The 461672-nt window shown below is 39.1% G+C and overlaps 25 protein-coding genes across 44 annotated transcripts; 8 read left to right on the top strand and 17 right to left on the bottom strand.

The window, feature by feature from the left end:
* Nucleotides 1–39972: 39972 nt before the first annotated feature.
* On the bottom strand, nucleotides 39973–46313 carry gsdmeb (gasdermin Eb). 3 transcript variants are annotated; one of them, XR_006105978.1, is made up of 11 exons: nucleotides 46231–46313; nucleotides 45614–45835; nucleotides 45325–45517; nucleotides 44805–44979; nucleotides 43373–43493; nucleotides 43175–43285; nucleotides 42684–42811; nucleotides 41836–42001; nucleotides 41580–41653; nucleotides 41171–41451; nucleotides 39973–41088 (listed from the first exon to the last, which is right to left on the bottom strand). XR_006105978.1 is itself a non-coding variant. In XM_042490247.1 (10 exons), exons 2-10 carry the CDS (start codon nucleotides 45816–45818, stop codon nucleotides 41224–41226), a joined length of 1401 nt encoding a protein of 466 aa, XP_042346181.1. In that variant the 5' UTR covers nucleotides 45819–45835; nucleotides 46231–46313; the 3' UTR covers nucleotides 39973–41223. The 3 variants fall into 3 exon arrangements, 1 of the variants encoding a protein (XP_042346181.1); XR_006105979.1 differs by having other exon boundaries at nucleotides 39973–41083; XM_042490247.1 differs by having other exon boundaries at nucleotides 39973–41451.
* A 2202-nt stretch (nucleotides 46314–48515) lies between these two features.
* On the bottom strand, nucleotides 48516–85455 carry osbpl3b (oxysterol binding protein-like 3b). Of its 4 annotated transcripts, none has more exons than XM_042489206.1 (23): nucleotides 85274–85455; nucleotides 69902–70053; nucleotides 67038–67154; nucleotides 66344–66397; nucleotides 65852–65965; nucleotides 65440–65604; nucleotides 65116–65239; nucleotides 63148–63251; nucleotides 62751–62843; nucleotides 62510–62669; nucleotides 61117–61247; nucleotides 59610–59711; nucleotides 57558–57695; nucleotides 56804–56897; nucleotides 55426–55670; nucleotides 53018–53155; nucleotides 52843–52906; nucleotides 52643–52721; nucleotides 52368–52512; nucleotides 51263–51407; nucleotides 51038–51164; nucleotides 49561–49683; nucleotides 48516–49405 (listed from the first exon to the last, which is right to left on the bottom strand). In XM_042489206.1, exons 2-23 carry the CDS (start codon nucleotides 69995–69997, stop codon nucleotides 49309–49311), a joined length of 2655 nt encoding a protein of 884 aa, XP_042345140.1. In that variant the 5' UTR covers nucleotides 69998–70053; nucleotides 85274–85455; the 3' UTR covers nucleotides 48516–49308. The 4 variants fall into 4 exon arrangements, with proteins under 4 accessions (XP_042345140.1, XP_042345139.1, XP_042345142.1 ...); XM_042489205.1 differs by having other exon boundaries at nucleotides 63133–63251; nucleotides 85274–85454; XM_042489208.1 differs by lacking the exon at nucleotides 59610–59711.
* Nucleotides 85456–87615: 2160 nt separating this feature from the next.
* Nucleotides 87616–152048, bottom strand: LOC121945405 (uncharacterized protein C7orf31 homolog). Of its 6 annotated transcripts, XM_042489559.1 has the most exons (14): nucleotides 151957–152048; nucleotides 150009–150072; nucleotides 149627–149913; nucleotides 148741–148901; nucleotides 93434–93486; nucleotides 93028–93164; nucleotides 91780–91877; nucleotides 91622–91693; nucleotides 91513–91542; nucleotides 91215–91405; nucleotides 91042–91130; nucleotides 90764–90938; nucleotides 89060–89148; nucleotides 87616–88974 (listed from the first exon to the last, which is right to left on the bottom strand). In XM_042489559.1, exons 7-14 carry the CDS (start codon nucleotides 91860–91862, stop codon nucleotides 88060–88062), a joined length of 1644 nt encoding a protein of 547 aa, XP_042345493.1. In that variant the 5' UTR covers nucleotides 91863–91877; nucleotides 93028–93164; nucleotides 93434–93486; nucleotides 148741–148901; nucleotides 149627–149913; nucleotides 150009–150072; nucleotides 151957–152048; the 3' UTR covers nucleotides 87616–88059. The 6 variants fall into 6 exon arrangements, with proteins under 6 accessions (XP_042345493.1, XP_042345492.1, XP_042345495.1 ...); XM_042489558.1 differs by lacking the exon at nucleotides 93434–93486; XM_042489561.1 differs by lacking the exon at nucleotides 93434–93486 and having other exon boundaries at nucleotides 149627–149820.
* Nucleotides 99772–113507, top strand: pde11al (phosphodiesterase 11a, like). Its single transcript, XM_042489557.1, has 20 exons — nucleotides 99772–100545; nucleotides 101784–101942; nucleotides 103129–103218; nucleotides 103446–103586; nucleotides 103736–103800; nucleotides 104041–104161; nucleotides 104388–104463; nucleotides 104568–104635; nucleotides 105515–105607; nucleotides 106768–106818; nucleotides 107010–107156; nucleotides 107258–107365; nucleotides 108653–108762; nucleotides 108845–108935; nucleotides 109888–109988; nucleotides 110188–110265; nucleotides 110357–110420; nucleotides 111638–111712; nucleotides 111898–111981; nucleotides 113241–113507. The coding sequence occupies exons 1-20, from the start codon at nucleotides 99772–99774 to the stop codon at nucleotides 113505–113507; spliced, it is 2763 nt and encodes a 920-aa protein (XP_042345491.1).
* Nucleotides 136705–140891, top strand: cbx3b (chromobox homolog 3b). The gene is given in 7 exon segments (XM_042489564.1): nucleotides 136705–136737; nucleotides 136739–136957; nucleotides 136959–137020; nucleotides 137444–137584; nucleotides 137679–137835; nucleotides 138262–138422; nucleotides 139666–140891. Coding segments are annotated over 7 exon segments (894 nt in total). The 3' UTR covers nucleotides 139787–140891.
* Nucleotides 142269–144937, top strand: snx10b (sorting nexin 10b). 2 transcript variants are annotated; one of them, XM_042489566.1, is made up of 6 exons: nucleotides 142269–142316; nucleotides 142550–142681; nucleotides 142773–142873; nucleotides 142999–143100; nucleotides 143801–144010; nucleotides 144461–144937. In XM_042489566.1, the coding sequence occupies exons 1-6, from the start codon at nucleotides 142284–142286 to the stop codon at nucleotides 144588–144590; spliced, it is 708 nt and encodes a 235-aa protein (XP_042345500.1). In that variant the 5' UTR covers nucleotides 142269–142283; the 3' UTR covers nucleotides 144591–144937. The 2 variants fall into 2 exon arrangements, with proteins under 2 accessions (XP_042345500.1, XP_042345499.1); XM_042489565.1 differs by having other exon boundaries at nucleotides 142547–142681.
* Nucleotides 152049–157252: 5204 nt separating the features above from the next.
* Nucleotides 157253–168741, bottom strand: skap2 (src kinase associated phosphoprotein 2). Of its 2 annotated transcripts, XM_042490629.1 has the most exons (13): nucleotides 168619–168741; nucleotides 168154–168259; nucleotides 167993–168018; nucleotides 166599–166697; nucleotides 164790–164870; nucleotides 164533–164616; nucleotides 164253–164377; nucleotides 163826–163889; nucleotides 163535–163657; nucleotides 163279–163347; nucleotides 161913–162025; nucleotides 157840–157943; nucleotides 157253–157453 (listed from the first exon to the last, which is right to left on the bottom strand). In XM_042490629.1, the coding sequence occupies exons 1-12, from the start codon at nucleotides 168656–168658 to the stop codon at nucleotides 157851–157853; spliced, it is 1023 nt and encodes a 340-aa protein (XP_042346563.1). In that variant the 5' UTR covers nucleotides 168659–168741; the 3' UTR covers nucleotides 157253–157453; nucleotides 157840–157850. The 2 variants fall into 2 exon arrangements, with proteins under 2 accessions (XP_042346563.1, XP_042346562.1); XM_042490628.1 differs by having other exon boundaries at nucleotides 157253–157943.
* Nucleotides 168742–172218: 3477 nt separating this feature from the next.
* Nucleotides 172219–173901, bottom strand: hoxa2b (homeobox A2b). The gene is made up of 2 exons (XM_042490201.1): nucleotides 173406–173901; nucleotides 172219–172973 (listed from the first exon to the last, which is right to left on the bottom strand). The coding sequence occupies exons 1-2, from the start codon at nucleotides 173776–173778 to the stop codon at nucleotides 172285–172287; spliced, it is 1062 nt and encodes a 353-aa protein (XP_042346135.1). The 5' UTR covers nucleotides 173779–173901; the 3' UTR covers nucleotides 172219–172284.
* A 7411-nt stretch (nucleotides 173902–181312) lies between these two features.
* On the bottom strand, nucleotides 181313–182522 carry hoxa9b (homeobox A9b). The gene is made up of 2 exons (XM_042490727.1): nucleotides 182006–182522; nucleotides 181313–181551 (listed from the first exon to the last, which is right to left on the bottom strand). The coding sequence occupies exons 1-2, from the start codon at nucleotides 182520–182522 to the stop codon at nucleotides 181313–181315; spliced, it is 756 nt and encodes a 251-aa protein (XP_042346661.1).
* A 1948-nt stretch (nucleotides 182523–184470) lies between these two features.
* Nucleotides 184471–186912, bottom strand: hoxa10b (homeobox A10b). The gene is made up of 2 exons (XM_042490611.1): nucleotides 186099–186912; nucleotides 184471–185164 (listed from the first exon to the last, which is right to left on the bottom strand). The coding sequence occupies exons 1-2, from the start codon at nucleotides 186877–186879 to the stop codon at nucleotides 184890–184892; spliced, it is 1056 nt and encodes a 351-aa protein (XP_042346545.1). The 5' UTR covers nucleotides 186880–186912; the 3' UTR covers nucleotides 184471–184889.
* Nucleotides 186913–191175: 4263 nt separating this feature from the next.
* hoxa11b (homeobox A11b) lies at nucleotides 191176–193248 on the bottom strand. The gene is made up of 2 exons (XM_042490581.1): nucleotides 192539–193248; nucleotides 191176–191536 (listed from the first exon to the last, which is right to left on the bottom strand). The coding sequence occupies exons 1-2, from the start codon at nucleotides 193143–193145 to the stop codon at nucleotides 191304–191306; spliced, it is 840 nt and encodes a 279-aa protein (XP_042346515.1). The 5' UTR covers nucleotides 193146–193248; the 3' UTR covers nucleotides 191176–191303.
* Nucleotides 193249–199537: 6289 nt separating this feature from the next.
* On the bottom strand, nucleotides 199538–201596 carry hoxa13b (homeobox A13b). Its single transcript, XM_042490298.1, has 2 exons — nucleotides 200916–201596; nucleotides 199538–200685 (listed from the first exon to the last, which is right to left on the bottom strand). The coding sequence occupies exons 1-2, from the start codon at nucleotides 201547–201549 to the stop codon at nucleotides 200447–200449; spliced, it is 873 nt and encodes a 290-aa protein (XP_042346232.1). The 5' UTR covers nucleotides 201550–201596; the 3' UTR covers nucleotides 199538–200446.
* Nucleotides 201597–205362: 3766 nt separating this feature from the next.
* hibadhb (3-hydroxyisobutyrate dehydrogenase b) lies at nucleotides 205363–214673 on the bottom strand. Its single transcript, XM_042490896.1, has 8 exons — nucleotides 214569–214673; nucleotides 213057–213217; nucleotides 212826–212935; nucleotides 212620–212741; nucleotides 208220–208353; nucleotides 207928–208004; nucleotides 207445–207601; nucleotides 205363–206067 (listed from the first exon to the last, which is right to left on the bottom strand). Exons 1-8 carry the CDS (start codon nucleotides 214636–214638, stop codon nucleotides 205909–205911), a joined length of 990 nt encoding a protein of 329 aa, XP_042346830.1. The 5' UTR covers nucleotides 214639–214673; the 3' UTR covers nucleotides 205363–205908.
* A 1278-nt stretch (nucleotides 214674–215951) lies between these two features.
* tax1bp1b (Tax1 (human T-cell leukemia virus type I) binding protein 1b) lies at nucleotides 215952–232974 on the top strand. Of its 2 annotated transcripts, none has more exons than XM_042489650.1 (18): nucleotides 215952–216046; nucleotides 218165–218358; nucleotides 222101–222203; nucleotides 222724–222914; nucleotides 223410–223568; nucleotides 224509–224657; nucleotides 224919–225009; nucleotides 225657–225842; nucleotides 226059–226310; nucleotides 227623–227793; nucleotides 228198–228270; nucleotides 228380–228498; nucleotides 228671–228796; nucleotides 229359–229445; nucleotides 230019–230220; nucleotides 230317–230474; nucleotides 231575–231660; nucleotides 231941–232974. In XM_042489650.1, exons 2-18 carry the CDS (start codon nucleotides 218182–218184, stop codon nucleotides 232137–232139), a joined length of 2529 nt encoding a protein of 842 aa, XP_042345584.1. In that variant the 5' UTR covers nucleotides 215952–216046; nucleotides 218165–218181; the 3' UTR covers nucleotides 232140–232974. The 2 variants fall into 2 exon arrangements, with proteins under 2 accessions (XP_042345584.1, XP_042345583.1); XM_042489649.1 differs by having other exon boundaries at nucleotides 227620–227793.
* Nucleotides 232975–233059: 85 nt separating this feature from the next.
* On the bottom strand, nucleotides 233060–254576 carry jazf1b (JAZF zinc finger 1b). The gene is made up of 6 exons (XM_042489779.1): nucleotides 254116–254576; nucleotides 251646–251897; nucleotides 240369–240441; nucleotides 239491–239687; nucleotides 237149–237318; nucleotides 233060–236039 (listed from the first exon to the last, which is right to left on the bottom strand). The coding sequence occupies exons 2-6, from the start codon at nucleotides 251758–251760 to the stop codon at nucleotides 235863–235865; spliced, it is 732 nt and encodes a 243-aa protein (XP_042345713.1). The 5' UTR covers nucleotides 251761–251897; nucleotides 254116–254576; the 3' UTR covers nucleotides 233060–235862.
* A 74-nt stretch (nucleotides 254577–254650) lies between these two features.
* Nucleotides 254651–303705, top strand: creb5b (cAMP responsive element binding protein 5b). 5 transcript variants are annotated; one of them, XM_042489777.1, is made up of 12 exons: nucleotides 254651–254687; nucleotides 255322–255384; nucleotides 265807–265884; nucleotides 266198–266291; nucleotides 268814–268935; nucleotides 270315–270472; nucleotides 281563–281689; nucleotides 282987–283097; nucleotides 296118–296435; nucleotides 298578–298805; nucleotides 299810–299918; nucleotides 300904–303705. In XM_042489777.1, exons 3-12 carry the CDS (start codon nucleotides 265831–265833, stop codon nucleotides 301056–301058), a joined length of 1476 nt encoding a protein of 491 aa, XP_042345711.1. In that variant the 5' UTR covers nucleotides 254651–254687; nucleotides 255322–255384; nucleotides 265807–265830; the 3' UTR covers nucleotides 301059–303705. The 5 variants fall into 5 exon arrangements, 4 of the variants coding, with proteins under 4 accessions (XP_042345711.1, XP_042345710.1, XP_042345712.1 ...); XR_006105966.1 differs by lacking the exons at nucleotides 254651–254687; nucleotides 255322–255384 and adding an exon at nucleotides 259880–259951 and having other exon boundaries at nucleotides 300904–301200; nucleotides 301350–303705; XM_042489776.1 differs by lacking the exons at nucleotides 254651–254687; nucleotides 255322–255384 and adding an exon at nucleotides 259843–259897.
* A 1065-nt stretch (nucleotides 303706–304770) lies between these two features.
* Nucleotides 304771–310094, bottom strand: LOC121945212 (probable serine carboxypeptidase CPVL). Its single transcript, XM_042489279.1, has 13 exons — nucleotides 309900–310094; nucleotides 309562–309752; nucleotides 309348–309469; nucleotides 308310–308424; nucleotides 308121–308179; nucleotides 307902–307981; nucleotides 307014–307080; nucleotides 306774–306896; nucleotides 306537–306668; nucleotides 306260–306361; nucleotides 305360–305533; nucleotides 305081–305263; nucleotides 304771–304994 (listed from the first exon to the last, which is right to left on the bottom strand). The coding sequence occupies exons 1-13, from the start codon at nucleotides 309908–309910 to the stop codon at nucleotides 304896–304898; spliced, it is 1458 nt and encodes a 485-aa protein (XP_042345213.1). The 5' UTR covers nucleotides 309911–310094; the 3' UTR covers nucleotides 304771–304895.
* Nucleotides 310095–312402: 2308 nt separating this feature from the next.
* Nucleotides 312403–317257, bottom strand: cpvl (carboxypeptidase vitellogenic like). The gene is given in 14 exon segments (XM_042489280.1): nucleotides 312403–312616; nucleotides 312703–312885; nucleotides 312982–313155; nucleotides 313923–314021; nucleotides 314197–314328; nucleotides 314434–314556; nucleotides 314676–314742; nucleotides 315164–315243; nucleotides 315366–315424; nucleotides 315555–315669; nucleotides 316575–316696; nucleotides 316789–316943; nucleotides 316945–316977; nucleotides 317127–317257. Coding segments are annotated over 14 exon segments (1452 nt in total). The 5' UTR covers nucleotides 317138–317257; the 3' UTR covers nucleotides 312403–312517.
* Nucleotides 317258–319889: 2632 nt separating this feature from the next.
* Nucleotides 319890–348068, top strand: chn2 (chimerin 2). The gene is made up of 14 exons (XM_042489281.1): nucleotides 319890–319973; nucleotides 320922–321216; nucleotides 329881–329919; nucleotides 332589–332644; nucleotides 335305–335336; nucleotides 335533–335646; nucleotides 335810–336080; nucleotides 341264–341347; nucleotides 342920–343004; nucleotides 344293–344466; nucleotides 344724–344801; nucleotides 345005–345142; nucleotides 345225–345330; nucleotides 346803–348068. The coding sequence occupies exons 2-14, from the start codon at nucleotides 321168–321170 to the stop codon at nucleotides 346972–346974; spliced, it is 1398 nt and encodes a 465-aa protein (XP_042345215.1). The 5' UTR covers nucleotides 319890–319973; nucleotides 320922–321167; the 3' UTR covers nucleotides 346975–348068.
* Nucleotides 348069–349496: 1428 nt separating this feature from the next.
* On the bottom strand, nucleotides 349497–352930 carry fkbp14 (FKBP prolyl isomerase 14). Its single transcript, XM_042490388.1, has 4 exons — nucleotides 352599–352930; nucleotides 351396–351547; nucleotides 351173–351300; nucleotides 349497–351068 (listed from the first exon to the last, which is right to left on the bottom strand). Exons 1-4 carry the CDS (start codon nucleotides 352793–352795, stop codon nucleotides 350910–350912), a joined length of 636 nt encoding a protein of 211 aa, XP_042346322.1. The 5' UTR covers nucleotides 352796–352930; the 3' UTR covers nucleotides 349497–350909.
* A 252-nt stretch (nucleotides 352931–353182) lies between these two features.
* On the top strand, nucleotides 353183–364252 carry plekha8 (pleckstrin homology domain containing, family A (phosphoinositide binding specific) member 8). Its single transcript, XM_042490609.1, has 13 exons — nucleotides 353183–353335; nucleotides 354323–354439; nucleotides 354564–354719; nucleotides 354828–354949; nucleotides 355238–355396; nucleotides 355516–355556; nucleotides 355818–355936; nucleotides 357721–358072; nucleotides 358896–358981; nucleotides 361432–361490; nucleotides 361890–362091; nucleotides 362175–362236; nucleotides 362329–364252. Exons 1-13 carry the CDS (start codon nucleotides 353296–353298, stop codon nucleotides 362524–362526), a joined length of 1713 nt encoding a protein of 570 aa, XP_042346543.1. The 5' UTR covers nucleotides 353183–353295; the 3' UTR covers nucleotides 362527–364252.
* Nucleotides 364253–366778: 2526 nt separating this feature from the next.
* colq (collagen-like tail subunit (single strand of homotrimer) of asymmetric acetylcholinesterase) lies at nucleotides 366779–376774 on the bottom strand. Its single transcript, XM_042489158.1, has 17 exons — nucleotides 376220–376774; nucleotides 375500–375609; nucleotides 375089–375196; nucleotides 374242–374286; nucleotides 374065–374091; nucleotides 373161–373232; nucleotides 372793–372855; nucleotides 372674–372700; nucleotides 372514–372558; nucleotides 372388–372423; nucleotides 372221–372301; nucleotides 371249–371345; nucleotides 370587–370717; nucleotides 370057–370176; nucleotides 369416–369557; nucleotides 369203–369305; nucleotides 366779–368400 (listed from the first exon to the last, which is right to left on the bottom strand). The coding sequence occupies exons 1-17, from the start codon at nucleotides 376314–376316 to the stop codon at nucleotides 368331–368333; spliced, it is 1374 nt and encodes a 457-aa protein (XP_042345092.1). The 5' UTR covers nucleotides 376317–376774; the 3' UTR covers nucleotides 366779–368330.
* A 1028-nt stretch (nucleotides 376775–377802) lies between these two features.
* Nucleotides 377803–386027, bottom strand: hacl1 (2-hydroxyacyl-CoA lyase 1). The gene is made up of 17 exons (XM_042490089.1): nucleotides 385808–386027; nucleotides 385436–385540; nucleotides 385281–385321; nucleotides 384655–384735; nucleotides 384495–384567; nucleotides 384342–384419; nucleotides 384125–384219; nucleotides 383931–384043; nucleotides 383683–383818; nucleotides 383207–383312; nucleotides 382918–383001; nucleotides 380866–380967; nucleotides 380473–380627; nucleotides 379798–379956; nucleotides 379593–379700; nucleotides 379305–379491; nucleotides 377803–378048 (listed from the first exon to the last, which is right to left on the bottom strand). The coding sequence occupies exons 1-17, from the start codon at nucleotides 385856–385858 to the stop codon at nucleotides 378016–378018; spliced, it is 1707 nt and encodes a 568-aa protein (XP_042346023.1). The 5' UTR covers nucleotides 385859–386027; the 3' UTR covers nucleotides 377803–378015.
* Nucleotides 386028–387003: 976 nt separating this feature from the next.
* On the bottom strand, nucleotides 387004–406178 carry ankrd28b (ankyrin repeat domain 28b). Its single transcript, XM_042489780.1, has 28 exons — nucleotides 405979–406178; nucleotides 400914–400997; nucleotides 400323–400401; nucleotides 399298–399368; nucleotides 398990–399190; nucleotides 397740–397827; nucleotides 396942–397084; nucleotides 396529–396741; nucleotides 396026–396104; nucleotides 395793–395907; nucleotides 395501–395583; nucleotides 394369–394432; nucleotides 394182–394250; nucleotides 393943–394083; nucleotides 393650–393761; nucleotides 393511–393537; nucleotides 392690–392764; nucleotides 392392–392593; nucleotides 392108–392195; nucleotides 391905–392022; nucleotides 391384–391603; nucleotides 390983–391070; nucleotides 390808–390891; nucleotides 389759–389904; nucleotides 389596–389678; nucleotides 389347–389429; nucleotides 389087–389178; nucleotides 387004–388601 (listed from the first exon to the last, which is right to left on the bottom strand). Exons 1-28 carry the CDS (start codon nucleotides 406003–406005, stop codon nucleotides 388318–388320), a joined length of 3159 nt encoding a protein of 1052 aa, XP_042345714.1. The 5' UTR covers nucleotides 406006–406178; the 3' UTR covers nucleotides 387004–388317.
* Nucleotides 406179–411939: 5761 nt separating this feature from the next.
* On the top strand, nucleotides 411940–457597 carry hdac9b (histone deacetylase 9b). 3 transcript variants are annotated; one of them, XM_042490278.1, is made up of 12 exons: nucleotides 411940–412202; nucleotides 415218–415279; nucleotides 435965–436206; nucleotides 436569–436734; nucleotides 439434–439566; nucleotides 439689–439810; nucleotides 447269–447400; nucleotides 447739–447854; nucleotides 449334–449456; nucleotides 451375–451552; nucleotides 451694–451908; nucleotides 455630–457597. In XM_042490278.1, coding segments are annotated over exons 2-12 (1764 nt in total). In that variant the 5' UTR covers nucleotides 411940–412202; nucleotides 415218–415278; the 3' UTR covers nucleotides 455966–457597. The 3 variants fall into 3 exon arrangements, with proteins under 3 accessions (XP_042346212.1, XP_042346211.1, XP_042346210.1); XM_042490277.1 differs by lacking the exons at nucleotides 411940–412202; nucleotides 415218–415279 and adding an exon at nucleotides 428157–428633 and having other exon boundaries at nucleotides 439443–439566; XM_042490276.1 differs by lacking the exons at nucleotides 411940–412202; nucleotides 415218–415279 and adding an exon at nucleotides 428157–428633.
* Nucleotides 457598–461672: the final 4075 nt, after the last annotated feature.

The raw sequence follows: 461672 nt of genomic DNA, 5'->3' as shown, positions 1-461672 counted from the left end.
AATGTTTCAAAAACGCCAAAACACCATAATAACAAATGTTGAAAAAATGACCGAAAAGGCAAGGCTATAGTATGGCAAAATGTCAAAAAATGACCTGTCCCCAAACAGCTGAAAACAGCAAAAAAATAACATGAAAGAGCATGCCGAGATACACCATAGCATAGAATGTTTCAAAAACACCCAATAACACCATAATAATGCAATATGAAAAAAATGACCAAAAAGGCAAGGCTATAGTATGGCAAAAATGTCAAAAAATGACATGTCCCCAAAAAACAGCTGAAAACAGCTGAAAAAAGAGCATAAAAAAGATCATGCCGAGACACGGCATAGCGTAGAATGTTTCAAAAAACGTCCAATAATACCATAATAATGCATGTCGAAAAAAATGACCAAAAAGGCAAGACTATAGTATGGCAAAATGTCAAAAAATGACTTGTCCCAAAAACAGCTGAAAAATAGCTAAAAATAGCATGAAAAAGCATGCCCGAGACATGCCATAGCATAGAATGTTTCAAAAAACATCCAATAACACCATAATAATGAACGTCAAAAAAATGACCGAAAAAGGCAAGGCTATAGTATGGCAAAAAATGTCAAAAAATGACATGTCCCCAAAAATAGACGAAAACAGCTCAAAATAGCAAAAAAGAGCATGCCGAGACACGCGATAGCATAGAATGTTGCAAAAACGTCCAATAATACCATAATAATGCAAGTTGAAAAAATGACCAAAAAGGCAAGGCTATAGTATGGCAAAATGTCAAAAAAAATGCCATGTCCCCAAAACAGCTGAAAACAGCTAAAAAAATAACATGAACGTATGTGCAGAGACACGCCATAGCGTAGAATGTTTCAAAAAACATCCAATAACACCATAATAATGCATGTTGAAAAAATGACCGAAAAGGCAAGGCTATAGTATGGCAACAATGTCAAAAAATGCCATGTCCCCAAAACAGCTGAAAACAGCTTAAAACAGCATAAAAGAGCGTGCCGAGGTATGCCCTAGCATAGAATGTTTCAAAAACAGCCAAAAACACCATAATAACAAATGTTGAAAAAATGACCGAAAAGGCAAGGCTATAGTATGGCAACAATGTCAAAAAATGCCATGTCCCAAAAAACAGCTGAAAACAGCTTAAAACAGCATAAAAGAGCATGCCGAGACATGCCCTAGCATAGAATATTGCAAAAACAACCAAAAAACATCATAAAAATGCATGTTGAAAAAATGACCGAACAGGCAAGGCTATAGTATGGCAAAAATTCAAAAAATGACATGTCCCAAAAATAGCCGAAAACAGCTCAAAATAGCATAAAAGAGCATGCCGAGACACGCGATAGCATATAGAATGTTGCAAAAAAACGTCCAATAATACCATAATAATGCAAGTTGAAAAAATGACCAAAAAAAATAGGCAAAAATTCAAAAAATGACATGTCCCCAAAACAGCTGAAAACAGCTAAAAATAACATGAACGTATGTGCAGAGACACGCCATAGCGTAGAATGTTTCAAAAAACATCCAATAACACCATAATAATGCATGTTGAAAAAATGACCGAAAAGGCAAGGCTATAGTATGGCAAAAATGTCAAAAAATGCCATGTCCCCAAAACAGCTGAAAACAGCTTAAAAACAGCAAAAGAGCGTGCCGAGACATGCCATAGCATAAAATGTTTCAAAAAACAGCCAAAAACACCATAATAACAAATGTTGAAAAAATTACCAAAAGGCAAGGCTATAGTATGGCAACAATGTCAAAAAATGCCATGTCCCCAAAACAGCTGGAAACAGCTTAAAAACTGCATAAAAGAGCATGCCAAGACATGCATAGCATAGAATATTGCAAAAACAACCAAAAACATCATAATAATGCATGTTGAAAAAATGACCGAACAGGCAAGGCTATAGTATGGCAAAAATGTCAAAAAATGACATGTCCCCAAAAATAGCCGAAAACAGCTCAAAATAGCATAAAACAGCATGCCGAGACATGCGATAGCATAGAATGTTGCAAAAACGTCCAATAACACCATAATAATGCAAGTTGAAAAAATGACCAAAAAGGCAAGGCTATAGTATGGCAAAAATTTCAAAATATGACATGTCCCCAAAACAGCTGAAAACATCTAAAAAAAAGCATAAATGAACGTATGTGCAGAGACACGCCATAGCGTAGAATGTTTCAAAAAAAACATCCAATAACACCATAATAATGCATGTTGAAAAAATGACCGAAAAGGCAAGGCTATAGTATGGCAACAATGTCAAAAAATGCCATGTCCCCAAAACAGCTGAAAACAGCTTAAAACAGCATAAAAGAGCGTGCCGAGGTATGCCCTAGCATAGAATGTTTCAAAAACAGCCAAAAACACCATAATAATGCAAATGTTGAAAAAATTACCAAAAAGGCAAGGCTATAGTATGGCAAAATGTCAAAAAATGCCATGTCCCCAAAAACAGCTGAAAACAGCTTAAAACTGCATAAAAGAGCGTGCCGAGATACGCCATAGCATAGAATGTTTCAAAAACGACCAAAAAACACCATAATAACACATGTTGAAAAAATGACCAAAAAGGCAAGGCTATAGTATGGCAAAATGTCAAAAAATGCCATGTCCCAAAAACAGCTGGAAAAACAGCTTAAAACTGCATAAAAAAACAGCATGCCAAGACACACGCCATAGCATAGAATATTGCAAAAACAACCAAAAACATCATAATAATGCATGTTGAAAAAATGACCGAACAGGCAAGGCTATAGTATGGCAAAAATGTCAAAAAATGACATGTCCCAAAAACAGCCGAAAACAGCTAAAAAAAATAGCATAAAAGAGCATGCCGAGACATGCCATAGCATAGAATGTTGCAAAAACGTCCAATAACACTATAATAATGCAAGTTGAAAAAATGACCAAAAAGGCAAGGCTATAGTATGGCAAAAATGTCAAAAAATGCCATGTCCCCAAAACAGCTGAAAACAGCTTAAAACAGCATAAAACAGCATAAAAGAGCATGCCGATAGCGATAGCATAGAATGTTGCAAAAACGTCCAATAATACCATAATAATGCAAGTTGAAAAAATGACCAAAAAGGCAAGGCTATAGTATGGCAAAAATTTCAAAATATGACATGTCCCCAAAAACAGCTGAAAACATCTAAAAATAACATAAACGTATGTGCAGAGACACGCCATAGCGTAGAATGTTTCAAAAAACATCCAATAACACCATAATAATGCATGTTGAAAAAATGACCGAAAAGGCAAGGCTATAGTATGGCAACAATGTCAAAAAATGCCATGTCCCCAAAACAGCTGAAAACAGCTTAAAACTGCATAAAAGAGCGTGCCGAGATATACCCTAGCATAGAATGTTTCAAAAACGACCAAAAACACCATAATAACAAATGTTGAAAAAATGACCGAAAAGGCAAGGCTATAGTATGGCAACAATGTCAAAAAATGACCATGTCCTACAAAAAACAGCTGAAAACAGCAAAAAAAATGCATAAAAAGAGCATGCCGAGATACACCATAGCATAGAAGTGTTTCAAAAACACCAAAAACACCATAATAATAATGCATGTTGAAAAAAATGATGACCAAAAAGGCAAGGCTATAGTATGGCAAAAATGTCAAAAAATGACATGTCCCAAAAACAGCTGAAAACAGCTAAAAGAGCATAAAAGATCATGCCGAGACACGGCATATAGCATAGAATGTTTCAAAAACGTCCAAAAAATACCATAATAATGCATGTCGAAAAAATGACCCAAAAAGGCAAGGCTATAGTATGGCAAAAATGTCAAAAAATGACATGTCCCAAAAACAGCTGAAAACAGCTAAAAAGAGCATAAAAAGCATCATGCCGAGACACGCCATAGCATAGAATGTTGCAAAAACGTCCAAAATACCATAATAATGCATGTCGAAAAAATGACCGAACAGGCAAGGCTATAGTATGGCAAAAATGTCAAAAAATGACTTGTCTCAAAAACAGCTGAAAACAGCTAAAAATAGCATGAAAAAGCATGCCAGAGACATGCCATAGCAAAGAATGTTTCAAAAACATCCAATAACACCATAATAATGAATGTCAAAAAAATGACCGAAAAAGGCAAGGCTATAGTATGGCAAAAATGTCAAAAAATGACATGTCCCAAAAACAGCCGAAAACAGCTCAAAATAGCAAAAAGAGCATGCGAGAGACACGCGATAGCATAGAATGTTGCAAAAACGTCCAATAATACCATAATAATGCATGTTGAAAAAATGACCAAAAAGGCAAGGCTATAGTATGGCAAAAATGTCAAAAAATGCCATGTCCCCAAAACAGCTGAAAAAACAGCTAAAAATAACATGAACGTATGTGCAGAGACACGCCATAGCGTAGAATGTTTCAAAAAACACCAAAAACACCATAATAATGCATGTTGAAAAAATGACCGAAAAGGCAAGGCTATAGTATGGCAACAATGTCAAAAAATGCCATGTCCCCAAAACAGCTGAAAACAGCTTAAAACAGCATAAAAAGAGCGTGCCGAGGTATGCCCTAGCATAGAATGTTTCAAAAAAGCCAAAAACACCATAATAACAAATGTTGAAAAAATGACCGAAAAGGCAAGGCTATAGTATGGCAACAATGTCAAAAAATGCCATGTCCCAAAAACAGATGAAAACAGCTTAAAACAGCATAAAAGAGCATGCCGAGACATGCCCTAGCATAGAATATTGCAAAAAGCAACCAAAAACATCATAAAAATGCATGTTGAAAAAATGACCGAACAGGCAAGGCTATAGTATGGCAAAAATGTCAAAAAATGACATGTCCCAAAAATAGCCGAAAACAGCTCAAAATAGCATAAAAGAGCATGCCGAGACACGCGATAGCATAGAATGTTGCAAAAACGTCCAATAATACCATAATAATGCAAGTTGAAAAAATGACCAAAAAGGCAAAAATGGCAAAAATTTCAAATATGACATGTCCCCAAAACAGCTGAAAACAGCTAAAAATAACATGAACGTATGTGCAGAGACACGCCATAGCGTAGAATGTTTCAAAAAACATCCAAAACACCATAATAATGCATGTTGAAAAAATGACCGAAAAGGCAAGGCTATAGTATGGCAACAATGTCAAAAAATGCCATGTCCCCAAAACAGCTGAAAACAGCTTCAAAAAACAGCATAAAAGAGCGTGCCGAGGTATGCCCTAGCATAGAATGTTTCAAAAACAGCCAAAAACACCATAATATGCAAATGTTGAAAAAAATGACCAAAAAGGCAAGGCTATAGTATGGCAACAATGTCAAAAAATGCCATGTCCCCAAAAACAGCTGAAAACAGCTTAAAACTGCATAAAAGAGCGTGCCGAGATATACCCTAGCATAGAATGTTTCAAAAACGCCAAAAACACCATAATAACAAATGTTGAAAAAATGACCGAAAAGGCAAGGCTATAGTATGGCAACAATGTCAAAAAATGCCATGTCCCCAAAACAGCTGGAAACAGCTTAAAACTGCATAAAAACAGCATGCCAAGACATGCCCTAGCATAGAATATTGCAAAAACAACCAAAAACATCATAATAATGCATGTTGAAAAAATGACCGAACAGGCAAGGCTATAGTATGGCAAAAATGTCAAAAAATGACATGTCCCAAAAACAGCCGAAAAACAGCTCAAAATAGCATAAAACAGCATGCCGAGACATGCGATAGCATAGAATGTTGCAAAAACGTCCAAAAACACCATAATAATGCAAGTTGAAAAAATGACCCAAAAAGGCAAGGCTATAGTATGGCAAAAATTCAAAAAATGACATGTCCCAAAACAGCTGAAAACATCTAAAAAAATAGCATAAAAACGTATGTGCAGAGACACGCCATAGCGTAGAATGTTTCAAAAAAACATCCAATAACACCATAATAATGCATGTTGAAAAAATGACCGAAAAGGCAAGGCTATAGTATGGCAACAATGTCAAAAAATGCCATGTCCCCAAAAACAGCTGAAAACAGCTTAAACAGCATAAAAGAGCGTGCTGAGATATACCTAGCATAGAATGTTTCAAAAACGGCCAAAAACACCATAATAACAAATGTTGAAAAAATGACCGAAAAGGCAAGGCTATAGTATGGCAAAAATGTCAAAAAATGACATGTCCCCAAACACAGCGAAAACAGCTCAAAAAATGGCATAAAAAAGAGCATGCCGAGACACGCGATAGCATAGAATGTTGCAAAAACGTCCAATAATACCATAATAATGCATGTTGAAAAAATGACCGAAAAGGCAAGGCTATAGTATGGCAAAAATGTCAAAAAATGACATGTCCCAAAAGCAGCCGAAAACAGCTAAAAATAGCATGAAAGAGCATGCCCAAACACGCCATGTGTAGAATGTTTAAAAAACATCCAATAACACCATAATAATGTATGTTGAAAAAATGAACGAAAAGGCAAGGCTATAGTATGGCAAAATGTCAAAAAATGACCTGTCTCAAAAACAGCTGAAAATAGCTAAAAAAATAGCATGAAAAAGCATGCCCAGACATGCCATAGCAAAGAATGTTTCAAAAACATCCAATAACACCATAATAATGCATGTTGTGACAGTCCGAGAGTCGAGGCCTGGTGTTATAGTGGGTCTGGTCCTCTGGGCATGTATAGTGTGTGTTTTGTGTCTCCAGGTCCTGGGCCTCCATCTGGAGCATGCCTAATCAGGGGCAGTTGTCCAGCGCTCCTGATCAGTTAAGCCATGCTGCTGTGGGTCCCATGGTGGTTCCTGCTTTGCTGTCAGCCAGCCACGCTGCCCTACGTTGCTTTTCCTTATGTTTCATTTGCACTTTACCAACACACACGACACATGACGAAAAATGATCATTGCATCCATACACCCGCAAAAACCTGTGATATTCATCTTCACATCCCACCATCTTTCGCCTCATTTATATTAATAAAAATTGGTTGTTTACATATACGCATCCTTGTTATTTGTTGCAGTGTGGGAGCCGCAACAGCCGTGACAATATCGAAGAAATGAAAGAAAAGGCAAGGCTAAATTATGGCAAAAATGTCAAAAAATGGCATGTCCCAAAACAGCAAAAAACACCTCAAAACAGCAAAAATAACATGCATAGAAAGGCCATAGCATAAAACGTGCAAAATGGCCCAAAACACCATAATATAGCAAGTTGAAAAACTGACCAAAAAGCAAGGCTATAGTATGGCAAAAATGTCAAAAAATGGCATGTCCCAAAAACAGCAAAAAAACACCTCAAAACAGCATAAAACAATGTCCTGATAAAGGCCATAGCATTAACACATGCAAAAAAAGGGCCCAAAAAACACCATAATATAGCATGTTGAAAAAATGACCAGAAAAGCAAGGCTATAGTATGGCAAAAATGTCAAAAAATGGCATGTCCCAAAAACAGCAAAAAAAAACACCTCAAAACAGCATAAAATAGCGTGCTGAGAAAGGCCATAGCATTAAACATGCAAAAAAGGGCCCAAAACACCATAATATAGCATGTTGAAAAAAACTGACCAGAAAAGCAAGGCTATAGTATGGCAAAAATGTCAAAAAATGACATTCCCAAAAACAGCGAAAAAACACTCTAAAACAGCATAAAATAGCGTGCTGAGACACACGCCATAGCATAAAATGTGCAAAAATATGGCCAAAAACACCAAATATAGCATGTTGAAAAACTGACAAAAAGCAAGGCTATAGTATGGCAAAAATGTCAAAAAATGACATGTCCCAAAAAAACAGCTAAAAACACCTCAAAACAGCATAAAAAACAGCGTGTGCTGAGAAAGGCTATAGCACTAAAACGTGCAAAAATGGCCAAAAACACCATAATATAGCATGTGAAAAAAACTGACCAGAAAAGCAAGGCTATAGTATGGCAAAAATGTCAAAAAATGGCATGTCCCAAAAACAGCAAAAAAACACCTCAAAACAGCATAAAACAGTGCGCTGAGAAAGGCCATAGCATTAAACATGCAAAAAGGGCCTAAAACACCATAATATAGCATGTTGAAAAAACTGACCAGAAAAGCAAGGCTATAGTATGGCAAAAATGTCAAAAAATGGCATGTCCCAAAAACAGCAAAAAACACCTCAAAAAAAAAGCATAAAAAGCGTGCTGAGAAAGGCCAAGCGTTAACACATGCAAAAAGGGCCTAAAAAACACCATAATATAGCATGTGGAAAAAAAAACTGACCAGAAAAAGCAAGGCTATAGTATGGCAAAAATGTCAAAAAATGGCATGTCCCAAAAACAGCAAAAAAACACCTCAAAACAGCATAAAACAGTAGCGTCCTGATAAAGGCCATAGCATTAACACATGCAAAAAAGGGCCTAAAACACCAAAAAATAGCATGTTGAAAAACTGACCAGAAAAGCAAGGCTATAGTATGGCAAAAATGTCAAAAAATGGCATGTCCCAAAAAACAGCAAAAAACACCTCAAAACAGCATAAAATAACATGCATAGAAAGGCCATAGCATAAAACGTGCAAAAAAGGGCCAAAAACACCATAATATAGCATGTCAAAAAACTGACCAAAAAAGCAAGGCTATAGTATGGCAAAAATGTCAAAAAATGGCATGTCCCCAAAAACAGCAAAAAAAACACCTCAAAACAGCATAAAAAAACAGTGCGCTGAGAAAGGCCAAAGCATTAAAACATGCAAAAAGGGCCAAAACACATAATAATATAGCATGTCAAAAAAACTGACCAAAAAGCAAGGCTATAGTATGGCAAAAATGTCAAAAAATGGCATGTCCAAAAACAGCAAAAAAAAACACCTCAAAACAGCATAAAATAGCAGTGCGCTGAGAAAGGCCATAGCATTAACACGTGCAAAAAAGGGCCAAAAACACCATAATATAGCATGTGAAAAACTGACCAGAAAAGCAAGGCTATAGTATGGCAAAAATGTCAAAAAATGGCATGTCCCAAAAACAGCAAAAAACACCTCAAAACAGCATAAAAACAGTGCGTGCTGAGAAAGGCCATAGCATTAAACATGCAAAAAAAGGCCCAAAACACCATAATATAGCATGTTGAAAAAACTGACCAAAAAAGCAAGGCTATAGTATGGCAAAAATGTCAAAAAATGACATGTCCCCAAAAACAGCTAAAAAAACACCTCAAAACAGCATAAAAAACGTGCATGAGACAAGCCATAGCATTAAAACGTGCAAATATGGCCAAAAACACCATAATATAGCATGTCGAAAAAAAAACTGACCAGAAAAGCAAGGCTATAGTATGGCAAAAATGTCAAAAAATGGCATGTCCCAAAAACAGCAAAAAAACACCTCAAAACAGCATAAAAAATAGCGTGCTGAGACAGGCCATAGCATTAAAACATGCAAAAAGGGCCCAAAAACACCATAATATAGCATGTTGAAAAAACTGACCAGAAAAGCAAGGCTATAGTATGGCAAAAATGTCAAAAAATGGCATGTCCCAAAAACAGCAAAAAACACCTCAAAACAGCATAAAAAACGTCCTGAGACAAAGGCATAGCATAGCATTAAAAACATGCAAAAAAGGGCCAAAAACACCATAATATAGCATGTGAAAAAACTGACCAAAAAGCAAGGCTATAGTATGGCAAAAATGTCAAAAAATGGCATGTCCCAAAAACAGCAAAAAAAAACACCTCAAAACAGCATAAAATAGCGTGCTGAGAAAGGCCATAGCATTAAAACATGCAAAAAAGGGCCAAAACACCATAATATAGCATGTTGAAAAACTGACCAAAAAAGCAAGGCTATAGTATGGCAAAAATGTCAAAAAATGGCATGTCCCAAAAACAGCAAAAAACACCTCAAAACAGCATAAAATAGTGTGCTGAGAATGCCAAAGCATTAAACACATGCAAAAAGGGCCCAAAAACACCATAATATAGCATGTTGAAAAACTGACCAAAAAAGCAAGGCTATAGTATGGCAAAAATGTCAAAAAATGGCATGTCCCAAAAACAGCAAAAAACACCTCAAAACAGCATAAAATAGCGTGCCTGAGAAAGGCCATAGCATTAAAAGTTGCAAAAAGGGCCAAAAACACCATAATATAGCATGTCAAAAAACTGACCAAAAAGCAAGGCTATAGTATGGCAAAAATGTCAAAAAATGGCATGTCCCAAAAACAGCTAAAAAAACACCTCAAAACAGCATAAAATAGCATGCATAGAATGCCGCTATAGCACTAAAACGTGCAAAATGGCCAAAAACACCATAATATAGCATGTTGAAAAAAACTGACCAAAAAGCAAGGCTATAGTATGGCAAAAATGTCAAAAAATGGCATGTCCCAAAAACAGCAAAAAAACACCTCAAAACAGCATAAAAATAGCGTGCTGAGACAGGCCATAGCATTAAACATGCAAAAAAGGGCCAAAAACACCATAATATAGCATGTTGAAAAAAACTGACCAAAAAAGCAAGGCTATAGTATGGCAAAAATGTCAAAAAATGGCATGTCCCAAAAACAGCAAAAAACACCTCAAAACACAGCATAAAAATAGCGTGCTGAGACAAGGCCATAGCATTAAAAACGTGCAAAAAAAGGGCCAAAAACACCATAATATAGCATGTTGAAAAACTGACCAAAAAGCAAGGCTATAGTATGGCAAAAATGTCAAAAAATGGCATGTCCCAAAAACAGCAAAAAACACCTCAAAAACAGCATAAAAAGCGTGCCTGAGATAAAGGCCATAGCATTAAAACACATGCAAAAAGGGCCAAAAACACCAAAATATAGCATGTTGAAAAACTGACCAGAAAAGCAAGGCTATAGTATGGCAAAAATGTCAAAAAATGACATGTCCCAAAAACAGAAAAAAACACCTCAAAAACAGCATAAAATAGCGTGCCTAGAACAGGCTATAGCATTAAAACGTTGCAAAAATGGCCAAAAACAACATAATATAGCATGTTCAAAAAACTGACCAAAAAGCAAGGCTATAGTATGGCAAAAATGTCAAAAAATGGACATGTCCCAAAAACAGCAAAAAACACCTCAAAACAGCATAAAATAGCGTGCTGAGACAGGCCATAGCATAAAACATGCAAAAAAAGGGCCAAAAAAACACCATAATATAGCATGTGAAAAAACTGACCAAAAAAGCAAGGCTATAGTATGGCAAAAATGTCAAAAAATGGCATGTCCCAAAAACAGCAAAAAAACACCTCAAAACAGCATAAAAATAGCGTGCTGAGACAGGCCATAGCATTAAAACATGCAAAAAGGGCCGAAAACAAAAACACAATAATATAGCATGTGAAAAAAAACTGACCAAAAAAGCAAGGCTATAGTATGGCAAAAATGTCAAAAAATGGCATGTCCCAAAAACAGCAAAAAACACCTCAAAACAGCATAAATAACGTGCTGAGACAGGCCATAGCATAGAAAACATGCAAAAAGGGCCAAAAACACACCATAATATAGCATGTTGAAAAAACTGACCAAAAAAGCAAGGCTATAGTATGGCAAAAATGTCAAAAAATGGCATGTCCCAAAAAAACAGCAAAAAACACCTCAAAACAGCATAAAAATAGCGTGCATGACAAAGGCTATAGCATTAAAACGTGCAAAAATGGCCCAAAACACCATAATATAGCAGTTGAAAAAACTGACCAAAAAAGCAAGGCTATAGTATGGCAAAAATGTCAAAAAATGGCATGTCCCAAAAACAGAAAAAAACACCTCAAAACAGCATAAAATAACGTGCTGAGAACAGGCCATAGCATTAAAACGTGCAAAATTTGGCCCAAAAACACCATAATATAGCATGTTGAAAAAAAACTGACCAAAAAAGCAAGGCTATAGTATGGCAAAAATGTCAAAAAATGGCATGTCCCAAAAACAGCAAAAAAACACCTCAAAACAGCATAAAATAACGTGCGCTGCTGACAGGCCATAGCATAAAACGTGCAAAAAAAGGGCCAAAAACACCATAATATAGCATGTGAAAAAACTGACCAAAAAGCAAGGCTATAGTATGGCAAAATGTCAAAAAATGCATGTCCCAAAAACAGCAAAAAACACCTCAAAACAGCATAAAATAGCGTGCTGAGACAGCCTATAGCATTAAAACGTGCAAATATGGCCAAAACACCATAATATAGCATGTTGAAAAAACTGACCAAAAAAGCAAGGCTATAGTATGGCAAAAATGTCAAAAATTTGACATGTCCCAAAAACAGAAAAAAACACCTCAAAACAGCATAAAATAGCATGCTGAGAAATGCTATAGCATTAAAACGTGCAAAAATGGCCCAAAAACACCATAATATAGCATGTTGAAAAACTGACAAAAAAAAGCAAGGCTATAGTATGGCAAAAATGTCAAAAAATGACATGTCCCAAAAACAGCAAAAAAACACCTCAAAACAGCATAAAACAGTGCGTGCTGAGACACGCCATAGCATTAAAAGTTGCAAAAAGGCCCAAAAAACACCATAATATAGCATGTTGAAAAAACTGACAAAAAAGCAAGGCTATAGTATGGCAAAAATGTCAAAAAATGACATGTCCCAAAAACAGCAAAAAAACACCTCAAAAACAGCATAAAATAGCGTGCGTGCTGAGAACACGCCATAGCATAAAAACGTGCAAAAAAGGGCCAAAAAAACACAAATATAGCATGTTGAAAAAACTGACCAAAAAAGCAAGGCTATAGTATGGCAAAAATGTCAAAAAATTGACATGTCCCAAAAACAGCAAAAAAACACCTCAAAACAGCATAAAATAGCGTGCTGCTGAGACATGCCATAGCATAAAAACATGCAAAAAGGCCAAAAAAACACCATAATATAGCATGTCAAAAAACTGACCAAAAAAGCAAGGCTATAGTATGGCAAAAATGTCAAAAAATGGCATGTCCCAAAAACAGCAAAAAACACCTCAAAACAGCATAAAAAATAGCGTGCATGAGACACGCCATAGCATTAAAACGTGCAAAAATATGGCCCAAAACACCATAATATAGCATGTTGAAAAAAAACTGACCAAAAAAGCAAGGCTATAGTAGGCAAAAATGTCAAAAAATGACATGTCCCAAAAACAGCAAAAAACACCTCAAAACAGCATAAAATAGCGTGCTGAACATGCCATAGCATTAAAACATGCAAAATGGCCAAAAACACCATAATATAGCATGTCGAAAAACTGACCAAAAAAGCAAGGCTATAGTATGGCAAAAATGTCAAAATTTGCATGTCCCAAAAACAGCAAAAAACACCTCAAAACAGCATAAAATAGCGTGCTGAGACACGCCATAGCATTAAAACATGCAAAAAGGGCCAAAAACACACAATAATATAGCATGTTGAAAAACTGACCAGAAAAAGCAAGGCTATAGTATGGCAAAAATGTCAAAAAATGACATGTCCCAAAAACAGCAAAAAACACCTCAAAACAGCATAAAATAGCGTGCTGAGACATGCCATAGCATAAAACGTGCAAAATGGCCCAAAACACACATAATATAGCATGTTGAAAAAACTGACAAAAAAGCAAGGCTATATAGTATGGCAAAAATGTCAAAAATGACATGTCCCAAAAACAGAAAAAAACACCTCAAAACAGCATAAAATAGCGTGCTGAACACATGCCATAGCATTAAAACGTGCAAAAAAATGGCCAAAAACACATAATATAGCATGTGAAAAAATGACCAAAAAAGCAAGGCTATAGTATGGCAAAAATGTCAAAAAATGACATGTCCCAAAAACAGCAAAAAACACCTCAAAACAGCATAAAAGCAGTGTGCTGAGAATGCACGCCATAGCATTAAAAACGTGCAAAAATGGCCAAAAACACATAATATAGCATGTGAAAAAAAACTGACCAAAAAGCAAGGCTATAGTATGGCAAAAATGTCAAAAAATTTGACATGTTCCATGTCCCAAAAAACAGCTAAAAACACCTCAAAACAGCATAAAATAGCGTGCGTGCTGAGACATGCCATAGCATTAAAACGTGCAAAAAAGGGCCAAAAACACATAATATAGCATGTTGAAAAAACTGACAAAAAAAGCAAGGCTATAGTATGGCAAAAATGTCAAAAATGACATGTCCCAAAAACAGCAAAAACACCTCAAAACAGCATAAAATAGCGTGCTGAGAACATGCCATAGCATTAAAACATGCAAAAATAGGGCCAAAAACACCATAATATAGCATGTCGAAAAAACTGACCAAAAAAGCAAGGCTATAGTATGGCAAAAATGTCAAAATTTGACATGTCCCAAAAACAGCTAAAAAAACACCTCAAAACAGCATAAAATAGCGTGCTGAGACATGCCATAGCATTAAAACGTGCAAAAATGGCCCAAAAACACCATAATATAGCATGTTGAAAAAACTGACCAGAAAAAAAGCAAGGCTATAGTATGGCAAAAATGTCAAAAAATGACATGTCCCAAAAACAGCAAAAAACACCTCAAAACAGCATAAAATAGCGTGCTGAGACATGCCATAGCATTAAACATGCAAAAATGGCCAAAAAAACACAATAATATAGCATGTTGAAAAAATGACCAAAAAAGCAAGGCTATAGTATGGCAAAAATGTCAAAAATTTGACATGTCCCAAAAACAGCCAAAAACACACCTCAAAACAGCATAAAAATAGCGTGCTGAGACATGCCATAGCATTAAAACGTTGCAAAAAGGGCCAAAAACACCATATGATATAGCATGTCAAAAAACTGACAAAAAAGCAAGGCTATAGTATGGCAAAAATGTCAAAATTTGGACATGTCCCAAAAACAGCTAAAAACACCTCAAAAAACAGCATAAAATAGCGTGCTGAGACATGCCGTAGCATTAAAACGTGCAAAAAAATATGGCCAAAAACACAAAATATAGCATGTCAAAAAAAATGACCAAAAAAGCAAGGCTATAGTATGGCAAAAATGTCAAAAAATTTGACATGTCCCAAAAACAGCAAAAAACACCTCAAAACAGCATAAAAAATAGCGTGCTGAGACATGCCATAGCATTAAAACATGCAAAAAGGGCAAAAAAACACCATAATATAGCATGTCAAAAAACTGACAAAAAAAGCAAGGCTATAGTATGGCAAAAATGTCAAAAATTGACATGTCCAAAAAACAGCTAAAAAAAAACACCTCAAAACAGCATAAAATAGCGTGCTGAGACAAACGCCATAGCATTAAAACATGCAAAAAGGGGCCAAAAACACAATAATATAGCATGTAAAAAAAAACTGACCAAAAAAGCAAGGCTATAGTATGGCAAAAATGTCAAAATTTGACATGTCCCAAAAACAGCTAAAAAACACCTCAAAACAGCATAAAATAGCGTGTGCTGAGACATGCCATAGCATTAAAACGTTGCAAAAATGGCCAAAAAACACATAATATAGCATGTCGAAAAAACTGACCAAAAAAGCAAGGCTATAGTATGGCAAAAATGTCAAAATTTGACATGTCCCAAAAACAGCTAAAAAACACCTCAAAACAGCATAAAATAGCGTGCTGAGACATGCCATAGCATTAAACGTGCAAAAATGGCCAAAAACACCACAAATATAGCATGTCAAAAAACTGACCAAAAAAGCAAGGCTATAGTATGGCAAAAATGTCAAAATTTGACATGTCCCAAAAACAGCAAAAACACCTCAAAACAGCATAAAATAGCGTGCTGCTGACACATGCCATAGCATTAAAACATGCAAAAATGGCCAAAAACACCATAATATAGCATGTCAAAAAACTGACCAAAAAAAGCAAGGCTATAGTATGGCAAAAATGTCAAAATTTGACATGTCCCAAAAACAGCAAAAAACACCTCAAAACAGCATAAAAAATAGCGTGCTGCTGAGACATGCCATAGCATAAAATGTTGCAAAAAAAGGGCCAAAAACACACATAATATAGCATGTCAAAAAACTGACCAAAAAGCAAGGCTATAGTATGGCAAAAATGTCAAAATTTGACATGTCCCAAAAACAGCAAAAAACACCTCAAAACAGCATAAAATAGCGTGCTGAGACAATCCATAGCATAAAAACATGCAAAAAATAGGGCCCAAAAACACATAATATAGCATGTCAAAAAAAATGACCAAAAAAGCAAGGCTATAGTATGGCAAAAATGTCAAAAAATGGACATGTCCAAAAAACAGCAAAAAAACCTCAAAACAGCATAAAATAGCGTGTGCTGAGAACATGCCATAGCATTAAAACGTGCAAATATGGCCAAAAACACACATAATATAGCATGTCAAAAAACTGACCAAAAAAGCAAGGCTATAGTATGGCAAAAATGTCAAAATTTGACATGTCCCAAAAACAGCAAAAAAACACCTAAAACAGCATAAAAATAGCGTGCTGAGACATGCCCATAGCATTAAAACATGCAAAAATGGCCCAAAACACCATAATATAGCATGTTGAAAAAAACTGACAAAAAAGCAAGGCTATAGTATGGCAAAAATGTCAAAAAATTTGACATGTCCCAAAAAAACAAAAACACCTCAAAACAGCATAAAATAGCGTGCTGAGACACGCCATAGCATTAAAAACGTGCAAAATGGCCAAAAACACCATAAATATAGCATGTGAAAAAAACTGACCAAAAAGCAAGGCTATAGTATGGCAAAAATGTCAAAATTTGACATGTCCCAAAAACAGCAAAAAAAAACCTCAAAACAGCATAAAATAGCGTGCTGAGACATGCCATAGCATTAAAACGTGCAAAAATGGCCAAAACACAATAAATATAGCATGTCAAAAAACTGACCAAAAAAGCAAGGCTATAGTATGGCAAAAATGTCAAAATTTGACATGTCCCAAAAACAGCAAAAAACACTTCAAAACAGCATAAAATAGCGTGCTGAGACATGCCATAGCATTAAAACATGCAAAAATACCAAAAACACCATAATATAGCATGTGAAAAACTGACCAAAAAAGCAAGGCTATAGTATGGCAAAAATGTCAAAAAATTTGACATGTCCCAAAAACAGCTAAAAAAACACCTCAAACAGCATAAAAAATAGTGCTGAGACATGCCATAGCATTAAAACGTGCAAAAATGGCCAAAAAACACCATAATATAGCATGTCAAAAAAACTGACCAAAAAAGCAAGGCTATAGTATGGCAAAAATGTCAAAATTTGACATGTCCCAAAAACAGCAAAAAACACCTCAAAACAGCATAAAATAGCGTGCTGAGACATGCCATAGCATAAAACGTGCAAAAAAAATGGCCAAAAACACAATAATATAGCATGTCAAAAAACTGACCAAAAAAGCAAGGCTATAGTATGGCAAAAATGTCAAAATTTGACATGTCCCAAAAACAGCAAAAAAACACCTTCAAAACAGCATAAAAAAATAGCGTGCTGAGACATGCCATAGCATTAAAACGTGCAAAAAAAAGGCCCAAAACACCATAATATAGCATGTCAAAAAACTGACAAAAAAGCAAGGCTATAGTATGGCAAAAATGTCAAAATTTGACATGTCCCAAAAACAGCTAAAAAAACACCTCAAAAACAGCATAAAATAGCGTGCGTGCTGAGACATGCCATAGCATTAAAACGTGCAAAAAGGGCCAAAAACACACATAATATAGCATGTCAAAAAACTGACCGAAAAAAGCAAGGCTATAGTATGGCAAAAATGTCAAAATTTGACATGTCCCAAAAACAGCTAAAAACACCTCAAAACAGCATAAAATAGCGTGCTGAGACATGCCATATAGCATTAAAACGTGCAAAATGGCCCAAAAAAACAAATATAGCATGTCAAAAAACTGACAAAAAAGCAAGGCTATAGTATGGCAAAAATGTCAAAATTTGACATGTCCCAAAAACAGCCAAAAACACCTCAAAACAGCATAAAATAGCGTGCTGAAGACACGCCATAGCATTAAAACGTGCAAAAATGGCCCAAAACACCATAATATAGCATGTTGAAAAAAATGACCAAAAAGCAAGGCTATAGTATGGCAAAAATGTCAAAATTTGACATGCCCCAAAAACAGCTAAAAACACCTCAAAACAGCATAAAATAGCGTGTGCTGAGACATGCCATAGCATAAAAATTGCAAAAAAGGGCCAAAAAACACCATAATATAGCATGTCAAAAAACTGACCAAAAAAGCAAGGCTATAGTATGGCAAAAATGTCAAAATTTGACATGTCCCAAAAACAGCAAAAAACACCTCAAAACAGCATAAAATAGCGTGCTGAGACATGCCCATAGCATTAAAACGTGCAAAAATGGCCCAAAAACACCAATAATATAGCATGTCAAAAAATGACCAAAAAAGCAAGGCTATAGTATGGCAAAAATGTCAAAATTTGACATGTCCCAAAAACAGCTAAAAACACCTCAAAACAGCATAAAATAGCGTGCTGAGACATGCCATAGCATTAAAACGTGCAAAAATGGCCAAAAAACACAATAATATAGCATGTTGAAAAAAAATGACCAAAAAAGCAAGGCTATAGTATGGCAAAAATGTCAAAAATTTGACATGTCCCAAAAACAGCTTAAAAAACACCTTCAAAACAGCATAAAAATAGCGTGCTGAGACATGCCGTAGCATTAAAACGTGCAAAAATGGCCAAAAACACAAATAATATAGCATGTCAAAAAACTGACAAAAAAAGCAAGGCTATAGTATGGCAAAAATGTCAAAATTTGGACATGTCCCAAAAACAGCAAAAAACACACCTCAAAAAACAGCATAAAATAGCGTGCTGAGACATGCCATAGCATTAAAATTGCAAAAATGGCCAAAAAACACAATAATATAGCATGTCAAAAAACTGACCAAAAAAGCAAGGCTATAGTATGGCAAAAATGTCAAAATTTGACATGTCCAAAAAAACAGCAAAAAACACCTCAAAACAGCATAAAATAGTGCTGAGACATGCCATAGCATTAAAAAGTTGCAAAAAAATGGCCAAAAACACCATAATATAGCATGTTGTCAAAAAAACTGACCAAAAAAAGCAAGGCTATAGTATGGCAAAAATGTCAAAAATTTGACATGTCCCAAAAAAACAGCAAAAAACACCTCAAAACAGCATAAAATAGCGTGCTGAGACATGCCATAGCATTAAAACGTGCAAAAATAGCCCAAAACACAATAATATAGCATGTGAAAAACTGACCAAAAAAGCAAGGCTATAGTATGGCAAAAATGTCAAAAATTTGACATGTCCCAAAAAACAGCAAAAAAAAACACCTCAAAACAGCATAAAATAGCGTGCTGAGACATGCCATAGCATTAAAACATGCAAAAATGGCCAAAAACACCATAATATAGCATGTGAAAAAAAACTGACCAAAAAAGCAAGGCTATAGTATGGCAAAAATGTCAAAATTTGACATGTCCCAAAAACAGCTAAAAAAACACCTCAAAAACAGCATAAAAAATAGCGTGCTGAGACATGCCATAGCATTAAAACGTGCAAAAATGGCCAAAACACAATAATATAGCATGTGAAAAAACTGACCAAAAAAGCAAGGCTATAGTATGGCAAAAATGTCAAAATTTGACATGTCCCAAAAACAGCAAAAAACACCTCAAAACAGCATAAAATAGCGTGCTGAGACACATGCCATAGCATTAAAACGTGCAAAAATGGCCAAAAACACAATAATATAGCATGTCAAAAAAAAACTGACCAAAAAAGCAAGGCTATAGTATGGCAAAAATGTCAAAATTTGACATGTCCCAAAAACAGCAAAAAACACCTCAAAACAGCATAAAATAGCGTGCTGACACACGCCATAGCATTAAAACATGCAAAAATGGCCAAAAACACCATAATATAGCATGTGAAAAAATGACAAAAACAGCAAGGCTATAGTATGGCAAAAATGTCAAAATTTGACATGTCCCAAAAACAGCAAAAAACACCTCAAAACAGCATAAAATAGCGTGCTGAGACACATGCCATAGCATAAAAAATTTGCAAAAAGGGCCAAAAAACACAACACAATATAGCATGTTCAAAAAAACTGACCAAAAAGCAAGGCTATAGTATGGCAAAAATGTCAAAATTTGACATGTCCCAAAAACAGCAAAAAACACCTCAAAACAGCATAAAAATAGCGTGCTGACACATGCCATAGCATTAAAACGTGCAAAAACAGGCCCAAAAACACAATAATAATATAGCATGTGAAAAACTGACCAAAAAGCAAGGCTATAGTATGGCAAAAATGTCAAAATTTGACATGTCCCAAAAAACAGCTAAAAACACCTCAAAAACAGCATAAAATAGCGTGCTGAGACATGCCATAGCATTAAAACGTGCAAAAAATGGCCCAAAACACATAATATAGCATGTCAAAAAAACTGACCAAAAAAGCAAGGCTATAGTATGGCAAAAATGTCAAAATTTGACATGTCCCAAAAACAGCAAAAAAAACACCTCTTAAAAAACAGCATAAAATAGCGTGCTGAGACATGCCATAGCATTAAAACGTGTTGCAAAAATGGCCCAAAAACACCATAATATAGCATGTGAAAAAAAACTGACCAAAAAAGCAAGGCTATAGTATGGCAAAAATGTCAAAATTTGACATGTCCCAAAAACAGCCAAAAACACCTCAAAACAGCATAAAATAGCGTGCTGAGACACGCCATAGCATTAAAAATGCAAAAATGGCCAAAAACACCATAATATAGCATGTTCAAAAAACTGACCAAAAAAGCAAGGCTATAGTATGGCAAAAATGTCAAAAATTTGACATGTCCCAAAAACAGCAAAAAAACACCTCAAAACAGCATAAAATAGCGTGCTGAGACATGCCCATAGCATTAAAAATGCAAAAAATGGCCAAAAACACAATAATATAGCATGTGAAAAAAACTGACCAAAAAAGCAAGGCTATAGTATGGCAAAAATGTCAAAATTTGACATGTCCCAAAAACAGCCAAAAACACTTCAAAACAGCATAAAATAGCGTGCTGAGACACACGTAGCATTAAAAACGTGCAAAAAATGGCCAAAAACACCATAATATAGCATGTGAAAAACTGACCAAAAAAGCAAGGCTATAGTATGGCAAAAATGTCAAAATTTGACATGTCCCAAAAACAGCTAAAAACACCTCAAAACAGCATAAAATAGCGTGCTGAGACATGCCATAGCATTAAAAAACGTGCAAAAATGGCCAAAAACACACAATAATATAGCATGTGAAAAACTGACAAAAAAGCAAGGCTATAGTATGGCAAAAATGTCAAAATTTGACATGTCCCAAAAACAGCCAAAAAAACACCTAAAACAGCATAAAATAGCGTGCTGAGACATGCCATAGCATTAAAACGTGCAAAATGGGCCAAAAACACATAATATAGCATGTCAAAAAAAACTGACAAAAAAGCAAGGCTATAGTATGGCAAAAATGTCAAAATTTGACATGTCCCAAAAACAACAGCAAAAAACACCTAAAACAGCATAAAATAGCGTGCTGAGACATGCTATAGCATTAAAACGTGCAAAAAAATGGCCAAAAACACATAATAATATAGCATGTTGAAAAACTGCCAAAAAGCAAGGCTATAGTATGGCAAAAATGTCAAAATTTGACATGTCCCAAAAACAGCAAAAAACACCTCAAAACAGCATAAAATAGCGTGCTGCTGAAGACACGCCATAGCATTAAAACATGCAAAAATAGGCCAAAAACACCATAATATAGCATGTCAAAAAACTGACAAAAAAAGCAAGGCTATAGTATGGCAAAAATGTCAAAATTTGACATGTCCCAAAAACAGCTAAAAACACCTCAAAACAGCATAAAATAGCGTGCTGAGACATGCCATAGCATTAAAACAGTTGCAAAATGGGCCAAAAAAACAACACAATATAGCATGTTGAAAAACTGACCAAAAAAGCAAGGCTATAGTATGGCAAAAATGTCAAAATTTGACATGTCCCAAAAACAGCTAAAAACACCTCAAAACAGCATAAAATAGCGTGCTGAGACATGCCATAGCATTAAAAAACGTGCAAAATACCAAAAACACCATAATATAGCATGTCAAAAAAACTGACCAAAAAAGCAAGGCTATAGTATGGCAAAAATGTCAAAATTTGACATGTCCCAAAAACAGCAAAAAACACCTCAAAACAGCATAAAATAGCGTGCTGAGACATGCCATAGCATTGCAAAAAAAAAAAACACAAAACACCATAATATAGCATGTGAAAAAACTGACCAAAAAAGCAAGGCTATAGTATGGCAAAAATGTCAAAATTTGACATGTCCCAAAAACAGCAAAAAACACCTTCAAAAAACAGCATAAAAATAGCGTGCTGAGACATGCCGTAGCATTAAAACGTTGCAAAAATGGCCCAAAACACAAATAATATAGCATGTGAAAAAAAACTGACCAAAAAAGCAAGGCTATAGTATGGCAAAAATGTCAAAAATTTGACATGTCCCAAAAACAGCTAAAAACACCTCAAAACAGCATAAAATAGCGTGCTGAGACATGCCATAGCATTAAAATGCAAAAATGGGCAAAAACACAATAAATATAGCATGTTGAAAAAAACTGACCAAAAAAGCAAGGCTATAGTATGGCAAAAATGTCAAAATTTGACATGTCCCCAAAAACAGCTGAAAAACACCTCAAAAACAGCATAAAATAGCGTGCTGAGACATGCCATAGCATTAAAACGTGCAAAAACTAGGCCCAAAAACACATAATATAGCATGTCGAAAAAAAAAAAACTGACCAAAAAAGCAAGGCTATAGTATGGCAAAAATGTCAAAATTTGACATGTCCCAAAAACAGCAAAAAACACCTCAAAACAGCATAAAATAGCGTGCTGAGACATGCCGTAGCATTAAAACGTGCAAAAATGGCCAAAACACATAATATAGCATGTTCAAAAAACTGACAAAAAAGCAAGGCTATAGTATGGCAAAAATGTCAAATTTGACATGTCCCAAAAACAGCAAAAAACACCTCAAAACAGCATAAAATAGCGTGCTGAGACATGCCATAGCATTAAAAATGTTGCAAAAAATGGCCAAAAACACAATAATATAGCATGTTCAAAAAAACTGACAAAAAGCAAGGCTATAGTATGGCAAAAAATGTCAAAATTTGACATGTCCCAAAAACAGCAAAAAACACCTCAAAACAGCATAAAATAGCGTGCTGAGACATGCCGTATAGCATTAAAACATGCAAAAACTAGCCCAAAACACAATAATATAGCATGTTGAAAAAACTGACCAAAAAAGCAAGGCTATAGTATGGCAAAAATGTCAAAATTTGACATGTCCCAAAAAAACAGCTTAAAAAAACACCTCAAAACAGCATAAAAATAGCGTGCTGAGACATGCCATAGCATTAAATGTTGCAAAAATGGGCCAAAAACACCATAATATAGCATGTCAAAAAAACTGACCAAAAAAGCAAGGCTATAGTATGGCAAAAATGTCAAAATTTGACATGTCCCAAAAACAGCTAAAAACACCTCAAAACAGCATAAAATAGCGTGCTGAGACATGCCGTATAGCATTAAAACGTGCAAAATGGCCCAAAACACCATAATATATATCATGTCAAAAAACTGACAAAAAAAGCAAGGCTATAGTATGGCAAAAATGTCAAAATTTGACATGTCCCAAAAAAACAGCTAAAAAAAACACCTCAAAACAGCATAAAAATAGCGTGCTGAGACATGCCATAGCATTAAAACGTGCAAAAATACGGCCCAAAAACACAATATAGCATGTCAAAAAAACTGACCAAAAAAGCAAGGCTATAGTATGGCAAAAATGTCAAAATTTGACATGTCCCAAAAACAGCAAAAAAAACACCTTCAAAACAGCATAAAAAGCAGCGTGCTGAGACATGCCATAGCATTAAAACATGCAAAAAAACTACAAAACACCATAATATAGCATGTCAAAAAACTGACAAAAACAGCAAGGCTATAGTATGGCAAAAATGTCAAAATTTGACATGTCCCAAAAACAGCAAAAAACACCTCAAAACAGCATAAAATAGCGTGCTGAGACATGCCATAGCATTAAAAATGCAAAAATGGCCCAAAACACCATATATAGCATGTTGAAAAACTGACCAAAAAAGCAAGGCTATAGTATGGCAAAAATGTCAAAATTTGACATGTCCCAAAAAAACAGCTAAAAACACCTAAAAAACAGCACATAAAATAGCGTGCTGAGACACATGCCATAGCATTAGAAAACGTGCAAAAATGGCCAAAAAACAACAAATATAGCATGTTCAAAAAAACTGACCAAAAAAGCAAGGCTATAGTATGGCAAAAATGTCAAAATTTGACATGTCCCAAAAACAGCAAAAAAAACACCTAAAAAACAGCATAAAATAGCGTGCTGAGACATGCCATAGCATTAAACATGCAAAAAAAAGCCCAAAAAACACAATAATATAGCATGTGAAAAAACTGACCAAAAAAAGCAAGGCTATAGTATGGCAAAAATGTCAAAATTTGACATGTCCCCAAAAACAGCTAAAAAAAACACCTCAAAACAGCATAAAATAGCGTGCTGAGACATGCCATAGCATAAAACGTTGCAAAAATGGCCAAAACACAATAAATATAGCATGTTGAAAAACTGACAAAAAAGCAAGGCTATAGTATGGCAAAAATGTCAAAATTTGACATGTCCCAAAAACAGCAAAAAACACCTTAAAACAGCATAAAATAGCGTGTGCTGAAACATGCCATAGCATTAAAGTTGCAAAAAGGGCCAAAAACACAATAATATAGCATGTTGAAAAACTGACCAAAAAAGCAAGGCTATAGTATGGCAAAAATGTCAAAATTTGACATGTCCCAAAAACAGCAAAAAAACACCTCAAAACAGCATAAAATAGCGTGCTGACATGCCATAGCATTAAACATTTGCAAAAAACAGGGCAAAAACACCATAATATAGCATGTCAAAAAACTGACCAAAAAAGCAAGGCTATAGTATGGCAAAAATGTCAAAATTTGACATGTCCCAAAAACAGCAAAAACACCTCAAAACAGCATAAAATAGCGTGCTGAAGACATGCCATAGCATTAAAACGTGCAAAAATGGCCCAAAACACAATAATATAGCATGTTCAAAAAAACTGACAAAAAAGCAAGGCTATAGTATGGCAAAAATGTCAAAATTTGACATGTCCCAAAAAACAGCAAAAAAACACCTCTTAAAAACAGCATAAAAAATAGTGCTGAGACATGCCATAGCATTAAACGTTTGCAAAAATGGCCAAAAACAACACAATAATATAGCATGTTGAAAAACTGACCAAAAAGCAGCAGGCTATAGTATGGCAAAAATGTCAAAATTTGCATGTCCAAAAAACAGCCAAAAAAACACTTCAAAAACAGCATAAAATAGCGTGCTGAGACATGCCATAGCATTAAACAAAAAAAATAGCCAAAACACCATAATATAGCATGTCAAAAAACTGACCAAAAAAAGCAAGGCTATAGTATGGCAAAAATGTCAAAATTTGACATGTCCCAAAAACAGCAAAAAACACCTCAAAACAGCATAAAATAGCGTGCTGAGAAATGCCATAGCATTAAAACATTTGCAAAAAAAGGGCCAAAAACACAATAATATAGCATGTTGAAAAAACTGACCAAAAAAGCAAGGCTATAGTATGGCAAAAATGTCAAAATTTGACATGTCCCAAAAACAGCTAAAAACACCTCAAAACAGCACAAAAATAGCGTGCTGAGAACATGCCATAGCATTAAAACGTGCAAAAATATGGCCAAAAACACAATAATATAGCATGTTGAAAAACTGACCAAAAAAGCAAGGCTATAGTATGGCAAAAATGTCAAAATTTGACATGTCCCAAAAAACAGCAAAAAAAAAACACATCTTAAAACAGCATAAAAATAGCGTGCTGAGACATGCCATAGCATTAAAATTTGCAAAATGGCCCAAAACACAATAATATAGCATGTCAAAAAACTGACAAAAAAGCAAGGCTATAGTATGGCAAAAATGTCAAAAATTTGACATGTCCCAAAAACAGCTAAAAAAACACCTCAAAACAGCATAAAATAGCGTGCTGAGACACATCCGTATAGCATTAAAACATGCAAAAATGGCCAAAACACAATAATATAGCATGTCAAAAAAACTGACCAAAAAAGCAAGGCTATAGTATGGCAAAAATGTCAAAATTTGACATGTCCCAAAAACAGCAAAAAACACCTCAAAACAGCATAAAATAGCGTGCTGAGACATGCCATAGCATTAAAACGTGCAAAAATACCCAAAAACACCAATAATATAGCATGTCAAAAAACTGACCAAAAAAGCAAGGCTATAGTATGGCAAAAATGTCAAAATTTGACATGTCCCAAAAACAGCTAAAAAAAACACCTCAAAAAACAGCATAAAAATAGCGTGCTGAGACATGCCATAGCATTAAAACATGCAAAAACTACCAAAAACACATAATATAGCATGTTGAAAAACTGACCAAAAAAGCAAGGCTATAGTATGGCAAAAATGTCAAAAATTTGACATGTCCCAAAAACAGCTAAAAAAACACCTTAAAACAGCAGCATAAAATAGCGTGCACAGAACATGCCATAGCATTTAAAACGTGCAAAAATGGCCCAAAACACATAATATAGCATGTTTGAAAAAAACTGACAAAAAGCAAGGCTATAGTATGGCAAAAATGTCAAAAAATTTGACATGTCCCAAAAACAGCTAAAAAACACCTAAAAACAGCATAAAATAGCGTGCTGAGACACATGCCATAGCATTAAAAACATGCAAAAAGGGCCTAAAAAAACACATAATATAGCATGTTCAAAAAAACTGACCAAAAAGCAAGGCTATAGTATGGCAAAAATGTCAAAATTTGACATGTCCCAAAAACAGCTAAAAAAACACCTCAAAACAGCATAAAATAGCGTGCTGAGACATGCCATAGCATTAAAACATGCAAAAAGGGCCCCAAAAAACACAATAATATAGCATGTGAAAAAAACTGACCAAAAAGCAAGGCTATAGTATGGCAAAAATGTCAAAATTTGACATGTCCCAAAAACAGAAAAAAACACCTCAAAACAGCATAAATAGTGCTGAGACATGCCATAGCATTAAACATGCAAAAAGGCCCAAAAACAACCATAATATAGCATGTCAAAAAACTGACAAAAAAGCAAGGCTATAGTATGGCAAAAATGTCAAAATTTGACATTGTCCCAAAAACAGCTAAAAAACACCTAAAACAGCATAAAATAGCGTGCTGACACATGCCATATAGCATTAAAATGTGCAAAAATATGGCCAAAACACCATAATATAGCATGTTGAAAAAACTGACCAAAAAGCAAGGCTATAGTATGGCAAAAATGTCAAAATTTGACATGTCCCAAAAAACAGCAAAAAACACCTCAAAACAGCATAAAATAGCGTGCTGAGAACATGCCATAGCATTAAATGTTTGCAAAAAGGGCCCAAAACACCATAATATAGCATGTTCAAAAAACTGACCAAAAAAGCAAGGCTATAGTATGGCAAAAATGTCAAAAAAATTGATGTCCCAAAAACAGCTAAAAAACACCTCAAAACAGCATAAAAAAATAGCGTGCTGAGAACATGCCATAGCATAAAAACATGCAAAAAAAAGGGCCAAAAACCATAATATAGCATGTTGAAAAACTGACCAAAAAAGCAAGGCTATAGTATGGCAAAAATGTCAAAAAAAATTTGACATGTCCCAAAAACAGCAAAAAACACCTCAAAACAGCATAAAATAGCGTGCTGAGACATGCCATAGCATTAAAACACGTGCAAAAAAGGGCCAAAAACACCATAATATAGCATGTTGAAAAAACTGACCAGAAAAAAGCAAGGCTATAGTATGGCAAAAATGTCAAAATTTGACATGTCCCAAAAACAGCAAAAAAACACCTCTAAAACAGCATAAAATAGCGTGCTGAGACAGGCCATAGCATTAAAACAGTGCAAAAAGGGCCCAAAAACACCATAATATAGCATGTTGAAAAACTGACCAGAAAAGCAAGGCTATAGTATGGCAAAAATGTCAAAAATGACATGTCCCAAAAACAGCTAAAAAAACACCTCAAAACAGCATAAAAATAGCGTGCTGAGAAAGGCTATAGCATTAAAACGTGCAAAAATGGCCAAAAACACCATAATATAGCATGTTGAAAAAACTGACCAAAAAAGCAAGGCTATAGTATGGCAAAAATGTCAAAAAATTTGACATGTCCCAAAAACAGCAAAAAAAACACCTCAAAACAGCATAAAATAGCGTGCTGAGACATGCCATAGCATTAAAACAAATTTGCAAAAAGGGCCCAAAAACACATAATATAGCATGTTGAAAAACTGACAAAAAAGCAAGGCTATAGTATGGCAAAAATGTCAAAAATTTGGCATGTCCCAAAAAACAGCAAAAAACACTCAAAACAGCATAAAAATGCGTGCTGAGAAAGGCCATAGCATAAAACATGCAAAAAGGGCCAAAAACACATAATATAGCATGTTGAAAAACTGACCAAAAAGCAAGGCTATAGTATGGCAAAAATGTCAAAATTTGACATGTCCCAAAAACAGCAAAAAAACACCTCAAAACAGCATAAAACAGTAGCATGCTAGACAGGCTATAGCGTTAGCAAAAAACGTGCAAAAATGGCCCAAAACACCATAATATAGCATGTTGAAAAAACTGACAAAAAAGCAAGGCTATAGTATGGCAAAAATGTCAAAAAAATTTGACATGTCCCAAAAACAGCAAAAACACCTCAAAACAGCATAAAAAAATGTGCTGAGAAGGCCATAGCATTAAACATGCAAAAGGGCCAAAAACACCATAATATAGCATGTTGAAAAACTGACCAAAAAAGCAAGGCTATAGTATGGCAAAAATGTCAAAAAATGGCATGTCCCAAAAACAGCAAAAAACACCTCAAAACAGCATAAAAACAGCGTGCTGAAAAGGCCATAGCATTAACACATGCAAAAAGGGCCAAAAACACCATAATATAGCATGTTGAAAAACTGACCAAAAAAGCAAGCTAAGGCTATAGTATGGCAAAAATGTCAAAATTTGGCATGTCCCAAAAACAGAAAAAAACACCTCAAAACAGCATAAAAATAGTGCTGAGAAAGGCCATAGCATTAAACATGCAAAAAGGGCCAAAAACACAAATAATATAGCATGTTGAAAAACTGACCAGAAAAGCAAGGCTATAGTATGGCAAAAATGTCAAAATTTGACATTGTCCCCAAAAAAAACAGCAAAAAAACACCTCAAAACAGCATAAAAAAGCATGCTAGAAAGGCCATAGCACTAAAATGTGCAAAAATATGTTCCAAAACACCATAATATAGCATGTTGAAAAAACTGACCAAAAAGCAAGGCTATAGTATGGCAAAAATGTCAAAATTTGACATGTCCCAAAAACAGCAAAAAAAACACCTCTAAAACAGCATAAAAAACGTGTGCTGAGACACGGCCATAGCAAAAAACATGCAAAAAGAGCCAAAAACACATAAATATAGCATGTTGAAAAAACTGACCAAAAAAGCAAGGCTATAGTATGGCAAAAATGTCAAAAATGACATGTCCCAAAAACAGCTAAAAACACCTCAAAACAGCATAAAATAGCGTGCTGAGAAAGGCTATAGCATTAAAACGTGCAAAAAGGGCCAAAAACACCATAATATAGCATGTTGAAAAAAACTGACAAAAAAGCAAGGCTATAGTATGGCAAAAATGTCAAAATTTGGCATGTCCCAAAAACAGCAAAAAAACACCTCAAAAAACAGCATAAAATAGCGTGCTGAGAAAGGCCATAGCATTAAACAGTGCAAAAAGGCCAAAAATACCATAATATAGCATGTTGAAAAACTGACCAAAAAAAGCAAGGCTATAGTATGGCAAAAATGTCAAAAAATGACATGTCCCAAAAACAGCTAAAAAACCTCAAAACAGCATAAAATAAATAGCGTGCTATAGACACGCCATAGCATTAAAACGTGCAAAATGGCCAAAAAACACCATAATATAGCATGTTGAAAAAAACTGACCAAAAAGCAAGGCTATAGTATGGCAAAAATGTCAAAAAAAATGGCATGTCCCAAAAACAGCAAAAAACACCTCAAAACAGCATAAAACAAGCGTGTGCTGAGATAGGCCATAGCATTAAAACATGCAAAAAGGGCCCAAAAACACCATAATATAGCATGTTGAAAAACTGACCAAAAAGCAAGGCTATAGTATGGCAAAAATGTCAAAAAAATGACATGTCCCAAAAAACAGCAAAAAAAACACTTCAAAACAGCATAAAAAGTAGCGTGCTGAGACAAGGCCATAGCATTAAAACATGCAAAAAAAGGGCCACAAAAACACCATAATATAGCATGTGAAAAAACTGACCAAAAAAGCAAGGCTATAGTATGGCAAAAATGTCAAAAAATGACATGTCCCAAAAACAGCTAAAAAAAACACCTCAAAACAGCATAAAATAGCGTGCATAGAAGGCATAGCAGCATTAAAACGTGCAAAAATGGCCCAAAACACCATAATATAGCAATGTTGAAAAACTGACCAAAAAAAAGCAAGGCTATAGTATGGCAAAAATGTCAAAAATTTGGCATGTCCCAAAAACAGCAAAAAAAACACCTCAAAACAGCATAAAAAGCATGTGCTGAGACAGGCCATAGCATTTAACACATGCAAAAGGGCCAAAAACACACATAATATAGCATGTTGAAAAAACTGACCAAAAAAGCAAGGCTATAGTATGGCAAAAATGTCAAAAATGGACATGTCCCAAAAACAGCAAAAAACACCTCAAAACAGCATAAAACAACGTCCTGATACAGGCCATATAGCATTAAACATGCAAAAAAGGGCCTAAAACACCATAATATAGCATGTTGAAAAACTGACCAAAAAAGCAAGGCTATAAAATGGCAAAAATGTCAAAAATGGCATGTCCCAAAAACAGAAAAAAACACCTCAAAACAGCATAAAACAGTGCGCTGAGAAAGGCCAAATTAACACATGCAAAAAGGGCCAAAAACACATAATAATATAGCATGTTGAAAAACTGACCAGAACAAGGCTATAGTATGGCAAAAATGTCAAAAAATGACATGTCCCAAAAACAGATAAAAACACCTCAAAACAGCATAAAATAACATGCATAGAAAGGCTATAGCATTAAAATGTGCAAATATGGTTCCAAAACACAATAATATAGCATGTTGAAAAACTGACCAAAAAGCAAGGCTATAGTATGGCAAAAATGTCAAAAAATGGCATGTCCCAAAAACAGCAAAAAAAAAACACCTCAAAACAGCATAAAATAACGTGCTGAGACAGGCCATAGCATTAAAACATGCAAAAAGAGCCAAAAACACCATAATATAGCATGTTGAAAAACTGACCAAAAAGCAAGGCTATAGTATGGCAAAAATGTCAAAAAATGACATGTCCCAAAAACAGCTAAAAACACCTCAAAACACAGCATAAAATAGTGTGCTGAGAAAGGCTATAGCATTAAAACGTGCAAAAAGGGCCCAAAAAAAACACCATAATATAGCATGTTGAAAAACTGACAAAAAACTGACAAAAAAGCAAGGCTATAGTATGGCAAAAAATGTCAAAAAATGGCATGTCCCCAAAAACAGCAAAAAAACACCTTAAAACAGCATAAAATAGCGTGCTGAGAAAGGCCATAGCATTAAACATGCAAAAAGGGCCCAAAACACCATAATATAGCATGTGAAAAAAACTGACCAGAAAAAAGCAAGGCTATAGTATGGCAAAAATGTCAAAAAATTTGGCATGTCCCAAAAACAGCTAAAAAAAAAACACCTCAAAACAGCATAAAATAACGTCCTGATGAAGGCCATAGCATTAAAACATGCAAAAAGGGCCAAAAAACATCAAAATATAGCATGTTGAAAAACTGACCAAAAAAAGCAAGGCTATAGTATGGCAAAAATGTCAAAAAAAAATGACATGTCCCAAAAAACAGCAAAAAAACACCTCAAAACAGCATAAAACAGTGTGCTGAGAAAGGCCAAAGCATTAACAAATGCAAAAGGGCCAAAAACACCATAATATAGCATGTGGAAAAAACTGACCAAAAAAAGCAAGGCTATAGTATGGCAAAAAATGTCAAAAAATGGCATGTCCCAAAAACAGCAAAAAAAACACCTCAAAACAGCATAAAATAGTGTGCTGAGAAAGGCCATAGCATTAACACATGCAAATATGGCCAAAAAAACACCATAATATAGCATGTTGAAAAACTGACCAAAAAAGCAAGGCTATAGTATGGCAAAAATGTCAAAAATGACATGTCCCAAAAACAGCTAAAAACACTCTAAAGCAGCAGCATAAAATAACCTGCTGAGACACACCAATAGCACTAAAAAATGTGCAAAATGGCCAAAAACACACCATAATATAGCATGTTGAAAAAACTGACAAAAAAAGCAAGGCTATAGTATGGCAAAAATGTGAAAAAAATTTGCATGTCCCAAAAACAGCAAAAAACACCTCAAAACAGCATGAAAAAACAGTGTGCTGAGAAAGGCCATAGCATTAAAATGCAAAAAAGGTCCAAAAACACCATAATATAGCATGTTGAAAAACTGACCAAAAAGCAAGGCTATAGTATGGCAAAAATGTCAAAAATGGCATGTCCCAAAAACAGCAAAAAAAACACCTCAAAACAGCATAAAAATGGTGCTTGCTGAGAAAGGCCATAACATTAACACATGCAAAAATGGCCAAAAACACCATAATATAGCATGTTGAAAAACTGACCAGAAAAGCAAGGCTATAGTATGGCAAAAATGTCAAAAATGACATTCCCAAAAAAACAGCTAAAACACCTCAAAACAGCATAAAATAACATGCATAGAAAGGCTATATAGCATTAAAACGTGCAAAATGGCCAAAAACAACATAATATAGCAAGTTGGAAAAACTGACCAGAAAAGCAAGGCTATAGTATGGCAAAAATGTCAAAAAATTGACATGTCCCAAAAACAGCAAAAAAACACACCAAAAAGCAAAATAGCATAAAACAGTGTGCTGAGAAAATAGCATAGCATTAATACATGCAAAAAGGGCCAAAAACACCATAATATAGCATGTTGAAAAACTGACAAAAAAAAGCAAGGCTATAGTATGGCAAAAATGTCAAAAAAATGCATGTCCCAAAAACAGCTAAAAACACTCAAAAAAGCATAAAAAACAGTGCGCTGAGAAAGGCCAAAGCGTTAACACATGCAAAAAGGGCCAAAAACACCATAATATAGCAAGTTGAAAAACTGACCAAAAAAAGCAAGGCTATAGTATGGCAAAAATGTCAAAAAATGGCATGTCCCAAAAAACAGCAAAAAAAAACACCTCAAAAAAGCAGCATATAAAACAGTGCGCTGAGAAAGGCCAATAGCATTAACACATGCAAAAAGGCCAAAAACACCATAATATAGCATGTTGAAAAACTGACCAGAAAAGCAAGGCTATAGTATGGCAAAAATGTCAAAAAAATGGCATGTCCCCAAAACAGCAAAAAACACCTCAAAACAGCATAAAACAGTGTGCTGAGAAAGGCCATAGCATTAAAAATGCAAAAAGGGCCAAAAACACCACAATATAGCATGTGGAAAAACTGACAAAAAAAGCAAGGCTATAGTATGGCAAAAATGTCAAAAAATGGCATGTCCCAAAAACAGCAAAAAACACCTCAAAACAGCATAAAAATACATGCATAGAAAGGCTATAGCACTAAAACGTGCAAATATGGCCCAAAACACATAATATAGCATGTTGAAAAAACTGACCAGAAAAGCAAGGCTATAGTATGGCAAAAATGTCAAAAAAATGCATGTCCCAAAAACAGCAAAAAAAAACACCTCAAAACAGCATAAAAAAGTGTGCTGAGAAAGGCCATAGCATTAATACATGCAAAAAGGGCCAAAACACCATAACTGTTTTAGCATGTTGAAAAACTGACAAAAAAGCAAGGCTATAGTATGGCAAAAATGTCAAAAAAAATGGCATGTCCCAAAAACAGCTAAAAACACATCAAAACAGCATAAAACAGTGCGCTGATAAAGGCCATAGCATTAACACATGCAAAAAGGGCCTAAAACACCATAATATAGCATGTTGAAAAACTGACCAGAAAAGCAAGGCTATAGTATGGCAAAAATGTCAAAAAATGACATTCCCCAAAAACAGCTAAAAACACCTCAAAACAGCATGAAATAACATGCATAGAAAGGCTATAGCACTAAAACGTGCAAATATGGCCAAAAACACCATAATATAGCAAGTTGAAAAACTGACCAGAAAAGCAAGGCTATAGTATGGCAAAAATGTCAAAAAAAATGGCATTCCCCCAAAAACAGCAAAAAGCACCTCAAAACAGCATAAAAAACGTCCTGATGAAGGCCATAGCATAAAACATGCAAAAAAGGGCCAAAAACACCATAATATAGCAATTTGAAAAGACTGACTAGAAAAGCAAGGCTATAGTATGGCAAAAATGTCAAAAAATGGCATGTCCCAAAAACAGCAAAAAAACACTTCAAAACAGCATAAAACAGTGTGCTGAAAAAAGGCCATAGAATTAACACATGCAAAAAAGGCCAAAACACCATAATATAGCATGTTGAAAAACTGACAAAAAAAGCAAGGCTATAGTATGGCAAAAATGTCAAAAAAATGGCATGTCCCAAAAACAGCTAAAAACACATCAAAAAAGCATAAAACAGTGCGCTGAGAAACGCCAAAGCGTTAACACATGCAAAAAGGGCCAAAAAACACCATAATATAGCATGTTGAAAAACTGACAAAAAAAGCAAGGCTATAGTATGGCAAAAATGTCAAAAAAATGGCAGAAATGTCAAAAAATGGCAGAAAGGCCATAGCATTAACACATGCAAAAAACACCATAATATCAAAAAATGACATGTCCCAAAAACAGCTAAAAACATAGAATAGCATAGAATGTTGCACACATAGCACAGAATGGTACAAAAATGTCCAAAAACAACATAATAGTGCATGTTGAAAAAAGGACCAAAAAGGCAAGACTATAGTATGGCAAAAAATGTCAAAAAATGACATGTCCCACAGCTGAACAGCTGAAAACAGCTTAAAAACAGTATAAAAGAGCGTGCCAAGACAGCCATAGGATAGAATGGTATGAAACGTTCAAAAACATCATAATAATATAAAATTAATAAATAAAATAAATTAATAAAAATTTTACATGTCCCAAAAACAGCTGAAAACAGCTTACAACAGCTAAAAAAAATAGCTAGCCAAGACAGGCCATAGCATAGAATGTCCGCCTAACCACCTAGAATATCCTTCCGAGACATGCCATAGCACAGAAGATTGCAAAAAGGGCCTAAAACACCAAAATAATGCATGTCGAAAAAATGACCAAAAAGGCAAGACGATCGTATGGAACAAATGTCAAAATATGACATGTCCCAAAAACAGCTGAAAACAGTTAAAAACAGCATAAAAGAGCATGCCGAGACACGCCATAGCATAGAAAAAAACGCCCAAATATGGCTTGTTGAAAAACAGATAAAAACTGCTAAAAAAAACGCATAAAAGAGCATGCAGAGACAAACATATATTAACATATTATAGAATGATGCCAAAACGTTCAGAAACACCAAAATATGGCTTGTCCAAAAAAGACCATAGTATGGTAAGCCCATAGTATGGTAAAAATATCAAAATACGACATGTCCCAAGAGCTAAAAACAGCTGAAAACTGCCTAAAATAGCCCGCAGAGACACGCCATAGCATAGAATGTTGCAAAAATGGCCAATAGCACCCTAAAACTGCATGCTGAAGAAATTACTGAAAAGGCAAGGCTATTGTATGGGAAAAATGTAAAAATACGTCCCAAAAAGGGCTGAAAACACCTCAGAAAAGCATAAAATAGAGTGCCAAGACAGGCCATAGCATAGAATGTTGCAACAACAGCTAAAAACACCATAATAATGCATGTTGAAAAAATGACCGAAAAGGCAAGGCTATAGTATGGTAATAATGTAAAAACATGACATGTTCAAAAAATAGCTGAAAATACCTCAAAACAGTATAAAATAGCATGCCATGACACGCCATAGATTAGTATGTTGCAAAAACAGCCAAAAACACCATAATAATGCATGTCCAAAAAATAACTGATATAAATATATATGATAAATCAATCAATCAATCAAACTTTACTTACATAGCACTTATTATCCAAAAAAAACCATTGTAGCACAAAGCGCTTCACAAAGAGACAGATTAACATCAGATAAAAGAAAAATACAACCCACCACCCCAACATCCAGCCCCCAGTCCCAATCCTGCATTAGGTTAAAATATTAATTTACATCTACATTAATAAACCAGGTAAGAACAGGCATTATATTCTGAGGAAACACTATCTCAGATGAGGAAACACTGGAGGTATGAGGAAAGATAAGATAAACAGTAAAAACATTGTATAAAGCTAATACAAAATAAATACAATAATTAATTGAATCAATGACTGAATAAATAACTATATAAATAAATAAAATGTTATACTAGTGTAAAAAATTAGACTAAATAAGTTGTCAAGAGGTAAAATATTCTTAAAACAATAATCAGTCAAAATGCCAAAATATGACATGTCCCAAAAACAACCTCAAAACAGCATAAAATAGCCTGCCGAGACACACCGTAGCATAGAATGTTGCAAAAACTGCCAAAAACACCACGATACTGCATGCCGAAAAAATGACTCAAAATGCGATACGATAGTGTGCCGAAAAATGTCAAAATTTGACATGTCCCAAGGATAGCTGGAAACTGCCAAAAATAGTCTTCCAAGACATGCCATAGCATTGAAAGTTGCAAAAAGGACACCTGAATTTGACACCTGAATTTGGCATGACAAAAAAATGACCGAACATGCATTACTACTGTATGGCAAAAAATGTCAAAATTTGACATGTCCCAAGCCCAGTTGGAAACTGCCTAGAGTAGCCTTCCAAGACATGCCATAGCATAGAAACTGAACAAGAATTTGGCATGTTGAGAAAACGACCAAAAAATCCAATACCATAGTGTGGCGAAAAATGTCAAAATTTAACATGTCCCAAAACCAGCTGGAAGCCGCCTAGAATAGCCTTCCAACACAGCCATAGGATAAAAAGTTGCTGAAAGGACCTAAAACACCAAAATTTGGCATGTCGAAAAAATGACCAAAAATACGAAAATGGTGAAAAATGCCAAAATTTGACATGTACCATAAACAGCTGGAAACCGCTTAGAGCATTCTGAGACACACCATAGCATTGAAAGTTGCAAAAAGGACCAAATACGCCAGAATCTGTCATGTTGAAAACACAATGGAAATGTAATACATAGTATGGTGAAATGTTAAAATTTGCCATGTCCCAAAAACAGCTGGAAACTGTTTAGAATAGCCTGCCGACACACGCCATAGCATAGAAAGTTGCAAAAAGGACCAAAAACACCAGAATTTGGCATGTCCAGAAAAGGACCTAAAAATGTGGCGAAAAATGTCAGAATATGACATGTCCAAAAAACAGCTGGAACTGCCTAGAATAGCCTTCCGAGACATGTCATAGCGCAGAAGGTTGCAAAAAGGGCCCAAAACACCAGAATTTGGCATGTCAAAAAACAACCAAAAATGCAATACTACAGTATGGTGACGAATGTCAAAATTTGACATGTCCCAGAAACAGCTGGAAACCACCTAGATTAGCATGCCAACACACGCCAGAGCATATAAAGTTGCAAAAAGGACCAAAACCACCAGAATTTGGCATGTTGAAAAAATTACTCAAAATGCGATACTATAGTTTGGTGAAAAATGTTAAAATTTGACATGTCCCAAAGACAGCTGGAAACCACCTAAAATAGCCTTCTGAGACATGCCATAGCATAGAAAGATGCAAAAAGGACCAAAAACAACAGAATTTGGCGGATCAAAAAAATGACCAAAAAATGCAATACAACAGTATGACGAAAAGTGTCAAAATTTAACATGTCTAAAAAACAGTTGGAAATGCCTAAAATAGCTTTCCAATACAGACCGTAGCATATAAAACTGCAAAAAGGGCCAAAAACACCATAATTTGGCATGTCGAAAAAATGACCAAAAATGCAGTACTGCTAGTATGATGAAAAATGTCAAAATTTGACATGTCCCAAAAACAGCTGGAAATCGCCTAGAATAGCCTGCCAACACACGCCATAGAATAGTCTGTTCCACCAAGGACCAAAACCACCAGAATTTGGCGTGTCGAGAAAACGGCCAAAACTGAAATACTTCAGTATGGCAAAAAATGTCAAAATTTGACGTCAAAAAACAGCTGAAAACCACATAAAATAGTATACCGAGACACGCCACAGCATAGGATGTTGCAAAAACAACCAAAAACACCATAATATAGCACGTCGAAAAAACGACATGTCAAAACACATCATAGCATAGAATGTGCGATTTTGGACAACATACTATACTATGACGTTTTTATGTGACTTTTGGCCATTTTACATGATATAATATAACATGACATTTTTGTGCGATTTTGGAGGACATACTATACTATGATGTATTTGTGCAATTTTGGGCCATTTTGGACGACATACCATACTATGACGTTTTTGTGTGATTTTGGAGGACATACTCTAGTATGACTTTTTTTTGCTATTTTGGAGGACACACTATAGTATGACTTTTTATGCTATTTTGGACGACATACTATAGTATGACATTTTTACACTATTTTGTACAACATACTTAAACATTTTTGTTTCATTTTGGATGACATACTATAATATAACGTTTTCATGCTAATTTTTGGACAACATACTATAGTATGACTTTTTATGCTATTTTGGACAACATTCTATACTATGATATTTTTGTTGAATTTTTGGACAACATAATATAGTATGACTTGCACTGGGGAGGTGTGCAGCTGAGTGTGAAGCAGTCAGGATGATAGTCAGCACCTCCAAATCTGAGGCCATGGTTCTTTGCCGGAAAACGGTAGATTGGACTCTCTGGGTGGGAAGGGAGATGCTGCCCCAAGCAAAGTAGTTCAGGCACCTTGGGTTCTTGTTCTTCTTCACAAGTAAGGGTAGAATGATCCTACCATTTGTTGAAAAGCGGTGCTAGCCTCTGCGCCCCACATGTCCATATTGTCGATCCGGGCTGCCGTCCCGTCCATTTTCTTACTCTGCTACTGCATGGCTTGTATAGTAACCACAAGCTGTTGATTGATGTCTTGTTCGAACTCCAGAAACTCCTCTCTCGTGTCGTGTTTGATTTCTTGCTTGAACGTGTTGAGGTCTTGTTCTAGTTCTGACTTAAATTCGCTGCTCTGTTTACTTATGGCCTCGAGTCCCGTGTGTACCGTTTGCGCTGCTGAGTCAACGCCATGATGGCCTTCTTCTCCCAACATGTTGTCAAGGGTTGCTCTGCACGATTTGAGTCTTTTCCTTGTTTATCCTGCATCCCTTTACCCTTTCCTCTCTTCCTCTCCTTAATAGCCAATAGTAACACAATCATCTTAATTATCTTTTAATTGAGCTTCCCAGGGTCTTAAACACGCTAACTAACGGCAATCATCGAAAGTCCTTCATCTCATTTTTTAACTATAAAATTTGTCATTCATGTAGAATAGTGTCGTATTTTAAGACCTTTTTCCTCATTAAGGTTTCATTAATGCTCCAAACTCAGTCAGTCAAAATGTAATGCCTGTCATATTTTCTTTGTTGTTCTTTTGGCAGATTTACTTAAAAAAATATGGATTGAGTGTGCGATTGTAAATTAGTAGTGAAAAAAAACAAACTATCAAGGTTCTGTTTTACATTAGATTTGGTTTTGCACCAAGAATACAGATGAAAGTAAACAAGGTAAAATAAGTTCTGGTTTTGTTAAAACCTAAAGTATTTCTTATAATTAACACATTAACTGAAACTCAGTGAAAACTTACAGATAATCATCATTCTAAAGTCAAAAATAAGGAGATGGGATGGAGACACAAAATTAGACCCTAAACAAAAAAAATCAATTGTGTTTTTGTAAAAGGTGAGAGGATTAAATTAGGCTTTCTTGCCATTGACAAAAAACAATATTAATCCCATTGATACAAATTAATACAAATCCCATTGTAAATAAAATGCAATTGCAAAAGACTGAATAAAAAAAGAGATCCTTCCTTCAGATCCTCTTACCATAATAAGATGGTAAAAACCAGGTATTTATGATTGATCCTCTTTCATTTTTATTTAGACTAAAATCTGTATAGTATATTCAAATTCGTATATATATTGATATTATTGCCAACAGCAATAACCAATTTAAAACTGTACTTTACAGTCAAAATTCTACATCAAAGGTTGTGCGCATGAATGTGAATTCAGTATTGGACACGCAGTTAACGGTTATTTTTTAATTATGCCATTGTCACCTAAAAGATGTGGGTGTTGATTAGCTGGAAGGCTTGGATTAACTCTCAGTAATGCACAATGTGTGGGTTACAATCCCCTACCTGACAATAAGTAATAACGTCAAAGTGGATAATTTTACGATTGTCCGTAATTTTTTTTATCTCTTGATAAAAGCAGAAATCTCTGCAAAAATGCTTGGTTTATCCAAGACACGGTCTAAATACCATGACCAACTGACCAATTATTTGTCTATAGCAATAATTGACTAATTGTTTGAGCACAGATATATTTGTACAATTACCTTCTAGTAAAATGCAATACTCATTAAAAGATATTCTTCTGCAACAAAAACTGATCAAAACAGATGATAATGGGGCGACCTATAGCTTACTGGGTAGACTGTGCGCCCCATTTAACTCAGGCTCCTGCAGAGGCCCAGGTTCAAGTCCAGCCTGTGGCCCTTTGCTGCGTGTTGTTCCCCCTTCTCTGTCCCACTTTTCTTGTCTCTCTCAAACTGTCCTACAAAATAAAGGGAAAATGCCCTGAAAAATAATCTTTAAAAAAAAAACAAAAAAAACTTTATCACCACGATCCCCTTTACCTCATTCCGATGGAGCGTATCAAGGTTCTGGTGGATATAGACGTGTCTTTAGTTCAATCACAGTGGGCCAACGAGGCCAGACCTCTGACAGCGATGCACAGGACCAGAGGGAGGTTTCCTGGCAGGTGTCTTATTTCTGCCTTCACAGTATCCCCGTCTCTCCTCAGGGACACATTAGAAGTGGCAAACAGATGTTCAGTCTTTTCATAGAAGTCTTCTGTCAGTGCAGCTAGTCCTGCACTGCTCCAGGGCAACTCTCCCTTCCCTGATACACACTGCACCTGGAACACATGAGTGAGAGGACGATAAATGGAAGCTAACTCAGTGTTATGCGTAATTGGAAACAACAACAAATGAAGCTAACATTTCATGTTGGGTTGTATTCTTTGTAAAATCTTATTTTACTAACCAGTAGCTCCAGAGCCTGTAACATGGTGAGACTGCAGCACAATCCCAAGACAGCGAGACAATCATTTGTCATCTCTGAAAACAAATACCCACACACAGGATGAAAACATAGCTTGAGAAAACAGGGTTTACAGGACATTCTGCATGCAGCGGAAACTCACCAAGCCCACATACTTATGTTTCTGGCCTTAAGATGAAGCATTTTTCTTTTCCCAGATTGAAGAGCTAAAGTATTAAATTAAGTATAACCTTCTCACCATCCATTGCACTGGTAACAAGATGAAGGGCAGTAAGAACTGGTTTGGACTCCCCTTGACCAGACTGCTCCAAAAGGTCCAGAATTGCTTGGATGTTCTGTTTTTGGGACTCTGTTATTTTGACATCATCCAAGGCAGGATTCTTTTCCAGGCACATCGAGTCCAGCTGAAAGAGGAGAGTCAGAGTATTGAATGGAATAAAAAAATGTCAAACAAAAAAGTCACAGTATTGTATGGCATAAAAAGTCATACTTTAGCATGGCATAAAAATGTCATAAAAGCTATAGTATAGTATGGTATAAAAAAAGCATAATGAGTCATAGTTTAGTATGGCATAAAAAATTTAATTAAACTCTCATCTTATAGAATGGCATAGAAAAGCCAAAAAAAAGTCATAGTATACTATGGCAAAATAGCATAAAAAGTTGTCGCAGAGTATGGCATAATGTTCATAAGAAAGAAGTTGTAGGATAGGTTATATTGTAGTGTTTCATCAAAATGTCATAAAAAGACATGGTATGGTGTGCCATAAAAAAAATGTCATAAAAAAGTACGAGTATAGCATGGCATAAAAAAATAAATCATAAAAAGTCAAAGCATAGTACGTTATAAAAAAGTAATAGCCTGCACACTTTTCTTGTGTGGCCCTGAATCACATGTAGGTTCATTGAATATGGCACTCAGTCATCAAAAGTTTAAGAACCCCTGATCTAAGGTTTTTTTCCTCGAAATGCTTTAAAACAGTCAGTCTAGCTGTTAATTTTCTAAAAATGGAAAATAGGTGACTGCAGGCTTGCCACATTATTATAGTGTCTCTGTGTTAACAAGATCTCTGTTTACTGACTCACCACATGCTGAAGTGAACTGACGGCCCCTCTGTCCTCCATAACTTTTGTGATCCGCTGGAGAAGAGAGGACCTTGTGGTGGCAGGAAGAGCAGAAAGGAGATGGAAATGATCGCTCAGTCGCTCCAGCTCTAAATAAAATACAAAATGGAATGACTTAATCATCCATCTCTAAGGACAAAATGTGTTCATGCAGCAGGTCATGAAAGATAAACTGAATCAGACATTTATTAAAAGAAATGTACAGAAAACAAAAAAGTAAACAGCACAATATTGACTAACCACATGGATTCCTGCTTTAAAGAAAAAAGGCTTTAAATGCACACGTTAAAACTTATCATGCCAGAATGATAAGTCAGACAGCTTCCTAACCTCTGTAGGCCCTTTATGACTTGAAAACAATATGCATTTCTGAGCATGTCATCAGCTGCAACAACCATCTAGAGTATGTTTATCTATAGTCATGTTTTTTAGCTGTAGAGAAGAAGATTTACCTTGTTTAAGGTGGCTATTTTCTGAAGCAGGGGCTCCAGAGACACCAAAGAGTCGTTTCATTGGGCCATCTACTTCAAAACCTCCGTTAGTGTCTGACATCAGACACAGCTCTGTGAAAAATACAAAGGTAACATTCAAAATACCCCAGTGTTAATTGTAGGTGCAGTAAGAGTTTAAATAGTTGAACAATTTCTCACCATAGCGTCCATCCTGTTTGATCTCCAGCTCTAAGAGGGCATAGGCAATGGTAGTGTGGATGGGAATCTCCATGGTGATGTTGCTGTCTTTACTCAAGCTCCCGTTCTCCTTCAGTGAAACCTGCAACAACACCGTAGACACGTGAGTCCAAACACACAAATTCCAGCAAAACTCGGTTGCTTCTAGTGGAAATATCGACTCTAAAACAATTAAATACTGCCGAATATCAGTTGCTTTTATTGCGTACATTTGTTGACCATTTTGGTGGGATGTGTGACTTTAAAGGATGCAAACATGAGGATGTGGCTACAATGGAATTTAATATCAGAAGCATTTTCATCTATCCATATGAGATGAGCAGTGAATGCTTTGATGTCTGTCTCTAAATCAGAGAGCAAATGCTTGTTCTTCTTATTGTGTTATATTTAATAACAGAGAGAAAACAAATAATTAAGGAGGAAGAAAAACATGTTAAGAGAAGGCAGGTACAACAAGAAGTATTTAAACAATTGTTTCATCCCTAATACTTTCTTACCTCAAATTTTCATGGACAAAATTTCCTGACTTTTTCCCATGACATTTAAAGGACCCAAAATAAGATTTCCATGCCCATTCACAATGTATGAAATAAACGCTGCTCCATCTCAAAAACACAGTACAATTAAAGTAATAGTGCATAGCATAGGTATAGAAATGATGAATCACACATGTCAGATTCAAATCACACATGTCAGATTCAAACTTTATTCAAACATTGTTCCACCTGTTTGGCATACAAAAGGCGGAGATGGAATATGGGCAGAAAATAAAGACGCATATGTGGTGGTAAACAAAATGTCACACAGATTAGAGCTAAAGTACATTACGTGTTATCCAAAAGCAAGAATTTTGCTGCTATATTACTTTGCATGAAAGGTTATCTATAGAAGATTACTATGACAATAAATGTAATTTCAAACAACAAAAATTGCATGACTTTCCCAAAACTTTCAAAGACCTGGAAAATTACATTGTGAAATTCCATGACTTTTCCAGGTTTTCCATGACTGTGGAAACTCTTAGAATGGTAAAAGAGTGATGATTTTCTGTTGCAATGAACATTTATATTTATATATGTTATATTTTTATATACAATTATATTACTTTACTTATATTTTATTTAGATATTTAAAATAATGTCACAGAATTATTTTGATTTTTAAGCACATTTCACATCTTGATTTTTTGTAACCCTTTTTTTTGTTTGTTTTTATTAATTTTCCAGTAAGTTTTCTTGAATTTTTTATTAACTTCCTGCTAATTCTAAGGTAATTATTCTTTAAACTGCTCATTGCCTTTTTTTGACAGAAATCAAGCCAATTTGCTCAGGTTTCAAAGGGTTAAATTACAACCATTAATCTACTATAAGAATGAGTTTCTCTGATACTGTACCTTTGGGCTCTTGGGCCCACAGAGGCTCAGTCCTCCTCCACACTGTCCTCCCTGCTGCACCTCCTCTATGACCCAACAGGGCTGCGTAGTCACAATACGCTCCTTCACGACACCAAACACCTGTCTGTGCTTCTCTTTTGTCTGCTGGACCAGACAATGGGACATGTCCAGGACCCTGACACGTTGAATCAAAGAAACATAATTTTAATATTTCACAGGGAATATTCTTGGAAATATGACATTTACACAGAAATGGAATTCTTGAAACTCTTGACTTAACCTGACTAGAATTTCAAAATAAAACCATTCTGAACCAAACATGCAATTTCCTTGTCAGTGTTAATATTCTACCCAACCTGCTGTTTCGTCTTCCAACTTTATAGCTGGGCAAAGATCATTCCTGCTGTTTACAGATCTTTAACATACTGCCTGTCAGATGTCTTACACAATGTTTTTCTTTCACGCTGACCCTATTTAACGCCACCAGACAGGAAAGTAGAAACAGGTAGGGGGAATTAACCTGTCTTTGGAGTCTCGCAGCAGCTTCTGCACATCCACTTCCTCTTTCTTCAGACTGCCAAATAATGATTGGAGTCTGGAAGAATCTTTACCCTCCAGGCTCGCATTTGAGTGGACAAAACTTGCATCCACTTTCCCCTGGATGTTTTCACCATAAGTGCCATTGTATTTGATGAAGTCTATCTCTATAACACCTGTACACAGGGTTTGCAGAGGTGTTTAGGTTTTCTGTGGTATTAAACAATAAATTGATAACACAGTATAATAGTGTGGATTGATGTGATGTTTACCGGGCTTTATAGGTGTGTCTCCTGTTAGTAGATCATTGAGGTTGAAATCAGTGGGAATATACTTGGGCTTCTGCCAGACCCAAAAACGCTTGCGCTTCACCACCACTGTCAGAAGAGCAATGGTGTCATTCAAGCTGGAAACTGGGATCAGCAAGCCTCCACGATCCACCTCCTCCACAAAGTTTCTGGTGGCTGTGGCAAACATCTCCTAACTGATCAAACCTGTGAGGATGATAATGAAGTCAAACACAAAGAGAAAGAGTGAGGACTCGTTTACTAAATAGTCTCTAGAAAAAAAGTACCAGTCAAGTGAGCCCCTTTTTAGGCTATAAACTTGTGTTGTTGCTGGTTCAACAATCGCTCCAGTATCCGTTTGTTTTTGATATTTAAAAAAGTCCCCACAGCAGTTCTACACATCCTGACACTATCTGTCCTTTTAAAGCTTATCAAGCAAAACAAAAAAGTAATATCCAGTGACAATCATGTCTACACATTGAGAAGCAACATGCTAGTAACATCGCAAACACATCAGTCTGAAGTTGTGCTCAGGACTTCGCCTGCGTGTTTAACAAAGTGGCATCGAAACAAAAACATCTGCGACATGTTTCACCGCTTACCCGATGTCCTAGTTTTGCCGATTAATCACACGATAAACTTCATTTGTGGACAGACTTTAGGAGCACACAACACTTCCCCTCCCAGTCTCGACTGCAGCAAGTTAAGCTTGTATTGGACAAAAGACGAGCAGGCGCTCCGCCTTCTTCCCACAGGAAGCTGTGAGTTGGCGTGTTATTGAGTGTCCTGTCAAAACTGTCAAAACACATGTAGCCTCTAATAATAATAATAATAATAATAATAATAATAATAATAATAATAATAATAATAATAATAATAAAGAAAATAATAATAAAATTAAATACATAGATTTTAAAAAATAATAATAATTAATAAATAAATAGAGTTTTTAATAATTAATAAATAAATAGTTTTTGTTATATAGTGATATATTTTCTTTATGAGAAACTATACTTTATCACCTACCATTGGTGTAATTTTTTTTTGATAGAAGACGATAAATAAATAAGTTAAATAAATATTTGCTACAGGATATTCTGCAACAACACGGCCAAGTTGTTGTTTTTGTTTGTTATGGATTTTGTTTGTTTGTTTGTACTTTGTTTTTTACTTTTCATTGAGAGTTTTTTGAAATTGAAAATTTAAATTGAAAGTTGTTTTTTTTTTATTCAGTGCTCAATAGGCTACATTCAGCCTATATATAAAGTGGCAAGTAATTACCAACATTTTAAAATGGAAAAAGAGAGAGAGAACGAAGTACAAGTCTTTACCTCAGTAATAGCTATGCAATCGTCCAAAGCCAGCCAGAAATAAATAAATAGATAAATAATATTATTTTATGAAACAACTCTGCCAAGTTTATTGAGTTTATTGTAGACTGTCTCTGCAACACCGATGGCTGCTTGTAGCCGCCTAGTGGCAACATACTATTCACCAGCTTTCTTTCATGTTGCATTGTCTACACATATTCTCTGATTAAAATCAAACGAAGTCAGTAGTACTTCGTTCTAACGTAACATTTAAGGCCCTAAATAAGTTATTTCGTTATTTCAATGATACAATGAACTGCTAAAGCTTTGGGGATGGCAAAATCTTTTTTCTTTTATCTTTATACTTTGTGGGTGTAATAAACACTGCAGGCTCTAGGGGCCACTAGTGTTATTTCATTCCCTCAGTGTCTCATCAATATGGCATAATTTATCTTATTTCATTCAATATTATTTATTGATGTAGACCTATTTAGCTATATTTTTTTACTTGTCTGATAACATTTACGTGTTTCAGAGCTCCACAATTTTGGTTATTAACCCTAGATAAAAGTCACAGTACAATAAAAACTACATAGTACTAATAGTATAGATGGGCTTAGATTTTTTTGGGGGGGGGGGCAGGGGACACGCCCCCTCAATATTTAGAGCATTTGTTCTCCCTAATAAAAACATAAAAACATGAATGTGGCAGGGGATTTTTATTTCAACAAAATTTAAGACATGTCTGCCATAAATTGTCGCCAAATAGAAATGCACCAAGACCACACTGGTAAATATAAATTCACAAGAATGCCGGAAATTCAGTGTTGGACACTCAATAAATAAATGAATAAATAAACAAACAAATACCCAGGGAGAGGACCCAAAAGCCTCCATTTTGTATGTGTCTCCCAGTGTAAAAATGCATTTTAAGAAGAAGTTAACTACAGCACAGTGAAAAACTGAAAAAAAAAAAATCATCCATGTGCCAAAATTAAAAGAAATTTCAAATGGCAATGACTGAATGAATCACTTTACCCAGCATTTGTGTGACACAGCCACAATAAAAACAGCACATTGTGAGCTTTCTAAAGTTTTTGTCAAGGCTATTGGGAGAAACTTATCTGAGACCAAACCATGATGTCGACAAGGTGGGACGAGCCCAAAACCTGTAGCCCTGAGCAAAACTATACAATTCATTGAGAAATCCTTCACCATTGTCAATAGCAAGGGCTCTTTCAAGATGATAATGCTCCAATGCACACTGTAGCTAGGGTTTTTAACCAAAAACCTTTCATGGCCTCCCAAGGTATCAGAGCTGACATAACTTTTATAGGGTATTCAGTATGATGGTGCTGAGAGGAATAATGTAGCTGCTTTAACTTCTTCCTCTGCAGGCATGTGCAGTTTGAAAATGATGAGCTAGTTTTCTCTTTTCCTGTTGGCACATTTATTAAGCAATATTTACCACAGAGTTGTCAGTCAGATAAGTCAGCATCTCAGTTAAGGAGAAATTATGATAAGGGTCTGGTTCACAGTTTTCAGTGTTTGGAACAAACAGTAACAAACAACTCCACAGAAAGAAAGCATGAGGGATTTTATTTGAGCTCATGGAGCACAGTTTTGGACACTTTTGGTCTCAAAGTCCTGGGTCCAGGTAGACAATGGTGCAATGGATACAGTGAAAAGTGGTTGCTACTGCTGCCCAGAGTTGCACAGTCATTCACACAGTCATAGCAAAAAGCAGTATTTACTGTAATGAGGCATAAAAGAAAACAGTTGAGTATGGATTTAAAGATCATTTGAACAGTTCTTGTTACGTCCTTACAAAACTTAAAAAGAAAAAGACCTCAGAGATGCAACAAAAATAAATTAATCAATATGATTACAACAAGTAAGGCATCAGGCAGGTGAAGAATAAATATTAGATGTGTACACTTCATCAATGGCGTATCAAGGCTAGTTTATCTCAGAGGTAGAGAATGTCCATGATGAGACGGCAGCTAAAGTGACAAGTTGTTCATCACATTTGAAACTAGTGTAGACCGGTTATGAAAAGGATCTGTCATCCTTTACACCAAGTAGTTTTCTGTTTCTCAGTTTTAAGTGGTACAGTGTATCATATCAGGTGAAAATATGGGCAAAATTTGCCTAAATGTATCAACATTCTCATAATATGTTTGCATAAACATTTTTTACACAACGTACATAAGCACTTGCTATTAAGGCAATAACTTTGATGAACTGCAATAAAGACGGCCAGTACTGAATGTGGATTAGTAAGACTGGGGATACAGACACCACCAGAACCAGCCTGGATCACAGTAGAGGCTGTACAGAACGAAATGTGTTCGATCTGCAGTTCAGGGGTCACCACAGTGTAGGAAAATCAATTTGTGAGAAGCCAGGGTCTTTTCTCAGCTCCCAGTATGTGTTGTTGCTCACCCAGGTGTCATCCTTTGACTTCCTGTGAAGGCAGAAGACAAGCAGTGATGAATGATATGAAAGACTGAGAAATCAGCACAGGCTGCTGTTAAAGGGACAAGCTGCATGCAATGCTATTAAGAGAGCGTGCACACTTTCTTACAAATGAAAACTAATAAATCTGGATATTAAGGCTACCTGAAGAATTTAGGCTGATGTGTTACATTGTTGTCCTCCAGGACTCTCCGTCTGTCTCTCTGCAGCTGCTCAATCCTTTGCTTCTGCTCCTCTGCAGCCTCCAAGTTCCCCTCCTCCAGCAGTCTACCAGTGAGACAGGCACATTCATTACACAAACATTCATCTGTAATATTCAGATGTAATCTTCACTAATACAGTAAGACTGCCTCTTATGCATAAACAGGAAAATAAAAAACTCAGGATATCAAAGGACTAGAAGCACTGTCATTTTGTTCTTTGATGGCAAAGTGCTTCTTCTTACTGTGGCGCCTTGTGGCAGCAGTGTTTACTTTGCAGACTATTAAACATTTTAAAATGTGAGCTAAAATTAGTTTGATGGATCTGAAAGCCTCTGCAGTTACTTACTGTTCTCAGCATGAATATCGATGTGGCTATTTTTGTGCTTTTTTGATCACAGTGTTGGGTGAGCATTTTTTAAAACAATGTGTTAAGAGAATATGATTGACACACAAGATGTCAGGTGATAACAGATGCTCACATATTCAGTGACATAGTTCTATGTTGATTTATTTCAGATATCTATGCTGATTCTCTGGCAGAAATCTAACAGTGTTCACCAGGTTTCTCAAACTGTATTACCTGCATAAAAACAGCTACAAGTCTGTAGAGAAGTCTGAAGAAGAGCATGTAGCTTGAAACGTCACTTATGAGTAGCTCAATAAAAGCTGCAAGGGGAGCTGAAGTGTGCAGACTTTTCTCTGTTTTTTTGCTTGTACTTTGTGTGGGTTCAGCACCTTTCTCAATTTCTTATGGATGTGTGCATTTTCTACCATTTCTGCTCAAAATCTATTACTCCATATAAATAATTGTCTTTCTTCTTGGCATAGCATCATCATTATTCATATTACTTAAAGGTCCAGTATGTAGGATTTAGGGGGAAATATGGGCAAAATGGAAAAAAATGTAGCCTAATTAGTATTTTGTCTTCATTGTATAACCCCTGGAAAAAAGTCTTTTTAGTTACCTTAGAATGAGCCATTTCTATCTACATTGGGAGCGAGTCCTCGTCCACAGGGATCACCATGTTCATCACCGTGTTTTACAGTAGCCCAGAATGGACAAATCAAATACTAGCTCTAGGTTTTTGCATTTTCACATCAGCCACTGTAGTGAGCAGCTGTGCCCAATTTAAGTGTTGGAAAAACACAAGATATTTTAATGTGAACCTGCGTCATTCAGTGTTTATTACATTTTAAATCACCTAGTCTGTTTGTTCTGGAGAGGAAGAGGCCTCTGCAGATAAATCGGCTCTTGGTAAAAACCTTAACCATAGGAACAATGAACACCAAAGGAATTCTAACTGTGAAAAGTTTCAACTGTTTGAAAAGTGCAATTCTCACCACTTGATGCCACTGAATGTCCATGAATATTAGACACTGTTCTTTTAAGTGCATGAAAATACTTTTTTTTCTATTACCTCTGGTCCACACGTAGTCTGGTGTCTGTGGGTGGCAGCAGTGGTTTCAGGGAATGGTCCAGCTCGTTCAGTTCAATAGCAAACTTGGTGAAACCAAAGTATTGCTCATGGTCTACTGGCATTGCATCTACATTGCAGACAAATAACATGTGCTGCATCTGATACTGTCATAAGGAGATATGCATTGTAAAAAGGTGTTCGATGTATTCTCAAGACTTGTCCTACTTGCTCTCCAGATGCATGTGGCTGAGGGCGGGTCTCCACAGAAAACTGCTTCCTGCCACTTTCCAAAGAGTCTGTGGACAACCTTCCCTTTGTTATCTGTGATTGTTCCCTCCACCTCATTCACACTTGAATTCCAGTATTTGGCCTGTGAAAAGAATTGATAGTGAAACACAGTATTACACTATAATAACTGAATGTTAATGGACATTGCAGTGATTATAATTATGTCCTCTTGCAGTCAGCAGATGCAGCTGTTGCATAAACCAATCCCTAGCCCCGGCATGTGTTGCTGGGCTTGTGTATTTAATGGGAGATGAGGGTGCATAATGAGTTCTGACATGTCTGGACTTGCTACCCTGCACAGCTTCAGGAGGTCTTTCAAATGGGCACACAATAATGTAATTAACCTTTTCTTCTCAGTATAAAGGCTTCAAACACTGGAATCATGAGGGGTTATTGGTGGCATGTAGGTGAGAGCACCATCAGTGTTGAAGGTTTATGGCCTCATGAAGGGACTATAACATTTACTTTGCCTGGGGGTGATTTATGTATATAAATACTGTTCAGAGGTTATTTTGATCCAACCCTGGGATTCACAGAGGGATATCTACCGACACAAACATATGGCGAATGAGAGAGGGAGAAAAGAAAGAGCGTAACAGTATGAGGAACCTGGATTATATTTAAATATTGTGGTTTATGTATCACTATTCTTTATGGTGTTGGATATATTTGACAAGAAGTGGTGTCCAGGAGATCCTTTTAGTCTTCAATAACCTTTCTGTTTGAAAGATGCAAAAATAAACACATCTTGCCTTACAGCCTTTTGCAGAGAAGCATAATGTAGCCTTGATCATAATTTTAACATAATACAGAATTTATTTGTCATGAAAAATCTTAATGGGAGTCTTATGTAACTGCATAGCACTTTCTGCTGGCAAAGTAATCAATGTGTGAAGGGCCCCACCTTTCTTTATAATGCCCTGTATCCTTAAAGAGAGAATGTTGCTTCAGAAAAAGTTGGTGTTTGTGGTAATAGGGATCATAAGGGTGGGCGCAGCCCTGCACACAGCTGTTAAATTCAAGCTTTTTCAGTTTGCCTCACCTTAATAAAAGTGATCTTGCACTGACAAATATCACTGCTGGAGTTTCTAATGGAGATCTCCCCATAATGCTCGATCCAGCGCTGCCCACTGAGAATGTTGTGGATGCAGGACGTCACTTTGTTCCACTCATAGTGGTCTCCAAATCTTGAAAATAGGGGATTAAAAACAATGTTTCATTTAACTTGACACCTGTTGAAATTGCTTCTTAATTGATGCAGACATTGGTTTGCATTCTGTGTATATGTGTCTCTGTCATGATAAAGAAGAGACTCACCCTGGCAGAGTTACATGAGTTGTACCAACAGGAACAATCTCCATTGACTTTCCCCAGAACTTATTCTTACACCTCACATCTACAAAAACAATCATAAAGAAAGGAATTGTGCACATTAACATTCATCTTGGATGACCAGCCACGACTGTAATCTTCACACACACTGTAAATGGACCATACTAATTTTTATATTCAACTACCTTGCCAGAAGACAAAGTTTTTAGACTCCGTGTGGCAAGCTGAGATTGGTGGGTGATGGCTGACCTGATAATGTAAAACAGCTAAGTAAGTAAGGTGATTCAGTGAATGCTTTTTGTGAATTGTTATTAGAATACAGGGACTGTTAATAGCACAGAAAGTGGGATTAATGCATACCTGCTCCGCAACAAATCGAAAACCTTTATCTGGCCGATCACATTCATATGTCTCTCCCAGGACAGGGTTGAAAGGCTTTCCTCCAGTTCTGTAGTGGCTGGATGCATAGCCTGACACAACAAATGTAGCTATGTATACCTGCAAAAAGAGATACTAAACAGTTGGTGGTGCTTTTTTTAAATCACAGAATAATGAGTCTGTCAACTGAGGCAGAGCACAAAGCTAAATTTACCTTGTGAAAACCTTTAAGGAACAGTTTAGCCTAGATTTAAAAATAAATATTTGTCCTCTTACTTGTAGAGCTATTTATCAATCTAGAAAGTTTAAGTGTGAGTTGAGTGTTAGAGATATCACTCATAATCCACGGACCTTGTTTTGAGCAGTGTCATGCAGGAACTATTTTCTTTCAACAGAACTACACTTGCCAAATGTATGACCACAAAGAAAGAAGCTTGAATTGACTCATGGACAAGAGGCATGTGACAGCACAAGATGTAAACACTAATTGCATCCTGTTTGGCTGAGCTGTAACATTAGCTAGCTCGGGTGAGATAGCAGCATTTCATTAGTTAGAATGTTGTTGCTCTTTGTTATTGTCGACCATGAGAAGTTGCACATTTCCTTCTGTGCGTTGATACAGGTGACTACTGTAATTCGGTAGAAAGAGAATAGTTCCTCCGTGAAACTGCTCATAACGTCTGTGGATTACCTTGAGTAGCTGGGTCATGATTTCTTGAGGCAGACATTGTTTTTTTAGTTTTTCAAATGTATTTTATTCACACTTTGAGCACTGCAATAGGAGTGCCAACTACTTTCATTATATTCAGTAGAAGGCAGACATCTGTACTGCCAAAATCTCAAACACTCAACCACTCACACTAAAACAATCTAAAAAAAACAACACAATTTTGATCTTGGGGTGAACTGTCCCTTTCTAGATTTTAAAAAAAAGAGGTCACCAAAACATTGAGCTGACTGAGCTCTGTCATCATTTTAAAGTACCACATATTAATGCTTAATTCATCTCCATTTTTATTTTAATGAGCAGAGTAACTGCTTGAAAACTCCTTCACTGGTTCAACCGAGCCAAGAGAGCACTGATAATTACTTCCACATCCAAACGAGAGGCCACAGATTGAAGCTTCGACTGCTATTCATTTCACATCTACATACTATAAACGGCACTTTTGTCCTTTACAACTAGCTGACTCCACAGGCTGTATCTGTATACCTCCCACACAAAAGCGAACAAAATTTAACCAAATAACTTCAGTACTCCAAAGTCAGACAATGGAAGTGAAAGTGAAAATTATAAAAAGATGCAAATTTGTGCTGTCTTCCTGCTGGAAATCTCCAAAGATTAAGGTTTCTCCCACATGAAGTGTAATAAGCGGGGTCTGTACATGGAAAATACCTCTGCCAGCGGGCAGCTGGGGTCCCAGTCTACAGGAATAAGAGCCAGCAACAACTGATGGGTAATTCCTGGCTCCAGCAAATATTTCCACAAATGCTTGATGGTCATTCTAACCTGGCTCAGCCTTCTGTGATTGTCAAGTTAGGCTTGTAATGCGCTTTTCTTGTAATGATGGACTGTTCTAGCTTCTGACATTGCAGTTTAAGAAGAGTTTGGCAGATATGCCAATTAAAAAAGACTGAAGGAGAGATATCAGTCTCAAGCCTTTGTGCTAAATTTGCAGCTAGAGCCAGCAAGCAATTAGCTTAGCATAGCATAAAGACTAAAAACAAGGGGGGGGGGAGTTAGCCTAATTCTATCCAATCTAAAAAAAAATCATTATTTTGTATGGATTAAAGAAACAAGATATAACATGTTAATTAGTTTTGGCCAATAAATAAAAACAATAAACGCAAGCAGACAAGTACAACTGTCCCACACCACAAATGAGCAAGCACAGCATCCAGTTCCACACCAAACAATTTCAGTGATTATTCGCGGAGCAATGATATTGACGAAGAGTGCTATTTTCTCAATACTTTAAAACTGATTTAAACTTTTGTAGTATATTGTGAAAGCAAACCATATTGATTTGTGTTTTAACACAAGATACACAGATAACAAGGAACCTGACCAAGCAGAGACGTAAGTACAAATCAAATTTCCCAAAATGTCACAACTATTCTCTTAATAAAGTAAGAAACCAATACAATATTTTTTAAGGCAACTCCTAATATAGCCTTTTCTCAATTTACATGGAACCATCACATGCACAACCAGCATTAACACTCCTTCCAACTTGCTTCTGCCAAAAAAACACACACTACCTTCAACAAGGACAACTGCTTGTGCTGAAGGAGGCCCATCAGGTGTTTAAAGTGAACATGTGATCCGAGCAAAAAGGACTCTGCCCACACACTCAAAGAACAAACAGTGAATTTGCCATCCATCTCACCATACGTTCAAAAGGGTCCTGTGTGATAGCAGCCCTGTCTAGCAGCTCGCTGTACTCCAGCTCCTCACACAGTCTCTGTAGGGTGTTGAGTGGCTCATTAAGTTGTACAGGCATCGCCACTTTGGATAGGTCTTTGCCAATGTTGTTTCTGAGGATGTTCCACAGGCTGATGGTGCTGTTGTTGGGGCTGGGTGAGGGCAGGCAGGATCTGCGCTGATAAAGGACAGTGCCTTCCTCTGCAGAGCCTGGGAACAGATGGTGTAAGAGGTCAAGACACTGATGGCTCTTTGTGTGGTGAATGCAATCAGCAAATATGTTAATTGAGTTATTGAATAAAGACTGTGTAAAAAAATTGCATAATTAAATCCATATAATCCCAGCAAGCAGTCGGCATTAAGTTGACGTCACAAAAATGTTGAACTATCACGTTAGACAGATTTCCAGTTGGAATCATATATTGTATACTGATGGACTACATTACAACTTCCAAAAAGTAAAGTCAAAACATCTCAATTGCCACTAGTGACTGGCTGCAGCATAGGTCATAAACCCCTTCAAACTAAAAGATCAGAGTTCACTTCAAAACATTTTTTCTCAAAGATGCTTTCTGTCATTTAAGGTAGTTCTCATCACCTTGATGTATGTTCAAATGTTTGATTTTTTGATAAGTTTGGTTTAAATTAGTTATTTGATGATATTGCAAAAAAAGGGCAATTTCACGTCATAGCTGTGTGTGCCGATCGGTGTGCTTGCCTTCAATGGCACTGCTCAAGACTGGTCGGAAGGGTGCGTGGATGGAAAACTTGATACCGAGGAGATCGCTATTGTGCAGAGTCTGGCTCCAAATGACGTCGCAAGGGCAAGATGGCAGCAGCTTTATCTGGGATATTAAAGCTTCATTTTTTGAAAGTGAGAGTAAGTGGAGACGCATCATCCATCTTTATAAACCGTCTGTGGTTGGAATTGAATTTGGGCTGACAATATCATAAATGTCTATATAATTTCATGTTGTAAGTATGTCGACATTATGATGTTTTGCAGACATTGGGACATTTGTTTTCTATACCTTACAGCTAAATGTTATTCTACGTCAAGATAATGTTGGCATGAGACATTTGGAAGATTATGTTTTTTTTTTACTTTACACAACTGCAACAAAATATCAACGTCATCTGTCAACGGTATTCTACGTCGAATTGATGCTAGCATTTGATGTTGTCCTGACACTGAATTTTAGTCATCCAACAACACAACCTAAATTCAACGAAACCTCAATAGCTAAAGATGTTTGTGACCAGCTGGGATTACACAGAAGTCAGTATTGTTTATACACTTTAATGAACGTAGCGTCCTACTAGTTCTTTGTCCGACAGATTACCTGAATTTGGCCTGTCACTTTCCGTCTCGTTGCTGAAGTTGTCCATGGAGATGTTGTCACTAATGTCACTAATGTATGAGTCATCCTCTGATATCTAAAAAAAAAAATTCCAAACTTTAGCTCAGAGATAAATTTTTAATACCACCTGCAGAAGGGGACCGAGCAGGTCTCTTTCAACATCCTGTCACGTCAGCATAAGATCTACTGCATTAGAGATGAATGGTCCCACAGGACCTGGTGATTAATTTGCACCTCGACTTGCTGTATTTTTAGATTAAAGAAATTAACTTCCATTTTCACATTGCTTCTGCTCCAGCTGCTAACTGGTCAGGCATGCTTCATGAACACTAGAGGAGACTGAAGTGAGGGCAGACTTGTTTTCTGACACCAATCATAAATAGCTTTAAGGCAATGTTTAGTTAAAAGGTGTTTTTTCTCTTTGCAACAGAACAGTGTCATAATTAGCTTAAAGGTTTAACAAATTTTGCAGACACGACAGATGAAGTGTCTGACGATAATACATCATTTAAGAACCTCTGGTGGTCATTCTGTTTTAGTTTCTCTCCATTTTACCATGCAGATCTTATCATCAAACAATAGCTGCAGGAAACAAGACGAACTGCATTACATTAACAATAATTCTAAATCCATTATGCAGCCCTAAATATCAGTTTATGCCACTAGCTGATTCTGAGGTATGGACACACCAGTATATGTGCTTATGGTGACAGTTTACTGTAACTCTTGCACTCACCTCATTTTCAGAGGAACTAGCAGACAGTAAAACTTCCTGCGCATCGAAGAACTCAGACAACGACTCTGTGATTGAAGCTCTGCTCTCATTGGATACTTGGTGTACAAGGGGATGGGATTCATCAACAGAATCCTGTTTCTAGGAGACACAGTGTTCACAGCTATAATTAAGAACAAGAAAAGGGCAACATCATCACAGCCAGGAGGGGCAGCAATCACAGGGGAATTCAGAATACTGTCACAATGTGTGGATGATGAGAGTATCACAACACATAAAAATCTGTTACATAAGACACTGAAAGACAGTCACCTATGACAGGTTATATCACAGTATAAGCGTTAGAGGAGTGCACAGTATTCATTCACTGCATTATGAAATACGATTCAGTTTCATGAAAGCTTATTGATATGTATAGACAAAGTGCATGGAAGAGGTTTCTATCACAAGTTTCATCACAATACGATAAATTGATTCTTTTGAACAACAATATAATATTTGCTGCAATTTTGATTTAATTTAGTTCAGGGGCCTGTGAACGATATAAGAGCTTCAGGGATTAGTAGATTATTTGATTAGTTAAAAAAAGTAATATTAATTGCCAATCATTTTTGATAATCAGTTTATCATTTCAGTATTTTTGAGCAGGACTATTAAACATTCTCTGGTTCCAACTTTTTAAAATTTTGAGAAATTTCTGCTTTTTTTTGTAATTTATGACAGTCAATGAAGAGTCTTTGGGGTTTTTGACTGCTGGTTTGACAAAAGAAGCAAACTGAAGGTGTCTCTTTGGGCTATGGAAAAATGTGACGAGCATTTTTTCATATATTTTTGGCAATTAATAGAGTAAATATGAGTAATCACGAGAACAATCAGCAGATTGAAAATAATTGTTATTTGCAGCCCTAATCAATATGAAACAATATCAGTAAATATCCTCATTGTTGTTTTTTTGGCTGCTTGCTAACACTGTTGGAATGTTTAGGAGGGAGGTGAACGGAAATAGTGACATAGATGTATCATGAGAATTTCACAATAAAGGCGTATCTTAAAGATGACATTATGTATTGATGTTTTCACTTTGCATCAATAGATCATTGAATCTAAATATAAATCCAGATCTATGTATTGTTATACCTCTTGTACACAGTCTTTTTCTTTTCACTACAATGCAACTTGTTCATGTGTGCCATTTTTTTGTTTCTGTTTCACAGCCGTAAAATGGCAATATGATGAACTTCTAAAAATTTGAACATTTCAAAAATTAAACTTGTAGAAAAGGCTCATCAATTTTACAAAATATTGAAAATATCTTGTATCAGTCAAACCTATTTCAAGTGACTGTATCACGCAATACATTACTGTATTAAGTGAGTGAAGACAAACAACATGCACATTCAAAATGGACTCACAACATTAATATAATTCATCTGTAGACAATCCAAAACATTAAACTTATTATAAGAAGTAAGAAATATTTTTCACAAAACCACACATGGAAGTGTGCCCCCTCTCCATCCTTTGTTATTGCTAGGGCTGATTAATTAGCCTGCAGAAAATCTCAGAGGAGGCACATTAGTTTTGCACTGTGTGTTTAAACAAATTTCCAGGGACACGATTAATTAGATCAGCTCACACTCTCTGGTCAGCAAATCTGATTAAGAGAGCAAAGAGCTTCCTTTAGGAAGATAATAATGTGACAGGTAACAGAGTCGTCCCCTGAGCAGTGCGATACTGCGAGACATGAGACTGAGAGGAAGCACTTTCTCATATCAAATATTGGATATTTGACTTATTTGAGAAGGTCTTGTTCCCTGAAAACTTTGTAGCGAAAAAGATGTTTTCATAGTCACTGACTTTATAAAAGACAGTGGGAGAGGGGGTGAGGAGGAGAGCAACATTTGTTGAATCTGGATGAGTTGGGAAAGGACAGCTCATTCATTCTGTGGCAAATTCAGGACTGCGTGGGATGAAAATAAAGACGAGGAGATAATAATAATAATCATCGTGATGGTGGGGGGAAAGAGAGTAGAGTCACTGCATTCCCACACCCACCTGCACAGGGGCAATGAGATTTATTAGTGTGGGCTCTACGATGTGGGACTCGGCATGAATCTTGCACAGGCGCTCTCTCAGCTCAGAGTTCTGGGCTAAAGCCTGGAAAAATAACCAGTGTAAACATTGTTTAAAGCACACATCCAAGCAGCAATACCTTGAATACTGAAAGCTGAAATGAATTCCTGAATTAAACTGCTCATCAACACTGAATGATTTTACATAATCAAGCTTTTAAGAGATACATCAGATTTTTGGAAGTGGGATTGTATAGATTACTTATTCATACACAGTCTGTACTCTACTGCTGTAGATGGTCTACAACAAAACATATTTTAGCCATCTATTAAAAAAACATCCCAGCGAATCATTTTCGGTGTATGCTATATTGAAAGTATTTTTACTGCTTTACCTTAATTTCTGACAATGATTTCCAATTGAAAAATAAAGCTGGTAGACTACTCTTTTCCAAGCCAGACTCCATTAATAATAATTTAACATCACTGAACACAGGAGCTGCTGGTCCTCCGCTGCCTTGATTGATTTCTTTGTTTGCGTTGTGTGACTTTGGCGTCTAAAAGGGTTTGTTCAGATTAATCAAAGTTACACAATAACACAAACTAACCACTAATTTAACTAGTGGTAGATCAGAGGTTCCTGTATTCAGCACGTTAAAATTTCTGTTTTTCTCAATGGAGTCTGTCAGCTTTGATCAGAGCATAGATGTAGAATTAAAGCCATTAGCAGCTTCCCTGTCAGAACGGGCTGTTTGATAAAGAGGTAAAGTGCTGAAAATACTCTCAACATACTGTACAGTTAAACTGATATTGTTTTTTTTAGGTGGCTAAAATATGTTTGGTAGCTGACTCCTTCACAGCAGAACATTGCTTAGCTTCTGTGTCGGAATTCTGCTTGCTTCTCCCAACTGGGGGCGTGCCGACTGACTATCTACCGTATGTAATATACTGGCAGTGAATAAGTACTTCATACAACCCCACTTCACAAAATCTGAACTATCCCTTTAGACATGTGATTTACCTTTATTTTAGAGACGTGTATGTGTCATCACTGCAGACATCAGGCAGGAATCCACAGGAGTCCAAACTATATTACTCACCCATTTCTGACTGTATGTGAGGTAAAGTATGTAGAAGCTAAGACCCATCAGGATATTTAAAGTCAAAGAAATGCGTTGGTGTAGGGAGCACAGAAGATCTAATGTGGTTAAAGAAGTCAGCATGACAATGAGTGTATGAAACAGAAAATAGACTGAGCCTCTGGGTGGGAGGCAGCAGCCACAGGAAACCTGACTGTTGAACACGGTCATGTTCAGGTAGGCAGACATCACACCAGCAGCTAGTAATCCCTCTAAGAGGCTCGACAATGTGTCACGCTTGACAAATGGTGTGGGAGGACGTGGCTTCTGAGGGGAGTGTAGAAGTCAAAAAGAAAGTGGAATACCTAACTTATTTCTATCGACTGCGTTTGTCTGTGTTATTTCACGTACTGTTGACAGTGCGTTCTTCAAACCGACAACCTGCGGTGAGGTAGGGGGAATTGCTTCGTGGTCCGCACATTGTTTCAATCTCTCTCTCTCAGATGTTAGTGAACTCAGGGCTGTCTTCATAGTCGCATGCACTGTAGCAACAAAAGGGAAAGAGGGAAGCTTCATCTGCAAAGCAATTTGCAGTTATTTCAGAGCTATGCAAAACCGGTCACGGTAGATCTAGCAACAGTCTGTAACACATCACGCTTCTAATAAAATGGAACAAATGGGAATTTTGATTATCTCCTTTTGCGAAGCAAGCCACAATCTTTGTTTTACGATGTTCATTTTACCACGCACTTCTCAATAGGTGCTCAGGGGAAGCAACATAATTGAAAAGCGCTGACAGTGTTAATACATCACTGTATTACATTAACCCCAACGCACATCCTTAGCTTATTATTTTGAATGTACACAAAAGAGACAACTGAAATGTCAGCAAAATCGACAGCTGTTCCCTGTGGAAACTTTAAACCAATTTGACAGAAAAAGTGATGGCATTATGTAAAACATAAATCATTCTCATTATGTCATGTAAAGTACCAGGTATCTGAACATTTAAATAAGGAGTGGCGGAAAACTAATTAAAGCCCCTATTTGCAAAGCTTTGTGGTTTAGGAATTATAAACTTCTCACTAAGCAACAGCTAGAGAACATGCTGACTGGGTACCTCATCAAAATCCTAATGAATGTAAACTGAGACAAACTGTTTATCAGTAATTAACAGCTACCATGGTTGCACTATTGTCACATCCATTTGTTAAAACAACAACACCATGCCAGTCCTGTGCCTTACATGCAAATAAGACAGCAGGCAAACAGATTCATGTGCACTTGTTGAGTTTTTCTTTGCTTGTAAGTATCTTTAAAATCCGGAATCAATTGGACATCTTTATCAAAATCTAAAGTATTATTTAACTAGAATTAGCAGCTCACATTTGTATGCCTCTGTGAACTACTGAAGTTGTACTTACAATTTAAATCCATGCCTGTAAAAACATAGATGCTTCACACACATCTTCCCTCTGGCAGCACCGAAGATCTGAACCATCACCACAGTTTCATCAGTTCATAGCTGAGTCCAAGTGAATGTTTGTGCCAAATTTAAAGAAATTCCTTTACAGTGTTCTTTAGATATTGTGTTCATAAGAATAAAATGGACGCAAGGTTACAGTGACTTTGATATAATACTAAAGTCCAATCAGTTTACCCTTGAGTCCAAGTGGACATTTGTGCCAAATTTGAAAAAAAAAAAATCCTGTTCATATCCTGTTCATGAGAATGGTATGTACAGATGGACAGATAACCCGAAAATGTGTATGTTGTTGTGCAGAGGTATACAAATTTTACTCACAGTTGTTGGCAATACGGCAGAAGTCCTCCTGCAGCTTGGCCACATCAAAAGTGGAATCCAGGGATTCGGTGTCGGCCTTGTCATTGGCAAGTGCGGCGGTGGAAAGGTTGGGGTTTGAGGCGTGGAGGCGGATAGAGCCGGCAGAGATGCAGCTGGGTACCTACAGTAGAGCAGGAGGAGGAGAGCTTGAAGGGACTCGTACTAAAAAAGATGAAATATAGTCACACTTCATTGCCACTACCTGCAGAGTTGTTTTGACATCTTTGTTGTAGTTTTTACTGCGCCACTTCCTTGGTAGTCTTTTTTCCTTTTTGGGGCTGTCAAATGTAGATGCCTATTGAACACAAAGTAAGACTGATGGCACATTTAAGAGGCTTTTTATAGGAAATGATTTCATGGCTGACAGTGAGGTTGTATTCTATATTTAGTAGGAAATGGCTCAAGGACAACAAAAAATATGAGCAGAAAGAAATGATAAAAGACAAAACAAGACAGGTTACTTTGCATAAGATTCCGAGTCATCTAGTATTTTGGATGTGATTAGGTTCATTTACAACACAGTTTCCCAGAAATGCAATTCTTATGAATAAACCTGCCCTACTTGCAAAAGTGAAATTACTTACGTATAACGTGCTGACCTGTAGTGCCTGGATAGATGGAGCAGAGTAGGTACGGTGCAGGACTTCCATACTCTGAAGCAGGTGGCTGAGCTCCAGCAGGTAGGCCTCACACACTGACAAATCTGTTGATAGAAAGAAAAAGATCCACAGATAAGATGATTAAGAAGCAGGTCAGCAAGTCAGCAACTCCAGATTTCCCAGGGTGACTTGGGCTCTACGTATGCTCAAAGAGTTACTGTTACAATGTATACTTGCTTACTTAGACTCCATTAAGATGGCAATGCTTTAAAATGTACATTTCCCTCAATATGGGGATGCTTTTGCATCATGTGAGACTCACATACTTGTGCCACAGACAGCCAGCAGAAAGCTCACTGCAGGAAGCATAAACAGATATATTTAGGTATCTGAATATGAATTTGAATAAGGAATGGCAAAGAGCTAAACTTCTGTTTATGAATGTATGCTCAAGAATTTTTGTTTCCAAGCTTCCTGGTTTAGAAAAGTGCAACTTCTGACTTAACATCTAAAGTAAATGCTGACAGAGCACATCATTAGAATCCTAATGAACAAAAAATGAAACAGTTTTCATCGTCAACATCTTCCTGTCTTTATAAACAAAACCTTGCCAGTCCTTTCTTACTTGCAAATGAGACAGCAGGCAGACACAGTTATTGGTGTTAACTGAAGTATTGGACAAATAAAAAAGTTCAACTCACCAAGGTTGGAGCTCCTGCCTATCTCCTTGCCAATAGCAACTTGACTGTGACTAAGAGGCTCTTAATAGAGCAAGAAGCTTCATGCACACTGAATAATAGAAACCTCCCTTTGGGTTTAATTTTATTGATATTTTGTTCATAGGTCTCTAAAAAACAGAAATTAGGGCATTCTTTTACTATGGCCCATTTTAGTCTGGAAACTTTTAGAAAGTCACATATTTAGATAAATGTACTGATACAATATTTTCAGTAAAAGAACACTGGCATTGTCATTTTCATTAACACATGCCTTTTCCATCACAGTAAACAAAGTGGTGAAAATGACTGTTGTGGACAGAACTAGCTTGCCAATGTCCATTTTAGCTTTAGCAATAAATAAATAACAAAAATATCCAATATATATTTTTTGTTATTATTTGTACATTCAAAGGAATTTGAGCCATTAACAAAAAATATCTGATTTCTCCTAATTCAGTCACCCCTATGGAGCCAACTGTCAGTGCTTTTCTGTCACATGCCTATTGCTTGAGTCATCTAGTATACAAACTCTAAAAACACCTCCCTAAATTTACATTTTTATACAGTGTAGTGGAAGTGTCAGCTACCCAATGGGACAGGTGTTCTTTTCATAAAAATCAATGTATCTGAATATATCTCACAGCAGTTGGTAAATTTCATTAAAATTGGTGTTTATGTGTCATTTGTATTTGACAGTAATGTTAGATCAATATTAAATTCAAAAATTAAGCAGGGTTGAATACCCCCAATCAGCCTCACAGACAAAGGAAATATAGTAAAACCCACATGTAAAAGGTCAGTTTTTATATAATATAAATAATAACTGATCTATCATTTATTTTTTGTAAGTTTCTTTTGCTGTCAAGTTAGTGTTACAAAAAAACTTGAAAGAAAGTTGTCAGATGCATATCGCATAGTTGCAAGGCTATCCAAAAAACAGCGTAAATGAGGAAAGAACACAATAATCACAGTAGCTGAGCAATCACCCAGTTACAACAATTTTTATCATCCAACTTGAAATGTATCCATCTATCCACCAGTACAAGAATGTATCTTATAGCTTAATAAAAGTGTGTGCATTATCTCTGTATCGAAAACCTAGATTTCACCAAATATAAACCAAAACTTCTAAGCATGTTTTAATTTTGCTTACAAACCAAGACAGAAGGGAAGCCACATAAACTGGTACAGAGACATCAGTATGGTAATGACTGTGTAGAAAGAATGAGGGACAACTCCACTGTCTCACCTTTGGAGCATTTGTCCATGTCGTCAGATGACTGGAGCCAGGCTGCTACTTTGGCCTGGCTGTTGCAGTTAAAAGGAAAGGCTCCTGCAGAATGCACTGTGGACTGCCTTCGTATGGGCATGCACTGCAAGAGCAAACACACCCAAAGGTCAGTCCAATAACAATTTTGCTTCCTTCCGTCCTTCCTTCTATAATAGACAGACTTCAGTAATTATTGTAGATTAAATAATGATATGCATGAGTAGAAGCAAAGCAGAAAGCATTTACTACTTTTAACAGACCACATAGTTTTCAATAACAGTGCGCTGTGGTGCACAGGTATACCTTTCTGATAGAGGCACTCTCTGCAATGCTAGGGGAGTTGGGGGAGGGGTAGTGCGGATAGTAGAAGGACTTCTCGGCAGGGTACATGGCAATCTCATTTTGCCGATAGAGCCGATGGTGACGCAGCTTGGAAACCCATTCGTCAAACAGCTCCTGTGACTTAATCTGCAAAGCAGATACCACAATCAGAAATCAGCACAAGGTGAAAAAGGCGTGAAGGTGAAAAAGCTCACACATACAGGTACTGTAATTCTCCCTCACTCACATACAGAACACAAGGTCATTTTAAAGACATTTCAATGTTAGCATCTGTTCCAGGACTCAGAAGGGAATATTCTGAATAATCCATGTTTAACATCACTTCCTGTAAATCTGTAGGGAACACTTCATATTCATTAGCCTTGCGGTTTACCTTCAGGTGATAGATGTTTTCCTCAGCATCAAGATCGATGCACTTGGCTTTTTTCTTAATGGCCATGACAGAGAGACCCACGTCAATGCAGCCATGCAGTTTCCCCTTCTCAATCTACAGGGCAACACACACTGTTGGGAATATTTTGTACTGTTTTTTTTTACCACAAATGCAATCTGATGCTGTTCAGCTCTATAAGCACTATTATCCTTATAATCCTTTCACTGGCTCCCACAACCCTGGTCAAGCTGAGTCTCTGCATGGGTGATATATAATTATGTGAGATTGGCAGGTGCAGAGCACTTTGTGATTCCTATCAATGACAACGACATTGTGAGGGAATGAGGGCCTTTTGTATCTACGGGCACAGACAGATATTCTAGGAAAGACAGCAAGCAGCAGTGCCACAAGACCCAAAATGTCCTTTGTATTCTTCTGTAACAAACAAACAAACAACCACGCAATATGCAGCCAGCAGGCTTCTGTACTCACATCAGCACTGCACTTTCCATACTTGAGGATGCCCTTGTCCAGGAAGAAGTATCTCTGTAGGGAGAAGGGAGGACAATGAGTAAATGAGATGCAGCCGGGATGATATGCAACATCCCTGTCAGTGAGTCAGAAGCCACTATTATGACTCACTGATCATGACAGAGTCTGTCTCTTGTTAATGTATCTTGTTAATGTCTCTGCAGTGAGATGTTTGTCATCCCAGGCTCCCGACTTGCATCTTGTCTGCCTTTATTACTCTTACCCCAACTCTGTTGCAATCCTTCTCCTCTACTCTCTTTGTAAATCTGACTCCTGGTGCTCCGTTGAAAGCGCAAAGACCTGAAAAGCTCTGACTGTGAGTCAATACTAAATGTATATAGCTCTATTAACCAACAGGCCATCAGCTAATGCATCTGAGAGGAACACTAAGATATCTAGCTAGTATCATCCCAGTGAAAGCTTTCAGACGGAGCGTAAACAGTCATTAAACAAGGTCACATGTGACTCTGCTGCATAAGTTCATTCAATTATTTTAAAACCCAAATGACTAACATCAGCAGATTTTTCAGGAAAGGGACCTGGAAAGCACAGGGTAAGACCAGGTAATGGAAGTGACGTTAAGCTGAAACACGTCATGATGTTGATCACTCTGATCTCTGAGACAGACAAGTGTGAGGGAAAGGGGGTCATTTACCTTATGCCAACCCTTCATGGGCCACTTTCTCCTCTTGAGCATGTAGCCCTCCTGTTTTTGGGGCTCCAGAACATTGCTGAAGCCTCCACGCAAGCCCTCAACTATTTCCCAGCTGTCCTGTGGGCACAGATGGTTTGTGAGAACTCTGAGATGGCAAATAGACATTAGCAGACACTCAGCATGTGCACACACATGCAGATCAAAGTTGCAGGGAGGTTTGGCAAGACAAAACTAATGAATCATACACACAGCAGAGTCAAGGTCTGAGTCAAAAGCAAACAGCAAATTGTGGTTGTTTCGATTTTTCAGTCTCTCCCTCAATGTAGTGTCAGTCAGTCAGTGGGAGGATGTGGGAGTGGAAGAAGAGCTTTATTGCTGATGGAAAATGCAGCCCAGTGAGGTTTCGTGTCCAGCATGGAGCTTCACACACTGCTTTTACCTCATGGTCCCATTTACAAAATTAGCTTACCTGTCAAATCTAAACTTTTCCCAATAATCATTTCCTGACTGAGATTAGAACGCTCAAATCCAAATCCGCCGGCAAATACAGAGATTAAGGTGAAATTTCATCATAGACTAATCCAGATAGCTCTGTCATGTACTTCAGCGGTGAGAGTTCCAGGAAGACAGCAGTATAAACACGGGGTTTTGTAACATATTTGTGGACACAGAGGATTGCATTATATGTGGTTCCTATCACTTTTAGTTTCTATAAGCGCAGTATCGCTTAGCTTTTAAAAACAGGTGTGTAATGTATTTTTTGGCTGTAGAAGGAGTGTATAAAAGTTTGGAAAAATAACCCCTGAAGATGCCTTCAGAGTTATCTTTCCTTGGACTTGGAGATTATCAGTGGGGGGGGGGGGGGGCATCCGCCTTGTAATGAAAATCATCAAAATCCACCTTCACAGTGGAATATGACAGGCAAGTTGAAAAAAATCTAGAAAATGGATTGCCTTGAAAAATATAAATAAATATAGCTATTAATCTGAATTTATGTGTACTCTATATCTATATATCTATATATCTATATCTCCGCCTTGTAATGAATATCATCAAAATCCACCTTCACAGTGGAATATGACAAGTTGAAAAAAATCTAGAAAATGGATTGCCTTGAAAAATATAAGTAAATATAGCTATTAATCTGAATGTATGTGTACTCTATATCTAATTGTTAAATTTACTTAAAATTTAGTTGTATTTATTTAACGTTGTGAAGTTGTTGCAACTTAAAAATGACAAGTTCAATTAAATAAATCTTTTTAAGTTTTGGCAGAGCCAAAAATGCCTGTAGTAGCCTGTTTTATGATCATAAACTTCATAGATGTATCCAAGTGAGACAAAAGCTCAGGATCACGTTCACATCACATCACAGCTCTCCAGAGGCACTTTGGGTTCTTGGCAGAGGTTTGAGGTGACTCTGTGTTTGTTATCTCAGTGTGCCCCTGAATATTCAAGTGTACAACAGTTCTGGCTAAACAAACTGTATCAGTCAGAGAGGCTGACTGCTGGAGGTGAGGCCGTCTAAAATAAACTCATTTCTGGAGGGGGGGGGGGGGGGGGGCGTGGCTTGTGGGTTGTTCTGTCACTGTCCCTGAGCGCTCGTCACGGTTCCCACTGACACAGTCACACTGTGAGTCATTGTCACACACTGCCCGGGCATTTTTCTTCAAGGTCGAGGGACACTTTCAGAAACAAAGTAGAGACATAACTGACAAGAAGACATGTCTGGTTACAGGGATGGCTCTCAGCAGGAGAAAACTGTAAATAAAAAATGTTTCCAAAGTTGTCTAAGATAGTGTATGCCCTGCTGCGTCTTCAAGACCGCTCTGTGTAGAAACATAGCACAAACTCAAGAAAACAAATTACAAAAAAAAATGTATAAATGACGATTTGTGGTTAAGAGGGTGTTATGGGTTCCAGTAAGTTACTCCATTGAGCCAAGAAGTAGTCCAGCACAACTTTTTGTACAAATGGAATAAACTATGTAAAATGGATCAAGATAAGCTTCAGGGTTGTTTCCCCCTGTCCCCAGTCTTTATGCTAAGCTATGCTAATGGTTTCTTCATATTTACTTTATATTCCTTTACTGTGAGTGTTATGTTTTATGAGTTTTGAAACAGCCATTTTGTGTAAATATTTATTTCTTTGTTTGTTTGTTTGTCCAGAGGTGCTCTGTGAATTAAAACCCTTTTTCAGCCTCTGTTTTTGTTGTGACTCTAAAGTGATGGACCACTAGTGTCTGTGTGTCCTGTGGGCAGGACCAGAGTGAAACTTTATTACTTTCATTTCCAAACAGAAAAGCTGTTGTGGGTAATGAAGAATCAATGAGTGCTGCCTGCAGATATAAACACACGAGGCAAATGCAACAACAGTCTGTTCATGCTGCTAATATCTTCCCTAATTTGTGTGTGAGAACAATACCTTTGAGGAAATTGTTGCAAATTTGCATTTTAAAAATTCAGAGACTTAACACAGACACAGACTCTAAATTTGGAGAAAATGCAGAGGTCTGAGACTGAGGCAGGGAGAAAGTCATTCTCATCTTGGCAGCGGTTAGTCCTTGTTTTGAAGATTTAGGATGCAAGCGGAGCTCAGTTGAGGCTGTCTCCTCTGGCTTGCACTTACACAGAGCCAAATAGAGCCATGCAAAAATTCTCTCAGAAAATTGCAGGGCCTATTAGCAGAAGTTTATGCGGTTAAGGCATTTACTGTCAGGTCATTCTCTTCCCATGACACAGAGAGCTCCCTGAGGACTGGCAGTTGCTTTTTTTGCAATACACAAACTGTATAATCAGAAAAAATAAGAATCTTCAGAAGCTAATAGCTCAAAGTTATCAAGTGTAATCGCTGTTGTGTGTTACCTGTCGGCTGTCAAGTTTGGAGGAGGAGCTGCTGTTGCTGCGTGACACGGAGTATATCTTCTGCGACATGGCTGAACTGCGCTCCTCTGAGCACATCTCACTGCAGACCGGCCAGTGCAGGCTAAGGCTGGAGTACCAGGAACATTCCTCTACTAAGAGCAGATGGGGTGGAGATGGGGTCAGGAGGAGAGAGGGTGGAGACAAAGATTCTTAAGAGGCGAGCCCTTTAAAAGCCTTTTAGCTGTGTCTCACTGAAAAATGCATTAGGTTATTTGGAGCGATTAGTTCTACCATCTTGACGTAGCAAAATATGGGACGTAATGAAAAAAGCTGCACAGAAGAGTTCTCAACATAAGCAAATGAAATTGACAGAGAAGACGGGAGGACATAAATTGGTCTGTGATAAGAGTTTAGACCGCAGGTTTGAATAATTAATATCTCACCCCTTACAGACAGTGATGGATGTCAGCATTTAAGGATCATATGAATCTAAAGCATCAACTAGAGGTACTATGTATGTACAGCAGTGTTTGAAGACATAGTCCCAGCAGCACACATCAAAGGGGAAGCCACAAAAATTGGGGACACGGTGCCTGAAAAATATAAATATAGCTAGGCAAAATGCCTAGTTGACAAAACTTGTTCCAAAATGAAAGCGAATTTTGAAGTTGGCTGTTACTTTCTCTGTTCCTGACAAGCACTGAAGGAGAGGATAGTAATAAGAGGAGCACAGAGTTGGCCTGTTTTCTGGTGGTCAGGTACGTGCAGGTGGTTCGCTTAGTTAGCCTTTAAAGTATTGGCTTTTTCATTATAACAAATTTAATATTCCCCCAAGAGTAGCCTACAGTAGCTTGCAATATGTAAAAGCAGTGTAGGAAGGAAGCCCCAAGTTTAAAGTTGTGTTTACAGACAATAACTGACAATTCCTGCATTGTATAACTTTTATCTGCCTACAGTCATGGAATAAATGTAGGAGTAGAAACTATAGCGTTTTCCTCTTAATTGTAAAGGAGTAGAAGTATAAAGTAGCATAATATTGACAATACACATTTAAGAACAAGGTCTTCAAAGTTGTGGCCTCACTCACTATGCATCAGCTCTTTCTGAGGTGGGATTTCAACCCATGGTTCAGCATTTCAGACCTCAATCACAGCTCAGTGACAAAGGAATAAAAGGCAAGCATCACATGTAAAGATGCAGTGAGATGTGAGACAATCAGTGAAATGAATATTGTCACTTCAACAGAGTGTGAAAATAACTAGGCCTCTTAAGGAAATGGCAACCCTCAGTCAACTGCCACACTTCACATGGAGTAATTAACATTATGCGCCCGGTCTACCACGTCAGCACAGGGAGCCACATTTTGCTAATGCACTGCGAGCGGCACTTTGTCATAGTATGGAAAGCTGATAAACAAGCAGGCACGATGTGTAAATCATCTTGGTCCACGTGGGAACAGGCAGTATGTCATTAGCTTAGCTTAACTAGGGATGCACAGAGGTACTGAGTGTGTGGACCATTAGGTTTGAGATCATTGCTGCATTAAATGGCCATCTGTTAAACTAACAGACAATGCCATGATTATACTACAGTCTGAAATTGAAAACTTTTTATCAAAGTAGTATCTGTTTCCCCTTTTTATGGCTAATATATATTCTCAAGTATTCATTAGGTCTTTTGTTTGAATTTAAAAAGAACATTTTCCCCAAATTAATATATCTATGCAGCATCCAGCATAACATAATTTAACTGTAATTTATATTCATAACAGATTCATCTTTTTTTCTATTAATTTATAAATAATGTAATGTATTAAATTTAGAAAGTCGAAGTGCCCACCATAGCCCAACGTGACATCTACTGTTTGCTTGTTTTGTTAAAACAATGAAACCCAAATGAGTTAAATTTACAACATAAAACAGAGAAAAACAGCAAATTCTAACACTGGAGAAACTGTTATGTTTGGCAAATGTTGTGAATATTTGCTTGAGAAAGCATATAACAGTATTCAATTTTATTATTGATTAACTTCCTCATTCCTCTAATTGACTTATTTGTTTTTGCACCAGTAAAATATAACAAATGACTTCAATGACAAACTTCAGTGATGTTTTGAATTTATTTTTTTTCTAATTATACTTTCCCTAGAACAAAAAATGTAAACATTGAGTAGGACTACAGAATTTTGTTAAAACATGACCTTATGTGATCATATTATTCCCTGTATTGTGTCAGTTTCACTGAAAGTTGAAAAATGTTCCAATGAAACAAATAATTAGCCAGTCCAAGAAACCACATGGCACATTCTACTACAAGTACATATAAATTTGTAAAAATATAGTACAATGCTGAGGCACTATCTCCCATGACAACTGAGCAAAATCCATCTTTTTTAATGAAGACTCCAAAAGCTCCAAAAGATCATAATAAGTTGATTTTTCTGTTTTTTTTTTTAAATATTTTTTTCATTTTCTTTCTGCCACTAAAAACTATAAGATAATCATACAGACTGTTTATGCAGCTCGTACTAAATCACACACACCGCTTGTTGACAACCACTTTGAGGCAGCAGCAAGGTTAATCACATTACCTGCACTGTATCTGCACGCTTTGTATAATGGCCACAGCCTCTCATGTTGGACAGACAAATCCACAGTCATGTGAAACCTTCATGGTTCAGCCAAACTTACACCACTGCTCTGTCTGTGGACCGCAGGCTGCAGTTAACACTGACAGAGCCTGACACCAAAGGGCAGCCACAACAATGGATCAAAGTGGCAGAACACACAAAAGGAATCCCTCAATATAGCACATATTGTGCATTTTGTTAGCTCAAACAAACCAGAACAGACATTGACAGTCATGAGTAATCTATCTATCTATCTATCTATCTATCTAATCCTACCTTTCCATCTCATATGATTTATTCATCCATTTTCCACTGATCACACCAGCTACGCGTAGGTCTATCACACCGTCACCCTTGAGGGCACCCTCTCATCTGACACAACAACACCACTTCTGGGGCTTTCATTGCTGTGAGGGCAGTATTAGACATCACCGCTCCAGTAATTACCCTTTCTCACTGAAGAATACACAGCCTGTGATGGCAATGAAGAAATGCAGTAAATGATTGCAATAAAATTGTATTAGATTACAGGGGAGTGGTGCTGCTGGGGTTGGGGTTACTGTTAGTATGGATTTTTACTCCTCCTGACAGTTGTAACCTTCGTTTACAGACTAAAAAACACCAGTAAACAGAGAATATGACAGGAAAACAGTGTAGTCTAACATGAAGACAGTGCAAGTCTCACATAAGTAGTTTTGGCTCATGCTAATGAGCAGCACAGCCATGTTTGAGACCACAGCGTGGTGAAAAGAGCGACAGGCAGTGAGTGCTGAGTGTGTTTGTCCAGTGGTCAAACATACAGAGTGGATCGCATGAACACTGACAGTGACTGAGGACAAAAGATAAATACGAGCCAGAGGTAAAGTTCTACTGTCATCAAGATGGCCTCCCTTTTATGTATGAGCGCATGAACACAAAAAGACACATGGACATATGTGTAGTGCACATGAACCCAAATATAAATGAGCAAATGCAATGTTTTGGGATCAGGAGAGGTAATACAACAGAGGCAGACAGTTGTTTCTTTTATCAAAGCTTGTGGCCATAAAATCAAAAAAGCAATAGAAATATAGAGCTGCTCACCAACTGCTGACTGCTGTATTTGAATAGAGGAGTCTTATGTAATAAAAATGGTGCTGACCTTTACAAAGAATGATTGTGATTCATGTGTTTCATTAAAACTATATATACCAGTATGGACAAAATCCACATCATGATAAACGTCATAGCAACATAGAAAAAGTCAAATCCATATTCATTAGTGGACAATGGCTAAATCATTTTCACAGAATAAACCGTATCCTCTCTATTTTTTACACCATGAATTTTTTAAAATCTAATGGTAGCAAAAAAAAAAAATTATGAAGATATTAAAGTATTAAAATATTAAAGGACATGGCATTAATTTACATTAGAGTTGCAACGTTTAATCAATGACTTGCCAAGTATTAAAATAATCCACAACTGATGTGATAATTGATTAATTGGTTTTAGTAAAAATATGCTTATTCCAGCTTCTTAGAAAGTGAATATTTTGTGGTTTCTTTACTAAACATGAAAGTAGCAGAATAATTTTATTGTGACAAATTTAAAGACATTTACAGCATAAATTGATGCAGAAAATGAAAAAAAGAAATGGGGCAAATCACCATAATGCAAAAAAATAAAGTGTTTGTTGCTCAAATTTTTCTGGCAGAGCACCCCCCTTTGTGTCCCTCCACCATTGTTAAAACAAAATCCTAAACCCTTCCTCCTCTATGACAGTAAAAATAATACCATCAATGAAACAAGACATTTGGGATGTCCTATTAGGCTTTGAGAAACACTGATTGACATTTTACACCATTTTCTGACATCTTATAGACCAAACAACAAACTGGTTAATTGACAAAAAATAACCAACAGAGCCCGTTTCTACATCTCCTCATTAAGTGTAAGTTCTCTGAGTGACTAACTGGAGCTCAGTCTATTTGTAGTATAATATAAGAGCTCATGTAAATCAATAGTTTGCAGGCCATGCTTCACTCTGTAATCTGTCTGTTAAGGAAACATATATATATATACGCACAGGTGTTCTTTTCAAAGTGTCTCTTACATAATATGCTAAACAAGACGTGCAGAGAGGTGATAGACATCTGTTGAATATTCCAGTAAAGTGTGGGTGGATAGAACCCACATCTGTTCTATAATGAGAAACCAGTGTGACACTTGGAGGAGGCAGATGTGTAACTAGCAGGAGCTTTAAACTTATACTGTTTAACAGTTATTAGCAGAATTGTCATCTTAATGGAGAACCTCCATCTGATCCCCTGACAGTGAAAAAACAAAGCATCCACAAAGGTTCAACCTCTCTGAGGAGGCAGTGTCAAAGTATCACAGCATGCAGGGCTTCAGGTGGCTCAGTGGATAAAGCAGGTGCCCCATATTTGAAGGCAGTGTCCTTGCTGCAGTGGCTGTGGATTCGATTCCGGGTTGCAGTCCTTTGCTGAATGTCATCCCCTCTCTCTCCCCCTTTCATGCTAGCAATCTCCTGTCCTATCTAATACAGGCAAAAAATGCCCCCCCCCCACAGCAAGCACATATTCTTTTTTAGGGCTTTATGGATGGCAGTGCTGGCATGCTGGTTGGTTGATCCAGACTGAAATATCTAAACATGTACTGGATGGATTCCCATGAAATTTTGTACAGACATTTATGGTTCACAGAGGATGAACCCGAGTGGCTTTAGTGATCCTCTGACTTTTCCTTTAGTGCCACCATGAAGTTAATATTTGGTATTTTAAGCATAATATTTTGATTATTGCAATGAAAATTAATATAGACAGTCATGTCTCATTTAGGATGAATTGTTTCTTTCGTGATCCCCTGACTTTGAACTAGTGCCACTTGCAGGTCAACATTTTTAATTTATGCCCAAATACCTTCAAGACTAATGACATTCTTGTCAACGTCAAACTTGTTTATGCCAATTATCATATGTAAGCATGCTAACAGACAAAACTAAGATGCTGACTATGGTAAATGTTTTACCTGCTAAACATCAACATGTCATGTCACTGAGAACATGTTGCCATGCATATGTTAGCATTTAGCTCAAAGCACCACTGCGCCCAAGTGCAGCTCTCACAGAGCATGGCAGTAACCCTGTCTCCTCAAAATCAAATTTGTATGTAATTAAACTGCTTTCTTATTACTTCATTATGACAACATAATCACTGCCTGGATGATATTTTGAGTAGAGCTGTCAGCAATAACGCATTTTTAGAAGGTCCGTACATAACACATTAATTCTTTTTTTATGGCGTTAACCGCCAGCTGATATTCTGCTGTTCTGGGGTAGGTTTAAAACTAGAGTGATGATATTGGTCTCATGCCAAACTAGACAACCAAAGTTGTACTAACCATGCCAGAAAGGGGAGTTAAATAATGCTCCAAAGTTAGGTTGAATTTTGGAAATGGAAAAAACAGCATAGTCATATCCAAATAAAAAAATGGGTTCTATGGGAACCTCCGTCATATGTAGGCAACAAAAGCACTTTGGTGAAGGTTAGGAAAAGATTGTGATTTTGGTATAAATAAAATTGCCAAATTAGTTAATTAGCAGCATTTCTTCAATATATTAATGGGAAATGTAATTTGCATTATATTTCTTTACAAATGCATTTGCTGTTTCAAATCAGTTTTAATTTCTAGGAGACAGGGATAATATGTTTTAGGGGTGTTTTTTTGTCTTTTATTAGATAGTACGCAGTTATAGAGCAGACACGAAATGAAAGAGAGAAATGGAGGATCCCATGCCATTTGTCTTGCTACCACCGATTATTATTTTTGGTCTATAAAATGTCAGAAAATTGTGAACAATACACTACAAACCATGTGAAATCTTAATTTATTATTGCCTGTTTAGCATTCTGAAACAGTATATCACGAAAGCTATGAATACTCACAATGGAGAAACTAGAACCAGTTGATACTTAGGCATTTTTGCTTGAGATATTATTTTCAAAATAGTTGCCAGCTAATTTTTCGTCAATCAGCTAATCATTTCAACAAGTTCTCACCACAATAAATCATGTAATTCAAATATACAATGAGTAAATTGTCCTGTTGCAAAAATTCACTTAAAATATCTGGCAGGTGCCGACAAAACACACATCATTAGCTGCTGACATGTTTAAATTTTAAAATTCACATGCCAGGTTATGTTACTTTAAGGCATTTCATACAACTGTCAACAAATCCAGTGATGGCTTTAGATCTAAGCTGAAGTTATAGATGGCTTAATGTCCTTTTAAACTTCACTAACTAGATTGACAGAAGCTGAAAACCCTGTATTACATTGTGCAGTCCATGTAACAGACGTTCCTCTGTCCTGTCACTGTCTCCAGAGTCTGCCAAAGGGCTGAGGAGTCTAACAGGTTCTCAGTTATCATTAGGATGTGACTCACCAGAATAAACGTCTCATGGTTGAACCCCCACAGTGCAGCGCTCTCAGGAAATAGAGTCCCGCTTGCAAAAAAGAAGTTGGGCTGGAACGTACTCTTGAACACACTCCCACTACTCATAAATATGAAGTGAAAGTAGTTAACTAACTCAATTTAGAGAAGACACAGTACTGCTGGTGTCCAGTAATGACAAGTGAGAGAAAGTAAAGCTGCACTGGAGGTAGGCGTGGTAATATAGGTAGAATATTGACTTCTACTCAGCTGATAAGAAGATATTTAGATAACCTTTAAAAACATAGAAATTTGCATAATGTCTTAAATAACATTTCATGTGGAAAACTAAACTGTGAGAGTTGAATTATATTTCATTTCTAAACCATGAAAGCAGTTTCTCTGTTTATAGTGCATATGTTTATAAAATAGCCAATGTTTATGCATAAAGCGAACAAAGCTGCAGGACAGACTTTATATGAAAAAATATTTTTTATTAGATCTAATTTAATTTCCCTTGATGTGTGACGGCCTGGTTTGATGGAACTAAATTATCTAAATTGAAGAAAATCAATGTTGGTTTAAAATTGCAGCGAAAGGCAAAAATGCTTGGAGCTCCTCCCTGGTCTGTTCAGCTCTGCAACAATCAGTATAAACTTGACAAAACAAATAACCTCTGCAATCACCAAACACCTAACATGGTGTTATGGCAACCAGCTTATCTCCGCAGTCCACCAGCGATTCTCTGACAGATCATTCCTCTCAATACAAAGCTAGCAACAAAGCAAACTGGTAACTCTGATGAGGCAAGTCATTTACCTTTCCTGTAACACTGACATCCATCCCTCTGGATAAACCCAAATCAGAAACCCTTGCTTAGTTTTTTGATTGCCTTTGATCATCCTCTGTGGGATAAACTAATCCAAAACTGGTTTGTGTCAGCACACACATTTGTCCTGTTTGCTTTGGAAACAATGCAGTCATTAAGGACATTTTCTGATAGCTGCTACTCACCAAAGGAGACACACTGGACTCTCATTTGCTGCGTCTAAAAGTTACCACTTCAGTATTAGTAATTGTATTACATTTGTGCATTACCCTGCTGGGATGATGCCACTTAGTCTTTGTTATTTCATTATGTGAAATGCAGAGCAACTCTCTTTTGAGAGGGGAAGAGAAATCGTGACATTAAAGGAGCAAAGGATAGGGTGGGATCAGAAATAAGCAGAAAACAATATTCTCTGGTTACCACTTTGGCCATAATGAAATAATTTGTGACACAGAGTGCTGTTTATTTCATATGTCAATATACCTGCTTTTCATTGTTTCATATTTCTTTACTTTCTTTACTTTACTTTGTCATACTTTGTTGGGGAAAAGAAATAAACTTGATAAAACGCAAAAGATTTTGTGTCATATTTAAAAGTCCAGTGTAAGAATTTATTGACATCCAGTGGTGAGGTTGCAGAACTGAAACTTCTTCCGTTTGCCAAGAGTGTAGGAGAACTAGCAGGCTGGCAACTGGCAGCCAACATGAAAACACAAAAATTCGAATGGCCTAGTCTAGAGCTAGTGTTTGATTTGTCTGTTCTAAGCTAATGTCCAAAACATGTGGTGCACTGTGTGGATGTATTAGGAGACCTGGATATTCCTATGAAAGTTGCTCAGTGGTGCATGAGACCAAAATCATTCAACTGCACAAAAAAAAAGTATCCAGTGACTTATAGACATTTCCCGATGCAACTCTAAAGGAAAAATTATTTTGTGGGATTTTATCATATATGTTTTCATATATGTTTTCAAAGATGGTGCCTTTTCATATCAAACTAAGTCTGAAAAGGAGCGTGAGCTCAAAATGTCACTTGTGGATGTGAGTTAATTGCACTTAAGGGAGCTACAGTGTGCCATTTTTTTCGTGTTGTTGACTGTTATTCTTTTGTTCAGCACCTGCCTTACATGGTTTTTGGATGTGTGCAACTACTATGCTTTTCAGAAAGTCTTTTTGGGCCCAATGGTATCACATAATACACTCAGGGCTGTAATTCCACTATTTGGCCACTACTAAAATTGGCTTCAAAGCCCAGCGCACTTCCTGGGGGCATGCCCTGTTTATATGCAGCCTACATATAATCAGCTCACTCTAAGGTAACCAAAACACAATAATTCTTGGTTTCAGGTGACTTTACACCAATAATAGCATAGTTACGAATACTATATATCATTTCTACTGGCTGTAGCTCCATATTTATCCCATAGACATGAGAGTGGCAAGCATCAATGTTCTCATGTAACTGTCTGCAAGAAGACTATTAAGTGTATTTCTCAAAACATCATATTACAGCATTAAAATTTAAGGTATTTCAAACTTACTAACATTCAACTTTGAGTTTTTATTTTCAGAAACTTTGCTGGAGCACTTGAAAATGAGTCATAATGCACACTGAATACTTCACTGAATGAACATGCAAACTCATTTCTTTAAATGCAGATGTTTGAGCACTCTCTTCATGCTCTCATCAATGGTGTCTCACTCTTAGTATGCAATCTTCATGAAATGAGGATGACACCATCAACAACAGTATCTGGGCTCTGATTGGGGACCACTTAAGAGAGGAAGACAGGCAATCAAAATCTGAATGCATTGTTGTGTCATTCAAATCTAATGTGATGATAAGGTCCTTCATCAGCTGATGAGCAGGAGTGTCCCTGCTGTCTGAGTCAGAGTTTTACACGTTTAAGTTTGAAGAGTTATCCTGGTGAGCAGAACACTTTGCAAGTGCAATTGCAGTCCTGAAAGTCTCTCCTTTCTCTCTTGTGAAAGATTGTCACTGTTATCAGGCGCAGTACCATCTCCGAACATTACTTCTGTTCTGCCCTATCTCCTTCCCCAAAAAGATCTGAAAAGTGTAGCTGGGAGCAAGGCAAAGTACTCTTCTGAAATCCATCTGCAGAACCAGGGCACTGCTGAGTCGATATGATTTTCTTTCTTAAAAAATAGTCAGCAATATCACAGGTCAGCATGGCAGTATCCAGCAAGCCATTAGCCCAGATAATTGACACAGAGACAAAACTGGCTTCATCCCAGCACGAGATCTATTATTTATTACATCTCTCGACCAAGCACGTTTGCCAACCCAAGTCTGCGTGTAGCCTACTGCCACACCTTCTCTGAAAGAGACACACAGATGGCAACATATGCCTCCGATCTGCTTAAGGCATCGTGGTAAAAGGTTGCCATGGCCAGAAGGACCCACTCCAAAAACCGGGCTCATGCTGCTACACTTAAAGCGCACACGTCTGTCTTCACTCTCAGCGATCTTACATTTTTATCGGGATGAAATGGAATGTGAAGCCTTCTCTACTCATCATATTCACCCCTGGAGAAAATGCTTGCAGAGTTATGATTGTAATAATGAGGAAGAGACAGATAGAGTCCCTCCTTAAGAACTTCCTGCAGCATAAGACGTCTTTTCATTCATGCCTTCTACTCTCTGACATGCAGGCTTTAAATCATGCACTCTCACAAACGCATCCTGTTAATCAACCACATCCTTGATGCGCTCCCTCCCTCAAACATCCTCATCCACCCTCTCTCTCTAAATCTAGTTCTTTCTCATGCCTGCGAGTGAGGCAGAGGGCCTCTCCTTTGTTTTTTTCACAGTGTGAGTGAGCCTGACAGCCTCATAACTCAACACCAGCTCATTAGGACGCACAATGTTGTCACAGCTTAGCTCACTGACAAAAGGATGGGGAAAAAGGTAAATGTGCTCTACTCTACATCACGCGCAACAACCTGCGTGACAGAGCGATCCAGCTGTTGCTTTTCGAAATTAAAGATTACACTGCTTATCACCCACCCAACCACTGCTCTTACCAGGATACATCAGCAGCATCTTTACCTCAATCATCACGATAATTCAGAGGTGTTGACCCAGAGGAGACGATGATGACATTGACAGGGTCCTTGTCATTTTAAGCATGCCAATCCTTCCTCATAACAATGGGGAAAGATAGGCCTAAAAACAAGATATCACAAAAACTGGAAAGAACATCTGCACTGCCATAAGCAATCTCTAAGTCCTTCGAGTGCAGATATATTTAGACGTGGCATCGTCTTCCATTACCTTCCATTTATGGACAGACAGAGATAAATTGTCCGACTGAGAAGAGTACCACATCTTGAGAGATTTACTTCATACCTAAACTGTGGAGTGGAGTATGGGTGAAATCACAGCATGACTCTCTGCCTGTCACAGTTTATCACAGAGGATAGAGTGTCACAGCAACAAAAAGTGACTCAAACTATGGCTGACAAGCTTGTGTTTTAGTGGTTTGACTGCATGTGTATTTTTGAGGGCAACATTTGCACGGTGTGTTTTTAAAATGTAGTGTCATGTCCTCAAATCTTTAAAGCTGGCCTGATCTCATTTACTGTTAAGTAGAAGAAACGTATAACCCCAGAGTGACATTTTCACTAGATGATAACAACAACAACACCACTTATTTTTGGGTTGACTTTATTGACTGAATCATCATGAACATTGTGGTTCTTAAAGTTTTTAATTAATTTTTCTTTATACTAATGCAGATGCAATGAAGTGATGAAAGCTGTCACTGTATACCAACAAGGCTAAAAGTCTACAGTCATGCTAGCCGCTCTGCGAGGCTGTCCCTAGGCACAGTGGCGCCTTAAACCATATGCTGCTTTAATGAGCATGCTAACACACTCACAGTGACAGTGTTAACAGGTTGTATTTACAAGGTTCAACATCTTAGTTTATCCTGTTAGCATGCTAATGTTTACTATTTAGCACTAACACAAAGGTTCATCTCATGGCAATCTACCCAGCAGCTGTTGAGTTGTCTGGATCAAAGTGGTGTATTGACTGACAGACAGATATTAATCATCCTGGGAGCCATGCCTCTTGAATGACTTACAATGCTAGATAACCCTCAGAAAACAGCACTGGATATCTATCAAATGCTGCATGAAATGTTCACAGTCTACAAAAGTGATGCTCAACTTTCGGCTCCATTGGCCATATAGGGTACTTGGTGGCCTGCACAATGAAAATATATTTTTTCCACACGAAAATGTATTTGTTATACTTTGGTGAATACATAAATAATAAAAATATAGCTTTGAACACTTTAAAAAGCACTTTATGGTGACATCTAAAATCCTAGAAACACCCCTGCGTACACCTGAGTTGTGCTGCAACTGGTTTTGCCTTTTGGCAAAGATGAGTGAGGACAGCAAATGTAGAAAAGTGGAAAACAGGCATTTCATTTACAATACATGATGATAAATATCATTCCTGTTTGTTTATCAGCTGGCCCCTGGCCTCCTGTCATTCAGCAAAAGTGGCCCCTGAGCATGGCAAACTGAGTATTCTGGTCTAGAATCTCTGACCCCAGATGTATGAGGTGCTGACCTGGGATGTGATGTGTTGGGTGAACCAATTAGACACCTGGACTGTTTCTGGACTGACTTGTATTTTGTGGTGCACAACATTATTATATATAAATGTTCTAGTTTTAAATCACTTCAGATGAAACTGTCTCTCTCTGTGAAATATGATACTGCCACTGTTGTGTCAACAAGCGGAGGTTGAATTTAGTTGATCCTTTGCGGACTGAAACAAACTGTTGTTGGCAGAATTTGAACAGAGGTAGCTCTGGTCACAATCTGACAATGATGGTCGACAAGTGGCTGTCAGGAACATCGATAATTTAAAAAAATACATTTAATAGTTTTCAAAACAAAGTAATAGCAATCACAGTCTTTACAAATGTATACAACTAGGTATTAGCTGAGAGGATTTATGTAGTGTAAAAAAATGACATTTGCAAGTCAATACTGGCTCACCACTGACCCTTTGTCCAAATGTAAAAATGAGTGAAGATAAATTGAAAATATTACTCAGAGCTGCCATCGTGTAAGTTGGTGAACATTTTGAATAATTCAGCCAAACCAAGCGAATGATCAAGGCCGTATGGACGGGTTCGGGCATCTGTTATTGTTTTAGTTAAAAGTATCTGCCAGTGCTGCCTTTGTTAAAATTTCATGTTGATATCTGATCTGAAATCTAAGAGAGTTGTGAAAACAGCTTCCTTCAGCCTCTCTGATGCCTGGAGGAGGCTGGAGACAAGAGCAGCAACCTGCCATTAAAAAAACATGTCGCTAATGAGATGGTCCAAATCACTCTGACTGCAAAACAACCAGACAGATGAAATTATGTAATATCAGGACACTGATTATGTTATTTATTCACTAAAAGTGAAACTCTAATGTTTTTGTAATTTCATGCTTTTAGTTCTTGAGATATTAAACTATATGGAACAAACTGCTCTAAACAAAAACTGCCTAAGTAAAATGTAAGAAAGAGCAAACATGGTTCATAACTTTATCTGTGGTCTAAAACCACATCTACCTGTTTACATGCGAAACCGCATGAATTATTTATAGAGGCCTAACCACCTACGCAAGAAGTGGCAACACCTGCCACACGCACGATATGCTGCTCACAGCAGCTGCTCTGCTACTTCTATTTATCCACTTCCTGCATTATTTACTTGTTGTTTAAAAAGAATATTTTTTCTTTTGCTGCACAGGTCACTACAAAAACTTTAACTGAATAAATTATTGGTAGTGCACCTTTATTCAAAGATTCAGCTCAGCACTGGGGGAAAGCTGAAATTATCATAGAGGTGACCTCATGAAATGCTCCACTGCTGTTTTAAATATATGTCTTGCACAAAGACGTTTTTTTTTTTTTTACTTTCGTGCTGCTGCATTCCACAGATTCTATTGATTCCTCTCCGTCAGAGTCTCCCTGCGTTTGACTGCAATTACTGACCTGGGTGTGATAGGAACGAAAAACCCCAGGAGCCGTAAAAATAACATACTGGGCAACAAACAATCCTTTGAGCCTAGTAATCATAGCTGACACAGTAGAAAAAGAGAGGTCGTCCATATGCTGAAATTGACCAAGTAATAATTAAGGGGCAAAGGCTCCACTGTTTGTGATTTGTCCTTCACCTGTTTATAAATATGAGGCAGAATTTGCAGCATCCTCTTTACTCCAATCCATGCCACGTCAGATATTTTTACAGAAACTCTCAGTGGCCCCTCTTGAGCCCCATACATGTTCCAACACACACAAGCACTCTCTGAAAAGCCTCCTGTGTTGCACTGTTGACACAACACTCAACAGAGCCAAGAAAATCCTGTTAGTCCTAAAATTATACTGTAGCTACTCCACAAATGCACCACAGTACCAAACAAAACAGCTTTGACTAAACCGATCTTTTTAGTATTATCAGACATTTGACAACAAAGTTTTGGAATAAAGCCCATATTCAGCATGATAATCACTAGGGTGGATTTACACTGAATTGTAATTATCAGGGTGTGGGCTGATAGATGGCATACATATTCTCTCACGTCTGCCATGTTCTTAGTGACAAATATACTGTGAAATCCTCCATATTTATGTTTTTGCCCCAAATACTGTCTAGCAGTGGTGAAGTGGCAGTTGAGGTGGGTGTACCACTAGGTAGACCAATGTTACTGAGGAGGATGTGGGTGTACTCTCCTATATATTCTAACTATTTTCGGCTGATCAGTGGGTATACTGTGGTGGGTATACCCCATATACCTGTGTGTACCCTCCACTACATCACTGCTGTCTAGTGAGTGAGCTGCTGAGCTTAAACTCTGATTAAATCTGAAAATGGATCCTATCTGCACTCACTGTCACACCTACATCCACTTTCACTCAGCATTAGAGATGCAGCCACTCATACACGAGGGCACATTATTCATACTTCTGGCTTGCGACTGGGTTAGCTTGCTACTGTTATGCTGTGTATTGATTCATCTGGAAACTAGTGGACTTATCCTCCACAACTTGTCTTTACTTGTCTAGAAAAAGAGGAATAGGTGCTCGGAGTTACCATGGAGACAACAAGAATCTATTGGTGTTTGTTGTATGAATCACATGTTGTGATCACAACAGGAAAATTGGGAGAGATTGACTGATTGGAGAACCCAACAAGAGAGCTTAACTCGGTGCCTGATGTAGTTTACTGTGGGCTGTTTTCACTTTGAAGCTTTTACAAGAGCGCTCTGAATTTTTTAAGGCCTAGCTGTTTGAGAAATGTCTGATGCTGCCTCAAAGAGCAAGAAAACAAACACTGCAATCAACTTTTAAATGACTTATTCGACTGACATAATTTGACAAAAAGGATACAGCAAAAGGAAACTGAATTTCACTTATCAAAGAGAAAAAAAAACGCACTCACCTTGACAGAGTTACGGACTTGAATTTCAGGTGATGAGGACAGAGTTACTTGAGATATTCGGTTTATCTCACCCAAAATAGAGATAACACGGCCAAAGAAGAGATACTCAAACTACAGCCTCAAACACACAGCCTGCCGTCTCCACACTAGCATGTACACACATGCACCGTCCAGCCCCACTCTGAGAAGCATCAATTTCTCCACCGCTGTATGTAGGAGGCCAGGGGCGCGTGACTGACTGAAGCCTGCTCCAATTAAAATGTAGGACAGAGCCCTGCGTCACTTTACAGGGGGCGGGGTTTGTGTCATTGACAGCATCGCCTATTTCCGTGACGTATTGCAGAGGACCCCAAAAGGACAACACACGGTCAAACTCATCACTTCGCAAGTGAGTCATTTAATTGTGTGTGTGTGTGTGTGTGTGTGTGTGTGTGTGTTTAAATTTTTGATTAAATGCAGTTGTATTTACGTTCCTGGACTAACTTGCAGATAAGTAGCGCAATTACTGTTTTCAGGTTTTGCAAACGGAATGAGATAGTAGGAATGGTGTAAAACTCATAAAAATGACATGATAACTATTATCAGAAAAAAGGAAAATGAAGTCAGAATGATAAATGGCAGAACTTGATATCAATATTGATAATATACCGCCACCTGCTGGACATAGTGCTGAATCACAGCTTTTTAGTCGTGCTGATGACATAAGAAATATTAAATTTTTAAAAAGCATCTTTGTTTTACAAACACATTCTAATTTTAAAAAAAAAGAAAAATAATTTGCATATCCCTAGTGAATGAAGCATGAAATGCTATGACTTAAGATGTGATATAAGTGCAGGTTTTGTTGTGCATGCACAATGGCAAAAAAATAAATAAACAAACAAAAGCAACAATTACAACAATGCCAATCATTTCATGGTTAGGAACAGCTTTACAACATGTCTACAATATTAAGGAAGAAAACTGTGCTGGTTCATTTTGCTGTGAGAGCCATTATCATAGTTTTTTTTTTTCTGAAAGTCTGAATGAGGCTGTTATATCACACAAGGCTGCGAGCTGTTGCTCAAGGACTTTCTATCACAAAAAGAAACCTTTCACTCAGAGTCCTGACTGCTACAGATTATGCGTGAGAAAGGCATTTTTCCTTTCACAGTGGCAAGCTGGAAGGTTACTGCAGCACCGACGACACACAGAGGTTGGTTCAATAACTCAGCCAACACAATGCTCTGTGGTGAACTCTGTGTGACATTTGGGAGGGGGAAAAATCATCTTCATACAAGTTTTCTCTTCTGTAAAATTAGAAAGGTTGCAGTAAAGACCAAACTATTAATCTGTCCAGCATTATGAATTTACAGCCGCTGAATATTCTCTCTGTGTGGACTGTGCAGGCAGGCTGAGCTCAGAAGTGAGCTTTGAAGGCTGTTCCTTTTATTTCACCCTTGCAATCAGCCGTGGCTTATGGGAGCCTTATATAAGACCATTATTCTATAATACATCCGCTCTAATGAATATTGCAAATTAAATGCTCAGAAGAAAAGAGCCAATTGACAATGGGCTGCAAATTGACTGTTTACTACAAAATATTGCGAAAGTACTGCGTTAAATAAACAACCTGGAAGGCTGCTGGAACACAAATATTTTGTATTTATTGTGAGCATATGAGAAATTGGAAAGCCTTCATTGTCACTCTGTTTCTGTGCCAATCAGTTTCCATTATGAATATTATAAAAGAATATTATAGACATAATAACTGAATCTTAGAAGCAATTGAACATGTTATCCAGAACCGTAACCATTTACATAATGATGAAACTGAAACACCTTTGAATTGTTTGCACTCAAATATTTTACTTTTACTGCCATTTAAAAGAATGTAAGTGTTTAAACTTTTGTGGGTCTCTTCTTTGATTTTTGTTTTTGTTTTACTTGTCTCTCTCTATTTTCTTTTTTAACAAATTCTTTTAGAAACTTAAATGTCCATAATCAAGTTTCTCAAATTCTAATTTAGAAATTAAAAATAAGCCAAATTCATGTTGAAAAATTCAAACTTGAACATCAGAAGTCTGATTGATTCCTGTGAATTTGACCAATCTAGTTAGACTAACTGCATTTTTGACCTTTTTTTTTTTTATCAGAACAAGCAATGAACTAGCAACTGTGCAATCCTTTAAATATTAGACACTTGAAGTTTCTACCTGAGACGTATTACAATTTAAATTCTAAACCTTGAAATCTAATTTTTAAACATCATCATTTTAGATTATCTTCTGGAAATTCAGAGCACACAAAGTCAGACAAATAATTTTTAAAGTAAAATAATTCAATACTATGAACTCTGTGGTAATAAAAGTGGAAATAGAAAAATGTTTTGCTTTAACGTCTGAAGTAAATATTGATTGTACAGTGTAATGGCTACAGAATAACTACATCATCAGCATTTAGACTGGTTCCTAATAAGCATCACTTTCACTATGCAATCCTAAAAACAATGTCTGTTTCAACTTTAAAGTCTGACTTTAAAGTATTCAGTTTAAGTTTGAGGTATATTCTTGCTTCTAAGATTCAAATCATTATGACTATTATCTATAATGGGGCGGCTGTGACTCAGGCGTTAGAGTGGTTTGTCCACTAATGGTCCACTAAGTGCAAGTGAATGTTTTCATTTGAGTAGCAGGTGGCACCTTGTACTGGTAGCCTCGGCCACTATGTGTGTGAATGGGTGAATGTTGCACATAGTGTAAAAGGGCTATGAGAGATGCTATACCAGTGCAAGTCCATTGATTAGGTTATCCATGCAGGTAGTAACTGTTTATGCCATAGAAGTTGTGTTTTTTCCCGGTGACTACATTATCCCTGAGGTTCACAGCAGCATGTGTGATGGAGCTGTTAAAGTCGTGATGAGCCTTTGACTTACTGAATGAATTTTGAATGTCTCGGAGGCAAAGAGCTGCGTGTTCTCCACCCACAGTCGCAACTCTGTCCCCTGAGGGAAGGCCAGGCAGGACAGGGGGCCTCGGCAGAATGCAGGGGTTACAGATACTGTGTGGCAGCTCTCTGCTCTTTGCCAGTTTCTCCTGCTCTGAAGTGGCCCTTGATGATAACTCAGCATGTGATTCACTACCTGCCAGGTCTTTGGCCATGGCTGACTGACTAATGCTAGATAGATTTCTTCCAGCATTAAAATACTCCTTTTTGCTCCTTGGTTCATCCTTTACGCACAGGCTTTTCTCCCTGTTGACCTCCATCTCTTCCTGGGAAAGTGGGTAGTTGTTCACGTCCAGGGGTCGCTCTGTGGTAGCGTTAGCCTCTTGGCTGCTCTGTGACATAGATGCTTGCATCGAACTTACATTAAAATGGACTCGGCAGTTTTCTCTCTTCCTGCCCCCATATGCAGAGCTTTTGCTCTCAGTTTGTTGTTTGTGTAAGACCTCCTGGGACAGCTCAGCGCTCTGTGCCTCTGTGGAGCCAGAGCTATACTTTGATAGACTATGACCTCTTTGGTTTGGATATGGTGCCTTATTACTTCGAGCTGTGATCTCTTGTGGCCTGTGTTGGTTCATAGTAGCTGAAGCAGTACCTTGGTCTGGAGCTATAGAGAGATTTGGGAGTTCAGTAGCAGCAGGACAGCAGGTGCTCCCCTGTCTTCTTCTGCATCCTCCTCTGGGTTTAGAGGGAACAAACACAGGAAAGGACTTCTCACTCTGTAGGCAAAGGAATTTAACAGGATTAGTGTTGCACACTGTAAATGTTGCTGTAAAAAAGGTACAATGTTTTCATGGATTTTACCAGTGGTGCAGTACATGGATTTGCCCCAGGAATGTCGCTGATTTTTTCCTTAAAGTTATCTATCTTAAGAGGATTCGCTGGACCTGATCCTGAAAAAAAAATTTAAAAACCAAATAAAGAATAAATGATTTTTGATGTTAGAATTATGGCTATCCTGAATTATTACTTTGCAATGTAGCACACACAGGTTCACATCATTACTAATAACAAAATGTGGCTTTTGTTCTTATACATGCTTTTTCAGCTTCCTGATGAGGGACTATACAAAAAAATCATTGGGGATGAGAGAAAAGAGAAAAAGAGGGTCATTTTTTGGCCAATGAATGGTAGTCTAATTTTTTTTTTTTTGACAGAGCAGGGGATGGATTAAATTTCATTTCAGTCTTCAACTGCAATAAGGACGACTTGCATGTTAGTTATGGTTCATCAAGATTTCCTTCACCATTTGAAGAGAACAATAGTCCTGTTTCTAAATCTAAAGCTTCTGGGGCGCCTGGTGGCTCAGTGGATAGAGCGGCACCCCACATACAGAGGTTGTTTCCTGTCCGCAGCGGCCACAGGTTCGATTCTGGCCTCAGCCCTTTGCTGTATGTCGCCCCCTCTCTCTCTCCCCCGTCACGCTTAAACTGTCCTGTCCATTAAAGGCAAAAAAGCCCCAAAAATAACCTTAAATCTAAAGCTTCTTTCACATATAGTTCCGGACTATTACTTGGATAACCTCACAGGCACCGCTAGTGATTTTCAGTATTCACACGTGCACTACATTCAATAACATTTCCATCTTGTGCCTTTTCATTCATGCCGTGGCAATGATGGAAACAATGGGGCTAGGAACTGTTTCTCACATGACAATACTGCAACACTCATGGATGCAAACTGCCATAAAACTCAACAGAAGAAGAAAAAGATGGAGGGCAAGGCCGGATGTACACATACACGATGGAAGGCATCTTTTATATTTTCAGGAACATCATGGGTGAGGTGCTGTTTTTGTCCAGTGCTAATGCTCTTGCAATGCATTGAATATTCAACAAGTTTGCAAGACAAGTAATGATTTACAACCAAAGCTAAACCAAAAACAAGTTTAAGATTCAATATGTCATCAGTGGAGTCTTGTGATTAGTTTGCTCGCTCCATGTGAAAGCATCTTTTTATCAGATGGACATAGCCCTTTACATGCCTGTCACTGCAGAGTGACTATGTTCTTTCACAACACAGCTGTACTGGCATTTTCCCTGAAATATTATCACAGCCCCTTTTACACATGCACTGCAAAGCTGGAATTATCTTGACATTACCTGGAGGTAATGCAGATACTCACTACTACTACAGCACTACTCAGATGCCGCCCCTCACCTCACTCACACAATGGACTATTTTCATTAGGTGAGAACACATCTGAAATGGACAATCCCCTCTTGTGTGCTAAAAGTGTGAAAGGAAAACTCTGGACAGTTTCTGGATCTGATTCTCCGGACGTTGTTCGGAGTTCATGAGAAAACAGCTCATATCTTGAGACAGGAAATTGGCAGTACAGATTTCTGTGAATACTGATCCCGGCGCCCACTCACACATGACCCCATGCAGGAAACTTTCTTGAACATTTTAGGGATATACTGCATCTGTGAAGATTCAGGTCAACACCTTACCCCTATAACTTGTGTACAGTCCCTAACATATTAGTTTATTTTTAGGCTACTTTACCTGTGTGGTGCATTTGGTAGGAGGTGATCCAGAGTGACCTTTCCAAATTTTTCAGCATGTTGCTAGTCCGTTCAGATAACGACAAATCCCAGTCACGAAGTTTAGGGTTGGGCAGCACTGTCTTTGGAGGAGTGGGGTAGAAAACTTGGTTGTCTCCCTTCAGTGGCTTTGTATGCTGGAGGAAGAACATTTGTGAATTTAGAAAATGATCAGATCAATTGTGATTTGATGCATTGGATAACCTTAATGGTAATGTGAAGCCATATTTCATTACTTACATCCAAGAAGCCGTGTTCTCCAGTCCACATAACAGCTTTCTTCCTGGTTTTCATGGGTGTCCTCAAGACCTCATGTCTGTATGGACTACCTGCACATGGAGATGAAGCCATCTGAAACCTCTCTGAAAACCTCTATTTTATTGTCTCCTTCACTATAATATCTATAATCTCACCTATAGTTTTGCTCAGCAGAGTGACGTCCGGCGCACTATAAGGGATGAGCTGGTTGAAGTAAGTTTGAGAGGCAGCTCTGACTCCTGTTTCAGGATCATCTGGGGAGCAGAAGGATGGGAACATCGCAAACTTGGAGATGTGAGACGCATAGGGATGCTCTTTTGGAGTTGCAGTCTTTATCATTTTCTCCCTGTTAGAGGTGCCAGGAAATGAAATGAAGAAGATAATTAAAATTTGAGTCACAAGAAACCATAAAAACAGGTGTTTAAATCAGTCTAACAATCAGAAAGTACTCACGCCATATTTATATCAGTTGGTTTTGGTATGCTGAGAAAAGAGACAGAATTGTGAATGTTGTCATTCACATTAATAATGACTATATCAAAGATTATCAATGGCTACTCACAGCTGGTCATTGAGACGAACTTTACTTTTTTGCCTGCTTGTATTGTTGTGATAGTGTTGACTGCTGATGTGCCTGTTAAGGTAAAACAGAAATCTATTATTAGGCTACATTTGATGTATTACATTTATTATTTCTTTGCAGAATGTTTTTACACTCACCCAGATATGACGGCTGCTCCATAACCTAAATGTCCATTTAAATGAGGAGGGATGTCGTGCTTCAGTGAGGACTTGGGCTCCATCTGGCTGCTGGAGCTCTGAGTCAGAACAGAGGAGCGTGAAGGCAGGGTGATATAGGGAGGGAGTAGTGAATAAGGCTAAATCTGTGGTCAAAACTGCCAATCAGTGTTAGGCTTTTTTAAATGAATAAATGTAATTCACAGCAACATATCATGAATGTTATATCTGCTGGATTGTCTGAATTAAAGGTCTTTTATGCTTTTCAAACCATCCTGAGTGCCTGGACCTGGTTCTTTTACACCACAGTGTTTTGGTTAAAATTCCTCCCCTTTTTTAAAAATGTTTATGATACTTACACGTTTTGTTCAGCAAAATTATCTTCACAAATTAATACCAAAACAGGATTTTTAAAGTATTAATGTAATCGCCAGAAATGAAAAGCTATTGTTAGGCTACTAGGAACTACACTATGTTCACATCACCACAGCTACAAGGCTGCAAAGTTGTGTTCACATGGCTAGATATGATGACTTCCTGTAGTCTAATTTAGCCACTTGTTAGCAACGGCCTTTTTTAAGACACATAAAAGCTTCAGAGTTTGAGAGTGGGGTATTTAATGACATATTTTATAGCGTAGAACAAAACTCAAAAGTCTTTTACGCTTGTGTTAACCACAGACCTTATTTAAGTTTTCTAGCCAAAAACCCATCCAAAAGATCCACTGACCTTATGACAAGAGAACCAGAAGCGCAGAAATAATAATTCAGTTGCAGGTTTTGGGACTCACTGGGGTTGTCTATAGACAAATACTGTATTTACTGCCTATTTAAAGATAGTGTTGCTGCTAATAGGTCCCACTTTAAGCTTTATATGCTTAAACTAACAATACACAGGTTGGTTCAGTGTTTGGTTTGTGTGTTTTGGGCTACTGTAGAAACAACAAGGCGTATTCCAGGGAAGAGGGCCCGCTGCATATGTATATATAAATGGCTCATTGTAAGGTAAGGAAAACACAACGGTCTTAATTTTCAGGTGATTTTAAACAAATGAAAACATAGTTAATAATATTACATATAATTTCTCCCAATATATCCCCCTGAATCCTACTAACTAGTGCTGTAAATCAACCTGTTTTAACTGTTACAAGATTTGTGACACATCAGTGAATCACAAAAACAACACTGTCATATTCACTTACCTAGGCAGTGGTAACAAGGAAATCAGTACCTTTTGTGAATGGCAGAAAAGTGGAAGCGGTCTTTTTTATTCTCCTGGTGTAAATATGGGAAGCAGCGTTGAAGCTTTCTTCGACACGACAGCACTCCCCCGTCTTCACTAGTGACCAGCGAGGTGGGTTTGGATTCCTGGGACAGACAGAGTGATGGTGTTACAATAAACAATAGGATCAGAGTGAGTGACATCCAATCCAGCCCACAGAACAGTGTGTGTGAGCAGAGGTGTGGTTTAAAAAGCTCTAGCAAGACTGAAAACTGAAACAACATCCCATATTTGGTTTGATAAGACCAGAAAAATTCAAACTTCTGAAAATAATGTTGGTCCCTGTCGTGTCCAGTTGTGACAAAAGTGTGTTCATGATTTGCTGTTATTTCAAACCATGTCAATATTTTCATACCTGGAGGGCAATCACTGCTCCAGATGCCCGTCATTCAGTCATCAAGTGTGGATCTGATAATATTACACATTCACAGTTTGGTGAACTCATACACCTAAGCGTGGGGTGCAATGAAAATCGAGCTGGGTCTGCCTCAGCACACCTGACACCAGATCCAAGCTGTGTGGTGTTTGGTTACAGGAGTCGTGTTTCATTGTCTCCATTCCTATGCAACATAGAAACAGTTATACATTCAGACTGGCAGCCTTTGACAAAGCCACAAAACCTGCTCAAAGAAAGTGTCAGAACAATCTAGGATATGATTTCAGTCTGAAGATCATCATGTTCGTTATGGTGGTCCGTGGTGTTCGCACTCTGCCATGACTGAGCTTGCATGAATAAGACCTTTGCTTCCCACTGAGCAATTTACTGTTGAAAAGACATTTAAGAAATGTCTGTTATATGTCTATTTGTGTTTCGCTGTCTAGATTTATTTGTCTTTCACTGTTTAGATTTCAGTTATTTGAGGTTGGAAAGTGAAAGTTTAGTAATCCAGTCTTAGCCTCGATAAATGAGTAAACAGAATCTGTGTATATGACCAAAAAAAATAAACGTTCAAAATACAAACCGGGGGGTATGCAGTACTTTTGTTAATCATTTACAGGTTTTATTTTAAGATATTTAATGATTATTTTACAATATAGTCTAAAATTGGCCTGTATGTAGCTGATAAATCCCAGTCTATAACAGGACTAAAGCTTGGAGGAGAAATTTAAAGGACGTCTATTGCTTAATGGGTTTAGACCACACATAAAACTAAGTAAACTAAAAGTAAAAAAGGACAAAAAGTAAGCATAATGCAAATAGATTTCAGTGACAGTGTGTTAAGAGAGTTCCCCTAAAACTTCTTATCAGAGGATTTATATAATCCTCAAACTCCATTTTGTCCCTATTAAGGAACCTCACTGTGTCAGCCCCCACTGAGGGAAATAAAAGAGAAACAAAATAATCCCGAACTTTACTAAGAGATCCCAGAAGGCCTGACAGCAGCTGGGAAATATATCGATATTATATCAATGTCATGACACAAGACTGAATATCATCTTAGTTATGAATATTGTAATATCATAAGTGTTGTCGTTTCCTGGTTTTAAAGGCTACATTTCAGTAGAGTGGGGTATTTTTTTTAATTTACCAGACTGTTCTGTTTGTCTTCAACTGTTTATTGATTATATCAACACTGCTGATTATTATTTCTTAAAAATCTCATTGTGTAAATATCTTATGAAAGCAGCAATAATTAGTCCTACATTATCAATATTGAAATATGAAAATAAAAAAGTGAAATATAAAATAATATGGTATTTGATTTTCTCCATAGAGCCAACCTCTACCCACATGACGAAAGCATGAAAACTTGAAATTAAAAAAAAAAAAATTAAATAAATGCATGTTATCAAAAAAAAATAAAAACAATTAAACCATCAGCAATTCTACTTCATCAGGACTGTGAGGGCATGATTTGATCAGACTGTATTCACAGTGACCAAAAAGCAGCTGTCATCAGATTCTGATTTAACTGTTGGTGCACAGAGGTGTGTGAATTCACCATTTCCTAACTGAGCCAGTGAGAAAAGAACAGGAAGAGATACCAAAATCTCTCAAGTGAAATATCCAAAACTTTAGCAGAAAACACTCTGATTATGTGCGATCCTAAATGAGAAGTTGATTGAGAAAACCTGCGTATAAACATCAGTTTTCAGCACACCGCAAAGATTTGCAGTATAATCAATGCAGATGCCTGTCTTTGGACATGACTGCTTTCCGAGCAGCAATGTTTGCCTTGTTTGTTGGCTTTCACAAGACCCATTCTGCATTGTGCTTTTTAATTGGGATTCCCCAAGGACCCTGTCCAAAGTCTCAGCAAAACACCCAAGACCCATCAAGCAGCCTAAGCTTAGTCCAGTAACCAATTACCCGGCTCTGCCCCAGCGGAGCAGCCGCTCTCCGGATTACGTTTCCTTGCTGCTGCATTATAAATGCACCACAGCCTGCTGTGATTTTCCTATAATATTTACTCATTGTGCACATGCAGGTTAATGCTCAACCCCTGCAGGGTTATTCACATCAACAAAAATCTAATCTCGATTTAATCTGTAGCTTTTATAGCTGCATCTTCAATAACCTCTTAAACACTGATGAATTAATTCACCTTTCTGTCTAAACCAAAAATGAAACATTGGTTATTTTCCTTTATATCTTCATCTTTAGAAGTCTTTATCTAAAAATTTCTCTGTGGAAATACTAATATTATTATGGATTATTAATTCTGCTTAGCATTAGGCCCATATATACAGCTATTTATAGCCAAATGCAATCTATGATTAGCACTATTGCCAATAGTATCGGTATTAGTTATCCACACTTTCATTTTTAAACAACAAAATTACTGATGAAGACATTTCAGCATTCTTGTATCTGTATTCATATTCTATTTTTATGTTTAATTTAAGTTTTGCTGTGCTAAACACTTGTTAGTTGATAGGGAACACGGCTGTTTACAGCCCTCCTGTGGCCAAAGTAAGGAACTGCAGCGCATTAAATTAGCTTTGCTAACGTAAACATAATCACGACACGACTTCTGGTAAATACTTCCAAAGTACAGTGACCAAACTGAGGCAATCACACATGACATGAATAGCACTGGAACTATGATGAAAAACAGTGTGTAAGTTATTCTGTAGTGATCTCAATTAAACCAAAGCTCTCTGTGGGAACATTACAAATACTTACACTGACTATCACAGTCAAGTTAGCAATAATGCTAATAGTGTCTGTACTAATAATTAATACTTTGTTATAAACCTTCTTTAAACTGTGAAATTACTGGTGAAGTCATTTGAGCACTAATGTAACTGTATTTATATTTAATTTCGTATTTAATGTAGGTTTTCTGTGCTAAATGCTAGTAGGAAGTTGCAGTTTTACCTGAAGATTACGTGACCACTGCTGTTTACTGCCCTCCTGTGGACAAACTCAGGAACTGCAGCACAGAAATTAGCCAAGGTAACGGCAATACAAACATGACAGCGTTCAACTACTTCCGGTGAATATTTTCAAAATACGCAGACCAAACTGCAGCAATCAGGCATGACATGAACAAAACAGATATTATAGGAAGATCGTGAAAATTATTCTCCAGTGATCACAATTAGAGTTTTTATCTCAACATTTGTCTATGGGAACAACTCCAATATCAACAGAGATATTGTTTAGCATTACCAATAAAGCTACCCCTGTTCAAGTACAGGCTATGATTAGCTGTAAACATACTGCTAACAGTATCTGTTTTAATCATTAATACTTTGTTGTAAAGATTTTATTTAAAACAACAAAGTTACTGGAGAAGTCATTTTGGCATTCTTGTCCCTGTATTTATATTTCATTTAATTTTTGTTTTGTTGTGTTTAATACTAATTTGAGATGACATTGAACTGCCCTCCTGTGGACAAAGTGGGGAACTGCAGCACACTAATTTTGTTTTACAACTTTTATTTATTTATTTTAAAATTATCAATATTAAGCGTAATTATTAATATTATTTTGCATTATCATTAAAGCTATTTATAGTCAAATTAGTATTAATGCTAATAGGATCTACATTCATAAGTAATAATTAAAATTAAAATTAATTAATTAAAATTAATATTGAAAAATGAGAAGCAATTTTAGCCTTCTTGTACGTGTATTCATATTTCATTTAATATTTAATTTGATTTTGTTTGCTAAATGCTAGTTTGGAGTTGACAAGGAACATGGTAATTTACTGCCCTCCTGTGGACAAAGTGAGGAACTGCGGTACATTATTTTTTTATTTAGTAAATCGTAATTTGCTTTAAACTTTTTAAAAACAACAAAATAACTGATGAAGACATTTTAGCATTCTTTTCCCTGCATTCGTATTCTATTTTTATGGTTAATTTAAGTTTTGTTGTGCAAAAAACGCTTGTTAGTTGGCAGGGAGTATGGCTTCTTACTGCCCTCCAAAGTGAAAAACTGCAGCACATACAGCGATGTCTGGTAAATACTTTCAAAATATATTGACCAGACTGACGCAATCACACATGACATAAACAGAACAGAAAATAGTGTGAAAAACAATGTGTAAGTTATTCTGCTGTGGTCTCAATTGGAGAAAACAACCCCGCATTTCTCTGTGGGAACATTACAAATACTTACACTGATTATCACTGTCGAGTTAGCAATAATGCTAACAGTAAGTAATAATAATAAGTACTTTGTTTTAAACCATTTTTAAACAGTGAAATCACAAGTGAAGTTATTTAAGCACTACTGTCCCTGTATTTATATTTAATTTCGTATTTAATGTAGGTTTTCTGTGCTAAACGCAAGTAGGAAGTTAAAGTTTTACCTGAAGATTACGTGACCACTGCTGTTTACTGCCCTCCTGTGGACAAACTCTGGAACTGCAGCACAGAAATTAGTTAAGTTAACGGAAATACAAACATGACAGCGTTCAGCTACTTCCGGTACATACTTTCAAAATACGATGACCAAACTGGAGCAATCTGACTTATATTTCAGATTTATAATAGATCCACAAATTAGACATGACAGGAACAAAATAGATATTATTATAAGAAGATCGTGTAAATCATTCTCCAGTGGTAACAACTGGAGTATTTATCTCAACATTTGGGAACAACTCCAATATTAACACAGATTATTCATATTGTTTAGCATTGCCAATAAAGCTATCCCTGTTCAAGTACAGGCTATGATTAGCAGTAAATATACTGCATTTGCGTCCCTCTATTCATATTTCATTTAATATTTCGTTTGATTTTGTTTGTTAAACACTAGTTTAGAGTTGAAAGTGAACATGGCTGTTTACTGCCCTCCGGTGGACAAATTGAGGAACTGCAGCAAGTTAAATTAGTAAGGTTAACGCAAATACATACACGGTAGCTGCCAGATTTGAAGCAGGGCCTGTGCAGCAAGTCTATACTGAAAAATGTTGTTTGTTTTACGGTAAAATGCACCACATGACCACAAAACTAAATATGTTTTTTGATTTGCCATTTACATGGTTGAGGTTTGGTTAAATTTGAGCAGCTTAACACCCTTGAGTAACCCTTTGAAACCTGAGCAAATTGGTTTGATTTCTGAGGGCATCAAACAACTTAACACATAGCATGCTGAAACATAAGAAATTACCTGAAAATAATAATAATAAATTATAATAATAATAAGCAAGAAAGTGGCCTGGGAAAAAAGTGTGAAAATTAAAAAAAATATATGTAGCCTATTTTTTTTTATATGATTATACTTTTTTTCTGTTTTACTGACATTTTTTCCTTTTTTTGATAATTTTGTAATAATTGTCACCTTTTTTTTCTTTTTCTTTTACAAAACTAATTTTCAGGTCATTTTCTGCATCCCCTTTGACTAATGTTTTGCTGTGTGTAGGATATTTCTTACCATGTTGGTCATTGCATTTTCCCCCATGTTTGTAAATCAAGCTCATGTTTTCAAGGGGTTAAATAAACTGTGAAAGGAGTCTGACAGCTGCACAAGAAAAAGTGATGTCCAACCAGATTTTGAAGGGTTAATGTTAGGAAAGGATGCACATGGTCAGAAGACACCAGTGTTGACTGTTGGTCCACAGAGTCAGGGCCAGACTCTTAATTTCCCCAAACATGCTCCCACATCCTACCCGAGGGCCAGGGGCCTCTGAGCAGGTGCCTACATTGCCTAGTTGGTTTCACAAATACAATCACAGAAGTAGTGTGTGGGTGTTTGTTTTTGTCTGGGTTTTTTTTATTTACATGCAAACATTTTTCTTTGTTGACTTAATCTCTCTCTTTCATACAACCACATTCCTCCTATTGCACACATACTGTCTTCTTGTACGTTTCAGATGTAAACGAAACATTGAATTGGTACTGGGTTTTGATTGGATCCCTGCACACAGAGTCTCTTGGCGGTATAGAATAAAGACAGCGAGTGAACAGCCTGCCCTGCAGATTTTTTTTTCATTTTCTAAGGAGAATATATAGGCGCTGTGTTTTTCTACACCTCTGCATAGTATTGCACGGAGAGCCCCAGAGACAGAGCTCAATGTCGACTTGACTGACAGCTCTCTCAGGCGTCATCGGTCCGCTCCCAAACAAACTGAATCTGTTTGACCACTTTTGCTGCGTACGATGGACTGACTCATAAAGGGGGGCGAATGAATAAATGTTTTGAGGACATCACTTCTCTGAGAAGCTCGTCTGCAGCCGCATCACCCACTCGTCTAACTCTTTGAGTGTCTCTTTTCCACAGCAGCTCTCACCATGACGACGTTTGACTTCTCGGATATTGAGGCGTTTTTGGACTGCCACCCAGATCTCTTCGAGGAGTATCTGGTTCGGAAGGCGAAATGTGATCAAGTTACCAGATGGCTGAAGGAGCATCCACCATCGAAAGTGTCCACAGCGGAGGACAAGAGCGGCGCTGCCAGAGACCCACTCTGGCCGACTAACCCAGACGGGCTCCGGCGCAGATCGTCCCACATGGAGCTGCGACGGAACTTCGCCCGGTCCAAAGCCACCACTGCGCACCGGACCTACGATGAGCATGTGAGCCTAAGCGAACACGAGTCCCAGTCCAGCATGAGGCGCCGAGCGCTCCTGCGTAAAGCCAGCTCCCTGCCTCCGACCACCGCGCACATCCTGAGCGCCCTGCTGGAGTCCAGGGTCAACGTGCCCCAGTACGCCTCCAGCGCCATCGACTACAAATACAGACTCAAGGAAACCAACGAGAGGGAGTTTTTCTTGGAGTTAGTGAAGGATATCTCCAACGACTTGGACCTGACAAATCTCAGCTATAAGATTCTGATCAACGTGTGCATCCTGGTGGATGCAGACAGGTGTTCACTTTTTCTTGTGGAGGGACCCGCGCATAAGAGGACGCTGGTGTCCAAATTCTTTGATGTGCACTCAGGCACTACTGTCAGACCATCATCCAGCACCCTGAACTCCAACGAAGTGCAGGTGCCATGGGGAAAGGGCATCATCGGATATGTGGCAGAGCATGGGGAAACTGTAAACATCTCAAACGCATATGAGGTAAATGTTAACATCTTATTATACTAAAGTTAATGCAGGTGTATTTGCAGTGAGGCAAGGCAAATTTATTCATATTGCACATTTCATACTAGGCACCCAAAGTGCTTTACAGATTAATAAAGTCAAAGTTCATTGTGTATATAAATTTATATGTATATTTATGTGTGTGTGTGTGTGTGTGTGTGTGTGTGTGTGTGTTTGTGTGCCTGAGTGTGTATAAACCCTAAAGTGAAGTATTTTTCTAATTTTGCACAATGAATGAATATTACATACACTGAAAAACATTGCATTTTATTTCTCCATCTGCTGGTGGGCCATCACGATAAGAGTGTGTATAACATGATGTTCATTCCAGAAGAGACCGGATGATCACTAAAATTAGGTGGGGATAAAAGTGGATATATTGATATCGGTATCAGTTATCGGCCAAATGAATTGTTATCCATCTGCATATCAAATTACTGCTAAAAATAGAGTAAAAATAGAAAAAAAAATTGTGCAAATAGCAATTTCAATTCAATATCAATTTGATCTATAAAGTCCAATGTCACAAATCATAATCAGCCTCGGGCGGCTTTACAACATATGACATACGAGTGAATCAACTGATTAATGATCACTGACTGGTTTGGAGATCATTTATCATTTCACTATTGGGAGTAAACATAAACACAAACAGGGGTGGCCCTTTGGATGCATAAAAAGTATCCACAAATGTTCACATTAATGGAGGACATTCAAATGAGCTGTTTTTTAATCAGAACTCTGTGAGTTGAGCAAATAGTCACTGACACTGGGTTATTACCTCAATTATGTCAGATTAAAAAAACCTCTCTATAACAGTGAAAGCAAAAGGCAGGAAAGCAAGTGTGATAATTCTTCCCACAAGCCAGACCTCATCTTATACGCTACCAGTTGCGCTCCACATCATTATATCATGGCCCTGGGCTGCATGGGAGGCTAAGGGAACATGATGATGTGGATCCCCTTGAGGTCTATTACTGCAATAGTGTAGATATGTGTCAGGGGTATTATATTTTTTTCTGCGTATAGTGAAAACAAGAGGTCTCCCTCACAGCCTTGAATTTTAAATATCCAAACAACTGCACCTGACACAAGCGCAAAAACTCTAAATATTTGGACAAGACTACAATGTCAAATGAGCAGGCATTTCCTGAGTACAATGAGGTGTCTGTTAATGAACTGTGCATGTTTGATTTATGTGTTCACTATTCCAGGACCACCGCTTCAGTGATGAGATAGACAAGTTAACAGGCTACAAGACTCAGTCCATCCTCTGTATGGCCATCTGCAACAGTGATGGAGAAGTCATCGGTGTTGTTCAAGCAATCAACAAAAATCCCATGGGCACTCCCTTCACTGAGGATGATGAGAAGGTGAGCCTTGTGATTTTCACATTCTCATGCATTTTATTGCCCATTTAACATCCTCAGTATTATTGCAGTTGGTTTGACCATTAAGGGCATTTTAGTGATGCAGTTAAAATTGGATTCTTCAGCATCGTGTAACTGGCCCACCACCACACACACACACGCACACACACACACACACACTAACACTTATTGCACAGAAGCTCTTGAGCCATGCAGCTGAAAAGTTTGTACTGTGAATCTTCTTAATGGCTGCGGAGAGGGACAAAGTGTTCCCTTGGAAGCAAAAATCCAGAGAAATGAAGGGAGGAGGTCAAACTCTTACTCAAGTGTGGAACATTAAATATGTCTAGCTGTGTAATATAGAAAACACATTTTTTGTGGATACACTTTCAGTTGCTCCCTGCGCACTTGGGATGGGTTTACTAGAATCTGCATATATTAACTTTTTCTTTTTTACAGTTCCTTGGCTTGTGAATACAATTTCATTTTCCCAGCTTGTTGATAAGAAAATAATACTTTGATTTTGTTGTATTAGTAAAAAGTACTTGTTTCTTGTTTGAGGATGTAAGCCAGGCGATAAAAAATAATACTCATTTGACTGCCTGGGGTAAAAACGTCACCAGGACAGAGAGATGCTGGTGAAGTAAATCTAGTCATCAAACAATTTGTTAATTCACCTTTGCATGAGTTCAGCTGCACTGAGATACAACACTTTGTCCACAAGGTGGCAGAATGAAGTTGTGGAAAGCCATGGCCTCCACTTCAAAGAAATCAAAGTTTTGAGTTGTTTGCAGTAATTCAAACCCTTTTTAAATGATGTTTACTGCATGTGAATTGAAAAAAATACCTATCTCTAAATAAAGCTAAAGAAAAACAACTTCAGTGACTGCTTTTGAGCCACGGACACTGAAAACATTAAAAAATCCATCTTGATCTGCGGTCTTATCTAGATATTTTAGGGCCATTGATGTCTCACTAAATGCCTTCTTTCTTTAAATCAATACTTCATTAACAGGGAATCTATCTGAGAGAAATTTGTGCCGAGAAGCAGCTAACTCCATCGTGACTCTCTACTCCCCTCCCCCCCCACTCTTTCTTTTTCTCTTATCCAGTTTTATGCCTCTTTGTTGAGCATACAAATAGCTAACACTGTTATTGATTATGCATTCCTTTCACTACTTTTACTCAGGTACTGCAGATGTATCTACCTTTCTGTGGAATATCGATTTCCAATGCCAAGTTGTTTTCGGAGTCTCGCAAGGAGTATGAAAGGAGTCGGGTAAGAGAATGTAAAATGTGCATTCACAAAAAGATGTTTGGTTGTTTTACAGTCATTGGAGAATCAACAGTAACATCAATATTTTTTATACCTAATTGAAATATATATATTTTTAATTAGATATAATAAAAAAATTATATTAATTATACCTTATTAATATATATATATATACATGTAATGACTGTGCAATGCTCATGAGTCATTAGTGTCCTTTGTTGTGGCCACAGGCTCTGCTAGAGGTGGTCAATGACCTGTTTGAGGAGCAGACTGACCTGGAGAAGATTGTTAGGAAGATCATGCAGCGAGCACTGACCCTGCTGCAGTGTGAACGCTGCTCTGTGCTTCTCCTGGAAGACAGCGACTCACCTGTGAGGCTCAGCTTTAATTTTTTTCTGCCTCAGAAAAATATTAACTTAAGCTTTTCTATTACAACACACAGCTCTTCTTGTGTAAAACTCTCCTATCTTTGTTGCTAAATGTTGTTGCTGCTCGTTGTGATGACACATCTCTTCTACAGGTTGTGAAGTTCTCCAAGACATTTGAGCTCATGTCTCCCTTATGCAACATGGACCGTGACATCAGGTGAAAGCGAATTCGTGAAAAACACAGCAGCATGATAAATTTAGAGGGATTCTTTGAGGCATGCAAAATCAGCAACACACACCATTAATGAAAACAAATGGTTGTGATGTGCATTCATAGATCTCCATAACACAAAACTAGTTAAAAAAATGAACTCGCTCAATATTTACTGCTGTTATGTTGCACATTTGAGTGCCCGGACCTGACTATTGTTTCCGTTTGTGTTACTGGCCACATCAGCATGGAAAAGCTTTCGTGTTCCGATTGGCTGATCAATAACAGCATTGCTGAGCTGGTGGCTTCCACAGGACTTCCTGTTAACATCAGTGATGTGTGTCAGGACCCACGCTTTGATGCTGAGGTGTGGACACAATCGTCTCACTATAAGACCTATTAGAGCTCACACTAATGCACAAACATGCTTTTAACTGCACCAAGAGACACAGACACATACCACAAACACCACCAAATAAAAATAGATGTGTTGTTTTTTAATTAATTCCCCAGTAAAAGAGAAAAACTACAGGTGCAATATAAATTTCTCAAGCATGCATAAACTCCGTTGATGCTGTCTCCTCTCTTTACAGGCGGACCAGGCCTCAGGGTTTCACATCAGATCAGTGTTATGTGTCCCAATCTGGAATAGAACTCATCAGATTATTGGTAAATATACCATAAATAGGCAATTTGTGCTCTGAAACCAGTTTTCAACAGTCAATTGTGTGTGTGTGTGTGTGTGTGTGTGTGTGTGTGTGTGTTTTCTGCAGGGGTCGCACAAATTCTGAATCGCCTAGACCGGAAGACGTTTAATGATGCAGATCAGAGACTGTTTGAGGTTAGATTTTTAAAATTCTAATTAAATTAATTAGTTTATAGAATTTAAGGGCATCTATTGGTAGAAATGGTATATGATATTCCTCACAATGTTTTCATCAGTTTATAATTAGGTGAAAGTGAGAATTGTTGTGTTTATATCAATATGTGGAGTGGGTCCTCTCTTTAGGACCCTTTAGGAAGTGCGGCAGACTTTAAAGCCAATGTTTCATAGTGGCCAAATCATGTAACTACAAATCCAGGTCCATCATGTGATGCCATTAAGCTCAAAAAGGCTTATTTTTTCTCATAGACTTACATTGTGATAGAGAAGTCTGTAAATCAGTAGATACATTTTTTTGAGTGTCATAAATCCCTGTAAAATGACTAATTTCACCATGAAGATTGGCTAAAATCGGTCTTATAACATTTAGAAAGTCTAGAAAAGCTGCAATTTTATAATTTTCCCCCATTCAAGTTAGAAGCTGGCTAAACTGAAAGTTGCCAGCTCGTCCAGTGTAAGTCTTTAGTGCGTCTGTTCTATGGCCCATGTGGAATTTGTGGATAATTTAACACTCAGGAAGTTGAAATTTTTTTAGCCTTCATGTGCCACTGAGCAACTTTCAAAGAAATGAATGGGGCCCCGCCTCCAATGATGCATTCAGTTCTCCTTAAACATTCGTGGTCCTCTTCCACAAAGTCCACAATGTTGTTTCTACAGTAGCCTAGAACAGACAAATCAATCACTGGCTCTAGATATTTATGTTTTTGCATTGGCCAGTTCTCCTACACACTGGGCACACGGCTGCATGACAATAAATCCTACACACGGGACTTTTAAGTGTTCATTGTTGCATTATTGCAATTTTTTAAGGTCACATTTATTTTCCTTTGTGTGCAGGCTTTTGTGATATTCTGTGGACTTGGAATCAACAACACTATGATGTACAATCAAGTTAAGAAGACATGGGCCAAGCAGTCTGTCGCACTGGATGTAAGCACTGCAACATATTGATTACGGCAAAATTTACTTGTTTTTTCAACTCTCACCCCACCTTTTTTGAGGACGTCAAATTTTTATACAGATTTGTCTCTTTTATTGTCATTCCTGTCTCTTTAAAAATGTGATACCAAAATTACAAAAAAAAAACAGAGAGATAAAATTGCAGAGATATTACAGAAATACATCATTCTCTTCCTCTCTCTTCCTATTCATTTCAAAGCACTTGATGGGCATATAAATGTATTGTTTACCAGCATTGCAACTACACTGCATTAAAGTGGCTCTAAATAAGCTGGACCTATGAAAAGTAAAGAGCAGTACCTGTTAATTAAGGAACAATGAACACTTTTTGACATTTGCCTAACTGTCACAGAGGTGTTCAATGAACTTAAAACAAGTTGTCCTCTGAAATTCAGTCTAAATCTTGACATACAACAAGATGAATTTCATAGGCTAATGTATGGAAAATATCAGGTATCCATTCTGTTTAACCAAAAATAAATTTAAACAATCTAAAATACACAAAATTTTAACAAATTCTGCTAAACATTAAAATACTTTAAAAGAAAAACTGTCTTTTGGTTACACCCCTAAAATCTTTTCAAAAGGAGTGCATGAGAAAATAGTGATTGAAGAAAGTGGTGTCACTGATTAATGCTAATCTTAACATCGGCTCTCCACATGAATTGGTGTCTCTATCTGTGTTCCACTCCATTGCCCGGTATCTAACCTGAGCAGTCACATTATCCTCACCAAACATTGTTCTGCTTCTCTACCATAAATATTTCAGCTGCTATCAATAATTCACGATAAATACATGTGCCAGTCTGCTCACCTCTCATCAAAGGCAACACACACTCATGTATTTCTGCCACATAATCTTTGCTGTTTCTTTCAAACATCTGCTGTATTTTCTTTTCTGTCAGGAGACCCAAAGTACGGCAACAAATTGGTTTTAAAAGCAGAAATATACTTTCTTTGATCCGGATTACATAACGAGTGAAGTAGGAAAGATAGATAACGTTCTTGGAACATATTGATCATCTTCTGTGGTGGTGTCTTTTTCAGAGTTGGTCTCATTTTGTTTAGGACATTCATCTCATTAGCATCAGTCTTCAACAGCTATTTTGCATTTATTCTGTTTTTCTCAGATGTTGTCCTACCATGCTACCTGTTCCAAGGTAGAAGTTGACAGACTCAAGGTAATCTCAGACAAAACATTTGTAAGTGCACATCATCGATATAATGACTTTATTAAATGTGTGAAATCTAATGAGTGTGAGTGGTTGAAGGTGAAGTGTAATTTGAAAACTGTCTGCAAACGTGTTTGAGTGCTTGCTTCTTCCTTCGCTGGAACTGTGTGTTTGACAGCGCTGTCCTCTGTCCCCCTAAGGCAGCTAAGATCCCCCTGAGCAGTGAGTTGGGCATTGATGAGTTTCACTTCAACGACTTCTCTTTGGACAATGATGCCATGATCACTGCGTCACTACGGATGTTTTTGGAACTCGGTGTCGTCCAAAAGTTCAAAATTGACTATGAGGTGAGGCCCTGAAATATGTGGTGCTGTGAGATGTTTGTCTGGCGCCTAAGTCCACAGTGTCTATGCACATATAGTTTATCACCTATATGTTTGTCTTGTAGGTTCTGTGCCGCTGGCTTTTGACCGTGAGGAAGAACTATCGAACTGTGGCGTATCACAACTGGAGGCATGCCTTCAATGTGTCGCAGTGCATGTTCATCATGATCACAGTAAGTTTCTAGATCCTTTCTCATGCAAGTCTTACCCACTCTGCATTCGCTCTCCGTGTATACTTTCACTCCATAATGTCAAACTCTTTAATAAAGAAAATGCCATTTTCCACCAAAACAAACCATCCAAACTTTAATGAGTATAACAAGCCCGGGAAGTCATTTTTAGAGCCTGTCATGAAAGAGTAAGTCTGAGTGGACTCAGTAAACTAATCATCAGTCATTAAACAAAACATCATTAGGGCGAAATATCACAGGAGCAACATCATTAAAAGAAAATTAAAAGGAGGAACATTTGAGTTCAGTTGGTGTCCTATCATATGCCATCCCATCTCATCCTACCCTATCAAATGACAAAAGCTAATACAGTGACTAGAAAAAAGCATTCAGTGGAGTGCAGATCTCAACCAGATGTGATTGCAGCCACTCTTAGAACTGGATCTAGGTTTGGAGGAAGTTGCTCAGTGACACCCAAAGCCAAAAAAGTTCCTCTTACTGAGTATGAAATTAGCCACATCTTCCATATAGTTGGGCCCACTGAGCAAGGACATCAGGGACTTTCGCTAGCCAAGCAGCTAAGTTATGGTTTTGTGCTCTGCTAACTTAACTTGGGACAGAAAGATTTAATCATTTTTAAATTGTTATTGGACAGAATTGATCGAATTCTAATAGTGAAACTAGTCATTTTGCAAGGGTTGTATCCCCCATTTTACAGACTGTCACTTTGTAAGTCTATGGAAAAAAAGACTTTATGGGCTTACTGGCATCATGTCATCATGTCCCAGAAGTTGTAATTCCATAGTTTGCCAATATGTAAGACTGGCTTCAAAGCCTGGGGCTGTTTCTGGGTAGTGGAGCTGTACCTGGTGAGCAAAGGCCAAAATGTTGCCTGCAACAGACGGCAGGGCTTCTTGTTAGCCAAGACGATTTCCAGAAATGCCTTTTGCTTTTCTTCTTTTGCAACATGATTTTATTGATAACTTGTGACCCAAACGGTCTGGTTAATAGTGAGTCGATAACGGCAAAAAACAGTCAATAAAACAAGTTTTTCAACAATTGTGAATCACCACAACCACGAGAGCTCCTTGAGCACACAGTCATAAATGTGCACACAAAATATTAGGCTGACTGGTCCAGTAGTTTTGAGAAGTGTGTGTAGACAATTACAATCATGCACGCACACACAACCAAACCCATGGTCCCCCCAGGCTTATGCCTGGTGGAGATAGTAAAAATGAACAGAATAAACAGAGAATGCTGTCTGTCTATCTGTTTTACTTTCGGCAGACAGCCAGTTTCCAGGATGTCCTGTCAGATGCTGAGATACTGGCACTGATGGTTGGTTGCCTGTGTCATGATTTGGACCACCGAGGCACCAACAATGCTTTTCAAGCCAAGTAAGTGCGCAGGTCTAAAGTATGACAACAATGAGCGTACTCCAGGAAACTGAAAGTTTCCATGCTCTGTCTTGTCCTGCAGGACAGGTTCTGCTCTGGCTCTGCTCTATGGGACATCAGCCACCCTGGAGCATCATCATTTCAACCATGCAGTCATGATCCTCCAAAGTGAGGTCAGACCATTATTCCTAATCATAGTGATCTATTTATTCAGAGGTTTACTGTATTAGCTGTACTGGCTTATATAGCGAGTTCTTCTTCTGTGAGCTTGTAGTTTGCGCCATACACACTCTACTCAACAAGAAAACATGCAAAACGATCAAGAAATATTAAATGGCTAATAAAAAAGCACCCGATCATCCATGACTATATGTCTGATCACTCTTTGGAACAGCCCAGTCGGCAGAAGATGAGGTTGGCGTTGTATGTTTTTTTTTATGTTATGGATGTATTACATTTGTACATTTTATTAGTATGATATCAACATTTCTGAAGTGACATAGTTGGGATTACATGTATATGACCTTAACTTGTCATTAAGAGGTGGAGGGGTTGATGGAAGGCGTGAAAGCTAAATGATCATGGCCTTTCCAGTGGCGATTGTGTCACTAAAGTGTTTTTAGCTACACATTGCCACATTTTCTGCTGTGACTGTGGCACCATAAATTGATATTTTAAGCCAAAGCATGATATTTTCCTTATCACAACTAAGGCGTTTTTGTGCCTTAACACAACCACATAAACCACAGGGTTGTTGAAACATAAAGAAACATAAAGTTTTGACGTGTCTGGCGATTGTGTTGTTTGGAGACAAGATTCAATGTGTCTTAGTGAGCCAGGCTTTCAGAAAGCCATTAGTGTGCAGTTTGAGCTTTGGGACGGCGATGGTAGGCGAGGATGCTTTGATCAGTTTGATCATCAGGAACCGTTTTCTCTATTGATTTCTTTTAACGGAGGACAGAGAAAGTCTATACACATTGCTAATTAACAATGATAATGAGGACTGCATTTGACAGTGAGCAATGACTTTACCAATACATTGGCTGGAAGGAGACATTTTAGCCACTATTAATCTGCTTTTGTGCATGTGCTTACTGTATGCTATTGTATTCTGACTCCTCACAGGGTCACAATATCTTTGCAAACCTCTGCTCGAAAGAGTACAGCCACATGATGCAACTGTTGAAGCAGGCTATTCTCTCAACAGATCTTACTTTGCACTTTGAGTAAGTGGTCTTTTTAAAAATTAATGAATAAAAAGAACTGAAATAGATAATGACAGATTATTGGATACATTCATACATGTAGAATAATAAACATGTAGATTTCTGTGTTGTTACAAAGTGCTCCTATGGTGAAAACTCTCTTTGAAAGTATTCTTTTGCCTTTTCACATTTTCTGTATCCTTGACTGTCTCTTTGTAAGGCGCAGAACCAAGTTCTTTGAGTGTGTTCTGTCTGGAGAATTCAGCTGGACAGATGAAGGACACAGAGAAGTTCTCAGGTTTCTAACTTTTTCCTGTGCTAAAATCACTTTTCTCACTTTTATGAAGAGAAAAACAAGTAGCGAGAAATGAGTTTGATGTCATCAACAGGTCCATGCTGATGACAGGATGTGATCTGGGTGCAGTCACTCGTCCTTGGAAGATATCAAAACAGGTTTGAGTTCCTATCACAAAGTTTATCACGTCTGTGTTAGGGCTGCACAATATTAGGAAAAAATGTGTGATAACATTGTTGAATTCTGCGATATATTGATATTACTTGCAATACTGTTTGCCAAATTGAAAAATGAACAGAAATTATTTCCAACGTTTTGTTATTTATCAAATTTAACTGAACACAATGATTTTTTACAGTGCACTTTTCTGATGATACTCTCTTTCAACTAACACAAAAAATCCCTGGGTGCATCAGTCTTGTGTCATTCACAATGAGGTTATCATGCAAGTTGACATCGTGATGATCAAAGAAAATAGCCATGTCTCCTAGAAATTATGTTTATATACAACTCATTTGAAATGGCGAATACATTTAAAGGGAAATATAATGCCATATGTAAAGAGATCTGCACACCAGGATTTTTATTCTGCAAAACAAGTGATATTTTGAGCTAGTATGTTCTTCCTTAGACTTAAATTTGTTCATCTTGGACCCAGCACCTACTATGGGATGTGCGTGTCTTATTTTAAATTTCTCTTCATAAACGTAATGCCAAACAAATAACCTTTATGTTAGCATAAGCTAATCAGGTCATGTTGCAAGTTAACGTAACGTAACGTAATATAACGTATCTGTTGATACTGAACGCAATCTTGTAATACAGTATCCGCTTGTAGGGACTACAGAAACTTTTTATTACACTTTTTATTAACACCTTGGCAAAATCATGATCTCTTCATAATCTTAACCAAAGTAAATTGTTGCCTAAACCTAACACAGAAATCTGGACGCTAACCTAAAGTTCTGGTGTCAAGGTCCTACACTTTGTGCCCCACCATCCTTGCCAACCACCTCCGTCCGAAGCCTACATGGTACATGAATGTAATATTTAAATAGCTGAAATAAACATCCCTGAACATAATCAACTTTCCCACAACAACATTATTAATAAAGCATTCTAGAGTGACACAAACATAATATTCAGGAAAGGGTTGCGTCTTTTTGCATGTGCTACACTTTTCATTCAAGAAATGTGCATGATCTCCCTGAAAAATACCAGAATTTTCCCTGCCAAACCACTAAAGGAAGATTGAGCACAAAATGTAGCAAAATGCATGCACTTTCTAGCTTTGAGCCCACATTTTAATATGAAAATGTTACATCATGTTTGAGTGAAATGATTAAATAATGAAGGATGGCATTGATGTCCCAAGGTTGCAGAGCTGGTGACGAGTGAATTCTTTGAACAAGGTGACAGAGAGAGGTCTGAGCTGAAGTTGACCCCAGCGGTAAGTAATCATGCTTTCAAAGTCTTTTCATTTGGATTTTCTCACTTTTAACAGCGATTTCTATTTCATACAAGTTGCCAGCATTAAATTCAAATCATATTCTTGATGTGAGCTGTTATTTTTTCTCAAATGATTATGATGAATGTTTTTGGTCATGGATGACAATCGATTGTCCCTTTCTGTAGGCCATATTTGACCGTAATCGCAAAGATGAACTACCTGTTTTACAGCTGGAGTGGATAGATGGTATATGTAAACCTCTTTACCAGGTAAGTAACCCCTGATATCGAAAGTTAAACTTTTACCGTGGGTCTCATTTTAAAAATCACACAAATAAAAGCATTATTTTGAGAGTTTAAATATGTACAACTCAGTTGCCAGAATAAATGCTGATACTGGACATTTCTGCAAACCCCAGATATGTCACATTTGTAGTTGTCATACATTTAGCAGATATGTTAAAACTTTTTGTGTTTACACAGTTCGATTTTCAATTTTATGTTGTGACAACACTGTGGTTAACATGTGGTTATGTTAAGGCACAAAAGCACATGGCTAGAGTTAGGAAAAGGTCATGTTTTGGCTTAATTTACCCAGTTTAGTTGCTATAAACACAGCACACATGTCCTGAACAGTTGTTAAAAAACAGCCATTTTTGTTGGCCTCCAACAGTTGTCTGCTGCTTGGCAGCTGTCTTGCCTACGTGGCGAAGCTCAAGTAATATACTGTTACTCCTTTGCCACACTCATGTGCTGCAAATGTTTTTCTATCACACAGCACGGCAGGTAAAAAAAAGTTAACCTGTTTGAGAGGTGCAGCTCTTATCTAACATATCACTTTCTGCTTGTAGACTTAATTTTTTGTGGAAAAGCCGCCAACTGCAATCTGCTAATTGAGTGATTAACACATAATTGCTGATAGATTATTTTGTAATGGATGAGATTTTATTTTGAAGCAGCAAAATAAGGAAATGCTGGGTATTCATCAGCAGTAATTTAACACGTCTCCTGTACAGCTGAGAGCATACATAAAACAGTAAAATAGAGCAGATATCTAAAGTAAAACATGACGCTAGAGAGAAACTACACTCCAGACTACAGAGATTCAGTTACAAGCTACAAAAGAATTGAAAGCTGAACACAGAGACTTTAAAAAAAAAAAAATTTTTCTTTCTGGTTTCCTGCCCAGAGCCCACATTTGTTTCAGGGGGAGAAGGAGGGTTCGTCAGGGGTTGGCTGACTTGGAGGTGATCGGGTGCACTTTTAGCCCTACTTTAGAGATGGTCCATTTCTGGCATGGCTTAGCATCATTCTTCGCTTTTTTACCGATAATGGAAAGACAGATCTGTGAGGCATGGTTTGACTCAGAACAGAAAAAATTGATAATGTAAAAAGGGTAATTATCATGCATATGACACATACAAATGTAACATATGCATAGTTTGCAGAAACAAACAATGCAAACATTTTCTCATGGCAAATGGACTGACATATATCATATATATTGTACTCTCCTGTGTCACTCCCAGGCACTGCTGAAGCTCAACAGGAAGTTGCAGCCAATGGTCGATGAGATCGAGGCCAATCGAAACAAATGGCAGGAGCTCTGCTCGTCCTATCAGGAGACACGCAGAGCCTCAGTATCCAATCGGAGTCCTGAGCTCCATGAAGAAGCAGAAAGTAATCAACATCCGGACTCAACAGAGACTCTGAAGCCAGTTAAAAATATCAAGTTTGGGTCAAAGTGCAGTCAGGATCTGAGGAGCAGAGTGAGCAAAGGTTCCTGTGATGATTAACCAGCATCATCTGCCAACAAAACAGCTGCAGGAGAGAAGTAAATCAAGCTAAGGGTTAAGTAAAGATTTATCCATTAAATAGCTCATACAAGACTCTCCCTATACCCTGTGATTTTCTGACACATGCACTACTCTAACATGATTTTTAAAAATATGGGTAAATTAAAGGCAGTTTTTTATTCTGCTGAGCACATTGCCTCTGCCAAGTGTCACTGTGTTAAACTCAGGAGTAAGAATTCCCGTTGGTCAAACCCTACTTAAAGTGCAGTTTCCCATTTCTTGCTTTCTTTCTGCTTTTTATCACTAAGATGAATAAGAATGAGAAACTACTGTTAAAACCAAAGAGGGCACTTATTACTGTATTGTTTCGTAATGTAAACTGCCTCAAAATCACAAGACCCATTGGAACGCCTTTACAAAACAAAAAAGGAATCACTGTGATTTCCCTCACATATAAACACAAATCGCCATTCTGAATGTAGACCAGAGCATGATCTTGTTGTGTTTTGTAGTTATGTTGAAACTGCATGTATCATTGATACACTGAATGTTGATACTGGACATTATCTTGATGCCTTTGACTGCCCTATGAGATTTGCTTTGCATGAAACTACTGTAAGGGAAATAGTAAGTGTTGTTATGTAAGAGTATTGTTGTTGCACTATTGCTGTTAAGAACAGACAAAGATTTCTATTTTCAATCACAGACTGTACTTAAGTTATACATTCATTATTTTTCATACATTTGAACTCTATATTTATGCAAAATGTAAAATTGGCATTTTCTCCTGATATTTATAAATTGTCCACTACAAAGACAGTCTTGAAAAAGACAAGAAAGAACTACATTTGGGATACAAAAAAAAGGAGGAAATCAATCTCCAGCTGGCTATGTGAATAAAATGTGGCATGGAAACTGATTACTTTTGTAATTTGTGATTGATAGATATATGTAGACTTTTATAGCTATTGTTCACAATTATTGTAAATGTTACTTAATGGAGCAGACAGTAGATTATTGAAAACTGCAACAACAAAAAAAAAGAAAGATAAAGCCACTGTGAAAGTGCCAAAAACTGCAGTTCATTCATCTTCTCACTCCTCCACAGGTAACCTCTCGCCTAAATATGGTCACTTCTGCCTCAAAAAACAAACAAACAAACAAAAAAACTCAAGATGGCAAGAGACAAAATGACAAAGTTTAGGCTTTAAAACGGAAGTCCACAAACCAGTGGGTAAAATAATGTCAGTTTTTTCAACAGCATTCATGTAATGTATCACTACTGGACACATCTCTTAATATGGGATTTTACTGCTTTGTAGTTGTGTAGAAAAAGACAAAAAGGAATATATGAAGACGGTTGGTCACTATGAACTCAAGAAAAAATAAGTAGACATTGGCTGCAAAAAAAAAAGCAAAGCAGTGTTCTCAAGTGTTCTCAATCGTTAAAACAACAATGGAACAAAATGAAACCTAAACATGGGAAGGGAAATCTCAGCCCCCCATGGCCGAAAAATTTCAAGATTTTCTGAAAAAGAATCGATGCTGAACAGTTGTTTTTTTAAAATACTAGCATGTTAAGACAAGTGATAGCTGTAAAATCAACTCAATTTTTTCATGCCTCAGAACAATGCACATTTGATGGATGCAACACTTTCTCCAATGAAAAAAGAAAAAAAGCAAAGATCAGTGGACTAAAAAAAAGCTTGTAAAGTAGTGTACTTTGGTGAAGTTACACACCATGAAAATAAAATATTTAGACAAGCAGAATACATTCGAAGAGGAGCAACAGCCAAAGCTCTAACCACTGGTGTAAGCAATTATTATTACACTATGTTGAAAAAGATACTGGTAAAAAATATCTTGGCTGGTAACAAGAAGTCTTACCAAGGATGTTTTGAAGAAAAGCAGCAGTCATGCATCATGAAGGGACTACATTAAACACCTACAAATAGATTCTTTTGTTGTGCATTTATACACAGAAACTGGAATAAAAGGTTTAACCAAAAACTTCAGGAGACCATTACTTATCACCAAATTGATGCTGCAGGTGGTGTTGTGGTACATAAAATCCCAAATGAAAAGATACAAGTTTTCTGTTACGCTCAAATTGTCCATGCATGGGCAATAGTTAGCCTCTCTGGGAAGTGCACTTACATTTTGAGGGGCTGATGCTCTAACTTAAAAAAAGACAAACCAGCTTGTATTTTAGGCTGGGCTTTGCATACCTAAATGGTGTAAAACATGGTTATTTAAATTACCACTTATCAATTTTATATTTGTAAATTGTTTAAGAGTTTAAAGATTAAAGAAATAAAAAAAGCACACTGTTATTGTAAGTTAGTATAACACCCACATACAGAGTAAACCAGGTTAATTTGAAAATGCACCATGTATTTCTGCATTAAGTGATTTGTACAAAGCACAACCAGTTTATGCAAATGTTGTGCTTGCCTTACTTTACAACAACTAAATATTTGCCAGTGAATCCCAGGAACTGGACAGAAGTAGGCTATAATCTAATTTTGTATGTAAAAATATTTAAGCTACTAGAATACAGAACAATCACAAATTGTCCTAATATAATTAATGAACATATCTTTTGGCCTCACCATGCTATATTTCCCATATTTCTCATAGTTAGAAGTATTTCACATGACCAACAAGAGCTTTTGGGTTTGGAATAGCACTCTCTTTAACATTAGGTTAAATATACAACTATAACTTTAATGTACTGTGTAATCATTGCTGATTGGAATAGCCTATTTGTTTTTGTTTAATATAAGCATACTTTCAGCCTTTTAAAAAAATGCTTCTGTGAACTTTAAGCTTTACTTTCCGTTAAATAAGTTATGTCGGAAATAGTTGTCTGGCATTCATTTCATAATCCATCAGCTGCTAGTCTGCTGCTAGTCTGTATCTGACTCTACAAAAGTGCCAAGGAACAATAATGCAAACTTTAACTATTGTTCCGTTCTCACACAGTTTATTATGACTGTATCACGTACAGGCAGATTTATTGATTTCTATGTTTATATTTGACATTATTCAAAAAGTACACAAACACAACTTTGTTACATTAAAAGGAGTAGCCAATTCATTACTTCCACTCCTGCCGACAACTAGGTTCATAATGTTAGTACGCAACTCATGAGTGACCATGAATGAAGCTCACAAAGGGTTAACAGCATTTTTGCTGTGACACCATGTATTTTCTAAAGTGTATTTGTTTTTTTTTTCTTGTTTTTTTTTTTTATTTTTTAAAGAAAGACCATTTACAGTTCAAAACATAAATTTCACCATTTGATGCACTGTATCAGGTTATGATCATTTTCATTTGCAGGCCTTTGGCAGATCAAAAAGAAAAAGGAGCACAAAAACAAACAGTACAAACTACAAAAACTGCAGAAACTGCCCTCATGCATCTACAGACTAAATTGGATGCACTGAGCGATGCAGGAAGGAGGTCTGTGACAGACTGCTCACATCGTTGATAAGATGTCAATAATCTCATCATGGAGCTAAAAGAACAAAGGTCACTTGTGAATAAGAAAAAAACACTGCATCACTGAAAAGTGATGTTAAAGGTTAACTCATCCATGTAGCAAACAGAACACAGCCATGGCCTGGCAGAGAAGCGCATTGTCGAGTAAATCCTTACATATTCATACAGTCTCTTTTAAATCCTGTTATTCATCTATGGGGAGTGTTTGATGTTGATTTTAATAAGGCAGAGAGGTGAGGCAACAGTAGCAGCAGAGGCAGAAGTGTGTAAAACTCAGTGCAGCTCGACACGCATGCAGCCGTCAGCTGCCAAGCCATAGCCAGAGCCGGGCCTTAATCTATAATTTAACATGGATTGAGTTTATTCTCTTCAGGGTCGATGATCAGGGGAGGCGGATGGAGAGAGGAGGGAGAGCCTTCCAACCTCATTTTTGATACAGGGCCATAGTCTTTGATCTATCCCCCCTCTCTTTCTCTTCTCTCTTTTTCCCCTGTTTTATCCCCCTCACAATGTATTCCCTCTGACGCTCAGAACTATATGTACACACTGATAAACAGATGCAAAGCACTAAATGACTGGCTGAAAAACAAACACCCTCGAGAGACTTGTGTGTAATGTTTAATAATCTCTAAGATATTCATGCACCTGGCTTGTATTCTGAGTCATTTCTTATGAGACGGAGGCTGAGAATAGAAACCAAACAATCAGGCAGTAACCACTGAGAATGAGTTACATTGAAGGCATTAAACACTGTGTGTAAACATAATCACAGTAATGAGATCACTCTTTAGAGCCGCTTTGTAAATCTAGAGGAAATGTCCTACATCCATTTTAAGAAACTGTAACTGTGGCGAGCAAAGCCATGCAAATGTAATAGTGTGAAGTAGACTATAAATATTAATACACACTCTCAATACTAATGTTAATGTACCAGGAATAGCTTTGTTTGCCTCATGGTTATTTATTTTGCTTTGTGCTTATGTTTTTTATAATTCAACACTGAGACTCTATAATACATTTAGAAAAAAAGACAGCACTGGCAAGAATCAGTGTGATGGCTTCAATAATCTTATATTCACCAGCACATCATGAATTTAACAGCTTGTTGAGCCTGAACACTGTCAACAGAAAACTACTCAGTGCAAACACTTACTGAATGGTAAAAGTTTGAGTGGTTTTGCCTTATTTCTATAAAAGTAAGCTGATGATTTAGATGCCAATGTTCAGAGGTGGGACCAAATAAGTGTTTTGCAAGTCACAAGTAAATCTCAAACCTTTGCACTAAAGTTCCAAGTTAAGACAAGCAAGTCCTAAACTTGGATTTAGAGTCCTTTACAAGTCATAATGCGCTCTTCACCAAATGTAATGCCATTTCAACAAGAGTAAAAAATAAAATGAAATTTGCAAATATCATGAATGCTTTTTAAAAACTGTATTTACAGTATATGTTAAAAAAAGTTACTGGGAAAGGTTACAATAGGCATTCAGTCATGGGTCAAATGACTCTGCGGTACTTGTAGGTATTTATCGGCTCTAGCTTTGATCGACCCAGATATGCAGCAATGGAAATATAACACCCAGGTGGACATGCTAAATTAAAAAAATAAAAGGGTATAAAGTCCTCAAATTTGTCACTCTTAAGACCTCTGCAAATGTTTGACGGTTATTTACATATTCATTGCAAACTCAAGCTTTTATTAATAATGCAGTTAACAAAACAATTTCACCTTAATTGTCTTATAAGGAAATATGTTCTGGCTGTGAGTAAATTGAATGTGTGGTAATACTTATGCTGATTATCTGCCAATTTAAACTTTCAACAGTGAAAAACTCTGTCTGAAATTCATTTTGTGTGTGCTACCACACTCTACAGACCTCCACAAGGTGATTAAACAGATGATTTCCTAGACCAAGTGAAGATTCACCATTGATCAAACTGTCTGTTTTATGCAGCCTGTACATTAAGAGATTATGCTTATGCTGTACTAGTATAAAACAGACCAAAACTAGTAGGGGGCTTTGATCATAGTTCCAGTGACAGAGGTATTAACCACTGCGCCATCACTGGTTACCAGATGGTGCTTTGCAGAGCCAAAACTCAACAGAGCAAGTACAAAGGAAGTGGACAGGACAGGGTGTCTTTATGAGGAATGGCGAGTTTTAACCTCATGATTTACTGTGAACATGAGTAGAGCTGTTCTTCATCCCTGAGTGCAGAGAGACGATCACAGCCACCTTAAAAACAAGCCTTTGAACATTTACAGCTCATCATTATTTCATTCTTTCTCTGACTTCAGATAAGTTGTCCAGAACATGTGGTTGATTATCCTGACAGATAAATCAAAATGTGCTGTACTGCTTGACCTTTGAACCAACCACTGTAGTCAGTCAACACCACCTGCCTTGAACTGGCTTATAAGAGATGCCTGAGACACTTTTGACAAAGAGGAAAATACATCTGGCCTTCTCTGTCTACACTAGACTTGAATCCCACATGGAAAGACTTACAGACATTTGCTTGTGTTGAATAGGCTTGTGTTGACTCCCTAACTGCCAGGGGCTGTTTTTTAAATCAAGCATTCATGCAGCCTTTAAGTTCAGCAGAGACACACGTCTTATTTGGAGGTGCTTTCCCTCACATGACTCAGTGGAGATTGGTGCGTGTTTGCTTATTGCCATTTACTGCACTGCCTTGTCTGGCTGTCTGTCATAATCAAAGCATCCTCAGTGTTATGACATGGAGATGAATAATTGATTCACGCAGGCGGCTCACTGGTTATGTAATCGGAGACCCAGTGAAGCATCAGATAGGACTCCAGTCTGACACTGTGCTGCAAGTGAAGACAGAAATGTTACAACAGCTTTTTGATATTTGCTGTGTATGTACTTAAAAAAACACAATTCATCAGATTGCCGTTGGTTACAATGCACACTTAACGAATGCAGAGATGTTACATTACACTACAGTTTAAGTTTTTTAATGTAACATCATTTCACAGTATCTCCTTAAAGGCACAGATTCATGGCATAGAGCTATTACCTGATATTATGTCCATGTTTTTTTATTCACATACACAATGTATATAAGCTGTTTTTTTAATAGTAGTTGCTGCTTTTTCCTTTTGATCCTGGTCTCTCAACTAAATTGATACACAAGAGCTGTTATCTGATCCCTCTCTGCAACTATTATGTTGTATGTTTTTTCTCCCCTTAACACTGTGTAGTGTTTTTATTTATTCCTTTTTCTTTGACTTAGTACATACTTGGATTTTTAAAAAATGTTTTCTTTTTTGGGGAGATTATTAGGGCTAAAACAAATTTAATCAAAATTATTTGTCAACAAGTACTTTGATGTAAAAAAAAAAAAAAAAGCCAAACATTTAATAATAATAATAATAATAATAGCTTCTTAAATTGAGGATTTGCCATTTTTCTGGCATTTTCACTATTTTATAATGTTAAATCAACCAAACAATTAATCAATTCATCAAGAAAATAACCATCACAACAATGGACTATGACATTACTGATAGTTGCAGTCTATTCTAATTTGTTTTAAACCTAGATAAGTTAAGTTATCTTAATCTGGGACAATGCAAAATTTAAAGGTTCACAAAAGCATGTGAACAATATACATGATGTATTAATATTAATATCAGGGTGGTAGAATGGTGTTAACTTGTATCTAAATATTTCTGAATAGATTTTATAGCAGTGCTAATGCTTGATATTTTGTTTAGTTTTGCCTCCCTCAAGTGGTGAATAAGAGCATTGACAATACTGACGAGCAAGAGAACAGTATGTACACTGAAAGTCAAGGCTCCATATAAATATAGGTAAGAAAAGTTACACAAGCTATGTAATGCCTCACAACACAATGGCATTGTGGACAACAGCTGCATTAGCTTACAAAAGGGGAATCCGAGAGAGAGAGAGAGAGAGAGAGAGAGAGAGAGGCGGAGCATGTGGTCTTGACCAATGTAATGGATTTGACCAGAGACTTTAAAAAAAAAGGGGAGGAAGGACAGCCCCACTATCCCCCTGTCCTGCTGACAGCTGGGAACGCCCCCTCCCCGATGACAGGCCAGAGCTGGATTCCTTCAATGAAAAGCCCTTTGATTGTTGGCAGGAACTCCTCTGGTTTGGCTTAATGGCTGTCAGCTCTGTCGGGATGATGGACGGGCGGGTGTGTCACCCCTGATAGAAACAAGCCCCTTCAGCGAGCCGCTGACTTTCAGAGAGCAGGACCTCTGCCAGTCAACTTCTAACCTCGTCCCAAACATATGGAAACAACCACAAGAGAGAAGAAGGAGTGTAAAAGGGATGCAAAGTAATTGTAAGTTATAGAAGCAAAGAATGAATACTGGTCAATCCAGAGTTATATCAAGACGAGTGATGTTTTCTTGGCCATTTTTTACCAACTTTTAAACTGTCTTGTAAACATCATTGTGAGACAAGGATCAAAATCATAATATCAAATCAAGCAACAGAGAAAAAGCCCTTTGGACTTCATTCACACACACTTTGAGTTACTTGACTATTTTATAGGCAATCACTCCATTATTCAACAAGGCCAGAGAGAATTTTTGTTTTTGCCTCTCTATCTTATACTAAAAACATGTTTCTGTTTCTATGCTCAATTCTTTCGACATGTATGTTTTTAGATAAAAAGATCAGAAATGGTTTAAAGCAGGGTCGTCCAGGAGGTGTTTTGAAAGGGGCCCAGATTAGACAGTGTGAAAATACCTGGGGGCCAGCTGTTTCTCGTATCATATGGGTCACTAAAAAATAAAAACACATACTAATGATACAATGATGCAACTGTTTTTTACCTTTAAGTGAAAAGGTATTTAACTTTCCAACGCTCTTTAAAGCAGCAGCCCTTTCTATGGACTTTATGCTTCTTTGCTTCCTTGCAGGAAATATTTGGTGTTAGGTAACCATTCATTGGCTTGTTTGCCAGCTGTTTATGAAAACACATTAGATCTGCCTGCATAGTTCCTACTTGGTGCATGTCTACAAACTGTATGATTGTCCTGCTATCATGAGGTGACTGAAAATAAATGCTAAGTGTTCTTGCGTAATTCACAAATATTGTGTTCAACATTTTGAAAAACAGACCAAGGGCCATTTAAAATTGGTCTGATGACCACAATTGGTGGGGTGGATTGCAGACATGACAGGATTAAAGTTAGGGTAAAAATGTTTCTGTCTGACTCTGGTGTCACTTGTCTCTGAGACACCCATTGCTGCTGCAGTGTTCAAGCTTGAATTGCAGCCCCTTAACGCTCCATTATTGGTTTGTGTTCCATGGCCGGCCCCACATAAGTGCTAAAGTAGAGCAGCTCAGGTCATCACAGTTTGCCTGTGAGAAGAAAGTATAAACAACACTGAGCTCAAATCCCACTGAGCTCAGTCAGACAGCAGTATTTCTCTTTTTCTCTTGCTTCATCCCTCTCCAACTCACATACACACACTCAAACTACATCAACTGTAATTGTTTATATTGACTTCAACTTAGCCCTGAGCTTCACAGCATGAATCACTGCTCGCCACCATCGTGTCAGGCCTTCACACCGAGGTGGTCTTTTGCATCGGAGAGGGAGCTCTGGGTTTGTGTTGGCATTCAGCCAGTTCTGACCTTCGAAACATGTGAACACAAACAGGAAATTTCTTTCTACATGAACCTCCGTCAGCTGCCATTCTGTCTTCTCTTTCACTATAAAGTGTTTTTCCTGCACATTACAGCCTTGAATAATATGCTACCGTTGTTCCATTATACTCTATAGCAATAAGGCAATATAATTGTATTTACATTATGCTATTGGTTGGTCCACCACTTTTTTAATTTTATTTAGTACAGACATTCATGCTCTCCCGAGGATGAATCAGACTGAGTTTGATTATCCCCCTACTTCTATAGCACTACCATGTTTTTTGGGGGCGGGGTTGGTGGGGTTTTTTTTTTACATTTTTCACATTTAAAATATAGAAAGATAATATGCTACACATTGGTGATAATTGTGATAAATATTACCTGCTAAACATCAGCATGTCAGAATTGTCATAATGAGCATAAGCAGTCTAACATTCGGGGTGGGCAATTAAGAGAAAATCAAATATCACAATATTTTTGACCAAACACTTCAATTTCAATTGAGGCAATATTGTAAGGTCTACTACTGCTACTTTTATAAATATTTATACAATTTTGATAAATGATCATCAGTATTGTGAATACAATGACTATTTAAGTAATGGCAATGGAAAAAAATCAAATAGCTAGAACAGTCCAACACCTTCTCATCCCAACTCCTCAGATACTGCCACTTTGACAGTGGACCTATACGTCAAAGTCAAAGTCAGAGTCAAAATCAAAATCAAAATCAAAATCAGAATCAGAATCAAAATAAATTAAAATCATCAGTTCGAGAACAGTGTGTCAATTTATGCTTGATACATGCACTGTCCTTTTTAATATACACTGCCATTTTCACAGGAAATATACACACTCTGCCTGTTACACGCATATAGTCATTTTCTAAATGAACTTTCAAAGAAGATAAAACACATCGTTTTTACATTTATTCCCTAAGGTTTACGCAAAAAAAAGTCTTGGGTTTGGTTGAGAAAAGAAACATTTTGGTTTGGCTTAAAATAAGTATGGTTATTGTTAACATAATGTAACTTCATGCGACATACATTAATAACATAGGATAACACCAGCCTATTCTCATCCCAAAGTTGTCAAATGCTGCCACTTTTGCAGTGTTTTCAGCATAAGATTCTGAAGCTAAAAGCCAGCTTTCATGTTCACATGATACGTTGCTGGACACTTCAGCTGATAACACGGTCAGAGAAAACCGTTCATGGTGTTATAGCATGCTGACGGGCTATGTCAGGTCAAAATGCTGCTGGTAATGACATAATATAAGGAGCATGAAAGTCCCTATAGGATAGGCAGGATGGGCGGTGGATGGGTCCAATGAGTCCAACAAACCCTGGACTTTCATGCAGGAGTCCGGTGTTCACTTCCCATCTGAATGTGATGGGTTTTTTTTCTACACCAATCTGTGCCAGCATGTGCTTTTGTTGATGTCCTGACATTGGTTGCCATGTGCTTGTGCTGCCTAAACATAACCACATGCAGCGTAATCCAACCAATCTGCTTGTTTTGACATCACAGTAGCTCGATACTTAGTGCATAAGAAGGGTACCTAGTGCATAATATGTAGACACTGTAAAGGGGCAGTATTTGACAACTTATGAGAACGTGTTGATGCTACACATTGCAGACTACTTTGTTATTAAAATCATTCTTGGTTTCCCATGGGAAACAAATTGCAGGCTCCTGGTTGAAAGTCTAGAGTTTGTTTGTTTGATTACCCAGCCCTAGTCTGATGTTAGCATTCAGCTAAAAGCAGCACTGTACCTAAGAACAGTCTCACTGAGCTACTAGCATGGCTGTTGACTCTGCTTCGACTTGTTGTACACATGCTGGTCATGCTTCACTAACAGAGTAGATATAAATGTGCACATATTTGAGCTTAAATATTTGAAAGACCTTTCTCTAGAAGTACTTCTACTTGTTCTGAAAAAGAAGCGTAAAAGAAAACAGCAAATATTTTAGCTCATCATAGCAGGAGCAATTGATTATATTAAAATATCAATAAATCAAATAACCCCCCCCCCCACTTCATGAATAAATTGCAATTATAAGTTATTGTAAAGCTTGTCTAACTGCCCATAAAAATGTATGACTTCCATGTGGTTTGAGGTTTATCTGATATAGATATTTTAGAGAATTCAGGTTCAGCCTTGGTTTGACAAAAAAGTTTGTTTTCGCTCCCTCTTTGCTGGCAGCTGTTGGACTACATTCATCGCTCTGAATCAAGGTGAGTATGTTGCTCAATAGGTCTTTCTGTAACACTAGCCTTTGTTTCATTTGTCCTTCATGCAAGCAATTTATGATTCAGAGTATTGATTGAGATGTTTAACATTTTATCTAAAGGACATCTCGTCATAAGCAGAGGATGATTTTATCTTCAACTATTCGTCAGCAAATTCATCTTGTGTAATAGCTTTATCCATTAAATCCTGTTTTTTATTTATTGTTCCATTGTAACATATATTCCTGCTTTGTGGATTTACATAAAAAAATGTCCATAATTGAAAGAGAAGAGCAAACAGGACAAAAATGTAGAATCTAAACCAAAGGTATTTTTGAACTACTCTTAAAATGAAGCCACAAATGTCATCCATTAAACTTAAGTCGGAGAAGTCTTTCCTCTCAGTTGCACATAAATTAGTTTCAGCTCTTTCAGATCATGACCATTGACTCCAGTCCCTCTCAAAGACACAGGGGGGGCTGGGGGGATGTGGAGGTCTGAGAAACTCAAGACCTCATGGCAGCATACCACTCAGCCATCACAAGCACTTAAAGTCTTTTAAAAAACCTTGCAGTGTTGTTTACTATTGGCTCTGTGTGAACAAAAGCTGGAGCCCGGGTGTCTCTGCACTAACAAGGCCCATCTGAAAGCAAAAGGGAAATATAAGCCGGCCCTTGCTTGCCACTTAATTTCCTGGCTGGTGAGAGCCTGTTTCCTGTGCATCAGCCTAAACATGGCATTTCACCGGAGGGACTTTGCCACTTGCCCCCCCCCCCCCCCCACCTCCTTTAGTTTTGACTCTCAGCTGCAAACAATTTATTTTCAAGATGCACTGAGTAACAGTTTCCAGATCAGCCCCTGATAGAATTTAAATTGAAAGTGACATTTTGGAGGATGGACAATCTAAATCTGCTTCATGTTTTGTCAGCTCCAGGCAGTGGTTCAAACCAAGGGAGTGTTTGTGGTTTTTCAGTGCTGTCTACCGATGAATGGAAAGCAAGCTCTGGAAACTAATTTTCACACCCAGCAACTATTTCATGGCAAGTATGAAGCTGTTTGCTTCAGCAAGAGCTGTCTTGCCTACAAACAGTGGTGGCTTTGATTTAAACTAACTCAGAGTTGTGTGCCGCATATGTGGGACAAAAGTTACATGTCCTGCTTTTTCCCTGTGAATTCAGAATGAGTAGTTGTACATATTTGGAAATGCGCTTTCTTGTCAATTTTGACGTTCTTATGTTTATGTCTCAAAATTAACAATTTCATACGACATGTTGTCTGACCACAATGCAAGGCAAAGGGTTTATAGATATTCAAAATGGCCACACTCATATGCGAAGCAGAAATCCTGTCAACATGAAGAGGGAAGAGACGTGATAATTGTTTATCACAGCTATTACACTTTCAACCATTTCCATGGAAAGCATGCAAAGTTTTGTACAGGTGAAAAGTGACATAAATAGTTGTGAAGAATGTGTATTTAAATAAGAGCTTGAGGGAGATCCTGCCAATTTTCTCACCTATGCAGACTTTGCCGATTACTGTGTAATATGGGCATGATGTCTGGATTGTTCACTTTGGAAAGTTACAGAAATGGTTGGACAAAGCCATTGTGGGAAGAGTAGGTTTACAGTTTCTGTTGGAGTTACTGGCGCCTTTAGCTTAAGTGTAGCACAAAGGCTAGAAATGGGGGAAAAATATAGCCAGGCTTGTCTAAAGGTAAGAAAATCAGTTTATCATCAGCCAAGACACACCAAAATAACATCAGAGAACTAACGATGATGAAGACTGACTGAGTTGTCTGATGTCACCTGTGTCTCGGCCAAAGAACACTTGAACACACCACAACAACAACAGACAAAAGCCAACTAGCACATACGTTCTGTGCCTGCTTGAGAGGTAAAAACTCTCCATAGCTGCATGCGTTAGTAGTCTGACATTCAACATGACAGCCAACATGACTAGATGCTAGTTGCTAGCTAGCCAAATAGCACATTAGCAACACAACCTGATGTCGTAAGAACAAACGATATTTACTGTGTGTTAGCAAACAATAACACAAACAATTACGAAACATTTTTGCTTAAGAGCTTAATGGCTAGAAAAACCCTTTCACATATGACACAACTTTGTTTGGATCATACTCTCTCTTGACTTAAGTTGTTTGTTTAAATTCTTCACTTCCATTTCAATTTTCGTGGGTTGAGCTGAACTGCCAAACTAAGTGGTTTAATACGTCAGCGGGCTACGCAATCTCTGAAGTAGATTCAACATGCTATTTCAGCTGAAAAAAAAAAGCGAATAAGTGGCAACAAGGGGTGACTAGTGCCAATGGTGCAGGACATACCACAAAACTAGGGCAACAGACACTCACTGGCAACCCCACAAATTGTTATCAGGGCCCTCCACTAGTTAATTAATTAAGTTCACTAATTAAAATGTGTATTAAAAAAATTGGTTTTCTATGTATTTTTTTGGACCAAACTCTCTTTAAAAAAAAAAAGATTCCTTTTAATCTTTAAGACACTCCCTTTAACCACTATGTTACTTTCCCTGAATTATGTGTTTGCTGTCATATAAACTTGAAAAACACCTATGAAGTACTGTATGTTATAAATGTTACCAGAAGTTATTTTAGGTGCAGTGGTGTGGCCAGGTATTGTTTTCAAGCATACAACAATAAACATATTTTTATATCTAAAATGTTGCACTTTTTGGGGTGCCAACTCACCTCACTCATCTAATAGAGCAGGCTTGCATGTACAAAGGGTATGTCCTTGCTGCAGTGGCTGCAGGTTCAGTTCCAACCTTGGTACTTTCCTGCATATCATCCCCTCTCTCTTGCCCTTTCATGCTGAATCTATCCTATTAAATAAAGGCCAAAAAGCCCCAACATATTTTTTTAAATTGTGGACCTCCTGTTGATTTTTTTTTCTTCTGTACCTCGTCAAATACAAATAGAAATTCTCAAACCTGACTACAGTGTTTTAAGGCAAAACTCAACTGTTCACTCATCAAAATAGACACAACATAGACCAGTTACTGTGGCCTGTCTTCATCAATTATCCAGATTTCACCACACTGTGTTCTGAGCCTTTGTTTTGAGTTTGCAGGGTAATTACTGGCAGGACTTGCTCAAAGTTGTTATTTTCCAGATGGTAGGCAGGCTAGACCCAGGAGCTGGTTAGTCCCACCATGTGCTCACGCTGGAGCCTATACAGCAAGCACTTAGCCTTCAGATGGCATGAAGCTGCTATAGGCCTGGCTGAGCTGAAATGGGTCATGGTCAAAGTACTTTTGGCTGGGGAAGAAAAGCTTCAGATCCCCAGGACCCAGCCAGCAAATGCTCTGTATTCAAAGGAAACAGCTCTGCATCCAGACCTGTGCAGAGCAGACACAGGGTTTGATTGCAGATGGGCCAGTCGCCTGCAGCCAAGAGGGGGCAAATGTGGAGTTTAAGGGGTTGAATCCTGATTGGATGTGGAGCAGAGCTAAAGTTCAAAGCGTACAGCTGTGAGAGAGGGAGAGAAAGAGTGGAAGGTCAACAGACTGGTTTCGGTGGTTTGTGGAGCCACACTTGATGAGAGTTGACAATCAGCAGCTGCACAGTGACAAGATTTACCAAGGCAAAGGTCTATTCAACACTCAAGAATGAGATACTATTCAGCTGTCTGCTTGCTAAGTGCAGGAAGAGTCTGGCCATTTTTAAAAGCCTTCGTACTCGTGATAAATACATAGAGGTGTTGTTACGTATATGTCATGGAAGAACAGGGAGAAACAACTAGCCTAGCTCTTTCCAAAGATCCTCCGAGCAACCCCTCTAAATCTCACTTATTAATTTTTCATGTAAAAACAAGTGTTTGATGAAATGTCAAACTTTTTCAAGGCAGCTCTTGTTGAGCCAATCCATTAGGAGAGAGACAAGTCAGGGGAGCACTCCTTGTTTGGGTTCACTGGATGGTGATGGGCAGTCGTGAAAGGGAACACTTAACATCAGGAGAAACTGAGATGGAAAAGGATGTGTGACAAAGGCAGGCCACAAGAAAGCAAACAGTCACCGTGGAGACAGCAGAAATCATTGCTTTGTGAGTAACCAGCGAAGAGCAACCCATTAAATGTGAGCTACTGTTAGTATATGTCTCACTTTTCTTCACAAACATCAATCATTATCATCATCATGCAATATCAAAAATGCCACCATTAAATCTGCGTGAGATTACTCTTTGCAGGTGTTATGAAAAGTAAAAAAAAATCCTTTCTAAAATTTCATCACACTAAGGGGAATTTTACTCATAAATCCCTTTGCAGAATATGTAAGATTCAATGGCAGTTTAAAAAAGAAATTCATAAAAATGTATGCACAACAATATTAATTTCTTGAGATTCAAATGAGTGTATACTTACTTTTTTCTTTAAAAAATGAGGCCTGTGAGCTGACTGACACATTCCTCCATGTCCCTCTGAAAGGACTTAATTTAACTTTACTCCTGTCTTACTCTGCCCCGAGTCAACGAGCTCCATCAGCCAAAAAACTCACAAGAACAAAACACACCCGCACTGGGAAAAGAAAGAAAAGTGAAGAGAATGACACAACGAGAGAGTGGGAGAAAAGGAGAAGTAAAAGAAGGGGGAAAATAGTCTTTTTAGGTTCAAAGACGATCTTTCTCAACTCTTCTCCATTCATTTTGTGCCACATTGGCCCCTGGGGAGATGGGGGTTGCTTGTCACTGGTGCCATTCACCTGCCAATCAGAGTGTTACAGGATCTAATGGGCTCCGTGTTGGGTAGCGGAAACCCCCAGCCAAGAGGCACATGGGATGAAGTCACCACCTGTTTACACAAGAAACAAAACCATCCCCGCTATCTGACTAGTTCTGAAACTTCTTCATATTCAGCCCAGCTGACTCTTATACTTAACTTTATGATGGTGGGGGAACTACTTTTATTGTTATCTGAAAACTACTTGCACAGATGAGTCATCAAGTCTAAACTGGTGTATGATGGATAGAAATGACATAGTTGTCATTGGGCATAACAGTAATATGTCCTTGAGCAATACATCCAGCCATTGCAAATGACTGATCTCTGACTTCAGCACATGCCAAATATAACAAACACAACCCAAGTCCAGGACTCAAGTACTAAGATACTGTGGGAAAGGTATAAGGTGTTTTACTTGACTTTTTAAATTTTACTTTATAATTCCCCACTTTTTTGGCTTTTTTCCTTTATCCAGATTGGACAGCAAGTGTGAATGGGGGAAAGAAAGGGGATGACATGCAGCAAAGGGTCGAGGTTGGAGTCAAGCCCATGGCCGCTGCAGCGAGGACACAGCCTCTGTACATGGGGCCCCCGCTCTACCAGGTGAGCTACTGGGCACCCCCTTCCACCTCACTTTTGAGGGTTAGTTGTGTCTTTGCAAATTTGAATTTTACAAAACAGATCAGCTTATGAAACATTTTATATAAAGAGAGTGAGCTTAAAAGGACAGTTCACCCCCAAATATATAGTTTTCATCTTACCTGTAAGTGCTGTTTATCAATCTAGGTTGTTTTGTTTTGTGTTGCTGAGTGTTGGAGATGTTGGTTGTAGGGGTAGGTCTGCATTCTCTTGAATATAATTGAACTCTAGGGCACTCAGCTTGAGGTGCTGAAACCACAAAAACATGTATTTGAAAAACTCACAGCTATGACTCTTTCCAGAAATCATATCCTGGTTACTAAAGATAATCCACAAACCTTGTTGTGAGCAGTTTTATGTAAGAGCTGTTTTCTCTCCAAACTACAACTGCCAACTGTATCAATGCGCAGAAGGAGGCGTGCATCTACTCATGGACCAGGCTGTTCTCATGCACTGTTAGTTCATATAGCCATAAGTAATGCACACTAATTTAGATATAACGCACATAATCAAGACCCATTCATTTTTGAATAACACACATAATAGGGAAGGCTGGGATCATGTGATCAATGCATTGGAGTAAAGAAGGAGGTAGTCCAAGTAAGGAGACAAGTTGGGGAGATGGACTGGTCACAAAAACCCCACAAAGGACTTTTTCCCCCAGGAGGTCATTGTGTGAAACCAAGTGAGTTTTGAGTTATTTAAAGGTGCGTTATCACCGTGTTTCTTTTCCTAATGTTATGTTATTAACTTATGTTAAGTAGGCCTACGTCACTGTACATCAAGTACATAATGTAATTCATGGGGTGCTATTTGTGAGATATCATACAAACTCTTATATTAGGAGTCGTTGCATGGAGGAGAGGCTTATGCTCGTGGCAGTGCGAAATGTAAACATTAATGGCATCCTCCTCAACTGAGCTGTAACATTAGCATCAGTAGTGCTTGGTCGCTAGCAGTAGATGCATACTTCCTTCTGTGTTGTTGGCAGGTGTAGTTCAGTAGAGAGAAAACGGCTCCTACATGAAACTGCTTACAACAAAGTCTGTGGATTATGTTGAGTAACTGGGTCATGATTTCTGGAAAGAGACATTGCTGTTGAGATTTACAAACATATTTTTTGAGCACCAAAAGCCAAGTGACATCTAGTTCCATCATATTCTAAAAAAGTAGACAACTCTATGGCCAACATTTCAAACACTCAGAAACTCACACCAAAACAATCTATATCTATTAAATTACACTACAGTAAGAGGAAAATATATATATATTTAAATTTCTCTGGGAAATGCCCCTTTAAATCCCCAAGTATATATGAAGTGGCTATTCTAGGGATCTATATACAGACATTTACGCTTTTGAAAATTAAAATCTGCTGATCGAAACCTGTAGTGAAACAAATACTCTGGAGATAAATTCCTACTGTATTCATTCCCAGTAACTCTAAGACACAAAGCATCACAATAACTAACCCCCCCTCCCCAAGCCCTCAATGCCAGAATAAGGTATAGAATAACACAGAGGGAAGTATCTGGGGGCACTGTAAGTGTCCTGAAACAAGAGACATATTCTCGTAAGCAATCCCAGGTGGTCTACCTTCCCACGTCCTCTGTTACTCATGAAAAGTCGTTTTTCTCTCTGCAGCATTCATACAGAGGACATAAACTGCACTGGAGCCTATCGCACCAGATGCAGATTGATTCAGTGTGTGACTCTGAATGTGATCTGAGGACAGCGTGTGGAGCTGATGAAGGTGCTGAAGGCTCCTGCAGTGGGGGTAGAGTTGGTGACAGCAAAGCATCTCAGCTCTCACACTGCTGCTTTTACTCCAAATATGAGTCTGCATTACATGTGGGAATGATCTCCAAGAAAACACCATATAAATATGCTGCCAATCAATCAATCAATCGGTCAGTCATGAGCTCATGTAAATCACTTTCCCCTCCAGACCAGCCATCAATATTCCTGTTTCATTGCTCCTTAAACAACCAGATTAATGCTCGTTAAGAAAAACAGAACCAACATGAATGTCTTCGCCCTGGCTGTAACCCGAGAGCCTCAAGGTGGTACTGAGGGAATGCCAGGGGCCCTCAGTGTGAAAAGGGTCCAGTCAGGCTTGGCCCGAGCCACACAGACCACTACTCACTCCATCCACAGCCCCTCACAGCAGGATCCAGCCATCTGGACTTATTTCTGTTCTAACAGGGTGGCTCTCAAGGCCCATCTGTATGAGGGCTGCATTCACAGTGGGCCCCAAGAATGTGCTTGTCTAGGAGAGAACCAAGCAGATTTAAGGGATGACGGCACAACGCAATATATCTTCTCACCCTGTACACTGGAGCATGTCATTTCATCAACATCTGTATTTCATTTTTAGTGCTCTGGTCAATTTTAGGTTTAGTCCGTTTGGTTTTAGGCACAAAAATAGGCCTTAAATCACTCTGTTATTGCCTGTTGTTGAGTAATTTAGGCTTCAAACACATGAAAGACATGAAATATGCTTCATAAACCATCCCAAATCATTCCTGCCCTTGAACTCAAACTCCTTCAATCCAGGATGTCATTTATTTGTTTTCATGGTTGCAGAATTTTTGAAAACAGATGATAATACAGATTTTCCTCAGTCACTTCTCGCCAGTTGCTGCATTTCGTAGCTCTCTCTCCCATACTCTCATATCTTCACTGTCTGTTCATCCCATAAAGGTGAAGTTAAAAAAAAGTTACCGATAAAGAAATCATCATCCCACATTTTGGATCATTGCTTTGCTAAAATATTTTACTTGCTTTCTAGAGTTTGGTTAAGATAGCCCAAAGGGATCCATACTGTAGCAGAGCAATAAATCCAAACAGCACCTCACTGCATGCATTACTGCCGCTCCCGCGCCTGCAGCGACAGCTTAACCCTATTAGCTGCTCTGTTACTATGGCAACTAGCACTAAAACCCCAAAAGAGCCGACAGGAAGGGGTCAGAGGGCAACAGCAGGTCATATGGCAGATAACCAACACATGTCTTGCCTTGGATTCTGGGTCTACTCACAGTGAAAGCATACTGTGACCTACTGTGGATAAAGATGTAACATATGGTTGAACTGGCTCTCATACCCCTTTCTAATAAGGCGCTCTTTAGACAAGTAGAAAGTAACAGCTTCATTATTGGCTAATAAATCCTCAACTAATGTCCACATCAATTATATGTTATTCATAAGAACAAAGTTTGAATTTCCATGTTGTAATGAAATAGCTCTGGGTGGTTTATCTACCATTCAGCTATCCATTTATTAGATATTTTTTATAACTACAGGCTCAACCCAGTTGCCAGAAGAAAAACTTGGCAATGTTCATCTCAGATGTAGTATGATGTAATGTTTAGGCTGACTTTGCCATCAGGATATGGAGGGGATGGTGAATAATTTTACCAAGATGAGACGTCTGCCAAGCTGCAGACCACAAACAGCGAGTCATGTGTTGTCATGGCTGTGTTTTCAGCGTCTTTTTAGGCACCTATCATCACGGGCATGTCTAGTGAGTGGCACTGGGTGGCCTGTGATGATCACCCCTGAAATGTGATTCGCCATCCTTGGTGTCACCCCGTTATGATTGACTATCCGCCCAGTCAGTTCGAACTGAGTAAAATCCATTTTCGTTTATAGATGCAATTCAGTCTAAAACTAAACTATAAGCAGGAATGTAGGGCCATGCAATGTTAGTAATTAAAGTAGGTATGGGTAGTGGAGACAAAAAACGGTAAATTACAGCTCTGCAGGCTTGTGTACATGCAGCAGCGCTCGTACTTCACGCCAGCCCTGTATAAGTCAGTGCCCCATTTGAGCCACCGCCATAAAAAAGGTCTGGACACGCCACTGCCAATCATGGGTATTTTGTAACGACCCATCACTGTTTTTACACTGGGAATAGTGGCATGAAAAGCAGATGTTTTTACAGAGGCATCACTGCTTTTCCAGCCAGAATTGTGTGCACAAAACTGGATATTTTATGTAAAAACATTATCTTTTGACATAAAGTTAACCAGTGCATTGTTGAAAATATATCTGGTTCATAATAATGTGGAAATGTAAGATATCCAACATGGGGTTTTTTGGTGATTGGGTTGGCAGACTTAATAGACTGTAAAGCAAACAGTTTACTACTGATTTATCAGTATTTTTATCTGCAGAATTATAAAAGAGAAAACACCAGCCAAATGGATTTTTAACAACTTGGCCAGCCAAAAGTTGCTCCTATGGCTTATAAATGAATTACAAAGCATAACCTAATTATTTATTAACCATTCAGATAGTATATAAGAATACAGTATAAGACCACTTATACATCCTTTATATAAAAAAGTGTGTCATTGCCAAAAGGATGCCCTGAAAAAAACAGTTTTCTAGTTCACCAAAACAGTAGAGGCTCATCACAGATCAGAAGACAAGGAGAGAGAGTTTCTATAATGACTTATGAGCTGGTGTGGAAAGACAACGTGTCCACTAGATGCAAGCGCTGCTCTGAAGACAGAAAATCAGGTTTAATTGTTGAGAGCATTTTCAGCATGTTGTTAATAATTAATCACAGAAGAAAAGAGCAGCTTACCAACTTCTTCAATAGAAAACCTACAATTCCTGATGATCATACCAACAGTCTTTCGCTTACATTAAGTATCCACTGCACTGAGAGCTAAATGGGGCATATGCATTGGGTCCAAATGACCAAACATTGACTTGCAACCTGCATAAGACCTGTATCCTGTCCCCTCTGAGACCCTGATCAATAAGCTCCTTTTCTGGATACGATACACACCACATTCATCTTCCATGAAGGCGTCTGCCAGCCTTTTCACTGAAACCCCTTTTAATCACATCCCCAGGGCCTCCCCACTGTTTTCTCATTGAAAATAAAACTAAGATATTAATTCTCAGGACTCTGACACATAACCATGTGCTGATTTTACTGTAGGCATATCTGTATATGTGTAACTTTCTTATGGCTTTGTTGCACTGCATGCATAAGTACATTTCATGAACAAATGCACCCAGTGTTACATAATCCTGCCTTGAGGATGAAACGGTATCAGAAACAACAGTGCATCAGAGGCAGCTCCGATGTGAGTCCATCTCCGAGTAAAACCTTTTGTTCTGCTGCCTTTTGCTCTGAGCTTTCCAGCATAAATCCATTCTCATTAGTTACCTGGGGTGCAGGAGCTGAACATGGCAATTCGACACAAGCATGCAGCGTCCCCCAGTGGTGTGTTACAAAACTGTTTGGAATTACTGTTGGGGGAAAAAAAAGATTACATTGGTCAAGTGGGAAGGCGTGTTAGTGGTCCTTACTTAGCCAATCAGTAACTTCGGGGCCTCCCATTGGCTAACAAGAAGCTGTCAATCAAATCCTCCAAAGGGTGATTTTCTCTAGTGCCTTCAGTGTTATTGAGGAGTTCGTGGAGTAATGATCTCCTCCGTGAAATCTAAGGTCCAAGTGGCCTACTTTACTACGCCGCTTCGCACTTTTTAGTAGGCTATTCTCTTATCCTGAATGTGATTATGTATTTCATGTGCATGTCATTCCCTTTTATGAAATATTGTTTAAATTTGACAAAAGTGTTTTTCTTCAAACTAACTAAAACATAATAAAATAAAAACAAAATTAAAAAAAAAAGTAAATCCACAGTACAAAAATATCCCATTACAAGTAAAGGCCCTGCATTCGGAAGCTTACTTAATTAAAAGTGTTTGCAACAAAGTGCACTTAAATGAATTTATAATAAAACAATTAAAAGTAAAACTTCTTAACAATATTAAGGAGAATTGCACCATTTCATATAACACGATCTCCATCATAAATGTATATTTTTGGAATATTGCTTTTGATGCAAGATGAAGATTGTTACTACTTTTATTGTGTTGGGATAAATTAATCTGTAACAATTATATTTCATGATTTTTCATATTTTATTTTTTCCTTAGCTGCATTGTAACTACCAACTGCAGAGGTAAAATAAATGTAAGTGAGGAAATATAATGATATAATATAATATAATATAATATAACATAGTATATATAATAGGGCCCTGCGATAGTCTGGCGACCTGTCCAGAGTGTACCCCGCCTCTCGCCCAATGGCAGCCGGGATAGGCTCCAGTCCCCCCGCGACCCTTACGAGGACGAGCGTTTACGGACAATAAATGACTGACTGAATAATATAATAGCTGGTATGAATGGTATCAAATATTATTTTGCAGCTAAAAAGGCGCTTACAACGATAATAATTATAAATGCAGAAATGTGATCAAGTGTCAGTTGCTTTCAAAGACTATAAAGATCAAAGAGTAAAAACAACCTGGAACCAGTCTAAAATCCCGGTGAGACGCGTTAAGTGCACTCAGTCCCTTGCCATACCCAGCTAACGCCCATGGGTGGCAGGGCTGTTCCAGACCACTGGACTGGGGGACGGACTGCTCCCTGATTGGTCGGCGCTATGCGCGTCCCCGTCGTCTCCTCCCGGTTTTCCTGGCATGACCTTTTCCCTTGGCAACCACTTCCTCCGAGCATCCACGGCCATCTTTAATTTTAACTCATTCATGAAAAGTTGTTTGGCTCATGTAAACACGCCGAACGACACATTTGCGCACAGAGCAGCATCGACGGCGCTGTGTGCATGTAGTTTTCCAGCGACCTGCTCCACACAGAGCCGAGCAGCACCGCAGCAGGCTGTCCGCCGAGATTAAGTAAACACCGAAAGCGTACGTGCATATTGTTCAGTGTAGCGTCTTGTGCAGCAATCGAGCACATTTCCGCACATGTTTTCACGCTGCTGTTTGCACATTATGCTCCTAGATAAACTGTCTGAATGAGCCGTACACGTGTGTAGATACTAACGTGTTGCGTTTTGGACGGAAGGAGTAGTATGTTGTGCTCCCGAAAGAAACAGCAGGTGGAGCGCTAGAATGAGTGTGTGGATCATTGTCTGAAGGGCATAGCTTAGTACTCACCACTGCCATGTTGTTCTGCAAATATCCCAGCAGAATTAAAGAAAAAAAGTCTGCATCAAGTCTGGAGTTTTAATTTTAAGCCACTTTTTTTTCTCATGTGTTAGTGAACTGCTAGTAAAACAAGCTGGTTGTCATTCATTTGCTTCTCATTTATGGCAGGATGAGAAAGAAGCAGACTGCCAAACAGAGGAAGACTGAGGAGACTACAGTTGTCCAGGAGTTTGTGGTAGAAAAAATAATTCGCCGCAGGATCTTTAATGGGAGAGTTGAGTACTTCCTGAAGTGGAAAGGTTTCACTGAGTGAGTGAGCTCTGCTTCTTTATGTACTATGGCTTTTTTTTGTTTTGTTTTTTTTATGCAAGTGTTTTCTCCCTTCCTTTTAATTTATTTACAGTGCGGAAAACACATGGGAACCTGAAGACAATCTGGACTGTCCTGAACTTATTGAAGAGTTTCTGAGAAACACCCATTTCTCAGAGGGGAATGAGGAAGAGCTAACAGAACACGAGTTGATTCCTAAAGAAGAAATGACAGAGCAGGAGACGGAAATAGTGAGTATGTGAGAAATTAAGTGTTGGAGTGTCTGTGAGTTTGTGTTGTTTCCATGTTATTAACAGAACTTCCACATCTAAATCTGTAAAAAAAGAAAAAAACAACATTATTATAAGGATGCTTTTGATGTAGTACATCACAGTCAGAAAATTCAGGAAGCTTTGTCTCTAAGTAAAATGAAGCAGCACTGGAGTCAATTAAAAACTTTTGACTATGTTGGCAGATTTTATTCCTTCTTTTTAGGGTTTTAGAGCTGAATATGAAAGTAAATGGTGTGTGAAGGTGGGTAGTTTAACAATGCCCTTGAAAGTGAAAGTAATAAAATTTCCCTTTTTTTCACAATGACCGTGTACAGCAAAATGCGGATGTTGACTTTGTGGTTTCTTCTAACTGCTGCATCTTTGTCCTTGTCACTCTCTTTGCAGTCCTGCATGCAGTCTCAGCAGCAGGCTCTCACTGTGCAGACCAACAGCGAGCCAAATGACGAGCAGTCAGACACCCCGACTAACCTCAGCAATTACCTCGAGCCTGAGTGCATCATCGGCTCCACAGACAGACAGGGAGAGCTCATGTTCCTTGTCAAATGGTAACTGCACTGCTTCCTCTTTTGTGTCCTTGCCAGGGGTTAAGTAAATGTTGTTTAATGGCAAAAGTCACTGTCGTTCACATTCAAAGCTGTAGGCTAAATGTTTAAACTACAGAGAGGATGACAGTGCATATGGTGTCAGGTATATGAGGGTGTTTAGTCTTGTTGTTGTAGGTACACAGTGAAATATATTACGTGATGCGAGTATATCATTAACTAAGAAGACAAGGCGAGACAACACTGGCAGTGACCACCTAACATTCCTTAGATTAGTAACAAATTATGGGGAGCATGCTTCTATGATAAAGAAGCAGCACGCCCTCACCAACGCAGCCACTTGCTTTTTTTATGTTTTTGATCGGAAAAGATGCTTTAGTTGCATCATGGGAAGTAAAGGATTTAGTGTTTTGGAGCTTGATCCATATAAGACAAAGAATTTAACTTAATTTGTTGGCACCTTTCAGGCACAGAGGCAATTCAGACTGCTTTACATGTGATGAAGACATGCAATAAGATAACATAACTCATCTTGTATTGTGCTGAACCTGTGTGGATTGTAACTAATCGGCCATGGAATTAATCTGCAGATTTTGTAGCTCAAAATTAGACAAAACTTTACTTTGGGTGTCAGTTCTTAAGCCACGATGAAGGCCAAAAGTGTGGCCTGCAACAGACAAGTAAGGCTTGTCGTTTTTTAGCCGAGCCGTTTCCCGAAACCCTGGGGCCCCTACCGACTGTTGTAGACGAGTGAACAGTCAGTACTAAATTATGGTATAAATTAGTTCATAATACAGATTTTTCTACAATTGTGAATTACTGCCACCAGATAGATCCTTGAACATAAAAGTCATTTATGTGTAAACAAAATATCAAGTTGATTGGTCTAGTAGTTTGCAAGATTAGCTGCTGACAGAGAGATACAGACACGCACACACACAACTAAACGCCTAGCTGATACAAAAGTAGAATACAAATAGATGTAGAAAGTACAATACAAATAGATAAATAATAATCAACCAGAAACAATTAAACATCTGTTGTGAGTCCAACAACTTCAGTGCAGTACTTAATATCTGTGTTGCCCCTTTAAGCCAGGAAAACTGTCAATGGATATATAAAAACTACAGTATTCAGAAACTGATTGTATTTTCTCCTACACAACAACTATTTCCGAACTGGCACAAGTGTGAGCTGCTGCTGAAGCATTTTTACACTTATAGATTTTTTGCGTGTTTCCCCGCAGGAAGAACTCCGACGATGTGGCCCTGCTGCCAGCACGCGAAGCCAGCGCCAGGTGTCCCCAGGTGGTCATCGATTTCTATGAGCGGAAGCTGACTTGGCACTGCGGAGACGAGGAACAGTGAAGTGCGTGTGTGGGTTGTGTACAGAGGCGAACTGATAAACAGCTGCACTCTCATCTGAAGCTTAGTTTAACCTCCATTGAGTGTCCTCCTTCAGCTGACATTAGAGGCATGCTGTGTGAAATTACGCCACAGGTAGAGTTTGTGGCAGGTGCGAGATCCTCAGCAGGGATGGATTTTATAGTGCTCTCAGTCCCATGGTGCTCAACGAGGTCTCTGTGCCTTTGCAGAGACTGTGATGGAGTCTAAAACTAACCTTCTGTGCAGAGAAGCTGATTTGAGGTCAGACTAACTTGTAGCAGCTTTGGTCTTGTGTAAGCAGACACAATCACTGTGGTCATGTGTTTTGTTTTATTGTTTTGTAGTATTTTGGTATTTATAGTCCCGCTGAGCTACATCTTGGTTGTTTTGTGTGTGCTTTATATCTTTTTTTTAGCAACATTATGTAGACAAAGTGAACTAACAGCTGTCCAATCAGTACCTCCAGTTCATGTAGCTTTTAGTTAAAACTGAAGATTGTAGACATGTTGTTCGAACGTTTGGTGTTTGAACTAGTATTGTGTAAGGTGTTTATAGCCACAACTTTTACTGTGTTTTACTGTGTTTCTGTATGATCCCATTTTTGTTGCTTTTAAAAAATGTTGCCCACCACAAATTTTCCCTTATTTCCTATCAGCTGCTAAGAACCAAAAAAATCTTCTCCTCTATTAAATTATAATAGGAATATTATTGAGTTTTAAAAATATATTATTTGTTGTTCACACAAAGTGAAGTCCTGGCAGAATTAGCCAAAAAATCAGAATATTTCTAAAAGAAATCTATTAAGATTAATAGCTTTTGTGGGCCTGAGATAGCTAATGAGATTGTAAAAAGTAGCACTTTAGATATGACACTGTCCAATTATGTGGGGCATTTTTTTTCAGTAATCATACAGGTCTGTTTTACCTGTATCCTGATGGCACTGTTCTGACTCGACATATCTCCCATGACTGTTATGGGACACACAGCTGAACCTTAAACCTCTTAAAACACACCTGCTACTGATTTACTGTAACTGTTGACCATGGATCTGTGACGTCTCTTTAAATAAAGGAAACATTTTTGTGAAGCTTTTCACTTTAAGTTTTTTACTGTCACATTTGTCACATGCTTTATTATATGTTAGGATAGAAAAAAATACTTTACTGTCTACTTTTTCATGCAAAAGGCAGATTTTTTGCATATGCAAGTCCTGCTCTTTAAAAGACATGTTGAGAATATCACATCTAAACTGGAAAAATTAAAACACATTTATGTAAAAACAATACAAAAAAGAAGCTACATCACAAGGAGCACCAGGTGCTCGATGGTGAGAACTGAATCGAGGTTGAATAAATAGATATAAAGTGCTAGGTGCTAAAGTGGCAAGTCAAGGTAAGTCTCAAGTCTTTGCACAAGTCCCAAGTCAAGACAAGCAAAGCCCTTAATGTACTCTTCACCAAATGTTGTGCCATCTTAATGCAAAATGTTAAATGTACAAAAATCAATGTGTTTTAAAAGGTGTTTTTATTTGTTAAAAAGTTACTTGGCTATTAAGCTATTATTAGCTAAGCATTGGCTCGCTAACTATGTTAATTTTTGTCTCAACTTATTGTTCTTTGTGCAATTTAAAATGTCGAACTACTTGGAGATGGTTGCGTCCCCATCTGTATTGGTGACCTACATGTTTTGCATACTAGAATTTTTTTTAAATTATTTTTTTGTTGATGACTGCATAGTTTTTGAATGCGAACAAAATTATCTTTGGTATCACGGCACCTTTTAACATAATGTTAGTTCCTCAGTTCTCATACGCAAATTATTTGGATACTGTAATATTGTTTAAAATTATTTAAAAACTGGTGTTAATGTTACTTGATTAAGGAACTGAATTGTTTCATGGCACTTATCAAATAACATACTTTATAATCTTTGCAATTGGGGGAAAGTATCAAGTATTTTCAAGTCAAAAGGCTCAAGTTCAAATGAAGTCACAAGTAATTGGTTTAAGTCCAAGTTGCATGTATTTTTTTGTTTTTTTACAAGGCGGGTCTAAAGTCATCAACTTTGTGACTCAAGTCAAAGTTATGTGACTTTATGTTATGTGACACCTCTGCTGATTCAGAAATTTCATGGTGACGGACAAATTCTCTAAAAAAAAATTTTCTTTGCAGGGAACTTCAGTTAAGTGATCAGTTAAAAAAAACAGTAGCTGAGGCATTGGATGTGTTGACAGTTTCTAAATGAGTCAATAACAATACACATGATAAGAAGTAGTAGTTTGGTACCGTCATGTTGGCACCGAGACTATTGTTGAATTGACAGTTACAAGGAGGAGCTTATCTCAGTCTTGTGACTTTATTTTGAAACCTTTGCTCCTGGACAATAAAAGTTGGAAATAAAAGGTATTGGCACATTGCTAAGCGCAGCATTATCTGGCTGACCTTGACATTACTGATATTCAAACAAGATTATTGGAATTATGAGAGAAGAAACTGACAACACTATGAATGAGGTAGGTCTGAAGTTATTGTTTAATTCTGATGAGAGTTTTTAAAAAGTTACATAGTTATTTAAAAAATAACAAAAAAAAACTTTGAGCTCAGGAGCTTTCAAATCTGGTACGGCCTATTTTTTTGTCCTGAGTAATAAAGGATATTTGATGGGATTTTCCAATCTGATTTTATTCCTGTTAGTCATTGCACTTCCTCTATCTGCCAATAAAACACTTCCCCTTTTTCATAGCAGATTCAGTTCAGTGCATCACTGTCTTCCCCTGCCTTCTCCATGCAGCAGGTGATCAGTGTCTGGGTGCGGGACCCGCGGATACAAAAGAATGACTTTTGGCATGCCTATATAGACTACGAAATTTGTTTGCATGTAAGTATAATGATAAAATTCAGCTGTTTTGATCTTTATAATGAAATAGGTTAACTTACTGTGACATGTGCGTAATGCTTGTGTCCCTCAGACCGACAGTGTATGCTTTACCAAGAAGATCTCAAGTGTGAGAAGGCGGTACAGTGAGTTTGTATGGCTCAGGCAGAAGTTACAAGCAAATTCGTTGCTATTGTAAGTCCTTTTTACTGAATTTTGAACCGACAATTTGAGAAAAAACAAAAATTTTACTTTCCATGTTAAAAGTAATCTGCACTACAGTTGCTGTCATTTTTATGGTGTATTTGTGTCTTTTGCAGGGTAAAGCTACCAGAGCTGCCCCCAAAGAACCCCTTCTTCAGCCTGAACAATGCCCAGCAGATCACTGAACGGATGAAAGGGCTGCAAAAGTTTTTGGAACAGTAAGGATAATCTCACAGATCAATAAACACATGAACTTTGACATACTGCAACACAAACACAACAATACTGGGGAATCACAGTTTCTAGGAACCCTGGGACTCGTGTCTGCTGTTCTCACATCAACAAGCAATACAATACACTCAAGTAAATGTATAGTTACTTCCATAAAAATGATTCAAGCTAAATGAATATTACCATTTGAGAAACCTACTCAAATAACAGTAACAAAGTACCTGGTTAATAATTACTCCACGCTGCCTAAACATTATTTTCTAGGGTGTGTGGCCCAGTGCAAAAAAAAAAAAAAACAACTTTAAAAATGTAATCTTTTTAACCAAAACATGTAAGCTCTGTCCTTTTTAGATTCTGGTGCAAAGAGTGTGGCCATATGTGGTCAGGAATTATACACTAAAAGCAGCCTTTTGCTCTGAGTTTTGCTCCATTGTTATGCAATTATAGTCAAAAGACAAGTGATACAATTGCTTCTGCAGTAGAGGTGCTACTCCTTAAGGATGCATGATATTGGATGTTTTGCCAATATCCAATATGCCTATATATAACAACTAATTTGGCTGAAAACTGATATTGATACTGATATTGATATATACACTTATACATTTAGTGCATTGTGTTACTAGCCATCCCTAAATATAGGCAACTATAGACAACAATCTAATCCTTATTGTCCTTATTCTCTAGGACCCTGCAGAACCCTTTGCTGCTGTCCGACAGCTGCCTGCATCTTTTCCTACAATCACAGCTCAACACATCCAAGATGGAGGCCTGTGCTGCTGGCAGGACCCATTACTCTGTGGCCCAGGCAGTCAAGCGCTGTGGCCTGAAGAGATTTCACTCTGAGGAGGATCTGCAGAAGGACCTCAGCATGTCCTGTGACTCTGACTCCGACAGGTATTCTGATGTAAAACTTTTTGTAGTTATTCTCTACTCAAACAGTTCTTCGATTCCCCAAAAAAACATCACTAGAGCTGAAAGCCATTACTTATAAAGATCTATTTTATATTTGCTTTGTTAGTAGTAAAGCAAAATATGCTTTAAAGTGTACACTCACTTGAGCTGTTCAGTGGAAAGAGTGGGTGCCCCTTGTACAAAGGCTATGCCCTTGCTGTACTGGCTATGGGTTAGTTTCTAGCTCGTGGCCCTTTGCTGCATGTCATCCCCTCTCTCTCTCCCTCTTTCATGTTTAAATTCTGACCTGTCAAAATAAGGCAAAAACGGCAAAAAAAGGAAAAGTGTACACTCAGTGATGTATTTTCCAGGACAAATAATAAAATATCTCCTTCTCTAAATTATAAAATTAAAATTACTTTCCACTCTCTATTCTTGTCTCTTTCATTCCAGCTCAGAGTGTAGAGATCCAGAGCTTCGAATTAAAGATTTGGCAATAAATACAGCACACAGTACGGCTTCACTTGATCTCATGGGAACCAGCCAGGAGGAAACCCTCAGCTGCTCATGTGGTTCAACATGAAAACATCAGCAGCAGCACAAATATTTGGACCGTACAAGAAGAAATTTGCCTGTTACCTGCCATACTGCACTTTTGGCTGCATTCTCGCTCCTATTTGTTTCACTTCCAAAAAGTAATTTTGTTCAAGGCATTTTAGTTTAAAACATGTAAACATGTAAAACATGAGTGGATAGTAATAAAATGTATCTATGTTGAATACCAGTGTTTGGTCTGTATAGCTATAACGTTTTAGCAACACTGTGCCTGAAGATGGCAGTGTTGTCACATCAATATGTTTGTTTATTCACTTAATCCATGAACATATGCTGTAACTGTCTATATTTACTCCATAAAAAAGCTTAACAGGAGCATCGCCAGTTATGGTCATTCACAAGGTGTATTTTGCTAGATATGTGCAGATAACAATGCAATATCTTAAGCTGTGACAGCCTGATGTCTCTCTGTGGCTGAACTTCCCCTCCTAATAAAGTGTAAGGTGTGGGAAGCTTGTCATCTGGTGGCCACTGCAGTGCTTAGCAGTATGATGTATAATAGGGTCTCTGCAGAGTTTTTAGACAGTCCCCCTGTCAGGTGTATGGCTGGTAGGAGGTCCTGCGGGATCCCCATGGACTTGCTCCTGTCTGAGAGGGCTACGAGGTAGACAGGCTGCATTGGTCCCTCGCTGAGCAAAATGCCAGCTGCACTGACAAGCCACCTTTTCTACCTGTCTTTCACTTGCTTTTCATTTCTATGAGCCATTTGTATGACACATGTCTCTGTGTGTCTGCACATGTGTGTGTGCTAAACACATGTGCTCCCACAGTGAGCAGCACCATGCTTATGCAGAGGTGATGACCACTAACCAGAGCAACGGCAGGCTGACATATCTGCACAGCTAATTACATTAACTTGGTCTCTGTGCAGTGGTTGTGATATTCATTATAAATTCAGAGCAGACAATAGGCTTGTGTTGCATGGAACAGAGAGGTGACAGCACCTCAGACCTGCTCTGAGCAGCAGGACAGTTCAGACAGCAGAAAAGCCCACTGACTCAAATTAGGGTTGTGGGATGTCTTTTCTGAAGCAGTGTGGGTGCATATGTGTGGTCATGCATGTCCATATATGCTAATGCAGTATTCATATATGCCTTCTTTTCAGTGCTTAACTGCGTAGGGCAGCATTACCTTGCAGTTTCAAACACTGAGTATGTCAGTGCTGCACATGTTTGCTTTAGCTAGATATTCAATAAAAGGTTATGCCTCAAATACATAGAGAAAGCACACCTTAAGTACATGGGTGTATTACCAAATGGGCCTACCAGGCCCAGGCCCAAGGGGTCAGGGGGCCCCTAAACCAGAGCCTTTGCATAAGGTTGCTGTTATCAGCTTTAATGTAAAAAAGGACTTAGTCATTATGTCATAAACAGAGCCCTTAAAGTCAGAAAAAAGAAATCTGAAGAAATAGTTTAATTATTCACTTTAAAGATGTTAATAGAAAGAAACTGCCATAATACATTTTCAGACAGTTTTACTATCACTTCACGTTATCTATAGGACTTTGGATGCACTGAGTGCTCTATTTAGGCCCTTCAATTCTGTGGGAAGAAATTCACCATTATAAATATGCTGGTTCTCCTTCACTTAAAAAAGACAAATATACATATTTAATTTGAAGAACACCTACTGTTAGGGGAAAAAAATACTTGGAACAAGCCTTCAAGTCACTTATTCCAGTGTACAAAAATTAAGCCAGAGTCTCCATGGTATCAAGTTCCCGCCCACACATCATTCTGACCAGTCGTGAGGAGTGCCACTGAATGTGAGCACACGGGTTGGCACATACAGCTGTCAGTTATGATGTAAATCCCCTTTAACGGCATTAAATAACTAATACAAAACTATACTTATCAGAAACTGATAACCTCAGGGTGATGAGAACAATAAGTATGTTCTCATCCCAACTTTGCCACTTTGTCAGTGGACTTCCAGGTCTACATATTACAAGTTAGGTATCCTTCTGCAGCTGTTATTTACAGTCTAGGATGCCGCTACTGCGGTAAACAAATGCATATGGTGAGATGCTGCTGCAAATGTTTATATTTAGGCAACAACAGCACATGGCAACACATGCCATAATGTCAACAAACATATACTGTATGCTGAGATGTTTTTGCTTCACTTTTGGGGACTTTATGTCATCCATTCTTACATAGAATCTATAATTGGTACAAATGGATGCCGTAGGTTGTCTAGTTTTAGAAATTATCACTACAATCACACTAGCTTAAAAGATAAAATTGTGCTACACCCTCTTAAATACAGTAATGCCTTGCAGTAAATGAATTAGGGTGACCATGTCCCCCCTTGGGAGAACTACTGATGTTATCTTTGGGAGACTTGTTCCCTCAGTATTTCTGAAAACGTTCTAAATATGCATCAAAACAACTCTGCAACTGCTAACATAAAAGAGGCTATTAATCGTTCTAAAGATGCACAATATGTCACATAACTAGCAGGAAGTGGTATTGTTGAAGTGGTATTTTGAGCAGCTTTAAAGATGATGTCCGTGTCTGTTGTCTCTGCTAAGTAACTTAGCAAGTTTCCTCACACGGTTCAGAACATGTAAACAGGTCTCTGTAGCAGTAAAGCTTTGATTGTTTCTTATCGTCTCATGGATTGAAACGTTTACATTCCTAGTTTTAGTCTGACCTGTCCAGGAGTATTGACTCCTCTTTTAATGGTGTGTGACTCTGCTCCACTGGTTGTTAACCTTGAGCCACTCTAGCCTAGCCTGTCAGTGCAGCTCTGCTGCCATGACAACACTGACACATTTAAACCCACCAGATCGATTGGCTAACAGCTCCCTGCTCCATGTTGCGTGACCCCGAAGAGGTCAAATGGAGTGAAAACACATGGAGCGAATAAAATGTCTATGTTTTCATCTTCTTCTTTTTTTTTTTCTTTTTTTCTTTAGCCAGACATAACTGCGATTATTCAGAAAGGTACAAGATAAAATCACATTTTCATTAGTTCCACAAGTGCTTCAGCTCAGTTTAATCTAATTACCATGCTTATTGTTTGACACATAAACCAGTAGAAGATAAGATAAAGGAAAATGGCTCCTCAGGGAGGTGCCCATCTGCCTCTGACCAAGTCAGCATGTCTTTCTGCAGCGACAGCTCAAATAAACCCCACCTCATGTCTATGATCTCACGCTTGACTTACTATTCCCTCTGTTGTGTAATTAAAACAGAATCACAAAAAGCAAATAAAAAAACCCATCTTGTGTTTTGTATAGAACAAAATTGTCAAACTGGAATGCGACAATATGAAATCCCAATCAAGGTTCATTTACTGAGCGGACCGCACAGAGCCAAAAACAAATGGAAGTATTGAGGCAGATATGCACCAGTGGAGGCAAATTACAGATAAATCAGAGGCTGCTCATGCATTTTAAGTGCCACATTATACAGAATCCATTAGTAGCAATAGGAGTTCAGCACCACTTGAGATATTAAATCTCTTTGCCTGCAACTCAGTGAAACCCGGATGAGTCAATATCAGAGAGGCCCAGCTGCACTGCCAATAGATAGGGGATGAGACCTCAAGCAATGATGCCAGAGTTTTGCACCAACAACAGTCATATGTTAATGGCACAGGCTGGTAATACTGAGCTTGTTATAAAGCAAGACAATCGCATTCACGAGGGGGCAAGAGAAGGAGCAAGGTAAATGATCTGGATGTCTGGGGTTAATTGAATTGTTAATAACATATGCCGCAGCTCTGAACATTTTTCAAGGTCTCCCACATTTCATGCCAATACTGAGCACTGATTTATAGAGGGTCACAAAAATTCCACAACCTGACAGCAAAAAGAGGATTTTCAGACATTACATCTGTCCTTGTAGCTTTGTGTCTTTGTGTGTGTGTGTGTGTGTGTGTGTGTGTGTGTGTGTGTGTGTGTGTGTGTGTGTGTGTGTGTGTGTGTGTGTTCAAAAGCTATATTCTAACACCTGCCTCAGTCTGGTGGAAAAATTCTTCTTCTCAAGGCTGAAACATTTTTCTCTATCACTCAGTTGTCACAAATGGAAATGAGCTGACTTAAGAGCTATCCATCATTCATCAAATCCAACACCCCCGGTACCTTTCTTTTGGTTCTGCATGGTACATACCTGCTATTTCTTCTCCAAATGCTGTCGCCTGTTGGTGCACGGATGTAGCAATTACTGGAGACGGGCGTGATCACTGTACCAAGGCGAGCAACAGCTCCTCGTCTCCTGGAATCAGGGCTGATCAGCGTGAAACCAAGCTCCTCTGCCTTGAAAACACAGGCCTGAGGGGAAAAACAGAAATTGAGATTACTGCTTTATAATTTCCTGAAATAATATGGTGAGTAAAATCAGACATGTTTCCTCTGGAGCGTACAAACAGATGGAGAAGGAAGGGCATTGTATTAAGATAATAAAGGGATACTCAACTTGCTTTGCTTGGGGGCCACTTTTGCAAAAAAACAGGATGCCAGGGGCCAATTGCAGCAGCATACATGTTTCTGAGATTTCAGGATTTTACTATGATTTTAGGGCATTTCTGGGATTTTGGGACATTTCTTGGATTTTAGGACATTTCTTGGATTTTGGGACATTTCTAGGACTTTAGGACATTTCTCGAAATTTAGGCTGTTTCTCGGATTTTAGGATGTTTCTCAAATTTGAGGATGTTTCTAGGATTTTAAGGCAATTTTTAGGATTTCAGGGAGGTTTGTAGGATTTTAGGGATGTTTGTAGGATTTCAGGACATATCTTGGATTTTTGGACATTAGGAGCTTAGCTAGGACCTCTGTCAGTTGCGGGCAATCCTTTTATGCTTTTTTCTATGCACTCTATGGCACCTTATGTATACAAAAGTACAAAAACAATTCCCAGTGTGAATCACATTATTTTTTATTGTGAATTAGAAAATGGTTGGGGGAGCACCCAGCTCCCTATCAAGGGCCAGATTGGCCTGCTGTAAGTCGAGTATCACTGCCTTAGTGTCTATGATGCCTTTGCTCATACTTACATGAATGTGTGTCTTGGCACAGGGGAACAGCCCCTCTGTGTGTCACAAGATCATGTGTGGATAACAAGCCCTCCAGACTAACGTCTTGTTAGAGATGAGGAGCTGGGAGAGGGGGAGCTCTTTGGTCAGACCCGGCCCAGTGAATGCAGAGACGCCCGTTGGTGGCAGCGAGAGGACGACAGAGGGTGGAGGAACTAGGGGAGAAAAAATGGAGGGGTAGAGGGCACCGTCTCTTGAGGCCTCTGTGCTTCGCTGCCAGTGTGTGTAAATCAGCAGGCAGCTCACGGCTGCAATGAGGTAGAAAATAAAAAAAACATAAAAATGTCCAAGTGAAATAAGAGGCAAGGAGAAATCTTTTATGATGAGTCTAAATTCTCCTTACTCTGCAGTAGATCCACTGGCCGGCTCAGCTTGTCTTCTCCAGACGCCGTCCATCATCCCAGTGTCTGCATAAAGCCACAAATTACTCAAATTACCCCACCTGCTATTCATGTAATACATATGTAATGAGTGTCCTAAATTCACATGATTATCATTCATGGTATGTTAATAGGGCCCATGTCAAATTCATTAATATGCACATGAAACAGTGTGGACAGCCAAACCAGATTGTCTGAAGTTCTGCAGATGTGGTTTAATACACATGAAGTTCTGGACAGAGGTGTATCAACATGTTTAAACTGACAGTACTGAACAGTTTTCATCAGTTGAGCACTGAAGTTCATTTTTAAACTTTCTAAACAGTATTTAGTACAGTATATGTAACCAAAACAATTTAAACGCAAGGGTCTGCTTACCAGCTTTTGGAGCTTTCAAACTGTTCCTTACGATATTTTTCAACAAATAGGTTTAGGTGCCTTTAAGTTCTCACCCTTTAGCCATTAACATGAGGTAGACACGTTTTCTTTTATAGTGTCTATAAAAAGAATTCAGATCCCGTGAAAGTTTCCATATTTCATTGTTTAACATCCAGACATGGCAGATTTTTTATGCTTTTTTGACACCGAAAAGTACTTAATGTCAAAGTAAAAACAGATCTCTAAGGTGATCTAAATTAATTATCATTATGCAAAATACATGGTTCTCAACCAGAAGTCTAGGAAGCCCCAGGGGTCCCAAGAAAAATCTGAAATCTGAATCTGAAATTGTGTATTGTCACTGTTTCATTCACTATAGAAGTGAGCCCAATGCAAGTGTCCAAATGAGAGACATAAGCATGAGTGTAGATTGGAAAAAAAGATGGAGAAACTATGCACAGTTAAATCAGGAAGTACCATAACATTTCCATAATTGACTAATGTAGGAAAGGCACCAAGTTATTGCATAAAAATTCACCAGAATGCAGGAAATGAAATGTTTGATGCTCATTCTGGTATTTTGGTGTTTATTATATCAGTCAACCAATATCTTTTCCGAGGTAGAACCCTGAAGCAAATTTTATCAAATGAGGGGGTCTGTGACCTAATGTGTTTCAATTTAGGGGTCCTTGACCTGAAATGTTTGAGAAACATGAGCTTAAGAATTCATCCTCTTCAACAGGACATATCCAGTTTATCACTGGTGCAGTCAATTTGTTTTAGAATTTGCATAATTAGTTAACTGATTCAGTGACACTACAGGGGGGCAAAGACAAAGAATGTAAATGAATCAGATGAAAAACATAACTTTTACAGTAAAAGTTTCTAACAATGCTACAAATGTTGGTAAAATGTGTTATCTGGGTGGCAGCAGATAACAATTTCCAGCCATAAGATTAACTATCAACACTAACAGTAAGTTTTTAAAGAAACATTAAAATGACCAGCAGGCAGAGGAGGCCCTAACATCACTGAAAGAGCAAGCAAAACTGAAAAATGATTTGAAGGGGGTGAAGGGAACTGCACTGACACCAAAGGAGCAGCCTAAAGTTGAAATGTATAGAATGTAATACTGTAAACAGATGTTTGCCACCCACCACATAATCACATAAATTCCGCACCCCACCCTTTCCTCAAACACTACATATTTTTATGTTTATCTGTTTTCACACTGTATACTTAGTTATGCTCTTCATTTCACAGCACTGTTTAGCGCTATTTTCTCCACATTCCTCGTTCTTATGATTTTGTTTTACTACATTATTTACATTTGTATCCATATTGTCATGTATCCATAAAAACTGTTAGACTGCTCATAATGCTGACTGCCTGCCAAGAAAGGCCCATACTGAGAGATCATTGCACCCTGCTGTGGCTGAGTGAAGCAGCACAGGCAGGGAGGACCCAAATGCAGGTCACATTCAGAAAAGGTGGATTCAGAAAACACACTTTAATTGAAGAAAATAGGCTTACACGCAGATGAGATGGATATCAGATGGTCAGGTAGGAACTGTCAGTAGGAAAACCCAAAAATGCTGGTAACCCACATGGGAATGTGAGCAGATACTCCGACAACAAGCTTGAGACAATGGCAGGAGGTTGATGAGGTAACTGGGAACATTTGTGTGAGTGGGGAGGGAAGCCCAGGTAATAGAAAATGGAAAACAGGTGAAGATATGGGCCTGGAGGAAAGTACGGGGCCAACTGGTGGTCGGATAGAAAATTGCAGGTCTGAGAAATCCAAGAGACAAATTTGATCAGAGAGAATAAGCAGGAGCTGAAGATAGGGGCAGAGGAGAGCAGAGGAGCAGACCATGACACACCCTTTTTTCTGCTCTTTGTCCATGCTATGCACTTTGCTGTACTATGTGTTAGCTTCTTGGGCTGGGTAATTAAGTTTCTGCATACCCTGTATGTGGAAATGACATGTAACCTTTGACCTTTAAATAAGTGCTGATTTGGACAAACGTTTAAATATTTTCTAATCTTGTGCAGTAGCAGAAATACTGAATTCCTCAATTCAGTTGCCACCAGAAAGTGAGTGAGATTTTATTTCCCCATGTTTTGTATGTTAATTTAAGTATTAAGATAAAAAAAAATGCCATTTTTATCTCCCTGCATGATTTTCTGGATGCTTTTTGGTCTAAAACTGTCAGATTTAAGAATTTGGAGGCTTTAAAACTCAGTATGTGTAATTTGTGTCTAATTGCAGCAAATAAACTTTTGTTACCTTGGTGTTATTACTCGTAATCCGCATGATGTATGTTACTGTCCACCCCATGAGCCTGTTCACTTTGCACTGACAAGCAGCTCGTGGTTTACACTTTGCACTAAATTAGCTCGGGTTAGCTTGGCAGGACCAGTGTTTGGACACATACCAAAGCTGACATTAAGTGGGAGTGATGGTAGCAATCTGCAATCCAGTGTCTCAGTTAACTCAGCAAGCTCCTGTAACTCAGCACTTATACCTTTACTTCCTGTCAGAGGGGTGTCTTACGCAAAAGATGCTATATTAAGAGCCGACATTGGGACCCTGACCTCAATGTGGGGTCAAAACCATTGAACTCTGTAGGGGGTAAAAGAGAAGGAGTGATCAGTTTGCGGAGGATTGGCAGGCAGTCAGCTGCAGTGAGAGGTACAGTGAGGAGAGGGCTGTAATTACAGTTAGAGCATCTCTGACCTCCCCTGATTACAAACTATCCTCCCAGACCATCCAGGGTCATTACTCACCTCACTAACTAGTAGAGTAAATCAGTGATGGAGCGCTGACCTGATATTAGAGTCACAGGTGGAGAGTAAACAGGGCCAGAGAACGGAGGCTGAAGCCTTGTAAATAATCTGTGCGGGGATAGAGCTGGAGCGAGGCGTGGGAGATGTTTATAGCAGGCGGACAAACACCTGTCACTTTGATAAACCTGATTTATATTGAATGACATGTTTGCACATAGCTCTACCTGGCCTGTGACAGCCTGGACCGCCACATCCCGAGACATGAGACCTGTTGGTAAAAGTGATGCATACAGCAAGTGAGAGAGATGACAAGCTGCAACAACAACAGCTTCATCACTGTATGGTATCATTATGGTGTTAAAGGTAACATCCTCTTCGAGGACTATGTTAGCGTTTTTGAGGCCCGAAACTTGAGTAGGAGTTTGTCTCCTGAGATATGAAGGTCTTTCCTCGACATCGCTGTCTGCAGCTTGCAAAAAGCAATTAACAAGAAGGAAAAACAGACAGTGACAACATGGGAGAAAGGTAGGTGTGGCGCTTGTAATAAATGACCTGTCTAGACTCATATTTACTGGCCTGCCACTAACCCCAGCTCGTAATATTGCACATTATATATAGAAAAATCACTGAAAGGAATGAAAATCTAAGCCTCAAATTCCAGAAATATGAATTTTAAGAGCAGCCTGTCATTAGCTTTCACTTTAAATACGCCATGTCTTCTTCTAACAATGTCATAAGCCAGCTGAGGAAACCTTAATTTGTCAGCTGCCATGAGTTATGTTAACAGAAACTGACCTCAATTAAGAGTGACTTGCATTTAAAAAGTGTCTATTTCAGATTTTAAGATTTAGGCCGGCAGAGGGGAGAGGCTTTAATGGAATGCTGACAGAGGGCCAGTTGGAGAGGTAATACATTTCCTGCAAAATGCCAGGGGATACCACATAAATAAGGCAGTGTTATTCCTGACAGAAACTCTCTATGAAGCTGCAGTGTGATCTATGGCTGAATGACCCGGTTAAAGAGCAGCAGAAACAGCTGACAGCTTGATCAAGATTACCTCTCTAAAGTGGTATAGATCAAGTCTTAAGTCTTCCCGCCAACCCCAGGGGTGATGGTATGAAATGGTGATGGTACATGATGATATTCAGCTGGGATGAGCAGCTTTCATTGTGAGCATGGGGGTCATCAACACTATCCTGAGTTCAGACAACAAGGTCCAGTGTGTAGGATTTAGGGGGATAGATTGGCAGAAATTGAAAATAATATAAGTATGTTTTCTTCAGTGTATAATCACCTGAAAATAATAATTGTTGTGTTTAGTTTCTTTATAATGAGCCGTTTATATCTACATAGGGAACAGGTCCTCGTCTTCAGAGATTGTCATGTTGCACCCCCAGGTTTCTGCAGCATCCCAGAACATACAATGGACAAACCTAACACTGGCTCTAGATTGGGCCAGTCTCGTTTTTTAACGTCAGCCATCATAGTTTGCAGTCCTTATTCAACATCATCTATTTTTTTAAACTTGAAACTGCTTTTTGTGTTTTTACTGATATAAATCCCTGGGTCCATTTGTTTTGGAGAAGAATAATTTGGAGAGGATAATTCAGGTCCTCCTAAATCTCCTAAACCTCTGGACAGGAATAAGGTGAGCACACATTGAGTTACCAGAGAAAATGAGTGAGCGCTCATTAGCAAGTGCTTGGCTAGCAGCCCATTTTCAACGTGCCAAACAGTGTAGGAGAAACACTGTTACATGTACCTGCTTTATTCAGTGTTTTTACTAGTACAAATCATTGGAATCCAACTGTTTTGGAGGAAGAGACCTCTGCAGATAGTTTGGCTTCCAGTATAAACCTCCTGAGTGTCTGGATTTTAAGTCATGTGTGAAAAAAGGTGAGCACAGATGAGCCGGTGCTAGGCTAGTGGCTGTACTCCAACATGCTAAACAGCTTCGCAGAAACATTGATTTGTTCTCTGATTTGCTTGTTTTGGAAAGTAATAGACCTCTGTGGATACTTCAGCTCCCAGTAAAAACCACCTGATAAATGAACACTGAAGAAATCCCAACTGCAAAATTTCAGCTGTTTGTTCCTCACCGCTAGATGCCACAAAATCCCCCTAAATCTTACACATTGTTCCTTTAACAGAAGATGAGCAGCAAAGCGTTTCTTACTGAAAGTATAAATGCATGTTATCATTTTTAGGCTGTGTAATAATTAACATATGTGAGCTCTAAATTGTCAGAACAAAATGACTATGTATGTATCCTGTGCTGAAGGGAAATTTGTTTTATATTTCCATCATCTTTCTCAGCAAATCTAATTTTATTTATTATTACTCAGCAGCTCAATCTATATGTATTTGGCTGGTAAAAGTGTATCTTTATGGTTGCAAGTATTAATTAGTGATATTCTGGTATCATTAGTGTAATTTAGTGCTCACAAGATTAATGACACAGTGGCATTTATCTATGAAACATTATATCTTGATGTTAAATTGCAATAAAAGAACCTGTATATTCTGCAGATATGGCTGTCCAAATCTAACGGAGGGGGATGGGGGGTGTAGTTGACATCCATTAAGGAAATCCTTTATTGGCACATAAAAATGAGAGGCAATATTTAGCCTTACTTGCCTTTGGCAACCTAACCCATAGCCTGCCATTAAAAGGATGACTAAACACAGAGCTATATCTAAAGTGAAGAAATATTTGTGTTTAACATCAGCACCACAACATTTTTTTTAAGTGTTACATAATCCGCCTAAATGATGGAAATATACACACTCAGCCACAGTCAATAGTATTATTTGGTGATCCCCGTTCACTGAATATCACATCGTTTCACTACATCCCTTCCCTCCCCTAAAACAAAGCATTCCCCCTCTATATCCAATGTAGTATATTCAATAACTAATTATGGTAATTCATTACATCTCCAATTAGTAGAGAGGCTTTATCGCTGCACTACACCGTAAAGAGCAGGATTTATGTTGGCTTTGAATGTCACCCAGAGGACAGAGGACTAGCTCATCACTCAACAGGAACAAAACAGAGAGACAGGAGCAAGGAAAAAATAGAGGGAAGAAGGAGAGAAAGATACAGTGAGTTATTGGTTAATGAATGCATTTTGCTTCCCATTTTCTCTCAACCTTCAAAAAACCTTGACAAGGCCCTTTTTGTCCGCAGCATGCCAAAAAGAAGCAGATTACCCTGACAGATAAAACTGCTGTATAACTTTGGCATTTCAGTGAGTGAGGCTGTAAAAAGATATGTACAGTATGTATGTAACCTCGGAGGAATATACCCAGCTAACGCCACCTCGCCTGCTGTCAAACAGCCCCTCAGAGGGTGATAAGCATCCCTGCTATCTGTGTGGGTGGCTGTCTTATTAGTGCACCTCAGCCGTTTCACTCAGGCACGCAGCACAGCCAACCATCTGCCACGCTGTGATCCTCTGCCCAGCACAGTCTCTCAGGTGCCATAAAAACAGCCCAGTGTCCCTTTGAGGCTTGGAACAAAAGTGCTGACCAGATGAATAAACTCAGTTTTTAAAACAGAAAAATAATTTTTCATTTATCCAGGGGGTTGTGTACATATATTTGGTGTGCACACAGGATTTGATATTGATAATGGCCTGATGTTAACTGCACAGCATTACAGAAGGCAAGAAATTAGATTCAGTGAGTTGAAATATTATATATAGATGCACTTATCCACAGGCAATACTCCAACAGACCACCATCACACCAGTTTTTATATTGATTTCTGCTATTAATCTTTACCTTAATGTCTCTTATTAACCGTCATTGTTAATTCAGTCTGTAAACATACTTTCAAGATTTGTATCCAAGGTAAAGAAAAAATAATAATAATAATTACTAAAAACAAAACAAAACTGGTATGGGGTAATTCTGCCTTGAGCAGCTCTCCTACATGAGCAGTAATCTATGACCTTTAAAGAGCCTCTATTGCCACCTTGTGGCTTAAGCAGCAGGTTAAATAATGAAAAAAATATGATCTGATACATGAGTTTTGTTTAAACCTTTATTTATCTTGGCACAAGCAGTGTATGAAATTATGTGGAAAAAAACTGTACCTTGGAAAGGAAATAAATACAAAAAAGCTGTGCAAAGTGCAGAAACTGTAGAAAAATACTCTTAAACATGTATTTCAGTCATATGAAAATATTTTAATCCAATCATCAGTCTGTTTGAATCGATTTTTGGGGGAACGGTCCTGAAAATGACACACTATATTAGTTATGATATAGTGGATTCATGTCAGTTATACATTTTGATCCTCAAACAACTGTATGATCAAATTTGTTCATTGCAGTTCGGGCTGCACAATATGCAAAGAAAAAAATATCATGTTGCATTTGAGGAAGCCTTTGAGTCGCCATTTCAGAGAGAATGATCATTTTTGCATTTTATTTGCACTGAAAAAAAAATGTATTGGTAATTTTGCAAAACAAGCATGTTCCCTTACATCTGAAATATGATTTGTAGATGAGGGCATGCTTCACTTATAATGGTATGTTGGAACGTATTCACACAATTCTGATATTGTGATTTATTGAATTGTGCAGCCCTAACTTCAACCATGATATCTGAGTGACTTACATGAGGTGTATTTATAGAGCATAAAGCTCCATCAGGAATTCTTTGGGGACTATTCCTATTGTTCCGTCTTTCTCTCCAACCCACCAGCCAAAGTTCTGGTACTCCTGGAAACAGGTGGAGACATTGAGAAGATGATAAGAGTGTGTTGATGTTTCCTGATGATCAAATTCAATTCATGTAGTTGGGAACAATGGACAAACATTATAACAGTTTACATATGTATTTCATCTAGGACTTCAAGCCAAGACAAATTTGTGACCACTGTCCTTGATTTGGCTGCTATGCTTAAAGAGTGCAAGATTTGTAACATATGATCATTACTACAATTAGGTTAAATTGGCCACATGATAAATAGTGACATGATCATATAAACTATTTACAATCACATTACAAATGTTTTACACATGTTGAGTATGTGTGCATATTGGGTTCCCTAATCCATCCATCCATCCATCCATCCATCCATCCATCCATCCATCGTCTATCTATCCATCTATCTATCCTTGTGTGGCCTTTGCATGCATGTATCTATGTTTAAATTGGCATATCCATTTCTCTATCTGTGTGCATGATCAAAGATCAATAATTGTAGGTTTGGTTGTGTTTCAGCACGTGTTTCACATTTTCATGAGACATTTTCAGATCAGTTTGTTTTTTCACCATCAATTGTCACATCACAATGCTGAGATTAATCTTCAAATTAAAAGTATTGTCTCATGGGTCAGTTTCATTGTTACAGAAAAGCATCTATGTTGTTTTGGAGACCTTGAGACTGACAGTGTGTCTAACAGATGGAGTCAGAATTAGTAAGGATAAGGTGCACTAGTGGTATAGCTTTAGGGCACCATCTGTGACCCACAACGTCCCCAGTTTGTGTCTGGTCTGGGACCTTTGTTGTATGTCATTCCCCATTTCTCTGTCCCATCATTTCCTGTCATCTCATCAACATTATCTGTCACTAGCTTCAAGCACTTTCATAACCTTTAGATATTCACAAAATCTCCTGTTTTTCTTACACTCTCACCTCCAAAACAACACCTACATCCCACCAACAAGTTCACATCTCCTGCTCCATGTCGTGCCTCTCTACCCGCTGTCGCTTTTGAGACTGCACACACATCCCTCCGCACCACACAAAAACCTCAGTGTGTGCAGAGCACATCACACATAAATCTGTCACAGCATGACAAGTAATAGCTCCAAATGGCTGTCAGCATGCTGAGATGTGAGGGGGACGCTGGGAGGAGAGATCTGAGAGACAAGAGGAGAATACCCCTCTCTCCCTCTCTCCCTCTCTCCCTCCCTCTCTTTCTCTCTCTCTCTCTCTCTCTTTCTTTGGCCAAGAGCCTGACCTCACATCAAAGTCTTCCCAGGACATGAATCAACTCGGGAGATCACGTCCTGACAAGGTTGAAGGAAGAGGAACCTGCACAATGTTTCAAATCTAAGCCCAAACTCGGGGGACTAGGAGGGACCACATCTGTGTCCAGTTATTCCCAGGAGAGAGTAATGGATGTAAGTGATCTCATGGTGGTATTAGACACAAGAAGATTACAATAACAACAGTGATGGCTGGCATTGACTGTTGTCTGGTGATGGGTCATTCATCATGGCAGATAAAAAGGGGCTTGACTTACAAGCCACATCAAATATGTACACACAGGACATGAATACAATATTAACAGCAAATTAAGCATCACAAAAAACAAACAGAAATAGGTCATTTATGTCACTTGATTAAGGGGACATTTCACAAGCCCCTGAGGGATAGTATAGCAGATTGACATGAGGTGTGTGTAAGAGAGTGTGTGTGCACATTACTTCCTGCAGCAAGCCTTTGAAAACAGCAACACCTCATTGTGCAGTTCTGGCTGACAAGTAAGTTGTGCAGGACGGTGTGACTCAAATTGAGAACAAATACACACACTGTGACAACACACACATTATACAAATAGTGAAAAAAAGCACTGTTCTCTAATTTATTTCTTCAACAAAATTAAACACTCTGCAAATGATGCATCGAGCACAAATTATCCAAGTGATGAGGTGAAGAGCTGTGCAGGGATGACGACAATAGTGGCAACATGTTTAAATGGTGTTTACTTTTTATCAACCCATCTAGCCACTTAAGTTAAGTGAGATGTTACATCTCTCGATTAGTTTTATGTGCTGTGACTTGAACGAGGGGGTGGTGCAACATATCCGGACATCACGCTCTCTCTCACTCCCAGTAAGGCCCTATAATCAACACCCTGGTCCTGACTGGGGGGTCTCGCAGCTGTAACACCACAGCTATTTCTGGCCTGTGGAATGGGGGAGGGATGCAGGGAGGAGGGAGAAAGGAGAATGGGGGAGGAGGGAGTGACTGGAGGGGAAAGGAGTCGACTGTCCCTTTAGCTGCAGCTGGCTGCTGCAGTCCAGACAGGTTTTATGGTCATTGCCCTCGCAGCAGGCCACAACCCCCAACACCAAGGTTTCAGCTAATGGCACTCCCAGTCTGAGTGAAAGGGCAACTTGATTCTTGGTCCTTTTCCACACACGAAGAAGGAGTCGTAAACAGGCATTTGGCCAATGAGCACTGATGGTGTCTGTCTGCTTTGTGCATTTGTTTCCTTCCATTAGTGCTGAATCAATTAATCAATTAGCTAGTCAAGAGAAAATGAACAACTTTGATAATCCATTGTTTGCTTGAGTCATTTATCAAACAAAAATGCTGCTTCTCCCATTTGAAGATTGGGTTCCTTTCTTTTTAGATTTGATACCACTGGTTGGACAAAAAAATCAAAAGATGTCACAACGGGCTCTGGTTGGCACCTTACACCATTTTCTGACATTTTCTAGACCAAGCATTTCAGAATCAGAATCAGAATCAGAAAAAGATTTATTGCCAGGTATAGTTAACACAATATGAGGAATTTGTTCTGGTGGGTTGGTGCAACATAAATGTAGAATATTTAATATGCAAATCAGAGATATAAATACAGTGATTGAAAATGAAAACAACTTGTAGCTGCAGCCCTGTCTTATACTCCTGACTGAAAATTAAAATGTATTTTAGTCAAATTTATAATTCAGGTTTTTACAAATAATGTTTGGAGCCCATCAGCCACATGCTTTAAGTCTTCATGGCTGCCACTAGATGGCAGGCTTGAATTTGAAAATGGACATGGCCAGCTGACAATACTATGTCTCAGCTGAATACATGCTCCATAGAAACCAAACCAGACAGGAAATATAGCCTGTCTCGATGGTGCCCATTTCACACTTCTTTTTATTTTTACACAAACCACAGGGTCGACATGCATCTGTAAAAGTGCAAAACTCCTTGACTTATTTGCAGTGCAATGTTCAAAACAAGCTTGTTAAATGAATCAAATCAAAATCCAATTCCATTTTCATATGAACCAGTTAAGCACAAAAGGGCTCCTGTTTAGTTACATCATAAAGGCAAAGAACGGCCCCTCAGTTCTCAATACCTGGCACCCACACCTAGCCGACAAGCCTCGGAAATTGTGCGTCCACTACACGTCCTCACCTGCTCTGACACAGAGCAGCAGACTGAGCCTGCGTTTCCTGAGAACACACATTCCTATTTGGCGAGGTGAGAGAGACGTCTGAGAGGTGTGTGGGCTGAGCGCTGCACACCGCCTGGCATGGCAGCAACGGCAGCGTGCTGAAACAGTCCAGATGGAAGTGATGGAATGGTGCTGTGTGCCAGCTAAGCCCAGCCTCCGCCAGCAGCACTAAAACAGTTTCCGTTGTGACACAACTAATCCCCATCACAGTGCCAGAGAGAGAACCTAGCCCAGTCTGCCTCTTACCATCAGCCGTCCACCTCCAGGCGGTGGGCCAGGTGCTGCCAGTAAAGAATACGAACAGTCGGTTCCTCTGAGGACCTAGAAATAACTCACTTCAGGTGGTCTGAGACCAGCAGAACCACTCTGACTACAAACCTCAGCTTGCATTTTCTGCATCACAGTTAGGTTTGAGCTCATCCTGGCTTCACCACGCATCAAGAAAACACTCCTTAAGGAACAAATCAATGTTTTACCAGGGGTCTCCCCAAGCCATACCTTGCTCAGAACGTAGATGGCATCTCCACGCTTGAAGGACAACTCATCCGGGTGGTCCCCTGTACAGTCCCATAAGCCCTGGTAGAAGTTGGGGTAGTCTGTGCTCTTATCAACTGGATGGAGAAGGGGAAAGAAGATGATTAGAGATACGCTGATTTATTTTCTACTGAGAGTAATAACAAAGTTTACAGGTCTCACACAGCAGTGATTGTTTGTGTGCAGCAAAACCATCAGGAGGCAGTGGAGAGCCTAAAATGGAACTGGAGACAGACAGCAGCTGTGTGCCAAGTTCATACTACATGTACTATACAAGTACTATACTGACACTGGCAAAGTAACAAAATTAAGTACACAGTAAAACAGTAAAACAGTTAGCATACAGAGTACAAAAACAACCTATTTTTGAGTGTGCTGTTGATGAACACAATTTCACACAATGCACAAAAGAGAAAGAGGAGTAGCTTACAGCTGGAAAATATTTTTAAAAATGTGGATGTATGTGAAATAGCTCCAGCAACACCTCAGTAATTTAAATATATTTTCTCTGTTTTTCTTAAAGTTTTATTTGTAGTGCCATTGTGAAGTAAATGATTAGTTAATGTTTTGATCAACAGAAAACTGATCTGCAACGATAGCTGATACAATGTTTAAATGTTTGTTTTTTTTAATGTTTATGTTTCCTTCTTCACTGTGAGGAGGATTTGCTGCTTTTTTTATTTTATTTTGAGACTATTGGTCGGAGAAGACATTTGAGCATGTTTTTTTTTTTTAGGGCTTAATGTCTCTATCTCTCAGTCTAATTATTGTTCTGAAGCGAGACTATCTCCTGTTCATAGGCTGCCTTCAGTGTGTTAATGTTGTTAATATTTTCATAGATACAGTAGATCACGATAGATAGCACGGTATTTCTGCATATGCAAAACGTTAATACGTGACTTATTGTAAAAGGAAGTTGGCCAAAAGTTATTTCCAGCATTGTGTTAACTTTCAGTTGCACATGTTCACAGAAACTTCCTCTGTTAATGTCACTTCTTCTTAACTGTGGCTCAGAAGGTTGAGTCTGTTCATGGCCACAAAAAACGGTATGGCCTAATACTTACTGATAATAGTTCCATCCAATCATCTGTATATACAAATATATATATACAAAATGTTGATATTGTTCTAAGATATGTATCTAGATCTGAGATTGGTATATCAGGGCAATAAAAAAAATAGATAGATAGATAGATAGATAGATAGATAGATAGATAGATAGATAGATAGAAGATAGATAGATAGATAGTGACAGTCTCTACACTCTTATCCACAAAATGAATATGTTGCTTATATCTATGCAGTCCTGACACATATTTCTACTATATACCTGGAGCAGGAGGAGCGGGTTTGCTCGCTGGCTCCACCTTTGGAGGAGGCTTTGTGGGCACATCATCCTCTAGAGAAACAGACAAAATATTTATGGGTGAGTGAGATATCAATTAAAGTTTATCATTATATATCTATTTAGTGGTTTCTTTAGCTGAGAAATTTGCAATGCCAGAAAATAAAATGTCAAAAGAGATGACATACATGTTTGTTTATGTTCGGTATGTTAGCACACAGTCATAAACACTCAGTCTGACCTGGGAGCTCCTCATAAATGTCTTCGTCGATCGGCTCAGACTCATCTGCATCTTCTATTTGTCCAACATCATCGTACACTTCCTGTTCCTCCTCTTCATCTACTGGGATGATGCCTGACATATCTACAGATGGGAACATATTATGTTTGACTCATGCATAAAGACATGAACACTTGGCAATGGCGTTGAGAGAATTTTGTTCATTTTTGGTTTATGATTCACAAAGAAATGTTGCCATTTCTGACATTATAAAGCATTATGTTGAGCTGTTATGATTCAAGCAGTGCAAACCTCTCAAAACAAAGTCTATCTGTTTCACCCACTCCTCCGCCTCTTTCACCGATGACGCACAAAACTGTGATGAAAGAGAAGAGACATGAAAACTGCAGTCAGTGCAATATGCAGTTCCACATATATTAATTAACATAAACAAATAATACTGCATTTATGCATAATAAAATGTTCCACATGGAAGAAACTGGATGTTAGAAACACTCATCTAGACGTTTTAAATATGCGTGTCAGGTTGAGCCATTGCAAAGGCAGCAGTGTCAAATGAATGAATAGCTTTTTAAAAATAACAACTTAATGAAGTGCATGTACACACATGCCTTGCCAAGTTTTAAACATGGCACATCTCAAGGCCACATTTGTTTTTCAATTAGGACGTACACTTAGAACAGCAGTGACTCAAGTGATCACCGAGAGACAAGCACACCTGATAAACTCGCTTGTCTGGAGCCGAAATTTCAAAGCAGCAGTCTTTCTTTGAGTCCTTCCGTAAGGTGCTGTTCATTTTGACAGTGTACCCGTCGATACTGAACTCCCCCTTCTGCTGCTTGTCTGGTTACAGGAAATTAAAACATCATTGTTAATGGTCTGAATAGAACAACTGCAATATCACTGTCAAAAGCAGAAAGCCAAATATCCATCTGCATCAATTTACCTCAACAGTATGTGAGTCATAATGAGATGAATTGTGAAAAAAACTGAAGTACCTTTCTCACTGCCGTAATAGTAGAAGATGTGATGGCTAAGAGCGCACCATCTCTTCTGCCACTCAGTGCCAAAAAAGCTGTGATCTGTGGAGGGAAAATAATAATAATCTCAACCTGAAAGAGATATATCTGTTTTTATGGTTTATTTAGGAAGCTGTGTATTTTTTAAAGTTTTTTTTTAAGATTTAAGTGTGCCACATCCTCTCTGTTAAAAAAAACAAATGGTATTATTTGTATCTTATCGTTGGAGCACCCACCCTTTCTGCGTTTCTCAAGGTATCCCGCTTTAAAGACAGACGTCAGGTCCTGAGCCGCCACAGGTGGAGACTGCTGGGCACCTGGAGAACAGTTGAGGAAAGCCTTCATCATCCTTTAAAAGTGCTTATAATATGCAAAGAGGAAATTGCATTTGTTTATAAAAAGTTTAAGGTAAAGTTCATCCTCAAATCAAAAATACATATTTTTCCTCTTACCTGTAGTGATGTGTATCGATCTAGATTGTTTTGGTGTGAGTTGCAGAGTGTTTTGAGGTATCAACCATGGAGATTTCTGCCCTCTCTTGAATCTAATGAACTAGATGGAACTTGACTTGTGGTAGTCAAAGCACCAAAAAAAAACTAAACTCCAATATTACTGTCAGAATGCATGCATCTACTCACTGATTAGATTCTCCTACTGATAGTGCAAGATGTAAACATCAATAGTATTCTCCTCTGCTGAGCTGTAACATTAGCTTGCTAAGCTTCTTCTGCATGGTGGTACAGTTAGTGGGTGTAATTCCACAAGCATATACAAGCACCTCAGTCTTACTCCCATCTCATCAAATACTGACGCTTGGTCAGTGGCCATCTGCATCAGATATCAACACACTGAAGCAATCTTCAGCGGCCACAAGAGACGTACAGGATGTTGGCAGTTTTTGGCGCTCTGAGCAACTGCCACTGTATAAAGATCAAATAAGTCTGCATGGAGTGGGTGGGAGGGGAGGTGGCTGGGTGACACAAATTCTGAATTTCCTCATGAATATGAACAGCGGCCTTTTGGGTTAATCGATAATTTTAATAACAATGTAGTGCGCTAGTATATAAAGAATACTATGCTAGTGGCGCATGTCACATGAGAAACTTCACAATGGCCACACAAGGGTACATTACATTAGACACAATCATACTTTTTTTCAAGCTGAAGCAAGACTTTTTTTCTAAACCTAACCTCTTGCTTTTGTTGCTTTAACCAAAGGAGGTAAACACCAAAATTAAGTTTTTAACCAGCGTTCTAAGTATACTTTAAGAAGAGACTGTATGCATTTCATGTAATAAGTGTAAACTGACGCTGTGTCTGATTTGAGGGTGAACTGTCCCTCAAAAAACATAAACAGATGGGTTTCTGAATAAAATAATAATGTATTCTTCAAGTTTATCATGTAGAAATTTGACTGATGTTAAAATAAGCAGTCAAATCCATGGAGGCTACACTAAGCAGTGTTTTGCTTCACACTGGAGGAGATTCCTCTTGCAGCATGCAACTTCAATGCAAATGTTCAACTGCTGTGTCAAAGTTGCTTTGTGTGAAAGAGCGGCCATAAAACTGGCAGCTGCTTGCAGCCCATAAACCCCAGACCCCTAATCGCTATTTCACAAGGATTTCCCTGATACTCTATTTATAAAAGTAAATACAAAATCTCACATAGATTGCCACAATGGAGCGTACAGAGTTAAAGCTACTGTACACTGAGGCATGTTTTTTCTCAGACTACAGCCATGGCAGTAATGTTCAGTCCCCAGACTGCAGCTGAGAGCAATAAAGCATGCTCTAGCTGTCAGAGGGGTGGGGTGAAGGAGGTGGTGGGAGTAGCAGTTGTGCCCCCAAATTGCTTCCCAAGTATGTTGCCAAGTTACAGCTGGAATGTCTCCCTCATTGTGCCACTCAAAGTCACTTTCTCCGAGGAGCAGACCCAAAGATTTGTATATTTTCATGCCAAGATGCAATTTTCAATACTTTAATCCAGAGCTTGTTAGCAGTTAGCAAGTCAACTTTTGGACATCTGCTAAGTGCTTGTGGTTTACCTTCGCAAGCCTCTTCATCCTTGTCTGTGCGCTCAGACTGCAGCGACCCTCCATCATTGTTGCTGTCAACTTCCTCCGAGTCATCCGAGTCATCTCCACCTTTAGGGTACACAGAAAGTGTTGTGTAGCAGTGCCACATGTTATGTTTTAATACAGTGGTTTCCAACTTCATGTGCAGATCTATGAGGTGAGAGCTGTTCATTTGAAAGGTGTTTTTTTTTTTGTTTTTTTTTTAACTTTTCAGACTGTTTGGAGAAGTTTTAAAAGTAAGTAAAGTATTTCATCTGGAAAGAAAAATAGAGAAAATTCAGACAAAATAATTTTCAGTAGCAGAGTTTAGATTCCTCTAACACTCTAAATTGGTAATAGGGCTATAATTAATGAATATATTCACTATGAATCGATTAGTTTATTAGTCTATAAAATGTGAAAGGAAAAATGTGAAAAATGCAAATCATAATGTCCCATAGCCCAAAGACATTTTAAAATTTCTTCTTTTTTCCAACCAGCAGTCTAAAACCTGAAGACTCTTAATTATCATGAAAGATAAAGAAAAGCAGCATATTCTCATATTTTAGATGCTGGAAACAGCAAATGTTTGACTTTTTTGCTTCAAAAGTGACTGAGATTATTAATCTTTTTTTCAATAAACTAATCAATTCACCAGCTAATTGTTGTACCTCTAGTTGGCAATCATGGGTGTGAGTTATGCATTGCTGTGTTTTGTCTGTGTTTTTATCTTTCTTTATATGTCTAAAATGTTATGCTGCGGTTGTTTGTACACTGTCATAAGCACATTGATGCTGCGTTCACATGATATCGGAGGGACTGTAGACAGCAAACCGGATATCATTTTACCAAGAACAGGAAGGTAAAAATTAGGTGAGACAGAATTCCTGTGATGGCAATACAGCTCTGCAGAATGTACAACCGGGTTTACATAGCTCCCTCACACAAGAAGAAAACGAGAGCGATACGGACAGTTATTGGAATATTAAATAATAGGCATGAAATAATTTTATTTAATATAACTGTTTTTCAATTCTTGGTAAAAAAAAAAAATACAACATCAACATTGCAACATACTGCAATGTGTGTTTCTTTTTACCCTTCCACTAATCCATCAGTTTGTATGTATCTCCCTTGCTTCCAAAAGCTGTTTTCAATCAGCTGTCATACATTTGCCTGATTCCAAGTGACTGCAGAGTAAGTTGTATGGGAATAATATACTGAATTTTGAAATTGTTGAGTTGTCATTCTTGAGTATGAGGTTTAGTAAAAGGTTTATCCTGATTTCATAAAAATGTATCTTGTGACCCGTTAGATTCATGCAGTGACCTCTTGTGTGGGTCCTGAACCCCAGGTTGGGAAGATAAAGCCTAAGAAACACTCACTTTTGTCCTTGAAGTCTTGTGGGAAACTGTTGGGGAGAAATGAGGAGGCATGTTTACAATTTTAACATATTTCATTAGAATCTTTAAATATCAGCTTAAGTGACATATTTACAACCAAACATCATACAGGAAGTGATGTTGTGAAATGGAAACAGACATACCCCAATTTGACCTCTTTAATCCGTTTGATAAAGGCTTCCCTCTTCTCTTTTGCCTTCTTGCTAAGATTTTCCCCTTTTAATCCATCAGAGAGGAAATATTCTAGATCTAAAACAAAAAAAGACACCAGGTATAACATTCATACTATGTGCACTGTGGCGTTTTGTTTCAGCTGTTAACTGGTCCAGTCCTGCTGGAGATCATATTACCTTAAAAAAGCACAACAGCACAGCAGCTTTGACGTCAAACCAGCATTGTACGATACACAACAACATGGATGAGTGAAATATAGCAGCACTTAGGTGCTGACGAGATGGACAAAGTGCAACAGACTAAAAACTTAGTCATCCATATTGAGTCTGCGCTTCCTCTTTCTAAAAAACGGTCTCTTAAAGGATGGACTTTGTGACACAAGCTCGAGATAAACACGGAAAACAAACAAATAAACTCTGATTTAAGATGTTTACCTGAGATGAGCGTGGTTAACTCCTCGGGAATCGCACGCATTGTCCTGAGAGTTTGTTGCAGTCAGCGGTGGACCGTCCGGAGGCGAAACTTCACACGACACGGAAGCAGCACACGGAAGTTAATCTGCTAATTATTTATCACTGACCACACAGTTCCGCTGCAGAAAACCCTTCCTGTTGTTCAACACTGACGTTTATTGGTCTATCAGCTTTTGCGTGTGTGTGTGTGTGTGTACATAGTTTGTGACTGCTACTGATGACGGGAGTTGATGCTTTAATGGAGCAGCGGGTCTTTACAGACTAATAAAGTCAGCGGATAAACGCATGATCATATTTGTGATTGATTCCAGATAATATTTCTTTGGCACTTAAGTGTGACTGACTAACTGGACACATTGAGAGTGTCTTTTTTTACAATGATGCAAGCACTTTGGGTTTATGAATATGTCAACATTGTAAATCTAAACAGGCATTATTAATAGTAGAGAAAAACTGTTCTGGAGGTTTCTCTGCCAGTTTTTTTTTCTTTTTTTTCGTCTTCAGCTGCACTGGTTTATTCTTAAATCACGTTTTGAATGTTTGCATCATTTGCATCTCATTTGTAAGATTTAAATCAGTTTCTATACAATCAATCACAAACAGATTTCTTCTTCCATATCTGAATCAAGTATGAACAAAACATTAACTTCTTTTAGTCAAACCTGTGCCTGTTGGTGTATTCAGTGAAAGCAGCTGCTTGTCATATTGTTCATAAAGGTGTCAGTCATTCATTAGTCATTTTTGAAGGGCAGTATCACCCAATCCAGGTTTAAACACCGAGCCTTTGAACTGTATAGCCTGTTGTTGTGGAGGAATGACACAGAAATGTCAGTGCAGCTCTGGAGGGGCTGAAGAGCTTCAGTTTGTACTTGTAGCTGCAGGTGGTGGACGGTGTATGTCAGTGCTGCCAGGAACACCTCATTTACTTTAGTTTCAGCCCAACAGCTTTGGAAAGATTACCATCAATATCTATTTTGGTCTTTCCTATTGGTCTATTTGTCTTGTTTCACTTTGTGGGAGAGGAAAAAGTTTTGTTTGGTGATTGAGACCCAAAGATACTTGATAAAAATATATGGGTGATACTTCTTTTTTCACTTTTTATAGAGACCCCTAAAATCAGAATCATACTGAGAAAAAGCACATCAGACCTTTGGATTTAGGTGGTGATTGTCATGAAATATACAACTGCATTCTTCACTTTTTAATACAAAATTAAACCTCAGATCATTTTCTGCTCAAATTTTAATTTCTGCATACATCATCTGATGTCACTTCCTGTTCAAAGTTATCTGAGTAGCCAATAAATTCTTTATGAGCCGCAAACCCTCTGAGGTCATTTAAAACCTGACCCCCCTCTGACCTGGCAGTAGCTCCTCCCAGCTTGGAGAAGGAGAGGAGAGCCAGCTTGACCTCTGACCTCTATGTGTGTGTGTGTGTGTGTGTGTGTGTGTGTGTGTGTGTGTGTGTGTGTGTGTGTGTGTGTGTGTGTGTGTGTGTGTGTGTGTGTGTGTGTGTGTGTGTGTGTGTGTGTGTGTGTGTGTGTGTGTGTGTGTGTGTGTGTGTGTGTGTGTGTGTGTAGGGAGAAAGGGAGGGATTTGCTGGCATGGAGTTGTATCTAGTTTCCCATAAAGTTTCCTCAACTTTTCTGTCATCTCACAAACTCCTCCTTGCAGTTGGTTTCTTCCCCTTTTTATCACTCATACCTCTTTGTAATCTACTCACTGCACAAAGTCACCACACTCTTTTCATATGACCACAGAAGCAATTGAATCATGATTTATGAATTTGATTATGCAGTGATTAATTATGCACATTGCGGATTTCATGGTGAAACCTGTAAATGAGGGGGAAAGGCACAGTATGATATTTGTGCTCTAAAAAATAAACTTTAAAAAGTTAATAAATATCATGATATGTCCTAATTCTGGTTAGTGTAGTCTATGGACACTACACACTGTTATTTAAAATGGGGTCAGTGGCTTCAGCACCAAACCCAATCTGACTGCCTTTCCTCTCCTGTGCTTTCTAGACTTTTACTATCTACTTTTAAAATGATTGCAATTAGCCATCATTGAGTGCCATATCTTAGTAGTAAAAGCAGTTTACCACCTCAACTCACATCTTTTTTTTATTTTTATTGCTATGAGGTTCTGAGTCTGACCGCAGCATCCAGAGAGCAACGCGATGAGTAGCCTACAGAGACACAGAGCCTATAAATGAATCACGCTGCCTGCAGACTCTGGTCAGAATAATCAATCGGTCTGATTGTTAATCTTGTGATTCCTGGAACAATATTTGGCTTTTCATCAACCACTTTTCCTAAACATTTAATAACTGTCCTTAATAAAGAAACAGCGGCTGTGGCTTTATCCAGCCGATCGAGCCTGAACTAGTCGGCGAGGAGATCCCGCAGCAGTAAACAGGGACGAAAGCCGGTTGGTCCACATTTACATAATTTACCTTCATTATGACAATTCACGATAAATGAATGCAATAAATACACTTTTGTCTGATGGTATATTTGCGCTACTGTGTTATGGTTACATAACACTATTAAATTATGATTTACAGCAATTTGGAATAAAAGAAAAAGTCTTATGTAGGCTGTTTTGAATAAACTTTCCATAATTATAAATCATTAAAAAAAGATTTTGGAAAAAACGGCGTATAAAACGCGATTATTAATTCAGAAAGATTGTATTACACTGCGGATCAGGCTATAAACAAGCACCCTCAGTGCTGTGAGTTTTATAGCCAATAAAATTTAATTAGAGAGCCAAGAAAAGTCATAGCTTTTGGCCTGGGACTCATAGCAGGCAATTCTCACTGCAAATGTTCTTTTTCTGGGTTTCAACATGCGCAGGTAATGAATCTGCGGTTTTGTTTTTTTTTTTTTTTTGGTTTTGTTTTGTTTTGCTGGGGGTTTTTTGTCAGATAAATCACTGAGGTAGGTAGGGGAACCTTGATGATGTTAAAAAAAATCAATTAAACCTATAAAAATAAACAAAGATATTTTTTTAAAAAATCAGGGATGCAACTATATAAAATTTTAAATTTATATAATTTGCATTTTTTTGTATTTCATATTGTTCACTGCCCATGTTTGGCTAATTGTTTTGGGCAAGTTCTAGAGTTTGAGATTATAAAGTCAATAATGCATTTATGCAAGAGCATAACTTTTAGACTATGATTTAGAAAATATCCCGTGGTTTTTAAATTAAACAGTTTATATTACCCGTACATGAATAGTGTGAGAGAGTACACTCAGCATTATGAATTATGCATTAACATAATTCATTTCTCTCATGGCCAATATTGTAACATATATTTTTATGTTTTACTGTATAGGCCTAAAAGTCAACGAGCTCTCGAAACTTTCTATCCGTGAAATAAGACAATAGTGCTGCTGATTGCAATCAATGTAGAGTTTTATTTCAAGAAAAATATTCTGCTCAGATATAGTCCATAAAAAAATAAACTCTTCTCTCACAGCCTACTTGAGTAAAAAACCCATACAGGCTAATTTCTTTTTTTGCATTAACTTACCTTATTTGTGAGATCTATTAACGCTAAAACTGAGTATATAAACTGAGCACAAGTGTCTCATTTCAAATAAAAATAAATGTTTCAATAGCTCAAGTTTTGCAGGTCGATGGTTGTAAGTGTTTCTGAGAAAAGGTCAAAAGTTTCGGATGATAAAGGCAGGGGACTCGGCGCTGAATCTGAAAAACTTGGTGAGAAAGAAGAGGAGGATGAGAAAACTTGGAAATCCTGCAAAGAGACGTCCAGGCCCGGGGAATGATCATTGTCCGGGCCTATTGTTGACACGCACATTGGAACAGTGGGAGCCGGGTTTGGAAAATGTTTCAGATTTTTCTCATTGCTGTTCAAAGGCGTAACAGCCGGACTCTGGTTCTCATTGTGCCCGTTCTGACAATGTTGTGAAGTTAAGGTATTCTGGTGGGAATACCTCTCCCTCTCCAGGAGCGTCCCGGCTGCGCTGCTGTCCTCCTCCGCCTGCTCAAACTCGTCCTCCGGCCCGTCGTCCAGACACGCGTATTTCCCCTCGCTGTCCCGGTTTTCCTTGCAGTGCGTCTGCCTCTTGTGCTTCATCCTCCGATTCTGGAACCACACTTTCACCTGCTTCTCCGTTAAATCCAGCAAAGCAGCTATTTCCACTCGCCTCGGTCTGCACAGGTATTTGTTGAAATGAAACTCCTTCTCCAGCTCCAGAAGTTGGGTGTTGGTGTACGCAGTCCTCAGCCTCCGGGATGCCCCTCCACCGCCAACACCGACCTCTGGTACCTCTGGGGAACCTAAAAAAATAAACCATTTTTTTTAATCACAGAAGAATAAAACACGGTTGTGTTTGGAGAAAATAAGCTCTGTGGGGTGAAACTTGTGGTAAGCAAGCACCGGCACTGGGAAGATTTATGGGCATCCGGCAGAATATGATGGGTCTGCGTGGACAGGACAGGACGGAGGGTGAAGATTAATGAACATGCCAGCTGCTGGCCCGTGTAGGAATAATCTATCACTCTCCATTACTGTCAAACATTAACACTCTTACACTGCATCACAAGTCAGTGCGTTACTTGATGAGATTAAGCATGCTTAAATCAAAATCCTATACTGGCTAAAAGGGACGCCCACGTTGCTCAAGGCCCGGGATGCAGCTCCGTGCTGAGGGGGAATCCTCAGACAATGAGGAGCCTTTTACATAGAGGTTATTAATCATTATGTCTTGCCTTGGGGGGAGAAGTAGAGTGGTGAGGAGTCAGTCGCTGTCGCAGAAGAAGAAGCAGCAACAGTCTGGTTTCTCTTGATGCTTTTCTTCTCCTTCATCCACGGGTACTCCGGGGGTAGGGATGCAGCCTGCAGCGGGCTACAGCCTTTCAGAGTCTGCTTTGAGCGGCTGTGGCGTGGGTGGATGCCCGGGTGCAGGCCGGGGATGGTCTGCTCAAAAGGAGGAGGAATCAGTGTCGACTCTGAAAGCGCCGAGCTCTTGATTGATGAACTTTGAAATGCATCACCGACAGGGTTAGTGAGAGATGTCAGGCACTCAGCGAGCGACGGCTGGCTGTTGATGAAACCACTTTCTCGCCCAAATTCGTAATTCATCTCCTCCCGCTTGTCCCGAAACTCGCTGATTTTTTTAAAAGTTAATTCAAATTATTAAGCAGTTTATTGTCATAAACTACTAAACTGGATATAGTCGTATGGAGACCTCTATGCCATAAACTATTGCTTTCATGAGGACATGGTTGGAATTAGACCGTGCTGCTTGTCACATGATTGCATCTGCCCAATGACAATTTGGGGTTTTTATCAAAAGAAGCCACTGTCCCCTGTGATTGATCGAGAAACTCGGAGGGGTAACGCCTTATTCCGGGGGTAGGGGTTGCTTTATTTACACATTTTCAGGGTCAGTTTGTTCACCACTGCCCCCCCCCCCCAACCCCACCCTACACACACTCCACCCAAAAACCGTGCCTTCTTTGCGCGTCCACGCCGTATGATTACGCGTGGGTGAGCCCTGGTATGCGCGTGCACGTGTGCATTTATTTGTAGCGTGGCACTCCACAAATCATTTCAGCAGTCACATTTGTGTCTCATAACGCGGCGACGCCTACAGTCGTTATCAGTGCCAAGGCGTTAATCTTGAGACTTTGTTGAAGGTGTGCTTGGAGAGAAAAAGCTGCACCATACATCCAACGACATGTCCACCCCTCCCCCAACACACATTTACACACACCATAGAGGAGAGAGAGAGAGAGAGAGAGAGATAGAGAGAGGTAGATAGACAGATCTAGAGATAGAGTGGTAGAGATGGAGAGAGATAGTTTTTAAAAATAAATTTCAATGTGATTTTGGGTTCATCCAATTTTGGCGCAATTAAATATCTAGTTAGACTTCTCCATACATAGATATTATAGATGTATACAACTGTATAGCTGTATAAGTGAAGTCTTTAAAGGATACCTCCTGCAAAAATGTGTCAATTTAAGAAAGCAGTTTAGGTTATTTAACGATCATTTGCCACCATTTTACAGTTTATAGCTCCCTGCCCCACATCTCATTTCATTTATTTTATTTCACCTATAGGGATAATGTTGACCTAAGTCATCATCCTTACACCTCAGCATTATTGGTTATAGCATAGCGGAGAGAGCAGAAATGATTTGCCACTGTAGTGTGAGGCAGAGGAAAGGTGGGGATCTGATGGCTGTTTATTGCTCAGGCTCTAAACAAAGAGCCCTGGTAGCCTGCGTGTGATCAATCTTTCTCGCCAAAAGGTCTGACAGCTCCCTGCCCTAAGAACACATTTAAACCATCTAACACTCCCTTAGATCATATATGGCCAGGACGAGGACAGCCACTCTAGGTGATGCTGTAGGGGAAGTTTTCAGATTAGAAATGTAGGGATTTCTTATTGAGGCGCGGATGAGACGCACGGCCATTACGCACAAAAGCTTTTTTTTTACGCACGCTCGATAATGAATCAGAAAACCATTTTAAGACGAAACTGACACCTTTTTCCGTTTTCAAAAAGGACTAAACTGGCATGGAGAAAACAGAAGAGAGGAGAGGACGTGGTTAGTGGTATAGAAACGAACGGAGCAGCTTTTACATAGGATCAGTTGTTTGCTGAGGTGAGTGGGTGTTGGCATTCAGCAGAAATCCCATTCAGTCTCATATCTTTCTCTTTCACTGGCTTCCTCTGTTTCCAGAATAATTCAGTTTTACCAAGTTTGTTTTATATGTCTGATTTAATTAAAAGAAATGTATAGTTTTACTTTGTTTTTGTTTTTTGTATGGGCGTACTCTAAATATTATGCAGATCCTGCTGTGAACGAATAATAGTCTATAATAGTGTAACTGGAAAACAAAATCTGGCTTAGAAATTTTAGATAACGTATTTCTTGTCATTTATTGCTAGTAGTTAATCAAATTCCATCTGTGCTCATTGTCACACATTTGCGGGCATTTTTGCAAATTATTATCGAAATTAATCATATTCATTATTTTTTTTATTTTTCATCAATCACAAATTGTGTCTTAGATCGTATGACTAGAGCGCAATTGATACAGGTGCAGAAACAGAACAATGGTGCAAAGAGAACAAAGAGCCTTCAGAAAATTGAATACACTACTAAAACATTTAAGAGAACCTGAACACTGCACGCTGAGATTAAAGGAACACTTTATATTGCAATTATATTTTGTAAATTCTGATTTGTGTCCTGTTCTTTTTCGGAAATTTGCAGACATAAAGCTGCAATTTGCTGCTTGTTGATCGAATGCAGACAGAAGACGGTGTCTGGAGGAGCTGTGAGGAGGAGCGGCGCGTTTGCCGTCTGTTCTGAAACAACAAGAGACATCTGGGAATCAAGCAGGCCAAACGTGCGACCACTGTTTGTTTTTTGTTTTTTTTTCAGTCACTCCTTATAGCCTATACTTTTGTTTTGGAATTATTTCCATTTATGATAAGTGTGATGCAAATGCATAACCAGGCTAAAAAATAAATAAGTGGACAGTTACAAAATGTGCATCTGTTTAATTTTTCATTGCGCAAAAGAAGGTAAATACCCAATTGCAATTGCACTTGTGTTAAACTAAACATTCTGCACAGACGAGGTTATGTAATATTTTGGAAATATATTTGGTAAAATTATAGTGTTTATTAAAGTGTTTATTGCATGTTGTTTGTTGCCGTCGTTAACGCTGCATTGTATCACATTATATTCTTATAGTCACACTGTGGGGGGAATCTGAAAAAAACAAGTTGAGCTGCACAGTCCTTCTGGAAAACACATTTAAGCCAAGCCAAGTCCGTGTGTCTGTTTCTGTGTGTGTGTGTGTGTGTGTGTGTGTGTGTGTGTGTGTGTGTGTGTGTGTGTGTGTGTGTGTCCTGGAAACAAAGCAGTGTTCACGACAGGATTTTCACATTACACGTTTATTTATTGAGCTCCCTGGAATTATGAGAAGATTTGACAGATACTTCAGGCGCGTTAACGGGCCGCAAATCAAACTGTTTTGAGCGTGGACATGTGCAGATAAAATCACAGATACGGTCATTCTGGGAGGTTTTTGTCGCCTCTCAGGAAATCAAAGACGACAAAATTATGAAACATGAGGGATCATAACAAAGGAATAAAACAGATACCCACCTACACAACCCACCTTTTAAGAAGTCTGTCAGTTCTCTGCCTCTGTGATTCAAGTGTCTTTTCTTACTGCTCTGTGGGCGAAATTTGATATAAAAATGGTTTAAGGAAGGGTTGAAACAAATACTATACTTTCACATTTAACTACTACTTTCAATTGATGTGAGATTGACAAATAATAATAATAATAATAATAATAATAATAATAATAATAAAGCAGTAAATTGCATTCGGGATTGTAAACTGCTAACAAGCTCTCTAAAAAGCAAACTCCAAGCTTGTTTCCTTTAAAAAACTACATTAAAGGGGAAATACGTTCATTGTCAGAACTCATAATGTTATGGTCTGAGGCAGTCCAGGAATATTACTAAACATAAACAGCTCTCCTAATTCCAAAAGCTAAAGTGCTGAAACTCAAATTCCTGAAGTCATTGGTTATAAAGTCTGGAGCTGCTCCATAATGAATGGTGAAAGATGTTAAAGATGACACTGAGAGCACCCATGGAATATTCTAAGTAAATGGGTACATTTGTGTAGAGAACACTACAATAGAATAATGTTTATTTGGTTATAAAAAAGTTTTGGGGTTTTTTTTAACTGAAAAAAAAGGAAAACAAACATGGGTCCACAAAACCAGGCTCCCATTCATTGTCTATGGAGCAGCTCCAGACTTTATTCCCTCTGACAACACAAGTTTGAGACTCACGGCATTGGTTTCTGGCTTTATTAAAGAGAAGCTCATGTTCACAAATATTGATTGAACTGTCCTAGGTTATAAAACTCACATATTAAAATTCTTAATTGGTGCTATTTATCTTGAATCTGGAGAGTCTAATCTGGAGTAATCTCACTATCCACAACAACAGACTATTGGCAGCAGTGAGGGTAAGTGGATGAAACAGACTCACATGTGCTCATGACTTTACTCCCCTGAACTTTTCCTCCAGAGTTCACTTGTGGCCTCCTCTGTCATCAGCGATGTCATGAGGTTTGATGTATGGGGGTCCTGAGAGGTCACTGCAAATGGCATCCAAGCAACTTTCTGTTTTCCTGCAGGAGGGTTCCTCAAGCAGCTGTTTACATGGAAGATATGCATCCAAACATTCGGGAGGGATCAGACAGGAATGCCATACACTTAAGAGGCTTCACTGAAGGCTTGTGTAGTGTAATTTATGTAGTATATTTGTAATGTTACTATTTCATTATACTTATCTTTACAGTTTTCCCCAAAAAGGAATAAGAGTTTTAATGAGCTGCATGTGGGTGACCTTTGGGGGTGAGGGAGGGGGAAAGGGTGAGGTTGAGGGGGGTGTTGAGGGAAACCAGGAAGGGAGAGAAGGTTTGGGGAATCTCACACGTTTTAGGACCTCAAGTTCATCGCTCAGTTGGAGTCCAGTGAAGTCCTGTACAGCTCCTGGAAAACAGGGAAGTGATGACTTGCCTCTGGAAAATTTTGCATGTTTGTTTGGATTATCAACATGTGTTTACACATACATGTGTTGATTATTGATTATTTGTAACAATTTAACCATTTGAAACCTGAACAAAATGTCCCAGTTTCTTTCAGAAACATGGGAAGAAGCAATGAAAGAAAAAACGACCCAAAAATTATCAAGAAATTAGTTAAAAATAGAAGAAAATTACCTGGAAATTAACAGAGAGAGAGAGAGAGAGAGAGAGAGAGAGAGAAAGAGAGAGAGAGAGAGAGAGAGAGAGAATGGCCCGGGAAAGGCGCTTAAATAATAAAGATTTCCTAGGTTTTTCTTTTTTACTCTAGATATTTTCCCCCCACCTTTAGAAAATAATTTTCTGAAGCTCCAATTTTCTTGCAATGTGTGGAGCATTTCTCGTGAAGTTGCCTTTTTCCCATGATGTTCAAAGAAATTGCGTCAATTTGCTCAGGGTCTGAAGTGGTATATCTGTGAAAGGTGTCTGAAACCAGCACAAGAAAGGGGATGTCAGTCCAGGTTTCAAACAGTCAGTCTCCCATTTCTGGTATTTATTGGAACATGTATTTATTTGATTGGGCATTTAAAAGTAAGTGCATAGGTTTTGTTTCAACATTAGGGGAGGACACATGACACTTTGGATTTTGGGTATTCCCTAGGGACATTTAAAGCATCAATCACTTAAATTTTTTGCAGACTGGTGCATCTTTATGCACAATTTGTATCTTTTTTGCATCAATTTTTGGAGGAAATGCCTTCAATTCCGTCAAAATAAAAGTCCTCTTGCTACTTTCATCTTTTTATTAGAGAGGCCACATGACTACGTTCTAAAAGCATAGCATAAAAGCATAAGGAATTTGATAAACAGTTTCAATAAAAATGTAAAGGAACCCCTGACCAAACAGAAACGAACTTTTAATTGAATTCGGATTTCTTAAAAAGAAATTTATGACATAATATACCACCTTAAAATAAAACACAACATGTAGCAGGATCAGATGTTTTACGACGAAAGCGACACAACTCGAACAGGTAATAACTGAGGAGTGGGCTTGGTGTGCCGTGAATGCATCATCCAGTTTGAACATTGTTCTTCAAATGAGCCGCTGCCTCCACCTGCTGGCGGATAGAGCACAGCAGCACTCAGACCAGCAAGTAGCTCTGACCAGGACCAGGACCAGTATCACCAGGACGCTATTGTTTTTCATAATTTAAGATTCGGTGTGTTTTAGACTATTTTTAACTGAATACATTTCTACTTTTCTACGTTTTCTCATAGGTTAAGTTATATTTGTTGCGTTATTTATTTGGAAACTATTGTTAGTGTGCATAACATGTTAGTGTGTGGTGTGTGTGTGTGTGTGTTGTGTGTGTGTGTGTGTGTGTGTGTGTGTGTGTGTGTGTGTGTGTGTGTTTGTGTTTGTGTGTGTCTGTGATGTCCTGAGAGCTCTGTTGCTGCACAAAACAACAAACGGTCGTTTCTGCACTGAGACAGACTAATTGTTGGTAGACGGTTGTAAAGTAATTAGACATTTTAAGACAGACAGACCCATCTGCAGTCCTGCCGTTCCCTCCACCTCTCCTGTGTTGTGTGTGTGTGTGTGTGTGTGTGTGTGTGTGTGTGTGTGTGTGTGTGTGTGTGTGCGTGCGCGCGCGCTACAGCAGTGCTTCAGAGCTATCTTACAACAGTAATATCACGAGCCTTATTGAAATGCTGGTTTACTGCTGTCACGGAGCCTCTACATGCTTTGCTGTTTTCGCACCTTATAAACAGTTGAGGTTGTGATCGTTTACTGCAGGAGGGCATCTCGTTACACACACACACACACACACACACACACATATATATATACATATATATATACATACAAACACTGTTGGTTTATATACTATTGTGACTTTGAATTTAAAATGGTTGCATTCCTGTATGGTGTTAGTTTGCCTCCTCAAGCTATTCGATACTGCGGATTTTATTTATGTAAGAACTTCTTAATGTTTTAAGCTTTTGGATCAAAGGATATCCCAAAAAATATTTATGTATTTATCATCTTAATATTTCGGGTTAACGGGATGCCTGGACTCTTTAGAGTTATTGGTCATATTACAATTAAGATTTCGCACTAATTTCCACAATAATATTTTTGTAGGCCTAATATATAAATATTATTATTGTGAAAGCAACTTTCTTCCAGTGAGATTAAAAGAAAAGCCTTTTTGAGAGGAAAAAAATATCTGCACAGGATTTGGGAAGTTTTTCTGTGGCTTGTTTGGGTTGTTTGCGCCGTAACACTTAGTGGTTATAAACCAGAGGAGTATTCGGGGTTTCCAATTTAGTCCTTTTTAATTAAATAAATAAGGGGAACGTGTATTTTGGGGGAATAGTTTTGAAATTTTTAAGGTGAACAGAGCACTAAATTGTAAAAAGGATGAGGAAATGAAAGGAAAAGAAACAGAAACAGAAAAAGAAAAAATAGTATTTAATTAATTTGCAGCATTTTTTGAAACGTGTTAAAATATCTGTTTTAATATTAAGCAACAAATGATAGCAAATAAATAATCCATAATAGTTTTTTTGTGTGCTAAACAAACTACTTTTATTTTAGATGAAACCAGGAACGACGAGGTATTCGAAGTGTGCACAGTGTTTTCACAAATGGATCAAAACCCGTTGGGGTTTAAAAAAAAAATAAAATAAACATCTAGATTGCAAAAAACAATAACTTAATAAACAATGCAAATAGGTAGCTGAAAGACATTCAGGTAGTCAAGGGTCATTTCATGCAAATAACAAATGGCCTATAATAACTATATCTGTGCGCCAAATACAACACATCTAAACTCTGACCAGACACTTTGTCCTCTCACAGACATGAAACACTGGATCTCATAGAGGAGGAAAAAAACATCCAGCATCGTTTTTAACAACACAAACTTTACAACAACATGTGTAACAGGTCAGGAATATTAAAGACAGGCTCCCCTCTTCCTCCTCTCCCTCCCCCTCCTCCTCCCTCTAATCCACCATCAGTCCAAAACCAGTTAACTGTCCCTCCGCCGGTCTTTGTTTTCTTTCTTCATCTTCATCCTGCGGTTCTGAAACCAGATTTTCACCTGTCTCTCGGTCAAACTCAGCACTCTGGCTACCTCGTATCTACGATCCCGGGGGAGGTACATGTTAAAGAGAAACTCCTTTTCCAGTTCGAGGATTTGATGCTTTGTGTATGGACAACGCTTTTTTCTGGTGGGCTTTGCGTGAAGCCAGTTGGACGATGGGTTATCTAGAAACAGGAGGGGGGGTCAAAACCAGAGAGTTAACGCTCTCAGAATAAGACTCATAAACAGCACTGAAGTCTACTGACTTTGTCATTTGGGAATGACATGTTTTTTCTGCATGAATAGAAATTATTGTTTTATTTTCAACCTGCACGAGCAATTTGAGGATTGGGAATGGAAAATTCCTCACTAAATTATTGTTAAATTTGTGTAAAATTATGCCGTGAAGTGTGTCAATCACCTTGAAGAATATGCATGTTATTTTTTGCAGAAGATCAAGTCACTATCTCTTTGAGCCTAAACACCGTTTGATATACAAATACTATACACATTTCTATACGAAATCAAGCCTGTGACATTCCAAACAATTCCCCCACATCCTCAAGCTTTTAATGTCATTTCCGTGCGTCTAAGTACATTCATAAAGTGAGAGTCAAATGAAAACAATGTATGTCTTACTTGCATCTGTGTCCCTCTTGTCCTCTGCTGTCGGGCTCTCCTCTGTGGCTTTAGGAGCGGATGTGGTTTCACAGGGAATCTCCGCAAGGGACGCTCCGTTTTCAATGTCAGACAAAAGAGGTGTGTGCGTCTCCAAAGTTGTACAATCTGCACTCCCAATCAGAGGCTCGGGTTTTATCTCATAATGCATGGCTGTCGATGGTAATCCCGTCAAACACAGAGACGCAGACACGGGATCCAACGCCCAGGAGCGCGTAAACATGCCATCGCTGTCCCCGCTCGTGTAATGGTGATGTATGTAGGTCGGTGCGGCTGAGCTCGGAGGATGAGCTGAGATGGGACTCCAAGATCCGCCAAAAATAGAAGATTTCGTCTGCAAAGGGCAAGATTCCTGTCCGCCATATTCGGTGAGCATCGCCTGCTCCACCCCTGCAGCTGACGAGTATCTCGGTGCCATATCTTCCTGCTCAGGAAGAATAGGCGACTCAACATAATAACTCGTTCCTAACGTCGACATTGCAAAAAAATGCACAAAACAACGCGTTATAGTCTTGCAACACCTAGAAAAAACACATTCATTGCATAAAATGTGCTTCTTTTCTTGCACCAGCTAGAGGCTCAATGCGTCCAGCAAGTTGAACCTTGCCCAAGACTGGATAGGGCGCCCCAAACACGTGACCGTGGGACAGAACAATAAATAATAAATCAGCCTGCTGCTCAACTAAATGGCCTCCATTTTCCCCACCATATTTTAATAGCAAGTCCCCGCTCCTTTATTGGGAAATATTTCGTTTTATAAGCAATAAATGTTATGATTTTTGTGAAAAGATTTGATGTTGTTGTAATCGAACACCGTTAAGATAAAATGAGCGGGGGAGGGGGTTGTTACTTTAAAGCCTTGCTTTGTAAAAGCACCAAACAATCTTCCTTTAAATAGTAATGGGATTATTTATTCTAAAAAATATATAAGACTGATATTAGTTTAATGATCTCCATCTGTAAGCCTCTTACTTTGGGAAGATATTTCTGGCTCTTGTTTGGTTGATGTATAAAACATTTTCAAGACCTTTTAAATTCAATTAAACAACCAGACATTTTTTAAAGCATCATTTGGAGTTTGCAATATCAAAACATATATTAAGGGACAGTTTCCAAGATGCGCAATGCTGCGTCTGCAGGGTTGTGGTTCTACTTTGAAGGTAATCTAAAAACGGAAAGTGGGGAGAGGTTATTTGGGTGCTATATAACAGTCATTTTTATCACGGGCAATTGGGTTGTTTTTCTTAAGGTTACAACCTGGCTGTCTAAGCTAAATATCACCAATAAAGCTCGGCCTTTGTGTCCTTTCTCCCGGGCAAGCAGACGCATCCGGCATTTCCTACAGCGAGGCAACTGGCAGACTGCAATGATCATAACCGAGGCCTTGTCTGTCCTTTAGTCTTCCCCTGGACACATGCAAGTCTTAATCCTTTCATTTCCAAGCCTGCGTCTTTACTTCCGACTGTTTGGATCACACAGATGCGCTCAAAATCCTCTGCAGGTGTTGTTTTAAATTACAGACATGTTGAAACTTTGTATATCTTGGATTTAGTGTAACCAGATATAACAGAATGTAGCTTAATTGTGAAAAACCCACAAAGAAAAAAAACAGGTAAAGAGTTTCTTTTACGCACAACAATAAAACACTTTATTGCACTTTTTGGAATAATAATGTTTTATGTGTTCGCAGTATTCTGCGCCAAATTATTAATAAATTCCACCATTAATTAATAGTGATTCACTTTTCATGATGCGACGAGTTTTACTGAGGTAATCAAGGCAGTTTCATGTTGTGGGAGAAATATTATAGCCCAACAACATGAGACTACCTAAACCACTCAACAGCATGCTCTCCTCTTCAGGAATATCGGTGTACATAACATGTTTAAGTGTTTTCAATGTGTGGAAATTATGTAGTTTCTTGGTTTAAAAGGTCAAACCGAATTTTAGAAAAATGAACGTACGTAAAAGACAATAGCAATTTAATCATGACTCTGCGGCAGTCCTCAAATTGTTTTGGACTGTTTTAGTCCGCTACCTATGTCTTCAAATAAAATAGTTTACCGTTAAAAAATAGTTTGTCTTCGTTTTGCAGCAAGGATCCACTTATTCACAGTTTAAAATATTTTTAAATAACAATAATTATAAAGGGGGAAAACAGGTTTTACTGGTTGTGTGGTTTACATTTAAGTCTGATGTCAAGGACAAAAAGCAACGAAGTGCGCACAGCCGCCAGACATCTATCACAGGCCTAAACTATGAAGAACATTACCCTCCACCACTGTTATAATATTTACTGTGCACAGAGCGGACCCGGTCCAAAACACAAAGACATTAGCACCATGCACTGTACCTGTGCCAACTTTAAGACTTAAACAGTGCGCAGCTCCTAGCCTGTCATTCTAAATGAAATAAGAAGTCTGCAGTTGCAGGGATGGTTTTATTAATTTGACCAGCAAAATGTGCAAATATTCATCAGACCTCTCGGACTCCTTAGCTGTCACACAAAGGTCTACATGTAACTGTAACACACGTATCCCAAAGGGTTGGTCAAGCATGCAAATTCCAATGGTTCACTCAGGTTGACTATACAATCTGTACAAGTCTGAAGCTCTGAAACATTGTGGTCACATTCTGAACATCTTAAACACAACGATACAAATGTAGTCATTTATAAATACATATCCACGACAAAATAAAACAGACGTGAAAATAAGGAAAGAACAACAATCAATAAGTTAGCAGTAGGGTCCTATTTTCCATGGACATTCTCACAGTTGGGTTGGGAAGGCTCTGCACAGGCGCCCTTGCCATGGATGAAGGAGGGCGCCAAAGACGCACAGTCTCATGAGAAACTGAAGTTGCTGGAGAGCTCTCGGATCCTATTCTCCCGGCTCATTTTTTTCAGTTTCATCCTCCTGTTTTGGAACCAGATTTTGACTTGCCTGTCAGTGAGGTGCACACTACGGCTGATCTCCAGGCGACGCTCTCTAGTCAAGTACATGTTGAAGAGAAACTCCTTCTCCAGCTCCAGAGTCTGGTGCTTGGTGTAGGGGCAGCGCTTCTTTCGTCCACTCTTAGCTGTAAGCCAGTTGGCCGTGCTTTCCATTTTACCATCTCCTGTGATGAAAATGAAGCATTATATTAGGCAACAGGTGAGGCAAAAAAAGATCATAGATCATACGAAGACATTTTTTAGAAAAGATGGACTAAGAAGATTTAAAATCAAATATAAGGAAAACTTGACATGTCGTATTGTAAATTTGTGTTTTCACTATGTAGAATTTGGTGTTTAAATTCTACTATTTGGCCTGACTCTGACAACACAACCACACAGAGTATAACTACCCGTATAATGGCTGGTTTTTGTGTTCTATTTGATTTTACAACCATTTTACGCACAGTCACACACCTATGTGGATTTCCCATACAGCTGCAATTCAGCATTTTATCAGAAACTATTTGCCCCGTTAAGCAGTCTGTGGCCAACTGCACCTTTATTAAGACATAAAACCCCAGACTACACAGTCTGCTGAAATTATCGCAGGGCCTGTGGCTTTGATGCGCGGACAAATGACAACAGAGTCCTGCACGGGACAAATGGATACACTGGATAATCCGTTGTAGTTTCCCTAAATGAAGATATCTACAAACAAAAGGATAATTCGTGTGTTTTTTAATAATCAAAACTTCAAATAATTGCTTGTTAAATAAACCAATAAGGCTTTTTGAATAGCATTGCAATAAAGCACAGATATAGCAGTGTATTTGTGATCTAAACGCAGATATTAGGAGCAAAATAGCTCTGCTCCTCGGCGCTGATTGGTTAAGTCACGTTCAATTTTGCCTCATGCCTGATAAACCGGTAAATACGTGCTAAAGGCAAACCTGTGAGTGGCTGACTGTTGACCTAGATAATAATACATTAATAGACCATGAGCATTCGTGCATTCCATAAACCATTGGGTAGAAAACACAGGAAGTCTAAGAATTATGCGTGCATGCCCCACTATGCTGGTATTCCAGCATCGCATTCCTACAATCGACTCTTCACCTTTGACGGGTTTTTCTGGACACTCCGCGCTACATGTCTCAGCAGGCTCAGGGGAGGATGAGCCCTCCGAGGACAGGCGGCTGTCCTCCTCTCCGGCCGGGGCGCAGGGCGCAGGGACAGGCGCCTCCTCGCGGCTCTCCCTCCGCTCCGGCTCAGCTGAGGCAGTCTGAGGCTGCGAGGGCTGCTGGCTGTCCACGCGGGCAGGTCGTTGCAGTGTAAAGTGATTCATGTTTGGCTGAATATCATGGTAAAGCCTGGAGGACGCGTACGTCTGAGACAGGCGGAAGTAGCCGGGGACTGGCAGAGAGCTGCCGGTGACCGGGCATGATGCAGACGAGTAGGAAATGTCATCTACTGTTGCTCCTTTAGGACATTTGTCAGACTCGTAAAGGCAATAAGCGCTCTCCTCTTTTATATTCGGGGAGAATGAACACTGAGCCATATGCTGGCCGCTGCTGGGCTGATCCACCCGGCAGGATCTCGACGTTTCCAGCCACGTTTCCATCCCTTGAACATACGGAGCAGAAGACGGGATCACGCTTTGGGTGCTTGGCTCGTTGCGTTTACCGATCCCCGGGAAACAAGAGCCACCGGAGAGTCCATATGAATATTCCGACGCCGGTGGCAAATACACACCGTTACTCTGGTAATATGAACCGCTGTCGGTTCTCACGTTGATTAAAGAGTCCACGAAAAATGAATTTCCAGCTTGGTTGTTGGGGCATGTCATCGTTGTGGTATAATTTGACGGAGGATGAAGATAGCCCTTTCTGGCTGACATTTCTTGTGCAAAACATTGCTGAATAATTACTGATACTCACGCTTCTCACTGTAGCCTGCAGCCAATTAAAACACCAGGCGACTACAGACTCCTCCCAGTCCGAGCAGACAGCTCCACTGTGTCGTATATTTTGTTTTAGGCTAAGTAAAGAGAAAAGTGTGTGTGTGTGTGTGTAGTGTGGGGAGGGGGGGCATCAGAGGGTTTTAGGTAAATTCTTTAAATCTTATTTGGAGTTTCACATCCTGAGCCTGGATCCTATAAGCCCAGAGCTGCCTGTGCCAACTTAACAACAACAACCCCTATTTGACAACTCGGTTGTTGAAAGCTGTCCCTAACAATTATGTACAATGCATAGCTTTATGGCCACTTTTACAGCACTGTAAAAATGAAGGGTGCCTCTGAGAAGCACAGGGTGCATCAAAGTTCCAAAAAGGTCCTGTGTGACTCTTTGGTCGTGGGACTCTTAACCCTTCTTGTGCTGCTCGCATGACTATTTTTGGACCACCCCCCCACCCCTCTTTTTTTTTTATTTTAAATTCCTCATGGACTGTCCAAAAGTAGTGTAGACTGTGTTTCATGTCGCTACATTGCTGGGCAATCCCGTGCAAAAGTCACTTCCTTTAGAGCCCTGGAGCTTATCTGATTGTGGTGTGAATATTGCGGGTGCAATAGCCATGATAGCATCCAGACACCTTTTACTGCAAAGGCTCTGTTGAGCATTCAGAAAGGTGACACGCAGGCACAGTGAAGTAATCGCCAAAGCTGAACAATGCCCTGGAGCTACATTTTTTCTTAATGATCATTTCATATTGGCAAGACTGTACGAAATGTAGGTCGTTACTGCATAGATGACATTAGAACTTGCTAATCTTGCTATTATCTCCTCACAGAAACACCGAGAGTTTGTATGTCACTAATTTACCTACTGTCTATTAAGAAACACACACACACTCTCATTCTAAGGCCTATAATCCCCCTCCTTCTAAATTTAATTTAGGTTAAATGTCAAATGGACGTCTCCTAAAATCTATTCCATTCACAAGTAAAATACACCTTTTAAACTTTATTTATATTTGTTTTTGTTTTTAATACATGAAAGACCTTCGCCGTCTCTGCCTTTATGGTATTTGTGCCTTTTACGAAATATATTCAGGCCTACGCATCTGAGGCTGAGGTAATGGGAAAAATAAAAAAAAACTATAACCAGAACAAACAAAAAATAAAAAATACCCGCATTGCATGCAAAGCACGAAAGTAATTGTTTAACATTAAGGACGTCCAATCGTCTTTATCGTGTACATTTTGCCCTCATTCAAAATAAGCAAGAGCAAAAATTGGTCATATTGTAAAACAACTTCGCCACTGAATTTAATTTAAAAATGATATGACAAAGCAGTAAACGGAAATTGTTAACCTGGATTGCTGCAAAAAAATAAGAAATTTAAAAAAAAGGTCAGACATACATCAACTCATGCCTACTTAAAAGACAATAGTTAGGATTTTATAACACAGGCCTCCAGATTTAGATCAGACCAAAGATAGCTCCAAAGGTTGGTGAAATACAACATCGGCTACCTCGATTTTCCTTGAAGTCTGGAGCCATACAGTCTAGAAAACAGAGCTGCAGTTTATGTACAGCCATTTTATATGGCGTCAAACCTGCAGCATGTCTGGCTGCGATGAATGATAATAATCATTAACCCTACTGGATTATTTCCTGTGATGTTTCAGTGTGCGCTGTGGGTGAGCTGCTCTTATATTATTCCCATAAAACTTTTTTTTTAATTTAATTATTTATAATTATTTAATAATTCAATTAATTTAATCAATTTAGTTGAAAAAACAGGGTTAGAAAATTAATGAAAATCGTACAGACTGTTGTGCGTCAAAATGTCTCTCTGTTGGTGTCTGTCCATGCCAGCGCGCACGCACAAGGACGCACATACAGGACGCATACAACTTGTATCAAAGCTGCATCTTAAAATCAAAGTGAACAAATGGTCCATATACTATCCAGGTTTTCACATTTTTACATTGTTCACGTTATGATTAAACACCATAAATCCAATTTGAGATGTATGAAATTATAGGTATACGTTTTAAACTGTGTGGGATTCTAAAAGTCAGTGAGCCACGAAGTGTTTGTAATGTAGGCCCTTGTGATCTTATTTCTTAGTGCGCATTAGTCACTCCAGGCCTATAAATTCTACAAAACTGCAACCTGAGAACCTGCATTAAATTTGATCCTCACAGAAACAAACTCACTGCTTACTGATGGTAATTTTGCAAGCACATGCTTTCATCACATAATAACATTTCCCCATTTTTAAATGATAAAATGATTTGTTTTCAGATGGGGATGAAGTGGGATAAACAAGAAAAAATAGACCCGCTTTCTTAAATCACATGAAGAAACCCCTCTCAGTGATAAAACGCTCGTGATAATATTTCTGTGCCTACCTTAACATTGAAATCCTGATGTGTTGACATGTTTTAAAGCAGCTGAGCGGCGAGTCAAACTTCTTTTATATCTCAATTCACGGCAATGACATTGATCGGAGCAGCGCCACCCAGTGGACAGAGGACAGCAGGGCCTAGACACCGCAGCGCGACTCAAACGCAGAATATTCCGACCACGGTAAGATGCTGAAACAAATGACGCCGGAAAGGTCCGTGAACACAAGCTTTCAGTGCTCCCAGCCGTTGTTTTTCAGCCCCTTAGTCACAGTTAATAACCTTGGTCTCAGACGCTTTATTGCACTACACTCCAAATGCTCCAGACGAATCCGCGTTTTATGGCCAAGTTACTGGAGCAACTGGGAGGATGTGCAGCAATCAAAGCGGAATTCCTGGGAGCCTCACAGGATGCACGGTATAAGGAAGGAATCAGGGCCCTTATTAGCTTATGGCAGGCCATTCAAGTTGTTTTCAGGGGTCTAGTGGTGGATACAAAACCACCTGAAGCCATTTTTTACCCATCTTTTTTATTTGCGCGAGCTTCATTTGACCTTTATTTGCAGATTGACATGAATCCACATGGTTTAAAATCATATTCAGTATCAGACTAATGTGGGATATTTGGGTTAAACCACGTCAGATTATAAACACATGACAATACAGGATTGTAAGTGATCTGAGTCCGCCCCTTTATTTATCCCAATGTCACTGCCTTATGGGTCAGCTGACTTTGAGAGGATGAAATGAATGAAGTCTTTCAGAAACTATATAGCCTACTTTGATGAGAGTAATCACAAAAATAGATTTTCTTTATTTATTTTTTTTTAAGAGGCGGCCTGGTATATCTATAAGAATTCAAACAACTGTCAAGATTGTTTCAGTAAATTTAACAGGCATGTTAGGTCAGAAATCAGCCTCCTTTGTAATGGATATCAAACAATAACTTCAGAGGATCTAATTTCCAGCCATGAGGGAATAAAAAAGCATCCGACCTACATATCATGCATCTGATACGATCCACGTGCTGGCATATAAAACAAAGTATGGGATTATGTTTCATTTGGGGGTTTGCGCTTTCATCAGCGGTTGGACTTTTGGATGAAGTTCGGGAATAATCCCACTTTACGGCCAAGAGCTCAACAAAGCGCCTGCACTGAGGGTCAAGCACACATGTTAAATATCACCGAATATCAGAGTTAACATGCATGAAAAGGATGAACTGATATCAGATTATATTTTAACTCATTCTCTAACTATGCAGCACTGACCGGTACATTTTGGGGTCAGTTGCCAACAGTGTCAGATTAGGTCTTCACCGCCAACAGTGTCAGGCGAGGTCTGATATAATTCCAAAACACACAAAATAGATTTACAGTCACCGGAGTTGTATTTGTACAATAAAGTTAAAATATTAAGAGAAAGAAGAAAACACGAACAGTAGTTTGATGTCAAGATTTCTGGCCTCAAAAAATGCGTGTGCGTGCGTAAATTTGCGTAAATGTGCATAAAAACAAAAATAAATTCTACAAATTTATATATTCTACATATTTAAGGGGGAAAAATACGTTTTTTTTAATCGCAGTAAAATTATCTCCATGTGTATTATTAAATAATATAAAATTAATCCGGACACATCTGGTTTTCCGCGTAAATCATACACGCAACCACGTACCTTAAAAATTTGGAAATTGTTGATTGGTCGGGCAGGCAGAATACCACGACCACCAACGTATAATAATAAAAATGATAATAATAATAATAATAAATTATAATGATAATAATAATAATAATAATAATAATAATAATAATAATAATAGAGCCAACGGTGTTTAATGACAAAATAGTGTATAAATAGTAGAATTCTTTATAACGTCTGGCACATTAAAAAAAATCGTCATCCCGTCCAGGTAACGTGAAATCTTGAGTGTGCGAATGGCTGCATGTGAAAGTCAGTCTTTGTTGAATGTTTATAGTAGGGGGTTAGTGGTGAAGTACTGTAAACGGTCTCTGTTCAGTTTCTTCTCCTTCATCCTTCTGTTTTGAAACCAGATTTTGACCTGGCGATCTGTCAGATTGAGCATCCGAGAGAGCTGCATGCGCTTCTCCTTGTTTATGTAAACGCTGAAAAAGAATTCCCTCTCCAGTTCCCTGATCTGATATTTTGAATATGGACACCTCTTCTTGCGCGTCCTCTGGCCACCTGAATTGAATGATAAATACACAAAAAGGCAAATGTCAACACGAGATATTATAGGCACATTGCAAGTACATGAAATCATTAGTCTATTTCCTGCTCTGCAGCAGCGGTGGTGGTCTGCAGGAGCAGAGTTCAAGTGTCTCCCTCCACTCAGGCCTACAGGACCGAGATTTGTAAACAAAGAGTGGACTTGATAGTGGGGCATGTACGTTGTGCATGGAGGGGCTGCATGTGGGAAGTGTGCAAGTGAAAACTTATTGAAATCTGTAACACCATACCGGCTGCTTTTTAAGAGTAAGGGCGCGGGCCTAAACCAGTCATGGGGGTCGTGTATATATGATATGCTTGTATTGTCCCCTCCTGGTTTTACTGTGCGTAAAGAGCTGTTGTTTTAGCTTTAGTGACAGCAAATTCCATGACAAGCAGTTGTTGAATTAAATCCAACAAAAATCCAGTGAATCTCTAAATATTTATCTTTGAATAAGGAGCAGGGGTTAAACCTAAATCCGCTCCTAAATCACATTAAAATGCCACAGCAGCCCAGTGCAGTCAACCCAGAATAAAATAAACTGGAAATTCAAAAGCAAGCACATTAAAAAGTTAAAAATAATATATACATATGACGAAACTAAATATAATCAAGTGGACACAAACATGGGAGATATATGTTTTAAAAACTTTTTAAAAAGGATATAATATTCATAAATATTATTTGGCATACTAATTAAATTTATAGGCTAACTATACGAGGATTTTTACGCGCACACTTAAGGGAAAAAAAGTGGATATCTTGTTTGAAAATCTTGGAAGACAAGCTTAACGCCAAAGTCTTCACGGCCAATTTCAATCCCAAGCACGTGATCTTGTCGTTTATAACATAGTTTTGTTATAGGGTAAATCTGCAGGCCCTCCATAAACCTTACGTGCTTATAAAACAGCATATAAAAAGCTTTAAGAGCAACGCGTTAGATTTTTCTCCTTGTTGCATTGAACGGGGCTACTCACTGCTGCTTTTGCTCTGTTTCTCCTCGCTGTGGCCGGAGGACGACTTGGGGCTGCAACTCTCCGCCGTGTCCGAGCCCGGGTGAACCGGAGCGGGGCTTGTTTTGGCCGCGTGTCTCTCTGTGTCTGTCGCTTGTGCTGTGGACGTCGTGCTGCTCTCCGCGCTCCCGTAGGCTGTGTCGAAGAACTGGTCAAACGCCTGGGGCAGGACGCCGTTCCTGCCAACGCTGCCATAGAAGCCCGGCGTCGGGTTGGAGGAGCTGGAGGAGTGGCTGGCGCTGGAGCTGCCTTTCACCAGGACCTCTCCCCCCCTGGAGGTCGCGCTCGTCCAGCCGTCCCTGTGCACGATGTCATCGGGGTAGCAGTGTGACAAGCTCCCTCTGCTGTGGTGCCATTTACTGGAAGTATCAATCCCATAGTCTCTGAAAGCCACATCTCTCACGGACGGGACCTGTGGCAGCGCTGAGGACTGGTAGGGGTATGTCATGGGGCAAGAGGACTGGCTCTGGGTTAAATAATGAGGGAGACCCGAAAAGTCTGCTCCGGAGACGTAGTAAGTGCAGCTCGGTAAATACATATTAGAGCCAGAGATCCGCTCATCAAAATCCATATTCTGCTATTGGAAACGTCCTATAATAATCCTCGCATAGTTCCTCCGCGGCGCTGCGCTCCAGTCACTTTGAGGCAGACTGGTGGAGCAGAAATCCTTAGACGTACAAGCTGACGTGGGGATCCATCTCTATCCATTCCTGAGGGCCAAAGCCATGTGACCACTGGCACAAAATGACAGATAGCCTACGCCTCAATGTGTAGCCTATATGAGTCAATGAGTTTATAAAGTAGACCTTTGACTATATGGGAAGGGAAAAATACTGAGACTGAATTTTGCTCAGACACAATTTAGACTATTTTGAACGTTTTAAAAACGGGTTCCTTTTCATTGTAGAGCCTCCGTGGAGTTACTTCTATCTGGCTGTGGACTGCTATCGTTAAATTACCAAATTACAAGGTGGACCAGAACAGAGAATTACATCCAATTTCACGCCACGCTGCTTAACCTGCCAATTTGTATCTATAAGTTCGTTTTAAACCTATAACCCTCACCTTAACCTTAACCTCAGAGCCGTTTGAAATATTTTACAGAGGAAGACGTTTTAGACCAAGACGACTTAGTCTTCCCTATGCACGTGAGGCTCAATCCTTGTGGCACAAAAGTTTATAGGTCAAAATAGAGAACGCGTTTGATTGGGGTTTGATATGGCATGTTACAATGGAAGCCTGTTACGCACATGCGTAAAATACTTTGGAAGCTATTTTAGCCAATTAAATCTATTTTTAATGATTTTATCATTGAGCAAATGGCAGGTATGACTTCGTCGTGTCTCTGTGTGACTTTAACATAGCTCCTCTCGCTATATTTAGTTTGGCAATGCGAGCCATGTTGCACTTTTGTCAGGCATCAGTCCAGTTTGGCAGCCGGGGACACAAAGACAAAAGGCCTGGAAAGACAAGCTTGGTTATCTCTCTTATGGCTGTTATATGTAAGTTTGGAGTTGCATTTTCGGTATAATTAAAATTTGGCAGCTCGACTCTGTTGCAGACTTCAGGTGCAAATTTAAGTTCACGATGGATTTGTCTGTTTGTGCACGTAAGTAGGCAAGATGACCAAAAGCAGTCTCAATGAAGCTCATATGAGGCTAAGCAGCTGGTATATGCATGCAGTATATGCAGCAAAGCATCCTTAACATTTAATGTAAACATACAGATTATGTTAATAGGCTTAGAATAATGTAGGTTTATTTCCAAGGGTGCTCCAGTCTTTGCATCGCCTGTACCCTCTTTGCAACGCCCAATATAAGCCTTTGGACACGGGCTATTTCCTACACTCCAATCCATTTTCATTTGTCATCACTGCTCAGTAAGTGGGCACATGTGTCACATATCACTTATCCTGTTATGCATCCAATTTCGGAATTTAGTCCAAATTCAATTTTCATACATCAAAGCCATGTGAATTTGTCCTGTGCAGGGAAGCATTAAGAGACTGTGTAATATTTCATTCCGCCCAGGTGGTTTTCTGTTCGACTTCAACAGTGAAACTGTTATTCATTTGGCGATTAAAATAGTCTTATATGATAAATTAGACGATAATTCCTGTTTTGATTCTTTGCAGGCCCTCGTGCGCAGCAACAGCCTACAGGCCGAAGGTGCGGGAGTGGCCCACTTTGTCTCACTTAACTTTTTTTACAGCACGGTTTTTCACAGCATCAATGAAAATATTTGGCGACGTTATTTATCCCGAGCCATGCGCATTAATATGAGAGAGACGTTTTTTCAGTATCTCGTGGCTGTTATGCATGTTGGCTGTATGTAAACAAAACACTGGTAAACCTTGACCTCCAACCGGCTCCCAGGATGAGGAAAATAAATGCGTTAAATATATAAATACATTTCCATGAAATTAACATTTATCTTCTTCTATAGATGTACTAGCAGGCTATCATTGATTATCAATCAATCCAAACAAGAAATTGAGGTTAAATGATAATTAAATTTAATACACCAAAAGATTTTGTTGATGTCTTTTTCTTTCTATCTTTTCTGTCACTGCTTAGACAATCACATGAAAGTCAAGGCTGGTTTATTGTGTCTGAGTCGCCTTGAAAGGTTCAGATGCAATTAAGTTGGAGGAGGAGATGAAAAAAACACCTGTGAACTTAAGCCTGCAGCACAAGACCTCCTGAGGTTTATATCATACATGTATTTTTCTGCAGAGGAATAAATGTATGATGTATTTTTTCAGTGTGGCTGAAAATGCAAAAGCTGAAGGTACAAAAATACATTTAAATGTAAGCGTCACTGGTGCGTGATGTGGCTGTAAGGAGGAAGTTAAAGGGGAATTTAAAAATAAAAGCAGTTTTCTTGGTTTTCCTGAAATTTTCTTCGACACTTTAGGAATGTGGTTTGACTTAACTGCCTGAAAATCTGTGTGCGCCTCCTGCCTTTCCCGATTCCTCCGACCATTTCAGAGGGGGCCATTTTATACTATTTAGGTAAAATGTGCAAGTAAGATTTGCACTTTAAATGTCCAATCTGTTCCGTACTAAATAAACTACAGGTAAATTTATTTAATTTAGAGCACTGTAAAAAATAGCATTATATTCTAATTCATTCCAATGTTTGTAAGCACTATACTGGTGTAAACAAAATCAGTATCAAAACATTTCATTTAAATGTAGTTTGTCTGTGTATTGATTGATATTAAATGAGTTGTAAATAAAAAAAGACGGTGACACCAGATTTCAATCCTGTGTTTTGGATTGTGGTTGTGGTCATAGATTATGTCTTCAAAACAGAAACCAAACAAACAATGCCTAAATCTCTACAATTTTGGATATTTAGAATGATTGAAAGAGTTCATAGAGACGGAACAATACTGTAAATGGATTTATTACTCAAAATGAAGTATTTTTTCTCCCACGGTTCTTTCAGTGTTATGACTACAACGTTGTTGGCATTATTTATTTAAATATACTGTATTAGTTAAGATAAAAACGACTTGACTATCAGTCAAGCCTTGTCATGCTATAGACTCCATGGTGTCTAAAAACAAGGACATCTGGTTCTTCTTATTAAAAGTTAACTACGGTGGAATGCAGGAAAATAAGCACATTTCTACAACCAGAAAAAATATAATTGGGTGTTTGAAGTCATCAAGGTGTAAAGACACTGAGGAGAGAAGAGCGAGGGATGGCGCAGTCTGACAGCACCAACAGCACCTATAGTGGAGGGGAGGGGGCCTCTCCGGAAGCAGCGGTCTGTTGGGGGTTTACAGCTGAGGCTGCTGTAAAACACAACAACCTAAAAACCTAATAAAACCTCCTCGATTCACAAATTCAACCTCGCATTCATGTGTCTGGCTGTCAAGCGGATGCTATAAGGTCTGATATATATATACAATATGCTTATATTAATCACTTTCCGTCTACCTGTCCTCACTTTAAATTGTTTTGTTATTATTGTTCAGCTAGGTTATTATATTGATAAATGCAGTTTTGTTGTATCAGTCGGCAATAAACACTGAGAAAACAGAATGCGTGATGTGATGCAACAGATATGAAAAAACTTTCAAAATAAAATTACTGCACAGACAAATTTAAATTCACAAATAAATGTTCATGTGAAATGTGTTCAAGCACTTAATTTTGGTGTTTGGATATTCAGCTGCATTGTGTCAATGCTACTCCGTCCTATTGCTGTACGGATTCACCCTATTTGTTTGGGAATTATTTGGAGTTGTTTTGCTTTTTTCTGAAGTTCATTACACAACACTCAACACCACCCACCCTAAACACACACACACACACACACACACACACACACACACACACACACACACACACACACACACACACACACACACACAGGAGAGGTGGAGGGAACGGCAGGACATTGTAACATCTGAGAAGTTGATCTTACTTAAAAAAAGTAAATATAACCATGAATCTTAATCTATGTTTACTCTATATATAAATGTTAACTTTACTCGACATTTAGCTTCAGTTACTTAATCTTGTGAAGTTGCTGCAACTTAAATGTGACAAGTGAGATTACCTTGTTCCTTCCAATTGTTGGCCAATTCGGTAAACCAGATTAGTCTGAGTTAACTTGATCATGACAAAGAGGATTTTGCCAGTGATGAAGTTAGGAGATCTACAGAGTCTGTTTCCTTAACATGTTTAAAAATACACAAATATGATTGACTAGTTGGCAACCAGCAGAACACAGATATATAACACAGTATACTTTTACTGAAGTTGTTAAAAACTACAAAGATAGATTTAATTGAACTTGTCCATTCTAAGTTGTAGCAACTTCATATTAAATAAATAAACAACAATTAGATATAAAGCAAACATAAATTAAGTTTAATAGTTATATTTACTTATTATTTTTCAAGGTATTTGGTTTCCTTTTTTTTCATTTATTTTAATTTTATAATTTACTTTTTTTGGGGTCGGGGGGCTTCTCAGATGTAACAGTGTGGTTCAACAGGCCGCTTAACTTATACACTTTATTTAAATAATTTACTGTATGAAGTTTATTGGATCCAGTGTCCTGCACGGAATGTTGATTACGTTCAGCAAATGTTCATTATTAGATTTGGGATTTATTTATTAATTTACATATGCTATTAGTTATTTGGTTAATACCAGTGCTGTTACTGATTCCAGGAGTTAAACGGTTGAGGCCTGAATACGCTGCTTTTTTTTTGGACTGAGGTGCATTAACCTGTTGGGCTGTTAGGGGGAGCAATGACACAAAACAACAGAGGGGCTTACACAGGCAGAGGGTCTTAAGGGGAAGAATATCTACACCATCATGATTCCCATTAACCCCAGACAATGAGTCAGTCTAAATGCTTGGGAAACTATTTCAACTCTCTAAAATTATTAAGAAGGCATACCTATCTCACACCAATCTATCAGTAACCTGGCCTCTCTAAGTGCTCTTGAGCAAGACGACAAACCTGTCTTTTATTGTTGGTCAGATGAGCGGGGCGGTTTCAGTCCTTTGTCTCAGTTCTTAATATTCTTCAATCTACAGCAAAATCATGAATATTTAACATCGATCGTGTTTTCAAAGAGTCCGAAAATTAGCCTATGTGAAAGAAGCTGACTCCGTAGGCTATATGTCGATATGTGATTATCATAAGATCACAAGGATCATCTCAACCCCATAACAGGCTGCATTCATAATAGGAATTCAGCATTTATTTAAAGGTAAATCACCACGTATCAATACTCACAGTCACAGAAAACAGCTGAGATGTTGTTTGGACGGCGGATTAACGGACCCTCCACGAGTTTACACACACTTTTCATAACATAAAGTTTTGTTTAAATACAGCTTTTAAATGTAGATTTCCAGTTTTTGTCCCAAAATGAAATGAATGTCTATAAACGCCGTTCCGTCTTAAACATGCGCGTCATGAAGAGCAGGTCATGGGAGAACTTGGTGGACTTAGCCTGTAGATAAAACAGTCTGCACCTTTAATATTTAGATTTTCGACTGAGTATTTATTAATAAATACAAGTTTGGATTGGATGGAGTTTTCAAATTTTTTTAAATACTGAAAATTTGAATTTCAAACAACAAAAACATAAAAACATTAAGGAACAGATTAAAGTTTGCACGTGCATACGCTAGAAAAACTTGATAGGCCGAAAACATGAATGGAAACTGAATGATTCGTCGGAACAACTTTTATGATAAAGAAAGGATATTGCTAAAATATGTGTATTTAAAAGGAAGTTTCGTGTGACATGTGGTCATAATATTAACAGGAATAGGCCTAATAATCATAATATAATAACAAGGATAATAATAATAATCATAATAATGTAATGATAGCCCAAGAAGAAGAAGAGAAAGAGGAAGAAGTCATCATTATCATATTTTTAAGCTGTTTCATGACTTCAGAAAAGCTTTGTCTACATTTTGTCAAATCTTTAATTACTTTAATATCCGTATAATTTCTCTGTAGTCTTAAAATTGTTTGTTAATTCTAAAAAGATTAAGGAGTAGGGTTTTGAGTTGTTAACTCGTTCGTCTAAGTTAAAATATGACACTTTTTATTAATATTCGGTAAGATAAATAGGTATAACTAAACCTTTGCACATAGTTGCACACAAACACATGCATGTGAGACAGCAGAACCGGCAGATGCATGTATACAGATTAGCATCATGGGCAGCCGCTGTGCTGACAGAGCTTCGCCACTAGATGGCGACATAAACTGTTAATGTTTGAAGCGCAGAGACTGAGCTCTGCAGGCCTGTTGGCCTACACACTCATCAATTCGGGGAATAATGCTGTAGCCATTTGCAGTTTTTCCATAAAAAGAATTTGTAAACACTGCCCCTGATCGATGAAGCATACATGTCCAATCTAGACTAAAAAAAAACTATGAATGAAAATGACAAGATCACATTGCGTCTCTCAAACATTTATTGTCAAAAACTTCGGCTATTGCAGTCAAAAAAAGGGATAATAGATAGTTGCAGTCAGATAGTATTTACATGTTTAAATATGCATATGTTTTCAGTACTCTTCTTGACTGACAGGCAGTAATTGCATAGTTCAACCTGTTCGACAAGAGTTATTCTGAGTAAAACCCTGTTTATAAAAAAGACAGTGACGTGGACAAAGTGTGGAAAAACCTATTGAAATGTTCAGGTATAGTTTGATAACGTTGTATCAGATGCTTGCTATTTAAGTAATGGACATGGGCTTATTTTAGATAGAAATGGTGTGGTGTGAACTCTTTTCAACCTTGGAATGGAGTTTAAATAAAAGATTGATTTGTGCAGTTTACCACTTGAAGTGTTGCAGGCTAAAGTATGGAGACTTTTTTTTCTTAAGCGTATGAATGCTTAAAATATAATTTTAAAAATGTATTTTCTCTCACGAATTATTTGTTTTTGCATGTTTGCATTGTGATGATCACAGACAGAAGGAGACAGTCTAGCCACTTATTTGTTTTCCGCTCATCACTGTAGACAAATATTGCTGATTACAGGGATTTTAATTTTTGAATTAGACTAAGTGGAATAAAAGCGCAGATTTATCCGGGGCCTCGTGCCTTCATGCTAAATGTTGTATTGCTTGGTGAATATTTTAGGAGATCAGTCATCCCTCGCAGAGTCGCCTTGGTCAACATGTTGCAAACCATTTCCGATCTTGTGTCAACAGGCCGCATCGACTGGTTCCAATTAAAATGTGAGGAAGGAAATGTGTAGGTCAAAACAGAGCCGCTCTGGCGACAAAGAACCCGTTCATAATGTAATAAATTATAGCACAGTTTTATTTTCTTCAGGTGAAGGCCCTTCACCTCCTGTTGCAGCAGAGCTAACTGGAGCTCTTAAATTTATTGACGACTTTCTTCTCCTTCACGCGCCGGTTCTGAAACCAGATTGTCACTTGTCTCTCTGTCAGATTTGTCTGCGCGGATATCCTCCTTCTTTTGTCTTTGGTGATGAATTTATTGGCGGCGTACTCCCTTTCCAGTTCTTTGAGCTGCACCTTGGTGTATGGCACACGCTTCTTTCTCCCACGGCGGACAGAGCTGTCTCCACCAGATATTGTGTCTGTGGAGGGAAAAAAATGAAGTATCACATTTTAATGTGCTCGGTTAAATCTGAAAATAAACGAAAATCTTTATACATTTTCTCTATTTGTTTTTAATCTCTCAGGCGAGTTATTATACATCAACATACAACTGTGAAGAAAAATAGCCTTTTAGGTGCACATATTTTTGCAAGTTTTACCACACATTCCCATGACATTTTTTTTTGTTTTAATAAAACAATATAAGTACCTTGTAACGAGGACTTCCACAAAGGATTTGACTGTGGCTGCTCCTTGGTGCAGTAAACTTGACCGCTCCAGCCATTAGTGATGGCCCATGGCTGGTAGGGTTCCATGGGCAACAGAGACTCATGTCTTGGCTCAGATGGAGCACTGAGCGCAGGTACGACAGGCACGTCCAAGTAGCTGGGCTGGTAGGGACCCGAAGAATAGCCCTGATAAAACGCAAATTCCTTTGCTCTTGTTGAAAACTCCTCACCAGAGACCGATGAGTCCATGTATTTCTCGCCATAACCAGAGGGCTGCGCGCACGCTTTGACGCTGCCGTGTGACATCCTGCATGGGTAATAGCTGCTGCCAAAATATCCATAAGGCAAAGATGCATTTGGCGAGTTCTGAGTGGCAGAACAGGGGCTGCATTGTTTGACAGGCTCCCCCATGCCAGAGACTGGCACCTCACTCGCAGCGTAGGTGGTGCTCGGAGCCAGCGAGGTCGGATGCGCTAACAAATTCCTGCACTGGTTTGCAGCAAAATTGCCTCCAGTAAATCCCTCCATGGTCTTGCTTCTGTCATCCAAGCCGTTGTCGTAGAGAAACATCACCGGGTCAATCCAGTGCGAGTGGAGGAGTAATGAAGCGGTCATAGCATGCCTTACATCGAGACGACCAACTCTTTTTCAAAATCCCCTCGACTGAGCAGAGACAGGGACTCGGGCAGAGTAACGATACCAACACGCCTGAGTACATAAAGATCGCAAGGTTATTGGCCAGGGCCAAACACGTGATATGCAAAGGAGATGATAAACGTCTAGACATCAGATAGTGCAAATCAAGCTGTATATTTCTGATGATGTACTGCACATCAACATATCCATATTTTACGCAAAGAAGCCCTGAGGCATTTTTCTTTACATAATTACAAAGAAATCTCGAAGTGAGTGTCAATGGGATGGAGAAGAAGTTTTATCCGTCATGTTCTGCCATCAAAAAGCGCTTAATCGATGGACTGTGTAAAATATGTTGAGAAAAAAAATATGATTTATGCTTTTTGTAAATGCGTATTTACGCGTGCCATTCTGGTTGCAGAGGCTCTTGGAGAAAAGCAAAACATAATTAGGTCATGTGGATTTGAAATGTTTTTGATCTAATATCTAAAGATTTGAGCTTTTGCTGTGCTTTCATTCAAAATTGAAGACATTTTCAAAATGCATCATTATGTTCTTCAATTATCTGAATTGATTATTTTAGAGGAAAGCTTTTAGGGCGGTTATGCATGCGTTTTTAAGCAAATAAACACAGATATGTATGCTGTTGATACATTTAAAACGAATATTATAATAATAATAATAAATGTAGCCATCCTCACATTTGGCACTACAAAGTATAAATACAGACACCAGAACAGTGTCCTAAAATACCCAAAATATGCCACATATGGCTGCACTCTTCCTCATAGACGCGGCTGGAGGCCAAGGTCAAGTTGAAAGTTGCAGTCTGGCCAAATATGCACTTCACGCCAGGAAGCCCGAAGAAAAAACACCGCTGAAAGCTGCTCGTTTTTTAGACAAGTTACATAAACGGGCTCTCATCTCTTTCTTTAAATCAGACTTTTGCGATGACAACAATATATTGGCATTTAATTGCCAAAATTAAGCTCAAGGTGACTCATATTACCCTTCTACTGGAGTTAAAAAAAATCAACCAAAAGGAAAATAAACAGTTGTTCCACTCTCCTACATTCTGTGTAAAATGCCTCCATAGGTGGGCTCTTGTTTAGAGCGCAGAGCTAAAAACGTAGATGTGGCATTGGGCCACATACGATACTCAAACAAATCCCTCCCATGTATGTAGTGCAAGAATAAAAATAAAATGTTGTTTACGGTTTAGCCTATATGGCACTAAAACATTAAGCCGTGTGGGTGGATTCGTATACACTCTAAAGGTCCAGATTAGTGTCAAAGTAAATAATGCTTCAACCTTCAGGGTTCATTTTTGTTCTACATTTCTAATGTGAGACCACAGACGCAGAGAAATGTCTACCCACCTAAATTTGAGCACCTTTTTATTTTTAATAGAGTTTTCCCACCTTTTGAGGCTGTAAATCTTTATGGCCCAAGTTCAGAGCTTGTGGGCAAGACTGAGCAGTGGTCTACATTTCACCAGAATGTTTTATGTTACTGGGGAGATGTGTGTCTGATTTTTGTTTTAATCGCATTGTTTTGATAACCGACTGTAGAGAGGCTTTTTTAAAAAAAATAATAATAATAATCACATTGAATTTTGGATAGAAAAGTAGCCTTCTTTCCTAATTTTTGCATGAAACCAATGTAGAGAAAGTGAGTGATGTCTGGACAGGAATCATCTCAGCTACGTTGTCCACACATTAGAGGGCGGCTGTCTGTTTCAACATATAGCAGCTGAACTGTTATATGAGCAAGTTAAACAAAAAAAGATAATCCATGTCCTATGTACAAATAAGTCACGAATTGTGAATGAAAAGGTATTTTCATTTGTTCTTTTCTTTTTTAATTTCAATATGTCGTCAAAACACACACACACACACACACACACACACACACACACACACACACATAGTAATATTTAACATGAAAATATTTTGTGTTTAAAAATTACCACATAACCGAAATGGTATAATTACTGACGATGGCTGATGGTGCAATTAAGACAAATAAAAAAATAATGCGGTACGCCACTCTATATTTATCACATGCAAATAATATGTTTAACATCAAAAGTGAAGGTCTAAACCTTAACGCCAATTTCAACTCAAACAACAATTTCAATACACTCACAGAAAGAATAAAATATTCTGACCTATTGTAATCACATTATTTAAATTAGACATATATAAGTCCAAAGCCAAACACATCCGGGTTTCATAAAAACATATCAGCCTATGAATTGGGTTGATTATTGGATTTTGGCAGTGTTTTGACTTGCACTAATGAGTCTGTTACATGAGCGTCCTTAACAGTTCTCTAAAAATGCAGCATTTAGTACCCTTTTCTTTTTTTTCTCCTCAAAATGGCACACACTCTTAAACTAAACTTTTCATTGGACAATGAGATAAAATTTAAATTTGACATTATGTCTAAGGTCTATCATCCCATCTGCCATTAATTCGACTGTTAAAAAAATCGGAAGAATATGGATTGAATTCAATAAGACAACGGAAAAGAATGACAAGTCATCCGTGTTAAAAAAAAAAAAAAAGCATCTGCACATTTTCCCCCACAGTAAAGTGGGGGGAAAAAGCGGTCAACTAACTTATGCTTTTGTCGATGTTACTCAACTAACTTATCGACAAAACAACAGTTTTTGCTGATGCATGTAGGTTATTGTAGTTTCTCGCAAAATGAAATATAGACTACCAAATGCAAAAATGCATATAGTATAAATCTATATCATCACCGAGCTCGAGAATACACACAAAAAGACGATTAATGCAAATCTCATTAAAAAGTGTTAAAGAAGCTATAAACTGAGCAAGAGGGATGATGCGTGCTGCAGCGGATGATGCGTGTATCAGTCTGCTGGAGGCCTGAGACCGAAGTGCTGCTCTGTTTGCAGTACCTATCAAGTAGATGACAACATAGCTCTTAGCCTCCAGTGCTTAATGGACTTTTTATGGGTTTGTCTTGTGATCGCATGACCTATGGCACCTTGGCCCCTCAGTGGCTCTTGGCAAACTAGATCAGAAACATGCCGCCCTCCTGGTCTGGCCTAAGCCCCGGGGATAGAAGTCTACACATCACTACAACTGCTGAGGCTGGCAGCATGATGCAACAGTGGGTTATAACTTTTTTTATAATGATGCAGTAAAAAAAACCCAAAAACATTCATATCTTAATCAGCAAGGAAATTGTGTCGGATGATTTAGTCCCAACTAAAAAATGGTTGATTAGTCGTTTTCGTTTGGATCAACATAAGCAGTTGTGGCGCCGTGTTTCTTTTTACGGCGCTCCGCATCCCGCCGCTGCATCTGCTCTGCAGCCAAGCTTTGTTCAACGTTTCATCGTGACTTCTGAGTCAGTGGGACACACGATGCAAACTGGAACATTTGGGAGCTATTTAATTTACTAGCGCTCAGACATGGAGGGAATATTGCACAGTGCGTGTCCAGGCTTTCAGAATTTAAATAGGCATTTTCATTATGAGAATAAGTTTCCTTCATCCTCTGTGTCAGAGGTTTGGCTGCATTTTCCTGTTTGTGGACTGCATAAAGTCACTTATTTAAGCTGTGTACCTCACAAAGCTTTCCCTGTTGAATCAATGATAGATATTTCAACCCACACAGAATATTTGGCACTACTACAACAAATCAGCAGCTATCTCTATCTCAATGTGGTTCTTCCAGTTGTTTTATATAAATATTTTAGGTTATTTCAATGTAATGTCCAAATCCAGACATGAAAATTGAAGGAAAATTAACAAAGTTCAAGACATCACAATTTGTCTTTATTTCCTAACAGGATATGATATGACATTCTTACCCCAAAGTAACATTTCCAATGTGAAGAGAAGTAACCCCCCATGGAAAGAAAAAAACTGCAACATAAAGAAATAATCACAAACATAAGATAAATATGTGGAGACTAAACCGTGTTGGAAACAGACCTAATTAATTGTCTTCTTACACCACAGATTCCCACCGGACTCTTTGCATTAAAAGTAAGATCTGCAGAGCTGACACTACTTGACAGTCTAATCTTTTGGATCCTCTGTATATCTGAAAGTATACTTGCTTCAAAAACTGAAAGGAGTGTTGCATATTAAAAAGGCTAGATCACACAGGAAACATGATTTCCAATAGGAGAGAAGTGCTCACATGATCTGTCACGCTGTGTTGGAGCTCTCTTGGCTTCATGTCTTTCACAACTTTGAAAAAGAAAGTCCTTGGGGCGAAATGCACCCTAACTACACTATGTTAGTCCTGTGCAGGGCCAGGCCTGGCAAGGCTGTGGACGGGGTGGAGGCTGACATTACTGGCCCTCCTCCTCGCGCAGAAACTGGAACACGGAGGAGAAATCTTTAGTGGCATATCCACGTGCGCACATCATACGGTAGATCTGATGCGCTAAGGAGCCCAGAGGGACAGGAGTCTTTGTGTTGGTGGCTGTGTTCTGTGCGAGGCCCAGGTCCTGAAAAAGAAAAGCAAACATACATTAGAAAACCAACAAAGCTGAAAATTAAAACTCTAAAACCAAAACCACCAGTCCACCCACCACAAAGAATTTTTCTTTATGTTGCAATAATATGGCCTTGATTACCTTTTAAGAGGGATGTAAACTACTGCTGAGGAGTTCACTGCATCATTTTAAGTGGCATGACCTAAGAGATTCTTTTTCCCAACACGGTCACTTAAATCCCTGTCACATGCACAGCATATGGCAGAGAAATTATTTCCTGTCTTACTCAGCTACATACACAGTACATCAATGGAAACTTAAATCAAAACATGAATACACTTATGTCTTTTTATGTTTCTAAACTTGGAGCTAGTAGACACAAATTATTTATCAAGGAAACAAAGCTATGACAGCCACAAAACATTAAGGCTATTGCGCTTGCAAGAATCTGGCGACACAATACGGATCATGATACAGGGGTTACGATTCAATACGTTGCAATACTGTAAGCAGGCAGATATTCTGCCATTTTTTGAAATTTAATTTTAGGAAAACTGTCATAGTATTAAGAACACACTGACATATGCATACAAACAACGTTAAAAAGGCAACAGTTACATTGGAAAGGCAGGGTCAAATGTCTGAAGAAAGATTATAATAGTGCCGTCTAGTGATCAGGGGTTCAAACACAATTTGAACCTCTACCACAAATCTTTGCATGTAAACCACTGGCCTTCAACAGGGGTCTGTGACCCCTTGGGGGGTCCTAAGAGTTACCTAAATGGGGCCGCCAAATAAGCAAGTAAACAAAAAAAACAGCAAACAACATTTGCATTTGCAGTACACAACACTGACGGTGGACTAACACTTACCATTCTCTTCCTATGATCATGTGAGCTCGTAACCTCCACTGAATCACTGTCTTCCTCATGTACTTTTATTATTAAAACATGATGTACTAATATATGAATCTGTTAATAATTATTTTGATAGCTTAGTACTACGTGCGCCAAAAAAGGTATGTTTATACAAGGCACATTAGACCGACACACATGTTATTGTAGCCCCAGGAATGTGCTAGTAAATTTTATACAATACATGTAGTCGGAGGTCCCTGCTCTGTCTCCTCTGACCTTTGATATAAACTATTAATAAAAAATTATTAGTGTTTCTGACCATTGGCACAGTATCAAAACTTTGCAACTGCAATACTCAAGTGTATCGATGCTTTCTTAAACCCCAATAGAATATTTATTTCCTCATATTTGTAAAGACAAGGTCAATAGTACAAACCTGAGGATAAAATGTTTGTGGAAACACCAATGGTAAAAAATCATCGCAGGGTTAGGAAACAGAGTTCTGTTCAGTGTAACGGGTCATTAAACTGACCTTAGCCATAAGCTGAGTGCCGAAGCCTCCCTGGTAGTTATTTCCAGAAGGGACTCCCTCCATGACTCCAGGCACGGGGTTGTAGGTGTCACTGGACCAGCACCGACCGGAACTCATGTTCAGGATCTTGGCCAACAGTTTAGGATCAAGGCCGAGTCTGTGAGCGAAGACAAATCCAATGTTACTTACACAAAGTGTATAGCTGCTGTGTCTACTGCCAAAATTTAAAATGACTGCATGTTATGTTATCGTAACCAAGAGAGTGTTTACCTGATTCCCAAGTTCATCGTCTCTGAGGTCCCAATCATACCAATGGCTAGAAGCATGTTGTTGCAGATTTTAGCAGCCTGTAACAAGATGGCAGTGAACTCAATGACCTACAAACCACGTAAATTACTTGTATTTTATGACTCCAATTTTTTCAGTTTTTTAAACAATTGACCAAGTGGCATGTTATGTTATCGTAACCAAGAGAGTGTTTACCTGATTCCCAAGTTCATCGTCTCTGAGGTCCCAATCATACCAATGGCTAGAAGCATGTTGTTGCAGATTTTAGCAGCCTGTAACAAGATGGCAGTGAACTCAATGACCTACAAACCACGTAAATTACTTACACACACACAACACACACACACACACACACACACACACACACACACACACACACACAGACTGCTGTATCTTTACACACTGAACACTATAAAAACCCTGGCATGTTATCTGAAAAACAAATGCATTGCAACAGTTCTTAAAAATGTATAATATCTGTTCATACCTGTCCAGTTCCGACCTGACCGCAGTACACCACGTTAGCCCCCATGCAGGTGAGCAGTTCTTTGGCTGCAGTAAATTCCTCTTCTGCTCCTCCGACCATAAAAGTCAGTTTACCCGAGCTGGCAGCACCCACACCTAAAAACGCAAAATGGTGCTCATATACATGAACCACGTGCAAGCATGCAGAGTATATAGTGATCCTTGGTTGAAATGTGGTGAACAAAAGGAAATTATAAGCAATCACATGTTAAAAGTAATCATAGTCAATTACAGAAGCCTTCTTTAAGTAGCTGTAATAGCAGCTACCATCCTATATGTTTGGCAATTTGTGATTTTTTAAAAATGTAGCAACTACAAAAGAACTTTAAATTCTTTAGAGATGTAACACTGAAGTTCACAGTGTAACAGCATGAAAGGTCGAAAAACCTCAAAGACGTTAAGTGTTTTGTTGTCTGACAACAGCCATATGGGTCTATACATTCTATCTCAGTACCCTTTCTCCACCTGATTGACAAAGCTTTTTTGGAACACTGAGGTGCGGTACAACCAGAGAATTTGTTGTTCCCCCCTCTCTTCACTCGTTTCCTGTCAGCTCTGCATGCTATTTAATAAAGGAAATAGTATAAAAATAAATATACACCTCTAAAAAGAACAATCACCTGGCTACAAAATAGATTTAATGATTTCAAGTACAGGCAAAAAATAAATAAATGTAGGGGCATGCCCTTGCGAAAAATGGGTGCATTTCCTGTAGTAGGTTGGAACTACAAGGACTAACTCTCTGCCAATTTAAGCTACCTATGAATGAAAACTAAATAACTGTGTACCTTACTTAAAAAGTAGTACAAATGAGAAAATAGTATAGCATGCAGGGTTAAATTCTACATACAAAAAATAAGAATAAACACATAAAAATAGCAAGGCGTAAGATATTAAATTAGTTTGTAGCACTTTAGGTGTTTACAATGAGTCTGTGAAAAAGGTCTTCAGAAAAAGCATTTAGATGAGGACAATAAACTGTTGCCTGTCTTTATTTGGCCAGGCAGTCCAAAGTTTTGGGACAGAGTTGGAAAAACTTTGTCAGCTTTTTTCTAGATTTAAAAACAGCCATTTCTAAATCAATTTGTACGCGCGATGGCGTATTCAGGTTCATATGGGGTTAAAAGCTCAGTTATATTGAATAACCAGGTGCAAGCCACATGGGTGCCAAGAAATTCACCAACATAGTCTTGTAATTAATCCTTAAGTTTACAGGAAGCCAATGGAGAGAAGCCAAGATGGGTGTTACAATTTTCCCTCCCTGGTCCTCATGAGCCGTCTGCCAGCAGCGTTTTCTACAAACTGGAATCTAGAATGACTGAGCCTCTGGAGACAGGTGAGAGTTACAGTCAAGCTGAGAAATAACTCAAGAATGGATAATGGTTTCAAAATTCATGCAGAATGGCAACATTTTTTTAATATACTGAAATGTAAAAAGCAAGATGTACCAACTGAGTGAAGATGTCAAAGTGACAACGATTTCTACCATTCGTAGTTACAATATTTCAAAGTAGTATGATGAATAGTTTTGTTACAATAGATAACTTATTTTTCTTCTAACAGACTTGTAGTCTTTCAGAATTTGAAGACAATTATCAAGATGAGGAATCGGCATAACACTGAAAGCTGATAGTGAATGTGTTGTCCTTGTTACAGTAGAGATGCTAAATAAATCTGAGCTCAAATAATTAAGCAGCTGCGTATGTAGGCAAGTAATTAATAATAGCAACTCATAATAATTCTTTCATGATTGATAACATGAATTCTTTAAAAATGACTAATTTCTAAAGCATCTGAGGAACAAGTTACAACATAACCTGTAACACAAAAACCAGTAGGACCTGTCCAAAAATATCCAGCGCGTTGTTCAAAAGCAGACAGAAGGTGCAGATCTCTCTCATACGAGACCACTTGTGCTCACTGTATATGTGACACGCCCTTTGGTAAAAATACCGAAGCTGTCAGAAGGTAAATTTTGTGGATTTTCTCCAGTGGAAGCATTCCTGTTAACTGCAAATGCTTAAACTTCACTCATGCATTTTAAGTGAGAATTGATAAGCACTGCTGTTTACGCCACGCTATTTAAGAGAAGAAAAAACACATTACAGGCAGACTTTGTTTGTCAGACAGAATCCATTTGCTCCTCAGGAAGGTCTACAAGAACATCACTTCCTATCAGAGATCTAGTATAATCTTCTCCAGGAAATTGCCACATACAAAGTTTCTTCTTGATACACATTTCACCTCTCTACCACCTGTTGACCAGTCTGTGATTTCAGCCCTCTACTCTCTACGGTATGAATTCCAGTCTGAGGAGAAATAAAAGATGGCCCTCACAATTTTTTTCACACAAAGAAACAACTATCAGACACATGCTGACTCAATTATTAACCATGTGTGCTTTTATGTCTAAACTTTAACCACACTGGATTAAAAAAGTCTCTACCATGCCACTGTACTACTTTTGATTTCTGCAATGTTCAAAAAAGTTTCATTTAGGTCGTGATATATCAAAGTATGACATATACTTCAGTTTGCACTAGTTAAACTGCCGGCACCACACACACACACACAAGTTCAAGGTGGAAAGTTGGATAACTTTAATCTATGTGCACTACCACAGGACGGAAGAACATAAATCATTACTAATCTTTAGGGCCAGGCTATAAAATGGACTGAAATCCATTCACAGAAAGTGGCTGTCCTGACGTTGACGAGGCCAAGTTCAAACAAACTGTGTTTCTGTGTGGACCCCCATGAAAGTCACAGAGCACACACACGTGTACAGCTTGGAACATTTGGGCATGCAGACATGGCTCCTCCTTTACTTCCATAGATAGATACTGTTGGTGTTCCTTATTAAATGTGACTTTTGCAAAAGTTTCTACCGTCAAAACATTAGTTGCTAGAAGCCAGTGTCTATTCACAGTTCAACTTGACATGGCAGCGGGTGAATTGAGTTAGTGCGTTCCCCCGAGAGCAAAAGTCCCTTCCCTGCATTCCACACATACAGTACATATACTGTAACACATATCACAACACATGATCATACAAGATAGATTGTTGAAACTGCCTTTCCAGTAATGTAGAGCTAAAACGACTAGTTGATCGAGCAACAGAAATTAAATCTGCAACTACCTACTTTAATAACGGATTAATTGTTTAAGTAACCTTTTAAGCAGAAATTCAATAAACACAAGTTCTTGTTTCAAATTTTAAAGGTCCAGTGTGTAGAATTTAGGGTAATACAGTAACAGAAACTGAATACAATATTCATAACTATGTTTTCATTAGTGCATAAATCACTTGAAAACTAAGAATCATCATGTTTTTGTTACTTTAGGATAAGACCTTTGTATCTACATAAAGAGCAAGTCCTCTTTCACAGAATCCACCATGGAGTTTCTACAGTAGTCCAGAGCAGACAAACCAAATGCCTGCTCTAGATAGAGCCATCTGCATTTTTGCATTGGCCACTGTAGTTGTCATGCTTGGCATACTGGCAAAGTTTCCGTTCTGCAACCTCACTGCTAGATGCCTCTTAATCCTAAACACTGAGCCTTCAACATTTTCTGGTTTTCTCAGAATTATATGATAGTAAACTAAATGTTTTTGGGTTTTGGACTAATGGTATGACAAAACAAGGAGGAGTCATGGTCACAATGGACACTAGGAGCTAGGGGCAGGATTCTCTGGCATTTTTTTGTGCATTATTGCCATAGCGAGAAAGACATGAAAAGAAGTAAGATAAGGAAGGACCTGCAGCAAACAGCCCTGGAACACACTTGATCCTGAGCCGCTGTTGTAAGGACTCAGCCTGAATGGTACATGCTCTACCTGGTGAGCAGCAGGGCACCAACAATTTGATTTGGGTTTTTTTTTTTTTGCTATTTGCTTACATTTTATAGACCACACAATTAATTAAGAAAAGAATCTGTTGATTAATCACCAATGCTTAAATGGTTAGAGTGATTTTTTTCCAGAATAACAAACCTTTTAACAGATAAGGCATGTTGTCATTAATAAAAAAAAGTTCACACTCAGTTGCAAGTTGATTGAAAATTGCAGTATTTCTACACCCATTATTTCAGTAAGGGCTGGATAAATATCAAAAACCCCATTCAGTAATGCATTCCATATCTGCCTAAAAATGACTACAAAGGTGAATCAACACCTCTCTGAAATAGTTTAAACCAAATCTAAACATTGTTACCTTTAAAAAGAGAAAAGTATTCCCTGACCTATGTATTAGGCTAGGTGGAGGCTAACCTGATAACCTGTTAGAAGTACATTTCAAGATTAGGCAGTGAATTTTAATAGATATTATACCACCTATATTGTGGTCAGATATGTAAAATGTACCTCCTGATACAGGTGCATCCATAAAAACTGCCCCCATCTTCTCAGCAGCAGTAGCCATCTCTTTTGACACAGCTGGGTCAATGGTGCTGGAGTCAATGAGTAGGGAGCCTTTCTTCACCTTTCTGTTGAGAAAACAACATGATTTAGAGTGTTACTTTAATCCATGAGGTTTTTATTTATGTATCAAAATAGAAATCAAAATTTACTTGAGGATGCCATTAGGTCCGGTGTACGCATCTATGACATTTGGGCTTGAGGGGAGCATGGTGATGATGCGGTCAGCCTTGTCTGCTACCTCAGCAGGATTGTCCACAATCTGAGAAAACACAAAATCACAAAGTGGGTTTTTTTGGGGGTTTTTTACCTGTTTTCATAGGTGAAAATGTGAAAAAAAAAAAAAAAACATTTAAAGGCTTGTGCATATTTTGAATTCCCACCTGAGCGCCCAGCTCTTGCACTTCCTTGCAAGACTCCGGGAACACATCAGTAGCAATGACTGGGTATCCATGCTTCAGCAAGTTCTTTGCCATTGGGTTTCCCATATTGCCCAGACCGACAAACCCCACTGATGTCTTCGAGGCCATAGACCTTGTGGAGACTGCAACACACAGGCAAATTGATCAATGATCTTTGTCACATAATTAAGGACAAAAATGCATGTTCGCTTGTAATTAAACAAAATACCTTGTTACCCCCAAAGCTGTGTGTAATCTCTTAGGTAGTTTGTATTTTACAAATCATTAAAATAAAAACTAACTAAATAAAAAAAGCTGTCCAATCCAAGTCATGAAAAACCTTAATAAAAAGCAGTGGCTGCTTACTAAGTGTGAAAGTCCATGGTACAGGCTGGCAGTCCAAAAATGCATCCAAGGAACTCTGATTGTGTTTAAAAATCATACAGAGTGCCTGAGATGCATTTTTGGATTGAAAGCCTGTACCATGGACTTTCAGACTAAGTAAACTGGACAGTCATGCTTTTTATTCCTATGTGATGACCTGCCCTATCACAAAGAGCACCAGATTTTCTTTACAATCACCTCAATTAGGGAGTGCTGCACTCTTGAGCGAGTGCACTCTGTTTTTTCTTCATAATAAAATACCTTGTTCAGATGTAATGTAACATGTGTCATTCGGGTTTGCAGTTCCAGTCTAATCGCCCTTCAGCCCAAAGTCATCTGATCTGATGGTATAAAGTCTTTTCGGTATTTACTTAGCGATTTCTAGATAACAGGAAATTGCTGTTAAAGACCAGCGTGCTTGTTGAGTTTTAAGTTAAAATTAACATGTCAACGAAATAACCTTTAGTACAATCTTCAATGAAAAAACACAAACAAAAGGGTATTCATTGGGGTTGTCTTACTATAATTAGTTCTCTCGCAATACTGCATCTAAACTAACGCCTTGTGTGTGAACTAAAAGAGCACGCACACAAATTACATAAATAAGGATTTCTTTCTTTTCAGGTAAAAACTCGTTGTCGGGTTACAGTCAGAGCTCATCTATAGCTCATCTGTTTAAAGGGCTACAAAGAGCCACCTCCATCTTACTGCAGAGAAATTAACTTTACAGATTGCATTGTGACAGATTACATAATGTACCTTAACCAAAGAGACGGGACACAGAGGGACACAAAGGCATATGCGGACAAATTTATCGTTTTGAAATCTCGCAGACGAGAGCACTGACTGTTAGCACGTAGCTTCGGCGCGCAAACACGACTTAAATTTAAAAGAAAAGCTTCTTCAGCAGTAAACTGTGAACTGAAGGTCCTGCAGGAGCAGAAACTAAACCCAGTCTAGTGGCGATAATTCACTCAAACTTCTCTTACAACATTTCATGGGAAAGTCGTGTTTTCACGTCACGAAGAGTCTTCAAGTAACACCTTAAGCTTGTAAAGTAAGCAATGCGCCGCGCACAATGTGTACACGATGTCAGTTAGTTCTCCTTACCAACTGCAAAGTCAACATGCTTGCAACACCCTCCAACCAGGTACCGAGACCCTCTCAACACAGCGGCCATGCTTCGTTCCTCTTGACCTTACGCCTGACGTAACAGTGCGTAAATTAATGGCATTTCCGTCGTCCAATCAGATAACAGACACACGCAGCACGGCCTCCCAAATCCAGCCACTGAGCTGCAGAGGAGGGCCCTGGATGGACCTGATGACGTGTTTCCGCATCCAGAGATATATTGGTCATATATCTTTTGTAGCGCTTATGATTTTACATTTCCCGACAACCATGTGAATCTCTAAAGCTTACTGAAAGAGGTCAGTCTTGTCCACAGTGTTGGGAGAAATAATAGTGCCACCATGTAAAATATAGTAATAATTATTTATTTAGGCCTATGTTATTATTTAAACATTATTGTGACAATTTAATATGGAAGCATTTAACCGGGCTTTGACTATATTTACAGTTCAACTTATATTCTTATTTATTTCTTATTTATACTATTCATGCATTTTTATTTAACACGCTTATGGATTCATTTGTCAGCATTTTTATTTTCATATTTCAATCATTTTTAATTTTTATCGACACTGTGGTTATATATTGTAGTACACGATGCGCATATTTGTATTTATTGCTTCATTTGTGTGTTGTTTTTTTGCTGTACAATGCACAGATTTTTTCATAGATTACAATTTCTCTTTGGTTAAATATAACAGCTTATGAAGATTTCCGATTCTAAAAGTGGTGGTCTTAATGCACCATATCTTCTGATTGAGTTGAAATGGAGCTTGATATGGGAAATCTTTATGTTCGATGTCAACAACTAAAAAATAACTTCTGAAATAAATGCCGTGAAGTTAAACACATAATATAGTAATTAAGTATGGTGAAGCAGAAGTAAGTAAAGTACGAGTACTTTAAAATTGTTTCACCACTGCTTATAGTTTTCATATGTTTCATGTATGTGAATCTGTAAGAGAATCTGTTTTACTGCTGTGTAGATTTTCACACATAAAGATCTAGCTTTACTGTATTGGTATATAACAATAAATATAATAGAGAAAATAAAAGCAAGTACTGCAAATGTCAAGAACTATATATTTAGAATGGAAATGAAGAATGCACCCAAATTCAAAATATTCATCTAATATAGACATCATGTAATATATTCTAATACTATAATTAATTCTGTAAAGGTAACCTTTGCTCCCGTGATGTCATCCAAACATATTATTTTCACTTGATTTTCCATTATGTCATACTCTTCTCTTTCACTGTCCGCTTCCTGAGGTTATTTTTACATTTTTAAAAAATCCTTTCAGAGGGATGGGAATCCCAAGCAAGTCCCCCTTCCGGAAATGACGTAATGTTGTTATTATTCCAGGAAGAGGGCACGGGAAAGCACTGAACTGCGTCAACAATTGTTTTTATCATACCTTCGGATTTCAGCTGCTGATCATCATGGCAACCAGGTATCTCCAAGGCTTATTTTATAAAGATTACTCATATTGCTATTGTTGTTGACAAACCCCCTGTTTAACATGATTTTTTTAGAAGCTAGCTCGAGAGACATAGCTGCTAAGTGTTTACGTTAGCTAACCTTGTCCTCCAGTTGATAGCATGGCTCTCGAGTTAGCTGCTCTCTTTCCCGTTTATGGCGTTATATATTTCTTATCCAGCTCTAATGTGTTTTACTCGTTTATGTTGATATTTTGTATGGCCATCTAAGGAACAGATGGCTCTATGCTCAGCGGGTAACGCGCGATCTCGTCCAGTAAACTATGTAACTAGCGTTAGCTTGCTAACTAGCCGTAAGCTAACTTAGCCTGATATAATCTGTTTTCACATTAGGCCTCGCCTCGTAGCTTGTACTTGTGGGCTGTCAGTTACAGCCTTTAACGTTAACTCTTGCCATATGTTTTATGTAGAAATTGTACATCAGGTTCGGCGATTGCTGTCACGTCAGATGACAACAGTGTTCAATGTTTCCGATCATCATCCGATGATCTGTTTTGACTGTCATAGGCCCAATTACGTAGGACAGAATTATATCAGCTGAGGCCGGAATGGAAGATCCACCCTGAAACAGATCTCACGATAACCATGCGGTGTTTTTATAGCGAATTTATTTTTTTCCCTTTGTTGTCATCTAATTTATCGAGAAAGAGGTGGCGATACTGAAGCTTTATATACCTCAAAATAAAGTGGTCTAAAAGGAAATTAAAATGCATAGTACGTTGATACTGCTTTTAATACTAAATGTAAAGCTATTTTGCCAAACACTCAAATAAAAATAGATGTCACCTACAATGATGAAGTCTTATTGTATGAACTGTAAAGTGTAAAACTAAGTTGTGCTTCATCATCACTGTTATTTTGTTATTACCTTGAAAGGTAACAGCCAGCTCCAAGTACAAAATCCAATAAAATTATAATAATTTTGGAATGACAAAATTCAATTAAGAGTTATTGTTTACATAAATTAATGTATGTACTGAATACCGAGGTATTTTGGGAAAATTTAAGTTAAGTGAGTAAAAATAGTGTTTTCATTTTCAAAACTTAGGAAAGAGAAAGTAAGATAGATAGATAAGAAGTCCAGTACAGTTATCAAGTAATTCTTTTTTTTTTTTTTTTGTAGAAATCAGATATAATCAGATATTTACACCACTGATGATGGGTCTATTTTCCTTTGTGGACCAGCTGTTTCACTTTTGCATTCAAGGAAAAAAGTTATCACTTGAGGACACCTTATCATATAATCCTCTGCATGCCAGTTGGTGCGGTCAGTGTAAATGTGTTTCAGCAATGAATACATGAGCTGAACTGTGCCTATTAAAAGGCCACTGAAAAGAGTAAGTAACTTGTAGTATGCACCAAAACTACTTAGCATATTACAGATAAGTTAAAGTTTTATGGATGTGGCTAAAATACCATAAACCTGTTGCATTGTTTGTCAATCATGTATTGGAACGGAAATGTCGTGATTTGTCCTGTAAACTTGGGTGTCATATTGCCTGCATTTTCAAATTAACATTTTGCTGGTCATATGAGAGCAACTTCCTGGTGGCAAATGTGGAATTTTTCTGAGTTTACATCATCTTTACAAAGACTTTCCGACAGTCCTCAGGGGGGGGGGGGGTCTCATTCACAAACAATATGACTCATGATAGTAATGTTCATGCACTGGTTGACATCCCTTGAACGCTTAATAATAGCTAATAATAATAAATAATAATAATAATAATAATCATAGCTTAACAACTGCCGGTGTTTGAGTCGAATGGGAAACTACAGCAGATTGGGATGGCAAATTGGGTTTGGACTAAAAAAATAATATCCTTGAATAATTATTATATCTGCTATCTGACCATAACAGCAGTGTTATAGAGATATGATTGAAATGGCTTTTGCTGTCTGCTAGACAATTGATAAGATAATATGATATTTTATTCAATAACAATACAGTAATTGTTGGATTCTCAGTGCTGAATAAGTTTTATTCTAAAGAGCTGGTTTGCTTCTTTACCCACTCTGTAGTTGCTATAGTTAATTATCATATATTTTGTCGCTTGTCTCCTTGGGTGTAGCCACTGCTGAGTGATTTATGGAACTGTTCCTGGACGGGACTTTATTAAGCAACAACATGGACACATCAAACTTTGCCCACGTCATCTTCCAGAATGTGGGGAAGAGTTACCTGCCCCATGCTGCACTGGAGTGTCACTATACCCTGACGCAGTTCATCAAACCACATCCAAAGGACTGGGTTGGCATATTCAAGGTAAATATCCCCCTTGAATGTATTAAAAAAGCCTTTGAAATGTAATGGTATGTTCCAATGACTAGAGCAGTGGTTCTCAAGGTTTGTCATGTCAAGGACATCTAAATTTATACAGAGTAGGTCACAGACCCCCATTTGATAAGATTTTGGATGTGAGATATGAACAGGGTTTCCACTCTCATGAAATTCCTGGAACAGTTATGAAATTAGAAAAACAGTTTTCCAGGCCTGGTAATGGTTTGGAATTGATAGAATGTTTTGTGAAAGTTTTGAAAATACACTGTTTTGGCTATTGTTTAACTTACATAAAGTATTGCAGAAACATGAGTAACATTATGCTAAATACGTTGTATCAAATCTGGTGCTGCGCTGCGTGACCATTGGTTTGATCTTCATGTTTTTAATCACCCAAAAAGAAGCATGGCCTTGATGTTTTGCAAAGCAGCCGCAAGTGTCAATCTGCTCTGTTTGTTGCAGGAATGTCTAAGTTATGAAAAAAGATAGGAAGTTTGCTCATTTGCAAACGCCTGGGAAGTGTGTGGTCATAGGCCTACCTGTTTTAAACTACTTAAATAAAGCTGTGGAAAAGGAGTGAAAGATGATGGAAAAATTATGGAAAGGTTTTGAAAATTAACTGATGGAATTCTATAGTTGTCAACAGCTGAGGAGAGAGGGAAACCAATGATCAGAACTTACACCCTGACTCTTATTGGACTCACTTCTATAGTGAATTCAATTGTGAAAATAAACAATTCTCCCATTATTTGGGCCCCCCTGAAACTCCTCATGCACCCCTGGGGGACCTCTGGTTGAGAACCAGTGGACTGGAGCATATCGTGTGGGATATGCTGGGAGGTAAATCTCTAACAACCTATTCTTAGGATTTTTATTCTATTTTTCAGGATTTTTATTTTGTAGAAATTTCAGTACTGAGGTTTTACTAAAAAGGTGGAAACAAGATATTCATTCAGTAGTAAGAAAAACTGAGTGACTGTGAAGTGAAGCTACTGTTGTGTGTATATGGAAAATAAGCTTAGAAGATGGAATAAAGCAGTCTGACCCCTGCACCACACACTTCAGTGTCCCACATGGATCTTGTTATAGGAGTACATTAAATCCAATACAGTGGCTGTAATTTATTTTCACCGCATCGGTAGTGAATCGTGGATGTGCACAGAAGAATATGGCTCTGGGCTCCTCTAGACCAACACGTGTTTTATCTTCCGGAGATGAGATGGAAGCTGGATATAAAACGATACAGATACAAATATCAAACTAATGTCTCTTTCTGTTTGTGTTGCATTTTGCATGAATGTGCTTTTACTGTTAAGAGTCAGGAATATACTTGTATGAAACATTTCCAAGACAAACTGTTGCAGTTTCGCTGAACATGAGAGACTTAAATTGTTCATATCTTTGTAACATAGATGAAAGCCTGATATTTATTCTGTGTTTGAAAGATTTATGGCATTGATTGATATACCTAGTGTGTGCTTATTCATGATATGTTTGTGGATCTGTGAAATGGCTGAAGGTTTTTTGCCAAGTCTTACTGAGGAATGAGGTCATTTTAGGCTACTGGAAAAGGATCCAGTAATGTCTGGAGGCTGTTTAAACACTGGATTCAGCCCTCTGTTGTAGCTGGATGCCACATTATGTTGTGTTTAGCCTCAAGCGAGGCACACATTGGCAATATAGATCTTAAAATTGCTAATTTCTTGAGCCTCTAAAACACAGCTGAGCTGGAAAAGGCTGAGGGCAGGATCGTAAATTGTGTAAATGTTCCTGGCAGTGCTGACAGATGAGATGTTTGGTGCCAGTTTCTTGCGTTTGTATGCATAGAGATGACCTGGATACACTCTGCATCAGTGTTAGCTCCTTAACACACAATTAGTTGCTAATGGCTCCCGGTCAAACAAAGTATATTCTGTCAGAGATTGTTTTGAGTGCTACCAACTTTCGAGGGTTTTTTATCTATTTGATTTTAATATGGAGCATGTCTACTTTAGTGATGTGGTTAGACGGGAAATTTTCCTATTGTTCAGTCATATGAAATGTAACTTGTCAGCACTGCCATCACTAATTTGGTTCAAGCTATTCCAAGTTTGAAGAATTATGACTACACGGACAATTTTTCCCACATTTTTTAAAATGCTCTTACACGTCAACCTAAAATAATTTACACATCTTTAAATTATACACTTTAACATGGCAAGTCAAACAAACTCAATAAGCTATTGGTGATAAATAAATGGGAGACAGGTTCTTGTTTGCACAGGGACAAAAGCAGCCTGTGGCCCTTTTGATGTAGGAACATTTAACATTTGCAAGCTGTTCTGAGCTCCATGGAGGAATGTTGTTGGGACAGGTTGTCACAGTGGCCTAGGAGAAAGCAAGCACTGCTTTATAATTAACCTGTCTTCGAGCACAACCTCTCTGTGTGATTCATGAACAACCCGCTCCCTGAATTTATACAGTCAGACTGGCACATAGACAGTACATTACCTCCTGCAGCAACATTGCCAGCGGCTTCTGTCAGCTTTCTTGCAGTGGTATGACTGTGCTGGAATGCTGGTGAAATTCATGTGTAATCTAAAATACATTGGTACCCTGTATGGCCACATTACTTCACATCACTTGTATATTTGTAGATTTTACTCTTGCAGTTTTGAATGTGTTACCACGTCATTCAGCAGTCCAGTTTTTATGGTGGCTCTACATCTCTACATCCTCTCCTCTTATTTATACACACTGCAGACCAGTCTGTTGGAAGTGAAAGAGTTCCTCTCAGAGTTTTCAGCCACCACCACCTCTGCGGCTCTAATGAGTGGACTGGTACAGGCTAGCCTTCAGTAATGACACTCTCTAACTAGGTGCATGTTTTAATTGCTTCCTGTTCTTTACTGCTGGAGGCCGGAGCTGCACTGGCAACAATTGGGGGGTTTTGGAGCACCGTGGCTTTCTATCTCTGGCTCTGATGAACACTCACAGTATTGTAGCTGTAGGCTGTTTGTACACAGGTGAGAAAAAAGCCCAGATTGTGAAAAAAAGCCCGTATACATCAAAGCAACATCTGCAGCAGTATATATTAAAGCAAGATTGGTTTGCATGAATATTTAAAATGTAATTTGAGCACATCTTTTAAGACTTAATCTATGTTCAGTGGCAGAGGCTGGTGTAATAGACTGGTTTGGCTGGGCTTGTTATGGATGCTCGTGTGTGCCTGAGTGTGCACACCGAGAGCCAGCCAGCTCGATGTGACTCTGATTTTGTTTGACAGTTTTATGGCACCGGGCTTAAGTTATGGATGTATTTTCTGTACTCCCCCCTCATCAGCCATCAGTTAACAACACATAAAATACGTATAATTACATTTTGGTTTTCATTTTCAAGTCACCTATGTATAAAATTTTCACCTATTTTCCTCTTCCTGTTGGAAGTGAGTTGTAGCTACATTTCCACAAGGGCTGGCCCACATGCATGTGGTGACCAGGAGTTTCAGCGGTTTGCAGAAATGGTGATTTTTCTGGTGAGAAAAAACAGTCACAGTAGACATGGTCTTACGCTATCATCCCAGCATGGATTTAAAAAAAAAAACCTTGATGACTGTAATAAACCACACTGAGATATTTTGGAAGAGTGCGGATTCTAGGAAGCCTCCTTGTTAATCCTCCATTGTTATTATCTTACACTGATGTGGTGAGAGTGTCTGGATGAATGGATTCCCCACAATGTCTCACAGGTTGGTTGGAGCACAGCAAGGGACTATTACACATTCTTGTGGTCGCCTCTGCCTGAGAACTATGTGGAAGGCACCGCAGTCAACCGAACAGTGGTCTTTCAGGGTAAGATCATACCATAGTTTTATATAACTTTGACACCTTTTAATAACTGCATATGAGAAGGCTGCTCAGAGGATTGTTAAAACTTTAATACTGAGCCAGTGGGTAGAGTTAAATGAGAACATTTCCCCACAGATCTTTGTTCTAGTGTTAAAGATTTCAGTTTATGTGTTTTTTAAAATCTTAATACTAGTTTTTATAAGGTAATGGTGAGTGACATGAGTAAGAGAGAGACATGGCTTATTTGCTTTTCAAATTCAACCCCACAACATCACAGATGCCCAGTCCATGATCCAGATCATGGAACTGCTGCAATATAACAGTTTCTGTGCTTTTTTTAAAGTTATGCAAACACTTACCAAAAAATTGTAACTGAACATTTTGCAATAACTTTGGAACAAGTGTGCTGTTTAAGAGCACCTAAGGACTGAGGGGTGTTTAGGGTAGTGGAAGAATAACTTTTGCTTCACTTCTCTGTACTGCTGTGCACCGAGCTCACTGACTGGTTGTCATTTTTCTCCAGGATATTATGTGCCCAATGACGATGCCGAGTTCTACCAGTTCTGTTATGTGACCCACAAAGGGGAGATCAGGGGAGCCAGCACCCCATTCCAGTTTCGTGCCAACAGCCCCTCAGAGGACGAGCTGCTGACTGTGGAGGATGAATGCAACTCTGACATCCTGGTGGTCACCACAAAGGCAGGCTTCCTTGAGGTATAATATGCAAGTTCATATTAATTTGATAAAGGCCAGTGGATCATGTACTGTGGTGAATAGCATTATATGCTATTTGAGCATGGTGGTGTAATTTGTTATAGGATTGGTCAAAAAGGAGAAAATAAAATATCACAATATTTTTGACCATATACCTTGATATCAGTATTGTGATGATAATGTTGGTCTGACTATCGATGGTTTCACAAAATATTTACAGTTAGATTTTGATAAATCATAAATAATGTGGATATAATGATTAAGTGGTTAAGGCAAATAACAGAAGAGCCAGAGCAGAAAATGGCATCACTTTACTGTAAAGCAGCCTTTAAATCCAGGAAAAGACAACACTTTTGTTATTATCATACCCACAATCTGAGACAATATCTAGTCTTCTATCATGATATTGATGTATAGCCCAGTCCTACATTGTTAGTGAAGTGAATTATTATGTGAAAGGCCCGAACATTTTAAAAAGTTTATCTTTCTGTGCAGCAAAAGATGGAGGAAGCTCAGAGAGAGAAAGAGGAGCTGGTCAAAAACATCGCCCTCCTGCAGCAGGAGAAGGAGCAGGTGGAAGCTGAGAAGGAGAGCCTGCAGAAAGAGTGCGAGCAGGAGAAAGAAACCTGTGCCCAACTGAGAAGAGAGAGCCAAGTAAGCTGAGAATGGACTAAGTCATTTTTTGAAGGCAGGAGTGCCAGCAGTGAGGAGTGGAGACAAATATTTGTTGCTCTTGTAAAACTTTTGTCAGTAAAGCAAATACTCTTTTTGCCTTTTCTGTTGTTTAGTATAGCTGTTCTTGGTTGTTGATTTAGCAGCTCATGCTGCTAAATGTGCTAAATTATATGATTGATGCTCTTTTGTAGTTCTTGTAGTTATTCCAAACACTTGTTACTTTTGGCCAAACAGTCTCTTAGCACCCCCTAGTGAAAGACTGCAGACATGCAGAGCAATCCAAACTCGTGATCCAATAAAAGAGTAAATCACACTCTGACAGATATGAATGTCTATATTATCAAAGTTGTAATTTCATTTTTTATAGTATAACATTAAGTCTTAAAAGTAGTGTCAGTAATAATTCATACGACTGTCCTCTGTTGTTAATCTGCTGCTTTTATAACAGCTTTCAGATGAAAACATGATTACAGATTTTGTGGCTGTTAATTTTATGACCATACTTTTATATGATTTTTTATATGGTGTGAATATAAAGATTCCAAAATTCTGCTCATAAACAAACTGTAAAAAAAAAATCCCATTGCTTTTTTGATGTCATCTTTTATATTTGAAAACTCTGAACTGAGGCCTAATGTTCATTTAGATTTAGGCAAAGACAATAAACTTTTTATGCTTTGCACTCGTTTTCCACAAGCATAGAGTCAAAGACTTTAACCCGTCTAGATTTATGTAGGCCTCTGCACAAATTGTATTTGTTATCTTTTTTTTTTTAATATGAATGATAAGATAATTAAATAATTCATTTGATCATGCACATTATAAAACTGAAGCATTTTTTCCCCATACTATATTTATTCTTTGGCCTTATTGAGATTTATTGCACTTGTTTTTAACATTACATTTTATTGTCTCCCAGGAAGCACAGAATTCTTCCCAGGCTCTGCAAGAGGAGAAAGAGGAGGTAAAGAGGAGGCTTGAGGAGGCGACAGCCAGAGTTATACAGTTGGAGGAGGATCTGATTGGAGTTACCCAGAAGGGCCTACAGAAGGAAACTGAGCTGGACAGGTGAGTTTGGGATGGTGGGACTTTTGCAGATTCACTGAATTGCTGGTTTTGGTTACATGCATCTCCTGTTTTGTCCATAACCTACTGCTAAGTCAAGAAGGCTTTACTTTTTCATATTGCAGCCCTTTTTGCCTGTGAGTAGTGCATGAAAACAGCGTAAACCATAGACCATAATCTATGGTCACTTTTCAGTTATTCCAATCACTGAATGTGATGAGTTATGCAATTGGTGACTAAACATTTTTATTACCTTTTCTTCAGTCTCAAGGATAGAGTGAAGAAAATTACATCAGAGAAGGAGGCACTTGAATCTCATCTCAAGAATGAGAAAGATGAGAAGGAACTCTACAAGGTAATTCACGTTAAGTTAAATAATAAAATAAGAATGTCATGTTTCAAGTAGGTAGCAGATGGGTACTTTCATATATTTATTATGTCTGTTGGGTTTGCTTAGCAGTGTATCAGTTGACTGCTTTGTTACTGACAGTTTTACAATCTGTGCAATTAACAATATTTTTTATATTAGATCCCCCGTAATTGGATGTCCAGTTCATTTACTTTTCCTGTTTCTGTTTTTCATGTTTTACTACCGTGATTATTCTGTATACTCTTGCCCTAACATTTAGTCCAAACAGGGCATGCCTTATTCTGGTCCGTCTGGCGTTTCTGGGTCTTTGTTGTGGTCGGCACCGCACAGGAACTGGGAGTGCCACATACTGTAGTGTCGCCATGGAAATGAAGCCAAAAGCCCATACCCAGTTTAACTTGCGCCATCACACTGGCGCTGTTGCACGAGGAAAACTTTATGGGCCTATTTCAATCTCTGTTTTATAATTGAGGTCATGCAACATTTATTTTAATAGTCATATGCTCTTTGGAACATGATTGTGATCGGTGTTGTATAAATGAGGCAAACGCCAAGGACTCTATGTTTTATAACTTCTCTCGTGTTTTATAACTTCTTCTGTGTGTGTTTGTGTGCGTGTGTTTACATACTAGATTCACCTGAAAAACCGGGAGCTGGAGAACACGAAGCTGAGCGCAGAGCTGCAGATGCTGAAGTCTGTGGATGTGAACAAGGAAAATACCATCGCCCAGTTTAAAGAGGAGGTGGGCCGTCTGCAGGCGTGCCTCACTGAGAAGGAGAAACAGTACAGAGAGATCCTGGCCAAAGTTCCCCCCTTGGTACAAATAATTTTCAATTTAAAAAAAAGTCCCAAAACCTTTGTAGTTTGATCATATACAGTATTTAACTTAATGCTTAATTAATAATACCGATAACATAAGAATGAGTAATAATTATAATAATAAAAAAAATTTAAACAATAGCAATAATGACTAATTTATAGTGAGCTTCTGGAAATGAAAAACCTTGCCCTAACACAGGTTTGTTTTTGGCAGGGAGATATAAAGGCCCTGAAGGAGCAGCTGCGCCAGAAGGAAGAGCAGCTCCAGGCCAACCAGCAGCAGTCCGCCTTGTTAGCAGCTGAGCTAAGGGATGCCTCCAGTGCCCGCGACCGTACCATGTCTGAACTCTACCACATGAAGCTGGAGGCTGATGCTCTTCGCCAGGCCAAAGCTGAAGCTCAGGCGCAGTGTGTCCGCCTGGAGCGCTTGGTAGAGCAGATGAAGGCAGAGGCCAAGAAGGAAGCTGTAAGGATGATAATCAGTCTGCTAACAGGCTTAAATGATTTATTAAATGAAACATGAATTATATTATTATGTGTGTTTAATATAATGATAGGCAGAAGGTAGATGATAACAGTGTGCACAACCTATAGTATTCTAACAATTTTTATTTTTTTCATGAAAATACAATCCCTTAATGCCTTAAAATGGCTTCAATGTGACCCTACAACTTTGCCTCACTTAATATGCGCGGATCTACTGTTTGCAAATGAGCTCCCGCCTCTATTTCTGCTAGTCGCTCACCTGTAGCTCGAGTATAACTGATCACCTTTAACTCTGCTCATTGCTCTCTTTGGAAACAGAAACAGAAAAGAAACAATAACAGATAACATGAGCTTTGTTATCACACAGCCAATAACGTGCTGCTTACGTTAAATAAACATAGTTCCATATCACCAGCTCTGACAAGTTGAAGTGGAAGTGAAACTTGGCTTGAAAATACAGGTACAGTTTCTTTAGTGAGTGCTTATTCTTTTCTGGAGCACAAGTTTCTTGTGTTAAGTTGAAATCCCTGTCCGTGTGATGGGGAGGAGGGGGAGGTTGCAGAGCTTTCAGCCCGACCCGGCGAGGATGGTTTTTAGTCCGTTCAGACCTGCCACTCTGGCTCTGCCTCCTCTTTCTTTCTTTTCTATTACTGCTCTCTGGCCTTTATATTTAAGTCATAACTGCTGATCAGTGACCTGAGGATCTTCATTGAGTGCTTATCCTTTTATGGAGCACAAGTTTCTTGTGTTTTAGCTGAATTCAGGATTGGTTCATTGGGTTTGTGATGTATGAAAACCTTGGCTTTCTAAATATGTGTTTTTGAGACATACATTGGTACACTGTAGTTCAAAGGCAGAAATGCTCAGCCATGGTAATAACTTATTGTTTTGTAAATGGTATGTTTGAGCATATAAAAGACAGCATATGGACATGTTAACAAGGTTAAAAATGTGATTTTATCTTGAGGGGGTCAATAAAAGTAGAATTCAGAATTTTGATAAGAATATTTAATAATGTTTGCAAATATTTTACTACAGAACAAGTACATTAAAAGATGATAAATTATAATAATACTGTATGTTAACGTCCATCCATATACGCCGTGTTTTGCTGAAGACAGTGGGAATGTAACTTCAGAAGAATAATAATGAAAACAGAAACTATAATCAATCAGAATCACCATTAATAGGGGGTTCCTCTTTGTTGGTTTAACTTTACAGGGATCTTTGCAGTTAGCCCATTCCTGCGTTAAATGTCTAATCTCTTTTTCTGTCATGTCTGTCATCAGCAGGCCAAAGCAGAAGAAGAGGCTGCTGCAGACCCAGCTGTTCTAGCAGAGCTGCAGAGAGAGGTTGAGGACCTGAAGCTGCGGCTGCACATGGCTGCAGAACACTACAAGGAGAAGTATAAGGAATGTCAGCGACTGCAAAAACAAGTGCTTCGATTCTCTGATCAGCAAGGGGTAGGTCCCACCACACACTGACAGACATAATGTATACTGAATTTACATGAGATATCTGTAACACAGTGTCAACATTTCACATCCTATTAAATGCCCTGAAGTGAAAGCTTCTTTGACCACTCTTGTTAGCCTTTGTTGCTAATATCTGGACTGGAATGAATTTTACTCTGAGATTCAACTTCGTCAGCATTCAGTGAGCTTGTTCAAGACATTAACACATGCAGCGTGTAATGTATTTTTGCAAAATAAAATTGTGTCATGTTGTAACTGCTTTCAGTGGCAGTGCCATGCTAATTTTTTGTCCACAGATCCTGTGTGCATCAATTTACTGTTTTTTTTAGTTGTTTCTGTCTTTTAGTTGCATTAAGAGCTCATTTTCAACACTTGTTTTTTTCTGTCTGTAGGATCTGAAGAGAAGCTCAGCACAAGAGGCCTCAACAATCCCTGCATCAGTGAGTCCAGATACATCAGTGCCAGGTATGTCATATTTCACTGTGCCAAAGTGTAAGTCATGGAATGAATAATTACATTTAAACTGCTGTCATGCCTTGCCAAGCTGTCTGACTTGCCTTCATTGTCTTCACAGGGAGTCCAGGTTCTGCTGATCCAATGCTGGAGGCCATCATCCAGGAGAAGCTCAAAGGCATCAGCAGAGAGGCATCCGACAGGAATGACAAGTACAGGAAATGCAAGCAAATGCTGGTGGTAAGAAACATATTGCGTCCTTTTAGTGGTCATTCGTCCCCAAATTAGATGTTAAAAACCTGTTGTAAAATTCTCATGTTCTCCAAATGTGTTATACAGTTTGAGCTCTCTGCATTGTAAGATAGAGGAATATGATAAAAAGAGACTTGGTTAATATCTGGCTGCTCTTCAGGAGGAGAAGGAACGTAGCTGCATGTTTGCTGATGAGCTGGCCAAGATGGAGGTGAAATTTAAGGAACAACTGAAGATGAATGAGAACATGAAACTGCAGTTGGCAGCAGAGGAAGATCGCTACAAGGTCAGTTCATCCTGTAGGCAGTTCGCAGTACAGATACTTAGCACTGCGGTCAGGCCATTCACTGCCAGTGATACTCTACTAGTCTGTCTTTGGACACTTAGTGTGTTTTTACCGCTGGGTATGGCTGGTCTAACTCAGGAATGGGGCCTTTGATGCTATCTCTCCCCTTGAACACAGCCGCTCTGACAGTGTTGTTTATGAGCAGGCCTATCTGTGAGACGACATTTTACTGCTGTTTATGTCAGACTCTGGAGACAAGCGAAGCTTGGCTCTGAAGAATCATCTCCAGTTGCCTGGCTAATGCTGTGCTTGGCTCAGGTCAGGCGGATATTTGCGTAGTGTCTCAGAGGAATTCAAACAGGTTGTTTTTCTTTGAGCAGCATTGTACATAAATCAGTCCTCTGCAAAGGGAAGCCTTTTATGGCTATGATCAATTAATGTCACATACTGAGGCCAGAGAGTATTTCAGTGATGCAGTTTTCAATCAGCAGCACATGTCAGATGTTTGAGAATTGAATGTTTCTTTTCATTCTTCTGTGTTTGTGTCTTTTGTTTACTTCAGAGCCAGGTTGCCGAGAAGGGACGGGAGCTGAAGGAGCTGAAGGACACACTAGCACTTGTTGTAAAGGAGAAGGAAAAAGTGGAGGGGGTTAGTGGCAGCTTTCATTTTCTTTTTTTATGGACTTCTTCCACTCTAAAAATTCCATGAGAAGTGCCATTCCCCTGCCATTTTCCCTCTCCCAATCTGCTCCGTGTTTAATATGCCTCTAATTGTAGAAGCAGAGTAAATGAGTTCTTATTTTCCATTTCATTACTTTGGACCACAGCAAGGTCCTCACTGACCTAAAATATTGCTTCGAGGTAATGCTGTTACAGCTAAGAGGAGCAGAATGGCCCAATTTGAGGTTTAGACTGTAAATTAAATTGGCGTCTGCAACTAACATCAATAAAATACAGCGTCACAATCCCTTTGAAAATGAGAAGAGTTTCTTTTTTAATGAAGGCACTAATTAAACTGTTTGTGTGAGTGAGAGAAAAAACAAGAACTCATAGCTCAGGAGTCATAGCTCATAGCTCTGCTGTGTGGTTGCGAGCAGTAATGTAAATACTTTCCCGGACAGACTGGGAGGCAGATATTTAGCTCTTGAGAAAAAATTTAAAATTTTGACACTGGTCTTTGTTGTTGTGAGAATGTTTTAAAATTCTGCTGATTCCTGCCCAGGAGCTCCAGAAGGGCAGCAGCAGCAGGAAGGGAGATCAGGGGGCCAGCGAGAAAACCAGCTTGGAGAGTCTCCAGTCCAGTGTGCCTTTATTCCTGCAGTACCCTGTCCCTTACACCCAGGATGCCCCCACCCCCCTGCTGGTCTCTCAGAGTCCCAGCAAGCTGCATTTTGGGAACCCTTACTCCATCTCAGACTCAAAAGGTTAGAGATAGATAGAAGATAGATTCAGACAGACTAATTGCTGAAATGGTTCACTTGTTTTTACAGCATTTATGTTTCTGAATTCCTTCCCTGCAGATGAGGAAGATGAGGAATTTTCAGATGACCAGCTGCTGAGGTTGCCCCCTGTGGGCCCACCCTCCTGGGACAGCAATGTGGTGTGCATCCAACCCACCCGCAACCACAGCCGGCCAGAGGGCCATGAGGAGCCAGAGGAAAAGCAAAACAACAACAATGTAAGCCTCTCTAAGTCTTCCGGCAGTTTTCTCTCCCATGTGCCGTTAAATACTTAAGATAGATTTCTTTTTCTCCTTTGTTTTAAAGCTGGGGTTGGCAGTTTTTCATAAGGGCAAAAAAAACTCAAGAATTTGAAGATACAGCCCTGCTGCTCTCCCCTCCCACCAGACGAGCACGGGCAAATGCATGAGCTTCATACAGTAACCTGTATGAGTGCTACGCATTCATTACAATAACCTCGATCATGATTGTGATCCTAATGCTGTTACATTACGGCAGTTTCATGAGAATTATCATCCTTTTTTCTTTGCAGACTTGTGGGTGTGTTTTCGAACTACTGTTTGATACATAAACATGAACTTGAATTAGCCTCAGCTGTGAGTCTTTCGATACCGTTAGCAAAAGTCTAAACTATGGACCTTTTTGACAGCATACATTTTGACTTGTCATAGTAGGAAAGGCACAGGTGAAACTGATAATATAAAGGATGGCGCAGTTCCATTAAGTGTGCCAGTGAGCTATTCTAGTGAGCCAGCATGAACAATACAAGGACCTCCCCTAAATAGAATGTATATGTCATTAATGTTAATAAATACACCTGTGCTTTTCGTAAAATAACGTGTCAAAATGTCTGCCATGAAAAAGGTCTATCAGCAACATTTTCTCTCCATTTCCAAAATGCTTCTCCAATAATGACATGTTTTGTTTCATTCATGGTCAGATTCTCTGTAAGACTCTTTTTGATAAGTCCATCTCTCCTTTTTTTGGTTGTTTTGCAATGTGGGAAGTTGTTGACAGTGGTAGAAGAGCAAGTTTTTCTGCAGAATTTCCTGCCATTGAGTGGCGGTTTCAACGAAGGGATGTGCACTGCTTTTTTAAACATCTGATAGGAATGCCCTCTCTCTGAAATCAATTTTCTAAAGCCTGAAAACAGAGGTCAGAGGAGGTGCAGAAGTCTAGTTTTCTCTCAGTCCACTTGAATGACAACCGACTTAAAGATTATTGAGGCAGTATTGACCACTGACGCTAAAATAAAAACTGCCTACCCCAGCTTTAAGATATTCACAAATGCTCACAATTGAAGAACGTTCTCTCTCAGGGTAATACCAATGAACAGCCCGCAGCAACTGAAACTCACAGCCGATTTGTGAACGATGGACAAACTGCCTTCTGCTTTGATCCAAGGTAACACACCCTCACATGCTCCAACTCTCATAAATGCCATCTGAGTTTGCTGCGGCCTACATTTTCTAAACCTGTGCATTGTAACATGTGTAAAGTGTTTGCTCTGCTGCACAGCCCCCTTTTGTTGGTATTAGTCAAGCAGCGGGCCACCCACATCGCATCACACAGATGCTCTTTATTAGCCTGTGCTCCTGGTTTGCCCACATCATCACTACACTGCTTATTAACATGCGTTTTCTCTCCCTGCCGTTCTCCTCTTCCGTCCTCTCCCGGTACGCAGCATGGACATGAAGCGATGTCCACTGTGTGAGGTCATCTTCCCACCCAACTATGACCAGAGCAAGTTTGAGGAGCATGTGGAGAGCCACTGGAAAATCTGCCCCATGTGCAGCGAGCAGTTCCCGCTGGACTGCGACCAGAAGGTGTTTGAGAATCACGTGCTCACTCACTTCGATGGCCACCAGCTCAACTTTGACTAGAGAAACAGAATATCAGCACATCCGGTCTGCCTACTTCCTGTCGCCACTGAAATAAATCACTCTGCACTCTTTTCTGCATGTAATGGTGTGAAGATCCACTCTTTAGGACTATACTGACTTTCGCTTTGTTACTTCAACTTAGAGAAACACTTTGAAGTGATGTGACATTTTGAAATGACATTCTAATTCAGTGTATATGGCAGGGCTACATTTTTTATAGGTGAAAATTTTCCCTTCATTTGGATTTTAAGAATGATTTAGGGGGATAAGACTGTTGTGCATATAAACACTGACTTTAAATGGACTCTGCTCACACAGATCTGTCAGAGTACTGGATGTAACGAATCAGGGAAAGAGATAAGTGTTTACCAAACTTACATTTAAAACATCTAACCAAATGGTTCCCCCCTTAAACATCACTGTACAAGTCATTTACTCATTCTTTATAGAAAGCAGCCTTGGTGCAATATATGCAGTCAGGGAGAATCTTCAGTGATTACCTTCAGACATGATTATACAGTATATCATCAGATCATCTATTTTAGAATAATTAAAGCCAATGATATCGTGAAAGCCTTGATACTTTGTGTATGATATAGATTTGTTTCATGTTAGGTTTCCTTTGTTTTCAGTTTAAATATTTAATTGGGTTTTTGTGTCAGACTCCTTTAAAATCATCATATCATCAGCTAATCAATGCATGCTGAGCTTCTGTTGATTTCCTTCTTTATGTTCCCTTTTACAGTAATAAGTTATTTTATTCATAGAAATGTTTCATTTGTTCAGTGAGATTCATGTATCTAATATGAACTAATAAAGTCTGTTTGAATCTGAATCATGGTAATTTGCAGTTAATAACACAAGAGTCCTTAGGCACACATCAGAGGAATTTTTATTCTAAATGTAATAAAAGTTTACATGAAGCAGCTTTTTGAAGAAATACAGTACATCACCATTAGTTTCTCCAAACAACCTCTGGTGTTGCCTTTTCATACACATTATACTATTGTTTTTTTGTTTTGTTTTTAAATTCCAGAAACATATGAAAATATAATTTAATGCACTTGACACATAACAATACATTCACTGTACACTATATCAAAGACTTCCCTCTGTACTGGCAGTACAATACTGTCACAATTTTCAGTTGGACCGTAGTTCCTTTACATTAACATCCATGCAGTGAAGATGTTTACTATAATGGCTCAAAGTTGAAAAGTCCCCCATCTTGTGGCATTTAAAGGGGAATTCATACATGTTATGGTCTAACACAGTCCAAAAATATCATTTAACATGCACCACTCTCACCCCAATCCCAAACTATGGTGTTAAAACTCAAATATGTAATGTCATGGAGTAAAAAGCGTGGAGCTGCTCCATTAACAATGAATGATGAAATATGATATCAATGGCACTGAGAGCACCTGGGGGAATGTTCTGAGTATAGACCGAAACACAATGTTTATTTTACATAACGTCTGGGTAGAAACCCTAACATTATGTGCCTAAAATAAAAGAGCAAATGCTGCCTTCCACCCAAAAAAAAAAAACACTTACCAAAAGAACCCAATATGAGATTAAGTGTATGCTATATTTAGAATATTTTCATCGCTTTACCTTGCTGTCAGACAGCCCTTTCCAATAGTGTACTAAAGTTGTTGTATCAAAGCCACCAGACTTAACTGATAAAACAGTCATTTTATTTAGCAGAACACTGGAGTTACTGGTCTGGCATGGCTTTGATTAGTTATTTTGTGAGGTAAAGCGATGGTATACACTTCAACTGATGGTGATTTTTTTAGGTGGCTAAAATGTGTTTTGCTGAGGCTCCCGTCTACAGCGATAAATTGCTTAGCTCCTGTGTAGTACATTTGGTTTATCAAAGATAGCAATAAGCACAGAAGAAACATCAGATATGTCTGACCACCATGTTTAACTCTCTCTCTTCAAATGTTAGTTACAGCTGAAAATAACAAAAAACATAAACACGTTTGCTGATGTCTTAAATCTTCGCAATTAAAATAATTTTCCAGTGTTCTACTTGGAAGTCGTTGTTGTCAGTGTGACATCACTGTGATTCGGTCTATACGGGTACATTTTCTGTTTCAAAGCTGAGAACACTACCACAGCATGAGGCTCATTTGTGAATAAAACACAAACTTTGTGTGGGTCCATAAAAATCTGGCTCCTATTCATCATCTATGGAGCAGCTCTGGACTTTATACTTGCCAACATCATTAGTTTGAGACTTCTCTGGTTCCTGGCTTTAAGAGAGATTAGCCCATGTTCACAAATATTGATTGAACTTTCCTCAGCCATGGAAATAACATATTGGAATTCTTGATTTAGGTGGTGTTCCCCTTCAATGATTTGCAGTTCATTAGTTCAGGGATTAGGTTTTACATACTGTCATCTGACATATTTTTATGTCACGATGGGAGCCGCATGTGTTTACCTAACAGCCCAACATAAATGTGCTAAATACATGGACCCAACTTTCTTCTATCCATAACAAACACAATCACATGGTTTCATTAGACCGAGGAGTCGGTAAACAGCAGACAGTCTGCACTGAGCTGTCTGTGTAATATCTGCATTCAGCTGAATTTGTCTAAACTGTTAAAACAAAGCTATACAAAGACCTGTACTGATTGGAATGGTTTACAATTCAAGGCAACTACTGTACATACAGAAATCTCACAATACTGGAAACACTGGAGGTTTGGCATACATCATCCCTTGGAGCAATGTAGAACTTGCAAACTTCAGCTCAGAAGGCCTTTTGCCTCGTTTTGGTAACCACTGTACACACACCAGAAACGAGATATTGGCAAAGAAAATGCTTATATATGTTGGCAACTTGTTACAAAAAGTGCTTCAATCCCTTACTGTAAAAACAGCAAGGAAAACCGCTTAAGTCCTTAAGGAAAGTGACCGGGAACATTAGGCAACTATGACACACAGAGTTCCCATGATCCCACTGAACAGCAGAAATACTATCAGAAAACTTGGGCAGGATTGTGGTGCTGAAATGCTTGCAAACGTCACCTGAGATCATCCTTTGGTGCTCACACACAAGTGTTTGCAGTAAAACAGATGAAAAAAGGCTTGGAATACTTGTGATATGAAAGGAAAAGTAACTGAGTGAAACAACTGATTATTAACATTAAATCTGATAGAGAACATTATACCACACACATTCTGATTGTTTTCACTTGCCTCTGTTGCATTTATGCAACAGATGCAAGGTAATTGATCTTCTTTCCTTTAAAAAACAAAAGAAAATCAATATCTTTCCCGAGTTTCCTCTGACTTTCCACTGCCTTGAAAGTAGGATGCCCTACTGTACATGTAAGGCTACTCGTGACTTGGTGTGACCAATCTCTAGTCTACAACTAGCCCTCATCATCAACAAGCACCATATGTCAAAACTAAATAAAGTCCGATAGATAAATGATAGCTTAAATGTGCAAAAATACAAAACTGTGAACTACATTAAGATTCAACATTCATAATAAAAGTTAAGGATGAATAATAACACATTTATACCATGCAATCAAAAATAGTGTCATAGCAAAGTGGGATAAAAGAGAGAGAAGGGGGCCAGGTTAAAGGATGGAGGGTGTGAACGGGGAGGAATGAGAAACAGCCATTGCTGGTGATGGTGGTGCTCAGATGGTCGGGAAGTGGCCTGAGGGAGAGTGCTGGTCACTCACTCGGTCTCTACTGCTGCATCTTGCGGATGATGTCAGTAGAGATGGGTGGGTGGAAGTTGATGGTGTGGTGGCGGAGACCCTGAGACGTTTTGTAGCTCTTCCCACACCGGCACTTGAAGGGTTTGCGCACCCTTATCTGGGTTCGGTGGCCGTTCTTGGCGTGATACTTAATACCGTTCACATTCTGTAATAATGAAGCAAAGAATATGACACTCAACCATCACTTCACATTTAGTTACACTTGTTTCAAATGTTTTAATTGTGAAGCATCACTCTCAAAGATAATAAAGCATGGCATTGCTTATATATATATATATATATATATATATATATATATATATATATATATATATATATATTTTTTAACATATAAGTGAACATAATGTAAACGGACCACAGAAGAACACACTTAAAAACATAAAATTAATGAAATAAAATAAAAATAAAAATAAAAATAATTAATAAAATAAAACAATAATAAAATAAAAGTAATAAGAACGACACATTAAGTGATTAAAACCATGGAAAAATAAAATAAACAATGCCAATAATGCTTTCACTTTTAACATTACCTATAAAAAGTTCTTGCCTGCATATCAAAGAAAAACGCTCTGCCCTTATCTTTCCTATCACCAATCCCACCCCAGACTGCAGTTAAGATTCTGTTACTTCTGCAAGATGAGAAACTAAAGGTTGCCAAATTTTCTCATTATCTTTTAACTTATGTTTAATGATAAACTGTATCCTGTGTGCCCATCAGTTCTGTGAGCAACTGTTTCAATTAGCTAACTGTGATCCAACAACTATGTCTAACATGAATAAAAAAGTGGATGCATGTTGACAGTAGGCTATAGAGAGAAGAAATAAAATGTGTTCTTCAATCTTGTTCTGCCCTTAAACAGATGCCTAATTCTGCCTGCTGCCTCAGACTAAGTCATCGCCCATAACCCTGTCACTCACGTCAGCAATGCAATTTTCTCAAGCTGCACATAATTTATCCCAACCACACATACCAGATGTGAACGGAAAATCCTGTAAAACTCCACATCACTGAAGTGGACTAGATGTATGCATCTATGTTGACAAGCTTTAATGCTCAACTAAGATCTGATTTTCCATTGTCAGTAGCAGGGAATCCAATTTAATTATGCATGAGCAAAAACAAAAAACATACCTCACAAATATCTGATTTTTATTTGGGCTCTCTTTGGGCATGTTAAAGATTTTTTACACCATTACCTTATGTTTAATCTATAGTGTGTATTTTCAGAAGAGATGCTGGGTGAAACCTACCTTGTATCTCTTTTTACAACCTGGCACAGGGCAAGCAAAAGGCTTCTCGTCTGCTCCATTCATGCACATAGAACTGAGGATGGACTCGGAGCTGATGGCGCTCTCTGTCGTCCATGACTCATCACTGTCAGACTCCTCAAAGTCTACCTCCTCCTCATCACACTCGCTACCTGTGGGAGGGTGAAACACAGAAAATCAAACAGGGGTTGACTCAGAGCGTTATGACAAGACATAGGATCATACAAACTGGAGCTCTGATTTATGGACACTGCATGACTAATCCGTGGTGATGAAATGCCGGCCTTTGAGAATTCAGGCTCACAAGCGTGGACCGTTCTCAACATGCGCTTTGGGGCAGTGTTCCCGTAATCTCTGCTTTGTGTGTTGCAGTGCTCACAGTGCTCAAGTTTCCGGAAAGACTGAAATATGCCAATCGTGGGAAAGAATGTTTGCATTTTCAAAAGGTCTTGGGATCTGAAATTTGTTTTATCGATTAATTACAGATGTTATGCCAGAAGACAATCTAAAAAACCACAAGAGCTAAAAACAAGACAAAGCATTTAGGACAGCATACTCTACAAAACAAGTACATGAGTACATGGGAAAACATTACAGGGGAAAGCACCAAAACATTTTTCTGTTATGTAATGTACACTCAAATGAATTAGACCAGTGGTTCTCAACCTTTTCGTGTCAATGAACCCTAAATGAACACACACTGGGTTAATTGGATAAGATTTTGCTTTAAGGACCTCCATCTGAAAAGATTTTGGTTGTTTTATATTATTCAGACCATTCTTCTATAGTTGTCAGTTGAGGAGATAAACGTGGAGAAAGTGAAATCTTTGATCAGAAAAAGCCCTTGACTCGTATTCACATTAGGCTCACATCTATAGCGAACTGAATAGTGCATATAACATGCATAAATCAACATGCCAACCCATAACAACCAAAACTGATTTAGGAGGGTTCCTAGCATGTCACATGCATATGCCAAGGTCCGCTGACAAAGGGGCAGTATTTGACGAGTTGGGATGAGAACGTGTTGGTGTATCATGCCTTTGCTGTCTGCAGAAACCCCAGGGCCCCCTGTCGAGCAAATGAATTAGACTAATCACCTAGATTATGAAAGCTGCCTGTCCTTCTTTGAACATGAGTTTTATTTAAAATAATCTCCTAAACTATACTGCTGAATCTTTAACACAAAGGATTATTAACTGGAGTATTACCTGTTCATCAGCCACGTAATGGGAAACATTGAGATCTTACCAACAATTATTACACTAAAATATCACAAAAGTGGGATGAGGAATATTCCACAAGTGACAAACAATCATTTCATTTCAATTTTAATATGCCATTAAAGCCATTCCAACTGACAATTCATATTGTATCTCCTGAATGAATAAAGGGTAAAAATTTAACAAGCTTTTTTCCAGTACGCTTTGGCTGTTAGAGCTGCTTTCTCTCTGCCTTTCACAGTGACTGAGCCATCTGTTTCATCTTATATGATCTTTTATGTGATAAGGCTTTTGTGATTCTTAATTTTTCTCTGAAGCGGACATTTAGCCTTTGCATCATTGCCCTCCTTCATAAGAGCATCATCTAAACTGGCAGATATTAAGATACTTTAGCAGGATGAATGCTTGTCTTTAAAGTGTCTTGAAAACAGACCTCCTGGTCGAATGTCAGTCTCCATAACTGCTACACCGCTCTGCTGCTTGCTTGGTAAACAATAGATAACTTGTATTTTACTGCCAGCAGACACATTCGGCATCTGACTAGAGAGGTGAGCATGTTAAAGGACGTTCTTTTCTGGGTTTTTCAAATCAAAACACCCACTCAAGTGTTAGCAAAAAGTAGTGATGTAAATTAGAGGACCAATAACTGAAAGGGATAGATTTTTTTGAGGTGGGGTTGCATGATGTATGCCTCTATCAGTTAGTTAGTTTGTGTCATTGTGAGACTTTCAGATGCAAGCTATTGTGGCGTCCACAGCAGTTCTTTGCTTAGCTTTTGTGCTGGTCAGGGAATTAAAGAAATACAGCTAATTTGGAAGATCGATAACACTTCTCAAAGAAGGCTTGGCTCAGTCACTAAAGGCGCATAAAGCAGGCTAGGGGATTTATGTGTTTCACTGTCATCAAGCAGAAACCTATGTCAGGTCAGGGAAAACATTTTTAGAGGTTGGGAGAATACCACTATGATGCTAAAACACATACATAATGTTTTTACTGGAATGCAAAAGGAAAACCAGTGGGAGGACACAAAATGACAGATGAACCACGAAAAACAAACAAAACGCAAAATGATGGACATGCTCTTTAAGGATTGTTATGTACCTGTAGGTGTATTGCTGCGGAAGGAGGAGGAAGGGGTGATGGGTGGGGTGACTGGAGGGGTGAGATTTCCACTGGTGTGGCGAGGAGGAGTGGACACATTGCTGCGGGACAGGCTGCCTGTCAGAGACAGAGACAACTTGGGCTGCACCTTCTTTTTCAGGGTCTCATGCTCTCGCCGTGCAGCATCTGTCATGAACCTGGAATTGAGGGATATAAAACCAGTCAGGATTTGCAAACTAGGAAAAGATGGTCATGCTCTTCAATGTACAATGAGCTTTTTGTTACTGTGAGACTGTCCCGATGTTTACTAAGTTCTGCTATTGAAGATTTGCTACTGTAGAACACATGTTTGGGGAGAAAAACATATAACTGGCTCCATTCCCATCAAAAAAAACTTACACTGGGTTTATGGTGGATAGTAAAGTCTTTGGTAAATGCACATCATAAAAATGAAATGTTAACATAGACATTGTTAAAGCAAAAGTGGAATTAACAAATTAAGCGATAACCACATCAAGATGTGTTTGTGGAGGCAGGGAGACAGCGGCAGACCTTCTTGTATCCCGTCTCTTGTTGCATAAGACTTTTAAAACCGCTATTCAACCACCATATCAAAGACGACTGTGATGAATCTAAAGCAATAAAAAAACAAAACAGCTACCAAGCAACTCATCTAAGCAATCCAACAGATGACATTTGAAACTCCTTGTAGAACCTCATAGGAGCTCACAGCAGCAGTAATACTCACTGATGCAGAGGTCTTTTGAAGCTAAATCTTTACGAGGCCCAAGACTAATAACATCAATGTCATAATTAAGTCAGATTTATGAAGCAGATTTACTTATGACTGAAAAAAACAAACTATTTTCTTTATTTACCTGTTGATGTAACTGAGGGCAACATATGTCGGCTGCTGCTGCTCCTGCTTCTCCAGAAGACGGGGGTCTGTGTCTGAGCAGGTGAAAGAGACATAGAAGGGTTAAATTTTATCATTTAAGGCAATATTGAGAAAAGCAGTGTGCTTTTTTTTTTTTTTTTTTATTCATGTTGCAGTTTTTTGTTTTCCTCTCTGTTTGGAATGACCAGTTTCCCCTGCACGGCAGTGTTTGCTTCACTGGCAGAGGTTTGCACAATCCAATCCATTTTCAAACAAACATCCCGACCAACCAGAAGTTACTGGTACAGTGACAAGGATTCTTAACTATCTTCCCACCTACTAATTCTGCCACTTGTTTTTAGTGAAGTGTACCACCATGCCTTCAAGGTTCTTGCACCGCCCAGACAGAGATGAAAGGTGCAGGGATGGTGTACATTGACTTTACTGACTTTCAAAGGGGCTTCAACTAAAATCCAGGTTTTATTTTGGATGTTATAACTGTGTCATCAGCATGAAAACACACTGACACAAAGGAAACATCATCCCTGCAAACTTTTCAGCAAATACACAAAATCAATACTCAGAAGACTTTTGGACTCTAGTGGAGCCTTTTCAAAACTCTTGCATCAGATTACCAAAACATGATAGTACCATACCTTCTCTAATCTCTATAAACATATTCTGCATAATGTATGTAAGTGGAAAGCACAGCAATCTCTGAACTAATCTTCTGATAATAATTTAGCTTTATACTATTTTTTTTTAAAAAATGTATCTGCATTAATATCCTGTGGAGATTAGCCAAATTGATCAATGCACAGAAGATATTTGGCTTTGCCCCCAGCGGCTTTTCGTCATAGCCGATGGGTTCCGAGACATAAACTAGTGATGCATTGCTTACTTTTGACTGTTGGAGGCTACTTTGTATCTTTATGGCTGATCAAAATCTGACCTCATGAGGCCCCATTGTGTATCTGTTCATAGGTATGGGAAGGTGAGGCATAATGCACAGTGGAATAAAGTAATAGCAAGATGGCAAATTGCATAGATTATCTACAAGCTTTTGTTTCATTATTACAAATATATTTATTTTTATCCACAAACAAGCATGGAAACTATTAATGCAACCACTGCAAACTTATAAAAAAAGGGGTATCTGTGGCAGACAGACTCTTGCTGATCTGGGTGCATCTCAGTTGTGAATGTGAGCACCTCAGTGCGAAGAGTTGAGCTGTCTAAAAGCATACATGCTCAGCTGACTTGACAAATAAAGACTTAATCAAAATGCAGGATATTGTGCAACGTGCAGTACAATTAGTTTGAACATGATGTCATGCACCACTGTCTAGACTTCAGTCACTGTTAAGTCTAAAGTATTGCTGGAGAAACGCCACAGTTTCCAAGCAGATGCTGATTTTTCAACTTATGTCATCTTGACCTATGTATGCTTGTTTTTCCTGGTAGTTGATTTAATTGCCTTGTGTGCTCTTTATTGCATGATTATGCCACTTGACTGTTGGTAAAATGCAGAGTCCAGTCTACTTTAAGCCATATTCTGCTACACTGTTACTTTAATTTAAACACAAAAAGAAAGTAACGTATTCTTCTCTGTTGAATGTCCATGGTCGTTTTTGAAAAGCTGCTCGGCAGACGCCACATTGCTTATACATGACCACACTTGACACATACTGTGTTTTCCCATGCTGTGCTCCAGACATTCATCTTGCTCAGCGGTGCTAAATGTACAACAATAGCCAATCTCCACACCCTGAGGTGAAGCGGGCCTGACTTCAAACGCTCTTCCCACTGCCATCCATGTGGGAGAAGAGAGATGCCCCATAAAACAACAGTGTCTACCACTTACCAGCTGAGCCTCCCTGTCTGCCTCTGACAGAGCTGTGAAAGACTGCCACCCCCATGTGGTTAAATCTACTGCTTGTTTCCATCCACATGCTCATTTATGCACAACACTTACACCTAAGGCTATTTGTAACATTAAACTTTCAAATTATGCTTTTGCACTGCACAGTGACTACAGTGCAGCTTTAATAAAATCTGCATATTCAGCAAGGAAGAAACAAAAGTCTGCAGTCCTCTATGATATAATTTTAAAATGACTATGGCAATAGAAAACATATGGAAACAGTATAATTAAAGTTGTCTTGGTTAAAGGGAAAAGCAACACCTTTGTGGGGTTGTAATAAAACACTGAGTCATACTCAGTTATTGCCTCCACAATGTTGGGCTTTTCCTCCTGTTGGTTTGTTTGGAACAAAACACCTAAAACAGATTTCCATTAAATGTCTGCTGGACAGGAATATATTGTTCCAAAGGACAGGAGATCAGACTCTGGTGGTGCTCTCTGATATACATGGGATTTCATAATGAGATGATGTACTTTTTTTGCTTAATGGGACAGAAATTTGACTCCAAACTCATAAGATGTAGCCGAAGGGGGACTACTAGGGCTGGGTTATAGGCTTGGGCAGTCTCTATTTTTTCATACCTTCTGGACTCCCCACCAGGGTATAGGGTATTTGGCAGTATTTTTTTTAATAAAAACCAACAAACAAACAAACAACAACAAAAAAAAAAAATCCAAAAGCTGACCTTTTGGTGATAGAAGTCATTGTAGCATGTAAATCGCTGATTTATTTCTATTGTAATTACCCTACTTCCAAAAATATTGCTATATTTAAATACTTATGACCTATTTATCTTGAGATGACTTATTAACGACATCATTATATTCAACATATCATCTCCATTGTTTATGACAATTGTTCATTCTAACAAGGCCAGAGGTATTTTTTATCATTCCTGTAACGTTATCACCACCACTCAGAGTTGCTATTCTTCTCAGCTCAGCTGCCTGTTTCATGAGTAGCGACTGCCCTCTGATGGCATAAACTGAGAACTACAACATATTGCCTCGATACAGCATCTCCATATCAGTTTGACAGAAAGAGGAGGATCTATATTTTTGATGGTATTGAAGATCTTAATACCCTGGTATTAAATGTATGGTTATATTAAGTCTTGTTTACTATTAATTTTATTTCAAACTTCCTGAACTAAAACAGGAAACTTTGCTTATTTTAGACATTATTTTGTTTAAGTAAAGTTCTACTATTAAAAAGTTTGTATCTATTTTGTTAAATGGGGGGAAAAAGTATTTGGTAAAAACATATGTTCATGTTCTTTAATATTAGGTATCCAAAAAAGTATTGTTAAGTCAGGGATTGTCACCAACTGGAAATGTCCAGACAAATGTTTTGCATAAAATGCAAATTGGATATTTGTTTATGTTCTGACATTTCAGTTCTGACATTTTAAAATTCAGTAACCGTGACTGTTAATTTCTGACTCAAAATGAGCTCTCAAAATAGTTTAAAGTGAATTCAACTTCTCTTTGCATGGAGCTTATCACGAATGCTCATTTTGACATCTAGAAGCGATAATGAGACATCTATTAATGTTGACAAAAGCTAAAACTCTTTATAAGAATACTAATATGGTCTATAAATTGAAAGTACAGACAAACACACACAGAGAAAACCATCAATAAAGGAAACAGCACAGAGTGCACTCTCCTTTTAAACAGCGATTGGCTTAATTCTGTCATGAAGGTGAAAGTTGATGTTGACCAGTAAAACTCAACCCAAACCACATTTAAGTATATGTGGGAAAGAACGCATTTTAGAGGTCTAACAGGAATCTAAGTCAACAAACCAATGTCAGTCTTACTGAAAAGTAGACATGGTGATGAAAGACGCAGGGCATCATCCACTCAGTGGTTACAGCCAAGCTGCTTGGTTGACGATAAAATAGTGGCAGAGTTTTATGACACTGGCAGGTAGGCTGTAAGAACAGCTTAAACCTCAGTGCTTAAGGCTAAGGAGGGTTCTCTCAAGGCCTCAGTCGTAAGCAAGTGTTTCATTAACAGTGGCTTTATCCCCAGTGAGAAGGACAGCACACCTCTCTCTACTCTCTCTCATGGAAACACAGAGTAGGACGGACACATTCATAACGGCACTAGTCCCCTGCCAAAAGCCGGAGGCAGTGCAAAGACTTTTCTGAGTGCTGTGTTGGTATGTATGTGCGTGAGTGCACAAGAAATCCCTCCTAAGATCCCTAATGAGACTCAAGGAGTGGAATGGCAGCCTGCTCACAGACTGCTCAAACAGCAGTGGATCAATCTGTTCCCACACACTGTAAATCACACACACCTCAGGTGGGGACTGGGGCAAGGGAGGCCTGCAGGGGCCAGTTCCCCCATAGCCTTTGCTATTCTTTTGGGGCCACCAGCAGTCAAGGACCAGGACGAAGGCGCCTCAAGTAGAGATGAGAACCCCTCTAATCAAACTACACAGGTGGTCCACCTTGGTGGCCGACTGTTAGAAGCCTACTAGGAAACAAAAAGGGCATTTATTCATCATCATTAATTACAGAGACAAACGTTCAACTCCTATAAGCCCCAGTGATTGTTTATGAACAAGTGAGGTCAGGTCTGGGATAAAGAAGAAAAGGCTAGACAAGGATAGATTTAAAACATATGCAGCTACAACAACTAATGAATTAAACTAATAATTAATCTTTCAATATTAATATTTTCTCATTTCTTTGCTCCTCTGTGAGAGTAGACTGAATATCTTTGGGTTGTAGACAAAACAAGACATTTAAGGACATTATCTTGGGTTTTGAGAAAAACTGATCAATATTTTTCCCCATTTTTCTGATATTTGACAGAGCATCTAAATGATTAATAAAAAATAATTTATCAACAATGAAACAATTAATATTTTTTGCTGCCCAACTCTGTTTCAACATTTCTGTACTCAAGCAAATCTAAAGCAAAAGGTTTCTACTTTCAGCAAATTCCATTTTCTGAAAATTGCAGTTGTCTCTTGGCAAAGTGAAGAGAAAAATCAGGATAAAATAAAATAAAGCTGCTGATTTGCCCCAAGTCTAAAAATAAAGTAATTCAATTTTTTAAGATTTTTAAAATGTGTTTGTTTGGTTATTTCACAAAAAAAAAATCAAAACCCTAATACAACCCTAATAAAATCCTAATTAAAAGGCAAAAAAACCAACACTAATATGCCTTAGTTCTCATTTTATCAAACCCGCTTAATGCAACAGTGCACACAAACCTTACTTTCTTTTGAAACATTGACTATACCTGTTGTTTGTGTGTGAAGCATGTGTATTGACTGAGTCATTGGTTGCTGTGTATGAGTGCAGAAAACATGATGCAATAACATGTTCTCATTAGGGCCCCTACGATGGCCTATAACAGGAAACCAAGAGACGATCACAAAACAACCTTCCTAGGGCAACAGGGGAAGTGACGCCTGCTGCCCTCTCATAACGCCCTCCGCGACCCTCACTCACTCACACACTCACACACTCTCTCTCTCACACACACACACACACACACACACACACACCAGACGCACAGCTCCCTCTCTCATTTCAACCAGTGTCTGGCTCTCCCATCCACCCTCATGGCCAAATGCGCTGTGGGGTAGAGCAGAGTGGTGAGCATTATGGTGACATGTTTATGGCGGCTGTGAGCAGCAGGGGACATTACCAGGAGTAGTGGCACAGGTAATTCATTACGATGTGACCTCTGAGGAGGAAATGAAACGGAGTCAAGCTCCATGTGCAAGCTGCTTTTGCAGATTACTGAAAAAAAACATGGGTATAGATACATTGAGCACAGACAGCAACTTAACCATTCATGTGCACTAAGTTGTACACACACATCTATACAAAGACATGTTTGCACAAGCACATGGGCAAACACAAGGGGAAACCTACAAATATACACACATTTATTGCTGCATATTGCAGACATGTGGTAGTTGGATTTGTGATATTCATTAGAGCGGCAAGTAATGACAATTTTCATTTATAAACAATCTGGCAATTATGTTCTCAATAAATTGTTTTGTCTGACCAACAGTCCAAATATTCAGTTTCTTTTTTTAAATTATTTTTTGGCTTTCGCCCTTCTTGTATAGGACAGGTTAAGCGTGAGAGGGGGAGAGAGAGGGGATGACGTGCAGCGAAGGGCAATTGAACCTGCGGACACTGCGGCGAGGACCCACCCTCTGTACATGGGTCGCCCGCTCTACCAGGTGAGCTAATGGGTGCCAGCAAATATTCAATTTACAATGACGTAAAACCAAAACTAGCAGCAAATCGATACAATGGGAGAGCTGTAACTGGTGAATGTTTGCCAATTTTGCTTAGGAATTAACAAAATTCCTAATATGCATTTTTCAATACAGTATTTTTAGACTGTTTTTCAGCATTTGCCATCTTTAAATATGACAGTGTTCATGTATAAAGTGAAGGTACTCAGTATTCTTAAACCTTCATATTTGGAAAGCTGGAAAAGCAAAGTGACACATGGGCAGATTATAAGACATGGGCCCCTGGGTACAGATATACAAAGGGCCTCACCACCTTCCCTACAAAGGAGCAGGACAAACAGACTTCTTAATGGCTTGCGTCTCTTTATTGTTGTGTATCTTTTTGTAGTCCTTTGGGCCTCTTTAAGGAAATTTTGTATTTTTCTAGTTGTTTTGTGTTGCTTTGTAGTCATTTTTGTCTCCTTGTGATTGTTTTGCATTTCTCGGTGGTCATTTTGAGTCGTAAATCTGATCGTGTAAATCTGAGTGATATTTGCAGGCATGGGTCCCTTACATTTTGAGCCCCTAGGCCTGTGCCCCGTAGGCTTGTTCAGTAATCCATCCATGCTTAATTCCATAATAGTTACAATAGTTGGACTATCAGCTCTCATGACCATACTTATTTATAAAAGTCAGAGAATTTCAGGGACACACTAGACTTTTAAATCAAGAGTTGATTGCAAAACAATTCATGAAAAAAAAAAATGTTTTCAGTTCAATTTGACTTTTACAGTCTAATTCATGTTGCTGTGGTACAGGATGAAATTTCATATCTGCAGTATTTGACACAATATCTTGTGTTTGACACGATCCACAAACTTTCATAAAAAAAGCAACAGATTTTAGCAAAAATATCACATTTGTTCAGCGTTAAAACTACACACCCATGTTGTGTGATGTCAACACAGGTCGTACATCATCTATGAAGAATGTTTTATCAGGCACAGGAGCCCCTCGTGTCGCAGTCACCACACAGGAACAGGAGCACTGGTGTCTGGGGATGGGGAAATGTAATTAGGCCCACCAGGTGCACAGATCAGGGAACTAGTAACTGCTTCCCAAATTTATTACTTCCGTGCAGATTTTTGGGGGTGCATACCAAAAATCTACTAAATGAGCGTCCAGCGAGAATTGGCAACAAACAGACTCATTGTTACTAAGCCTAGACACTAAGGGCCATCAGTGTGCCAGGCAACTGCAGCGCACACACACACTCACACAGGTCTAAATAACACGGTCACTATTTGCTTCTGGTCTACAGTGGCCTGGTCGCTCCGTGACAAAGTAAACATTTCACTGCCTTAGTGAGTGCAGTTTTAATAGTATACCAGACCACTGAGAATATCTTTCAGTCTTAACATGACTCTTAGATTTGGTGTTAAAACTGTCCTCTGGTCTTACTGCTGTTTTCTGGGGCTCATTAGCATATGCTCTCTTAAAGTTAGCTGCATTTGTTCACAGGTCTAAGTGGGCCACCCAATACTCTTTTTATTTACTTAAATCTGCTGTCACAATGATGGACTAACAATACAAGATCCATTTTGAAATTTTTCAAAATTGATGTGGAATGGAAATTATTCTATATTCAAATTGTATTTCATATTTGTTTTTTGAGATTAAAACGTCATTTTTTAAGGGAAAACGTGACCTTTCTACACATAGCTGTATGTATTTTTTTCTTATACCATGGAGCTTTTAATCTGTATATTAGCTATGAACAATGAAGTCCTTGAGCTCTTATATTTCTGTTACTGTAATAATCGTCAAATACTGATGTATGGGTAGATAACTTTTCTGGAAGGCTTTTAATATACCCACGTATAAGAAGTTTTCCTTAAATTGTCAATTATCTCTATAAATAATTTACCGTTGATCATTTTCAATATGTTTTCATTGAGCTGGTTACTGTATGACACATTACACTGTGTCGTTAAATGAGCCCAGCAAGTAAGTTTTGGCCGATAATGTCCACCATAAGCTTTTACTGCACAGACCAGGCGTCTCAGGAAAGGCCTCTCAACCCACAGCAGAGCAGCGCCACCTCTTGTTCACAGAGCCGAGCAGCAGGCCGGCTGGGGAAAATGGGGACAAGAATGTGTGCTTGTTTTCCAGGCGCCTAATTATAAAGGAGAATGTGCTTTAAGCAGCAGGCCACCAGATGAGGAGGAAGACAGGCCAAATCAAGCACTCTCTCTGTAATTATGCTTCACAGGCACTTGGCACAACGCGCAAGATTTCGCACTTCTCAGAGTGGGCACAGGCCAGCGGACAAAGGAGGGGGGGCAGCAAAGTTTTTCCACTCTGAGCCAACTAATTGCCTCATTATTCCCCAATAAGTCATTTGGAACCATTTTTTTCTGAGGCTAACACCTCGGACACATGCACAGCACACAATCGGAGGGCAGAGGATATTAAAGCCAGTCAAGCAACAAACAAGAACAACAGAGACAGCTGGGCCTTGTCAGCTTTAATAATAAGAGTCTGAAATATTAGATTAGGAAACAGATGTAGGGACTAAAAGGGTGTCAAACTGTGAGGAAGGGGAATTCACTTTGTAGACTCAGCCTAACATATAAATGCTTTAGCACATCACAGAGACTTAATGTCCAGACTATATAATAGAATATAAAGTATATGCAAGGTAGAAGTAAATTAATTTGTAGTTTTTGACCTTTTGTTAAGCACTTATATGCACTTCTAATAAATACACTGATGTAGCAAAATGGTATGGACTAAAATCCAAACTACACAATAAATAAATAATACAGTGACATGCAAATTTCTATATATAGGGATTAAAAAATAAATAAATAAATAATAGCATAAAAAGAGTCTTGTGACACTACACAAAAAAGATTAAGTTCTCATATATAATATATAGTTAGTACCATACCATACTTTTTTTTTTTTTTTTTTTTACATATTACTAAAGTAAATAAAACTATAACTTTTCCCCTGTATAAAGGGGTGACTTAGACCAATAAAAAGTGCTTTGTAAGCACATAAATAGTTTACAGATAATGACTGCATTTCACACACCTATGTATTTTTCTAAAGAGCAAATTTTAGATTACTTCATTCAACACACAAGCTAATGGTGATCTAATTAAATGGGCTCAGTTTAGATTTTGCCATTAGTTGCTGCACAAAAAAACTTTAACAAAAGTCTGAAATTTCACTATTAAGAAAAATGTATCATGTCATCATCCTCAAGTGGCTAAGACAAATAAATGTTTTCTTTGCTTGATCCATAGTGTCATCTTTGATTTCCCATTCTGCAAACACAGGGAGTTTTTGTTATTGTCATGACCCACATGAACTACAGGTGGCGCTGTTCATTGTGGTGGGACTTGAAATGCAGTAAGGAAGGCACCATGTGAGTGTATATTTAGTGTGCACTGATAGTAATGTTAAGCTGGTTATGAGCTGGTGCAGGTGTGCTGTGAACCAACACTCTGGGATTGGATATGTATAAATACAATAGAATATAAGCACAATAAAACTATCATTTATCGAACTGTGGTACACCTGTTTATACTCCCAGTCACAAAGCAAAGTCAAAGTCCAAACATTTACATCACCATGGCAACACATTCTCTAATAAACTGCTGGAGTCTGCAATAATTGATTCAAGCCAATGACACAACTGTGTCTTTAAAGGCACTTTTTTTTTACGTTTTCAGGTGCTGAGATTTGGTGTGGCCTATCCTTTCAAACCACATGACCTGAACAACTGCTTTAAAAAAGTGACAAATAATTAATTATACAAAGTTGTTTGAAGGAAGCTTTATATGAGCTATATTTTGTGGGCTTCTGATCATGACTGATGGCATCATATGTTCTCAAGGGTGATTGTTTTTTTAAAAAAATGAATGCTGCAGCTTTTGGCCTTTCAAGCAAATGTACATGACTCATAGCTGGTCTCCTTCAATAAGTGGACTGAAAAAAATCTAAGGCTGAACATGATTGCTGGCTATTCTTTTTCTGAAACCAATTCAGCACCTGATGATGTCCAACTTACAGAATATGAAATGACAAACACCAAATGTGGTTCAAAGTACCATGGGTTATATAGTATATGTACAAATGGAAAATTATCCATGAATGACTATGGAACTTTTATTATTAGTAGTATTATTATTATTACCCCGCCTCTCGCCCAGTGACAGCTGGGATAGGCTCAAGCCCCCCGCGACCCTTATGAGGACAAGCGGTTACAGAAAATGACTGACTGATTATAATTCTAATGACTTAGCATGTCATAAATATGAGTATATGAGAAACTAAATGTTGATATTTTACCTTATTTTAAAAAGTTGTTTGTACCCGTGGTCGAAAAAGCTATAATAATAAATACACGGATAAATAAATAATTTAAAATATCTTGTTTTTCATTTTTTTGTTTATATGTTTGAAAATGCTAATGCAGATTTCACAACCTGCATGACATTATCACACAAATACCAACACTGATTTTGAAATATGACATAGACAAATATATGTGAATACACTGTGCATATAATATGAAATCGCCTATCCTAAACTACATAATAAAGTGTGGAATCGTAACACTTATTTAAAGTTATAAAAACAGATAACAAATGTTCGATACTGACTTGGTTTTAGAAGTCCATCCTTAATCCCAGTGAATAATTAAACTGCACTAAAGTGTCAGGCGGATTAAAAACGCTGATAAGTAATCAGTAAATCTTCATTGGCTCATGTAGGCTGCAAGTTAACTCACGACGCTTCCGATGCAGCTCTGCGCGCGGGCCTCGCGCTGCAATAATCTTGCACGAGCGACCCGACGGCACGTAAAGAAACTGTCCCCCTGTTGGTGACCCAGTGCGGCTCTGTGTGTGTTGCAGCTGTCTAATCGGATACATCGTCGACACATAGATGCAGGTGGTGACCATGAACTGTAATATCAACATACAAACATCAACAGCCACCACACCTAGCAACAGGGTTGTCAGGACGCAGGAAGTAACTTGCTAGCTTGCTAACTTAGCCACTTCTGCTAGCTGCAAACCTCGGCCATTGCTGAGTGCGGCTGCTCGTTACTCTTCGGCTCTTACCGATGTGGTTATCCTCGATGTGCACGATGAGCTCGGCCAGAGAGTCGAAGTGGAGTCCGCACCCCCCGAATCTGCAAGCGTTGGAGAAGAAAGAAGCAGCGGCGATGCCTGTCATGGTCGCTGCTGCATTGGAAATGAGGGCAGCAGGCAGCAGCAGCAGCGAGCAGCGGGTAGACAGCAGGCGGACAGCGGTGGGAACAGCTGGAGCGGCAGGGGCGGTGCGGTGACTTCTGCGAAGCTGCGTCAAACCAGCTGGAGAGAGACAACCAGACCGGAAGTAAGGCAGTGTGGCTCTCATTCATGCTGTCATTAAATAGCACGAACTGTATTTAAATAAATTCAGCATCTGATCTCATAATTGTTCATCTATATAACCACATTAATATTCAGTGGTGGATGAACTACCTAAAAGCCATACTTGAGTAAAAGTCTTAAAGTAGGCCTATTTTATATTTACTGTACTTAAGAAGAGATTTAAGTATAAATAAAGGATTTACAAAACAAAATCCAGTTTCCCCTTCCTTCTCATACCTTCTTTTGTTTGTCCATCCCCTCCTTCTTTCCTCCCTCCCTTCCCGTTTGTGTAGTAAGTACCTAAATGGTTAGGGGAAATGTAGTGTAGTAAAAATACACATTTTATTTAGGAAAAAAAGTGAAGTAAAAGAGAAGGTTGTCAGAAATACAAAAACTCAAGTAAAGTACAGATACTCCTAAATAATCTTCAGTACTGTAATTTAGAATTTATCTTAAAGTCAAAATAAACAACCAAACAAAACTATGTCTGCTACTGACAATGAAATAATAATACATTCCAGTTACCAAACACCAAAGTAGCTATTGTAAGGTAATTGCGGCTCCTAGCCTCAAATAAGTGGTGGATGAAGTACCTGAAAACCATTGCCTACGTTAGTGAAAGTATGATGACACGTTTGGCATTTGGGCCTTGGCCCTGTAGGCCCATTGAATAATCCATCCATGATGAACATAACTGAAATACATTTATTTTCAGGTTGATCTTATCAACTTATCCACTTAAATAGTACATTAGTCAACAAATCAACTAAACTTTTTCATCACTAACTATTTTTCAGGGGATGAGTTGGGGGGTGGGGGTGGGCTCTTATGTCCTTGGAAGTTTTTAAATAACCTTAAGTTTGTTTCCTGTTTGTTCTGTTTTGTAGCCTGCGTTTTGAAATAGACGCTGTAACCTCACTTGACTGCAAAACAAATCTACCTACGGGTACAAATACAGTAACCTGAACGTGAACCTGAACTAACTAAATGTTGCCACTACAGTACACTTATAGCCCACTCTTTACTAAATATGTAGGCCTATTGTCAATATTATAACAATGCAATTTTTAACATGTCAAGTGACTGTATTGTCTGTTGGGGCATTCTCAAACAAATTTGTGGATTTATTAGAATATTAAATTTATCAAAGAAACGGAACAATGTGTGTAGTGGCTAGGTCCTATACTTTTAGCCGCTACCGGCTGCTAATTGGGCTACTGTTGTTTCGACGTGTACTCGGAAAAGACGGTCCGGGCTCACAGGTTCCTCATCACACGCGTTTATTCGTCGTTCCGCCATCACATCAATAATCCGGCACTTATCACATCTATAATCCGGCACTTATCACATCTATAATCCGGCACTTAATAAACAATTTAAAGTATAAAGAAAACATGACGATCTTCCCTGAGCACAGTCAAAAACTGATTGCTTTCACCCAATTGCAACACCTGTTACTGATGCTCTTTGGATTAAATGTCTTCCGGCAATACCAAACCAATACACCCCCTAGCGTTTGGAGGAGGTAATTACATACAACAGAAAATAAAATAAAATAAAATGGCTCCTACAATGTGTATTACAATACTATGTTACTGTCCAAAGTAGGCATATAATAAAGTTAAACATTCATTAAAATTACAGCAAAGGTGCAGTCTTTTAAATTGTAGTTTGTGTAGTTAGCACAATTGTCAGGACAAAGGGGATAAAGAGACTGTCAGTAAAGGGAGTGCTGTTCTACTGTATATCATCACGGCTGTGATTCGGTCATAGCCACGAGCAACCCTAGTGCTGAAGATAACCACAGCCGTGATGATTTAGGCTACAGTACAACTGCACAACCTCCAGTGTAATATTGCTTTTATACAACAGTTCAACAAGCGTCTCTTATTAGTTAACAGTATTTTGATTTGATTGTTGATCTAATTATTTTTTGGCTCCGCTGACACAACTAGTTCCGTAACTGCTGAAAGTGATAGCTGTTGCCTACCAACACAAACCCTTTTTCTACAAACTAGTATGTTACTTTGTGTTAGTTAGGTCTACATGTTATCGGCAGGCGAGCTGCTCAGTATCGTGAAAAATTATCTGTTTGTTTCCGGTGAAATAAGAGCCTGTTGAGTGTAGCAGACTGTTGTCTCTCTTGAGTTGCCGAGGTGAGTAGGAAGAATCCTACCGGCATTAGTACTGCAGTCTCCGCCGCCCCCAACTGAGGAAACTTTGGCTCCCGTCGTCAGTGAAGGAAGAGGGCATGTCAACCTGAGTCCATGCCGGAGAAGCGTCTTTAAAACATCTCCGTGCCTGGTTTAAAAGGGTCCTCGTCTCCGCGCCACATCTTCGTAAGGTAGTTATGCAGTGTTGGAGCACCCGGCGGAGGTAAGCTAGCCAGCTAAACTGAGGCAGCTAAGCTAAAAGCAGTGCGAGGTAACGGCTCCATGGCTGCCTTTGAAGAACACCGCTGCCACTAATGCAACCAAGAGTCCTGGGTCTGCCTTACTGGATAACTAATAAAACTATAATTGGAACGGGAAACGGTGTTACAGCTCCAACGGCGACTGCTGCCCCTCTGTTTTCCTAAACTAAAACCCCCACACATACAGGAGCCCCGAAAAGAGTGCAAGTTCCCCCGTGACTTTTTTTCCCGCCACACGGAAAATCCAGAGGGATGTACAACAGGTCTCCAGAGCAATCTGCTAAACTACAGTCAGCATTATTACTTCAATCTACCTAACAGCTTCTTCTCTAAAGGTGTGTGCTGCTTTAACAAACTCAAGTTTGTTTTGTGGTAATTCAGTCCTATCTAAATCTGGATTTGGACAGCCTATCCACACTAAAATGCTTTATGAATTACTGTATTTTTATTGTGACACGGATTACACTCTAAAGCAACAAGTAGCTGAAAAACATCATAGGGCCACAGGGTGGCAGTGTTGCTCAGTATTTAAAATGAGTCATGTTTCTTTTTTGTGTTCAGTGATTTAGAGGTCTTGTATTATCATCCCAACATTTACCTACAAAGAGTGTTGCTACATACACAATGCTAATAAGTAGTCAAACGGAGCAGCATCAAATATGTTTTTAATACAGGTTGCTTCAAGATCACTTGATTCATCATGTGCTGTGAGGTAATTGTGTTTATTCAGTAAGACAGGCTAGAAAAGAGCTCATGCCATTTTGATACATTAGGTGCTCTCACTCATAAAACGTTGCCAACTTCCAGTAGATTCTCTGATGTATGGAATCAGTTTAATTTTCAAGTCACAGAAGATAAAGAGCTACCACTTATGTTCAATCATGTATTGATTTTTTTTTTTTTGCCAAAGCAGCAAGAGATTGTGTGTATTGTTACAAATTCTCTGTTTTATTTTTAATCTGTTTTCAGTGGAAGTGGGGGAATGATGCAATTACATGCAAGGCAAAAACTGGATATCTGCACAATGAACATGTAAGTATACTACATAACACCAGTATGTAGATAGTGAATAACAATTTTGCTTGTATATAGTAATGTAGATCTTAAGCAAATTGGTCATAAATCAATTTTGAAAATGCAAAAGTACAGTAATAATATTTACTAACATAGCTTTTTGCATTCATTGACTGTGAAGTAACTTTATGTGTGTGCCTGTTGATGGTGTCATAACTAGGCCCAGCCCATGTTCAGATCAGGCACTATAGAGTGTCTTTGGTAAAACTATTTTTCCTCTCCTGCTTTTGAGAACACTGTGGGATATCACTTGGAAAGCATTACATCACACTCAACCTCTTGTTTGAGGAGGCTGATGGCTTTCGTTTAAAATTCTGGCATCGCCTGTCCTCAGTCATTTATTGATGGTTGTGCTTGATGAGCGTAGCTGCAACTAATCATTACTCTTCAGCTTGTTACAGCCCATAAATGTAGTTGAGGTAATAGATGTGTTTGTGATTTTCTGCGCTAGAGATTTACTGAATAGGTTGTTTAACTTCATTGTGGAAATACATGCAGGGAAAGTCACATATCACAGCTGCTGGTTAGTGACTAAATCCAGTTGCCCTTTGTGACCTACCGATCAAGTTCAAACTAACTAAGAAGATGATCAGCTCTCTGTAAAAAAAGTTATTTGCACTCCCACTTAAGTTCTTCTTGTTTATATAATTTCACCCTCAATAACACATGTAGTATCATCTACATATCATTTAACACTGTAATAATTTAAAATGAAAATGACTTGAAATGAAGCAGAAACAGGGATTTTCCAGCTCCAAAACTCCTCTGAGAATTTATTCCAAGCTAGAATCATCTGTGTCAGTGTGATTTATTTATGAATTAGTGTTTTGTAGGACATGAATAAAAAAAAGAGCGTTTTGCATGCCAAGGTACATTTTGGAAGGAAAAGCACAACTGCAAAGCTGCTTTACAAATTGATCCCAAATATAATCCATGCAATTCTGTAATACAAATAAAATCTTAAAAATGAAAGATATAGAATTATTACTGTCATCCATTTAGATGACACTTTTCAAAAACCCAGCCAGAGAACATTACAAATGTTTTTACAAATGACTTTAATAATCCTGCATGAGCACATACAGAAGCCCAATTCAGATGTCAAAAGAGTGATGTACTTACCCACAAATGCTGAGCACAGAGGACATCACCCATCACGGTTATAAATCTATAGTCATCACACAGGCAGCACCATTCACCAGCCACCTAATGTAAATGTTATAGGGTTGAGTGTTTGAGTGCGGAAATGTCACTGGGGTTATCTACTGGAAACCTCCCAGCATATATGTCTTGTTGAAATAGGCTCTCAGTTCCACCACAATGCTCTGGGGATGTTTTACATCCCAGTTCACAAGTCTCTCTGACCCAATGGAGTTCCTTACTCTTAAGTTAACGTTAAATTCCCACAGCCTTACACAGAGTTTTATCTATTGTATGGCTTTTTTTGCAGTGCACTGAAGAAACTTTCACAGATGCTATGACACCGTAGAGCAGAGCACGACAAATGACTTAAGATTCTCTTTTTAGGACACATAAATATTTTTTTTGCAACCCACTCCAGACTTTGATAAACAATGTCAAGAATGTCATACTTTGGCAGAACTATTAACAACTGCTGAGGTCTGAGTCATTATTCAATATTTCCTGATCTTAAACCACAACAGCTAAAACATCCATCTTAGGAGTTTGGAAACTACATTATATCAACAATTCCAGGCTACAAGTCTGGCTAAGAAGAATTAAAATGGAACTTGGCCTTCATCTATTGGTGAAACAAGCTTGACAGTCAGTCACTGTGTGTCTGTGAACAAAACTTTGATCAAAACTTCTCAGTCCTTCTTTAAAATCATCGGCAGATTATGAGACAATCGGCCCCTGGACACAGACATGCAGAGGGCAACACTACCTCCCCTATGAAGGAGCAAGAAACACCGACTTAATATTTCTTCAGCCTTCACTTTGTAGTCATTCAGTCTCTCTGTGTAGTCATTTTGCATCTTTCTTTGAAGTAATTTGTGTCTCTTTGTGATTTTGCATCTCTTGTTGTTTTGGTGTCTCTTAGTGGTCATTTTGATTGTCTTTGCAGTTATTTTGCATCTCTTTGTAGTTGTTTGGTTCACTTTGTGGTTATTGTGTCCAGGTCAGTGTGATGCTGTTTCAGTGACATTTGGCGGGTTCGGGGGGGGGGGGGGGGTATGCATAGATGTACCTGTTGTTTGTAAAGGGCAAGGAGAAGTATTTATCCACTAAAACAACAATTATATATTAAATTATACTACTATATATTTTGAATACCCTTTTAAGAAAAAAAAATCCATGCAGTGTTTTTGCCCTGATATTTTATGCAACTTAACACTCTGGACAAGTAAATCTCTTTGCTGGAAGTGAAGATAGCATAAAACTGAATATATGTCTGCCACCATACTTTTCTTGCAGAGGTGTTGTAATGTGGAATGGCATGCAGTTGTGCTGAAAGCCCAACATTTCCATCCCTGCAGGCACAACTGTCGCTGTTCAAGGTGTGACGAGCAGGAAACAATGTTTCACAGTTGCATTCCATTTGTTTGAACATATACTTTCCATCTTTGATTGTTACACAAAGTAAAATATTTCTGGGGGTGTTTTATATTTTGTTTGCAAATTGAAAACCTGTGTGACACTTTTCTTATTTAGCCCCCTTCACCTTTTGAACCTGCTGCAACAAAGCACGCTCGCTTGTGCTAATCTTCCCAAGGTGATCTTACTCAAAAGCATTGCACAAAGACATAATAATAAAAGGTTTAGTATAATATAGATCAAATCTGCTTTAGTGTGGGTCACTGACCCAAACTGTATCGGCTCTTTCCAACCTTAATAGTCTGCTCCTCTGGGAGCATAATATTTGGATTGGTTGGGAAATATATTGGCAATAAAGAGACAAAAGGATGTCATAAACGTTGATTAAAGCTCTGGTTAAAAGACAGAGGCGGAGAAGCTCTGAGTTATGAGGGCTTTTCAGACTGCGTTATTGTTTCAGTGACAGAGCTCTTAGTGCGTCTAGTGGAGTGGTCGCAGGCGAGTGGTAAACATTTCTCAATGTGCGAGGAGTCATTAATCCCTGAAGCCGAGGATGGCTTCACTACCGGTGTCTGTAGCCCAAGAAATCACAGCCAGTTGGCACCGGCAGGTCACACACAGCTCCAACATAAATGCTTTGTACTCCAATGCTGTTTAAATCTCCTCGAATGTGCTGTAACTAAGGCACACATTTCAAGAAAGGCAGTGTTGAACAACTAACAACATTCAATTCATTTGCAAGAGAAGCTTTTGATGATGCATACAGCCTGCCCGCGTATGGCCCTTTAGTGAGATATACACTTTGTTAAAGATCCAGTGAGATTTAGGGGGATCTAATGGCAGAAATGGAATATACTATTCATAATTATGCTTTCATTAGTGTATAATCACCTTAAACTGTTGCACTGCCATGTTTCTACAGGACAGACATGCTGGTTGTAGAGAGGGCATTTTGTGTTTTGTTTTTTTAATGTTGCCTAAAGGCCTTTGTAGATTCTCTGGTGTGCTTTGACAGGAAGGGGTTACTGGAGGGGTATTCAGTTGGTTGCAATCTTCAACCTCACCACTAGATGCATCTAAATTCTACACACTGGTCCTTAAAAAAATTAAAAATAAGTTTGACTAGTCACCATAGCTTAATATTGCATAAAGAAAAAATGTGTATTTATTTAATTCAGCAATCCTTTTTCATAGAAGACATTTTGATTGTATGCATATTCTACTAAAAATTAAATTGGCTGAATTGCATCAGTTTCAGGGCATCATTATTGTGTATACTTGTTATCACACTTACTGGGACACTTGAATAGAACAGCAGCATCATTAATGTTAATTGTATCGGCAATGTTTTTCCGTCTGACAGGTCACAGTGTCTGCAGTAAAAATGCCTATTTTAAAGGCAGTTTTTCTGTACTGAGTGGTTTCTTTATTCACTATTAAAGGGTAGAAAGGGAAAAAAGTGCATTTTATTGGTGTATTGGTTGTCAAGTTATGTATTATGTTTCCTGTATGTTACTTGGAGTTTGGTACAGATTATGTGAAGTCCAAAGTGGCCAAATGACTTTCAAGAGATGGAGTCTGTCAAACTTCTCATCAGAGACAGTTATTAGCTGAGAAGATGCAGTGCGGATGGCTTATTTGCATGACTAATTGGTGAATACTGGAGATCCAGCTTTGCACCACACCCACTCTAGGTCCAGTACTGTCCATCCATGCCTCTGGGTGTGCATTTGCAAAAACTCCGCCCCGCTCGCGCCGCCTCCAAGCGGACCGCAATGATTTAGAAGTTCAGGAATCCCACGTGACGTCACCCGGGGGTGACGTTATGCTTCTCTAAATAGATCGTATTGTAATCTTTTCTCAGTCCAACGTGGTTTCTTCTGAGAGACTGCTTCACATTTTCTACACTTGTTTGGTAAGTTAAAAAGCTCACACCAGCATGCAGAGGACCGTGCACGCGCCCCTGCAGGTTTGTTGTGTTTGTTAAAAGCGATCCTTGTTACTTTTTCTGCTCCTTTTTTTCATGCAACAGCTTGTTCTTGTATTCGCTTCAGCAGTGCTGCTCGAAGGTTTTTTCTTTTTGTTCTCATCTAATTTGTGCGTGCCAGTATGAGAGAAAAGGGATCGTGTTAGTTTGGTGAGAGTAGGTGCATTGTCATCTCACTTCGGTGTCCGTGCGCTGGTCTATCTGTTGACTGTTGTTGAAGTTGAACGCGGAGTCAAGTGCCGCTGCTGCTCCGTCTGTCAGGTAGCAGCGGCGGCAAGTCTGCAGGAATTCATCTCAACTCAGACTGAAATCTACATTATGGGCCATTGCAAAGGATGGTTTTCATTGCACTTTACACCAGTTTGGCACGTCTTTCAGTTTTTCTTCGTGCTCCATAGACCAGAGCTGCATCACTGCCATGCCTGTCCCATCTCGGGATACGCAGAGCCGGCGTTGGTCCCGGACTTTCTGCCTGCTGCGGTTCACCAGTGATCGTCTGGAAAATGATAGCCCGGTGGTTTTGCTGTCATGCCATTCAAAAAAGAAAAGAGTGATGCTACTCCTCCCGTGAAATTTACGTTCCCCCTTGTCTCTCTTGAATGGCAATGTGACCAACATTACGTCATTCTGCAGGCCAGTCGATATTTGATTAACCGCTGAGATGTTGAGGGTTACTTTCAGGAAGGTTGTGCTGACGAGGCGCGCTTTGTGGCTCTACGGCTTGATAGAAGAAAGAAAGATGTTTTAATCATTTCGTTAGTCTCCGCTGTCATTACGTTTATGTGACAACACTATCAATAACCACTTGTTTCTCATGCACACTGCTGTAGATTAATGTGGAGGCTTCCGGTTTTATTGTGTGCCTTTTAAGTGGTTGTGTTAATAACAACTGGTAATAAGGCACTGAAGTTTGATGATGATGTAAGTAATTAATTTTATACAGTCCGAGAAGAGGTTTTATTTATTTATTTTAAATGTGCTTTTGAGAACAGGCGCTTGCAGGATACTTCTATAGGATAAAGTTACAATTGATGAAAGCAGCACTTAGAAAAAGTTTGTTAGATGAATGCTCTTTTTACATTTTCCTCTTCTTTGTTGCAAAAGGCATTGGCAAAAAGGCCTATTAGGTTTGGGGACTGAGTTAACAATTGTTAATTATTATTATTATTATCATCATTAATAATAATATATGGAGCACTTTTTCTAATTGTACAAAATCTTACTTTCAGTAATACAGTAGGCTTTTGTGCTAAAGTTCAAGAGTTGGTTTTGTTTAAACATTTTGGGGGGGAAACATATGAAACGGGAGGTTTGGATTCCTGCGCCAGAAAAATTTGAGCATCAAACGCTTAATTTCCAGCATTCTGGTGCATTTTTATGCACGATCTTTGGCCTTTTCTGCACCAATTTATGGTTTAAATGTCTTTAATTTTGTCAAAATAATAGTCTTTTGCCACTTTCATGTTTTTATTGGGGTGAAAAATGCTTATGTTCCAAATATTGAGGGGAAGTGTCCCCTGCGTCCTCTGAAATCTGAAGTGAATTGAAAAGTCAGGAACACAAATATCAAACTATGAATTATTACACAAAAGAGCAATGATTGTGAAGTTTGAATTTACTAGATAACTTGAGTTATTTTGTAACCTTGATGCAGATCTAATTCTTCACATATTTTTCATGTTTAACTTGATTGCAGTTATTTGTAGATGGTTGTTGCATGTTACTCAAGGTGAAACATTCCTCTGGTAATAATTGCACTAATGCAGAAAGAGGTCAAATAACATAAATCATAACACCGATCAACAGTTTGGCCACAAAAGTTTCACTTTACTTAAAAAACAACAACAAATAAACAAAACTTTTGCGCATACTTTATTATATTTACATTTTTAATATTTTAATTCTGGGACTTTTGTCTGTTTAAGTAATGGTATTAAACATTTTGTGAGTAAGAATGATGTGAACGTCCTCTGAGGAAGCTTCTTTGTCTTTGTTATGAGTTTACATGTTGTGGAAAAGAGAAGTAATTGATAGGTCTTGAGGTTTACATCACAGCTGTCTTTCTGTGGTGCACTCACTTCGAGAGCAGAGGTTCAGGGGAGACATTGTCTAAGAAGGCCATGTTCCCTGCCTCAGGCTTCGCCGTGATCCTACCTTGAACTTGTGCTGTCAAAGGCCCAGGCTATGGGGAGCTGGAGATTTGAATTGCTGCGCGTGTTTGTGCTTGCTTTAACCCCGTATGCCTTTGCACCCCAACCCCTCTTTTCCTCACCATATTGTTCAAATTCTAATACGTGGGTCTACCTGGAGAATTCCTCCCCAGCTTCTCTTGAAATCGAACGCCAGACCTTAATCCTTCCCCTCGCACACATCAGGATATAGTTAATGTAAAGTGTAACCAAATTTCCTCTGCTAAACTAAAACATCTATATCAAATGAGAGCCAAGTGCCTCTTCCAAGGAAAGGGGCGTTGAGTACTGATAATTCTAAGTGTGAGAGCTGTTGGATAATTCACAGAGGCATTCACGGAATTAATGGTTAAAAGTTTTATGCGTCATATGGTTTAAATTTCCTGGTAAATGTGATGAAATGACCAAGTCCCATTTTAGAAACAAGAAGGTAATAGCACAATTTTTGCATCTGTTTTCATAGTCATGGATACTCTTTCTTCTCCTATTACTGTCAGTTTTTGTGATTTATCGCAAAGTTTTAGATTTGAATGAAGTGACTCAGAGTCTTGCAGGTGTTCAAGAGGAAACGACGGTGGCAACAGGAATTGTACGAACGGCATAAAGTTTCATGTAACTGTACAAGAGATAAAATATGGCCTTAAATGTTGAGAATAATCAGCAACATGTCCGCAGGCTTTTTGAGGCAATGGTTCTTCGGTCCTACCTGCCATCATCCTTGCTCTAGTTTGGGCTCGGGGTTAGGATCAGCAGTGTTAGTCATGTTTGTTGTGTCAAAGGAAACCAGGTGAGTTGCAAGGGGCCCCGTAGTGAGGACGAAGTGAGCTGGCGACAGAAAGAGAGAGCAGGGCTCATTGCTCTCTGACAGAGAGACCCTGTCCAGACCCTGTTCTGCAGGCTCGCTCATGAAGTACAGCTTGTTAGGAAAACAGCACTGCTTAGCATAACACAATATTTGAGTGTTTTGACTGTGCTTGAGGAAATAGTCTGTAGCCATGAAAAAGACACACATGTACATAGTGTATGAGGGTATTCATGCTCAACACGTGACGGGCGGCAGTGACGTAAACTTCAGTTCATTTTTGTGAATTGATGATAGACGTAAAGTGATAAACTTTGTGTTGTATATCACATACATTTGTAGATGACAACTGTTGGATGCAGTATCGCTGCTGTAAATAATTTAGATGTTCCAGTCATTATCAAGAGCGCATATGATAAACAAACACCTAATGCTGATGATTGAATTATTAGCCCTTTAAGAGAACCATTTGTTCTTATGGTGTTGAAGCAGTGCTACATGAGGAGACAGAAAAAAACAACAGAAAAAAATGCTGTGTAGTTTACTTTAGGGTCTTTATCCACAAATTTCCTCATTTAGATTTACTTTTGTGGTGTCAGAATAAAGATGCAGTGTGTTTTTGCACACCTACCAGTTTTCCCAATTCATCCAGAGTTATGGTGTCCATAACTCTCAGCAGCATGGACATTCACATGCTCTCCGTGAAGCATTGGTTCAAACCTCACAGCATAACTGGGACCGTCCTGTGTGGAGTCTGAATGTTCATTCTCTGCATGTCCCATACCATCAGGCCTTTATGTTCAGTGTTAAGAATCTTCCTGCTATTGATGAAGTAACTGGATCGAAGATAAAGGCGCCCCCTGGGTGCTGTGTTATGGCTGGGGATTAACAGAGACTACCTTAATACTTGTCGCACTCACTTAACATCTGTTCAAACATCTGTAAAAGTGAAAGTGTTGGGCATCTGTAGAGCTGGCATGTGTTGGCTGCTCAGAGGTTGTTTGTCAGTGATGAGGATAATTTACACGGTAATGTACCGGACAATGCCAAGGCCTTAAAACAAGAAATACACTGTGATACAATGGCCAGGGGCATTAAATATATGTTAGAGGCAAGGACAATAGCTGGAATCCAAATAATACTAAAATAGTACCTTTTCCATATTGTAATTTACTAGGTTTAATCAATTTCTATTTAAAAAATTACGCTGTTAATACCAACATCCTAATGAGAATTGCTTAAATAAAATACAGTAAACAAATATGCAAATAATGATTTAAAAAAGGAAAAAGTAAATAAAGAATAAGTGAGATAAGTAAGCTTTCAGTGCCGGCTGTTGGTACTTGACAGCTTTAATACTTTCTTCACGCCCTATTCAAAATTTATCTGGCTAACCTGTTGCTTTTTTACTTACCTTTTATTATAAAAATTTAAATGAGTAATAATAATGTAGGCTTTTTTGCCCTCATTAATAGAACAATATTGCTACAGATACTATATCCAGGAATAATTACGAGGCTGTTGCAAAAGTTAATGGTTTAAATATTTAAATATGAGAGAGACATCAAATGCATCAAATGCCTCGATTGATTAAAGTGCACTTCAAAGTCTGTAAATAGCATGTCATTGGATTGCAAGCCGTTAAAATGCACCTGTTTTTTTGGTTGTTTTTCTCCCTGACATCTTGTCATAAATATAGTCAGTCTTTTTTCAATATTCTTTTAAATCTGAAGGCAGACTGCATCCTTGTGTATGGTTTAGTTTCTGCAGGTAAACGGAGGGACAGGATAACTGCAGAATCTGTTTGATTTTTATGTGACTTTTTTGTTTTATGTTTTTATGTTTTTAACAGAGCATGAGGTACTGCTATTTGACGGGAATGTATGCTCTCTTTTAATTATTAAAGCATCTAAAATAATAAGTGAAGCTATTACACATTTGAAATGATGCATGGCTATAACAGTGGTGTACAGTGAATTACGGACAAAGCACAGATTTGGCAGCGGTTGCAGGCAAACAAATTATTTTTAAGTTGTTTTTTAGGACAAATAACCCGCACCTTGTGTCATCCCTCATGCAATGCTGATCTGCCACCACTTCCTTTTCTCATCCTCACTATGAGATGTATACCAACTGAATAACTTGATTAAATACCTTCGATTGAAAGTTAAATTTGTTACTTAGTGGTGACAATAAGCATGTGAAGACACCTTGTTGAAACTGTTGTTTCAAGTGTTGCAAACGTACAGCCTTTCTTGGTCTGAGTTCATCACTCTGGCCACCTTCTCATAAACTGTGGTTTCAACAAGGCGTTGTGTTTGTTCGGACATTTCAAACATCGTGTCATTGTTTCCACTCAAATTTAATCTGAAAACCGTCACAATTGTTTCTAGACAGGTGTATGTGCCTCTGTATACACGGTTGGCACAGCAGAGCTGAATATTAAATGAGTATAACAGTTATTGTAGGCTTTATAGACTGCTATAGCAATATATTATTTTTTGTTGTTGTTTTGGCTCGAAAATGGCTTTAGAGCAGCATAAAGTCAATATGATAATGTGTAACAAAAGCAAAAATGTAATTGCTTTCCCTTTAAGTCCAGTGTTTCCAGTTGTTTAGTAACCCAGAACCTTAGCCTTGATGTTATTTTAGTGGACCCTATACTACTGCAGTGTGAGAAAGCTGTTTATTACTTAAAATAACCACACAGCTGTTTCAGGTGCAATGGCAATTTTATGTGTAGCGTGACACTATGAGTGTATTTTTCCTCTTGGAAGCAGGCGGGGGAAATTCAAGTCATTCAGTTCCTCTCTCCGCTTTCTGCTTTTGTCTCTTTTTTTGTGTAGTTTTATGAGAAGGTGGCCAGAGTGATGAACTCAGACCAGGAAAGGCCGTACGTGTGCAATGCTCCTGGCTGTTCTCAGGTAAGTGTGTCGAGACAAAACAACACAACAAAGTGTGTGTGTGTGTGTGTGTGTGTGTGTAATATGAAGAGGTGTACATTGAAGAGGCCTGAGGAGTGGGTTACTCCCGCATGCATAGGGGAGAAACAGAATAGCATGGAACTGAGTGTAAATAATGCTGCGGTGAAAAAATACCTATAGAAAAAAATGCTCTTTGAAGTCAACACCAGGGTCTTTTAGGACACATGGAGAATAACAGCGGCGGTTGTTTTGAACACTTTTTTGCCATTTGACATACAATTCTTACTACCCTACTTTTTTAAAAACTCAACAGCGATTCCCCACGGAGGACCATCTTATGATACATCGACACAAACATGAGATGACCCTTAAGTTCCCCTCCATAAAGAACGACAACATGTTATCAGGTGAGTTACGGCTGCATCATTACAGAAGCACACACACTACCTCAGCAGGGTTCACGGGGAACTCAAAGATCATTTGCAGGTGTGCATCTTGGTGACTCATCCTCAGACTCACTTGTCTATCATCAGAAAACTACATGGCATGTCTATACCAGTTGTTTACAGTAATGTAAATTGTAAGACACACGTCAGCTTGTAGCTCAGCTTTATTCTGTGATTAGCGTTTACGCACACTTTAGGAGACACTGAACTTTGACTGGAGAAATCAGCATATTAAGTTTAAGTGTGATTTGCATTTTCCTATCATCAGAGGCTATATGCTCTTACTGTAGAAGGAGTGGGAGATGGTTTACAAAGGTTTTATGGATGTCACCCCAGGTGACATACTGATGAGCACATTAATCTGCTGTTCAAAGGAACACCAAATCATAGATTATGTGCTGAATACACAAGTGTCAACCCAAGGCCAATCCATAAGTATAGATCGCCGTTCCTAGAAACGTCCAGGCCACACTAGATGACAGCACTGGCCATGCTGCCGAGATTGTGTCTTCTTTATTATTTACACTCAGTGGACAGCAGGATCGGATTTTCTAGGCCGGGTGTTCTTATCGTCTGAGTTACAGCTCTGACCATTTCTCTTATTGAGACCTTGAACGCAGGATAAAATACTGTTTGTTACAGCTCAGCCACACATGGTAACATGCTTTAAGCTGGTCAGCAAATGGTCTTCTCTTTAAATCTTAGTGTTATAATTGCTGACCTAAATTTAACCTCCTGCTTCATTGACTCATAGGTTATATCTTCAACTAAAAACGGACATTACTCGCTTTTTTAATAATAGAGCTTGAGTTGGCCAACACAAAAAAAAGTATATTTGTGGTAAAACTGTATTTTGGGCACACAGGTCATGATGAAAGTTTGAGTCAATCCTCAGTCTAGCCAGAATGGATAAACACACCATGAAGTATGCTTTTAGCCTTTGAAACAAGCCTGATCCTAAAATCACCTTTGACTGTCTGAAACCTGATCTCTGCGCACCCCCCACAACGTCAAGTTGAATACCACAGCTCGACTGAGCTCAACAAATGAAACCCCCACTCAGTAGGTGGGATCTGGACTTTATCAGCTGAAATGGACCTGTCAAGCTCAGTATCTCTCCCTTGCTAACAGAGTGGATGTTATGTTTTCTCGAGCTCATCACAAATGCGTAATAACAATGTCCACTCTTCACACTTTAGTCTGTGTGGTGATCTGCATTGGCTTTCTTAAAGTGTTTATAGTCTGTTGTCCACATAGAAATAACAGCTTTATAACATCACGCTAAATCAACAGGCCTAAAAAAAAAAGATAAGAGAACAAGAGAGCTGATTTCACAAATGTAAGGTTAAATTGGTCAAACGTATACTGTACTAGTTTCTAACATTGTGTGGATTGTTTTGTATAATTATTTGTCATGTGTCCTAATTGATTGTTTATTGCTGAAAATTAGCTGTAAGCTCATGCAGAACATAGACTTAAGCAGTATATTCCTACTAAACAACTCTCATCTAATGATAGTTAGCTATTCTACATTCTACAATAAGTATTTAAATTTTAAATGCATGTTCTATTGATGATGATGATGCTGTAGAACATAGCTGCCCAAAGTGGAGCCAAAGTTGGCTGACCATAAGTTTCATTTTGGCCTGGCAAATGTTAATAATATAATTCTTTGTGTTGTAAAATTGTTCTTAATACATATGATCCCTAATTATGAATTATGAATAAATATTTATAATTAAGCAAAGCAGGCAGAGCGACACTTTGTGCAGGAAGTCAGTTTGGTGATAGTGAGGTAAGAAAAAAATAGAGAAGCAGGATAAGTAGCACACAGACGAGGCATTTCAGTTAAGGGAACTTGGGATCCTGGTATGATTTTGCATTTTAAAAGTACAGTAAGATAACTGTTTGCTTTTGGCTTGTGGGCCATCCTTAAGTTTCAGTTTTATCACCTTCCAAGGGGAGAAGTCTGCTCACCCCTTCTGTAGAATGATGCAAATAACATGATACTAATCGATATTTTTGGACCGCTATAATCATTTTTGTAGGTGCAATTTCGATTTTTATTTATTATCAATTATTCACTCAGTACTGAGACATTTTTAATTTTCTTTCTTCATATAAGATCTTGGCTTTGGTTTCACAAGCTAGAGCTAGGTCCAGTGTGGTGTTGTATTGTCTTTTGTGTACTGTACACAATACCTTATGAATAATGATGATAATTTTCATGCTGCTCTATATCTTATGCTGTAGTGCTTTTCTGTCCATGATTAGTAGTTGACTTAAAAACTAAAACTTGATTCATGGACAATTATAAAGCAGCAGCCAAAGATGTAAGAAGATGCAAAATGGACTAAATGACAATGCACAAGTTAAAGGAGCTGATGGGATCCCATTTCACTGGAATTATACAGTATATTATTTCCATGTAACAAATAAATGATGATTGACTGATGGCTGAAAAACCTCTCCTTGAATTCCAGACCAGACGCCCACACCAACACGCTTCTTAAAGAACTGTGAGGAAGTGGGATTGTTCAGTGAACTGGACTGCTCCATTGAACAGGAGTTTTGCAAGGCCCAGGAAGAAGAGGACAGTAAACAGGTACTGCAGAGGGGAGAACAAAGCCTCAGGCTGAAAAAGATAACAGAGCTGAACCCAAAGCCACAGCCACCCAAAGGGGTTAGGTCAGTTAGTTGAGAACTGCTATCTGGTGCTACCATCAGTCATGTCACCAACAGCAGCCCACACACTGTGAGCTGATGCTCACACTTTAAATAGTTTCAAAACACCTAGGCCTCATGTAACCACAAGCTGATAACCACAGGTATGTGTGCACCAATATCTCTGCTGTATTTTCTCACTTCCACCCAAAGTGCAGTGATGTGTTGTTGTGCTGTAGACACCACGTTCCCCATTCCTCATCCCTCGTGTTGACAGTGACAGACAGGGCTGGCAGGTGGAGATTTGTCATCCACCACAGATGTGGAGAAAAGAGATCAGGTTCTCCACCTGTAACTTCAAACAGCTTTATGTGCATCTCTCAGGGAGGGAGTCCTATTTCTTCTTCAACTTTTGTAGCAGCAATAAAAGACCTCGCCAGACATTCTCACATTTGACAAAAGACATGGTCATTTATGCATTATGGATCTACCCCGAGGCACCTTCACTAGAAACATGGGTACTAGTCAAATCACCACAAGACAGACTGCTTATCTAATGTCTGGAGAGATGTGCAGTGTGCGTTGCAGCTAAGCTGTCGTCTGGGTGGTTTGGCTCTGGAGCTCGTCTGTGCTCAGGTCAGCCTTGTCTAGCCTCCCCAGCCTGTGTGGTTTATGATGGGAGGCTCTGCTAAGTCAGCAGGAGGCGAGTCAGAGCAAGACTGTCCGGGAGTGCATAGCACAATAAGCAGGAGCACAATAAGGAGTGAAAGCTTCAGGAAAACAGCAATGAAATATTAATTTACAGAAACAATATGAAAAGAAGAGTGAGTGACATAGTTCAGTGGTAAATTTAATTTCCTCAACTGTAACATGTATATTTTAGGGTCAATACTTGTTGTGAGGTAAAATATTTCTGCCTGCATTCTTCTTTTTGGTCTTTGCCAGTGGCTGTTTCACAATTGACTCAATGCAAATTATTCCAACTTGCTTTTTGTTTTATGCCAAGATATGTGCGTTGAGCTTGGAGATATGTTTATTAATTGCGGTTCAGGCTTATTTTGGAATGTATATACAGTTACATGTAACAGAGGTAAAACAAAGAAACTGCTGGGCAAACAACAATAAGCAAACCTGGTCTCCATTAGACTTGCAATGTACACTTAACTTAGGAAAAAACTGTGGATGATAGTTTACATAGTTCCTCATTACCCATTCAAACAGTTGTAACGCTTGAGTTGTGTTTTAAATACAACCTGCTGGGAAGAATGTGTCAGATTCCTAACCTTGTATAATCTTGCTTGCTTTTCTTCATCTCTGCAGAACATCTCACTGCACGGCCAGGCGGGCCAAGGCCAGCACCAGCAGTCCCACTCACGAATGGGCAACCATGATACCAGCATAGTAATCCAGCAGGCCCTGCCCTCTCCTCAGTCCAGCTCCGTCATCACTCAGGCTCCATCCACCAACAGACAGATAGGGTGAGTAGGCCAAGCAGTTGGAGAATCCAGCAGAACACCAAAAAGTTACAAAGAATTTATCAGACTTGGAAGAGAAAGGGAGGTTTTTGTGTTTTTATCTCAGCATCTCTTTTAGTTATGTGCTTTGTGTTGGAGTAGTTGAGACACTGTTGAGAGCTACTGACAGACTGAAAATTATCTGAGTGCTGTGATCGAAGTGTATTCTCCCACCTCAAGTGCGCCTCCGTTATAGCGACAGCCTCAGGCTTGGCCTTTTGTGTCCGTGCCGATTGTCATCCCTCTGTAGTCTCTGAGGTAATGTCAGGGTTTTGTTACATTTGGAGCGTTGTGTGTATGGGGGGGGGCTTGCGATTCATGTTTTGCTGTTCATTCAGCATTGTCCCACAGCAGAGCATGCCAAAGAGGGTCCCAGAGGACAAGATGAGGTCATTGTTGAAGCCTTTAGCTGTGGCTGCTTTTACAGCAGTTTAGCATTTCATGCTCTAAAATAGTTCCTTTCACTGTATGAGAATGTCAGCCACAACCTTAAAGCTCTGTGTCTCTGATACCTTTGCGCTGCCGTGCTACAGGTGTATAAAAAATCAGCAGAAGTAGACAGCTGCAATCTGTGCTGCTTCAGTTTTTGCCTGCAGAGTTTAGTGGTCAATGTGATGGAGTTAAAGCATTTCTAATTACAGTCATATTCTGATGATCCATATCTGCATACTGTGTGTAGTGAAGCTTTTATAAACTCTTCCAAACATTATGAGTCTTTGAGCTAAAAGTCTTTTGCTCTACTGACTTTTTGTCTTTTTATATTAGGGACATAATCATTACCACGCAAACAATTATACACACTTTTTCCTCATGAAGACACTCCACTGACCTCATTCATTCCCTTAACCCCAACCACCTTCAAACTTGTGCCAGGGCTTTGTTACTGTAAACTAGACCTGTGGCAAGCAACTCAGACATTGAGATGGCTCAGTGTTAGGCCTGTGCTGTGTCGAGGTTGTCCTGTGTAGATTTACAGCTTGAGGAGCTAGTGAATATTGGATGGGAGGCCCATCACTAAGCCTGACTGACACCCCGTCAGGCTCTTTGTCGAGGTAAGGGATGGAATTTCACCCCTTTGGTGGAGAGGCAATCACTGCCAGTAACAGAGACTTTACTGGGCCTGCTTCACCTGAGTTTACCTGTCATTAAAAACTCATCACAGTCGATGTGCCATGTGGCGGTGGTGATCAGCCACAGAATTGCACATACCTCAGCAACAGTTTAGTTAAGCACATTACATGAGGCATTGAATTTGGATTTTGGATTTGTGACGTACCAGTTTATTTTGGTTTATCTGGCTCTCAACTTGTGCAAGTTTGAACTTATGTCACTATTCCAAACTTTTTGACATCTTGCTAGCCAGTCTTTAAGCTTGTCACATGTGGTCAAACTGTCCCACTTTAGGTAGTACTGGACTGTTAGTAACTGACATATGATGAAAGTGAGTCAAGTTCACAAAACTATCACCAAACTTAAATGTTCTTGTCTAAAAAAAAAAAACTAAGAATAATGAAGACTGATCCATATAGAATAATATTGTGTAGCTAATTCTTACTTTCTGGGATTTTTGGCACCTATACAAATGGAGCATTCAAATTCTGATTTTGATATTAATAACGACGGCAATGATAGACACTTCGAAGTTTTCATGGATTTAGATCAGTCCTACATTTGAACATAGCTGGCATTTTCAAATTTCTTAGCTCCACCAAATGATGAAGAAGCTGCAAGTTAGGTGATAATGCCTGATTTTGCGTAACTTTGTGTTTACATTCTGTGCTTTCCAGTTATGGCTGACAGCAAAACATCAAAAAGTGTCACCTTGCCTTATGAATATTGTTTATAAGTTATTTTCTGTGCTATTTGTGTCAGCTAGAGGCTAAACTATAGTTCTTCTTTGGCATTGTGTAATATTGTTTAAGTTGAGCTTCTGGTAGTGAAGCACCGTTATGGCACATCACCACCAGAAATTTGTTGACCAGACCTTATAGCAATTACTCCTCCTTCATTATACATACAGGAAATTTCTTTAAAAAAAAGTAATAGAAAATAACTATTGCATCTTTTTAAATTTTATTACCATTGTGTCTTTTTCACACCAAATTATGGAAAGTAGTATCGCTAAGTATTAGTATTAATAAGCAGTGTCAGGATCAATAATGATATCAATGAAATTCTAACGATACCCCTTGCTATAATGCAGCACTGGGATGTTCTAAAAATGCAAAGGCGCCACTTGTTTACTGGGACAGTGGAATCCTCAAACTTGAAAAAGATGAGTCGATTCACACGAGAGGAATCTGGAAATGTTCACATCAGCAGGAAAATGGGTTAAGGAAACCCCTCCAGTGAGAAGCGGTGCTTCCACAGGAAGCCATTAGGGCCAACCAAAGGCTTCATGCACAGGGTCTCTCCACAGGAACTTCCCACATACAGAGCAAGCCGGACACTTCACAGGCAAGCTGTGCTCTGTCCAGACTGAGAGTTAGGGAGCCTACTGAAGGTCAGATCAGGGGTTCCCCTGTGGTCCTATTAAGCCCCCTCACCTGTAGTCGCCAGTATATTTTGATTTCACGTCTTTGTGAAGTAAAGATAATCACAACTTGTTAACCCACAGTGCATACATTCTTTACTGTCCAAATGTTTATCATTCATTCCAAACATAATAATGTGAGAGACAATAAGGAAAAAGTTATCCTCGTCAATGAATCTGGCTCATTTGTGTATGTGATCATTGCAGGCCTACAAAGCTTTTAATCTTGACACACTTTACGGAGCTCTGTGGTGAATATATCTCTGAATGAGAAGAAATCACCAAACAAAATCAGTTTAATCTCAACTCCATCTGCTCCCTTCGTTCTCGGCTGTGCTGAACGCGCAGCGTGAGCATCCAATGAATTAGGATAACAAGTCATTTTCATTGCTCCACAATGTTTACTAAAGAGCTTTGAGGCTTGGAATCAATTAGGATTGGCTTTCCTCAAGTCCATTTACTTTAGGGTTGAGCTGGGCCTGCAGCTGTGAAACCTGAGGACCTCTCTCTTTTTCTCTCTCTCTCTCCTCCTGCTCCGAGTCCCTAAACAAGGTCTTTGGGGAGCTGCACGGACACAAACCAGTGTTAAAACCAGGCATAAGAAACAGCCAGCAGATCTTAATGTCACGGCTATCATTATCATACAAAGTGAAGCGGCGTCCAACAGATTTGAATGCTTTCTGCTTCTCGATTATAAACATCTGGTGCTGAGTTATGTCAGAGTTAATTGCGTTGGACGTTACTAGCCAACCATGTGAGATACAACATTCTGTGGAAACCTCAACCTTTTGACTCGTAAGTGGAGATGTGCGGTTGTGGGTGTGGGCACAGGGCATTAAAAATGACATTCTTCTACTCTGCCTCAGCAGAGGAACTCAGTCCAGTTGTTTCCATCACAAAGCACAAGCAACCTGAATGCAGCTGGATGACGTGGGAAGTTATTACAGTACAGATGTGGTGAAATATGTGCTTATCAGTTTATGATGATGTGGTGCTAAATACTAACCTCAATTTTGGCTGTGTCGAAGAACAAGTGTCATTATTAAATGTGGACACTAAGCTTCAATAAATAATTATCAAGAATGTTGAGAACTATGTGAATTTAAAAGGTGCTATCCTCAAAACCACTGATTGTTTATGTTAATCGCTTTCGTTTTGTCACCATTGATTTCAAATTTTAGAAGAGAAGTTTGTACCATTTTGTTGACACAATTTATTTTACTTCAAATTAGTCCAACAGACTTGATTTATTTTTCTTTCAGCTTTCTAAGCCTAACCTGTGTTGTTGTTGATGTCCCACCCTTGGTATACAGCTTCAGATTCGGTTGTCACATCACCGTGCAAGCTCAAGGGGAAGTTGATTTGCGTTTTTATTTCCCATGGTGCTTTAAATGCACAATATTTTTCACACCTCAGAGCCACCCAGCGCTTGTGTTCCTTGTTTTTGCCTTTACGGGAAGTAGCACTAATAGATGTTGGTCTGCGTGTCTTCTAAACAGCGGGGTTTCATGCAAAGCTCAAAGTGTAGGGTGACACATTTTCTGTACTTCCTGTGTTTTCTCAAGAGGATTTGGTGATATGCTGATTGATTATTAAGGACCACTGGGTGAAAGATTTAATCCTGATACCTGCCATTCTCTCCACTTCTGTTCTGTTTCAAATAATCTTTCATACAAAGCACATTTCTTTTTGCCTAACACACATTCTAGATAGTGGCTTGCACTTTATTCAAAGTTACTGGACAACAAATACAGTTAAATTAATGTGCAAATGCAATCTGTGCATGATCTCTCATGTCCAGTACATGTTCTTACTGATGTGATATTCAGTACTTCCCTCAGTTGTTTACAGTTCTGCTAGTGATTAATAGTAGTGTTGTGGTGCTCATAGTCTTTATGATTCTGATTCCAGGATGCATTGCATATCATATTTTTATAGATTGCATAACACTTTTTCCCATGCATGTGATAAAACAACTGTGTCGATTTCAACACCCATTGTGCCAGCGCCAGAACAGAGAAAGTCTCCACACCTCTACGGAGAGTTATGGGCTTTCCATGGACAAACTTTGACCTCATGAACTTCGCAATTTAAACAAAACTTCCTTTATTATTGTTTATGATTAGATTGCATTCAGAAAGTGGTGATAAGGAGAGAGGTCCACCCTGTGCAGGAGTGCAGGACCTCAAAAAAATGCCTGAGGTGCCCTCATGCTCTGACTTGACAAATGCCCTTCTCCACAGGCAAATATGGGCAATAGTCTGTATAAACAGCTGGGCTAATGCACACAGAGTAGTAGCAGGGCAGGGAGATGAGAATCACAAATAAACAAAGGTGCAGAAAAACAAAGGTGTACAGTGTAATCAATTACAAAAAAAAGGAAGGAGAGAAAAAGAACGAGAGAATGCAGGATGTACATCTGACCTGAATTAAGATGAGCTCATTGTGTACTGCAGTGGGTTTAATAGTGCGTTTGTAGAGGAACGCCCAGACTCTGTTCCCTCTCATTCCAGCGGGGCTGTGTCATCCCTGCCCCGGGGCCACCACACATGCAGGCTCCTGCACAAGCAACTCACACACAGGGACATGCCTCACAGCTCTGGGGATCACAACGCCGGGAAGTGTGGAAAAGGGGGATCAGAGGTGGACAGAGGAGAGGAAGAAAGGGATCAGAGGTGGATGGAGGAGAGGAAGAGGGGGATAGGAGGTAGATGGAGGAAAGGAAATGAAGGATCAGGAGGGTGGAGGAGAGAGAGGAGAGAGAGGCATCAGATGTGATGGGGCTTTCTAGCAGGATGGTGGCTAGCCGGGTGGAGGAGAGGATAAAAGACATGTCTGTGCAAGAAAAGGAAAAGATAGATCATGTTTGGATGGAAGTATGGATAAATCAGAGGAATGAAGGTGTGGGAAAAAAATGCACGGAGATTGTGAAAGGAAAGTTGAGATGGAAAACTGAATGAGAAACATGATGAGACTGACACTGAAAAATAGGCATCAGGTGGCTGGATGAGAGGACGGGAAGCTGGTTACAGAGGAGAGGGACAAACAGGCAAATTGATAGTGAAGTTTAAGTGGATAAAGAGGGAGAAGGATGAAGTATCATTAAAAGTGAAAGGGGCGGTGTAAGCCAAATGTTACGACATCAGTCAGGTGCTGCTGACAGATGCCAGGTTAGCTTGTAACAGCTTATGACACTGTTTTTTTTCTGCTTCGCTGCTGATAGGAATGTACTGACATGCTTTTTACTCTCGTTGTAAATGAAAGACAACCCGTCGTCTCTCAGCTACAGTTATGGCATCTAATGAATCAAAACAATATCATATTTGGTGCATAAATACCACAACACTCATGCTAATTTGCTCCAGAGTATCATCCACCACCATTTCTCAACTGAGCTTTGGCACGCCTTAACTCAGCTTGAGGCTCCCTAATGTGAGGACACCCCATCCCAGATCCATCCCAGTGCAGCACCCTCCCAGCATCCATCCCTCCTCTAGCCCGCTAATAAAAGTCAGCCTGTGTCGTAACCCATTAGGGCTGATTTATTTGATCAGATTCGTATTATTTCCTCAGTCCAAACCCCATGGCACTCTCCTCCCACCAGTGATTAAAGGCAGTAAATCAGGGGCAGGTCCTGTGTAGTGTTTACTCAGAGAGCCAGGCAGCTGCAAGCTGTTTGAGGCCCTTGTTTCTCCCTCTGTTTACCTCCGTTCCCATGGCGACTGCACCACCGTCTCCCGAACGTCTGGAACTTGGCCCTGGGCTGTTTTGGTTACGTTCAAAAGTTTTTAGCTGCTGTGTCTACCCAGAGCTCGCGGTGACTTCACCCAGCGAGGAGTGAGCGCAGAGATGTTGGACGAGTCGAGGAGGGAAAGAGAGGGAAAAGCGAGAGGAGGAGAGGAGGGAGGGACGAAATCTGGGGGTGGGCAGGCACAGGGTGGGGGGAGGGCGAAAAGCCAAGAGCATTACATCATTGCTGGAGCAGAGTCAGAAAGGGAAGGATATGAGTCAGTGGACTGACTGCACCTCTCTCTCCCTCTCTCTCCCTCGCTTGCTCTTCTTGGACGGCAGCCAAGCCCCTTGTGTTTAAGTCTCCCAGTGCTTGAGTTGGAGTTGGGACTGTGGGGATTGGGACAGTAAAACTCAGTGTGTGCAGACTGTAGGATTTGTAGGTTAGAGCAAGCAAATCCAGAGGGGCTTGAGTTGAGGTGTGGGCACCCTGAGGGGTCCAGAAGACAGTTATAGAGGATTATGAAGACAATGAGAGGAGGGAAAAATAGGGGGGTTTATTCAGTTCATTGGGGTGGGGAAAGTTATATCTACATTGCCAACAAGATTTAAAAAGAAAAGAGGGACTCAGGGAGAGAAGAAGGTCTAGTAGTGATGTCATGGTGGAGAGAAGGTGGGTGGGTGGGGGTAGAGGGGTGATGCGGTGGTGGTTCTTGGGCGGGGATTTGTGGAGGAGAGCTGGGCTGAGAGCGAGGCACTCAGTAATGTGAGAGTGCAGGGTCAGGACTGCAGAGTGTCTACCTGCTCTCCCCTGGGGCCCACAGCCCAGGCTATTATCAATCCCCTCAGTGGAGCCACAGCCTGTCATTATTCACACACACACACACACACACACACATACACACACACACACACACACACACACACACACACAGCTGTGTGAACATGCACACACTGGCACATGAACATGAGTCCACTAATCCACTGTACAGTGTGGTGCATCACGCACTCACAGATGTAAACACAGAGAGCAGAAGCGAATGAAAAGAAGAAACACCTCAATTAGAATGTGTGTATCATATTGAAACCCTGCATTACCAGCTAAAGCTGAAATTATGCATTCAATTAAAGTATGTTGATATTTAAGGCTTAAACTGACATTTATTTCCTCCACCAAAGAGCTTATGTTTTTGGTTTTGGTTTATTTGGTTTTGGTTCCCAGAACCAAATATGACATCTTTAAATAGCTTGTATTGTCCAACCAACAGTTTGAAACCCCAAAAGATCAAATTCATCATTATCTAAGATGAACTGAAAATCATTTCAGGGGGCTGGACCACCTGATAACTGAAAACATATTGGCGTATCATAGACAAATGTTTTGACCCTGTAATACACATGAGGAATATTTATCATGTACATTAATAAGGCAGAAAATGGATACATTCTTTCTAACAAGTAACAACTTACATCTATTCATTAATAGTGTCTCTTTGCCTGTTGGTCCAGTTGGTCTAAAACATCTTTATTTATCAACAGAGTCAGCACAAAGCTGAGTTAATCCCCAGAGGAAGCACTGTCAGATGTTAGTGTTGTTTTGCCTCCCCCCTGGACAAGCAGGTTGTGTTCTGGTGTGTGTGGTGGTGACGGACACGGTGTTTGTCCTCCCCCTGCTCTGCTGCAGGTGATAGGCACAGCAGTTCAACCTGTACATGCTTCAAAGGAGCCTTTCTTCTCTAGAAAGTGAGAGCCTGACCTGCAACAACCAGCGACCTGTGTGTTCTGTGTCTTGACCTCTGTCTCAACATAGCTCTGTATTAGTGCGTATCACTGTCTTATCTTGGATGGAGACGGACCGCCACGCTCTGATTTAACTTTCCCAATGAGAATATAAGCATTTTAAAGCATTCATTTGATCTGTTAATGACTTCAAGAAAGTTTTTCCTCCACAGCTGAAGGATCTGCCACACACTAAACTTTTTTTTAATGGCTACTTACAAACACTTCAGAAACCCATATTTAGATCCTTTTGCAAATTTTGCACCTCAGATTCTTGGTTGAAAAGATAAGATTTCCCCAGAACCATGTAAAATTGCATCAGCAAATGGGGAATATACTGTATATACCATGCACAATGTTACGATGGTCATTTAAATGTCATACATGTTTGCATACAATAAAATGTAATGTACAAATGTATGCGAGGGACAATATTTTCATGCATTTTATATTTAGATAAGCTACATTATGCAGAGAAATTAGATATATTAAATATCTAATTTTTGAAATTAAATTAAATTTTGTAGCTGTTAAAGCTATGTAAGTAAATATTTTACTTCATAATTTTAAGGATATGTTCTCTTAAAATTTTTATCCCTTAGTTTGGGACAAAAGAGAAATCACCATTGGAAATCTCATTCTGCAGCTGCATTGCTAAAAAAAACCTTCATGGATTAATCTAAATACAAATCCAGCAAAACAGTTTTTATGTATAAAATCAACAGCATGTCACTGCCACCGCCTCGTGACTGTTATTTCATCCTATTAGACGCTGGCAAAGTCTACAGGCAGGGGGAAACTGTGTTGATGTAGCGCACAGCTACACTGCATACCTCATTGTACTTTCATGACTTTTCCCATGTGGAAATGTTTGGATTCGCAGTGTTGCTCAGATGTCATACGTACTGCTAAATGAGTGTGATTGTGATAAATTGGGATGTTAGACAGGAATGACACACAGTCGGAATGGTAATGGTCCTGTGTGTGTGCAGCAATCTAAAATGTCTGGAGCATAAATGCACATATTTAGGGTCTGGAAAAATACAGGTATTTATTCAGGTGGGAGAGCATTTGCTCTGGTTGCCCCCTCCCCTCCCATATGGCCATTACTCCCTCACTACTCACTATTACGGTAATCCAGGCGATGATGCAGTGAGTCGATTATATTAACCTGTTGAACACAGCTAACCTGAATGCTTCTTGTTTGCATTTATTTCTAAATGCTCAAGGAAATGCAGCTTTATTGACTGACGTTTATTCTGATGTACTGATAACTGGAGACTTATTGATTCTTCTGATTCAGGCTATTTAAGAATCAAGTCATGAATGCTTTTTATTTAAGCTGTAGGGACTGAATAGTTACTCTGAATTAGGGTGTAGCAGCACCCTGCAGCTGGGAATCGGTGTTCGTACAAGCAAGGGTTTGGTGGCAGTTGTATAAATGATGTCATGGCATGCAGATGGAGCGGTTTGGCTGTTTGTTTGGCTGCAGCCCTGAGACAGAGACTGTGACAAGACTGCTGTCAATGGTTTAAGCTTTGCTCGGGCCTCATCTGTACATGTGATTTATCGATGTGGCCGTGAGTGTGGATAGGCTTGTTGGTCCGCACACACTTTTGTGGTCACCAAGGGGGATTTTTTTTCCCCACAGGGCTCCCACTGCTGTAGCAGTTTCTAAAAGTGATTCCTGTCATGCATGTTTCGTGGTTATTATGACAAATATTAGTCATTCATCATCACCCGTCATCGTTATTCATCCATTGTACTACATGAAGTGGGCTTGTTTCAAGTGCGTCCAAAAACTCCCAAGATGCCCCAGCTTTCAACTGCAGCATGAATACGTAGCCACGCACTTTTTTTTTTTTTTCCCATTCTGACTTTGTAGCCGCAGAAACAAGTGGAAACTAAAAAACGGATGAAGTTTGGGGGAAACATTTGCTCTGAAGTAGTGCAGATGTGAAATCAATAAATTACACAAATAAAAGATGCAAAGGCAGTGTGGTGATCTCACATCGTGGAATTAAATAGTCCCAGGGTTCTTTTCAGGATAAAGCATTTTGTAAACTTCTATTAAACTAAACATATTTATATAATTAAATATGGTAAGATTTTATTTTAACCTTTTTGTATTTACACGCAGAAACTAAACACAGAATGAGTTGTTCATAAAACATTATACTGTAGTTATAAGTAGAGCTACAATAATCAATTAGTTGATTAGCTGTCAACTATTACATTAGTCACCATCTAATTTGATAATCTGTTAATCAGCTTGAAAATTTCTACAAGGAAAATAATGTTAAAATTCTCTTGTTCCATTTTTAAATGTAAATATTTTCTGGTTTCTTAACTCTTCTATGACAGTGAAAAATCATTTTGGGGTTTTGGACGAAACAAGACATTTGAGGACATAATCTTGGGCTTTGGGCAAAACTGATCAACATTTTTCACCACATTGTATAAACCAAACAACTAAATGATTAATCATGAAAATAAGCAACAGATTAATCGACAATGAAAACAACAATTAGTTGCTGTCCTAGTTCTCTGCTAATATAAAAGTAGTATTTATTTTTTTATTTTGTCTATAATTATAACTCCTTCTGTGAAGACAGATACAGTATATCTTCATAGAAATACAAAGTATTTATTTAATAGGTATATTTGTTGTATTTATTGACAGTTATGATTGTGATATTTATCAGTGTAAGTATTTATTTATTTACTTCTTTACTCTCGTGACAATGGTGCAAACTCCATATTAAAGCTACAAGTTGGGACCAAAATCTAGACAGTGGATCTTAAATTATGAAGTCATTATGTGTCATCAAGCAGTCACTGTGTATTTATACACAGGTTACAGATGCTTCACAGGGGAAGTTAAAGCTAGCACCATGGAGGTGTTGGTAGTTGGATTTGATGTTGTTATATGATAAAGCCCAGAATAACAACATCAGTTATCTGTTGTGAAACCTGAAGTTCTCTGAACATCTGTCTCCCTGTGTCCTCTCAGGCCCGTCCCCGGCTCTCTGTCCTCATTGCTGCACCTACGAAACAGACAGAGACAGCCTCTGCCTGCCTCCATGCCTGGAACTCTGCCAGACCCGACCATGCCTGGCTCCTCCGCCGTGCTGATGCCTGTGAGTACAACGGTGCACTGAGCGCATTCACTCACGGGTGCACTCACACACTCAGTCACTTATATGGGACGACGGTGTCAATTCAGACTGCACATAAACTATAGATTAGTTTGGGATGTTCTCTGTCACAAATTAAATGATTTACTAAAGTTTACAGGGAAGTTATCTCCTGTAGAAATGAAGGATTCTACCTCTCGAAATAAGACTGTTTTGTAATTAGGCCAGAAAGACTTAGAGGGCCCACATTGGGAAGTGAGGAATGATAACAAGCTGGAGAAACCTCCTCCTATCAGGATTCTAATGATACAACATATGTTCTCATTGTAACACAAGACAGCTTGTGTTTATGGTATGGAGAAAAAAACCCTCCCATGTTTATTAAATTAAGAGCTAAGCGATTTGGGGGAAGATTGACGGTTCAGGAAAGGGGTGCAGGTTTGGGTGATATTTTTACACAAAACACACTTAGTGCAATTAAGGCTGTGTGTCAGGTTCTAGTCCTGAGTCTCTGTGGACGAGGGGGAGGAGCGGGGGTCAGGCAGAGGGGGGTGGAGTGGGACTGTTCCCAATGGAGACAACCACACCACCCAGAGTTCAGCAGCTGGGAGGCCACAGCAGAACACACGTGTGCATGTAGACACTCACACAAAAGGTTTCTTCTTTCCTGCGTGCACTGCTCACATCATTGCCCTGCACAGGTACCTCTCACCCCAGTCGGCTTAACCAGCTGATTTCCTCACATTCAGGTCTCAGCTGTGACACATAACCAAACTGGGGTCAGAAAGAGAAGCGGTAACCACACACACACATGATTCTAATGCTATCATGCAAGTAATTTACACTTACTGGCATCTCGTTCACCTTATTAATACATCCTGCACCTAGAGTGGCTTGGGCTCTGATGTGTTAGTCTGACTGACACTCACCACACCGCATTATCAGAAACACACACACCCCTGTTGCACCGGCTTCCTGTGTTAAGTCCCTCCGTGCTAGCTTCCTGTTTTGGGTCAGCTCCAGTTATCATCACGCAGAGCTGTGCACAGGGCAGCCTGTCATGTGAAATCAGGATCTCATGCTCTCTCATCTTACCCCCCTCAGCCTACTGTGCAGGAGGTTGAGTCTCATGCTTTAAATGCTAATTTTTCTATGTCACAGCAGTGATAGCATCTTGTTAAGACATAAAAATAGCATAAATCCTAAGTTTTTAATTGATTCATCTTGTAAAAAAGTTTTGTAGTATTGCAATATGTCTATACTTGTGAGTATGACTGTTGTCATGGTGTTGTATCTTCAGATGGAGAGACAAATGTCCATGGGCTCCAATATGATGGGTATGCAAGGACCCGCCCACAGCAGCTCCTGCTCCTCCACTCACATTCCCTCCATGCACTCAGAAGCCAAACTGGTGAGTATATGCATGTATTCACATGGATACGTACACTTTCATGCACACACTCAAGCTCAAAGTGTTGCAACTTTCTTTTCCACTGGGCTGTGCCAGCAAAGCTGTGCTCTTAGGTCTGTGTGGATTTCATCATTTGGTGTGTAATCAAAGCTGTGTCTGAACCTGCCAGTGCAGCACTGGAGACTCTGGCTGGAATAAAGGGCCCTTTATGTGGTTGTGGCTGAACTGCCCACCGACTGCCTGATGTATATCTTAATGTACAGAACATGTTCTGTAGGTCCTGCAACTTGTTAGCACTAGTTTAACACAGCGGGGGAAAAATCAAATGACCTCATCCTTCACAAAGCAGGCAGTTAGAGCAGTGGGAATGAGACATAGCTAAGAGAGGAGAGAGACAGAGAGGAGAATAAGTAAAGAAAAGACAAAAAAGCTCAAGAGAAAGAAACCTCCCACTCAGTTTGCATGTTAGCACTGCTAATACAGACGCCAGTGACTGACAGTGTACGTCTGATTAACGTCAGTTATACTCTAGGTGATATGAATTGATTAATACTGTAGCAACATGACCACCAGCCAACCTTTGTTTTCAAAATAAATAACTCTGAAAATGGAAAAGGCTCCATAGAAATAAGAGCAAGTGTCATGACTTAGATATCAAAAAACTCACAAGTGGTAATGAAAAGCTGGCCGCTCTTTGTGTTTGGAAAGGTTCACTGATAGCTGAGTTTGCTGGACTGAAACATCTTGCAAAGAGAGAGAGAGAGAAAGAGAGAGAGAGAGAGGAGGAGGTAGCAGCAGAGGTCATTAGAAGAGTTATTGCTCTGATAGAGGAGAGCGGGAGCATTCCCAGGGCATTTAATTCTCCCTCTTCCTCCTGCTCTCTCAAGATTGATCGTCTTTGTAGTCTTTTGAATCTCCTCAACTGTTCCTATGGTAACACGCTGGGGTAACACAATATTAGTGTATTAGGCTTATCTCTCCCCTGGCCATCATCCAGACACATCTTACTCTTTTTTCTCCTCCTATCTATGTAATTGAATTGTAAATGCTCTGTTAGGCCTCCCATAAACATATGCAGTCACTAAATGGCTACAGGCCCCTCAGCCATGCAACTTTCTGGTTAGTTGGCCATTCAGACACGGGGCACAGCAACCAAACGTGGATCAATTGAGATTCTGCTCCCTGATGTCTGAACGCAACTGATGGAATTCCATGATTGTGGACAGAAAGTGAGAGACTAATTGTGTTATCAGGGTGCGATCTCCAGCGTGGGTTTCATAAGCATAGACGGGGGTCTCTAATGTCTGTAATATCCACGCCCGGGCCACGTCGATAAATACGGCCTCGCTATCGGATAACTGGGCCATGATCAGGCCCATGTGTCCCCTGCGACGTTCTCAATCCGGCTCTAATCGCATTACCCTGACCATGTTGACTTTCCGCCAATGGGAAATCTCCGCACTGTAACCCCACACCCCCGAGGCACGGACCTGGATGCACTCTTTCTGCTCAGCGTTTACATTGCAAGAGCGGAGGAAGGGGATTGAGTGGGACTTTGATAGACATAAAGGAAATAGATAGACAGGCAGAGTTAGCAAGGGAGTTGAAAGGCGAGAGACGGTATCGATATTGTGTGTGTGAGAGTGAGAAACTGGAGGGATTCTTTGTGAGTGGCATGAAAGGACTTCTGCTCGGCCTAGTTTCATTCACTCCACTTCATGCGTGCATGCATGTATGCTCATATGTGTGTGATTGTTTGATATTTTGTGGTAACTGGAGGCCTTGGTAGCAGGATTAACCCTCCCCTGTCAGAGAGAGCATGCCCAGAGCCTGGGCTAATGAAGGCTAATTGATTTTTGTGGTGGGCCAGAGCAGCAGGGAGGCCTGTCTCTGGTGTAAATAGTTAATGAGCCAAAGGACTGCTGTGGCCCCTTGGGGACTCATATCTTGCTCTAAGCTCTCTGTTTGTGCTCTCTGGGCCAAAGACTGTATCTGCATCAGTGCCCATCTTTGTCCTCTTGTATCTCTGATTTTCTCCTTAAGTGCCACAGTTTAAGTGGTACAGCAAAGTCCGACAGTGCACTAACTGACTTGTACGTTTTCTCTTTTTGCTTTTAGCTGGTTGTCTGGGAGTGTTGCTGAGATTGGAGTGTTTTATTAGTTTTGGTTCAAGTGTTTCTTTTCTTCCTGCAAAGGACTGGGTGCTCATGGTGCCGGGTGTGGTTGTGTTCTGCTCTGTTGTGGTCTGGGGAATAGAATGGTGCGTGTTGTGCGCTGGAGGTTGTGGGATAGTTGACCCTCACAGCGTAGAGGAAACGCTGCAGAGAGGAGGCCAAGTTCCACAGCACGCTGGCCAAAGCATTACGTCAACGCTCAGAGCCAGTTCTCCACAGGGCCTCGCGAACAGTCGCACACACACTCACATGCTTGCTGACTGCTCAAGCTCTGTGTCATCCTCCTCGCATGGTGTCACATATTTAGACAGCCACAGACATTCGTACACATGCAGGCAATCAGGTACTTCAAAACAACAGCCAATGGAACATTCACAGAACACATGCATACATATACGTAGAGATGCACATACACACTTGTGCATGTGTGCACTGTATTCTCCTACAAATACTCCCTCTTCTGCTCAGATGGTTTGATATCTTTGTTCACTATCATCTCTCATCTGTAGCAAGGGAAGCCCAAACAATCCTTATCAAGCTTGCTCCAAACAACATCTGCGAGTGCCGACTATGAGACCTGTCTCAGCTCATGTCACTGGTGGAATTCTGTATTGTTTTTGTGTCCCTTTTTAAATGAGCTCCATGCTTTCCACACATCCTGCCTGCCTGCTAATTTCAGACAGAGGGACCTTGAAGCAGTTTGGTGCTGTTGTATAAAAATGTGTTATTTATTATCTCCCAATTATCTATTGTTTACATTGTTACTAAGGACAATAAATTTGTCACTAAGCATCGGGCTAGGTGCTGAGTTTTTTATGAGGTAAACAATACTATATGTTCCTTCACTGCAGCTCTCTTGGCTGCGGAGCTGGCACTAGATGGGTGGATGACATAATTCCTGGCATGGTCTAAATGTACTCCTTTTTACTTGAGGAGGGGAAAAAAACAGTGCGTCTCTTAAAGAAACATTTCATGGGACACAGGAGGACCAATAATCAAAGTGTTTCTACCACACTAATGTAGCTTTTTACATTTCATTTACACAACCCATACTGTTCTTATGTTTCAGTGAAATTACAGAATTTTAACAGGCATTTAGGTTAATGGGCTTAAAGTTCAAGTGTTGCCCTTTACAGCGAACAAGTGAAAAGTGAGAAAGTTACATTAATATTCTATTCAGAAATTCCAAGAAAAGTAAACTTGTGAAGCAGTTTTCAGATCTACTACAAGGTGATTGATTGAGCGATTAGCTCAGTCTGAAGTCATTTGTAAGCAGTTAAAACTATTAGCCTACATGGTAACTCTATTACGTGTTCCATTCATTTTCTTCCACTGTAGTAGGGGAGCACCTCTGGCTAAACCTCTTGTTGTGAGGAGAAGCAGCACACACAATAGGAGTCTGACTCCAGGTTTTGTAAGCAACATCTGTATGAATGGTGGCATTGTCAGGGTATGATGTCATTGGAGAGGGACGGTGAGCTAAGAGCACAGCTGAATCTGCACGCTGCTTCCACTGAGCTCTTGAATATGTGCATCTGTATATGTTTGTGTGCATGCTCACAATTGTGTGTGCAAATGGCTCACTTTCAGTATATTGGCACCCTCTCTGGCAATCACTGTCCTTGGAGTCAAAACATCTGTGGACTGTGTGGGCTAAAACAAACTTTAAAGTTAGAGTTTGCAGATAGCATTTGATACAGATCTGTTATGTACATATGTGTGGTTTGTTAAGTAAATGTGTGGATGTGCGGTCAACGGAAGTCAAACAAGGACACAAGACACATGGCAAGATATGCTGAGATACAGTGTTACATAGCAAGAGCAGCCGGTGTCAGAGTGTTGGACACAGAGAAAGTTTTGTAGATGATAAACATGTGATGTTTCTCTCTATTGCCATGGAAGCGAGTGGTTAAGTGGAGTGCAGCGCTGAGGAGCTGCTGAATCGATGTGCGTCTGCCAGTTTATCAGTGTTGGACTCAGACCAGAGAGAGGCCCCTCTTTCACCGCCTCCTCTGTGTTAATGCCAAAGTGTCGGACCACAAACATACTGGTAATAGTGAATCAAAGGTAAATGGACACGCTGTTTTTCTTTTAATAGGCAATATTAACTGCATTCACTAATAGAATTTCTTTGTTGGTAATGATGAGCAATGTTCTGTCAAGATGCCCCATTTATACACACTGCTTTCAGGTTAATTTATTGCAAAAAAAATAAAAAAAACAAAACAGCGGTCTGCACCATACACATCATTACATCATCACAGGACAATAGTAGATCTTTTACTGATACATTTGTTTAACATAAGTGGCAAGATTGCTGCATTTTTCTCACATTAGAGGGTTAACTTGTCAGAAGGCATGCAATGCGATACAATTTATGAGATTTGTTAATCTGCATTATCTAATAATAATAATAATAATAATAATGACAGAAGAAGTACAACAACTTTATTTATAAAACTCTTTCCAAAAGAATAATTACAAAGTGCTTTAAAAGACAATAAAGCAACAGAAACTTAAAAAATAAATACAAAATAAGAGTAGAATTGATACAATAATAATGATAAGTGAGGTGTAAATGACTAAAACACAGTGAAAACAAGTAAATGTATAAAGGAAGAGTAACCAATTCAAGAGAAAGTAAGGCTGAAAAAAATGTGTTTTAAGAGAGATTTTTAATTGGGAACAGAACTAGCCTTCCTGGTTTCCTCCAGCACATCGTTGTACAGTTTCAGGGCTGTGACTGCAAAGTCTCAATATCCTCTGTTTTTTTATCCATGACCTAGGAATTACACACAAGTTACAAGGTACAAGGTAGATTTATTGTCATTTTTCTTAAATGGTCAAAGAAGAAAGGAAGTGAAGGTAAATAGGTAATACAAAAAAGGTAATACAACAACCTACATTATGTGGTCATGTTCAAGTAAGTATGAGAGGCCACAGTCACTCTCTACTGTATGTTTATTTAAAAACATTTACATTCATTTTATAGTAATGAAATAGTAGAAATACATGTCACATACCCTTTTATCATTTTTCAGTGTTAGGAACAGGGTTTTGAAGCTGCTTTGACCCATTCAGGTCAAAGTTTAACCAATGTTAAATCGCATTAATTTAAAAGGGATTAAAAGTGACATGCCTAAATCCGCATGAAATTTACATTAAACATTTATTAAAAATGTGAACAACCCCCTGTTGGAACGTCTTGGTAGAAATAGATGGAGATACAAACCTTAGCTGTTAGAGCACTGTAGTTAAAAAGATTCTGACATACGAAGTTTGATAGAAAGCAGACAAACTTTTACAGCTGAGAGTTCAAGGTTGATGTTGTAAAGCTACTATACAGCAAGGTCTTTTAAGGACTGTGTATATTTGAATGTGTGTACGTGCTTGTATGCCTAACTTTCTGCATGTGTGTGACTGTGTGTGTTTGTGGGGTGGGGGTTTGGACCGGGGTGGCAGTTGTGGCGCAGAGTGTCGCATCTGTTTGTCTTTGGATGACTGCGTGTTGTTTTAGCTGTGCTGATGGGAGGTGTATGTGAAGGCCATTTGGTCATGGTTCAGGGCCCGTGAATGGGACGGGGCTCCGGTAGAGCCAAGCTTGGGTAAACCAGCTGCCATCCCCACACGGGCCAGACTGAACTGGTCCAGTCACCATGAGCCCCCCTGGAGCCTGGGCAGCCAGCGAGATCACTCACTGGACTCCAAAATAACCACTCAGACACTGGAGGGGCGATTGGAAAAAGTCTGTTGTGTCAGAGATTTTCAGTCTGATAAAGTGGAGTCAATGTTGAAATGTTAGGCCTCTACCTTATTTCTACAACTAGTTCATGCTTTTTTCATCATGGTGATAAAAACTAGCAGCCTTCTTTTAATGCTTCTTGTCTTTGCTTTTTAGTTGTTTTGACATGTTGGAGCACATATAATGTGTGATCTCAAAGCAAATGTTAACGAAAAATATATTTAATATGTTGATGCACTGTGAGTAGGAAGTTAAGAGTCCTATTTCAGCAAAAATACCCAAGCATTTGAGGTCAGTTATTTTCAGCATTTTTAAAATGATTCATCACATTTCAAGTTACTTTTATTAGCATGGTGACACACAATTTGCCCATTGCTTTTGATACCACAAATTAAGACATATGTTAGCGTTTGTTATCGTATTCATGCTCTGTGTGTCTCCCTCGCTTTGAGGCATTCCCTGTATTCAAGATTGTGGCAGTGGGCGTAGTGATAACCGTGTAGGCTGCACTGGAGCAGGGCTTTACAAGAGAGGGAACAGTGGGGATATACAGACTGGAGTCAGAGGCCCATCCATTATAGTTGACAGGGTGGAGAAGCTGCCAAGAGTATGAGTGCATGCTTTGGAGTATGCTCCTTGGTGGGCGTGTGTCTTGCTGCGCCCATACCGCCACGGTTCCTCTGAGCACCACCAGAGCGCCGGGCCCTGGCAGAACAGCCGGTCTGTGTCCATCTCGCCGTCTGTGTCTGGAACCACAGGGAGGGTCTGTTCGGCCCCGGCTCTGATCAACTTGGCCCAGAACCGGGTAGAGGAGAGAGGGGGCGACATTACAGCCCTCCCATCAGACTGTCTGCCTCTCCATTCCCTAAGGAAATCAGTTTAACAGTCCCCAGCTCTTGGCAGGCAGAGGGAGAGGGGGTGGAGGAACAGGGACGAGGTGTGTGTGTGTGTGTGTGTGTGTGTGTGTGTGTGTGTGTGTGTGTGTGTGTGTGTGTGTGTGTGTGTGTGTGTGTGTGTGTGTGTGTGTGTGTGTGTGTGTGTGTGAGAGAGAGAGAGAGAGAGAGAGAGAGAGAGAGAAAGAGAAGGGGGGGATGTTACTGCCTCTCTGGGCGAAGAGGGAAATCTAATAAAATTGAACTAATGGGGGTGTGGAGTTTTAGGGCACAGAGAGTGGGTTTTGCAGACAGGCACTGGTGGGTAGTGGTGGTGGTGGTGGAGAAGAGGAGGATGGAATTAGATCCTCTGAGTGCTTGGCAAAGCAGCAGAGCCAAACTCCGGCTTTTAACTGCAGATGGTGAACCCGTGTTGGGTTTAGAGAGCAAGTTATGCTGCGAAAAACACGGCCAGGAAAGTTGCAGCAATGATATATTATGCAATTAGAAATACTGTGCGCTAACACATGATCACTGTGCTTGTATGGTGTCAACAAAAGGCTGACAGAGACAGACAGAAGCTTTAATGTTTCTCCGTGGACTCTTTAATGTGAAAATCTCTATGTGAAACTGTGATCTTTTAAACAATGACTCCTCAGGCTGGTTAAATATTTCTAACCTGCTGCAAGGCGCCAGAGGGCCACAGGTCCCCTGATAGCACACTGCTCCACTTTTAAAGGGAATAAAAGTGCTCACCCTGACCTCGCTGGGTGTGATTTACCCATCCTGAGACGGGCGTGGTCTCCTCTCCTTTGTACCTGCTCCGTGCTCTTGCTTCCCTCCTCCCAGGGTTAATAGATATGAAGTCATCTGGCGAGGAGAAACCTGAGTGTGTTCTCAGGATGTGCCCAGAGCACTCACAGGGACATCACTCAAAGCCCCCAGTGTCAGAGAGGAAGCAGCCATTAATAAATATCATTAATGGGTGATCACCTGGTATCCCTGAAACCACATAAATGAGAAAGGACTAAAAAAAAAAAGAAAAAGGAGTGGGAGTGGAGAGGTCAAGGGGCAAAGGTCTAAGAGGAGACAGCTCCCCTCTGGGCAAAAGATGGCTGAACCTGGGATGGTGTTTTAACAATGGAAAATCAATAGGCTTACTACTTTAAGTACACTTAAAGAATACATAAAATGCGGTGTCAAACGGTTGTGATTACATATATAGACTGCTAGTTTATAGATTTATCCTGGTAGAAGCTGACATGTCGTTATGGTTACAATGTAAGAAGGAAGCACTGTTTGGCTCTGATGGCTGGTCCGACAGGTGCCCTTTGGTGGGATGGGTAAAAGTACTAAAAACAAAATCCCAGGAATCTCAAATCAACGCACACAATCATGGAAGAAAGACCAACACCCTGTGTTCAGATGAATTGATCTCATATATTTTTACTTTTTTTTAAGGCTACCATTTGTTCTTGATGATGACCCAGAGTTGTTAGCATTGGTCTGTGAGATTGCTTGTGCTTGGCAAATAAAGATATGAGATTATTGCACCCAAAGTTTTGGGTTTTTTAATGGTTGTTTGCATTAAATTGAGACTTCTTGTTTTTATGTCTCTCTTTGGGTCATGTACTGCTTATTCTCGTGTCGTGTTTTTCCAATTCTCAACAACAGCAGGGCAGACAGCGGTAGGACAGACTGGGTGCCATCCCATCTGTGAGCGCCTTGTGCCGCCGCAGGCTAACACCTGCACTGATCTAATGACTGTTTTCTGTAGCGGCCATGTTGCTGCAGGAGAAATGTATATGTATGTGTGTGTTATTAAGAGAAAAATGAACGTGGTGGTTAAGTTCTTGTGCTTAGTGCAGTCTGGGGGGGAATACAACCATGTGTTAAAGAGTCATTAGGGAGCTGATGAAGGTGTTTAAGAATCACAGCCTGCTCATCATCGCTCTGCTAACGTCCTGTAGTTGCGTCACTGTGGTTCTGGATACACAGACTTAAGTTTTTGGCTGAGGCAGGTTTAACTGTGTTGGAGTCTCCAGATGGAGCAGTAACAGGCACAGAGATAGCCTCAGGAATAAGGTTGTATCACGGTAAGGGTTTTCTCTTTTGACACAGTATGACAGCTTTTGTTTTTTTTTTATCTCTGCTGTTTAGTTTGAGTGTGTTAATATAATATCTGTCATATACGTTATCTTTTCTCACATTTATTCCTTTATCTCTTGGATCTGTTTGTTCTTTGGGATAGATTCAGCATCAGTTATGCTGTCTTGGTTTAATAATGTAAAAATTCAAGGCACAGTTTGCCTCAAAATCTAAAGTGCATATTTTCATTATACATGCATTATAAAGTGCATATTTTTCATACTCTTACTTGTAGTGCTATTTATCAATTTATCTAGATGGCACTCGGCTTGTGGTACTTAAAGCGCCAAAATGTACTTTTTAAAAAACTCAACATTAATGACTCTTTCCAGAAATCGCGACCCAGTTACTCAAGATAATACACAGACCTTGTTGTGAGCAGTTTTATGTAAGCACTATTTTCTTTTGACTGAACTACACCTGCCAACCGTATCACTGTGCAGAAAAACAAGCATGCATCTACTGATAGCTCATTTAGCAGAAATGAGCTAGCTAATGCTACAGCTCAGCTGAGGGGGACATTATTAATATTTACCTTGAGCATGTTGAGCACAAGCCCCTTGTCCATGAGTGCTATCTAGTACCACTGTATTCAAGAAAAATCTTATTAGCAAACCCTCGGCCACTCACATCAGAACAACCTAGACTGATTATAAGCACACAAATTGGAGGAAGAATATGTATTTGTCATGTATATGTATTTTTGGGTGAACTATCCCTTTATCTTGTGAAACAGGTGTGATCTTCTAATCATGTATGGTCCTTTTCTTTAGTGTTTTGTCTCAATTCTGTTTGTAACCATCCCCACTAAGGCTTTTGGAGTGGCCCCTCAGCTCTTTGACCTGCCTCTGTACACTGACACTCATGGGCCTCTTTGGATGCACACTAATTCAATTAATAAACAGATAGTGCTGCACTGCCAGCTGGACAGCTTACAGAGACACTGATAAATGAGCACTAGCTGTCTTGGGCTTATGTGTGGGGAGGAGACACTAGAAGCCATCTAATCTCCCCCCACCCCAAGTCTCTCTCTCTCTCCCACTGCCCCCCTTCACCTCCTTTTTACCCTCTTTGTCCTTCTCTCCTGGCATCTGGTTGGCAGTCAGTCAGATGAGCATCTTACCCACACACAGACAACTTTACTAGAGCCTTAAAAACACAGTAGAGAGGCAGCCAGCAGATTCCTTTGACTTGTGTTCGTTCAGGTAATTGCCTGCTCTGTGACTAAGTGGCAGGAGATTGTCAAACTCTGATTGGTTTTCTCTGTCACAAGAAGGGTGGGCCTCACCTCTGTGGTGCTGACTGACAAGCTGAGAGCTGAAGGGAAGTTGTTTAGTGTGAGCTGTCAGCCTCAGAATTCATCCTGTAACACACGGAAGATGTCCTTGTCAAGGAGGCTGGTGACTATGATTAATATCTGTAAGCTTGTTTAAATCCATTTTCTGTGTTAGTTGCATGTTTGGTATTTCTGCATGTTTATAGAAAGATATTCAGTACATAAACTTGAACCAGCTGCAACTTAAACTGTTGATAGTAACAATATATTACAGTAAGTCAGAGCCTTTTCCCTGCTGCCTGTTGCCCTTAGTGAGTTTTAGTGTGACTGTGATGCTGTGGACAGCTGCAGGACTGCGGCCGCCCGCTGTGTGTTAGTGTACACGCTCTGTGGTATTTTAACCCTGTCAGGGACTGGGGCCCCTGAGAGTTGTGCTGCAGAGGCTGTGGTGAAGGTGGTCATCAGGCTGTGATTAGATGGAGATAAACTCTACGAGAGCAAATTTAAAATAACCCTCACAACAAGGAGCAGCAGATAAAATCATGTCGCTTTGGAAATGTAGTGTTGTTTCACTGTCAGGCATCCCTTGGTTTCACAAGCAGAAACTATACTCAGCCAAAACAGGCTTGGCAAGGTCATAATTTCGCTGTGCTGGTTTCATGTACAGTTCACTATCACACAAGCTGTGTATAGAAAATCAAGTACAATTATGAAATCCTCTCATGAATACATATATGGAATTTATAAATATAATACGCACCTGGAGGGGATCTCCTTTGTGACTGTCCCATTTCTAAGGTGATTTATTTGCCTGTGTCTCCTCCCTCCTGGTAAAAAGCTTTCCACTCATGAACAGTGTGAGAGAGGAGTGGAGGGCTGATGTTGTGCTCTGGTCATGTCTTAGCGTCGTGATCCAGACCAGCTGGATGCCATTCCCTATGGGAATCATGAATGTGAAGGTTGTTAAAAGATATGGAGCCCTGGATACAGCGTGGACTCACTGACAGCAGCTGGGAGGAGGGGGAAGGGAGCAGAGAGAAGAAAGAGAGCACTGGGAAAGAGAATAGAAAACTTTGTGGAATTCACAACAGTAGCCTTGGAATGAATGCCTTTGTTTTCAGTTTGTTTGTTTTTTTGTTACTAACGTTTTGCTTAAAATTGACAAGTAAACACATTATAGAGGGATTTAAGCCTGAACTACAGCATTTGTTCAAGTTTATCAAAGTATTCATCAGTAGTGCACATCAGGAGTGCACTTGATTAAAAGATTCACGTTAATCAAACAAGGTTCTGGCAGATCCTTAAAATTTTTTAAAGGCATTGGCTTAATTCATTTAGAAATAAGGTCTTAATTGGTAGGAAATTATCCTAAATCAATACTTCAAAAGTCTTAAAAATACAAGACAAGGGAAGTAGAGTTTTGTGAATCAATTGTTTCTGACGCTGCATTATAAAATCTCAAAGTAATTGGTAACATCTATTTTTCAAAACAATTTACTGAATTACATTAAGGTCACACAGATTAGGACAGCACTAATAACACTCATATATTGTTTCTGCTCAGAGCAGAGGATCCACTTTCTGCTAGCTGCCATTGTACCTTGGATGAGATGTCAAACTTCAAATTCAACAAATATGGCTATTTATACAAGATTTTGTGGCACTGCTGAAATTGGTAGAAGACAAATGCATATGAGGCTCAGTGCATTTTGGAAGTCAAAGCAGTGGAACCCCACATGCAGAGTGAGAAACATCAAATCAGCCAAAAAAAACAAACATTGCCAACAAACGCCAGATATTTCCCAGGCCTGTTTTACCCTCATCTCCACCACATGACAAAATAAATAAATAAAAATCATGTTTTATGCTACAGTAAACATTTGGGCAAATTGATAAGAAATTGATTTCAGTTCATGTTTTTTTTAAATTTTCCTTCAACTTTTGTTAATGTAAACATGGTCTTCAATTTCATTTGAAGTCACATTTAAACAGTCTTTAAAAGTTTTAAATCTAACTTGCTTTAAGCTTTAGAAATCCTTCAACTGTATCAGCACCCTCTCAACCTGTTATTCTATAAGTGGTTAAAATGTAAATAAGTCATTTAGGGGATCAGACATGGATCTTTTTATTTTGTCTAGGTTTGTGTACAACAGAAGAAGCCTGATGACATATTCTGGTACTTGTATGTTTGGATAATAATTTTTGGGTTTTTTTTTTTTGCTGGTCTTGCGGTTGTCTTGATGTGATGCCTGTAAAAACAGACTCTTGAGGAGAGGCGCATTCGGTAAACAGGAGGAACACAAGCGCACCTTTAGAGCTTCTCTCTGGTCTCTCTCCCAGGCCGCTCTGAGACACCGGTCCAGTCAGGGCTAAGTAGACCACACGCTTAAAGCAACAAACATCCTGCTGGGTCAACAGCAAGCGAGAAGTCTCGCAGAGACCCACACCTTGCCAGCAAGCTCATCTCGTGGGCAGACATCCAGACACACACACATATGTGTACAGAGGAGAGAGAGGCTATTAGGGATATGAGGAGGAGGGCTGGTGGGGTGGCAATCACAGAAGGTAAAGGGGGAGAGTGACAAGACTGAAGGAGAGACAGAGGACGGCCTAAGTGGCTTTGATTTGTTCCTCTGGCGTATGGATTTATGGAGCCATTCATCATCTCCTGGTCTGCACATGAATCTGCTCTCTAACTGTTGATAATCAGCACGCTGATAAACGAGAGCACGTACAAACTTTATTTAAATATGTTTTGACAGAAAATGATGTTAAACTTTGTGTTTGGTGTCCATTTTGTCCACTCAGAGGCTGAAGGCTGCACTTTCACACCATCCGGGTGCCATCGCCAACGGCAACATGAACTCCATGGGCCACATGATGGAGATGATGTCATCGCGGCAGGAGCAAGGCGCTCACCATCATATGCACCCGCACCAGCACCTGCAAGCCCCTCCCCACGCGTACCAGCACCACGGCCATCACCACCACAGCCAGGGCCACAGCCAGGGAGGACACCACCACCCGCAGGGACACAACCCCCATCACAACTCCCACAATCCTCACCTCCATCCTGGGCACCCACACCAGACCTCACCGCACCCTCCAATGCACTCTGCATCACATGTAAGCAAAAAACATTCCCGGGAGAGCCGAAGCTTTTAGACAGAGCCACAAGTTCAATAACACATTAACTACACTGCACATTTAAACCACTCATAAGCCACTGTATATCATATATGTGTATCATGACTAAAACAAGGCAGCACTTTAGCAGTCCTTTTAGCAGTTTTAAATTCAGCTATTAGTGGTTTAGTGAATCACAGTACAGTATAGCTGATATTAAGCTTTAAAGATCATGTAAAGCAAAAATAAAACTGTGTTATGAGTTTGTCACACCAACAGAAAAATGTGTCACTAGTCATCTAGCCAAATTTTTTTTAGATGATTAGTGACAAAAGAAATCGGCAAGTATATAAAATGGAGTTTCGAAATCATGAAAAAATAAGCGTGTTCTGTGCTCTGAGACACTGGGGACGTGCCCGCAGACAAACAAGCCACTGCAAAGCAACAAATTCATGTTGGGTGTAGCACAAGGCACAAGCCACCGTGCAGTGACAGATGCATTTTAGTAGCTAATTCAGTAGCACAAAGCTCTCATCCAGCAGTAGAAACAGTAGAACAAAGCACACCTGTTCCCAAAGCCAAGGAACGAGTCACTGTGCTGCGACAATCTCTAGTTTAACAGCCACAAACAACCAACGTACCAACATACAAAGCACACACCCACAGTAGTGAGCAGTAACTTCCAGGCAAAGTAGCTGATTCAGAACAAAAGACTGAAAGTTGTGTTAGTGGCAGCTGTTTTGCTTGTGTTCACGATTGTAGCATTTAACAGACTTGTTTATTCGTGTATTTATTAAACTAAAAGAGCCACAAGAGCTTGTTGAACATAGAGAACTCTGTACTCACACACAAGAGATGCTCGAGAGGACAGTGATTCTATGCGCTCCAATCTTCGCTTTTATGTAGTGGGGGAGGGGTTATGTTAAGGATGGCTTCAGTGCGTCATTGAGCCATGATATCAGGCCAACACAAAAAATCTTGGACACAGAGATGGTATTTAAAACCAAACAAAAAAATCTCCACAGTAAAGTACTTTGTAGTTCACAGTCTTTTTCACACATTCTCAGTGAGTACATTGTATCCTATAATATGTTTCGATAGAAATTTCTGATTTTACTTTACCTGGACTTCAAATTTACAGTAACTCAGTGGATGAACACATTTTCCCATGCTGCAGTCATAATACCAACTAGTTTCCTGGAAACCATCTCAAAAGGGTTTTTTTTCCTTTGAGGTTGGTCAGCTGCAGGTCAGTGTCGGAAGTGCCCATTATGAAGGATGCTCAGTACTGTCTTTTAAACTATGCTCCATGTCATTCGGCACTGCCAAGCTGCCATTATGTGGCCACAACATTATCCAGGTGCAGTTTCATAAATGCTGGTCCTGATGATGACCAGACAGCCTTGGCTAATAGTGCTGGAACAACTTAGCTGTGGATTTATTTTGGTTTATTTCTAATTGTAAGTTTGAAAGTATTGCTCACAGCAATAAAAATAACATGATGTGGGACACTTTGTCCTTGCATTGTCTTAAGGCCTCTGCAATGCCAGGCATTTTGGATGAAGGACATCAAGAAATGCAATTCACTGTATATTCTGAATGTATCATTAAGGCATTAAAACAACACTCTCTGTATGCACACAGGCCATTAAAGCAGCTTGTATTTTCCATGGTTCTCATAAAAATGGTAATGATCTGAAGACTGAAAACACTTGACCTTGCCAAGTATATGTCAAGATCTGTCAGTGCACGTAGGGTTTTAGAAATGAGTCTTTTGACTGTGTCTGGTGGTGTTAGTCTGAGTGGAAGTGGGCGGTGGAAAACTGCCTCCTGACACCTCTTTAACAAGGTGGGCAGGCGGGTGAATCAGCCCAGTCACTCACTCAGTCTGTCACCCCTGACGCCCACAGCCCGGCTCACAGGGCACGTGGCACAACCAGATGTTGTTTTTGGGGAAGTTGCCAGACATGGAATAGCTGCAGGAGGTAATGTATAGATGCTTGTTTTGAGGCTTTGAGGTGCAGCAGACAGGTGGCTGGCTGTTTTCCAGGTGTGTCAGAATGGTTACATGTCTGGATGGGTGGTGGCAGACAGACACGGTGTCATCATTGATGCTGATACCTTTCCCGCTCCGTGTTTCAGATGTCACCTGCAACCCAGCAGATGCAGCCCACGCAGACGATGCAGTCTCCGCCACCCAGTGGTGGGCGGCGCAGGCGAGTAGTAGACGAGGATCCTGATGAACGTCGGCGAAAGTTTCTGGAGCGGAACAGAGCAGCAGCTACAAGATGCAGACAAAAGAGAAAAGTGTGGGTGATGTCATTAGAGAAGAAAGCGGAGGAGCTCACTCAGACCAACATGCAGCTTCAGGTATACAATAAACTTTATGTGTTGATAAACTACAGTAACCCTGTAAACTTCTAAATGTGTGCACAGTAACACTCACAACAACCATTGTGTATCTTTGACTCAGTTCTTTAAGAACTTGATGCTGTTGTCCTGTTTTTCACCAGTGATAATGGCAGTAAGTTGGATTGGTATGAGAATGTCCAACAATGGCATGATCTGCTGGTAAAAATCAAAACTACAGAGCTCAGAAAACAATACAGTTCCCATAATGCAGCTGAGTAGCATTGTTTGTTTACTGGTAAATGCCATCAATTTTCAATCTCCATATAAAAGGTCCTGACGGGTTCAAAATGACAGACTAGTTATTTAACTGCCAAAACGTTCATCAAGATGGGTACAACATACTGTTCTTACCCATCTTACTTTATATAATGTTTAATGTTTCTATTTTTATTTCATTTTATTCAACTATCAATTACTTTGTTGTTGTTGTGATGTGAGCTGCTGTAATGTCCTAATTTCCTCAGCTCAATATCCATCTTTCCTTTGTGCCTCCTTCAATGTTTTTCACCTTAATTTCTCTCTTGTAGTCTGATTCGTCAGCCTATTCATCACAAATATTAGACAGAGAGTGCTCATGATTAGCGCTGATCATGTTTTTTCTCAGATCCACCCAGGTATGACATATAACGATGAACAGACCCAGGACCTGCAGTAATAGAATGGGACCCAACCTCTACCCAGTTGACCATAATAATATGTGATCCCGAACCCCCTATGATTCACGAGTCAGGTCTTGGATTGATCTGTGAAAATTTTACCCCACTTTGCAAAATCACAGCACAGGCTTTCAGTTAAAACATGAAAAGTCTAAAGCTCAGTGGAAGATATAAAATAACCCTGTGTTGTATTAGGGATATTGTTTTTGTTATTCATACAAGCGATTTAGGATAATAGCACGGCTTTAATTGTGGATTCCTTGGATGACAGTCTGAGAGTATTTCTGTTTTTTTCCTGCATTTCAGAACGAAGTGACCATGCTAAAGAACGAGGTGACCCAACTCAAGCAGCTTCTCCTCACACACAAGGACTGTCCCATCACCACTATGCAGAAAGAGTCCCAAGGTTACCTCAGTGAGTAGCTCAGACATAAACACAGACACACACACACTTTGGAATTTGACCAAAAACACACCTTCATCAGCGTGCCTTAGACCGACAGTGCGGATAGCACTGCGGGGAAACGTTAATTGTCTTGCCAGAGGAAAGATTTTACCTCTACAGACTGAACTGTGATGGACACACAGTGACTGCCAAGACACTTCGCTCCTATGTGCTGGTATCCAGCTCCCACGCTCGTGGCAGGACTCTTCCTTTCACAAATGGGTGTTGCACACTCTGGTAGCCAGCCTGGACTGGGAGTTGCTAGTCTGAATCCCGTATGAGACCTGTTTTTCCATCTGACTGCACTTCAGCGCACAGAAGGCAGCCGAAACTCAACGTGAGAAAGACGTCACAGGCTGCACATTGGCATCCAAACTCTCATGGATGCCCCAAAATCTCACTGATTACCGGACTGTGCCTCGGCTCAGCCGCGCATGACATCAGAGCCCCACCCTTTGATACGGATACAAGTGACATTTCCATGTAATTAGGATGAGGCACCTCCCTGTGTGGCTGTAGTGCAGGAAAATAAGGCTCACATCCCCGTTGGCTGAATGGCTCTTTTATACAGAGGAGAGCCAACTCCCAGACTGGGCTGGGAGAGACTTTCATCGATGAGTCTAGCTTGTGTACAGATGTCACCTTCAATGTGTCCAAAATTCATCAGGCGTGTTTATGGAGTTTGAGTGATTCACTTTTCCATTTTCTGCTATCCATCTATGGTCTATTTTGGGGTGACAGGTGACACTTTAGGTGTTAATGTAGCATGTCATGTCTTTAAAATATATCTGCTAATAAAGCTTTTTTACAATGAGATTTGTGTTTATTGTGATATTTATTATAATTTATTTTATTATCACATTATTTTGAAGCCTTTGTGTAGAACGTGACGGTCATATTTTTGAATGTGCGCACATATTGTCCATCCTCACTAACGTCTCTGCTGTGTCCTCAGGTCCAGACAGCAGTCCAGCAGGCAGTCCAGCGCCAGCGTGCTCCCAGCAGCAGGTCATTCAGCACAACACCATCACCACCTCCACCACAACCGTAGGGGGCAGCAGCGTGCACGGGCAGACCAATCACCGCACAGACATTAACCCCATCCACTAGGGACAAGAGAGACTTTAACCCCAAATTCCCCGCCTACTACCCCGCTTTCTGAGGGTTGCCAGCTGCACATGCTGACCCCCCTCTCCCTCCATCAAGAAAAACCTCAGAGGCCTGAGAGGCTGTTCTTTATACAGTAGCTACAGTATGTATTTTTATAGACCAACCCTATTAACGCATAAATGTTCTATGGTTTGTTGCATCTTTTTTTAATCTGTTTTTTGTGCTTTTAGCAAAAAGGGAGTTTTTGCTAATCTCATGCAGCATTTAAGTGGCTTTTTCTGTTGTGTAAAGGTACAAAATGGACCACGGTGGTCATGGAACCAGAAGACAGAGACATAAGCCTCAGACTGTCATCTCTATTAGCAGACGTTACATCTCTATATGCCTGATGGACTGAAAAATTAGTCATTCTCTGAAAATCACGTGGACAGTATTTTGAGTGCATGCGACAGATACTAAGTGAGTGGGATGTTGCTGCTTTTAGTTTTGAGTTTGTCAAACTGTCACTACGATTTCTTGAAGACAACAATATGCAAGCAGATGTAATGATCTGAATATGACTGTTAATCTTTTCCCTGTCAGCGTCAAGGAAACTACTTTTTAGTTTCCTTGGTCAGCGGTATTCTTAAAGAGTGTCACAAAATACAGCAAGGCAGTGAAAACATGATCAAATGGAAGCAATACATCGCAGTATTGATAATCTTCTCTACTCTATGTCCATTCTATGATCAGCATGGCCAAGCCACTCTGGTCCCAAGGACATATGATGCTGTTACAGCTACAGAACTGTACACTGTGATACCAGTGAGGCAGCTCGGGAGTTGAAACAAACTCCTCCGCTCTCCAGGACCAACTGAAGCTTTAATTATTGAGGCCTCTTGTGTGTTTGCGCATCTGGATTTTAGGATCCATAATTTTAAGTATGTGTGTGAATTATTATGTTTTTGCCTTCTATTCCTCTGCAGAACAAAGTTCAGCAGGTGTGGACAGAAAGAAAAACAAAGAAGTGCGTGAGAAAGTGACAGTGAGCATGATTTGTTTTTGTTGTTTTTTTTGCCTGGCATCCCAGAACTGGCAAAGTGTTTTAAAGAGGAGCAGTTTATTATGCCTGTGCTTTCCAAATTGTCACAATGTGCCTGAATCTTGTTTTGTTTTTTTGTTTTTTAAAATTTTGTTGGCTTTCTCTAGACGGCAACTGTTTTTCTTCAAACAATCAAAACCCATTCTCAGTGTATTATTAATGATTTTTCTCTGTTTTTTTGTCACGGATGTCTGCTGCATGTAAGCGCAAAACCAGCTGACCAAGAAGAAAAATAGCAGCTTTCCATTTGACCTCTGACCTCTTCATCAATTTCTCTTCTTCTCTTTCTCAGGCCTCCTATGCAGAGCCATGGATGTACTAACTCTGACTTTGTTTTTTATCTCAGCCTTTCTCACCACGACTCATGTTTCTCTCTTTCCATATGACCAGGAATGTTGACTCATTAGCATGATGACCATAATGCACTGTGTTTTACAGTAGGATGGATGAAATACATTCCACTGACAGGTGGAGCGATCGCAGAGCTGTCTATGCACTTTGTCCTCTGTCATGCCAGAGGGTAGAATAGCCATATTAAGGTCAGAGTAATTCTCAGTGATCCCCCCTTTTTCACACACCAGCGAGTAACTTAACTGTGTTCGGCTTTGTAGAAAGACTGTGCCTGGCATGCATCACATGTCTGTAGATTGAAAAAAAAAAAAAGGAACCTAGAGCTCATTTTGAAGGATGAGGCTCAATTAAGGACCCTGACTGTGCCCTTTTTATTCTGGAAAAAAAGATGAAGGATGTGACCTGAAGAGCTTTATCCTCAAATTGGGTTACATCTACGTTTTATCCAAGTCTTCGGACTGTTTGTGTCACATATTAACCCTGGAGACTGTGTGTGCAGTTTGATACGTGTGTTGATGAGAAACTGATTCTCTTGAAAAGGGCTTAGTTGTACCAACCATTTGAACTGAAGCTTGCCTTATTTTAGTTTTTTTTAACCCTATCTAGACCATTCCAAATAAACCTTATGCATGTGAACATTACTGCAATGATTTCAAAATACTGTTAACTGGAATCATTTTGAGGATGTTGTTTTTTAAAGTTTTTGACAGCGGGTCCAGATTCAGAAAAAGGCATTAGTTACTGCAGAGGCAGACAAAAAAAGGATAGATGAACGTGCAGTGTGAGTGTGTCTGTGTGGATCTGTTAGAGGTGGAGAACAGTTCCTATGTATTAATGATGTTATAATTGTATTATTTTAAATCTAAAACTATAAATATTGTACATAATGTCGTTGATTTCTGTAATCCTGTACATGTAATGCAACCACCTTTCTTTTTGAAGGGAGTAAACGTGTGGTACATGTCTGTAAATAATGTTCCCATAGCACTTGTTGCCTTTTGTTGTACGTCGAGGCTCATTTCAGCGCTTAAATACATTGTTTATATGTAATGAACTGATGAATCCATTCTTGCCTGCATAACTTTGTACATGTTTCTTTGTGCCTGTAATGACATTGTCTCTGTTTTTGTTTTGTTTTGCATTTGTACAGATGTTAAAGTATCACTGCAGTTACATTACGGTATGAAAATAAAGCACTTGTTCTGTAACATAAAACTAACTGATGGGATTTGATGTCACAAGTACTTGTGCTTGAAATTCAGAGTTGGGTAGTAAGAGATTACATGTCATTAATCAGAAGTAACGATTATTAGCCCAGATTACATTTGACAAAATATGTAATTAGATAGTAGTTAAATTGTCAAGAATTACTTGATTGCATTTTTTAATTTTGTCCTGAGTGAAAAAAATAACTTAAGGGACATCAATTTAATATTTGAGGATATTTCAAGAATCAAAACTAATCTTCACATCAAATGATCAGCAGAACTTTCCCTGATGTTTGTCCTTGAGAGATAACTGCTCATTAAATAGTTAGGTGCTTTAAAGGTTTAGAATGCTCATTAATTATTTAACTGTCTAGACATCTTGGTAGTTGCCTGATGAAATAACATGGCAGTTAACTTCAGTACACAAACATCTTTTAAGCATTCAGTCAAAAATATGCAAAAAAAACCCCACCTAAAACTACATATGAATGCAGCGTATAAATACAAATACATTTTACAGCCACAATAGCAAAAAGCAATTAAATTAACAATCATTATGTGTCATTGCAACATGTCAAGTGGGCCCTGAACTATTGTCAGAAATATTTAATATTTGTAGTGCTTTTAGGACCTAAATTCAGAGAATCAGAAATGTAACAGTGATATCTTTTTAATACATTGAATGCCTACAGTAATTTTGAAATGATATTTTTGTTCAAATTTTGGGCTTTCAAATGAAATTTCTTTGGAGCACAGGGACCCCTGGTGGCCAGTTGGTTGATCAGCAAAACAGCACTTGCCAGGAGAAATCCCAATCAACAACAGGTGCTGCCATTTTTGTAAAACACCACAACAGAGGTGAATTAACTAAAGGTGTCTGAGTGCAAAATCAAATGATGCCTCTGATCATTAAGACACTCACATCAAAATAAGAACATTTCTTTTATTTCAAGACATTTCAGCTCTGGTTTCAAGATGGTTATTTTTCATCATTGAGAATGTTTTACTGAACGCAACAACGCTGTATTTCCCCCTCACACAATCAAGCAAAAATGATGACATGAGAAGAATATTTACTTTTTGAAATGCTGATGTGGGCAGCAATTTAATAACAGAAATTATTTTGCTTGCAGTGCATCAGAGATCAGTCCTACCTGAATCAGCCACAAAAATATATGTATATAGCACCAAAACACTTTATATCCAGCCTCGTGTTGAAAGGAATCTGTCAATCATGTCAAAGGTCCTCTCCGGTTGGTCGTAAGGCAGAACGTGTCCTCCTCCTCGGATGATTACCTGCGTAATAAGAGGACAGATCACAGAATTTAAAACAAATGCTTACTCAGGACTTTTCACATTGTCTATCCACTGTGCGTGCTTACCTGGTAAAACTCTCCCACTTGTCTCACATAACCAGCCACCTCTGTGTCGCTGGGCTGAACCTTCCAGTGGAAGCGTGGGGTTGTTTTGTACTCAGCTGCCCCGGTCCAGTTGACAGTAGGCAGGAACCTCTCAGTCAGTGGAGCCGCAACAATTACATCAAGCTGACCACTGTACATTAAGACCTGAGTGTATGAAGAAAAAGACCAAACAAGTAAAGAATGTAAATGTAAGCATACCACTATTGTAATTGCCTTACCACGACAGTTGATAATCCTCACCCTATAGTTATCCATCAGCACCCCAAGCCACGGTTTGATGCTCTTCAAGAAATCCTGCAGAAGGTGCTTCTCCACCTCCACGCTGTTATGGAATGTTAGGTTCCCCACATGGATGGCGCGTCGCACCGCTGGCAGAGTCACATAATGCGAGTAGTACCGATAGTCTTCAGGATGCTGTGGTGCACAAAAGAGCAAAATCTAGTGGCTTGTGGGCTGCTTTAAAGGGGTCAGCACACCCAAAAATCAAAGATGTGCTAATTATCAATCTAGATTGTTTTGGTGAGTTGCTGAGTGATGGTGATATTGGCCATGTCTCAAATATAATGGAGCTAGATAGTGCTTTACTTATGGTGCTTTAAACGCCAAAAAAATACATCTGAATAACAGCCATGCCTCTCCCACATGACAGCAAGAAGCGTGTCCTTCTCAGCTGAGGTGTAACTTTAACTTGCTCAGTGGTGCCAGGTGAGGTGCCAGTAGATGCACCCTTCCCTCTGTCAGGTGATACAGTTGACACGTAGAAAAAAATAGTTCCAACACAAAACATCTCACAACAAGGTCTATGGATTATCTTGAAAACCCAGGTCATGATTTCTGAAAAGAGACATTGCTTTTGAGTTTTTCTAAATGTTTTTTTGACACATTGAGCATTACAAGCTGGAGTGCCATCTATTCCCATTATATATTAAGAGAAGGCAGACATCTCTACAGCTGGTATCCTCAATATTCAACAACTAGCAACAAAACAATCTAGACTGTTAAATAGCACTACACGTAAGAGGAAAAATATCTATTTTGGATTTGGGGCTGAATTGTCCCTTTATGTAATAACAATCTTATTTGTATATGAAGTTTGAAATTTCTGCTCAAAGGAGACACAGGGGCTTTGCTTCTTAGTACCTGACATGCCAGGTAGTTGAAGTAGTAGTTGCTGCAGCCAGTAGCATTTTGGAAGAAGGTAGGATATGGATTCACATCACCATTCAGCAAGCTGTCAAAAACCTAAAGACAGATGTTAATCAAATGGTCAGCTATTCACAACTTCACAGCTTGATTCAGAAAGATGTGATAGTAAAAATGGCATTCATTCATTAACCGATTAGAAATGATTGTAAATCCAGACAAATTAAGAGAAAATAAAACGGACTTGTATTCTGACAAATGTAGGAGGCATTACCTGAAAAGCCTCCAGCCACTTCTCTTGCTGGATGAGTTTAACTGTGAGCTCTGTCTGCTGGTCCACATACTGTTGTTGTAGTTCGTCTATCATGCCTGTTTGGAACATGAACTCACCATAACCACCCAGCATCTGAGATGGAAAAAAGTGAAGTGTTAACTCTTTTCTTAGACAAACAAATCCATAAGTCATGATGATGTAGTTTAAAGAAAGTGTGGCACTTTGCGAGATACGCACCACTTCTGGATCGCAGAGCCCATTACCAATGGCCATCCCCTTCAAGTTAATTTTCACTTTGGCAGTGGGGTTGTTTTTATGGATGTAGTAAGAAACGGCAGGAACATACTTCCCTGCATAAGACTGCATGGAGACAGATAAGGTTACCACATAATGCACATAATGCTTCAACTATAAACCAACAAAATGTTTATTTACGAAGCTTGAAACAAAAAAATAAAAATAAAAATAAAGACATACCTGGCCGGTTGCATAAAACTCATTGGACTGATACTCAGGAAAGATCTGGAAGAACTGTGTTAGGGCACTGTTAAAAAGGAAGAGATGGAAATAAAGATAGAAGTTAGTAATAATCAGATTAAAGGTCAACTGTTGAATGTATGTTGAATGTAACCTTACAAATATCTAAGGACTATTATTGATTCTTAACTGAACTTTGAATAAAACAGTGAAGCTGTTTGCAAAAAGGGGCACCAGCATTGGTATTGCTTGAGGAAAAGGTCTTATTTCCACATTGACAAAACCATGCTAACATCATTTCATCCTGCTTTTACTGAGTCTGTTTTATCCTTTTCTTTAGAGTCATGGTTTGGTAACCTGTCTTTGAAGGCAGAAACAAACTCAGATTGTTAAAAGGTCCAGTCGGCTAATTAGTGAGTCCCAGCTGAGCAAAGAGTCCCTGTAAGACAGACAGTTACAGAGGACAGCCAGCTCTGTTTCTAATGATGACTCACATCCTTTGCACGGGAAATTTCAGCTTCTGCCTTCTAGTCGGAGGTCTATACTCCAAAGATGTCAAACAAAACGTTTCAGGAAAAGTTTTGCTCCAGTTGCAATTGCTCAATTGAGCAATTTATGGCAACATTTGTACATGTTTTTATATACATATTATGATTTTCGACCTTATCCTAAACATCTATTGATAGCAAAGCATCTTTATGCACTTTATGTCATGAATTATTGTGTTTTGTCTTTCATCAGTGTACATTTTGAATTGTGTCTGGATGTATGCTTCGCTTTTTAACTGCAAAACAAATCTACCTACAAGTACAAATAAATTAGCGGACTTATCTAATAGATCCAAGTGATAAGAACAGTATGTCTGAGTTGGACTGTCAGTTGTTTCACCTGTACAGATCTCTGCCGACATCATCCTGGTTTTGAGCAAAACCTTGATCATCATCGGTGAAGCTGAAACCGGTTCCAACCTAGAAAAACAAGTAACTCAGTCAATATTCATGCACATTAAAAAAAAAGTCAGATGAGAGGAGAAATCTTACATGCAAGACATGCTTCATGTAATTAGTTTGTAGCATTTTTGTCTGAGGATGAATAAGTAATACCTACTGGATTGTCGATGTACAAAACCGAATATTTCTTTGTCCAGGCGTAATCCCTCAAACTGACTGTAAAAATACAAAATATGAGCAGATCAGAAGCAGTGCCCCAACACAAACTATACATGCTCAAGTTTGTTAAATATAAGTTGACAGTGCATATTTATGTATGCTGTGGTTGTACCAAATCAGGTCTTACCAGTCATGTTTTTATTCACCACATATGGTCCGTGTTCTACAAAGAGGCCGAACATGGAGGTGCTACCAGGCCCACCTTGCAGCCACAGCAGGACTGGAGCTTTATCTTGGTTTGCCTGTCGGTCAGCGCATCACACAGAAAGTTGAGATCTCAGCACCACCCAGTGGTGACTTCAGTTTATTATCAAATGTAAAAAACCAAATCAAACCAAAAGAACCACACTCTGTTGAGAAATACCTACGTTATTCACCATTACCCAACTTTCTAAACAGTGATAGTAACAAAGATTAAATGGGGTCACGTTTAGGTCTACTGGACTGTAGAGATGTGGCAAGCAAGCAAAGTAAAATGTCAAAAATCTGTCTTTTGTTACCAATAGGAATAGCAATGCCAGCAAACTTAACAGTTTTTCTTCTGAAATTACGGATATTTTAGGGATTTTGAGGTTTTTAAAGGGAAACTTTGGTACTTTTCAACCTAAATCCCACTTTCCGCTGTTTTTGTTTCCCAGTGACCAACAGAGACTACAGTTTTGGAAACTGGTCCAGTATTGAGGGGGACCGCTCCCAGCAGCAGGCTTATCAGGCTGCAATATAATAAAGGCTGCTAGAATTATCTTTTTTACAGTGTCATGGAGGTGGCATGTAGCATTGCTATATTGAAGTATAAAATACAGATATAAGAATTGGTTACTGATTCATGACTTTAACAAACAAACCAAAATAGCTCACTCTTTCTGTATGGCCTTGGATTATAAAACAAAGTTTAACATTTTGGCTAAAGTCTAACACCCCCACACTAGCTGCAGATGACTAAACACACACAGGTGCAATTCCTTATCACAAACTGACTGAGGGAGTAAACATAAAACAGTAAACATACCCAAAGTACAATCCATTTCAGTTCCAAAGAAAACAAACACAAGAAGAAAACTATTTTTGCAAAAAATTCTGTTCCCTTCTTGTTTTCCTGTGCTAAACTGCAGCACTGACAGTAATGTGTGATTTGGAAAGCCCCTGTAGTAAACAAGAAGCCTACCATCAGTGCAGGGAAGAACCAGAAGAAGAGGTTGCTGTTGTATGTCTTGTTGACAGTGAGGTACCCAGCATAACTCTTGACGTTGGCACCTGGCAGATCTCCTACCAGACTCAGTTTCCTGGCTGGAAAAATGTGATCATTTAAAATTTGTAAAACAATAACCTTGCTGACTGCAGAATTAAGGTAGTATTATGCAATGTGGGTCCACTTATACCTTCATCTATGGCACCATTCTCCAGGTACGGAGTGAGGAAGAGAGGAGACCCTGGGTTGACTCCATTCAGGCCGCTGTCTCGATATTGGTCTTGATGAGATTTTTGGCAGAAAGACGACGAGCAGCCCTGCGAGTGTGCAGAGTGCAGACAGGACCACAGTATGAGGAGACCCGCACTCCCCCTCCAAAACCTGCCAATATTCACAAAACACATATCAGACTACATCTCAAACACTGCAAAGTCACTCACATTTCAAAACAGTCTGACCATGAGCACAGCACGAGCCTGACACCACGCGGAACGAGAGGAAAATACTTTTAAATGTGTTAAAACTCACCTTACGTTCATTGTGGTTTCTATAGCAACAGGAGTAATACCAGCCTTTAGTCAGAGAGGTGTCCTAAATGGGTCAGCTGTGGACCACAGGCTGCGGATTGACTCAAAGGCTCAATCCCAAACCAATCCGTACCCACTCCCACTTCACTGCCGAGTGTCACTCCAAACAAGTCACACTCGCAGCTGTGGAGGGCACTTCTAATGAAAGGGGAGGGTATAAAATGAGGGTGTGATTATGGGACACTCTCTGTACTTCACCGGAAGGAAACAGTGGTAACCATGGCGATGGATGGATGTGGATTTCATTGAATAAATCTGTTGGATAAGGTTAAATGTGATTTTATCCCACACACAGGCTAGTCATGCACGTTTCTGCTATGAGGCTACTTAAAGTGATAAAGAAATTATAGTTCCGATATATATAAATATAATAGTGGCCATTGCTGACAGTGCCATTACTCATCAATCTGTCTTCACATATTTGATGTAGGCTACATTATCAATTCAGGAAACACAATATATTAGCATATGTGCTCAAATGAAATATAAATTAAGCAGGTATGAATCAAATATGTGGTAATAATTGATCGATTATGTAACCTAAGTGATGCACACAGTCAAACTGCTACTCTAGTGCATATTAGTGTATCTGACTTAACTGCCTTGTCTTTTCAAGTGTCCCGTGTGAACACAACGAAATAATAAAAAAAAAACATGGCAATGAGATATGAAGTAAATTTCACGTTTTCATTTATTTTGATGTAGCTTATGCATGCATTCAGGTATTTGTGGGTTTACTAGAAATCAAGCGGCCATAGGTACAAATTGATATTCTCCTTTTTTTGTTTTGTTTTATCTTTTAGCACCTTAACACATTCTGTGATTTTGATTGGAACTGTAAAGTCAGCGTGAGTCAGAACAAAAGTGTAAGTGCTTAATCTAAAATACTTGACAAAGTAGAGAGGCGAAACTCACATTTGTATGTTGTTTCCTCCATTCTCCTGATTCACGTGCCCTTCTAGCTATGATCATCTTCAGCCTTCACGGTGGCTTGCTATTTAAGGGGTTAAAGGTCGACTTCCACTCCGCCTTAATTGGTATGGGACATGGCGAACGTCCGCGCGAACGCGCAAACGGAGGGAGAGTGGATAGGGCAAGGGGACGGGGACCGGTTTGGGACTGAGGGATGGCCTGGGTCACGTTGTCAGCTCTATGCATGGATCTATTATAAATCTATGCGGGTCATATGACCTGACATGTTAGGTCACGTGGTCGGATTCGTCGCTTTTTCGTTTAAACCTTTAAATCCTCAGCGCGGTCTTGCAGGAAACCTCCAGCGTCTTCACCAAGTTGACGAAGAAGGATAAACAAAAATACATTTTTTTTTATTCTAAATGTTATTATATATCTGCGTAGTAAAACAGCTGCTAAACATAACAATATTTCAAAGTAAGTTAGGTTGTACAGTATTTAAACTGCTTTAAGGTAGAATTGAAAGCTGTTAAAGCAAACTGTCAGGTGTTCAGTGAGCATAACAGCCCGGTTGGTGCTTTTGCAGGAGGCAGCAGTGCACGCGTCACGAGCATGGTCACGAGCTCTGTAACCGTCGCAGCCCCGCTAAGCTCGTGCTCTGAGCGGTCGTTCATGAGTTTTCCGTTATGGATGGAAAGTTTCGTTACATGAGTACAAGAAATGTAAGTTACAACTTTCAATTTTCACCTTCCAGTCTTCAGAATGTGCGAACAGGTAATTCGTATGTGCCATGAAAATATTGGATGAAAATGACTGTTGTCGCCTGTCTTAACCGGTAAGAAGCTAACTTTACACCTACGGGTTTCCTTTCGAAAGAAACGCTTGGTAGCATTTACGTTAAATTGGTTAATCCTGTTGTTAATTATAGAGCCCCAATGTGTGAAGCTCGCCTTATTTTAGGTTGTTTTTAAACCCTGTCTCGAACATTCCAAATAAACCTTATGCATGTGAACATTACGGCAATGACTTCATGACTTCAAAAGTACCGTTAACTGGAATCATTTTTAGGATGTTGTTTTTTAGAGTTAAGTTTTTGACAGCGGGTCCAGATTCAGAAAAAGGCATTAGTTACTGCAGAGGCAGACAAAAAAGGATAGATGAACGTGCAGTGTGCGTGTGTCTGTGTGGATCTGTTAGAGGTGGAGAACAGTTCCTATGTATTAATGATGTTATAATTGTATTACTTTAAATCCAAAACTATAAATATTGTACATAATATCGTTGATTTCTGTAATCCTGTACATGTAATGCAACCACCTTTCTTTTTTAAGGGAGTAAACGTGTGGTTCATGTCTGTAAATAATGTTCCCATAGCACTTGTTGCCTTTTGTTGTACGTCGAGTCTCATTTCAGTGCTTAAGTATATTGTTTATATGTAATGAACTGATGAATCCATTGTTGCCTGCATAACTTTGTACATGTTTCTTTGTGCCGGTAATGACATTGTCTCTGTTTATGCCATAGACCTACCATTAAAATTAGAGACTGTTTATTTCTTTGTCAATGGGCAAACTTACAAAATCGGCAAGAGATCAAATAATTATTTCCCTCACTGTATATATATTTATATATCAGCACCAAAACACTTCATATCCAGCCTCGTGTTGAAAGGAATCTGTCAATCATGTCAAAGGACCTCTCCGGTTGGTCGAAAGGCAGAATGTGTCCTCCTCCTCGGATGATTACCTGCATAATAAGAGGACAGATCACAGAATTTAAAACAAATGCTTACTCAGGACTTTTCACATTGTCTATCCACTGTGCGTGCTTACCTGGTAAAACTCTCCCACTTGTCTCACATAACCAGCCACCTCTGTGTCGCTGGGCTGAACCTTCCAGTGGAAGCGTGGGGTTGTTTTGTACTCAGCTGCCCCGGTCCAGTTGACAGTAGGCAGGAACCTCTCAGTCAGTGGAGCCGCAACAATTACATCAAGCTGACCACTGTACATTAAGACCTGAGTGTATGAAGAAAAAGACCAAACAAGTAAAGAATGTAAATGTAAGCATACCACTATTGTAATTGCTTTACCACTACAGTTGATAATCCTCACTCTATATTTATCCATCAGCACCCCAAGCCACGGTTTGATGCTCTTCATGACGTCCTGCAGAAGGTGCTTCTCCACCTCTGAGCCGTCGTGGAATGTTAGGTTCCCCACATGGATGGCGCATCGCACCGCTGGCAGAGTCACAAACTGGGAGAAGTACCCCTGGTCTTTAGGCTCCTGTGGTGCACAAAAGAGCAACATCTAGTGGCTTGTGGGCTGCTTTAAAGGGATCAGCACACCCAAAAATCAAGCCTGCGTATTTTCCCTCTTACCTGTAGTGCTAATTATCAATCTAGATTGTTTTGGTGAGTTGCTAAGTGATGGTGATATCGGCCATGTCTCAAATATAATGCAGCTAGATAGTGCTTTACTTGTGGTGCTTTCAGCGGCAAAAAAAAATACTTTGAAAAACAGCCATGTCTCTCCCGCATCTACTCATGAAGAGAGGCTCATGCTCATGACAGCAAGAAGTGTGTCCTTCTCAGCTGAGGTGTAACTTTAACTTGCTCAGTGGTGCCAGGTGAGGTGCCAGTAGATGCACCCTTCCCTCTCAGGTGATACAGTTGACACGTAGAAAAAAAAAATAGTTCCAACACAAAACATCTCACAACAAGGTCTATGGATTATCTTGAAAACCCAGGTCATGATTTCTGAAAAGAGACATTGCTTTTGAGTTTTTCTAAATGTTTTTTTGACACATTGAGCACTACAAGCTGAGTGCCATCTAGTTCCATTATATATAAGAAGAAGGCAGACATCTCTACAGCTGGTATCCTCAATATTCAACAACTAGCACCAAAACAATCTAGACTGTTAAATAGCACTACACGTAAGAGGAAAAATATTTATTTTGGATTTGGGGCTGAATTGTCTCTTAGGTTATTTGTATATGAAGTTTTGAAATTTCTGCTCAAAGGAGACACAGGAGCTTTCCTTCTTAGTACCTGACATGCCAGGTAGTTGAAGTAGTTGGTACAGCCAGTAGCATTTTGGAAGAAGGACGGATATGGACTCACATCACCATTCAGCAAGCTGTCAAAAACCTAAAGACAGATGTTAATCAAATGGTCAGCTATTCACAACTTCACAGCTTGATTCAGAAAGATGTGATAGTAAAAATGGCATTCATTCATTAACCGATTAGAAATGATTGTAAATCAGACAAATTAAGAGAAAATAAAAACGGACTTGTATTCTGACAAATCTAGGAGGCATTACCTGAAAAGCCTCCAGCCACTTCTCTTGCTGGATGAGTTTGACTCCGAGGTCTGTCTGCTGGTCCACATACTGTTGTTGTAGTTCGTCTATCAGGCCTGTTTGGAACATGAACTCACCATAACCACCCAGCATCTGAGATGGAAAATTGTGTTATTTTTTTTCTACTTTGAGACAAACAAATCCATAAGTCATGATGATGTAGTTTAAAGAAAGTGTGGCACTTTGCGAGATACGCACCATTTCTGGATCGCAGAGCCCATCACCAATGGCCATCCCCTTCAAGTTAATTTTCACTTTGGCAGTGGGGTTGTTTTTATGGATGTAGTAAGAAACGGCAGGAACATACTTCCCTGCATAAGACTGCATGGAGACAGATAAGGTTACCACATAATGCACATAATGCTTCAACTATAAACCCACAAAATGTTAATTTACAAAGCTTGAAACAAAGAAAAATTAAAATAAGATTAAAGACATACCTCCCCAGTTGCATAAAACTCATTGGACTGATACTCAGGAAAGATCTGGAAAAACTGTGTTAGGGCACTGTTAAAAAGGAAGAGATGGAAATAAAGATAGAAGTTAGTAATAATCAGATTAAAGGTCAACTGTTGAATGCGTGCAACCTTACAAATATCTAAGGACTATTATTGATTCTTAACTGAACTTTGAATAAAACAGTGAAGCTGTTTGCAAAAAGGGGCACCAGCATTGGTATTGCTTGAGGAAAAGGTCTTATTTCCACATTGACCAAACCATGCTAACATCATTTCATCCTGCTTTTACTGAGTCTGTTTTATCCTTTTCTTTAGAGTCATGGTTTGGTAACCTGTCTTTGAAGGCAGAAACAAACTCAGATTGTTAAAAGGTCCAGTCGGCTAATTAGTGAGTCCCAGCTGAGCAAAGAGTCCCTGTAAGACAGACAGTTACAGAGGACAGCCAGAAAATGGACTGTCAGTTGTTTCACCTGTACAGATCTCTGCCGACATCATCCTGGTTTTGAGCAAAACCTCGGTCATCATCAGTGAAGCTGAAACCGGTTCCAACCTAGAAAAACAAGTAACTCTTCCTCAGTCAATATTCATACACATTAAAAATATTATTATATAATAATATTCATGTAATTAGTTTGTAGCATTTTTGTCTGAGGATGAATAAGTAATACCTACTGGATTGTCGATGTACAAAACCGAATATCTCTTTGTCCAGGCGTAATCCCTCAAACGGACTATAAAAACACAAAATATGAGCAGATCAGAAGCAGTGGCCCAACACAAACTATACATGCTCAAGTTTGTTAAATATAAGTTGACAGTGCATATTTATGTATGCTGTGGTTGTACCAAATCAGGTCTTACCAGTCATGTTTTTATTCACCACATATGGTCCGTGTTCTACAAAGAGGCCGAACATGGAGGTGCCACCAGGCCCACCTTGCAGCCACAGCAGGACTGGAGCTTTATCTTGGTTTGCCTGTCGGTCAGCGCACCACACAGAAAGTTGAGATCTCAGCACCACCCAGTGGTGACTTCAGTTTATTAAAACCCAAATCAAACCAAAAGAACCACAGTCTGTTGAGAAATACCTACGTTATCACCATTACTCAATTTTCTAAACAGTGATAGTAACAAAGATTAAATGGGGTCACGTTTAGGTCTACTGGACTGTAGAGATGTGGCAAGCAAGCAAAGTAAAATGTCAAAAATCTGTCTTTTGTTACCAATAGGAATAGCAATGCCAGCAAACTTAACAGTTTTTCTTCTGAAATTAAGGATATTTTATAGATTTTGAGTTTTTAAAGGGACACGTTGGTATTTTTCAACCTAATCCCCACTAAACCTCCCATGTTTTTGTTTCCAAGTGACCAATAGAGACTACAGTTTTGGAAACTGGTCCAGTATTGAGGGAGACCGCTCCAGCAGCAGCGGCTTATCAGGCTGCAATATAATAAAGGCTGCTAGAATTATCTTTTTTACAGTGTCATGGAGGTGGCATGTAGCATTGCTATATTGAAGTATAAAATACAGATATAAGAATTGGTTACTGATTCACGACTTTAACAAACAAACCAAAATAGCTCACTCTTTCTGTAAGACATTGGATTAATAAAACAAAGTCTAACATTCTGGCTAACACCCCCACACTAGCTGCAGATGACTAAACACACACAGTGTAATTCTTTATCACAAACTGACTGAGGGAGTAAACATAAAACAGTAAAACATACCCAAAGTACAATCCATTTCAGTTCCAAAAACTCGAGAAAAAAAAACTATTTATGCCAAAAAATCTGTTCCCTTCTTGTTTTCCTGTGCTAAACTGCAGCACTGACAGTAATGTGTGATTTGGAAAGCCCCTGTAGTAAACAAGAAGCCTACCATCAGTGCAGGGAAGAACCAGAAGAAGAGGTTGCTGTTGTATGTCTTGTTGACAGTGAGGTACCCAGCATAACTCTTGACGTTGGCACCTGGCAGATCTCCTACCAGACTCAGTTTCCTGGCTTGAAAAATGTGATCATTAAACATATATACAAAATTAACCTTGCTGACTACAGAATTATGGTAGTATTATGCAATGTGGGTCCACTTATACCTTCATCTATGGCGCCCCTCTCCAGGTACGGAGTGAGGAAGAGAGGAGACCCTGGGTTGACTCCATTCAGGCCGCTGTCTCGATATTGGTCTTGCTGAGATTTTCGGCAGAAAAACGACGAGCAGCCCTGCGAGTGTGCAGAGTGCAGACAGGACCAGTATGAGGAGACCCGCAGTCCCCCTCCAAAACCTGCCAATATTTACAAAATGCATATCAGACTACATCTCAAACACTGCAAAGTCACTCACATTTCAAAACAGTCTGACCATGAGCACAGCACGAGCCTGACACCACGCGGAACAAGAGAGGAAAATACTTTTAAATGTGTTAAAACTCACCTCACGTTCATTGTGGTTTCTATGGCAACTTTCTATGGAAATACCAGCCTTTAGTCAGAGAGGCGTCCTAAACTGGTCAGCTGTGGACCACCGGCTGCAGATTATCCGAAAGTGTGAGTATTCAGGTCCGAGTCACGTTATCGGCTCTACGCGGGTCATATGACCTGACATTTTAGGTCACGTGGTCACATTTGCTTACTTGCTGTTTCAACCCTCAGCGCGGTCTTGCAGGAAACCTCCAGCTTCTTCATTAAGTTGACTAAGAAGGGAAAATAGAAATACATTTATAATTATTGTTATTACTCTAAATGTTATTATATATCTATGTACTAAAATAGCTGCTACACTACAATATTTCAGAATAAGTTAGATTGGCTGGTATGTAAACTGTTTTTTAAAGTAGCATTGAAGGCTGTTAAAGCTAACTGTCAGGTGAGCAGCCCGGTCGGTGGTTTTGCAGGATGCAGCAGTGCACGCGTCATGACCATCATTGTCGCGAGCCCCGTAACCGTCGCAGCCCCGCTTAACTCGTGCTCTGAGCACTCGTTCATGAATTTTCCGTTATGGAGGAAAAGTAACGTTACATTAGTTCAAGAAATGTAAGTAAATGCAACTTTTAATTTTCACTCTCCCGTCTTGGAATGTGCTAACAGGTAATTCGTATCACGTGCCATGAAAATATTGGATGAAAGTGACCGTCGTGTGCTGTCTTAAGAAGCTAACTTTACACTGATGGGTTTCCTTTCAAAAAGAAACGCTTGGTAGCAGTTACCTTAAATTGGTTAATCCTGTTGTTAAATAATAATTTTTAAAAAACCCAAGGTGAGTTTATCACCAATTTTAATTTAATCTCACTTTATCAATAAATGTTCAATTTACAATTGAGTGTTTGAAAGCTGAGACGGATTCTGGGTTGCTAGCATGCTAAAAGTACCTTAAAGAGAACCTTTTTCAGCTAAGGTAGGCTACATTGGCAAACAATGTAATAAGGCTATTGACTAATGACCTTTAATGTTAAATACTTTGTTTTCTTATAATTTGTACATTTGGTCTCACACTTGTTTACATGGAAACTGATAGTCTGCTGTCCGGGCTGGGCATGATGCCAACACGACACTGATATCAGAATACACAGACCCCTCCACTGTGCTAGCAGTACAAGGGTTGAGCAAATTTCAGTGTTTTTTCCCGTAAATGTATGAATATAGAATTAACAAAAGCATCTCGGTGTGAAGTTATAGTTGCACATGACTTCTCCTGAAAGTTTAATCATGGGGTTAAGGAAAATCTCAAGTTAATAAACAACTTTTAAGGTTACGCTTTGCTAGTTAAATGCGTATCAGGCACACCCCACTGTGAAAAGAAGAACGTAGGCTCCGGTCCCGGGAGAAACCCCACAATTTTTTAGCGTGCCTGAATAAAATGGGCATTAACAGAAATAGGCTGGCCTATATCAAATAAACTTACTGGCTTTTTAAGAGAGTAAAACTGGTGACACGGGATTTTCTTGTATTATTTTTTTTGTAACTAAAGCAAGCACATACACTTATGCTTGGTCACATTTTGAGAAAAACATCTAAAACAGGACAAAAGTGAAGGTAGGTTACCATGGTTAATAAGCAGGGGACTCGCATAAGCCACCTTCATGGAGCAGATAACTCACTTTAACTGGCAAGACTTATTAAAATAAATCACGCTTTTCCTGTATCCACCTTGATGGAATACCCCTCAGATGACAGACATGTTAACAGCCAGCTATGTACAAAATATGAATTTAAAATGTATTTTTCAGGAGTTGGTGGAGACCAAACCTGAGAGACAACTGAACAATGGAATTGGATTCATCAGTTGGCCAAAACACAACTCAAGCTGGATGATAGTTTTTCTCTGTGTCTGCTGGATTTGTAAGTTTGTTTTTTTTTGTTGCAAATATGTTATCCAGTAAAACTTAAGTTGGTAATTCTAAAGGTGAGAGCTGTCTGTCTGTCATTTTAGTAGTTGATGCAGCTTTAAAAATGCTGCCATGTATCCTAAAATCAGCCCGAATTTCTTATAATCTTTACTGTAAGACTAATATACCAGTATAATTATAGAACGTGTGTTAGGGCAGACATTTTTACTTGTCATAGTAGGAAACGCAATGACACAATGACAGTGAACCAGCATGCACAATACCAGAAAAAGAAGCAGCTAAATTGAATTGAACCCTCGTTAATTTGATCATTTACACCTGTGCTTTCCCACTGGGACATGTCAAAATGTCTTCTGTGAAAAACTTCTATAAGCCAGCATGCACAACAACAGGGACTGCAACTGCAAAACATAAATGGAGAGCACTAGTTATAAATGTTACTACAAATTTTTTTTTTTGTGTCTATCAGCATCTAACTCAAAATGTAAGTTTAGTGTATTGTTGTTTTTTATTGTTTTTATATCCTTCCCTCCTGGCAGATTTGTTTATTTATTAGTTTTATTTAACTTTTTCATCATTTAACTATTTTTATTGCTGTTTGTCTTTCTTGCCAGGAACTGCTCCAGGTTATTGTATCCTTTTTCATCACTTAATTGCAGTTATAATATATCATATATTCTTCTAGTCCATATGAATGTGAAGTCAGAGCACTGCTGTAAAAGAGTTAAATGCTCCATCACTTTTTCCCTGCATAAGTACTCGTTGATGATACATGCTGGGATTTTTATAGCTGGAGTTTATAATGTTTGGCCACAAGGGGGCAGAAGAACTCCGAGCTAAGTGTGTGTTGTGTTCACAGACACTACAGTGGAAATGAAGTTACCCACAGCTGGGGAGAAGACTGTGGACTGTGATGTGACAGTTTATGTGAGCAGGTGGGGAATGCAACACACTTGACTGCTGCTTACAAAGCTGTGCATTAGTAGCTGATTTCACTTATTATTACACCTGTTTTTGTGGCAATTTTAAAAATCTGATAAGGCTTGAAGATAGGTATGTTTTGAGGTACCTTTTTTGTAATCAATATATACATATATAGATATATTTTAAGTTACACACACTGATCTGGAAGCTGTCCACTACGACCACAGGACATCTGTTGGCCATGTTTAGCATTTAAGTGCCTTTGTCAAGAGCAGCAATATTAAAGCAGAAGGGATGCTGCTCTGTCACTTAACTCAGATTTATTTGCAGATTTATTTACAGGCAAAATAAAAAATTGCAGCAACCAAGTTGTTCATCAATAAAAGAATATAAAGCAATAAAGGAGTAGGAAGGCATAAAAAACCTTGGGTTTCAAAACCTCCCACTAAAGTATGCAGTTAGTACCACAGACACTACATCAATCTTTTTCTTTTTGATCCCAGGGAAAAGAAGTGAAAGCAGCCCCACCAGATGGCGCAAAACACCGACATTCATACTGGCATTGTCAACATAACATGACATCTAATGAAAATATGCCAAAGCTGGAACCATGTGGTTCAGCCAGTTGGGCCTTTGCATAAATCTAATATATCAGATAAAAAGTAGCGTTTGTTTTGGGTTCAGCAAACAGAGCTGAAGTCTGTTGTTCCGGGCTGCCAGTCGGGCTTGCTTACATCTGGAAACCCTGCTCCAAACTTTCACTTTAAGAAGGCGCGTCTACGCTGCAGTGTTTATTACAACCCTTAAAGTGGCACATGGAAACCATAGCTGATTTCTGCATGGCACAAATCTAGACCTCCAGATTCCGTGTGTCCGGTGTGGGTGAAATGTTTTGGAGAAACTGATCCACGGAGTATATTCCTGTGGCTTGTCTTGACTATTTTTATCTGTGGCGGCAGCACCTTCAGTGAATGCGGCAGCGCGAGCTCCTCACCGAGGCGCGCGGCGAGCCGAGGAGCAGGATCGGCGGATTCAGACAGACTGCTGGTGGGCTCGGGACCAGACGAGGCATGAAATAGTCACCGGTAGGGCCGTCAAAGGTGAACCACATTGGGACACGAGTGAAATGGAGGCACCGCCGGGCACGAGCTGCTGTGAGCGCACCTTGGCCAAACGGGAATAACCGAGCCGTGAAACGGGCTGGGATGGCAGCATCCAGTAACTCAAGTCTCTCAGGTTCATCTGTGTCCTCTGGTAAGAGTTCACACAACCCAGATTCTAACTACACACGGAGGCTTTGCACATAAACTATAATAATGAAGATGATAATGATGGTAATAATAATAATAATAATGTGGTATTTTTTAATTATGCATGTTCGTGTGCTTTAAAATGAATGCCCTTATTTGGCTTAATTCAAACTTTTTAAATTATTTTGTCTAAAACACCCCTAACATATGATCCATGATAAATGACATCCTTTTATTTCTCCATCTGCATCTCACACTTGCTTGGTAAACATTAAACAAGCATATCATTACAATAGCTTCCTGTGGCTGCTGTGATTTAGGATTAACGATAAGTGAAAAGCATCATCTGTTATGTCTGGGTTCAGTGGTGAAAACATTAGAAAGAAAGGACACCTTTCATGTGCAGGGGAATTATAAGGTTGTGGGATGCAGTCAGTCTGAGGTTGGGTTTTTGGATGTTATGATTAGATTGCCAATCATCTCCACAATTCTCTTATTTACTTTCCACTCGGCTGGCTTTAAGGATTATCTTTGGCCTGCATAGTCTACCATTTTCCAAAATGCAGCACTAGGATGGGTTATTGTAAAAAATCCTAATATGCTACGGTCCAGTGACATAATACAGTTCATACTGCCACAGTGTGCACAAAACTTCAATCGAATCCCCATTGCTTATAATGGGGTATAGCTCAGCAAGTCGCGTCTATTATATATTTTTAAAAATTTCAATTTCAAGGTTGAATTTTCACAGAACGAGAACTGAAAGTGGGTTAGCAGCTGATCAAACAAAGCCAGAATGAAATAGCTGCTCCATGCTTGTCTCTGTGTATATCCCATTCAGTGTTGATAAGGCGCATTGCTCTTGTTTGCCAGGGTATAAAGTACAAACTCCACTATCACAGGGCTGTTTGATGTGGAAGCCCCGCCAACAACCAGAGGCATGTGTGTGTGAGAGAGAGTGTGTGTGTGTGACAAGGGGAGGGATAGGCTGTTTATAATGTCAGGCTCAGCACTTTGGTTTTATGTTTCCACCAGTATTTTACAATTCACTGTGAAGAGTTTAGAAAACGTTACTTTTTTCTCCAAGAATAAAAAAATGTTAATTAAATATTGCACGTCAGAGATGTAGGTTTATTACAGGGTGAGGACATTGTATAGTTTACATAGTGTTTGTTTTACTTTCTGACTCTCACTGCATCCCAACCACACCACACAGCAGAGTCACATTTCCCTTAGGTACTGCCCAGTGGGAGGGAAAGACGGTCGTTTCCAAGCTGATATAGCCTGTGGCAACCACATGCTTCACAGAGCATTATCTCATGTGTGCGTTTCAGAGAGCAGCGGATTTACTGTTTGACCACTGCTGCTTTAAGAGGAAAGTCTTTTCTCTCTGTGGCATTGGAGGGTTGTCATTACTTTTGGGCTCTCAATATAATTATCAGAGGTTACAAGCTGCGCTGCTGCCAGGGATAGAGTGGTTGTCACAAGGGTATTATTATTTTCATGCGAAGCTCTTTGGCAGTCAGACACAACATTTGAATAATCTAGTCTATGAGGCATATGACTCAAAAAATGAATCTCGGCTCAATTTCTGCTCCATATTAGGTCGTCTATTCTGGCTGCAAACAAAGTGCTCTCGGTGTAGTTATTTCAGCTGCTCCTGATGATAAATTTATCTGGTAATCTTGTTTAGAAGCTGTTTTTGGGGCAGAGTGAATAAATAAAGTTTATCCAACCTGTGTGACTGATGGCAGCTTTTTCTGCTGGGTATTGATTTATGATTATAGCAACAGTAATTATGTTATGGGAGCAGACATTGATTTATTTCTGTACTTCCTGCAAATTTATTGAAATTAGGGAACTATGGTATGTATGCAAAACCACCTTGTAATGTATAGCCTGGATTATATACACACAGTCTATACTGCAGCCCCGATACACAGGTGAAAATTACAGATGAGGCTTGACATAAAAAGATAATGACAAACTTAAGGGATTGCAACACAATTGCAGCATTTATGTTGCAATCTCTTCCTCTCCCTGCAGAGATATTTTCTGGCTATTCGTCTAGATCAGGGAGATTCCTACACATTCTTGGCACGGGTGGGCACTGAAGCATGTACTGTACCAGCAGCACACCATTTGCCAGACGGCTCCAGGAAATAAAGCTTTGAAAATAAATTGAGGGATAGAGCATGAAAGTATGCCTTCAGCTCCAGGCCTTAAATGACAAAATTGGTCAGGGAGGCAGAATTACAGCCATGTATTACAGAGAGAGGCTGTCTGCTCAACACGATCCTGCACATGTGTCTGCAGTTCACCTCCAAATCTTTCCACCACATCTATTTCTTGTCCTTACCAGTGTAAATCACGTAGGACTGGATTTGTGTCATCTGTGCTGACTGACTGAAATAGTCTGCATGTTTCACAGCATCAGCTAGGGTCAGGGAGTTTGTCCCCCCAAGTATTTAAATTCTGGTTGAACATATCCCAGTAGTCAATCCTGTGTTAATTACAACAACAGACTCTCAGTGGAAGACACAAGGCAACGCCAGAATCAGAATAATAAGTTACACTTTTGCCTCATCCAAATTCACCCAAAAAATCCTGTTCAAAACATACACTTTCTTTTTATTTTGTCCAGCCCAGTAGCACATAAACACACTCTAGAGACCCTCATACCTGTCACATATTATCTGGTCAGCACTATGGCAGTGTTGAAATGCTTGTTTTGGACCAGTGTAATACACAGATGGTCTCCCTGCTGTAGCTCTGCTGCATCCCACTGACAAGATAGTGTATGCATGTGTGTGTGTGTGTGTGTGTGTGTGTGTGTGTGTGTGTGTCTCTTTATGTGAGGGTCTGCATGTATCTGAGTAGTCCAGAATGTGTTGTTTATGTATGTCATTTATGTATTTGAATAAGTGGCTGTGAAGTACACTGAGGCTTTTATAATCTGAATGTTGATACCTATTTCCTTTTTTCTCATCTAATGGATGGGTAATGAAGTTATTTAAAATTAATTTTTTTGTGTGTCAAGCCTGTCTAATGGCCAATGCAGATCTTCTTTGCTTCCCTAGCCAAGTTTAATCACGTTTGCAGTTGCAGGCCTTTAGAGAGCAATTTTTTAAATCAATAAATTAATATGATACCCTATATTTTAAGACACTCAATGAGAGTGAAAAAAAGTTTTCAACCCTCCCAGAGCATTCCCAAGAGGTATGATTGTTGGCACCATGCAAAGACAACCAGATTGCTTTCCGTTTTCTCCAGTCTAGTAACAGAGCTGGGGGTTTTTTTGCCAGGTAGAGCCATTGCTATTTCTGCTACTGGGGATAGTAACTTCAAAGAACTTACATTGATAGTCTGTGCTAACTGAGGATAGCTACCGATAGCTACCAGGGAAAACAAAAGTGGTATCCTCTTCCTGTTTTGCTTGCTTAATGGCTGATGTACTTCCTTTGTGCTGTAAATCAATCCTTCATTTTCCCTGGAGATCTTACCTGGTGGCAGACAGAATTAAGCAGAGAAAATGAGCCTTACATGGAACCAGTCTAAACACAGATGGTGTCATTATTCTATGGCCATTACTTTGTGCAATCAACAGTTACTTCATAATAAGTTATAAGTAAAAAACTGTCTATTTCCTCTTCAAAATAAGAAAAATACTTAACTGGAAGTAGGAAAAGTTATGAGGTACTGATAACATTCCAGACATGAGTAGCCAGGTAGCCCAATGTTTGAACAAGCCTCTTTTTCTGAGAAGCCTCTCCAGTTCTGGCAGAGCAGAGAAAAACTCCTGACTAATGATAAAAATGATGTTGTGAAATATGTGGTTGTGCACCAATACCAGCTTGATCATCATCATCACCATCATCATTTTTCAGTCAGGGTCACCATAACGATGACCTTGAAAAGACTGGGTCACAAAGGATGTGATCATTGCCCAGCACACTCACAGCCTGAAATGAAAAAGACTGGAGATCCAGCAAAACAAACAAATGATCACAAACTCATTCACTTTCAGACAGACACCCCCAAGTAGATGAGCCAGTCCTATCTCCAATTATGTATACAACTTTTTTGAAACAGCAAAAATGTTTTGAGGGATGCGTAATGCTAAACAAGTTATATTCTCTATTAACCTAATGAGGAAATGTTACTAATTCAATCAGCAAAATGGTCTCTAAAATCATTTTTCAGTTGTTTTTCTGCCAAAATAGGCAGTCTTGCAGTAGTGTCTCTTTGTAGTGACTACAGCATTAAATTTACACACACACACACACACACACACACACACACACATATGGGTTTTTTTTTAATCAAAATGTAAAAGAAATCACAATGTTTTTCTAACCTTAACCAAAGTGCTTTTGTTACTCAACCTAAGACAGCAGTCTGGACTCAACCCAAGGTCTGCTGTCAAGGACCTGCACTTGTGCTGTTACTGTACTGAACGCCCACTATCCGGCCTAACCACCTACATTTAAAGCCATGTGTGATACATGAATGTAGTGTTTCTTTACCTAAAAGAAAGAAGAAACGTCTCTGAACATAATACAGTCAGCTATTACATTGCAATAACATTGTAAATAAAAAAGTAGTAACTAATTTCTAGAATGCAGTGCTATGAGCAGGTGCGTGTACACCATAAAAACATGGGGCATAAAAACTGAAATCAGCACTTGAGGTTACTATCTGGTCTTAAGTTTTCACATAAGGAGACAGACTCATATCCTCTGGTGTGTAAACCTTTACAGCTCACAAGGTGATAGTGACAACACTCCAGTTTTACGTCGTCTGTGTTTCATTTTAGACCTCTTTTCTTTAGCTGTGACGATAGTTGTGTTGCCAGTATCTTGCAATGAGACAGCACACAAGATTTGTTGGAGTGACAGCTGTGCAACTTATATTTCATGTGTTTACAGGTGGACCTTGAAGTCACATCTTGTATTAATTAATAACCAGCATAGGGAGGAGAGGATAGATATTTTATCACTGAGGTCCAGTGTTAATATTCTTGTTTTGATCCTTGCAGGAAAAAAAATATAAGCTGAAGACTTAAAGGGTTAAAAAACAGAAAACAACTCAAGTGTTCAAAGAAAACTTCACCATCAATTATGTCTAATTTATTATGAGTTTTTTTAGTCTTTCAAAAACAGTATAAACTCCTAACCGTCTGGTACTGTACAGGCTGTTAGAAAGAGAAACCCCCTGGTCTCATACTTAAAAAGTCTGTGCATCAGTGTGCCAAGTACTTCAGGTTCTTAAATCCCAAAAAGCAAGTACTTTTTCCTACCTGACAAATGTGCAGACACAACAGACTTTGAATGAATTGTTATAATATACAAAAGCTAATCGATGTTTACATTATGCCTTGCGCGGAAAGGGCAGGTAAAATCAGCTCCATATTCCCTGTACTGATTCACTGTCCATACGCAACAAATAAAACCACAAAATATTACATGTTATTTAATTGCCAGCCATGCCACATTACATAAGTTAGTTAATTACACTAATGACGACAGCTGAGTATGTAGGTTTTTAAGTCAAAATAAAACTATTCAATCTGCTGTTACACCTAAAATAGTCTAGTGGGATGTTTTATTTGGACTTGACATGGTTGCATCTGGATAAATGAGACACACAGACAACGTTAGATCCTCTCTGTTGACATTTGTCTTTTTTCACTAAAATGAGTGACACTGAACATGACTCTGCTCAGGTCATAAAAGGCTCCAAACCTGTTGTCAGCTTGTACTCGTTATACTTCGACATGACTTATTGTTTTGTGTGCTGAGGTAGTTTTCTTTTTTGTATGTGTGCAGACTCTCGAGCAGACGTTATCTCAGGGGATAAAAGTCTAAGGCGAGCTTGATCCTCATTCATCACATATTCTCTTTGTCACCAAAGCAAATATGTGCTGGTAATTATTTTATTGAATGCCTCTGACTGGTGAGTAATGGAGGGCAACACAATTAATAGCTGTTTCTTTGGAGGGGAAGAACCCTTCGGCTGCTCCAGAATTTTAAATTCTCCCTGATCATCAGACGCTGCACAAACTCTGAGCTGCTTGGAAATTCTTTTTGATGTTCTTTTTCTGTGTGTGTTTGTGTGCATGTGTGTCTCTGTGTGTGTGTTTGGTTGAGAGTGGGTATGTACAGTGTAGCCTGATGTATTTGTGTGTGTGTTGTGAAAGTGTGTGCTGGTGTTTGCATCAGAATCGACCCTTAAGAGCTCCCTATTCCGAGCCGGAGCTGCTGCGGAATTCCAGACTGAAATGCCATTCGTCATTAAAAAGAATCAGATTGAAAAGCGAGTATTTGGCAGCCAACCAGAAGAAATCACATTCTTTAAACAAGCCGCAGTGGAATAAATCTTTCAGACTGTAGCCAGCGCAATACACAGTGACAAAGCTTCAGCGTTAGGACAATACATTTTCCAAGGCAGCTTGGCCACACATCGGCAAACGGAGCCTGAAGCCTATTTATTTGTATTTGAAGGCACACATTCTGTGGAGCTTTCAGCAACGTTTACTCTCAAAACATCCACTTATCAGTCAAGCTGCTTTTTCATAATCTACATAATTATTCAGCATTTGATCATATGCACCTATCTTGTCTTTCCTGTGTAATTAATTCAGCTCTTTCCAAAGTAACAGCGTTATTATTATGAGGAGCAATGATGAGCTTTGGGTATGTTTAATATTGTTGCAACCAGCCTCCAGTCGAGCTCCTGCTGCAGTGAGCAGACAAACCAGCATGAAGGATATACTCTGATTGCCTGCTCTGTAAGCGCCGTCACTTAAACAGATAAATATAGCAGAAGAATATACAGAGACTTTAAGAGAACTAGTGATTTGGTTTGTGCCATTTATGTGAGTAAGTTTCACAATTTTGCTGTCCATACGTCAGTGCCCACATCCAACAAGTGCTCACTGGTTTTCAGGCTTGTAGGTGTGTGTCATTATTTTCCCTCAGGCCAGAGGGGTGTGGCACTTGATCTGCTGATGAGTGCAAAGGAATGTTTTAACAACATGTATCTTCTGGACCAACATGATTCATTATTCACACAGTCCTTCAGTTGTTCAGAATTGGTGCAGCAAGTTTAAAGTGGTAAGAAACAACTTTCTCCCCCTAGCTATTTTAATAGGGGTGGGGGGAAAATAAATTTGGCATAGTATCATGATATTTTTGCGTTGCAGTATAATATATCAATACACAGACACAAAGTATTGATTTTTCTATTGTATAAATTATTAACAATGCGAACAAAAATTAAACTTTTGGCAACTTATTAAATTAGCCTTTACATTCCAATAGATACATTTTGCGGCAATATAAATGACTGAAGAGAGACTAGACTGAAACTGTAATCTTATTAGATAAAACAGATGCTGACAAAGTGTTAGGACATAACTTGCATTTGAAAAACAGTTAATAAATCACAACATGCTGCAATATATATGTAATCAAAATTCTCAGTCAGCATATTACAAAATGTTTAAAAGTGCAATAATATTGTATTGTGACATAAATATCATGATAATATCATATTGTGGGCCTCTGGTGATTCCCACCCATAGTGTTTCCAAGTGGTATCACAGTTGGCGCCACTCTCGCAAAGATAGCCATATTGCTTTCCATTTGCTTCAGAGCATAGAAATGTAAGAAATAAGAAATTGCTGATTTTTGTTAATAACATGGAATTATTACCAGCAAGTTAAATGATTGTTATTAGAGGAATGGTTATTACTTTCTCTTGGGTATGCTTTGCTTCAACCAATGAGTTAACAAAAATATTGTGTTGTAATATTATAATTATAGCTTTGTTTGTAACATAATACAGAGGCAACATCATTATTTGAGTTTAAAGGTTCTTACCTGACCTTAGAAACAAGACCGTCTTCAACATATGGAGTTGCTTTGGTGTGAGATGAGGTTCAAACGTTTTGTCACCGTGATTATCATGAGTGAAAATATGCCGCACTATTTATGTCATAATGAAGGCCAGGCATTTTATTACATCACTTGCAGTGTAGTACGGTAGCCAATTTTGCCACAATTCTGACTCGTTTAGTGACACATTTTATTACGGGTCATTACTTCGGTACTTGGGTACTACAGTAAATTATCTCTTGCTACAGGGCATTTACTTCATCACCTCTCTAACTCTTTTCAACGTAATGCAACAGCACCATCATATATTTCAGGAATGTGTTCACATAATTATAAATCAGCCATCATGTTTCCCAGAGGAAAATCTTACTGCTGGTTGTTAGTTCTAAATTGTATTTACTTACATTAATTTTGATTGGTGTGTTTGTGTGTTTTTTGGGACCCTGCTGGCGGGTAATATAGATCAGGTGTGTGCCGACAAGATGTTTAGCGAAACAAGCGGACATTTGTATCGATTGCCCTTGAAGTAGAGACGCTGATTAGAAGTGTATTCATTGATGCATCTCAAGAGGCAGCTGCACAGTGTGAGGCCATATGCATAATTATAACAGAGAGATAAACAACAGTGACAAAATCATGGCGAAGGGCTCACAGTTAGTCCACTGGGAGATGGATAGATGCGGAGATTATAATGAGAGAAAACAGGGCACAGTCTATTAACACCACTGTGAGTTAATAACAGAAACCTGCTTTATTTTTGTGTTTTACAGACCCTGAGGATTACCAACCACCCATATGGAAGTCCTACTGTGAGTAACCAATTCATTTTATATGTTGATTAGCATCTTTTTGACTGACTTGACCTGATTCTGGCCTTTTGTGCGTTTCTTTAAATATCGGCACATTTTTTTGGGTGTCTATAAATAACAAAGCAACATTTTTTTGTACTTGGAAGAATTGGGTTTTGTTGTATATAGTACAATTAAATACCGTGCAGGTTCCAAAAGGCTTGTACACACACACACACACACACACACACACACACACACATTGCACACACTCAAACACACTCGCCCACACAACACATCCATGCATGCACAAATGCAAAGCAGTGGATTCCTGATCTCTGAGTAAAATAGGTTACCATCATCCGGGGAAAATAAGATTTTCTACCTGCAAAGCGGCTCAGCTGAAATAGGGTCCTCAGAACACCCACCTCATTATACAATGTTTTTACCATGTGGGAGGAAATGGATTGACTACTCAGAATATATTCAGAGCATCTGTTAAAGCAGAGCACACATAATTTCAGCTGAGTCTGTCCTAACACTGATTATAGTTTAACCAATTACAATTTATACCCTTCATATACATTTTTTCCTGTAATTGAATGTCTCTCTCTGTATAATTTTCCAATGATGCTGTTTCCCATCTTCTCTGGATTCTACTGGTCCTCTGCTGAGGTATTTTTAGAGCTCGCTGTGTCACAGGAATGGATGATGTCCAGATCTTGCTGATTGGCTTAAGTCAACCCGACAAAACATGAAAAAGTCACAGCGAGGAGTCTTCCTTCCCCAGCCTGGAGAATCTGCTGCGGTGAAGACTTAGCTCAGCCTCAAACAGTGATTTCTTAGCTGTAGTACCGGTTGTTGGAAATGGGGACACTGTTGTGGCATTCGGCCCACATCCACATCTCACAAAGTTATAGATGAAGCCAAACAAACAAGAGTGAGAGCATTAAGTATCAAACAGTAAAGATTGTTATTCTGTTAAAGAAGCAATGTTTAGGATTTTGTGGTATCTAGTGGTAAGGATTGCAGATTGCAAGCAGCTGAAACTTCTCCATATTAGGATTCCTTCATCTTCACTGTTTAGGAGGCTTTTACAGCGAGCCAAATTATCTGCAAAGATCTCTTCTTCTCCAATACAAACAGACACGGTGATAAAAAACCCCAGTAAAAACACAGAATAAAGCAGTTTTGCAGTAGAAATCAGTGTTTCTTCGATGCTGTTCAGCTCATCACAGACAGGCCACAAGCCCGCCCAGCACCTGCTAATGTGTGCCCACTGGTTCGTGGGCTCCCGTTTTGAAGACTCAAGTCAGGCATTTCAGCTAACACATCTTGGTTTTTTGGAGCCAAAGGTGACCATATTTGGCTGGAGCTGTGGAGGAGCAAGAGGAGGATCTGTATTACAGACTGTAGAGACATGTTGCAGTCAGCCCTGCCCTTTAATATGCCTCAATTTGGGCCTCAACAAAATGTCAACGAGTGAGTTATATAATAATTCAAACCCTGTGCATGTGTCATAAAGAGGCAAATTATATGCATCAAAACTGTTTTTTGTACATGGCTGTAAACATTATATTTCTGCTGTAAAGTTGGGCATTTGAACATGGGAGTCTTCAAGGACTAACTTGCTTTTGCAGCCAGCCTCAAGTGGCCATTCAGTGAAGTACAGTTTTTGGTACTTCCGCATTGGCTTCATTTTTCAGCCTTTGAGGTTGCAGCTTGATGTAGAGCCAGTGTTTGGTTTGTGCGTTTTGGGCTGCTGTGAAAACATGGCAATGCAATATGGTGGACTCCATGGATGAGGACTCACTCCCTATGTAGATAAAAATGTCTTATTCTAAGATCACAAAAACACAATGATATTCAATTTAACTGAAGAAAACTTACTCATTACATTCAATTTCTGCCAGTATATCTCCCTAAATCCTTCACACTGGATCTTTAGCATCGTAGGATACTATAAAGAGTCTGGTTTGGAAATGTGGCAATTTGTCAGATAAAAGAGAGACTTAAGCTCTTGACAGATAAAGGATTAAAAATCGAATATAAAGAAATGAACCGCTCTCAGCAGAAACAGCAGCAGTACTTCAGCTTCTCTCACTTTTTATTCACTAATCGTAACATACTCATTCTGTAAGGCTGCTGAGGTGTTTGTGGCGATTTCTCCGACTGGCACAAATCCCTCAATTCCATTTTCAGTCGCTTCACTGATTTACTTAGAGTTCTCCCAGAACTTTTTAGTACATCTGATACAGAGGAGCTTGGATTTACAGTATGTGTATTTAGAAGTGTTAGTATTTATGTTTCGCAGGATTGTAAGTGCACATTCAGTAAGTGCACAACAGGTCTTAATTTACACAAATGGATTGCAGATATATAGCTCCTGTCATGTAAACCACTAACTGCTTAGCTTTGCATATATAAGCTAATTGCTCCTGTTGTACCGTGTTACCTCTGAACTGAGTCACAGCTTCAGTCAAACTAAAGGCTGTTAAGTGGAGATGTTGTTTGATGTCCAGTGTCTGAAAGCTGCACTGTATCATTTAATTTCCTGCATCTAAAGTGTGTATTAAGTTTATTTTGGTAACAAACTGACATCATGCATGTAATTATAACTTGTGCTGAGCAGTGTGCCCAACTCAGAGGGGCACAGCGCTTTAATTAACATCCATGTGTTTCTCTAACAGTGTACCAGTTACAGCAGGAAGCCCCGAGACCAAAGAGGATCACATGTCCTCAGGAGGTCAGTACATCAGTAAATCTGTACACAATCAGCTACTGTTTAGGACTACAATGTTCAGTTTCATATATTTAACTATTTATTTTTAAAATATGAACACATAATAGCAAATGCGAGTTTCACATTCTCAGAAACCAACCAAGCTTCAACAGTGTCAGCAAAGAAAACCTGTTATACCTCATAAATGGGAAGCCAGACACAGTTTTTTGGTATTTTACGATCAATGACTCATTGATTAATTTAGTCATTTTTTCAGCGTTATGACTGTAAATGGTTGAAATAATGTACACTAACTACATACACAAAAGTCATAATAAAAAGTTACATAGCATACTTCATACCACAAGATGTGATACAATGTGCTTCACAAAAGTGAAAAATATCCCTTAAACGACAGAAGCAAGAGAGGATAGTTTTTTTTTTTGGTCATGTGACAATGAACTACTAAGGTTCAGACTAAACCACCTGTGGGCTCCCTTTCTTTCTTTTTACAGCCACACTGCATTTTGCAGACTCAGTTTTGGCTCTCAGGTTTTAGCCTGGAAAACATTCACTGAGAAATGATTGAGCCCGGCAGCTGGAAGCCAGACCAATCAGTAACCTACAGGGAGTGACTAGCTGCTTCTTGAACGCCCACCCCTCATGAGTAACTGTTAAAACCTGCCAGTATACTACAGTTAAAAAAACTCAAGTATGATCCTCTATTGCATGGTTTATTCTTTGCCTTCTATGTATTTAAAATGTCTTTTGGTAAATTGTTTAGGAGAAATTTGTAGTTTTCAGAAAATTGTGCATGTTTAACCCTAAAAGATTTGGAGGATGTGTTAGAAATATTCCATCTCTACTAAAAAGATCTGTAACTTTTGATGATATCGACTTGATTTCTCTAACTCAGACAGCTGAAAACTAATATAAGCTTCAGTTTAACTTTGTAATTTTTGCACAGAACAGTAAGAGTGGATTTTATGTTCGGCCATCACTTACATAGGAAGCACATTAGGAAGGAATTGACAGTAGTGCTGCAATGCTGAATAGTTAGTTACGGTTTATTTGTGATAAAGCACATAAATTAAATATAAGCTATCTGTGAGATTGTGGTAACAACTTACAATGGCTTATATAAAATGTCACACACAAAGGACATAAATTAGATAAAATTAAAACATTCTAAATCACTGCTACATTTTGAATATTAGCGTAGATAAAATTAACATAGAATAAGTGCAGAGCCCATGCAGCCCATGTTCAAAGGCTTTGTCCTTGCTACAGCAGCCACAGGTTTAAATCCACCTATGGCCCTTTGCTGCATGCTATCCCCTCTCTCTCACCCCCTTTCATTCTATAGCTGCTCTATCTAATGAAGGCCAAAAAAGCCCCCAAAAATCTTTTAAAAAATAAATAAATTTAAAATCTGTAGAAGTATAGTTAAAATGGAGAGATGTTAAAAAAGAGGAATAATTACCATATTTACAGTAAGACCAACAGTTTCTAAGCACACGTTATATCTCTTAAAAATGAATCTGCAACTAATTTGACAATTGATTCATCGGTTTGAGGTTTTCTTTCAAAATTCTCTGACTAGAGCTTCTTAAATGTGAATATTTTCTGGTTTCTTTACTCCTTTATGGCAGTAAACTGAATATCTATCTATAACAAAGTTTTAACTATTACATCATTTGCCAACTAATTTGATAATCAATTGATTGGTGTGAATATTTTTCTAGGAAAAAAAGTGTGAAATTTCTTTGATTCCAGCTTCTCTAATGTGAATATTTTTAGCTTGTGAAATAACTTTGATTTGTTGACAAAAAAAGAAAAAGTTGCAATCGTAATGGAGAGGAAATGATCAGAGCATGCAGAAACCTGTTTCAGCGATCATACATGTGCCTGACTATTGTTTTAAGACTTGAGCATTTTACCAATTTACAGCAAGAACAGTAACAAGTATAGTAACTGGGAGCAAGCAGCGGGGACACTTTTGATGGACAGCACAGACTTTATTCCCTTGGCTGTGTGAACACAAGAAGTTACTATACTTGTTACTGCCCTCGCTCTGCAAACTGTCAGGCTTCTATTGTACAGCCTAGCAGAAGTGATGCATGTCTCATCCTATTTTGAGTCTAGCCACACTATGATGAGCAAAGTGAAAGCTGTGGGCTGGCTGTATGAGATTAGTGGCTATCCATTAATTCAAACTACAAAGTGATGTTTGACATATTACAGAATCCACTATGATCATAACTGTGAATTCTATCATCTTTGAAGGTGTATGGAAAGAGGATCTGGATAATAAAAATGGTCATATGTGAGATGACATGTACAGGATGAGAAATGTGTTTTTTTAGCCATATCCTTTGATTTTTTTTTAATACAGACACACTACACACCCCAGCGTGACACAGTAACACACTAAATATTAATTCTTTGCAGCTGGCTGTCATCACCAGCTGTTTTCCTGCACTGCCTCTAATTCATCTCCACACTCTGTGATTTGGCTTTATGGCTTGGTAGCTGCAAATAGACGTGGGGGCACAGATGGAGATAATCTGTTCTGTGGTGTGGAGTCCTTTATCTTTCACACAGGCTGCAAGAACAATTTGCAAAGCCATTTAATTGAGCTTTCATATCGTATCACTCCAGCCAATATGTCTTCTGCTTTACAGATGGAGAGCAGACCCAAATACTACGGCAGAGAGTGAGTGTGATTACTCTCATTGTTTTTATGCCTTTTTTTCAGATTGTAATGTGCTCAGAATGGTTTTATTTATCATTACTGCCTTATTAGATGTGGTTTAAGTGGGTGGATGTGTATTTTGTGTGTGTTTTTGTGTCTTTTTGCTTGCTGACCGAAACATGCAGACAGTTATACATGCTGATTTTTTTTCCCACAGGTTTCATGGCATGATCTCTCGAGAATATGCAGATGAGCTTCTGGCGGGAGCAGAGGGTGCTTACCTCATCAGGGAGAGCCAAAGACAGCCAGGGACACACACCTTGGCCTTAAGGTACCAATACCATCAGTATGCAGCACAGAATCCCCTGAAAGGTCGGCCTTATCAGCAGCCCGGTCCTCACTCAGTCTCCACATTGTTCACTTTTATTCATCAGCTGAAACAACTCTGTCTCTGCTTATCTTCACTCCCTCTGTCTTCATGCATCTCGAACCAGGTTTGGGCACCAGACCCTCAACTACAGATTGTTCTATGATGGGAAGCACTTTGTCGGGGAGAAGAGGTTCGAGTCGGTCCATGACCTTGTGACGGATGCCCTTATCACTCTCTACATCGAGACCAAGGCGGCGGAGTACATTGCCAAAATGACCACGAACCCCATCTATGAGCATCTTGGTTACACCTCGTTGCTCAAGGACAAGATGGTGCACAGGCTGAACCGCGGACGCACAGAACCACGCAGGGTCACCTTCCAGAGAGATGAAAAGGTTAGTTTTATGACTGATGATTTCAGTGCACTGTACTTTAGTGCAAGCAGTGGGTGGTGAGACTGGCTGAAAGGTTTAAAGTTCAAGCATTTACCTCGCTGACGTATCTTTGAAAACAACACTACTTCACAGATGCTGTTGCATTACTGAAACGTAAAGTCAGTGAATCAGTTAAAAGGTTGACTGAAAATCAAGTGACAACAATTTTGATGATCAGTAAGTTCATCAGTCAGTCAGTGTAATGATTTGTCAAACTAAGAATGCAAACTTTGTCAAACTAGTAGCTCTTGGCTGTTCTTAATTAAAAGGTTTAGTTTTGTGTTTTAGGAAATAGGTTCATTAATTTTCTTGTCAAGAGTTAGATGATTAGATCAATATGCTCATGTTTGTGGGGTAAATACGAAGCTACAGCCAGCTAGCCGTTAGCTTAACGTAGACTGGAAACAGAGAGAAACAGCTGACCAACATATACCTAGGACCACTAATTAAAATGTTATATCCCATTTGTTTAATTTGTACAAAAACCAAGGTGTACAAATACTAGGGTTTTTTGGCGGATTATGTTTCAGATTATTTCTTGGCTTCCTATCCTGGCATCACAAGAATGCAAAAAAAACCATGAGCTCGCAGATTAATCTTGTTTCTAGGCTAATAACTTTTTTTTTGTTTTGTTGTCACTGTAAATTTGCCAGGCAACTTTCATGAGAGTGGTATCGATCTTGTTATCTAACTCTCTGCTAGAAAGCAAATAAATGCATATACCGAAATGTCTAGCTATTCCTTTTAATTTAATATCATTGAGTTTTGGTCTGTTGATTGGTCTTAGCAAGCAAATTGAAAATGCAACCTTGGCCTCTGTAAAATTGTGATTGGCTTTTTATACTACTATGTGAAATTTTAGACTAATCAGTGACATTAAGACCAATTATTAATAGATTCATTTAAAAAAATCTCTATCTCTTTCATCCTTGGTAAGAGAACCCTGTTAAAATAAACTTTACTCATTATGAAATTGTAATAGTCTAGTTATTCCACAATGATCCATATTCAATATAAAAGTAAAAGTTGATTGAAATCAAGCTTGAATTTTGTCATTGAATATTTCTACAACATAAAAGAAGCTGCCTTGAAAACCGTTTTCAGTTTGTTATCAAAAGCCTTTTAACTCTTTGAATTTCATTATCCAAAGACATAACTGTCATAATGAGCCAAAATTATTTTATGACTACTTGTTTTGATTTTTCTAAAGTAGCACATCTAATCTAAAAATTCTTCATTAGTTCAGCACATGTAAATCCTCTGGTACATTTATCTCGGTCCTTTGACAGAAACTTCATACTGCCATTATTTTATTCCATGCTGCTGAACATTTCCAGTAGATTTTACAGTAGGATGAGAGTGCTCCTGAGAGGACACTTTGTCCTGTGAGTGAGACGTACATTATCCCCGTAGCCCCTGGGTGTGTTCACTGCTGCCATGCTTCGCTGCGTCCTCTGAAAGGTAATGATGACCAAGGGGACTGGGACTTTGCTCTGCCTGCCATGCATATCAGACACACTGATCTTTGGTGAGACAAATTGCACATTGTATTCACTGGCACTCGTGAGCTGTTGTTGGACTGAAGTCTGTGAATGATTTATCAATGAGGGACGAGGGATGTCTTGTTTTCATATTGGAGAAGAACCCTAACTATGCTTCCACTAGGTGGCAATCTTAACTTGTTTCCTCTTTTCTTTCTGGCTTAATGATGGCACTAAGATTCACACCCAGCCCTCTTTAATAACAGATATTAATATTTTCACCTTCAGAGATTAAATGAGTTGTATGCTTAATGTGTCTCTCAACTTGAAAACCAGATTTATTGATCCAGGGGATTCCATATTTTGAAGATGTCAGTCAGTGACATACACATGCAGAATGTGTCAGCAGGAGCATCAGTTGCAGTATTAATATCATCAGTCTTTAGTTTAGTCTCTGTAACTTGAAACTTGAGCCATTAATGCTACATTTTTGACCTGGGTCATTCAGCAGCACATTGATTTATAGTGGTTTCATAGAAGCTTAGAGCTACACATGCCACTGTCGACCTCTAGGAAGCCCTCAGAGCCGAGTACTGCCCTCACAAGTGCTCTAAGACTCACAGACTGACCTGTGTTTGCTCAACATACAGTGCTTTATTGAACCGTGTCCAGTGCTGTTGCACTTTGTTTGATTTGCAGCTATAATGTTTGAAATTTTGTGGACTGCAGCCTCCAATTAACCTCCGCTTGGCAAGTAAATCTGGAGCACGTCTCTGTCTAAATGTCACATTGTCAGTTATCTAGGCGCTTTTGTAAAACTGACTTCATATTTCTCCTGCCAAGTTTTATACACGATGATCTGAGTCAGTGACAGCTGTGATGATGACAGGCTTTGGCAGACAGCGTTTGAAAACCACCTGCCAGTCAAGGGAGGAAAATGTTTTCTGTCTGCTCCAGTATTATTCGTCCAAGAAGCAGAGACCCAGCTCAAATCTGTGGTTGCTGTTTGAACTTTGTGTTTACCAATTACACAGCCACGCCCTGAGGCATTACAGCGACAGTGGCTTCACTGTATAGTCTACACCCATGTGTATTTACTCTGTGTCAGGTTGATAGCACCATATTGCCGTGACTGCAAATTTTTGTGTAATTAAAATGCTCCCAAAAGGGGAGGGTAGGGGGTGCTTAACTCGACCTTTAGATCAACCTCCTGAGTTTGCTTCTTTTACATGTGCAGGAATTTTCTCAGTGGTCAGGACCTCTGCTGCATACCTTCTGATACTCACCACACTGGTTTTCTCAGTGGGGCTCTCTTGACAGGCTTGTCTGCTTGCATGCCCTGAAAATATTTCCAATCAAATTGTCATGTTGTTTGTTAGGATAATTACCTGTTCTCTCCTGAGATTTTCACGTTATAAAAATGCAAAGAACAGCCATTTATGTGTTTTAGCTGCAAAATGTAAAAATGCTCCTCACACCACATTGTAAGCATACATTTTCAGACTTTTAGACGTGGTTATTTCTTTTCAGCCGCAGCCCCAGAAAATAGATCAATTTTCAGTGTTCATGTTGGATATGAAAGTGGCAATTTCTCCCACTTTTGAATAATGGTCAATATCTTTGACTGCTTTACCCTTCACAGTATGTCTCTTTCTCTTTTTGTGCGAGATGCTGTTAGGGCTGTTTTGTTTGGGATGTGGGTAGTTGTACCCTGTTGTCTTAGTGTGTCAGCGCCTACTGTGCCATTTTCCCATGATTCCAAGTGCTCAGCCACAACAGAGTCCGCTCAGCTGTGCTCTCACAAAGCCTTGGGGGAATAAAAGAGCCAAACCATTGAAAAGAAAGCAGAGCTTGTTGTGTGACCACCTTTTGTGTCCTTTCTTCCACACTCTTCTTTAAGAGACAAGAAGCCATCTGCCTGCAGACAAAGAACCCTCGTCCTCCCTCATCCTCCCTCCCTCCGACCTCGCAAGGCTAAAATATCTGCCAGTGGACTATTCCTCATCTGTTCCCTCAGACTTTGCTGCAGAGTTCAGTTGTATGCTATGGTATGTGTAGGTCTTTTCAAGGAATGTCAGCCACAATGACAAATATCTTCACCTGTCCTGTCACTCTCTCAGTTATCAGCCCGTTAACTGTTGTCCTCAGAGACAAAAAGAATAGCTGGTACACAAAAGGCCTGCAGCATTTTTTTAAAACTTTGCTACTGTGTCTGTAAGCTGCCAATCCTTTCATTTTATCTCGGCTTTGCAGTTGCCCTTTGGGTCTTTTGGCTCTCTGCTTCACTGCTCTGCTTTTTCTCCACCTCTTTATCATCACAAATCCAGTACTTACTGGCTTCATGACCTCTCCTCCCAGTTTAATAAATCAGTTCAACCTTATGTTCAGGCTTAGCTGTTCTGTTATAGCTGTTTGGCATAAAATCTTGCAGATGCTTCTATATTGACATGCGGTTTCCACTGCTGTCGGTGTTGTGTGCCTCGGTTCAGAGCTTCTTGATTAATTAGAAAAGCCGAAAGCCTTCTGGTGCCGTTTATTGGTTGTTTACAAGCAAAGCTAATAGGGACAAATTCAGCATGAACATAGCAACAGCCCCCCACTGCCGAAATACTGTATGGCGGCAGACCTGCAAATGAGCCTGCTTTGGGATTTTATTTGGATTTGGGCACTGCAGGATTATTCCCTGTGTAAGGATTATGGCAGTAATCCCTCCCAATCCCAGTTGATGGTCTGGCTCTGCTGGTCTTCTGAGACAAATGATTGTGATTGGCGGGAGTAGTGTGCAGTCAGAGTGTCTGGGAGATCCAGTCTGGACGGCAGTGTGGGGAATTCCACCAGCCGACTGACATAGCTGGAGGTGAAGATCTGTTGGAATTACGAGGACACAGCTTCGTCTTCTCTGTCAGACCAGAGAATCTTCGGTCAGTCTTTGAGCAGTCCACTGACCCAGTTTGGAGACCCAGCGCTGACGGAGAGCTTCTGGCAGTTGTGTATTATCTCCAGTTAAGTGAAGTGGAGTGTGTCCGGAAGGCAGTGTGCTAATGGGAGTGTGCTCTGTGCTATAAAGAGGGCGTCTGCACTATTGATCCTGCTTTACAGAGCTGTTGAGCTGTGTGAAGCGGTCCTGACAGCACCCGACCGCCCTCTCTCTCAACCTCCTGGCCCCTCCCTATCAGGGACCCTGTCCGCTCTCTCTATCCTTTCTGGGCGTGTGAAAGAGGGCCATTGTGTGAGGCACACTCCTGCCTTCAGGCCGCCCACTACTGGTCCCGTTCCCCCTGCTCTTCTTGCTCACTGCTGCCACTGGATTCAGACCAGATGCAGAGTCAACCCCGTGCTGGCTGTCATCAGTCACCCTCCTGGGTCAGAGGGGAGTGGAGTGTAGTTGCCGCTTCTGCGCTGGGCTGTTGTCGGCAGCGTCTGCTGCACAGCACCCACATCTCTCCTCCACATCTTTCCCCAGAGGAGATAGAGAGTCTGTGGGAACCCGACCAGGCGAGCATGGAGGCTGAAGAAAACAGAGGAGGGGAGTTGATTACCCATAAGGCTAAAAGACAGGAGAGGAAGCGTCAGGAGCTGCTGGCTTTGGCTCTGGGCGTCAAACTGGGCAGCAAGGGAACACTTCTGTGGAAGCCTATTAAACTGTTGGCCTCCTGTCCACAGATCTCCTCACCTCTGGTGCGACGGAGTGCCTTGAAAGATACACCGGAGAAGCAGTGCTCCTACGAGAAGATACACAACTTCAAGGTAAGCCAGTTTTTGTTAATAAAAGTTTAATGGCTGCTGACACCTTGATCTATTTATTAATACATATATATGTATTATCTCGCAAAGAACAAACACATTTTCAGCACTTTTTACTAGCTCTCACAGGTTTTTGCAGTGGTAAAGGGGAACACCACCTAAATTTAGAATATCAATACATTATTTCCATGGCCTAGAAAAGTTCAATCAATATTTGTGAACATCAGGGACTCTCTCTCAAAGCCAGACACCAGTGACGTCTCAAACTTGTGATCATCAGGTGTTAGGAGCTGCTCCATAGACAATATATGGGAGCCTGATTTTGTGGACTCACACAATATTTTTAATATTCAAATGACTCTTTTTATATCACTGAATAAGCGTTATTGTACTGTTCTTAGTAGTGTTCTCACTTTTGAAATAGAAAATGTACCTATATTCTCTAGGGTGCTCTCAGTGTCATGTGTAACATCTTTCAAAATTTATTGTCAATGGAGCAGCCCCAGACTTTGAGCCCTATAACATCATAAATTTGAAATTTAGCACTCTAGATTTTGGATTTGGTAAAGTTGCTTATGTTTACTAATATTTCTGAACTACCTTAGACCATAGGAATAACATGTATGAATTTTGAAATAGAGTGTACTTCCCCTTTAAGTAAGTGAGCTGCATTTACAGATGTTTTTTTTTTGCCTGCCTCAGTGCCCCATCATAGACCATGTCTGTGTGTGTTGCTGTTTTGATGAGAACACACGCAGCTGACACCCATATGCACTGAGGGGAACTAATGGATACACTGTGCTGCAACCCATTAGCAGAGCACATTGATTAGCATTGATTTTAAAGCTCTGAGATACAGTTCTGTTTTAGGCTGCTGATTTTGTAAAAGCAATTATAGAGTTAAAAAGTCCTCCACTCTTAGAGAGTTTAAGTGAATAGTGGATTGTGCAAAGCGGAAAAGAGTTATGGTTCTTTAAATATACAAAGGAGAATTTAGAGATACTTTGCCTCTGGGTGCCTCAACATTCTTGCAATTGTATCTTGAGTTTCAGTTAACAGGCAGGTGATAATGACCCCCAGCTTTTTGTATACTCCCCTTTTGAAGAAGAACAAAAACCATCCACTCACCACCTGCCATATGCCCTCCTCACTCATCAGTCTACTACTACCTATTCAGAGTTCCAATGAAGGTGTGTGTATGTGCACATGCATGCAGGTGTGGCTCCATTTGCAATGTTATCTGTGTTTTCAGGGTGCACAGTGGGTGTGCATCTGTTATTTTGACTCGAAGGCTTGCCTCTGTGCCTGCCTGCATGTATCCGATTGCCCAGGAGCAGATGCCAGACACATTATAGTAAATCCTTTAATCTGCCTTGTATATACAAATGCTGTCATTTGGCGAGGGGTCCCATCCACTGTAGCTTGGGATCACAAAGTAATCTTTGTCCAGAACATCAAAAGGGAGTTTCTCTCCAATTTGGACTGGACATAGCAATGACATATATATAATAGTAATAATATATGGTGTGTGTGTGTGTGTGTGTGTTTGTGTAATCATGTTTTCTTTAACCCCAGGTACACACATTTCGAGGGCCGCACTGGTGCGAGTACTGTGCCAACTTTATGTGGGGTCTCATCGCCCAGGGTGTCCGCTGCTCAGGTAACTATACACTCCAACATCAAAGTTGCTTGTCATATTTCACACAAAGAACATCACATAAGTCTTGGATTGAATAAATGATCTGTGGTTGTCTCTGTTCTGTGACTTTCATCGCTGTTTCAGTTGCATGATTGTTTTCCTTTTTTTATTATTACAGTTATTTTCCTGTTAAAACTGTGACAAACAAATTGAGATCCTCTTGTCAGTGATTCATCAAAGCGCATTCTTCACACTTTTATACAGTATAATCACACCTATAATTGCTGTGACTCTTTTTGAACTCTCTTCCCCACCAAGACTGTTTAATCACAGTCACACCAACTGAAAGGCAACTAGATGTTGTACATGCTATTTCTGATTACCTTAATACTGGCTACTGTGCAAAGAAATGCCATGTAATGCAATATGCTGACATAATTTATGACCAAATGTAAGTTTCTTTGTTAACAGATGTAATTGCAAATAAAATATGTAAATAATGACAAATCCAGGTCAAATGGACTGTAATTTTTGACCAAATATAGTAGCAGATCTAAGCGATTCAATGCATATGAGAGCTCTGTGGGGTTTTCATGTCCTGCATGGTCACAAGATTTGTTCACTGCACAGACACAGTCATGAAAACTGATGTGCACATCAGTGGACTTGGTGGCTTTCTTCCCAAACAGAGTGTTTGTTGTTGAGACATTTGCTATGCTGATAAGCCAGCGGCAAACACTGGTATCATCAGACACCTCATGTGCTATGTGAAACAGGAGAGACTTCTTTGTCCTCTCTCACTCAGTCTAGCCTCTGCTTTTCTTCTTATCTCCTGCTACTCTCTCTCTCTCTCTCTCTCTCTCTCTCTCTCTCTCTCTCTCTCTCTCTCTCTCTGCAAGCTCTGACTGAGAGCGAGGACCCCAATCAGCAAGCCAGCGTTAACGTCGCTCAGGCAGTAAAAACGTCTTTGCAATGACTGATTTCAGTCAGACACCCCACATCTACAAGTACGGCTCCTTCAGAACCTTCATTCCAAGCTGTGCCGCTAAACAAGCAGGCGCACTTCTAACACACACTCTGCTCTTGCCAGCTGTCCAGCATGCATCCATGTGACTACAACTACAACAAGAACCCCCGCCCATGCTGCCATGTTCGCTGTTATCTACCTTTGGCGCAGCTGCAGCTGTACTGTCTGAGAGCCCAGTTTATCACCGACTGCTGTCTTAAGCCTGCTGTGATGGTTATGTTATCATCAGCCTGTGACTAATCTGTCCCTCTCTCACTGTTTATCTCCCTGTTGCTCTTGTAGATTGTGGGCTGAATGTACACAAACAGTGCTCCAAACTGGTTCCCAGCGACTGCCAGCCGGACCTGCGCAGGATAAAGAAAGTGTTCAGCTGTGACCTCACTACGCTTGTCAAAGCTCACAACACAACGCGACCCATGGTGGTGGACATGTGTATTCGTGAGATAGAGCTAAGAGGTGAAATTCCATTAATCACATTAAAACCTGTCAATCACCTCAGAGAAAGGAAAGCAGAACATGAAGTTTGATAAGGAAATGCTCAACTCAAACATTCAGTAGTCTGCTATTATTATGCAATGATTAGAAATGTCCTCAACAGCTGATATTTCCTTCGGCTCATTTTTTATGTCTATGGTACAGAATGGAAGACAGGGACGGTGATGAGAGGAGAAACGAAATAAAAGTGAGACAAGCTTCCTAATTTTCTGTTTCAGGTATGAAATCTGAAGGTCTCTACCGAGTGTCTGGCTTCTCAGAGCACATAGAGGACGTGAGGCTCGCCTTTGACCGAGGTTTGTTGACATCAGATTTATTTGCCCCAGGATGCTGGTCTCTGAGGTTTTAGTTCACGGGTTCATACTTTTTGAATGAGAAGCTTCTTTCAGCTGTAGTACAGCACGAAATAGCAGCATTATTTTGTGACGCACACAGGAACATTCAGCCTTTATCTATAATTATATCCATGGATAAAATGCTATTACATTTTCATCAACAGATGGTGATAAGGCTGACATCAGTGCCAGTGCCTATGCAGACATCAACATCATTGCTGGTGCTTTGAAGCTCTACTTAAGAGACCTTCCCATTCCAGTCATTACGTTTGACTTGTACTCCAAATTTATTCAAGCTGCAAGTAAGAGCTCCTCCACTCCATTACTGTGTTGCTGGTTCTCTGCAGTGCTCTGATAGTAATCGTGTTAGTGATGTTTTTGTAGAAATTCCAAATGCTGAAGCCAGACTGGAGGCCATCCACGAGAGTTTGCTGCAGCTCCCGCCGGCCCACTACGAGACCCTACGTTACCTAATGGCTCACCTTAAGAGGTGAGTTTACACACAAGGAAGCAATACAAGGACATGCAATGTTTTTAGTTCTGTGTGAAAAAGTAACATCAAAGACCAAAATCAATGATGAATGATACCTTCTAACAAGCACTGCACATATGGCAACATATAATATTAATTTTCTGCGCCATCAACCTCTTCAGTTGTCCAAAAAGTGTTTGCTCTTGAGAATATATTTCTTCATTACACTGAACTTAAGCACAGTGGTTTATTTTGAAATGATAGTGGTGCTGCGATAGTGTGGCTGGTGTTGTTATCACCTCATGAGTCTGTGTGTGTCTGTGTGTGTGTGTGTGTGTGTGTGTGTGTGTGTGTGTGTGTGTGTGTGTGGTGTGTGTGTGTGTGTGTGTGTGTGTGTGTGTGTGTGTGTGTGTATCATCATGGCCAAATGTGGTCCTGGAGACACCTTTTTTACTGAAACTACCACAGAAGCCATTTTGAGTACTTTGCAAGGTGTTTATATGTCTGTCTGTTTGCCTGGGGACAGTTTTTGTCAACACAGTAGCGTCACAGCTGTATACGTAAACTATAGGTGTGTAGCTGAGAGCCCAGTGAAAGTGGAGCTCGAAGATGGGTGTAGTCCTAGCAGTGGAGTCGGAAGTAGGGAAGAGGCCATTGGACCCCTCCCTTTACAGCCTACAACTGCATTTGTTTTAAGTGACAGATTGCTGTATCATAGTTGGTGTGATCCCATCGCAGGATTGTTTCTGGCTAAAGATGTGTTGTATAGATGTGCCATATAGGCTGAATGCCACAGAAAGAGCACAAGGTCGGAAAGTATTGAGAGACATGCTCTCATTGGTTTTGGTCTTTTCTTGGGATTTGTTGTGGACAAGCGATTTAATGCCAGGTTTGTCTTTTAATTTAAACTCACCTCATGACCAAAAAAGAAAACCACAATCAATTACAGTCCATCTTGTGATGGGATCACTCCACCTGTGATACAGCCAACAGACTCAAATCAAATGTTGGGTGTAAAGTGGGAGGGACAGTAGCCCCTTCTCTACTTTCTACCCCCTAATTCTGGCTCCCTTCCTTGGACCACTTTCATCTTTTGACTCGGCCTTCATTTTGATCACAACTACACATGAAGTTTTGTGACTGCTTCTTGTATATTTATGATGTTAGCATGTTGAAAAAAATCTTTCCAAAGACAGACATACAGACATATGAACACCTGGCAAAGTACTGACAGCTTCTGTTGTAGTTCTGCCACAATGAGTGTCACCAGACCACATTTTGTCGTAATGACACACACACACACAGACACACACACACACACACACACACACACACACACACACACACACACACACACACACACACACAAACAGATTCACTAGGTTGTCATTGTCATGGCTGGATAATAAATATTAAAAAACATTTAGCTGTTTTTGGATTATGCCTGGTCACCTCTCCTTTTAGACATGTTATCTTTTTGTGTTTTACAGGGTAACACTGTTTGAAAAGGACAATTTAATGAATGCTGAGAATCTGGGGATTGTCTACGGTCCAACGCTTATGCAGCCACCGGAGCAGAATGCCTTGACAACCCTGAATGACATGAGGCAGCAGAAACTAGTGGTGCAGCTTATGATAGAGCATGAAGATGTCTTATTCTAAGGACTGAGGCATGCAGGCCTTGTAACAGAAACGAAGGACATTTATTTATTCTGTCAAAGAGGAAATTCAAGCCACCTTGATTCTCATGAAGTTTCAGAATACTTTGTAAATCAAATTGAACTTGAAATGCTTCTTTCTCGCATGACTGTTTTCGTTGAAGTTGGTTTAGTGTTGACATTGTCTTGTTACTGTAAGTTTTGGGGCAACATGCCCAGCCAAGACCATCATTTTTATATTAGGAACGGATCCAGTATTTTTAACTACCTTCAGTGCTGTTCCCTCCTCTCTTTAATTTGAAGACTGTCACTACCTGGTGTAGATACAGTCATGATGACAGCGCTGTGTGAAATCTGCCCCAGGCAGCCCGTCAATCAGTGCTGGTGCTGTGTAAACCAAGCCTCTCAGCAGCAGCCTCGTTAACGTTCCCACATTACAGATGTGCATATTGTGATTTTAGTGGGAGCACATGGTTAAAATGTCCTTGTTGAGAAAATCAGATCATGTAATGATCAATATTTTAGCTGTGCGTACTAAAAAGTGGGGCTGAGAAATTGGGCGCTCATGAAGCACTTTTTTGCAACAAGTGTAAAGATTTATTTTGTAAAGATGTTTATTTTTGTCTTTTACTCTGCATCATGTTCTTTAGTCACAATAATATATGCTGTTGAGAATGATGTTTGTTGAATTGATGTCTAATAACAAAAGTGATCACAAGAGAAAAAAGAATCAGAGGAGAGACAGTTTGTGGATTTACCATTTTCATTTGCAATGTACTCAGTGTTATGGTGAGGAATGCACAGGTGGGTTAAATACTGGTCTTTTTAATTCACACATCATCATGCAGACATATTGCAAGACTCTTCTGCACATGTTGGTTGCCAGTTTTATACTATTTCTGTTTACATGCTGATATTTCATGTTAAAATATGACCTGGGCCCATTTTTGCTTTTTGTAAGCCAGTAACATTGCTCGGAGCAGCAGTAGTTGCCATTCACTTCACAGTGCCATAGAAGTTAATAGTCGCACTACAGCTGTACTGAGCATGTTTCTTTCACAGTTGGTTTGGTGTGATTAAGTAAATCCTTTCTACAAATCCATTTTATCAGAATGTATTTTTGTGACCGTTGCAATTAAAAATGTAATTTATCAAATGTTGATTTATTAAAGGAAAAAAAGACTTCAGTTTAAAATAGTGCAACCTGTTGTACTTTCTCACAGTTTTTGTCTCCAGATACCACACTTCCTGCAGTGCGATAGCAGGAGAAGAGGTTCAGTGAGAAGACAGGCCCAGCCCTGAGCGAGTCATGACTGCTTATAGCCTGAAGCACAGTGATTCACAGGTATGTAGTTAACAACCTTTTGTGTTTTATCTTTTGACAGTTATTGTCATATCTTTGCCTGGTATTTTACCTAAAAGGCCTTGTCTAATATGCAATCTCTGCCTTGCAATATAATCTGTCTACTCGTGCGGTTTTACCTGCAGATGTGGTAGGCAAAGTGGAGTTTTACCAAATATCATATGCGCTTAACTGGTGAGAAAAACACTGGTGCTCTCTGAGAGAATTGTACTACAGCATTCTCACATGGGCTTGCTGCTAAAATCTGTTTCCTGATAATATCATCTGACTATGTCAACCTTCATCAGAATGTAATTTCAGCAGGAAATGATTTCAGTGCAATAATAGTGCCTCTTTTCTCCATTATCTATTTAAAGAATTGCAATTGGATTAGTTCTAGTTTAAATGTCCAGTGTGAGGGATTTAGTGGCATCCAGCAGTGAGGTTGCAGAAGTAAAACTTGCCTGTAGGAGAACTATGGTGGCCAACGTGTAAACGCAAAAGGCCCTGTCTAGGGCCAGTGCTTGGTTTGTCCGTTCTGGGCTACTGTTGAAACAACACTTCGTGGAAGAGACTCACTCTGTATGTAGATATAAGCGGCTTACTGTAAAGTAACAAAAACAAACCATTTTTATTTTCGGGTGATTAAAACCATATGACAACATAATTATATACAATTTCTGCCAATAGAAGATCCTACCTCCTACACACTGGACCCTGTAGGTAGTGACCAAAATAACTTGAAATGCTGTATTTTTCTATGCTACAGTAATTCTCATTTATCATTATACAATTTTCTTGTGTCTTTATGTAATTGAGCAACTGTGATTTGTCTTACAGTGGCTTTAATACTCAGTGCTTGAAGTACTGTAATCTTTTTGCCATGTTGAGGAAGAGAGATTGCATCCTCTTCTATCTCAACTGCATCATCAGACATAATTTTTTATTTTTGCTCAATTGAACTTGGAAGGCTTATGTTCGCTGTCAAGATTCACTCAACCACAATCTTGCAAAGCTTTAATTTGTATAGTTTGAGCAAAAGAAAAGACTGAGAGCAGTGCTGACAGCCATCACACATCTCACTGGCTTCTTTAATCTTTGAGACAGTGCTGTTTTCTGTTGATAGCTGATTCCACCCTGACTACTGATTGATCACTGAGCCACAGGTTACATCTGCTCTGTTATATAGCTTATAGCACTTGTTCCGATACATTTTTCAATAAACTAATCCCTTTTAAATATTTTTTCAGCCAAGTACCCCTGACCAGCACAAAACATTTTTAATAGAACCACAATGAACAAACATGAACATTATTGTGTTTTTGCTGCAGTTGACATTTATGGCTATTAATGTTTGCATCGAAACTAGGAATATTAAACATACAGTATGGTTTATCAAACTTACAATTACATTTTCACTTCAGTTATTATAATGTAAATATTTTAAGAGTCATGCATGACTGGTATTTTTTAAATAACCTTTTTTTAAATCTCACATACCCCCTGCAGTACTCTAAAGCACCTCTAGGGCTACCAGTACCCTCATTTTAGAAACATTGGTACATAATGCACATTGCATATTTGACCTGCAATTGCCTTTGGTATAGATACTCTAAATATTTTACTGTAATCATGACATTTTAACAATGTTAGTAATTTACAATCCCACCAAGAGTCACTTTCCCTCACTCAATGGAAAACAAATCTTTAATGGGTCATGAGGACTCACATGATATTTGACATTCAGTGAGTGTAACTTGACAGAGCTATGAGTATAACAAGGGTTTTGCGCCTCCTTTTCCTCCTCGGGGCTCAATAAGACCATTTTGCATTTGGAGACTTTCAGGCAGCATTTCTGTTTTTAAGTTATTCACTGCAAACTACATTTTGGATGCCACTTAGGGAATTCGATGGTTGCTTAAGGCTCAGTACATTTATACATGAACTGACAAAATATGAAAATAAATTCAAGGGTATTCCTTTAAGGCATGACACAGAATTTAGAATATTTATCACTGCAAGATATGAAACATTTCTATAGAGGCCTACTGTACACTTTTTCATGATTCGCTTATGATGGGATGAAACATATGTGACTGTACTCTCATTTTGGTCTGCCAGACTCAGAATCTATACACTGAAGTAGATGGACCTCTGTCAATACATTGTTGCTGTTTTGTTTTGAGATTTAACAAGATCTGTAAGTATGATTCAAAAGCCTTAGACAAGAGTGCCCTCTAGTGATAAATGAAGATGTGCACAGAGAAAAACGACCATCATCCAGTATCGCATCACCAAGGCTGGTTGCACATAGCAGTTAATTTTTTTGCACATGTTAAGATGATAAACATAAATTAATATCACTTCTGTTTCATTCAAAAACATTTATTTAATGAACTGAATGAAAACAATTCCAATACTGTAGCCTAAACCATCTGTGGTGGCATTATCAGTGCAGAATGGAGACATAAATTAACCATGGATCTCGTTTTCCATAAATATGTTCAGCCAAAGTAAGACAATACTGTGTAACTGCAGTGTAAAAAAAAAGACTCATGAATTAAATACTCGTTTAAAAAACAGATGAAATCAGTCCATTAGAGCTCATCATGTTGGTAGGTGAACTCCCTCGCAGATATAAAACCATCTTTATCTTCATCCTCATTTTTGAAGATGTCCTCTACCATCAGGTCATGATCTGTGTCATTTGGTGAGTATCCATGTTTCTCAAACTCTTTCTTTATGTACGCTTTCACCTGTAGTGCAGACAGATTAATAAAGACAGTAACCAATAGCGGCAGTCGTATAGACATACAGACTCTTAAAGCCAAAATAAACAAAGTTTAAAGGAATTTCACACCTCCTCTCTGCAGAGTTTCCAGTCATCATTGAGATCCATCTCCCGGAAAGATTCGTGTGACCTGGGACCATTTCTGATCTCTATGAGCTCAATGTCAAAAATTAAGGTGCTGCTTGGAGGGATCTTGCCTGTTGATTTATGTAAAAGAAGCACAGGTGTGTTATGGTGTTACATGAGAAAGGATTTGAGCCAACAGACCCTCTCTAACATGTTTTTGTGTTACCTTTTCCTTCCTTGCCATAGCCCAGTGATGGAGGGACAGTCAACTTCCTGCGCTCTCCTGCGCACATGCTCTGCAGACCCTTATCCCAACCCTTGAGCACCTCTCGAATACCAAGAGTGAACCATACTGGATTTGTGTCCCCATGTTTGCGGCTGCCAAGAGTCACAAAGATCCATCACAGTTTTCTTTGTGAAAGAAAAGTCAGGTACACAGAATTGATATCACTAATATATACAGTCGATGCCCCCAGTAATTAATGTTGAGGTCTGAATTTTGTTAATGGCTCAGAATCTGACAAGTGGTGGGCTGCAGCTGATGTGGTCAATAACATACATATAGGGATTTTTACAGCTATAAGGGTCTGTACTTTATCTATCAGAGGAGGGGGGTGGCAACCAAGTTTTTTTTAAATTTTTATCTCGACCTTTGAGCCCCCCTGAGTGACTGAGAGAGCGCATGACCCTCGCTCTGCCATACATAACCAATTATGTTTTTTTAATATTAATGCCAAATGTAGGTATCGGGAGCAATGCATTGGGCAAACAGCACAGGAGTGAAAGTTTTCTCACACATTCAAAAAAATTGCAAATTTCTTGTGCAAAATGCAAATTCATGTTAGTGTGCACTATTACAAGATCTGGTTTGTTCAATTTTTATTTTTGGTGAAAATTTAAATTAAAAAAGAGAAATACCATCAGCACTCTACAATAAGCAGACTTATTGTTTGAATTTCACCGCTACTGTGAAAATGTTTGATGCTGTCAAATAGATTTTGGAGTTGTGCCAACTGCCTTTTTTCTGAAATTTTAAATAAGACATGAAGAATAAGTAATTTTAATGACAGAGGCCTTTGTCAGGTATGATGATTGAAAACGGTCTGACGTTAATTTATGTTTTTACAGTTTGTAGCTATGATAAATGATGCTAATGTGATTTTTAAAGAACATGCCCTTCAAAGTTGCCAGCAGGGTTTGGAGTTCAGAGGGTATTTCAATGGAAAATACAACTATTTAAAGTTGAAAGTCCCACCCCAAGTCAAAATAAATAACTGAAGTCCCGCTTTAAATAATTTGAAATGCCTCCCCCGTTTTGCACCACCCCTCCCTCCACATAAATAACGATTAGTCCCCAACAAGCATTCACTTTCCTGCAAGGATTATCAGAAACTTGCACAGTAACACATGCTGCATTATTACACATTACCTGGAATAAAACATGGTGCCATTACTCTCCAAGAATCCCTCGTGATGAACAAGAAGCATGTCTCCATATTTTGACTTACGGTGACACATGAAGGGTTTATGTATAACTTCAATTTTTACCTCTGGCTCAGGCAGTTTCCCCCCGGTGACAAACACAAACAGTAAGGGCGCTATCGAACAAATTGAAAAAAGTATCATTTTTGATAGAGAGAAATTCCCTTGCTCGCAAAGTTTACAAAAAGTTTACAAATTATGCCTATCCATAAAATGCAACACCTAAAATAAATACATGGCAGGAATGCTAACTACGTGGCAGCCAACTTCTGCATGAACGCAACCACTGTTCATCTGCTGACCCTCCTCCTTCTTCAATTGGATAAATTCACTCCGAAGACCCGCCCTTTATCTCTGTACGCTTATTTCATTGGTGCTTCTTCATGTCAATCACCGCTATCCACACCCACATTACTTAAATCCATCTGACGTAAAAGGGAGGAACATCGTTAGCCTCTGCCTTGCTAGCTTACAGTCCGATTCACAGAAAGTTTACGCACTTTTATCTACGTAGCTGAAATGTAAAGCCCTGGACGTTACTCCACAAATCACACTCGGGGCCCGATGGAGTGGCTGCAATCAGCTGTGCATCATATCTTGTTATGATAAACAAGTAATGAACGGCGAAGACACATAATTAAACGATGGAGGGAATGCTGTATAAATGGACCAATTACATAAGTGGTAAGTTAAGCTCACAGTCGTTGCGTGTTTTCGGTTATTAGCGCTCGTTTTAAAGCAGCTAGCTAGCATGACAACGTCATAGCGTACTTCTGTTGAGTTGGAGATAACGTTAACAGGCAACGGGTAAGCTAATGTTAGCTACCTTCAACTGTCGGAACCCTAACCACGTAAAATTAACTAGCTTCTCTTTGGCGCCGCTAAATTACCTGTTTACCGAATGAGAAGCTAACCGTACTTATGTACCCTTAACAGGTAGTGCTAGCTAATGCTGGTAGTTGCCACCATCTGTCAGTATAATCTGATTTAACAACTGATTAGCTATTGCTAACAAAACGTAGTGGTTAACTCTTTACAAGTTTAAGAAGCTAGATTCTGCAGTTTTAATTCTGACTTTTAGTAATTGTTTTTCATTAGTGAAAATGTCCTTACTCATTAAAGCTTTTTTGTTGGGCTTATATCCAGAGAAACACAACTTTAGTGAAAATGAGCGAGCATTTATAGAGCTTGCTTTACACTAAAAAAAAAAGAAAAACATTCACAAGAACTACTTAATGAATATGACGAATGTTATTGGCCAGGCCAGTTAAAAAGTTAATTTACATGCGTACATTTCAGAATATATGGGGACGCTTCATACATTATGTCAAAGATTTTTATTGGTCCGATGATTAGTGAATGACGGATTTTTGTGGACAATGCAGTTTCCGAGCTTGTCGTTTTTCCTTTTCTTTAAATACTTCTCACATTTTCACTTATAGCAATTAAGATATTGCAGTTTGTGTAGATAACCATTCATTAACACCGGAAGGGACATTCTTGTTTTATGTCTCCATATTTGTTCTGTCTTAATGCAATTATTTTATGTAATATTACAAAAATGTAAAAAGCTCCTTTCGTGGCATGGAAAATGTAAATACAAAATATTGTGGGGGTTAAAAAAACAGCAACATTTCAGCAATAATTTTATAATAAATGTACTTTTTTCAGGTTGGCAACCTCGTTGGTTTGTGCTTGATGGAGGAACTTTGTCCTACTATGACTCTCAAGAGGATGCCTGGAAAGGTTGCAAGGGCAGCATCAAAATTTCAGTTTGTGAAATCCAAGGTTTGTATGGCTCACTTCCTGTGTGACATTACTGTTTTTTGCCAGTGTGTTTTAGTAACTTCCTGCTGCTTCATGATGTGGTCATGACAAGCATGTGTCCTTGTTTGCTGCTGTGTTCTGTTAGTTCATTCCTCTGACTCCACACGAGTTGACCTGACCATACCGGGAGAGCAGTACTTTTACCTCAGAGCCATCAATGCAGCAGAGAGGCAGAAATGGCTGGTGGCACTGGGAACAGCCAAAGCTTGCCTTACAGACAACCGAACAAAGAAAGAAAAAGGTATTTGGATGCCATAACATCCTAATCTGACATTGTACAGATTTTGCTTTAATAGTGTGGTGTCATAAAATATTGCCAATAGTTCCTCATTTGCTGTTATCATTACAGAGCTCCAGGAGAACACGGAGGCGCTGAAAACTAAGATGTCAGAACTCAGATTGTACTGTGACCTTCTTCTACAACAAGTAAACAAGATCAAGGAGAATGATGAGCAAGGAGACATAGCGGAGGTAAGGTTAAGGTTTGGATGAGCTGATGAAATAAGAGAAGCTTCTGTTGGGGTGAAATTGCAGCATAGGGTGGCCCATTTGCAACTAGCAACACAGCAGATTGTTATGTGCTTACGCTTATGGATAGACCAGGCAGGTAGCAAATGTTATCATAAATACATTTTCTTTAAAATGTAATTTCTTGATTGGAATAACCTTTGTCAGCATGCTGTTACTCAACAACAAACTTACCTGTCAGGACATTTAGGGTAATTTTAGCTAATGTTTGTGTTTGTGTGCCCTTTTCAGACAGGCATAGACACTGGAAACATGGTGAAGTCTACATGCACTACTTTCCTCAAGACTCTAGAGGAATGCATGCAGATAGCAAATCGTACTTTTGGTGCAGATATAGCAACACAGAGTCCACCAGGATCTCCTCCAGTAGCAGCCATCAAACCTCAGAAGGTACATTCATGTCACCACACCTGTGACAAGATAACCAAATAACATTTATTATAAACAGTATAATTGTTCTCAAAGATAATTATATGTTTTTATATAAATATGTCTTGTCTCTCCAACAGATTAAACCTATTAATCATTTAAATCAGAACCTTGGAGAAAAGTAGGTCACTTCATTTGTCATTATGTATTCATGTTGCCTACATTGATTCTCCCTTTCTCATTAATTGTCATGTAGATGTTAAAAGTAGCAGCAAAGTGCTGAGAAAATTAATAAGATAACAAATGTTTTCTGTTGATCCTGTAATATTATGTAATTAATGTTGAATATTAGTGACACTAGACATAATATCCAATATTATTACCCCAAAAGAAGAGCATCTTGAGTTGTAAAGTTAATTAAGTGCAATCATATTCATTCAAGATGGAGAGATTTGCCTGAAACCTCAGGAGAAGCAATTGCACATGATAACCAGAGCCTTGACTCTGGAGCAGAAGGACCAGATGAGCCAGACCGACCAGAACAACATCCCTCCTCACCAGGTAAGTCAGGTTTCCCAACCACTGATTTCACGTGCTGCAGCGTTCCCTGAACTGAAAAGTATTACTGCATTCCATGAAGAAAAGACAACACACCACAACAAAAGGGTTCTGGCTGTTGTGTGTACATCATCTGAACTGATGTGGATAGATTATTGCCTTTTAGTGAGCAGACAGTGATGGATGCCCCAGTTACATTATTGCATTTCCCTTAGCAGAAACAAAACCTTTATACAGAGGGAGCTACTGTCAGTGATAGAAAATATGCCTTTTCCAATTTATTGTTTTGGGTTATCTGTTATACATACAATCTTACCGGAAAGCATTATTCAAAACATAATTTTAAGGAGAAATCACTGTTGTTTTCTAAGTGTACTGATGAGGTGTCCTGTAGTACTTCCCTTCATTGGATATAAGTATTTTAATGTAATGAAGCTTTTTATTGGAACTTTTAAAAAATAGTATGGTATATAAAAACAACCTCTCTTTTGTTACATATTGTGGTTTACACTATGTTGCATAAAAATATATCACAAACTTTGATTTAGACTTGATGTGATGAAATAGTGACAGTTAACACTGCTAAAATGAAAATGTAGAAAGATAATGTCAACACAATACACAATCACACTTGTAGGAGTTATGAAAGAGTTCCTGAGAATTTTGTTGGATTGTAATTAAGGTGCTAAAGAACCAGTGTATATGATTTAGGGCACTGTATTAGCATAAATAACATAAGGTAAGATCAACTTGATTGTTTGTCATGGGTAAATAAAAAAAGTGATGCATGACATTCAGTACATAATACATTAACCACAGGGCACACTCTATACAGCGGACAGCATTGTATCAAATAACTTGGACACAAAAATGAAAGCTAAATATTGCACATATGTCATAATAAATTAACCATACTGTAAGACCTGCTCCTCAGCACAGTGAGACGCTACCACAATGAGGGATTAACTGATTGTTCAGTAATGCAATAGATATAGCGAGTAAGGAACACTTCAAGCGGTTCATTTTGCATCTACTAAGCTGTCGACCCGTCGCATGTCTTAGTACAGTTTTGCAATGCAATCAATTATTCATAATTTTGTTTTCATTTGTATATAATCATTTAAAATTGAAAATTGTGTTTTTTTTAGCTTAGAATTAGCCTTTCATGTCCACACATGGAGCGGGGCCTCTTCCATGAAGCCTGCCATGTTGCACTGCCATGTTTCTGCAGAGGTCAGAACTGACAAACCAAACAGTGGCTCTAGAGAGGGCTTGTTGCATTTCTGTGTCACCTGAAGACCACCGTGGGTTCCACTCCATGCTTGGAAAGGCAGTTGTTAGCTCCTCACTGTGAGATGCTGCTAAATCTTACAGAATTATCTTTCAATCTTAAAGAAATTAAAAGAATATCATGAAGCTCAGCGTTAAATTACAGTCGAGTGTGGTCATAACTGAAACCAGTCACACCTTACCAGATCTAACTGTGGTGTTGGGTGTCATATTAAACCTTTCAGCTCGTAGAGATAAGTGCAGCAATACATAGAGTCAATGCAAAATTTAGCTCTGCTACTTAAACACTAAATGAGAGATGAGGCTTGCATCAGTGTACCAGGGGTTAAATAATAGTTGTGCAAGTTATCAAAGTGCTGCTTTCACAATTTACAACACCCAGTGTGATGAAAACTGGGTTTCAGACTTATTGCAAGACGTCTTGACTGAAACCATATTCTGTATCTCTTTTTGTCTGATAACATACACTGTATATGTTTCTCTGCTGTGTCACACAGACGCTGATGCTGCCAACGGCAACAACTCAGTCCACAAGGAGGAAGATGATCCTGCTTGTCACACTACCCTGAGTACCCCTGAGATGGAACACTACGACCTACCAGCAGAGGGGCATGAGGAAAGTGAAGCTGATGATCAAAAGGAGACAAAACAAGAGCAGAAGCACAATGAGGACCAAAGTCAAGAGCACGACAACAACAACAAGGAAGAGAGTGCCGTCCAGCCTCCGCACTCACAGGAAGCTGTTCCAGACCAAGTAGAGGCTCAACATGAAGGCGAGACTTCCAGAGATAACACAGAGCCAGAGGACACAGAGCAGGTGGAAACTTTCTTCAGCACAATGAGCCACAGGTATGAAAACGCTACTCAGGAAGGTCACATCCTTTAGGACACACTCGTTACTGTATGGAGTTACTGTATGAATGTCTGTGATATTTCACTACGACAGTATTAGGGTTAACCAATCTAAGCTATAAGTAGTAATTTTGTCTTTGAGGCACTGCACTTCTGCTGCATATTTTGACTAAACTGCACAGTTACTTAGTTTGTGGAAATATAATAATTGTATTACAGTGTTGTACAGAACAGAAGACAATAACAAGTTTGGAAAAATTTTACTGAATCCATTTCAAGATGTCATGATGAGTGTTTTATATTAGTGTGTTCTCTCTTGATCACGTGACACAGAGAGGCCCTCATCTGATATTTGGGTTTGTAAAGCTTTTTTTGTTTCATTCTGTATTTCAAACATATTTTACTTTCTCTTTTTAAGACTTTGAGGAGTGTTATTGAACAAATGGACTAAAGTGTTTATAATAATTTCTGTAATATTCAGTCAAACATTATCATAACTGAGAAGATTATGTCTCACTTAACAAGTATTCAACTGCAAGAGGGGGGCTATTTTGGAGTTGGTCCTTAAAAACTGATTAAAACAAGTTTAAGAGCATTAATATTAGCAAAAAACATCTCTGTTAAGATGTCAAAAAGTAGCAGAATAGTCTCAGGTATTGTCAGGCATAGAACTGCATGACACTGTGTGAATCATTTCTCTGGCTTGGTTTTGATGTTTGTACCCTTTTCTTTTTTCTGTTTGAGTTGATCAAATAAAAACTGAAATGGCATACGTACCTCTAATATATTCTCCTGTTTGAATCTGTTCTACTTTTTTTAGATTTAGTGATATAAGACTGGACGACGACAATGGTATCCCTACACAAGAGTTTTTGGACTCATGCTATGCAATAGTACCTGTATTAGGTAGGCCGGTCACTTTCAGTCTCCTCTCCTCTTATTCTGCCTCTCTTATCCTCTTTCTCATGATGTGGTCATTTCACCCTTTATAACTTTTATAAGGGAAAATTTTCCTACTGTTTTTCTTGTCATTTGTGCATGCTCTGTCATTTAGATTGGAAACAGTGAGGTGGCATCTTTCTGTCTTGGGTTCATCATCCATCTTTTTCTTTAATACCATCGTTATTTCCTCCTGCGCCTGTATGTCTTCCAGTGGTTTTATTTATTCTTTGTAGTCAACCTGATGTTTGTTTTTAGCTCATTCGTGTTAATGTGGCTGTGTGTCAGTGTGCACTACACATCTACACATCACAGTGCACCACACATAGACAAAGGTAGTCACCATGGACTGTATAAAAGAAGTGGATGTAGACATTGTGACTTCACCCTTTGGTTTGTTGACTACTGTTTTGAAGCCTTGAGTTTGGCATTTTGGTGTTTTTGGTCTTTTTTTTTTGGAGCCAAAAATGACCATATTTGAACAAGAGGGTGGGGCTGCAGATGATACACATTGCTATGCATCTGTCCTGATTGACAGCCTGCTGTGGTTTGTGACTTCTCAGTCAAAAGGTAGCGATGCTCTAAAGCAAGGTTTCCCAAACCTCTCCTCAAGTACCACTTGTCTTGCATGTTTAGATCTCACCCGGCCGCAGCTTCAGGCGTTCATAACGAGTTGATCATTTGAATCAGCTGTGTTGGAGCAGGGAGAGCTCTAAAACATGCAGGACAAGTGGTACTTGTGGAAAGGTTTGGTAAACGTTACCCTAAATTACAGCCTGCTTTGTATATTTTACTCTAAATGGGACCATAATTAAAAACAAAAACAAACATCACTGTATCAAAGAGACTTTAAACTAGTGATTGAGACCATAAGGTCATCAAATGTTCACTGAGGTAATAAATAAAGTGAGAAGAAGAATTGTTTTCTTTTAGACTTCTATACAATTAGACTTTTTTGCAACCAGTGGAGTCAACCCCTCCTGGCTTTAGAGATAAAGCACATTTAAGGCACCTCTGCACAGGCCTTTTTGACAGAGGACATTTTGACTTGTCGCAATAAGAAAAGCACACATGTAACTCATGAAATTAATAACAGAAATGAATTTGGCTGCTTCGATTTCAGGATCCAGGTTTTGTGCATGCTGGCTCACTGTCTCTCTCACTGAAGCACTTGAATAGAACCGTCATCGTTACTGTTATTTGCAACACCTGTGCTTTTCCTGCTATGACAAGTCAAAATGTTTGCTGTGAGAAAGGACCAGTGGCTTCAGTTTTGAGACCCAGAGGCTACGTTGACTTCTTTTATACAGTCTATAGTTGTCACTCACAGTCACAAGAATGACATAAACACGGGAGACATTAAAACATTTCCTGTTTGCCAGTCTTGGAGGAAATTGTCAGGTGGTTTTCAGAAAACTTTTTAGAGCATTTTCAGACTTGGCTCAATATTTCTGAGAAGTTGGTTTAGGATTTTTGGTATCAACAGTAACCCAATGGTATGATCAATTTTCAGATAAAATATAACAACAGGTGTACCAATGTCACATGATGATATGAACCTATATTTCGTATTAATCAGCATCATAACAATATGCCTATTACATTGTTCCTCTGTAACTTTATATCTGAAGTAATGTAAACTTTTAATTAAGTCTGTTCAACTTCAGATGTGCTCAAATTTTAACATCTCTCTCATCAAATCTTGACACAGACCCAGATACCTGTGATATTTGTGTTTGATATCCTTTAAGTCACACCACATGCTTTCTGCATTGCTAAAAACCTTAGGTATAACATTTAAGAAATGACGATACCTGTACCCTTAAAGTAATATTGATACCAATACAGTACTTCATTTGTTAACTTTTTTCTACATTATTTGGTACCCATAGTGTGAGTGAAAGCATAAGTTGCATAAAATGCCACAGGTGTGTAATATGGCACTTCAGCATGTTGTAGTGACATCTCGGCACGCTGGACAACCAACTCTGTCAAATGCACTGCACTCAACTTCAGCAAACCACAGACTGTATGGGTTGTAGCTGCCACAGTAATGGACCAATCACATGTCACATTACATTGAAGAATGCTTGCAGTGACTAGCTGTGAATATAAACCATACAAATAGCCATTTTCTCTAGATCTGGCTATATAAAAGATTGAATGCAGGTATTGTTTTACTGGAGAAGTTTTGATAGTACTTGGTACTGTCTATAAGCTATCGAGTACTGGTACCCAGAAAATTTTTCAGTCAAAAGGTGAAATTTTCACTTAACTTACCCGCCATATCATAGTTTTAAAAAACAAGGCGTCTGATTGTTGATCACTGACTATTATTAAAGGTATTATCATATTAATACATGAGAATCTTTTCTCCATAAGCAACGAAGAAATGATCATGGATTTTCTCTTCTCAGACAAGCTGGGGTCCACAGTGTTTGCACCAGTTAAAATGGATTTTGTTGGAAACATCAAGGTATGTGCATGTGTCACTGATACTTTGTCTCGATGTTTATTTATTTGATCAGCAGAAGAAATGATGACATAGTAGTTCTGCAGAAGTGGCCTTAAAATGTATTTATTTTTTGATAAACAGTATAAATCAGCATTATCTCTTAACAACCTACTACATAATATGTTAATAGGGAGACATTTGTTATGCACAATACTGCTCCAGATCAGACATATGACTCATCACTCCTCTCATTCTTGATCTGTCAGTGTACATTATAAAATATATCTTAATACGCTGTTAAAATGTATTATAGGGTTGTCATTTGTTGTTTAAAATCTAAGTAAGAACGGCGGCAAAGTAGAATCAGAATCTATTTTCAGTTCATGTCACTTTATCTCCCTCTGTCTCTTCACCCTGTAGAAAATTCACCAGAAGCTGATGTCAGACACCGACAGCTTCCCCACACTACAGTCCATCGTGCTGCATGAAGTCCAGACAGATGTTGCCCAGGTGCGCAACTCAGCCACTGAGGCTCTGCTGTGGCTCAGGCGAGGCCTGAAGTTCCTCAAGGAGTTTCTGTCAGAGGTCAATGCAGGAGAACAAGACATCCAGGGAGCGCTGAGTGAGTCTTACTTCTGCGATGCACAAATCTACAAACAAGTTTAAATTCAGGATTCATCATGTTCAGTCTGTTCTCTCACCCAGATAATGCCTATGGAAAGACCCTTCGGCAGTACCATGGATGGGTTGTGCGAGGTGTTTTCGCTGTAGGTATTTCTTACTCTCACCGATGTTCCTCTCCTCTGGGGTTTATCTGGTCTAGTACTGGTATGACTAGTGCATGCTTCTATTTCCACAGTTGGCGCTGAGAGCTGCCCCGTCTTATCAAAGTTTCGCTGCTGCCTTAGTGTCAAGAGAAGGCGATGAGCTGAAGGACGGGTTTACCAGCGGTATGCACAGGGACCTGGGAGTGTACCTGCCTGCCATGGAGAGGCAGCTGGCCATCCTAGACGCCCTGTATGAAGAATACAACCTCGAGTCTGATGAAGTGGTGTGAAACTTGAACAGAGAGGATGTGAGTTCAAGGTAGGACAGAACATGACCACAGGGGCAGAGCAGTGACTAACTGTTGAAGGAGGGTGCCAGATGCATCAAGTGCATCTTGTGTACAGAACAGGGTGAGCATGTGCCGTGTCAGTGTGAGGTGTGTCCGCTGGGTGTTGAACTCTACTACAGTAGAGGGTCTAGGTTTGACAAAGGTATCAATGTCTGTATTTAGGAGAAAGCATTAACAATGAAGGCATTATGGTCTGATGAAATGTAGTTTCTGGGTCTTGTTTAAAAGACCACTGACAGTGTAGGAGCTTTAACCTCTACTATACAGACTCCCACCATAATGACTCATGGTGACATTTGTTTCTGGTGCACATGTTGGCTGTGTTGTAGATTTTTATGTACAGGTATATACCCACAAGGTATTTGGTTCCATGACTTCCCTGGAAGATCCTTTGTGATTCCCCATGAGCTAAACAGAATGCAATGAAATTTTTAATCAACATTGTCCTAATTCCTTGGATTCACGAAGTAGGATGATACTTACAGCCAACACAAAGCACTATTTTGACAAAAACAATGTTCGATTGTTCCAGTGCCCAATATATGCCTTAAGTATGTGATGGAATTGCATACTGGGTTAACTTTAACTATTAGAGAAATGCTTTTTCATAAACTGACAGTTGAAGTTTAGTGGAAATTATGATCAATATTAATTTTTATTAGTTTCTTTACCTGGGATATTTAATATAAATCCTGCAGTTTGACAATGAATTGTTTTGTCGCTAACATAAAAAAAAAAAAATTGCTCTTAAGACTTTCCTTGGGACCAAAAAGGAGCTGTCATGTGAATGGCTTTTGCCTCTGCTGCCTACAGTACCACAACACAAAAGAGTGAAATAATACAGTGTAGCTGTTAAAGTACTGACAACTGCTGAATACTTTAGTGGACATCCTCTGCACAAACCTATGCATAAAATGCATTTTCATAATGTCTATTTATTACATATTAAGTTATAAAGTTCACATTAATGTCACAGAGATCAGTTCAGTCCAGCTTTTGTGTGAATGTATGAACATTTGTAGTCATAGAGCATGTTTACTGATTGCATGGTTTTATGTATTAAGTAACATAGGTGCCAATGGAAAAATGAATATAGGCCAAGGATTTAAATTAACCAAGTGAACATATAGTTAGAAAGTTAAAATGTGTTGCTTTTCCTTCATCTCTGTACTGACAATGAACACTCAACATTCAGCTACTCTACAGATTTACGCGTTTTTCCATCATCTCGTCCATGCACTGTTCTACATACTTGAGTGTTGTTAACAGCCGTACGTGATATTTATGATGTCGATTCAAAAATGAAAAAATTGAGTGGTGACACTCCACCTCCTGGCCAGGTTAAAGTTTGTCCACTGAGCCATTCAAGCGAAGCAGGAACATCCTCACAGGGCTTTTTTAAGACATACCACATAGTATTTTTAACTTTATTCTTACTTTTGTGTATTGAATGCACAAAGTAATAATTCTTGAAGTAACTCATTTGCAGCAGGTTTACATCACAGATGTGCAATGGGCTGATTCCCTTCTGCAGCTCAATTCCAATCTTAATCCTGAAAATATTCCATTGTAATATTGCAAACGTTTGATTTGGGTTTTTCTACAACTGTATATAAGATGCGATTTGATTTTTACATAATAAATAATTAAGTTGTCTTAGTGTGTGCTCAGTCCTGCTGTAGTCAAATATGTTGTGTTATATTTATGTTATTTATTAGACAATTTTCTGTCGAGCGTGGCAATTTTACTGATGGTACCGAACACAAATCTGCGACCTTTTGCGTGTTGACAAATCAATGCATAAGGAGTAGACAGTAAATCTGCACAGGTGTTGTGTTTTGTCTGCACAATAGTGGTGCTGAACTCAGATAACACCTTTGCATACCTTGTCGTGATTGTTTGCATGTGCAGCAGTAGTGTGCCCTCTGCCAGGACCACATGCCAGCCATTCTTGCTTATAGGTCAGAGATTTTCACTTGGCTTGGGCCAACGGCTGCCGGCTTCCTGTTCCCGTGTCCTCCTTTGCGTCACCCCTTCTGCCGCAGCTGTAATTCTACACTGCCCGGCGTGCACTAAAATAACCCTTTTGTTGGAAAAAGTGTTTGATTTCAACTTAATACCTGTGAGGGCTCAAAATACACCCTGCTTGAGACACGTGTAAAATCATGGCCAGTGTCTTTGAGATCAGGGAAATCAATCAGAAAAACAAAACAATCAACCACTATTAATTCTTTAATTAATTTGTAGCTAAGAGAACTGTGCAAGGTTCCCAAATGCCAAAAATAGTACACTTCTCTTTGGGGGATTCTTCTGAGAGCACAGTGGATCTTTTCGTTACAGAGCAACAGAATGAGGTTGGTCTCTGCATCTCTAGCGACACTTAGTGCTGCACTGAGACATCTGTGGTACAAATCTGATTGGGCTGGTCAGGGGGAATGCACATGATGGGATGAATATGCCAAGGTAAGCTTTTACTCAGGCATCTCAGCAGACAAATTGTCCTGATGTGATTTAGAGAAGAAATACGGCATGCTAATAGAGTTAAATGGCTGTGTCCAGGCTCGAACATCTCTGCTGCAACACTGGCCGGCTGCCCGCGCCCAACTTTTATCACTGTGCCTCATCTCCAGGCACAGACTCAGCTCTGCGAGGGGCTTTGTCGAGACAGGATGAAAAGCTGGAAAAAACCCATTGCCATGTCTGAGAAAAGAGTTCACTGTGTGGTCTGTTAACTATTTAGTCTAACGCAGCACTTTTCAAGGAGCTGCTGACAGCATCTTTTCCCACTTGATAGATATCTGCTTTTTTTTTCGAGTGCTCTGAAAGAACATCAATAGCATCTCTATCACTGTCTGTCTGCTTTTTTCACTGCTCCCAATCGCTGTCACCAATTGCTCAGAACACACAGGCAGCAAAGCTACAGACAAATCCCTGACTGAAATTTAAAGATGCATGTGTGTAAGACAGAGCAGAGAGCTTAGAATTATTTAAAGTCCTGTTTTATTTTCAGTTCTTTTTTTTAATTATTCACAACTACAGTATAAATCATACAATAATGAAAACAAAATTACCTTTCACTATTTTAGTCACATTGCATACTATATTTAGCAAAATCTTACAGTACGTTACCACATGCATGTTACGTTTTAGCACTGTTGTACATACACAGTACAGGATACAACACAGCAGCACAGACAGGACATTCAACATATACTAAACAACATTTTAAATGCAACACTTTTGTTTTTGCTGCCATTTTTCACAGGTTTAATCGGAAGATCTAACACTCAAAGATATATTTTCCTCAAATTTTGGTTGGAAATTTAAGAAAAATGGATGTTAGTGAGCATTTCTTTTCCAAGATAATCCATCCACCTGACAAGTGTTACAAATCAAAATGCTAATTAAAAGGATCATTACTACACAGGTGTGCCTTGGCGGTCAAAACAAAATGCCACTTTAAAATGTTTGATCACACGACACACAGATGTTTCTTGTGAACCGAATGTTCATTTCTTGACCATAAGCTGTCTCCAGTGTCATTTATGTTAAATTGGCAGTACATCCAACCAACCAACTGAAGACCACATGTAGTCATACCAGCTCACGACCTCTGCATGCTGTGTCTTGCACAACTGAAGAATTTCTGCACAAACTGTCAAAAACCGTCAGGGAAATTTATCAGCATGCTCATCATCCTCACTAGGCCGGATTGCAGTTTGTCATCGAGGTTGGGTGGATGTGCTGCCAAATTCAGGGAACCAACACGGGAGATGTCATACAGTTGTGAAATGAACGATAAGTTCATCAGCAACAGCTTTGGTGGACATTCCTGCCATCAGCAAAGCCAAAGACATGCTCCTTAAAAACTTGCAACACCAGTAAGTATTGGTGTGTGATCGTCAAACTGCACATTTCAGAGAGACCTTTGATTGTGACCTACAAGGTACACCTGTGTACTAATGATGCTGTTTAATCAGCATCTTGATATGCCACACCCGTCAGGTGGATGGATTATCTTAGAAGTACTCATTAATACATATTTTAACAAATCTTGACCAAAATTTGAGAGATATACCTGTGAAAAATAGAAGCAAAAACAAAAGTGTTGCATTTAAATTTTTATTCAGTGTAGTTTCCAGAGGGTATTTCAGCTTTGTGCATGGCACAGCTCATCTCTATCATACGGGGTGTCACACATACAGTACTTAGCTACACTCTGGGCAGAGCAAGACTTCTTAAGACACCTGCTATGCTGATGAATGCAATGAATTTACAAAATAAAGTGGAAGCATTTCACACTCGTTAGCACGGTATATCACAAGCATGCGGAGACAATATAATAACAGTCAGTATCTTTCAATTGCTTTTTACAGAAGAAACACTTCATAAACACCTGACTACATCTAAGTATGACTGAGAACAAGTCTCCCTTGGCACTGCGACTCATACAGTAGCTTATGGAAAATGTCAGCTTATACCGGCAAAGTTCGCCATCGGCACCCAACACACAGTAGACTACATCTACACTGTTAAGTTTACTGTTGAGTTTCTCTGTTGCTGTATATGCTGTAAGACAGAAAGACTGGATAAAGAGGTATTAGAGTAAATACAGTAATGACCACAGAACAGACTGGAATTGAAATTCGTCCCTCCCTTTAGCAGCTACAGACGACCCCAGGTTTTCCTGTGCAGTGAGAACATTAAGAACAGTTTTAAGCCTTCGTACACGGTAGATTTCATTTGTCACTGAAGCACAGGGAAGATTGTACCTTGACAATTGCGCATTGTCGATATGTTAAAGCTTTTTAGTTATCTGTGTGCTTCAGCGTACAGTCACTGCCATTTCATTTACAAAGAGAGTAGCAAGGGGGATGCCTGTGAACGGTGCTGTGTGGAGCTACATGACCTGTTGGTTCCTGAGAAGTTTTTTGGATTTATGAAACTTTGCCCTGACTGAATGTCCCTGTCAAGCACCACCACAAGTTAATGAAGCCAAGTCGGCCTCCTGATATAACAGTCTCACTGACATTTTACAAGTGCATAATTCTCGCACCTTTATCTCCATCCATATTGATCTTGCTATATGCCTGTTTTTTAACTGAAGATCTTGATGTGATATTGAGAGCCTTGTTGTGGCATTAACAAGTAAAGTGATGGGTTACATGCTTGTATAGTGACGGCTGCTGTCATGGTCTCAGTAGTCCCAGCCTCATGCAAATGCTGTGAGCTGTCATTGATGCTGCAGCAGAATACCTGAGGCCATGGCCTTGGATGTCCTACTGCCTCTCTTTCTCAACAGTAACTGGGTCAAGATTAATACGCCTCTGGCCCCAATTCTGCTCTCCTGCAACATCTCCCACTGGCACTTAATTAAGTCTCTGCATGGCTGTCACAACTGTTGCATCCGGAGGCTGATTCATGGTGAGAGGGGCCAGTCTTAAGTCCTGCTTGTTAAGACTGAGTGCAGTTGTCCTGTGCATTTCCTATGTGTGGGTGAAGGCTTTTCACCTCCACTATAACTCCGGGGAGCTACGTGGCATCTCAGCAGCAATACAGAGGAGTTATATATATATATATATATGTGTATATACTGTATATACGTTTTGTTTTTTTCTTTCATCATAGAATCATTGGCTGCCTCTACCTTCAGAGTTTCTTGCTTCGAGCATTATTGTTCTTTTTTGCATGAAAATATTCCAAATAACACACAGAGGATCCCACTGCACTGTCCAGCTTCCTCCTCAAGTGAAGTACTTGCAGTTTGTGGAGTCAATCACACAATAGGGTGTGCACTTGAGGTGACCATATGACCTGTGAATAACAGGAGAAACAACTTTTAAAGGTCCAGTGTGTAGGATTTAGAGGGATATAGTGGCACAAATGGAATATAATACAATAAGTACGTTTAAGTATGTAATCACTGGAAAATAAGAATTGTTGTGTTTTTGGTGCTTTTGTCACTTAGTATGAGTTGTTTATATTTCCATAGGGAGTGGGTCCTTGTCCACACCGAATGTTGCACTGAAAATTTTCTACAGTAGCCCATAAACAAACAGCCAACTACTGGCTATAGACAGTGTCATTCACTTTTTTTTTTTTTTTTACATTGGCCACAGTAGTAAGCAGTAGCTCTGCCACAAGCTGCATTAGAAAAATGCTGATTTATTTTTACGTGAAACTGATATATTCAGTCTTTTTACCAATTTATATTACCACATCTGTTTGTTTTAGAGACGAAGACTTGACTTCTGCAAGACTGACAAAGACTTCTGCAGATAATTAAGCTCCCAGTAAAAACCTCCAGACCATCTTGATCTGAGCACACATTAGCGGGTGCTGGGCTAGCAGACGGTCTCCAATAACCCAAACAGCATCTGAGAAACACTGGAGGAGACCTCTATGCATAATTTGTCTCCTGGTTAAAAACTCCTCAACAATGAACACTGAGGGAAATTCTAACCAGGAGAAGTTTCAGCTGGCTGCGATCTGTAATCATCACCATTAGATGCCACTAAATTTCCTAAATCTTACTCACTTCTCCTTTAACATGTCATCACAACAACTCTCATACATCAAATACTGATGTCAACATATAATTGTATTCTGAGCTTACCCTGGAAGATATGAATTACACGTCTGGTAACCGAAGTCCTTTCCATCACACTCCTCAGCCCCCTCATAGCGGTATCCATCCCCACAGTAGGCATGTTTACACTCTGTAGTAAGATGAGACAGCAGTGGTGGAGGGTCCATGCTGAATGTGCATAGCAACTAAGGTACAACTAAGGAGCTATTATAGAACAACAAACATGGACTTGTGACTTACTGACGCAGCCGTCAGTGACGACTCTGTTCCTGTCATCACACTCTTCCCCGTTGGAAATCTGCACTATCCCATCACCGCAGTAACCTTCATCATCAGGTGCGTTTTCCATGGACTGGAACGGCGTCAGCTGGAATGGAAAAGTCTTTTAAAGAGTTTAAAAAGTTAAACCAAAGGAAAAAGAAAAGTTACGATGTATGAAACAAGATTGTTACACCAAAATCTGCGACCAACATGAGAATTTCTGTTGTATTTCTAGCTGTTAGCCAAAAATTGTGGCCTTTAATATTCAGATACTAAAGACAAATTGTGACACTTCACCTGACGATATTTGGTCAACACCTTTTCATATAATTCATATTCTAGCACCACAAAATCTGACAAATTCCACAAATCACAACTATCAAAATGTGTGAACATATGTAAATACACTGTTAACACCATATGTGTTAACAGCATCAAAATAAATGCAGTTACATATGATAAAACAATAAATAAATAAAACAGAAATGATGACCCTTAAGATTGTGTGACCTCTCATAATTAAGTATGTGAACAAGCATAATAAAATTTAAGGCAAAATCTGTTAGGTGACATATTTTGGTGTAACAAAGACAATCTGATTTTCCTGCACACAATGATACCTGGATTGGCAGCCAGCCATCAATGTCTTTGAAATAGAGAGATCTCTGGTCTTTGCGGAATGCAAGAGCGTTATCTGTGTGAAGGCGCTCCAGTTCTTCCTCGTTGCTCACGACGAATATCTGAATGAAAGGCAAAGTGAAGATATTTACTGTCATCTTTTCAATATTTAGTTCATTTTGAATTATATGGTTGGCGTCCTGCTGGAATGCAATTTTGAGATATTGAGCATCAAAATTTAATATCTCTGCTCAGCAATATCCATTTCCCCAGAAGGCATACTTTTATCTCTCAAAACTTTTTTATCTTTAAATAATTTACTCAGAAGTATTGAAACCAAATAACCCCCAGGTTTCTAAAAAAAAAAACACAAATCAAAGTAACATCTATAGTAGCTGCATAAAATAGTAAATTTTAAATACAAACCTTTTATGTATTTTGATTTTCTTTAAATGTGTGTGTTGAATGCTTCAATACATCATGAAATACTGTACATAACTGTTTGCATTCAAGAAGACTATTAATTCCTCACCGCTGGCACTTTGGGATAGTTTCCTCTCGAAGGATAATCATCAAATGGAGAATTACTGAGAGAACCACAGCTACACTTTCCAGGAGGCCCTGGTAGACCACGTGCACCCTTTGCTCCAACCATGTAGAGTCCTAAACATAGACAGGGAGAAGAAAATATGATATAAAAAGAAACAAAGCACAAAAAGAGTGAGTAGCTCAAGTAGTGTGAGTGTTGCTGAGAGTACAGTCTACAGAAACTGATATAAATACTGTAAGTCATGAAATGTGGTATCTCCGATTCATCTATCAAGAAGGAAACTCAATCAACTTGATACATTCAGAAACCTGATCAAGATAACAATTCTCACTTTAATTATCTGGTGACATAACATTTGTAAAACTGCAGGGAGGCTCGCCATCTGTAAATCAATTTTAGCCACATGATGTCATGACGACAGCGTCTTGTTTCACCTTGGGAGATACAGTTTCTCTGGTGCTAAATAAGACTACCGGTGTTACCTCTAACATGGGTCTTAAGTGTGCTTCCTTTTGCTGACGGGGCCATTTGCTGCTTTTTACACCTGCTTTTCACACATTCTCAGAGGAAGTGCAGAGCCACACACACAAATAAACCCCAACAATCACTTGTTGGAGATATCTGGAAAAGGTTAAAGTTCTCACCTGTGGCAGGTGAACCAGGAGGACCAGGGTGACCTGGAGTTCCCTGTGGGCCTGCAGGTCCCATTGGGCCAACACTGCCTGTGTCTCCTTTTACTCCCTGAAATGCAATCAAAACAACACACAGTGTAATTAGATTTTAAAAATTTCTTTATATAATGTTGCAGAGATCATTTTTTTAAATACAAATGCTCAGTCCTGAGTTTGCAATAGAACATTTTAAGCATTGGACATAAATTACATTCTGGAGAGAAAACTTGCTCAGTATCTCTTTTGTCTCTGCTTTGTTCGCATTCAAGTTTGTCTGCATGTTTGACAGATTTTTTGTACAATGCATGCTTGTAAAAAATTAAGTGCTCAAAATGTCTCATTGCACACTGTAATATCCACTGACTTTCTTCTGTTATTTTTCTGGAGGAGAGCTGTCTCTCTCGCTGCATTGTAGGTCCGCCACAGCCCTCCTGAGTGCCTGCATCAGCCACGCCTGAACTTTATTTGATCTGCTGTTGAATTTGTTACTGGTGAAATGCCTCTTGATAGTCACCACCTTGATGCAGCTCTGTTTAACCTTTATCTTTGCTGACTGGTTGTTAGGAGTGCCTTGCTCAGTTCGTCATGATGACTTAAAAGAGGGGTCTTTAATCTTTTTCAGGCCAAGGACAACTTGGCTGAAACGGAGGCGGAGCAGTGATACACCACCACATTTATCGTAGAAAGTTTGAGTTGCATATTAAACTGGACCTACAACAGGGAATAGGGAGGTCTTAAGTTCACATATGAACATAATCATTTATGGTGCATATGATACTAAGATATTTTAATAACAGTTATGTTGTGTTAGTGTCTCTTGCTTGGAAAGTTATAAAACAATGTATTGTGGTTCACAAGAATGTAAATACACTTGAAATAGCAGTTTCATCTAACTGGCCAAAATGTTTCAATAGAACATAAGTGTTAGCCAAACACTCTTGTCACCTGCTTGCCTCTCTTCCCTGGTCGGCCAGTGGGTCCTCTGTTTCCAGAGATCCCAGGTTCTCCTTTTGGACCCATTTCACCCTGCACGACAAATAATATCAACTTAATTTGTAATTCTGCAAAACAACAACTGAGAAACTCCTTATTATTTAGAATGGGTGTCTCACTTTCTGTCCAAGCATTCCTGGGAAACCCATTGCACCCTGGGGAGAGAAAACAGTGATAGATGACACACTGCATGTATGCACTATAGTGCTGCTACATTCATAACAACGCTGATAAACTCTGCCCACCTTGTCGCCTTTGACTCCGTTCTCACCGCGATCACCTCGAGAACCCTGATGGAGCAGATTACTGCGTGTTACATCACATTTTTTAATCAAGATGAAACAGAGAAGATGTTATCAATGTTGCGTTTTCTCCTGAATTATAATTTCTATAACAGTCACATACCTTTTCCCCTTTATACCCAGGTAAACCCTACAATTGAAGAAAAAACACATCCAAGATGAAATGAAGTAGTGTGAACGTGACATCATGCCGGGTCACTGCAGTTCACATGTATCTCATACCCTTGGCCCAATTTGTCCTCTGGCTCCTGGCAATCCCATCAGCCCCGCATCACCTTTCTCCCCCTGACACACAGGAAAACATTAGGAATAAGACAAATGTGAATCAGCTTCATATATCTAGACACACCTCCTAAAACATTACCCAAAGCCCAAAGAAGAAGTGATCGGTGAAAACTTAAAATTGAAGGTTTTTTTGTACTATTTCAATCAAGCATTCATATAGCAAAGATTGTTATGTAACAGCGTATTTCATGTGCAAATGGGACTGAACACAAATCAGTCATCTACCCGACCTTGTACTGGCACTTACTGCTCTCATCTCATGTCATATATTACTTCATCTACATTATGAGGTCTGACTTACTCACTTTGGGCCCACTTGGTCCAGGCCATCCAGCTGGTCCCTGCTTCCCAGGAAGTCCGGGAGGACCTGTCCGACCCTAACAGGAGACATCAATTTTAACACAGACGTAGAGATACTTTATAAAAGTCTAATAAAAACAGTTGCTGCCACAGCTGAAGGAGCAGTTATCCAATTATAAAATCACAACCTCTTATGTCTGTTTGCTTTGCAGGAGAAATCTAAGTGCAGTGTTTGCTACATAAGCTGACAGTCTGCTTGCTACAGTATTTATCAGACGCTGCTGCACATGTAGGGGAGAATGACTTTAACGAGCCCTGTCACTTTGCTCTCTTTAATTAAATGATGGGCTGTATATAGAACCGGAGCCCGTGCTTGTGGGAAATAAAATGATTTATGACCTGGCTGAAGCACTAAGCTAAATTGCACTGCAGTGCTTCAAAGCTGCTCAGTCAGGCCACAAGCAAGCGAGGCTCTCCCTGTGGGCCACTTTCGCTGCTCGTCTACAGCGACGAATCATTTAAGGAGGTCACTTCTCTTCCGCCTGCCCTAATCAAACACTGTTGTCCTGAGCTTTAAATAAAGCTGTGTGAGCTCCTGTTGTAATAGAAAGGGAGGGCCACTTGACAGGGAGGCAGGATGCTGGATGCTGGATGTCTTTGAGGGGTCAATAGTGAGGAGACCATCCCACTGCCATCAAAACAGACTGTCTCAGCAGCTCTGCATCCCTTGCATCCTGTCAGTGTGTCTGTCTCCTGTCAAGGTTGTATTCGCTCACAATTCCTTGATGTACACAACCAGGCACTGGCAGCGCTCTGAGTTACAGCTAGTGAGCAGGCAGAGGCTCTGTATCTCATATTTGAGTAAATCCACTTAGTGGAGAATATGGAGTGATTAATGGAGACTCTCACCTTTTGCCCAGGTCTTCCGATTTCTCCCTGGCAACAGGATACAGAGGAGGAGACAAGGACAGCGGTTATTTAATACACTTCATGCATCATGCATCTTTCAGTCATGCGCAACAGGTCAGTCAAACATTGAATAATGCTCATGAACTGTATAATGAGCTGGGGAAGTTAACTGCTTACTTTTTCTCCTTTCGGCCCTGCTATCCCTGGTAATCCAGGTGGACCCTGATAAACATAAAAACAATAAATATATGTCACATGCTCATAAATCTCAGAGATACTAATCTAAATTAGTTTTATAGTCCACAACCTCCCACCACAAAGTCATGTCTGCTTCTGGGAGCCCACAGCTGCAGTTTCAATTAGTTAAAGGCTGAGTGGCCACTATTGATTTAAAAAGTGCCTTGTGGGTCTCTTTTGAGAAACTGAAACGCTGCTGCAGTCCAGCTGGTGCTGCAACAGCCTGAGATGGGCAAAGCTTTAACAATCATTCAGTGAATCTGCTTTTTGCTCATGAAATGCTGGACTAACAGCACTTATTGAACCAAAACGTCTTCATATCTTTCATCACTAGACTACACAAACACATGGACACATGCTTGGGATGGTAATCCCTGGAATTTACGCGACCCAGTCTGCCTTTCCAGGCTCACAGCTCTTCGGACAGTTTCTGAGAATGATGTGTGGGGCACTGGCAGCCAGTGGAAAAAGGCTATTTGTGTCTGAGCTAAATGTAGAGCGTTAATGGGCTGCTGTGTTGCAGGGGCCAGAGAAATCCCCATCTCCTGCTTTGCAGGAACTCTGAAGTTGAAGAGGATTTTGGGGTAATATGATGTTGGAGTACTAATTCCTAACACCTTGAAGCACCAGAGACAGTCTGTGCCTCACCCACTCTGACAGTGAATTCTACATAAGTCAAATTGTGGGAGGTGTGTTAGAACGGTGTGATGAAGCTAATGCCAGATCTACAGTATATAATTAATGCTGTGATAACAATGATGTGTCAGAAGAGTCTGAATCCTCCTACCTGAGGTCCAGGGAGACCAGCAGGTCCACGGGGGCCTTGAATGCAGGTAGAACTTTTTTCCCCATTGCCCGATTCTGACTCACCATCATCATATGAATTGTCTTCGTTCTGTAAAATAAAAATAAAATTCTGCGTTTATTTTACAGCTTTTACAAATGCTTAGAAGAGATTTAGCAGAATTACACTTTTAAAAATGTTCATGTTGATAAAGTTTTTTTTTTTAGAGAAGTTTGTCTCTGAAACAGCCCAAAGTAAAAGATATGTTACAACATTTTTGTTCCACCATCTGAGTGTTTTAACGGTATCATTCATGGGTTGAAAGACTGTAAGCATGGGGTGGTGTGAGTATCACCCAAGGACATATCAACAGTCAGATATTCCACAATAGAAAGTCACATGACTTTGACTCACATGAGCGTGGCGGCGCCAAAGTGAAGGGGGTGGAGGAAACAGTGGGGGTGGAGGCGGACTCAGTAAACAGCATGGGCTGAATCTCCTTTGCTGCTCCTGGGATCTGAGAGCTGTGCAAGGTTTGCATGCAGAGGCGCACACACAATGATGCCAGCAGTCAAAATTGGAAGAAGAGGGTGAGAGGAGGTCATGTTTATGTTGTATGAACTTATGCAACAACTGAATGTGAAAGCTCGTCATCAGAATAAGAGGACTAATGCTTAACTCATGACACATGGGCATGCAATTTAGGTACATATGATTTTGCAAATATCCCACACATACAGTAAAAAGTAGGCAAGTCAAAGAGGTTAGATTATGCAGGAGCAGCACGAGCGACAGGGAAACAGGTGCAAACTATCAAATCATGACACCCATCCAGCAGAGTTCCTAGAGCTGGACACAGATATGAAGTGCCTGTGCTTCTCACTGAAGCACTGGAGCTGCTCTCGCTATTTATAGAGGCATTTCCAGTCTACCTCATGAGCAACAAGAAAATAAAAACAAGTGTATTTGGCAAAAATAATGAGCTCAAAATGAAATCTAGACTTTTAGTATACTTGCTGTTAACAGCCAAACTCTCTCACCACCTGTGCATAAATAGTACTGTATGTACAGTACAGCACGCACACGCACGCACGCACACACACAAACACACATATAGACTCACAATATTCTTACCCGCTGGGAATGAAATAAAGCTGTCCAGAATAGAGGATTGAGCCAGGCCATAGCAAAACCACAGTGGCAGATACAGTCCAAGTGTTAGAAGAGTCATGCTGCTCCAGATAGTTGCCTGACTTTATTTCTGAGCCACAGCAGCCCCTAACACGCTGCCTTTCTCTCTCTCTCTCTCTCTCCCTCTCTCCTCACTGTCCTCACCCTCCTCTGCTCCCCTCCCTCTCTGCTCGCTCTGCTCTGTCTCCTTTACGCCCTCACAAGAAGGTACGCTGACCAATGCCCATTAAATCTTTCCTCTGCATCAGTGTGCGCTAAAATTACAGGAGACAGCCCGCCAGCTGCCTCGAGTGCCAATATTAGATCTCTACTACTGCAGGGGGTGCCTTTTGTTGTCTCCACTCCTCTCACAGGGAGACTTATCATGACTAACCCACACTGTGCTTTACTGCAAATAGGATTGTGCAGGAAGGTGTCTTTTGAGACAACTTTCAAAGTCTGTCTGCTTGTTTGTATTTATTAGTGTGTCTTTTTGTATGCAGTGCACTGTCCAGCCCCCCACCCCCCCCCCCAGTGCATTGTGGTGTCCATTTAGTCCAGACCAGATTGGTTTTATTGCCCAGTCTGGTCCACAAAATTAAGCATCTGCATTTCCAAGAAGGCTCTTTAGGGGATATGGGAGCTATAAAAAACAGGAAGTAGAAGCAACATTAATTAACATTTTAACTGTGGTAATATGCAAATTATAGGGTTTCCCAAATTAAGATTTATTGTTACATATCAAATTTGAATATTTTTTTATACAGATTTTTGACTATATCAGTACAGCTGCACTAGTTGTGTTTTCTCTTATATATAATGTTTATTAGTCATAGTCTGCTGTTCTCTGCTTTTAACCAAGAACAGAAAGTCATCATCGCCATGCCTTTATCTTTAATTAAAGTTTTTAATTTTATGCCCTCAATGTTATTTTTTTCCTGTGGTATCATAAACCAATATTTTTCATGATAATGTATCGAAGTTAGAAACACTAGAAAGTCTTAAATTTTGCATAAACTACTCATGCACAAGTAGACCACATGTATTATTCAAGTCTGCAGGCAATTGTGAGAAAGGATGCAACTTCATATAAACTAAACCGTAAACATTGTGCACTCAAAAATATGTAGACATTGCATAAGACTGTCACAGTGTTAGAAATGCTTTATCCACATTCTTTAAGATGATGAGGTGTAAAATATGCAAATTTGACAAATCTGGATTGAAGTGTTTTTCAGCACTGAGCTGAACACAAAATTACATTTTTACTTTCTCTGCATTTTAATGGTTTAAAGAAAAGTCCTCTAAGATGTTTCACATTGAGTACAATATATGTATTTAAACAAAAAAGTGAATTCCTTAATAAAGACAATAAAATCAAATGTAACAATTGGAATTGATTGTGTTGACTAGGGGGTAAAACCATGGCGTAGTGAATTACTGTGAGTTATATGTTACTAACATTACCGATTAGATTTATAATATTAGGGAAAAAAAACATGATTTGATATAAAGGAATAACGACAAAAATAATGTTCAGTGTATGTGTAAAATGTTATTTTTGTATTAATTCTTTTTTTAATTTTTAATACTACTGTGAAGTAAGAATTGATAATACAAATCAGTTATTTCATGGAAACAATCACAAAAAAACAAAAGCAGCTTTATATTTTCCCCATTTGAATTTCCTGAGGAAAACGGTCACTGCGGTTCTGACTATGTTCTTGACGGAGGAGGAGGGGGCAGATCCTTCTTTCAGTCTATAAGTTGGAGCGTGTGAGCCAAGGAAACTCCTGCAAATGCAGACAACACAGTTTTATATTAGACCTGAGTTTTGACAGACAAAAGAAATAGTTCATCTTTATCCATTGTCTTGAGATTGAACTTTAAACCTGTGTGGATGACAGTCAGGAGGCAAACGCCTCTAATAAGAGGACAAGTCTTTCTGGTGGTCACAGAGAGCTCAGCACCATGGATACAGTCCTCAATACAACCTTCAAACATGTCGGCAAGGGGTTGCGTGGATACATTCAACATAAACACAGAGGGCCGTGCTTTCTAATTATGGGGACCCTAAAATAGAAAGGTCAGGTTGGTGTGAGGTGGAGGGATTGTGCGCGGAATACAACAGTTCTGCGATGCACCTGGAGTGTGTGGATTACTGTTGAGTAAGGCACGCAGCCCTACAAGGATGAGACGAGAGCCAAGTAAACACCAAGCTGTTTGTTGCTCTACACTGCTCATGAACCGAGATGCTGCTGCTTTTAATCGCGCCTGACTTTGCTGCTGTGGCTGTCAATGTCATTCGAGTCATTGTCCATCTCCTCTCTGTTCTACATCCTGGGTGGCACCAGGTGAAAATGAACCAGGGGCAGCCTTTGGTCATATATATCATCATGTGTCAGAAGGGCTCACTGTCATCACATCATGTCTGCAAGGGCTGAGAGGATAGAGATCTCAATTGTTGTGACCATTGCCAAGTTCTTGACCTTCTAACCTGCACTCTGGCAGTCTGCAAAAAGTGTGCATAAGTTGAAGATTTGGGCAGCTTTAGACCTTGTGCACGCCCATAAGGTCGGGCAATCTGCAAATGCACAGCAGTTTGGGCATTTGGATTTAGCCTTTTACATTTATTGTGAAGCTATAGGTGTTTAATTCTGTCCTAATGATGGACAGGAAACCCCTTAACATTTATTTGACGGCAGTTCTGGGCCTGCTTATGAATGAGGACCTAATTAATCGTTTCACCTTTGCCAGATGGAGTCCCGGCTCCCTGCCATGGGGCATTGTAAATGTTGGAGAAAAAGCAACCCACACCCCTTTAAAGCAGCAGAAAAGCAGCATCGATTAGATCCTCAACCACCAGGGGGCGTTTCATTTTCACAGGATTGATATTGAGGATCTCCTGCCTGTCATAACAGTCTAAGCAGCCACTCAAAAGAGCAATTAACCAAACTCCAGGGGAGTCTTTCATTTTAATCAGCACTTCTCAGGACTAATGACTAATGGGATGACTCTGCTACATGTATTCCTGACAGGTGGCAGTTACCTGCTGTTTTCTGTCTGAGGAGGGGTCGATGAGCACATTTAGGAGGCTTGGTCTCTCCCAGTCGTTCAGACTAAGCTGCAAAGCACTGCGCAGCTCCTCCACCGTTCTCACCAGGAACCCTCGACCTCCAAATGCTGTCATGACCTCATCATAGCGTGCCTCAGGTAGCAGGGTGACAGGAGGGGCTCTGACAGTCAACATGATTTTGAGAGATATGTTTCATTACATCACAGCATGTAACATGTATAGTGAATGTTTCAATCATTTGCCCAATTATGTGTGACTCACATAGATGTAAGATCTCCCATTTTTGACATTTCTTTCCACATCTCAGTATCCACTCCACTGTAAATGCCATTATTATTGACGACGATGATGACCACAGGTAGATTATACCTGTTACAAGTAACACAGAGAAAAGTGCAATTAAATAGCAGTTGGGGTGGTGGTATGTACTGTATATGTTATACAGAAAGTGAGTCAATCAACCCACCTGCACATGGTTTCAACCTCCATGCCAGAAAAACCAAAGGCACTGTCTCCTTCCACACAGACTATCCTTTGGTTTCCATTCTTGCTCCTTTCCACAGCAGCTGCTGCTATAGCAAAGCCAAGGCCGACTCCCATTGTTCCAAATGTCCCAGCATCCAGCCTAAACATCAGCAGGATTAGCTAACAACAGTCTACTTAAATGAACACAGATCGGAAAGCTTACTTTAGTCAAAAGCGGATCTTTACAACATGTTTTAATGTCAAATGCATATTTGCTGAGCTCTTTGAATGAAGTGCTCAATCTCTTTAGCAGCATGGTTTACAAAAGTTCACATTTTCTAATGGGTGGATTACTATTTTTGCAGCAGATGACACAACTGCCTGATATTATATTACTTAATGTCAACAAAGATAATTTTGCAGTTCAAACCTCAGCTTGATTGCACCTCAGGCTCTGAGATCCTCTATGTCTAAAAGACACAAATTCTTGCATCCTTTGAAAATTTAGATGGAAAGGATTCTGACAAAATTACTATTAGCAAAAAAGAACACCTAATATAATGCCCTTTTACTCTAGCCAAATTCAGGAGAACATTTGTATGTATAAACACTGAACTGGGAAAAATGCAAAACACAACAGAGAAACGTGTCTTTAAGGTTGATAAGACTGCCTTGCCTGTGTCGAGGTAAGTAGTTGTTCAACATGGTGCGTCCTATGTCCATAGTGTTTGCACCCTCGCTGACAATGATACAGTCATGTGGCAGCAGCTGGGAAACATGATGAAATACTGTGTAGTAGTTCATGGGCATCGTTGACTGAAAAGCGAGCGCCTGTGGATAGAAATGAGCAAAAATCTAAAAAAAATGAGGAACTGTTTGAGTAACCACCTACACAAAATGATAGGGCCCCTTCCTAAAAGCTTTAGGTAGCTTACTCAGGGTGTCCCTAACGTCGCTTATATTTTTTGCACTGTATTCTGCACCATTGTGTTACTTTACATGACGTGAACAAAAAATGAAATAAATGAAAAATATTTCATGGGCTTTTTAAAAGTGACTCTGAACCCACCTTTGATATTTTTGCATTAGCAGCTATTTTGTCCTTGAGTGTGCTCCACCACTCTGTATCAGAGGGATATTTCCAGCCAATTTTATGGACACCCTCAAGGAGCTAAAAAACAAACAAACAAACAACAAATCACCTTCCACAAACACACAAGAGCTGTTATCTAAGCAACCTGTAGGCTATAATGTAAGATTAGGCATATAAAAGGCCTTCCATGAGTGTTGTATTGATATACAGTACAACATCACGGGGACTTATAACTCCATGTATCACTCCGCTTTCCAGCTGTTTTAAATCTTTAATTAGCCCGGAAGCAAAAACAGTTGGGGGGAACTTCCACTTTTTTCGGGGCTCATGCGTGTGTTGGAGTTTGGGTTAAGGAAATTAAAAGGGCAGCAGTTGCTGTTGGAGCTGTCACACCGTCTTCCGTCCCGTTTATTGTTTCATTAGTTATCCAGTTAGGCGAACCCTGGACGCTCGGTTACACTGGTGGCAGCAGTGTTCTTCAACAAGCGGCTGTGAGGGCGTTTCTGTGGACGTGTGGAGCCGTTACCTGCGCGGTTGTTTTTAGCTTAGCTGCCCCAGTATAGCTAGGTGGCTAACTCCCGCGGGGTGCTTCAAGACCGTGAACAACTACGCTACGAACAAGTGGCGCGAGATGTTTGACAGACGCTGACTAGGACTCAACCTGTCCTCTCCCTTCACTGGCGACAGGACCCAGAGTTTCTTCAGATGGGTGAGGCAGCTGGAGGCGGCGGAGACTGCAGCTATGAGCCGGTAAGGATTCTTCCTGACACACAATATACAATAGTCTGCTACAGTTTACAGTCTTATTTCACTGGAAACACGCAGATAATTGTACATGATACTTAACAACTACCCTGCGCATAACTTGTAGACCTAACGAACACAAGGCTAGTTTGTAGGGAAAAGTTTTGTGTTGCTAAGCAATAGTTTTCACATCCAGCGGATGCGGAACTATTTGTGTCGGCGGAGGGACTCGGGTTGTTTCGGGCGTGGTTTTGTAGCAGTAAACGCGACGGAGAGCTCCGTGACCGTCTCAGCCCTGCTCAGCTCGTGCTCTGATCGCGGCGCACGCTCATGAGTTTCTCCTTATGGAGGGAAAGTTAGGTTATAATAGTACAAGTAATTCAGGTTACAAATTTTTATTTTCATTATCCAGTCATGCCGACCGTAGAATGTGCTAGTAGGTGTTTCATATCACGTGCCATGAATACATTGGATGAAAAATGAGCTAACATTATCAAGAAGCTAACTTTACACTGACAAGTTTCCTTTGGAAACAAACGCTTGGTAGCTTTTCCGTTAAATTGGTTAACCCTAACGTTATACTATAAAACTCCAACGTAAGTTTGTAACCAATTTTAAGTGAATCTCACCTCATCAATACATGTCCAATTTACAAATGAGTGTATGACAGTTTAGAGTGATTCTGGCCTGTTAGCATGGTAACAGTACCTTATAGAGCACCCTCTACAGCGAAGGTACTTTTGCAAACAATATTATAAGGCTATTGAATAATGACCTTTTTTATTTTAAATACTTTCTTTCCTCATAACTTGTACATTTGATCTCAGACCTGTATACATGAAAACTGATTGTCTGTTGTGTTTGGGCTGAGCATGATGCCAGACACAACTCCGAATACACAGACCCCTCCATCGTGCCAGCAGCAAATTTAAGTGTTTCTTTGTAAATAGATAGATCATAAAATAGATAGATCATAAAAATTACAAAATCATCTCTGTTTGAAGTTACAGTTGGGCATGAGGTTCCCTGCAAGTTTAATTATGGGGTTGAGACAAATATAAGCTTAATAAACAACTTTTTAGGTTACGGATTTGCTAGTTTAACTGACAAGGGACGAAAGGCTCTCAAGCTGATGAGAACGTGCATCAGGCGCACACCACTCTTGGTTGTGACGATACAACAGCACTCCCTCTTGTGTGATATTGCTTAAATATATATGGATTTATTTTATTTTATTTATTTTTTTTAAAAAGAGAGTTTGAGTGCTGACTGAAGTAGAGTTACCTGAGTGACGATAGCGTTTATGTCTCCCAGGAGAGCAACAGCAGGTTTCACATTGTTCCCCATCTCCTCAGCACAAAGGTCAACCTGCATACAGAGAGCAGTTGTGTTTTGTTATTATTCCATAAGATTTCTAGCAACAGTTAAAAAATGGAGCAGGAGATATGTCCCATGAAACACACATACTGCACCGACACAACAGTATTTAAGTATTTACAGTAATGCTTACATTAGTTTTACACAACATTAATTATTCACAAATCAAAGACACTTTGCTTATTCATTGACATACCTGAATAATCTTGACGTTGGGGTCAAATCTAGGTGGCAGACCAAAATGCAGGATCCAATTTAACCTGGCTCCTAGCAGAAGCACAACATCCGTCTGGAGAAGAGCTCTGCATAATAGAAAAAATGGAGAAAGAGATGGAGTAACATTAGGTTCAGTCAAAAACTTGAAGAAACAAAACAAAAAGAAGCAGAGAATAGCCTATTTACAAATGTTTAGTAAAAAATATATATATCAAAAGAACTTTAAATTTTTTTTAAAGAATTTTAAATTCAAGCCCTTTCAATGACCCCTGTCCATTTATGTCTATTTTCAAAAACCTTCAAGGTCTTGATACTTCCCCCTCAAATTCAGAAACTTTTAAGAATTTCAAGGACCTGTGTGAACCCCAAGGATTATAATAATGGCACTGACTAAATGAACTGGACTTTAGACTTTTTTTAATAGCTGTACATGTTTATAGTGGTAGGGAGGCTGACCTTGAGCGGGCAGCAGCCACACAGTTTGTGTGATCATCAGGTAGAACCCCTTTCCCCATGGGGGTGGGCAGAAATGGCAGACCACTCATTTCCACAAACTCCCTCAGAGCAGTTTCTGCTCGACCATAAGCTGCTCCTGTTGGGCACAACAATCCTCACATCATTGTGACATATGTAATGAACAACTCTGATTCACCTGTGATAGAGGAAATGTAGAGTTTCTAGCTTATTCAGCGTAATAGAGTTACCTTTGCCAATGATGACAAGCGGCCTTTTAGCTGCTTTCAAGACAGAGATGGCTTCAGTGATTGCACCATGGGGAGCCAAACTCACTGGTGGAGCTGCACAGCAGGGCACAACTCTGCAGGAGAAGCATACTTATATAAAAGTCAACACACCTCGAATAAGTGACACTGTGCAGAGAAAAAAAAAGACAGCAAACCTGACTTTGCTCCTGTCCACTTTGGCATTGACCATGTCCCCAGCAATGTCCACATAACAAGCACCCGAACGCCCATACATGCTTGTGCGAACTGCCTATGAAAACAAACACAAATAAACTTGATTCCATCCAACTATGTAAAATATCTTATTAATCTGCTGTGATAAAGGACACAATACAAGATCAGACAGTGTAACAATAAGCTGGGATATGTCACCTTCTCTATCACTGAAGGGATGGCTTCCAGGCTGCTGGGTCTGGCAGAGAACTTGCTGTAAAGGCGACATGCTTCCACCTATCAGCAAATGAAAAATAGTGTCAATTTAATGAAGCATTAGTGAGCAAAAATCCACATGAAGGTTTGCATTACTTGGGGAAACTCCTGAAAGGCTCCAGCTGTTTCCTGGTTTCGATCCGAGGAGCCTCCAATAACAACCACCGGCCTGTACAGAGGCAACATACACATTATAAATGATGTGACCTGGGCCCACAGGAGTCATGTTAAGCTGCCAGCTGCATAAAAATCATACCAGCAGTTCATGTTAGCATTGGCCATTCCACCCAAAGCATGAATGAGTCCAGGACCAGACACCACCAGGCAGGCACCTGGTCTGCATACAGACAACCACAGGAGACAGCAACACATGTAACAGGGGTTGACTGATATTGTTTTTTCTGGGCTGATACTGATACTGATTATCAGTAGTTAATGAGACCTATAACCAATATTTGGAAGCAATATGCATTTAAAATAAAAATGAAAATGTTTCTGTCTATATAAAGAATTTTGAATATAACAAACTCCCACACAAAACTTTGTTTAAATGCCTTCAGCAAATCTTTAATCAAAACTGAAACTTTCAACATCATATAGCCTGCAGCAAGTTTTTTATAAAGTGAAAATTAAAATCAAAATGAATAATTTAAAGCTCCCTGAGGTTTTACAAAGTAAAAGTTCCTCCCATGCTGACACTTTCTTTGCATTTTTTTAATTAATTAATTTTATCTGCGATCATTAAATTAAAACGCAGATACAGATAGTCTGCAAAATGCCAAATATTATTGGCCCCAATAATCTGCCAGGCCACCCCTAACTTCTAAGATACAAACTGACAAACCAGCTACAATTATTCTGTCCAGTTATTAGAAGTCTTACCTCCCAGTGAGGTATCCAATGGCAGATGCTGCATAACATGCCTGTTGTGTGACATAGTTTCGTTTATATCAAAATACCACTGTGTAGTTAAGGATTGTAAGTGCAGGTTAACGGCCGTGTAGCAGGATGTAGCAGGATAATAATACGTGTTTTACCGCTTGTTCGTTGCGCATTCCCACATACTTGATCCCTGCAGCCTGAGCAGCCATGGCCACTTCTATGACAGGAACACCAACTATCCCAAACATGTACTCCACTTTCTGCAGGGGAAGAATATGCTTCTTGATACAGCAGTTTACGCGTTTTAATAAGAAGTGCGATTGCACATAGCAATTAACTGTATTTTTGTGTATTCAAAGTTTCAACTTAACTTTGAACTTTGACACACTTTTAGCATGACACGCAAGCGTGGTTAGATTGTAGCAGTTCAGCACAGACAATGAGTTAACTTACAGGATCGAGTCGGAATTTATTAACTTAATAACTTAATAAATCTTCGCAGTATTTGTGTTTGTAAACGGTCTTACCTGAGCCTTTAGCGACTCTGCAATCAGCTGAGCTCCTGTCACTTCGTCCATGGCTGTCCGCTGGCTGTTAGCCACAAACTGTTACACTGTTGTGTACCCACAGAGGCTCAAGTAAGGCCACGCTGTCATAAACTGTTCCAGCTACCAGCTACGTAAATAAATTACTAATTCTTGCTTGTTGTAACCATGGATCTGGGTTATAACCCTCTATCTGCCTGTAAACGGCTCTGAACCCGCCCCGAATCAATCGCTTCCGGGTTGCAAGCCAATCACGGGAGTCTATATGAACGCGTGACCTCACACGACACGTCTTTCAGGTAGAGCTGAAAAATCAAATACAATGCATAGACAACTGTACTTCACACGTACTGTTTACAAGGGATTTCCAGTCAAAATGTCAAAATCTAAAATAATCTGACACTTAAAAAGATTTTAACAATATGTGTTGAATTGCCTTTGTTTTCATTGTGGAGCTCTGACTTGAACTGCTACCACAGACTTCTCTCAGCTGATTATATCGAATTTAAATGTCATGTATTAGTATTTGAAATATTACATAACTGATCATAGCAAGCTAGAGATACATTGTGCATATGATTCTTTATTGGGAGAGGGTTTAAGGCCTAGATCATTATATTGTTTACATTATTAATGTTTTGGAATAAGAATAAGTCGAATGCACTAAAACATCTCAATGGATCTTGCTGTCTCTTTGGTTGTCACTCTGCAAACTGTACTACTTACTTAATAGTAATAATAATAACTCAACTTCTACAGGAGTGCCCTGGCCAAGGCTACACAGACATAACATAAACATAAAATTTCAAAAACACAGATGACACACTTGTAATCTGAAGGATAAAGTAAAACTGATAAATTTGAGCAGTATTTGAAAAAAGTATATATATATATATATATATATGGGCGTTCGGGTGCTATATTTTACTTTACTGAATGATCAGACAAGTTAAAGCACGGATGTTCTTACAGAATTAACAAAGACTGCTGTATCCAGGGTGTCCCTGTAAACCATGACAGATAGCATGAACACTACGATCAGCCTGAAACTGAAGCAGCTAAATGGAACTCAGTCATCATTCATTTTATTTACACCTGTGATTTTCCTACCTCTTAAACATGCCATGTATTTATTAGAATGAAAAGACAATACTCCATAAAAAGACTCATGTTCATTATTAAATAACTCATTTCTTTATTACTCATAAAATATACAGCAATCTCAGTACTGAAAGAATTCATTGGAGCGTTGAATTCACAGTCATAATTTCTATGTACATGCTAGTTTCATCCCTCTTCAAGAAAAAGCAAGGAAAAGAAAAAAACATCTTTTCCGTTCTAAAGAAGCTAGCAAATGTATTGTACATATTTCCAGTTAAAAGGATTTTTTAACAGACAGAAAAGGGAAGTTTTGAATTATGGTAGGATCAAGTGGTTTCTTTTTTTCTGAAGTTAAAGCAAGCAAAACCTGTCAACAAACATTGACTAATAGAAGAGCAAAAAATATTCAAACAGAAGAAAATCAAACGCTGTCCTATCATTGGTTTACAGTGTTTCTTGTCACAAAGCTGAGCCTCAGATACCTCAGTACAGGATCAGTGCTTCTTAGAAGTGTCTCATTACTTACCTAGTGCGCATCACTGTACTTTTACAGCTGCCTCAACAAACTCATCTTTATTAGTAACTAATGAAGGCACAAAATGAACACATAAATAGGAACCGAAATTACACAAATAATTTATTCTTGAAAGACTAAACCGCAATGGACAGGTCAATATACAAAGGTAAGGTTGATCAACTTAAAACTAACCTGGTGCACATATCAAATGTTTTTAAATGACTTAGGTCAGTAAATCAGATTATTTTTTTTTACCCCCAGAGGATAAAGAGTTTAAGACATGAACATGGGTATATTAAAATTTTGATCTCAAAAAATAAATGATTTCCTGCCTGTACGATTTACAGTTGATGACAAGTGCATTCTGACGGATGTGGTGTGCGGATATCAACCTTCTGTAACTCATCAAGACGTTTCAAAAATTAAAACTGGCTCCACCCCCCAATTAACCAATAAACCCACAAATTCCCAGTTGCATTTACACAGTTAAAACTGGCTTAAAATGCATACATGTCTTTTGGTCCCTGTCGGTTTAGCTCTCTGTGAAGTGCTACCATCCCTCTTTAGCAAATTATTGCCATACAAAAATCGCTGTCTGCCCAACGAGTACAGTTTTTAGCACTCAAGAAGTCAGTGTTGGTTAAGCAGCGGTTACTGAGGTCCAGTATCAGCTGAAGGACACCTGGTGCTGGATGAGGTCGGGATGAGTGTGGGCCAGCCTGCTGCACCTCCTCCCTCTCTTGCTCTCTGGTGGGGAGGGAACTCTTAAGGCTCCTGTGGGGGCTTTTCTTTCTTCTTCTGCCCTCCCAAGCTGGCGGTGGGTGATTTTTAAGACACAGTGTGTGTTTATGCATTTATCGCTCGCTCCCATCCCTCAGTACGTCTCTGAGTCCGAGTCATTGAGCTCCTCGTCTTTGTAGAGGCCGTCATGATGGCTGATGTTGTTGAAGCTGCAGTAGGAGCTGTGTTCATCGCGCAGTGCCGGCAGGCTGTCGAAGGTGACACTCTTGGAGGGGCTGGTGGTGTAGTGGTTAATGGCACTGAAAGGGAGGGTGGGTGCCGGGGTGCAGGGGGACACAGGCATCATGGTGGCCAGGATGAGGGCTAGGCAGTCTGCCACATCTTTGTTGGGGGCACAAGCCAAGGCAGGTGTGTAACCTGAAACAAAAACAGTGGACCAGTGTTACATACTTTATAAACGTAATACACAGTTTCAGTTTCTGGCATTGGTGGTTCATCTGTTCAAGAAAGTCAAGTGTGTAGGATTTACTGGCATCTAGCAGTAAGCAAGGCAAGTTTCTTTTGCTTGGTTATCACCTGATCAAATTCTGATCCTGTTTTTACATCGTTGTGAATTGTCTTGTTATCTGTTTCCTAAATTAAGTTTACTCACAACATTTGGCACATGTTTCAAAAGGTTAACACATTGCTAAAATGCCTCACGTAGAGAATGAATTGAAACTGGAAAATAAAAGCAGCCAAATAGCCATTTGTAAAGATATTTTTGCTGTAGGTAAGCAAGCATGTCTGACTGTGTTGTTTCCATAAGGATGTATATTTAGGTGGCTCCCCCTGATATATTGTAAAAGCCCAAAATATATGAAAGGTGATGGTGTAAAAGAAAAATAAGAAAGTGAATTTACCGTTTTCATCGACTGCAAGTACACTGGCTCCCTTTGCAAGCAGCTCTTGCACCACCACAGTTAAGCCATTTCTTGCAGCCACGTGTAGAGGCCTTTAAAGAAAGATACATCATGAATGCGCTGACAGGGAAGTTGATATTTTACAGTTTGCATCTCTACATTAATAATTCAAATCTTCACAGTAATCCACCCACACCACCTCTCAATTTCATCAGTTGTGGCAACAGACGAGACACAAATGTAATACAAGTGATACATACGTCTGTAAGGCGGCATTAGTGGCATTTATGAGGTTTCTGTCTGTAATCTTCTCCAATATCAACAAGGCACTGGTTTCATGTCCCTGCAGAAAACAGGTATGGTGCGATGAACATCACAAACAACCACACAGAATAGCTTCTTATGGCAGTGCATACTGTTTATAGCACTTTCAACACATGCTTGCAAGAACATGCTATATATTGCTGCTGTAGAATGTCAGAACAGTGCCACCATATGGCAATACAAACCTTACTGCAGGCGAGATGAAGTGCAGTGTTCTTCACAGCATCCTGCAGAGTGAGATCTGCTTTTGCACTGCTCACTAGGAGTTCTAACAGGAAAAAAATTGATGTTAATTCAATACAGCACTGATTATTACATCCCACAGAGATATTAGTGGAGCATTCATACCAACAGCGTTGGTCTGGCCATTTTCAGCAGCCATCATCAGCGGGGTCTTCCCTGCGGCGTCGACACTGTTGACTTGAGCGTTGTGGCTCAGCAGCAGCTGGAGACACTCTACATGGTCAGTGAAGGCTGCTGCATGTAGTGGAGTCCTGCAAAATTAATAACAGTACAAGGCTCATTTCTATCATATAGTCATAATGAGGTTTTGATTACAATTACAAATGGGACTGTAGCAACTAATCAATTGAATTTATTAAAATCCACTACAAAAAAGGTTGAGTTTCATTATAGATTAGTTGGGTCTATGTTATTATGTACGGCACACACTATGGTAATGTCTCCACCATGTCCAGCAAGTGAGCGCATCACATCACGAAACATCAGTGCTCTCTTTCCAAACCAAATCTATTAAATATGCACTCCTATTAGGTCATAGGAGTAAACAAACATGAGCCCATCAGCTGTGTACTCACACCACTGTGTGTATGCATACTTTGTGGCACTTTCAAAGTGAGTGACAGGAGTTAGGACATACCAATCGAGAGCTGATTTTGTTGCTGACGCTCACACAACATTACTTTATAATTGTGCACTTGAGGCTAGAGAGACGCTGGAGTATAATATGTCATTATGCAGCTTTTACAATACTTCATGCCAATGGTCAGAGACAATCTAAAGTGAATTCTTTATTTCTTCACAACAAAAACCTGAGCAACATCTGATGAAATAACTAGTTATAAAACTTTTATTATCAGCGCATGGCTGCATCCCTCATGTCCATTTATTTAACTTCATTTTTTATTGTAGTGGCCTTGTCTGCACTTATTCTTGATCTCTTTTTTTTTAAATTTGCAAAACTTGGCATGTTTAAATTTGTACAAAAAGAGAAGGGATAAGTTTTGTTTTTGTATAAAATGCTGGAAATAATATTTAGCTTTTTTTTTTTTTTTTTATCTGATAAATAATCAGTTATTCAACCAGATAATCAATAGCTCCAGCTTTAGTTACCGTAACCTTGAGGCTTGGCACTTGTGACTATGATGTGCATGTACCTGTTTTTACTGTCTTTGGCATTGACAATAGCAGGGCCCAGAGTGTCTATCAGCATCTCAGCAGCACCTTCGTTGTCATGGATTCTAAAGAAACGAAAAGTGCACATTATTTCATCCGTCAGAGGTCCTGTCCTCAGGCTCATTGATCAAAACAATAGATGACTCAAGATCTTACACAGCGCAGTGCAGGGGGCTGAAAGAATTGCCTTCGGCCTTATGAAAAACCTCTTGTTCCAGCAAAACCTCCACACATGTATCGTGACCTGCAGGAGAGAGAAAATTACACAGATCAGCCTTCATCTCCCAATCACAGCTCTATTTTTCCATATCAACGTGCGTCAAAATTTAGCCTGCAGGTGCATAAGGAAAAGTCATGAAAGAACTGAATCAAGAACAAGCATGAAAAATGAATTCAGCCGTGCCTACTTTACATCTACACTTGCTTAAGTTCTGCATTTTATTTTCTTGGCAGTTTTGTCTGTATTTAAGAGCATACATCACTAGACATCAGATGTACATTCACATTACTATATTGATTGCTTTTTTAAGGAGGTCCTCAAAGCCTAATCTCTGTACCATTGTAGCAGGCCCAGTGCAGTGGGGTGTAGCCTTGGTTGTCTGTTAAGACAGGGAGTGTGTCCACTGATTGGGCAGCATGCAGAAGGCCTCCCAGTACCCCAATGTGTCCACATGCTGCTGACAGGTGGACTGGTGTGCGCCCTTTACAGTCTCGCACCAGGAAGTTGGCGCTGTGCTGAAGCAAGGCCTCCACACATTCCTCGTGACCGGTCACCGCCTGCGTCCAGAAAACAGTAAATGTTGGTGTTAATACTGTTAACTGATCATATCACGAATCACTATGCGTGTCGGATGATTTTATGAGAGCTGACCAATGCCTAGCAACATCTCAAACATGCAAATAATCATTGTAAAAAATGTGACTGGTAAAGGGGGAAAAAATGAAGTTTGGAAGATAAAAGCTCATGACTAAAAACACAAAAGCAGGCAATCAAAATCAGGATGTATGAAAAAAACAAACTGTCCTCCACAGTACATATACAGTTTGTGTCTATGTAAGAATGGTAAGATCTCCTTACTCCTCTATGTAGGGCTGTCCTGCCCCACTTATCTTTGGCTTCTACATTGGCTCCCTTATTTAGCAGAGAATACACACAGTCAGTGTGTCCACTCAGGACCGACAGCATCAGAGGTGTTCTAAGAAACAACAGACAATGATGTCAGCAATTACTTTAGTATGTGATTTTTTTTTAGGGGGGGGGCATAAACACACTTTACTTACTGTCCATTCCCATCTTGAATGTCTACTGCACTTTGAAGATCAGCATTTCCAATCAGCAAACGCAAACACTCTGAATGACCATTAGTAGCTGCAGGAAAACAATAAACACTCTATTAGTATAAAATAATAATAATAGCAATTGAAACCAGGAAAATTTAAAAACAAATCTGCACCACAAAAAACAAAAACAGCTAATAAAAGTACAGTGAATAAAATATCAAATACAATATCTCATGATGTATACAGGTTTGAAAATTCAACTGTAGGCAACTCCAGGTCCATACCTGCAGCATGGATGGGGGTTCGCTTTAAGGTGAAGTCTTTGACCAGGATGGAGGCTCCCTGGTTGATAAGGACGTCCACACACTCGACATGGCCCTTAAAGGCAGCCAGGTCTAGGGGTGTGCTTCCTTGGCTGTTTCTCACATCCAGATCCAGCAGAGACTGCACCAAAACCTCCATAGCATGGTGGTGACCATGGTATGCCTGAATAATTGATTAACCATGTTAACATTAATAAGCAGAAGCTGAGAATAATGCCACAATAAGGACAGCAGGATAAGGATAATGTGCATTACTCACAGCAAGGTGCAGGGGGCTGACGGGGGCTCTGACATCGGAGTCATTCAGGATGTCTGTCCCTGAGGTTTCCATTAGCTGAACAAACCAGGTCAACAAGTTAGAACCTACTTCAGATATTATTACTTTAGGGATGCACCAATTTATTGGCCCATGTTCGCCTTGTCGATCAGCAAATAAGAAGACATTTAGTGATGGCAGTAACCGATGTATTTCTGATGCATTACATCAATTTTGGGCAGGCTAAGAAGTAGGGCTCAAGACTGACTTTGTCCCATCGTCCTAGGGACAACAGAAAACATACAATAGAGAATCTTCCATGGAAAGTGCTTAGGATGAAAGGATGTAGTAAACTCACTACTGATGCAGCAGAGGACACACCCTATTGTTTCCCTGATATTGCTACATTGTTACCAACAAATCTGTGTTTACACTTGCAGGAGGAGAGCTAGTTACGTGAGCTGTGAGCAGCTGGTGGCCGGAGCTAACAGCTCAGAGGTTGCATTGGCTTACTTTATGATGCGCTCAGGCTCTAATAAGCAAAAATGATTGTTAGGTGAAGATAAATTATAATGTTCTCTTGATGTGTTGAAATTTAATCTTGTAAAATTTAGCTTTGGTGAGAAAGTTGAATAAAGGCAGTTGTTTGAAGGAGAAATTTGTTGATGTTATCACACCATAAAATTGATAATAGAGACGGAATTATGATATATAGTACAAAGGCTTTTGAAGGAGTAAAAACAAAAGAAGAAACAAAAGATTATTTTTCATGTGAAAGAAGCTGTAAATTAGGAAGAAGGAAAAGAAGAACAAATCGAACTCACCACATCTAGAGGTGTTTCACTTGCAATCTGACAAGAGGGTGAGAAAAACAGCAATGCATTAAACTGTTACAATATAGAAATGCAGAGCTACAGAGATGTTGATTGTTATGTATTGTGGAATCTGCAGTGAAGTTCTCACCAGCTCCAGACAGAGGCGATGTCCATATGCCGAGGCGTAGTGCACAGCATTGTAGCCCTGATTGTCCCGGATCCCTGGATTTGCATCATTTCGCAGTAAATATTCCAGGCACCTGCAGACACAACAAAGAGGCTGTAGTCATGGAAACAACATCATCTTTCAAGTTTTTAACCATTACTCAGCATAACCAATAACTCAACTGAGCTTTTATCCATGAATCCCTTCAAAAATAACCCGCCTCCCACACAGCCACCCGCTCCGTTATCAAACTGAATTTTCAAAGTATTACTGACTTTCCATCTGTGTCAGAGGCAGCGGCGTAGTGGAGAGGAGTGCAGCCCCGCTCGTCTAGGTCATTGACGCTGGCCCCAGAGCCCACCAGAGCAAACAGGCATTGGTAGTTACAGTTGGCAGCTGCATAGTGCAGAGGGGTCCTGGAAAAGCAAACATAGCTCAGTTCTCTCTTCAAAGTTAACAAAGAACTAGGAGAGCACAAGCTACTGATCCAAAACCATTATTAAATGCCACAAACCTGCCAAAGCTGTCCTTTCTATTAAAGTCTGCCCCCGTGTTGAGGAGAAGATTGAGACATTCCAGGTTTCTGAGGGGTTATAATATAATATATGATAAATATGATGATAGTAATTTTGCTATAGGTCATGAACATGTTATCCCTCACAGTTAATACTGAACATCTTATTCTACTGTCTGATGCTCACCCTCCAGCAGCTGCAGCATGTAAACAGGTCCTTCCAAAGTCATCAGGAGTATCAATATCAAATCCTGAATCAGAGGAAAGGATTATGAACGAGATCCTGCATACTGTATATTAAGACTGGGCGTTTGGACGAATAATATCAGCTATCAGTAATTAGCTTAGTACATTGCCAGTTGTTATTTTGTGGCAATTTTTGTCATTTTGATTAGCTGTTTTTTTGTTTCATTTGGACGAATAATATCAGCTATCAGTAATTAGCTTAGTACATTGCCAGTTGTTATTTTGTGGCAATGTTTGTCATTTTGATCAGCTGTTTTTAATTGGTCTGCCTCTGAAGAATGGAGGAGTGAGAGTCGCTCTTCAGCAGGCATCTGCTCAAAGAGGCAGCAGGGAAAGACAGCATGTAAAGTCAGCATATTTTCACATCTTAGCTCCTGAATAAAGGGTTTATTTGGACTAAACCAGAGTTACTGAACCAGTGGAAAGACTTTTAAGTGTGGATGTAGTGCATTTTGAGATGTTGAAAACACTCTAAGCAGCAGTAAAGTGCTGCCCACAGCGAGCTGCCATGCAATGGCTATGAAAAGCTGTTGTGGACACTATAAGCTGCTACCGTTTTATTCGGCAGCAAAGTGCAGCCTAACTAAAAGTTGGGGATAGTTTTAATGTTTTGGCAGAGAATTGCAGCCCGAAAATACCTGCAGCCAATCAGCAGTCTTTTGACTCTGTGACATGTTGACCAGTGTCAAAGACTTCTTTTCTGTCCAAAACACATGAGCATGCCTCTCGCCCGCAGAAATATATGATAATTCCTGCCGAGCCACACATCTCTGCGGCAGTTAAGCTAGTCTCAGTTCAGAGAAAGAGACACACCTAAAGTCAGAAGGTGTACAAATGTATGCACACACACAGGCGAGAATATATTGATAATTACCAGTTGTTGGGCTGAAAGAGGCTGGTTGAAAAAATTTAACATATCATAGCCCTTTTATATAAGATGTTGATGTTTTACAGTACAGACATTGTCAAGAATTTTGACCTATTGAAATGCACTGAACCATTCAAATACCAGACTTACATCACTTTGAAGTGTGACTATTCATGTTGGTAACATTGAATAAAGAGTTGCTCACCTGAAGACAGGAGCTTTCGACAGCAGTCAGAGAATCCGCTAAGAGCAGCCAAATGCAGTGGGAACATACCATGAACCCCTCGTCTGAAAAATACACAATCATGTTATTTAGTATCACCAAAACATTAATGGTTCAAAAGAGTAGAAATTTACTTTTAATACAATAGAAACATCTTTATCAGTTATCAGAAAACAGACATTACGTTACGCTTTGGAAACGTTTTAACCTGCAGCTCTTCTATGATGTATAAAGTTGTAACAGTTGCTGAAAAAGGGCGACCAGGCTCACTTACTTTGCTGTGTCTGCTCTGTTGGTAATGAGGGTGTTGATGAGCAGCTCGTGTCCATATCGAGCTGCGATGTGCAGTGGTGTATTTCCGTTCTTATCTTCACAGTCAATCTCAGCACCTTAAAAAAAGGGAAATAAACTAAGTACTTGGCAGGTGTTACGCTGAGAGGCAGTTTTGGTTTTACAGTCCAGTGTGAGAAATAAAGTCAGTAAGGCTAAATTTTCAGAGGAGCTCACCATTCTCAATGATTGCTTGAGACCTAGAGAACCTCCCGTGGATGGCTGTCATGTGGAGGGGAGTCTTACCATCTTTACTCTGTGGAGTGAAATAAAAACATGGTGGTATATCTTTACTATAGCTTTCAGCTAGAAAGTACATTCCCCAAAATAACATGAAATAAAAAATTATGACAAGATATAAAATGCATTGCTGACATCTGTCTACTGTAGGAAAAAAGCTGAACGAAAAAGTTTGAGTGGAATTACATAAACAACACAAAAAACCACTTGGAGTAACACACAAGTGTGACTGTTTAAACTCTGACTCTTAACCACAAATATTCAGTCTTTGTTATTTACTGTTAATAGTAACACTGGTTTAATTATTTCTCAATGACAGAGCGGCATCTGGAAAAGGAGTGCAAATTATTAAGTAAATGCTTTCCCAAATCATGATGAACAATCTTCTCCAACTAATCAGTGCTGAAATAGTGAGAGGCAACATTTTTGTTTTCACTCACCTTGATGTTGACATCAGCCCCATTGCACACTAGGAGCTCCAGACAGAGCGCTCCGTGGCGTGACGCGGCGGTAAAATGTAGAGGTGCGAAGCCCTTCTCATTCACCTGATTGACGTTAGCTCCGCACTCTATAAGCTCGTTCACCACCACGTCCTGCCCGTTGTAGCAGGCCACGTGGAGGGGTGTGTTGCCATACGCATTGGGCTCATTGATCTAGACAGCAAGATAAACAGGAAGCATTAATGACACCACTGTTTCTCATTAAGACAAACTGGTATTGTACTGTCACTCTTTTTAACACACAATATAAAAATATGTCGAGGCATTATCCAAAACATGTTATTACATTTCTGTCCTGATAATATCAGAAGATCTAGCAGTATGGTGACAATAAGCTTGTGGGTGGAACTTACATCCACCCCCAAATCCAGAAGGTATTTGACAACGCTGATCATGCCACTGGAGGCTGCTGCATGTAGGGGGGTGTAAGATTTCTTATCTTTGCAGGCCACCTCGGCTCCATGAGATGCCAGCAGCTTCACCACTTCTATGTGTCCTGAAGACAAAAAAATTATATTTAATTACATAAATGTGCCATGAAAACATGGTCAACTATTTTATATGATCACATTAGAACATGAGTATTTACAAATAAAAACCTTTTAATAATTTTGACACCTTTAATTGGCCTTTGTGTGATTTAACTGGACATGGTTCTTAACATGGAGGTGGTTGACCTGGCAGCTAGCAGCTAATAGTGCTAAACAACAGCAACAGTGCTGACAGAGATAACCTTGGGGTACCGGAAAGCGGGCACTACACTTGCACAACAATATAGTCCCAATATCAGTGGTAAGCGCTGTATAAACGAAATGCAAAGCAGCATTGATGAGCTAGCCAGTTGGATTTATACATTTACTAAAATGCATGCCCAGCTGGACCAGGTTACCACAAGAAACAACAAAGACGCTTGGATTACAACACACAAAGCAGTAGCATGACTTAATTCTCTGCTCAGAATACCATTACATCACTTTATCTTTGCATAGCAAATAGTTGTTTGTTGCAGTATTGAGACTCTGAATGACGCAAACAGCTCATTTAAAAATAAATTTAAAAAGTATTTTCAAAAAGGTCCTGGAGACTTTCATTGGCCACAAGAGGAGAGGAACTCAGAAAATTAATAATGTGAAGCAAAAATTTTTTTTTACCCATATAGGCTGCCCAGTGGATTGCACGGCGGTCCCTCTTGTCAAAGGCATTGATGTTTGCTCCCCTGGAGAGCAGGATCCTTACCATCTTACAGCAGCAACAGAGAAAAAAGAGCAGTCAAGAAAACCGTCAGGGGAAGTTACAACCTGAACACTGCCGATTCTGCTGACTTTCAGTCAGTGAGGCAACTTAAAAAAACACTGTGTACACATGGTGTTTAATGCCTTAATACCAGGGCTAACCAACTGATCCTCTGGTCTACACCAAGTTTGTGCATACAGTTTACTTTGATTTAATCTTGTTAATTAGATGAGCTTCCACAAGGATATAAATTATTATTTTATTTTCTGAATGAATGGGTATTGAAAGACATTTGAAATACCTGCTGTAATTTGCTCATATTTTTTACTATGTGCAGCACTAAAAAAAATCCAAACTTGTCAAAGGTTTAAAAAAATACTAAAAGGAAGACACACAACTGACTACATGTTTCTCTGTCTAGTGCAATTTGTGTATGTAACATCTATATAATAATTAGGTCTGTAACTATTATATTATTGACTCCTCCATTAATCAGTTGACTGGTCTACAAAACTTTAGAAAATTTTGAGACAATCCTGTTACAATACCCTACAGCCTATAGTGGTGTCATCAACTGCCCAACCAACATTTTAAAACTTTTTCCCAAACTATTTTCATCAACAATATTAAAATGTAAGTCACATTTAAGTCACATTCTTTGCATTTTTGCTGGAAAAAATGCTTAAACAATTAAGTGGTTGTCAGAATAGTCACAGATTAATTTTCTGTCAATCAAAAAAAATCTATTAATTGACTAATCATTGCAGCTTTAACACTACATGATTTGCTGTACGACAAATATGGCTATAGTTATGGCTGGCAGAGCTCCTGACACTGCGTAGTCAACAGAGCTTTAAAGGGATGCTCCACTTTACACTTCTTAAACAGGCAATAATGTAGCCATTGTTCAGTTGTTCTGTATTGCAATGCCCATTGTGTTAACTCATTTATGAGGCAAGCAGAAACACTTCCTCTTGGTAAAAGGGGGAAGACTGAGAGCTTATACTAACAGCCAGGCAAACACACTCTTTAAGTTGGAACACATTTTGTTTCTCATAACAAGTGATAATCAAATGTGCTGCCATTTTTATCTATTAAGGAACAACTCAATCAATACTGAAGGCATTAAAGCACTTTGAGCACAGCTCACAGCTGAATCAAATGTTACCTCCAGATGACCGCTGAAGGCTGCATGGTGCAGCGCAGTCCGGCCTGCTCTATCTGACACATTCACATTGCTGAGCAGGGGGACGAGGGCTTCAGCGCAGCGGACTGCCTTATTTGCTGCAGCGATGTGAAGCGGTGTCTGCCAGTTCTTGTCTCGGGCGTTAACGTCTGCCGAGTGTTTCAGCAACACCTGGACAGCCTCCTGCAAGAAGTCATCACATACAGGTTTAAGTTCTGCGCTGTTAAGATTTGTATAACATTGTGCGAGTCCAGTGAGTGTTATACAGAATCAGAGGGACCTTCACATACCTCGCTGCAGGAGGCCACAGCCCGGTGCAGAGGAGTGAGCCACTTGTTATCTTTGGCATTTACTCTGGCACCTAAAAGTCAAAGGACACCAGCTGTTAAGACTGTTTAAGGTCATACAGTTAGATCACATCTGATGCAACATTTCAACAAAATGACTGAAGCCTTAATGACAGTTAGGAATCCAGTTTTATAATATTTCCTGCTGCATAATCAGAAGAAAAGCGCTGACTGCAAAGGGTGCATGTAGAAGTATTTCTCAATATTGAATGCAGATGCACCATCTGGCCACACTGGCATTTGAAATATGTATTTATGCTCTCAGACTGTTTAACATCACTGATCACTTATCACTCCCTCCAATACCGAGAAAAGAAAAAGCAGTACGTCAGGAACTCCATGTATGGCAGGGAGAAGAAAGGTGATGATATTTTTTCCTAAAGTGATTGTCAAAAGTTTAAACATTGAGAAGAAACATATTTCCAAAATTGTTATAATGAATTTGGCCATATTTTTAATGTTAGTTAAAGTATTCTATGAGGGACTTTCCTGAAAAAACAATGTATAAATTTATACAGAAGTAATCCCTTTCAATCATCATTTATGACCCAATAGAAATGTGTTTCGGCAGAGACTCTGGCCTTATGCCTGAATATGCCAATTTCTCTATGCCTGAATTGACTTATTTTCTCGGGACGTTGATGAATGTGTACCCCAATGGTGCTCTGCCGAGGTCGGGGCTTTCTAAAAAGGTAGCAACAAGGTGCTAGACTGTAAGAGGCAGGTGTCCTGGAGAGACAGCGCCAAAAAAAACCCTCAAGGAAAAGCACCAAATGAGGGTAAGTCTGTAGTTGGCCTTTACTTCCACTGGTGTTTTTACGAGCAACAATCCTGCATAGTATTCCTTTGATGTAGACTTCTAAAAGCTCAACTCAACAGGCATGACTTCTGTCATGCCTGTTGAGTTCATAAAGTTTTGTTTTACTTAAAAAAGGTTCAGCACATAACTTCTCATTTGAAGAACCTACCTGAAAGAATCAGCAGCTCTATGATTTCTGCATCTCCGAGATAAGCAGCAGCATGCAATGGAGTTCGCTTCTCATTGTCCTGTAAGAAGACAGCAGAAAGACATTACTTGGACTAGATAGGAACAAATCAGTTTGCATTTACATCTAAACCCTGTACTCCTTCACTGTTTTCTACAGGTTAATATGACCCTGATCTGTTGTGACATTAAAACCACACTTTTCGATTTATAACATTACAACGCTAGAAAGGAATAATAACCATTACAGTCACCATTCATAGTGAAAAAGTAGGTTAAACACAAGCAAATACAAACCAGCTTTATTTTGAAATAAACCCCCCCCCACCAAGGCAGTAATGTTGAGGAATGCAATAAAAAAAGCAGAGCCAGATCATGCCGTGGGAACTGTAAAAACAAAGTATGTGCTTTTTGTACTCAAAATACTATCATCTGAAAGAGTTACATGGGGCCTTTCAAGGACAATTATACTTCAGAGGTTTTAAATTCTGCGTCACTGGGAATTTTTTAAAATATATCAATAATATGAGGAAACAGATGCAGAGATTAGAGATTGAGAGTCGGTTGGGATTACCTGTGCATTCACATCCTCCTTTTTGAATATAAGTGAGCGTACTTCATCTGGGTCCACATTGAAAATAGCTTTCAGCAAAGCAGGCTGTAAAAGAAAGAGACTGTGTCAAAATCGACTAAAATGCAACACTAACTGAGACATTCATTATTTAAGTAAAAAAACGGAATGCAAGATCAACAAGCTCTCAGTGAAAATAGTGTTTGACAGACTAGAAACACTGACAGTATATGTCAAATTTGAGAAAACAATAACCATTCAGACCTTGAAAACTTTAGACCTCGGAGAGACTTCAAGATCGTCATCGTCAAGCACCACAATACACACGCGGCTCATTTGCTCAGTTTACACAATCATGTTTAAGCTGCTAAAATGTCCCTATATGTTGTTGTCTTTTTAAAATGCACAAACTGAAACATAGCAAAAGATATAAAAAGACATTTGGGCACGTAGGTACAGGAATTCAAATGTACAAAAGGATGACTCCAACAATCAGAGGATGATGGAGGCAGACTGTCAGGATTGATACTGACAAAATACTGAGTAGCCACTTTCTAATTCTGTTCTCTGCTGACAGTCTGTTGGCAAGCAAAACCACATCTATCCCATTATACAAAGACAAATATCACAATCCCTGAGCAAATTCAAGTCCATAACCATGCTTGAAATGTCTGATATGCTGTCCATCTTCACTTTTTGTCCAGACATGTGACTGCATCGTCAACTGAGACCGAGACGGAAAAAAGAAAACATCCACAGCAGATGTGTTTTATCGCATCCAACATGACAACAGGTAGCAAAGATGATAAACGTCAAACAAAGTTTCCAAGGTAAAGCTGAAAGCAAAAATGTTGGAGTTCTTGACTCTTATGGATCATGCCATTCCTGCCCTAGTTTCTTATATAGTAGCTACATTAGCCCCACCCTTCTGAGGGGTGTATCCAAAGGGAAATGTACTACTGTGGATTTTTTACATCTTCAGCTGTGCTATAAGCAACATGCTATATATACAACATGATATTTTTCCTTATTTCTATTTTGTGCAAATATTCATATTGGTGCCTTAAAAAACACTTTTGAGACATGTAACTGAAACCATATTTAAGATTTATTGCAATATTTACCCATGTGCGGGTAGCTAAAGTTAATCATTGTGACACTGTTGCAGCATTTTTGTCAACACTTCCTGTAAGACAAGGCTCTCTTATAAAACTTGTCTGAAAAATGTCTCTAAATAGTGAGTCCGAACTTAGAACCCAAAGCTCCAACACAGCCGACATAAAACCTGTCAGAGCGTTTTCAACATATGGTCCGTGTGTTTGCCAATATTTTCACAAATGTCTGCATTATGACAACATTAAGCAATAGTCAGCTTCAATAGACTGCAGCTGCAATCGTAAAAGTTTATACTTTTAAGCAACAGCTAATATAAATTGCTCTCTTGTTAGTAAAGCATAATGTTGCCACACCATGAATAAGAGGTTTAAACCCCCCCCAAAAGGCAATTTAGCAATATCGCTTCCTTGTTTTTGTTGAATGGCCTGGTCCAGAAGGCACCAAGCTACAGTACATTTAATCAAGTGTCTGCTTGTGATTTTTAAGGTTACTAACCAGTGTTACAACTCTATGATTTGCAAATTGATTTGGAAACAATGCTGGGATCAATGCCCCTATCAACAGGCCCAAACTGTATAATTAAGTGTGCTAATAGACCTCCATGTGACATGGTAGCCTGCTCAACACTGCTGCACACAACAATATCTGATCCACCATAACACCAGCAGTCTTTGATCAGGCAGTTTTCCACTGCCTGTGGGAGGAGGCTGGCATGGATGGGGAGAACATGGAGGGCAGGGGATCCCCTCCAGAGGCTGCAAAACTGGTTACCCATGAAAGACTGAGATAAAACATTCCTGGCATCCACTCAAACTTAACTCTTCCCTGACTTTAGGCATGTTTTAAAAACAAATGAATGTGGGTGTACTGCAGCAATAGCCACAGTTAAAAATGTTTTTTCTACAATTACTGGCTGTGAAATTTGGTGATAATAGATATGTGTGGGGTAAGCTATTATCAAGCACTTCCCTTTACAAGTGAGCAGTTACGGTTTCTAAATGAGCAATGTGCACCCATGTATCCAAAACAAAGCATAAGATAACGAAGCAGGAGGGTCATATCACACAGGGTTCCTACAGACTAAGACATGTAGAATTCAGACTTTTTGAGAATTTTTAATGCCACTTGGAATTACATTGAAGAAAATTTTACAATAACCATATTAAGTAAAAAAAAAACAAACAAACAAACAAAAAAAACCATGAACCCACATCAATTACTTAGGGCTAAGAACAATTTTGTCCTAATGTTTATTGTAACATAAAACGAAACTTTTTTCTCAAGTAAAAAAATTTCTCATTTAATTGGATTTGGTTAATGTGTTGTTGGTTCCTCTATACTTATCCGCGTGATGGCAATGCAAGAGGCATCCCATTAATTGTTTTAAAGTTGTTTATCACCAATTACTTCAAGATTTTACAAGGCAAGATCAGATTTTTTAAAAAAAGAAAATCCTATTAAAAAATGTTGAAGACTTTTGACAGACTGATTTTAGTCATTTTAATACCAATTAAGGTCTTATTTTTCGATTAATAAAGTCAATGCCTTTTAAGACTTTTAAAGAATACACGCTGGTTACAAAAGGTGCCAAGAGTCAGTAGGTTTTATCACTTGCTGTAATGATTGGCTGGAATGAAAACCTTTATTATATTGTATTGCCTTTGTCTGCCCCAAATACATCTTTGGTGGGAAATAGTAAATAAGCCTAATGTTCAAAAGAAATCAACACTGATCAAATCTTTTCTTTGAACAGTCAATTTCTCTGAATAATTTCCATGTGCTGAATATTTTTCTGCATACAGAATGATGTAGCATGCAGTCAGAGACAGAGTACATTTGTTGATTAAGGCTTCATCACTCATTTAGCCCACCAGGCTACCCAGCTAGCTAATTAGCTAATGTGCAGCCATGTAGACTGCATGTACAAAAGACCTCCAGTTTATTTGAGACATATACTTTACAAACTTTATCCAGCAGAACTACCTGTGTCTTGATCCAACTGGTCAGTCTAAACAGCCTCCCAATATGTCTCATTGACTCACAACCACATTGTTATCCAGTGTTCACTCTGAGCTTTATGAAAGTCGAGCATGAAATCAAGCACCTTCACCTTTAGCAGCTGTACATAATTTGTGCTATGTGCAATAAACTTAACTTTTCTGCTGCATGATGTCTCACAAGTCAAACCTTGTAAGCACTATTACTGTTTAATGAATATAAATCTACTGTGCACTTTAGTATGGATAATTCAAAGTATACGTAACAGCATGGGTAAGATTATTCCCTTTGAAGTATATTGAAACCAACAGGACAAGATAGTTATGCCCTCATAAATGTAAGCCACATGATGCATTTCAACAGACGAATTCATGCTCAGTAAGTATTTAGCGGAAGCAAGACAAAAACAACCATTGCCATCTAAGAACCAAGTAGCTTACAGTCCCTTAAAAAAAACACAAACATACAACAATCCTCTCATTCACTTACTATAATGCCCATGAATATCTGCAGGGTACAACAGTGCTTAGAGTTACTTGGGATAAATTCAGAGTAACAAACAGGCACTTGTGCTTCTCACACTGTTCCATTTGGAAGATTTCTGTTTATCCGCACAGTGAAAAGGAAGGACAAATCTGCATTTTGTTGTTTTCAGTGCTCCAGTCCTGCACGACTGGTGTAGGAGATTTTCTATGCTTCTCTGGCTGCACGACTGTGCACCTCCTCTCCTCATACAAGCCAGCCTAGTTAATACCATCACCATGGAGACAGCTCTTTGGCAACTCCACTGGCTCACATGAGCCCAGGTACACGATCATTCAAGCACACACACACACACAATGATAGACACATGCACGTACATATGCTACAAGAATAGCAGGCTTGTCCAAAACACAGCCCTTTAATGATAACGGGAAGCTATTCTCGTTTGCACAAGTAGGTGGCAAGTATTTAATCTAGTTAGAGGATGCATGCCCAATACTGTCACATTGCTGGTCCCTTCATACATTTATTATAACCATTACAAAGCAGCTTAGCTGCCTGATGCAGGTATACATTTTATATAGACAAAATAAATACATTTAGGTATCAAGTTACTTCCTATATAGGTTACACAAACGGTTCGATTATTTGCAGCATTTACAAGGGGTTTAACACTCAAGACTCGTGTTCAAAGGCTTAACTTATATATAACACTGTTATAAACCCTCTTTAGTAATTAAAATTAAGAAAAAATCACTAAACAAAGCCTCTCACAGATCCCCACTGCACAGAGGAGGTATTCAAACCAGATTAAACATTTAGTCAGGGTGCATAAAAGCTCCATTATTATTTATGTGTTTACATGTTATCCATTCTCATAGCTTTAAAACCTCACAAGCTGAGGTGGCTAACAAATGTCACAAACGTCCAGTTGTCACAGTAACGTAGCTAACAATCAACAGATCGCTTTGGTTGTTATGCTTTTCACCTCACACATAGTACAGAGATTTGATTGCTATTATTAAATCACAGGATCACTGGGAAGCATCAACTGAAGCTTAGTGTTGTATTGTTTGGTCAGAACATGCTAACTGGTCACTTCACAGTAGCTAGTAGCATTTCACGCAGGCTCTGGCTAATTGCTGAGATAAACACAGTATCATTTGCTGGGTGCAACTCAACAATCGCTTGAACATGTGTCTCGGTGTAAATGTGATGCCTTTTAAAATCGCCCAAAACACTCCAAATGTGGTTTATCCGGGAGATATACACTTAGCTTTCACACCTTAAGTGACAATTCATCATTTAGCCTCACGTGAAACGTTTGGGGAAATGCTTCCGTTTCGGAGATTAGCTGGAGAAACTCGTATTACAATCCACTGGCGAATGTTGAAATCGGGGCAGCTAGCTAACGTTAGCTAGACGACAGTAGCTTTAACTTAGCTCAGCTTTTGACACAATGATCGCTTACCTGGTCTCGAATTTTGAGAACCACCATATTTCTGGGATTTTAATTGTTCTCATGCAGATTCATAAAGGGGTATTTGTCTCCTTCCGAATAGCGGTGTTTGATCTCGGTAGCTCTCCCGCTGTTCTACTGGAGGCCTAGCGTGACGCTAGCTTAGCTCTCTTGCTAGCTTCCTAACCTGATGGCATGAAAGCAGAGGAGTAGCGGAAACTCCATAGCATTGCCGCCACCATACTTCGCCTCCCAAGAAGATGCGATTCAATTGGTCAAACCGGCTGTAAGTTCTAGTAAGAGACTTCGTGGTTGGTTGTTGCTAACAGCGCCGTGTGACAGACGCACTGTGTTGAATATTGCATTTGCAGTCTACGCTCGTGTCACAATACATTCTCATGTTTTGTAACAAACGATTTAAACTAAGCTTTCCATGCAATTCAGGTAATACACATGACGATACAACTATACTGCCATCCTTTGAATAAATATATCGAGTTATTTGGCTCCGTTTGCTCGGCTGTTCACTAACAGCTGCTTATTATTCTATTTACACACAGTGACTCATCTGGAAGTTGCACAAAAAGCGAGAACCATTCAACCCTTGGCTGCAAAGCAACTCTAGTTAAGCTACTGGGAATAAAATTATATATTAACAGCTGTATAAAAAACAAAATTATTAATAAAACTTAATTTTATACAAGAAAATGTACAGAACAAGACAGTCACCCAAAATAATCCCAACATTAACAGTGTCTGACATGTTTGCCTCCAGGTTTCCAGAGGAGTTATCTGGACAGAGGACAGGAGAGGAAACGTACCCAAGCTAAGACAAAAACCATGCTGTATGATTCATTAGCTCCATTAAAGCCTGGAAATCTGTTTCCAAATTGTGTGCAACCATTCGCTAAAGAGGTAATATGCACACACACACACACACACACACACACACACACACACACAAATTAGCAGCTGTTCTAAATGCCCAAACGCTTATAAACACACTTTGTCCTTTTCCCTATCATATTAAATATGAGAGCTGATGGGTAAGGTCTTTTTTTTTCTTAAAGCAGATTGCATAGTTTGGATACAAAATACTTGCTGAACAAGCAGTTTACAGGAAAGCAATGGACATGCACAAATCAGACTGTATGCCCCTACTACACCTTTAATTATACTTCTATCTGCTATTGCACTATTGAACATATCTTATGGGTTTATTAGACATAAAGATAAAGAGAATTAGAGCATATAATGCCATTTATTGTAACAAAAAGCGAGTTCTGAAAAACCCACAGGTTTATGGGTTTTAAATCCACTTTGTTTTCAGGTCCTTTAAGCTAACACCAAAATATGGTGAAATGCGGCCCTCTAGTGACTTACCCTTTAACTACAAGCAGGCTGGGAAAGCTGATGTGCATCAAATTGAACCAAGGCCTTAATGACAAATATAAATAGACTCTTGTGAGTTTAAAGCCCAAGGCTGTACTTATTACTGGTAATTTAGGGATATTTAATTGACTCAGTGTGAATTTGAGTGCACTGTAGACTTTTGTGACTTGTGCAATGATCATAATAATTGATAAGCATATTTAAATTGTGTCATTAACAAAAAATAATACAAAAATCGTGCATTTTAAAATTACAATTTGCAAAATGACAACACAAAACATATGGAAAACATAAACAAAATATTTCTGAACAATCCATGAGTTATTTTCTAGCAATGCATTATTTAGTTTTCAAGATATTATGCGACTTTTTTGTAATTCAGATTGTATAAAAATGTATGTAGAACCTTTTAAAACACAGTTACGATTTGCATTACGTTAAAAAAAGAACACAAACAACAAAGAAACAAAGAGAATGGAATGGACCAAAAGCCAAAAACTACGCACATAATAAAACACAGAGAGCAAAAAACCCTAAATGGAGAAATCAATGAAAAGCAATTCTAAAAAAAAAAAGGTTTTATTTATTTATTTATTTTTAAGTGATTAAAAGACTTAATTTGCGACCGATCACTTCAGCTAGGTCATTCCAAAGGCTTTCAAAAAAATGTAATGAAAAAAGCCCATGCCTAAATGCTTCTCAGAATAACGGTGTCTGTTATCACTCATGGAATTGTACAACCGCAACAGCTGATGATGTGGTACAATAATTTCCTCTGTATAGTGAAAATACCACAGATTGGACTGGCAGGGACTACATTATGGACAAGTGCCAAAAGGCTTAGACACAAAACTGGCTGTATCTGTCACAGACAGAGTCTGTCCAACTTCACAGTGCAGCATTTCAGGACTAACAGTGCTAGTGTCATATATTATATGTGGAGGAAATGCATATAAGCTACTGTAATGTAACGTGGCACGTTATTTGATTTTTGCAGTACAGATACTCTGCTTCAACAGTTCAGTACAGAAATAAAACAACAACGAAATGCAAATGCAGCATTAACCTGTTGAAATCTGAGGGGATTGGCTTGATCTCTTTAAAAAATGAAAAAATAAAAAATGTGGGAAGAGGGCAATGAGAAACTTAACAAGAAGTGGCCAAAAAATAGCAATAAATTAGCCATATGTTACAAGAAAATTACATGACAATAAGAAAAAACAAAAACCAAACCAAACCAAAACAAAACAAAACAAAACAACAAAACTAAACAAAAAAAATCATGAAATGAGGAAATTAACTAATGAAGAAAGTGTAAAACAAAAAAACATTTTTTTCTGTAACATAATTTAAAATATATAATATCAAGACTTATGGATATAGATTATAGATATAGCTTTCAAAAATCAAACCAATTTTCTCAGGTTTCAAAGATTCAATTGCTGGTAAAAGTTGTCTGTATACGCACAAGAAAACTGATGTCAATCCAGGTGTTAAAGGGTTAATATGTAACTGCTACATTATTGAAACACTAAGAGCAGTAAAGCTTGAGTAGATTCTCTTTCTGCTGAAACCACTTAAATGATAAATGACAATACATCTTTATGCCTCTTCCAGAAACATACTTGAAATAAGCAACATTTGCAACTTATTCAATATGTGTCTCAAGCTGTTGGGCAGGGCACAGTGATGATACTCTCCACCAAGAGGCATCTGTGCCATTCTGAAATAAATAAAAAGCAGTATGGCAAAGTAGTACAGCTTTGTAAGGGAGGGAGGTTGTGGGGCTCTTGTGAAAGAATGTGGGTTATGCTCACCAGGCAACTTTCCAGGGTAGTCTCACATTTCAAGGCACTGGATACAAAGAGAAGGGAGAGGGAAAAGGTTTCGGCAACTATGTTGATGATTTTGGGTGTAGGTTGGTCGCCTTCGCTGGGGGTAATCCTTCTGGATCTGTCCCTAAGCCCCCCTGAAAGTCACAGTAACCAAAGCAGGAATACTTTCTCACTGGGGAGGCTGAGGGGGAGAGGGGTTCCCACAAACTAAATTGGGAAGAGGAGAAATGAGAGACAAAAGAAGTAAATGCATGCATAAATGGAGAAAACAGATGCATACTCAAATACCTCCCCAATCTCCACCCCTCTCAAAAAGTGCACTCTGACCCTGTGTTTCCACCCTTCTTGTTTACTGGACCCTTTGTGTGGTTGGGAGGGAAAGAGAGAGGGAGGGAGTTAAAACAAAATGAATATGACTCTACTTTCTACTAGAGCTTTTTAAAACTTTAATTTTTTTTTTTTACTCAAATATTTTATATAATTAAAACATTTTGAGTCATTGGTAGACTAAAAATCAAGAGCACCACTTTCTAGGTCCTCCTACCTCCCACCATAATAGGATAATGTTGTAATATTAATAGAGAGAGAGATGATAAAAAAAATCACCAGGAAGATTCATTTTGCTGAGAAATGACATGGTCCTTAGCGTCTAGTTGCCAGCTGTAGGGTCCTGCACAGCGATGAAACAGCCACAGTGACATGCATGCAGGATCACGCCTAAGATTCACTGATGCTGGACTGTGCCCCTGTCTGTCCAGCCGTCAGGATGAGGGATAGCAGACAGCTGGACAGTTGCGGTCCTGGGATGAAAGTGGTGTCACTCACTGGGTCATTCCCAGCTGCTGTAGGACAGTGGCAAAATGGAAGGAGAGAGGATTTCAGCTTATCGCTTCCCACTGTTGTTCCTGCAGTGCTGATGGACAGCCAGAGGCCACATAATCAGCAGAAAAATCCCCAAACACTGTCACCTAAAAGTCTTTAGGAGTATAGCAAACAGAAATAAGTCAATGCTCAAAATATTCCAAGGAACATTAATATCTATGGGGGAACGTAATCGAAATGGATGAAGATGTAGTCAAACATCCAAACACATTGAGCAGTGATGTGGGGAACAGGTGAACAGCGATCACATTAGGTACTTTGTTCTTCTTCTAAAGGGAAGATATTTGTCCTCTGAGCCAAACAGTAAACTAAGGAGAGGCACTGAAGAATGCTTTGAAGTGACAAATAAAAATGTGAGACCGTGGACAGCTGTAGATTTATGACGATGACAAATCTACATATAATCTGTGCTAACCAAGACCTTGCTCCTGCTTGAGATAAAAGCATCTCCTTGTTTTACCAATTTTCCTGCCAATGGGTACATATACAGCCAGAAGAATGTGTAAGTTCTCAGTTGGTAGGTTCACAGATTACTGTTCCCTCTCAGGTTTGAGGTGATGGACCTTGTGCTGCGTGATGACAGATTTGTTGATTATCTAAAAATACAAACCTTGTTGGAGCACATGTTAAGCCACTGGAAATATAAAAGTAGATGTATTAATGCATTGTAATTCATGGATTGTTTTTGTTGCACAACAGCATCTGATGTAACAAGGCCAAACACTGTCCCAGTCATAGCCCTAGCTGAGTCCCAGCTGATGACAATGTAATATTTCCAGTAGATGGCACTGTTTCCATTTCAATGATCTCTGTGCGCACTTGTAGACGCTACAGGTGTTATTTTTAGGAGGTGCATCACTGCAAACTGTAGTCTGTATGCAGCTGTCGTGGCATTCACATGTTATGCAATAAAGAGCAAATAATAGCCTCTTTACGAGCAGAGAGCTACTCCAGTGTCTTATGCCCCTATTATCATAATTCCCTCTGTGTTGATATTGGGCTATAATAGAGAGAGGAATTTAACACAACTCAAAACAATTAAAAGAAACAATACCGTGAGAATTAAGTAAAATACACATTTTTAAAAAATATTCAAACTCGATTTTAACATCTGAGCATTATAGAAGCTTCCACAATAGGCAGTGGTGGAGGAAGTATTCAGTTCCTTTACTTAAGTAAAAGTACTAATGCTACACTGAAAATACTCTGCTAAAAGTAAAAATACTGCATTAAAAATGTTACTTTAGTAAAAGTAAGTAAGTATACTCAAGAAAATGTATTAAACTACAAACACAAAAGCTCAAAACTATTAAAAAAGAGGAAACATGAAAAACACACAAAAACTCAAACCTATTCAGAAAAAGAAAAATAGACAATGACACAAATGTTTATCAAAATAGCTGCCAAATTACAATATCTAAAAAGATCTTAAACTAAAACAAAAACAAAAAAACAACCCACCCCCAAAACTCTAAAAAAAAAAAAAAAAAAAAAAAAAAAAAAATTGTCTTTAATGTATCTCAAAATAGTTGCCACTTAATTTTTTTAATCAGCTAACTGATTGATCTACTAATTATTATAATTGTTAATATTATATAAAAGTAACTGGAAACTTAAGCTGTCAGGTATCCATAATGCAATATTATTGTATTGTTATTGTAATACAATATTCCCCTCTTTTGAAGTAAAAGTATAAAGTGTCATGAAAGGAGTAGATGTACAAGTACAAATACCCGAAATTTGCACTTAAGTACAGTACTTGTGTAAATGTACTTGGTTACACTGCACCACTGATAATGGTATGCAGCACCAGTTAAAGTTACAGTGTCCATTTCTTGTAAACTACGCACGTGCAGATGATTGATTGAGGGACTCGTGAACCTGCTGAGGACAGACTGTGGCCCGAGCTACCCTCGTCTCTCCATCACATACATTATTATTGGAGTACAGCGGAGAAGACGGAGTGTACAACTCTCTCGGCGAGGATTTTATATCGTCCCCTCTTTCGAACAAGTTAGACTATTAATAGCTCCGTCGTCACAGCGCCACAGTCAGACCCTGACCGCACCCCGCATGTCCTCCTGTCTAAACAGCAGCACACACGTCAAACCCTGAACTGTCCTCAAGGTAGATAAACAACGTGTCTAATTTTACATTCAAGTGTGTGAGTTGAACAAATTCGACGTGAAATGTAGCCGAAGTAAAATGCAGTTGCTGTTTTTAAAATATATATGTTTGTTTAAGCTAATGAGTGCTAGCTAACCTTAGTGCTTTAAGTTATGAATTATTTTAACCTATATGACTATCACTAAAAGTTGTTTTTATAAGACAGCAGTTATGTCCTAAACAGTGGAGGCATAGAGTTAATTTATATTAAGGTTATTGTTTAATAATAATTGACTTACAATATTGTTTTCCATCATATGTTTTAGCTGGAAAGCAAAACATTATAAAATCGGCGCATTAACGTGAATTAATGGTTGGTTCTGTGGTCACAGGTGGCTGTCTGTAAATTACTTTGAGTTTTACTGTGAGTCCGCCGATAAAAATGTTTTATAACCATGGATGTAAAGAACAAGCTGCAGTGGTGGACAGTAACAAAGTACATTTACTTAAGAACTGTAGGCCCACTTTAGTACAGTTTTTAATGTGTCTGTACTTTACTTGAGTACTATTTCGGAAACTTAGTAAGTTAACTCCACTACATTTTGAAAGACATATAGGCCTATTGTAGTTTTGACACCACGATTATGAGGGCTCACGTTACTCGTTACATTTGCTTTGAAGTCAGCTGATTTTTTTTTCTTTTCTAAATGCAAAGGTCCATAAATCCACAGCAGATTGTTTGCACTGGAAACAGAAGTTCCGTTTTGGACTTTGGTTGTTAGCTCAAAATTAAACATTGAGTTATTTTTAGTTTTGAATTCATTTAATTATCAGTAAGATTTTTCTATTTAGCCAAGTTGCTGTTGAACAATAATAAGGTGTTTAACTGGCATGTTAAGGTAGATTGTTTATTTATTTATGTTATTTTATGTATTATTTTTGGAAGAAGCTGCATTTACAGCAATTTCACTGTTTGACAGATGAGGCATTGGCCGGAGGATGACAAGACTTGTTTTGAGCTAGCAGTTAGTTGAAACAGTATGGGGCCATAAAACGGAGAGACAAACAAGAGCTGCAGTTGAATTTAAAAAACCCCAATATTGGTCATTTTGTCTGCTAGTGTTTCTGGGCATTTCTATATGTTTGCAACATATTCAACAAGCTTTTTATGCAACAGCTTCTGCAAGAAAGTAAATGCATTTAGTAGGTTGTTTTACAGTCATTTGATTCTGTAATGTATTGTGGCAATATACAGAAATCATTCAGCTTAAATGGAAGAGTACTTTCAATACTAATGTATTTTTAAAAGCAAGTACTTTAACTAAAGTACTATTTTGACTGAGCAACTTTAACATGTATTGGGGTAATACTTGACCAGGAGTATCTATACTATTAGTATCTGTTTGACTCAAGTAATAGAGTTGTGCACTTGAGTTGTGCCCATCACTGACAAGCTGTGACACCCCCCACTCAACCACACTACAGATTTTTTTGTTTGTTTGTTTTTGCTAAACTTCTGATGGATCAAATCATTGTTGCTTTCTGAGACTATTTACTGCATTTCCAACATGGAGGGTATAATAGTGCAGACTGTGATCTATAAATAGACTTTCTTATGAATGTATGATCACACCAAACGTGGTTGAAGTGCGAAAGTCCTTTTTCAACAACCCATTAATTAACCAGGCTTTATCACCCCTTGTGGCAGGCTACACGTGACTTGATCTGACTAAAATCTTTTACATAAATAACTGAATGAGATATAACAATCTCTTTGGATTATGAGCAGTGTGGCAGGCTTACATTTGAACAATAGAGTACACTAATTATAGCCATAAATACTTGTGAAAAATATCTCAGCACACTACCACCCTCTACTTACACTATTCTTCTTTATATCACACTATATTCAGTGGATGATGAAGTATTTAGATCACTTAGCACTGCATTATATATTGTAAGTTATCCATCAGGCTACAAGTAAAAGTCCTGTGTTTAATCATGTAAAAGTAAGCGATGAAATGTAAGTATAAAAAGTAAATGTACAGAGAATTACATTGGTATACTATCAGATCATTATTATTAATTAACATAAAGGCAGTACCATAATGTTGTAGTTGAGCAAGGTGTTGCCTATTTAAATTGCTTCTTGCTATATTATTTAAAGGTAGTTTAATCTAGTACAGTGCATCATGTTTTACATACTGAGCTAAGGCAGGGTGATATGAAACAGTCAAATATTATAACAGTTTTTACCCAAAACCCTGGTGTCAATATTGAGACGATATGGAAGGGTTAACTTTTGCTGCTTTCACAATATAATTACATGATGGATTTTGAAAAATAATCAACAGATATGTGGATATAATGACTAAGTGGGTAAAAACTAGAGCAGTCTTGTAAGAAACTTCATTTTAGTGTAATGCAGCCTTTAAGACCAGGAAAGAACTTGCGATATAAAATATCCAAACATAACTAGTCTCATATCTTGATGTCCATATAATATCATTATGTTGCTCAACCCCATAAGGAACATATGTTTTGCATGTAAAATCTCAGTCTGAACTTAACTATAGCACAATATTCCCTCATAAAATGTAGTAAAATAGAAGTGTATAGTAGCAAAAAATGGCAGTGCACAAAGTGGTGCTTCAAAATTGTACTTTGTTTCAGCACTTAAATATATGTGCTTAGTTACTTTCTACCAATTATTACATCTTATACTTTACTTCTGTATTTCTATCCTTTACAGTATCTATATCACATTGCTCTGCATTATGTCCCTTAATGCTGAATATTTCATATCCCATGTTCCATATCCATTTTTAATTATTTTCTTAATATTCTACTGCATTGTACATATTTTTGTGTTTTGCTTCTTTGTTTTTCTTAATTGATTTTATCAAATTCAACACTTAGATATGCACACTCTATGGTGATAAGCATTTATCTGCACACTGTTTTGTGTACTGTTGTGTGTGTGACAAATGCTTTTTTGAATCTACAGCTACTTTCCTGCATATTTTGTGTTTACAGACTCAAGAGAACCAAGCCTGTACACACAAGCAAGACATGAACATGCCTGGTTAGAGTCAAAAGTAAGGACCTTTTTTCTCTTGAATATGTATTTAGATGTGTGTAATCAACGTTAATTGACAGTGCAGCTGTTCTAATGTGATCTATATGATGAAGTTAGTTTGGTTCTCAGTTGTTATGTTGGACACGCAGTCATTCCAACAAAAACTTTTAGCAGATGTGTTGCTTTTGAAATGGCTCAAGTATGATGACATTGGTGACCAGTGCTCTTTCCACAGGTGTCATATGGTGACAGCATTTCAATCTTCACCGAACAATGTTATAGAGAAAACAACAAGAGTGACAGACCCTACAGTGTACACATGACATTTTCACTTAGACAGCAACACAAGAGAACACAGCTCATACTCGACATGAAAGCTTTTCACAGTCAGTCAAAATGACCCTTCAGCCAGTTTTCCATTTCAGAATATTTATAATATTTTTACATTGGACTTGTTCTTGGCAGGTTAATGCTCACAGATGTCTGCACTGCTCAGATGGCTTGAGGGGGCAGGTACCATCTGAGCTGTGTCAGAGAGAGAAAGTCATTTTAACAGCACCTTACACTTAGCCTAACACATAATTTCATAGTACCAATGAATGTGTTAATGAGACAAAATGTTTTCGATAGAACAAATCTTGGCAGGCATCTGTGAATTATTCACTGGACCTGATAAGTTGGCATGTTGAGCTATACAATTGGCAAGCAGTATTCACAGAAGCAGCATGTTGCATGATATCCTTGCTGTGTAATGCATGTGAGCTATAGTTGATTATTATTGTCCTAAAGTTGGCATCTGGCAGATTTGTGCCTATAAAAATATTCTAAAGCACCCCCAGAATAATCAGTCAGAGATGACATAAGAAGTGAGACTGAGCTTGTTTATCAAAGTGAAGAGAATACAATGCCTTTTCTTTTTTTCACAACTAAAGTGATGGAAGTGATGAATTACGCTTTGTCACTGTGGATTTATTTCCTGTGTTTGTGTGCCATCCTTGACTGACCGTGACAGTGTGAAGGCAGCCTTCATGTCACGCAGCAGAAATTGCAGTTCCAATAGAGAAGAAGAATGCTGTGGTGTTTTGTGCCGGGTGACGTAAAGTATGACATGACAGAATGATTGAGCCAATTTTCTGCCTGAAATGGGCACAAAGGAATCATAGGGAAAACACAATTGCAAGCCTATGTGTTTGTGTGTGTGCCTGTGTACAGTGCAAGGGTGTCTGTGTACAGGTGTGCCAACGTAACATGACAAACACACATAGAAAATTAATAGTTGTATGGTAATGTAGCAATAAAATGATATGCTTTGTGAGGAAGCTATGTGTGTTAGGAGTATTTGAATCAAAGTTCGTATTAAATTCTCCTCAGGACACCTGCCTTCCTAGCTTGTATGAAGCTCATAGATGAGTGTTTTTACTCCTCGTGTCTTAGCTTAATCAATACCTCTCAACCTTTTTTGTGTCATTAACTGATACACATTAGGTCACGGACCCCTATTTCATAAGATTTCATGGGGCGCCCAGTAGTTCACCTGGGAGAGTGGGCGCCCCATGTACAAAAGGCTATGTCCTTGCTGCGGTGGCGGCGAGTTTGATTCCAACCCATGGCCCTTTGCTGCATTTTATCCCCCCTCTCTCTGCCTTTCATGCTACAACTGTCCTATCAAATAAAAGCAGAAAAAAAACAACCAAAAATAACTTTAAAAAAAGAAAGATTTGACTTCAGGTACCTCCATCAGAAAATATTTTTGGTTGTTTGATATGATTAAGACCAGAATATGATAGTTGGGGAGGTAACCATGGAGGAAGTGAAACATATGATCAGAACAGTCACTCTTACAAAATTTACTCACATTGTACTCACTTCTATGAGAAAGTAATTAGTGAAAAATAAACAATTCCTGGGGACCCCCCTGGAACTTCCTGAAGGACCCCTGGGGGTCTCCAGACCCCTGATTGAGAACCACTGAGCCAAATGATGTTGTGTGGTATGTTCTTATTTAGAGGAGGAACCTCCATAAATGGAATGATGTGTTTCCAAAATAAAACTGAGTTAATTTTCTTTGACATGTATGAGAGAAAACGTCATAAGACATTAATAGTGCATAATGAGTGTCACACCGACAGGGTGTTTTAACACATCTGTTTGTTTATTTGTTTATAACACTTTAAAAGTACAAATAATCGCAGCAGTTTCATAACATTAGCCTCGGTATACATCAATAACTTGTAATGAGTTTGGGGTGACCAGGTTTTAGGTGTTATAAGTAATGTATTAAGCAGATGATTTATTATATAGTGCAATGATTATTCTGAATAAGTTGTGTATGTTGCACAGTACCAACTAGACCTGTACAACCCACAGTGGATGCCTCTTGTTTCATGTTAGAACTCTTTTACAATAAATTATCTGGTGTTGCTTTATAATTTAATGAGCATGTGGAGCCCAAGACAGTCATACTGTGAGACATTATGGGACATTAATAAGAGTCCCAAAACTCATAAAAGACAGCATATAGTATGATGATGATATACTGTGTATAAACAAAGCAATTACAAGTAAATATATGATGCCCAAAAGGCTCATAATACCAAACACATAATGTATTGTAGCTTACTGTGATTTTTCTGATAAAGTTAGATTGTTTAGTCTTATTGTAATGTTTTCATGTTGCATGCATAAAAGCAGAATTAAAACAAGCTATGAGCATGGAGCATTGCAAAATACTGAGTTAGGTGTATGCCTTTGTGATGCCGAGTTAAAAATCTGTATGTTAGCTTTCAATTCTGTTGTGATCCAAATATTTCTTGAGAGGGGGCATTTTGTGTAATTCTCTATGATCCAAAATACTTAAAAACAGCTTCGGCAATTAGTACCCAGCACCCAGTGCCAGTCTGCATAATGTGTTCTTTAGCTGGATTTCACACTTGGAAATAAGCTCTCATTCTATCCATCATTTCACTTGCAAAATGACAGATGAATAATAATTATGTAATTTCGGCAGAGGTTGCAATCACAGAAACACTTCTGAAATTTTGAAAAACATGCATTTAAAAGTGAGATTTGTTTCTTAACGGTATATCTCTCATGATATGTTTCTCAGCTTCATGTTCTTGCTTGTTGACACCTTTAAACTATTTTTTGTGTGGTCCAGGATCTATTATTGGCTCTGGCTGTAAGTGTTTTCTGTTCCATAACAAGATGAATCCCCAACATGGCATTAGGTTACCAGGCAACAGTGTACACTTCACTGCTTGGTTATAATTTTCTTTGTATAGTTATGATGCTTAATAGTAAGTGACTACATGGCAGTCGGCCAAAATTAACCACTGTTAGCAGAACCCGTAGAGCCTGATGTATGTCAGGAGGCGTAGAGTCTAGCAGGCTATATTTGGCTGCTATGTTCCCTTCAAAGAGACGAGTTCTAGGTCTGGACTTGACATTTCTCTTAGACTGGAAAAAATGGGTTTGGGTCAGTGAGTTTTTGTGAGAGGAGGGGTGTTGTTGATGCCCAGAGGAAGGTGCTGGTCTCTGTTCTGCAGTGGCTCATTGTTATATTCTTCTCATCGGTGTGGCACAGGAAGCTTAAATGACAGGATAAAACTAGCAATTATATGTGCTGAAATATAACACTGTCTTTATTTCATGTAAGGCCATCAAGGCTTTTTGTCAACAGATTACTATTGTTTCACACAAGATACACCTATGAGACCAGGGCAAATTGTCGGCATCAGGTTGAAGCTTTGTACATGCATCAGGGTTGGAAATTAGCACCAGCTACCAGCTCTGCTCTCTGGAAATTCTCTATCTGCTTAGGCTCATATAACCCATGTAAATTTTGTATTTTTAAGTGAAATACTTTGTCAGCAACTGAAAACAAGACTTTTTTCTTAGTTATTGAAAAGGTGGTGTGTCGGAGATACCAGCTTCAGATTGCACGAGACAGGATTGTAAAATAGCAGCTTGGTGTCAGTCTGGAGTGGCCTGGAGCTGTGAACCTTGTTGACCTGGCAGAGGCACAACATATTCACAAGCTATGTTAGAAATCGGTAAGGTAAGATTAGTTCATCTGCCTAGGAATCATTGCTGAGCAGCACACCTACTTCATGAGGCTGGGATCTTATTCCAATTGAACCCCTTTAAACTCACATATCATATGCATTTTTAGCAAACAAGCATTTTTTTTTTCCACAGCAATGTAAGTAATAAAACCTTGTACTTTATATTACCCCAGAGTTCTGTTTTTCGTTAGCCTCCTGTGCGTGTGTTGTATGTGTTTTGAGGTTAAACAGAAGCATGCAGAGTGCAGTCCTGGGCTTTATCTCAGTGTGTTGTCGTGAAAAAGAGATGGAGAGTCATGTTCACACCTTTATTTATTTTGCTGTTCTTGGCCGCTGCTGCTCCAGTGCAAGCAAGAGTTCGGCTGTACAGCAGACATTGTGCAGACAATCTGAGTGTGTAGCCCATGTGCCATGAAACTATTTTGACTTAAATACGTTTTTTTCTCACTGAGACTTGTAATGTTTGTTTTTTCTGTTCTTTTTGTCTTTGCAGTTGCACATTATTAACAGCAACTCTGTTTAAGGCAGTTGCAATGAAAGCACAGACTATTTCAATCAATCCTTGAACCAATATGATGATGTATATCCTCTAGCTCTTCTGCTGGGTGAAAAAGTTAGAGGTGCACTCACAGTGCAGAGTTGGGGCTTGAACTGTGAGTGAAAAAAGGAGTAGGTAGTGGTGTATGTGTGAGGAATATTTCTCTCTGTATAGAGACAGTAGGAGGAGAGCAGCGGCCCAGAGGGGGGGTCTGACTCCTGTTGCAGCTGAGACACAGAGTGTGGTGGGTTTAGCCTGGTGCTCTCAGTATTGTTCATTCAGCCCCACTGTAGACCCCAGGGCTCTCTGGGGGACCTGCCTCCATTTGTTTTCACTTCCTGTCCAAATGGAGTTGGAAAGATGAATCATTCATGTCTTTGAGAGGCCTCTTGTGTGGATGAAAAATGGAGAGATTTAAGGCTCCCGCTTCGAGTATTCAAGATAGATTAATATGCTTTTTGTTAGAGCAACATATTTATTACCTCCATTTGTGCTTTTTTATTCTCTAGTTAATTCTTTAGCTGACATTGTTTTAAATGCCAGAGTATTTTTCTGTTTATTTTTACCTAAAATATGTGTCTTGACGGTCTACATATACCCATCTGCTTATCTGTCTGTCATCGTGCCCATTGACAGGCGCCATGTGGACTACCCCTGCCCTCGATCCTGGTCTGTCACAGCTGCATGGTGAAGTCAGTGAAGGTGATTAATGAGCCGTGCTTGAGAGTTCTTGGTATACCCAGCCTGATGGGCAGATTGTCACTTTGCTATCACAGGGGTGGGGCTGTTTTCCTTGATGGCAGAAGCAGACAAACTTCAGGCTTCACGGGCCCATTACTTGTCACTCCATCCCATCACAACACGGATCACAAGCATCCTTTGGGGCTCTCACTGCACTGCCATGCGTCATGCTAAACATCTCTTTGTTGTTTCCTTTTATCTGTGGGTACCTGCCACCTCTCTCAGCCCATCTTGTGAGTTATGGGACTGCAGGAGGTCATGGCCACAACCCCTCCCCACTTGGCGTGAAATGTGCAGAACAAACGGATCCAGGAATTACACAGAGATTGGACACACTCGCTGGATATCTAAGAGCAGAGCTCTCGTAAAGGTCTCAGTGGCCAGATAGGTGTGAAAGGGTTACCAGCCCATCTGTTACCAAAACAGAAAAATGTACCCCCTTTGAGGTGACAACCTAAGAGCATTCTTTAGATTCTCGCTTTTAGCTTTGAGTGGCATTATCGCAGCAAAGCTGCTGACAAAATGTTAGGAGTGTGGTCTTTAGGTGTACTCAAAAGCACAGAATAACAATCAGTGATAGTCATCTTTTATCAGTGAGCAGACAAAAAAAAAGAATAAAGATGCTATGGATGCCTGGAGTATTTTTTTCTCTCTAATTTTTTAGGTCCATTAAAGGTAGGAATCTCCCAACTTTGTAGTTCAAAAGGAAGCCTCCACCCTCTTAGCTTCATTTCATCTTTTGATTTTTCACACACAGTTTTGAAGAGACTGCACAATTGAAACAGTTTTTGTGCTGTTAATTTTTACATATGTCATCAAAGAGACAGCCAATGCTTGTTAGGCGCTGTGTTATGCAAGGGGCTGGGTTAAAAAGTCAGTCTCGTTACTGGATCCGAGATGAAAGGCGGAGGTCAGGAGCGCTGCAGCCACTCCCAAGCACAGAATGGTGGCATCGCTATGTGGAACTGCATGCACGTGTGTTTTAGTTTGTCTGTGCATGTCTATTTATTTGCAGAGTGAGTATCTTGATTTGTATTTCTGTGCTCCTTGGACCCATGTGGTGTCCAGTTGCTTTAGCACAGTGTTTGTTGTGTGTCAGAGTATTTGTCTTCCTGGTCCTTGGAGTTGGCTGCAAAGTTCACAGTAATATCTCTTGGATTTCTTGCCATTCCTCATTTTGCGTTCCTGTTTGAATCAACCTGCAGGGTGCACTGTTGCTGAAGGATCCACCAAGGGCTTTACCCCGCTTGGACAGTGTCCCACAACTACAAGTCCTGCTGCCTTAGTTAATTCTACGCTTTCCGGTCTCAGTCAAGCTGGTGAGACTCATACAAGACTACTGAGAATAAAAGAAGGAATTTGTCAGGTCTGCATTATAATAACCGATGCAATGACACAGACCACTGTATAACTTTATTGTGCAGTATAGTGTTAAAGTGTTAGGACAAATCTTAAATTTAGAGAGACTGGAAGATTTAGTGGTAAAACAGCATGAGACTGAATACTTCAACCGAACAACAAATTCATCAGTGGTTGACACAACTGAAGTACTACTATTTTTCCCAGCAAAGAAATTAGATGACCCTGGAATCATTTCTTTGCCTCTTTGGGAATATAAAAAATAGGGAGCTGTTTGGGTTGTTTAGGCACTCTCATAGGAATTGCAAAAGTAGAACATTGTATTTACAAAATACTTGGGAGTTTGTATAACATAAGCTTGTAACTTTCACTGCATGAAGGATATGGTAGCTCACCATGGTGAATTTGTAACTGTGGTGGAAAAATATATATGATGCTATAATAAGATCCAGAAACTCAAGGTCACCCCAGCAAAGTGTTTAAAAATACATCTGGAGCCCCTCAAGGTTTATGCATATGGAGCAGCCCGACATTAACATTGTAACAGAGGTGGCGGGTGCACTGTGGGACATTTCCCGGTTTGCATAGCGCTACCTTAATAATCAGAGGAAGAGCTATTTTTCAGAGGTATTGTTGTGTCTGAGACCTTTGAGACACCACAGGAGGCGAGTGCTGTGACTGTGCTGTGGTCAAGTAAAGAAGTAGTGGCGTAGGTGGAAGTGGCTGGGACAATAAGCGTCAGCCCACCCTTCCCATAGTAAACTTGATTTCCTGTTGCACTGTTTTTAGTCGTTTGGACCTTTAAAATCCATGAATGGAGTTTTTCTTGAGACTTTAAAGGTCATTGACAAATCCAGAATAACAGTCAGACAGTAGGCATAATCTACTAAACATCTACAGTTCTCATTTTGTTATGTTGTAGGGTTACTTCTTGTACTTGACATATTTAGGTCACTGAAGTGAGATGTGTCAGTTTCAAAGAAAATCTGGAAAACTGCTTGTAATTTTCCTGTGACTCTAGTAACAATGCTGGTATTTTTAAAAGATATACAAGCCCAATAAAATGTGTTCTCTGGTAATGCCATATTAGTAATACCAAAAATGTATATTTTGTTATCATATTAAGATAATAGCTCCAAGGGACTTGGGAGGGATGATGCTATGATTATCCTCTCATAAATGGGCTCAACTAGCAGGATGTGGATTGGAAGGATGCCTTTGAACAGAGAACCTTTGTTTTTATTAATCCCTCCGGGATTTTTTAAGGTCAGCTAAGTTTGGCTGGATTCCATCAAAGTCACATGTGTCTGTTTGGGCCTGTGTGTTTTTATGACACAGATGAGGCATTTGACTCCTGCAGGCATTTCAATGATGTAGGTCTGAGAGCCGCTGATGCAATGATTCTGCACACTGTGGTTTCAGGCAGAAAAGTTTCCTGTGAATCCTACGTCATGTTCATTGGCTAATAGCTCACTGAAATTCCATCTGACATTAAGAATGATCTTTCAAAGGTTGTAATCAATGCTAAACCTTTCGGTGTTAGAATATCGTTAGAGGATCAATAGTTGTGTGTTGCTTTGAGAGAAGGTGCTGGTCAAGGGGGACAAAGTGGAACATAAAGTGGGCTTGTCATGATTGAATGTAGGGTGGAAGTTGCACAGCAACAACAATGTCAATTTGATACAAACAGTGGATCAATGGTTTCCAGCAGAGATGAGCACATTGATCAGTAAAAATACTGAGAGCGGTCCTCTGTTTCCAGTGGGCCTTTGCTCTCCACATCTATTTTTAGAAAGCCTATGGCAGCAGATGAAGGCACAGCATCAGGGATCTATTCAAAGTTAGAAAGTAAACTGACCTCAAGGTCAGTGCACAATAAGTGGATGCTCTGAAATTGTGTTTGTGCCTTTTGAAACTCTGTTATGGTTCAGTCTATCTCTCACACCTCAGATAGAAGTTTTGCTGCAAATGAATGAACACATTTTTCTGAGAGCTTTTTTTAAAAAAAAAAATTTTAGAATACATGTTGATTCATCTCGCTCTTTGAATAGCACCACCTCTGTCTTTTTTATGTTCGGCCTCTTTCACAGGAGAGCAGTATAAAGCTGCATGGGCTCCATCTAACTGTGGTATTAGCTGCATTGCAAAACTTTGTTGGCAGTGATTCAAGATTAAGTACCAAACATGACTGCCTTTAAATGCTTTTTCATGTTATTTGATCCAACCTGTTAAGTGCATTCTATATCACCCTGAAAGTCCAACAGGAAATACCACAGGACGCCAGACAGAGTAACCCAATAAAAACAAAAGCACCCATATCATTAGTGGGGAAACACGCTCACATAACACATCCAGATGTACAGGCTAATTGGATTTTACCATCAAATCAACATTCATAGTGCCTTTGTGCTTTTATGAGCCTGACCACAAGGTAAAGGGAAAATAGGCTGTTTTAAGTGACAAAACTTTACGCGGCTTTTAGCAGGTAGAATGGCGGGGCTTGGTTGCAAATAGAGCATGCTGTACTCCACATGCAGACACATGGGCAGCAATGTGCCATGGTCTTGCTCCTTAAATTGATCCAGGAACTCTTCTACAGTTAGCAATTGTGACTCATCAGGGGCTGATGTAAGTAACATGGCAGGCATCGAGGTAATTGGTGTGGAGAGGTAATTTTCCTCCTGTACTGGGGCTGCCCCTTGAGCTGTCAGGGAGCCACTAGAGAGAAGAAACTAAGGGACAGGGGGCAGCATAGTTACGTCAGAAGTTGCTGTTAGTATGCAGCCCCTCTCTTGGGAGGAACATCCCCTCTGACTGGAGAACTCGGCACCTGACAATGATCACATCCGCCACAGTCCTCCCAGGGTGGCATGATGAAACTCTGCACACAGGCAGGAAGACAAGCAATAAGTAGGAAGTCAGAGAGGTGGAGGAATGAATTTGATTTGAAAAGATTCTAATAAACATTAATTGATCAAGATCGTTTAAGAGGGCGATCAGAGTCACTCTGTGATGAGTTTGCGTTACAATACACAACCCCCCCTGAGATACACGGGGGCTTTGAAGTTCAGAGAACAAGGAACAACAAAACATGGCTGACTCATTCCCTCCCACATATGGATCATCTGCTATTAAGGGGAACAAAACATTTTCGAGCCGGATCAAATTAGTTGTAAGCAGCAGTGTTTGTCCACCCCTCATATCTGTTGCAACACTTAAGTCCAGCTCCCGTCCTTCTCCAGTCTGCCTCCCTGCTGGGTTTCATCATGCACAGTGTGTCACAAGGCAGCAGTGCTATGGTGATTAAGCCATAGAACTTGGGAGTTGAGTTTGGAGCTGGTACAGTAATTGTGGTAATGTGAGTAGGCTTATTTAGTAGAAAAAAACAAGTCTCCAGGTTATGACCACAGTTTCTCGAAATAGAACGGAAACAGCTTAGGTACCATGGTGGGAAGTATCCCTTTGTTGTATTTCTATCCGGATATAGATAATTTAAATCGGTTAAGTTGAAGTAAATAACATGTTGTGTGTGATGTGTGTGTGGATTCATGTGTATTTGTGTGTTTACTAACATCTATATTATCCTGTGGTTTAAATTTGGAAAGTACTAGGGGCACTTCATTGGTCTGGCCCACTTGTTCCCTCATCTCTAATATTCCCCCCACTTCATGTCAGTGCACTGATGTCAAAATGGACACACATACACGTACACACTCACACACAGAGTTTGTGTTTGATATGAGGGAGGTGACAGACAGTCGAGCCCATGCCCTGGAGAGCAGAGCGGAGTGGCTCTCCAGCAGGGACGCTGACGTTCACACTTAAATGCTTTAATAGGACTAAAGTAGACAAAGGCCGCCAGTGACGCAGTAGGAGCTATAATGGGCTTGCCACATTGCAGGTTTACTGGACCCTGCCTATTGGACAGAGCTATTTCCAATCCCACAATCCCTCATCAGCCTCAGGAAGCTAGTTATAAATAAAAAGTGTAGGTTAATCGCCGCTAACGTGTCCCAGTGAAATGGCTCTGTTTTTTTTAAGGAGCAGTAGGTCAGGTTGACGGTTTATTTTCTTGGAACTCATTATTCCCTTACAAGTACAGAGAAATTACTTTGATTTCTTATACTTTTGTAAGACAAAGTACAAATCTATATTGTGCAGATCAGTTGGTAAACAATCACTTAATAAATAGATAAAACTAATCTATGAATGATCTGATTTTAACATTTCAAACTGTCCTTTACTTGGTAGCATTATTAGCTGTATTTTTATTGTGTAATATTGGAAATTACATGAACAGGAACATTGCAAAACACAACCTTTTAATTTCAGGAAATAAATCCCACTGTCATGTCACATAAATAGGGATTCAATTGTCATGATAATTATCAGTCATGTGACAGCCTTACTTCCTCTTTTGATCAATTATGCCTCAGCCTATGTCCAGGTCAGCCTGCAGGGTCAGAACTTGCCTGCTCTGACAGATACTGTGACAGATGGAGCTCTGGGTCTTTAGCCATCATTACCTTGGACTTGAAGGCTTGTTATCTCTCACACCATCTTATCCAACTTGACTGCCAAAACTAATTCACGAAGACCAAGAGTTTGCTAAATCTGCTCAACTAAAATGTGTCACTAAGGGGGAGATTGGAGTATTAATTTCTTGATAAATTTGCCACAGTGCTCCATGTTTGTGAAAATCGTTCTCTCAGCTAGAAGTAAACAAAGATGAAAAATATTTTTTAGGTAATGACTATGAGTTGTGAGATTACAGAGAACAAGTAAGGGATCAAAACAAATGTATGAATAATCTTGTTGTTTATGAATAATTAAGTAGCGCAATATCATACATTCGTTTCAGAGTTGTTTTATGTCTGGGGTGAGCCTGCAAGCTGTGCATTTCCTTCTTGGCTTCTTGGTTGTGTTTTGATAAAAGGACCGAGGGGTTAAATGTTTGTCCAGCTGAAACAACACAGTAAAACTCCTTCTCTGTGTCTCTGTAGCCGAGTCGTCAGAGCTCAGGACCTAAAAATAGCCGTGCTGGCTCCACGCCCCTGGCTGGGGGACAGGTCAAATTATGAAGGAAGATGAAAAATTTAAAGGCACAGGCTGCTTGGCCACAAACCCAGCCCTGCATCAGTGGTCAGATAGAACATTTGACTTGACTTTTATGGGCTGGAGTCAGATTATATTAACTACAGATCTTTGCCAGTTTGGAATGTCATATTAATTTAAAAAATCCTGCTATATTGCTACTTGATGCTCAAATTCAGTGTTCAGATTCTTGAGATGTTTATGTGTAATGTAGTGTTTTTTAATCCCTGCTTCATACAGTATCAAGAGTGTTCTTGACACAGTTTGAGAGGTTTATGTAATTGCGATCATGCTGTTATGGCATCTTACATTTGGCTTCCTTGGCTAGCTGAAAGCATGCTTCCTGAGTAGCAGTACTGCCCTGGATACACACTGAACCCCACACATACACTTAGCTAATGTGGTGAGGTAACAGTCTGAGTCTTAAATGAACGCAGTGTTCATTTGGTGTCAGGCTTGACTTAACACGTCTTGTTGGGTTGTTTTTTTTTTTTTGTCACATGCAGAATTTTTACCTAAATGCCACTGCACTTGTGTTTGGTTGTGTGTTGAAAAATACCATCATATCTTTTTGTACTATTTCCCCCCAAAATGTCAATACGCTATTTTTTATGTTTTCTGAATCATATAAAAGGGAGGCAGCTGTTTTACAAAACCTTTGACACAACATATATTGAACAGAGGTGAACTTTACATGTGCCTCTGTTAGTACATCAAGGCAGAAATGGATCATTCCTCCCATGTACCTGAGAGAACAAAATGAAGACATAAATAGAGTGAGTGAGAGAGACTGGTTCAACAAATAATAAAAGAGAGAGAGAGAGAGCATTCAAGCCTCCATCTGCAGAGAGGGAGTCAGGAGACATGCCTTCTGGCAGGAGCAGAAGAAGACAGCTGTGTTTGGTGTGGTATTTTTAAACGCATCAATGCTGCTCCAATCCCCGCGCCTCGCCTGACCTATTTTTAGCCAGGGCTGGCCATTGTTCTATTTCTGTCACCTGTGGGCCACGCAGTTGTTGATTCACATGCAAATGAAGCTTGCTCCCTCCCTGGCTTGCATTACTGCCTCGGCGAGGTGCTCAGTGCACAGTACACGGCTTTCTTCGCAACTCAGCTTTACATTTTTCTCAGTCTCTGCTCAGTTTGTTGAGAAGAGAAAAAAGCCACAGACTTGAAAGGAATAGGGAGAGAGGCTGATAGAAAGGAAAAAAACCTGGACTTACCATCTACTCTAAAACTGTGTTAGTGTTTGGACCAGATTGAAACAGGCACTGGGAGAGTGGCAGCCCTGCAGAGAGAGTGTGCAGTTTGTGTTATTGCTCTTCAGTGAGAGTGGTTTATCAGAGGAGGAGGCAGAGGAAGGGAGAGAGTTGCCTGTTGTCGTGGTCTCTCCCCTGAGTGGCTGAGGGGTGGCTCTTGGTGACAGGAAACGCAAGGCTTGCAATGAGACCTGAGCGCTGAGTGGAGTATGCTGCAGACGATTTACGAGGGCGAGTCAAGTTTCTCCACAACAGAAGGGCGCGTTGGACACCAGCAGCCCCCCAACCAGAGCAAGATGCACAACGTGAACAACTCAGGTGATAACAGTCTGGGTTTTCTACTCCTTTTGAGGAATCTCAGTTTTTATCCTCTTTTTTTCCCCTCTCTGCCTTTCCTCTATCTCTGAAATCTGTTCCTACTTCTCCGGTATTTTACATCGTCTGTGCCTCTCTCGCATGCATTCACTCTGCCTCTCTCTCCCTCTCTCACATACTCTCAACTCTTTGCGCTCAGCCTGTCTCTCATTCTGTGTGAAAAGAGAACTCAAAGCTTCTCAGCACAGCAACGTGGTAGGATCAGGCACTTCTTCCTGAATCAAGGTATTTGCTCTTGTGATAGTCGCTGCTTTATGATTTGTCTTTCTCAGTTGGATTGATACCTTAATCTGTGTTAAAAGATTTAAAAAGAGTTAAAAAGTGCTGTTGATGTTAATATATTAACATGGCACAGGGTGTTGTTTTTCTACTTAAATGAGGAAATGTGTTCGCAGTATTCCCATGCTCTGAAATGAGTCACTGTGAACATGAAAGGGATGTTGTGTTTTGCGAGTTTCATGTCAGCGTGCACTTTTTAGGGAACAGGAAAAACTGTGACAGAAATACTGAGGGGACAACTGAAAGGTTTCTCTCAGGATATTTACCACAGACATTGACTGTTCTATTTTTGACCTGAGAATTGAATTGAAGAGGACATGGCTGACATCAGTATGACTAACGTCTATTCACTGTATTGACTCAAGATGAGTCAGACCTAATTTGCTTTTGTTTGTTTTTTTTTAGCATGTAGCTATTGATAAAATGTTAAAATTGTCTCTGGAAATTAGTTCAGGGTTGAAGTATTGTGCTCTGTGAAATTATTGTGATGAGGATTGCTGAGAAGCATGTGTGATGAAAAAGTACGGACTGAGTCATGTGAGTGCCTAATTTCCTGAAAAATATATATAGACCTTTGAGTTTTAACTGCATTACCAAAAACTAGTCAACAGCAATAGGGGACAACATGATCTCAAATAATCCAAACTAACAGTTAAATGTGCATTTAGATACTGTACACTGAACCAGTATTTTTGCTGTAAAAAAATAAGTCAAAAACTCAAAAAAATAAAAAATACAACCCCAAGTCTGTCTTCAGGCAAGCAAAGCGGGTGACTGAAAACCTCCACAGGCAGTGGGCTAAACGTGAGGAGATTTAAAAATAAAATGGGGGGATGACAGGGAGATGACACATTCCATGTCTGTCAATAGAGCAGGTTATTTGACTATTAGGCTACAGGAGCAGGGCTTTCTTCTTCTGTCTTAGCAGCCTGTGAGCTAAACAACAGATACGCCGAGCGCCTGAAATCGGGCTCCTTGCTTATTCTGTGGGTCAGCTATTCTTAGGTGAGTTATTTTCAGCTTATGGCATTAGCCTGCTAAGATTAGGCGTCTGTGCGTTATCATTCCATCTCGGCATGCTGCTGATATAACAGTAGTTTGGAACTGATATTTATAGAGAATTCTGTCATTTGCTTGTTTAATTTGTTCTTTCCACTTTACAGTAAATCACTTGACAGTGACTAACATTATCTGTCTTAAAATGTTGCTCCAGTATGCCTTTGTATGAGTTTACTGGATGTCATGTGAGTGTTGTTGTCAGAGCAGACACAGTCCCTTTAAAACAGACTGGGGGTGGGTTTTTTTATGTGCCGTGTATTAACGTTGAAGCGTATTAATTTATTTGTCATGATTATTATTGGTGAAGTGATCCTTTTCTCAGCTAAATAGTTTATTTGTGAATTGTTTTTTAAAGCAAACCTCATGACATTTTATGTGATACTTTTCTCCCGCATTGTTAGATTTCAAGTGGAACATGAAAATAAAGTTAATAATCTAATTTTTATTCTGATTAGTTTCAGTAACACCAAAGCTCTGACAAAAACAGTCCTCAGATGGGCTCTACAACAAGGGGAAACTAATTAGTTTCCCCTGAGTGCAAAATATTATGAAAAATATCACGCAAGCTCCTTTCAATAGGGACCTTTCAGACAATAACAGTGCTGCACCCTTTAGTCCTATTGCCTGTATCCTGTATGCATTCAGGTTGCCTCAACACATGTTTTGGACATGCTCATCACTAAAGAGGTCGTGCAAAGTAACACAAAGGAATATAAGATTTTCTCTCAATGTTGTTTAACAGTTGCTCATTAATTGATAATTTTGTAACTTATTTTAAATCATCAGTGATAGTGATGCGAAGAGCTGTCAAGACAAAAGGTCCAACTGAAAAAGCAGTAGTATTGCATTTTTTTTTTCAGTTTTCCTTAATATAGATGTTATAGAAAAACACAGCTTACGGCTTGTGATTTGTCAATAATGACATGGGATGCTTTTCCTGTGTGTTTACTGTGGTTCAAGGCATTAAGGCAATTGACTGATTGATTAATTAGGAATGCTTTTGACTGTAGGATATGGTGCCAATGTTGTCCGCAGAGGATAAGATAATGATTAAATAAAGTCTTGACAGAGGGACCTGCCAATTATCACCTTCAGTTTCCTGGGTTTTCTCCTCATCTTTGCTTGGATAGATGGATTTAGTGTAAATCACTGTGTGTGTTGTTGTTTTGTGAAACAGTCTGGCATGATGGTAGGACAGGAGACGACTGGACTCCTGGCTCCCCTCAGCGAAAGGCCCGTGTTGGTTCAGCTTAGCCCTCTTTGTTAGCAGATAGCCTGCAAGTCTTAGCTCTGGCTCAGCTGCAAGGACGAGCCTGAGTCTTAAAAATAAAGACCTGTTTCTTGCTTTAGACATGCCAGCTGCTCAAAATAACAAGGCACTTAATGAGAGATCCAGCGCCACATTGCAGTCCCAAGCATCAGCTTATTTTTGCCCTCAAACATCTTCTGTATCTCTGGTTCTATTTATACTGTCAGACAGGGAATTTAGATCAGCAACCGTCTCTGGTGCACACTGAATACATGCAACATGCAACATGTCTAATGTGTAAACAGAGAATAGGGTTTACCATTGTGTGTATTGCTGAAACAATTTTTTCATTGATAACGTAATTGCTATAAGAAGTTTATATTGCTGGAATGAATGGAAAACAAATGAAGCGATGCGCACTAATGGTGAACTACACCTAAATTGTGGCAATGTTTCGGTGGTTGTGCTAGGCTTAATTTATTCAAGCCAAAAAGTAGTTATGAGAAAAATCTCTGAAAAGCAGGTTACCTAACTGTGACAACCTGTAATCATTTGTAACATAGTGTTTATGTACATAGTTTTACTTTTGATTTGATTTGAAAGATTTTAGACAAGGTAAATAAGCTCATTTCTAAATAATTCTCAATGTTTATGATTCAAATGTTGTTTTTTTAACTTCTTGCAAACATAGCTATTGCAAAACTTTAACGGCAATATTTGTATTAATATTAGCATTAATGAATAATTATGGATAATTCCAGATATATATTTGCTTATTTGCTTTCATGGTACAAGTGCACTATTATTGCAGAAAACAAACTCAAATAACCTAAACTGCTAAATAGATTTTTATTAATTTAATCATAACTTCTGTAACTTTTCTTAAACCTCCCAAGGACCTCTTTAATATCAAGTGGATCATTTATTTGTCTTGTCAACACTTAGCTATAGCTGCGAAACACAATGTTTGACTTATTCAGTAACACCTAAAGGAACCTCTAGGTGCAAACTAACATATTAAGGTGTAAGAATAGCTGTGCCATTTATATTCAGTGGGTAATGTTTGCAATATAAATAACTTTCTAAAGTTAGTTGTCAGTTTCTGTGCTGGTGTTGGAAAAAGATTACATTGAAACGTCAAGGTGTTGCTTCTTTTTCTTTTTTTTTTAAAGTGATGAAGTCCAACATGAGCCTGACTTATGACGATAATGTTTTACTACATCTATCTATGTATTTCAGACTCGTCACATGTGATAGTAATGTCACTGGTGATGTGTGTCTATTCTCTCTCCGGGGTGGGAAGACTGCTAATGTGGCCTGAAGCAAAAAAAGACAGCCATCCAACATCTCAAATTAAGGCTGTGATTGTCACTCTAACCACCACCACGGCTAATGAGAGGCAGATCGGTTATAGAAATAAACACTTTGGGGACACTGGCGGTGCGACGCTGCAGTGGGAGTGTGGTCACAGGCCATGAGTCACCCTATCCCCCCTTGGCAGGCCCTCCACAGGGAGGAATTTGGGCATGGGGCCGGGTGCTTGTCGCTCCCTTGTGCTAAAAACAAATTTGGGACCTGTCATTCATAAATCTCTTGTTTACCAGTGCCTTGAGACACATCTGTGCACTTTCTACCAATCAGGAAGCACCGCACTTTCAACCGAAAAAAAAAAAGGTTTCATATCAAGGGTCATGATCGCCAGTGGCACTATAGGACCGCTGAGCCAGAAGAGGCATGCTCTTCTTTGTGAGTGATCATTTCAAAAGTGACCCGAAAGTTACATAAATGCAACACTGCGCTTTTTATTTTTGCCCGTGTTAAATTGAGCAGGCGGCCTCGCAACTGTGACAGTCTTTCGCACATTGTCTATATTAAGACCCTACTCAGAAAAGCATTTATATTTAGCCCTAGTTACTGGTGGTTCCATATTCTCCTCTGCCTAAGGAGTATTTCTGTATTATAGAAACAGAAGATTTCAGTGTTTGGTAGGTTCAGGATGCATTTGATAACTATAAATTTGCGGCAGTAGTGACAAAGATCTAATGTATTCTGTGGTTGAGTGAAGTGCATAGAAAGAGGCATATTATGACCTTTTGTCTGTTTCAGTCAGCACATAGAATAATGCCAATCATGAGAAATTGTATATTGTGCATCGTAGAAGCTTCAGCAGCGCTCGAACGGTGCCTACCTACCTTCAAGACCTTATTATGCTCCCTCAACATTGTCATCCCATCCACTGTTATTCTTGCAGACACAGTGGACAGAGAGTGGACAAGAGCAGAATAGGAACATGATTTTGTTGTGGTTTCCTCAAGGGCTATTTCATACAGCCTTGGATATCAAAGGTGGCTTAAGCTTTCACACTCCTCCTCCTCCTCCCCCTTCCCATCCTGTTAAACCGCTGTCTGAGATTTTCTGATGGAGGCTCAGCTTGATGTGCTGATCAAAGTGGAGATCCTTAATGCCAGTCACAGTGAGGGTACAGAATAAAATATGAGATTAATTAAATATCTCAGTGGTGAATTCTCCCAGGCAGCAGGTGTTTTTTGTTACTATATTTAGGTCCATTAGGCAAAAGTAGCACTAGGGCTGTCTGACTCTCTGAGCCCTTCAGTGGTTCACAGGTTCTCATCTGCCCCTGGAACAGTGCCCACGACAGAAGAGTCCTTTGTCAAGTACTTACAAGTTAAGATTAATATTCCCTGTCAGGAGAGAAGGGTCTGTTCTACAGGTGCCTGTTCTCTGCGCCTGCTGAGCCGCTGCCCTCCTCTGTCATTTCATGGGAGCTGTTTTTAGAACACAGGAAGAAAAATTACAGTATGGGAGTCCCCTCTAGCTGTCTTCACTCTTTGAACGTGTTTTAAGACAAGTTATCACTTAGCCACCCAATCTCTACAGTGTCTGTGTATGTGTGTGTCTGTGTGTGTGTGTTGGAGGGTTTTGTAATGCTTTCTCTCTGTCTCTCTCTGCTGGGGACTCCTTTCTTATATAAGAGCTGAAAAGCTGATATAATAGTCAACATGTCACATTGCCACTGTAGGCAGGAGATGACATGCAGTGAGACTCGATATCTGCAGGATGGGGAGACATAATTACGTCGCCAGCGTTGCCATGGCAGCGGCAAGTTAGGGTGGTGGATACTAGGGTGTGGGGGTTGTCACAGACCAGGATTGCGCCACTTGCTTTTATGTTTCTATTTATAATCATCACCGCCGCATACACATGGAATGGTGGCAATGAAAAACAGGCTACATGGCAAAACAAATGGGCGCCAGTGAGCCTCACAGCATCAGTGAACAGGAGGGCACTGCTTCCTAATTGATGGCTACTGTAGACTGACGCTGCTTCTTTTGGCAGGTTTAAACTCCTTTTTATTGGCATTTCATTATAGTTTATGGGGATAAATCCGTGACGTGACTACCACAATGTTATTTATGTGAACATATAAATCGGAATGTGTTGGTTTTTTTCTCATGCTTCCAAAGAACAGGTGGTATAGTAACATTGCTTGTATTTGTTCCCTCAAATGTGACCCTTGAGAAGATTACAGCAATGAATGCGCTCAATAAATCTCCCCCCAGCCACTGGAATTTTAAGTAGGTTTGAATATTTCTCTAGTCTCAAAATGGAAGAGTCATTATAGAGTCTGGACGATGCGTACTCGTCCTTGAATGTCACATCATGATCGGCATAACCAACATGTGATTTTGACATTTTTATTTAATTACTGATCAAACATAGGCTTAAATACAATATTTAATAGCTGTGCAAAGATGTAATTCTGTTGAAAGAATGTGTAGCAAGGACTCAATTAGATATAGAAGTGTGGATGAAAAAAGGCATAAATGATAGAAAGAAAATGATTATACAATCACTAATCATCCTCTGTGGAATAGAGAGATGAAGTAGCCCTGTCTCCTATGTTCTTAACTGGCAATCGATTTTCTCTGTGGAACAACCTATATATAGAGCTTGGAGACCAAAGGGATGCCCTCTCACTTTGTATCTGGCAATTACTTATAATGGAGCTAGTTGTCGAAGACAAAGGCAGTTCTTACGGATGCACACTTTGCAGCATCTGCACGCAAGAACAAAGATGGAAATATCACAGGAACATGAATTTATAAACATGTGGGTTTCAGGCTCACAAACTGCTTTGCTTTAAATCTTTTATGCAAACAAGGGATATATCTGCATGATGTTCTGGTAGAGATAGAGAGAAGGACTCCCTTTATTTATTTATCAAACAGTGGGAAGTTAGGATTTATGTAAATACTTTAAATGACCACTTGAACATTTCGTGCCAATTGTCCATTGAGTCTGTTATACAGCTGCTCCCAGTAGACGTAGAGTATGCTGACGGATGTGATCCCATGTTTGTTTATAGAAACTATCATAATTGCATGTTTGTGATGGGCACGAGAGAGAAAGCCGTGCTCATTTTTGACCCTTCTTTTCCTCCCCTTTTCTTTATTTTTTTTATTTTTAAAATTAAAGGTCTCTTTTTTAGAATCCAAATTTTTCCTTCTTCTTAACACTATATTGCTCTGCAGCAATATACAGATACATTATACAAAGCTATCTGTAGTTGCCTGATTTGAATAGATACAGATAAAAGTACAATTAAGGGACTGACAAATCTGTTTTTCTCTTTTACTCTCTCTGCTCTCCCCTCTGCGGGCCACAGTGGACATTAAGTCAGATGTGCCATTGGCTGTGGAGCCCTTATCTCCGTTGGACCTGCGTACAGATCTAAGGATGCTAGGGTCGGGCTCGGACCCGGGACTGTGGGAGAGGCAGTTGCAGCAGGAGCTGCTCCTCATTCAAAAGCAGCAGCAGATCCAGAAGCAGCTACTAATCAGCGAGTTCCAGAAGCAGCATGAGAAGTTGACCCGTCAGCACCAGGCTCAGCTCCAGGAGCACCTCAAGGTCAGCATTGCACTGAACAGTTGTGTGGAGGACAGCACAGCAATGTACACAGTGGCCCAGCACAGCACCACAGTGCACAAAACAGCAGAGCACAACACAGCATGGCATACTGCAGATCAGTAGAAAACATTACAGCTCAGGACAACATTACAGAGTACAGAAAATAAAAAACTCAGCACAGCAAGACAGGGTGTTGAGCAATACATTACAGAACAGCGTGAGTTTTGTTTTTACAGACGACTATAGAATAGTCATCACATCAAGAGAGAAACTGCAGAAGCTCTCATAAGCCATTTTCATTTCAAAACCTTATTTGTCAGTGTGCTGTCTTCATGCTAACTTAAGGCCAGCATGTTTTTCAGCTCCAGCACGAGCTCCAGGCCATGAAACAGCAGCAGGAACTTGCAGAGAAGGAGCGTCGTCTGGAGCAGCAGCAGCAGAACCAGCAGGAGAAGGAGCAGGAGAGGCATCGGAGGGAGCAGCATGTTTCCAGCTTGATCCTCAGGGGCAAGGAGCGCTCCCGGGAGAGTAAGAGCTTGACACCGTCATCATCACCATCCCCTCACCATCAGGGGTTGAATTAGTTATTTTGAGGGCCTGAGGCAAGAGGGAGCATGGGGCTTCAAATCATAACCCTTGCATTTCTAGTGTATTTCTTTAATGCATTATCTTAGAGTGGGGCCTAAGAAAAATATTAATATAACAGCTGGATAGAAATGCTTTACTATAGCTGAATGCTCCACTTGCATATTTGCATTAAGTCAAGTTCATGTTCTGTTATCATCATTATTAATAGGATAACAGCCTTAAAATCATGTGGCAGGATTACAATAGAGGTTCAATCTAGCCTTTGTAGGCACGTTTGCTATAATTTAGCCTTAAAAATCTCTAATATTTTTATTAAAGGGGTTTTTGAGTAGCCTGAGTGTTTATCTGGATCTCCATTAGCTGCTGTAACACCAATTGCTGCTCATTCTGAGGTTGATGTGTTTACTATACTTTAATGAAACACCCACGCAATAATATTTGACAAAACTGACAGCAAGCTGCTGAGATCAAAATAACACAATTAACTGGTTAAAGAAACAATACTTCAAACTTACAACAAAAAAAGATAAAATATGGTCCTTCTTTCCATTTGTTTTATTTAGCTGTGCAGATTTTAAGATGTCATTTGTTTTCAGTGAGGTAAAATATTGTTTCATTGTTCCAGCCCTGATAGCAATTGCAAATATCTCAAAAGCTGATGTTTATTAAACCAGAACTACCTGTATGTACTGTAAGTTAATAGGAAAATATGTTTTTGTTTGTTCAGTGAAGTGACCCTTTAAGACAACCTCATCTTACTTACTAACAGCACTTTCTGTGGGATCATATTCAGCAGTGTGGCAGTAAGGTTAAACATTCATGTAAAGAATATTGTTATCACTGCATGGGACAATGTGATTGCTATTTTTAAGTAGAACAAAATTTTCTGATTGCATGTCTTTGGCTACTGACGAAATGATTTCTCAGTTTAAGATCTAACTGTCCTGCAGAATGCCTTTGAATTAGCTGAAGAGAAATATCCAGCAATATGAAGATGATAATGACATGGTACTTAACCAGTACACGCAACCGATGATGACATGATGTTGGCTGGTGACATTTAAGCTTAGAATTTAGGAGAAAATATCTCTCAATAGCACGATGAAAATAGCTTCAGATATAGTATTTCATTTCTGTTTTTACCTTATAGCTAATAATAGACATGATTTATGACTTTGTCAGGTCATGTAATTTGAAACTGTGGCCTGCAACTGTAACCCTCCAAAGGGAAAGAACATCTCTCTGCAGTATCACTTTAGCAGCTTGAAACTAATACAGTGCTCTTACACCACTAGGGGGAGATCTTCCTACATAAGTTGTGGCTGCTTGGGAAGACAGTGTAAACTCAATCTGAAGATGTAGAAGAAAAAAACAACAGAATGTATCTACCGTTTTAAATTCCAGCAGTAAGTTGCATGTGATACATTTTAGGGAATCTTTTACAATAGAGTTAAAGCAGTGATGGAGGAAGTATTCGAATCCTTTACTAAAATACTAATGCCACACTGTTAAAATACTGCACTACAAGTAAATCCTGCATTCCAACCCTTTTTTTGTTTTAAAAAAATGATATAAATTTGCAAAATGTCCCCTAAGGTATGAAAAGTAAAAGTAGACATTGTAAAATGATGATATCAAATGTTCCCTGTCATTTTTTTCCTGTTAAATATGAAGTTTTTGGATTGATATTACTGCTGCATGATTGTGTATAATGCATTTTACTGCTGTAGATGTTTATGGTTGTGATCATTTTAAGTCCTTAATATACTGTGAAGCAGTTTAATCTACAGCAATGCATCATATTCAATAAGATCATCATATGTTGTGTGGCTGTGAGAACCATGTCGCAGCCCTGTTTTCAACTTTGTGACAATGCATTTTCCAACTGATCCAAGAGGGCTTTGAAGTAGAAAATTTCATCCTTTCATTTTTCGCAAATACTCACAACATATCTGGCGATAGGTGGTTTTCAGTGAACAGGAAGGGAACGAAACATTGTAATCTGTTAAGCAACTAAAACTGTCAGACAAATGTAGTGGAGAAAAAGTTCAATATTTTAATCTAAGATGTAGTGGAGTATAAATATAAAGAAGCATTAAATGGAAATACTCAAGCAAAGTACAAATTCCTTGAGTACCTTACCTTCAGTACTTGATGAAATGCATTTTGTTACTTGTCGTTGTTGGGTTAACCCTTTGAAACCTGAGCCAATTTGCTTGTTTTCTTTTAACGACATGGCAAGAAGTTACAAGTTTTGAGTTACAAGAAAAATACCTTAAATTTATCACACAAAAAAAGATGTAACAGAAAAAGGTTAAATAACAAAACAAAACAAACAAATCAGCAACTCTCTCCCTCTTTTAAAACTAATTTTCAGGCCATTTTCTTCTTCTAATTTCTTGCTATTTGTGGGGCAACTCTTCAAGTTGCTCATTGCCTTTTTAGTCATGTTTTCAAAAGAAACAAACCAATCTGCAAAGGTTTGAATACATGTAAAAGACATCTGAACGCAGCTCAAGAAAACTGATTTTGTTCCAGGTTTTAAAGGGTTAAACTTTGATTTGTAGCATTATCTATGCAATAGTTTATCATGAGTCAGAGCCCTAGGGTAACCCCAATCCCGTTGTTTCCGTCTTTTGGTCTCACAGGTGCAGTGGCAAGTACAGAGGTAAAGCAGAAACTCCAAGAGTTTCTGCTGAGCAAATCAGCAAAAGACACTGCCAGCAATGGAGTCAATCATTCATTTATCCACCACCCAAAACTCTGGTACACGTGAGTATTTTTGTTTCCTATTGAGAGAGTGTAATACAGTTACTCTATTTAAATCACTTAGCAACATAATCTTTATTGTCACAACACCCTCTCATAAATTTGATATATTTGTTTGTGATCAGGTCCTCTCATCACACATCACTGGACCAAAGCTCTCCACCTCTGGGCGGCACATCCCCCACCTGCCAGTACACTCTGCCATCACCCGTAGAGAGCAAGGACGACTTCCCCTTGAGGAAGACAGGTTTGTTAATTTGCACACACACAGACTTCAAAATGCAAATACACGCATGTATACATAAATCAGCATAGACCCACATTAGTGAAAATCCCTGTGAAACTGAATTTAGAGCTTCTTTAGCTTCTGTACTGTGACATATTTACCAGTGAACCAAAGTATTTGAACAGTATACAGTTACAAGAGGGATTAAAATCTTTTGCATTTGATTGGAGAGCTAAAAGTCGGTGAGTTTAGAGTTAAGTATGATATGGAGCTATAGCTGAGTCCGTTACCTTGCTATTACTAGCTTCTCTTGACTAGCATAAAATGCACAAATAGCTAAGTGCGATTTTATATGAACGGTGTGGATAGCTAGTCACCTGAAGTCTCATTTGATTTTATGAACTTTTATGGGCATCTCTGAGCAGGATGAGTCATCAAACATTTGAATCCATTTTACAGGAATAGAAAAGATGGGGATTTTGATGCAAAAAGTACTCTAGTACTAATTTTTCTTCTTTTTTTTTAATTATTTGGCGAGAGATAAATGATTAATTAACACAGGAACAAAAAATTAAAACTGCATTCTTCATTTAATGAGGACTCTTAAAATATTGTTGCTAAAAATAATTCAGTGTGAGAGTTCAGATGTTGCTTTGTATGATCAATTTTTCTTATACTATGCTAGGTTATAAATACAGTGAGTGCCTTTTTGACCCTTGTCAGTCAAGAGGTCGGTGTACCCATGGAGTATTTCCTGAGGATACTGATGACCTGCTAATAACATCAGTTAGGCTCATTATGCATCCCAGCCCCCTGCCTCATCCCTCCAGGGCTCCAAACTTTCATAAGTGGTGACGCATGCCAGAAAAGTAACTTAAACCTTCCTTATTCCTATTTGGCTTATTCTAAAACACACATAAAATGACACAGCTCAACTGTGTGTTTTCACTTCACGAGTTAAAATTTTAATAGAGTTATTTGTATGAAAATTACCTTGCCATTATTTAAAAGGAACTACATTTGTCCCTATGTTGCAATAATAAACACTGTTCCAAGGCCTCTTTGAGCTGTTTAGTGGTAAATGGGAGAATTAAAGCAGATTAATTTCTCCTAAGTTATGGGCTTTAAAAGCAGTTTTGAAAAGACAGGTTCCCACCAAAAAGCAGCTCAGGTTTGTTGGTTTAAAGGTTGAGGAATCCTTTGGGGATGGTTGTATAAATAAGAATAATTCTTGCCTCTTGGTTTGCACAAGCACAAGCTCGCCTTAAAACTTCATAATTCTGCAATGAGGTCACCAAATTACATTATGTTCTTTTCCCTTCTGTGTCTCTTTTAATTACATGGGAAAACAATTATACTTGTTGAGTTATTTAACTGCAGGCCTGTCATGTTGCGTGTATACACAATTTAGAGATCAGGCAAAGGAATTATATCTTGTAAAATAAAGTCACTGTATGGCAAGAATAAATATTAGGACGGTAAATGAAAGCTTTGAAAGCTTTTATTTATTGTAATCTTTTTAATCATACCATCTTCAGAAAAGAGAAATGCCTTTTGTAAATATATATTTACATCTTTTGGGTATGCCTTCAGATCCATAAAGGTAAGGAGTTGGCTCACAAGTATAATAACTAGCTGAGGACAGTTTTCTGAAATAACAGAGAGACTGTTTATGGTAGCATTGTTTGTCTTTCACTGTGAAGACAAAAAGGCATGTTTAAACAAATAACTGTGCAGATAGAATTTCAGTCTCAACATTTTCATCTCTTTATTCATGCTTAAATCGTCTCCCCATTGCCGTTCCTGCCTCTCTCGCACTGATAAAACTATTTCTTGCTCTTTGGATTCCTGAATCTATATGTGGTCATTTCCTGCTTAGGCCTTCCTCCCCCACTTCCTGTCTATCTTTATTAAAGTCCTCTGAGAGCTTGGCACCCGAGGGGGACACACAAAGGTAGTGTTGTTCCCTGAGCCACTGGCTGTCACTGATAGCTGATTGGCAGGTGTTGCCGAGTTAAGACGGGCACAGGCAGGATGAACGTCAACAGGACTGTTTGTTTAAGCAAAGATAGCTCTCTCAAAACAAAGTGGAGATGACTCGAATGCGCTATGTTTAAGACTCCCCATTGCTTTATTCGGCCAGAGGGCTAAGCGCCATCTTTTTCTGCTTGAGGTTCACAATGAGGTTTATGATATGCATGTAATATACAGCTTGGTGGTCAATAAATCTCTTTTGAAATTTATTTAAAATTTAGCTCCAATCAATTTTTAAGCACACTGTTTAGTGCATACATTATAGTAGAACCTCTCCAAAAAATAAAAATACACAATCTGTAGAGACAACTGTCTCAACTATGAATCACTACGTCCTGTAAATATCCCCTTAAAAAAACAATCTTTGCTTTGATCTCCATTAATAGCTGTTCCATTAATAGTTCTATCATCCTTAAAAACAACAACAGAGCTGTAATGCCCTTGGCTTTATTTCATACGTTCAAAAACTAGTGTAAAGAACTCGTAATTAGCTTGTTTACTTGGTATATGTCCTCTTTGTTTCACTTCCAGGGCCTAGAATAGACTGGACAGAGGGCACGCGATAGTCTGTGGCAAGAATAGTTGCAGCTTAGCAGTAAGAAGTGCAACACCCTCTCTGGTCTTGACCCAGTTACCAAATGTGTGCATTCAGCAGGTGCAGGAAAGATTTTCAAGATAATCCCACAAAGGCAAAACTTTAAAGCTAAAATCATACCAAAATAAAGTTTGTGGGTAATAGTTATCAGATCTTGGATATGAAAAACAATAATGAAACTTTAACTTGCTGATCTTACGGCACAGAATATCTAAATTCTGAGGGTCAGTTACTGTAGTTAGCTTTGGTTTAAGTGTTTGTGTTGTTAAAGGAACACAAGGTGTTTGCAGGTTCTTAATAATTCTTAAAATGTGTTAAAATTCAATTTTATAGATATCAGTCCTTAAAATTCATTACATTTAGTGAAGGTCTTAATTTTAAATTTGTAAGGTACTAATTGTCAGAATTGTTTTTATCTAAATACATTTGTCCATCTTTTAATAGGGCATCCCAGAAATGACTCCTAAAACCTGGAAATCAGTTAGCATTTTAGCACTTCCAGTTCCCCTGTCTTAAAGTCAAGACAAGGGAAGTGGGAGCTGATGGGTTTTTGATTAGATGCCAGAAATAAGGTCTGTGGTTAACACAAGCTTAAGAGACTTTTACATTTTGTTCTACGACATTAAATATGTGAGTAAATACCCCACTTGTGAATTTTGAAACTTTTATGTTATATAACATTAGCATGCCAAACATGGCTTTACAGTCTTGTTTTAGAAGGGAGGTTAAATGCGACCACAGTGTTTCATTTATAGTCTAAGGTTAGCTTTTTACTTGTAGTGATTGTATTTAGGCTTCAAAAATCATAAATGTGGTGTTCATTTGTGATTATTATTATTTTGCTGAACAAAACGAGTATGCATCATAAATGTTCGTTCACCACAGAGCTTATTTTCTGCAATAATCCAAAGTCCAATGGAAAAATCCCATTCGCTTTTTGATGAGAAAACCAGGGCGACACATCCATTTTGTGTCAGCCTACAGAAAAACATCATCCCTGAAGCACAGTATTGCTTTTTGTTAAAATGAGTGAAGCCCTCCTGGGTGCACATTTCTGATGTAACACATTTTTAAACCTACCACTGAACCTAATTCTGTCTTTCTACTTTCTACTTGCACTTACCTGTTTGCCAAATTAATTTTAACCTCACAAATTCGAAAGAAAATATTCTTACATGAAGACTACATCTACGCGAAACCGAAATATAAGCTCCTTACCTTTATACTTCACTGCAATGTTTTAATAAGAAAATGATGATTTGTCCAAAATTTGGTGAAAAATGGCCTTGAAAATGTCTTAAAAAGCATTAAATTTAAGTGCCTGTTACCTTTGGGACACTGGATCAGCAAACACTGAACATTAATTCATCATCTTCAGCATCACTTTAAACCAGAATGTCAGGCAAAATGCATAGCAGGCCTCTTTATTTACAGAACACACACCTCAGCTTTCCACACAGCCATCTGTCCAAATCCAGGCTCTAATGGACGCAGACACTCACAGTGACAGCAGAGTTAAAATTCTGATTAAGCGGAGATAACATAACACATTCACTTGCACAGCCACTAGCCCTGCAGCACCACTTACAAATGCAATAAGGTGATTGATTTATGACTCTGGTATATTGCAGCCATTACTGTAGGTTTCCGTTAACTGAGAAGCCGGAGCAGAAGTGACCCAGGTGTTCAGTGTATGTGCTTTGCAGCTGCCATCATTGCCTCCTGTTGCACTGTGCATCAGGGTATTTTTTTTTCCATGGAGACTAGTGAGAAAGTGTTTGTTCCTGAGGTGCTGTCTGGCGTTCCCGTGGCGACCAATTGGGATGCGTAGCTTGGTGGCAGCAGTGTGTAAAAATAGAAAGCAATCAAGGCAGCAGGGCGTGAAGCAGATTCATACGACTCCCAGCAGCATTTTCTCTCCATTTATCTCTGCTGCCTCCTTTCTTCCTCCCTCGCTCTCTTTCATTCTACCTCACACCCACAGGATTAGAGGTCTGTGCCACGTATTAGGGAAGAGGGTTTTGCTGCTTTTGACAAAAGCCAGAAATAGCAGCATCTGGCCCACTCTCCTAGCTGTGCCCCCATCAATGCTCCCTCTCCTCCTCCCTGCAGTCACTGCCTCACTTCCCCATGTATAGCTGTATGTTGTACACGTTGCAAAATACCTTTTTAATTATTGATCTGAGCTAAATAATTGAAACAGGTTGGTTATTGTGTAACAGGTTTACATAACTTCAATACAGCTTTGTGCGCTGGCTTTCAGTTAGAAGACCAGCTTATCTATTCTGTTTGTTTATTTGAGTGTGTAAGGCTAGCCGTGGGATTCCATGTCCAAAGGGTTGATGGGAAGTCCATGTGAGATGTGTTGACCTAGTGGGTCACTGTCACTGTGACAAGACAGAAGCACAACTCCACAGTCAGACATAAAACCATTTACTTGTGCTCACATAACCATTGCTTTCATTATTAAAGATTGTTTCCTTCTTGCCTTTTTTTACCATTATTTTACATTACATAATCTTTACTGTGCCACACACATTTTTCAGAATTCACTAATTACTGATAATGTGTTGTTGTATCAGGGGTTGGCAGGGCTGAACATGCAATTACTATTAAGGCCTCAGAGGTCATGATTTTAGCTCCAACTAGCAGCTCTGTAGGTTGCTCTGTCAGATGGCCGGTTGATTGGTCCACAAAAATTTTCCCACTTTTTGGCGGCTGCAGTTTTTATCCAATGAAGGCTGAAATTTGGCATGGGTATCAAATGTGTGTGTTTAAATGGGTGTGTTTGTGTTCATGGTAATTTGAAAGGGGGACAAGATTTTGTGGAAGACTGGCCATAAGCCAAAGGACTGCTGATTAACTGTTCATGCATTGCAGGTTTCGGGGGGTGCTGGTTATGAGACTCTGCCTATAACAAAACAGCACATAACACAGAGACAGACTTGCGTAACATGACCAATATTTATCGAAAACCCACACGTTCATAACTCATGTACTGGATGTTGAAGAGAGGCATCATTTGACTTATGACTTGTGAGACTGTGTGTGTGACTACATGAATGTGTGGATGCATGGGTGTAGTTGCAGCTTTTTCAAATCTGTGCCTGTTTAAATAATCTTTTCTGTTTTTTTGGTCTAAAATGATTCCCCATTTTTTATTTATTTATTTAAAAGGGACCATGTACAGTTTAAAACATAAATGTTACCATTTGATGCACCTTACCAGATTATAGTCATAAGTTGTACAAGAGGAAGTGAAGAAAAAAAGACACATGCAAGACAAATAACACACACCATTGCACATGGGGTAAAATGATACAAAAAAGAAGACAGACAATGCAACGTAAAACTACACAAATGCACAATAAAAAGCTACATACAACAGGGAATCACAAGTGAATGCTTGTCAAATTAAAACAAAAAAAACAAGTTATAAAGTCTAGAGTTCAAGGTCAGTGATTGAAGTGCTGAGCAGCTTTCAACCATCTTTTCAAGTTGGCTTTGAAAGTCCTGATAGAGCTGCATCTCCTCCGATCGTCAGGCAGAGTGTTCCACTGATTTGTAGCTTTTACAGAAAAAGCATATTGCCCAAAAGCAGTATTCAGCAAGTGACTTATTGGTCTGTAATATTATGATATTACAAGTCAAGCCTACTCTATAGGTCACAGCCTTGGTTATCAACATTTATCATCCAAACTAAAAGGACAATAAATACCCATAACCTTAGTATTTCCTACGTTCCTGGTTGTGCTTCTGCTTAGTAGTTAAACTTTTGTAGTCTTTTATATTTTTAATAATGGCATAGGAAAAAAACATGGACTTTATTGTGCAATGACTACATTCCCCCCTTTGCTCAACTTTTCAATTCAATATCATCAAACTTGGCTTTGTTTTGGCCCTTCAGGGATGAAAGTCGGCAGTTGTGTGTAATAGTGTTATTGTGGAGTAGGGTGTTACTGGAAAAGAGCATTTATGTTCACTAAATGTTCCGTGGTCACAGAGAGGTTTAAACATGATTTAATTATGTAAAGTGAAACACAATGCCAATTTTTGACAAATGTCCTTAAATCCATCATTAATGCCAGTTGAAAAGTTTGAAAGCATTATGTCTATTGTGAAGAATATTACATCAGCATTTCTGTCAACGCTGATGGACTAGATTTGTAAGCCTGGATCATTTCAGACCAAGCTGTGTGTGTGTGTGTGTGTGTGTGTGTGTGTGTGTGTGTGTGTGTGTGTGTGTGTGTGTGTGTGTGTGTGTGTGTGTGTGTGTGTGTGTGTGTGTGTGTGAGAGAGTGAGTGAGATTTTGGAGTGTGTTCGAACTGTGTATTTGGGTATCTCTGTTTTGCATTAGGAGGAGGGGGCGTGGGGAGAGCCTGAAACATCTGCCATGTTTTTGTGTTAGTTTAACTGTTGCTACTGTATCAGACTGTGGTCACCAGGGCGGCAGGTAGCGGACTATTTCACTTACAGCCTGTGTGTTGCTCAACCTAATTTAGTCCAGATGAGGTGGAAATGGGCCCAATCCTGACTCATTTAATTTATCTGAAACCTGCTCTGAATTTTACTGAAGCTGAAATTGTTACACTTTGAAGTGTGACAACATTGCTTATATTTTAACTGAGTTATAGTCTCTTTATTTCTCTTTAAGTTTCCTCTTATTTTACCATCTTACATTTTTCTTTGGTAATGGTCATTTCACTCAGAGTATATCAAAACACACTGTTTGAAAATACAGTCTCTTCACGTGATCGTATAATTTATTGTTTCATTTATTATTGTATTTCTTTATTGTTCAAATATTGTGAATTGATTCTTACAGCCTGTTTCATTCTCTTTTTTTAAGCCTCCGAGCCAAACCTGAAGGTACGATCCAGACTGAAGCAAAAGGTAGCTGAGAGGAGGAGCAGCCCGATGCTCAAGAGAAGAGATGGAAACATAATGACTCCTTATAAGAAGAGGGCTCTGGAGCTAATGGGTATGTATTATTGCTGGCTATGTGTTGATTTTTCTTTTCTTGCTGTTGCAACATGTGTGTAAAATTGTCCACAACTTGTCTGGTGTTTTGAAATGTTCTCTGAAAACGATACAAGCCTGTATCATAAGGTTATTATTGCAAATCTGCATAATAATCACCCATTTTGCAATGCAGTAGCACATTATGGTCGTTGCACTTTCATGTAAGAAAGACCATCGTAATCGGGCAGCCATGACCATACACATTGAACTGTTGTGAGGCTGCAGCTGTTATGCTATGTGTGTTGTGTGTAGAGTGTGAGCATGCATGCTGTGTCTAAACTCCTTGATGTTTCGTAGACTCTACGCCCACTAACAGTGCCCCTGGCTCCGGCCCCAGCTCTCCCATAGGGGCCTCCAGTGCCTTGGGGGCTGAAAATGGACCCTCTTCTCTGCCTACTACTACAAAAACTGAGGTATGTTTATAAATTATCCGCCTTGCTGCTGATTTGCCAAAAAAATGAAGCAAAAGTCGTACAGTGGTTGTTATTATGAATGCAAATCATTTAATTATCAAAACTATACCTTTAAGTCAGAGCACTAAGGGCCTGTCTGCCCTTCTGCTCACAGCTATAAAAACAGCCAGTTGTCCTCTGTCTGTTACACTCTAGTGAAAATGGCTCCCCACACTGACATTAAAGAGGCACAGCTTGACCCACATGTCTGATTACCTCAAGTTTGCTTTCGTAAAGATGAAACATTATGCAGTGCAAAAACAACAGTAGAAATCATTGCCGCACATTAATGCTGCACATTTTGCTGCACATTTTGCTATCCAACATTTTTTGTCCAGATGTGCTGTACAATCAGTTTTATGTTTTGCAAAAAAAAAAAAAAAAATCTTTAGTTTGGCTGTGAGGTTGCTGTTGGCTTGTCATTGTATTTCTGTCACTGGCTTGGCGGCATGCCTCTTCTGAGTTCTGTGGAGGCATTTTGCAATAGATTCATGGCTGAGTTACTGACCAGAGCTCCCCTTGGACTGAGCTCACAAAGCAGACCATTATAGAGGGTGGCAGATATGACACATCTCTGAACAATCTTAACAGAACAGCTGTGTTTTCCTTAAGCGCCGCTGTTTACTCTCCCAGGGATGTCCAGCGACACAGAGAAGGGGGTGACGCCCTGACATTGGGCTGAAGGTTGGCGCTTAGGGAGACAGACAAACTGTGGAGTTTAATTGATATCCCAGGCACTGGTAGCCAAAGACACCCACATGCTAACAACATAAACACACAGGATTGCTATTGTATCAGGCCGAGCTGAGGCTCTCATGAAAGTCATTGGTGGACTGTGGGGCTGCCCGTAGACCTCATGCCTGTTGCAAAAGCAAGGCCTGTTTGTGCACCGTTACATTAGGTATCCTTTTTCAGAGGGAACGGGTCCCCTGGGTCAAATATGGGCCGGATATTCACATACAGGTCACTGAGTACTGGTAGGGGTTGGAAGGATAAACATGGTTGTTCCAAAACCACATGCTGGTCTGCTGCTCTGCTGGGTACAGGAAGTATGCCCCAGTGCTGATGTTCTCTGAGAGAGTATCCTGAGGGTGGGGATCGGGGTGTAAGAACAGGCAGCAGGCCGATAGGGGACTGAAGAACTGAGGGTGGAGCGGTAGATTTAGAGGTTTGCAATGCTTTATAATAGCATGTCATCCTCACTGGTGCCATTCTGTGAAGCTCCAGGAAACTGTTGCTCTCTTCTACTTGTTTTATATCATCTTCCATGAATACCCACACCTTTCCTTTGCAGCAAGGAGGGCTGTTGTTCGTCATAGTGCATTAACATTTATGTCACTGCTCATGCTGCCTTTTGAAATTGTCCATGGTGGGATTTCTAAATCTGTCGCCTCCTACTAAATCTCTCTGTCTTCTCTCTGTCCTGTGTGTTTGATGTAGAGATGGCCTTCACAGCCGAGATTATTCCGACCCGAGGGCTCTGTGTCAATGCTGAGCCTATACACATCTCCTTCCTTACCCAACATCTCCTTGGGGCTCTCCACTGCATCCTCACCCATTAGTGTGAGTACAAATTTTGCAGATATTCTTAGATAACCTGTGTGTTTTACATGAAATAAAATCTCGCCTTATACATAAGTTAAGTGGTTTGGTGATGGCAGGTTTTTCTGCTCAGTCTATGAGTTGGAAAACCAGCCATCAGTGGCTGTCTGGGTTCTCTGTACGACCACAGGTCACTGACCTGTGGCCCCAGATGGTTTTATCGCCCTTAGATAAATATTGTTCTGCAGTGTCTTGTGTCAGGCATGCTCTTATCTTCCCCTATTACCTCATTTATCACAGCTTTTTAAAAGGCCAAGTCCACTCAAGTGCAACTCCTGATAACACAGCACATGATATATCATCTTTTAGCTCTCAGGCACATTCCACAGAGGCCTGTTCATCAGAGACTGCTCACCATTGATGGTCTCTGATTTCATCATTGCCTCATTTGTAGCTACAAGAATCATTTTTCATTGACAAAAAACAGTTGATACTAATAAATTTGGCTTATTAAAATTAATCTGTTTTCAACTACTAAAACTACTAAAAAAGAGTCTGTGGGTTTGTCCTCTGATTTCCTTGACAACCGTTCAACTGATTTACATGTGGCAAGTGTATTGCTGAAAACCCAAGGAAGTGCAGTGTCGAGTGCAAGCTCTTGAGATCAGACATATTTAGACAGATTTATCCACAGTTCATCACTACTGGCAGAAGTAAACACTATGTACTGTATAGTGAGGGGATCCCATTTACTGTTACACCGTCAAAGGACATGCTGAGTACAGCTTGCTGTTCCTCGCTCGCTACAGTACATTCAAGGACAGATGAGGAAAGAGAGATTGGAGATGTAACACTGTAGCAAACTCAAACATTTTAAGCATCAGCGACGTAACTTTCTGAATTAATGCAATTGTTCCTGGAAATAGCCAGGCTTCAATGAGGCCATTAAAATTTTCACTGTGAGCTTTTTTCACCTAAATGACGCATATGTTCAAGCATTTCTACGGAACACAACAATGTTAGGTGTATTGCTCACAAATCAAGGAAGCGCAGCATCAAGTGTGAGGTTGTTTGGATGAGCAGCTCTCCAGAAAAAAAACAAGCAGCAATATTAGAGGCCAAAAAATCAGCCTGCTCTGTACAGGCACATTTTTTGACCTGCAGTGTACTTGTTTCCAGGGTTCCCAGGGTTATTGAAAACCTGGAAAAGTCATGAAATTTCACAATCACATTTTCCAGTCCTGTAAAAGTCATGGGATTGGTACAAATTGTTAAAAGTTTTGAAGAAAGTCATGGAGTTTTATTGTGTGTTATTACATTGTTACAGTCAGGGTTCCCACAGCCATGGAATTCCATAATCCTATTTTCCAGGCCTGGAAAAGTCATGGAATCAGAAAAAATTTTGGAAAAGTTGTCCAAGTAATTTTGAATTTTGAATTTAATTGCAATTTTTTTCTCTGTTGATGTAACACACACACACACACACACACACACACACACACACATATATATATATATATATATATATATATATATATATATATATGCATCAATGCGTAATGTTTTGTTTACCACCACAAACATTTTTTCATTTTCCTCAGTTTTGTATTTACAAACAAACCAGCCGTTCGGCCAATAAAACTGTTGGCCGTCACTCCCCACTCAGGGTGTTTTACTACTCCTTTTCAGCAGACTACAGACAATTGTATAATTAGCATTTGTAGTAAATGGTACTGTACAGGTCTTTTTGTGTTATACATTGTAATCTGTCAAAGTTATTATGGGTCCTTGAAAAGTCATAGAAGTACTGAAATTTTGTCTATAAGAATGTGTGGGAACACTGTGTTTCCTACAAATGCTTATAATAGACTACCAGTCCCAGAGCGCAGCATGTGTAGTGTGAATTAAAGAATAACCACAACTTTGTCTCTTCTCTCAGGCCGCCATGGGGTTGAAGGACAGATCGACAGAAATCAAGCATGGGCTGCCTGGGCACCTGCTGGGCCCTGTGCCCCTTCAGACAGGCCTGGAGTCTAAAGTGAGCCCCAGTCACCAGGCCCTCCTCCAGCACCTCCTCCAGAAGGAGCAGATGCGGCAGCAGAAGATGCTCTCCTCTGGTTAGACTGTGTTACATGATGTTAAACATTACATTATGTTGCCATGCACAACACATTTTTCTTCTTTAAATTAAGGTTAGTTATGGTTTGACTGACAGAGGAAACCTAATATGAGTTTTATTTAATTTTTTTTTTGTCAAGGCCAAGGCACCATGTCCTCCCACCCTCAGTCCCCTCTGGCCATGAAGGATCGGCCCTCCAGCAGTCGGCCCAAACTACCAAAACACCGGCCCTTAAACAGGACCCAGTCTGCACCGCTGCCTCAGAACACACTGGCCCAACTTGTCATCCAGCAGCAACACCAGCACTTCCTGGAGAAACAGAAACAGTACCAGCAGCAGATCCATATAAATAAGGTATTGTGCTGTTCATCAATATTCAAATCACAGGGGAGGATTTTGACTTTTAGATTGCTTTTCGCAGCATTCCCGATTCCTTTTTTTAGGTCTTGCAAGGTCTTATTTTACTGCAGGGAGTCTGATTTAATCATTTTAAGCACACAAACGCTGATCTATTTTTAGCATTTTGTAAAAGCATCTGTGGTAGCTCGGGTTTACAGACCCAAGCTGTTGTCTGTTCTTCCCTGGAATCCTGGTGTTATTTCTGCGAAGCAAAGAACTTCTGCCTGACTTCAAATGGGGAAGAAATGCTTCCCCTGCACTAATTCTGTTATCATAGCTTAAGGCATCAGTGCTGTTCACATGCTAACTCTGTGAAATTCAATTCAGCTAAGTTCAAATGAAGGAAAAGTGCCCAGAATACATTTTGTTCCTCTGTGGCAATATTTGTGTTTCTGTTAGCTGGCCGAGGTGACCTCGCTATACACAGAGTGTAATTATTCTGGTGAGGGACGTGTGTGAGGTGGCAGACACTGTGAAAGGCAGCATTGTGTGAGCTCACATACTGATGTGTCCCAACGCTGGGCCCTGAAAGAGCCATGGGAACCATAGAGTAACTCTTACCTACAAGTAATAAAAAGCACAAAGCACCACAAGCACTTTTTGAGTTGTACAGTTCACATGTACAACTGCAACATGTTCTGTCTGAATTCCTGTGTAATATTAAAAATAGCCAACACATGTCACCGCCAGGCAGCTGAAATTAGTCTTAATATCAGCTGTAATTATTGAAAAGTACCCCGTGAAGTTGATTTGATTTGAAAAGAGCTTTGGAATAATTGTGACATCTTATCTAGGAACACGTGAACAGGCCCTGCTCTGATCACTCAGGCCAATGAGATCGCAAGTAAAGCCTCTTTAAGTAGAGGTTATAAATGGCCACTAATCAGGGATGAGCCCTCAGTGTTTATTGAGAGGGATCTCCGAAACATTGCCCTAATTAATTTCCTAGCAGAGGCTTGTCTGCGGTTGTTTTTAAACGTCCTTCATTGCCTGCAACAGTAGGGGGCACTGATGGAAATTTACAAGAGCTTAGGGATTTTAGGAAGCAGTATGAGCAGTGTTTACGAATGCCAAACTAAGGAGGCTAATTCTTATAGCTGAAAGGATATTTATATAAGGCCTATATTCTGTAGACAGTAATGTTGTTGGTTACCAGCTGGGGTAGGCGCTTCACAGTCCTGCTCTTGGAGCCCTCTTGTGGCAGACTAATCAAATCATGACGCCATTACAATAGTTCTGATTGAGCAGAGCTGCGAGACACTAAAATCTCAAATGAACTAATAAGTAAAACATCCCTCTATTCCTCTGTCAGGCTGAATCTGAACTCACATACCTCTGTTTCTAATAACAAATATTTAAGAACAATTTTTGCACTATTACCCTCTGAAAAATCTAGCTTCTACAGTTTTTGAACCGACTTTTCTGAATGCAACAAAAGTCTTTTTTTGCATTTTGATTTCTCTGACACTTCAGGTGAAAATCTGCATCAAGATGGAGAATTATTACTCTTAAATTAAGTAAATCTTTGATGTATGATGAAACACACATTGATTTCGATAGACATTTTCATAAATTTGGTACCTTCAGAGTTTACTTTTCATGCAGCGGAGCGTCAAATGCTGTCTTGATATCATCTTTAGTAAGTGTAACGGTAGTGTATAGCATTGTGTTCACCGAAGAGGTTCAGATTAGGTTATCTTTGGAGGCAGTCTTTGTTTATTTTGACAAACAACGTAAATAACAGAATCCTCCAAATGTCATTTATGTTAACTGAGTCCCTTTTTCATGGAGAACAACAGTAAAAAAGGGCATACATTCAAAACTATAAAACACAAACAACATACATGACAAAAGACATAAATAACACAATCCTACGTCAATTGTCATTATTTGACTTGCGCCCCTACAGAAATTAAATGACACAGCAACATAGTGTTAACGTGCTCCGCAGTAATTGTAAGATCACAGGTAAATGTGGTTAATGTAGTTTAACAAAAAGGCCAAAACGCAGACATTTGTGTGACCACAACGTCACTTACCTCTCCCATGGAGAACAACAGCAAAAGGGCAGAGGTTAAGGCGGGAGACACACATGTAGGGAGGATCCTGAAAGTACATCAGCTGAGTCTCAGAAGTCCCATATAATGACTCTGGAGGCCTAACATGTCAGGTTGTTACTATTTACACAGATTTTGTGTAATTATAATGATACACGTAAATGACTTTGTAACATAAACCTACACAATACCACGCGCCCTACACCTTGTAGCTTGGTATAGGTGTAGATTTATGGGGGTGGGGTGCAGGAGACACGTCTCCCTCAATATTTAGAACATGTCCTCCCGCAGAGGACTTTTATACCATACACCAATCCATTCCATTTCATACAAGTTCCCCTCAGTGTTGAACCAAACATCCACCCTTGAATCTTGGTGCCACTTTTTGCAAAAAATAACTACAATTTACAGGAGAAAACATGTGATTTACTAAAGGCAAGACATTGTGCATTCTGAACTGTACCTTAAAAAAATCAAGCGAGTGACACTAATCCACTTACCTGCAGCTACCACTATTATTGAACTGTGTGAACTAAAAGGCCAGAACTAATCTGTTTACATTCATAAACTTTCTAAATATATAGCCGCCAAATATAAGCTTAGACGTTAATATGGATATGACACAGGTGTGGGTTATATAACATACAAAGAGAAAGTTTGATTGTGTTGTTTTATTGAGAGATTTGGCAAACAAGGATATGATTTAGTGTTTTTGTTTTTTGACACCCAGAAAGAAATCTTTCACTCTAGGTCATTCTTCACTCTGATGAATGATAAAGTAAACTCGATGAATTATAATACAAACTTGATAAATAATTAAGATAAACTCGATGGTTGATGAGCCTCAGTTGTCCATGCCTGAATATATATTTATCACACAAATTGGATCAGAGAAGCTTTTGGCACAACACACGTACATGGACTGAGACATACCAAAAACTTAAAGTAACAGAAGAATCATTCATCCTTTCACATGTCACACAGCTGTGTCTATCAGTGTAGTTGAAACATCTTCATGGTCTTGCTCTTGCATTCAGACACCCTGGAGACAGTGAAGCACTCTAAGGTCCTCAAAAATATTTAAACCAGTAAGATTTGTGAATCATACATTTCTATGGCAACAGGTGAAGACTTCCTTTGTTCCTAAAAAGTAAAACAAATCAGTCTGCTATTCTTTGGCTATATTTGCCTACTTATTCTTTATAATATTAAAGATTATTTGTGTCTCACTAATCAAAATCACCTACAGAGTGTTTTACAATGAGCACATAAATCACAATGAAATACATAGTAATGTTTGAATAAGCAGACAAGGATGAGGATAAAGGAGGAATAAACAAAAAGCCACGTATGATTCAAACCATAAATATAACTCCAAGGTAAAAATGTAAAAACAATGGGTAAAATAAAACTTAAAACAGAGCAGTGAAACATCAAGAATAATGAAATGTAACTCAATAGTCAAAAATAAATCTAATCCATAAAGAAGGAATTGTATGGATTTTTATGTGGCAGAAACTAAAAAATGGATGTTCTTTTTTTGCTCTGATAAAGTTTTGATATTAAAGATCATTAGTTTCAGGATATCATCATTAATGTGGATCCGATGTGTTTTGCAGCTGCTGTCCAAGTCCATTGAGCAGTTACGTCAGCCCAGTGCACACCTGCAGGAGTCGGAGGAGGAGCAGGAGGAGCAGCAGCACAGAGAGCTGACAGAGAGCATGCAGGAGGATAGGCTGCCCCCTGGAGGAGTCATCCGGAAGCACACGCTAAGCAGTAGCAGCAGCAGTGGCTCGAGTGGCGAGCTCCCCGACGCCCACTACGGGGTCATCAAGGTCAAGGAGGAGCCGGCCGATAGCGAAGATGAGGGCCTGACCAATCAGAGCTTAGAGTCAGAGCAGAGCACCTATCTCCACCAGGTCAAAGGACGACTGGTGATAAGAGCCATGATCTGAGAAGGGAAGAAGATGAGATCACACACTCACAACATTCGCAGATAAACAAGTCTCTACAAACATCTACATCCCTTCAGTTTACACACACACACACACACACACACACACACACACACACAGCAGCCATTGCACAGTAGGCCAGCTCTCTCTGTCATGACATATGACCCCTTTTCACTCAGCTGCAGCCGCACTCTAAGACTCTCTGTTTGTGCTCTTTGTGTAGTGATCTCTGTAAAATATGTACGTTTCACTTTTGTGTATATAATAAGAAGACAATTTAGACCCTTCTTTTTGAGAGCTGCTTTGGCCGTCTGGAGTCCTCTCAGCTGACAAAAAAAGTTGTATGTACATAAACTTTGGATTTAGCATTAAAGATGATTTCTAGAGGGGAAGGTTGAACAGGTGTACAGCTTTGAAGAGCTGACTTGTGTTTCCGTTGTGTACATTTTTTTGCCATAAAATATTTGAAAGCTCTTCTATCCACTTTGAGAATTATCATGAAGTTTGTTAAAGAATTTAAAACACTACATGCTCCGCTGTTCTCAAAAATCTGTGATGATGCGCCACGTTAAGTGGTGTCAGAACTGAAATAATAACGAACATCTGTCTTAGAGAGAATGTATACTTAAATCCTAACCGAGGACGCTCCCTTAGGGCAGACTTTTGCGCCAGGAGTGATATTGCCATTGGAATATGGTCCGCTGCTCATATTGCAATTTGAAGGATAAAGCACTAAATCCCTGCTTGGGTGTGCAGGCATCTCCCAACACACCCCGAAGTCTCCATGTCTCTCTTTCGGAGCGGTCCCAGAGCCAGGGCCCTGTGTTAAGCCGAGCTCTCCTCCCTCTCTCCCTCTGGGTCCAAATCAAAGCTCGGCGGGTTCCTGCCCAGCTTTCAGCAGAGGAGTCAGACAGAGAGAAAGAGAGAGAGGGCCGGGCAGGAAATGCCTTCTAGAAGCCAGGAGTTGGAGTGATTCATGTGTGCAGGAATGTTGAGAGAGGAGGACCTAGGGTTGGAGGAGTCCAAGGGGCCAGGCTTGAGAATTGATTTACTGTCAAGGCGAATTACAAAGTGAGTGGGGATATGGTTAAGGGAGTCCCTTTAAAAGGGAATCGCTTCCTTCATATTCCCTTGTGGCATGCTTACCTCAACATGCAGGTCTGATATTACTTCAATAAAAAAAAAAAAGCCCGGACGGGACCTTGCTTCTTTATTTTTCTTTTTTCAAGCCTGTTTTCCCCTAAAAGTGCCCATTGCGACATGTATAGTCTGTCTTAAAGTGATCAATCAAATGTAATGCATAGCCGTAAACCTTCCTGTTTCATTTGTACCGTCAACTAAATGTAAAACAAAAAAATGCTAGTATGAGGTTCTGTGTTTGGATTCATGTGAAAATCAAAACTGTCTGTCTTATACTGTACATTCAGACTGTCCGGTTTTAATGTTTTTAGTGTAAGTAAACACAATCAGAACAATGTGAGTCTTGTTGTCTTGCTCCTTTGATTTGTTTGTAACGAGAACCCCTTTGCTGCCAGTTGGGGGGGCGTGGAAGGGGGGTTGGGGAATCCTGTGGTCTGTTCATAGCAGTTTGCATTTCTTCTCTTTCTTGCCTTGTGTGATAAACCTTTCTTTTTTTAAATAAAAGTTCATTTACCTCTGATGCTCTGTTGTAGATAATTTCTACATATGTCCATTGCATGCATAGGAAAGAAAACAAAAACACTGCATTCAGTCTTTGAAAAACTTTGTAAAACTTTCTGTTCTACATTTCAAATCACAAATTATATTCCCAATAATTTTCCACATCACCATCTCAAATGGACTGCCTAAATCATTAGGCCAGCTTGCTTTTCCCACACTATAACCCAGCTCCTTATTTTCAGGGGATCTTTGTAACCCTTTATAGGGAGCTTAAGAGGCTTTCAAAACATGTCTTTGATGTTAGCAAGCAAGGCTTCTTGTGGCAGTATTAGAGCAGTCAAGATAAGGTGAGCTGCGAAAGGGTGATATATTACTTGCGCAGATTCTTTCAAACCAAGCTTAAGCAATTTCACAGCAAGCTTAGTTCATGGGACTGGCCTGATATGCTATACACGCAATGATGAGCCTGGAAAAGTTCACTCATAGTCTAATGTTGCTCTCTGCAAAACTGTCTTTCACACGACTGCCTGCTTTCTGCTACACTTTGTGCACTATGGCTAAACTTTTTATAGTATACCATATAAAACAATACAATTCATACAAACTTTCATGAGAGCTCCTAAAGTATATTCACAAAGGTGAAGAGTTACTTCACATTAGGAAGTATTTGAGTTAAATGAGACACTGACTCTTTCTTAAGTAGACTCCATCTGTCTTGGGCTTCAGGCCCTTGTGATTTTAAATGAGCTGTTACAAAGGCAGAAAAAATAACGAAGCCCAAATCCATCTGTGCTGCCCCTCCCCAGCTGCCCACAGAGCCAGTTGTAAAAGCAAACAAGCATTTTTAAAGGTGTAAGGAAGTAAGGACGACATAAGCCTACCTATTTCCTCTAAATGGATTAGACTGAGGCCCGAATTTTTAGCACCTACAGTGCTGTAAAAAACAGGTTTTTGGATGCAGGGTGCACATACATGTTAAAATGTGTTATAGACTATGTTAATGAGGACTTTAAAAGATCTCAAGGTGTAAACTCAAATGGCTTTATTTCTAATGCAGGAGGATCAATAAGAAAACATACAACACTCAGCAAACCAAATCATGAAATAAAATCTCAATGTAAAGAAGCACATTAAGAATAAAATGCTCTCTAAGCACTGCATTGCTTTCAACACTTAAAACCCACAGGCCTACATATATTCGCACCACATGAACTCAACCTAATAGTGCATTCCTCGTAAATTAAGTTTAGTGTGTTGTGTCAGCTTTCTTTATGTGATACATCACAGACTTTTCAAGATCTTTGCATGTTGAAAATGACAAGAAAGTAGGTCATTGCAAATGAAATAAATATAATATTTAAGTGAGTTTGATAAATTGTCTCTTTTTCAAAATTCTATCATTTGTTTTTAGTATTCCTGCAACTATTGTACCATATGCTGTTCTTGAAATGTTTATCCTTCTGTGGCCATCAGCTTTACATCAGAGATCCACAGTGAATGTAATTAACTGCCGGCGACAACTGCTAGCTATTGATTTAAAAAAGAGCTCTGGTTTTTCTGTTTAGGATTCTTGGAATCTTGGTACTATGTACCGAACTAGCCCACGTTTCCGCCAGTTTTGCAGTGAACCAATGTAATCAGGCATGTCTCATCCACAGAGGGTGCTGGGCAATGCACAACAGAAGTAAACAATAACAGCAAAATTACGGATAACATTGTTTACCTGCAAACTTTTGTTCTGTAATTATAGATTAGATTTTTACCAAAAAACAAGCAAATATTAATGATAGGGAGATGTAGAAAAGTACTGCATGCAAGGTTCTCTTTCCAACCTGTTGAATGACACGCCAGCTGAAGCCTTCACAATCTGCAATTCAGATCAAGGAAAACCTGCTATTTTCTTTTTTTTTAAATTTACATTATGACCTTAGAGCTGGTCAGCTCCACAGTGACAATTACAGCTCACCTTATAATCACTGTCATGAGTCACTGTTTGTTTTGACTGAATTGCCAAAACTACTCACCTGACCACCACAGGCAGAAATATTAACACACATTCCAGAAAACCTCTCAAACAACATGTATCCTGTACTTCCATAATGTCACTACTAGATACAATCTGACAAGAGTCCAGACTCCAGTTGGATTCTCATATGTTCAGTGTGTATATAATGCTATGATGGGACGTATAGGACATAAAAAAATTAGGTTAGTGTGATGGGTTGTCACAGTGCTCAGAGACAGTTTCTAAACAGGTGCAAGAGGTTTTCAGTTGCAGTTTCTCCCAACTGTGAGTAATATATGCACAGTTTAAAGTTCTGATTTTTTTTGAGAAATACAAAAATTGAAAAGAGAATCCCCAGAATAAATGTGCAGATGAAATCACATATGATAATAGAATAAAATTGCTTAATGAGAGGCCTTGCCTTCACCTGGCAGCCTTGATTATCACAGTTAACTCAGAACAGCTGTGGAAATGTTCCTTTGTCTGTGGTTTCTAACTAATACATGTTAACTCATGCTGCTCCCAGGTCAGCACATGCATCCAAATACGTGTAGGTACCCTCTGGATTTGGCTAGGAACCCTTCAGTTGGTGAGTTTAGCACACACACCTTTGTTGATGCCTTTTTTTTTTATTTTCTGCAGCCAATTCCTCAAGACTCAACTCAGCAAATCACAAAACTGACAACAAAGTTCTGCATCCAGTGGTGGCATCCAAACATGCGTTTGTAAAAATCCAATGAAACTACTTGAACCTAACAAACAGGACAAATATTTTGAACATTTCTACACTGAAAGCAAATTTGTTCACATTGCAGATGACATGGCTCTATACAATCCTATGACATTCTGTTAAAGTGGACTGCTTTGGGATTTTTATACAGTAAATGAGGACATGCAGAAATTTAACGTTTGTTGCAGAAACTAGTTACTCTGCAACAGGACGCTCATTGCGTCAGTATTTCCATCCATAAAATATGGACCCTGAATAAGAGTAGGCAGATATAGAGAACACATAGTCCAGTCGGTTAAGGACGAAGTTTGTTTGGTTTTATGGAATCCATGTCAAATGACCTTTCTTCTTCTTCTTCTTTTTCTTTTTCTTTTTCTTCTTCTTCTTTTTCTTCTTCTGCTAACAGGTGTGTATCGGTTTTGTTGACCTTGAACAGGGATAAGCAGACGATTGACAGGTAGTTGTGAGGCCTTGCTTCTGTAACACTCAATCGCTGGAGTAAATGTAGGCATTGTACGTTTCTGCAGACCACGGATATGTTACATGTCTTGAAACATTATATTTCAGTTTTCTGTCATGTTGTGACAAGGTTAAGTTAAAGCACAAACATTTTCAAAAGGTGTGTGAGAGAGATGTGGATCAGCAGAGAAGGTGTGTGGGGGATCACAGTGAACATTTCTGTGTGGGGCCCAGAATTTGGTGCTACACCCCTGCTCCTGTATAGTTCATGTTGAGGGAGCTGAATGAAATTTATGCCATGAATCTATGATGAAGAATGTGTTTGTTAGCTGTTAACAAATTAAATCAGTTCGTGTTTTCATCATTTTTGTTCTGTTAGAGTTTGACACAGTGTGTATAAATATGTTTGCCTCGTAAGTCGGGGTGAATGAGGAAGTCATTTGTTAGAGGAACCTCCACGACTTCAGACTCTGCCCACCGGAGTTGAAGATGACAGAGGGCTAAAACAGCACATGAAGGAAATTTTCCAGCTTTCTTGTGTGCATGTCAAGATTTGTATGAATCTGGCATCTAGTCGTACAACGTGGTGTTTTTCTTTCCATGTGCTGTTAACCGTGCTTAGGGTGCAGGACAGTGCAGCGCTGGCAGAGAACGGAGGAGACTGTTTTGTGTGCTGGTGTGAAAACGTGTACCACAAAAACAGAAGGGATATAAAGAAAGAGGACTGATGTCAGATGGGTGTGCAGTCGACTCATTTCTGTTGGATTCGTTGTGGCCTGGGATGTCTGTGAGGCCAAGATTTCTTTCTTTGATGGCTTGTGTGCCTGTCGTTTCACATTAAATCATATACTTTATGAGATTAATACCATAAA

The sequence above is a fragment of the Plectropomus leopardus genome, chromosome 7 (genome assembly GCF_008729295.1).
Source record: "Plectropomus leopardus isolate mb chromosome 7, YSFRI_Pleo_2.0, whole genome shotgun sequence".
Taxonomy (NCBI): domain Eukaryota; kingdom Metazoa; phylum Chordata; class Actinopteri; order Perciformes; family Serranidae; genus Plectropomus; species Plectropomus leopardus.
The sequence above is the reverse complement of the archived record's forward strand: the minus strand, read 5'-3'. Positions and strand labels throughout refer to the sequence as shown.

What these genes read in the sequence shown, in the direction of transcription:
- gsdmeb (XM_042490247.1), bottom strand. Translation starts at nt 45,818, where the DNA reads ATGTTTGCCACAGCCACCAGAAACTTTGTGGAGGAGGTGGATCGTGGA. An exon ending in CTGCGAGACTCCAAAGACAG is followed by an intron (nt 44,980 to 45,324) that starts GTTAATTCCCCC and finishes TCAACGTGTCAG; the next exon opens with GGTCCTGGACATGTCCCATT. An exon ending in TCAGTTCACTTCAGCATGTG is followed by an intron (nt 42,002 to 42,683) that starts GTGAGTCAGTAA and finishes CTCCTCTTTCAG; the next exon opens with CTGGACTCGATGTGCCTGGA.
- osbpl3b (XM_042489205.1), bottom strand. Translation starts at nt 69,997, where the DNA reads ATGTGCTCAGAGGAGCGCAGTTCAGCCATGTCGCAGAAGATATACTCC. An exon ending in CACATGCATCTGGAGAGCAA is followed by an intron (nt 51,165 to 51,262) that starts GTAGGACAAGTC and finishes TCTGCAATGTAG; the next exon opens with ATGCAATGCCAGTAGACCAT. An exon ending in AGACTACGTGTGGACCAGAG is followed by an intron (nt 49,684 to 51,037) that starts GTAATAGAAAAA and finishes TCTCACTGGTAG; the next exon opens with ACTGCTGGAGGAGGGGAACT.
- LOC121945405 (XM_042489559.1), bottom strand. Translation starts at nt 91,862, where the DNA reads ATGGAGCCCAAGTCCTCACTGAAGCACGACATCCCTCCTCATTTAAAT. An exon ending in GGAGCAGCCGTCATATCTGG is followed by an intron (nt 91,694 to 91,779) that starts GTGAGTGTAAAA and finishes TTACCTTAACAG; the next exon opens with GCACATCAGCAGTCAACACT. An exon ending in GAGAACACGGCTTCTTGGAT is followed by an intron (nt 90,939 to 91,041) that starts GTAAGTAATGAA and finishes TTCTTCCTCCAG; the next exon opens with CATACAAAGCCACTGAAGGG.
- pde11al (XM_042489557.1), top strand. Translation starts at nt 99,772, where the DNA reads ATGACGACGTTTGACTTCTCGGATATTGAGGCGTTTTTGGACTGCCAC. An exon ending in CAGATCAGAGACTGTTTGAG is followed by an intron (nt 104,636 to 105,514) that starts GTTAGATTTTTA and finishes CTTTGTGTGCAG; the next exon opens with GCTTTTGTGATATTCTGTGG. An exon ending in AACAATGCTTTTCAAGCCAA is followed by an intron (nt 108,763 to 108,844) that starts GTAAGTGCGCAG and finishes CTTGTCCTGCAG; the next exon opens with GACAGGTTCTGCTCTGGCTC.
- snx10b (XM_042489565.1), top strand. Translation starts at nt 142,284, where the DNA reads ATGAGAGAAGAAACTGACAACACTATGAATGAG. An exon ending in CAAGCAAATTCGTTGCTATT is followed by an intron (nt 142,874 to 142,998) that starts GTAAGTCCTTTT and finishes TGTCTTTTGCAG; the next exon opens with GGTAAAGCTACCAGAGCTGC. An exon ending in CTGCAAAAGTTTTTGGAACA is followed by an intron (nt 143,101 to 143,800) that starts GTAAGGATAATC and finishes CTTATTCTCTAG; the next exon opens with GACCCTGCAGAACCCTTTGC.
- skap2 (XM_042490628.1), bottom strand. Translation starts at nt 168,658, where the DNA reads ATGCGTGCGATTCCCGAGGAGTTAACCACGCTCATCTCAG. An exon ending in CTATTACGGCAGTGAGAAAG is followed by an intron (nt 164,378 to 164,532) that starts GTACTTCAGTTT and finishes TCCTGTAACCAG; the next exon opens with ACAAGCAGCAGAAGGGGGAG. An exon ending in CCATCTACGTTCTGAGCAAG is followed by an intron (nt 157,944 to 161,912) that starts GTATGGCTTGGG and finishes ACCTGTTTCCAG; the next exon opens with GAGTACCAGAACTTTGGCTG.
- hoxa2b (XM_042490201.1), bottom strand. Translation starts at nt 173,778, where the DNA reads ATGAATTACGAATTTGGGCGAGAAAGTGGTTTCATCAACAGCCAGCCG. An exon ending in ACTCTACTTCTCCCCCCAAG is followed by an intron (nt 172,974 to 173,405) that starts GCAAGACATAAT and finishes TTATTTTTTTAG; the next exon opens with GTTCCCCAGAGGTACCAGAG.
- hoxa9b (XM_042490727.1), bottom strand. Translation starts at nt 182,522, where the DNA reads ATGTCGACGTTAGGAACGAGTTATTATGTTGAGTCGCCTATTCTTCCT. An exon ending in CAAGAGGGACACAGATGCAA is followed by an intron (nt 181,552 to 182,005) that starts GTAAGACATACA and finishes TCCTGTTTCTAG; the next exon opens with ATAACCCATCGTCCAACTGG.
- hoxa10b (XM_042490611.1), bottom strand. Translation starts at nt 186,879, where the DNA reads ATGTCAGCCAGAAAGGGCTATCTTCATCCTCCGTCAAATTATACCACA. An exon ending in TCCAGAAAAACCCGTCAAAG is followed by an intron (nt 185,165 to 186,098) that starts GTGAAGAGTCGA and finishes TTTTCATCACAG; the next exon opens with GAGATGGTAAAATGGAAAGC.
- hoxa11b (XM_042490581.1), bottom strand. Translation starts at nt 193,145, where the DNA reads ATGGATTTTGATGAGCGGATCTCTGGCTCTAATATGTATTTACCGAGC. An exon ending in GAAACAGAGCAAAAGCAGCA is followed by an intron (nt 191,537 to 192,538) that starts GTGAGTAGCCCC and finishes CATTCAATTCAG; the next exon opens with GTGGCCAGAGGACGCGCAAG.
- hoxa13b (XM_042490298.1), bottom strand. Translation starts at nt 201,549, where the DNA reads ATGACCGCTTCATTACTCCTCCACTCGCACTGGATTGACCCGGTGATG. An exon ending in GTGGAAGTCCTCGTTACAAG is followed by an intron (nt 200,686 to 200,915) that starts GTACTTATATTG and finishes TTCCCTCCACAG; the next exon opens with ACACAATATCTGGTGGAGAC.
- hibadhb (XM_042490896.1), bottom strand. Translation starts at nt 214,638, where the DNA reads ATGGCCGCTGTGTTGAGAGGGTCTCGGTACCTGGTTGGAGGGTGTTGC. An exon ending in GGACCTAATGGCATCCTCAA is followed by an intron (nt 212,742 to 212,825) that starts GTAAATTTTGAT and finishes TTTTCTCAACAG; the next exon opens with AAAGGTGAAGAAAGGCTCCC. An exon ending in GGATGCACCTGTATCAGGAG is followed by an intron (nt 208,354 to 212,619) that starts GTACATTTTACA and finishes TTGCGTTTTTAG; the next exon opens with GTGTGGGTGCTGCCAGCTCG.
- tax1bp1b (XM_042489649.1), top strand. Translation starts at nt 218,182, where the DNA reads ATGGAACTGTTCCTGGACGGGACTTTATTAAGCAACAACATGGACACA. An exon ending in ATGAGAAGGAACTCTACAAG is followed by an intron (nt 225,010 to 225,656) that starts GTAATTCACGTT and finishes TTTACATACTAG; the next exon opens with ATTCACCTGAAAAACCGGGA. An exon ending in TCCAGATACATCAGTGCCAG is followed by an intron (nt 228,271 to 228,379) that starts GTATGTCATATT and finishes TTGTCTTCACAG; the next exon opens with GGAGTCCAGGTTCTGCTGAT.
- jazf1b (XM_042489779.1), bottom strand. Translation starts at nt 251,760, where the DNA reads ATGACAGGCATCGCCGCTGCTTCTTTCTTCTCCAACGCTTGCAGATTC. An exon ending in CATCGAGGATAACCACATCG is followed by an intron (nt 240,442 to 251,645) that starts GTAAGAGCCGAA and finishes TCACCTGCTCAG; the next exon opens with ACACAGACCCCCGTCTTCTG. An exon ending in GTTGTAAAAAGAGATACAAG is followed by an intron (nt 236,040 to 237,148) that starts GTAGGTTTCACC and finishes TCATTATTACAG; the next exon opens with AATGTGAACGGTATTAAGTA.
- creb5b (XM_042489775.1), top strand. Translation starts at nt 259,922, where the DNA reads ATGCAGAGGACCGTGCACGCGCCCCTGCAG. An exon ending in CCGTGCACGCGCCCCTGCAG is followed by an intron (nt 259,952 to 265,806) that starts GTTTGTTGTGTT and finishes TTTTTTGTGTAG; the next exon opens with TTTTATGAGAAGGTGGCCAG. An exon ending in ATGCTCCTGGCTGTTCTCAG is followed by an intron (nt 265,885 to 266,197) that starts GTAAGTGTGTCG and finishes AAAACTCAACAG; the next exon opens with CGATTCCCCACGGAGGACCA.
- LOC121945212 (XM_042489279.1), bottom strand. An exon ending in GGTGAATAAAAACATGACTG is followed by an intron (nt 308,180 to 308,309) that starts GTAAGACCTGAT and finishes GTATTTTTACAG; the next exon opens with TCAGTTTGAGGGATTACGCC. An exon ending in TCAACTACCTGGCATGTCAG is followed by an intron (nt 305,534 to 306,259) that starts GTACTAAGAAGC and finishes TGTGCACCACAG; the next exon opens with CATCCTGAAGACTATCGGTA.
- chn2 (XM_042489281.1), top strand. Translation starts at nt 321,168, where the DNA reads ATGGCAGCATCCAGTAACTCAAGTCTCTCAGGTTCATCTGTGTCCTCT. An exon ending in ACCCATATGGAAGTCCTACT is followed by an intron (nt 329,920 to 332,588) that starts GTGAGTAACCAA and finishes TTTCTCTAACAG; the next exon opens with TGTACCAGTTACAGCAGGAA. An exon ending in CCAGGGTGTCCGCTGCTCAG is followed by an intron (nt 343,005 to 344,292) that starts GTAACTATACAC and finishes TTGCTCTTGTAG; the next exon opens with ATTGTGGGCTGAATGTACAC.
- fkbp14 (XM_042490388.1), bottom strand. Translation starts at nt 352,795, where the DNA reads ATGATACTTTTTTCAATTTGTTCGATAGCGCCCTTACTGTTTGTGTTT. An exon ending in GGCACCATGTTTTATTCCAG is followed by an intron (nt 351,548 to 352,598) that starts GTAATGTGTAAT and finishes GACTCTTGGCAG; the next exon opens with CCGCAAACATGGGGACACAA. An exon ending in CTATGGCAAGGAAGGAAAAG is followed by an intron (nt 351,301 to 351,395) that starts GTAACACAAAAA and finishes ATAAATCAACAG; the next exon opens with GCAAGATCCCTCCAAGCAGC.
- plekha8 (XM_042490609.1), top strand. Translation starts at nt 353,296, where the DNA reads ATGGAGGGAATGCTGTATAAATGGACCAATTACATAAGTG. An exon ending in CCGAACAAAGAAAGAAAAAG is followed by an intron (nt 354,720 to 354,827) that starts GTATTTGGATGC and finishes TTATCATTACAG; the next exon opens with AGCTCCAGGAGAACACGGAG. An exon ending in AATCAGAACCTTGGAGAAAA is followed by an intron (nt 355,557 to 355,817) that starts GTAGGTCACTTC and finishes TATTCATTCAAG; the next exon opens with ATGGAGAGATTTGCCTGAAA.
- colq (XM_042489158.1), bottom strand. Translation starts at nt 376,316, where the DNA reads ATGACTCTTCTAACACTTGGACTGTATCTGCCACTGTGGTTTTGCTAT. An exon ending in TCCTGGTTCACCTGCCACAG is followed by an intron (nt 370,718 to 371,248) that starts GTGAGAACTTTA and finishes GTCTATGTTTAG; the next exon opens with GACTCTACATGGTTGGAGCA. An exon ending in ATGGCTGGCTGCCAATCCAG is followed by an intron (nt 369,558 to 370,056) that starts GTATCATTGTGT and finishes ACTCTTTAAAAG; the next exon opens with ACTTTTCCATTCCAGCTGAC.
- hacl1 (XM_042490089.1), bottom strand. Translation starts at nt 385,858, where the DNA reads ATGGACGAAGTGACAGGAGCTCAGCTGATTGCAGAGTCGCTAAAGGCT. An exon ending in TAAACGCTATCGTCACTCAG is followed by an intron (nt 380,968 to 382,917) that starts GTAACTCTACTT and finishes TTTGTTTTTTAG; the next exon opens with CTCCTTGAGGGTGTCCATAA. An exon ending in CTAATGCAAAAATATCAAAG is followed by an intron (nt 380,628 to 380,865) that starts GTGGGTTCAGAG and finishes TTCTATCCACAG; the next exon opens with GCGCTCGCTTTTCAGTCAAC.
- ankrd28b (XM_042489780.1), bottom strand. Translation starts at nt 406,005, where the DNA reads ATGGTGGTTCTCAAAATTCGAGACCAG. An exon ending in CCTTCAGCGGTCATCTGGAG is followed by an intron (nt 397,828 to 398,989) that starts GTAACATTTGAT and finishes TGCTGCTGTAAG; the next exon opens with ATGGTAAGGATCCTGCTCTC. An exon ending in ATTCAAGATGGGAATGGACA is followed by an intron (nt 392,023 to 392,107) that starts GTAAGTAAAGTG and finishes GTTGTTTCTTAG; the next exon opens with AACACCTCTGATGCTGTCGG.
- hdac9b (XM_042490276.1), top strand. Translation starts at nt 428,525, where the DNA reads ATGCTGCAGACGATTTACGAGGGCGAGTCAAGTTTCTCCACAACAGAA. An exon ending in GAGGGCTCTGGAGCTAATGG is followed by an intron (nt 447,401 to 447,738) that starts GTATGTATTATT and finishes GATGTTTCGTAG; the next exon opens with ACTCTACGCCCACTAACAGT. An exon ending in GCAGAAGATGCTCTCCTCTG is followed by an intron (nt 451,553 to 451,693) that starts GTTAGACTGTGT and finishes TTTTTTGTCAAG; the next exon opens with GCCAAGGCACCATGTCCTCC.